General features: G+C 38.4%; 2 protein-coding genes across 5 annotated transcripts; one reads left to right on the top strand and one right to left on the bottom strand.

The window, feature by feature from the left end:
* Positions 1–24,946: 24,946 nt before the first annotated feature.
* Positions 24,947–189,512, bottom strand: LOC136881196 (eukaryotic translation initiation factor 3 subunit L). Its single transcript, XM_068229311.1, has 11 exons — positions 189,395–189,512; positions 179,139–179,320; positions 150,131–150,215; positions 149,120–149,246; positions 100,973–101,202; positions 68,543–68,713; positions 58,366–58,536; positions 58,074–58,217; positions 57,735–57,898; positions 42,457–42,673; positions 24,947–25,256 (listed from the first exon to the last, which is right to left on the bottom strand). The coding sequence occupies exons 1-11, from the start codon at positions 189,422–189,424 to the stop codon at positions 25,122–25,124; spliced, it is 1,656 nt and encodes a 551-aa protein (XP_068085412.1). The 5' UTR covers positions 189,425–189,512; the 3' UTR covers positions 24,947–25,121.
* Positions 189,513–294,741: 105,229 nt separating this feature from the next.
* On the top strand, positions 294,742–559,820 carry LOC136858597 (tether containing UBX domain for GLUT4). Of its 4 annotated transcripts, none has more exons than XM_067138272.2 (9): positions 294,742–294,909; positions 294,991–295,046; positions 332,046–332,215; positions 388,897–389,056; positions 421,402–421,756; positions 495,644–495,777; positions 502,943–503,166; positions 529,191–529,368; positions 558,900–559,820. In XM_067138272.2, the coding sequence occupies exons 1-9, from the start codon at positions 294,823–294,825 to the stop codon at positions 559,096–559,098; spliced, it is 1,563 nt and encodes a 520-aa protein (XP_066994373.2). In that variant the 5' UTR covers positions 294,742–294,822; the 3' UTR covers positions 559,099–559,820. The 4 variants fall into 4 exon arrangements, with proteins under 4 accessions (XP_066994373.2, XP_066994374.2, XP_066994375.2 ...); XM_067138273.2 differs by lacking the exon at positions 558,900–559,820 and adding an exon at positions 545,646–545,762; XM_067138275.2 differs by having other exon boundaries at positions 294,774–294,905.
* Positions 559,821–576,716: the final 16,896 nt, after the last annotated feature.

The following is a 576,716-nucleotide window of genomic DNA, read 5'->3' as shown; positions in this document are numbered from 1 at the left end:
ACGTGAGCATAAGGGGGCCCATGACTCAAAACATGTCCGAGATGTCCACTGCTATTCTATAGAAACTAGTATCCTGACTCTCAGAACCACTTACTAGGCCACTCAGCCATTGCCCGTAGTTCAAGAACTAGGACGTGACTACTGTAACCTACACCACAAACAATTCCAGATGATTTTATAATGCAAAATTAATGAGCTTGCAGATATGTGATAGTTATTTAAACTCTTTCTTTTTCAGATTTTGAAGAGTGGCTGAGACAGAAGCAATGAGAAAACAACTCACAGTATTATTGCAGGACCAGAAGAAGAAGAAGAAGAAGAAGAAGAAGAAGAAGAAGAAGAAGAAGAAGAAGAAGAAGAAGAAGAAGAAGAAGAACTGCTGGTTCCGAAATTATTTACTATGACTGCAATTGCTCAGGAAAGTCTTATGTATGTAGAGCACCAAGACAGAGAGCTTCTAAAGCACAGGGATCTCCAAAGATCAGTGCACGTTGCACCAGCCATTGAAAAGTGACAGTGAGGGAAAAAACAAATGTAGTGTTTTGAGCTACTCATTATGGTCATGGACAGTAAATAAAACATCTCCAACTTACAAAGGCAAAGAGAGAGTGTTTAGCAGATCAGATGATTTTAGGTCTGCCTGCCAAAATGGTGCTAAATTCTGTTTGGGAAAATGCTGGCTCTGAAGTGAAGAGATCTGACCTTGTAACAAGAATCGATCTGCACAATATAAGAAAAGAGTTCAATTAAAATATTCTTTCAGGGCAGCATCATGTAAACGATTCCAGCAGTGTTGACATTTTTGTGCAGGAATCACTGAAGCTTGGGGGAAAAATCCTGTGATTTTTACGAAAAACAGGGAGATGAATCACATACGCTGTCAAGGAATGATTTTTGCATTGTGCTTATGAATGAATCACAGAAGCATATGCTAAGAAAATTTTCAAGGAATGCCATCTGTATAGATGGAACACATGGTCTAAATGGTTATGACTTTGAACCAACAACTGTATTAGCATTAGATAACTACAACAATGATTTCCCTGTATTTTTTCTGTTTTCTAATCAAAGAGACTGTTATATTTATAAATCACTCTTCATGAAAATTAAGGAAGGAACTGGTTCTCTATATACAAAATTCTTTATGAGTGACATCACTGAAACACATTACATGGCATGGAAGAATATCATGGGAGAGGCAGGTCAGAGATTGTTATGTCTATGGCATGTGTTTAAAGCATGGATTGAGAATTCCTCCAAAATTAAAAATGCACAAAAATGTGACAAGGTCATGACTTTCTTGAAGATTCTTCAGTCTCTTCCTCATCAAAAGGATTTTTCATAGGCACTTGGAAGATTTTTGTGAAGAACGTGCACAAGATCCAGAGACCCAAAACTTTGGTTTCTATTTTGGAAGATGTTATAGAAGTATTCCACAGATGTGGGCAAAATGCTTGAGAATAGGTTGTGATATAAGCACAAACATGCATCTAGAAAGAGTTCACAGAACCATAAAGTATTAATATTTGGGAGGTGTGCACGTTAAAAGACTTGATACATGCTCTCTTACAGTTAGTGCGAGATAAGGAATTTGACAGAATGCAGAAATTAACAGAAGGCAAGCACCATAAATATTTTAAAGAGTTTGAAAAGAGGCATGAAACTGCATTGGCAATGCAGGAATAAATAATTCATGAAAATGAATATGAATGGAAAGTGGACATGTACCATGTTGACAGAAAATTGCTGGAGAGCTATTGTCAGTTGCTCTGTGATAAGTGCAAAATCTGTGTGCATGCATTCTCCTGCAGTTGCCTGGATTATCTTACCAGAGTCATGATATGCAAACATGTCCGCTACTGTATCATGCATTTAACACAAAACCTTGTTTGTACCTCTCAACAAGCACTTCCCTCTTCCCTAGAATATGATGGTTGCTTAGAACTGCAATGTCACATGAAGCAATTGCATAAACCTGCAGAAACTAAAGCAGAAAGTATTATGGAAGAAAAAAACAATTCAGATAACTATAGGGAAATTAGAACTACTTCAAAATAAGCTAAAAGAAGTTCTGAAGCAGCTTAAAGCTGTGGAAGGTTTTACAGCATCACTTTGTTCCAATGACAGTCAGGATGAAACCTGCTTTACACCGGCACAAACAGTAGAGTGTGAACCTCCAAAACAAGAAGGTTCAAAAACAGTCATTCTTCTCAACAAAGAAGTCATCTACAAAAAGCTTAAAAAGAATGAAGTGCAGGATAAAACCATTCCTTCCACCATAGTGTATCAACAGCTCTATCATTTGCAAGAAGGTGATAATGAGCATAACTATGCTGGTTAAAGTTCTTGGCCAGTTCCGTTTAGTGTGATTTCTTTTCTTTATGTTCCTCAAGTGTTATAATTCACATTTTAATTTTATTTACAAGACAGAATAAAGATAAACCCACACTGATACATCATACACCTCTCATTACTGGTATTGTGGAACAACTGATGGACTGTGGTTCTGGTACTATTTGTTTATTATATACATAGGGAACAAGTGATGTGTGCTTCTGGAGCCACTGCTTATTTTATAGATACAGAGCAACTGATGGACTGTGCTTCTGGTGCTGTTAGAAGAGATTCAAAGCATAACCACTGCATGGAGTGGTTACAGCCCCTCGCTCAGATTTGATGGTGGCAGACTGCTACAACAGAGTTCTTGCGACACGTCCACACGAATTAAAAAATATTAAAGAATATTCAATATTTATATTTTCAAACTGTTAGTAACAGTGGATACTAGCATGCTTCGCTACTGAAAACTATCGTTTATTTTTGTTTTTAATTTATTGATGGTTCATGGTGCGGGTTACTGTAGTCACGTCCTAGTTCGTTAAGCATGGGCAACGGCTGAGTGGCCTTTTAAGTGGTCCTGAGAGTCGGAATACCAGTTGCTACGGAATGGGAGTGGGCATCTCAGACATAATCTGAGTCATGGTCCTCGTGCTCAGGAGGCTAGGACTATATGATCCACCGTGGTCCATAACCCGTTGGAGGAGAGATCCTCACTTGGACTATGTGTCAGTAGGGTAGCATCCTGCTTCATGAATTTACTGATCTCACAATATTTTAAGCAATCCTCGGACCTACGGGTGTAACGGAGTCCCACTCCCATTTGACAGGCGAGGGACTCCTTAGAAATAATTTGCTGAACAAAATGGAATTCGATAGGGAGCTGTCAATATTAGTGGGGTTTATGGAAGAAAGAAAGTAGAACTGGCTAAGTCAACAAAGAGGATGCATCTGGATGTGCTAGGAGTTAGTGATATTTGGGTATGGGGAGATAACGAGGAAGAGATAGGAGATAATAAAGTGTACTTGAGGAGTGTTAAAAAGGGGAGGGCATAGTGTAGGGTAGGGCTGTTTATCAGGAATAGTATTGTACGCATCATAGTTTCTCTTAGGCAAATAAATGAGCATATGATGTGGGTAGATTTGGCAGTTGGAGAAATTAGAACGAGAATTGTCTCAGTGTGTTCACCATGTGAGGGTGCAGATGATGATGTTAACAAGTTTTATGAAGCATTGGGTGACATCATAGTCAGGGTCAACAACAAGGATAAGATTAATGCTAGTGGGCGATTTCAATGTGAGAGTTGGAAATAGAACTGAAGGATACAAAAGTGTGACTGGTAAATGTGGGGAAGATAAGGAAGTTAATAGCAATGGGAAGCATTTGCTGGACTTCTGTGCTAGTATGGGATTAGCAGTTACGAATACATTCTTCAAGCATAAGGGAGGGTAAGGGTATCATGTCCATAATAGACTATATCAGGATCACTACCAGGTCCATAATAAGACTATCAGGACCGCTTCAGGAAATCTGTTAGAAATGTATGGGTTTTTCAGGGATTTTTTGATGATACAGACCATTATCTGATCTGTAGTGATCCAAGTATCTCTAGGCCTAGGACTGAGAAAGTGAAATCTGTCTACAAATGATTAAGAGTAGAAAATTTCCAGGACGAGAAAATTAGACAGAAGTAAATGGGTATGATTAGTGAGAAGTTTCAAATAGTGGACAGTGAGCAGGTTCAGGATATAGAAAGAGAATGGGTGGCATACAGGGATGCTCTAGTACAAACAGCAAGGAAACAACTGTGTGTAAAAATGGGTAAAAACAAACATCTTGGTGGAATGATGAAGTGAGAGCAGCTTGTAAAAAAGGCTTATCAGAAATGGCACAAAACAAGGGCTGATGCTGGCAGGGAATTGTTGGTCATGGGAAAAATAATGTGATAGATAGGATGTGTGAGAAATGACAGAGTTAACATAGGTATGTTTTTGGGTTGGAGATCTATCTGGAATTAGCATCATCAATTTCCTGACACTACTGTAACTGTCTCAAGAAATTTCATCATGTAAGTATAGTAGGCCAGCAGGATCATCTACACATTCCTATAAGAATGCAAGCTTTGTGAGAACGATTATAATTTACTACCCATCGTGCTGGGTAGCGATTTGAACATCAATGTGAAGTAAGCACTTGGTCAAGAGTTTCTCTCCTTCAAGTGTGATAGTCTGGCCCATAAATTCAACGACGACCCAGCCATTTCCACTATGATAAGTAGTAGTTGTCGCCATGTAAACCAGATAACAACTCAACAGCATGTTTTGTACCTTTCCTATCATTCTGCATTACACCGAGTACAACTAATGTACCCCAACCTACAACTGTACAACTCACGGAACTGGAGTGTGTTACATGTAATCATTGTGAACAAATCTTTATTTCATTCCATCAGTATTGTATTTTTTCTTCATGAAAAATACTTAATTAAACCTCTACACTTGTGTGCTCTATTACAGACACACACACTTTTCACTCATACATTTTCTCTGTTACACAGAAGATCACAAAATTGTGGATATTAACTTGCTCTCATCTTCTAAGTCTAAAAACATACCTATGATCCTATGCTTCTCTGTGAAGTGGAGAAAATGTACAAGTGCAAAGTTTTTTTTTTTTTTTTGCAAGGAACTTTTTGATCTTTTGTACTTTGCACGTTTGTGCAAGGGTCTATTCCACAAAAGTATGGTCTTGTACATTACAAGTTACTAGTATGGGTTCTTGTAATGTATGGAGTTCCACAAAAGATTGAAAGTCTCTTGTATATTACCAGTGAATTGTTACAAGTTTTACAAGTGACGACATATCAATAAACATACTACGTCATAGCATGGATCAGCTGCTTATTTTCGTATTCCATTTGTTGAATTAGGTTATGCTTGCCTCATTTATCGTAATATCGTATTTGAAGGTAAGTTATGCAGCAAAGATTCAAAGAACTCTAATATTTCTGTGAATTTCTTACGGCTACAATGTTATTTTTTCAATTTATTTCTTTGATGATAGGAAATTACTCCGTTATTATCACCCATTCTGTTCTTCCGCGATCCTCGCATATGTTCCACGATACTCTGACATACCTTGGTCTGTCATTAGGAATCAGATGCCGCTAATAACTATATTCAGCCACCAAACTTTATTGTTACAAAATTGCAAACTCTGCATGAATTGTTAAAATGGTGTCAAGAGAAACAAAGTTATTCATTTTGAAGGAAATAGAAAGAAGGAAAGATATTCTTTTTGATGCATTCAGTGAGAGTCTGAAAAAACAAGATGAAATAAATGGTTGCATGGAAATATTTGGCTTGGGAAAAGCTCATGGAGCTTTGGAGGGGAAAAGTTGGACGTATGTAAGAGAGATACTGCTCATTAATGATTCCAGGAATGTTCTACTTGGAACATGTTTGTTCAGTATTTTCAGGCCAACAAACAATTTGAGGAAATTTTATATCATTTATTACAGCTACCACAGAATGTACTGACCTACAGACCAAAGATTTTGCCATCCCATGCATATCTGCGTACCATGGTACTGACCACCATTTCCTAGACAATGTAGTGTTTGTTGTTAGTAACAGTTGTTTAGCTGAGAGAGATTTATTTCTGTTCATAAGATATTTTAACCTATACTCAATGTCTATCAAAAGTTCTTCCACTTGTATTTTGCTTAACCTAAAACGCTCACTGAATTCAAATACAGTATTAAACTGGAAATTTATTCTTTCCCTATACAGACGGTAGTTTTTATTTTCATCACCATCACTATCACTACTGCTAGACCACATATTTATAAAAATGTATTTAAGTATATTTAAATAGTACTAGTACATTTATATGTTATTGTCCTTTCACTGGTAGAGAATACTTCCCAGTTCACTAGTAAGTTACAAGTACTAGTACTTTCATGGAATACCCCCATAAAAATTCACTGGTAATTTGTAAGTATGGAGTAGTAAAGTACAACTGTAGAAAATTCTTTCGTGGAACAGAAACTCTGGTATTTGTACTAGTTACTGGGGAATTTACTTGCAATGTACAACACCATACTTTTGTGGAATAGGCCCCAGTATACCTATTATTATTATAAAAGAGTTTTAGCTTGTACAATTAAACTTACAACTACAGTGTGGGTTGTACAGTACCAACTCACAAAACTTCTTTATTTAGAAATAACACAAGTACTTATTTCCTTTATCTTCTCCTGCTTGCTTGCCCAAGAACATACTTTAAATTATGTTCCATGATCATTATTTGCATCACAATTTCATTGCAGCCTCCTCGAGCTTTCTTCCATTTTCAATATTATGTATGACTAACATTTTCATGCCAAGTTTAACACTTATTTCAATGGCGATTCTAAACCTAAAGGCGGTAGTGTTTCACGTTGGTATTAACAACGTAAAACAAGCACGTATAAGTACCAACAGAGCTGGGGATGTGAGGGATCTGGTAAATGCAGCACGGGTGCAGTTTAAGGAAGCATTATCAGTGGAATACTGTGTAGGAGGCATACTGACTGGAAGGTGATTGGGGATTTAAATGAGACTATTGAGTGGGTATGTGGGAAACTGGGAGTGAGATTTCTAGATCCTAATGGGTGGGTAGGAGATAGGGATCTGCACTCAGATGGCCTTCACTTAAACGGCAGTGGTATATGTATGTTAGGAAATTTATTTAGAAGAGTTATAGGGAGGTACATTCAGGGAAACGGTGTGGCCTAGGGAGTGGTGATAAGGGAATAGGGAACTGGAAGTCAAGTAGGGATGACATAAAAATGTTAGAGCTGAACTGTAGAAGTATTGTTAAGAAGGCAATTGAATTTAATAATTTAATAGATATACTCTTACCAGATATTGTAACAGGAGTTGAATCATGGCTGAAAAATGAAGTAGTGGATGCAGAAATTTTCTCACGGAACTGGAGTGTGTTACATGTAATCATTCTCTTTGTTGGTCCATACTGAATTTTACGTTAAGTCCAAATAGCATGTGTATTTATTAAAAACCATCTATTCAATAGAATATAAATTTCTTATAATTAAGATTTATATCTCATCATAATAACATTATTGGGACATGTTTCACCCTCTAGCTCGGCATCATCAGCTTTATATCGTACCTCTTAATCATTAATCAGGATACTGATTTTGTACAAAATGTTACATGGTACTATATTATACACAGTTAAATAAGTCCATGTTACATGTTCTTAATTAATAGCCTGAGAATTTGTGTAATAAAAACTTCTAAGAAATCAGCTTGGCTGAGATAATTACTTGTTGTTCAAGAGATCTTATGAGTAAAAATTAAAATTTATTGATTGTCTTGTTCATTTTTCAAGCTCAGTATGAATGTCTATGGCTAAAATTCTGTTCCTATGTTGAATTTTAAAAAAATACTAGAGAAAATTTGCTTTTGTTTAGGACACTGAATAAAATCTGGTTAAAAGCTTTTCAAACTGGTTGTGGTCATGATAAACTGTTGCCTTTTCGGAACTTTTTCCAATCCTGCATGCAAATCATTGATGTTTAACTATCTCTTGTGGCCACCCTGTGAATGAGTATTTGTTTTGAAATATAAGGTTGTTTAACAATCTAGAAGACGATATTTTGACAATTATTATTATGAAAGCAAATGCAGTATTATTCAAATCCGGCATTCTTCTTAATTTCCATTGTAAAATTAAAATTTATTGACTGTCTTGTTCATTTTTCAAGCTCAGTATGAATATTCAACAGAGCAAAAGTGGTTATATCCTATCATTGAAATTATGGTTGCTGTCTATTCTTATGCTACTGGTCGAAAGGGGACACTCATTCTTGATATTAGTTGATGCATGAGTGTCGATTCTAATTTGTAGGAAAGCGTGTCGATAATGTTCCCTCGGCTACCGTGAAGAAGACTAATTGTTCTGATAGAGCCAGTTCGACTGAATTTTATCATAGAGATAGGATAGGAATGGTAGGAGGGGAGTATTTATTCTGGTGAAAAAAGAATTTGTAAGCTACGAAAAAATTAAAGATGACAAGCATGAAATTCTACGTGTAAGGCTCATCTCTAAAGATAATAGGCAACTTGATGTCTTTGGAGTGTACAGACCGGGAAAGGGTAGTGCTGATGCAGATTTTGAATTATTTGATAGGATAATCAACTATGTGGGAAACGATATGGAAAGGAATGTGATTGTAGCAGGTGATCTCAATTTACCACTTGTTAATTGGGAAGGTAATACAAACGACAGAAAGCATGGCCAACAAATGGCAAATAAGTTAATATGAGAAGGGCATCTGATTCACAAAGTGATGGAACCAACTAGAGGGAAGAATATTCTGGATGTGGTGCTGGTAAAACCAGATGAGCTCTATAGAGAAACTGAAGTAACAGATGGCATTAGTGATCACGAAGCTGTTTTTGTGGTAGTTAAAAATAAATGTGAAAGAAAGGAAGGTATTAAAATTAGGAATATTAGCAGTACCACATGTCTGATAAAACAGGCATGAGAGAGTTTGTAAAAAGTAACTATGAACGGTGGAAAACTGTAAATCAAAATGTACACAGACTCTGGGATGGGTTTAAAGCAATTGTTGAGGAGTGTGAAAATAGGTTTGTACTTTTAAAGGTGGGAAGGAATGGTGTAGATACACTATATTATAACAGGGAAGTAAAGAGACTAAGAAGGAGGTGCAGACTGGGAAGAAATAGAGTTAGAAATGGCTGCGGAAGTGAGGAGAAATTGAAGGAACTTCCTAGGATATTGAAGGAACTTACTAGGATATTGAATCTAGCAAAGAAGTCAGCTAAGGATAACATGATGGCAAGCATGACTGGCAGTCATGCATATTTTAGTGAAAAATGGAAGAGTATGTATAGGTACAGGTACTTTAAGGCAGAAACAGGTTCCAAGAAGGACATTCCAGGATTCATTAATTAACAAGGAGAGTGTGTATGTGTTGATCTTCAGAAGGCAGAAGTATTCAGTCAGCAATGTGTAAAGATTGTTGGTTATAAGGATAATGTCCAGATAGAAGAGTTTACTAATACTAAAGAAGTATTCAAATTTACCTAGGACAACAACGACTTTTACAGTAAGATACAAAAGTTGAAAACTAGAAAAGCAGGTGGAATTGATAAGCTCTCGGGGAATATACTAAAGACAATGAGTTGGGATATAGTACCATATCTGAAGTACTTATTTGATTGTTGTTTGCATGAAGGAGCTATACCAAATGAATGAAGAGCTGCTAGAGTAGCCCCTGTGTATAAAGGAAAGGGTGAACGACATAAAGCTGAAAATTACAGGCCAGTCAGTTTAACATGCATTGCATGTAAGCTTTGGGAAAGCATTCTGATTATATTAGACTTATCTAGACTCACAGAGTGCGTTGATGCTATGCGCAATATTGAACAATTTTGGGCATCACCATGTTGTGGGCATTTCAGCTTCGAATGCATGGCTAGCACATGATAATGTTTACAGTCCCTTGGATGTTTTTGATTTGAATCATGTCTGTTAGTGGATCTGTTCTAGTATTATGTGACTGAGTGATAATATATTGTCAAATATTTTCAAGGTATGTGGAAGCTTATAAATTACGGTAGTTTGATCAGCAATATTAAGAACATGGAATGGAAAGATATTTACGAAGGTGAATTCGTGTTCAGCAGTTATTTGTACAGATCGCTGTCAGAAGAGATCTGGTGCGTCTTTTCTCATGTGAACAGAAATTGAACTGTTATAAAAGGACTTTCAATTACTATAATAGAGAACTAAACAGGTTATAGGGAGGTTGATTCAGAGAATGTATGAACATGAAATTTAGAATATTTAGGCTGCTTCTTTTTCTTCTCTGCCTTTTTCCAATTCATTGCAGATAATTGTTTAGAACTAAACAGCTGTTCTGAAAAAGAATACATATTTTTCATACAGACTGTGTACCAGTATTACAAAGTTGATAAACTTGGGCCTAGAATCCATATGATATGATTGATAAAGCTTGATAAACTCTTTTAATACTAGGGTAAGGTATTGCTTGAAATTATTATCAATTTTCTGAAAAATAATTTATTGGTATGTCTTATGATCTCCATTTTCTCATACTTGCTTTATAATAAAGAATACAATTGTTAATACACTATTGCAGAAAAATCTGACAATATAAAGTCTAAATAAAGCTCATTACAATGTTGTCAATCTTAGTCTGTATTAAAAAACGCTAATCAAAATAACTGTTTAACCATGATATTAATCTTTTTGCAAGTGCATTACTTTCGACTTCCTTTATTTTCTTTCCGGTGTAAATCATGGTACTCATACTACAGAACAATTAGAACTCTCTCTCAATTTTTATTCGCGCTCAGATAATGTTAATTCACTTTGAGTTTGTAAAAGCAGTAATATTTAAGAAGCTAATAGTCTATTACGAGGAGGGTTTTACATCTTATATTATAAGCCTAAAGAACTCAGAGATCTCAAACTAACCCTAGACATTAATTTCACTTTAAGAAATACACAATAGTGATTAGCACCAGTGTAACGAATGTCAGGCAGCATTGACCTAAATCCAAATCACACAGAAATGATAATTTAACTTCTACTCATCCAATTACATTATTTTATATCAAAACCAAACCAAACCCCATGGCACAACAGGCCAGAAAGGCCATGGCGTAACAAGCGACAGTTGCTCACCCTGAAGGCCTTCATAACGAGGTGCCATGCAATCAGCATGACGAATCCTCTCGGCTGTTATTCTTGGCTTTCTAGACCGGGGCCATTATCTCACCGTCAGATAGCTCCTCAATTGTAATCACGTAGGGTGAGTGGACCTCGAACCAGCCCTCAGATCCAGGTAAAAATCCATGACCTGGCCTGGATTGAACCTGGGGCCTCCAGGAAAGAGTTAGGCACATTACCCCTACAGAAAATAATTTTAAAATGTTTTTTTTTTTTTTTTTTTTTTTTTTTTTACAAAGATTTCTGCAGTCATGTACTTTTTAAACAATCTGTTCATGGCTAAATGGTTAGTGTGCTGGCCTTTGGTCTCAGGGGTCCGGGTTTGATTCCCGGAAGGGTCGGGAATTTTAAAAATTCCTTGTTAAATCCACTGGCACGGAGGCTGAGTGTATGTCGTCTTCATTATTATTTCATTCTCATCACAACACAGGTCACCTACAAGCATTAAATCAAAAGACCTCCACCTGGCGAGCCGAAATATGTCCTTGAACACTCCCGGCATTAAAAGCCGTACACCATCTGTTCAGACAATTGAGAAAAATTTGCTTTAATGACTTATTAGAGAGGAATGATAAGCTTTGTACCTTTCATAGAAAGATTTTACAGTATTTCATAGGTTTCCTTTTTGTTGATATTGAAGATTATTGCTATCAGTACTGTAGTTTGTATTTTTTTAATTAATGTGTTCTCCAGTCTGCTGAGAGATGGCAGTTTTTATCTCACGATATGTAATCACACTCAAGTTGTAGACTGCTGTCATTTGAATATGTATTCCTATTTTCAATACCAAGCTAAAGTGTAGAGCCTAGATTTCAATTACTTGCAGCTCTTCCGAATTTTCAAACATATCACTTACAAACATGACCCTTATATTAAAGTGAGCAACATGATCATTTTTGAGGTACTGCTAGGCCTATATACTTTTTTTGTTCTGTTTTCGGGGACTGAATTTCAAATGTGTGTTTATTTACATATATTTATTTTTGTTGGTAGTGCATTCTTCTCTCTCCTTATTCACTCTGCTAAAGATTCTCTTTATTTCATTTTTTATGTGTGCCACCTATAGGCTATCTAAAGGATTTGTTTAGATTGTTCAGTACCGGTACAGTGCAAAATGTGTTCAGTTTTTATCCGTAAGAATCTTGTGATATTACTACAGTCTTGTATTATGCAAATTCATTGCGTGTGTACACAGTAGTCAGTGTAGGCTGTCATTTATTTACTACAGCGGGTGTTTTCATATGTACGAAATGTAAGTAAATGCTTGAATTCCACATGATGATCTTGTCAAGCTGAGGAGCGCCCACAACATGTCAGTACGCGCATGGACATGTCTTCCCCAGTCACACGCTTCTGCGCAGCCAGCAGTGTGGGGCCTTGTATTAGATATGTTTTCAAAATTAATAATTGTTAGAAGGTAGTTTGGGTTTAGGAAAGGTTATTCCATTGAAGCTTAACTTGTAGGATTCCAGCAAGATATAGCAGATATCCTGGATTCAGGTCAAATGGACTGTATTGCGATTTACCTAAGGCATTTGATAGGGTAGATCAAGGGAGACTACGGGCAGAAATGAGTGCAATTGGACTAGAAAAACAAGCGACTGAATGGGTGGGATATTTCTAGAAAATAAAACTCGCCTGTCCCTGCAATAATTAAGAGGCAGGGTTCCTCGAGGCAGTAGTATTGGACCTTTATGTTTTATTATATATATCAACGTTGTGTACTGTAAAGAAGTGGAATCAGAGACAAGGCTTTTTGCAGATGATGTTATTCTGTACAGAGTACTAAAAATAAGTTAGAAGATTGTGAGCAACTGCAAAATGACCTCGATAATGTTGTGAGATGGACAGTAGGCAATGGTATGATGATAAACGTGGTTAAAAGTCAGCTTGTGAATTTTACAAATAGGAAAAGTCCTCTGTTTTAATTACTTCGTTAACGGGGTGAAAGTTCCTTTTCGGGATCATTGTAAGTACCTAGGTGTTAATATAAGGAAAGAACTTCATTGGGGTAATCAATGATTGTAAATAAAGGGTACAGATATCTGCACATGGTTATGAGGGTATTTAGGGGTTGTAGTAAGGATGTAAAGGAGAGGGCATGCAAGTCTCTGGTAAGACCTCAACTAGAGTATGGTTCCAGTGAAGGGGACCCTCACCAGGATTACTTGATTCAAAAAAAGCAGCTCAATTTGCTCTGGGTGATTACTGACAAAAGAGTAGCATTACAAAAATGTTGCAAAGTTTGGGCTGGGAATACTTGGGAGAAAGGAGACGAGCTGCTCGACTGAGTGGTATGTCATACCAATATTTGGTAATGAGACAAAGTCTCTCATAGTGCATTGCACTGCCGGTAGCTCAAGTAGCCTATGCAGTGGCCTCCACAGTGATGGGCAGCCTGAGATGAGTTCTCGAGACTAGCCCAGGTGCTATTTCTCGCGAGAAATTTTGAGATATCTTGAGAGCGTTGTCCCTGCATTGTGTGGTGAGCAGCATGTCGTAGGCCTACAGGTAGCCGGAACTGAATGTTGTTTTCGCCAAGAATGCGAATAGCAAACCACACATCATCTCCATTTCGTTAATACGTGTCAACAAGCAACTAGAGCATTCATTTCTACCAAGATCTATTTTGATGCAGTATAACATAATTATACAGGATACGCATTCTGGCTTTGAATGCAGTGGTAAGTACACGAATGAATAGGGTAAGTACAGAAACTGACTGCTACAGTAGGTACCCTTACCTGGATATTAGAGGCGTGCATTGTTTGAACTCGAGATGAGGCAAGATGTACCCTGCTGCATATGCAACCACCATTGTGCATGAACAGAATGTGCAATCTAAAATGCTTCAGTTTGCTACAATTCTTTTGATAGGTAGGTGTACATCTTTATCAGACCCCAAATTCAATAACATACGACCACTGCTTGTGTTCACCGATATTTTGATGACGAAGGAAATAATTCCATACAATGTTATAGAGTATTTGCGTCATAATTATGTACTTTGATATATGACAGTGCAATGTGAAATTGTGTCTAGTTTTTAGCGACAACTTTAAGACGATGTCCGAAACGCAACGTAAGTCGTGGATGTCTGTTATTTTGAAGAGATATTACATAGCACAGCCCGCTGTGTTGCTTATTCAAAAGAATTAAAATATGTCAGCAGAAATATGTCTGGGATGATCTACCACTTAAAAACACATATTATAAATGAAGAGGTATAGTCACAGAACACCTCCAGCCCGGTCTGAATCACAAGAAGCTACCCTGCCGACAACGATTGTGAGGCATCCGGGTAGGTTTACATCCTAATGACAGTTATTAATCAATTATACAGGTTATTCAGCTAGGAAGTCCACCTGACATAACTCGTGAACAGTTTAAGATACTGGCATTCTCTTAACTTTCGTTAATAGTATTAAGGAGCTCATAGTTCAACATGCAGTGCTTTCCTAGGCTTTTGACAAAATTTATCGTCATACACGTTTCCATATGAGAACTGATGATGATAACTATTAAGGTCACACTAGAAGTTACTAGGATGTCGCACAGCTCGCAGCCCACGAGAATTGGTCTCGAGACCGTTGTCCATCACCCCTGCTGAAAGAATTGGAGTGAAGTCGGGTATTTTAGATTACACGTTCCACTCGTGTGTAATGGGAGTTGCATATGTAGCAAAGCACATCTTCCCCGTCTCAGGTTCGAATAATTCACGCCTTTGGTATCCAAGTAGGTGTAGATCCTATCTACAGTTATTCACAAATTATGCAGGGTTATTCAGCTAAGATGTCCACCACAAATAAGTCGTGAACAGTTTAAGATACTGACATTCTGTTTTCACTTTCGTTAATGGTATTAAGGGGTTCATAGTTGAACATGCAGTACTTTTCCAGGCTTTTGACAAAATGTATTGGTTCACACGTTTTCATATGAGAACGTTATTTCACGCAGTAACTGCTAATGATATACTATCAAATTTACAGTCGTAGTTATTGGTACATCGCACAGCTTGCAATACAGGAGGATCAGTCTCAAGATTCTTGTGACAGTCTCGAGACCTTTGAGCGAGAGTGTTGTCCATCACTACTGCAAGTACCTCGGTGTTAAAGTAAGAAAAGATCTTCATTGGGGTAATCACATTAATGAGGTTGTAAGTAACTGTTTCAGATCTCAAGTCTATTGTAAGACCCCAGTTAGAGTATGGTTCCAGGATTACTTGATATAACAACTGAAAAAGATTCAAAGTACTGTTATTGTTATTTGCTTTAAGTCCCACTAGCTAATTTTACGTTTTTTTGGAGACGGCAAGCTGCCGGAATTCAGTTTCGCAGGAGTTCTTTTACACGACAGTAAATCTACCAATGCAAGGTTGATGTATTTGAGCACCTTCAAATATCACCAAACTGAGCGAGGATCTAACCTGCTAAATTGGGACACAAGGCCAGCGCCTCAACCGTCTGAGCCACTCAGCCTGGTAGATTCAAAGGAAAGCACAACGATTTATTCTGGGTGATTTCTGACAAAAGAGTACTGTTATGCAGATCAATGATGAATGATTGAACTTCTTGTTTTTGATGAATATTGAAATACACCACTGTGCAAAACTTAAGGACGAAAGTAACTTTCGCATGTTGTGTCACTGCCAAGTAACATAGCTCGATGAAACTTGAACCTTACATATAGGAACAACTGCTACAGTATGGTATGGTAGGCAACTGAAAGGAATATGTGATGAGACAAACAGAAATGACATTTTTATACAAATATGCAATGAGACAAACAGAAATGACACTTTTATACAGAGACAAATTACATGTAAGTCACTGTGACTCATAATGGTCCCCTGGACATCACAAAAGAAGGGACATTGTTCTTAAAAGGGAGTGTGATCATTACGGATAGTGATGCATGCTCTGCAACATGTTCCCATGCTGGCCACAAGATTGGTAAGGAGTTCTTGTGGTAGGGTGTTCCATTTTTCCACCCGCGCAGTTGACAACTGCTGGATGGTTGTTGGTGCATGTCGACGTGCTGCAATACATCCACCCAGCACGTTCGATGCGGTCGTGCATTGTCCATAAAAATTAAGTCAGGGCCGAATGCACCCCTGAAAAGAGATACATAGGGAAGGAGTACACTGTCACAATAATGTTGATCGGTGAGTGGAGCATGGTACACTAATGCAACATTAAGCCTCCCAACACTATACCATTTGGACCAGCAAAATGATCATGTTCGACAATGTTCCTGGGTGAATTACGTGATCCCACCTCTCGCCAGATGAGGGTACGTCTAGAATCACTACTCAGACAATCTGAGCACGCGACCTCACTCCTCGTCGGTCCAGACCGGATGCTCTTGGCACCATCACAAACGGTGCAACCGATGTGCGGGTGTCAACAGAACACAACATAATGGTCGTTGGGCAAACAGACCACCTCCATTCAGTCTCCATGCTACTGTGGAGCGTGAGATTGGGTGCCTTGCAGTCCTGTTAAACGATACCCACTGTTTGACATGAGTCTCTTCTTTCCTGTTGCACAATGCAGCGGTCCTCTGCTGCTGTAGTTGACTGTGGTCTACCCCGCTGCTCTCCTTCGGGCAGCAGTGCGTGTGGTTCGGAATGCTCTCCTTGCATGTGAAACAATGCTGTGAGCAATACCAAACTCCTGGGCTACACTCGTCACACTTCGTCCTTCTTCCAGTTCTTATCCGTGTGAAGTCATCTAAATGTTGTCTCCAGGCCATGTTGTAATAAATACCACCAACACAGTGCACCATAACAGCTCGCTGATTAATTCACACTGTTTTGTCCTGTTCCTTCAACTGCCTCGTTTTGTGGGACCAGACCCATTTGGCGCTATAGTCTCACTGACCTCATGCCAAGTTTCTATGCACATGTGGGAGACCTCTGGCAAAATATTACTGCACTTTCATTCATTTCCACCATGTAGTTGATATGTTGTTTTATCTAACTCATTCTTACGTTTTGCACAGCACTGTACTTTGTTGTTTCCTTCCTAGAACATGTATATGATTGGTATGAAAGTTACACGTAATTTACTGTTGTTTTATGGGATCTAACATACAGCATAGGTCACAGCTACCAATGTTTATTAAATAACCACTTTTAAAAATTTCGTAGTCTGTCTGGAAGCCAAGGCATCAAGTCTGACACCATGGTTAGCTGGTTTGATGTCCATTGGTCAAAAAAATCTCACCATCAGAATGTTGGCCAGCAGGGTAGGAAAATGAAGTGGTGTATGGCTTTTAGTGCTGGGAGTGTCCAAGGACATGTTCGGCTCGCCAAATGCAGATCTTTCTATTTGACTCCTGTAGGCGACCTGCGCACCGCGCTGAGGATGAAATGATAAAGACAACACATACACCCAGGCCCCGTGCCAGAGAAATTAACCAATGATGTTAAAATTCCCGACCCTGCTGGGAATCGAACCCGGGACCCCTGTGACCAAAGGCCAGCATGCTAACCATTTAGCCATGGAGCCAGACAGCAGGATAGGAGAGATGGTGGTATACAATATCTTATCACTAGATTGCATTCCAAAAGCAAGGATTAAATTCCAAATATCTCCGAAATGTACACATGGAGTGAGGGCATATGATGCTGTTGATAGTGATTTATTTATCGGATGGGGCTTTTAAGACTTGAGACCACCCCTTGGTGCTATTCAACAGGATTGGGCTATGTGTCGGCTCTGGATTTCACCCTCTCCCTTTTTTTTTTTGCTTTACGTTGCACCGACACAGATAGGTCTTATGGCGACGATGGGATGGGAAAGGCCTAGGAGTTGGAAGGAAGCGGCCGTGGCCTTAATTAAGGTACAGCCCCAGCATTTGCCTGGTGTGAAAATGGGAAACCACGGAAAACCATCTTCAGGGCTGCCGACAGTGGGGCTCGAACCCACGATCTCCCGGATGCAAGCTCACAGCCGCGCGCCTCTACACGCACGGCCAACTCGCCCGGTCCTCTCCCTTCTTACCATCATATATCATGTCATTCATTTCATCTCATCTCATTAACTTCTGTGATGAGGTTGACATTAGGAAGGGCATCAGGTACTAAAAACTCACTACAAAGATTCATCTCGCTTCATACTTGACCCCATAGAGAAACAGGTCAAGGGTTAGACAACACAATGTTTTTTTGAGGAAAATTTCTAAGGAATTATTTGAGAGATTAATTTTATAGTAATCTTTCAGTGGATTCCTATTTGTAGTTGTCTATAGTAGTTCCAAATGAAAGCTAGAACAAATATGTTCGTCCCTCTTCCAACACTGACTTGCCACTGTGTTCGTCCTATTGTGCGTTCCTTTTCTTGTTCCCTCTCTCTATTTATGACCTTGCTTACCTTAACTCTTAACCAAAAAACATGTCTCGTACACCCAGTGGTAAATGAAGTCTTAGTATCACAACACTGCAAACAACTGAGGCCTCCCCTCATTAGTACCTTTCCTTGAACCATCCCACATGCAAAACTATAATCAGCGGTCAGTTTGAATTCAGAATTCAATAGCCCTGTGTTCGTTATTTCTGCTTTCTTATTTGGGGCTCCAGCTGATAGGTTGTTAAGTACCACTGAGGCGAGTGCTACAGACTGTGTGTTTCTAAGTGTTTCGAATCATATATCATTATTTCTTTTCTGAGTATTTTTATGGGGCCTTAATACCTGAAGGTACATCTTTATTGTCTATAGCTGCCTTACTGGATCACAGTTAGAATGCCAGACTCATAATCACAAGTTCACAGACTCTGACCCTGAAGATTTGAAGGATGATTAAAAATCTTTGCACTCGATTTCTTTTGTTGGCATGTTAATGATATCTTTTTTTTTTTGCTAATTGCTTTACATTGCACTGACACAGGTTGGTCTTACGGCAACGATGGGACAGGAAAGGGCTAGGAGTAGGAAGGAAGCGGCCGTGGCCTTAATTAAGGTACAGCCCCAGCATTTGCCTGGTGTGAAAATGGGAAACCACAGAAAACCATCTTCAGAGCTGCCGACAGTGGGGTTCGAACCTACTATCTCCCGAATACTGGATACTGGCTGTACTTAAGTGACTGAAGCTATCGAGCTCAGTTTAATGATATCTAGTGGCGCAGTCAGTGTTGTTCAATTAAACAAAAATAACTCAACCATAATATCCATAGGATTCAGCTTTCATTGCTACATAGCAATACATTCAGAATGTAGAACTTCGTAGGCAGGTCAACTAAACGGCACTTCAGAATGCCTACACCACAGTAGCTGAGGCCATACGATAATTATTTTATTTATTTACCTATAATATAGCTTTTAGTGCTGGGAGTGTCTATGGACATGTTCAGCTCGCCTGGTGCAGGTCTTTCTATTTAATGTTCATGGGCAACCTGCACATTTAGGTGTGGGATGATGATGATGATGATGATGATGATGATGATGATGATTAAGGTTCAGATATTAAGGAAAAGTCATATTTCTCTCCTGACCTAATTTTACCAGAAATCTGAAAAATAAGTGGGAATGATGGGTCCCTAACCCTGTATAAAGCAATTTTATGTTGCATATAAATGCTTATTTCGGCCATTTTTATGGTTTTAGTCATGTTTTGCACATTTTAATTATACAGGGTCATCTTTGGTTATATTTTGAGCATTTTTGCTTAAATTGAGGCGTCGTTTTTAGCAAAGCACATGTTGCAGGTTTAGGAGACTTGATTCCGGGAAAGAGTTGTAGCCTACGGACGTCACATTGAGGAGGATGCCATTTCAGTAGATATACTATTCAGCTAAGAAGCAATTAGCAAATAAGGAAATCCTATGTTTTCTCTTGCCCAGTTCTTCTTTACGGGTCCAGTTACATCCTTCTTCCCCTTTCACTACCAACGAATTTCAACAGATTGGTCGCACTTCTAGTACTACAGTGAACCCTATCGTACCTAAAGTGAAGTGCAGTGAAGATGTAAAATTAAGAAATTATGTGAAGAGAGCTCGATGAAGAGATCTTCAGTATTGATGCAACAATTCTCTTTTGTGAAGGGTCTGGAGGGAAGGTAATGGCAGTGTGATAAACTGATATAACTTGAAAAAGAATATTCTCTCACCCATGGGTAAATAATGTAAGTATCGAGTTCAAATTATTATTATTATTATTATTATGTGCGTATGGACCCAATGGATCACGCAAAGCTCTAACGATTCTGTTTTCTGAGTTGCCAAACAGCCATCCTTTCTCCGTGGATCCTTTTTCGTTCTTCTGTCCACTTTGCTCCAGTCTTCTTTTTCACTTCGTTCTCTGGTTGCACTTTTTTCCTGTAGAGGTTTCTGTCTGCATTATTATTATTATTATTATTATTATTATTATTATTATTATTATTATTATTACTTGTAATGTATGGCTATGAAGTGTTTACATCCATTTATTATTATTATTATTATTATTATTATTATTATTATTATTATTATTATTATTATTATTATTTACGTTGTCGAATGATCACAGTTATTTGTCAGGTTATGTCATGAAAATTTGCTGTACATAGATATTTATATGAGTTTAGTTAATGTAAGAACCTCTATATAATTTATTATTACCTGTATTAATGATTTGTAATCCACTACAGAACTGTGAAACACACTGTAACATCCAGAATGGTACTGGGTAGACGAGAATGCTGGAGAATATTCTGTACATTATATCTGGGCCTTAAGCACTCTAGAATTTACGAGCAAATGTATCTTTCTAGAAGCCTGGCCAGGCACATATATAAAGAGGTGGTCTCGATGGTAGAGACGAGTTATTGTTTAGTAAGAGTCATGGTTTAACAGGAGTTGTTCTGACCAGAGGTGTGTCGTGCTAACGAGTGTTTGAAGTATGTGAATTGGTTTAGTCAAGTTGGTAGTTGACATGCAGTGGTTGCAGTCTCCATGTTGATGTGACAGGCAATTGTTAAAATGGTGGCTTGTTGAAGTTTACGGAGTGAAGTGTTTTGTTGTGACGGCAGTGATTTAGATTATGTGCATTTAATTTGTAAATAACTGTAAATAAATCCGTGTACACAAGTTGACAGCATTTTGTGTACGTCATTGTGGATACAAATGAAGCGATTTAATGTGAATGCATATTGAAAGATTTAACATACAGTATTGTAGCTCTGTCAGTTCGCATGATTTAATATGTCTGCTGTGTTATTACTAATCACATTTCAATACTTAAGACGTTTAATGTTAGTAGTACTCTCATATTTGCTACCTATCACTAAATTTCTTAAGTCATATTTTACCTTTTTTTGGTCATATTTAGCTAGTTTTTAGAGCATATTTACTTGCATATTTTGTTCAAAAACTTCCGAACCCTAATGATAATGTAGGGCGAGGGTGAAACCCAGTGTTGGTACATAGCCTACTCGTGTTCAATAACACCAAGGGGTCCACTCAAGGCTTAACAGCTCCATCTGACAGACTAGTCACCGTCAACGACACCATACGCCCTCACTCCATATGAACTGTGGAGAGATTTCGGAATTGAATCCAGACTTTTGGCACTCAATCTAGTGATTATAAATGTACACCACCACCTCTCCTACCCTGCCAGCCAACATTCTGGTGGTGAAATTGTTTTGCAGCAATGGAACTTGAACCAGCTAACCACTATTTTCAGTTTCAAAATGCACCATCATTTTACAAGTAAGCAGCTTTGTTGTGATAATCCAAATACTGTATTTGGTTCAAGACCTGTTACAGGATTCTCAAAGAGGAAGCTAATGATGAAATCAATACTGTTTTGTTGATTCAGGTGCAGATCCAGATTTTATTATTACGAATTGGGTATAGCATAGAGAATGACACCGACAGTGAAAATGAACTGTTAGAAGGTACAGAATTCTTATAACAAATATAGTTCTTTAATGGTAAAAATAACTGCAAATGGGAATGTAAAGAACCTGCCAGAGAAAGAATGTTTCAGTACAACATTTTAAGAGGGAGCATGCTGGACTTACAGCCTGAAGTCAAAATCTGAGACAAGATCCTTCTAAAGTACAGATTTGGTAAAATTTACTTGGTTGGGAAATGAGAGAAGAAATAGTTCTACAAATGAATGTGAAACTGAATGCACCAAGGGCATGATTACAACAAACAACAAGTCTGTCCAACTGCAGAGACAATGACAGAACAGAAATAAAAGCTCATAGGTTATCTTAAAATGACAGTAGTATTCGAGTCATTCCATGAAGACATATTTATCTGCAAAAGACCTAACTGGCAGTCGAATATATGTGCAGCAACAATGATGGTAAAAAGTTCTGAAATTCAATTAGCCTGTCTCAGATTTGATGTTGCTAGTTCTAAGAAGGTGTATATAAATCAAGCAGCTACAAGATATCCCGGATTTTTGATGAAGTTACTTGAATTCGGCACGAAACATTATGTTACTGTGGTTGAGATGCCTATTCCATTCCAAGGACAATATAGTTTTTGTGTTTTCATGCGTAGCAAACTGGCAAAATACGGTAATGAGGCGATGTGTTTAGCAGATTTTGACAGATCCTACCTCTAATGACTATATACGAGTATACTGTCCCTAAGGAGTTTATTTATTTAGCTTATGGCTAGTACATAACTCTACATACAAATATTCAAAAATATAACAAACAATATAACACCTTAAACAATCAACCAATCTCTAAAACAGTTCATAAACTTAAATCAAAGCTGTCCAACCATTGTACAACCCCATCAGAAGCACACACAAACTCCTTTAGCTGACCGGAGTATGACCTCCTAGGACATTCAGTAACAATATGACGGATGGTCTGTTTCTTCTCACTGCAGTCGCACTCAGGGGAGGAGCGCATAACCCACATATGCAACAATGACCCACATCGTCCATGATTGGTACGGACTCTGTTGAGAAGAACCCAAGTTCTTCTGGGGAGATTAAAACCAGGTGGTGGGTGTTGGAGACTAAAGAGCGTCTGCCATTCATCTGGAGCTGAGTTGGTCAACTCCAATTGCCATTCATCAGAACCGTTGAAGTTCCTATTGATGAGTTCCCTTGCAGTCTGAATGGGTGGAGATCTTGACTTCAGACGTCCATACCTAACAACCATGTCTTCATGATGGGAAGACTTGGGTTCATTGTTATCTTCCTGAACTCGCAAATTAGGTTATTTTGTCTGCGAATCCTTGGAGGTGTTATGTGACTCAAGATTGGCAACCAGATAAGAGGACTGCGCCGCTGACAATGCGCATCGTCTGATTCAGAACAACATCAATATTCTTAACATAAGGGCTATTCAACCAAACAGAAGAACAATACTCGGCTGTAGAGTATACCAGTCCCAGTGCTGACGACCTAAGAGTGGATGCTGATGCTCCCCATGTAGAACCTGCAAGTTTCTGAATGATATTGTTCCTAGTCTTCAGTTTAGCAGCGGTATTCATTAAATGTTTCCTGAAGGATAGCGTCCGATCAAGAGTTACTCCAAGGTACTTGGGGTTAGAATTGTGTGGTAGGGTAGAGTTGTCGAGGGAAACATTCAAAGTAACGTTCGCCTGCCTGTTATTAAGGTGAAAGAGACAGGTTTCCGTTTTGCTGGTGCTAGGTATCAAACACCACTTATCAAAGTACTCGCTCAAAATGACAAGGTCTCTGTTCAGAATTGCTTCTATTTCATTCACATTGGATTGCTGAGTAACTATTGCTAGGTCATCCGCGTAAGCAAATTGGCGTGATGTAGTACGGGGTATATCGGCAATGTACATATTAAACAGCAATGGAGAGAGCACAGATCCTTGAGGGAGACTACTGTTGAGCTTTTTAACTTTACTATGTTTGTTATCCATAACTACCTGGATCAATCTATCTGATAGCATGTTATTTATGAGTTGTGACTACTCTGCATCCAACAAGTTTAAAAAACTTATACACAACTCCCTCTCTCCAAACCGTATCATAAGCGGCTGTAAGGTCTATGAACACTGCACCACTCTTCAGTTGTTTTTCAAAACCTGCTTCAATGTGGGTTGTTAAAGCAAGAACTTGGTCTTCACAACTACGGTTAGGTCTAAAACTGGCTTGTTCTGCTGGGAGCGATTGTAAAATTAGAGGGCTTATTCTATTGTAGATGAGCCGTTCCAGGAGTGATGAAACTGTTTTGTGCGAAAAAAGAAAGGAAACTTGCCCAACCAATACAACCCGTTCTATGTTTGTGCAGATCTACTGAAGGAAGTAACAGAAAAATTACTGCTGACTATTGGTTCACATCAATACAACAAGCTGTTGAACTGAAGGAGAGAGGACTAACATATATAGCAACAACCAGAAAACACAAACATGTTTCTGACAACATTTATAGGTGTACATGTTAGGGGATCAGGTTTTCATATGAGGACGTTATGTCACACAATAATTGTTGATCATACACCAACTACCAAGCTTTGGGCATCATCTAGGTTCTTAATTAGTGGGATGTTGCATCGATCGCAGCAGGGGGAATCGGCTGAGATCAGTGACGTCAGTCTCGAGAAAGATTATTGACCATCACCGGATTCTTGCTATCTTCTTTTCAATATTTTTTTATCCCTGATAACATTTAAAGTTGTTGGAGACATGCTTTACATAGTCACTCAGAAGTTATTAACATATATATACACCATGATCTGCAAGGCTATCTTTCTTAATGATGCAAGCAATCTAAAATGTGTGTGAGGAGGAAAATAAAGGTGCACTTCAGAAGGAATAGGAAGTCTTGTTTTACCATACAGGACAACCTGGAATTTAATGACTAAATAAATGCAAAATACTTTCATGGAAAATGCATAGCAAATATTAATCTCAATATAATATCACAGATAACATCCAATATAACAGATGCTCAGCAAAACAAAAACATAATATATTGTTACAATATATTTCAGCTCATTTATATCTCAATTATCAATTAAGGTCACAAAGTCACTATACCTGTATATATTGATAATCTCAACTCAGATCTTTATAAGTTGCAATTTATGATTAAGTTCTTCAAACTTGTGAATCTTGCGAATGAAGAAATCCCCATAACGATGAGCTACTTTGGTATCAGCAATGTGAATCATGTTATGATCAATGTAGAAGTCTAACTGTAATGAGAAAGGTGAAACATGAAATTATAACTTCAACACAGAATAAGCAAGAAGAAGCCCTAGACACCTTGTAGATAACAATTAGATTCATTTTCAACATACATTCAGTCCCTGGTGAGAGCTTTCACCAGTTCAAATTGCAAGCGACAACTTTCACTCAATTCCGAGAAAACATGATTTGAAATATTCGAGTGTGGTTCAGAAGACCAACATGTGACGCGTTCTCAAAATGAATTCACAACACAAGGAGGAAGCTCCTGCCTTCATAAGCTCATAATCCACGTTCAATATGATTTATACCTTTTATTAGAACTTATGGGGTACGTGAGATCAAATCTCATCTCCACTGCGATTTGATGAGTTTGTTTTGATGTTCAGTTTGTACCTTATTTGTGATTCAAGCACATTAAGGATATGTGCAGTGATATGTATTTAACAATATTGGTTGACCAATATGCATACTGTAATTCCTTTCTCTGTGGGAAATGGCATGTATTGAAAATGAGTACCTTATTGTTAAATGCTGCCTGCTGTCATTTCTTGATGGATACAGTACTTTTGCATCCATCTCTTGGCACAGACCAGAGTAAAGTGTAGCTTCCACTGAAGTCCCAGTCAACATCCATGGCTGCTGGGGTATGGGTAGTGCTGAGTAATGACATTCAGAGCACAACTAGTGCACCCGAGTGTTATGAAAGGGGCTGCTCACAGGGTCAGTCGTGCTGCAATAGTACTTTCTGACCCAGTGAGGAAAGCACTGGCAAACTACCTCACTCCTCATCTTGCCTAGTACGCCTCATTTTGGTGCTGCCATTGGTTTTTGGGGTTTCCTTATAACCGCATAGCCTTTGGTGGTGCTATTTGAGGATCCAACCAGCCTATGGGGTGTTGACCTGACAGACACAGACATTGTTAAATGTTGATTGTTCCAAAAACTACACTGGTACCCTTATAACTGGAGATTATGAGTTTGGTATCACAATGGAATACCCAACGCTACATTTGGGTAAAAGATTGTAGCCAAAGAATTAACAAAATCCTTTCCACATGTCTTCATCAATATATTTGCAGTCTGTCCTTTATAATGTGGTATATTTGGTAAGAGCTGTGTTGCAAAAACGTTGCATGTCTGTGTAATAGCAACAAACAAAAATATTACGGAGGCAAGATTCAATGTTGAGGATCATGAGCTTGTGAAGCAGAAAGCTTATTCACTGTGCTGGTATTCATTCTGGAAATGTGTCACATATTGGTCTTGTGAAGCACTCTCAAAATACATTCAAATTCCCTTGTCTGAGAAACTGATAGGAGTTACGCTTTGCAATTTGAACCGGTCAAAGTTCTTGCCACGGTTTGTACACACATTGAAAAGGGAACAAATCGATGAGGACATGCTGGCAAGGTCTCCTTGTAAAATATGTAAGAAAATGTAACATTCTTTCTTCAGAACACCAACTTACTCACAAAATGAAATACTTTAAAAAGTTACACAATATGTATTTATATTCTTACTATTCTGTTCTCTGCAGATAATTTCTTTAAAAAAAAAAGAGAAAAAAAAAGAATAGATAGGTCAAGCCATCTGAGTGCAAGAATATTCATACCTAACAATTCCACTCTCATTATGAAGTAACCAATACTTAACAAACATATTAGAGAGTAAAGAGAGAAATATTTTATTACAGAAAACCATAGCAGGGAAATAGACACTGATTCTTCAGTACATTAGCCTGCTCTTTCCGTAGTGTGTAGCAGGCAGTATGCAAGAATGAACACAGTGTTATTTGCTAATGATTTGGAGAAAGTATGAAAGAGAAATGCTAGATCAGCATGATATACTTAAAAAGGGATACAAGAATGAAAACTACTGAGAAGATAAACAGAGATTTCGAAGCTGTGGGTAAATTCACATACTTACAAAGTGAATTTTTATTTTTACAATTGACTTTATTTCCACCGACACAGGTAGGTCTTACGGTGATGATGGGATCGGAAAGGGCTAGGGGTGGAAAGGAAGCAGCCATGTCCTTAATTAAGGTACAGTCCCATTGCCTGGTGTAAAAATGGGAAACCACAGAAAACCATCTTCAGGACTGCCAACAGTGGGGTTCAAACCTACTATCTCCCAAATACTGGATACTGGCTGCACTTAAGAGATTGCAGCCATCAAGCTCGGTAAGTGAATAAATGTAAAATTCAAAGTTGGATTTTGAAATCAGCAGAAGGATACAACATGGGAGTGGTTACAGTTTCTGGAATCTCTTATGGAACAGAGTCTAAATGTTGGCTAAATAACTAATGTACAAGCCATATTTCAAACCAACGACACATGCAGCAGAAGCCTGGTCAGTGACAAAGAAAAGTGACAACCAAATACAGGCAGCAACAACTAAATTTCTCAAATATATTACATGAGAGACTGTGAGAAATAAAAGCATATGTGTCTCTTATTCTTACCCTCTGTGAAGGTGTAGTGTAGTAAGCCTCTCGATTACCTGTCTCCACGAGTTTCTATCCTGGGACGGTGAATTGCCTGTTACAGGTTCTCTCCAGTTAGGCTCTTTAGTTGATCCACTCATCTCGATGAAGCATGTCCTCTGGGCCTTTGGCCATTAACTTTCACTTCAATGATAGTCTTCTCCAGTCCACTGAGTCTTCTGATAATGAGACCGAAGTACCTGAACTGTTGCTGTTTGATAAATGTTGATAGCCAAGATATGGACATTTCAAAGGTTGCAACAAACAATATTTTAATCCCAATTACAACCTTAATGAAATTTCTGAAAAGCCTGACATTTTATTTGACGTAATCATTCCACTCTCTCACCACTCCTACACCCCCTTAGTGCTTCCCATCTTCCACCCCTCCCTCAGCCTGAACTCCTACCACCAGCCTCTGCTTTCATATAGCAATCACTGTGGCACACTCTGCTGTAACTGAAAGACACCCATTAAGCTGTGTGAGAGGGGGAGGGTAAGTCTGGTACGGTACAAGTCTTTTAATTTTTTCCTTTTCTGTAAGCAAACACTGGTTTGAATCTCTCTTTTCTTTTCCAGATATCTATTCTGGACAACATACAACTAATCCATATTGACAACCTACAAACATCTATTGGGGCAGTTTTCCACAGTTCTATTTCACAGTTGTTCCCCTCAGCCAATTTTCAAGCTCATTAAATACAATAATAATGTTAATGTTTTTACGTCTCACTATTTCTTTTGGTTTTTGGAGTGTTAAATACATCCACTCATCATAAGTCACAGTGCTATCAAGATTATGACTGGTTTCTACAGCTACAACTTGAACAATACAGTGCCACTTAACTTACACATTTTCTTCTGAATAACATTATACAACAATTGAAGGACATTTGTGTCACTCCTCAAAAAAAAAAATTTTTTTACCAGACTCATGGATTTTTTAGTGTCTTGTTTCATTTTTTAGATATTCTGAGTTTTTCAGTACTTTTTAATGATAACAATTTTAGTCTACGGCTGAGGATGACCTTAAATTAGGCTGAAACTAGTCCCATTAATATTTTAATGAGAATATAGCCCATTTTATAATGAAAATATAGTTATGTCATTGATAATTACATATTGAATAGATGACCCACCTTACCCCATTTAACTTCAAATACTTTTTAATATGGATCATTGAGAAGTTCATATCATATAAGAGAAAAAAGTTTGTATGAATTTTCTTTGTAACTCTAATAATTTCAAAGAAAAGTGTTTCTGTTTTGGCGCATACTTTTGAGTGTTGGAGTGCAATGCCCTTACTTTGAACGAATAAATGAATGAAAACCTACAACCTGTTTACCAGTCATTGACCGGGTCAGGGATGTAATGAATGAACTAGTTATAGGCTATTATTACAAAGGGGTCGCCACTCCCAAGGTGATTAATAATGACTGATAAATGGTATGAGATGAGAATGAAGAGTGTTACTGGAATGAAAGATGACGGAAAACCGGAGTAACCGGAGAAAAACCTTTCCCGCCTCCACTTTGTCCAGCACAAATCTCACATGGAGTGACCGGGATTTGAACCACGGTATCCAGCGGTGAGAGGCCGACGCGCTGCCGTCTAAGCCATGGAGGCTTTTTGAACGAATAAAATATGCCACAAAACAGCGGAAGCTGTACCATTTAATTCAAGAACTGCTATACACATTTGTGTGCGATTCAAGGCATCCACTCACCCTCTCGCTTTTTTTTTTTTTTTTTTTTCAGTCGTCGTAGCCGGCTGATACTTATATCCAAGTATTTACATCTTTCCTGCAATTCTTCTAATATTGAAATTCAGGGATGCAGATGCCTTTGATGGCTAGGAGATCAACCCTGGCAGGAGACATATACCACCACACTGGTTGCAATCTATAGAGGGTGGGAGGTCGTGGTTGAGCTTGGGGTTGTTTACGCCTCTGACGTTTTTCTGCTTCCTGTCTACAATGTTCACATTCAAATCATGGAACAGCAGCTGCAGTCAGTACTCCTGAAGGTCGCCTTAATCTGATCTTTGTAGGGCTTCAGAGGGGCACCATGGGGTCTCCTGCCTGTACCAATTTTGTTGTACAGAATTTTTCGAGGAATCTTTCATGTGCAGGACGTGCCCAATCCATGTGAGCTGGTGACCAACGATGATGTTCGCTTTGCCCTCTCTAGAAATTATGTGTTTTTGCAGGAGCTAGGTACATACAAACCATACACAAATGACTCAATTTCAATTTGAGGACAGTCGCGTGTATATCTAATTTTGAATGCCCCTGGTTGACAAACGACAAAACAGCAATCACGGCATGGAGGTTCACTGAAAGATACTGCACCAATATAACAGATCATTTTAACCCTCACTCAGTCGCAGACTTAAAATTCTCCAAGTTATGAAAAATTTTAGCGATATGTCTTGGAAACTACTAGTGTCTTCTTTAGGGAACCATTTTACACGATATCTATAAGCAGAACAAATATCCCATATACATTCCAATAATAAAACATTAATATTAATAATTTTTCCTTTGAATTTGTACTTAAGCAAGACACATATTACAAAACACTTTATTGTGTTAATATCGTTGTCAAGTTGGTTTTCTGTCCATTGGCAGATCCTTTAAGACTTTCGGAAAAACACAGAGAGTCTTTCCGAGTATGTAGAACGGCAGGTGGAGAGTGAATGTTGGCCATTATAATGTAAACTGCCCAACTCGATTGTGATTGGCAAAGATAAGGGGGCCTACCATCAAAACGAAGACTCCCAACTCAATTGTGACCGGCAGTAGGCAAGGGGGCCTGCCGTTACAATGAAAATTCCCTAAGCTGATCTTCACATGAGAAATGACATGTGGCAACTTCATTGTGTTTCTGGGGTAAACTAAGAGCTATGCAATTTAATAAAGTTTTACATGTATACTACTTCATTTAGAATTCTGTATACAATATATAGAATTTCATAGCGAAGCACAGGTACATCAGTTAGTCACTGTAAATGCTGAATAGCAGAGGGGAAAGAATGCAGCCCTGTCTCACATCAATAGTAACTGAGAAGACATCTAAGAGGGTGTTACTGATTCGTACCGCTGCCATGTTCAAAGAAGCTGCTGGAGATTAAGAATTTGCTCACGAGTTTCTCTGTGTGTAATGAACCTAGTCTACACCTCCAGTATTTGTGGAAAGAGGAAGGTGAAGACCTTTCTATTATTTAGTATCATGAGCATTACTTTGGTGGCATGGGAAATGAGAGCCATTAATGTTATTTCAGCTTATCCCAGCTATTTCTGGGGTCGCTAGAGCCGCACAGGCTCATTTTGGTGTTTGCCAGGGGATTAAGGCTGGATGCCCTCACTGACTCCATGTGATTTTTGAGATGAAAATATCAATCCAGGATCGACTGGGATTCGAACCTCAGCCTTCTTGGTGGAGAGCCAGCAGCTAAGCAACCGAACTAATCACACTTCCTCGCTGTTCTGTAATTTTCAGTCAAGAGGGGAGCCTTTAATTGAACAGTGTTATAAAGACAAAGTAACAACATTCTGCCCAGGTTCCAGATGTGCCGATCTTCTGGCATAGTCTGTAAAGAACATCAACACAGAGTTCACCCATGTTCTTCAGCATTTCAGCCGTGATTCTATCAAAGCTGGGGATTTTCTGATTGTGTAGCTTCTTCACTGCACGTTCTACTTCTCTAAGAATTAATGGTTCAAGGCCTCATTTCCTTCTGGTGTGTGTTTTGATTAATCATAAAGCAGTTGGATGCAATACTTCCACCAAACTTCGGCTAAGCCTTTCGAGTCGGTAGGCCCTAATGATATATTCTCAACTGTCCTTGATAATATGCATCCAGGCTTGAATTATTCTTGAGTCAATTATTTCACTTTATTATATAGTTTGGCACAGTGATTCTCCATTGCATGGTTCTCTAGCTCAGAGCACAGTTTTTTAATATGCTCATTTTTGTATTTTCTGCAAGCAAATTTGATGTCATCATTCACCTTTTTCAGCAGTTGTCCCTGGAATTCTAGAGTATTTTCTAACCAGTGCCAGAGTTTGTTTGGACATCCAGTTTTGGCATTTTTAACTGGGATCTTGTTTGTTGCTTCTGTGACCCATTCCTGAATTCTCTTACATGCTATGCTAAAGCTTTATTCAAGGTCAGGTGCAGCAATGTTTCAAGGCTCTTGTTGGAAGGCTAGCAGCTCAGGAGCTATCACCCAAGTTGGTTTTGTTTTGATCCCTGGTTTACTCAGTTTAGTTTTACAATAAGCCCAGACTAACAAATTAATTTATTCCTAGAAATGGAATAATGAATTTTTTCCATTTATTCCATTTCTAAGAATAAATACATTTCTCATTCAAAAGTCAATACGGAACCCAGAACGAAATTCATCACCTGTAATTTCAATGCTCACAAATGTCCAGAGTAGACTATTATCAGACCCAAATTCAGCACTTAGTTTCATTCTGATGTCATGAAAGGAGCTTCTCCACCTTTTGTCTACAAGAATGTAATCAACCTGATTCTAGTACTGTCCATTCAGAGAGGTCCATGTGAAATTATGATAGTTTTCATGGAAAAAATCAACTGATGGGTGTTATATGTATCTTTGTTTCAAAAGCAAAATAATTTATGGTTTAAATGGGAGTTATTCTTTTAATGACAACACTATGAATAAACAACACAAATATTTACTAGGTTGTTTATGAGTGCATTTTCCAAAATTACACTCGTGTGTAGCACATCTTAATGTCACCCAATCATGTTTAGAGAGCAGTGTGAGAGTCTTCTAAGATGGAAACCCTTGGAAAATATAGGGTAGCACATGAAATGAGTCGCCATTTGTTTCTTGCATAATTTATTGGTTACACAAGATATTCCACTGAGAATCTCAACAGCAGTAGCAGTAGAGCATGGAGAAACAAATGAGTTACAAAATGATGCATAATTCACAATACGGTCAATAGGAGACTAGTGTTTACAAAACTGGCCGACAAGGGAAGAACGACGATGCAGCAGTGATCAGCAGTTGTGTTACTCTTTCATGAAATGAAAAGCCTTGTTGCAACTCAGAAGTGGTTTTCAACTACAGTTTAACACACAACAGGCCCCTTGCAAGAGAAATATGTGTATGTATGTATGTTTAGTCCTCAGCCCGAAGGCTGGTTGGATCCTCAACAGTTCCACCATCAGCTGTCACAGATGGCCTAGGCATCACTGAAGAGGCGTAGGAGAAGGAATAATACTGGAACCGAAGTAACCTTGACCGAAGCCTGTTTGTTTGGCAGATAATACTGAAGCAGTATGAGTTGCTACACAGAAAAACCCTGGGAAATCATGTAGAAAGGCAGCAGTACAACTGGGAATATCCAGATGCCCTATTCAACGGATTCTTAGAAGTGACCTCCATATACCGTATAATCCTGAATACCACCTGCTACCGAATAAGACTCGCACCCTAAATTTGAGATGGCAAAATACAGAAAAAAATAAAAAAATCAAGTAACTTACATAACTATTTAATTTATATTTGAGGTATATTTGAACAATTCAAACAGCTTACAATTAAAAAAATCATCATAGAAATTGTAAATAAAATCGATTCAATACTCAGATTATTAGATTATTCACAATTCACTGTCGTCATCTGAAGTTTCACCATAGGAACTGTCGCTGGCATCTTTCCACAAATAGTCGTCCTCACTACCGTCCACTGAATATGAAATTCCACATTTCTTAAAGCTTTTGGACACTAGATTGTTGGGAATGCATGCCCATGCGGTTCTGATCCAGCTGCATATTAGTCCCACTTCAGGCCTCTTCACTCGTCCGGTTGGTGTTAACGCATGATCACCATCAGACATCCCTTTGGTGTACAACTGTTTCATTGCAGTTTTGAAAGGCCAGTTCACGCACACATCCAACGGCTGTAGAATAGAAGCGAGTTCTCTGGGAATTATCGCAAGATTGGTTTTTCCTCTCCTCATCATATCTTTTATGGCGTCAGTTGTATGTCCTCGGTACTTGTTTCGTTTTTGTAATAAAGCTCCCAGCGACGTTGCCAAACGCACTTCACCCAGTCCTCAACTAACACACTGTCCATCCAGCCGGACACGTGTTCTAACAATAACACCAGACAGCAAGTTTCCTTTCAGAAGTGTTTTTCTTTTCAAAACCACATATGGAGGGAGTTTAGTTCCATCCGCTAATACGCACAACATTACCGTGTATCGTTGCTTGTCGTTACCACCTGTTCTGATGGTTACACTTTTAGAACCCTTCGTATCCACTGTATTTTCCAACAGCATTTCAAAATAGACAGGTGTCTGGTCAGCATTCCCAATTTGCGACAGCGAATAAGAATTTTGCTTCCTCAAATGAATAATGTGACGCTGAAAGGCGTCAGGGAGACGACGTGAAATAGACGTATGTCTCCAAATGCACAATCCCTTTCTCGATAAAAGTTTTGTATCCATCCGTGGCTTGCAGTAAAACCCTGTGTTTTGAGTTCTTTTAAAATCTCTAGTGCTTTCAATTGACACATTTCACTAAAAACACCATATCATAACTCATGTTTTTCTATCACAAATTTGTGGAGTCGTTCTTCAATTTCCGGAAACACTGCACTCCGCCCGCGGAACGCTCTGCAATCGCCGTTACTTTTTAGAAGTTTTTCCTTCTTCTTCTGCCAATCACAAATACACGATTCATCAATATTGTACTTTCTGCCAATGGCATGGTTTCTGTATATTTCAGCTTCGCTTACAACTTAAAGTTTCTCACGCAAAGTAAATGACCGCAGATGCCGTTTTGAATCCATCGCTTACTATCGAGACAGCACTTTCACGGGACAGATACAGAACTCGAATGTGAGCGAGGTAGACTTCTGTAACCAACAGTCTCGACTCTCGCAAAATACGATATCCCGAGAGATCAGCTACTCGCGCACCCAGCATGCCAGCAACACTTGTGAAACAAATGACGATCGAGCATCCGCAGCAGCGGCTTTCATATTTCCCATATATTTACCCATATTCTTTGATTTACCATATTTCATTACCTTACATTTCACGTTTACATACCACTGTAACCGTATTGAGAAAAAAATCAATCTTGTTTTCTAGAACACAACTAAAAGACAATAAGACCTGAATGCCCGTTTACATGTGGTATATTTGAGTACGGTAACTGTATTCAAATCTATTTCAGTACTCCATGTAAACGTAGTAAATATTTATGAGAATGAATGGCTTGAATATGACCTGCGCCCAAGATTTAGAACCAATATTTTGGGAAAAAAAGTGCGGGTGGTATTCGGGATTATACAGTATATGTCTCAAATACTATTACAATATTTTTAAGTCCACCTGTTCAATACAATACAATATAATCCACTATTTCATATGGTTAAAATTTTATACATAATACATAAAAGTCAATGGTACATGTTTCACCCTCCTTTACGGGCATCATCAGCCTATATCAATCTTAAAAATAATACATATGGAGTCTTTCTAATCTTATAAATTACAGGGTAAAATGTTGAACAATGATTTCGTAAAATATTATACAATAACATCTAAAACAATGATAATGCACCAAAGTGTGTTAAAAAAAAAAAAAGTAAATTAACAGTTTTTGAAGATTAAAACATGGTTAAACATGAATATTTGAGAGTTTAAAACTAAAATGGATCCTTTTGTTATATATCATTAAGACTGTGATGGCCTTCAGTGTAAACACAATAATCAAAGGGGGATGTTTCTTCAATTCCCATAGTATGAATCCAAGATGGTAAAATCACTGTTATTTAAAACAGAAGTGTGAACGTAATAAACATGTTATAATGTATATGGTTGATATATCTGAAAGTAGAAAAGAAAATGGAACTTCTTGTGGAGGCGTTGCTAATGATAAAATGTATGTCAAAGCTAGCGGATGTCAGTAATTATGTTGGTGTGGTAGTCAATTGGATCCAAAAGATGGTCAAGTTAGTGTTATAACCCCGTTGAAACATTTGTTGGAAGAAATGATAGAGTTTTTTCTGAAACAAAATGTTAAAGAAAGTTGGTTAAATAATACTGTACGGTATACCCGTACAAAATGACCTCTGCACTGAAGCTTGCTGATGAACACAAGCAGTAGAGACTACTTTTTACTCGCTGGGTGGAGGATAGGTAACAAACTCTCATCAACGTTTGGTTTTCTGACGAGGGACATTTTCATCTGGATGGTGAGGTTAAAAAACAAATGTACACTTTTGGGCTCCTGAAAATTCACAAGTGCTTCATGAACGACAACATCATGCTCCGAGGATTACAGTGTGGGCCACGATTTCCAGTCATAGACTTAATGCACTCTTTTTCTTTGAAGAAACTGGTTTGAAGGAAGTTATAAATCGAAATGGTGGCCATTGTGAGCATATGAATTAGAATAATTCTCCACAATGTGTTTTTCTTTGTGGTATATGTTTCTTTGAGTTTGTATTGTTTTTATTCAACAACAGACTCATTTGTACACCACCCTGTAGTTTATTTCAACAGTAGTACTACCATATAGTGACATATAACCCTAACTACACACACTAATGGCATGCATTTCACGTCTTGTCAAAGACTACTGTAGATTATGCTCACAGAAGGCCTGAAACAATTTCCCCTGCTGTAGCCTATGTTTTCACTTGGACCAAAACATGTTAAATTAATAAATGAAGAAAGAATGCTAAAACATGCCAAAAAATTGCAAATGAAAGGAAGGAGAAACCAAGGAAGAGCCAGATTATGATGGATAATTAGGGGAAAGACAGAGCAGATGGGGAGGAAATTCACTTGCCCTAACCTTACTGCACCTGGATAAAGCATTTATGATAGCTATCAAAAGTTTATTAAATTCATAAATTATTTTTTTAATTTATTGTCCGTAACAGAACACAGCTCCAATTATAACATACTTTCAAATTACAATAAAGTTTATTTAAAGATAAAAATTTCATTGTTCCGTATTGAAAAGTATCACAGTTAAATTGAAATAATAAATATGGTAGTTCAACCTATTCAATACAAGTAAATAAGAGATGTAGAGATTACATTCTTATTTAATTAAAAGTGGAAATGGTACCAGTTTCGACCCCAGCCTGTGTCATCGATCAGCCAATTATAACGTTAAAAATTGAATAATTGAAAAAGAGGTTCAACCTATTCAATACATAAGAGAAAGAAATGTAGTGATTACATTCTTATTTAATAGTAATTAGAAATGGGACCGGTTTCGACCCTAATCCAGGTATTCGTCAGCCGTTCAAAACATAAAAAACATGAAAAACAATGCATATGAAAAAGAAAAAGATTAAGTGAACTCTGGATCGGTATAAGATGAAATATAAATTGATGATGGGGGTAGAAATTGTGAGTCACTTAAAAGAAAACAGTACGTAATATTATGAATGGTAGTATGGCACACGCAATGATAGGTAAAGTCTCACAATGTTTATGAATAGTGGAGAACGGTCAAATGGGTAGGTTACAAGTGGTTCTACCACTATGAATACTCCCCTTTCTACCATTCCCATCTTGCCTCTACGATAAACACTCCAGTTCAGTGAGAAAACTTCCGCATCCATAATATAACTTCTCAGCCATGATTCAACTCCTATTACAATAACTGCTAAATATATATCAAATTACTTAATACATTTCCTTTCTTGACAATACTTCTACAATACCAATATAATGGTCCGTTATTGGACATCATAAATTTTCCAGCTAACTCATTCTTGGTTGCCTGCGTTTAGCAACATATTTATTTCACTTGTAGCTCTCTATACCCCCATTACTGCTCCCCAGTCTACTCCATTTCCCTGTATGTACCTTCCTACAATTCTTCTAAACAAATTCCCAACTTATACATATCATTACGGCTCAGGTGAAGGCCATCAGAGCGTAGATCCCTACCTCTTACTCATACAGTATGATCTACGTGAATCTCTCCCAATTATCTACATATACACTTTGTACCAGTTCACATAGTGTGCAAGATTATTACTGTAATAAAGAAAACAGTTTTTGTACTACTCAGTAAAATAAAGAAGACAACTGTTGGAACAGCCTACACCAGGCTTGTCACTCTCATGTCTTGCTGGAAACCAGAAAGAACCCTTGTTTATTGTGTTCTAGTGATGCCAGAATGAAACCTTGTTTCGTGTGTTCTGGCAAAGGTCAGAGTGTGGGAAATATTCCATCCTCATGTAAGAAGATGCGAAGACTGCACATTAAAATTCTACATGTGATTGGTCAATTGGTTCCCTTGTTTTGGAAGAGTGCCGCGTCCAAACTGGGGGGTTGACTTCATATTCTAAGATGCAAAGCTAGCATCAGGATTCTGATCTTTGTTCTCAGAGCGGATGTGGTTTGTTTGAACTGTTGCTCTGAGATGGGGAGTTCCAGCCTGATGGGGATAAAGTAAATTTGAACTAGTTTCTTTAGCAGGAATTGTCAGGGGCAGTCTCGCATCTTTGATTATGTAATGTAGTCGGAAAAGCGTTTTATAGCCCTGTGACATTTTTATTTGGGAGCAGGTGACTTTACCATGTTAATCATACTATAAAAGTAATGACATTGTATTTTTCTTTGTTGCCTGTCTTGGTAGAATGGGGCTAGCCCACTGAACTAAAGGAATCTTCAATTCCGATGTAGGTTTTTAGTTTCGGGGTCATGTACTTACACGTTTATTCTACAAGGAGGTGTTTCACACACCTAAGGCTATATTCATTATGCAATTGACCACCTATTTGAAGATCTTCCCTCCTAGCCTTACTATCAAGCATACAACAACTAGCTGATAAACCAGATTTCAACACCAAGTTCGCGCAGCCAAAATAATATATATATATACACTAGTGGAACTAATTTCATGAAGCCCCATAATATTGAGATTTTAATGTAGCACAAGAACAAATTAAATAATTGGCTACCAGATTTTAGGATAGTAAATTTAAAACCCGAGAAGAGTGTTCTGAAGCAACACAATTACGACAGACTTATAGTTCCCATTCAAGAGATAGAGATGTCAGTGAAATGAAATAGATGTTTTGTTAGATTTTAAGACTGTATTACATAGCAACAACTCAAAGAAAATTATTTTTAACAATTGAGGAGTTGGATGCAATAACAGCGTAAGTAGACTTACGTTATTTTGACAAACAGAAGCTTGAAGTTTATAAATGTTCTGAGTTAAAAGTAATATTAAGAATCAACATGAATTTCATTTAGGGACATTTAAAAGAGCCAGGAAATGTATTTCCCAAAGAATTTTATTGATCTGTTAGCTAATAAGAAAGACAGAGTTATTTAAAGTTTCATTTTATACGCTGTTATTGCATGAAGAGCAGGAATATTATATTTTGCCATACACCGGTATTGATCAGGGAGTTAGGAAAGCATGATCGACCACTATAGAGGAACAGAACTGGCAGTTTATCCCACCTCAGTTCTCCAAAATGTCTAAACTTACCAAAATTAAGAACAGATTCCTAAAAAAAAAATTAACTAACAAATGTAAAACCATTAAGTTTATTCTTTATTTAATATTCACCTTTTTCGTTCTTTTGCGTGAAGGGTCGAGAGGATTTTGTTACAGCACTCTCTCCAACTATGGTATTAGGCTACGGTAATTGCCCCCCCCCCAACAAATAGTTGAAATGTTATAAAATTAGTAACATTCCTTTCTGAACAACTTTTATTCCTATATTCAGTTACAAAATGATTCTCTAAACCTAAAAGAAAAGAAAAGGAATAAAAACAGATCACAAAGTATATAATTGGTATTTAGACATTGTGAGTCTTACTTGTTTGAAATACTCAAATGCATCATTGATCAAAATCAGGATGATTCATCTTCACATGCTGCATTAGCAGACTCTAGGGAATCATTACACACAGACATGACTTTCACATACCCCTCAATATTCAGTTTTTAAGTATTTCATCAGTGAAATAACATCAACCCTTTTGTCTGCTTTTACACTACACTTTCTTACATCATGTAGCCTCAAATCATTAAAACTGAGAAAGCTATCATTCCTCTTTAAGAAGATAAATGGCACACAGGAGTGTAGGCCTATGACTCTGATACAACACCATTTTGGTAATAAAGTCACACAAACTTCTGTATCATGAAATTGTTGCTTTAAGCAGAGGGCATTCTTAGAAACATAGGTCAAAGTGCTGATACCCAGTCTTTTATTAAATGTGACGCCACAAAACCATCTCTTCCACTCGGTGACATCTTCTCCAGCCAGAGAACTGGCGGCAACTGAACGTGTCACTCGTGAAGCATGCATCATGCAATAACAGTGTAGCGCATGGTACCAGTTTTAGTGAGCTCCTGACCTCTAGCGGCATCCTAGCGAACTAAGACCTGGACTGGGTTGTAGTCAAGGGACCAGGAAATCTGAAAACAGTATTCATGCAATAACAGCGTAAGTAGACTTACGCTGTTATTGCATCTAGCTCCTCAATTGTGATTGTACTCTTTTAATTATCAGTGTAACAAATTAAAAACAAATTGGCCACTAGATTTTAAGACAGCAGATTTATAAAAGTTAGAAAAGAGTGTTTTAATTCAACAGATAGTGTTAAACTAGTGAAATGAAACATGGACGTTTATCAGATTTTAAGACATAATTTATGATAAACTGAAAGAAGTAGTTTTTAATGATTATGTGTGCTATTTTAATTGTTAATGTAAACAACTGCGATGATCCATGGGTCGAAACCAGTATTGTAATTTAGACTTTAATAAATTAATTTTACAACAAAATAGTATTGATTAGGTGGGGACATCAGAAAAACTCTAACTGTGAGACCTTTAAAACTGTCGGTGTTTACTTGGCGCACAGAACATCACCCGGGTTCTGAGGGCAGGACCACGAACGTAAGTGCCTGTCTGCACTTCCACAGAGAAATTACTCTGATTAAGAATTTTGTATGTCATGAATGTGTGTATTTTAACAGTAGATCTAATTTCCAGAGTGAATAGTGCTTGTTGTCTGTGGGCTATCTCCTTTTAAAATCTATTTCCAAGGTTAAGTTGTTAATGTTTAATAAATGCTATTTTAAGGAACACGATTGCTCGAGTTCAAGAATTTAAGGGTCACCAGTTTACGATCCCAGCAGGGTTGTCCAGCATTCTTTCACATAATGTTTTCCTCGTGTTTGTATTGCCTTTAGTTGTCCTTGTTAAGCACATTTTGTGTTTATCTTTCCCTTGTGTGTTTATTAATTATATTTTAGGGGTACAGACTTCATAGTTTTATTTAAATCCTTGATCACCTTCCAGCCAATATCCCTCCTACACAGTATCCTACTGATAATCTCTGCTCCCTTAAATTTCTACTACACTGTCATAACCAGATTCCACACATCCTCAACTATGTTAGTATCTATTCCTGACCGAGATCGATAGTTGCAGTCGCTTAAGTGCGGCCAGTATCCAGTGATCAGGAGATAGTGAGTTCGAACCTCACCAGGCAAATGCTGGGGCTCTATCTAAATTAAGGCCACGGCCATTTCCTTTCCACAACCAAACCCTTTCCTATCCCATCATCGCCATAAGACCTATCTGTGTAGGTACTAAGTAAAGCAACTTGTAAAAAAAAAAAAAAAAAACCTATTCCTGTTTGCTTTACATTGTTGATATCAATGAGGAAACCTAGCACCTTCTCCTTTCCCTTCTACCTTACTCAACATGTTCATTAAACTAATTCCTGGATAACACACTATTCTGGTTCTCCTTCCACCACACACTTTCCCCACGTGCCTAACAATGGAGTTGCCCATGACGGCCATGACCAGAGCATAAACTCCACCCACCTCATTGAATACCCTTTTCTCCAGGTCTCCCTCAACTTCCCTGATTCCTGCAGAGCCTACTTCCTCCTTCCTTCCCTCCCTCTAACAATCCTGTTCCACCTCTCTATCTTCCTATCCTCTACTCTACTCCATGTTTTCATTTCCAACTGTTCCCTTTCCGCTTGCCTTGCCCCTCCTATGCGACACTTCCCTGCTCTCCACTTTTCTCCGTTTTTCTACCTGCAGAGACTCACACTGATACCTCTCCTGAATTCACTCCCTGATGAGAACCCTTAGCCCTCATTTTGCTTCCCCTTAAAATATTAGCCCACCTGTCTTCCACAATTTCTCCCCCTCCAGCCCCTCCCTCTTGCCTACCCATCGTTTCCTGTAAATTGACCGAGGGAAACCTAACTTCATTCCTGTCCTCCATTAAAAGCCTAATTATCTCCCTGAAACTTGCCATTTCTTCCCTCATACTCCTCAATGCCCACTCACAATCACAGTCCCCACCTGCCTCCCTCAGCCAACTTCGCGGAAATATGTAATATCAACAGAAATAAGTTAGTGTATTCTATGACTAAAAATATATATCAGAGGAAAGAAATACTGTACACTACACAAGGATTTCACAGCAATAAAGAAGCAAAATACTAAGCGATCAAATAAGTACACTAAAATTCTACTTATGTATGTCCTAACTATAAAATAATAGGATTAAACTTTTGTCCTGGTATAAGAGTAATATGAAGTAATATGAAATAATTTGTGATACCTGGTATCTTTTCAGTTTTGACTCATTCAAAGGGTTTAGGAAATGTTTTAGATCTTACTGTAGAAAGATGAATTAAACTTACTTCTGATCCTGACTGAAATGTGCCACCCAGTCCCGAGGTTCCTTTAGTCCATACTACATTTTTCATCTTGTGCTTGAAGCAGAGCAAGTCAATTACAAGTTCCTTTAAGGCTTTGATTGGATTCCATTTCTTAATTCCATCTCCTGCTTGTAACTGACTATGATACATGAATGTGGCTAACTTTGGTAATGGCAGTGTGGTGTAAAGTTTCAGAAAACTGCAAAGAAGGAAATATATTAAAGTTTTACCAACTGAAATTTTCCAGTTAAAGTAATTCATTTGTTACAGTGGAAACAATTTCTTTTCAGTTTCGACTCAGTTAATTTATAACTGTTCGGTTCTTCAGTCTGTCAAAACTAGTTTGTGAATAAATGATTTAGAACATACCTGAAAAAGAAAACATATACTATAATAATAGATTATACTTGAAAAAGAAACAACTTAATTTAAACAGAATGATATGTTTCATTTTGAAAGATCCTTATCAGATCTATCAAATCACACACTTTATTTTACATTTTATATTATTTTAAAATTCATACAACTTAATCATAAATGGTTTTAGACTTCTCAATAATATTAATGAATTCATTAGTTAACTAAATTAAAAAATAATATAAACATTTAAAAATAAAATAAAAAGTGAAATCTAGTAATGTAATTGGAAAATTTTGTTCTTATGATATCTTAACCAGATCTAACTTAATTTTAAGGACGCAAGATTTATTGACATTCCTTCTATTCTAATGTGTTAACCAATTTTATTCTTTGCTAAGTACCTTTTTACATCAAGTGGTACGTCCTTTTTGGGACTGTACGATCCAACACATTTGGATCCCTAGCTAATAATGGCATCTGATGTTCAATAAGTGCATGTCATCTATTCTTTTTAGCTAGCTATTTATTTCTTATCTAACTTTTTGGACTTATTGTACTGTCTTCTTACAGCCCTCAGAGACAAAACGTGTACTGTTAATAAATACATAGATGTATTCTGTTTAAGAGTAGTGACCAGTATTGACAATGTAGACTCCTACTCTATTGTTTTTAACACAAGGAACTAGTCAGAGATTAGAAATTTATTCACTGTTGAGTTCTGCAGTGCCGAGTAGTAAATACTGCCTGCCTATGGACAAGGAACATAATCGTGAGAAGTTCAGCAACATGGTCAATTTTTTGTGACGTGACACCCTAGTTATGGATAAAGTTATGAAATCAATGAATATGAAAACCTTCAGCAACTGGACAGCAGGGTTAGGAGTGGTAAACCTACCCCTCCCCCCATAAAAAGCAGAAAAAGAGACTAAAATTTCACAAAAGACTAAGATGTCAGAAAAAGAGACTAAAAAGAGACTAAGTTGCCAAAATTAATAATACAGTTAAAAGTTTGATGTTCACATCTCTTTGCATCACACATTGTGATAAATTATATATATATTTAGTAATACCCAAAAAAACAAGAGGCCAGAGGAGACCAGAAAAAAATGAATATGTAAATACAAAGTAAACACATGTAAATTACCAAATAATGAAAGTGTAATAGTAAATTCTTGATGTTCTAGGCTAAGTTTCATTTATTTCTGGACCTGGATGGAATATGGCCTGTTCATTTATTAAATAAATATGATTATATTACAGTTTTTTTATTTATTGAAATACTTATGCCCGAGGAACAGAAGTATAACTATTTTTTTCAACTTTCACATAAAAAGTTATGTCAAGAAATAAATTTGGTCACATTAAATGAAAGAAGACAGTAAAACAGGGAAATACAATTATTATTCCCATGTGATAGAGACAATGCAGCCTCAAGGCTACCAATTCCTTATATTGTTTTTGACCTGCTACATTAGTTTTCCCTTTAGATTTATCCAAATAACAATCAATTCTTCCTTTGAAAGCTGGTCCCATCTCCATCTGCAACATATGTCATTCATCAATGAGCACATCCTTTTTTTTTTCATGGACAGGCAGTTCTCTGGAGACAAACTATATCTCGACAGCTTTGTCAGTTTTTCACAAGAGAGGGGTTTAAACATCTCAGACATTTAATCAAATCACAATCTTTCATTGCTTTTTCAACCAAATATTTGCATCCAAAAACATAATGCTCTTTGCCACTGTTCAAGAAAACAAGAACAACTTTTTCAGGCGAGAAAGTTCATTTTTAATTTTCTGTGAAGCAACAATATGTTTCAGGAGAAACATATTTTTTGAATCAAGTAATAGATTTAAAACAAAGTTACCAACAGATCTTGTACTTGAGGGTGCAGGATATCATTGGAATATTTCAGTGAAGCATGTAGAAAGTTCTGCAGGAGATATAATAATGATATTGTTTTTACGTCCCACTAACTACTTTTGATGGTTTTCAGAGACAGCGAGGTGCCGGAATTTGGCCTGCAGGAGTTCTTTTACATGCCAGTAAATCTACCAACAGGAGGCTGATATATTTTGAGCACATTCAAATATCACTGGACTGAGCCAGGATCGAACCTGCCAAGTTGAGGTCAAAAGGCCAGCACCTCAACCATCTGAGCCACCCAGCCCGGCTGCAGAAGATATAGTGAAGTACAATAATACTGTGCTTTGATTGCTGAAGAACGTAAAAGTTTGGCCATCGTTTTTATATGAAGCAGACTGTGACACAGTCTGATTCTTCACTGATGGCAAGAATTTAAGAAGCTAATATTATCCTTCCCACAATTCAAACAATCTCTCAGCAGTGGGACGAAATGTAAACCATCTACATGGAGAATGTTTCAAGAATTTCTTTTTGAGGTAACTTGAGAACTTATTGAATACTTTCACATTCCTCCAGCACAGCTATTCACCCATCAAAATAGTGGTAAACAGCAATAATAGCTAATTCAGATGCATCTTCACCAAAAGTCTCTTTTGTTATACATCGTAAATGATGTGAACGGGACTAGTCTCGATATCAACTAACCTGCAAGATCTCATTAATTGAATCATCTCTGAAAAGTCTGAACTTTCTTATTCACATTTGGTCCATCTGAGATAATCATCAAAAGTTTGTAGCTCCCTCTGTGGATCAGTGATAGTGTGTTGCGCCTCTGGATCCCAAGATAGCGGGTTCAAACCTGGCAGAGGTAGTTGGATTTTTGAAGGGCAGAAAAAGTCCATTCAACACTATGTCATACAGTATTGGCATGTAAAAGATCTGATGACACATTTGGTGTTTACCTGATAAAATTCATAAAAAAACTGCGCAATAGTGCCACCCAAGAGAGATTTGGTTTACTGTAATGATATATGGAGCAGCATCACTGAGAAATAATATATTGTCATACCATACCCCTTTTGGTCACAAGTTCAAGAGTCACTGAAAAACTTCACTATAGTGGAATGATTTATTTGGTCAAGTATTTGTACATTAAGAAGAAATGATCTATCTGCTTTCATAGCACTAATTATAGCACTACAGATGCACTCTTCTGATGTATCTGTAGTTTCATCAACAGAAATCCATCATACATTTTCGTGCTTTAATTAATCCCAAATATTACATCTTGAAAACACTGTGAATGATAGTTTTTGCACAATGCAGATTCATCCGGCACCCTTCTGTTTTTTTTTTTTAATTTCCAAAGCTGCCCATTATTTCTTTCGCACAATGGAATGTCCGAACTCATCAATGTTTTATATAATGCCATCATTCCCCTAATTAAAAACTTTTATTCTGATAAAATTGCTAATCAACACCGAAAACATGTGCTCTGCCACACCCCCTCCCTCTCCTTCTACCCCTATTCTCCCTTCCCACACTCCAAGTAATAGCTTGCCACAAGCAAGAGATAGCATGCAGTAAACCACCAACAAGGCTGGAGGAAGCAAGCCCATGAGGACTCGAGGGAGTACGTCTCAAAGCTAGTATTCCTTTCATTCGTGTTCACATTTGACAGGGCATTTATCCAATACTATTTTTCTTTTTCTTTTTTCAGACATCATACATCTACCATATTTCATGCAATAGACACAACTTCTTATTATTCTCCAGTTCACATCTACACAAGCTATAGAGAACGAATCAGAAAAATCTGAGATGTTCCCTTCAAGTTAAAACTACTCAAAAAGCAACAACTAGCAAGCGGGCCATTACACATCACTGAACAACTAGACCTAAGATAGAATAATTGTGCTTCTCATGTGTTTGACTGGTGCAGACAGTTTTAGTGATCTATTTTACTACTGATTCAGAACAACAGAAGAATTAGATTGTGAATTTACTATAGTATTTTAAGACAAGAAGAGTGACATTTTAACAGCAGTGAATAGCTATTTTAGTTTTTAGTAATATGATGTGTCAGCTGAACATGATCGATATAGACCATAAATACATATATTTATTTTTATACACAGTACTGATTAGGTGGAAACATCTAATCTTTGTATTTGTGAACTGTGGAGTCATCAGTACAGGAAAATGAAACTAATATCATATGAGAACACAGCAGTAACTGGAAAGACATGCAGTAAATTGGAGATGACATTGAAGTAACATACAGTGAATCTGATCCCAATTATAACCCACAGTTAGATAATTCGTTGGATTCAGATGAATCAGGAGGAAAGAGAAGATCTAATCCTGAATCAACATACTCTGATGAGGTCAGTAACAATTCAAACCAATCTGTTTCAAGTGCTAGGCATCCAAATGTTCCTAAGAAAAACAACCTATGAGGAAAAAATAAAACACAAATGGTCAACACTTCCATCCAGAAACCATAATACTCAGACATCTGCCAGGAACATAATTCATACAAAGCAGACCCCATTAGGAGAAGCCAGAAATGTTTCAACACCCATTAAATCGTTTTCCTTAGTCGTTAACAGTTTCATATAAGATAAACTGGTACAAAACACGAATGAAGAAATACAAGTTCAGAGCAGCAACTATGCAACAGCTAGTGCAACAATTTCTCAAACAAGCAGGGAAGAAATCAATACTCTTTATGGTACACTTGTGTTATCAGCAGCTATGAAAACCAATCATCTTCCTGCAACAGAGCTATTTGTTCCAACATTTTGTGGTTACAGAAATGAGGCAACAATTTCAAATGAGTGCTTTGATTTTCTGTTGAATTGCTTTTGGTTCCATGATAAATGTACTAGGATACAGAGACAAACGAGTGACAAGTTTGCAGCCATTCGAGAAGTGTGGGAAGAGTTTACACAAGCCATGGAGTTACAAAACCATTGACAAACAACTAGTTGGATTTCGTGGACGTCCTTTTCAGATATACATCCTCAATAAACCCACAAAATGTGGAATTAAGATTATCTCGAATGACGTTGGGAACAAATATATGATTGACACTATGTAATATTTGGGGAAATATATGATGTCACGTCAACCTCTCGCTAATCATTTCATAAAAGAACCAACTGGGATCATCCATGGTTCAAATAGGAATGTAACCATGGATAATTGGATTTCATCCATCCTACTGGCTGAAGACCTCTTGAATCAACCCTACTCTCTAAAAGTTATAGGAACAATAAGAAAGAATAAACATGAGATGCCTTCAGAGCTTCTTGAAAAGAAAAAGCAAAATATCGTAAGTTCACTATGTTGTTTTGATGAATCAAAAACTTTTGTATCATACAAACCAAAGTACGGAAAAGTCGTTTTGTTATCCACTACTAGGAGGAGAAGGAAATAAGGGATAACAGTGGCAAACCTGCAGCAGTTGAATTTTATAATGAAATAAAAGGTGCAACAGACTTTCACCCAAATGTGCTGCAGCATGAGCTGCAGTAGAAAGATCTGGTGCTGCCCTCTGCATGTGTTTTTCAGCATGATCAACATATTCCTAGTGAATGGATATATTTTGTTCTGCGACAACATCCTCTGAAAGGGAGAAAAACTTGTCACAAGAAGGGGCTTTGCGCAGCAGTTTAGCAATGACCTGGTCTGACCTCATTTCCTGCTCTGCCTTAGGCAACCAAATTCGTATTGGTCATTACGAGGTATGATCTGCAAGATTCTGAATGAAAAATCCTGTACTACACTGTCCAGACCAAGCACAACTTGACAAAAAGAAAATAAGTGTGTTTTGTCCCTCAAAGCTGCAAAGAATGGCACAGTTTCATTGCACTGTTTGCAATCGAGCCATGTGCGGTGACTACCGATCCACTTATGCCGAGTGTTGAAATGACATGAGTTTGTTAACACTTTGAACACTGGTATATTTGTAACATGTTAACTGCTGCCATATTTTGAGGCTTAAATTTAAACACTTTTTGAAATGAAAAATGAAATGGCATATGGCTTTTAGTGCCAGGAGTGTCCGCGGACAAGTTTGGCTCGCCAGATACAAGTCTTTTGATTTGACGCCCATAGGCAACCTGAGGATGAAATGATGATGAAGACTACATGTACACCCAGCCCCCGCGCCAGCAAAATTAACCAATTATGGTTAAAATTCCCGACCCTGCCAGGAATCGAACCCGGGATCCCTGTGACCATAATTTTGGATTAGGAAGAAGGCAAGGGAACTTTGCCGTGGATGAACCTGAAAGAAATCAGGGAGAAGAGGAAGAAGATTTTGAGGAAGAGAATGAAGCTGGAGATGAAGGGTATGATCTAGAAGAAGCTGTGAGATCAAGAGACGATTTAGTTTGAAGACATTTTATGTGAATCTCCTTCATAAATATGAACCAGTTTCTTCAAATCCTACAGGCAGTGTTTATTTTATAACGATGAACACAAGGAATGAAAACATACTTAGCTAACTGTATGGGTAGAACAATCAATCAATCAATCAATCAATCAATCAATCAATCAATCAATCAATCAATCAATCAATCAATCAATCAATCAATCAATCAATCAATCAATCAATCAATAACAATAATAACAATATGTTAGGATGTAAAATAAAATAATCACTTCCACTACAGACTGTTTTCAACTATTTTACAATCGGAAGACTGCTTCCTCCTTTCTTTCCAACATGTCAACTCCTCGGCAAGTACCAGCATCTTCAAATCGTGCTCCTCTTTCAGTACTTCATCTTCACCTCATGGTACTCCTGAGCATGGTTTACAATTTTACTTGTTACTGCATGTGCCAATTTGTTTGCAGAAGTGCCAGTACCAGGAACCTGTCTGCATTATGAGGTGTCTCAGTAATTGACTCAATGGAGGTCTCAATAGTTTCCCCCATAACAGGTAAAACAAAGAATAATGACTCTGCATAATTATCTGTAAAGTGAAAATATTTTGTTTCACACATACTGGAGGATGTGCTTTGAAAGAAATGCAATGTGTGTATTATTATACCACAGACATTTTTTGGCGAGGGACCACTACAGTAAACAAGTGCATTTGTTAGTTTAAAGCCTACATTACCCGTGTCATCATCATCCAGGATATTTTCCAATGGCTGCTGGTCAGCTATCATCTCAACAACCATTCTATCAAAATTACTATTATCTTTTGGGAAATGCAGGGTGTCCACCACCAATTACGAATTTTCTTTTTTTGATACCAGTACAGTTAAGTACTCTGATTCGACCTGTGAAAATTGGTTCTTCGGTTGTGTTTACTGTCTTGAGGCAGGTTTTCATGCCAAATAAACGCACAGATATGAGCAACACAAATATGGCAAAAATAATGAATTCACATGCACTACACAATATTCCAATCACGTGTTTCTCCTCAGAATAAGGATAACCAACATCAAACAGGAAAATTTAATCACTCCTTTTCTGTTCTTAGTCCTCCACTAAACTAGTTGGAGGTTAAAATTAGTTAGTCCATCATGACTTAACCTGGAACTAAAAACTGACCTAGCAATGCATTTTGCAACCCCAGTTTAAATTTAGCCTACACTACCTTAGTTCTAGACTTATAAAACCCAGACTCAGAAACTGGCCCTTACAATGGTAAACTTCCTCTTTGGACAACAGAAAGGTTTCACAAAATATTCTTACTACCTGTGCATGTGGAATAGCCGTGCTCGGGAGAAACAATGGATACAGAAGGAATGGCCCAAACGTGAAACTCTCGAAGCAGGGATACCAAATATTGTGGATGAACATATTGTCAGCCGAGACAGAATCATCTTTTCCCCGCTTCATATCAAGCTTGGCTTGATGAAGCGATTCGTAAAGGCTCTGAATACTGAAAACGAATGTTTTCAACACATTGTTTCCGTTTCTCCTGGCCTGTCATTCGAGAAAATAAAAGCAGGTGTGTTTGATGCTCCTCACATTCGATCCCTTATACATGATGAGGAATTTGTCAGGAAGATGGATTAAAAGGAGACAGCAACATGGATGTCTTTTGTAGCAGTTATGAAGAACTTCTTTGGTAAGAAGAAGGCAGAAAAACTATGTACTTCTGATCCAAAGGATGCTAAAGGCCTTTTGTGATCTTGGACGGAACATGAGTATTAAGATGCACTTCTTGAATAGCCATCTTGATCAATGTGCCGAAAACCTTGGGGATGTTAGCAATGAGCACAAGTAATGCTTCCATCAGCAAATAAAGACAATGGAAGAGCGTTATCAATGGCGATGGGACAGGCATATGATGGCAGACTACTGCTAGAGCATCAAACGACACTGTCCTGACCAAGTCCACAAATGCAGGAAATGCAAGAGCTACAAGTACAAATTCTTGTCCGATTGAGTTCTGCATGCCCTCTATGTTACACATACATACATACATACATACATACATACATACATACATACATACATACATACATACATACATACATTATCATTATAGACTGTTATGCCTTTCAGCGTTCAGTCTGCAAGCCTCTGAGAATTTACTAAACGTCGCCACAATCCTCGATTTGCAACTAGTGTTGTGGCCTCATTTAGTTCTATACCTCTCATCTTTAAATCGTTAGAAACTGAGTCTAACCATCGTCGTCTTGGTCTCCCTCTACTTCTCTTACCCTCCATAGCAGAGTCCATTATTCTCCTAGGTAACCTATCCTCCTCCATTCACCTCACATGACCCCACCACCGAAGCCGGTTTATGCGTATAGCTTCACCCATCGAATTCATACCTAAATTAGCCTTTATCTCCTCATTCCGAGTACAATCCTGCCATTGTTCCCACCTGTTTGTACCAGCAATCATTCTTGCTACTTTCATGTCTGTTACTTCTAATTTATGAATAAGATATCCTGAGTCCACCCAGCTTTCGCTCCCGTAAAGCAAAGTTGGTCTGAAAACAGACCGATGTAGAGATAGTTTCATCTGGGAGCTGACTTCCTTCTTACAGAATACTGCTGATCGCAACTGCGAGCTCACTGCATTACCTTTACTACACCTGGATTCAATCTCACTATATTACCATCCTGGGAAAACATACAACCTAAATACTTGAAATTATCGACCTGTTCTAGCTTTGTATCACCAATCTGACATTCAATTCTGTTGAATTTCTTACCTACTGACATCAATTTAGTCTTCGAGAGGCTAATTTTCATACCATACTCATTGCACCTATTTTCAAGTTCCAAGATATTAGACTGCAGGCTTTCGGCACAGTCTGCCATTAAGACCAAGTCGTCAGCATAGGCCAAACTGCTTACTACATTTCCACCTAACTGAATCCCTCCCTGCCATTTTATACCTTTCAGCAGATGATCCATGTAAACTACGAACAGCAAAGGTGAGAGATTACAGCCTTGTCTAACCCCTGTAAGTACCCTGAACCAAGAACTCATTCTACCATCAATTCTCACTGAAGCCCAATTGTCAACATAAATACCCGTAATTCCATAGTCCCCCAGTATAGTGAACATCTTTTCCCTCGGTACCCTGTCATATGCTTTCTCTAGATCTACGAAACAAACAAACTGCCTATTCCTCTCGTAGCATTTCTCAATTACCTGGCGCATACTGAAAATCTGATCCTGACAGCCTCTCTGTGGTCTGAAACCACACTGGTTTTCATCCAACTTCCTCTCAACGACTGATCGCACCCTCCCTTCCAAGATGCCAGTGAATACTTTGCCTGGTATACTAATCAATGAGATACCTTGATAGTTGTTGCAATCCTTCCTGTTCCCTTGCTTATAGATAGGTGCAATTACTGCTTTTGTCCAATCTGAAGGTACCTTACCAACACTCCACGCTAATTTCACTACTCTATGAAGTCATTTCATCCCTACCTTCCCACTATACTTCACCATTTCAGGTCGAATTTCATCTATTCCTGCTGCCTTATGACAATGGAGTTTATTTACCATCTTTTCCACTTCCTCAAGCAATTTCACCAACCTCATTTTCCTCCTCCCCATGAGCTTGGCTGTTTGCAACACCACCAGGATGGTTTCCTTTTACATTGAGAAGATGTTCAAAATATTCCCTCCACCTCTCCAGTGATTCCCTGGGATCTATTATGAGTTCACCTGATTTACTCAAAACACTGTTCATTTCCTTTTTCCCTCCCTTCCTAAGATTCTTTATTACTGTCCAGAAAGGTTTCCCTGCTGCTTGACCTAGCTTTTCCAGGTTATTACCAAAATCTTCCCATTACTTCTTTTTGGATTCAATAACTATTTGTTTCGCTCTGTTTCTTTCATCTACGTACAAATCCCTGTCTGCCTCGGCCCTTGTTTGGAGCCACTTCTGATAAGCCTTTTTTGTACATTTACAGGCTGCTCTCACTTCATCATTCCACCAAGATGTTCGCCTTTTCCCATCTTTACACAGAGTTGTTCCTAGACATTCCCTTGCTGTTTCTACTACAGCATCCCTGTATGCCACCTATTCACTTTCTATATCCTGAACCTGCTTACTGTCTACTGTTCGAAACTTCTCACTAATCATATCCATGTACTTCTGTCTAATTTCCTCATCCTGGAGATTTTCTACTCTTATTCGTTTGCAGACAGATTTCACTTTCTCTACCCTAGGCCTAGAGATACTTAGTTCACTACAGATCAAACAGTGGTCTATATCATCGAAAAATCCACGAAAAACTCATACATTCCTAACAGATTTTCTGAATTCAAAGTCTGTTAAGATATAGTCTATTATGGATCTGGTACCCCTAGCCTCCCATGTGTAGCGATGAATAGCCTTATGCTTGAAGAATGTATTCGTAACAGCTAAACCCATACTAGCACAGAAGTCCAGCAAACGCTTCCCATTCCCATTAGCTTCCATATCTTCCCCACATTTACCAACCACCCTTTCATATCCTTCAGTTCTATTCCCATCTCTCGCATTGAAATCGCCCATTAGCACTATTCTATCCTTGCTGTTGACCCTGACCACGATGTCACTCAATGCTTCATAAAACGTGTCAACTTCATCCTCATCTGCACCCTCACATGGTGAATACACGGACACAATTCTTGTCCTAATTCCTCCCACTGACAAATCTACCCACATCATTCGCTCACTTACGTGCCCAACAGAAACTATGTTGCGTGCAATGGTATTCCTGATAAAGAGCCCTACCCCAGACTCTGCCCTTCCCCTTCTAACACCCGTCAGGCACACTTTATAATCTCCTATCTCTTCCTCATTACCTCCCCTTACCCGAATATCACTTACTCCTAGCACATCCAGATGCATCCTCTTTGCTGACTCAGCAAGCTCTACCTTCTTTCTTCCATAAGCCCCATTAATATTGATAGCTCCCCCATCGAATTCCATTTCGTTCGCCAAGTTGTTTCCAAGGAGTCCCTCGCCTGTCAAATGGGAGTGGGACTCCATTACTCCCATAGGTCCGAGGCTTGCTTAAAATGTTCTGAGCTCGGTAAATTCATGAAGCAGGATGCTACCCTACTTGCACATGGTCCAAGTGATGATCTCTCCTCTAACGGGTTATGGACCACCGGTGAATTGTATAGTCCTTGCTGCCTGAGCACAAGGAGGGCCAGGATTCAGAATATGTCCGAGATGCCCACTCCCATTCCATAGCAACTGGTATCCCAACTCTCAGGACCACTTACTCGGCCACTCAGCCGTTGCCCATGGTTCACAAACTATGTTACTATGTTACACGAACTATGTTACACTGCTGTATTAATATCTTCCATTTGTATCTACATATGAATGCTATAGTTAAGAAAATTATATGCTTGTATTTAACAGTATTTTATGTCATATTTATGCTCAAAATAAGTTATGTTATTCCTTTGCATTTCATATTGGATGAATATTTGTATGCCACTGCATGTTTTCGTGTTTAAATGACTTATATTATCACCACAGAGGTGATTAAGATAATATCCCACATTTATAAGTTGAAACAAATGCTGAAAATTTTTAAAATTTTACACCAATTGTTAAAAAAAAAAAAAAAAAAAAAAAAAAAAAAAAAAAAAAAAAAAAAAAAAAAAAAACTGTAGCTTACACAGAAAAGCTAACTTCAGATATGAAATCAGCATACCCAAATTAGTTCAGAGCAAGTGCTTTTATCAATGCAACAAAAATTTTGTTCCTGTGTTATTTATGAAAACCAAGCCCGAGTGCTGCTCGGGCACAGTACATGGCAGTGTATGAGGGAGCCCGAGCAACACTCAGGCACCTTGTTCAATGTGTTAAAAGTGGAAGTGTGTCTCTGTACACAGAATGCATTAAGTGCTGGCTTAGTTATAAAATAATTGCATAAAAGTATCAAAGTTATTTTTTCGTAGTCTCATAGATGAATGCTTAGTGATAACGTACTGTATTTCACCACATAATTGTCGTCTCCATGTAATCGTTGTATACTGCACTTTCAATACAAAAAAAATTGTATTTTAAAATTTCATTGTATAATTGTTGCATGTTTAAATTTTGTCCCTCAAGCAGCTTAAAAGGTAAATAGAACTGCAATGTAAATTGAATATGAAAGCGCAATTTAAATACGTATATGGTTTATGGGGTGTTTAGCAACACAGTCATGTTTGCGGACCAGGATCTTGCTATCTTGATCAGCTGTGATCACGTGACATCAGACGAAGATGTTGCTGCAGCTGACAAACGCACGTCTAGAATAGTTTGTGTTTTTTAGCTTGTCATTAATTTCCACCAGCCACGCACCAACTTTCCACTCACTGAAAATGTTCTTTCCTCAGCTCTGTTTCCGCAGTGTTCAGTGGAGACAATTACGTTTAGCTTGAAGCCCTCAGAACAGTTTCTGATGTTACCCATGAACACAAATACAAGCTTCACACGTTAATGTGTTGCTATGTAAATTACTTTAAAGATAAAAATTCATAATATTACGTACTGTTTTCTTTTAAGTGACTCACAATTTCTACCCCCATCATCAATTTATATTTCATCTTATACCAATCCAGAGTTCACTTAATCTTTTTCTTTTTCATATGCATTGTTTTTCATGTTTTTTATGTTTTGAACGGCTGACGATGACCTGGACTAGAGTCGAAACCGGTCCCATTTCTAATTATTATTAAATAAGAATGTAATCACTACATTTCTTTCTCTTATGTATTGAATAGGTTGAACCCCTTTTTCAATTATTCAATTTTTAATGTAAATTACTGTCGATAACTGTTCAGTATTATTGTATTAAAAAATAACATATTTCTACAAACACACCAAAAACAAAATAAAACTTAGGTCAGCAACTCATTTTGTTGCCATTTGCCTGCGTGTTCTGATACCGGTGCATCCCTGCCTGTAAGGCTTCAAAAGCCGTACTAGAAAACAAGTGTGTGCGGTACTAGTATTTACCAGTGACGTTGCTGTCAAGCGATAACTTGCAGCCTTACGTATTTCAAATGAGAACTCACAATATCACTGGCGAATAAATTTTACGTTGTCTTGCGACCACGTTGCCAAACTACAAATTGTGCTACTTTTCCTTGGACATTTTTTCCAGTTTTTTTTTTTTTTGCTAGTTGCTTTACGTCGCACCGACACAGATAGGTCTTATGGCAACGATGGGACAGGAAAGGGCTAGGAGTGGGAAGGAAGCGGCCGTGGCCTTAATTAAGGTACAGCCCCAGCATTTGCCCGGTGTGAAAATGGGAAACCACGGAAAACCATTTTCAGGGCTGCCGACAGTGGGGTTCGAACCTACTATCTCCCGAATACTGGATACTGGCCGCACTTAAGCAACTGCAGCTATCGAGCTCGGTTTTCCAGTTCTTGAATCATACTCTAATCGCCATGTGTTGTGCGTATACCAGTATTATTTATTTATACATTGGATCTGGACAATTTTAATTATTTTGATGTATATACACGAGTATTACGTGTATCTTAAACTTGTATCAAATACAATTTATTCATAAATTAATTTTTTGAATAATACAAATATTGGTATTAAAAAATTCTTTGTGTAATGGTATAAAAAGTGCTACTGTTATGCGGTGAAATATGGTACTTTTAGAAGAGCTTATAATCTGGGGGTTAATTATTTTAAAAGCCTTGGTGTTTACATTGTGTAGTAATTGGTTTTGGTTTGCATGTGACTTAAAATACTGTAGTAATAATTAAATTACTGTATGTTGTAATAAAAAGTATGGTGTAATATCAAAATCAAAATTATTCATAATCATCATTATCTTCATCATCATCATTTCCCCTTGTCCAGCTCCTGCCAAGTCGGGGTGTTGATGGTACTCCTCCACCACTGTCTCTCTTTCCACTACCCCTCTTCAGTAATTTTATTCCATTCCAGTCTTCTTTTTCTTATACTGTTCTTGACAGAGTCTAATCCATCTTGCTTTGGGCTGCCTCCTCGCTCTCTTTCACTCTATCTTAGCCTCCAACACTTGTTTGGGTATCCTCCCCTCCTCCATTCTTATAACATGTCCAAACCATCTCAATTTATTCTTCTCAATACTATCACTCAGCTTTTTTGCCACATTTCTTTTCGGACCCCAACATTTCTGTACACTGTACATTAAAAAATTAAACTGAAGCACTTCAGTAAAATAAAACTTTATTTATATGCTAAAATGAGAAAAGTGGGGCTGTATATATTTCTTGAAGGAAAAGAGATAAAAGGTATGTCTGAAAATGATACAAATTTTGATGTACACTATAGTGCACACTGGGTCTGAAGAGGTTAAATATTATAATAAGGAAGCAAAACTGCTTTCCTGCAGAATAAGCATTTATAAGCACAACTAAACAGGGTTAAAACTGCTTATCAAGGTTAGAAGCGTGACAAAGAACATGCATTTTTCTTAGAAATGCAGGCTGTAGAATTAATTCACATCCTATCACGCTTTATGGCATTGATTTCCTCCAAATACTGAATGCTGTTATCCTCCTTAAAACTAATCATTAATAAAACCTCACACTTCTTACCTTCTAATAGTAGGCAACATCCTCTGCTGACGTACTTCATCCATAAACACCTCGGTCTGGTACAAAATAGGTTCCTTCACATAATCATCCAACAAGTCATCACAAGAAGGAGGTGAAGAAGCCAAGAATTTGGGACAGGCATATAGAAAACATGCCTCAAATTCCTACAATCAAACTTGAAACGTGAGACACACTGAAAATAACTAATAATTCACATCTAAATTCACCATGGAAGACAACTATTTTTATCTTTATTCAATTTTTAAATTTAAGAGTATTGTCCTCTACCAGAAACTAAACCAAATACAATCAAACTTGGAAGACAGATTTGTTACTTACAGCAAGATCTCCACACTGCATTTTATACATCTTATCATGATAACTTTCTCGCAGAACCTGCTGCAGAGCATCATCAATGCACTGTGGATGGAGAACCAGGCAAAGAGCAAGTAGGTGATACATCTGATCCATCTGCTTATTAATCTACAACAAAACCATGTAACAGGGGAATAAAAAGAGTAACGTAATAAAGGAAGCCGAAAACATTATTATAGTAACTTTATATATCTACAACAAAAATGCAATCAATTTCTTTTAATATACTACATTTTCCGAACTATTTCTAGTTTACCTGTTCATTCTGGTAGCTGCGGGAACTGAACAGCTGCTTAGTGCGTTGGATGTACAACAGAACTGAACTCAGTGTCCGTATAGCATCTGAATATCGACGCATCATCATATATGCAAATGCCACATAGTATGAAATCGTAATCTGACATGATGGCACATAAGAAAGCTGCGCCTATAAATAAGACAAATTAATTAGATGGGAAATAATTTCTAATTTTAGGGGGTTTCTATATACAGAATGTAACTTTATAGGGAGAAAGATATATTTGTTTACAATAGTGTGATAGGAAGAGGAATTTGGAAATTAATGAATGTCAGTGGGGTTTCTTTTTTTTTTTCTTTTTTTACAATTTGCTTTACCTCGCACCAACACAGATAGGTCTTATGGCGACAATGGGATAGGAAGGAGTGGGGAAGGATACGGCCGTGGCCTTGATTAAGGTGCGAAAATAGGTAACCACAGAAAACGATCTTCAGGACTGCTGAAAGTGGGGTTCAAACCCACTATCTCCTGAATGCAAGCTCACAGCCGCACACCCCTAACTGCATGGCCAACTCGCTTGGTGAATGACAGTGTTAAGTAAGAGACCAATGTGGAGTGAATATAGAATACCATACTGTCTAGCCAACTGCTAGTCCGGCCCCGCGGTGTAGGGGGCAATGCATCCGCCTGTTACCTGGCAGCCCCAGGTTCGATTCCCGGCCGGGTCAGGGTTTTTTAATTGTAATTATTAATATCTCTGGCCTGGGGATTGGGTGTTTGTGACGTTAATCTTCCTTTCCTCACACACAACATTCCGCACTACCACCATTCCAATTACACGCAAGTTCACACAATATGGTGCCAGTAGGCGCAAAAGATCCACATGGGTCGATGCCCCGAACAAATAGCATTTTAAATTAAAAAAATAAAAATAAAAAAGCCAACTTCTATGTTATTGATTTTCAATGACAACACTTTTAGGCTTTACTCCAATACTAGTTTAGCATTTCATCTCACCATTAGTCAATGTACATCGAGCATCATACTACAGTCAGCCGTAATGAATTCAAGTTCCCGTCCACTCCCCTGGCCAGGGAGAGGGCGACACTCTCTAGGTGGCTTGCTCCACCCCTTCAGGGTGGGGAATGAAAACTGGGGGGAAACAAAAATCCAAGAAGGGTGTGACATAGCAAGTTGGTGGTACAGTACTGAGTCATGTAGTAGGTTAGGTTGCATCCAGGAGTTAGTAAGTTCGAATCCAATCACTGGCACACTGAAACCCTCATAAGGGTTTTCCATTATTTCCTTCTTTGACACCAGGCACATGCATCCAATACAGAGCTACCAAAATCACCTGGTTTTTAAGGTTTTTTAAGTCCCTGCTAAAACATTACAAAAAGAGGGAACTACCCTGGTTTCTATATTTATATTTCATCTAGTATGGAAGCACTTGAAACTAGGCATTCAAGGCTCCAGTCCCAGCCCTTTCTAAACTGATCATCACTGAAATCCAATATGAATTTTCTCTGTTTTTATGTTTCTCGAATTTTCATTTTCAATCCTGAGAAACGTTGTTTACATCATTGCTATGATGAGAGTAATGTTATGTTATATTTAACCTGGTCAATTTTTCATAATATGCTTCTCCAATTTTTATAATTGCTTTTAGTGCTTCTGGAATTTAATTTAACATTTATTTGCTGTTCGAATACTTTTTTATAGAAGATTTCTGAATCTCATTTTTGATTAAGTAATGCATTCAAGAGGTTAGAAACAAGGGAGAAATGAAACCACAGACTTCAATGTGGCCAGCTGTTCAAGTCAGTTGAAGAGGAACAAGGAACAAGGAACATTCCCTTCATTGCAGTACCTAACCCTTTCAGACCGTGTACGCACAATTGTGCGGGTTCGTATTTTATTTATCCCTGACTGTATTTGATGTTTTTTCGATGCTAGACTGGACTGCAGTGATTGTGCGGGTCACGTGGCATGTATTTCAAATGTTTTTAGTATGCGCTTGACCGCCAGGGCGAAGGAAAAAGAGAAAAAGCACAGTTGATCGGCGAGATGGCAGGAAGCAGTAGTGCCAAAAGTAAGTATTTATTGCATTTATATTAATCTAGAAGCTTTACTGAATACCGGAATATATTCAATGAAGTGTGTACATTGGTTAGTGAACGTAAATTTTGAAGATATATCATCGTATGTGATACGAGGTTTTGAATTTTGATACGCACAATTGTGTGGGTCCTTTTTTTCGGATGTTAGTTTTTATTTTGTAAAATGAACTATCAATATGTGTATTGAGGAGCATTTTAGTCAGTTTTTGACAAACAAAAATTCACACCTCCAGTTTTCTTTGAGGTCTGAAAGGGCTAATATTAGACTGCATTCGATTAATGCTGTTTTTATATACATATACCGTCATCAACTGGCACAGATTTCAGCAGCTCAGTTCTGTCTGATGTCACTAAATTAACCGGCTAACAATGTCCAAACTGTGCTGAAGCTTTTATTAGTAAGTGCGGAGTATTTATACATATTAGTTCGTCTTATCCAGATATTCATAGAAACGTCCTAATAGAGCAACAGTCACAGCCATACAAACAATATAATGCTAGCTGCATATCTATTGAAAATTAATACTTTTAGTGCATTTGGAGTGCCAGAGGTACCTAATCCTACAAGCTCGAAATGCAATGACTTACCTACACATGAAGATCAGCTTGTCAAACTGAAAACTATTCAGAAGCAACTCTAATAAAGAGCAATTTGACCACAATGTTAATGATTTCATGCCATTTCTAGCTCATGCTATACATGTTCTTCCAGGTCCTGAACAGTATTACAAAGCACAGAAAAATCTTGAACACTCACAAGGGACCGTCATGAGAGCAAAGTTGCAGGTGTAATGTCTAGTAAGGGGTATTTGAACGTGCTGTAGTAACAACTGAGACAGAAAACAAAACAATATTAACTGCTAATGACACACCATATGCATAGGAGAGTGACAGCAAATGAGTGTCCAGGTAGTGCAGAGATCAACCTTCTATAGAATATATGTGCTACACTTCACCAAATGGGACTCTGTCAATGTTCAAAAAATGTCCAAAACAAACCTTTAACTTGCACCGTGAGCACCGAATGAAAAATGATGCACCACAGTAATCACAAATGTTAGCGCCAGGAAGATCAAAGGTGAATACCTTGGAAGTTATAAACTGTTCAGGACGATCAGCTAGGTATCCACTGTTACAGAATGCATAATCATACTGATATAACATGGTGAAAAGAATGGATGGAAATTGGTGGCATGCAACTGAATGAGAACCAGTCTGTTGAACAGTTTATTGTGAAACTAGCTATTCTTTATGGCATAGCTGTAGATGGTGTGATAGTATCTTTTGTAGACATGGAAAAAAAAAAAGACAGACATCGAGAGGTTCAATTTGTCCCATGGTTCCAGATGGTACAAATTACAATGTCACACACTTTCCAGGAGGAATGGTTTTCTCTAACACAGTATGATATTTATAGGTAGACCAAGAATCAAGCAACAGCAAGTTATTTTCACAAGCTATGGGCCAAAAGCAGTATCATACCATAGCTGTAGTTCTGGCAAGCCCATTTTCCCCATTTTTGCTTGCTGAGACGTAAACATTCCCTACTGCCCTTGCTAGGTCCATGGAAGATGAGAGAATTTTTGGAGGCAGACAACGTCCAACTTCTTGCAGCACAATAAATAACTTCCCAGCCAATTTGCCATCCACACTAACAGTAGGCATAATTGTATATGAATGTGATAGGACATTGATGATCGCTGCTCGTGCTGTAACTCTCTTGGCACCTCTAATTTCCAGGGTGCCTTTCGTATGCATTTCCTCGTCAAATCCTGATTGATTGCTAGAAATCAGCTTCATTTCCTGTATCAAATCCTATTTATAAAGAATCAATAACACGAAATTTCCACCTTTTTGATACTTATATGTGCATAAGCAAATCAATCATATACAGTACATGTTTCATTCCATTTGGAACATCTTCAGCTGTATTACAACGCTTAGGTGAAATGACAAAGTATTTAATCTTCTTAAGAACATTTTAATAAGTACCTTGTTTTACTGAAAATCTACGTGAATTTAAAAATTGAAATAAATTAAAATCAATGTGGATGGTTGAATGGGGGAGGGTGAAATGGGAGGGAAAATTGATTTACTTATATTTAGCTTATTTTAAAACTATATTCATTTGAACAGATGTTATAAAAAATGTTTTTGTTTCCAGCACTCTAGACATATGATATTCTGCTTTTCTACTAATAAAAAGTTTTTGAAAAATAATTTTCCTTTGTCACTGTTCTATATTTTACAAGGATGTTCTCTTCACTTGATCCTTCCAAGAAGAATGTTGTTTGTTTTAATTTTATAAAAGTGTGTCTTGAATTTAATTCAGGATCCCCGAAGCTGATTGCTGTCATGCTATTATTAAAAGAGCTTCCCCGAAATCTGAAATGAAATAAAATAAAATGAGGGATTGCTTTTAAAAATGGGTTTCTATTCTGCACAAGGAAACCTAGTATATAAAAGAGTGGTTTCATACCTTGTTGTTGACAAAATTTACTGTGTCCTTGGAGGAGCGATGGCTAATGCAGCCTCCCGCCTTGTGAAGTAATGATGTGTATGTTCCAAAGCTTGTTCCACCTTCGGGGGAGGCAAGGCTGTGGAGTGAGGAGGAGGCGTGTCGCTTACGATCACGGTTTCGGCTTTAGAAGAAGGGAAAGGGGGAATAGATATACGGGAGGACGGAAGTTTGTTCAATTTCTTTCTTTTATTGCCTGTATTGTTTTTAATGCCTAATGTTTCCAGATGTGATAATATCGCTTCATGTAAAGGGTTCCTATTATCAATTATATCATTCAGGTTATTATCTTGATTACTTTGTTGATCTAAATAAATATATATTTTCTAGGGTATTTAGAAGACCACCTATATTTGTTTTACGTAATATTGTCAAATCTTGCTCTATAGCGGTGAACTGACGACCGGTTCCACTCATACTGTATGTTGGCCCATCGAGGAAATTTTTTATGCCTCTTGGCGTTGACGTGCTCTAAGTATCTTACCATAAAACTGCGTTCAGTTTGCCCAACAAGATTTTTCGCATTGATGACATTTTAATTTGTAAACCCCTGAATCTAAATGTTTGTCTTTCCCTAGGGAATTAATGCGCTGTTGTAGTTAAAACATTTTTTCTTAGTATTATTACTGGTTGAGTATGCAATCTTATAGTTATGTTTTCTGAACAAATTCGTAACTGCATATATATTAGGATTGTTGAAAGTGAACCTAGCATATTTATCTTTTTTTAAATTTCGGGTGTTAGATTAGTATGAAACTTCTGTTTGAATTTTCTAATTATTTTATTTACCATATTAAGTCCAAAACCGTTATATTGGATTTGTTTACGGATAAAGAGCAGTTCTTTTTCTTGTTCTACGTGGGGGAGAGGTATATCAAATGCTTTGTATATGTGACTGTAGTAAGTCTATCTTTGTGATTCCGGATGTAATGAATGGTTCTTTATTGTAATAAGAGTAAAAGTGGGCTTTCTATGTAGATATAATTTTTTTTTTTTGCTAGTTGCTTTACGTCGTGCTGACACAGATAGGTCTTCTGGCGACGATGGCACAGGAAAGGGCTAGAAATGGGAAGGAAGCGGCCGTGGCCTTAATTAAGGTACAGCCCCAGCATTTGCCTGGTGTGAAAATGGGAAACCACGGAAAACCATCTTCAGGGCTGCCGACAGTGGGGTTCGAACCTACTGTCTCCTGAATACTGGCCGCACTTAAGCGACTGCAGCTATCGAGCTCGGTTCTATGTATCTTAAAAATAAACTCTTCCTTATCGCATCATATTTATGTCTAAAAAATTTATGGAACCTTTTTTTTCTACAGTAAACTTTACTCTAGAATCTAATGAATTTAAAATAATGAGGATATTATCACTATTGTTCACTATTGTTGATCTATTACTATAAAGGTATCATCTACAAAGCTTATCCATAGATTAAGACCCTCTATTTGTCCTATTATTTTGGTATGGTCAAGATGATCCAGATAAATGTTGGCTGCAATGCCAGAAGTGGGAGCTCCCATAGGGAGGCCTTCCTGTCTGTATTTCTTCTTGATTAATGTGAAATAATTGTGTTCCGAAACAAATTGAAGTATGTTAATGTAGTCTTCTATTTCTGGTAGGCTAAGTTGTTTGTGTTCTATTAAATTCTTCCTAATGATTTTTATTAATTTATCTACTGGAATATTTTTATACATGTCTTTGATATCAAAAGAACGTGTTATATGATGTGGTGTTAACTTAAAATTCTGAAGTACTTTACAGAAATCTATTGAATTTTTATTGGTGTCTTATTGTGAAAAACGTAATGGTTAGTTAAAAATGTATGTGTGTATTGGGATGTTTTGTAAGTAGGACTGCTACGGAAGTTTATAACTGGTCTTATGGGTATAAGTTGGAAGACCGGGATTCATATTAATCAGTTTCTGGACATCTTGCTCATTCAAAATGAAGGTTGCGCTTTTTAGTATTGCTTTTAACTTTTTCTGAGTACGTATTGTAGGGTCTCGATCTATTTCTAAAAAAAGCTATTGTTGAAAAAAATTCAGTTTCCTGATATATTCCTCCTTATCTATAGAGTGTTCCAACCTTAAATTGCAGTACAGCAGTAACAGGATAATTCCGTCTCTTTCCATCTCGCATGTTTTGCCGGTAGCGCTGTCCTACTCTAATGCAGCGGGTTTGCCAAATATCCGTAAATCATAATGTTATCGGTTAAAATGGGTGAATATCGTGTTATGTACAGAATTTCAAGGCGCATCTGATGCCGTTAACAAAAAAATGTTAAAAAATAATTTAGTGTGAAAATGGTAATATAATGGAAAGTTTCGCCAAATGTAAAATCTTCATTGCATAGAACTTATCATGTAATAACTCCTATTTTATATTCTTAATTTCCTAATTTTTTTCACTGCTGGTAAAGAAACATTTCAGCTCGATGTAGATCAGTTTATTTTTAAATTTAAATGATAACAAAATGCAATGTATGCGTTTATTTTCAGTCATATTCAGGGAATTTTATGTGCAGGCACGAAAAAGTCAGTCGCTGGCCAGCGTCTTTCCTATTGAATTTGCACGGGGGGTCAAAGCGAGGCAAATGGTCTTCAGATATGGAAGTTATTTTTAAAAGAATCCTGAAGTTCTTATCTTGCTTAGTTCTTAATTTGTGACAGGAAGAATATCTCCTTGAATTTGGGTTTCGCGCGTGACTCGGCTGGCTGTCTGTCTGTCTAGCTGGCTGAAGTACCGGCAATGATCTCCCAAACATGCGCTTTTAACATTTCCAGACAGTCGCATGCAGTGCAGTGCTCATTTCGTCAGTAGTATGTATAATAGTGATTGAATACATATCAGTGACATATGTACAATTCTTGAGGGAAAGTGTATTTCGTTTGTGTGGTTCGTGAGTTCATGTTCGTGCGTGGGGATCTAATTTCGAAGAAAAAGTGCAGAGGGAACATGGCGTGGTTAAAGCAAAGCAAACGGTCTTCGGATATGGAAGTTAATTTTAAAACATACCTCAAGTCCTTACCTCGTTATCTCTTAATTTATGACAGGGAGAACGTCTCGTTTGTTTACGTTTCACGAATGACTCGGCTGGCTGAGCTTTTAAATATACTGACAGCCGTGTGCAGTGGTGTTCATTTAATCAGTATTATAAGATTGATTAGATAAATATCAGTGATATATATCATATTTAATGGCGTGTGGCCTCCGAAGAGGCCGAGTGCAGGTCTTTCGAGTTGATGCCACATAGGCGACCTGCGCGTCTATAAGAATGTGGCCCTACCTTTGATGAATTCTAATACTGAAGATGACACACACAACCAGCCCCCGAGCCATTGGAATTAACCAAAAAAAGGTTAAAATCCCCGACCCGACCGGGAATCGAACCCTGGGCCCTCTGGACCAAAGGCCAGCACGATAACCATTTAGCGATGGAGCCGGACACGATCAGTGATAAATGTATAGTTCTGGAGGACAAGTGGATTGTGTCTGTTGTGTTTGTGTAATCTGTGTAGTTGTCAGTTCGTGCTCGTGCTCGTGCGGGGGGTTCTCAGTTCGAAGAAAAAGTGCAGAAGGATGTACAATGGATCGTCAAATTAAAAATAAACGTTTCGTAGGTAAAATCAGGGAAAAGAACGCAATATTATAATGAGTGTCCTGGATTAATTTTTAAAGACTATGAATATGAGCAGCGCAGTCAGTGAAACAGCTAAAGCTACAGGTTGTTCCGAAGGAACAATCTACGCTATAAGAAAGGAACACACACATTGTCCTTTACGAACTCCCGCAAAAAAAAAAAAAAAAAGCAAAAAAGAGAAGGACGGCAGAAAAATGCAAGGAAAATTAAATATGAAATTGTGCGAAGTGGAGTGTGCTAACATACCACCGACATTGAACGTGATTTTGAGTCGGGTAAATGGAGAAGATTCTTTGCCACGATTTTCCAAAACTACGTTGTATCGCTGATATAGGCTTCCGTTATTTAAGACAGGGTAATAAAGCAGCTTTAACTGAAACCGATGAAATTATTAATTGGAGGCACAGATATCTCAAGGCGATAAAACGTTTGAGGGCATAAAATAAAGCTATAATGTACACAGATGAATCGTGGGTAAATATTAGGCAGACAATGACAAAAGAATGGAAGGATACGACAGTGAAAAGTGCACGGCAGGCCGCCATTGAAGGGGGGTGAGTTCGGGACTTAGGCCACCGAAATGCCGAGGACCGTGATTTGCCTTAGTCCACGCGGGTAATGAACATGGTTTTGTTCCAAATGCTGAAGTAACATTTTCATGCCATAAAAAATAACACAATTGGGCAAATTACGTGAACGAAGTAAAGAAAAATTAAAGACATTTGTGGAAAGCAGACGAATTTCAGGACGATGTCGACGATGAAGAGTTTTTAATACGACTTTCTTTATCGTCCGGATCATGCTCAAGTTCATCTCCCGAACCCGGTTCATCCAAAGCGGGAACATCAGGCCTTGCAGAAAAGATAGAAGGTGTACGTCCAACGTCTGAGAGCAACGCCAGTGATTAAGGTATGTTGTATTTATTTTACCATCCTACAAATATTAATTTATGAATGAACAACAGCGCGCTCCATCTACGCTATACTGCAATTTAAGGTTGGAACGCTCTATAGACTACTGTTCCCCCCTTAACAGCTTTAGTAATTACTATTTCTTCTTGTTTTATTTTGCGTGATAAACTCATAGTGGGTTTAATACTACTTTGGGAGACTTTAACCTTTTACAAGGTACAGAATTTTCTTTTTTTAACTGAACTCCCTAAAGAGGTCCAAAATGACGTCAGGCATGAAGTTTAAGAAAAGTACTGTAGTTAAAGTGTTGTGTCATGTTTCATAAATTTGTGACCTCTGTGTGTTGTATGCAATGAGACATGGCATCTTCCACATTACGCCTAATTGTTAGGTGTTGACAATAGAAAAAGAAAGTAGCAATTATTTCATAAAATAAAGCTAAACTGACTGTGCAATTAATAACAAATAATTCTATTTGCATTGTAAAATTAAATTTGGAGCACTGTATGATGTTCGATTATCCAATCAATTGATTATCCAAACTGTATCTGGTCCCAACTGGTTCGGATAATTGGAATCTTGCTACTTGGGATGTAAAAAAAACTACTGATAGTGGAAGAAATGAGAACATCAAATGTAGTCTGGGCCATGCAAAGAAAGCCTTCCCCAACTAAAGAAATTTCCTCATTTCAAACAGATAAACATACTGAGAAATATATTTCTATAAATGTTTCTGTGGAGCGTGGATTATATGGCAGTGAAACATGAACAGTAACTTGTACAGAAAGAAACAGAGAAATATTAGATGGGTAGATAGGCTTTAAAAAAATAAGAGCTGGAAAACTTCATCAAACCAATCTGTGGACTGATGACCCATACAACAACAACAACAACAACTACTACTACTACTACTACTACTACAATATATGTTAAAAAGAAATTTCTCGCCTAAAATTCTCAAAACATAAAAAATAAGATAATGACAATTTTTCTCAAACATTTTACATTACCTTGCTTTGTAGCTCTATATTTTCCAACACTTTGATGGCTTGATAATAGTCTCCTAATAAAGAGTGGACCTGTAACAGCCCTACTAGGCTGAAATATCCTAGTTTCTTGTACAGAGGATGACGGCCAAAATCACCAGCTACAGAGTCAGAATCGCCACCACTTGCATGTACCTGTAATTATAGAAACTATAGATATTTAATCAAACTGAACTGATGGACTTATGTTATTCTCTAACACTTTGATTGTCTAAGAATTATGTAACAGGCAGGCTGAGTAGCTCAGAAGGTAGAGCGATGGCCTTCCAAGCCCAACCTGGCAGGTTCGATCCTGGCTCAGTCTGGTGGTATTTCAAGGTGAACAAATATGTCAGCAGATTTACTGGCACGTAAAAGAACTCCTGCAGGACAAAATTCCGGCACCTTGGAATCTCCAGAAACCAAAAAAGTAATGAATGGGATGTAAAACCAATAATATTATTAATAACAACATCCTTTCTGGAAAGAGTGAGGAAAATTTATGTTACAATAGGTATGTTTTTAACTAGAGCCCAGATTTCCATGCAAATGCATGTTTTTAAATAATCTGGATATACTTCACAAACTTTGTAGATATTTTTTTATGACTTAACGATTCCAAATAACCATTCTTTTTTCCTGCATGTTTGCATGTTTTAGATTTTTGGAGAAAATTCATTCATAATGTATATTTTGAAGATTTTTGGTTTAATAGCGAATATTTGGACGTTTATATTACATAATATGACTTTTCTTCTGACTTTGGCACATATATAGCACTACCAGTAATGTTAACTTGCATGACAGTGCCTTTTATGAATGTTGGTTTGCAGAATTTGGGACCGCTTTTCCACGTTATACAGTACGTCTATTATTGGGAGATGGAGAGAATGTATTCCTGGCATCCTATCTGACAACCAAAGTTAATACATATAGTAAAGGTCCTACAAACTAATTTACTAAGCACTTTCTTGTCTGTTGCTTGAGTAAACATTGACGTAAGCCCAGGGTCCCATGTCGATCACTGTAATTCTTAGGAATAAGGTGTCCCAGTTATAAATCCAACTGTTAATAGTGATGCCGCATTACTGAGATAGCACCTAATAAAGCTTGGTTTTCATTGAACCCTCTTCCAGTGTTATCCTGGAGTTTCCTATCCGAAACTCTCACTCGTCACACGTTTCTGTTATCGCAGTAGCAGTCGTTAGCAGATATTGAAGATATCATCATCTGCATTCATCGCACGGAGAAGTAGCTGCAGCAGCTAGAGATAAGCTGAACAAAGTGATCCGTTCAAATCATGATTTTTAATTTGTCAAGCTTATAAAAGACGTATTGTAGTAAAAATGCAAAGACGTATGATTTTGTTTAAAATGTCTTCAATTAAGTATGCACCTGTCACTCTTGTGAAATAGAAAGGTAATTTTCTGTGCTTAAGAATGTGCTGACAAATAAACGGACGAGTACACAGCCCTGTGTGGATATACAAAATAATATCCGCATCCCCACTTCCTTCATCCGTATATATTGCAACTATTTGACTATTATACCCGAGGTATTGAAACGGATAGATCTGTTAACATAATACAATAGGCTTGATACCTGGTAACAGCCTCCTTCAGGGATTTCCTTCTGCGACAACTACCAACATAGTGAGCGGTTCTCTTTCGGAACATTTGTTCCTTCCTTCCAGTAACTGCGGGCAGGAGTCATGGACTCAAGGCTCTTTATATATCACTATTTTCCCATCCCAATGTCAAGGGTAGCCTCACCACAAGCAAAAATAAATGCATGAAATGTATGTATGAAAGATTCATTTGTCAAGATTTCTAGAGTATACCTGAGTGAAAAATCAATAAACATAATTATTTAAAAATTATCAGCAAAATTGTCCACACTGCCATAGAGTTTTCATCTGCGAAGACAGTAACTTGCAATGCACTGTAATAAGTCCAGAGCAATGCTATGTGCGACTAGAATTATACAGAAACTTCCTTACATTGTAAATAGGCCATTGGAGACTCTCGAATTTACGAGAAAATATGTTGTGTCATATTCTTCTAGAAGCCTGGCCAGGCAATGTATATAAAGAGGCAGTCTAGGGAGTAGAGTTGTTATGATGAGAATTGTGTGGAAGTCATGTTAGCTGAGTGTTTGAAGTCAAGTATGTGAATTGGTTATGTTGGTAGTTGGTTGTGACATGCTACTGTAGCAGTCAGATGTTTGTTCAAGATGGCATTTCACACAACTGACAGCATTTTGTGTGCATACATCAGCTCTCCTGTGGATTTGCTGCTTCCACTCATTTCTGTTATGCGGGAAAGGGGACTTTCCCTAAAGAACGGAACAAAGAGCTGCTTATCAAACTTCCGAAGAGAGGGGACCTCTTGCTTGACAACTGGTATGGTATTGCACTGCTCTCTGTGCCCAACAAGGTTTTCTCATGAGTCATTCTCGAGAAAAGATGAGAAAGAGAAGGCTGGTTTTTCGAGAAGGTTGCTCCTGTGCCAATCAGGTCAATATCTTATGGATAATTGCAGAGCAATTAGCAGAATTCCAGTCATCTTTATATATACTCTTTGAATTTGAGAAGGCCTTCGATAGCATTTTTAAGGCTACAAAATGGAAAGCAATGAAGATCTTCAGCATTCCCAAGAAGATCAGTCTGATTAGATAGATAGATATATAGGTAGGTAGATAGATAGATTTATTTATCATCAACAGGTTATTTTCCCAATTAAAGATGATCCAATAAAATGTAATATACAGCAAATACACTTTAAATAAATAACACTAATTTCCTAAAATAATAACCAAGTTCAAACTAAATCTAAGAGACCTTTATATATGCATATTTACAACACCTTAAATAAATAAATAAATAAATAAATAAATAAATAAATAAATAAATAAGTGGCGTGAGTGCAATGTTCTCATGCTCATAGTCTCACAAAGAGACACGTAATCGGACGAAGAGAGAGAAATACCCAAACCCTTGTAGCTGATCCATTTCACGAACCTTATTTGGACTCTTTCCAAGTTTTGTATTAAATTCTGCTGAGAGGGTAGCCACACCTTGCAACAGTATTCTAACGATGGCCTGATTAGTGTGCAAAACAAAGTTATTAAGAGTCCTAGGAGAAACAAATTCGGCACAGTTTCTTTTCAGAAAGCCAAGTAATTTAAACCCTTTCCTAGAAATCTTGTCTAAATGTTTCTAGAAGGAAAGACCATAACAGTTTGGAAGTGTCACACCAAGATAATTTATTTCATTCACATGAACTATTTGGAAACTGCATAAATGGTAAGGGAAATTTACTGGTTCCAACTTACGTGAAAATGTAATTGCATTGCATTTTGAAGTATTTAAACCAAGCAGCCACTTTTTACACCAGTTACTTATGAGGTTTAAGTCAGACTGTAGCAACATACAGTCCAACTCACTATTGATCACCTTAACCCTCAAATGGTCTATGTAAATGACTGTTACGGTCACACGATTTCCAGGATTTTTGTATACTTTCACTAAAAATTCTTAAAAATAGGTTTTAAAAGGAAATCATGCAGTGTAATACATTTTATTAAATCATAATATCATAGGCTATTGAAATAAATATATTTTTGTTTGTACCTTTCATTATATCTTTACAGCCATCCTGAGTTTCCAAAAAAGTGTTCCAAAATGATATTATCAAAATGTTTGCACACATACCAGACACTAAAACACTCTACTTACCCGAGAAAGTCAAATCACAATGTTGTACACAATTTTATGCACTTCAAAAAAATATAAACACTTTAGATGTTATATACACAAATAAAGATATATATATATATACACACACATATTACACAAGCACTAGAACGCCCCCGCAAAGTCACTCAGTGGAGCTACCAGAACTAGACTGCTCTCTCCTTTTTCTTCCTCTCTTTTCAGGCCTCTAAAAGTGCTGTAAATTGTGGTAACACCCCCTGTGAACTGCACAGTTACAACCAGGGCACAAATGCCGGGTCCTTCCCCTTTTTTGTTGGTCCACAGATTACGCATAAACGTTCCAGCTTTCCAGGAAGTCTGTCAATGTCACTGTCATTATCATTCATATCACTCGCGTCACTCATTATTTCATCCAACATCTTCCGAATGGGACTTGAACCCAAATTTCTTGGGACTTGAAACTAAATTACTCGCCATTTCCGCAAAACACTGATAAAAACAGCGCATACAACAGAACGACACCGTGACGCGACAAGGCGCCATATTGTACTGCGCAGTTAAGGTAGCGAGCCTAACAACTGAATTTTAAGGCTGTGCAGTACATTTAAATGGCAGTCTACAACCTAGCAACTAGAGTAAAAAGACTGTAATCTGCTGTTTAAAATGATACTACATAGAGCACATTTGTGTGTTACTACGCATAACGAGAGCGTGTCTAATGAACGGCTGCAAAACAGTCGATGTATCGTCGTTGACCACAACAACGTACACAAAAAGGTCGATGCATCGTCGTTTAACCATTTGAGGGTTAAAGATCTTTAGACCGTCAGCATACAGAAGGCAATTACTGTGTTTTATAAATGATGTTATATCATTTATGAATATGACAAAGAAAAGAGGGCCCAGTAAAGAGCCCTGGGGGACACCTGAAGTAGGGTGGTACGGCTTTGACATGATACCATCAGCTTTTACTACGCAAAACCTATTAGTGAGATAGCTTCTAATCCACTCCAAAGCAATTCCTCCTATCCCACATGCTGACAATTTGATGAGCATAGCATCACGTTGAACTGAATCAAAGGCTTTGGAGAAGCCCGTGTAAACAACACCCACTTGTTGCCTCCTATCCAGAGATTCTGAAATGAAATTGATGTACACCGCCATATTGGACACGGTAGAGCGTTTCTGTACAAAACCGTGCTGCGCTATATTAATATACTGTGAAACTGAACTGTACAATCTCTTATACACAATCTTCTCTGCCACCTTTGAAATCCGGGACAATAACACAACAGGCCTATAGTTATCTAACACCGTTTTGTCTCTTTTATTGAACACAGGTATGACTTAACCTTTCTTCCACTCACACAGAAAATACCCTGATGAGAATGACATATTTACTATGATGCTAAGTGGCCTACCGAGCTCAGATGCACATTCTTTCAAAAATATTGCAGGTACGTCATCTGGACCACATGATCTGGAGGTGTCCAAAGATGCAAGAATTGAAGATACCTCTGCTGGAGAGGTCACTACTGAAGTTAGGCCTATATCACACACGGACAAAGTGGATAGATTACACTTTGCGGCAGGTGAGTGATACTTTTCAACGTTATCAGCAAAACTATCCAAGATGCTCCTCTTGTCCAGTAATTCTTTCCCATCCTGAAGCATAACAAGGATGTCTAATTTCACCCATACTATTCTCTATGACTTGATAATGTGTCATGAGAAGCGCAATGAATCGACGATTGCACATCCAGTGGAATCTTACTCAATGACTGGAATATTTGGACTTTGACGATGATATAGTTGGAGACAAAGCATAACGGACTCAGTTCTTGGAAGCTAGCTGGAAGCCAGCTGTCAATCCCACCCTGCTGAGTTAACGAGTTCTAACTGATCCTCGCTTGGTATGGGGAGGTCGCCAAACCACTCTCTTCAGTCTTGATTCTTTCCTTGTGCCGAGTGCAGAGCAGTGACCTACTGTCGGATTTCTTATTATGGACACTCGAGTTTAGGCTTTAATTACAAACGAACTAATAAGCCCATTGCAATGCGAGTTATACCAAGATCTTCCTTATTTAATTTACATTAGCGTATATAAGACACATTGTTTTCGAATTTCACTATATATTTCTTATTTGTGGTTGTAACAAATATTGCCCGGGTTTTTGGCTTCTTCTCTAGGAAGCGCTCACTTAGGAGTATATACAAGGAAAACTACTTGTCTGATGGTAATGAAATTTTTATGTGTTATAACCACATGTATTTGCAGTGTAATACCCAAGTTACAATTTTTTTCAACCACCCCGAAAAAAATTCTTATTTTTCTAAAGCAACTCTTTCTCAGACCAGGATAAACATACAGCAGCAAACTTGGGCTTGTTTTGAAGCACTCAGTCATGGTTATCAGAAACTACAACAACTGTAATCGTACAGTGTGGTACCGAATTTATGAAGAGTAATATTGAAAGGAGGTTTCGTGTATGCCGGACGGTGCGATTAACAGCAGGCCGGGTGGTGAAATCGGGCGCAGTGTTGCCGCGTTCACTAGTAATCATGCGCGCAACAAACACAGCTTTCCGTTTACTTTCTAACTTTAATTTTATTTCCTCTAATAAATTCCACAGTTGCTGCATCCTGACATACCTACCTTATAATACCAATATAAATGGTCCGTTATTGGACATTATAAATTTTCCAGCTAACTTATTCCTGGTTGCCAGCGTTTCGCCCTCGTGTGCTAGATTGGGCACGTCAGTTGGTACCTAGCACACCTACCAAGACGCAAGGCTAGTGCATATCGTGGAGGCCACTGCGTAGGCTACTTGAAGCCACCGGCAGTGCCAATGCACTATAAGACCTTGTCTCACTACCAAATTTGATGCCTGGCTTGACCATCAGATGATATAGATGTTGATTCCCATAGGGAATGTCCAATAACAGACTATTTATATTGGTATTATAAATTTACTCATTCAGGACAAATATTTCAGATTCCCTATGGGAATCAACATCTATATCATACCTACCTTAGATGAATCAGAGACTTAAGAGTACAGGGCTACAAGATCTTCTTTACAGACGAAACCTGGTGCAGACAGAACCATACTATGAAATATGGGTGGCGAGAAAACATGGTTGAAGCTTTAGAAAACAAATTTGACAACTATAATCTGTACAGAGGGTACATTCATCAAATTTATGGATGGCGTGGAGGGTTCAAAACACCGTTTGGAGCTGGGAAACGCATCATAATTTTATACATCGAAAGTGAAGAAGGATTTCTTGACGGTGCAGAACCTGTTTTATTGGCAAGAAAGGAAGTGGTGATTACCATAATGAGATGAACGCGACTCATTATGAAGAATGGTTCACGAAATTCCTGAATTTATTGCCTCAAAGGTCGGCTGTCATTATAGATCAAGCTCAATATCATACGAGGGTCGATCCTTCATCTAAAAACCCGAACATGTCATTTCTGAAACCTGAAATTATATCTTGGATAACATAAAAGAATATTTCACTACCACCTGGAGTTGACGATTATAACAAATTAACTAAATCAGAGCTGATTGTCCTTGCCAGGCCCTATTTTGAAACGAATTCGACCAGATGTACAGCTTGTTTGGTTACCAGTGGCCCATTGCGAGCTTAATCCACTCGAGCTCATTTGGGCTTACTTAAAAGGGAAAATAGCAAAAACAAATATGGCTAACACATTAGAAAATGGTAGAGGTATGGAAGCAATTAACACTTTATTCCGAGAAGCCTTACGTACCATGACCCCTGAACTCTGTAAACAATGTATTAAACACGCTAAGAAAATTGAAGACCACTACTGGGAAAGAGATGGGCTGTCTGAAAATGTCCCTTATTTCGAGCCAGTCATAATCAACAAGAATGACAGCAGCACCGATTCATCGGAAGACAAAGATTTTTCAGACAAAGAAAATTGATAGAATTAAATATTGTAAATATATGTAAATAATAATGCAAATAACTCTTGTAAAAATTGTACAGTGTGATATTTCTAAACTAGGAAGTCAACCATTTTAAACCTGCCATTGAAGGTCCAAAGCCCCTATGAGAAAAGGTGATGGGAAGTGGAATTTATAAGAGGAAATAAAATTAAAGGTTGAAAGTAAACAAAAAGCTGTATTCGTTGTGCGCGATTACTACTGAACGCGGCAACACTGCGCCCGATTTCACCACCCAGCCTGCTGTTAATCGCACGGTTCGGCATACACAAAACCTCTTTTCAATATTACTCTTCATAAATTCGGTACCACACTGTACTGTTACAGTTGTTGTAGTTTCTGATAACCATGACTGAGTGCTTCAAAACAAGCCCAAGTTTGCTGCTGTATGTTTATCCTGGGCTGAGAAAGAGTTTAGAAAAATGATAAGAACTTTTTTCGGGGTGGTTAAAAAAAATTGTAACTTGAGTATTACACTACAAACACATGTGGTTACAGCACACAAAAATTTCATTACCATCAGACAAGTAGTTTTCCTTGTATATAATCCTAAGTGAGCGCTTCCTAGAGAAGAAGCCAAAAACCCAGGCAATATTTATTACAACCACAAATAAATATTTAATGAACTTCAAAAACAATTTGTCTTATATACGCTAATGTAGAATTAAACAAGAAAAATATTGGTATAACTCGCATTGCAATAGGCCTATTAGTTCGTTTGTAATTAAAGCCTAAACTCGAGTGTCCATAATAAAAAATCTGACAGTAGTGAGCATCATTAATAGTAACATATGAAATAACTGATATTTGTAATACATAACTTATCAATTTAGCACAAGAGCAGTAACATGTCAGCCTTCTTCCGGAGGTGGGTAAATCAAGAATCACAGTGTAACGAAGCGGAATTAAATCATCTGCCTGGATCGTTTTCTTCCCCTTCTTCACCAAGAACTCCAACTAAAAGTGACAAAAAATGTGATTGGCAGAGAAAATTATGAAAACATATCGTGATGATGGTGAGGAACATTAAAAATTTCTTACGAGGTGTTTTATGAAATGGCGGTGTTGTAACTGGTAAAAATTAAAATTATTTAGCATCGGAAGCGACAGGAATCTGTGTTACTACTAATGGGAAAAAAAAAAAAAAAAAAGTTAAAATCAGTGATGTCAATACCTACGTAACCCCCATTAACAAGAAAGTTCGGAAGCAGAAATTAAAATTTGATACAATAGACGATTTCACTCGGAACCTGCTTTGTTGAACAGTTTTTGAGTCTTATAGGGACGGTAAAACTCAAGGTGACCTAACAGGATCAATGAAACAGAACACAGCTGGGACAGTTTCCGTATGGGGCAAAGACACTTTGTCGTCTTCTGAAAACTATGGGGTTTAAATACCTGTCTGTACCTGAAGAGTGTTTAAAAGCTGAAACACCTTAAATAATTGCTTGGCAGTACAAATATCTTCAAGATAGTCAGGATCTTCGGGCCCAAAGCTATGCTGATGTATACCTAGATGAAACGTTGTTCGACAGTAACTGTTGCAGAATGAAGAACTGGACAGATGATTCTGGCAATTGTGCTGTAACAACACCATTCAACAAAGGCGATAGAATCATCATTGTTCATTGCGGTGGACGGTTTAGTTTTATTACTGATGCTCTTCTAATTACACACACTAAAATGGTGGATGCTCCCGTGGATTACCATGACAGCATGAAATCTGAAATCTTTGAAAACTGGCGTGAAGGGAAGATCCTACGACACTTAGAAGGACCATTTGTCATAGTTATGGACAATGCCTCCTATCACAGCCATGTATTAAACCCTAAATCCAATCAATCCTGGAAAAACGATCGAATCGAATCCTTCAATATGAGATCTATAAAAATATTCCTGTCACTCATCCTGCTCCCTATAATACAAATGTTCCTCAAAATTATTGCGGAGAACACGCCTATTGTAGAAAGAAGGAAAAAGTATGTTGTAGACCAATTGGCAGCCAGTTATGGACACACAGTCTTGCGCAAACTGCCATTCCACTGCATTTTTAATCCCATTAAGATGGTGCGGGCAGAGTTAAAAAGGAGGACCTCGTCACAAAATCTAAGAAACCATTGGAAGAAAGTATTTAATCATTGAAGGGAGCCTGTTTGCTCGTGACACCTGACAAGTGGAGAAATTACATCAGCCACGTGAAAAAAAATAGAAAATAGCTACAAGAACATCCAGTCCATTTTTGACAATGAGAGGATTTGTACACAGCTAACAAATTCTTCTGATTCTGAGGAGGAAGATGACGAAGATGAAGGTAAAATTTTAATAAGAAGAAATTTAATGGATTAATGGTTAATAGTTATGTATATGATGATACTGGATTTAGAATGTTATACTAGTAGTATTGCTTGTAATATTTTATTTCCATGGAATTGCTTGTTGAACTTGTGTAATAGTAGTAGTTGTTGTAGTTGGTAATTATGTTTTAACTTTACCTTATCACACTACTGTAAGTGACCATTGCCACCTGCTCCCAATTGCGATGTATTTGATGATGATGATGATGATGATGATGATGATAATAATAATAATAATAATAATAATGATAATAATAATAATAATAATAATAATAATAATAATAATAATAATAATAATAATAATAATAATAATAATAAATAGTTTTTCTGGAGACCCACACGTCAAATTAAAATCTTTTTTTTTTTTCCTTTTACAAATATTCATGAATAATGAAGTAAAATGAAGTAAAAAAATAAACAATAATCCAACCTATCCCTAAAGTGGGAGTTAACGCCTTAAAGCATATTTCTTCCCCTTAATTGTCAGAGGCTACTGTCTGGGCCACGGAGGAGCCAATAATTATACTAATTATGAATAATTATTTATAATTCAGTAGTCTCTTCATTCAGTACGAATATTTTTTTTTTGATAGTTGCTTTACGTCGCACCGACACAGATAGGTCTTATGGCGACGATTGGACAGGAAAGGGCTAGGAGTGGAAAGGAAGCGGCCGTGGCCTTAATTAAGGTACAGCCCCAGCATTTGCCTGGTGTGAAAAAGGGAAACCACAGAAAACCATTTTCAGGGCTGCCGACAGTGGGGTTCGAACCTACTATCTCCCGAATACTGGATACTGGACGAATAAATTATTATTATTTTCAAGTTTCAAAATGGTTTACATTACAGAGTGTGCAGCCTATTGGTGGGATAAAATTGTGTAATATGAACAGTCATTCTGTTAATTATATGAGAATAGCAACAACAACGACAGCAGCAAATTGTATTATTATTAATATTATTCATGTGGCTATTTCAGCCATATAATGTTCCGGCATTTACGTGAAATGGAAAACTACAGAAATCATTTCAAGAATAGCCGAAGGTGGGATCTGAACCCACAGCACCTTCCGACTTCCGACTCGCCCGTCGCCGTGTCACTGAACTAGTCCAGTCTTATGTGTCGTTTATGTTTTAGTATTCAGCGGTTTCCCTTTGTTACCATGTAACCTACTTTAGATCGCCACAATAAAATATTAACATTATTTTTTAATGTCTAAATTCCTGAGCTACAATAATAGTAATAATAATTCAGTTTACATCGAAATGACAAATTCCATAAAAATATTTTATTCCTGGTCTGGCTTGTACGGTGCTAATGAGGTAGACGATTTGGCAACTCTGACTACGGCAGACATAATAAATCCTATAAGGCGCTAATGGATACTGGGCTGCCGGTGAGGGTAGTGGTGTGAGGCGAGGTCGTCATGTTTTGTCCCCAACTATATAATATATGCTTACCTGCTTATAGTTACAGGGATATGGAAATTAAGCTTAAAACCCTGGAAACTGAAGCACGGGAAGCCGGACTTCGGATAAACATTAAGAAAAAAAAATGAGATTGAGAAAGCAAAATACACCGATGCAACTGGATGGGCACGTTATAGAGAGTGAACAGCTTTTGCTACCTAGGAAGCGTTGTAAAGGTGAACGGAGGGGCCGACGGAGATGTTACCAGCAGTTTCAACAAAGGTAAGGATGCATTCGCAACACTCTGTCCCACATATAGGTCTAAGAGAACTCAATATGAGAACAAAACTGCGGATCCTTAATAGCAATGTTAAGTCAGTGCTACTTTACGCATGTGAAACCTGGAAAATGACCAAGTCTTTGACGGAAGATTCAGACACTTGTGCTCAAATGTCTTAGGAACATCTTACGGATATACATGCAGAAGTGGTGTCAAATGAGGAATTGTGGAAGAGAATGCACCAATTAATGACTGAAAATCAGATCAAGAAAACAAAGTGGAGTGGACTGGCCATACACAGCGTAGACCTGATTACAGCTTAGCAAAACACGCTCTTGAGTAGAATCCACAGGGCCAGAGGAGAGAAAAACCTAAGACAACATGGAGGAGATCAGTGGAGAGAGCGTACAGCTTGAGTGTACTTCGGGAAAGCTGAAACACATGGCACATCACAGAATCAGACGAAAAAAACCTTGTCTCGGCACTATTCTCCTCAACAGGAGTGAGTGAGTGAGTGAGTGAGTGAGTGAGTGAAAGCATTCCATTTATCCTATCTGCGTCTCACGAGAACTTGTGGCAGCTTGTAGGTACGGCACAAGTAACATACATACATACATACATTATCATTATAGACCATTATGCTTTTCAGCGTTCAATCTGCAAGCCTCTGTGAATTTACTAAATGTCACCATAATCCTCTATTTGCAACTAATGATGTGGCCTCATTTAGTTCTATACCTCTTATCTTTAAATCATTAGAAACTGAGTCTAACCATCATCGTCTTGGTCTCCCTCTACTTTTCTTACCCTTCATAACAGAGTCAATTATTCAGCTAGGTAACCTAGCCTCCTCCATTCGCCTCACATAACCCCACTACCGAAGCTCGTTTATGCGTACGGCTTCATTCATCGAGTTCAATCCTAAATTAGCCTTTATCTCCTCAGTCTGAGTACCATCCTGTGATTGTTCCCACCTGTCTGTACCAGAAATCATTCTCGCTACTTTCATGTCTGTTACTTCTAATTTATGAATAAGATATCCTTAGTCCACCCAGCTTACGCTCCTGTAAAGCAAAGTTGGTCTGAAAACAGACTGATTTAAAGATAGTTTTGTCTGGGACCTGACTTACTTCTTAGAGAATACTGCTGATCGCAACTGCAAGCTCACTGCATTAGCTTTACTACACCTTGATTCAATCTCACTTACTATATTACCATCCTGGGAGAAAACACAACTTAAATACTTGAAATTATCTACCTGTTCCAGCTTCGTGTCACCAATCTGACATTCAATTCTGTTGAATTTCTTACCTACCGACATCAATTTAGTCTTCGAAAGGCTAATTTTCATACCATACTCATTGCACCTATTTTCAAGTTGCAAGATATTAGATTGCAGGCTTTCAGCACAATATGCCATTAAGACCAAGTCTGCTTACTACATTTCCATCTAACTGAATCCCTCCCTGCCATTTTATATCTTTTGGCAGATGATCCATGTAAACTACAAACAGCAAAGATGAAAGATTACAGCCTTGTCTAACCCCTGTAAGTACCCTGAACCAAGAACTCATTCTGCCATCAATTTGCACTGAAGCCCAATTGTCAACATAAATGCCATTGATTGATTTTAATAATCTACCTTTAATTTCATAGTCCCCCAGTACGGCGAATATCTCTTCCCTCGGTACCCTGTCATATGCTTTCTCTAGATCTACAAAACATAAACATAACTGTCTATTCCTCTCATAGCATTTTTCAATTACCTGGCGCATACTGAAAATCTGAGCTCCTCTGTGGTCTGAAACCACATTGGTTTTCATCCAACTTCCTCTCAACGACTGATCGCACTCTCCCTTCCATGTTTCCAGTGAATACTTCGTCCGGTACGGTACACTAATCAATGAGATACCTTGATAGTTCTTGCAATCCTTCCTGTTCCCATGCTTATAGATAGGTGCAATTACTGCTTTTGTCCATTCTAAAGGTACCTTACCAACACTCCATTAACTTATTATGCTATGAAGCCATTTCACCCCTGCCTTCCCACTATACTTCATTTCAGGTCTAATTTCATCTATTGCTGCTGCTTTATGACAATGGAGTTTATTTACCATCCTTTCCACTTCCTCAAGCGTAATTTCACCAACATCATTTTACTCCTCCTCATGAGTTTGGCTGTTCGCAACACCACCAGGAAGATTTCCTCTTACGTTGAGAAGATTTTCAAAATATTCCCTCCACCTCTCCAGTGATTCCCTGGAATCTATTATGAGTTCACCTGAATTACTCAAAGCACTGTTCATTTCCTTTTTCCCTCCCTTCCTAAGATTCTTCATTACTGTCCAGAAAGTTTTCCTGCTGCTTGACCTAGCCTTTCCAGGTTATTACCAAACTCTTCCCAAGACTTCTTGTTGGATTCAACAACTATTTGTTTTGCTCTGTTTCTTTCACCTACGTACAATTCCCTGTCTGCCTCGGCCCTTGTTTGGAGCCATTTCTGATAAGCCTTCTTTTTACGTTTACAAGTTCCTCTCACTTCATCATTCCACAAAGATGTTTGCCTTTTCCCATCTGTACACACAGTTGTTATTAACATTCCCTTGACGTTTCTACTACAGCCTCCCTGTATGCCACCCATTCTCTTTTCATATCCTGAACCTGCTTACTGTCTACTGTTCGAAACATCTCACTAATCATATCCCTGTACTTCTGTCTAATTTCCTCTTCCTTGGAGATTTCTACCCTTATCCGTTTGCAGAGAGATTTCTCTTTCTCTGTCCTAGGCCTAGAGATACTTAGTTCACTACAGATCAGAACGTGGTCTGTATCATCGAAAAATCCCCGGAAAACTCGTATATTCCTAACAGATTTACTGAATTCGAAGTCGGTTAAGATACAGTCTATTATGGATCTGGTACCCCTAGCCTCCCATGTGTAGCGGTGAATAGCTTTATGCTTGAAGAATGTATTCATAACTGCTAAAGCCATACTAGCACAGAAGTCCAGCGAACGCTTCCCATTCCTATTAGTTTCCATATCTTTCCCACATTTACCAATCACCCTTTCGTAACCTTCAGTTCTATTTCCAACTCTCGCATTGAAATCGCCCATTAGCACTATTCTATCCTTGTTGTTGATCCTGACCACAATGTCACTCAATGCTTCATAAAACTTGTCAACTTCTTCCTCATCTGCACCCTCACAGGGTGAATACACTGAGACAATTCTCGTCCTAATTCCTCGAACTGGGAGGTACAAGCATTAAATCTATTAAAGAAACTTGTTAAAATATCTAGTTTATGTTGGGTCCACCTAGTCAATACACTTCCTGACTGAAAATGATTTATTCTATCATACATGTTTCAGGAACAATATGCATTCCCTTCATCAATGAAGTCAAATCAAAGAATAAAAAACAATATAGAAATATATTTTGTTTAGCCCACAATTTAAAGAAGTACTGTATCCTAATTCACCATATCAATGAATAAAGAAACTAGTGAAATCTTATGAAAATTATCTATACTAATATTATAAAGAGGAAAAATTTGTATGTTTGTTTGTAACGGATAGACTCAAAAACTACTGAACCGATTTTAAAAATTTCCTCACCTATAGAAAGCTGCATTGCCAGTGAGTAACATGGGCTGTATTTTATTTTCAAAACAATTTGAGGTGGGGGGCACGGAGGGGAGATACAATAGGCTAATATAGGCAAAATAAAGAATTTGTCGTATTAGGACGATACAAAGCTCAATTTAATCCTCTTGACGCAAAGAACAAAACTCGGTAAGCCCTAAGGGCCCGAAAACCATGTTTTAAGGCCCTAAAACCAACTGTTACGGAGATATTGGCACCACACTACCCCTGGTCTAGGAATCGGATAAAAGAAATGAACTGTCGTAACCATAGCAATGTTAGCTTCAGGATTCTAGAGCAGCGAGATTATGCATGTACGTCTGGGCATAGCTGCCAACCAAAATTGGTACACGTAAGAAATGGAAATGGAAAAAATATACTGTTGTGTAAGGCACTCATAGGACTCCTTTGGGCGGGGATGGGAATGGGGTGAAGTATAAAAATCTTACTACTGTATATATAAAAATTGTGTGTGTGTGTGTGCGCGCGCGTGCGTGCAAATGACACTTCTCCTAAACCACTGGAGCAATTTCAACCAAACTTGGTACACGCATTACTTACTATCGGGAGACGAGCACTGTGGGGGTAAGCCATCCATAGCGCCCGTAGGGAGGGAGTCAGCAGGGGTTAGTAATACAAATAATCGAGAATAGTGTCTAATTCATAGTTTTTGAGGTCGCTGAGTTGAAAAGTAATACTCCAGAATTTTTTAAAGTCAAAGTTCAGCCCCCTTTTATGTGGGGAGCGAAGGGGTGGGGGTGAGATATAGAAAAAATTAAAAACAGTTTCGAATCCATAGATTTCAGGGTCTCTGAGATGAATAGTAATACTCCAGATTTTTTACAAGTCCAAGTGGGGGGCGAAGGGGGCGAGATATAAAAATAATCGAAAAATTGTATATAAAAATCTTATTTTCATCTTCTTACTATATATAAAAAATGGAAGAGAGAGAGAGAGAGAGAGAGAGAGAGAGAGAGAGAGAGAGAGAGAGAGAGTGTGTGTGTAAATGGCATATCTCTTCCTAAACCACTGGAGCAATTTCACCAAACTTGGTACACTCATCAATTAGTATCAGGAGAGAAACCGCGTGGGGATAAGACACCACAAGCACCCTTATGGGCAGGGGGCGAAGGGGTGGTATAAAAATAATCTAGAATAGTATCGAAACCATTGTTTTCGTGGTCGCTGAAATGAATAGTGACACTCCGAATTTTTTAAAGTTCATACTCAGCCCCCTTTGGGGTAAGGGTGAGGGGAGAGTGAGCTATAAAAATAATCGAAAACAGTGTCGAATCTACAATTTTCGGAGTCACTGAGATGAATGGTGACAATCCAGATTTTTTATCTCTTAGGGGTGGGGAGCGAGAGGGGGACAGTCTCACTGACAGTTGAAATCCTGTACATCGTATCTATAGTGCGACGACTAAATACATATAATTATCACTTATTAATTTTTGACAGGATCAAATACTTCCCAGTCGATTCGAGCTTCCATAAGGGCGAAGTTTTACTTCAAAATTAAATAATCTACAACATGAAATCAAACACATCTAAATAATTCTAAAACTACATAATAGATCGTAAGATATCAATCTGCAAGTCAAAAAGGAATTCTGTGAAAATTCACTTCACACATAACTAACTGGTAATGCAAATCTTAAAAGGGAAATATTCAGAAAATATCTGGGCAACGCCGAGTACTACAGCTAGTCATTACATAAAATTTTAATATTTTGATGAATTAAATGAGAATAAATAAATTTAAGATCTTCAAGTTTTTCTTCTTTTTTTCTTCCTTAAATGAGCAAATGCTAGTTTATAGAATGGGTTCTCTTTTGTACTTCTTTCATTTAAACTTTATTCAAAGTTATTTTTTTGAGCAAGATAAAATTCTAAACTTTCTAACGTTCATGAATTTTCCCTCTGGTGGCCGAATGTATTAACTCCATGTCGTTAGAAATGTCTGTGAATTTATGATTCATTTCAACCATATTCTCCCATTGTCGAATATCTTTATGTTTGACTGCATTAACATGTTCATTGTACCTTACAGTCAAACTTCTTTCAGACTGTCCAATGTATCGCCTACATGTTTGGCATGTCAATTTGTAAATTCCTGACTTATTAAATATACAAAATTATCTTAGTAATATTATCAGTTTTGTATGAAACACTGATGTTACTTTTTCTGAAAATCTTAGATGATAAGAACGCTTATTTTGAAAAGTTAGAACTGCAAATTTCTTTTTCTCATTTTGCTCTTTAACTAAAATTGTTTTTGTTCATTTTTCATTTTATCTATCATTCTATTAATAAATTTTCTGAACTATCCATTGTTACGAGCAATTTGGTGGATTATATTTATCTCTGTATTATAATTCTTCTTAGACATAGGTATGTTCGTAGCTCCATTAATTAAGATGTAAAATGTTGCCTTTTTATGTTGATCTGGATGAATGAAGTGGTTTCTGATAATAGTATCCATTTGAGTAGCTTTTATGAAAATTTGAAAATTGAAATGACCCGAATTTCTAGCAATGCTTAAATCTAAATAATTCAAAGTTCCACCATTCTCAAATTCTATCGTAAAATGTACTTGTTTATCCAAAGTATTTAAATAATCTACCAGACCATCAGGTTTAACCTTCTGTTCATCGATAATAAATATTGGTATTATAAATTTATTCATTCGGAACAAATATTTCGGATTCCTTGTGAGAATCAACATCTATATCATAATAAATATATCATCGACATATCTTAACCACGTAATCAATCCATCTATTTTATCTACTATTTTAACTATAATTATTTAAATTATAATTTATATAATATGTATAAATATACTGTATATATTTTGTTACCATATGTTTTCTTTTCAGATAGTTTATAAATGTATTTATTCAAAATTACTTCAGCAGACTGAAGTACCTAACAGTTATAAATTAACTGAGTCGAAACGGAAAGGATATGTCTTTAGATATACAAGGTGTCTGGGTTAAACGTATAATACTATCAAATTTAATAACTTGAGAAGTACTGGGGATATTTACTTGCGGTTTGCTTCTACAAGTAGGGTAACTCAAAATGTTTGTATACATATCTAATAAACCTCGATATGTGCACCATTAGTGGCACGACAGACATCTAATTGGTATTCCACTTCTCTCCAAGTGTTCTGCAATATTGTAGGCGTAACATTTGCGATAGCTGCACGAATGCGATGACACAAATCTGGTAGATCATGAACTGGTGTCTGGTAACACTTGATTCTTGACAAACCCCCACAGGAAAAAATCCAAGTGGTGTAATGTCGGGGCTTCTAGGAGGCCAAGCAATTGATGGACTACCTCTCCCAATCCAGCGATCTGGGAACTCACGATTCAAGAAATCGCTCACAACTTCTGCATAATGGCATGGAGCACCATCTTGCTGAAAGATCACGTCACGAGGAAGTTGTAGCACAACATACTGCTCCAATATGTCAAGGTAACTTGTTCCATTAACTGTAGGCTCCGCGAAGAAGAATGGGCCAATAACCCTGTCTTTCAATAATGCACATCACACATTCACTTTCGGAGAGTCCCATTCCAACTCTATCATTACGTGGCGGGGGTTTCAGATCCCCATGTGCAGCAACTGTGCTTGTTTACCATGCCGGAAATATGGAATGTAACCTCGTCCGAGAAACAGACCGAATCAAGGAATGCCTCGTTTCCATGAATTTTTGCCAGAATTGTCTCCGGGAATGCCTTCCGTAGCGGCCTGTCCTGAGGTTTGATTTTCTGACGAGGCTGCAGTTCGTACGCCCATAGGCGCAACCTTTTGTGGACGACATCGTGTACTGTCGAATGAGGTAACTGTAACTGCCTACTTGCTTGTCAAATTGACTTACGAGGGCTCCACTTGAAGGACTCACGGATTAAATCAACAGTAGCCTCTGAAACTGCGTGCTTGGCGTGGCAGCCTGACATCGACAGCAAGGTCCCAGATTCTCGAAGGCGCCTGTCCCATTTCATGATTGTTACGTAAGTGGGAACATCATCAGTTGGTAACAGTCCATACTCACGCCAAATCTATGTTGTACTAGTAAAACGGATTTTATCCCCGCGAGCGAAAGCACACAGAACACCTTCTGCTGTAGAGCCCACATGGTTACTGGCGCGCTTCTCATGAACAATGCAGTTACGCGCATGCGCATGTAGTACCACTGTCACCGCAAGTAAACACAGAAAACATTTTGAGTTACCCTAGTTGTAGAAACAAACCGCCAATAAATACCTCCATTATTTCTCAAGTTATTAAATTTTATATTATTATACCTTTAACCCAGACGCCTTGTATTAACGAATGTAAATGTAAAAAAAAAAAATCAATGTTAATGGATGTGAGGCCCTTCATTAACTTACTACTTACTCACTCCATGGCTCTACAGCCTGCAAAGGGCCTTGGTCTGACTAATGACTTCAGCCCATTCTGCTCTGTCGTGTGTTTTCCTCCGGCAACCTTCAACTTCCATCTGATGTAGATCTTTCTCCACATTATCCAGCCATCTCTTCCTTGGTCTACCTCTGTTTCTCTGTCCTTCAGGTTTATCAATGTATATCTTCTTCATAGGATTGCCATCCAACATACGTTCCACATGACCCAGTCATTCGAGTCTACTTCTCTTAATTTCTGTAGGTTCCTCACAACTCTTGCTCAGAACATTTCATGTCACAACCCTTGGATCATTTGTCCTTTTCCACTGCCTGGGTCTGTCCGATAAATCTGTCCAGCTTCTGTCATTAGGTTTCATAAAGAATTGGATATTTTTTGTGTGTGTGAGTTGTTAGCCCTATGCCTAACCCCCATCTTGGAGGACCATGATATCCCATTTAGTCTGGATCATATCCTTCAATCTGTTTGGCATGGGAAGCCCTAGCAGTAGCTAAGCTACCGGCGGCATAAGTCTTAGGATCATTTGACCACAAACCCAACCATCACAACAAGGTAAGAATATTGTTGGTGGTGCAGATGTTGACTCTGATCACTTCCTTGCTACAATTAGAATTCATGCAAGGATATCAAACTTCCAGAAAATGCTCAGTTTCATTTCATGAGTGCATAAAAAGCTGGAAGTCAAGTAAGGATGACAAAGTTTTAGTGTTATATTGTAGAAGTATTGTAAAGAAAGGAATACAATTAAGTAATTTAAGATATACAGTATGTATTTACCAGATATTGTACCAGAGATTGAATCATGGCAGAGAAGTGATGGTATGTATTTACCAGATATTGTACCAGAGACTGAATCATGGCAGAGAAGTGATGGTATGGATGCGAAGATTTTCTCATAGAACTTTAATATTTATCGCAGAGACAAAAATAGAAACCGTAGAGGTAAGCATTCATACTAGCAAAAGAATAATTTGTAAGCTACGAAAACTTAAAGATGATAAACATGAAATTTTAAGTGTAAGACTCATTTCTAGAGATACAAGGCAACTTGATATTATTGGGGTGTATAGACCTGGAAAAGGTGATGCTGACACTGATGCAAGATTATTTACAATTTGCTTTACATCGCAACAACACAGATAGGTCTTATGGCGATGATGGGATAGGAAAGGGCTATGAATGGGAAGGAAGCGGCTGTGACCTTAAGGTTCAGCTCCAGCATTTGACTGGGGTGAAAATGGGAGATCACAGAAAACCATCCTCAGGGCTGCTGAAAGTGGAGTTTGAGCCCACTATCTCCCGAATGCAACCTCAGAGCTACACGCTCCTAACTGCACGGCCAACTTGCTCGGTGCAAGATTATTTGATAAGATAATCACACATGTGAGAAATGACACAGAAAGGAACGTTATTATAGTGGGCGATCACAATGTTCACTGGGAAGGTAATGCAACTGGCAAAAAGCATGACCAACAAATGGTAAATAACTGTTAATCTGGGAAGGACAGCTTAATCAGAAAGTGACTAGAAGCAAAAATAATCAAGATGTGGTGCTGATAAAATCAAATGGGTTCTATACAGAAACTTAAGTGATAGAAAGTGTAAGTGATAACGAAGCTGTTTTCATCATGGTTAAAAATTAAATGCAATAGAAAGGAAGATTGTACTACACTGACTGAGCAAATGTCATGGGATTGCGGAGCACTGATGCGCAGGTGTGTTGTCGGCGCACCATACGCCCCCTGTGCCAGCGGCAGTTGTATAGGAGACCTTGTGAGCAGTGGCTGTGCATGTGACAGGTGTAACATGGAACGTCGTCGTGAGATGACACCGTTCGAACGGGGTATGGTGGTCGGTGCCCGACGGATGGGAAGTACGATTTCGGAAGTGGTGCGGGAATTCGGCTTCACACGATCAACCGTGTCCAGGGTGTAACGTGAATGGTTGAATGCGGGTGTCACCGTCCACAACAGACGAACAACTGGCCATCCAGCCACCCTCGATGATCGTGACCGGCGACATCTGAGATGGATTGTCACTAGTGACAGAACCGTGCAACAAATCACGGCTCAATTCAACACAGGCCGTGCTAGACAAGTCTCCCAGTGGACAATCCGTAGGAACAAGGGTTCTATGGAGTATGGGAGCCGGCACCGCACACGGGTGCCACTGTTAACCGAACGTCATCGGGCACAACAACGCGCATTTGTCGCCAGTCACCATGGATGGACACTGGAACAATGGCGTAACGTGATATGGTCGGACAATCACAATTTCAACTGCACCATGCCGATGGGAGGCACCGTGTATGACACAGACCACATGAAGCGATGGATCCTGCCTGCCTCGAAGGTGTGGTCCAGGGCGCTGGTGTCTCTGTTATGATCTGGGGTGCATTTTCCTGGTATGGAATGGGCCCCCTAATTGTTCTGGAAGAGACTTTGAATGGTACGCGGTATATTGAGCTGCTCGGAGACCATCTCCACCCATTTTTGGCCTTCCAGCACCCAGACGATTCTGCGGAGTTTCAAAATGATAACGCGCCACCGGGAATGGTTCCAGGAACATGCAGCGGAGCTCCAACAACTGCCATGGCCACCCAGGAGCCCCGATATGAACCCTATCGAGCATATCTGGGATGTCCTGGAACGCAGGCTCTGTGCCATTGATCCTGCACCCATGAACAGACCAGCATTGGCAGCCGCTCTGCAAATGATTTGGTGTCAGCTGCGTCCAGAGGACTACCAGGGACTTGTCGACTCACTTCCACGGCGTCTCACTGCAGTTCGCAGGGCCAGAGGAGGCCCCACACGCTATTAGGTGACTATCCCATGACATTTGCTAAGTCAGTGTATATATTTATTTATTTATTTATTTATTTATTTATTTATTTATTTATTTATTTATTTATTTATTTATTTATTTATTTATTTATTGACTTTAGCAGTGGCGAAGTTAGGGCTCGTGGCCCTCTTACACTTAACCACATAATTAATCTACAGATAATACATATATAAAAGAAATGTACTATTCTATCATAAAATCAAAGATAAGCTAAAAATTACAGATTTGGACAACATATAATGAAGAAAGAAAGCAGAGTTCAACAAACAAAATAGAATAAAATTCGGAGCGTATAGATAATGAAAGACAAAGTCATAATGAAAAAGTAAGATACAAACTGAAAAAAAAAATAAGCAATGCAAAAAGAGAACACAATAAGTAATAAAGTAAATGGAAATATAAGTATGGCCATAAAAGTGATCTATGTACATGAGTAAGAAGCTAAAATTATGTACATTACACTATAATCTATATATATAAAATAGCTTGTCCTGACTGACTGACTGACTGACTGATTCATCATCGCCGAGCCAAAACTACTGGACATAATGAAATGAAATTTTGGGGATACATTCATATTAAGATGTAGGTGCTCGCTAAGAGAGGATTTTTGGATATTCCGTTGCTAAGGGGATGACGGGGGGGGGGGGGGGGGGGGGGGGGGTGTGAAGTTTTAAAATTAGTGCACTAATATCTCAAAACTTTAAAAGTTTACAAATGTAAAAATTGGAATTTAGAATCTTCCTTGAAAATAAGGAAGCACGTATTTTTTTGTTTTCAGAAAATCCCAATAGGACGGGTGGAAAAGGGTGAAAAAGTGGTTGAATGCCTTTAATCAGGATGCCGGTACTTATATTTCACAAACTGAAGATATTACAGACCTGAAAATTGGTACTTTTGATCTCTTTTAAAAATAAAGAAACATGTATTTTTTTTGTTTTTGGAAAATCCAATTAATGGGAGGGGGAAAAGGGGGGTGAATTTTTAAAATGAGTGTATCTATATCTCAAAACTTTGAAAGTTTACAAATGTAAAAATTGGTATTTAGAATCTTTATTAGAAATAAGGAAACTCGTATTTTTTTTGTTTTCGGAAAATCCCAATAGGAGGGGTGGAAAGGGGTGAAAAACGGTTGAACGCATTTAATGAGGATACTTATATCTCAGAAACTGAAGATATTACAGACCTGAAAATTGGTGTTTGGGATCTCCTTTTAAAATAAAGAAACACGAATTTTTTTGTTTTTGGAAAATCCAATTAATCGGGGGGTGAAAAGGGGGTGAATTTTTAAAATGAGTGTACCCTATATCTCCAAACTTTGAAAGCTTACAGATGTAAAATTTGGTGTTTAGAATCATCATTAAAAATAAAGAAACATGTAATTTTATTTTGTTTTCAGAAAATCCCAATAGGACGGGTAAAAAAGGGGTTGAATGCCCTTAATCAGGATACCGGTACTTATATCTCAGAAACTGTAGAAATTACAGACCTGAAAATTGGTACTTTTGATCTCTTTTAAAAATAAAGAAACAGGTATTTTTTTGTTTTTGGAAAATCCAATTAATGGAAGGGGGAAAAGGGGGTGAATTTTTAAAATGAGTGTATCTATATATCAAAACTTTAAAAGTTTTCACGTGTAAAAATTAATATTTAGAATCTCCTTTAAAAATAAAGGAACACAGATTTTTTGTTTTCTGTAAATCCGAATGGGAGGGGTGTAAAAGGGTGAATAATGGGTTGAATGCCTTTAATGAGGATACATATATCTCAGAAACTGAAGATATTACAGAACTGAAAATTTGTATATGGGATCTCCTTTAAAAATAAAGAAACGCGTATTTTTTTGTTTTTGGAAATTCCAATTAATGGCGGTTAAACAGAAGTGACATATTGGGGTGAATTTTTTGAAAGACTATATCTACAGAATATCAGAGAAACATAGAATGTTACAGACGTAAAAAATGGTAATTGGAATCTCCTGTAAATGTAAAGAAACTTAGGTGATTTGTTTTTGGAAACTCCTCCTAAGGGGAACTAAAAAGTGGGTGAAATTTTAAAATGAGAATTTATACAGTATATCTCAAAAAACTGAACATGTTACAGAAGTGAAATATGGTATTTTTTATCTCTATTAAAAATAAAGAAACGTGTATTTTTAGTTTTCGGCAATACCACTTGGGTGGAAGTGGGGTGGGGTAAAAGTGACTGAGAATGGTGTTGAATTCTTTTAAATAGGCTACAGTTATCTCAAAAATGATGTTACAGACGTGAAATATGATATTTGGAATCTGCTTTAAAAGTAGAGAAACACGTACTCTCGGAAAATCCAATGAAGGAGGGGTGGGGGAGGTGAAAAAATTGAAAAATTAATTGACTTAATTGTATGAGAATGCTTACATCTATTAAAAATTAAAGTTGTTAGGGCCTACAGACGTGAAAATTGGTATTTGGAACTCCTTTAAAAACAAAGAAAAACGTGTTTGGGGGGGGGGGGGGGGGCAAATCATCTTGGGGGCCGGGAATGAAAAGGAGTTGAATTCCTTTCACGAGGACACATAAATCAAAAACTGAAGAAGTAACAGAGTTACAATCGTGATGATTGGTATTTAGAAGATCCTTTACTATTAAAGGAACACGTATTTTTTGCCGGAATATTCACTTGAGGGGGGGGGGGGAGTGTGAAAGTGAAAAAAAGTGAATTATTTTAATCTCAAAACTGAAGGTAATAGACGAAAACAATGGTGTTTGGAATCTCCTTTAAACATAAAGAAACACACCTTCTTTTAGTTTTTTGGGGTGGGGAGGTAAATGAACTTTACGGCGGTGGAGTGTAAAAGGAGGTTAGACCATTTGATTTTCATTTTCATTTTCAATGTATTTATATGGAGCCTCCGTTGCTCAGGCGGCAGCGCGCCGGCCTCTCACAGCTGGGTTCCGTGGTTCAAATCCCGGTCTCTCCATGTGACATTCGTGCTGGACAAACCGGAGGTGAGACAGGTTTTTCTCCGGATACTCCGGTGTTCCCTGTCACCATTCATTCCAGCAACACTGTCCAATATCATTTAATTTCATTTGTCATCGACTAATCATTGCCGCAGAGGAGTGCAACAGGTTTCGGCTGGCGGCACAATTCCTATTGTCACCGCTGGATGGGGGCTTTATTCATTCCATTCCTGATCCTGTCGAATGACTGGAAACAGGCTGTAGATTTTCGATGTACTTATTCTGATCATAAACCGATCATTTTTAATCTTTCCTGGGTTTGTTTTCAAGAGCCATCTTTTCCTTCGGAGAACGTTCTTAGATTACAGTAGATTCTCCTGACATATAAAATAAAAATTTAAACACATTTGAAATAAACGATAGGAATGAGATCGACCGTCCAAATTTTCGCCTCCATAATAAGGTCAATAATGCACGGAAGTATGTCATTCGTATGGCCAGAAATCCCGCACACTTGCCTACGCGCGACAATGGTGCTGGTCACATTCTCAACAATGACAATGGCAGGAGATGTAATTTACCGGTAAGTAGCGGTCTTGCATCTTGCTGTGGGGTCCAGATCATCTATAATAATAATAATAATAATAATAATAATAATAATAATAATAATGTTCCGGACCGTCGCCAAATGTGCGGACCGCGCTGGAAACGGGTCCTGGACGGGTAATGACTACGATTGCAGTCCGGCCGCGGGTTCAGTACCGCCAAGGCACCCAAGACGACACCACGCTGGATCTCCTGAAGGATTTGATCCATATTAAAAATGCTTATAGGAATAGATGGCAAAGATTTAGGGACCTAACTGATCGGGTGGAATACCTCTACTTAGCTCGGGAAGTACAAAATCGATTGCTGGAAAGAAAGATTGAAAAATGGGAGGAAACCTGCCATAATCTATTAGAAAACGAGTCAGATCACGAATTTTGGCGGATTCTCTCAGAAAACGAGTCAGATCGCGAATTTCGGCGGATTATATATAAAACAATAAGCATTCAATTCTACATTTCAGTATAATACCGTAGCGAAGCACGGGTATCTTGCTAGTAATAATAAAAAAAAATCACAATCACACAACCTATCATACATCATCATACACACGAAACAATCAGCGGTATTCAACAGGTAATCTCTACATGCAGTCTTAAATTTCGATATTGAGTTTGAGTTCCTGACAGCAGCTGGGAGTGAATTCCAAAGTCGTGACCCAGCCACAACGAAGGATCTGTTATATATTGATGAGTGGTTGACAGGAATAGCGAGGGAAGTGCCAGATCTAGTGTTACAATTATGGAATGAGGATAATAAATGGAATTTTGAAGAGATGTATTTGGCTAGATTTTCCTTCTGAGTTCGATATATCAACGTAAGTACATGGAATTTCCGTCGCCTCTCGGGTTTCAGCCAGGAAAGAAATGTGTAGCTAGGGGTTATGTGAGCATCGTAACTCAAGTTAAAAACAAATCGAAGACCAGAGTTCAATGCTCGTTGAAGTTTCATAGTTTGTTCACGGGTTGCATCAATGAGGACAATGTCGCAGTAGTCAAGTATTGGTAGTATCAAAGTTTGGAGTAGTTTTATCTTTACGTCTTGTGGCAAAATGTCCTTACGCCGTTTTAGAGGGTGTAACGTCGCGTACATCTTTCTACATGTATTTCTTACACGTGCAGACCAGTCATGAGTTTCAGTCAGGGTCATACCTAGGTTCTTCACTTCCTTACTGAATGGGATTACGATGGCATTTAATGTCACCGGAGGAATAGGATAATTTTTATACATGATGTTTAATAATTATGAGAACCGATAATTGTTTGAGTTGTTTTGGGGTTGAGGAGGAGAGAGTTTTCACTGGCGTACACAGTGAGTTGTTGAAGGTCGAGTTAATCTCTCTTATTGCATTTGATATATCATTTATATTAACGTGGCAGTAAATCTGGAGGTCGTCGGCAAAGAGGTGATATCTATTATACTTTATTTTAGAGGAGATATCATTTATATAGAGCACAAACAAAAGGGGGCCAAGAACAGACCCTTCGGGGGTTCCTGCCTTCCGGAGTCGCCACTGAGAAGCAGTATCCTGTACTGTAACACGTTGCATACGATCTGTGAGATATGTGGTGAAAAATTTTAAAGCAACATTACCGAAGAACAATTTGAGCTTCATCAGCAATGTCTGGATGTTTATCGTGTCAAAAGCACTGCTGAAGTCAAGGAGTGTGAGTATTGTCACTTATCTTTCGTCCATTGATTGTCTGATGTCCTCAGTCACTTTGAGTAAGGCAGTGGCTGTGCTATGACCCTTCTTGAAGCCAGATTGCAGGGGGTCAAGAAGAGAGTGAGCCTGAAGGTATTCCAATATTTGCGCATGTACCAACCGTTCTCACGCTTTGGAGAGAGCAGGGAGAATCGAAATAGGACGGTAATCGGATAGGAGTTTCGAACCTCGGTTTTTAGGAAGTGGAATTACATTGGCGTACTTCCAAATTGTCGGTAATGTGCCGTTTTTGAGACAGTAATTAAAAATATGAGTGAGAATGGGTAGAATAGCGCCAATAATATTATGTATGAAAGTAATAGGAATTTCGTCGACACCGCTTGCTTTGGATTTAATAGAATACAAGACTTTCTTAACTTCATTAGTACTGACGATACGAAAGGCAAAGCAGGGGCGATTTTGTGGGACAGGTGTTGGGACGTTATTTACGTGTGGTCTGTTAAGTGGATTAGACTGAGCTCTCTCTTCCGCGAAATACTCATTTAAATCGTCGAGTGGAATGTAAGGTACCTGAAGCTGTTCATGTGTTTTTCCTATGCCCGTGGCTCGGAGATGCCTCCAGGCACCAGCCGTATTTAGGTTACTTACTGATTCGCGAACATATTTAAATTTAAGATAACGGATGATTTGTTTACTTTTATTCCTAATTATTCTATACTGTTCATAGTCATTTGGGTCCTGAGTACGTTTGAAATGTCGGTAAAGAGCATCACGTTGAGACATCATATTTTTAACTGCAGGGGTTTGCCATGGACTAGGTTTGTGGGATGTTCTGGTCTGTCTTTTCGGTGCATGTTTGTTGTATAGATTGTGTATTAACGAATTAAATGTATTTATTTTTTCATCAATGTCTGTCAGATTTAAAATGCTATTCCATGGAAGATTGTAGGCATCGTGTCTTAATTCACAGATGTAGATATCTTTCATATTCCTGCACGTTATATACCTAAGTTTATATTTTGGAACGCGAAGTGAGTACGCAAGAAATATAAGATCGTGGGTGGACACTCCTGGTACTGAAATTTGTCCGTGGGATACCACTTTCTGAGGGTTGTTTGTTACTTTGAGATCTATTAAGGTGTGGGAAATGTTGTTGGCAGTACGTACATGGTTTGTAGGGTCAGAGGGAAGGATAGTCAAGTCACATGAGGAAAACAAGTCTTCTAGTTTCTTAGTATCGTATTTCTTCGTAAGTAGATTTGTATTGAAGTAGCCTAATATAATGATATGTTGATAGGCTGGTAGCAAGTTAAGTAGGTGCGTTTCAAACTCGGTCATTAAGATACTTTAGGTGGTCGGTAAACCACTCCCATAAGCATTTTCTGTCCACTAGCAACTACTCCAACGAACATAAACTCCATTCTCGGCAATTCGCCGGTCGATGAGGTACAAATGACACGGCTCTTCAGGTCATTTCTACAGTAGAGAACAATACCTCCACCCCTCTTATTTGTACGAACATGGCGGTAGAGGTTATAGCCATCAAGACGAACCATGTTGTTTGGAATTGATGGCGATAACCAGCTTTCACTAATACCTATCAAATGGATGCTATTTTTGTTAAATATAGCCTGAATTTCGTCAATGTGTGCGGGGAAGCTTAGGCTGTTCAAGTGGCAACACTGGAGAGTATGAGGATATAGTGAAAGTTCTTGTTTCAAAAGGTTACCGGCATCTATGTTCTGTGAAGGAGTGAGGGGTGTGCTACTCTTAGAGAGGTCATTGTCACGAGGAAATACCGAAGCTACCTGACTAATGGGCATACTTTAACTGAGAAAAAAAAATCTTACCTGGATTTCCTGAAGAAATGGACTGCTGACTGGTTAAGGCACCACACACACACACACACACACACACACACACACACACACACACACACACACACACACACACACACACACACACACACACACACACACACACACACACACACACACACACACACACACACACACACACACACACACACACACACACACACACACACACACACACACACACACACACACACACGCACGCACGCGCATATCTAATAATAATAATAATAATAATAATAATAATAATAACATCAACATTTACTGGGCACATCACAATTGTCATATCACTCCGATAATCCACCTAACCACCTCATATGCAAGTTCAGTTCATTAGGTGTGCTAATGTGGAGCTTTTTCCCCGTCTTCCAAATGAATGATAATGCGGCCATCCTGCATCGAAACTCGCCGCATACCCCAGAAGTCCCGAGCTTTACGCAGTACTTCTTTCCTTGTGGATGTCAGAGATTCGGTAATTAATAATTTGGTACCTTTAAGAGCTCGCTTGGCGCGCCAGATGCGGTCTCTTTCATGGTACCTGAGGAATTTAATGATGATCGGCCTATTACCTGCGGACACCACCTCAGCTGCTGACCTCTTCATACGGCCGAGTCTATGACATCGATCTATGCTGTCTATGGACAATTCGATGTTCAGTATGTTTTTTAACGTACCCAGCGCCACAGCGTACGTGTCCTCGTTGGGGGTCTCACAGACACCATGAAGGAGTAGGCAGTTCCTTCTGCTATATTGCTCTGCCTCGTCAATCAGGATGTCCTGCTGGTCGAGACATTCCTGTAGATGGCTTACGTCCTCCTTCATTTCACTTAATTCCTCTGAAATTATTTCCCGAAAATCCTGGAACTCTGAAGTGAGGCCGGTTAGTGTGTCGCCTGGGTTGGCATCACTGGTCGCGCTAGCAGCCATGGCTTCCTCCAAGCGTGCTTGGAATTCTGCCATCCGCTTCTCGAACTTCGAAAGACGTTCATTTACGGCCTTAAGTGTCATAGTACTTCACGGCTACTGAAGTTCACACTTAAATAAAGCACTAGCACACCCACGAATATTAAAATAATTATTATCTGGCTGATATGGCAGGTGAATTGCGGAGCACGTTTACTCGCGTTGTACAGCGCGCGCCATGGGAGGGGGGAGTTTTTAAAAGGTAATTATGATCAATCAAAAAGGGTTTAAAAGAGAGAAGTGTAAACAGCCTATACCAGAAAAATACAGTTTCAGGTGGAGTGATGTGTCAATAAGCTCCGCATGCTTCACTGGGTAAATACTGTCAAACATCTTGGAAAAAAAATCCTTAACTTGCGAAAAACTCTATGAGGAAAGTAGCTTGTGAACGCTTGCCAAAAATGAAATATCAAAACCTGATATAAGCAGTGTCACTGCTCATTTCAAGTTTCAACATTTTCAAATACAATGAACGTTTTACTGCATTTATACAATACATACTACGGACTTTTTAACTTTCAAGGGACTACGGATCCAATTTAAACATTCTATTGTCTACAGGTTAATATACTTAGACTCACCTGTCGTGAAATATAAAAAAAAAAAAAAAAAAAAAAAAAAAAAAAAAAAAAAGAATATTTTAATATACAGTAATGAAATGGCATATGGCTTTTAGTGCCGGGAGTGTCCGAGGACATGTTCGGCTCGCCAGGTGCAGGTCTTTTGATCTGACTCCCGTAGGTGACCTGCGCGTCGTGATGAGGATGAAATGATGATGAAGACAACACATACACCCAGCTCCCGAGCCAGCAAAATTAACCAATTATGGTTAAAATTCCCGACCCTGCCCGGAATTGAACCCAGGACCCCTGTGACCAAAGGCCAGCACACTAATCATTTAGCCATGGAGCCGGACTTATATACAGTACTATGTATGAACTTTTTAACACACAAGAACATGGTCTTCTGATGTAACATTATAATTATTTTAGTAAAACGTGCAATTTTTATTATTATAACATTTCATGTAGCTAAAGATGGCCCAAAGAGGCAAAACATGTCCAAACTGTGTAACGATTTTTGCAGTTTGACAGGTGGACAATTATATTACCATTTTCTATACCAACCTGAACCCAGGAGGCCTTGTGCTGCGAACCTCACCAGAAGTGAAGTTCATGCTCGCACTCCAGAGGTGAGTGACCTTTGGTTTTGTTTTGTATTGTGTGTAAGCGTCTGCTTACTGTTGTTTGTGACTTCCCTGTGTACGGTTTACCGTATGGTTTGGCGCAGATGATTTTAAAAAAACGTTAACATCCAAAGCCACTTTTATTTTAAATGAAAGCTCAAGGTCAAGAAATATACTTCACAACAACAAAATAAACAAATTTCACAATGGTTTATAATGGTCTAAGATTAAAATAAAAAATAAACATAAATGTACAATTTCTTTTGTAATTTTTTTTTTTGCTATTTGCTTTACGTCACATCAACACAGATAGGTCTTATGGTGATGGAGGGACAGGAAAGGCCTAGGAATGGGAAGGAAGCAGCCGCGGCCTTAAGGTACAGCCTCAGCATTTGCCTGATGTGAAAATGGGAAACCACGGAAAACCACCTTCAGGGCTGCTGACACTGGGATTCAAACCCACTATCTCCCGGATATGAGCTCACAACACATATTATCACTCTAACTTACCTCCAGTTGACGCTTAATGTTGGATTTGTCTATGAGACAATACAACACATTCAGAACACACAATACATTCCAAACGTCGTTATTAGCAGCTATGATATCTAATTCTTCAGCTGTTCTCTTCATAAGTCTAGCACGGTATTGTGCATATGACTGGAACTGATACACAAATTCATCTATCAGTTCCCACAGCCACAGATCAGGTAAGTCCAAAGAAACTGGCTCACTAGTACCTGTTTAAATAAACATCTATTAAAATTAAGACCCTGAATATACACAAGAATCATATAGTAAATAAACTAGAATCTGGAATGTGAGATAAGGAATTAGAGAATATCAGTAAGGTATATTGTACTGGTATATTGGGGAACTAGGGGATGCATTAAATAGCAAGAATCCCCTTTATGAAGATGATTTTCAGAATTATTATCACTCTTACCCACAAAACACACATGTAGCCACCGCTAGAATAAATTATGACTTATGATGACTCAGTGACTACGACAAAAATAACAGTGTTAATAAATCCTAACAAAACTTGGACAATATTTTGTACTGGAAAAAAACCATATCTTGTTAAAAAGTAGACATGTACCTCCAATTTTGTTAAATGATACTATCATACCCTATTTTATGTCAGTTATATTATAATGGCAGACACATAATTGGACTGAACAAATGACCAACACAAACCATTTAATTCTGAAATATATTTTTCCTTTCAAAAGCTACTATATTATTTTTCCAAAACATCTTAAAATACATTGGCTTCAATCTCTAATCTTACGTGTCCTAGAATAGCTGTGATATATTCTATATTTCACCTTATTATAGGAAGTTGTCATGGTTTCATGTCCATGTATGTCATAATATACACATATTGTCCCTTCAGCACGGAGTTCTAAATTCAGGGGTATCGAAAAGCCTTTCTTCAAACTTTAATTACCTCTCCTATCACACCCACAATCATGATACGACTCCTCTCTAGCTACAGTATAAGTCCGTTATAGCGAGAATTCATAACGGCAAAAAATTTACTCGCTATAGCGGACTGTCATTATATCCGATATTTTGTAAAAGTCAGAGAAAACCCCATACAGATTAAAATCGGTATGAAACAGCAATAATTTTCTTCAAAACTTGTGTTTTCACGGATGATATTCATACTATGGCTTAATTGTTTGTCATTTTTCTAAATGTGATACTACAGGAAAGTATGTTTAATGTCATTCTGAAACAAATATAGTATCCCTCCAAAGGTTTCTGTAGCAAACGATTCAGTTTTATTCTTCAAAGGTAGACTGCCAAAATCACGCCCCAAGTGCTTCCAGCTGACTTGTACGAGTGAAATGTGAATGAGTGTGTGCATGAGCATATTATTAAATAGACAAATTTATTTTGCTAGTAACAGGTTTATACTACTACTTCTTATTTTAGTTATTACTATTGTTATCTTCCCTTTTATTGTGTTGTTGTTGTAGTAGTAGTAGTAGTAGTAGTAGTACAGCAGCAGTAGTAGTATTGATTTTATGTACAATTAACTACTTTTATGGTTTTTGGACATGCCAAAGTGCCAGAATGTTATCCCTCAGAAGTTCTTTAAAGTGCCGGTAATCAATCAATAGGAGGCTGACGTATTTGAGTACCTTCCAATAACACCGGACTGAGCCAGGTTAGAACTTGCCAACTTGGGCTCAGAAGGCCAGCGCTCTACCGCCAGAGCTACCCAGCCCAGCGTGTCTTGTAGTACATTCTATAAATAGCAGGTTATAACTATTGCTATTACGCCAGGCTGAGTGGTTCACTGTTAAAGCACTTGCTTTGAGTCTAAATCAGCAGGTTTGTTCCTGGCTTGGTAAGGTAGTAATTGATGGGCCTCAAATAGATCAGAATTCTGTCGGTAGATTTATCAACACATAAAAGAACTCATGCAGGACAAAATTCCCGCACTTTGGCATCTCTGAAAACCATATGTGCGACATAAACAAATAAAATTTTTTACGATTTCTATTATTACTATAAACTATGTATATATGTACGTCTCCAACCCTCGCCCCATTTCTCTACGGGGTCGGGTATGAAGCAAGATGAATCTTCATAACAAATTTTTACGACTGGATACCCTCACTGACGTCAACCTCATCAGAGGAGTTAGATGAAATGAATGACCTGATATTCGATAGTAGGAAGGGAGAGGGTGAAACCCAGTGCCGGTACATAGTCTACTCCAGCCAAATAGCACCAAGGGGTCTGTTCAAGGCTTAATATCAGCATACAACGGATGAATCAATATCAACAATGTCACATGATTATGGGAAGGATAGTGCAGAAATGGAGAGGTTTGGAATTTAATCCAAGCTCTTGGCATACAATCTAACAAATAGAAATTTGATACCACAACCTTTCCTACCCTGCCAGCCAACATTCTGATCGTGAAATTTTTTCAACCAACGGAACTCAAACCTGCAAAGCACAGTGTCAGACCATATAGGCTTGACACATTACTGATTAAGGCCATCAGGCGGACTTATTGCTATATTTTTACTCTTTCTGTTACATAACTGCGTAATTTTAATGTCCATCCTAAATGAAGTGGTACAGTGTACGAGAGGGCCTTGAGCCCTATCTACGTCACAAATAAATATATTATCCATCTATGTTAACGGTACCTATTGAGCACTTATTGAAGTGCTCATTTAATTAATCAGTCATTTATTCAAATGTACAGAGAATATTTCATTTTTATTAAGTACTAGTAACTGGCAGGAAACATCTACATTCGGCAGCACATGTCGCAATTTCTGCAGGGAGCGTGGAGCTCGGGTTTGTTTGCTCGCCAGCTAAGTTTGGAAGGTGGAATTTTGACATGACGCACACAAAGCCGAACAAGGGAACAATAGAATTCCAATGGACAACATTTCGGATGCCCGGGCGAGAGGCTAGGGTCGCTTATAAGAAATGTTTGAAGTAAGCGTCAGGTACGCAATGCGTCGAGCCAATGAAACAATAGAGCCACCGTCGATATGACGAGGCATTGGTCTAGGGGAGATGTGGCCCATATCGAGGATTTGACGGCATCTTCGAGGACGAGTTAATAAAAACGATGACCGCGTCAGTTAGTTACCCTATTATTTGGCAAGATTCTGTGCAAGTAACATCGTAAGAAGAATTTTTAAAAAAATTTACGCGACTGATCGTGTGGGGATTCGTAAGGTTTTGGTGGAAGACGCTAAGTCTGCATTTAATCTATTTAGGTTTTCTAATACTGGGAGAATGGCATTTAACTTATGATTACCAAAGGGAGATTTCAAAATGCATAGTAGCCTGCCTGTGTAAATAGTTTTCCGAGGGCATAAACTTTACTATTTCCAGTCCAGCCTTTTATAAACGGGAAATATTTGACCTAGTTATAAATGTAGATAAGAGAAGCGGTTCTGCGACTGAATGGGAACTGTTTTCACGGTCAGTGGAATTTACCCGGCTGTCGTATTCTAGTAACCGGCCTGTTGATCTTGACCTAGTTTCTACATCGTGAACGAGGGGATGTTTTAGACAACATCCAGAAGGAGAAGCAGCAACAGAAAATACAACATCACCTTTCTACCCCTCGATGGAGACAAAAGGACTGATCGAAGTCTTTTCTGAAGGCAGCATCATCATCATCATCATCATCGATATGGCTGGCTAAAAACAAGATGGGGTCGGCTGTCTCCTGAAGACGAGCGGCCGTAAGTCAACAAACAGATGAGTACAAAGTTTTAATGTAATTATGTGAATGTGAACGTGTTTAATGTTGCAAAAGGGGATAGGTTAGTTTGATATTTAATTTCTGTAGATGTAGCTTCGCTTGGAAGGACTACGTCCCATTTAAAGTAACTTGTTAATGTAAACATAAATTGTAACATAAATGTGGACCATTTGCATGAGGTCGCAGCTTGCTTTCTTACATTTTGATTTAATTAGGTGAGTGGTTAGCATCATTTCTTTACGAGTCAGTTTCTTATTTTAGCCTGATACAATATTCAGATTTGTTTGCTTTGATGTTTGAGACGCAGTGTACGTCTCGGGGCCTAGTTGTAAATGTAAATAAGGATTCAAATTAAAGTCAGGAAGGACTAGATTAAAGTATTATTAATGGGAGCTCAAAGTGTACGGAAACATGCCATCACGTTTTCTGGGATTTATTGCATGATGTGTGAATGAGTGTGTGTAAGATGGAGTGTGGATCCACGAAGTTGTTAGCGTCATCTTCACGACTATTTTGTATATCTAGGTGGTAAATTAGTAATTGGTTTACGAGTTCCATGAATGCTGTTTCGTATTTCAAGTTCCAAATATTAGAATAAAATTTCTGTAAAAATTTATTATCATTATTAATTTATTATTATTATTATCAATACCAGTTTCTCGCGATGTAGGATTGAGATATTTCAGTAACTTTCCGATGTTCAGACATGACTGAATGTCAATGTGGCAATTTCTTAGTTTCAGTTTACCATATTTATCACAGAGTTGGCCACTTTATTATTCATGTTTACTTTGTGCGCGAGTGCTTGGATTTGCGACCAGCGCGGTCTTGCTTTTTTTTTTTTTCATGCGAGTGAATGTTAGATGATGTCCTCCATATTTCTTCAGTTTTACGCAACTTTAGGACATGAGATTTTTTTTTTTTTTTTTTTTTTTTTTGCTGGTTGCTTTACGTCGCACCGACACAGATAGGTCTTATGGCCAAAATGGGACAGGAATGGGCTAGGACTGGGAAGGAAGCGGCCGTGGCCTTGATTAAGGTACAGCCCCAGCATTTGCCTGGTGTGAAAATGGGGAAACCACGGAAAACCATCTTCAGGGCTGCCAACAGTGGGGTTCGAACCCACTATCTCCCAAATACTGGATACTGGCCGCACTTAAGCGACTGCAGCTATCAAGCTTGGTGAGATGTTATTTTGTGTGATTTTGAGTAAGAGGATGCGTTCCTCATCTGTAAGGCCTGCTTTTTCTTGATTGTGTGACTTGCCTCGGGTAGACTGTTGAGCAGCGCGTGTAAAGGGTTGGACCCTGTGGTTTTGGTATTGCTGCTTTATTTTGGGAGACGTGGATCCCCACTTTGAGTCATTCCGCTGCGTGTTGGCAAGGATGATATGTTTGTCTACCGAGGCCAGTTTTATTTGAGCGGCCTATGCTTCGTGATTTTATTGTTTCTGTCCATGTCTCTACGGTTGTTGTAGTTGACGAGAGTTTTATATCCCGACGTTTGTTTCGGATTTTCTTTTATGACATAACCGCGCTGAGGAATATTTTGTGTCATGGCATTTCTTCCAGGTTACAACATTGAAATAGGTGTTGAAAGGTAAAGCCTACTTTATCATTTCTTTTATGAATTTGAGTCACGTAATTTCATATCAGGAATCCACGTTGATTTATGCATGATATTGTAAAGTCCTTATACCTTTTCCGAGGCACCATATCTGCTTTGTCCATATAGGCTATTGTTACGATGGGCTCGCCACACCCAAAGGCATTTTATACCTACTGCCAGGTTCAAAATTAGGCCGCCCCTAACATGGAGACAGACGCCTTTTGTAGCCGCTCCTCTGGAGTACAGACGCTACGGGTATGCCCCTTCCACCATCTCCACCGTACCGAAGTCCACCTTCTCCGCCGTAGATGCCGTTGAGGTCTTCACTCGTAACCCTGAGCTGGGACCCATACCAGATGTTACACACCGGGTCAGTGTGCTCTGGGACTCACATAGGCAGGGGCGCCACTCCCTGGGTAGGGCTGCCTCCGAAGAGGGAAGGAATGTTGTAGTTGCGTGCAAACACAAGTTGGCAGGACAAGTTGATTCAAAATAACTACTGGGCTGAGACAGGCAAATGTTCTATCACCAATCCTGTTTACAACAGTAATAGATGACATCATGAGAACAGCAAAAGCAGCATATGGAGGAAGAGAAATGAACATGATGTTATTTGCAGATGATATTGTGATTTGGGGAGAAGACGACAGGAAGGTTCAAGAACAGTTGAATGTGGTGAATGGGAAGATCGAAGAATGTGGATTGAAAATAAGTGTAGAAAAGAGTAAAACTCTTGTTATGACTAGAGGGGAGAAAGAAGGGAAAGGTCAGATTAGACTTGCAGACAAGCCCCTGGAAGTAGTGAAAACGTTTAAATACCTGTGGAGTGAATTAATGGAGAATGCTCCACTGGATGCTGAGATTAGTAAAAGGATTCAAGCTGGAAGTTGTTTCTATCATAGTGTAAGAAACATGTTATGGGACAAAGATGTGCCAATGGAAGCAAAGGATACTATGTACAAGATGTATTACGTACCCATAACAACTTACGGAGCAGAAACTTGGACAATGACAAAGAAGGATGAGAGTCGAATACAGGCAGCCAAAATGAAATTCTTGAGGAGTATGATACAGAAGAGTAGAGGAGACAAAATAAGGAATGAGAAAATCCGGGAAGAAATTGGAGTGGCAAAAATGAATGATAGAATAGAGAAGAGCCAACTAAGATGGTTTGGGCACATAAAGCGAATGAACGACGAAAGAATGCCAAAAAAGATGATGGAAATGCAAATCCAAGGAAGGAGAGGCCCTGGACGACCACAATTGAGATGGAAGGATACCATCCAACGTAGCATTATAGAAAGAAACCTGGACTGGGACACAGTGTTGGAGGAGTGGTGGAAAGACCGAAGAATGTGGAGAGGAACCATATTTGCCCCTACCCGGCTACAGATGGATTAAGGGAAATGATGATGATGATGATGATGATGATGATTGTAAAGTCCACCAGTTTATTGATTTTGTGTCATGTAATTATTTTTCAGGAACCTGCCTTGAATAGGAAGTCTTGCTTAAAGTGTAATTGTGTTTCCTTTTATTTCCATTGAGGCTTTAAGTGGATGCGAGTTGTGTGAATGCCGCATGCTTGTCTTAGTGAGCCCTGGAAAATATTACATGTTTTGTTTCTTTGAATGTATATATTGCCATTTATGTGATTCTGATTTTGTATGGTTCCAATCCACATTGTTTGCTGTGCTCATGAGATTGCTCATGACTCGAGATGTATACATTTTGTGCGTAGGATGTTTTACCACTCAGCGTGTTATATATTTATTGTACAGTTAGGTTAGTTTTGTCCCCCCTCCCTTTTGCGCATTAGATCACGTCTTTCTTTAGGTTAGGGAGCCCACTGCAATGTCAAGTGTGCAGAAATGGAGAACATACTCATCTACAGATAAAAGTGTTAACAAAATGTAAAGCCAGGAGTGTGGTGCAAGCACGCAAGCCTGTGTGTTAAAATTAATGGAAAAAAACTTTAAAAATTTTATTTGATATGTTAAGTGTGTGTGTTGGCATACACTGTGAATTTGTAAAATATTCTGATTCTCAAGATGGACTTTTTCCAGCTGAAAAGGAAAACAACAATCTGAGTCATGTAAATATGGATTATTTGATATTTTTGCTATTTCTTAAATATTTATCGTGTTTATTTTAATAAACAGATTTTCCTCCAAAACTGACATCATGCTTCGCCTTGCTTTATTGGTGGTTTTAATTGACCTCACCGTGTCCGTATTAAGTTATATGTTCCCCATCAAGATCCAGGGTGTATATATATTTTAGGGCATTATTCTTATCATAGTTGGACTGAGCATGCCTGGGATCAGCTGACTAGTCTGGGGGAAATTACCTTGATGGTAAAAACGGGGACACTATATTCATATCAAGAAATTATTTAAGGAAGCTTTGAAAAAGTTCTATGTCACATGGATAAGGCACAATCTGGAAAATTGACTTCTGGTGGTGGTAGTGCACCCACAAGGTGGTGGATTGTATATTAAAATATTAGGATTCACTGGCCAGCCAGTCTTAAAATAAAACTCTCCAACATATTCATACCACGTAACATATTAAAAAGGGTTTCCCACTCACAATCCGGAAGGAGGCCGAAACAATAGTGTTCTGGCTTCGTGAACAAGTTGTTTTGGGTTCGATTCCTGATCCATGCATTTTTTCCTTTACCTGATTAATTATTTCATGAATTTTATTCAGCATCAGTTTTAAAAAATTAACTCTGTTTTCTGGAGTTTCTTCAAAAATAAAAATTAACTTATGTAATATCTAACATTATTTTCCAAACTGAAGTATTTACTTGGAATTTTATATCGGATACCGTATTTGCTCGCATATAACTTGCCACCGCATATATCTCGCACAACTTTTTTAAAATTTGAAATTGCAGGGGAAAAATCCCCGCACATAAATCACATTAATTTCTGACATTGTCATAAAGACGAATGATACATACACAAAATAAAGTTTGGGTATTCCGTAGACATGCCTACATTAAATATCGGGACTGTATCAATTGCTGTTAAGGTACTTTGTACGTGACATTACAAGAAGAAACTGCATTTCTTTCTACCTGCAGAATGATTGAGGCTAGTTGTAACAAAAATATCTAACTTGCAAACCCCCGCCCCAAGGCTGCATTCCTAGCCAGTCGGTCACACTCTGCCATCCTTCTCACTCTTCTGTCTTTGTCAATATGCTAATCACTAACTGTCCGGCAGAGCTGATCACGTGAACTAGCAGCGTTTCCCTGTCCAGGCAGTCAAGTGATCAATGTATTAGGTATCGTCCATCTGTTATATTGTTGACAAGTACCGGTATTCTGTCTTCAGTTTTCATTCTTGTTTCTCAGTTAAGTTTTCTTGTGTAGGTCGATCTTTAAGTAATGGAGAAACGTGGGAGTTATATGGCTGGGCTTAAACTCAAAGTAATAAAATATGCTGAAGAACATAGTAACAGAGCTGCCGGCCAAGAATTCACTGTGACTGAATTTAAAGTTCGCTACTGGCGTAAACAGAAAGATGCGCTAGAAACCACCAACCGAACAAGTAAGGCATTCAGAGGGCTGAAAACTGGTAAATTTCCTGAGCTGGAAGATGAATTGCTTCATTACGTTACAGAGTTGCTAAATGATGGCTTTAGTATATTGCATGAGATGCTACATTTCTGACATTGTCATAAAGACGTATGGTACATACACAAAATAAAGTTTTGGTATTCCGTGGACATTAAAGGAGGAATCAGCTGGTCGGATCTGAAAGTGAGCCGGGGTTGGATCCATAGATTCGTGACACAAAAGGGATTGTGTCTGTGAAGGCAAACATCTCTCAGCCAGAGAATGCCAAGCGATTTCAGCAACAAGATCATAGATTTTCATCACCATGTGATAGCAATGCAGAAGAAAAACAATTACCTCTTACCTCAAATTGGCAAAATGCAGATCAAACCCCGATAAACTTCGACATGCCACGCAACACCACCATTGACAAAGGAGACTCTAGCGTGCTTGTACGTACAACCGGGTGTGAAAAACAGCGTTGCACTGTCATGCTAGCAATAACTGCAGACGGAAGAAAATTGCCACTGTACGTTATTTTCAAAATAAAAACAGTGCCTAAATCGAAGTTTCCCCAAGGCATTCATGTATGGGTTCAAGAGAAAGGATGGATGGATACAGCTCTTGTCCAGGACTGGGTCTGTACGGTGTGGGGAGCACGGCCAGGGACACTGCTTCGACGCCCAGCAATGCTAGTGTGGGACAGTTTCCACGGACACTTCGAAGACACAAAGAAACGTCTTCAGGAAAGGAAAACTAATCTTATTATAATTCCTGGTGGACTCTCACATTGTCTACAGCCCTTAGATGTTTCTATCAACAAGCCCTTCGAGGACAACATACATAAATTGAATGTCGAATGGATGGCAGAAGGAGACCACGAGCTGACACCAGGAGACAAAATAAAGAGGCCGTCAGTTGAACTCGTGTGTGACTGGGTTATGCAGGCATGGGCTATGGCGACTACAGATGTTACTGTCAAGAGTTTCTTGAAGACTGGCATCGCATATGCATTGGACGGAAGTCAAGATAATGCAGTATGGGATGGTGACCACAATGATGCACGTGAGAATAGCTCCAAGACTGAAGACAGTGACAATGAATAGGGTAAGTATCCTAGTTGTCTTGCTTCAATACCCTAATGTGAATTTTACACTTTCTTTCTGGAATACGATCTTTTGCACACAAATCCCCGCATATATCATGCAATGAAAATGTTCACACTTTTTTTTTTGTCAAAAAAATGCGAGTTGTATGTGAGCAAATACGGTATTAGATGCGACAGCCTTACCAGAAGTAGCCTTTGATGGAGACCGTAGAGTAGAGGTAGCAAAAATGAAAGTAGGAAAAGTAGTGAAAATGAAGGCAGTAAGACAATAAGTGTATGTATGTCCAACCCATGTCTTGTTTCTCTATGGGCTCGGGTAAGAAGCGATGTTCTTACGACCTTGTCTTTACGTCCTTCCTGATGTCAATCCCAACAGACGAGTTAATTAGATGAAATGAATGATATATGACAGCAGAAAGGGAGAGGGTGAAAAATGGTGCCAACACATAACCTACTTCTGTCGAATAGCATCAAGGAACAAATCATCATCAACAGCATCATATACCCGCAATCCGTATCTACAGTGCAGATAGGTATGGAACTGAATTCAGGCTTTAGGCACACAATCTAATGATTATAAATTGCATACCACAACCTCTCTTCTCTGCCAGTAAACAATTTGATGGTGAAAATTTCTTCAACCAATAGGACTCAAACTGGCTAACCATAGTGTCAAACTATATAAACCTGGTGCCTTAAAGATCATAACCACCAGCCGGACAGAGAAGAAAATAGAAGTATAGAAATTAAAAGATATAAAAGTAAGAGAAAAATTCTAATACAAATCGAAATAACACATACCCAGAACTGAGGTGGAGAGTATGAAAGTGGAATGGGACATGTTCAAGAAGGCATATGTAAGCAGTGCAAAGAGTGCTTTTAGCAGAATACTGATATAGTGAAAGATAAAAAGACCCCATTTTGTAACAAGAGGGTGAAGGAAACAGTGAAAAATCAGAAGCACAGCAAATATAGATTAAGTATAAAACAAAAGAAAGTAGAAGAAACTATCAGGAAATGAAAACAAGGGGCAAGAAAGTAACAAGTAAAGAGGAAAAGTTGGGAAGGATTTATACAAGAGTCAGAAAAGATTTGAACAGATGTAGGAAGAGTTTACATGGACTTGTAAGAAGGAAGAGTCTACACAAAGCACGTGAATGGGGGAAAAGAATAGAGAATCACATAACCAGAGGAAATAAGGAAAAGATGAAAGGATTATATTGATGAACTCCTGAATGTATAAAAATGACTATGTCACACTGACACAGGTAGGTCTTATTATGGTGACGATGGGATACGAAATAATTCAAATTATGGAAAATTCCTTAAATTGTGGAGAGCTTCAAGTACCTGGGAAGCGAACTGATGCATGATGCACGGCTGGACTTGGAGATCAGTAAAATTATTCAATAATGGAATTTACCAGCGTGAAAAACTTGGTGTGAAGGAAGGGAGTACCAATGAAGTGTAAAGTGGTAATGTGTAAGTTATACTTCTGCCTGATACTGACATATGCATTAGAGATCTGGACACTGACAAAAAAAGAACACAGGAGAGTAAAATCCAGACCAGTGGAATTTCAACAAGTATGATAAGAAAGACAAGGATGGACAGAGTAAGAAAAGAGGATGTCAGGAAGGAGATTAGACTGCAAAGGCTTTACGACAGAATGGAGAGAGATGAACTTAGATGGTTTGGACATGTTAAGAGGATGGAAAAGGGAAGGATACCGATGTGGATGATGGAAACCCAAACAGTTGGAGGGAGGGTGGGAAGGAGACCCAGATGAAGGTGGTTGAAAATGATCAAGAATAGAAATAAGAAACCTGGATTGAAACACAGTTAAGGAAGAACGATAGTGATTGGATAAAAAAAGATGGAAAGGTGCCATAAACATCCCAACCCGATGATGGATATGGATGATGACTATGAAGATGATGATTATGAAGATGATGATTATGATTGTGAATGGAATCAGAATTTTGAAAGTAAGCTCAGTGAGTCATGCAAGTAATTTTGTTATGAGCAGACATTGGATCTTTAGGTTTTTACCTACTGTTTTCCACTAGGTGTCAATTCTCTGTGCTATGTATCCATCGTAAAAATAACTTAAATTTTACAGTGCCTATACGTGCCTATTTCAATGTTACGGCCTATTATCGCCTTTCTGAGCCTTGAAGTATCCACAAAGACGCACACAAAATGCTGTCAGTTGATACACTTGTTTATTTAGAACTTATTTTCACATTAATCCTAACCTAATTAACTGCTGTCACAAACAAAACACCACTACGGATCATCAACAAACTACCATTTTAACAACTGCCTATCACGGAGCACATGGAGATTACAACCTTGAGACAGATGACTGCTGACTGTCTACAAACATGTCTGCCTAAACACAAGGCCACAAGTATAACTCCTGTTAAACCATAACTCCAACTAAACAGTAACTCGTCTCCACCAGGAAGACCACCTCCTTATATATGTGCCTGGCCAGGCTTCTAGAAAGATATGTTACAAAATACCTTCTTGTAAATTCTAGACTGCTTAATACATAGATATTACATATGAATAATAACACAGTAGAGGTTTCCACCTATTCAATACTGCGCCGTTCCTGCGTCCAGGTAAGGACGCACAAGATCCAGGCTAGCTCAAATTATGATAATTGTCATTTCGTCTTTTACGGGCTACAAGTTCCGACTGAGAGGAAAGAACACCGATTTATACTCGTAGAAATATCTAACTCACGCAGAAGGACGTCTCCTACTAGTTTTCTTAGCTAGAATTCCCTATACCTTATCAGATCGCCAAAAATATAAGTGCCTACAGCTAAAGAACTACTTTAAAAGTCATTAAAAAAAGGGTTGATTTTTGACATATTTCATTTATTATAAACTAAGTTCAATCAGTAGTAAGATCATCATAGTCTCTTTTTGGAATAAAAGGTAACGAGTGTCGAACTATGCATTTCACTTAGAGTTAATTTCTGGCAACATTAAGTTAAAGTCTTTAGAAAAAAATGAAATATCCAATTAGGATGCTCGAAAAACAAATAATCATGACCTTGAAAGGTCTTAATTGAAGAATTATTTGTCTGGAAAATATCTAGTTGACAAGAAAAGGAATAAGTTAAATAAAGGTATCAGATAATAAAAGTATTGGATATTAACAATATCAGATAATTAAAATATTAGATAATTAGAATATTAGATGCATCTAATGAAAGAAAATGAAAATTTACATCACAACATACTATGTACAGTATTGTAGAATGAGGATTGTCCTAAAAAATGTAGGACGCAGTTTCATATTTGGTCATAAATCTATTTTTTTTAAATTTGGAATCACATCTTTCCTAACTGAAATCTAAAAAAAAATTTTAATTCAAATGTCCTGTTTCTCTCGTCTCATTTATGTTAATTTATGGACATGCGTTAACTTCTCTTGATCCACATTCTTTGTGTCCAGATACACAACCAAATTAACCTGGGAAAATATCCTCATAACATTCATAACATTTGACAGATGTCGTATTTTCAAGTTATGCTCATGTTTCTTGACGCTTCATCTTGCATCAGCATTGATAACCCCCCTTTAAGCCAATGTATACTCTTAAAAAGATCATGATCAAACATTACATCTAGAGAATTAGGCAAATTATTCTCTTAACTTGAGATCGTTCATAAATTCAAGTGCGTATCCGTGCTATGACACTGTATTATCAAGTGTATGTAATCATAATTCCATCAAAATATACGATAATTATGTGGTCTACCTTGTGAAAAGACTCTATTTCAAATTAATGACTCTTATTTGTGCAGTTAAGTCACCAGTGATATTGGGTACTGCCTTAGAATAAACTTCAAAGTCTGCCTAACATGTGAGAAAAAATCTTATAATTAGAAGATATACACAGATGTCAGCTAATTTAATTTCATCCTCCTCATTATGAATCATTTGGTGATCTTTAATATAAACGTCAACATACGGACGGCATTTATATCGCATTCTATCCTACTCATGGCTTACACGTGGATAAATAGTCGACTGAAGACAGAATAAATTCACTAATTACTTCAAAAATACATAACTTGGAACATTATTTCCATAACAACACAACCATATTCACGAAGAACATACCTATCACCAACATTAATTACCATATCTCATATCATTACTCACATTAAATAACCCTCATTTCACATTTCAAATAAATATCACATTTCACTTCACAGTATATGCATTATCACATTCTAACTCGACGTATCTCTTACCGTCATCATGGTTCGTGAACTTATCTACTCTGTCATAGTTTTAATCCATTCAGTTCCAAAAGATATTACCACATCCCTATATATAGTAAGCACTTCCTACATACGATCTCCTTTCTACGATCATTCGGTAACATAAGTTCTCACGTATGCCTAACTTCTTTCTCAACGTCGTATGAAATTCACCAATAAATTAAAAATTAACCACCTCTTACATTACACTGACAGAGTTACGAACGAAGGTATTATTATCAATGGATGACTGTACCTTACATGTGGATCTGACGTCTAGGCTTGATGAATACCCAACATCCTTTAACCTAACTTTGGTAACCATCCACTCGTATATAATTATTGCACTGACACTAACTAGAATAGCACTTTAATAAAAAGAGAATGAATAAATTCCTACTTGTACATTGGACTTGAAGTGAACTTATCTTTGCTCTGCAACTCCCATAGTCGTCTCATGTCTGGGTAGCTGGACATGCGGGCATAGCTCCTCGCATTTCCCTTAGGTGTTTGAGAACATTCGGGACCGTCTCATCTGGTTACTGGTCATCATGGGCCGGCAATGTCATCTTACGCTGCTTTCATCTGGTTACTGGTCATCATGGGCCGGCAACGTCATCCTGCACTGCTTTCATCTGGTTACTGGTCTTCATGGGCCGGCAACGTCATCCTACACTGCTTTCATCTGGTTACTGGTCATCATGGGCCGGCAATGTCATCCTACGCTGCTTTCATCTGGTTACTGGTCATCATGGGCCGGCAACGTCATCCTGCGCTGCTTTCATCTGGTTACTGGTCATCATGGGGCGGCAACGCCATCCTGCGCTGCTTTCATCTGGGCAGTCTCGCCTTCATCTTCTTACTGCATCATGGTAGTAGCTTGAGCAATTGGAACAGAATAATACACCGTTTCAGTCAATGTCGTCATCTTATGGCTATTTTCTGTTACTATTTGCCTATGATAAATAAAAGTCGTTCTTGGCAGAGTTGATATCAAAAACATTTTAACAGTCTAGGATAGGCAAAGGTAATTATTCCACTCAAAATGTGAGGATTGCTTCTTTATATATATTTCCTTTTCTCAATGTTCTTGCCGATTATACAATCCTTTAGCCATTCTAAATTGGTGATATCGGCTAATACGTCGTCTAAGGAGTGTAGTGTGACGTATTACGGTGGAATCTTTTATATTTTCCAGAGAAATTTAATTTCGTGGAGTGAAATAATTTATACCGCTAATACTGTAGAGAACTGCCGCGAACAAATATTTCTTTTGGTTTTGGGAATAGAATTCCTATGTGATGATATTTTCTCCTTCTGGTAGTCGACTGTGACGTTCTTCTTATAAGCAAGTTGAGTGAATGTTAAAATTTTTCTATAATAATAACTCGTAACAATCTTCAAACGTCATTTTTTTTATCACCGCCTTCCATGTTCCGTTCTTTCGCCGAGCGCTTGACGAAAATATTACTACCTCAGTTTGTAATATTGTCAAACGTTTAAAAAAAAATAGTCGTTTTGATAATTTAGACTCCATTTTTGTTCCGGTTGTATCTTTTGGAGAACAGTGAAATGGCACAATACTAAGATGTATTTACAATATTTTAAATTACATGGAACTAGTTTCGACCCACCTAGGGGTCATCATCAGCCATATTAAAGCATAAACAACTCTTGGCAAAATCCTAAAACATGTTATTTTAACGGTAAGAATCTTATGGATTTATAATTTACAAAGTGAAGTGTGGTAGATGAAATGAGAGATGTTAGTGTGGTACAGGTGAGTAATGGTTAATAATTATACAAGGAATATACGTACTAAGAAGTTTGGAACAAAGTACAAATGGGGTGCTTAGTGTTGTAAAAATTATACGCTCATGGAAATCAGTAGGTCCTCATAATAAAGAATACAATGTACACCATCAGCTAAACTACACACACCGCAGCGTGAGGTCAATTTAGTTTCCGCTAAGAACTGAGAATTAATATCTCCACGCGCAATGTCCACTTTCTTCTTAACCAGGAATTCAAAAATAACTTCACATCCAACAATCAGCAATGCTGCCCGTCAACACGGCTTTAATACACCAACTGCCTAATTTCTCTGCTTAAGCTGATCAGTGTCAAGCCGACTCGGCATATAAAGAGTATCACTTTTTACTCTCCAGACTCTGTACATACTTGTATATATTTTTATGTGTGTCATTTTACATTGTATTCTTTATTACGAGGACTTACTGATTTTCCATGAGTGTATAATTTTTACAACACTAAGCACTCCATTTGTACTTTGTTCCAAATTTCTTAGTATGTATATTCCTTGTATAATTATTTTTTTTGCTAGGGGCTTTACGTCGCACCGACACAGATAGGTCTTATGGCGACGATGGGAGAGGAAAGGCCTAGGAGTTGGAAGGAAGCGGCCATGGCCTTAATTAAGGTACAGCCCCAGCATTTGCCTGGTGTGAATATATAATTATTAACCATTACTCACCTGTACCACACTAACATCTCTCATTTCATCTACCACACTTCACTTTGTAAATTATAAATCCATAAGATTCTTACCGTTAAAATAACATGTTTTAGGATTTCGCTAAGAGTTGTTTATGCTTTAATATGGCTGATGATGACCCCTAGGTGGGTTGAAATTAGTTCCATGTAATTTAAAATATTGTAAATACATCTTAGTATTGAATAGGTGGAAACCTCTACTGTGTTATTATTCATATGTTACTCTCAGTCATAATCCTTGACATAGATATAATGTACAGAATATTCTACCATCATCTAGTGTCAAAGATACGTCATTCTGGATGTTACAGTGTGTTTCACAATACTGTAGTGGATTACACCTCATACATACAAGTAATAATATACAGGTTCTCACATTAACTGAACTCATATAAATGTCTGTATAAAGTACATGTTTCATGACATAACCTCACAAACAATGCGATAATTTGACTACCTAAACATATTAAATGGATGAAAACACTTCACAGCCATACATTACAAGTCATAATAATAATAATCGTAAAATAATAATAATTATAATAATAATAATTCAAGCTCGATACTTGCATTACTTACCCACGGGTAAGAGAATATTTTTTTCAAGTTATATCAGTTCATCACACTTGCATCAGCCTACAAGAACCTTTTTTCGCTTTTAATCTTATAAATTTCATAAAATAAACACTAATATCATTCATTTATTATAAAATTAAGTTTTCACAGAAGGCATCTAAAATAAAGATGCAAACCAAATAGGCAAGAGGGCAGGTGTGGGGGTTGTGAGACAAGCTTAGAACCATGAATTTATGGGTTTGACCTTATCCAGATTACTTGTCTCACACATGCACTACACCGAGGAGCAGAGGAAATGAGAAATCAGTTCCCAATACTAAATGACTGGATTTCTTCAGTAAAGGTAGTATTTCCTAAATCAAGTATGCCCCACTAGAGTTGCTGTTTTAACAAAAAGTGCCCAAATCTGCCCCTACCTCCAGCACCTATTTTAACAAGATGGGGTCCATGGTTACAGGCTGTTCTATATTACAGTGAGAACATCCATTATAAAGAAAGTGTTACCAGTTCCTCAGAAGATCATTTACAGTGTATTAAGATGACCTCACAGTGTACTACAACAGAAGAAGCTAAGGGATTTAATATATATTTCACACTAATTTTACAATTTTAACATACATACATACATACATACATACATACATACATTACCATTATAGACTGTTATGCCTTTCAGCGTTCAGTCTGCAAGCCTCTGAGAATTTACTAAACGTCGCCACAATCCTCGATTTGCAACTAGTGTTGTGGCCTCATTTAGTTCTATACCTCTTATCTTTAAATCGTTAGAAACAGAGTCTAGCCATCGTCGTCTTGGTCTCCCTCTACTTCTCTTACCCTCCATAACAGAGTCCATTATTCTCCTAGGTAACCTATCCTCCTCCATTCGTCTCACATGACCCCACCACCGAAGCCGGTTTATGCGTACAGCTTCATCCATCGAGTTCATTCCTAAATTAGCCTTTATCTCCTCATTCCGTGTTCCCTCCTGCCATTGTAACCACCTGTTTGTACCAGCAATCATTCTTGCTACTTTCATGTCTGTTACTTCTAACTTATGAATAAGATATCCTGAGTCCACCCAGCTTTCGCTCCCATAAAGCAAAGTTGGTCCGAAAACTGACCGATGTAAAGATAGTTTCGTCTGGGAGCTGACTTCCTTCTTACAGAATATTGCTGATCGCAACTGCGAGCTCACTGCATTAGCTTTACTACACCTTGATTCAATCTCACTTACTATATTACCATCCTGGGAAAACACACAACCTAAATACTTGAAATTATCGGCCTGTTCTAGGTTTGAATCACCAATCTGACATTCAATTCTGTTGGATTTCTTACCTACTGACATCAATTTAGTCTGCGAGAGGCTAATTTTCATACCATACTCATTGCACCTATAGTCCTCTCCGTGTAAGGACGTACACTAAGGGTGCAACCTTACCCTTTCTCCCCTGTAATATTAAGGTATTGATTTATAGTGACTTTTCTTGCTGTTGGGTCTTTTTCAGTGTCGGTAACCATACAGTTTAGGGACCCTACTTGCCGATACGACGTCTTACTGTTACCGTTAATCTGGCACGTTGGCAACGTTCAGTCACTGTTCTAGCGTGAATTGTGTGTTGCCACCGCATTGCCTCTAAAGTCACTAGCGATACATTTGCGAGAATATTTAAAGCATATTTTCTTTTTCTGTGGGATTGTAGATCTATTTGGCTAATACCAGGTAAGTAGAATTGTGGCATGTTCGGATAATGCATTTAATAACATAGTTTGTGTGAAATGATGAGCACATCATTTTATTAATTACGTTCCTATTTCGTCCCATACTTATACGAACAGAATTCGATTGGGATGTCTAAGAAGGAAGAAAAATCTGCAAAAACTCCTCCGAAAAGGAAACCAAGGTTACGTCCTTTACAAGCTTCAGGTCAAGAAATGCTTGTACATTGCTACGAGCAATTGAAACAGGAAGACGACGAAGAAGGTATCAGTCGTAGTGATACGAAGCTAATGGCAAGAGTTTCATTATTAACTGGGGTAAGTGTTCGTTTTTATCTTGTTTCTATGATAAGTTTCTGGCATAATGACAATCAGTTGAAAAGGAGCAGTATTTCATTCTGAACCTAACCTAACCTAACCTGATCATGTAGGCCTAGGCCTATACCGGTACCATGTCTTGTGTCGACTTCGATACGGTTCGTAGACTTAACCTTTGTGTATTCATGTTGACTTATGGTATATGTGTATGTAATATATTTCTGTGTGTGTATTCTTACAGTGTAGTTTCGGTTTAGTCCGAAAAGTAATAGGAAATTTCAAGAAGGGAGTTGAATTTTCTACACCAGGTAAACGCCGAAAGCGTGAACATCCAGTGACCGGCATAGACAGTTTTTCTAAGGAAGCGATAGCAAAGTTTATTTATGATAAATTACATAAAGGTAAGGTGACTTCATAAGGAATCTATTGCAACATTATTTATAGAAATTGGCACGCAGGTGAGATAAGCTCCCAGAAATGTTTTGTGCATGTATTGTCATACAGCTCTTTTCAGTCCCTTGTAACTCTCTTTTTTCTTCCCACAGGAGAAGTCGTAACTGTAAGAAAGGTTTTCGACCACATGAAAGCAAATTATGACACTTATTTGTACAAGGGCTCCGAAACATCATTAAGAAGAATTTTGAAGGCTATGGGGTTTGTGTGGAGTAAAGGTGATCCCTATGCGTATGTTAGAGAAAATGAAGACATTTGTTTTAAGAGATCCTGTTTTCTGAGGGAATACATGCGTAATAAGGACAGTGAGAAACCAAAACCTGTTGTTTTCTTGGATGAGACTTGGATTTTTATGAATGGTGAATATATATGTTATATATTACATTTTATATTTTAAAAATCTTGGAATAATTTATCTTCATCAGGTGTCTTTGGTTTCAATTGTGCATTTGTCTTTCAGGGTCACCCACATACTCCTGGAATAAACCACACAAATCTGGACATGATGTTCAAGGAGTAATTCGTCGACCTGTGTCTGAGGGAGAAAGACTGGTTATTGTTCATGCTGGAACGAAGGATGGCTTTGTACCTGGTATGTTCTTAATTTATTTTACTTCATTTTATTGTAGTGAGGTGATCTCTCTTTACATAGTTATGAGGGTATTTAGGGTTTGTAGTACGGATGCAGGGGGGGGGGGGGGCACATAAGTCTCTGATAAGAGCCCAACTTAAGTACAGTTCCTGTGTATGAGACCCTCACTGGGATTACTTGGTTTGAGAATTGGAAAAGTTCAAAAGACAGAAGCACGATTTGTTGTGGGTGATTTCTGACAAAAGAGTAGCGTTACAAAAATTTTGTCGGGTTTGGGCTGGGAAGACTTGGGTGAAAGGAGACAAGTTGCTGGACTAAGTGGTATATTCCGAGCTGTCGGTGGATAGGTGGTGTGGAATGACATTGGTAGACGAATACGTTTCAGTGGTATTTTAAAAGTAGGTAAGATCACAGTACAGTGATAAAGTTGTTGAAAAGTGGGGCAAATATTTGTTTTTTTTAAGAAGGGAGTTAGGGATTGGAATAATTTACCAAGGGAGATGTTCAATAAATTTCCAAATTCTTTGCAATTATTGAAGAAAATACTAGGCCTATCCCTGAAACTACATCTTCTGTCCTAAGTGCAGATCAGTGGTGACTGATTGATTGAAATTGACTGGCACTAGGTCGGAAGTGGCATTATAACTTACCGCTCATTGAGCTCTGTACGTGGTTTTTGATTTTGACTTCTCCACTGTTATTAAAAAGACTTGCAGGTATTCACTTTAGGCCAATGATTAACCTTAGAGAGGTATTTCAATCAAAACTTACTCAGTGTATTTTCATATAATATTACTGGATATTTGTATCAGTAAATTACTTGTATTGTAGGCCTATTTATTATGTTTATTCTGCATTCGACAATCTCCACCTGAATCAGTGCTTGATACCTGACTGTTGAACACCTTCCAAGCTTCTTATTTCTTACTGCCTGATATAGGTTCAGTGTTCGCAGCAATTACATTTGTTCTAAGGTATTGAAATGGGTGTTTATACTTATATCTTTTATGCAAGTGATCGTGGACTTCTAATCCAGATATAGGCCTACTAATGGAGATACATTCATGAGAGATGTTACGATAAAGTAGTGTAAGTAGTAATTAATTGACTTCATCATCAGGTGACTTTGCTACACAGTAGTTGGTTTTACTTAAAATCAGACAGCTTTTTGTATCATTCAACAGAAATCACATTTTTTATTAATAGGCCTATACTTTTTTTAGAACAAATAACTTCATACTAAAACTTAAAATTCTTACAGGTGCTGATTTGATATTTGCTACAAACTTGAAGAGAAATCAGGATTACCATGGTGCTATGAACAGCGAGAAATTTCAGATGTGGGTGAAGACGCAATTAATCGTAGGATTAAGAAATATAGGACCCTGTGTTATTGTAATGGATAATGCACCATATCACTGTAAGCTTGTTGAGCATCAACCAACAACGAAATGGAGGAAGGATCAATTAGTGGTAATTATACTTAATTGAATATTTCCTTCTACTGAATGATGTTTAATGATGTTACAGAAATTAATTTTTATTTTTCCTTTAATTTACAGTCATGGTTAAGGCAGAATGGAGTTTCTCCACCAGAAAATGCCACAAAAGATGAGCTGCAAAGGTTGTGTAATATGAATCGAAGTCACTTAAAGAGGTACAGAAGCACGTAAACATAAGTTTAGATAATGTTGTTTACACTCGTGTATTTGACTTTCATGTATGCAAAACAATATTTCTCTGTTTCTTTAAAACCAGGTACATTGTTGACGAGATGCTGCACAGTGAAGGCCATACTGTGTTACGACTTCCTCCATACCACTCATTTTTCAATGCCATCGAATTTGTATGGTCTGTGGCAAAACAGTATTATAACAAAACAGTGGCTTCAAGACCTGGTCACGGATTGGACAGAGCTACAGCTGTGTGGAAAGAATCTCTTGATCAGGTAGGCCAAGTGGAAATGTTATTTATTGGATATATGCAAGTGGAGTTTATAATATACTTGTCAGGTTGTGATACTTCAATATATCTTATAGGTGACAGCAGAGATGTGGAGAAATGAAGTAAAACACACTGAGAAGAAGATTGTCGAGTTATACAATAATGAGGTGAGAGGTCTTCCTGAAGTGGAGGAACTAGTCATTCATCATGGAAGCAGTGAATCAGAGGAGGAAGATGAAGAAGATGAAGAAGAAGAAAGAAGAGAAGCCGAGGAGTTAGCTGTACCATTGTAAGAGCCATTCCATGAGATTAAGAATGTTATAACTTTGCTGGGAAATAATACATTTCTGATTGCCCCGTCCTTTCTGATATAACGAAGTTACATTTCAAAATTGTGGGAATTGTGTATCTACAAGTTACAGGGCGGTATAGATGTGCAGGTGGGGATCAGTGTCCAATCGGAGTGGAATTATCTAGAACTGCTGTGGCGCAATGTGATGAGGAGCGGGCAAGGGGGGGAGAGAGAGAGGGAGACAGCACTCTGTCACCAATACACGATGTAAACATTGTACGCCTGTTAAAATACTGACATAACTTAAATTTTATACACTATCTAATGGTTTTCCACAGTTCTCTGAAAGTCACAACTCACGTATACTGTATATATATAGAGAGAATTACATATAAAAATACCTGTGTACACAATAAGTAGCCCACATATTAAATATAAATCAATTTGCTTTACGTCGCACCAACACAGATAGGTCTTATGGCGACAAAGAGGATAGAAGAGATAGGAAAGGGCTAGAAGTGGGAAGGAAGCGGCCGTGGTCTTAATTAAGGTACAGCACAAGCATGTGTCTGGTGTGAAAATGGGAAACCACCGAAAACCATTTTAACGGCTGCCGACGGTAGGATTTGAACCCACCATTCCCCGAATGCAAGCTCATAGCTACGCGACCCTAAACGCACGGCCAGCTAACTCGGTCATCTTTGAAAATGTCTTTTTCTATCAGCAGAGGCTTTTTTAAAATCGTCATATTTTGTATAGGCTACAGGAGATGTACAGTAGCCCACTGGTTTTCTGATTAAACATCATTTATTTAATCTATTGCATCAGTCTACTTACATACTCACTGTCCACGTACATCGGTAACCTCGTGATTCGATTATTGAAGTATTGTGCAATAATGCGACATACAAACTAAGAGAATACCGAGTGGTTCTTCCAAATATAAAACAGACAATTTCGAGTGGTCATGAGCATGACTCATAGTCATAGGGTAGGCTAAATAATAATGTTATTGGCTTTATGTCCCACTATCAACTTTTAGGTTTTTTTTGAGACGTCGAGGTGCTGGAATTTAGTCCTGCAGGAGCTCTTTTATGTGTCAGTAAATCTACTGACATGAGGCTGAGCACCTTCAAATACCACCGCACTGAGCTCGGCCCTGCCAAGTTGGGTTCAGAAGGCCAGCGCCTCGACCGTTTGAGCCACTCAGCCAGGTGTGGAGGCTAGAGAGCTGAGTTTAAGTAATTGTCGAACGTCAACTAGTTATAAAGATACTGATTGATTAAACTAATACAGTAATTAGAATAACCTAATTGACTACCTACTTACAACCTAGGTACTTTGGAATTGTGTTCTATCTTTTTAACACTGCAAATAAATCCATGTATTGTTTAAAACTCCCTGTAAGAAGAGGACAGTGGATGCGAATAGGTATTATTTTCAAATGAGCTGAGCTCGAGAGTCCATTATAGCATACGATTTTTTCAGTGTACCATGACTCTGTATGTATTGCTTCAGAGGAAGTTCGGCTCCCCGCCAATGTCCAGTGTACCGATAATGAACCATGTGTGTGTTGTGTCTCACTGATCCATGACTGCGTACGATTCTTTCAGTGTGCCATGATTCACTGTGGCTCGCTGCAGCGAAAGCTCGAATCCCCGCCAGTGTCCAGTGTGCCTATAAGGAGCCGTGTGTGTCGTGTGGCTCACTGAGCCGTGATTGTGCATGATTTGTGTGCCGTGAGCTTGCCGTTCCTGTGAATCGATTCACTCGGACACTGAATGAATCGATACACTGCTTCGAATCAAGCACTCAGTAGCCTACACTAGTAGAGGTACATAGTACATTACCATTAAGATAGATAGCATTGCAAAGTAATTTGTCTTTACCATAATAACAATAATAATAATAATAATAATAATCGTATGGCCTCAGCTACCATGTGCAGACATTTCAAGTTGACGCCATCTGGCTGTCTGCTCGTCAATTTTGACGTTCCGTTATACTCTAGGCCCACTAGATGGCAGACCGAGTAAACCGAAACTCTCTTGGGCGTCTGTGGCTGAGATTTAATGAATTTTGTCGGGTAAACACCAAATGTGTCACCAGAGATCTTTTACATGCCGACATCGTACGACATGAAGTGTCGAATGGACTTTTTTCTGCCCTTCAAAAATCCGACTACCTCTGCCGGGTTTGAACCCGCTATATTGGGATTCGGAGGCCGTCACTCTACCACTGATCCACAGAGGCAGCTGTCTTTACCATGAAATACATCGTCGTCGTACATGACTGAATTACTATCAATATATCTTAGAGAAACTGTAATGTACATGAAACCGAAATTGAGTTAATTTCCACGATACATTCTTCCTATATAAAGGAGACCATGTAGCTTATCCACCTTCATTTCAGCCACATAAATATTCAGCAAAAATTGCAAAATCACATTAAAGGACAAATACAATTTTTTAAGTAGAAATAGTCTGGAACATAGATTAGTGAGGTTGGACATCCTGCCCGTCATCATTCAGGAGTCGCTGTTGAACATACTGTACTTGTCAAAACTAGTAAGTTTCTATTTTACACAATAATAGTGAAATGTTGATGAAGACGACATACACCCAGCCCCCGTGCCAGAGAAATTAACCAACGGTGGTTCAAATTCCCCACCCTGTCGAGAATCAAACCCACACCCTGTGACCAAAGGCCAGCACGCTAACCATTTAGCCATGGGGCCAGACAATAATAGTGAAAAAGCATGTTCACTGCAGCTATTGTTGACAGGATATTTCTTCTCTTTAAAGAACAATGAGTACCACGAATTAATATCCTGTTTTGTTGATTCCTGTAAACTTTGTATGTACGGTTTTGGTTCGCCAGTTCCTAGCGTATCTACTGAATGAAAACTTTGTAGACCAATGGATTCAGTTTTATGTTTATTGCCTTCAGTCGTCACGACAGTTTTTTCAATGACAACAGTCGCTCAATTACAAATCCTGTCAAACCTAACCTAACCCTGCGACAATCAGTGGTTTTCGATGGATCACTACCTAACCGGTCATTATAATTTGTTTTCGGTGGATCACAACCAAACCTGTCCCTATCAGTGGTTTTCGGAAGAATACAGTGGTTTTGTCACAAGTCAATACAGACTCTTGAATCAATGTGTGAAAATGGGAAAGTGTAGAAAACCCTCTTCAGGAATGCCAATCTCTAAGTCCATAGTCTTTTCAGCGTTGTCACACAGCTGAAATTCACTTTAGAAGTAATTGTAAAAAGTCGTATATAGGCTCTACAGATACATAGTACATTACCAATTCCATCTCGATTGCTATGATACGCACACTGCATAGCGGTTTTGCTCTATAGATAAATCATATTATAGTGAAAAAAAATTTGTTTAAAAAAAAAAAAATCTGTCTGGCATGAAGGTCCAGAAGGAAAATACTTTCATTGAATTCTTATTTATGTGCTCACCACCCTAGTAGGTTTAAATAAACCTTATAAATACGTTGTAAGACCCATTCTCGAATATGGATCTGCATGTTGGTTTAATAAATTCCCTAGAGAAAGTTCAAAGAAGAGCGATGCGTTTCGTAACTGGGAATAGAAGGAATACCATTAATTGGGAAAGTCTTGAATCTAGAAGAACTAGAGCTCGCCTGTGTGGTCTTTATAAGAGCTATACGGGAAGGGCTGCTTGGAGTTGTATTAGGAATAGGTTATAACCTCCCTCATTGTATCACTATTTGCAGCGATAGCCAGGAAGCGTTAAAAGCACTATGTGCAGTTAAAACAACATCAAAAATGGTATGGGAATGCCAAAGGATGTTAGATCAGCTGTGTGAATTTAGCTCAGTTACCCTATTACGGGTCCCTGGGCACACAGGTATCAGTGGAAATGAAGAAGCTGACAAACTAGCAAAACAAGGCTCAAAAGGTCCTTTTATAGGACCAGAGCCCTTCCTGGGAGTGTCACTCCGAAGCGTGAAACTGGTAATATCCCAGTGGACAAACCAGTCTCACTTAAGACATTTGGAAGAGGTTAACTATAGCAAGGCAGGCACGTGAACTTATCAAAGGGCCTAGCCAAAGTTATAAAAAGGTCCTGATAAATTTGAATAGGACCAGAATGCGAATGGTAGTTGGACTGTTGACAGGCCACAATACCTTACAGAGACACCTACACATCATGAAAATCAGTCAGGATCCGATGTGTAGAAGATGCGGTAGGGAGGAGGAGACCTCCGCGCATGTGTTATGTCAGTGTGAGGCTCTTGCAAGCACTAGACATCGATACCTTGGCTCACATTTCGTGAGCCTGGAAGACATCAGGAATGCCAACATCCGGGCACTGGTATCCTTTATAGGAGCACTAGGTCTGGACTAGGCAAACCCGTTTAAGGGACACAAAGGGTCTTCACAGACCTACGTGTGGAGCCCTGCGAAGGCAGGGTTCACCCATTCTTTATCTCTCTATCTATCTATCTAACCTCCCTCATACTTATCGAGAAATTATCATAAGCATAAAATTAGGGCCAGAAACCAGCATACGGATGTGGGCAAGTTTTCCTTCGTCAACAGGACCATAAGGGATTGGAATAAATTACCTGCGGCAGTCTTTGATAGATTCCCTTCTGGTATCAAGTCATTTAAGAAGACCATTTGTGTAAAATGAAAAGTAAAAGTTGTAAATTACGGGCACTGAATTTGTGATTTTCTGCTTGGTTTCGATTGTGAAACTGGGAGGCTTTTTCTTGTGGTTTTCTCTTTCCAGGGAAGTGCTTGCTGTACTCATGTTTTTGTAATTGTTGTTGTTCTTGGTTAGTTAACAATGTTTTTAACTTTATTTTATCATCACTTGTAACGTTAAGCTAGTAGTAAGCTCAATCTATAGTTTTGTAAGCCATAGTAGCAAGTATTGGAAATAATTAAATTGTGTATGAAACTGTACATGATGCTGGATTTAGAATGACTAGTAGTATTTCTTGTAATATTTTTTTCCATGGAATTCCTTTTTGTACTTGAGTTGTTGTAGTTGTTGGGTAGTATGATTTAACTTTATTATCACTTGTAGTGTTAAGCTAGTAGTAAGTTCAATCTATAGTATTGTAATTTGTAGTGTTAAGTACTGGAAATACTTAAGTTGTGTGTGAATATGTATATAATGACACTGGATTTAGAAAGTTTAATTAGTAGTATTTTTTGCTTGTTGTAATGTTGTTGTTGTTGTAGGGTAATTACGGTTTAACTTCACTTTATTATCACTTATAATGTTAAGCTAGTAGTAAGGTCAACCTATAATATTGTAAGCCAAATTGTTAAGCACTGTAAATACTTAAGTTGTGTGTGAATTTGTATATGATGTTGCTCGATTTAGAATATTAAACTAGCAGTAATTCTTGTTATATTTTCCTTCCATATATCTGCTTCTTGTACTCTTGTTGTTTGTTTGTTTGTTTGTTTGTTTGTTGTAGTTGGGTAATTATGTTAACTTTATTATCACATTACTGTAAGTGACCGTTGCCACCGGGGTATTTCCCATTTGCAATTTATTAATAATAATAATAATAATGAGTGACAGAGGTTTAACGTAATTTGGAAGGAATGTTTTGCGTATGATAAATGAGTACCAGTTAACTATTGGGGGCAAAGGCGGTCATGCGTTGAGCTAACCACTCCACCCCACCCCACCAAGTGCCAACGTCATGGATAGTGGAAGCCTTCACCTTCCCCCTTTCCAATGGCTTTCATGGTTTGTACGGAGATGACTTTGCTTTTTGCTTTTTAAATATTAGTATTCATGTTTATTATGTTTGTTTATTCATACCCCTGCTTTGTAATTCAGTGACCATGGAATGGCTCTAAATGTTGTAAATTATATTTTTATTTACTTGTATTTATTTCCTTTTTCCTTATTGCACACGTTTGTTGTTGTTATTGTTATTACTACTACATATCGCTTAACATGTAAATAAACTAATATTTAATGCAGTAAATAATGCTTATCTCTTCGGATTCATTTCTTCGTTGCGTATTCGTTTTGCTATGACAACATGACTTCTTTATGATATAAATAAATATAAAATAAAAGTATTTCTTCCCAAACATATTTGTTATACGTGCACCAATCAGAGAACCAACTAGGGAAGTAGGGAAGGCCTATTACGCGTCATAGGAAACTGAGTGAACTGGCTGTGCAGTTTGATCACATTGCTGTTAGCTTGGTTTCAGGAGATGGTGATGTATTCGAACCCCACAGTTGGCAGGTCTGAAGTTTTTTTTTGCCCGTCATTTTCATTTCAGGCTAGTGCTGTGTCTGTACGCTTATTTACATCTTAAATCCTAGCCGTCTTTCCTATCCAATTCTTGCATCACAACCTGTCTTCATGTGATTTAAGCCAATATATATGTAAAAATCTGGTAATGTTGTTTGACTCATAGTGCTCCTGTACATTGGTTTCCGTAATGTTGAAAGCTTGAGATACACCAACTTGTAAGCTGAAAATATGTTTAAAATGCCAAATGACTTGTAAGCTGAAAATATGTTTAAAATGCCAAATGCCGAAAACCGTAAAAGTTCTTAGTGGGATGTAAAGCTGTTAGCATTATTATTAAAAGGAAGGACATATGTCTTATGTGGTAAGTCCTTGAACTTGCAGAAATCGCAATGAATTATTCAATCTATATTCCCTCCCCCCTTTCTTTAAGAATGCAGTTATAGTAATGCATACATCAGAATCAGAATAAAGGCAGGAAATGTTTAACATTATTTTAAGCGAGTGAAGGAGAGAATGTATGACTAGCTCAGGTTGGCGGATTCGAGTTCGGCGGTATTTGAAAGTGCTCAAATACTCCAGCCTCATGTCTAGATCTACTGGTACATAAAGAACTCTTGCGGGACGAAATACTGGCACCTCGGTGTATGTGAAAACGATAGAAGTAGATAGTAGAACTAATATTCAATTCTGCAGTGAGCTTGAAGCTGACCTAATTTCCGTTCACGTAGCTTGGCACATTAGTATTCCTATATGTTTCCTGATAACCGTGAAGATATAACCAGCCTGCAGGCTGAAAATATGCCCAATCTCTCTCCTTAGGCTACGGGTTACCGGTATTGAAGAGAGAAGGAAATGTTCGCGCAAAAGAAAGGGAAGTCATTGGACTTTCGAAAATCACACTGCAAAGACTTATTAAACAAATTGCATCGTTTAACACGCCCCTATTTTCAAGAATATGGTTATAGTATGCCTACTGCATATCAAAATAAAGACAGATATATGTAACATTAATTTGAGTGAGAAAGGGTGTTTATTTCCTAAATTTCTCATTGAGCGTGGAAACCGACTTAATTATGAATATCTTGATTTATTTCATCTTAACTTTTATCATTTACTAGGGTAGGGAAACATTTATTATCGGTGTTTACATTGAGGTTAGTTTGTTTGGTTATGTCTGGTGATTTTAATATGTAACCAGGCAGGTTGGCAGCAGTGATCAACCATTACAAAAAAAGAGAAAAGAAGAGCATCGGGCGGCGATATTTACTTTCTGGGGTATTTCGTTACGTGGCGATTACTATATTTTCAAGTTCCAAGATGTTAGACTGCAGGCTTTCGGCACAGTCTGCCACTAAGACCAAGTCGCCAGCATAGGCCAAACTGCTTACTACATTTCCACCTAACTGAATCCCTCCCTGCCATTTTATACCTTTCAGCATATGATCCATGTAAACTACAAACAGCAAAGGCGAAAGATTACAGCCTTGTCTAACTCCTGTAAGTACCATGAACCAAGAACTCATTCTACCATCAATTCTCACTGAAGCCCAATTGTCAACATAAATGCCTTTGATTGATTTTAATAATCTACCTTTAATTCCATAGTCTCCCAGTATAGCGAACATCTTTTCCCTCGGTACCCTGTCATATGCTTTCTCTAGATCTACGAAACATAAACACAACTGCCTATTCCTCTCGTAGCATTTTTCAATTACCTGGCGCATACTGAAAATCTGATCCTGACAGCCTCTCTGTGGTCTGAAACCACACTGGTTTTCATCCAACTTCCTCTCAACGACTGATCGCACCCTTCCTTCCAAGATGCCTGTGAATACTTTGCCTGGTATACTAATCAATGAGATACCTCGATAGTTGTTGCAATCCTTCCTGTTCCCTTGCTTATAGATAGGTGCAATTACTGCTTTTGTCCAATCTGAAGGTACCTTACCAACACTCCACGTTAATTTGACTACTCTATGAAGCCATTTCATCCCTGCCTATCCACTATACTTCACCATTTCAGGTCTAATTTCATCTATTCCTGCTGCCTTATGACAATGGAGTTTATTTACTATCCTTTCCACTTCCTCAAGCATAATTTCATCAACATCATTTTCCTCCTCCCCATGAGCTTGACTGTTTGCAACACCACCATGATGATTTCCTTTTACATTGAGATGATGTTCAAAATATTCCCTCAACCTCTCCAGTGATTCCCTGGGATCTGTTATGAGTTTACCTGAATTACTCAAAACACTGTTCATTTCCTTTTTCCCTCCCTTCCTAAGATTCTTTATTACTGTCCAGAAAGGTTTCCCTGCTGCTTGACCTAGCCTTTCCAGGTTATTACCAAAATCTTCCCATGACTTCTTTTTGGATTCAACAACTATTTGTTTCGCTCTGTTTCTTTCATCTACGTACAAATCCCTGTCTGCTTCGGCCCTTGTTTGCAGCCATTTCTGATAAGCCTTCTTTTTACGTTTACAAGCTGCTCTCACTTCATCATTCCACCAAGATGTTCGCCTTTTCCCATCTTTACACACAGTTGTTCCTAGGCATTCCCTTGCTGTTTCTACTACAGCATCCCCGTATGCCACCCATTCACTTTCTATATCCTGAACCTGCTTACTGTCTACTGTTCGGAACTTCTCACTAATCATATCCATGTACTTCTGTCTAATTTCCTCATCCTGGAGATTTTCTACCCTTATTCGTTTGCAGACAGATTTCACTTTCTCTACCCTAGGCCTAGAGATACTTAGTTCGCTACAGATCAGATAATGGTCTGTATCATCGAAAAATCCCCGGAAAACTTGTACATTCCTAAAAGATTTCCTGAATTCAAAGTCTGTTAAGATATAGTCTATTATGGATCTGGTACCCCTAGCCTCCCATGTGTAGCGGTGAATAGCCTTATGCTTGAAGAATGTATTCGTAACAGCTAAACCCATACTAGCACAGAAGTCCAGCAAACGCTTCCCATTCTCATTAGCTTCCATATCTTCCCCACATTTACCAATCACCCTTTCGTATCCTTCCGTTCTATTCCCAACTCTCGCATTGAAATCGCCCATTAGCACTATTCTATCCTTGCTGTTGACCCTGACCACGATGTCACTCAATGCTTCATAAAATGTGTCAACTTCATCCTCATCTGCACCCTCACATGGTGAATACACGGACACAATTCTTGTCCTAATTCCTCCCACTGACAAATCTACCCACATCATTCGCTCACTTACGTGCCTAACAGAAACTATGTTGCGTGCAATGGTATTCCTGATAAAGAGCCCTACCCCAGACTCTGCCCTTCCCTTTCTAACACCCGTCAAGTACACTTTATAATCTCCTATCTCTTCCTCCTTATCTCCCCTTACCCGAATATCACTTACTCCTAGCACATCCAGATGCATCCTCTTTGCTGACTCAGCAAGCTCTACCTTCTTTCTTCCATAAGCCCCATTAATATTGATAGCTCCCCATCGAATTCCATTTCGTTCGCCAAGTTGTTTCCAAGGAGTCCCTCGCCTGTCAAATGGGAGTGGGACTCCATTACACCCATAGGTCCGAGGCTTGCTTAAAGTGTTCTGAGCTCGGTAAATTCATGAAGCAGGATGCTGCCCTACTTGCACATAGTCCAAGCGAGGATCTCTCCTCTAACGGGTTATGGACCACCGGTGAATTGTGTAGTCCTAGCCGCCTGAGCACAAGGAGGGCCATGACTCAGAATATGTCCGAGATGCCCATTCCCATTCCATAACAACTGGTATCCCGACTCTCAGGACCACTTACTAGGCCACTCAGCCATTGCCCATGGTTCACGAACTAGGACGTGACTACAGTAACCCACAAACATGAATCATGCAATTTTAACAGACACTATAAAACAATTAGTCATCAAAATTCAGTCTCTCTGAATCATTGTCTGTGTTTACCAAAGCAAAGTGTTGGATGAAAACATTCAAACTAATCCTGTTCAGACAAACTTACACCACAACGTTTGGAAATGTTGTTGATTTACTGTCCACAAAATTATGGCAGAAACGCAGCAAGAATGACAATGATGCGTAAGTAAATTTGTTGTTGTGTTCTAAGCTATTTGGCACTTTTAGTGATTTAATCTCAACCAGATTTAAACTACTGTGCACAAATGCAAACATTACAATGACTGGCATGCTATATTTTAAATATATTTATTATTATTATTATTATTATTATTATTATTATTATTATTATTATTATTATTATTATTATTATTATTATTAACTTTATTGGCCACAATGGACCACTTGAGTTTTCCATGGACACTTTTTCTTTGAAGGTTGTACTGTATGATTTTTCTTATCTGCCCAATACTTGATTTGTTTTGATCGCAGTGTTGTTAATTTATTATTCTAAATATATATTTTTATTTATTATTATTATTATTATTATTAATATTTCTACTTGCACAGTACTCTTTCAGACGTACTTTTGTAAATTTCATTGCACCTATTTTAAAAGAGCCGGCCCCGTGGTGTAGGGGTAGTGTGCCTGCCTCTTACCCAGAGGCCCCGGGTTCGATTCCTGGCCAGGTCAGGGATTTTTACCTGGACCTGAGGGCTGGTTCGAGGTCCACTCAGCCTACGTGATTAGAATTGAGGAGCTATCCGACGATGAGATAGTGGCCCCGGTCTAGAAAGCCAAGAATAACGGCCGAGATGATTGGTCGTGCTGACCACGACACCTCGCAATCTGCAGGCCTCCAGGGTGAGCAGCGGTTGCTTGGTAGGCCAAGGCTCTTCAAGGGCTGCAATGCGATGTGGTTTGGTTTTCTATTTTAAAAGAATAAGAAACTATTTTACACATTTTTTCTCAATTCCGGAATTGCTAGGCGGGCAATAATTCCACTGTGGAGATTTATCTCCCGTATGCAGTTATCAGACTGTGCCTCTTATAAGGGCTTCTGATAAGTTCACCTGCATACATCCCAGCGTCAGTGGGTAGGGTCTGACACATCCCACTCTGATGAGTATTGTCAGACCTAAGACGAAACGCTGGTTAATAGAGCAAACGCCTGAAAAAGCCTTACATCTGATATGTTTTTGACATTTTTGACATGCTCTATTGGTGAAAAATATCTAATTCCCTCCATGGGAATATAGAATTTTCCATTGACATACATGTGTTGCGAACATACTCGTCCCCTTTGCTACGTTTGTGCTGGACACCAAGGTAGAGAGCCAGAAGAAAATGATGACTAATGTTCGAAAGTGTAGATGTGTGTATTATTTCCAATAGTGGACTTTTTTTCTTTTAAATACTTTTGTTCATTTTATTGTTTTTAGTCTTAGTATTGTAACGAGTGATTTGAAAGCATATTTTATAACATGCAAATTAGATATATTTTTAAAACAATGACAATAATTCTTCAGTGTGTTCAGATAAAGAAAATAGTGCAAAATTAAACTTGAAAATGAACTCAAACAGTGGCAGTTCGTGCAACACGTAACATAATTTCACTCTGTAGCTGATTATATAAAGAGATCGACAAATGCAGCAAAGTCTAACTTATGGTGGTGTGTTATTCAGTTATACAATGTTATCTTTATTGTTTTGGCTGTAAACATTATACTTTTCTATTTTCAAAGACATGGCAAAAGCTGTCTGACCGTGGCATCCGTTCAGCAAGCATGATGTTTTCTCTTTAGTCATTAGGCAGTCGGGTGCTGGCAGGAGAGCCCTCAGTAAGTTCCTAGAGTTTAACAAGGGTGAGGGGTGCGGGACGAGCCTTGGAAGACGATGTGGGCTTGTCAGGGGAAGGAAGAGTGCAGGCGGTGTGTATGCTTAGAGCATTTCATACTTGAAGGGTATATGGTCTGTCCGGCAGGGCCCGTAGCAACGTCGCCAACCAATTTACAATGTACGTAGGCCTTTTCTCCCCACGTCTTACATTAACTGTTGTTAGAGGTTAATTCCAAAACTGTTTACAAAACAATGGATTCCATTAGACTGACTATTTAAACAATTCAGTTCTAAAAATAAGCTAAAATAAAGATTTAAAATCTAATCATGAGGTGACGGCACTATTGGTACGTTGGTCACATTGCTTTGAGATTTGAGGAAGACGAAAGGAACTTGGGCATACACTGTTTATTTGTCCTCATGAATGTCATCGTTTGTGATCAGTGAAGCAGTTGAGTGCAGTGGCTGTTAGAGAGAGAGAGAGAGAGAGAGAGAGAGAGAGTGTGTGTGTGTGCACGCGCGCGCGTGTGTGTGTATAAATGCCATTGCAGTGTAGTGTTGTTGTGCAAGTGTTCAGTAGATAAAACTACGGTACCATGATAGTTTAAATAACATTGTAAATTGTACCTTCAGTTTTAAGTATCGTGTTAATATCTTCATTCGTGTGTTTAGTACTTATCTGCCCATTTGAAAACTAAATGTTACAGTCTTAATTTAGGAAGACAAGGAAGATGAATTCTGTAAATAGTATTTTAAGTAGGGGCAGGAATTTAAGTTTTGAACATAGGACAGAATTAAAGAAATTAGGGCCTCCTCGACCGAATTTAAATATTGCACAAGAACAGAAGAGTTACAAGAACAAAAATGCATATGCTAGGAAATTCAGTCCTTCACTTTATAAGCAGGCTGACTGGCTGTGCGGATGTGAGATAAGGAATGCGTTCTGTTACTCTTACTTAGCAATGAACGTTGACGCTCCATGGACATCAGTCGGGGTATCAGACATAAAACACCTAGGTGAAAAAGTGAAAAAGCATAAAATGAGCGAGAAACATATAAACGCTGGTATTGAATTTGCTATGCTTGGTAGAGTAGATATTCGATGTCAATTAGACAGTGCATACAGACTTGAAATTAAACAATCAAATGAACAGGTTTTGAAGAATTGATACATTCTTAGTAAATTAATTGATGCTATTAAGTTCTGTGGGAGTTTGAACTAGCGCTCAGGGCCACGATGAGACATACATGTCTGATAACCCAGGTATTTTTCAAGGTTTAGTAAATTTAATGTCGGAGCTAGACAGCACACTGAAAGAACATATCGAAAGAGCAAATAACAGAGTATTTGTGGGGTTATCTAATACCATACAAAACAAGCTTCTGAATTCAATCTATGCCGTGTGCCATCAAATGATTTTGGAAGAAATCTCTCGAACAAATTTTGTGGCAATTCAAGTTGATGAAACCGATTGTTCCTCCTTATCTCAACTTGTTTTTGTTGTACGGTACAAACTGGGTAGCAAAATAAATGAAAGATTCATAAGTTTTGTGTTGCCAGATTATCACTCAGCAGCAGGCATTACCTCTGCAGTATTCCAGGAGTTGGAAAAACTGAAGTTGGACCGAACTCCGGACAAAGTCATTGCACAGACGTACGACGGCCATTCAGTAATGAGTGGAAGGCAAACTGGCGTTCAAGCAAGGGTCAAGGTCGTTTACAAAAACGCTCATTTTGTGCACTGCTACGTGCTTCAATTAAATTTAATTGTTGAGCGATGTGCTACCCAGAATAAGCAGGTCAGGATCTTTTTTTAGTAATTTAGAAGGGTTTTCATCATTTTTTTCAAAATCTGCAAAACGAACTGCTGTTTTGGACGAAGTGGTAAAAAAGCGCATCCCAAGAAATGCTGCCACATGGTGGAACTTCAAGGCACGATGTGTAAGTACGGTTTTTCTGTACAGAAATGAAATATCGGAGTATCTCAGGAAGATCGCCGATGACAATAATGACTATTCAACAGTGAGAAAAGCCGTAGGCCTAGGGGATCTATTGAAGGATCCCGGTTTTCAATTCTGGCTAGAGCTATTCTCTAAAGTAATGCCCCCCTGTGACTTTCTATTCAACGAGCTTCAGCACCGTGAAATTGATAGTATAAAAGCTCAAAAAAGTATATCTGACTTCAAATTATCGGTGCAACGAGTCAGAAACTCTCTCGATTACGACCATCACTGGCTTAATGGCACAGACGCCACCGAAGGAAATCGAGCAGGCTCAAGTCAGAAACGCGCACGGTTTGAAGATAATAGAAAGACTGCAGTGAGAGAGGTATGCGATGTTATTTTATCCGGGTTAGAGGACCGTTTTTTGTTCAGTGACCATCTGTCTGTTGCCAAACTCTTCCAGCCTAGTTTTATTTCCAGGGTATAGGATACTGTTCCCACAAACTGAATTTGAAATTGCTGCTAGATTATTTCCTATTAACCAAATTGAACTAAGGCATGAACTCTCAGTTTTACACAGCAGAAGTGATTTTGCTGATGCTTTAGGTGCCCTAACTCTTCTGACATGTATTTGTGATAACCTGGAAGTACTTCCTGAGTCAATTAAGTTATTACGAATTATTTGTACAATTCCGATGACAACGTCAGAAAATGAAAGGTGCTTCTCTACGCTGAAAAGGATTAAGTTGTTCATTAGGAATACCATGGAGGAAGATCGACTTAACGCGCTTGCTATGTGCTCCATCGAGAAACAGCTGTTGGCAGTCCCTAACTTCAACGAACGTGTCATCAACCACTTCGCGGAGCAGAAGGAGAGGAGAATGGATTTTGTATACAAGCAAGTCAGCTAAGGTATCCTTACCTACATTTTTGTATTATTTTCATGTGTATCTTCATCCCGTCATTATTTTCGTCATCATCATCATCATCATCATCATCAAAGTATGAACTTTATACTTATAACAACAATTGACTGACATTTCGTAATCTCCTAGAATTGCTTTTCGGATTCAGTTGTTGAGTTTTCTTGTTAGTGGTGTTCGCTCTGCTGTCTTCACACTTCACTTCACTTCATTTCCCTACATGTGTTGTGATGTATTAGCCGATGTTTCTTTGAACCTCTACCTGAAAAGTACATTGAGTCATGAATTTAGTGGTTTTGTGAACATAAGTATATGGTTTTTTGTCTATGTTTTAAGGGTATGTAGATTGTAATGCTTCCGGATTTGCGATGCTTTCACAAGTTTCCACTTTTTTTCCGCTTCGTGATATCTGATTTTCGCAACGTGATCATTCTGCCTCGGAAGAAGATACCTATTTAGCCAGTGTCATTGGATTATATTATTATATTATTACTATTATTATTTCGTCTACAATTATCGTGGTGCTGGACAGTGAAAACTGGGCCATTGGACAGGAGGGAGGGGGGGAGATGACGGCACAGCCCTGCCAGAGTAAAATGTCACGAACCGCCACTGAACTCAAATATACATAAAATAATGTATAATTCTCCCACATACATGTTTTTCACAAAGGTGGTCATTATGCTGTAAAATTATAAGTTTTTATCATTTGAAATACAAATATTTCTGAAAAAATGGTGTTTTAATTTATGATTACTCATGCCATAAATATTACAGTGACAATGGATGAAGGGGAGGATAAATATATATATCTAGCTCAAATAGCTTCCATTTTACGAACCATAAAAAATAAATAGAACGGAAAGTTATTTTTCAAAGCTTTCAAAATGTATTTGTAAATCAACTCAATTATCAACAAGTTTTTATTTTTCTAATGCGGTCATTGAGTACGTAAAAATGTTTTAAATATTGTCTAAATAAAAGTAAACTTACTTGCAACAGTATTAAATTTCAACATTTTTATTAGATTCCAAGGCCGTACAATAAATTATGAAAATAATCGCTGCGGTCTAAAAGACCATGCGCGCCCAAGAGTGTTCATCGGAAGGGCGGGCTCGATTGAGGGTTAATTGCAGTATGTAGCATAATATAAAGTGATAGTTTACTTCAACCTTCATTTTTCACGAGTTAACAACTGCTATCGGACATGTTTACACATCTATTACGAAAACTTGTTCTCTTTCATTTCCATTTTTCTTCACGGAACAGCAGTCGACAGGTATTACTAATTGACTCTGACATCGCCTTCAAATATCTTTGAGAGCTTGCTAGTAGACATAGCGAGGAAACGATACCGAAGGTGATCGATCACATGCAACGTAACCACTGTGGACCGTAAATATCGGAAACAGAAAAAAAAGTGCACGCTTAATCACTCGTAATAACAGAGACATCAGTGACAGGTGTCTCGCTGTAACCAAGGAATAATACACAGTTTCATATAGGAATTTTGAAGGAACAGACAAAATCTGACCTTATAATGGGGTTCTTGTTATAATGTAGGATGCTAAAAGGTTTGTTTTGTCACCTATATGTTCAACCATCACTATTGTACAACTGTTTCTCATACTTAATTTTTGTAATGTGTATTAATTGTGCATGTCAACTACTAACCAGGTACCTGATTTTTGCCTTGAGGAGATAATTTGACTGATGATGCCCTCAATGAAGGGCAAAACATGTCAAGTGGAATCAATAATAAATTCCTAAATTGTAAAATTTATATGTATTGAATAGGTGACAAAACAAACCTTTTAGCAACCTACATTCAGTATCTTCAATACGGACAACAATGATTTTTATCACTTGCAACGTTCTTGTTATAAGCCGTACTTGCTATAGCGGGCTTCTGCTGTATGTTAAATTTAGTGATCAAGGTCGTGTACGTCTAACCCTTGTCCCATTTCTTTACAGTGAACTGAGATGAATCTTCATAGTGAGTTTTTACAACGGTATGCCCTTCCTGACGTCAACCTAATCAGAGGAGTTAATGAGATGAAATGAAATGAATGCCGTGATATATGATAGCAGGAAGGGAGAGGCTAAAACCCGGTGCCAGCACAATGCCCGATTCAGTTGAATAGCACCAAGGCGCCTGCTCATGGCTTAGTATCTCCATCTGACGGACAAATCAACAGCATCATATGCCCTCACTCCATATGATCACTCTGGAGAGGTTTAGAATTAAATCCAGGCTTTTGGCACACAATCTAATGATTAGAAATTGTACACAACCATCTCTCCTAACAGTGAAACTTTTTCGACCACCGGTACTCAAACCGGCTAACCATGGTGTAAGACCATATAGATTCGACACCTTACCACCAGGCAGACTCATAGTTTGAAAATTATTTTTAAATTACAAATGTATTTGGTGGGCAAAAGCAAAAACACAGAGAGTCTTAAGTAAAATTTTTAAAATTAAATAAAGAAGAAATAGAAATGGTACTTAAAAATTAAAGCAGGTCTGCTTAATTTACTACTGTACTGTACTTTTTAGCACGTATTTGACTTTTTCATAACCAAAGCTAGACAATCTTTACTGTTATCAATTTACTCAGTCATTCACTCCTTTTCATCCATTCATTCATATTCATTCAAGTGACATATACCCCAATTATTCTGCTGGCTTGTCCTCCATGTTTTTTCCCCATCACTGGTTTAGAGTATGCTTTTGATTTGATTTTCCTTTCTGTGTCTCACTGATGTTCAGTGTTTCTGTAAATAAATAAATAAATAAATAAATAATAAAGAAACAAACTAAATAAAATAAAAAGTAAATAAATAAATAAGATAAATAAATAAATACATAAATAAATAAATAAATAAATAAATAAATAAATAAATAAATAAAATAAAAAATCAACAAATAAGAAAATTAACCCATCAACCAATAAGAATAAAATAAAATCTAATACTGGATCAGAAATTATTTCATAAGGCAGCAAGTGTGCAATTTTACTGTCAAATATAATGCAGAACTGAAACACTAATATAAATTTTAACTTATACACCATGACATACGCAACAAGTTTTGATGTAGAAAAAGACCTGCTACATAGGAGAGCTCCTATGCCATCTGTTGGCTTAAATGTGTAATTATTCTGTCATACAGCTTCTGGATAACGTGCTGAGGGACATTCAATCACAATAAATCATGTCGTAACGGACACCAGAAGATTTTCTAGGTTCATGATAAAATCCCATGGTGTATACGAGCAATTTTACCTCTCTTATATGGACACCCTCTGTAACAGACACACCATAGCCACTAGAAACACCAATGATATCTCTCCTAAATGGATAGTTGTTTTCAAAATAAATGTGTGTGCATGTTGATTTTATATGCAAATACTGCATCAGTACAGTATACTCTTACTTTCTGCACAGATGGTACTTCCAAGAATTGCACTTACCATTACTTGCAGTGCAGGTTGTACACATTCTTGGAAAGCAACACTAAGCTATGCTCTTAACCCCAGCAATTCAGTTATCCGAAATGCTTGACAATGTTGGAATTCATACTTTCACTGTCAGGTTACTTCTAAATTGACTCATAGGCTTTTGCTGCATTCAATTTTACATTAGGAAGTTGATGTGTTTTAACATGGCTCTGAGGAAGTGGTAGGCTTAATAGACTATCATAAACATGAGAAGTGTGGTGTGCTTAAACTGTCTGAAATGTTTAGGATTGTAAAGACAGAGGCAACAGAAATTGTGAAAAAGTAAAAGAAGCTAATGAAAGAATGACATTTAAATGCCAGCAAATGAAACTGTTTCAGAAGTGGAGCCTTTATTGACAAGCCAACGCTAGAGTTGTTTGGTAAAATAAGAAGTCGGAACAAGAATGTACCTATGTCAGGACAGATGAAATAAGCAAAAGCATTAGAATTCGGTGCAGAATATCTAAATGATAATTTCATAATTCCAATATAATTTCCAATTACAGACCAATTATATTGGCAGAATTAGGTATTGGAGATTTCAAAGCCTTGAATGATTGACCAGAGAGAATCAGAAAATATTGTTACAGAGAGGTTTTACTGTATTCTTTCTCCAACTGCATACGTATGTCATCCAGTGTTTTGTACAGGTGGTTGACAGTGGTGCGTAAATTTCCCCATTGCAACCCAAATGTATTCAGTTGGTGACAAATCTGATGACCTTACAGGCAAAGGAATGGTGTCCGCACCTACTAGAGCATATTGGTATATGAACTGTATGGGCACAAGCATTGCCTTACAGCATAATGGCATTTAGTATGCTGGACTGGAAATGGTGCTGGTTAAGAGACAAAATATTGTAAATACATATTAGTATTGAATAGGTGGAAACCTTTACTGTGTTATTAACCACATTCATATATCACAGTGCCATCTCTTTGCCTTGAATTGTAACATCAGGTATCTGGGATGTAAGAGAATGATCAATATGAACTTAATTGTTGCACTATCCTCCATGTATTTTGGCAGGTGTGCTATGTACCAACTGAAAAGAGGAGGAGGACAGAGTTACAGACATAACAAAACGCTGGCAACCAGGAATGAGTTAGCTGGAAAATTTATAATGTCCAGTAACGGACCATTTACATTGGTATTATAAATTTACTCATTCGGGACAAATATTTCAAGTTCCCTATGGAAATCAACATCTATATCAAGAATAACAGCTAAGAGGATTTGTCACACTGACTACACGTCATCTCGTAATCTGCACGCCTTCGGGTTGAGTATAGGTTGCTCAGTAGGCCAAAGCCCATCAGAGCTGTAGCACCATGGGGTCTGTTAGATTTTTTTTTTAATTCCTCAATCACTGCAATATGTGATGGAGTTCAATTTGTTCAGTGATCATAGGCATTGCTTACTGCCTATCTTCTAAGAGTAAGGATAGTTAATTTTACTGAAAAAAGGAGGACAGAGTTACAGATGTAACAGAGATAAAATGTCAAGAAAGGAAGTAACAAATGATAAAGGGAGGAAACAAAAAGCAGCTGTTTTCATTATTACTCAATGAGTGCTGAAGATCTGCAGATGTTACTAAAGTGTGTGGTTGAACACAGTGCTGCAGTAGGTCTGCATTTAAATATGAAAAAGACCAAAATAATGGTCATAAGTAAACATGACCTTCAACCTGTTAACTTGTCAGTAGCTGGCACATCACTGGAGCAAGTCCAATGCTTTAAGTATCTCGGCAGCGTACTTGATCACAGCTGGAACAATGCTGTAGAAATTAGGTCCCGGATGAACGCGCATGGATTGCATTCGAGAGAATGAGCAAACTACTCCTTAACAGGGACTTCAAGAACACTTTCCATCTTTGTTTACTTCGGTGTTATGTATTTTCTGTCCTATTTTATGGCGCCGAGACTTGGACCCTAACAGAGAACACTACCAAAAACTTGTATATTTTGAGATGGGGTGCTACCAATGCCTGCTCAGAATATCATGGGTTGACAGAATACGTAACACTGAAGTATTCTAATGCCTGAACTAAAAGCTAGAGGTCATGGCACAACATCAAAAAGAACAAACTTTAGTACTTTGGCTATATCATTCAAAATGATAACTATAGACTAGTTCAGCTTATCTTACAAGGTAAAATTGAAGGAAGGAGAAGTAGGAGAAGAAGGAAACTATCTTGGCTACGAAATCTATGAGAATGGTATGGGCTCAGTACCCCCAATCTTTTCCGAGCTGCTGAGAACAAGAACCAGGTCGCCCTGATGACAGCCGACATCCATTGAGGATATGGTACGAGAAGAAGAAAAGAATTTGCATGATATCTCGATTGGACGAAAACCACTGCACTATCGGACCACACAGTGGTTGTCAGGACCAGATTTTCAGTATGTACGACGTAACCGAAAAATATCAGAAGACGAACAGACAATTATGTTTCCGATTTACAGGTCTGGAAAAGGCAGGTAACAGATTATATCCTGAACCGTTCAGCTTTCACTCTCATTTTGGTCATATTACGAGAATGCAAAGGATCAAGGATAGTTTATTATAGGAAATCAAAAATATTTACGCTGTCAATTGAAAGCAGTGCAATTTGATGGTAGAATGAGTTCTTAATTCACAGTGGTTATAGAATTTATGTGAGATTTAAATTCTTCGCCATTATTATTCACACGATTGATCATTAAACGGTATAAAATGGCATGGTGGAATTCAGGCATGTGGGAATCCAACATGCCACTAGGTTTAAGTCAATGAATGACTTGGCAGACTGCATGCTATCTGATATCTTGGAGTTTGAACAGAAATACAGCAAGTAGTAGTTGTACGAGTCATCAGTCCATGCACTGGTTTGAGGCAGCTCTCCATATCGCCCTATCCGGTGCTAACCTTTCCATTTCTATGTAACCACTACATCCTACTTCTGCTCTAATGTGCTTGTCATATTCATACCTTGGTCTATCCCCACCGATCTAACTGTCTAAACTTCCTTCAAAAGCCAACTTATACAGTAAATACAGTACGGTAAGTAAGTTGGTAGGCCTACATTATTTCCAAGACTAAAGTGATGTAAGTTGGGAAGAAATTCGGGAGATGTCTGGTTTTGTGATTACCTGGTCAGTGTCTTTCAGGCCTTTATGTCCCAGGTTTGATTCCCAGCCAGATGGTGGGATTTTAATTGTGAAAAGTGAATTCCCTTGGCTTTGGACTGGGCGTTTGCCCTGTCCCCAAAATTCTTGCAGCACACATACCATTACCTTCTGAAGTTTACTATGCATGGCAGACACAGCCCATGCTCATCACACGCTCTGCCTTACAAGGGTTGCACCAGACTACAAATAGTCACAAAAATATTATTGTACCCAATTATTTATTTATTTATCCATCATATGATGAATCAAAATTAATTACATATATACAAAGTTTGTGGACAAATGTGCAGTCATAAGCTTGTACAATCTTATAATTTTAGGTCTAGTTTTCTGACCCATTCTATTGCTTCAACTGATGTATGATAGATGTCCGTTATCGTTCCTCTGAAAGCACAAAGAGGACAGTCAGTGACAATGTGGTAGACAGTCTGCAAGGAGGCACCACAGTCACAATTTGCAGAGGTAGCCATCTCCATTTGTGTAGCTGATATCCACATCTGCCTTGTCCAGTTCAGATCCGATTGATGATCCTCAACCGACGTCTGGGAAGGTCAATCCTTGTATTCTCTTAGAAGGGTATTCAATTAGATGTGTATTGATTACTGAAGACTGCTTCCACTGGATTTTCCATGAACTGGTAACTTTGAAGGAAGATCTTTCAAGGTTAAATGCTGTGTAACATGGTGGTTTCCTTGATTTCAAGTTACGATGTTCTGTTTGTGCAATATCTTGGTGAATGAGTAGCTCTGGATTCCGTTAAATGTTTTTCCATACCTTTAGAAGTGCTTCTGATCTTCTCAGGGATGGAGGTGGATTATTGCTGAGGACAGGTAGCCATAGTGTGTTCATACTCCGAATACATCCCGTGATTTTTCTCATAGCTTGGTTGAGTTGTACATCAATTTTCTTGATGTGATCACTATAGATCCACGCTGGACGTCAGTATTCAGCAACAGAATATGATAAGACTAAGGCTGTGGATCATAAGATGTATTAGGTCCCCATGATGTACCAAAACGTTTTTGTAGAATATTATTTCTAGTTTTGATTTTAGCAGCCATACTGCTTGAAGGTCAGATTTCTATCTAGTGTTATTTTTTTTTTTTTTGCTATTTGCTTTACGTCGCACCGACACAGATATGTCTTATGGCGACGATGGAACGGGAAAGGCCTGGGAAGTGGAAGGAAGCGGCCGTGGCCTTAATTAAGGTACAGCCCCGGCATTTGCCTGATGTGAAAATGGGAAACCACGGAAAACCATCTTCAGGGCTGCCGACAGTGGGGCTCGAACCCACGATCTCCCGATTACTGGATACTGGCCGCACTTAAGCGACTGCAGCTATCGAGCTCGGTATCTAGTGTTATTCCCAAGTATTTTGGTGTACTACAATACAGGAGTACTTGGATTCTGAAGCTAACATCTGGTTTGTAATTTGATATTCTGTTGTGTAGGTGGAATGGAGATACCATTTTTTTTCTTTTTTTTAAGGGGATTTAGGTGGAGGCACCATTTCTTAAAATATACACCCATGGCTTCAAGATGTGTGAATAAAATAGTTTCAGTATCAGAAAAGTCAGAACACTGAATCATCAAACAAATATCATCAGCATAAATGAGTTTTCTTTAAGTTGTACCCAATGTCAGTTAGGTGATACAAAACTGGGTGGAAATACAGTAAGTTGAATTGAATGAAGATGTAACAAAGCTAAAGCAGTGAGCCTGCTGTTGCAATGAACAATATCTTGTAAGAAGTGCTCAGAAAATGTGATATACTTACATCAGTCTGTACTCGGACTAATTTTGATGTATGGAAGTGATTGCTGGACGAATTCAAAATATCAAAATGAAAGTAACAATGATGATTGCTGGTACACACAGGTGGGAACAACAGGAAAAGGGATTCACAATGAAGAGGTGAACGTTGAGTACTATCATTGACAAGGATAAAATCATGCGCCAAGGAGTTGTCATTTTGCTGCATAACTTGGCATTCAGTTACATCTCAAGTAGATAGTCAAATGATTGATGTAGTGATTAGTTGACTGATCTTGACAGCAGAGGCTGTGAAAGTGCTGTCACCCGTGACCCATGTAAGGGCTCGCAGGCACTATTCATATGTCATCGAATACTGCTTCCAGTTGTAGAAAGCTCACTGATCACTCTACATGTCTTTGTGATGTAACCGAAGATATAAACAGCACAGGAACTTGTTAGGAGGGATTTCAATCCAAAAGCAGATTGGCAACAGGAGTGGAACAGCGTAGCTCCGACTCAATGGCGGGCATTGTTCAATTATAAGAATCTTCCAGCTGGCTTTGATTTGCCCCGCAAGACATGGGTAGCCCTCAACAGAGTCCGTACTAACCACGGGAGATGTGGTTCAATGATGTTTAAATGGGGTATGAGATCTTCCCCAGCCTGTGACTGTGGTGCAGTTAAGCAGACTATCGACCATATCGTCACCGAATGCATTGGAAGGGCATTCGCTGGATCTAGCCAGGACTTTGTGGTGGCTTCTGCTGAGGCCATACAATGGCTAGAGAATTTAGATCTAAATCTTTGAACCCTTTTGCTTGCATGATTGTTTTCAATGTTATGTGTATATCTTATAATTATGTATATAATGGTTTGTGCTTACTGTTCATTTATATTTAATCTTTGTATTGTTTTGTGTACATTACCATACGCTAATAATAATAATAATAATAATAATAATAATAATAATAATAATAATAATAATAACCGAAGATATTTTGCCCAGTTATTGAAGTTTGAAAGAGGGCATATTATTGGAATGCAAAAGTTAGGATGGTCATATCGATTAATCAGGCTGTTCTGACCAGTGGATTAAATTATGGTGTGTACACAAGGGAATTGGGCTCAGAACACACACAACTGACCATAAGAACGGAAGATCTAATCCACCCAGGATTAGCAGATCAATTTCGGTGTCCGCCTTCCAGTCACAAACATGAATCACCATTGTTACAGGCTCCTGTCTCTGCCCGAACTATTTCCAGGCGCTTGGCTGAAGGAAATTTAGTCAGAAGGCGCTCATTACATGTCCTGTTATTAACACCCAAATGCCGTCTTCTCCGTTTAGAGTGGTGTCATGAACAACAAACCTGGACCGCTATGGTATATTTGACAGTAAATAAATAAATAATTGATGTATTATTAGCGATTATAAAACTTTGTCCAGTTACTCGCCTATACGGTCAAGTGTACTGGTCTTTGGTTCAGAGGACGCCTGGTTTGATTCCCAGTCAAGTTAGAGATTGTAACTGTGTTCGATTAATTAATCTGGCTTGGGGACTGGGTATTTGTGTTCATCTTGATACACTTCTCTTCATTTACACGCCACACTATCAACCACCACAGCAAAATGCAATAGTAAATACATCCCTCCACATATGGTTGGCATCAAAAAGGGCAAAGGGCCACGTAACTGATGCTTATCACCTGCCAATCCTCCAATAAATAGGCAAGAAGGAAAAACTATGAAACTTCAAGAATATAGACATAAATTCAAAATAATGTCTTGTCTAAGATTAACTGCTCAGAAGAAAAATCTAACAATAACAAAATATGAGCTGTAAATGAAAAGGAAACAGATTGAGAGAAAGAGAAAAGAAAAACACACAGAGTTCAAACATTTTGGTAGCAACCTCCAGCAGGAGGACAAGACAGTTCGTCATCATTCTCCATCTGTTTCTTTGGATACTTACCAAAGACCTAAGATTAAGTTGTACTGAATTGAAAGATAAGAAAAATGATATGCTATAAATAGTATTTGAATTTAGATGATAGTCAAGCATTATTACATAGTAGTGTAGAAAATATATTAAAGTAATACTCTTCAATTTCCTTACTTAAAATGTAGTTGAAGAATTTACAGTAGTTGTCAAATGAACCAAATCTCTGCTGCAGGGTGGGTCCACCAGAAATGTGACCATAAATGTGGCGATAATACAATTCCTTGTAAAGAATGAGAAATACCTGCAATTGAAAGAAATATTTTTTCAGTCAGCAAACAGTATATGACAACAGTTCCAAATACATTTTTATAAACATTACAAGAATTGTCTGGTATTACATTAAAACCCTGTGTTTCTGAAGAACTGGGAAGAAAGACTGTTTCAAACTTGTAAAACCTTCATTCCCATATAAACAAGCAAGCAAGCAAGCCACCTTGCCAACCTGTAGTGTTGCACAACTACTAATATGAAGAACACAGCTACAGGATCCCCAGTTTTACATAGAATCTAAACCACGTTGACATAAATTTGCATTTCAAAAAATTCAGGAACACCAACCAGGTTTCAAAGTGAACCAATCAAGGCCCGCATTTCTTTTACCTTTTGGTGTCCAGTTGTAATATGTTCACTAGCTTAGCAGAAAGAGCATACTATTTTCTTTGAATTTCAGTCTCTCCTCACCAGAACTCATCCACACAATATGCTATTTTGGAATCATATTTTAAAATGTATATTTCATCAAGCATTAGAATGTTAGAATAGGCTTATTACTTGTGAGAGATTTTAGGCAATAACTGCAGCATTACCACCAACTAAATACTTGAACTAATAAGATACGGATATCAGATGCAACTATCCTGTCCACCTCTAAAATGTAGCCCAAAAAGGCAAACAGTCACTAACAACAATATAAAAGATCCACATTTGGAAGTCTGAGAAAATCAATGGGCTGAAAAACATTAAGTTTCATCTTGGACAACATAACTGTACTAATAAAAAAAAAACTCAGTAAACCAAATCACAGATTGCATTCCCAACTACAGTAAATGACATCTGAGCTAAATCCACTACACAAATGGACCTATTCCAGGGTAATGAAATACACTGCCATAGCAATATACTCACATAATCATAGTCAACTATGTGAGCTATGTCATCATCTTCAGGCCAGGGCCTCTTTTCAAAGAACTGTTCAGTTAATTTGGGGAATCTGCAAGGATACAGTATATCAGTGATTCTATAATATAACTGTATACAATGGAACAATAAGTAGGTTAATAATAGGCTAAAGTAACTTCCAATAATTATATTGAATGGAAACCAGGCTTTTCAGTATCAAGCAGCAAATAGTGACCATGTGAAAACATTCCACCTAGTCAAGCACAGTTGAAAATACAAAAATTATTATGTAAAGGCTGAAAAATATTTGTATTATTGTTATTGCAATAAATCCAATCAAGTCCACTTCCAAGCTATACCTATATTTCTGAACTGTTAACTGCACAGAAACCAAGTAAGTTCATTTAGGTATTTCCATACAGGTTCTGTATTTTGTGTAAAGTTGTCTCAGTTATGTACTGTACTCTCTAAAGTAAATAAGAAACATCTTTAACACTAATGGAATACCAAAATGACAGCCTGAATTAAAGAAACATGCCATTCTGCTGTTATTAACGCTTTACATTTCAGTTTTTATACATTTTCATCGACACAATGTGTTTGAGCAACTGAAAAGTTTTCACATTAACACACTGAGTGCAACAGGCCACCTATGGCGCCACACTGGTCTTCAAATCTGAGACGGCATGACACCATATGGTGGCACAAAGTTCTTGAAGTCTGACTTGGCATGATACTATATGGCAGCACAGCAGTTTCGATGTGCTGTTGAAGGTCAGCTGTGCCATCTATGCGCATTACATTCCAGCTAAGTATTTCTACTGTATGTCACCATATGGGGCTACAGTATTTTTCCAAAATTACTGGTCCATGGTCATTATCAAAAGTGTAAGCACACCAAACATTGCTTGTTCCTTATTTATGTGCAAATTATAATTCTATTTGTGTGCAAAACTACAAAGAAATGGAATATATAAAGTAATATATTAGGTGAAAATAGTAAGCAACTTGCCGAGAAGAAAATTAGTGATGTGGATATTCACAAATTACTAATGGATTCTGATGGAGCAGAAGATGTGTTGATGAGAGTGACTATTCACTATCAATCACTACTGATCTGCATTTAGGACAGTCGCCCAGCTGGCAGATTCCCTATCTGTTGTTTTCCTAGCCTTTTCCTAAATGATTGCAAAGAAATTGGAAATTTATTGAACATCTCCCTTGGTAAATTATTCCAATCCCTAACTCCTCTTCCTAAAAATGAATATTTATCCCAATTTGTCCTCTCCAATTCCAGCTTTATCTTCATATTTTGATCTTTCCTACTTTTAAAGACACTAATACCAATATGAATGGTCCGTTATTGAACATTATAAATTTTCCAGCTAACTCATTCCTGGTTGCCAGCGTTTCGCCCTCGTGTGCTAGGCTGGGCTCATCAGTTGGTACCTAGCACAACTACCAAGCCTCCCCGGTATGCACTAGCCAGAGTCTTGGTAGGTGTGCTAGGTACCAACTGATGAGCCCAGCCTAGCACACGAGGGCGAAACGCTGGCAACCAGGAATGAGTTAGCTGGAAAATTTATAATGTCCAATAACGGACCATTTATATTGGTATTATAAATTTACTCATTCGGAACAAATATTTCAGATTCCCTATGGGAATCAACATCTAATCATCTGATGGCCAAGCAGGCATCAATTTTTGACAATGAGACAGTGTCTCATAGTGCATTGGCACTGCCGGTGGCTACAATTAGCCTACGCAGTGGCCTCCCCGGTATGCACTAGCCAGCGTCTTGGTAGGTGTGCTAGGTACCAACTGATGAGCCCAGCCTAGCACACGAGGGTGAAACGCTGGCAACCAGGAATGAGTTAGCTGGAAAATTTATAATGTCCAATAACGGACCATTTATATTGGTATTATAAATTTACTCATTCGGAACAAATATTTCAGATTCCCTATGGGAATCAACATCTAATCATCTGATGGCCAAGCAGGCATCAATTTTTGACAATGAGACAGTGTCTCATAGTGCATTGGCACTGCCGGTGGCTACAATTAGCCTACGCAGTGGCCTCCCCGGTATGCACTAGCCAGCGTCTTGGTAGGTGTGCTAGGTACCAACTGATGAGCCCAGCCTAGCACACGAGGGCGAAACGCTGGCAACCAGGAATGAGTTAGCTGGAAAATTTATAATGTCCAATAACGGACCATTTATATTGGTATTATAAATTTACTCATTCGGAACAAATATTTCAGATTCCCTATGGGAATCAACATCTAATCATCTGATGGCCAAGCAGGCATCAATTTTTGAGAATGAGACAGTGTCTCATAGTGCATTGGCACTGCCGGTGGCTACAATTAGCCTACGCAGTGGCCTCCCCGGTATGCACTAGCCAGCGTCTTGGTAGGTGTGCTAGGTACCAACTGATGAGCCCAGCCTAGGACACGAGGGTGAAACGCTGGCAACCAGGAATGAGTTAGCTGGAAAATGTATAATGTCCAATAACGGACCATTTATATTGGTATTATAAATTTACTCATTCGGAACAAATATTTCAGATTCCCTATGGGAATCAACATCTAATCATCTGATGGCCAAGCAGGCATCAATTTTGACAATGAGACAGTGTCTCATAGTGCATTGGCACTGCCGGTGGCTACAATTAGCCTACGCAGTGGCCTCCCCGGTATGCACTAGCCAGCGTCTTGGTAGGTGTGCTAGGTACCAACTGATGAGCCCAGCCTAGCACACGAGGGTGAAACGCTGGCAACCAGGAATGAGTTAGCTGGAAAATTTATAATGTCCAATAACGGACCATTTATATTGGTATTATAAATTTACTCATTTGGAACAAATATTTCAGATTCCCTATGGGAATCAACATCTAATCATTTAAAGACACTACTCAAACCTATTCGTCCACTGATGTCATTCCACGCCATCTCTCCACCGACAGCTCGGAACATACCACTAATTCTTAAAATACAAATGTTTATTTCAACAAACCACCTATTCAATACATGTAATTATAGTTAGGACTTAATCCTTGTTACAATTGTCTAATTGGGACATGTTTCGCCTGTTTGTCAGGCATCATCAGCCATCAATTGCACCTCAAAATCAAATCGGGATATAGACTAAAATGTAATGAATGTAGCAGCTCTTACGTAGGTCAAACAGGATGCAACTTTATGATTAGATATTCAGAACATGTCAACGCGAAGAGGCACAATAAGTTCTCTGCCATGGGTATACATATGCACAACACTAATCACAAATTTACCGACATTGAACAAGATATGCAAGTTCTTCAAACAGCAAACAAGGGACCCATAATGAATATTATTGAAAGTTGTTACATCAACTGTGATCAATACTTCAACCCCAATTATAATTAAACAAAATTTACGAGAAACCCAATATCCTTTTCGATCTTTTAATCGATTGGCTTAAAAATACCAAACTATCGAAAAACAGTTCAATTTTCCAAGTAATTCGGAATACACACTCCCGTCAATTACCCCCCTCTACCCCATCCTTCCGCCCCGCCTTAGTTCCATTCCCCCACAGGTGCTCCGCCTCCCTCCATCCCCTCGCCTCCTTTACTGCTGCCCACACACTTCGTCCGGCTCCGTCTGTGTAACAACACGTTTAACATGCTGCTCAAGATGAGTCAATCATCATTCAATGATTGTAATGATTCCAGTAACTTCCATACATTGCTTCCAACGTCTAACTTGGCTATTTTCTCCTTCAGGTTTAAATTGAAGTGGGAATTCATCTTTATTTATATCACGATCTTACGTGATCAAAGTAAACTTCCCCGGAACCACCTAATATCAAGGGAATAGATGTCACTCACATAGACAGCATACAACAGCATAAATTCACTTATCCCGGATGTACACAGACTGAACTATGTAACGAACAGCCAGAATTTTAAGAATTTTATATCACAGCAATCAACTGTAATATAATTTTAACTTATCTCATGTATCACTGCCAATGGCCGTAGCCGTGTTGAAACACCGGATCCCGTGAGATCTCCGAAGTTAAGCAACAATGGGCGTGGTCAGGAGTTGGATGGGTTGCCACGCGCTGTTGGTGGGGAGTAAGGGAATGGAGGAGCGGAAAGGAACTGGCCACCCTACCGCACGTATACTCCGGCTCAGGAACACCTCTGCGGAGGTTCGGACCTGCCTTCGGGCAGAATAACCCTTACCTTACCTATGTATCACTACAGTAATTGTATTTTATAATGTGTTAAAATGTGTTTTAGATGTTTTAGGAATATATATATTGTTTAATTTGTACTTAAGGCTGATGATGGCACACAGATGCCGAAACTGGTATAGGTCCCGCAACAAGAGCTTGCCAAAACTCAAACGTGCGCAGAGACCAATATCTATTGGCGAAGTTTAAGCTCGTTGCGGGGCTCCTGTGTGTCGCCCGAATGCTGATTACCGGGCTCATTGTTACTCAACCGCTCACTGAGAGGCACAGTGTACAGCTCTTTATCAAGCGTGTATTGAAAAGAAGCAAGAAGCGTGTGCTTGTATTATTAATATTTTATTTATATTTCGTAGCTGAAAGTGAATTTGTTGTAGTATGATATTCAGTGTACGTAGTGATGCTCCTGTTTCATTCTAAATTAGGGAGTGCTAAAACTTTACACAGTCAAACTAGAGAAGTTATTTATAATGTGTATAAATTCATGAAAAACGAAACCCACCCCACTGGACACTTATGTGCTATTCAAAAGAAAGTGGCCGAAGCTACGGGTGTGTCGGAAAGGTCCGTGCGGAATGTAATACGAGACGCAAAGAAGATCGAAAGGGGTGAAGTGGATTCATTTTCAACGCCTGGAAAGAGAAGACCGAAGTCTGTCAAGAAGTGTGAATTAGACGATTTTGAGAAATGCGCGGTCAGGCGCACGATTCACAATTTCACAATACCGAAGGCGAGAGACCAACGCTTGAAAAGATCCGTAAGAAACTGGTTGAGGATATACAGTTTAAAGGTTGCGTAAGAACACTAAGCAAGATAGTTCGAGGTCTAGGTTTTCGATGGAGAAAGACAGAGGACATGCGTAGAATACTTATGGAGAAGCCTGACATAAGGCCCCTACGTGTGCAGTACATACAAAGCATAAAGCGGTACCGACAAGAGGGTAGGCCTATTGTTTACACTGATGAGACATATTTGTACAGTTCGCACACCAAGTCAAGTGCTTGGAGTGACGGTACTCTTCATGGACTGAAGTCACCTATCTCGAACGGGCAACGATGAATAGTGGTACATGCCGGTTCAGATGCAGGTTTCGTTCCAAATTCTTTGTTGGTTTTCAAATCCAACCAAACAACAGGGGATTATCACGATGAGATGAACTATAGAAACTACAAGAAATATCTGACAGAGGAATTAATTCCTAATTTGCCACCCAACTCTGTAGTCGTGATTGATAATGCCTCGTACCATAATGTCCAATGTGAGCGTGCACCCACATCATCATCCAGAAAAAGAGTAATGCAGGATTGGTTGACTGATAAGAGTATTCCGTTTTGTACAGAGATGATAAAACCCCAACTGTACGCTTTGATTAAATCCCATACATCACGCTATAGGTCATATCAAATCGACAGACTACTTGCTACATATAGGCATACGATTTTGCGTCTACCGCCATACCATCCAGATTTGAACTCAATCGAAATGATTTGGGCTCAAGTTAAAGATTATGTAGCACAAAAGAATGTTACTTTCAGACTCGATAATGCAAGAACATTGCTGATGGAAGGAATTGCGTTAATTGGGACAGAAGAATGGTCGAGTCGATGTAGGCACGTAATCGACACTGAGAATAAGTACATTGCGAGCGATCACATAATGGACGAAGTATCACACAGCATAATCATTAATCTGGAGGACGATAGTGACAGTGACGGAGAGAGCGTAAGTGATAGCGCGGATGACAGAGAAGGCGATATGAGCAGCTTTCAACCTCTTTCAGAAGATGCGGACTAGAACAAGCCATTGGGCAAGTTAACTGCTATTTTACGACCATATAATTCTTACTCTCTTTGTTTGTTATTGTTGTTATTGTTATTTCATTCAATGTTTCTGATTCTGCATGTACAACAATATCATTATGCTATAGGGTAATGTGTCCTGGCTCTGGTTATAACTACAATAAGGCATTACACACACGCGCTGAGATTTCACTCAGTTCAGCTGGCCAAACCGCCAGCGCAGACGGTTCATTAACAACTGCTGGGAGTAAGGCGATTTAGCGAAGTGAGGGGGGGCGTGCAGTGCTACTACCGAGCCCACCCGAACACTGCCGATGTTCTGCGCAGCTTTCTTTGGCAAGCTCTTGTTGCGGGACCTATACCATTTGACATGTGATGAATCACAATAAAACAACATTGTATTGAATAGGTAGACCTTGAAAGAATTTAATTTAATTACTGTAATCCCACTTCAATATGGAACCAATGAAATTCATAACTATGAACTTTCCGAGTACAACAACAAGCTCACCTCATCAGACTGGGATATATATATGACTCATGCAAAGTTTCCAAGTTCAATATAGCAATGTTTTCCCAGCCGTTGTACAAAACAAATTACTCATACCTACATATATGGAGACCTCCTAGCTTACAAATATAAATGACAAAATATACAAGTGAAATAATAATAATAATAATAATAATAATAATAATAATAATAATAATAATAATAATCATAATAATAATAATACCCTTCCCACCATTCCATCATACTCATGGGAGACTTCAATGCACAAGTCGGTAAGGAGTGGAAGTACCGGAAGATAGTAGGCCATTATCCAGCCCATGAGAGAACAAACAGAAATGGAGAACGTCTCATTGAACTCTGTGACAAGTACAACTTAGTTCTGAAATCAACAGCCTTCAAATGTCTACCTAGAAAGGCCAAAACCTGGAAGAGTCCAAATCCTATGCTTGGTGAATTCCACTTAGACCACGTTGCTATAGCACGGCAACATCATACGGACAAACAGAACGTCAAGGTATTACGAGGAGCCGACATAGATTCTGATCACTACCTTTCACTTGTCAAGATTAATATGCAACCCTTTAGAAAAACAACTCTCCAAAGTAGTCATAAGATACCCAGGTTCAACACTCTGCGACTGCGCGATGAGGATTGTGATTTTCAGGATACCCTCAGGAAGAATACAGAGAAAGAAGGATGGCCTGCCTTACAAAAGGCCTTGCTGGATGCCACTCAAGAAACTATCCCTGCCTCATCAACCAAAGGCAAACACCCATGGTGGAGGTCAAAGTATGATGAGGTTATAGAAGAAAAGCGTAAAGCCTGCACTAGGTGGAACCAACATAAAATTTAAGCCAATTATGAAGCCTTCCTCATGCAAAGAAAAACTACAGCTAACACCATCCGCAGTGCCAAGAGAAATTACCTCAGGAGCCTAATGCAACAGGCTGAAAATAATTTTCAGGTAAACAACTCACGAGACCTGTACAAAGGACTTAAGAAGCAAACGACCCAGTACGCAGCTCCTACCCTCATCCTCCACAGGCCAGATGGAAAACTCCAACTGAACAATAAAGACTGCACCAAAACTCTTGCAGATTATTTCCAGAAGCTACTAAATGCAGAGGAACCTAAAGAAAAGCTTATTTTCCATGAGCTTTCACACAGGAACCCTAATTCTCAACCACCTACGAGAGAAGAAATAAAGGACATCATCGCTGGTCTCAAGAACAACAAGGCTTCAGGGGAAGACTGCATAGTTGCTGAGATGTGGAAACATGCAGATGACCAGTCTTTGCAGAGCATCCATCAAATCATAAAGGACATATGGACAACAGAGTCCCTACCCAAAGAAAGGACGTCTGCCGTGATTCATCCCCTCCACAAGACGGGAAGTAAGACTGACCTCAACAATTATAGAGGTATTTCCTTGTTACAAATTACCTACAAGATCCTCTTCGTAGCCCTGCTCAACAGAGTCACCACACAGCTAGACTCACAGTTAGGTGAATACCAAGCTGGTTTCCGTAAGACTAGATCTTGTCCAGAACAGATACACAATCTTAAGACTTCTCAATTACAAAAGCCGAGGTGGACATCCCTGGGTGGTGGTCCTAGTAGATTTTTAGAAAGCTTATGACTATGTGGACAGAGACACCCTTTTCTCCATACTATGGGAACTTGGTCTGGATGGGAAGACTCTACGATTGGTTCAAGCCACTCCGAAGAACACGACGTCCAAGGTAAGGTTCAGAGGTGAACTATCCGAAAGCTTTCAAATCAGAACATGAGTTAGACAGGGTGATGGTCTCTCCTGCATTCTCTTCAACTTTGTCCTGGAAAAGATCATTAGCGAATGGAGAATGATGCTACCACCAGGAGCAGGATTGAAGCTTGGGTACAAGAGAGACAACCTCATTGTCCCGTGCTTAGCCTTTGCCGATGACCTCATTCTACTGGCAAACAATATAGAGGAGGCTACCTACAACTTACAGAGTCTTTATAGTGTAGCGGTTAAGACTGGTCTGAAGATCAGCATCCATAAGACTGAATATATGACCAATATCCAGGAGGCCCCTTCTACAATTCCTCTCACAGACGCTGCCATACGAACAGTACCTGCAGTTAAGTACTGGGGAGAATGGATCTCTGCGAATCAGAGCGAGAACCTAGCCCTAGATACCAGATGTACCAAGTTTGAAAGGGCTTATCACTCGTGTCATAGTATCTAATCATCTAAGTGCCCCTCCAAGAACCTCAAAACTCAGACGCTACAACTCGGTCGTCAAACCATCTGTTCTGTATGCTTCCGATTGCCTTGTAATGGCTAGGAAGGGCCCACTCAGGAAGCTGGAGTTAAAAGAGAGGAAGATCCTGAGGAGGATATTAGGACCAATCAGAGAGAAAGGAGGCACTTACAGAATCAGCCATAATGATGAACTGTATGAACACCAGGAGGACATCGTCACATCTATAAGGCAAAGGCAACTGACCTTTTATGGACACTTGGCCCGCCTGGATTCCAAAAGACTCACCAACAGGATATTCACAGTAACAGGAAGAGGCAAGGCTTCTAAGAACAAATGGATCACGTCAGTTAAGTCGGATATGGAACAACTAGATATTCCACTGGGACAAACTCATGACCGACTACTGTTCCATCAAGCCATCCGGCACGGATTTTTCCCAACAAGTAAGAAGACTACAGGAACTAAGTGAACAGAAGAGAGAGCTGGCTCATAGTCGGCAAATGAAGGAGTATTGGAAGAAGAAGAAAGCAACAACCTTACCGAAGAGTAGATATGAGCCCCATGGTCCTCAGTAGGCCTAAACGACAAACAAGAAGAAGAATAAAAATCGAATACTGACAATAATATCTCTCACTTCTACATATAGTGCGAGGATGTGATATATGTACTATCACAGCGCATCAGTTTAGACGTTATGTGGACAAACAGAATAATATTTACGCGTAAACTCAGCCATTTTGAGAGTGTATTAAGATTTCATTTCTATACGGTACAACACGTGACAGAGTTTATGCCATATTTTAACAAAATGATTTTATTTTCAAACAACTAAAATAATTTTAAGACATTCAGCAGTTCAATAGATTGTAAATGTAGTTATACAGAAACCAACTAATAGGCATTGTATTTTGAGTAAGATTTAATTTCAAATTCAACAAATTGGAATAATGGAACAATGCTAGTTGTTTTACGTCGCACCGACACAGATAGGTCTTACGGCGACGATGGCACAGGAAAGGGCTAGGAGTGGGAAGGAAGCGGCCGTGGCCTTAATTAAGGTACAGCCCCAGCATTTGCCTGGTGTGAAAATGGGAAACCACGGAAAACCATTTTCAGGGCTGCCGACAGTGGGATTCGAACCTACTATCTCCCGAATACTGGATACTGGCCGCACTTAAGCGACTGCAGCTATCGAGCTCGGTCAACAAATTGTTCATATCATTCTTAATTAGATGACGTAATATACAAACGATTTATATTTAATATGGTTTCTTAAAGTTTATGGCTGAAGACGTTCAGAAAATGAACGAAACAGGTCCTATGTTTTAACAGTCAAGCAATAAAATAAGGATGAGATCCTAATTTTGTATTTGCTATTTAATGCCTTTGCTGGCGAGATGTAGTGTTTACAGTGCACTATGTCCTCTGGTATGAGCTATATCAAATTTGTTACTTTCATTAATCTGTCTCAGTCACATCCTTGGCTTTGACAATATGAAAGTGACTGAGGTATGAGTGATGCTAGTAATACCATTGCTTATGCAGCCAGTCCCTGTTATGAATGGTGTGAAAATATAGCTCATAGGGTCGGTTGGTGCACGCATTTGAGTGGGCTTGGCAGGCTGATATGAAATAGCAACGGCTGGCTTGGTGAGGAAAGCAATGGGAAACTACCTTACTCCTCATTTCCCTAGTACGCCTCTTCAGTGACGCCTAGGCTATTTATGACAGCTGTTGGCGGAGCTGCAGAGGATCAAACCAGCCTAGGGGCTGCATACCCAACATACATACAACAACATACATATTTAATTATTGAATAGGTGGAAATCTTTATTATTCTCCTTTTAATACCCCGGCTTGACGAAAAAAATAATACTTCTGGGCTACAAATTACAATAATTCATGCTCTGATGATGATGATGATGCTTGTTGTTTAAAGGGGCATAACATGGAGGTCATCAGCCCCTAATGGTATGAAATGAAATGACAACAAAAAATTCAAAACCATCCACAGACCAAAATAAATAAGAAATGCAATGAAGAAGGAATGGATGGACATGAACAAAAAAACAACAACAAAAACTAGCAAACAAAAAAAAAAAAAAAACAGTGGATCCAACCCAAAAAAAATCAGAAATAATTTATTACTGACCAAGGGACCACTCATAAAGCACAATCCTGAATCGAGGATGCTTGATTTCTAACGGGGTCCAAAATCCAGGTCTAAGGCCCCTCAGAATGGTACATGTCGCGAGTAAAGTAGAACCATGGTATTTATCATGTTGGGGTACTAATCAAAAGTAGCAAAGACTCACAGTGTTCCACACAAGATGGTACTACTCACAAGTATTGTACTTCGTATAGGTAACGCAAACCTATGGTGTTTCTCACACAATGGCGCCACTCATAGCCAACACAAACCGAAAGGTTCATCACCTAGGTGTACTAACCACAGGGACTCTCACTATCCCGTGGTGTCCCTCACATAGTGGGTACTAATCACAGGCAACGCAGACCCACAGTGTCGCTCATATAGTGGTACAACTCACAGGCAACGCCCAGACCCGTGGTGTTGCTCACATGGGTACGACGCACGGGTACTGGAAACCCACAGGAGAACCCCCTTTTGCTGCTACTAATCACAAACCTATTTCGTACTAACATAGTGGTACTACTCGCAAGTACAGGCAACCCATGGTGTTCCCCGCGTGATGGTAAGAATCAAAAGTAGTTTCACGGTTCTAATTCAATCATCCCTTGGTCGCCCCTTACGACAGGCAGGGGATACCGTGGGTGTATTCTGCATGTGCGTCCCCCACCCGCAGGGGGTTGTGTGTTTGGTCCGTGAGAGGTATTTTATTTCCCTCAAGTCCACCGGCAAGCCAGTTAGGACCCCCTATCTGCCAGCGTAGTAGGGTCATGGAATTCATGCTTTAAACATAATACTTCAATGAAATAATATCTACTTACATTATAGGCCAAAGATTTGTAGATGAACATAACAATCAAGAAGAAATCCATGTTAAACAGCAGCAGGCATGGTGAATAGTATTTTGGAGCATACATGACATGACTTCCTTGATATATTAAGCAGATATGCGATAATTGAAAAAGGCTTCACTATAAAACTTGTTTAATGTAACACAGGCAAGAAATATTATAATACACACTGCAAATCACACACTAGTTCAACTTTAAAATCACAGTTGTGACCTTTTTAGCTTCCTGTAAAAAGTCTTGAAAAAAATGTATTGTCATAACAGGAACCAGAACTCCTGGTCTTCAAAATAGAAACAGACTCCAGAGATTCATTGGACATGCATGATCTGGTGTTCTATTTTTCTTCACAAGGCTGAAAACACGTTCACATTCTGCACTGCTATGGGGTATGGTGAAAATAGAGAGCATTACTCTAGAAATTCAGTTATACTTAAGAAGTCCATCGGCTCCACAAATTCTTGATATTTGTGCCCGAATGGAATCACTTGCAGCATCTTGATTTACAGCTGAAGTGTCATCTACCTGAAGAGCTGTGGACTGCCTCTGAAGCTCCTTCATCCCCTTATCTGTAGTTTCATTCTCTTCCTTGCATAACATGACAGGAAACTTTTCCAAAAAAACGAATGGAAGAAAACTGTGCATCTTCAATGTTGTCTAACCTAGCAAATTGAGCATGCTTTAACATAATCATCCTTGAGTGGAAACTTTATGATGTAGTCACAGGCAGTACAAACTGATGAAAACAAAAGGGATTTATCGGTATCCTGGAGATCACTCACTATGTTCGAAGTCTCAATGCCAATAACTAACTTATCACTTAAATCCTTTCTTCCACCATGTGCAATGTTAAAATCACACCCACATACTGTGCAAAAGACAATTTTTTCTCCCTTTCCTGATTTTAGTATGCACAGAAAATCAACAGAATATGATTCTTTAAATGTCTGGAAATACTGTTTTTCATTGGATTTATTCATGATAATCTACCTCCCCTGTGAACCATGTGACCTTGCTGTGGTCGGGAGGCTTGCATGTCCCAATGAATTATATAGCCGAGCCGCAAGTGACACCATATCCGATGGGTATCTGTTGAGAGACCAGACTAAGGAATGGTTCATCGAAAGGGGCGCAGCAGCCTTTCGGAAGCTGCAAGGGTGGCAGTCTGGATGACTGACTGATATGGCCTTGTAATAATACTCAACATGGCTTTGCTGTGTTCATACTGCTACACGGCTGAAAGCAACGGGAAACTACAGTCGAAACTAACTCCCGAGGACATGCAGCTCTCTCTGTATGAATGATGTACTGATGTTGGCTTCCTCCCGGGTAAAATATTCCGGAGATAAACTAGACCCCCATTCGGATCTCCGGGTGGGGACTACACGAGAGGAGGCAATCATCAGGAAGATGGATACTGACATTCTGCGAGTCGGAGCGTGGAATGTTAGAAGTTTGAATCGTTGTGGTAGATTAGAGAATTTGAAAAGGGAGATGGATAGACCAAAGTTAGATGTAGTTGGTATAAGTGAAGTACGTTGGCAGGAAGAACAGGATTTTTGGTCAGGCGACTACCGAATTATCAACACAAAATCAAACAGAGGAAATGCAGAAGTTGGTTTAATAATGAATAAGAAAATAGGGCAGTGGGTAAGCTACTACGACCAGCATAGTGAAAGAATTATTGTCGTCAAGATAGACACCAAACCAATGCCCACCACAATAGTGCAGGTCTATATACCTACTAGCTCAGCAGACGATGAGGAAATCGAAAGAACATATGAAGAGATAGAAGATTTAATACAATATGTAAAAGGTGACGAGAATCTAATTGTGATGGGAGACTGGAATGCAGTGGTAGGCCAAGGAAGAGAAGGTAATACAGTAGGAGAATTCGTATTGGGACAAAGGAACAAAAGAGGAAGTGGCTGGTTGAATTCTGCACTGATCATAATTTAGTCCTTGCCAATACTTGGTTCAAACACCACAAACGACGGCTTTATACATGGACGAGACCTGGAGACACAGGAAGGTATCAAATAGACTTCATTATGATTAGGCAGAGATTCAGAAACCAGGTGTTGGATTGCAAAACTTTCCCAGGAGCAGACGTGGACTCTGACCACAATTTGTTGGTCATGAAATGCCATCTGAAGTTGAAGAAATTGAAGAAAGGAAAGAATGCAAAAAGATGGGATCTAGACAAGTTGAAAGAGAAGAGTGTGAGGGATTGTTTCAAGGAACATGTTGCAAAAGGACTAAATGAAAAGGCTGAAGGAAACACAATAAGGAAGAGTGGATAGTCATGAAAAATGAAGTTAGCAGGGCTGTTGAAGAAATGTTAGGAAGAAGAGATCAACTAAGAATCAGTGGATAACTCAGGTGATACTAGACCTGATTGATGAACGACGAAAATAGAAAAATGCTAGAAGTGAAGAGGGCAGAAAAGAGTACAGGTGATTAAAGAATGAAGTAGATAGAAAGTGCAAGGTAGCTAACGAAGAATGGCTGAAGGAGAAGTGCAAGGATGTCGAAGGTTGTATGGTCCTAGGAAAGGTAGATGCTGCATACAGGAAAATCAAGGAAACCTTTGGAGAAAGGAAATCTACGTGTATGAATATTAAGAGCTCAGATGGAAAGCAACCTCTAGGGAAAGAAGACAAAGCAGATAGATGGCAGGAACATATCCAGCAGTTGTATCAAGGTGAAGATGTAGATAATTTGGTTCTGAAACAAGAAGAGGCTGATGAAATGGGAGACCCAATTTTGAGGTCAGAGTTTGACAGGGCTGTAGGTGACCTAAATAGGAACAAGGCACCTGGAATTGATGACATTCCCTCTGAATTACTGACTGCCTTGGGAGAAACCAGCATGGCAAGGTTATTCCATTTTAGTGTGTAAGATGTACAAGACAGGAGAAGTTCCATCCGATTTTCGGCAGAATGTTGTTATTGTTGTTTATAAGTTTCATTTCCGTATTGATAGATATTTTTTACAAAAACAATATAAATATAAATCACCACCTTATCAATACAAAATTTATTCACATTCAGCTAGTAAATATGGTCAAGACCGGTTTCGACCCCTAGGGGGTCATCTTCAGTTGACATGCATAAAAGATATATTTTACAAAAACATCACATATAATGATTAAAACTTAAATTAAGTCCAACTGATCATAAATGTTGGTATGTATGTCTTGGTACATTTGAGTTATTGTATTTGTCAATCCTAAGTTTCCCAGCATACAGTGTCAAGGTAAGTAGTTAACTAATATACATCATCCATGAAATTACATGCTATTTTTCATGTTATCACTATCTAATTTGGGTTGTACAATGTGGAATGAGATATACATACATTTGTGTAAATTAATAGTAGTAAGTTCAGTAATATACATTAAAAATTGGTTCTTAAATTACATTAATTGATTATTGATCAGTCATATGAAAATGTAGAATTATTGGTTTGGACACTTGTGATTAAAATATTAGTATGCAATACCTTGTTGGCATATATCTTAAATACTAAAGTATCAGTTTATAAAGCCTATTATTGTTATTTTATGTCTTGGAATAGGGTTGAACTTTTAGAAAACTATTTGTTTTGTTGAGCATAGGCATTGGATAATCTTGTTAAATTGGACACATAACTAAAACAGTGGTATATATACCTTGTTAAAAATACATTGCATACATTATTAACCCGGCATTACTCGCTAGGTCTCTACGAGCGCCGTTACTCGCTAGTGAGCGCAGCGCTCACCTTCATTTTAAAAGGCCAAAATTTGCCCATATAAAGATGGAGGTATTTTTAATACATCAAATTGAGCCCAACCTCACTTCTCAAAACCATTTCTCCTCTGTCTAATAATAATAATAATAATAATAATAATAATAATAATAATAATAAGGATCGAACCTGCCAAGTTGGGGTCGGAGCGCCAGTTCCTGAACCGTCTGAGCACAGCACTAGGAACACGAATAATTAAATCTGAACTAACAGTTATTTATTTAGAAACCCTAATAATTAAATTAAACAAATTTGACGTAGGGGGATTATGCTAGTACAAAATAAATTATTCAAACATATAAATCAACATAACAGGAAACAAATATTTTACACACTTAGTCATCATTTCACATTTTACATTCGAACTACACTCACTCATCACTTTCGTTGATCTGAGCACCATTTTTGGAACACTGTTTGCACATTATTACAGTATGTTCTTTGCAAATAGCCGCAGCACACTGCACACATCGAGCGGTCGTTTTTCTGTTCTTCTTGCGTGGACAATACATGCACTTTTGACGTTCTACCCCATGAGGACCCTGCTGTTGCTGCTGTTCCACTTCAGGCAAACCAGCTTCTCTTCTTATCTGCATTTTCAAAATTGTATCCAGATTTACAACTGATGATCGTGTAACCAAGTGTGATTTTACCAGCTCTCTGTTCAAACATTTCAGATACTCGCGCCGCGACTCGGTATGACCTGTGTTGCTGCGATAAATGATTTGGCTATTTATAGCAGCAATATTCAACAGTGAAAAGAAAATAGTGAGGGGCCACCTACAACTTACTCGAGCTACTGAATATAGACTCTTCATTTCATCGACAACATCAACTGCGCCTTTAGTAAGGTTGTAAAAAGTTATCACCTCTGATTTCTCCATATCTTCAGTATCTGGATCAATTTTGTCACTATCGTGCATTGTAGAAAGCATGAGAATATTTTTGTTTCTTTTTGAAACATACGACACCAAGAGACACTTTTTTCCATACCCAAACATGCTGCTATAAACTGGTCTCCCTCTGACATCAAGAAACAAAGGGGGAATCTCACGTTTATTCTTCCTGAGTGTGCCGACAATCGTCGTACGGTGATTTTCCAAAAGATCGATGGGTAATGGCACAGAGGTAAACCAATTGTCTGTTGTAATATTACGCCCTGTGCTGGCAATTGGCTCAATTAGTCGTTTCACCACGCTCCTTGCGCTATTATCCATTTTATATGGGCCATCAGGTTGCTGTCCTGCATAAATTTCCAGTTTCAGGGTATAGAATACTCTGGAATCCACCAAAGCAAACATCTTAATTCCATATTTATTAGGTTTTCTAGGCATAAATTGCCGGAAGCTACATCGCCCTCGAAAGCCCTCCAACATTTCATCTACAGTGCAATATTCACCAGCTTGGTACACATCTGAACAGTGGAAGACAAAATCATCAAACAACTTCCGGATGGGAGCAAGTTTGTCAGTTCTTTTTCTTTCTTCTCTATCACAGATACTGTCGAATCGCAGAGCACGAAGCAGTGTGCAAAACCGGTTCTTGGACATCACAGTGCGAAAGAATAATGGAGCAGTTGAATCATTTACCCAGAGATCGTTCAGGTTGACATGTGACGATTTCAACACGCCAGCCATATACAGTAAGCCTATCAAAGCCCTAATTTCGTCAATATTTGTATCCGGAACATCCCTAGGTCTAGCATAATTTACCCTCATTTTAGCTAAATATGCATTCGTATATGTGACAATATTCTGCAGAGTTTCCGTAGGAAAAAACAATTGCCACGATTCAATACGTGTTTTGACACATTGGGCTTTCCTTTTCACTCCAGGTAAATGTGACACCAAATTATGTCTCCGTGTTCGAATATTTGTAGGGGGTGCATGGAGGCCCCACTTGGTAATTCCATCCCTTCCGAGAACGAATGGAATGTGGCCTTCAATCAACGAAACTGCTTCATCTTCCTCAGAACATGCAGACACTTCTGTTTCAGAGTTATGATCACTTTCGTAAACATCATCTGTTTCATTACCATCACTTTCATTGTTCAAGTCCACTTCCTCCTCCGTTTCACTCAACCACGAAAGTATCTGATCAGTGGACGCCATTATAGCTTGTATAAATTCACCAACAACAGTTACAGTATAAATATTTCACACTAACACAAGCTTAAGATAAAACTCGACTTACTACAATGCGAAAAATTTGAGTAACACTGTTACTCGCTACTGAGCGCTCCGCTCACCAGACATGCACTGTCGCATCTAATAATGGGCTGAGGGTCTTTGTTTACATATATAACTGAAATAACTGGCACCTTCACTTCCTAACAGACTGTTTGAAAGGTATAGGGAGTTTCAAAAGAAAAGGTCGTGTATCACTCCAACAACAAGCAATATACTACAGAGGTGAGCGCCGCGCTCACCTAGCGAGTAACCGCGGGTTAATATGTGGTGCCATATATACATTGTTTAGGGTAAAATGGGGTTAACGAAGTTTTCACAACAGTATTTGATTAGTTATGATGTTCCGATATAATGGGTCCGTAAAAATATATAACCATATACATAATTGCGGTTAGATAAGTATTTGTATAATCTGCTTGCAATTTAGGTAATATTTGGTTGTAATGTCTGGCAATATTTTGGGCAGCTACTGTTGTTAGAGCTATTAAGAGTCTTGAATATTATTGATGGAGCATGTTCTTCTTTTCGTGTGCCGTAATATGCTGAGTTGGTGACATTTGTAAGAACACGTTGAATGTTATGTGTCCTGGTAGGGTGCACGTTGATTTTATCGTAGAAGCATATAAGTTGTGAAAACAAAGTATCTGGAAGTAGAAATAATGAGTGTGAAAATGGTGCGGTATGAAAGTGTAATAGTAAATCGTATGTCGTTTCACTTACGTTAGGTGTTGGAACCGTGCACTCTGTGTAGCTGCCTGTTGAGATCTAATGCGTGTTGCTCTGAGATTGTAGTTGGCGACGGTAGAGGGGAGGTTTGGGGGGATAGGTGGAGTGTTAGTAACGGGAGTGGGGTTGGAGGGGAGGAGGTCTTGGAGCGGTTGATTTGAACGTATGGATTTTTGTTTATTAATTCTTTTAAGGTAGTAATCTTTTAGTAAAGGAATTACTGCTTACCTTGACACTGTATGCTGGGAAACTTAGGATTGACAAATACAATAACTCAAATGTACCAAGACATACATACCAACATTTATGATCAGTTGGACTTAATTTAAGTTTTAATCATTATATGTGATGTTTTTGTAAAATATATCTTTTATGCATGTCAACTGAAGATGACCCCCTAGGGGTCGAAACCGGTCTTGACCATATTTACTAGCTGAATGTGAATAAATTTTGTATTGATAAGGTGGTGATTTATATTTATATTGTTTTTTTAAAGAATGTTGTTATACCTATTCCCAAGAAAGCCGGTGCTGACAGGTGTGAAAACTATCGCACCATTAGTTTAGTATCTCATGCCTGCAAAATTTTAACACGTATTGTTTACAGAAGAGTGGAAAAACAAGTTGAAGCTGAGTTTGGAGAAGATCTATTTCGCTTCAGAAGAAATGTAGGAACACGTGAAGCAATCCTGACTTTACGTCTGATCTTAGAGGATCGAATCAAGAAGGACAAGCCCACGTACATGGCATTCGTAGATCTAGAAAAGGCATTCGATAATGTTGATTGGACCAAGCTATTTAAGATTCTGAAGATGATAGGGATCAGATACCGAGAACGAAGAATTATCTACAATCTGTATAATCTGTACAATCTGCAGTGATAAGAATCAGATGCTTTGAAAAAGAAGCAGCAATCTAGAAAGTAGTGAGGCAAGGCTGCAGTTTGTCCCCCCCTCCTTTTCAGTGTTTACATAGAACAGGCAGTAAAGGAAATCAAAGAGAAATTTGGAAAGGGAATCACAATCGAAGGAGAGGAAATCAAAACCTTGAGATTTGCCGATGATATTGTTATTTTATCCGAGACTGCAAAAGATCTCGAGAAGCTGCTGATTGGTATGGATGAAGTCTTGGGTAAGGAGTACAAGATGAAAATAAATAAGTCCAAAGCAAAAGTAATGGAGTGCAGTTGAACAAAGGCAGGTGTTGCAGGAAATATTAAATTAAGAAATGAAATCTTAAAGGGAGTAGATGAATATTGTTACTTGGGTAGTAAAATAACTAATGATGACAGAAGTAAGGAGGACATAAAATGCAGATTAGCACAAGCAAGAAAGAGCTTTCGTAACAAAAGAAATTTGTTCACTTCAAACATTGATATAGGAATTAGAAAGATGTTTTTGAAGACTTTCGTGTGGAACGTGGCATTATATGGAAGTCAAACATAGACGATAACTAGAAAAAAAGAGAATAGAAGCTTTTGAAATGTAGTATTACAGAAAAATGCTGAAGGTGAGATGGATAGATCGAATCACAAATGAAGAGATACTCAATTGAATTGACAAGAGGAGATCGATTTGGCTAAATTTGACGAGAAGAAGAGATAGAATGATAGGACACATCTTAAGACTCCCAGCACTTGTTCAGTTGGTTTTTGAAGGAAAAGTAGGTGGTAAGAACGGTAGGGGTAGACCAAGGTATGAATATGACAAGCAGACTAGAGCAGATGTAGGATGCCGTAGTTACGTAGAAATGAAAAGTTTAGCAGAGGATAGGGTAGCATGGAGAGCTGCATTCAAACAACAACAATCTACAATAGGAATATAGCGTATGAAAATGTCCGAGAAAAAATGTCTTGATATGCACCCGTACTGAAAATCGAAATGAACCTGGATCACTGAACGTCACATAAATTAAAACAGACTCAAGGCAGTCAAGCACTTCATTAAAACCTGTCAAAGCACACAAAGTCTTAAACCATTTAATGAACACAACGCCAACCTCGTGAACAAAGAATATGCACATGGTAAAAAGCATATACACACGGGAAACGAATGTAATTCTTCTTCCTCTTTATAATTTAATGGGCTTCACTAATAGCGGTATACTGAGTCACTGGAACGAATGTAATTAGTACAACGAATACGGGAAAATGCGAAGCATGAAGTTATAACACAAAAACTCTATCACTTCATTAAAATATGTCATAACCTTAAAAGGCCAAAACTTTCAAGAAATGCCAACTTCGTGAAAAGAAAAAAAAAGGAACAACACTCACATGGTCAAAGGATATAGGTTAAATCACAACAAGCGAAAGGAGAGGAACAAATAACTTTTTGAGCAGAGTCTGTCGACACCTAAGATTCACATTCACACGGACGAACTGTTGTCCCGGCTTTAAATTCAATTCCAAAAACAACACGAACATCACACGGTTAAAAATACCAATCATATCAAAGAATGAGTTATCGACTATCGTGGACTTGCCTTCGACCAAGATAGAGTGTGCTTCAACCCACGCAAACAATCGATTGTACGGAAGTGGAGCGATTTCAAATTTTTCTCCACAAAGTCGTAAAATGACACTGTCCATCCGTAACATGCTGTAATTTCCATAAATTTTACGGATAAACCATAAAAGTTGGCAGGTATGATAGTGTATGCCTTCTCTAGATCGAGGAATACCATCAGATCTTTTCCATATTACAATGTTTTTCCATCAGTAATCTCATGGTAAATATAGGGTCTATTGTTGACCTGCTCTGTCGAAATCCATACTGCTCTTCTAAATTTCTTTCCACCCTTCCTCCTTTCTATTATTCTGTCCAAAATTTTGGCTGCTTGGGACAACAGTGTAATTCCTTGGTAACTGTCACATACCTCCTTGTCACCTTTCTTAAATACAGGTATTATTACACCTTTACACCAATCGTCAAGTACTTGTTTTTGCCTCCATATACACCTTAGCAGCCTATATAACCAATGTAGAACAATAGGTTCTGCTGCCTGTATATTTTGCACACACATTTCATCCATCCTTGCTGCTTTTCCTGTTTTCGCTTGTTTAACAGCTATTTCCACCTCTGCCATTGCAATATCACTCTGCATTTCTGAATCATCCTCATTTACCACTACACTCTCTTCTGCATCATTTTTCAAATTCAGGAGTTTATCGAAAGTGTCATACCACCTATTCTTTATCTCCTCTGGGTCTGTTATTACATTTTCACTTTCTTCCTTCACTTGTTTTGAGTAGACTTTTTCTTTTCTCATATTTTTTATTTCCAAATATACCTAAATAACCTATACAGCCATTGCAAACCAACTGGTCCTGCTGATTTTATCAATTCAACAGACAATCCATCCAGTCCTGCTGCTTTTCTACATTTCATTCACTTGACAGCAGTTTCCACGTCTTCCATTGTGATTTCACTCTCAGATTCCGTCTCCTCACACTACCTCTATCATCTTGTCTACACACCATCTCACATTCAGTTCATCACAGTAATCCATCTTTTCCATATATCCTCTGGTTCTGTTATTATTACTCCTTTTTTCCTCTTTCACTTCCTCATCTTCCTTCTTACAAGTCCATAATATAGCAGCCTTTTACCTCTATACATATCCTCTTCCAATTCTCTTCTTTTCTTCTTGCACCTTGTTTTTATTTTCCTGATACTTTCTTCCATTTTATCCCTATTCCATACTTAACATGCTTTCGTCTTATTTTTCATTGCTTCCGTTAACCTCTCATTCTACAATGGGGTCTATCTTTCACTCTTTCAGTTATTCTGCCACAAGCATTCTCAGCACAGCTTACAAATCCTTTCCTGAACACATCCCATTCCACTTATATACTCTCCACGTAAGTTCTGGGTACGTGAATGTTTCAATTTATATTGGAATATTTCTTTTAGTTCCATATCTCTTAATTTCCATACTTTTACTTTCTTTCTTTCATTTTTCCATTACCAGTTCTCTATGGTCTCCATCAAAGGCTACTTCTGTCAGGGCTGTTAAATCTAACAACTCTACAATTCACTCTTTCCACCAAAAAGACTTTTTCTCTTTTTACAACATGTTGACTGCCAAGACACATAGCAAGAAATTTTCTGGTGGCCAAAGCTTTCTTTCTACAGCACATATAGTAAATCAGAATTAAAACAATATTCCAAGTCATATTTCACTTACGTGTTCAAACATAGGTTCTAAAAACAATAAAAATTCCTAGCAACCCAAAGTACTACCATGGCCCAACAGAAAAGTTTCACTGTACGGTTTTGGCTAGATGGCCAGAGTGGTACAACTTAGCAGTACTAGAAGATTGCATTGCTTGATAGAATCATTGTAGCCAACAGACTGTACCACAATTTGTTTATTAGCGTTTAACACTACAATCCCAAGGCACTCATTGTTCTACAGTACAGTGCGTGTGAAATACTTAAAAGATACCTCTGTGTTATTATATCAATTATCAGGGAGTTTAGTTACAAAAAATGAAGCCGTTTTCTTCACGAACTCTGAGGATAACGATGCTAATCATTCAGTCTGAGAATTCTGGGAAGTAGTGTTTATATGAAAAAGATCTATTATGTTTTGCAGACAAAGAATGCTTTACCAAACTGTATTTGAAATATATAAAGAATAAAAACTACAATTTGGAAACCAATCACACCAGGATTTGTTGCGAGGCCGAAGTATTTATTTTGTGTCAGTGTTGAAAAAACTTAAAATATAAATAAGGTATTATATACAAATAAAACAAAGTACATTTTATGTCACAAAACATGTTTCACACAATGTCTGCCCAAAAATGGGCAACAGAAATTCCCTCTTCGGTGGCTTGAATCAAGTCTTGAAGTGTACAACGAACAGGGCAGGACTGACAGTCATACAGGTGTTGGGTAGTTTGTTGCTCCCCACAATCACAGAAGTCAGACTGATCTTTCAGATAACCCCATTTTTTTAGGTTATCCTAGGATTTACCTACTCCACTCCTCAAACGATTCAGTGCCTTCCACGTCGTCCATTCCAAATGATGACCAGGGGGTGGAGATTCAGAAGGCACCATTCAATCAGAAAGATGCTACATTTTTGCTCACCACATATCACAACGGGCTGTTCTTGTTGGTTTATCCAGAGCCTTGGAGACATTGAGAAAACTTTTCCTGGACTTCAGTCTTCTGGGTGGAGGTAGATGTCCAAATAACGGGTAGTTGCTTGCAAGATCCACCTTCGACCTCTCTTGCCTTGCAAACAATTCTTGCCGAATATCTGGAGGAGAAATACCAGCCAAGCAGTAGAGTTTGTTAGTGGGAGTAGGTTTCAGACACCCAGTTACTATTCTACATGTTTCATTAAGGGCTGCATCCACCCACTTCGTATGGGCTGACCTGAACCATACAGGACATGCCATACTCAGCTGCAGAGAAACTCAGAGCAAGAGCTGAGGTTCTTAACAAAGTTCGATGGGCTCCCCATTTGCTTGAGCGAAGTTTACGGAGGATGTTTTTTCGGGTCGAAGTAGTATGCTAGCATAACAAAGTCAACAGCCCAGCAGTCCGCCAGCGAAAGTCGCGTACTAACACCTGTCAGCGGTACTTTGTACCCCTGTACCCCCGTAGCCTCACGAGAAACTTGCTCGGCAATACAATGTACTGCTCCTACAGCCAATATATAAACAATATGCTTTACGTCACACTGCCAACAGATAGGTCTTATGGCGATGTTAGGATAGGAGCAGGAAAGAAGCGTCCGTGGTCTTAATTAAGGTATAGCCCCAGCATTTGCCTTGTGTGAAAATGGGAAACCATGGAAAACCATTTTTGGGGCTGCTGACAGTGGGGTTCGAACCCACTACCTCCCAAATGCAAGCTAACAACTACGTAATCCGAACAACACAGCCACTTGCTCAGTACCAAGAAGTAATGAATTACAGTCTTTGTCATATTGTTTCCCCATCCATATCTTGTAATATTATTTTGTATTGTTCTTCTTTCTGAGTCACATATTGCCCACATTTAACCCATTTCCCACACAAAATCCACCAACTTCCCTCCTCTTCATTCCTCTTTTCCATACCAAACAGGCCAAATTAATTCTTCCATTCCTTTTCTGTTGCATCCCACCACTGAAATCTCCCATGACAGTCATTTCCATATCCTTTATTTCCTTCTCCAGTGTCTCCAGGAATTTGTTCATATCATCATCTTTGCATCCTATCTAGGGTGCAAACACTTGAATGAAATCCTTTCCTCCTTCCTCTGTCCTTAACTGTATCTTCATTAATATCACTTATGTAGTCCACTTTATCTATTTCATCTATATACTCACGTGTCACTGTTACATTTAGGAAATACAAATTTACTATTTTATAATTCATTTTATTTTGATTTTTTTTAAACAGTGTCTTTTATTTTTTTTCAACATTTGGTTTGTGGAAAGAGTTAACTAACAACTAACTAGAACTACATGCCAGAATATATTTTAAATTACAAATATACAGATATTGAAGTGTGACACAAAAATGTCTATTTCATAAATAACATTGTATTTAGAAATTTGTAGTTTAATATTTTATTTAAAGAATGAAAGTATCAGAGTATAGAGACAAAACACAATATGCTGGAACAAGGTAGCAAACAAAAAACTGGTACTGACTCATCTCTACTTAATATAGGTGTTTGTAACGCTTGATTACAATATTAGAGTACAAGAATAATATATTGTGGAAAACTGAATTTTTAAAGAGTTCCTCATAGAATATATGTTAATGACGTGTGTAGAATGTTCAAGTCTGCCTTGATAGTATCTAACATCTTGTGAGGATACAGTAAGTTAAATTACATTAGTATATGCGTCACATAATACTGATGTTATATTTTGATAGCTGTATTTATAAATAAGCAAAAAAATGAGAACTGTAGATTGATGGCCGAGATTTCTTGAAAAACAATATGTTAAGAAGGATTTTTGGTGGATCTAGAAAGATCTCGAACCAAGACGGACCTAAAAGGAGAAAATAAATTGCGTATTAGCGTGGCGGAAGCAGAGACAAGAAGAAATTTGTTTTGTAAATAGAAACTCACCTCGAACACCAAGCTGACGAAAGTAAAGTTGGAGAGGAACTGCCTTGCGAAATGACAGACAACAGACCACAAGCCCTAGCAGAGAGGCAGAAAGAGTTATGTAGGGGAAGGGGTGGTGGCAGTAGCTGGAGAGCACTTTTAATCAAAAATTAGTGCTGTAATCTGATTTTCCCCTTACGTATAACGACTTTTAATATTCTAATCAGCCAATTTTACTGTATGTTAAATATAATTTTTAAATGTTTATAATTCGATAAGGCCAACTGAATGCCTTTAATGTCCAATTAAGACATATTTTATGAAGAATTTTTTACAAAAACTCAATACTGTAATCAACCTTTGTAACATTTACAAGCAACTGATATCATTTACTATTTTTATATTCAAAAGATTGCATAATATTTATGACTTGTATTGTATCTCATAAGAATTATTCTAGTCTTTGTATTTTAAATATACAAGTTTTATGGTGTACACCCAATACAAAATCTTAGTTTAAGAACAAGCTGTACATAAATAAATTTTAAAATTATGTCAGTGCAGTTTTCAGAATGCCTTGTAACAATTTTCTTAGGCTGATGATGGCAAGTATAATTGCCAAAGCCGATCCCAATAATGAGATCAAATAAATATGTGACATATTAATAACTTTACAACTTTGTAGTATTGAATAGGTGGAACCACTTACCCATATTTCTAAATGTAAAGGCAAGGGATATCATGGATGTTATTCTACTGCCCCCACCCACAGGGGGAAATTAGGGGTGACCAGTTGTCGCTGTCGTATGTGACAGCCCCCAAGACAAACACCGAGCAGTGTGTTGTGCCCAAGGAGGTGAGAAGAGTAATGGAGTGAACCTCAGCCAGGTCAAACGGGACCACTCCTTGCAAGCGGCAGCCATATTGTTCGGCACAACGGCCAGCTGGGGAGCAATGTGAGCTACTTGCTTGTCATAATTTAAGTTTGTATTCATCCAGTGAGTTACCCATAACAAGTTGCCTAATGTATCTGTTGTTTATCATGGATCTTTGTTGTGTGTATGGGTGTAACAATAGAAGTAACAGGAACAGAAAACCCGGCATTGCTTTTCATTGGTAAGTTTTTCTTCTCGTAGACTAGTAGGCCTAAATATAAAAATGTAGACATGCAAGTTTATTTTTTCATGGAGAGAATGTCATTGTTTCAAAATATGGATTGGTGTAGGTTCCCTAAGAACCCAGACCGTCGGGCCCTGTGGATGAATGCAGTTAAGAGGAAAAACTGGACACCTGGTATTCATAGTGTTATTTGTACTTTGTACAGAGCCGAGACAGAGAGAATGCCTTTACGAATGTATTCCCTTCCTATCCCAGCTACTTACAGCCATCAGCGCCTAAGATAATTATCACTTCAGAACTTAAGACAGTGGTTGATATGCTTTATACTCATAGTTTGATAGTCCCCATTTTAACTAATAATATTCTCGTTTTTTTATTGAGGGTGTTTAATTCCTGCACGAAGAATTCTTTTTTTGCTAGTGGCTTTACGTCACACTGACACAGATAGGTCTTATGGCGACGATGGGATAGGAAAGGGCTAGGAGTTGGAAGGAAGCGGCCATGGCCTTAATGAAGGTACAGCCCCAGCATTTGCCTGGTGTGAAAATGGGAAACCATGGAAAACTATTTTCAGGGGCACGAAGAAAATGGAGAAAACTTTGAACATCCACAGTGTCAAAAGAAAGAAGAGAAACAAACTGATAATTAGGAAAATGAGGGCTTCATTGAAACGTACGAGAATGATCATTAAAAATTTACGAAGAAGGAATGCTAGGATGAAAACAAAAAGCGACAACTGTGAAAACTTTATTTCACTACTTGAAATCAAATGTTTAATTACAAATGAGTGCACTATTCACCTTACTGATATTTCAGGCGTTTGACTAAGACACTTATTTAGAGTGCAAAATTAAAATAACCAGGGAACAAAAATTAGACAACATTTCACCAAAGTTACGCAGTTCAAAGGACAGTAATGCCCACAGTTTGACTGTTATTGCAATGCTTGTTCTTGTCAATTTGTGGTCTGTGAGCGGTTTTAGCTTGATCAAAAGTACAGTTTTGCATGTTACAATTTTGTGTTCACTGTGGTATATTATTAGGTGTCTTGTGCTTGAATAGGAAGAAAACACAGTTTGAACCACATTCTCCCTCATTCGGTAGTGCACGTTCGTGCCGAATGGGCAGGGCCTCAAGGGCTTCCCCATCCTGCAAAGTGGGCCCACTTTTTCCACAGGCTAGCTGCAGTGAGGGGCCACTCCATTACTCTTCTCACCTCCCTGGTTGTGTCACAGGAATGGCAAAATTGAAAAGTTCACTACATGATCTCGGTCTTCAGACACAAACACAGCTGTTGTCATAGAAGAAAGAGAACGTGGATATGTCACTAAAGACATATCTCCAGCTCTCAGCAGTTGAAGTTTGTTGTTCATATCACCACTGTAAATGGATATGACGGTGGGTTGGTGTCAATGGCAGGACATGTAATGGGCGCCATGAGACAATTTCCTTTAACCAAGCACCTGATAATGGTTAGGCAGACATAGGAACCGGTACCGATGGTGCTACACGTGCCTGGACGGCAGACACCATAACAGTTGATCCGCCTGTGCTTGTTAAGTGGTCAGTCGAGGACGTCTTGGGCCCAGATGTTGCAAGTGTGTCTCCTCAAGCATCAACGGGTTTCAACATGCCCAAACAATTCAGTAAGAACGACCTAGGTAACGGGCGATTTGCTGAATATAGTATCCAGCCTCGCGCATTCTAATAATGCGCTTGCTCTAAATGATAACTGGGTAAAATCTCTGATCTAATTGTAGGGGCACATCCAAGTGGTCAACGAAATTTCCACAACTGGAAGCTACATATAAGTAGCCTCTGCGAGCCTTTATATAGGCCACAGCTTGTTCATGAGCTCTGGTGGCAAAAATGTTCCAACTAATCATGACACTAAGTTAATCATTGGACTATCTGCTTGAGATGTAACTGATTGCATGCCCACATGCCAAGTTTTGCAACAAAATGACCAATTTTTTTTTTTTCCAAGTGAGTGTATTTTGTGTGTGGTCTCCTCACAATCTATGATCATTATGTTAGTTTAAGATTACCTAAATGCATTCCATTCAGGTTAGCAGATTTCCCTGTGATGATTTTAACTTGCCATCTGCCTATAAAATGTCTAATTTCTTCCAATTATTTCAAAGACAACAGAGCTGGAGGAGGATACTAAATAATAACATATCAGCTAGTCTACAAAGAAATGTGGTTATACTGTATATCCAGGATGAAAGAAATATGTGTAGAAATTTCCATGCTACAAATTTTAGCTATGCATTTCTTTACCAGATACAACACAGCACTACATGACGAAAGAAGACAAGGACTCACGTATTTTCATACAGGTTCTGTATTTCATATAAGGCCCCTTCATCTATGCTATCTCTGAAGTACAGAAGGAATTTCTTTACAACTTCTGGAATATCACAAAGTTGGCGATCATACTCAAACTCCGAATGTGTCTCTCCAGCTTCTGTATCATATTCTCCATAACCATACGATTCATACCCACTCTGTAAAGAACAAAATATATTATTTACATTTACTTCAATTATTAAAAATATTACTTAAAACTAGGCTTCTAAAGGGTACCTACAGTAGAATTATGCCATAAAACAGAAAGAGAGCATACTACTACAGGAAAATATAAAAAGCAAACAAAACAAACTCCATGGCACTACAGTCCTGATGAGCCTTGGCCTACCTAGCCTGCAGATTACAAGGTGATGCATAGTCAGTGCAATGAATCCTCTCAGCTGCTATTTTTGGTTTTCTACTTAAACTGAAATACTTCTCAATTTATGGATTCACAGGTGACAAAGCACAAGAAAATAGTAATTTAACTAAATGATTAAGATTACAAAAGCAATACATACAATCTAACTATCAGTGAACTCAATATTGAATAATGTTGGGTGAGTGGACCTCGAACCAATCCTCAGATTACATACTATAAACTTCATAATGTTTCCATATTGTCACTGTAAATCTTATAAGAGAACTAAGTCCCACCTGACAATACAAATAACAGTTTCATTAAAATCAACTAGTACATGTTTCGCCTTGTATCGTGGACATCATCAGCCTTGGCTTAAATACAAGGCGTGTTTTTTAAGTAAGGTCCGTTTGAAAATAAGTACACAACGAAAGGTTATTTCAAAAAAGTAAATTTATTTTCAGAAAGTACATACTTCACTCTACTCTTTGACATAGTTGCCAAGTTTGTTCAAACACTTATCATACCTCGTAACCAATTTTAAAATACCCTATTCATAGAAACTTGCCGCCTGCTCCGATAACCAAGAGTTCACTGCCGTTTTCACGTCGTCGTCACCACTGTAATGGCTGCCACTGAGGTGATGTTTGAGGTGGGGGAACAGATGGTAATCGCTCATAATCGTCTGTAATCAAAGAAGGGCGACCGGAGAAGTCCTCATCATGGACGTTGTCACGCCCATCTTTGAATTGTCGTACCCACTTACGCACTTTGCTTTCACTCATGACAGTATCACCGTACACTTTGCAAATCTGTCTATGAATTTCTGCAGCAGACAGGTTCCTTGCTCACAAAAACCGTATCACTGACTGAACCTCACACGCGGCGGACGAGTTGATAGTCTTAAACATTTTGAAAGCACAGAACAGAACCGTACAGGTTAGCTATAGAGCTGAAACTGAGCACAGTTGTTCCCGAGGCATGCCGGTACACGGCGCACACGCTCATTGCGATATGCGCGTGAACCACTAGTGTCTACAACAAAACGGACCTTACTTAAAAAACACGCTTCGTACCATTTAAAACTAAAAGATAAAGGTATCTCATAACAAGAAATGGGTAAAATTATATAAAGGCTAAAACATCAAGTCCTTGTTGTTAAAAAGTCTTTTGGTGACTGTAAAATAAGGCATAAACTTGGGCTCTTCTTGAAATAGATCATGTTAGACTTTTAATACATTTTTTTTTTTAGCTCGGAGAAAATCTTAACTTGTTCTGTGTGGGACATTGTGTGACATCATGATCAAGCAAGATTATTACAAGTTTAAGGTACTGAAAGAACATATCTGTAACAAAAAGGAAAAAGCCTAAGTGTTGAGAACAAAAAAAAAAAAAAAAAAAAAAAAAAAAAAAGGGGTGAGGGATAAGAAAAAATGGGATGAAAAGCAACAGAAAAGCAACTTACATCCTAGCTGGCTTAAGTTGGTTTATCCACATCTTGCTGTAAAGGGTCTGCTGTGACAAACTGAGTGTGTTGCAGGCGTGATGGAGGGGCTGATAGCGAAGCGGAGAGTGTGTTGGGTGGGAGAGTGGGAGTGGCCTGAAGTGCGGACATAGGGGAGGATGTGGAACAAGAATGAAAAGTAGAATGTGACTTCTTGTTCAAAGAAAGATTAAAAACTAACTAATTACGAAGTCTACAAGGATGGAAGATAGGAAACTTAAAACGGTCCACCTTTTCAATACAAAAATGTTATAGTTTATCTACAACATATATTTATACTTGGAACTAGTTTCGACGCTGTTTGGCGTCATCTTCAGCCAAAATGTGGGAAATAGGCCAGCATGTAGACATTTATATTACACAAGGCGTTACATTAAACAATACACATCTTACGAGGAGATAAAAAAGGACGAATATAGAAACAAATGAATCGTTGAGAAAGCAAAAGTTATACATATTAAAAATAACCTTAACCACACATCTTGCAGTGCGAAAATATTTGCATTGAATGATTCCTGAATACAAAACGCACGCGCACACATTTCTGAAGAGCCAGCAGGCAGGAAAAAGTAAAGTGAAACCTTAAGAGTTCTTCTGAGAAGAGTTAATCATTTTTTCTATGTTCCGACTAAGTAATGAAGTCTCCCTTGAGTTCCTGATAAACACAACAGGAAATTCTCCTTCACTCTCAACAATAGCTATAAAGACCAACGGTAAATTTTATTTTAAATACTGTGCAGAGACGTGAAAGCATGATCTTGAACATGATATAACTTCTTCATTTAACCACCTTTGAAAGTCTCTCTATATTACATAGCTTCATTAACACCACCATTCTGTAGATGCACAAAATAATCTTGCAATCTTCACAGGTCCGGTATTCAGCTCGACAAGAATATAAAATTGGTATTAAGGAATACGTTTTCTGAGAGTTTGGAGGTTGACTGTGCCAGTATTGTTGCAGCGTTACGTGTAGGGTGCGGGCAGGTTTCTATGATGTTTATTGCGGGACATAAGGCGGTAAAGCTATGGCGTGAGATGAAGAGGAACAGAGCGTGTTGGATAGTTTAGGTCTGGGGAGCGGCCATTGTTGGATTAAGAGGGGAGAGGGAAGGAGCGGTAGGGGAGGAGTGGAAGGAGGGGAAATATAGAGGGTGATGTGGTGAAAGTGTGTGGCGTGACAAAGTATTATGCATAATGTGAAAGACAGATCTGTTTTTCAGGATATTCATGTTTTTGAAAGTCGAATAGGATCTTTGGTTTCTCTGAGATATCATTTAAGTTTAGGTTGGGATTGAAATATTGGTCTAAATGAATATAGAGGTTTTCAGTGACGTCTAGGAAAGAACCTTTGTTTAGAATATCTAATACCTCAAGATCTTGATTTATTTCAGTAAAGTTGTGCTTAAATTCTTTTATATGTAGGCCGACCGCGGAAAAACGGTTGTGTTTTATGGCATTGACATGTTCTGCATATCTGATTTTAAAGCTGCGTCCTGTTTGCCCTAGGTAAGAACTTTTGCAGTCTTGGCAAGAAAACCTATATACACCTGATTTAGAAAAAGGACTACTTTTATTTATTGATGAAGAGTTGTGTAGGATCTCTGTGCTTCTATTGTTCGTACGAAAGGCTATTTTAACGTTTTGTTTTTTAAGAACGTTAGTGACGTTGTAAATTTCTTTATTGAAGGTAAATGTGGAAAACGTGGCAGTGTTAGTATTGTCTTTTATTAGGGTGGTTTTTGGGCGGTGTCTGAATTTATTGATTATTCTTTCAATAAAGGATTCATTATATCCATGAAATTTTGCTATAGAGCGAATGGTGTTCAATTCTTTATTTAAGTTTTTTCTTGACATCGGAATTTTGAATGCTCGGTCTACTAAGCTATTATATGTAGCCGCTTTGTGTGTTTGGGGGTGTAGTGAGTCATTTCTTATAGTAGTGGCTGTTTGAGTGGGCTTTCTATAGATACTATATGTGAACGAAGAGGGGTGCCTATTGATTGTTAGGTCTAGGAAGTTGATGGAGTTGTTTATCTCTGATTCTAAGGTAAATTTAATGTCATGATCAATGTTATTAAGGTTTTTGAGGGTGGATGGCACGTCTATGGAGCGTTCATCTAGGATTATAAATGTGTCATCTACGTACCTAGCCCAGAATTGGATATTAGCAAATTTGATGTTATTGTCGATGGCGGTGTGCTCTAGGAAATCAAGGTAGATCTCTGCTAAAATTCCTGAGGCTGGTGAACCCATAGCCAAACCATCTTGTTTGTAAATGATCTTATCGAATGTGAAATAGTTATTGTTAATTAGTAATCTTAATATGGTCATAAAGTCTTGAACTTCTAGTTTACTTAGTTGATTGTTAGCAAGTAAGTTCTTTTCGATGATCGGGAATAATGAGTTGGTTTTTATACTGGGATACATGTTGACTATATCAAAGGAGTGCATTGAATGATATGGTTGAAGCTTGAAACTGTTTAGTTTGTTCAATAATTCTACAGTGTTCCTGATGGATTTATTTGATGAGAATTTATAATGTTTATTAAGAAATTGTTGGATAAATTGAGATAATTTATATAAGGGGCTTGGTCTGTAGTTTATTATGGGTCGAATAGGAACACCGGTTTTGTGGATTTTGGGTAGTGCTTTAGCTGTTGGTAGGCCTGGGTTCATAGTAATTAACTTTTGTTTTTCTTGCTCAGTGAGGAGAAAAGATGTGCTCTTTAGAATTTGTTTCAATTGCCTTTGAATTGATTGTGTTGGGTCCTTCTTAACTATCGAAAAGGAGTCATTATCTAAGAAATTTTTGGTTTTTTGAATGTAATCCGTTTTATCCATAATGACTGTTGTGTTGCCTTTGTCGGCCTTTGTAATGATGAGTTGGTTGTTTTCTTTCAGTAAGGGAATCTTTGTTGATTTTGGTGATAGGGGTCGCAGTGCGATTTTTTGAGAAAAACCTTTTATTTAATTGTTTTTTTACGTCCATTCTGAGTTCGTCTTGTAGTTGTAGTTCGTTGTACTGTTTTGCTTTAACATGTTCCTGGTCTATCCATCTCTCGAATAAGACTGAGCATGAGGTTTCCAATCACTTCTTTCAAATTCAATACACACATACGTACACCATTATAGACAGTTATGCCCTTCAGCATTCAGTCTGCAGGCCTCTGTGAATTTGCTAAATGTCGCCACAATCCTCTATTTGCAACTAGTGCTGAGGCCTCATTTAGTTCTATACCTCTTATCTTTAAATCATTAGCAACCAAGTCTAACCATTGTCGTCTCTTACCCTCCATACCAGGGTCCATTATTCTCCTAGGTAACCTATCCTCCATTCGCCTCACGTGACTCCACCACCGAAGCCGGTTTATGCGTACAGCTTCATCCATCGAGTTAATTCCTAACTTAGCCTTTATCTCTTCATTCTGAGTACCATCCTAACATTGTTCTCACCTGTTTGTACCAGCAACCATTCTCGCTACTTTCATGTCTGTTACTTCTAACTTATGAATAAGATGTCCTGAGTCCACCCAGCTTTTGCTCCCGTAAAGCAAAGTTGGTCTGAAAACAGACCGATTTAAAGATAGTTTCGTCCAGGAACTGACTTCCTTCTTACAGAATATTGCTGATCGTCACTGCAAGCTCACTGCATTAGCTTTACCACACCTTGATTCAATCTCACTTACTATATTACCATCCTGGGAGAACACATCCTCAATACTTGAAATTATCTTCCTGTTCCAGCTTTGTATCACCAATCAAACATTCAATTCTCTTGGATTTCTTAACTACTGACATCAATTTAGTTTTGGAAAGGCTAATTTTCGTACCATACTCATTGCACCTATTTTCAAGTTACAAGATATTAGACTGCAGGCTTTCGGCACAATCTGCCATTAAGACCAAGACGTCAACATAGGCCAGACTGCTTACTACATTTCCACCTAACTGAATCCCTCCTTGTCACTTTATACCTTTCAGCAGATGATCCATGTAAACTACGAACAACAAAGGTGAAAGATTACAGCCATGTCTAACCCCTGTAAGTACCCTGAACCAAGAACTCATTCTACCATCAATTCTCACTGCAGCCCAATTGTCAATGCCTTTAATTGATTTTAATAATCTACCCTTGATCCCACAGTCCCCCCCAGTATGGTGAACATCTTTTCCCTTAGTACCCTGCCATATGCTTTCTCTAGATCTACGAAACAAAAACACAACTGCCTATTCCTCTCGTAGCATTTCTCAATTACCTGACGCATACTGAAAATCAAATCCTGACAGCCCCTCTGTGGTCTGAAACCACACTGGTTTTCATCCAACTTCTTCTCAACCACTGATCGCACCCTCCCTTCCAAGATGCCACCAAATACTTCACCTGGTATACTAATGAATGAGATACCTTGATAGTTGTTGCAATCCTTCCTATTCCCTTGCTTATATATAGGTGCAATTACTGCTTTTGTCCAATCTGAAGGTACCTTACCAACACTCCATGCTAATCTTACTACTCTATGAAGCTATTTCATCCTTGCCTTCCTACTATACTTCAGGCAATTTCATCTATTCCTGCTGCTTTATGACAATGGAGTTTATTTACCATTGCTTCCTCTTCCTCAAGCGTAACTTCACCAACATTTTCCTCCTCCCCATGTGCTCGGTTGTTCAAGACACCACTAGGAATATTTCCTTTTGCGTTGAGCAGATTTTCAAAATATTCCCTCCATCCATCAAGTGATTCCCGAGGATCTATTACGAGTTCACCTGGAATACTCAAAACACTGTTCATTTCCTTTTCCCCTCCCTCCCTAAGATTCTTATTACTGTCCAGAATGGTTTCCCTGCTGCTTGACCTAGACTTTCCAGGTTATTACAAAAATCGTCCCATGACTTCTTTTTAATTTCAGAAATCAGGAGTTTACAAAATTAATGTGCCAGCAATGTCCCGCAAATTACACTGGACAGACAGGCCTCAATTTTTCCATCAGATATAAGGAACACGGTAATGTGTCAAAATACAGCAGATTCTCGGCAATGGGTTCTCATGTGGTGGATACCAATCATTCATTCACAAACATAAATCAAGACCTTCAAATTCTCCAAATAAATAAGAAAGGGAATCTATTGAATATTTTTGAATACGTTTTTATAAACATTGATAAAAAATACAACCCAGCTTATAATCTGAATGAAATATCGGAGGAAATCGATATACTTTCCGAGGAGATAATCATTAAATTCTTTACACGAAGGCATGTAAGAAATGCATTATCCCACACCCCCCCCTCTCATCAAACTCCCCACAACCTCCCCTCCAAGTCAGTTCTCAATGACCTTCGAGGACTGCGCTCAGTTAGCTTCAACACTTTACGTGAATTGGGCGGCATGGGACAGGCAAGGAGGTGGGCACACAATTTACATTTCACATTTAATTTTTTTATTAGATTAGTTCATTCATATTTCTTCCCCTTTTAGGCCCATATTGTCAACAATACAGCCAAGTTCAACTTGCAACATCTATATATATATAAAATAAGAGTTTTGTCTGTACTTCGCTCAGAATTTTAAAAGAATGGTATTTCTGTATCGGTCATGTCCACAGTAACAAGGAAATGCACTTTTTAATTTTCCGTAATTTCTGTCTGTATGTACGTACACGCCTCACGAGAAAACGGCTGAAGAGAATTTAATGAAAATCGGTATGTAAAGTCAGCAGATGAGCTGCTACAATCTATGCTATAAGTCATTTTATTCACACTGAGTGAAATGGCAGTTTAGGGGAAGGCCTAAAATGTAATTCTCAAATATTTATGTTATTAGTGGTCCTATTGATGACTACTATATAATTAAAGTTATATGGAGATAAATTTCCGATCATTTTACGTCTTATACACTTTTACCATACCAGCTATGATAACGCAGATATTCGTAAGTCCAAATTAATGCCGAGCCACGAGAAAATGGGTATACAGAATTTAATGAAAATCTGTATAATAGATTCGGGAAATAAGACACTGCAGTTTAAGCTGGATAAAATGGTAGTTTCAGGGAAGGCGCCTAAAATTTGATTTTTAAATACCTATATTATTGGTAATAACGATAAGTACAACATAACAAAAGTTAGAGAGAACACAATATTTCTGATAATTTATGTCTTATTCACTTTTACCGTACCGAGTACAATAAGAGTGGTATTTCAGAGTCGGACGAAAACTGAACATGAAGGCCTACAATATCGAAAGTGCATAACATTGGTTAACAATAACATTACATCGATCCTTGTTTGTTGTGATGTTCTTTGTCTCTTATGCTGGCACACAACTCCGATAGATGGGATTACTACTGCGTAGTAAGTATAACAGCCTGCCTGATTATTGGTGGGAAATAGCTGGGCAGTTAGAAAACTTTCTTCTTTAGCATGCCAATCCTCTGGTTCATACATTTTCTGATACTGCTGGTACGTAACTCACTGGCTCATCATGGCATTCCAGCTATTCATCCCTACTCTGACACGCTGTTTTGAATGAGCAGTGTGCACATTTAAGGCAAAGGCTCACTTAGTAGTAGTAGTAGTAGTAGTAGTAGTAGTAGTAGTAGGAGTAGGAGGAGGAGGAGGACGAGGACGACCTGGTCTAGAATTACAATTTAGCACATTCCAGATTATAGCACCACGTTTCACTAAATAACTCAAAATTCAACCCTGAAAAGAGTCGTTTCTTAAAGAAGAGCTTCTTCCTCTTCACTTTTATTAAATTCTACATTAATTTTATTTTTCCGCAGCCAGTGTAGTGAACCGAGATTTTCCGACTCGTCGGGTACTCCTAGGAAACATATTAGTAAAAGGGCATAGCTTTTGCCCTGGGACTCTCCACTATTCGACAACCAACCCCCCCACCCAAAAAAAGACAGTCCTACTTTTAAGACCTTCCTTTCTGTCACATTTATTTTTAACTACGACAAAAACAGCTTCATGATCACTAATACCATCTATTCCTTCAGTTTCCCTATAGAGCTCATCTGCTTTTATCAGCACGACATCCAGGATATTTTTCCCTCTAGTTGGTTCCATCACTTTCTGAATCAGCTGTCCTTCCCATATTAACTTATTTGCCATTTGTTGGTCATGCTTCCTGTCGTTTGCATTTCCTTCCCAATTGACATCTGGCAAATTCAGATCTCCCGCTACAATCACATTTCTTTCCATGTCGTTTCCCACATAGCTGACTATCCTATCAAATAATTCCGAATCCGCGTCAGTGCTACCCTTTCCCGATCTGTACACTCCAAATATATCAAGTTGCCTATTATCTTTAGAAATGAGCCTTACACCTAGAATTTCATGTTGCAAAGTTTAGGCTGGGAAGACTTGGGAGAAAGGAGACGAGCTGCTCGACTAAGTGGCACGTTCCGAGCTGTCAGTGGAGAGATGGCATGGGAGGACATCAATAGACGAATAGGTTTGGATGGTGTCTTTAAAAGTAGGAAAGATCACAATATGAAGATAAAGTTGGAATTCAAGAGGACTAACTGGGGCAAATAGTCGTTTATAGGAAGGGGAGTTAGGGATTGGAATAACTTACCAAGGGAAATGTTCAATAAATTTCCAATTTCTTTGAAATCATTTAAGAAAAGGCTAGGAAAACAACAGTAGAAAATCTGCCACCTGGGCGACTGCCCTAAATGCAGATCAGTAGTGTGTGTGTGTGCGTGTGAAAGGTCTTACACACTATACTCTCATACACATACCAATATAATGCAAATGTACAGTGATTAAATCACTAGAAACATTATTAGGTCACGTCTCACGAATCTGAAATGATATTTTAAGTGTTTGATATTAGGAAGAACAACGTAAGGGTATACCGACAAAAAAACAGAAATGATAGGAAAGGTCATGTAGCAGTATAACAGAGTTCAATGAAATTCTGAAGGTATAGAATCGAACTAGACACCAGTAAGGTATCTGTATGCCTACAGTTTTCAAAAACCCATAATTCGGCTTTCCAGCATAAAATGCACATTCTGCTTCCAATGAACCTTGCCAATGTAACATATGTCAATTGGGCACGGACATTAGCACAGAAAACATCATCATATGTACGGTAGGGTACATGATCACATTCCCAGGTGTACTCCATAGAATTCAAGCGTTTACCGATGGATATCAGAAAGGAGACATGAAATCACCATAAAAATATCACGAAACAAGGATAACCTTTCTTTCACAAAATCATTACGTCATTCTATAGAAAAAATTCTGTAAGACATAACATGCAGTGCAAGTTGAGGTACAAGGCTGACTATAAATGCAGAGGCCACGATCAATAAGAAGTAATGCCTGTGAGCTAAACAGATATACACCTGTTCAGTGAAATCGTCGTTTCCGTTCATCCTATATAGATTAATCCTAAAACCAGCATACGTCAATAACACGCCGCATAACCAACACCCAACTACTTTATTCCTGAAGTACAAGGAATCAAATGTTGCACTCAACTCTTGTATCGATATTGCCTTCACAGTCTCTCGATCTCAAGTAAAGTCATCGAATATCTCGAGAATCGACTTGGATGGGCTCAAGACCAAATACAATATCTCTCCCAGACCAAGACCGACTCCAATCCTCAGGCCTTAATGCTACTCTCAATCGTTCAAAGATGCGAATCGAGTAGCCGGAATTGTTGGAAACCTGGCTTTGTTTTGGTTTGTGTTATCGTATGTAGTCTGTGTAATTTTATGAAACATGACGATAAATGTTAGTTTCTTTGTAGAATATAAGTGTGCGAGTGTATTTATATGAGTCAGTGGACACATACCGGTACGATCTGTAATTATAATCAGTAATGTGAGAATATGTTGTTTTGATCGTGTTCTTGCGCATTAAGAACATGAGTGCACTAGGTGGACCAGGTTTTAGTCTAATTATCGCAATGCCACTCATACAACTATTCTAAAGGTTCCTACGGAATATAACATTAAGATAGAAATGAATTAGGAATACACAGCGTGATTATTTTCAAATCAAATCAAATCAAAATCTCTTTATTTGCAAATCAGGTGTCTACCTCGGTGGCAAATGGTACACTAAAATACATTATTGTCAAGCACTAAATTTTAAATTAACAGGAGACGAAGAAAATTTTCCTAGAATACAATATTATACAATTTACGCTAATAATTTCTTCTATTAAACACACACAACATCCTTAATAAATTTATATTGTTTACAAAATTCTACTTATAATATCTTACAAACATAGTCAACTCATATACAGTACGGTATGTGAAATTACTTCTAATAATACTAAACAACTGGTATAAGATTAAAATTAACACTGAATTTATTCACATATTTATATTTTACCCATTTTGGAACAACGACCTGCGTCTTAACCAGAGCCCCTTTTGCCACCACTTTTCAGAGTTCCTGAAGGGCCTTCACAGCTACCGTAGCGGTCCCAGGGCCCTCGAAGTCCCCACTGTACTTCACCCCTACAGGCAGTCCCCTACTTGGGCTGTCCAAACTCCTTAGACCAGGGGATGGAATTAATTTAATCACACATTTATTATTTACAATATCCTGCACAGGTCGAATGCCCTCTCACATTTAATTTATTATCTCTGTTGTTGTTTATTCTCTTCTTTAATATCTGTACAGATTTTGGAAAAGGATCAAACACTACCCCTGGTAAACTGTTCCACTCCTTCACGCCCTTCCCAATGAAAGAAAATTTACCCCAATCGCTTCTGATAAAATTCCTTCTAATTTTGTACTTGTGGTCAGTTCTACCAATATAATTATTTTCCAACCGAAGCCTCTCACGGATATCTCCCCATGCTTCTTCTCCTGTATAGGCTCTATATAATCCTATAAGTCTAGTTTTCTCCCTTCTCTTACTTAAAGTTTCCCACCCAAGTTCTTTTAACATTTCTGATACACTACTGTTTCTCCTGAAATCCCCTGTTACAAACCTTGCTGCTTTTCTCTGCACACCATCTAGTACTTTTATTAGGTATTCTTGGTGAGGATCCCAAACACTGTTTGCATATTCCAATAATGGACGAACCATACTTAAGTAACTTTTTTCTTTTAATTCTTTGTTGCATCCTTTAAGTAGTCTCATTATGACATGTAACGATCTGTATGCTTTCCCAACAATGTCATCTACATGACCCTTCCAGTGCAAATTACTTTCAAATCTCACACCTAAGTATTTGCACTTGCCATCTTTGGGGATAACTACCTCATCCAAAGTATATTCAAATTCAGTTTTAAAGCTCCTGTTTGTAAATGTTGTAACAGTTGATTTGCCTCCATTAATCTTCATATTATTTTCTTCAACCCATTCTTGGATACTGTCAAGGTCCCTTTGTAATTCTGAACAATCCTCAATGTTATTTATTTCCCTATAAACAATTATGTCATCTGCATACAATCTTATTTTCGATGTTATATTGTTCCCTAAGTCATTTGCGTATATTAAGAAATGTAACGGACCGATTATACTACCCTGTGCAATTCCCTTCCAGACTTTCTCTTCCTGTGATATATTATTTCCTACTTTGACTTCTGAACCCTTGAATTTAGAAATGTTCTTATCCAACGTAAAACCCTTACATACAATCCTATTCCTTCCAATTTCTTTAATAATATTCCATGTTCCATTCTATCAAAGGCTTTGGAAAGATCTATGGCTATGCAATCTAACTGGCCTCCTGAATCTAACTGATCTGATATGTCCTGCTGAAATCCCACCAGTTGTGCCTCGCAAGAAAATTTCTTTCTAAATCCATACTGGCTCCTCATGAACCAATTTTTATCATCACATATCCCTCTGATGTACTTTGCTATTAAACTCTCCAGTATTTTACAAACTATACTGGTCAGGCTGATTGGTCTGTAGTTCTCTGGTTTCCTTTTATCACCCTTTCCTTTATAAATTGGTATTATTATAGATTCCTTCCATTCCTTTGGTATCACACTATTATTTATGACATAGTCAAAGAGAAATTTTAAATAAGGCACTATATACCACCCCATTGTCTTTAATACCTCCCCAGTAATTTGATCACTTCCTGCTGCTTTTCCTTGCTGAAGCAGTTGGATTTCTCTGAAAATATCTTCATTTGTGAATGAGAAGCTTCTTGTTACCCTCTGTGTCTCTCCCTCTCTATCTTCTGTTACGGTTTACAAGTCCTGACAATCTTCTACTGAATCTCGGAATTCCCTACTAAAGAGGTTTGCTTTCTCAGTATCTGTTAAATAGTGTTCACCCCCTTCTCCCACCATTGTAGGAATTTAGATTGCTTTTCCTTTTTGATTCCTAATATATGAATACAGCTTTTTCCATTTCCCTTTGTGGTCATTACCCTCTTGAAGAATGCCATTCATATAATTCTCTTTTGCTTCCTTTTTCACTCTATTCAGTTCCCTCATTAGCTGTTTTCTACTTTCTCTACTCTCCCTACCTTCTTTGATTTTCCTGTTTACTATTCTACATTTTCTTTTTAATTTTCTTATTTCCCTTGTGTAATAAACAGGGTCTGAGGTCATTTTACCCTTCTTAACAGGTACAAATCTCTTCTCTCCTTCCCAAATAATTCCTTTAAATTTAGCCCAAAGTGTATCCACATTATTCCCTTCACTTATCCAACAACTGAATTGTGATTTAAGGTAAGTCCCAAATTCATCAACTTTAGTTTTTCTGTATAATTTCTTGTCTTTTGTGACCCTCTTATTAAGCATTTTTGGTACAAGTCCTAATCCATTATTACAGCCTTATGGTCACCTATTCCTTCAATTACCTCAGTTTTATCAACAATTTCCCATGGTTTAACCAAGAATACATCTAGCAAGTTATTGAGACGAGTTGGTTCTTGTACTACTTGTGTAAATCCTCCCTCCCAAATTAACTTATTTGCCAGTTTCTGTTCATGGGCTTCACTTGCAGTTCCATTCCATTCAACTTCAGGCAAGTTTAGATCTCCCCCAATTATTACCGTATCATTATTGTTTTTATGAGTATAATCTATTATTTTCTCAAATATTTCCATGTCTCTTTCCTCTCTTCCAGGCCTATATGTTCCTATAATTACCACCTCCTTCATATTATCACAAACTAATTTTATCCCTAATATTTCATCCCTTTCATCAGTAAACCATTCATACGAACAATAAGTTTCCTTCACCAGAATAAATACCCCTCCTCCCTTTTTATCTCCTCGGTCTCTACGATAGACTGTATACCCTTCTGGAAATACTTCTGTATTACCCACCCCTTCTCTCAACCACGTTTCCACTCCTATCACCACATCCGTCTCATAAGATTCCATCAATGTACCGAATTTTAATTGTTTATTTACTACACTCTGACAGTTTACCAGACCTCCTTCCTCCCTAAAACTTGACTGTTGCAATTGGGTAACGTTTGACTCATGAGTTGAGAACTTCCCTGGAACCCAGATCCTTGTACATAGATCTTGATTTAAGGGTCTGGGTTTTCTGGCAAGTTTCCCTGTATGTGCCATTTTAGTGGTATGGGTTTTCTTAAGTACAGATTAGTTTGCAATCTCTGTTGATAATTGTAGCAATTTGTCTACAGAGAGTTGCTTTTCCATTACCATTTAGATGTAACCCATGTCTAGTGAACATTTGCCTGCCAAGACCTAAAGTATCTACTACATAGACATTTCTAAAACCCTTACATAATCTCTTGATTTTTATATTTACATCATGTACAGCTTTGTTCACACATGAGTCCTCTAAAAGGTCAAACCTGGGTGGCACATTTACTACAATTACTTTTGAGTCAGGTAGTTTAGAAATCTTACCTCTGAGAGTCGTAATTAATTCCTCACCTTCATTTGCAGCAATGTCATTTGTACCACTCACAATCACCACATAATTGTCCTTCTCTAACACAGGATCACAACTTGAAAGGACGTCTTCAGTTTTGGCACCTGGTTTTATTAGTCCTAAAACCTTAGTCTCTGGATTCTGCAGCTCATCCTTGATGCCTTCTGCCATACCTCGCCCTTGACGGTCCGCGTAGAGATGAATCTTTGGCGATCTTGACTTTCGGTTGGTTTTCTTCTGTAGCTTACCTCCACTGGATTTAAAATTATTTCAAGTCCATAACAAAACTGTAGCTTGCATACATTATTTTGAGAATAAGTCTGAGGTTGGGGGGAGGGGCTGTGCTTTGCCTCTGGAAATGTTTTGCTGGATCTTGAAGTATTACAAAACTTATAAGTGTAACAGTTGGAGCAGTTTGTAACGTAGGGTTTTACACTACCAACACCTTCCGATACAAGCTGTGGTTATGTGTTATCAAGCAGAGTGCGCCGAACTGAAGCGCGTCCATTTGTTTAAATATCAATGCTTATTCAATGTCCTTTAATGGGTAAAAACCTATTACATCTTTAATGTCTGAACGTTTCATTACTAAGGTTACTATCATTGTGTCAATTGCTGCTATGCCATATGTCAACATTATGTTAGCATTACCAGGGCGATTCATTGGTTTACATAAACGTTTCGGGTGTACTTGGGCTGAGGCGTCAGACGGTTAAGGCGATGACCTTCTGACCCTTAGTTGGCAGATTCGATCCTGGCTCAGTCCGGTGGTATTTGAAGGTGCCCGAATACGTCAGCATCGTGTCGGTAGGTCCAGGGGGGTGCACTCAGCCGTGCGCAGAAGGTGTTGCATTTTCCTCGCTTAGCGCATGACGTCACTGTGGAACAGCTAGACACGCGGGACCAGAGTAGATCGAGGCAAATTCTTCAGTTATCACATGTATCGGATGTATTTGTTTACCTTTAAAGTGTGTGGGTGTTTAAAAGAGTGTCAGAGGACCTAGTTTCTTTTTTCGTTTGTGCTGTTCAAATACATGGAATCCTTCGCCGTTAAATACATTCTCCCCCAACTTGGCAGGTTCGATCCTGGCTCAGTCCGGTGGTATTTGAAGGTGCTCAAATACGTCAGCCTCGTGTCGGTAGATTTACTGGCACGTAAAAGAATTCGTGCGGGACTAAATTCCGACACCTCGACGTCTCCGAAAACCGTAAAAGAGTAGGCCTAGTTAGTGGGACGTAAAACAAATAACATTAATTATTATTAAATCCATTCTCACAGCAAGTTTGAATCAAGATTGCCTGGAAAATTTCTTTTCGCGCCTTAGAAGTCTTGGGCATTTTTACGATCATCCAGCTCCACCTGATGTGAAAAATAGCATCAGACTGTTGTTGTTAGGAGCCAATTCCAGCGATATTCCTCATTATAATGAGTCACCTGTAGCTCCTGCCGAAGGAGGAGAATTTGTTACATCGGCTATGTTTGGCAACATCCTCCCGGATATGACAAGCTCTGGCGATGACTGTGGGTGACAAGGATATTAATGACATTGAATTGCCAGCTGTTGATGGTGATGATCTATCCGTACAGGTAAATACTTACTAGTGTGGAGGGATTCAAATACGTTGCAGGGTTCATCCCATATCGCTGCCGAAAATTTGACAGGTCCCTGGGCACGCCTACAGGAGAGTTGTTGATACCACCTGATGACCCGAGTCTGGGGTGGGTACACGTGCTGTTTCGGGGAGGTTTGCTCGTCCCTTCCGATAGTTTTATGGAAATTATCACTAAATTCGAACTGATATTTGCTGACGTTCGCGGACGAACAGATTTGAACAGGGAACCAGAAGTTGTGAAAAATATGTTTGTGAAGTTGAAAAGCCGTTTTCCCGACGTCCATCCACAAGTCTTGAAATCATGTGCTAAGATCCGAACCTTACTTCGTTTGCGTTGGTTGGTTGCAAAACATAAATAAAAACATAGAGGCTTCCCGTTATAATAATTAAATTAATTATTGTTATTTGCTTTACGTCCCACTAACTACTTTTATGGTTTTCGGAGACGCCGATGTGCCGGAATTTTGTCCCGCAGGAGATCTTTTACGTGCCAGTAAATCTGCCGATACGAGGCTGACGTATTTGAACACCTTCAAATACCACCGAACTGAGCCAGGATCGAACCTGCCAAGTTGAGGTCAGAAGGCCAGCGCCTCAACCGTCTGAGCCACTCAGCCGGCAAAGAGGCTGCCCGTAAGCGAAAAACGAGAATGTGGCATTTATCAACAAAGTAAATTTCAAGAAATTTTCGTTACCGTTGTATTTGTTGTTTTAAACTTCGTGTGCAAAGCCACGGGACCTTTGCCTTATGCGCAGAACTCGGAAAAGAACTTATTTCATACCCTGTGTCGCTTTCATTGCCTACGATTCGAACTGTAGCCCTTTTGATGGAAATCGGATAGATAGTGAATATACTAGACTGTGATACTCTTCTAGACTTATGTTAACGGAAAGAAAGACAACCCGTTTATTTGGTGCTAGTGTTCCAAGACTTGAAGTTATTACATATCGCAATGTATCCTGCAAGTTTTCACCGTGAAGTGTTGAACAAATTAACAGTGTTTGTGATATAAAACAAAACCCATCTGTCAGTCAGAGTGAGGTTCAGATTCCATGCATTTCGTCAACATCATCTTCACTGAGGTAAGAGTGAATAACAGTAAATAAAAATAGTCTTATTTGTCCCGAATCTGTTGATTTAAACCTAACATATCGCGCACTTCTAAGTACCTCTTATTTTGTAGCGCTACGATGTTATACGTACTTTCTCTTGTACAGAATGTATGTTTCTATAGAATATATTGTATGACGTTCAAAAATTCTAAAATATTACTTCGGTATATTATTAAAATGTGAAACATTACCCGCGCGCTAATACAGTCTGCCGTCAGCGGCTACCAGCGATGTTCCATGGTGACGTCACAGCGACTGCCAATGGCAGCCCGTAACGCGGAATGACTAACCTTACTGTTCTCTATTAACCTTGGGTAGGTCTACTGGCATGTAAAAGAACTACTGCAGGACTAATTTTCGGCACTTCGACGTCTCCGAAAACCGTAACAAATGTAGATAGTGGAACGTAAAGCCAATAAAATTATTGTTTCAGGTGTACTTTCTATTCGTTGGGTGCTGAATTTAAGAAATTTTTCACCACTTCATTAATAAGGCAACAAATTGTGTTTCACAGAGCGAATAAATCGAGGAATTTTGCACCTTAATTTATTTTGAAGCATTCAAAATTATGTTAGAAGTATAATTTTAACAGTTTTATCATGTACTTTATTCTATCCAGCGAAGTGAAATCTAAGAAAAAGCTTTATGTGACGAATTCAAATTTCTAAATAATCAGCTTGTTGAACTCTTTTCTAGTAGAATATATGGGATTCTTGTTTTCGAAGCGTTTTTATACGTGTAAAACTGATTTTCCCTATGATGTTACATATATCATATTAATTTACCACCGTTTATATAATATGTACGTGATATTTTCGTGTTAGCCAAAGCAACTTGATGTCTTTGGAGTGTACAGACCAGGAAAGGGTAGCGCAGATTCTGATTCAGAATTATTTGATAAGATAATCAGCTATGCGGGAAACGATCAGGAAAGGAACGTGATCGTAGCGGGTGATCTCAATTTACCAAATGTCAATTGGGTAGGTAAAGCGAACGACAGGAAGCATGACCAACAAATGGCAACTAATTTAATATGGGAAGGGCACCTGATTCAGAAAGTGATGGAACCAACTAGAGGGAAGAATATTCTGGACGTGATGCTGGTAAAACCAGATGAGCTCTATAGAGAATCTGAAGTAATAGATGGTATTAGTGATCACGAAGCTGTTTTTGTGGTAGTTAAAAATAAATGTGAAAAAAAAGGAAGATTTTAAATTTAGGACTCTTAGGCAGTACCACATGGCTGATAAAACAGGCATGAGAGAGTTTTTAATCAGTAACTATGATCGGTGGAAAACGGGAAATAAAAATTTAAACAGAATCTGGGATGGGATTAAAGCAATTGTTGAGAAATGTGAAAATAGGTTTGTATCTTGAAAGATGGTAAGGAATGGTAAAGATCCACTATATTATAACAGGGAAGTAAAGAGACTAATAAGGAGGTGCAGGTTGGAAAGAAATAGAGTTAGAAATGGCTGTGGAAGTAAGGAGAAATTGAAGGAACTTACTGGGAAATTGAATCTAGCAAAGAAGTCAGTTAAGGATAACATGATGGCAAGCATAATTGGTGGCCACACTAATTTTAGTAAAAAATGGAAGATTATGTATAGGTACTTTAAGGTAGAAACAGGTTCCAAGAAGGACATTCCAGGAATAATTAATGAACAAGGGGAGTGTGTATGCGAGGATCATCAAAAGGCAGAAGTATTCAGTAAGCAATATGTAAAGACTGTTGGTAACAAGGATAATGTCCAGTTAGAGGAGGTGACTAATACTAAAGAAGTATTAAAATTTACCTATGACAGCAATGATATTTACAGTAAGATACAAAAGTTGGTAACTAGAAAAGCAGCTGGAATTGATAGGGTTTCGGGGGATATACTAAAGACAATGGGTTGGGATATAGTACCATACCTGAAGTACTAGCTTGATTATTGTTTGCATGAAGGAACTTTACCAAATTAGTGGAGAGTTGCTATAGTAGCCCCTGTATATAAAGGAAAGGAAAGCTGAAAATTTCAGGCCAGTCAGTTTAACATGCATTGTATGTAAGCTTTGGGAAGGCATTCTTTCTGATTCTATAAGACATGTTTACAAATTTAATAACTGGTTTGATAGAAGGCAGTTTGGGTTTAGGAAATGTTATTCAACTGTAGCCCATCTTGTAGGATTCCAGCAAGATATAGCAGATATCCTGGATTAAGAATGTCAGTTGGCCTGTATTGCGATTGACTTATCTAAGGCATTTGATAGGGTAGATCATGGGAGACTACTGGCAAAAATGAGTGCAAATTGGACTTGACAAAAGAGTGACTGAATGGGTGGCTCTGTTTCTAGAGAACTCAGAGAATTAGAGTAGGTGAAGCTTTATCTGTCCCTGTAAAAATTAAGAGGGGAATTTCTCAAGGCAGTAATATTGGACCTTTATGTCCGACTCGTTGGCTGAACGGTCAGCGTACTGGCCTTCGGTTCAGAGGGTCCCGGGTTCGATTCCCGGCCGGGTCGTGGATTTTAACCTTAATTGGTTAATTCCAATGGCACGGGGGCTGGGTGTATGTGTTGTCTTCATCATCATTTTATCCTCATCATGACGCGCAGGTCGGCTACGGGAGTCAAATGGAAAGACTGCACCTGGCGAACCGAAAACGTTCTGGGGTATCCCGGCACTAAAAACCATACGACATTTCATTTCATTTCATGGACCTTAATGTTTTCTTATATATATCAATGTTATGTGTAAAGAAGTGGAATCAGAGATGAGGCTTTTCGCTGATGATGTTATTCTGTACAGAGTAATAAATAAGTTAAAAGGTGTGAGCAACTGCAAAATGACCTCGATAATGTTGTGATATGGACAGTAAGCAATGGTATGATGATAAACGGGGATAAAGGTCAGGTTGTGAGTTTCACAAATAGGAAATGTCCTCTCAGTTTTAATTCCTGCGTTGATGGGGTGAAAGTTCCCTTTGGGGATCATTGTAAATACCCAGGTATTAATGTAAGGAAAGACTTTCATTGGGGTAATCACATAAATATGATTGTAAATAAAGGGTACAGATCTCTGCACATGGTTATGAGAGTATTTACGGGTGTAGTAAGGATGTAAAGGAGAGAGCATATTTATCTCTTGTGAGACCCCAACTAGAGTATGGTTCCAGTGTATGGGACCCTTACCAGGATTACTTGATTCAGGAAAGGGGAAAAAATCCAAAGAAAAGCAGCTCGATTTGTTCTGGAAGATTTCCAACAAAATAGTAGCGTTACAAAAATGCTGCAAAGTTTGGGCTGGGAAAACTTGGGAGAAAGGAGACGAGCTGCTCGACTAAGTGGTGTGTTCCGAGCTGTCAGTGGAGAGATGGCGTGAGAGGACATCAGTAGACGAATAAGTTTGGATGATGTCTTTAAAAGTAGGAAAGATCACAATATGAAGATAAAGTTGGAATTCAAGAGGACAAATTGGGGCAAATTATCATTTATAGAAAGGGGCGTTAGGGTTTGGAATAACTTACCAAGGGAGATGTTCAATAAATTTCCAATTTCTTTGCAATCATTGAAGAAAAGGCTAGGAAAACAACAGATAGGGAATCTGCCACCTGGGCGACTGCCCTAAATGCAGATCAGTATTGCTTGCTTGCTTGCTTGCTTGCTTGCTTGCTTGCTTGCTTGCTTGATTGATTGATTGATTGATTGATTGATTGATTGATTGATTGATTGATTGATTGATTGATTGATTGATACCAGCAATCCGTCTACTTCGGCCGCCATGTTTTTTATATTATAGTCTGAGGATTGGAGTCGGTCTTGCTCAGACCAAGACCGACTACAATATATCAGACCTTAATACTACTATAATAATTTATTAAGGTACACTTGAAAGAGCATTAACTACAGACCAAACATACTTTAACACTCATGTAGACCTGATTCAGAGTGCAATCAACAATCATAATAAAACAAACATAATAAAGGGATTAGTTTTCACTGCTGTAATCAGACAAAGTTTTTGTCCTCATCTGACATACTGTTATGTGATACAGGGTACATCTCTGTCCGCATAATTCACACACACACCTTTCGCTCGCCGAATGTAAAAAGCTTATTCTCATAACTCTTATAATGAAATTCATGAATGTCCAGTCTCGTAACGGTATGTCCTTGCTCCTGGTCCGGCTTTGTCCAGTTGCAGTCGATCATCGCTTATGTTTCATAAAAGTCAATATCTATCTATGTTTTTTCGTCCTCCTACGTTCCAGTAGTTTGTTGGATGCCTCAGTAGGAGGCAGACGTAAAAAAATTCCTTGGCAAGTACGTAAACAAGTCTAGATGATGCATATTTTCCGAGGGCATGTTTTAGGGAACGAGCTTTCACCTTTTCTATGGGATCTAAGTCAGTGATGGTCAGATTTTCCCATATTAGTTCCAGACCGTTGGTAACTATGGGTGATATCATCGTAACAAAAAGTCTCATGGCTGTCTTCAGCGATAGTGCGGCAAAAATATCTGAACCTATTGACTGTCGTTAGTGGTTTATTGTGGAGAGTCAGTATGTGGTTTTGCGATATTCTCCCTCCATTTCTGAAAGTCATCAGATGTGTTTTCTGCATATTGATTGAAATACGGTTTTTCTCTACCCATGTCTCAAGTTCCATCAAGGTTTCCTGAAGCTCTTCTTGGTTGGTCGAGCCTAAAAACATGTCGTCCGCATATATGATTAACGTGGTTGTCTCCTTTCCTTTGAGTAACTCAACGATGTCTGCTGTCATTATGTTGAACAACAGCAGACTTATGGGGTCACCCTGTAGGACTCCATTGGTCTGTGTAATAGTCTTCGATCGGTTGACACCATCATAGTTATATTGGGGAACGTCTTCCAATACATGGATAAGTGGGTGCTCTTTGCAAATCATGTCCTTGACTTTTTGTCTCAGTAGTTTCCTGTCGAGTGAATCAAAAGCCTTGAGTAGATATAAAAGAAGAATTCTGGACCAGCGCTGCGACAGAAGAATTCTGGACCAGCGGCAGCCACTGCGCATGCCCGTGCGCTTCCTCTCCCCCTGAAGGGGCCTCTCACTTGCTAAGGCACGTGCGGAGGGCGCCTCTCGCTGTCAAGGCTACACACAAGTGTGGAATGTCGCTCCTTGCGGTAGCTTTTTACTGCTATGCGTAGGTGGGTGGGCGTGATAGGTAACATCACTTGTTATAGTGCGTAATTGAGTATCTTTTTACTGAAAGGTATTGTAAGAGCAAAACACGTTCACTATTAACCTTACTCTTCTAGTAGAGATTTAGAAAAAGAACATCTATTGAGTGTAATTAACTGCTTAGTTCAATTATCAAAAAAAAAATATTCTACCCTACTTGCCTATGTGATTACCTCTTGAATTGTTTATGTTGGTGACAGGAAAGACATTTAGACAAAAATCATCATGTTAGATATGGTACTAATTTTTTTTGCAGAGTTCTTTTACTTGTTAGGGTGCATGTAGGAAATGTTAACTACACTTATCCAGAGGTCTTTATGTAAGAGGTAAATATTTCTTGAAAGGCAAGGTCCTGTGAGTAGATTTGCTTCTAAAAGTTACTTGCTGGAGTTCCTCTCACTGCTCAAGGTGAGACAGCTACATGTTAAATAATTGCAGCAACTGGATTTGCTTTACAAGGTTACTTGCTGGCGAAAGGTGAACAGGATATGAGATTTTTTGTAAAAAAGAATCGCTCCTCTCCTCCTGCTTACTTGAAGGTTAGCTACTAACGACTCTAGCCAACTGGTGAGCAGTGAAGGTTGAGACAAAAAGTGCTTAGTTTAATTAAATAATAAAAATATTTTTCTCGACTACTTACCTTTAATTATTTTTCGACAGGATGCACATCTAGCTGTAATTCTTGACGATAGATACACGCATTGTTTACTAACCTTACATCAATAAATGTTATCTATGAAATATCATTGTACTAGTTAAAAACTAATTTTAAAAAACTCGGATAAAGTCTGAAATCAGAGGTTGATTAAGACATTCTGTTGTTACGAACGCGATAGTATGAATTTTTACATACGGAATAAAACAAAAACATCTCGCTATTTTTGTTGGATACGTCGGCAACTGTTTGTACTCATCGAGGTCAAACAGCCCATACATGAGAGTGTCATGTCTGTGATTTCTTATTATCTTTGTCCAAGATGGCTAACACAAAAAATGCATTATGATCTCTGAACGAATAAATTAGTTAGGCTAACACATGATGTGCTATCTCATCAAAAATTATATCGAATATATATGTTTAGCACGGAAGATGAAATAATAAATCGTCTAATGAATCAGTTAGGGGCGCGTGAATTCACCGCAAAGAACAACAGCAAAGAACTTCAGTGAACAAAGACATCAAACACGACAGTGTTTTAACAAAACAAAAGAACGTGCTGCCACGTAGCTGAAATATTGGTTGAAAAACTGTAAAGCATGGTTTCTTTTAAAATAAAATATTACGAATTATTTCTTAATCAACCTCGGAATTGAGACAGTATGTGAGTGAAAGCTATAATTTGTCACACCTACACAAGTTGGTGATTTGATGATAGAAAAAATAAAATCTGGTTATAGCATTTGGTTGGTGTAAAAACAAAAAAAAAACAAAATATGTGTATGCACATATAGGTTAGGAGAATTATTCAAGCAACTCGAATAATAAGTGGAACATCAGACTGTTTTATTTACCTGTTAGTTCAAAATACATGATTAAATTCTTTCTTACATGCTTCACAGTCTTTAATCATTGGATTCGGTCCGTCAAAACCATCAACTTCGTCCTGTCCTCTGTAGCAATAATGTCTGACACATGGGCTGCCGACTGCTATTTCCAGTTTTGCTTTTACATATTAGGGTAGTTTCTCCCATGCTTCATCTAAATCTTTAGCGGCATATGTTGAGAGAAACCCTGATGGTAAATAGCGAATTAGATGTTGTGGCATTCGAAGTAAACTGCCATGTGTATAGTATGATGTAATAGCCTCACTTACTAGTGAGAAATATATTGTACGTAAAGGATCAGGTTTAATATTTGGTGTACAAATTTCACATTTACACTGGATGTTACGGTTTCTCTTCTCACCAAACACATTCTCTACTTGTCGCTCCATGACTGATGACACGCACACACTGTTGCCAACAAGGACAATACCTTAATATTTATTCACACACTTTTTTAAATAGTGTGCTACAGTTTAGGTTACGTCACACTGACATGGCGTATACTCCAGTTAGCTTTAAGGTATACTTCTCTTAGCAGTTGCCTAGTGTGAAAATAGCGAACTAGAGAGAATAATTTTATGATTGCCAACGAGGAGGATCGAACTTATACTCATCTAGATGTGAGCGAATTCACTTGCTTTATATAAAAATTTTAATGCTAGGTGTAAGATAATCTCACATTATATTACCAGACGCGACTTTATTGTGTGTAAAATTATTATTTTGTAGACATATGTTTGAAGCAGAACATTCCTTTGTAGTGTATATCTATCCCGGATGTTTCCTGCAAGCAGCTTTCGCACAAACCGGTTAATGTCTTACTTCTTTCGCGGTCATTGCTGGTCATGGTCGTGCTTTGACCACGGTTTCGTCAAGGCTACAAAAAAGGACGCGTAAACTTAAGTCCGGGTCGCTACGCAGCTTACTAGCAGATGTTGTATCCAGGCATGTTTTTTTGAAACTAGTTTTTTTTTTCAAATTACATATCGCCGTTAGAACGGGTATATATACTGCGAATCGCTTGCTGTAGGTACGTTACAGTTTCAAACAGCTATCGAAATGCCGTCTGTCCAAGAAACTCTCTTTGAAAAGCTTCTAGCGCTGCGGGAAGTAGTTAGACTACAGGAAATGTGTGAGATAAATAATATAGTGGAAGTACAGGGCTCATTTGAAGAACGATTGTAAACAGAATACGACATTTGACTAACGAAGAGTTTCGGCTTCTCGTTAGGCTGCATACTCGTATTTTGTTACGACGCGAAAGCCCGAACTTCCATTTATTGTTTATTCACAAATTTAGTTTCTTTCCCTGCAACGTCATGTTAGCTGAACTAAGAGAGCTAATGGACGATCACGGAAGTGATGGTGATATTTTTGGTGAGTTTTAACTTTTTTTAAATTTCAAGACTTCGTCTATTGTCGGATTGCGAAAGATTTTAATTTTACATTAACTTTTTCTTTCTATATAGGAGAAGAATAAGAAGTGAGCCTGGAGGAGGAGGAGAATTTAATTTATTTGAACCGTTATAGGTGAGTGCAAAAATATATTTTATTTATCTTGCTTTCTTTTCTGCTCTTAGACAGATAATCTAATTAAAGTGAATTTTTTTACGTCGCACTAACACAGATACGTAAAGGAGTAGGAAAAAGGAGGGAGTTTAATTTTTTATTAAAAAATTACAAGAGGTTATCTTTAGTTAAATTTTGTTTAATATAATTTATTAAGATACATGTTACACAAATGTTTCGAATTAATTATGCAGAGTTGAGGTGGAAATATCTTCTTGCTTGAGGTAATGTCCAACGTTGCCATCAACAAAACAAACAGCACAGTTTCTTGAGCAAGGGAAGTCTGCAACAATAGAGAGAGGACACTATAAGATGGTAAATCTATCAGACATTAGAGTAAAAAATTAAAAATATATTATACTAGCGTACTTACTATTGATTCCTTCGGAATCCATGAATTATGCGTGGCGTCGAATTCTAGCCACGATACGAAAACTTTGTCGTTCTTTCTTCTTAAAATTTTATCAATGAGGTATATTTTAGGATGTTTTGTCTTCTGCAGTTCTTGTTCATAGAACGCACCAAATATTGGTTTATTTTGATAGTCGTGAAGCAAGTAAGTTCTCGGTGATGTTTCTTTTACTTTTCTTACAGTAAATAATTCTTTACTCCAATTAGGAGTATAGCCCTTTGTAAAATATCGCTTAATTTTACTTATTCGTACTGTGTCACCTACTTTAAATTTTGGTGGATAAGGTGACTTCTTTTTCTTCATTTCCCGTAATTTGTACACAGTAGCAAGTTGTTGTAGATTATTTGTGACGTCTACAGGTTTCATATCAATCGTACGATGTTTTCGATTATTATATTCATCTAATAGTTTTGGTAGCATGCGAAGCCAGTGGTATGATCCGCACGCCGAGAATTTCCTCCACATCCACTGCTTCAGTGTTCGATTGAAGCGTTCAACTACGCTTGCCTTCAAGCTGCTCCCTGTCGAATAGTGCTTATTTTTTCTTATTGTAATCCACTGTTGAAAAATCTTATTATAAAATTCTTTTCCCCTGTCAGTTTGCAGATGTTTTGGATAGCGTTTACATTTTGAATAGATGCGTTCTATATTCTCCACTACTTCGTTTCCTGTTTTTGTTTTAAGTGGAACTGCCCAGGCATACTTTGAATAAACATCAATAACAGTTAACATGTATTTATATCCACTATTAACTTTCGAAAACAGAGACATATCAACAAGATCCGCTTGATGTAAATCATCTCTTCCGAGGGTAATAACGCTCCGTCTTTCAAAATTCTTTCGCACTGGAGCGTGGAGTTCTTTCGCTATTTCTTCTCTGATATTGTTCATAAAGTATAAGTAAAAGAATTCGTTCTGTGTCGCCTATTCGTTTCTTGAATCGCAGTCGATCTATAGCCAGTTGTTGCCAGTTGCTTCTTCTGTCTTCACATCCAATTTCATAGATTACTGAAATATCCTTTGAGAATCTAACCGCTTTAAATATATTTGCGAACGGAAGTTCGTCCCACCGCGCAGTGTTCATTTATTCGATGTACCTCGACTTTCGAAGTTCTTCTTCGATTGACAAGATTTCGTTTTCGTGTGACGAATGACCAGCACTTCTAGATGCTATTAACTTTTTCAGTCTCTCCACTAGACTGTTTGGATCATTCCAATGAACTAATTTGATCTTCTTTCCTTGTTCATTTTTCCACTTGGCTACTTTTGATCCTCTTCCTGTACGTTTGTATTTGTGTACACTTACAAATTTTGGTGTGCTCCTTCCTTTTTTCACTTTTGCATCTTCTACTAATGGCTTGATAATTTTTTGAAATTTGAGCGATTTCGTGCCTCTAATTGGCTTGCCTGCGTCATACTGTTTCCTGTGCAAGTTAGTGTAATTTAATATATGACTGTAAGCTGACAGATCCTTATCATCATACAACTGTGCGTCCGGATCTTTCTGAAATATTAATTCAAGGAGACCTTCAGTTAAAGGATAGTTAAAATTGTCAATTATAAGATTGTTATCGCGAAACAGTACTTTTTTACTCCCTAAATAGTGTTCTCCATGAACTACTCGAACCCCGAATATTCTATCAAGTTTGTGTCTCAATTGTGGGTTAAGATAATTTTGCAGGAGAGTTGTAACCTTTCTGTCCAGAGTTTCTTCTTCTTCTTCTTCTTCTGATTCTTCTTCTTCTTCTTCATCACTTATATAACTATTTAATTTTCGATTTTTCTTTGCATTTAATCCATTCGAGCTAACTGTAAGCTGCTGTAGTTTATTTAATGGTGCAGTTATTGGTTTAAATGTTTCTTCTAACTTTAGCTGGTTTAAAGCCATATCTGCTTTAAGAGAGTTATTTTTTTTACATCTTTTCTTAATTTTGCTAGTTTATCCTTTACACGACTTTTTTCCACTATGTTCGCCTGCATTTTTAAAACTGAAGTGTAACGTCTATTGTTTTACTCATATATAGTATATTCAAAGAGTATATGGAGCGGAAGATCGTTAGTATTCCATTGTTCTGGATCTTTTAGGCGGAATTGAATTTCATCACCTTCCTTTACAGCAATTGGTGTACCTACTTCTAATTCGATTGGATTGTTCACGTGATTAATCATCGCATATACCAGAGAACCACGTGAAACTGTTAACGGTGTAAGTGTACCCGTGTAGGGAAGCTTATACATAAGGCGACAGTTTTGTAGCATATATATTGGTGACTGATTTGACGGTAGACTGTTAATTTGAAAAAAGAGCTTTTCTTGGTTTTTTGTGCAGTTCCTTTTTCATCGCTTCAAACTCTTCTTTTGCAGTAGCAAACGTTTCTAAATACTATTTGTTAACAACATCTTGCTCGTGGATAGGTGAATCAACATTTGTAACTCGTTTGTTCTTCATATTTAATTCTCCGTTAGATTCTACTGGTAGAGAATTTTTCTGAAGTTTAGATATGACAAGTTTTAACTCGTCAACTTCTCTCCGCGCAGCTGCATACTGTTCTACAAAGATTTCATTTGCAACATCTTTCTCATTTAACGGATTATGTACGTTAGTAATTCGCTTATTTTCCATACTCAAAGTACCACCCACATCAACGTTTAGTTTCTGTTGATTGCTTATTTCATTCTTCAGTTTTTCGAGTTCTTCACGCGCTGCTGAATGTTTTTCCAGGTATGCTTTATTAATCGCATCCGTCGAATGAATAGGTTTACCGATGTTTGTTACTCGTTTATTTTGCATATCTATCGATACATCGTCATTCAGTTGTAGTAGTCCACCTTTTGTATGCTTTTCTAAAAATAAAAGCGAAATTGCATCTTGTTCCTCTTCAGGATCTGCCATACCCGATATTCTCTTGTTGTTCATGTTGAGGTTATTGTCAGTTACAGGAAGGTGATCATCCACAATATCACGTAAAAGAGAATCAACATATTCTATGCGTGCAGAAACGTCGTTAACTCGTTGCTCTAAATTTCTCTGCACATGGTTAGTGTGCGTACGCATTGTGTCAAGCGAAACTGCTTCGTTTCCATTCATCGCTGGATCTATTCCTTTCAGCCTTTTGTTCTTAAAATCAACTGCATCCTCTTCTAGTTCACATATGTCATGTATTTCATTTTTAAGATCTAAAATGTCACGTTGTATTTCTTCTTTATTAATACTGTCCTTAACGGTTTTTAACACATAATTTTTATTACAAGCATCCTCCGTGTTTATAGGATTGCCGACGTTCTTTAAACGTTTACCATGAATACTTAAGTTTCCGTCAGATGTTGATGTTACGTAATTTGTATTAACCATCATTTTTTCATCTACATATGATTTAGTAGCAATATCATGACGTGATGATGGTCGCGTTACATACACGTTACTGGTTCTGTTGTTTGATGCCATCGTGATGTTCTTTCTCTACTCAACAATTCGAAAATGAGTTCGTTAATGTATACACTGTCGTATTTATATCACATAAAATATATCGAATCCATTTCGATATCGACCTTTGCTTATTTCGCTATCCTTATCGATAACGAGAAAGCTGAATTTCGACTGCGACCAACAACGATAACATAAATCAGTGAACTGGTTGTAACTCATATCGGTGTTCACGTGATCGTCGTAGACATGCCGAAGATTTCTTGCATCTTGTTTAAACAGAATAATGAAATTAGCGTTGTCTCTAATAAGTTGTTTGGGAATGCAGGAATAGGTCTGACATAAGTAAAAAACATCCACGATATGGTGTCGACCTCTACTAAAGTAGTCTTTCATGTGCTGCTGTTTGTCGCTTGCTACATCGTCAAAAATAAAAACGGAATTTCTTTGAGCTTTTTCTGGCGGTATTACTTGCTCACGATCAGAGTAAAACTCGCATTTTATTTCTTTGATAGATTTTAAAAGCTTCTCTAGCTCAATATATTTCTTCTGCGACAATGATTTTGAGTAAACATACACATTCTCAAAACGTAACCCGTTCGGTTGCAATAACAAATTAATCATTACATTAGTCTTCCCTGCATTCGATGGTCCGCATATGAGACCGCGTATTGTGTCCGGCAACAGTTTACTATGTTTATTTTTCTTTCCTACTGAACGTTTTGTGTCGTTCAGATTTGCAACAGGTAAAGATATCGATTGTTTTATTGTCTTTACCATCACTTTCTTTTGATGATAATAATTTTCAACGATCGAGTGCACAGTGGATTTCTTTTTTCTCAAAGTTATTGTTGATTACTAAATAAACACGAACTTTTTTTACCTTCTGTTTTACTTATCTAGTTCCAAAATGGTTCGTGCATCACACTACACGTAGTATTAAGAAGTGCTGGAAGAGCTGTCCTGTTATAGTGATCTAATAATATGTTGCCAACTTCACAACCCCTCATATACCGACAAGAAGGTGACCATTTTCTATGTTCTGTTAACGGATCATCATCTTTATCCCACGAAAATAATTCGATTCCGCAAAAAATACATTTAACTGCGTCTAGGTATCCCGTGAAGTAAAATCCAGCTTTAGCTAAACTTACGGGGTCTATCCACGGTACACGCCATCTAGCGAAAGTCCTTATCCGATCTACCTCAGATTTTAAATTTAACGGACGAGGAATGTACGCCATGTCGCTGTAAAATGAGGAGAGCTGAAAAATATCTCTCTTATTTATATATATATATCTTTCTACCTTTCAGAAAAAAAGAAAAAATAAACTTACATATATTTTTAGTACTCAACAGTTGCACATCGTGTAAAAATGTAATTCGTATATAATAACACACTTGATAGCAGGAGCTCTTATTTCAGTATGCTGCGTCGAAGACGCAACGTTGTAGCAGCTCCATGTAAACGAGTAGGGAAAGGAGGAATAATAGGCAAAGTTCTTAATAAAGCTATAGATAATTTACCAGTAGAATTGCACATACCAGGTTATGAATTCTGTAGACCTGGGACAAAGTTAGAAAAACGACTTAAGCGTGGTGATCAAGGAATAAATCTATTAGATAAGGCATGTAAAGAACACGATATCGCTTACGCTACATACAAAGACCAGAACAGAAGGAAAGAAGCAGATGAAATCTTAGCCTCTAAGGCTTGGTCTCGTGTAAACTCTCAGGACGCATTATTAGGAGAAAGAGCAGCTGCACTAGCAGTTACGGGTATTATGAAAGCGAAAACTAAAGTAGGTGGCGGTAGACGAAGAAGAAAATCAAAACATCGAAGAGAACGAGTAAAACCGAAAAAAAGACAACATGCTGTAAAAAAAGAAAGGTGGTTTTCTTCCACTCCTTCCGATATTTGCAGCCTTGTCGGGCTTGGGCGGTCTAGCAAGTGGAGCTGCGGGCATAGCATCGGCTGTAAACAAGGCGAAAGCCGCACAGGAAGAATTAAAAGAAATGAAGCGCCACAATCGAATGCTAGAAGCGATGCGTGGGAAAGGGCTTTCTACTCGAAACAAAGGAAAGGGCATTTACTTAAATCATCCAGCATACAAAAGATAATGGAAGGTCTGCCGAATAGAGCATTAACTAACATAGATCTATATCGTTACGCATATCGTTTAAAAATTCCCTATTTCAGAGGTGTGTTTATGCGAGATACGTTACCGAAAATTTCTCGTAAAAATGAGAGTTGTATTTTGAATTTAGATCCGATAAGTAAATCTGGTTCGCACTGGGTTGCGTTCAGTAAACGAGGTGCGTATGTCTACAACTTCGATAGTTTTGGTAATTTACGTCCCCTAAAGAGGTATTAGAATATTTAAGAAACTGTTACATTCGATATAATTTTCATTCTTATCAAACTTTTAATTCATCAATTTGTGGTCATCTGTGTTTACTATTTTTATACTGTATAAATAAAGCAAGACCTTAGTATTTGTGTTCAGTGTGCACGATGCCGTATGAAAGACGGATTACACTCGAGGGTAGAGGCTCGAAGATTGATGTAGTATTAGAAACTCCGATTTATTTGAATAGAGCTTTTTTCTATGAAATAGGTCTTGCCGCACTATTTACATCCAATAGTATTCGAAATGTCACTAGTAAAAATAATAAGTTTGCTATATATTTGAATGGTAAAAAAATTCTTTTGAGTGTAGCAGAAGGCATTTATGAATTCGAAGATCTTGTTGCAAAAATAGAAAGCTTGCTAACTATTAAAAATGTGAAACTATTTCTGCGGGAGTACACTCCAAAACTTAGTTTTTTTATCTCGACTATTAACAACAAACCTACTATGCATTCTCCGTTTGACATTGATTTCAATGTACCGAACAGTGTTGGTACTAGCTTAGGTTATCTGTTAAATGTATATGAGAAATATGCTAACCATGAATCACAGCTGAATGAAATAGGTAACGTAATCGTTAATAGCACAAATAACCAGATTGGTATTAAAATGAAGGGAGACAAAACAACTGTACTCACATTACCGGAAGGTAGTTACACTTTTTCGGAAATAGGAGCTCTAGTTCAAGAAGCAATAATTAACAACTTTCCTATTCTCGAAGAGGAGAATGACCCTCTAGATGGAGATAGTAAACTTATTACTATTACTTACGAAAAGACCTATCCTCGCTGTCAGATGTCCTCCAACCTAGACGTAGACTTTGATGTTTCCGATTCAATTGCTGATTTGTTAGGATTTTCACGTCGAAAATATGATGCTAATAAATTACATATTTCAGGGGAGATTATTAAAATTAATAACGTGAACTCGATTCGTGTATGTTGTAATCTCGTGTTAGGTTCCGGTTCCTACCTCAACGGTAAACAAACACATTCGTTATACAATTTTAAACCGCTTGTTCCAGCAGGCTATCCTATCGTAGTTCAACCGTCAACTATAAGCTTCTTACCGGTAAACACTAGTGTTATTCAACATATATCCGTCGTACTCGAAGATCAGTTCGAAAACCCAATCGACTTACAAAATGAGGATGTAACAGTAGAGCTAATTATTCGTCCAGTAAAAATACAGTAATCATATATAACATAAAGCGTACACTTATGTACTATCATTCGAGTAAGGAACAGTTGAACAACAACATCATGGTAGTAATTTACAACAACCAGTCAAAAAACCGAGGATTAAAAGAGGAAGCAGCTAGAGTAGTAAAATATAGAGTAAAGCTAAAAAACAATCTCATCGTGTACGCGACAAGAAAAAATTAACCACAAACAATAAAGACTTTTTACAATCGCTAGGCTACCGACTACTATAAGTTCTATTTCTCCTACAGAAACTACTTTACTCTCTTTTCGTGTGCGTAATCAAGGTAACATTACTCTCTTTTCGTGTGAAATCACTGTACAATGCTACCGACTGCCCCCCCAGGATAAAGCATATAAATTCTAATTCTCTACCAAAAACTACTTTAGTCTCTTTTTGTGTACAATCACGCTAACATCAAGGAGAAATATGTTCAACGTAACGGACAAAGTTATATTTGACAACAGAGTTGCCAGGCGGGAAGTAAGGAGCTATCATCCATATGCTGGTACGAAATATGAAAACAACGATGAAATTCGAATTCCTGTACACAACCAAGAACATATCTTTTTACCCTCTGAAGCTGATATTCACATCGAAGGTGAAATAATTAGATCAAGCGCAGATAATACACCTTCAGCTACAGCCGCTCCCGAACAAAACTTTGCAGCAAATCTCTTCGATGAAATGCGTTTTGAATTGAATGGGAAAGAGATTGAAAGAACACGACGTGTAGGCACGACTAGTGCTATAAAAACTTTCGCCTCTTATTCTAAAAATGAAATGTTAGCGCTGCAAAATGCTGGCTATTTTCCATCAATTTCTACACCACCAAACGAAGCTAATATTGCCCACGCAACTACAAAGCTGTTCCATGCAATTATCCCACTGAGTCTTCTTTGCGGATTATTTGAAGACTACAGGAAACCATTCATAAACTGTAAACTTGAATTTATCTTTATTCGTTCTAGAGATGACAAATGTGCACTGTTTTCAGCCAACGCGGAAGATACAGCTAAGGTCAAAGTACGAAAAATGTATATAAAGCTACCAACTCTAATACTGTCCGACGAGGAAGAAGTTAATCGCATAAAGTTAATCCAAAAAAATCCTTCTATTCCTGTAGCATTTCGATCGTGGAGTTATCACGAGTTACCTACTATTCCAAATTCAACGAAAATTAATTGGACTGTTATGACTACGTCACAAATAGAAAAACCGAGAGTTTTTAGGCTTGCTTTCCAAACCGATCGTAAGAAAATTAATGTTTCTTCTTCTCTGTTCGATCACTGTAATATTCGATCCGTTGGCGTATTCTTAAATTCAAACTTTTATCCCTATGAAAAGGCTGTAGCTAATTTTAACAATGGCGACTACAGTGAATTGTATGATATGTTCATCAAGTTTCGTAATGCGTACTATCAGCTTGATGATAATCGTTCCGAACCGAACATATCACGAAGTGAATTTCACTCGCATTGTCCTATTGTTGTTGTTAATTGCATGGAACAGGTTGAATCGATAAAATCTTCCTCTGTAGATGTTCGCGTTGAAATTGAAACAAACGAACCTATTCCAGCCAACACCACTCTGCATTGCATTATTATTCATGATCGCATAATAAATTATAAACCACTAACGAATGAAGTATTTTTCTTCCAATAATCTTGCGTGAGTTTTTCTTCCTTTTTTCTTTCTAATAGTGTATATAAACGAGAGAGTGAAGATTCTCTGCTTCAGTTCTTCGATATCAAGCACACCATGGGTGCAAAACCCAGAGGAGTGATAGTTGACATTCAGAGGTTACCTACTTGAGGTTACGAGATTGCCTGTTGTAATATAGATTCGTCTACAAATGTGTTATCTACTGCTCTATTAGGTATGGGTGTAGGGGAAGGAGGGGAGGGTTGAGACAAAATTTACATATTATTTTTTTTAACAATTTTTCTGAATCTATTTTAATGATCAACTGGTGCAGTCAGTTCCCTATACCTTCCTCTTGAGTGTGTTATTTTATTAAACTGTTAGATATTCAACAAAAGCCAAAACATATTCATAAATAGACACACTACATTATGTCTCAAACCACCCTTAGTAAGGGAGGTTTGAGACACATGTATGGGAGGCTTGAGACACGTGTGGAAATTTACAGAACTGCAGTAAGTAATAGTACAAAATTATAAAAATCATTAGAACTGAAACTGTGGACATAAAAAGATATTTCTTGTGCACATAATGCATATACATAATTTTCCAATGGAGACCTGAAATAGAAATCTATCGCACACAGTATGATGAAAAATCAACATCGAATATGAGTTGCTTATGAGCACGCTGTGTTCCTCCAACAGTTATTGGCTTTTCCAGTTTCATAACTATATCCTCAGCTATAACATAACTCACATCTTCAGTTTCGGGATAGAAGAATGTCTTACCACTTGTGCAACGTTTCAGAAATTTAATTTTGTATTCATTGTCACTGCGGTTCACAACTACTACTGATCCAACATAATAAACAATGTTCTTCTTGCTTGCAAATTTAACGAGCACATAGTCCCCAGTTTCAATGTTTTCAGGTGTGGGATCAAAGTCATCGGTTGCCAATACCTCTTCGCTGAAGGTAGTAAAATCTAACTAGTCTTCTAAGGCTATATTAAAATCCTCTTAACTGGATGATCCATTTTCTTTTGAAAATGCAAGTTTAGATTTCTTCACATTTTTATCTTTAAGTGGATTGAAATTCAGCCTCCTTTTCTTTGAATTACGAGCTTCAAACTCCTGGTATATTTCATTTTTTACTGGAGTGTCTGTCAAAATTCTAGATTTTTTAGGTTTCCTTCCCATAGTTTTCTTCCTAGGACCTGCCTTCGGAAAAGGCCGTATCTCTTCTGATGTCACAATTCTTCCATTGTCTACACTTCCTGAGGCTGAGGACTTGATCCACTTGCAATAAAACTCTAACAACTTCTCTTCTTCATCCGAAAACATTTGGTTAGTGACATAGTTTGGTCTGTATTTTAGATTTTGTTTGCTGTTATCATCTGTTGCTTTGTATTTCTTAACATAACGGCTCAAAGTCTGTTTATCTATGGAGAAACGTCTTGCTGATTCACGAAAGACTCCACCTTCTATTACTGCTTTAACTGCACTTTGAAGTCTATCAGGTGAAATACTGGTCCTCGTATTCCCAGACTTACTTTTCCAAAAGAATGGCATACTGTAAAGAAGCACAGCAAGTGTAAACCAAGTATAATAGGTAACTGAATAGATAAACTGGCAAATTGTCAAAGTACCATTTACAGTGGTAAACTATATATTCAGTTCTGACTGCATGTGACGGGGAGGCTTGAGACAGTGTCTCAAGGCACCCTTAGACATTCTGTCTCAAGGCTCCCAGAACCTCATGTATATGTAAATTCGCGCGAATAAACATAACCTCAAAAGCTAAAGAGTTCATTGTTTTTATAATTATAGGATACCTCTTAAGTTCACTGATGAAATTATAACAGCTGTTAAGAACGTGTTCACTTAAACAAAAACTCAAAATATATCACGTCACCAAAAAATACTTCTCATATCTCAAAATACATTTATCACTCTAACTTCCACTCTTCAACAGAAATCACCATGAAACTCCGTCAGCTCACTGTGGTGGCACATTGCTACAACTGTCATGCAGAAGTGTTGGCAACATATAACATGTCGAGGAGATATCACTGGTGACTCAAGTCTCCCTCCGTCTCAACCCTCCCCTCCTTCCCCTACCTAATTTAGATTTCACGCTTACGTCGTTTTTCAATCTTCTCAGTGAACAACAATACCAATATCTGGTTGTGTGCAACTGTGTTAATGAGTTACGTCTATTAGCACTGCGAGAGTACCCTCGTACATGCATAATTGACTTGAACACTATAGAAGGTGTACCTGATTTAAGAACAATGCGTAACGAGTGTTTCCCTGTTGACTGTCCGCGCCATTTACCACATGTTGCAAGACATTCAGGCAGCTGTGCTATGTTCAACGTTCACGCAGTTCATAGTTGGCTAAAATCGTCAGATGGTGTGATGAGAAGAGTGTGTTCACTGATAAACAAATTTAAGAAAGAAGGTGTGAGCAGATTCAATAAATTTGAGTGGGCTTTCTTCCCTGAAAACATATTATCTATTTACGAACAACATCAGTTAAGTGCGCTCTGGCAGCATCTACCAGATCATCTGAAGGCGAACTTACACCAGGCTTGTCAGGATTCAGGAGCTAACAACAACAACATCGTCCGAGCTTGATATCAGCTACTAATATATCAATTATTAAGGTGAAATAATAGATATAATACCATCCTTTTTTCCTTGCTTGTTTTTTCGGTTTTATTCTGCTTCTAACTAATTTATTTTTTTTCTCCTCTGCAGGTGTCTCCTCATAGTGGCATCAACAACAACAACAACAACGTCTGAGCTTGATATTAGTTACTATTTCATCAATTATTAAGGTAAAGAAAAAATTAGTTTCCTTTTTTTCTTGCTTGCTTTTTCTGTTTTATGCTGCTATCAAGTAATTTTTCTTTCTTTTTTTCCCCTCTGCAGGACTCTCCTCTGGTGGCGGTCGAAGATTCAGTCTCTGCAGATCTCTCCTCGTGGTTGCAGTTACAAATTCAATCAGAAGTTTATATTTTGAAAATCCTTTGTAGTTTCCTATTCAATAAACTTGATTGTAAAAAAGAAATATGTTCTCTTTTTTTCATTTTCCTACTCCTACTTTAGTTAAGAGTACAAGGAATAAAAGGAGAGGCTGCGCAGGATAGTTTGAAAGAAAATCAACTTTTTGATCATCTAGTGTAGAGTTTTTATTTTTTTTCGAAAAAGAAAAAAGATTAAATAAAGGTTTACAATGCACTTTAATATATAAATGATAGAAAATTAACTTACAGTACAATACTAGTTAGTACAATAGTATACAATGTACTTAAACAGCGAGTGAAATTCTATAAGATTCCTTTTTTTCATAATTAAATAAATATAATAATATGCAATGTACTTTAAAAGTATAAATACAGTACAATACATTGAATAAAAGAAACAGCGAGTGAAATGTTTATCTAGTTTGAAATTCTATAAGATTACATTTTTTTAATTAATTACAGAATGAAACAAAAGTTTCTAAAATAAAAATGATTAAAGTAATCACAGGAGCTTCTCCTCTTATTACTTAATATTCACCTTCAGAGAAAATTACATTATTTTACATACAGAAGGGTAAACTGATGACAAAGTTGAGGAGGTGTTCACAAAAAAAGCAAACCTACTTTGCAAGATAGCTATACATTAGTTATACTTCTTTTCTCTGCAAGACTGTAATGTCCAAATGGTAATGTATTAATTTTGTTATCTGTGATGTGCCTTTTGTCATCATTAGCTGTGAGTGCTAGTTTGTATTGACGAACCGTGAACACAGAATGAGAATTGGAAGTAATGCACACTTGTAGTTTGGACAAAGTGGAGGAGGTGTTCACAAAAAAGCAAACCTACTTTGCAAGATAGCTATACATTAGTTATACTTCTTTTCTCTGCAAGACTGTAATGTCCAAATGGTAATGTATTAATTTTGTTATCTGTGATGTGCCTTTTGTCATCATTAGCTGTGAGTGCTAGTTTGTATTGACGAACCGTGAACACAGAATGAGAATTGGAAGTAATGCACACTTGTAGTTTGGTCACTTGTTCACCTTCCTAGAGACAACGTCTATACTGATCAATTGTAAGGTGATCGACAACATTTTTGACACCCTTAGCTTGCATGTAGGTTTCTCTTTTTCACACAACTTAATAGCATACATCTTTGGTCGCAAACCTACAAATTCTTCAACAATACTTCCACCGTTTTCATCCTTCATCAAACCTATTTCACCTGAATTTTTTCCTTCAATTTGGAAAGGATTATTTTCATCATAATTTCCTGTATCAAACAAAACTGAATTTTTCTTCATAAACTCATATATATCAAATGAAAAATTGTATATCAAACTGTCGGTGTCAGTGTATAGTAGTTGTGAGTTTGATTCTGTGTTTCTCAAAATAACGTTGTAGTGAAAATCGTTCATTTTCATTTTTGACAAATCTAAAATTGTAGCACCGAGGTAAACCGGTTGATTGTGATGAATTTGAAGTTTCTTCATTTCGATAACCATACACTGTTCGTCTACTATAATACGACGTTTGAAGTTTGCTCTTGATATCAACGTACCTGCACCAGAACGACCCTTCCACTGTGTGACCCATCTGACGTCGCGCAGCTTCCTTACGTTCATTAATGAACGACCAAAAATTGCGTTATTCATTAATTTATAGAAACTTTTCTCGAACTCATTTTTTGCTAACTTTCGTTTCTCTGTGTTCAAATCAATGTAGCATTTTAACCATGCGCTCTGATTAAACTGAATCGCTCTGTAAATGTGAGCTACTTACATACCTAATTCTACACACTGTTTTAATAGCCTATAATGAAGAACATATCGTTCCTTGTTGTAAAGAGTGCTCATTAGTTTCGTAGATTTTTCAGGACACAATGGATAATCGGCATGTTTATCATGGAGTTCTGGCGGGTAGATTAAATCAACTTCTACCATAAACCCAACATCTGCTTCATCTCCTACATTCATAATGTCTAAATTCTCAACGTTTTCGACCCATTGAAAGCCGCCCGTTGGAAGAAACTGTTGCATAGCGAATCCATACAAATTGTTCACGTCAAAGTACATTATGTATGAATCCGGTTTGGACTCATCGTATGTTAACATGTACTTGTTATTTGCTACTGCATGCCGCGTAACGCATTGCACATTACCACCGCGTATGGAGCGTTCGAAAAACTGCAGCATGTCGATATCTTGAAGTAATTCTAGCTGGACAGCTGTTATTTTCTTCATAGCACTCCATGCCATAGACGGTACCGTGTAGAAATGAGCGGCATCAATACCATATGTCTCTTTTCCACTCAATCGAAAGTTTTCAAATACATCGGCCAAGAGTAAAGTATCGATTTTCAAGTAAAGATCAGAATATTCACCCAACGATTTACAGTTAAACTTATTCCAAGTAAGCTGAGCAAACGCGTAGTTTTCTTCCGAAACAGTTTCACCCTTTAAAGAGCTAAAGAATGAACTCCTTGACGGTAAACTAGTGTCGTCTAACACCTCCATAATAGTAACATATTCCTATGGAAATATCCCTTTCCGAGAAGCGAGTTTAAACTGTAAATCATCGGTGAAATACCGTCTCGTTACAAGCTTTGACTCGTCACTAAGTAATAGGGACATTTTGTCCAGCGAAAAAGGAATAAAGTTGTAAGTGTCTATAAATCTTATTTCAACACACTGTCTTTGGTTATAACGTATAAAGTTTGAAAATCCTTTGTATCGTTCCATGTTCACTGCTAATAGTTTAATGTTCGTTCTGAGATTTGTCACAACATCCCCTCCCTTCCTATGCAGTTCTCTAATTATGAAATGTCCATCATAGGCTGTCAAATTATGGAATGCTACCGGCAAGATAGATATTTTACGATACTGTAAGTTACACAATTGATGTGCTGATCCCCTGTAAACACCCGTTAAATGACAATGATCGCGAACTTTAATTTCATTATCTGCAATTTCCTTCTCAGATATGTGACATAATGTAGACGAAAGAAATTCATTTTCTTGCTCAACAGTTAATGCTAACATTGGTTTCGTATCAAAATAATAGGGCGCAAGCGTGTCCACCAAGTTATACACCTCATCTACGAACGATTTTACACAATCACTACCTCGATAGAGTTTGAAAGAGCACAAATCTCTGTCAAAACTACAGTGTAAATAATATGCTACGCTGTATGGCACATGTTCGTGAATTGGAGTTGAATGTGAGGTGTCATCACTTGGAAAACAAGTCGACACAGGTTTCAGTATGCATTCTGTGTCAGCATACACAATAAAAGGCACTGGCTCTTTAACCTTATACTCGGTAAAGTACACTAGCCGTTCGCTATCCGAAGGCATTATACTTTTGCCCACCGGAAATTGTATACAGTTATTAGTATGCAAAACTAATTTTTCCTTATTAGAAAAGTAAGACAAACACCGTCTGCAAATATAAATTCTATTATGGTTCTTCGTAAGAGATGAGCGCACAAGACGTGGAAGATTCTTAATCAAACAAAAGTGATACTTCTCACTGTCCCCAATCTGAAGAATTAGAAGATCTACGAGCTTTTCACACGTTTTATGTGAAATGTACAAAGGTATGTGCCATTTCACTGTAATGAGAAGTTACAACTGTAAGTAGAACAAAGATGGAATCCATGTATCTGGGAATAATTAACGCCGAAAGATCTGAATCATATCGCATGTGAAGACAAAAGTGCTCACATCAAGTGGGAGAGTAGAAGAAGTAAGATCCAGAAGGCAGTGAAAAGGATCGAACGGGAATATTGTCACTAACAATTAAAAAAAACCGAGATTGGAGTGCTACCAAGAAATATACGGATTTGAAGACAGAAGTAACTGTACCAAACTTAAAGACGGCACAGCAAGAAATCAGCTCCGCGGGATAAAGGAGGAATTTTTTTAAAGCTACATTGCGAAGTGAACTAGAGATTAATAATTCCATTCAAGATTTCCAAGAGACGTGAAGAGAGGAAATAACGGCAACAAGCTTACGTCACTGCAGTCCTTGCTGACGTACTTCACGATATTACCGAAGTGAAGAGTTATATAGGGAATCCTACAGTAACTGGGAATATAGTGAAGAAAAAGAATTAATCATTTCAAATTCTAAAATTACATCAAGTTAAGGAAATATTCGACTAGTAAATCAACTTTTTCAAAGAAACAATCTTCATATTAGACAGCTTCTCACAGTTATTCTCAATGGAAATGCTAATCAATCTCATATGCCATTCTATTCCGTCTAGACCACAGATGAACATGGAGCTCTAAGGAGATGATAAGCCAGACTGCCCAAATGGGTGCCGCAGGATGACGTGGCCGACCGAGATGACTGAGCCCAGAGGAGGAACATGTGAATATTTCCCATCCACCAAGGGAAATAAGTAGCGACGTTTCATTATGTCCTGTCAGCTGGACATATGACGGCGACTGGAGCTGCTGAATTCAGATTTTTACTTTTAAATCAGTGTAATAATGTTTGTATTTAACCGTAAATGTAGTATGGTTTATTATCTTGTTCGGTGCGAAGTGATTAAACAACAAGAGTGGTGATAAATTAGAATGAAGGTGGGTAGGTAATCTTCAGATGTGCATAACAAATCCTTAGATAGGAGGTCATTCAGTGATAAAAGCCTACGTTCGAAATATGATCCATGTAGTGTGAAGTTCTGAGATAGTCAAAGTGACAGGAGTTGTATGATACATAAAAGAGCGATAGATACATGTGTACATTGGTTATAGTCAATGAATGTCAAGTTAGGAACCAACTGTGTGTTATGCTTGCTAGGTAGACAAATCTGTTTATGATAAATGGTGGTTATGACTGGATGAAGGTCATAGTATTTGGAAATGTATCCGTGAACCGTAATTAATTAATTAAAAATAAGGGCCACAATGGCAGGAAGTGAACCCGTGTTAGTGAGGAGACAGATTATGGTTTTGAAAGTATAATAGTAATATTTTAGAGAAGTTAATACGTAATTGATGAATCAGAACAATGATAGTTATTAATTCTACGCGAGGATGAACACGGTGATGTGGCTATGTACTTAACGGTTTTCATGCAGAGTTTTGCTAATTAGGAAATGAACGTGTAGCAATTTAATGTTCTGTTTATCTCACGAGCAAGCATGTAGAAATACAAATAAGAACTGAGTGACATCTGTTGGTCAGAACGCTCACTTGGTAGTGTCAACAACATCACAGTTAGGAGGACGAACTGAACACATGTGCTGTCATAAAATTTTCTTAATACCAATTTATTCTCAGACGAGAGGAACGTAGTAATTTCTTAGGCGACATCCCATCACTGATGACCAAATGGAAATGTAGAAATGATTTTCAACGATCAAGTTTTCACACTAAGAACCACTCTTGATATCATACTTCAGACAAGAATAGTAGGGTAGTCGTTAACAAGTAGGATATCGCACCTATGTTTAGCTTAAAAATGACGAAAGTATTTGGATCTTTAAATGGTATATGTGTCTTACTGGTTCTGATTGAACTTTTATGAGAACTACATTGATTTGAAGGGGAAACTTGTCGGAATTCATGCAGAATGAAATAGTCAGAGACGAAGAAGCATTAATATTCAATATTGTGATTTGACTATGTAAGGAAACATTAGGGAACTATCCTCCCAGATTAGCATCCCTAGGTATTTATTTGTATGTTGAAGGATAGGATTATTCTGTGGCAGTAAGTGAATATGAGCTCCGAGAGAGAGCTAATAGTTAATTCAGACCTCATATGTAGTAGGAAAGATTCCAATTCTTGAGATATTGCTATAAGTCTCAGAAATGCGTCCTGGATACCATGAAGAAGATACCCTCAATCTATATTTTACTTATTGGAACTCATGTTGTAAATATTTCTTTTCTTTCTTTGCTAGGGTGCACCCAAACTAATAATTTTCTTTCTTGTTACCTAGACCAATAATATTTTATTTCTTGTTACTCAGATAAGTTAGTAACTATACAGATAAGTTTTTCTTTAGTCATCCAAGTAAGTTTTCAATTATTTATATGAATTTTGGTTACCTATGTTAGGAAAGCTTTCATCAATTTAAGTATTCGAACATATTTGATTTTGTTTCAGTCCGTTAATTGAATGCTTTATTCCAATAATAATAACATAAGTTGTTCACTTGGTTCTAAACTTCAACGGGCGCATAATGCCTGCATCCGATTCATTCTAAATGTTCCGCTCCATTCCCACATCAGCCCATTCCTCCATCAGCTGTCCTGGTTAAGATTATGTGATAGACGTAAATACCATGCTGTTTCTCTTCTTCACAAAATACTGCGAACAGGTAAACCACATTATCTGAGAATAGATTTCAACTACCTCTCTCCCTCAGGCAGAACACCCTCAAGGTCATCAGTACAAACCCTGCTGTCCATCCCCACTCATCACAGTAGTACGTATAACAAGTCATTTGTACCGGGGACCATACGTTCCTGGAATTCTCTCCCGGCTGAAATTAGAGACATAAGCAACCTAAAGCTATTCAGAAGAATGTGCTGGAAATTTTACCTACACTCAGATTGATTTACTCTTAGAAGTACCCTTAAATTTTAGATTATTAAGTTAAATGAATAAAATGTCAATGTAAGGTTAGAAACATTATAGTTTATATTTTTCGAGATATATCTTTAATAATAGTAAATAATATAAATTAATTTTAAAATGTTAAAATGATTTTTATGATGCTTTACATTTCATACAAATTACATTTCACATTAACTTTAAATTATAATTAACTTATTTTTAAGTAGTTATAATGTTCAGTATATTATGTTTATGCAGGTGCATAATTATATGGTTTGGCATAATAGCAGGCTTCATAGCCTGAGCCCCGCCATGTACAGAAAGACATTAATAAATAAAAAAATAAATAAATTTAATTATTGCTTTAAGGGCTTAAGAGGGAAATTTGACATTTTCTTTTGGACTTATGGGTTTAATTTGATAATTATGAGCTGGAGCATAAGAGCATTCAGCTTAATGATGGCCTATTCAGAATTTAATACCTTGCCATACATTGCACTCTGTCCCTGATTTTGTGGGCAGGCATGACCTGAGCACTTAACGTAATGAATACCAGTGGATATATTACAGATGATGACAAGGTCAAGCAACCTTTACTTTAGAGTGCGTATTAGAAGGAAAAGGAAATGAATAATTAAATATTGAATGGAGAAATAGGTAAATTCATTAAAAATTAAGTCCATGTTCCTTCGAAATAGGCCAAATAAACAGTCGACCATGCAATTTCCTTTATCAGATCTTTCTTTTTATGGAGGATAGTCCAATATTCGAATTCTGGTTTGAGATATTGTTATAATAAACAAATATAGAAATATAAAACAGTTCTTTCAATGTGTTTGTAGTATAGAGACCTAGATTTAAGTAAATGAGAGCGATAACATCTTGATAGCATAAGAATTAGAATAAGCGATATATGAGAGTCGTTTCTATAGATGATTTAAGTCTTATTTGGCTCCGCATGGTATATCTTTCTCTGATTCGGAACTCAACACCCAAATTATTGAAATATTTAGTTGGAAGATCATAATCAAGCTAGCCTGGATATTATGCGTCCTTTCAGTGAGCCGGGAACGGCGCAGGTACAAGAGTAAACTCTTTTTTGTCATCATTCTGTCCTAGGCACACCCAGTTGTTCTCGTCATACTGCGCTCCGAATACATTAACGGAGATTTCGTTTTGATCTTCAAATTTTCTCATGTATCTCATTTCCATCGGGATTGGTATGTCTTTTAAATTTAAAAATGCATTATAATGTGGATAAGAAGAAATGCGATCTACATGATGTTTAGCTGGAACTAAGCCAGCAACTACACTCCACGCAAAGCAAGCACCTCGTGTGTTCTGCTGATTAATAACTGCTTTCTTGTTTCGAATTGCTGTAGGCAACGTTAGACTAGTTGGCGACTTGCCCACGTGAAAACCTACATTTTTATTAATGTTTATCCGCAATTCGCGAATTCGTAGCAGAGACCATCCCGAATCACGAGCCTCGAACTCTGATAATTTTTTCAGAATCGGTTTCGTTACATGTTCGTTGTACCATTCTCTTAAATTAGTACCTTCAGTAATTTCAGCGTTCCTTGAATGAAAATAATTGTAATCGATTTTATCGTGAAGGACATGTTGTGTGCAGAGAACGGTATTTACTTTTAATGCTTGTGTCTTGAGTGCTTCCTTCACGTATTTATTAAACCACACGTAAGATGTATCTAGGAACTCTTCGGGGAGTAAGAAATCATTGTTAACATTTACTACCGCTATTGTGTACACTCTGCGCCGAAAAGCTTCCTCGATTTGTTTACACTGGAAAGCAGACAAATCTTCTATCTGAAAAGTTAGTCCATTAACAGCGCGAGCGTGAAAATAAATTTCTAACATCTGATTACGCATTTCCTCTAGCTCGTTAAGATTTTCAATCAGCTTGAACTGAGCTTCTTCTCGCTCGTCGCTAGGTTCGAACCGATATGAAATTAGTATTGATCCATTTACCTCCCTCATAAACTCGCGAATGCGTTCAAACGCTCTATCAAAATGAGTTTGCATTCTTCCCGCATCTTCATCTGTCTGTAAATTAATGTCTAGTTTTCTACGTTTGCTCGAAGGATACTTCATGACTACAAAAAAATACGATTTGGTGCTAAATTTTTCAGCAATCTCAAGACAAGTCCAGCAGTTGCTGTAGCAACGACTTATCAAGAATGTACAATCCGTCATTACACAGTATAACCATCGAGCTAGGTCACTACCTTCTGCATCGCGTGAACAGTGTACAGCTTCGCTTGGAACCTCGTCCTGAAGCTTCCCTAACAATGTATTACGGTAATAGGAAATTTTATAGCAATCGTGTGAAGAAAAGGAAAATTCAATTTTATAAATTTCTTCGAATGTATTATACCCAAGAAATAGTAAAAAATGTTCATTACTTGAAAGTTCCCTCAAAAGAAATCGCACTACAGCAGCTGTCACTTCCTGCTGGCTTTCGTAAGCTTTACTCAGGTTCGTCACATATACTGTATAATTAAAAAGAGGAGCCCCTCTGTTCCATAGTTCAATGCAATTAGCACTCACTTCTTGTTCTTGTTGTGCGCTCAGTTGTCCCGCTTCATCTTCAACAGGCTGTGAAGTAGCGACCACATCCTCCTCTCGATGTACTTGCAGACGACGACTCTGTATGCTTGGATATGCTTAATGTTCAGTTCCTGGTTTAATCTCAACTTTCTTCCACTTTATCATATTACCACCTCGGACCTGAAAAGAAACACCACATACTATTTTCAATTAACAAAACAATTATGCGAATACGGCAAAAAAAGTTACGTTAAGAACGAAAATACTCTCTGCATACTTACTTAGTTAAAATAGATGTCGTAACTGATGACATTCTACTGTAGGAAGCACACTTGTTGGTAGCCCCACTCCATCCCTCTGTACATCATTTTCAAGTTGTTTGTTAAAGAATTTATTTCTTCTATTTCTTCTGCTGTAAGTTTTGAGAATTGCGGCGGCAGGAAAACACTCACAGTCTCCTCATCTTCCCCTTCTATATCAACGATTATTTTCCTCCCAAATCTTGTTTCTACCGCTCTCAGTGCTTTAACCTTAAATGGATGGTTAAGTTGCAACTCACTTAACTTTCTATTATGAAATTGTGGTGCCTTTGCAATTTTGTTTAATTTCATTAACATATCCATTCTGTTGAAGCTGCTATATCTTTTAAAAATTAACAAACTAAATAAACTTACACTTACTGAAGAGGAAAGAAAAGTAGTAGTAGTAGAGAACTCTTCCAACTAGATGATAGTTTTCATGTTGCGCTTTGCTCCTTAAATACTCCTTGCCACGAACAGAATGTTTATTGTAGGTTGTAATTTTGAGTGAAGGTGAACTAGTGTCAAGTCCACCTCCTCACCAGTGACAGAGATAACCTTCAACAAGTTAGAAAGCGGATCTTGCCTAGTAACAGCTGCACTGTAGCACTCCTTAGTGTTTCCCCTCACCCACAGTAAGAGAGGAGTGAGGGATCATTTTTTTTACATAAACTAACATCCTGTTCAGCTTTCACCAGCAAGTGACCTATTAAAGCAAATCCAGTTGCCACATAGTTACTGTACCTTAGCCACAAGAGTAACCTTTCAAGAAAATTAATTACCTCTTACATAAAGACCTCTGAGTGTGTTGTCCTCATTCTACATGTGGTTGACCCCCTTAGCCAGTGAAAGCTACTCCAGCAAATCCAGTCACAGCACCTTGTCCCACACCTTTCAAGAATTAATTACCTCTGACATAAAGACCTTGCAGTATGTGTAGTTAACATTCCACACACCCCTTGGCAAGTGAGAGGCCCCTTCAGGGGGAGAGGAAGCGCACGGGCATGCGCAGTGGCTGCCGCTGGTCCACAATTCTTCTCACGCAGCGCTGGTCCACAATTCTTCTTTTATATCTACTGCCTTGCTGTAGTCTATGAATACAGTGAAATATTTCCGTTTGGATATTCTTAGGGCTTCTCGTACTTCTCCCAATAGGTATGGGACTGAATGTAGAGTTGATTTCCCTTTAGTAAAACCAAATTGACGTTCTGGAATTGTGACTTCTAATTCTAGCCTGTTTGTAATACTACTATCGATTGGCAGGAAAATGCTGCTTCGGTGGGCGAACGTTTGAGACATATGGTTGGTTCATGGCTGTGTTTACATTGTGTTAAAAGTGTTATTTTGATCGAGTAATTGAAGTATAAAGTATACATTTGGTGAAATAGTAATGTATAACGGATTATTAGTATGGTGCATAGTTAGGAGTGCATATAATGGTATTGTTAGTATATTATTGTGCATTTTTGCCGTGTTGTACTGTAACATTTCGCGAAATGGGTCGTTCCTGCTGCGTTCCCGGTTGTAGATCGAACTATACCGTTGCGGATAATTCATCTTTCAAATTCCCTAAAGATAGAGCTTTACGAGAGAAATGGATGAGGAATATTCATCGGGAAAATTTGGAAGACAAAGACCAAACTGTTGTATGTGTGAAACATTTCGGACCAAAATTTGTGTTTAGGGTAGTTCTCTTTCCAACCGAAAATGGTGAGCTTATTCCTAAATTAACTCCTGATGCAGTTGCTACAATTTTCCCAATTCAACCTTTTTCCCATACAATTAGACTCCAAATATAGGAGAAATCCAGTGGAACGATTATAACAAGTGATCGACAGGGAGAAGAAGAATTTTGCTAAGTGGTGTGAGCAAAATTTAATACCAGCTTCTGAAGACTTCAGAATAATTCTCGGCAGCAAACAGGAGGCTCCGTTCACAGTAATTATGAGTGGAAATCGTGTTCTTTTTATTAAGGTCATTGATGGTGTTAAATTTAACGATGTACTTTCAATGAATGTGTGTTTCGAAGTATCAAGTTCCTTAGATGTAAAGGTATTTTAAACAATCTGTGTGTGCCTACTGAGAAGTTTAAGAGGATACTGCAGTTTGAAAGAAACGAAGACCTGAAGTGTAATAGGTGGAGTAATGTGGACAATTTGGTGAGTCATCTTTCAAATTACAGTGATGAACATGTTTCCACATTTGATAGGATTTCTGTCCCGGTGATTTTTTAAAAAGAGGCTTTGGTTCTTGACATTGATCTGGATATTGTAAAACGTAGAAAAATTAAATTTCCTCTAGAACAGTTGGAATATTCTGTAGTAAGTCATGTATGGTATTCGTCAGAGATTCTTATGCGGGCTGGCACAATTTCTTACTCATATCCAGAAACCCAAAGTCCATTCGCAAATCTAACCTTATGACTCTATCTCATCATGTATATCTTAGTCAATTATTAGGTAGAATAGGTCCAAAAGGCTGTGGTATTGTATCTTCTCAAAAATCTTTCCTAATGGAGAAGTCCAAACTTTTGAATGATTAGGATGAGGTTGTAACAGTCATGATGGATGAAATTTATGTTAATGCCAAGTTGACATATAAGGCAGGAAGGATAATAGGGATTCTGAAAATGGGTCTGACTCTGAGGCAGCCACCACTATGCAGGTTTTTATGTGTTTATCCTTACATTCGAAGTACAAGAATGTCATAGGTCTCTTCCCAGTAAAAAATACGAATGCTGAGACACTACTGAAAATAACAGTAGATGTTCTCAAAGTCATGACGGGGCCGATGACCTTCGATGTTAGGCCCCTTAAAGCAACAAGTATCATCAAAGTCATGAAGGAACTTAACTTTGATGTAGTGTGCTTAGTCTCTGATAATTATCGAACAAAAAGGAAAATGCTTCAGCTATTAAGCGGCAGGGTCCTAAAAACTTGTGTCCCTAATCCAGCTAATCCTAATCCTTCCAAGTCTGTTTCTTCTCTTTTACAACAAGGATTTATTGAAGTGTTGTTTGCAGTAATATTGAAACTTATTCATACTTCAATCAGCTAAACAGAAATAGATTGAGCATCCTTCAGCTTTCATTTTATCCCTTACATTTGATGTTTATTGCCTTTTCCAAACCCTTATCAGTGTTGAATATGAACCACCATTTTTTTAATTAGACAAACAAAGAGATGCTGTAGTGAAACTAGGTCTTCAAGTGGCTGTAAATACTGTACCATTTCATTGCCCTGGTCATTTAGAATCGCGATATTAAAATCGTCGTTTTGCCGTGAATAGCGATAAAGTGTCGGAAATCATGCGGCAGAAAATACGACTTTTAATATACAGACGTGCAGAATTAAATAGGCCATGAATATCTTGGAAGAAAGTGCAGACATGTGAATCCAAATGGCCGTGAAGAAACAATAGGAACGGGTGAACATCGCATGAAGTCACCAGGAAGAGATTTACGAATGAATTGATATGCGACTAGAACAGAAGATTTAAAAGGGATACTTCCTAAATTTTTGTAAAACCAGATTGCATTATAAAGTTATGACAATATATTTTTCGTAGTCGTAACGGAAATTCAAAGCGGAGTATCAAAAAAAGGAATAAACGAATTAAATAGTGGGGCGCAGGTTCCGAGTAATCTAGAGCATCAAAGCGAAAATCGATCAATTAATGTATCTAGTGAAGACACGGCAACATTGAAGATACCTCTTAAGATAATTCAAATTAAAATATTGACGTTTGTCACATCATAACCTACTCTGCTCAACATAAGTATAGTTTAAGGAAGATATACGAGAAGCATGGTTGTCAAGCTAATGATGTCTTCAAATATGTGTTTTATGCATGTCTTCGAGAGCTACGAGATGACCGGCTAGACTGAAGATGGGACGAGAGTCTGACGGTAACCCGCCAACCATTCCTACGGACCCGAGGATCATGGCCGCAGCCCGGTCATGATGCAGCGATAACCCGGAGATGAACGTCCTAGGAGAACCAGGAAGCAGCCATCCCAGTCCAGAAACGCAGATGGATTAAGTTAAGTTTCACAAATTTCTTTTCTTAAATTGTAGTTATATGAATATCATTTGATATCAACTTGTCGATGGTGATTGTACAAGAGCTAGGTCGATATATCTTCGAGAGGTGATCTCAATATCCAGTTTCAGCGCGAATGTACCAATGTTGATGTTTAACTGATGGATTTAGGTAATCTTTCAAAACTAATAAACACTCCCATGTGTAGGAAAGATAGCACTCGCAAATGATGTGCTTTGCTTGCAATGTGTAGTTTTCTTTCAAAGAATATTGCCGTACATAATGTGAAATGAGATATTTCAAACGAGAATATGTAGTATTTTGAATTGTAGGTTAACGTGCGGTTACGACGTCAACTTTTACCTAATGTAAATAAATACAGGCTTAATATCTTCATGCTTTGATAAGAGAAGTATGCGTCGATATAAATAATAGTTGTTGATCCATATAATATGAATTCTGATGAGATATTGAATATAGTGAATTGAGCGGTACTTTGAAAATAATTAATGATGTTTATATTCACGGTGAGCTCATATACGTCGGGAATATTGAGGTAAGACTTGTGAATGTTATAAATAATATATGCATTGAGATATTAGGCGTGGATTTATGATTAATACGACGACGAATAAGGAATTGATGTCCGTTTATTTCAAGCAGTTATGGATCAGGATATATTTGACGCATATAGCGATATGTAATATGGCTTGTCTTATTATTTGAGTTATTGACATTTGGTTAGTGAACTTGCAGATTGGTAATAATGTACGATCCTCAAAAATAACCCTAGATAACCTATAGTAGAGCATAATGACGGCATTTTCTAATAAAATTTTACATGTTATTCAATATTTAATATGACTCAAGTGGGAACAGTAAATCATTGACGGTAGTGTCTTCACACTGTTATGTTATTGCTATTTGCGAGTGTGGAAGTTACATCAACGGTAGCCCTTGACCATTAGCACTCAGTGATTGGATTTATAAAGCATTTCGACCTTAATTTGACCTAGACATAAACTTGTTGAGATTTTATTGAACAATTATTACATATTTCTTAGGGAATATTTTGAATATGTCCAAGTATGATCAAACATATATACGTATATATATATTTTTTATGTTCATTGGTATATCAGCCTAGGTAGCAATTGAAAGCTACACATGTGAAACATTGCTTACTCCATCTACGTTATTAATGATACAGTCACAAAAATGAAATAATGTTAGGACGAGACACCAAAAAGAAGCATTCTTTAAATACATGGCCGAACAAACCTTTCAATAATTACGTACATGTGTAGAACATAATATTATGTAATCATTTAAGGTCTTGATAAAAGTTAATAACAAGTTAGAATTTGATATTTAAGGAGAATTTGAGAGTTCTACTCCCAGATAATTTCATGTTAGTTCATTCTTAATATAACAGTTCGTTAATTTTGAATTAGCCAGAAGGAATCATAGAATTATATTATGGTAGTTTAGTGGACTGAACATTTTAATTTTTATATATGAGACTGAGGATATGTAGGAGATAATCCATGTCAGGTCAGGAGAGCTTCCTGAAATAATACGATTCCACTTCACAATTGTTTATCAGAGTAGACGAGACCGTGGATATTGAAAAAAATATTAATACTGTGAAATGTAAACCTATAATTAGAGTGATACCTTCAAGTCAATATTTTTTTTAAAATTTTTGATGAGATACCTACATGTACATAAGAATCATTTAAATGACAACTTATCATTAGTACAATAATTTTTGAATAAAATTTGTATTTAAGAATTTAACTTAATATTATTTATAGGTTATAAGAATAATTTAAGGTAATTTCATAGGGAAATGATGGAATTTAAGATTGGTCGTATTTTGAATTATTGACCTGTTAGTCAGGCAATCATGATGGATATATTTGAGGTGCGTATCTCAGTCGGATTCACGTTAAAAAATACAACATTTTAGTTTGAAATAGGATAATCCCTGAGTTGTATGGCATAGCTAGCTGGAGATTTTCTTGAACGCCGGCGTGTAGTTGATTGGAAGAGAGACTGACACCCCAGTGAAGAGTAAGTCGGTTCAATACCTTAGGGCTTAAGTAATGCAGATGATGTCTGCAAGTGTCGCATGCCATTAATAAAATTTTTGAAGAAGTGTATTCAAGTTCCGGCCAACATTTGTGTCAAAAACTTCTCATAACTTCTGCTTGACAAAAATGTCTCCGTGGGTATTGCTAAAATATTCACAGCCAACAGATTAAGAGGAATAATGCCGAGGACTTAGGAGTAAGCGCAAAGGTCTTAAGCTCAATACTATGTAAACTTCCAAGGTAAACTGCTATTTACATAACATTACTTTCTATTTTCTACATGTTCTCTCTCAATAGTCTTCTTACTATTTGTTTAGAAAAAGTTGTTCATCAGAAAGAAGCCTATTGTACGTGGTATTTATTTACTTGCATATTTCTGTATATCAGTGTTGTGTTAGCAATGATGTACCTGAAGCTAAAGGAACTGATTTGACATAACTACATGTATGTGTGTATTTATCTTCAGCAGCCTCTTAGGTATTTGTTCTTTAACGTAAATCATTTAAATTATTTCTTTCTTAACGTTAATCTTGAAATGAAGGGGTCCAAATACATCAATCCCGTATAGGTATTTTTCGCACGTAAAAGAACTCCTGCGGGACAAAATACTGGCATCTTCGAAGACGTGAAGAATAGTTAGTGGGACGTAAAATTATTATTATTATTATTATTAGTAGTAGTAGTAGTAGAGGGTAGGTGCGTCCTAGAGCGGGCTAATCAGAGGCCGCGGAGCGGGTCACGTGTTGCTGACGTCATAGCGCGTGTAATCTTATTTTGGGCGGGAAATTTTAATTTTGGAGATAAATTTGAATTTTGGCGCGAAATTTTAATTTCTAAACAAAGCCACGTGCTTTTCGACAGATCCACAAACCTTAAAAATAATCATCGCTTACCTCAGTGCTCCCATCTTGACGGCACTAAAGTAGGGCCCACGAGAGTTGAAGTCTGACAGGTGAGCGGCGAAAGCTATAACTACGAAGTACGCTGCGTTGTCATAGTTACATCCATTTGCGGCCTACCACCCTTTCAGACAGGCTGAGTGTTTAATAAAACATGTAGGCCTAGGCCTATTGCAATTCATTTAGCCTTGACCGGTTCCTAAGCTCGTGTTAATAATTCTAGCATTTAAGACAGAACCCGACATTATCGATATTTATAAAATATTTCATAATCACTAACAAAATCATCAGTTTCTGATAATAACCTCAACAAATTCACATGGTGATCACAGAATAGAACAACACTACCTACATTAACAGTTTTTTAATTATTTAACTCCGATTGTTAACGGTACCTGTACAATTCAGGAACAAACTACGGTATAATAAACACAATAGGAAGACGATACTTCATCGAGAAAAGAAATCAGTCAGAATATGAATGACAAAAGCGACTGAGAGTAAGCCAATCCACGTGGTGATAGCGTCTTAAAATGTTGCAACTCTGTTGTCGTTGCCATAGCAACAGGCCATTTTCGAGCGGCATTAGTCAACTTTTTCTCGCCGGTGGCGCTAAACGTCAGACTTCAACTCTCGTGGGCCCTACTGTAAACCTCATCCTTTGGCCGGTGATGGCAGGCATTTTGAAATTCCACGTGTTTTCTGACAGGTGTCATCCGCCATCTTTAAACGAGAACGCATCGCTAACCTCAATGCTGCAATCTTAGCACCACTAAACCTCATGGTTACCAACTTAGGAATGCAGTAGCGGGTAATTTGCAATTCCACATGCTTTTCTGACAGCAGCCATAATTAACCAAGACACTTGCATTTTTTGTAACCAAGCCACATGCTTTTTTGACAGCGGCCATCTTTAACAACAGATGATCGCTAAATTTATTGCTGCCATCTTGGCAATAAACCTCATAGTTGCCACCTTAATTACGTGGTGCGTGAAATTTGAAATTCCGTGTGCTTTTTGGCAGCTGTATGCCTTTTGACAACTGTCATCGGCCGTCCTTAAACAAGAACGCATCGCTAACTCCAGTGCTGCCACCCTTACGGCACTAAAATTTAGGGCTAGAGCCTTCGGCACAGGGTGGCGGGCGATTTGAAATTCCATGTTCTCTTGTTTGTAAACAAAGGCAAGCGTTTTTTGACAGCTGACACGCTGATAGCTGTCATCTTTAATAAACAGAGCACCATGCGGCCATCTTTACTGTACAAAACCTCATCCATAGGCATGTGGTGGCGGGCAATTTCAAATTCCACGTAGAGAGCATCATGCTGCCATCATCACGGGGCTAAATCCTGATGGCTGCCAGCTTAGGCATGTAGTGGCTGGATATTTGAAAAATTCCACGTGCTTTTTGACAGCTGTCAGCCACTATCTTTAACTACATGCACAGGGCTTTCTACTATCTTGACGGAGGTAACCTTTATAGCATGGGACTTAGCCACGCCGCAAGCAAGCAAGCTGCCCTGCTCAACTTACTACGTTCAGAGTTATATAGCAAGCTGCCCTTCTCAACGTACTTACCGAGCTGCCGTTCTCAACATACTATTATCTTAGTTTTTAAACCAAGATCCTGTTAGAAGTTCCGGCTGTTGGCAATTGCACAAGATGGCGGCTATACATGAGCACGTATAAGATGGCCTAGGAGCCATTGCGCAATATGGCGGCTATACACAGCCTCTTATGTAAAAACAAGCTAGCTTAGAGTCTACTGCACTAGATGGTGGCTATACATAGGCTGTTAAGGCCTCCTCCTCCTCTTCCTCCTCTGTTAAGGCATAACGTTATATCTCAATCGAACAAGTTTAAACAAGCATTACTATAACGACGCGAAGGCTAGAGTGAGCACGTGCTATTATTCTGTTTTAAACCTGCAACTATGACGTCATCATCGTTGTGCATGTACACTTGATCGTATTCTCAAGCCCTTATAGATAGAATGAGGAGGCGTAAGGAGGCAAAGGAATGCAATAAATGCAACATTTTGAATGCAATGAAACATTTATGTGCAGTGTACTACAATAGTGTTCGTTTAGTTGCTGACAAGGTTGCTGTGCATATTAACAACGTTTGCGAAGAGGTAGCATGATTCTAAAGTTGTAATGACTCCTGCAGCACTAAAATTAAACAAAATATTTAGACATATATTATACTAGTATGTTGTGCTTTACAAAGCACATAATGCAGTTCTTACCTTGTTGTTATTCATGTGGTTTATTCCTTTTCTGAATCATCGCCATCAGGTACTGGAAAAGTTCATCCATACACTGTGTACAGTGTTTAATCCACGGACTTGGTCCATCCGAATCATCATCACAATTTTCCACTCGATGCTTGTAATGAATGTTAACAGGTTCTGCTTAAAGCTATATCGATTGACACCTTACTGTGTAGAGGAAGAATGCCCCAAAAATCATGTACGTAAGGGGCAGCGTATGTAGATAAATATCCTGGCGGTAAATATTGAATGAGATGTTTTGGCATCTGGTAATATGTTCTATGTTTAGAGTCTATAACTACAATCGGTGCTTTATTTTAAATTCCTGAGGCGAAAATAGCGGACGATCTTCTGTCTGATAATACGATGATTGGAATTTACAAAACATGTCATAGAGCATCGGAATTTATTTTTCTCAAAGTTAATGTCTATGTTTTCGTAAGGATACGTAATTCCGTTGAGATACAGTCTAACATGTCTTAATTTACAGTGATCAAACAGTGAGCTATCTTCTTCGTGATTGATTTACGATTGGTTTGAAATCCAAAAATAATATACAAGGGCTACTCAGTAAAACGTGATATTTTAACAGCCCATCTATGCTTGCTTGTAGGTGGTACCACAGGATATTCATGCAGTTCCCAACTTCGAAAACGTATAGGTAGGCCTAATGGTGTATCATTTTCTACAATCTTAAGCAATCGAAGTTTTTCACGGTCAGGTAAGTTTACAAGTGGAATCCTCCACAATATACGATGAAGTGTAATTTTCGAGTTTACTGGTGTTTCTGCTGCTTTAATAGAATTGTAATCACTTCGATCACGGATCAGAATAAGCTCTTGTTTTGCGTTGATTATAATACGTGTAAAGTCTTCCGCGAAGCTAAATATATGTTTCAATAATATCATACCTGTAAAAGTTGCATCCTTATTAATCATCCAGTTGTTAGTAGCTTTTGGACACCATCTTGCCATCCGCAAAATATTACTTTCTTCATAAAAAAAGAAGGGTAGAATTTCATTGCACTTGTAATACCAACATTCTTTGTTCTATCTATTTCAACATTATTTACTTCACTTTCATCTGACTTATCTAGTCGACCTTCAATAAGGAGGTATCTTTCATGTGGTAAGGTGCTTGCACCTTGCTGATTAATAATAAAGTGAATTTCATCATTGTTATTTAATCCAAACGTAAAAAGCTGATAAGAATGAAGCTCACTTCGTACTACACCCTCACGAGTTTATACTGTATTCATAATGTCTAGCATTTCCTCCATTTTGTTGTTGCAGCGTATAACCTAAATCTTGGAGTATCTGTTTATGGTTATATGTTAATTCAATGAGTCTTCGCAAACTTGTGGTATGTCTTTCGAATGTACACCGGGTTTTATATATGTTTTTCATACTGGTTTTAGATGAAGTTTGTAAGATACGTACGCCCACCAATCTAAATTAATAAGCTGATTTAGTTTATTAAAAGCCTAAGAGTGATGTTACTAATGTGTTTTACAGACACAGGATGACAAAAGAACTACTGTTGGTTTCTCACGAATAGTATATCCACGTTCCCCGGTTATAATAAAGTAGTGGAGGACGGGCGAATGTTGTAGATTACTAGTCAAGTCTGTAATAATATTACAAGTAATGTTCACATGATAATCTTCGAATAGTGTTATAGGTTGATCTGACTCGTAACGCACGTTCGGTAGGAGCTGCCTTGATGAAAATCCAAGCAATGGTCCGATCGAATCAGGTTGTGATTTAAAGTCAATCTTAAATGATGATTCAATAACACATTTCTGTGTAATGTTCCTTACAGTAATTGAGAATTTGTAATTACGATTACTAAAACTCTCTTCTCCAAACTGATCATTTAAAGTACTTTCAATATAGTCATGAATATCGTCTACTGAATAACTGTCTGAGGGTAGCGTTAGCACATACTCATGGTAATAGAACTTGTTTACATCATCACCAACGTTAGAGATTTTGTTGTAGCTTTCAAACGATACTAGTCAAAGACTATGTAGCTGATAGCCAAGTTCGATCGGCGGATTAAAATGGACGGTTCTTTCAGGTCCTTCTCCACGTACAGCAAACGTTCATTCACTGTTATTCATCATGTGCACACTAATGACATTTCTCTAGTGACTGGGTTTGATATAAAAACATAAGACATGCGTGTATTAAATTTTTGTACACAGTTTTTATTGTAAACAATGTCTGCGCTGCTTCCGAAATAACGTATGAGCTCAAAGGGAGGAGGTAAGTCTCCATAGCTATCGAAATATCATACTTTAGATTTACGTTTTACGCAAGCAACGTAATGAGTTACAGGTCCGCGACTGTTGTCTAAGTTAATTACGGCACTTTAACGTTCACGTGGGCAAGCTGCTGGTTGATCGCACATACACGCACCTCGAAAACAACGAATTCCTAATTGTTTAGAAAACGTAAAAACTACTTCATGCGACAGAGCTCGATGTGGCAGTGCATTCAGTAGAGATTTGTTGGAGAAATGTAGATGCCGGGACTTTTTTCATGTGTACACCTTTGCTTCGCATTGCAATTGTCTCCATCGACTTGTTATGACGTTCACCCACTTTCAATGTTGTTTCGCTTTTTCTACAGCCTTAACAGTTCTTGCTACAGCACTAGCACCACCCAGCAATGACCATAAAGCTGCTAGGCCAGCAAACAGCGCAGAAGAATTCCTCCTCGTTTTGGTACAGGAATAATTCGTGCACATTTACTAAATATTGCTCTTCACTTTGGAGAATTTCTCGCTCTTACTGCGCGTAGTGCCTTAGTAATAGCTACACGCGGTCTGTATTCTCTTCGAATAGCTTTTTGTACAGCCTTTATAACATATTTCCATCCGACAGTCTTTGCTTCCTTTTCTTCATGTCGTTTGGATATCGTTGTTTCACCATTCTGTACGCGACTTTACTCGTCAAGAGCAAATAACAAACTAACCATTACCATTTGTTTCGTTTAATATATATATTACTATTGCCTACTTTATGATTCGGTTATCATGAATATTATAACGCATCAGGACACACTACCTGTTATTGACATTGTGCCACATCTCTTAGCTAGTTCTAGTGCAATTACAAAAAAGTCATGGAACGTTGTTTCCTTTTACTCTTCGATGTATTATATCAGGCCCATTGGGATGCGGGAAAACAAATCTTTTACTACACTCATTACTTCTGTAAATAGTCAACGCTTCAAGAATATTTCGTTTTCGCAAAGTCAATCTATCAACCGCTATATACTTTTATACAATCTGAAATGCACGATCTGGTTAAAGATGAAATAAAATATTTTGATGTTCATTCACATGTGCATGTACCATCAACGGACGATATACTTCTTTATTATATTATGATCTTTGACGATATCGCAACAGAACAGCAAAAAGTTATTCGTGCATTCATTAGTATGGGACGAAATAAATATGTTGTTTGCATCTATTTATGCCAAACCTATTCTCGTGTGCCTAAGCAGTTGATGCGCTACAACGCAAATATTATTGTGCTTTTCCGGCAAGATGAGCGCACCTTGCGACATGTGTATGAAGATCATGTTTACACTGATATGACATTCAATGACTTTAAACGTATGTGTGCTACACGTTGGTCATCACATCGTTAAAGAGTTTTAGTTATTGATAAAGAAAGTGATGTTCAGCATGGAAGATATCGCATGGGTTTCTATCAATTTATATGCATTAAAACAGAATGACAGTGACTACTTGATCGAAAACCATAATCATATTAACATCTAGCAAGGACATTACAAAACATATCATCCATGCACGAAACAATATTCGACGGAAATTTAAAGAGCTTAAAGGTATTCAAGCAGACACGGATTTATTTTTAAAAACACAACTAAGTACACCACACAAAGAAATTTTTAATTCTAATTTATTGCCGTAGTCTACTTCAAGTTTTGCAAGAGAAGCAAGATGAGAAGAGGAGAAGCAAGACATAGATCAAGAAGAGGATAAGGAAGAAGAACTTAACGATGCATCACCATCTAAGCGTGTTGAGATTTTAACTACAGATGTTATTGCGGAAATACCTACTCCATCGACAAATGATCTACCATCTTTGTCTGAGGTTATGATTACTCCAGAATATCATAATCAGTTTAGAACTTTTATTCAAGATACCTATGGATCTCTCTTTGCACCTTATATAGAAAATCTCTTTACAGGAAAATCTTACACTACCTACGGTATTCGCTACGAAGACGACTGTTTCCGGATAGGAATTTCAAATGTTAAAATTAATAGCAACAAACTTATTGTAGAAGGTGTTACATATAAACCTACGAAAGGACTCTTAGACGTTCTTTTCTCACAGATACCTGACACGGATATAATTTTACAATATGTTCTTGAAAAATATAAAACAATACATTTTGCTACTAAGGCAGCACGACGTAATTACAAGAGAACATAAGCTGTAAATGCAAATATGAGTTACAAGTATCGTGGGATTATTTCTAAGCTGTTTCCGTCTGCACGTGGTTTTAATGTTATCTACAACCATGTTTTCCTTATATGGACGTACGATACTGGAATGAACCAAAATTACTCCTTGAACGATTACAACTTCTAAGAGCATCGCAAGATGCTGGTCACACAGGACATGAATCATAAATTTTAGAAACAGAGAGAGAGAATTACAACATGCCGGTATTATTTTGTAATGGCTCGTCAAGGGAAGATCTCACCTGTAAAGGTAAACATCACGCACGCGTTACATAAACCAGCACATCGCACCTACTGTCGCAGACGCGTTTTTATACGAGGAAAAGATTATCTCTGGCAAGCAGGCTTAGTAGAAGTGATTCCATATGCCTCTAGCAATAAGGGGTATAATAATCTACTTACTGTTATTGATGTGTACTCGAAGTTTGCTTTTGCACAACCTATGGATTCTAAGACAGCAGCTCAAAACAAAGACGCATTTAAACATATTGTTGAAAAATCGAAACGCTGCCCACGGCTTCTTCAAGCCGATCAAGGTGAAAAGTTTTACACCAAGAATTTTTCTTCTTACCTCAATTTACTTGGTATTCAACATTACTCTACGTTCAGCAATCTCATGGCAAGTATTGTAGAACGCTTTAATCGTACACTGAAAGCAATTATGTGGCGAGAATTTACAGCACAAGGTACGTATCGATGGATTGATATGCTACTTAGACTTGTATCTACTTACAACACTACACCTCATCGCACTATCGGAACAAAAGCCACGACTTGTTACAAGGAATACAACTCGCCTAGATGCTATTCATCTTGTAAATAACACAGCTGATCAACGCCGCTATCGCTTTAAAGAAGGTGATTTTGTTCGCATCAGTAAACACAACTCTATCTTTGAAAAAGTATACACTCCCAACTGGAGCACTGACATTTTTCAAATCAGGAGTGTTAAGCTTACTAATCCAGTTACACATTGCCCCCTTTATTTCCTGTATGCTCAGCTGGAGTGCAAAAGTCCCAGGCGTGGACAGTCCGCTGTCTGTCTTTGCTTGCTTTTTAAAATTCAGGAGAGTTACAAGGACTAGCGATAATCACAAAAAGACATTTAAAATAACAGGTTTGACTTTTATATAAAAACTAGCACTGAAAACACACTCTTTAAAAAATTAACAAACAAATTTCTCTGCCAATTGCCTGAGATATAAAGCTATCGTTCTCCAAACCTTTCGAAGCTGAATTTTAACTGAAAGGTATAACAAATCGTTATTAGCCCACATCTGGCTTGAATAAAGGAATTACATTTTCGTTGGAAGGATCTCTTCTTAATAATGATGAAATTATTTACAAAGTATATGAAAATTAGGTACCAATGAGCTATCATGGCTCGTAAACGGTCCTATGCCATCCTAGTCTATCCTAGATTATAAAGTGCTATTGTGATAATATCCACACTCACATAAGAAAACGTCATATTCTCTAAGGAATTAATTATAGCCTTATTGATTTCACAAAAATCTGTCAGAAATATTTTAACAAAGTTGTCCTACTCGTGGATAAGCTTACTTTACATCTTTATCTCTATATAGTATGAGTTCCACTCAACTATGCTTCGAAAATATTTATTTTAAAAATTAATTAAAGTATGTCTATTCCAGACTTAACATTATTAAATTACATTCTCATAATTAATATTTCCACGAACTCTATCAATATTTCACTGAATAACACGCGATAATATCAAATTCTCCGTATCTGACGCCTTAAAAGAATGAAATTTACAATCTTTACAAATATGGGAATCTTTGCCCTCACTTGGGAATTAGTAAATACTTATTCATTTGTGTCTGGTTCCCCGGTGTTTCCTCAATTTAAATTTAAAATAAAATTCACTAAAGGTTTAAATCCACATAGTTTAAATCATCCTAAACAACGTTGACAATAACCTGGGACCAACATGGTGAACATATCGTCAGGTCAGAGCCGCATTTCAATAAATCACAGAACAATGTATATCACTACAACACTAACTCCACATTCACACAAGTTACACACGAATATCGTTTACATATATTACAAGCGGATTCTAGAATTTAAATATTAAATTTTGATTATTATCATCTGCTCATGGAATCCTAAGATGAGGGTATCGGTGAAATATCAAGTCACCACCCTCACAGCAATGTGAAAAAATATGGGTGATCACCTATTGAGAGATAATAAAGTACTCACAATTTTGGCCGCCAAGAAATCAGCGGTTTAATATTTGGAAGAATTGTCGACAACAATCACGCACAAGATGCAGGTCAAAAATTTTAACCTCGAACCTGTGGTTCATGAGTCACGATAAACTTATTAATACTTGAAATCTTACACAGATCGTTTAACACGTGCTCTAACATTTGCAGACGCCATCGTTCACCAAAAACATACTTCCCAAATAAATTCAATTACTGATCTCTCAGGATTCCGCCGTATTCCAGGCTCATATTCCACTTAATTGAGCACATGTCAACATTTCACAGTAAGAACAAGTAATGTTTAAACTCATGACCATTAATCTTCAGTTTAACCCAAGTTATAATTTATATTATTAATATTATTATTACTATTATTATTTTTTAAAATTATTATTATTAGTAGTAGTGCTGGATAGTATTTCCACATAAATATGAGTTCGACAATAGATCAGACGATATTAACTCGCACAAAATCCAACGAAATATGTGGGCTGGAGTTTTACACTGAAATTCAACATATTAAATATGCCGTAAATCTGTCCCACGCTAGTTCAACATTTGAAAATCGTCTCAAATACGATTATCATTTATCGGTGAAGATAATGATTTTTAAATAGTACACTAAGCTGTTGGTTGGGACATTTAGAGTCATGTTAGAAGACAGACACAGTCTAACTACACTAATAGAATCCGATAACTCAAACACTATCAACGTAACATCACTACCATTACCCATATGAAAAAAGAATGGAAATATCATCAAAATTTAGAAATATAATAGAAATACTACCACTAATGTATAAGTAAGTATTATTTCTACAAAGATGAACAGGAAAAATATTATAAATTGGTATTCAAATGTCTGATGGAAGTTGATCTCCGTCGATGTTCTGGAACTGCTCGTTCACATGTTGCTGGTTATCTGCTCCAGTCGTTATCTCCCCATGGTAGATGTCGCCTGCATTTTAATTCATCATGTTGACAGCCAAGTCCAGATCAGTAGAATTCTAGGTTTCTCCTTCTGATGACAGTTGAAACATTCTGGCGAAATTCACGAATACGTTGCGGTCCTCTTCTCTCTTGGTAAGGTGAAAGCAGAAACTAACACAAAATTTTAGTCTGTGTTCCACACACAACCACGTTGAATTTATTGAAGAACAGTACGTACTTAGCCTTCGAAAATCTGCTTTTCTCGTCGAATACTATAATGTCGGAGAATATCAGAGTTAGAATTTCTTAGTATCAGCGTCTCAAAGTGTCCAGATATCAGAGTGTAATAGTAGGACTGACAAGGTACCAGCGTCTCAAATTATCAAAGTATACGAGTGTAAAAAAGCGTTTCTTCGTAAAACACGACTATTTAAGCCTTCCGCCTGGTGGGTTTGTCACAATATCGTCTCGTAATTGGACACCGTTCTTACACCTGATACGTTACTGCAATTCTAGGAATTACATTCTCCAGAATAATCCACGCGCGCTGCACATAGCTTGGCTTGAAGGTTTCCAAGTAGGTCACATGTTACAGCTGACTGGTCGATTGAAAAATCAATACTTCTACCGTGGCTGGTTAAAACCGGTTCTATGCATTTGAACACGACCGCATAAAACTGTATTTAAAATATATCACCCATAATAAAGGAATGATAGCCTCTCATTTCCCTAACTAATAAAACAATCATTGTAGGCCAAATTTGAAGGGGACACTATTTACTTCGCGATCTCAGAAGAGGATTCTACATCGAAGAACAGCAGAAAACAAAATATCCTGATCACTATTTAATTGAACGTGATATTCGAAGTCGTGGGAATGAACTGTATGTTAAATGGCTGGAATTAATCACAGAATTAATTCCTCGATTAAGAAAGAGGATGTACTTTAAATCTTGTGTGTTCTTAAATTCTCGATCCTCTAGCTCTCCTTTCTTCTAAGTTAACATAATACTAGGACATGCTGTAGGATTAATATTAAATAACACTTGTAATATGGTTTGGAAATTCATAGTATTTTATTTTAGAACATACACATTTTCTTCAAGTAAATCGGTTTTATCCTTCCTTTATTTTTACCACTATCTAGTATTGCACCGGCAACGACAACTGCTGCTATCTACTCAGCGACTGACACACTAGGTGACGACACACGCAGCATAGTTCTACGAAGCAGATTTTCATCAGCTACACATCTTAGTTTAAGATTGTTTTGTCGATAAGCAAGGTCATGCTCTTTGCAGGCATCATCTAACATATTAATACCAGGAACCTCACGTGTCAAGCGAACGTCAAGTCGTGTTCTAGGGCCGCAGTACTCGTAACTAGGAAGATGAAGCTCGAAGGGAAGAACATCAATCACTTTATTGATTAGCCCATGCCCAGCATGCTTCCTCACCTTTCTCCCAGCACGTTTCTTCACCTTTTTCTTGTTTACTCTTTTCGCAGCCATGATAAGTGTTTATAAGCGAAGACAACTCGTTAGTTCTAGGTCCGTGATAAAGTTTAAACAGTTGACATTTAGGATACTGTCTCGCATAAGGTCTCCTACCTAAACTGACTTGTTCATGATGTAAAATACATATTTGAAGCTCTGACAAAACAGGATCTTAAGTCCACTCACGAGGCACCTTATCCCACATCTTCTTTACAACTTTTGCAGCTACATTAACCAAAATGGCTTTGGTAATGCATTTAACTCTTCTTCGGTAAAAGTGTTTAGTTTCTTTTTGCATGCATAAAACTTTACGATTGCCTTTTCAACTGCGTTACACATAGTGTCAGTTAGAAATGACATGATGTCTTTACTCTACAAATGTTCTTTTCACACTAACGTTATTTCAACACTGCAGTTTACATATGTTGTTCACCTCTTGGAATGCACTACAACACAACCAATCAAGGAGCATGCTGCAAAGGCCGTTTACTTGTTTCTCCACTCCACTCCTTCTGAAAAATTTACATAATGGACACCCTAAAATATGCATGTCAATAATTTCACATGATGATGGTAGATACTCGCTCAACCATTCCTTCTTTTCACAACACTTTAAAACACAAAATTTGCTCTTTGCAAATGTGCGTTCATCATTAAATATAGATAACTAAAATGTATTCCATTTTCTCCCCATTGCAGACCTATTTTTTTCAATCATCGAGTCTGCTTTTCACCTTCATCTGTTTGCAAACAGTAAGGGGAAGGTGGGCAAAATACTAAACTAATATGTTTTGTTGCCTACAACACACAGCAACCCAACACAGGCACCTGTTTGAACGAAAATTTGTTGCCGTTTAATTTGAAGACTTGCACTTCAATTCTTAATGTTCTCGTCATGTTTAAATAAAGCGCTATACTCTCTATCGCTGTATCTCGAAGACTAAAGCTTTCAGTCAATAAGTAACCTTCATAACGATCAACTATAAACATGCACAACTATGATGATGTCATCGCTGCAGGTTAAAAACAGAATAATGTCACGTGCTCGCACTAGCCTTAAGCATATGACCGCGTCGTTATTTGATTGCATGTTTAAAATTGTTCGATAGATACATAACGCTATGAATTGACAGAGGAGGAGGAGGAGGAGGAGGAGGAGGAGGAGGAGGAGGAGGAGGAGGAGGATGAGGAGGAAGCCTCAAAAGCCAATGTATAGCCACCATATTGTGCAGTAGCCTTTAAGCTAGTATTCTTCAAAACAGCCTATTGTATATCCGCCATCTTGTGCAGTAGTTATAAGCTAACTTTCGCCATAAGAGCCTGTGTAAAGCCCCCATATTTTGCAGTAGACTCTAAGCTAGCATTCCCCATACGAACATGTGTATAGCCGCCATCTTGCGCAATTGCCCCTCGGCTGTCTCATAAGAGGTCATGTATGGCTGCCATTTTGTGCAATCGCCCATGGCCGGCATATCTAACAGCGTTTTGGTTTAAAAAAATTCTCTAAATAATATTGTGTTGAGAAGGGCAGCTCGGTAAGTATTTTGAGAAGGGCAGCTTTCTTTATAACTATGATCGTAGTAATTTGGAAAGGGCAGCTTGCCTGCTTGCGGCGTGGCTAGGTCCCGTTAAGATCAATTTAAATTCTGCGCTATAAAGTTTAATTCCGTCAAGTTAGCAGCACTAAGGTAAGCGATGTGCATGTAGTTAAATATGGCGGCTGACAGCTGTCAAGAAGCAAGTGGAGTTATTCAAATTGCCCGCCACTACGTGCCTAAGGTAGTAGCTGTGAGTTTTAGTGCCGTAAAGATGGCAGCACGGCGCTCTGTTGATTAAAGATGGCAGCTGTCAGTTTGTCTGCTGTCAAAAAGCACGTTGCTTTGTTTAAAAACAAGAGCACGTGGAATTTCAAATTGCCCGCCACCAAATGCCAGAGGAGGTAGTCGTGAGGTTTACTACCGTAAGGATGGTAGCACGATGCTCTGTTGATTAAGGATGGCAGCTTGACAACTGTCAAAAAAGCACGTGGAATTTCAAATTGCCCTCCACTACATGCCTAAGGTGGCAACCATGAGGCTTAGGACAGGAAAGGAAGTAGGCCTCCCTCAAACAATGTACAGGATACAGTAGGTGTAATAGAGGGATGGGAACAAAAGGGGGACTTGTAGCAGACAGCTGGTCTAATGTTTTAAGGAGAAGGAGATTGCAGGCTAAGGGCTCCATTCAGGATTCGAATTCAGGACAAGTCTGGGTGAGAAATCGGTATGAGTCACTGCAGGTAGAGACCGACTCGTTGGCTGAATGGTCAGCGTACTGGCCTTCGGTTCAGAGGGTCTCGAGTTCGATTCCCGGCCGGGTCGGGGATTCTAACTTTCATTGGTTAATTCCAATGGCCCTGAGGATGGGTGTTTGTGCTGTCCCAACATCCCTGCAACTCGCACACCAAGCATAACTCTATCCTCCACCACAATAACATGCAGTTACCTATACATGGCAGATGCCGCCCACCCTCATCGGAGGGTCTGCCTTACAAGGGCTGCACCCGGCTAGAAATAGCTACACGAAGTTATTTATTATACAGCAGGTCGAACACCTGGGGACTGTTGCCGAGAATTGTGGAAGTAGGAGAAAGAGAAGAGGTAGGAAAGGGAAATGAGGAGTAGGAAAAGATAGGTGGACCAGGGTCATATTTTGGAGAAAAGTGAGGAGGAAGTAGCTTCTGCAGCTGTCAGGATAGATAGGACTGATCAGGAGGGGAGGGGATCAAATGAGGTGGGTAGGTTTGACACTCTTGCCATGGAGGATTCTATCGTTAGACATGTCGGGAGAATGTGTGGAGGAAACGGTCCCAGGGTAGAGTGTTATCCAGAAATTAGGTTAGGGCAGATGTTGAGGAATGTAGAAGAAGAGGAGGGAAAGGAGAAGGTGGTAGGGTTTCACGTTGGTACTAACAACGTAAGACAAGCAGGTATAAGTACCAACATAATTGGGGATGTGTGGGATCCGGTAAATGCAGCGCGGTTAAAGCTAAAGGAAGCGGAGATTGTTATCAGTGGAATACTGTGTAGGAGAGATCCTGACTGGAATGTGATTGGGGATTTAAACGAGACTATTGAGTGGTATGTGGGAAAATGGGAGTAATATTTCTATATCCTAATGGGTGGGTAGGAGATAGGGATCTGCGCTCAGATGGCCTTCACTTAAACCACAGTGGTACATATAAGTTAGGAAATTTGTTTAGAAGGGTTATAGGGAGGTACATTCAGAGAAATAGGGTGGCCTAGGGAGCGGTGTTAATGGAACAGGGTACTGGAAATCAAGTAGGGTTGACGTAAAACTGTTAGTGCTCAACTGTAGACGTATTGTAAAGAAAGGAATAGAATTAAGTAATTTAATAGATATATACTTACCAGATATTGTAATAGGAGTTGAATCATGGCTGAGAAATGATATAATGGATGCAGAAATTTTCTCACGGAACTAGAGGGTGTGTCGTAGAGATAGGGTAGGAATGGTAGGAGGGGGAGTATTCAATCTGGTGAAAGAATAATCTGTAAGCTACAAAAAAGTTGAAGGTGACAAACACGAAATTCTGGGAGTAAGGCACATCTCTAAATATAATAGGCAACATGATGTCTTTGGAGTGTACAGACTAGGAAAGGGTAGCGCAGATGCTGATTCAGAATTATTTGATAAGATAATCAGCTACGTGGGAAATGGTAAGGAAAGGAACGTGATTGTAATGGGTGATCTCAATTTACCAAATGTCAATTGGGAAGTTAATGCGAACGACAGGAAGCATAACCAACAAATGGCAAATAAGTTAATATGGTAAAGACACCTGATTCAGAAAGTGATGGAAACAACTGGAGGGAGGAATATTCTGGATGTGGTGCTGGTAAAACCAGATGAGTTCTATAGAGAAACCGAAGAAATAGATGGTATTAGTGATCACGAGCTGTTTTGTGGTAATTATAAATAAATGTGACAGAAAGGAAGATATTAAAATTAGGACTAATAGGCAAGACCCTATGGCTGATAAAACAGGCATAAGGGAATTTTTAATAAGCAACTATGATCGGTGGTAAACGGTAAATAAGAAAGTAAAGAGACTCTAGGATGGGTATAAAGCAATTGTTGAGGAATGTAAAAATAGGTTTGTACCCTTAAAAGTGGTAAGGAATGGTAAAGATCCACTATATTATAACAGAGAAGTAAAGAGTCTGAGGAGGAGGTGCAGGTTGGAAAGAAATAGAGTTAGAAATGGCTGTGGAAGTAAGGAGAAATTGAAGGAACTTACTAGGAAATTCAATCTAACAAAGAAGTCAGTTAAGGATAACGGCAAGCATAATTGGCGGCCATACAAATTTTAGTGAAAAATGGAAGGGTATATATAGGTACTTTAAGGCAGAAAAAGGTTCCAAGAAGGGCATTCCAGGAATGATTAATGAACAGGGGGAGTGTGTATGCGAGGATCTTCAAAAGGTAGAAGGATTGTGTCAGCAGTTTGTAAAGATTGTTGGTTACAAGGATAATGTCCAGTTAGAGGAGGTGACTTATACTAAAGAAGTATAAAAATTTACCTATGACAGCAATGACATTTACAGTAAGATACAAAAGGTAAAAACTAGAAAAGCAGCTGGAATTGATAAGTTTTTTTGCTAGTTGCTTTACGTCGCACCGACACAGATAGGTCTTATGGCGACGATGGGAGAGGAAATGCCTAGGAGTTGGAAGGAATCGGCCGTGGCCTTAAGGTACAGCCCCAGCATTTGCCTGGTGTGAAAATGGGAAACCACGGAAAACCATTTTCAGGGCTGCCGATAGTGGGATTCGAACCTACTATCTCCCGGATGCAAGCTCACAGCCGCGCGCCTCTACGCGCACGGTCAACTTGCCCAGTGTCTGAAGTACTTGTTTGATTATTTTTTGCATGAAGGAGCTATACCAAATTAATGAAGAGTTGCTATAATATCTCCTGTATATAAAGGAAAGGGTGATAGGCATAATGCTGAAAATTACAGGCCAGTCAGTTTGACATGCATTGTATGTAAGCTTTGGGAAAGCATTCTTTCTGTTTATATAAGACATGTTTGCGAAATTAATAACTGATTTAATAGAAGGCAGTTTGGGTTTAGAAAAGGTTATTCCACTGAGGCCCAACCTGTAGGCCTCCAGCAAGGTATAGCAGATATCTTTGATTCAGCAGGACAATTGGCCTGTATCATGATGGACCTGTCTAAGGCATATGATAGCCTAGGTCATGGGAGACTACTGGCAAAAATGAGTGCAATTTGACTTGACAAAATAGTGACTGAATGGGTGGCTTTGTTTCTAGAAAATAGAAATCAGAGAGTTAGAGTAGGTGAAGCTTTCTGTCCCTGTAATAATTATGAGGGGATTCCTCAAGGTAGTATTATTGGACCTTTATGTTTTCTTATATATATCAATGATATGTGTGAAGTCAAGTTTAATACCTGTGATGTGCAACTTTTTCCTCCTCGGAATCCAGCTTGCTGTGGTATAAGAGATGACTCAACCTTTCCTATCAGTCTCTGAAGGATGAGCCCCTCCAGGACATTGTACAGGTGACAGAGTAAGGAAATAGGCCTATAGCTTTTGTGATCCATACGATCTCTGCCTGGTTTATGGATAGCAATGACTCTAGTCTTCCGCCAGATTTTGAGAATCTTGCTTTCTTGGACACGGATATTCCTTAATTTCAGTAGCTATCGCATCGTAACAGGACAAAAATTCTTGATCTGCTCTACTCGAATGTCGTCTAGTCTACCTGCTTTGCCCAATTTGCCCTTCCCCAGTGCTGATTCAAGTTCAGCTTCAATAAATGGTGGAGATAGGATTTTGCTCTCTTGGTTTTGCTTCTGTGTTATTGGTTTCATAACTAGCTTTCTAGATCGGGTTGATATTCCATTTACTAGCAACTCGTGGGCAATTTGATCTGCCTTTATATTAGCATATGCATTGGCTTGGGTATTGTCATTATTGAGACAACGTAATTGTCTCCAGGCCTTCTGACTGCTCTTGCTCATGTCACAATCTGTCATTAATTTTATCCACTCATCCTTTTTAGCCATTTATAATGCGCCGTTCACGCGTCCAGGTCGAGTCGCATGAGATCCAGTTTAGCTCGAATATAATCACATTTATCGCTATTCATAGTTTATGGGCTATGGGTTCCGCATTAGAGTAAGGATCACCTATTTATGCTAGTGGAAATACCTAATTTACGCAGTGGACGTCTCCTACCCGTATTCCTAGTTAGTTTCCACATCCGGCTTACGAAATTACCAAGTGGTTATCACTTACATCTAAGTATATATTCTAGAAGTCATTAAAAGAATGGCTAAGTTTTACCATGCATCATTTATTGTAAATCAAGAAAGGTCTGACGCAAAAGGTTGTCATGAATTCCTCTTTGGGACGGTAAGTAATAAGCATTGAGATATCTTGAAATTATCTTGAAATGTTAAGTTGGAAATATTAAATTGAAAATAAAATCTCAAATTGGAATAATTAAGATGAAAACATTACATTAAAAGACATTAATTGAATAACATTAAATGGAAAATCTGTCTGATTGAAAAAACATTAGGTTGAAAAAGACACTAGATGCATCTAATTAAATGAATGAAAATTACATCGAATCACAATATATTGCACCCGTCCACCTCCCGAGTCCCAGACTAGCATTTATCTCAGGGGTGTCGGTTCATTATTTAAATCATCAAATATAAATATAACGGCATAATAGAACACGGGGATGAACGGAGCAACTTAAAATTAAAGGGGGGAAGGCTCGATTGTAACTTGACTTTAAGGACTCCATGATAGGACTAGGACGTGACTGTTACTTTAAAAAGGGCATCATCTAACTACAATAAAAAGATTATGAGAGTGGTTTCCTTTGAAATAATTTGCCAGAAGGAGCGGTTTATTACGCCATTTGACGTATAAAACTTTGATACACGTGGCAACAATATTTGAATTTACACACATGTTACATATATAAATCACTTGCCATACCGCAAGTGGTATCAATATCTTGCTGCGTTGCTTCTGAAATAAAATGACATTTTGGAGGTATAATTTACGGATCGATTCCATTTGAATCGAACCGTTACTCAAGGATATAGCTTCCTTCTATCGGGAGCCCGAGCATAACCCATGTTACGGTCGGCTTCCCGATTTAACTAAGATGATGTACTCCGGCTATATACATTTTTCCGAGACCGGTACTCGGACTGGGTAATGTTTCTCGTGAAGTGCGAAAACTGGATTCCACGGACAGTTCCTATCTTACGATATCCAGCTGATGCCATACCAATGAATTAGCATTTACATTTTATTTACATGTGATCTGAATTGTCACCAGTTAGCCTCAGTAGACTACTGACACAGATGAGATAACGAGAAGCGGTGGGAAATACCGTGCCAGTGACCCCCCTCGCATCGCGAGCGAAGTAAACAAACACGCAAGTATGTAACATCGTCCCATACGGAGACCGTACAATAAAGAGGTACCAAATGACTCTAATATTATCCTTCTCATTATTCAAACATACGAATAGAGGGATGTTGTCACCAAACAATTTAATTCACGATATTATCACCTCGAAATTATTATTATTATTATTATTATTACTATTATTATTATTATTATTATTATTATTATTATTATTATTATTATCCAACGGTTCCTGGCACTGTCACGTTGATTAATATCGTCATTATTATGCGGGATGCAAACACAAATGGTTATTACTGTTATTATTATTATTATATCCCTCTCGTGGTTATTATTATTATTAATGACTAGGTGACTCAAGATATTATTATTATTATTCACGTCACTTAAAAAGGTTATTATCATTAATGAACCGGTCACTTCCGCCAAAATATATATTAAGATATCGGTCGCAATTATAATATTCACTGATCAACCAACGACATCATTACAGTTATTATTATGACAATTATTATTAATCCGACCGCGGTGATTTAACATCGTCCTTACATTGTTATTATTATTATCGGTTGCACATTATCATTTAGATTCCCGTTTAACATCTTTATCAACGCTCAATTAATTAAGGCGGTCCAATCCTTTATCTGCAATATTTATTATTATTATTATCACGACATCATGATTGTCCTCACTCGTTATTACAATGAATACAATATACGACCATTTCTGTGGAATCTGAACTCTTATTATCCTTAAATCCGTTGTATCTCAACGAATAGCTGTGCAGTCTATTTATTTCGTACATGCTGTCACGGGTTCGAATTCTACCCGCTGCGTAACTCAGTATTTCTCTGTGACACTGCCCGTACATTTTACACTCATATCAATATCCTAAGTGTCTCTCGTACGGAATTTATTTTCCTCTCTATCTCAATATTCCTCGATTCATTTATTTATTCCTCACAGAATTATCAACTGACTTATTTATTCATTTCGGACATCGTACGACCTTTTATTATCTGACTGCAAATTCTTTCACATTTTCTATCTCATTTGGATCTATGCCTTAGTTCATTCTCCACAAATAATCGTAACATCTTGAAATTATATTTACCAAAATTTGACAATCATGGTCTCGTAATATTAGCACTACATGTTCCGGCTAATGAATCGCAACTTCAAAACGCGACATTTATACGTAAAGAAAAATTGGACCGTAATTTAAACCACACGTTCATTAACATGTACGGATTATTAACACCGATCTACATTTGAATATTATTAATCGATCAAATTAAGTTATCACGCACTTTAATTCCAAATTAAAACGACCTCCCGTCATTAAATGATTCCCAATAAACTCAACACTTGATCACATAAATTACATGAATTATTATTATCTCCAAATCGTATTAAAAAAAATATCTTCACAAAAAAAGTAGTTATATTATTTATTTATTATTATTATTAATATTTTTAAAAAAAAATAATTTCGCCTGTAATACGGTAGTCCACTCTTATTATGTTTAACGCATAACCCCTTTTACAAATTCGATTTATTCTGGCACTAATCACTCCAGATATGATTTACTTGGACATATTATATTAATCGCCTCTCACAAATTTAACAACTTCACTTTGAAAATATGACCATATTAATTACAACAAAACACACTTGGTATGGCGAAGCTGGATTTTCCTTCCATGTCATTAAATGGCTCGTTAAAATGACAAAACATAAAAGCACATATCGGGTCTTATTTAACTAGCATAATCAAAATCAAATGTAAAGAAAATTATCGACTACAAAGAAACTATGAATGCATGCATGACTTAACGTACTACACTATATATACAAATTTACATCTCCAACAAACTGAATACATAAAAGACCCGATTATTTACATTATTATGATTTACTACTGTCCGTGCTACAAATTTAGGATGGGGTCGTTAAGCGACCCATCTTGTTACAGAAGGTAACCAAGTATAATCAAATTTTTCCCATTTTTCCCATCACGATAACATTTCCCAAATATATTTTACAGTTTAGTACTCATCTTAGTTATCGGTATTCCATTGCAGCTTTGCAGACGAGAGGCTTCATCCAGCCCCTCTCTGCGTTTTACTCCTCCATCCTTGATGGCGTAGTTTCACAAAAGATTTCCTGGCACATTATTATTTTATACTCATATCTTGATTACCACAACCCTTCACCATTTACTACGTTAACACTGTATGCTTTAATTTGGATACAACAAATTTCTATCCTAGACCCAAGAATTTAATATATTTACACTATTTAATCTTCGTCCACCTACCGCACAATGGACCTGGACACGTACGACGAGGTGTCAACTATTTCGCCCGTCGCGATACGCCCGATTTATACGGCATTCTTGACGTGTTCATTACATCGGTTCGGTATAGCTAAGTACAGGCTACTACTTCCTTAAAGTACTGTTCGTCACACAGTCTATTATGTACGTACTTATGGTGATATATTTTATACTACTCTCTTGCAGGATAATTACTTTACGTCACTGATTATTCATAAATAACAAACACTATCCTACGTTAACTATTTCCAGATTTAACATGTTGCTTGAGCGCGATCACACTTTACAAACACTGGCGGATGCTCGCGCCATTAAATGACTGTACGTCCGTAGAATTCTAAGTTACCGGCGACCAACAGTTCAACTCCCGATATTCAATTCACGTGTGCTGGCGACCGTCAATTCAGCTCCAACGATTCAAGACAAGTGGCTGGCGACCGTCAATTCAGCTCCGTATATATGGATGAAGCCTTTTTCCCGCGGATTTGTTGACGTCATGCCCCTTAGGGAGGGGGTGGATTTTTAATATCGGTACTTGCACTCCGAATTGGAAGTTAAAATTTACATCAAATTAATCCACTCCGCTAGCATATCTGCTGGATAAAATATGAACTCCAGGTGATCACAGATTTAGGAGATATGGATGGATTTCGCTCCTCACATTTCGCGCCTTCGTAAGCGTCCCTGACAACGTGGTCTCCTTTCAGCCAATGAGATACAAGCTGTCCGGTTTCCAAGAAATCCAGCCTTCAATTTAATTAATTTGCCAATAAGTATTGATTATTTTTCCATGCGTGACATCTAATAAATTCATTACATCCATCCGCGTACTCATATTAATTTATTACTGAATACTTTTGTAATTACGAAAATATCTCATCCATCATTCCTTAAGATGGTATCACTGAGTCTCCCATCAAATTTTTACTATTGGCCGGCAAGCGGTCACGTGATTTAAATCTCCACCTGCTCGAACTTAGGCTAGCGAACGTACACTCAGCCGCTGTAATTTTCCATGAGGTCATGGAATTTCCGTCCTACCAAAAATATCCCAAGGTCTTACTCATGTGGTGGGTTTTCTTTGTATGACTCTCCCCCTTCCTCTTTCTGACCAAGACTTATTTGTGGACTCTGTATTTACTTGTACGCCAACTAATGATATTCCCTGCTGTGAAGTAGCTAAAAGTTGTCGGGTTGAGCTAATCCGTCAGGCTCCAGTCTGTCGTCCTTCCTTCGCTCTGATTTCAACATTACATAAACGAAATATTTTCAAATACACTCCTCTGTATTTCAATAAATGTCTCATATTATTTTACCGATCAAATCATGATTGATTATGGGCCTAAGTCACTCGGGTTCATCTTCCTCTTGCCCAGGTAAAAAAAATCTAGTGAGCATCATGAGATTTTTTTTTTTTGATGTGTCCTTATCATCACTATCATGATTTGACATTGGATCCTCTGTTCTGCGACGGCTATTGATTTCGTCTCTCAACATCTGGTTCCTGACCCTTAACTCCTCGTTCTGTCTTTCGATTTCATGGATCGCATTGACAAATTCCTGCACGTCGCTGTCTATCTCTCCACACTCTGGACATGGCCTTGCTTCAATTGGTGTATGGATTACTTGGACTTCTTCTTCCCTTCCGTCATCTTCTTCATCCTCTTCTTCGACCTCATCTTCTTCCGGCTCGTCATCTGCTTCCTCTCGTTCATCCTCTGCTTCTAATCACATCTCTTTGTTTCCTTGTCCCGAATCGAACGTCGGTGCATTTGGGTTCAAGTTGCTGCCACCCTTCCTTGCTCTTTGGAACTGCAAGCTCTCCGCTCCTGTCGCTTCCTCATCACGGCCCCGATCATGGATCGCCTCCTTCCATTTTCTCTTGTTCAGCTCTTCTATATACCGCCTAGACTCTTGGTATCTGTCATCCTTCTCCTGACGAGATCCTCCCTGGTAATATCTCGGGTTCCCTTGATTCCTAGCTGGATACGGCCTGTAATTACTTCTCTGGAATCCACGGTATCCCCTGTCAGCTCGAAAGTTCCCTTGGTTGGTTTGCCGGTTGCCTTCCGCAAAATTCCTTGGTCTCATCCATTGTCGCGGCTTCCACTCCGTATTATATGCTCGACGAGGTTCCGGATCCGTACTAGTTCCCTGGTTCTTCGTACTAGTGGTCTTCGGTTCGATTGTCCGTTCGATATTATTCACCTGTTGGTCCCTGCTCCTAATTTGTCTTGGGTTCGAATGATGCGTTGTGAGGTCTAATTGACGTAATAAAGCCTCCGCATCGACAGCTGTCTGGACATTTGACGCTATCATCATTCGTTGGACCTCGAATGGCAATTGCTTTCCAATGGCGCTAATCAATTCTGTTTCGCTCATTGGATTATCAAGCTCCCGTAGCTTGTGAAATTGTGCCACAAAGTAATCAGAGAATTTCGTTGGTGAAGATGTTGCATATCGTCTGGAGTATACTTCCAGCCTTAACTCCTGCTGTTCCTGAATACTCCAGAACTTTTGGAGAAAAGCCCGCCGAAATCCTTCAAAATCTTCAAAAGTATACAAGAAAGCCCTGAACCATACAGCTGGTGCTCCGTCTAGGAATTTCTCGACCGTTCGCAGTTGTCGCTCTACTGGTATTTTATTCTCATTTATATAACCGGCGATTTCCCGGATGAAACCTTTCGGGGTGATATGCCCACGGGCATCGAACTTTGGTGGCTTGTCATCAGACATCTTAATGACGTGTACCACCGATGTCGGGATAGCACTTGATGACGTAGACGACCCATCTCTGTTTTCAAACTTGAAACCGTGTGTATCAGCATGGGATAGGCCTCCTTTCTTATGAATCCCCTGGTTATCATGGGGTTCGTATTCGCGATATTGGAGGTTAAAATCTTGGCTAGACGCTGATGGTTCCAACCTAGCCTTCAACATCTCCAAGTCTTTTCGCATGTCATCCATTCCGTCGGGATTACAACTGGCTATTTCTTTTGTGCCGGAATTTTGCCCATTATACGCCTTGCATTGTTCTAATAGGCGAACTTCCGTGTCGGCAAATGATTGGCCCTGTTCGATTAGATCTTCCGTCCGCTGGAATAACGCTAAGTTTGCGTCTTCGCACTTAGTTATTCTCTGGCTACGGTCTTCTAAATTTATAGTTAGTTCTTCGACTTTGTTTTTCAGTCCTGCTACGATGACAAGTGTACGTGCGGCTTCCCCACGTAACTCGTTCATGCCCTTGTCATGCTTGTCCAAGGTGCCAGCTATCTGCGCGCATTTTTCTTCTACTTGTCCCCGGACGATGTCATTCTCCTTCCTACACTCATCCCGAATTTCCTCTATGTGTGATTCTATGTCTTTTTTATCAGTTAATCGCAGAGCGGCGAGTTCCTTGACACTAGCGTTCAATTTTTCCTTAATTTCTGCGCGTTCCATTTGAGCCTCATCTCTAACGCGGTCAACCTTTTCATTAACGATGGTAATGTACGCATCCATGTGCACTTTTAATTCGTCTTTCGCGAAGTGACATGCTTCCTGGACTTGAGTTAATTGGTCCCTAAGTTCCTGTCCCATCGCTACGCTCGCGGCCTGAACTGCATCTATTTGTGCCTTGAGTTCTGATTTATTTATTTCACACGCAGCCTGTACTCGGTCGATCTTATTCTCTAGTGAAACACTCGCAGCCTGTACTTGGTCTATTTTGTTTTCTAATGAAACACTATTAGCCTGTACTTGATCTATTTTGTTTTCTAATGAAACACTATTAGCCTGTACTTGATCGAACCTACGTTCCATGTTCAGAGTTAAGTTCCGCATTAAATCCTCTAACGTGAGAGCTTTCATCTCTCCTTGTCCTTCTACCACTTTGTCCTGGGATCGCTCCCCACCGTCGTCAGACATATAACTTTTCTTGAGAAAGCAAAAGGGCCGATCGGCCTCTCGCCTTGCTGCACACGAAGGAATACGCTATTGGGTCTAGGCCCTATCCTATGACATTATACCCCTACACTAACTTTCATTTAACAAAAAGAAATTTTGACTCTAAAACTTGTTTACATCTGCAGGTCATTCAACTTGAATGCTGGATTGCGCCTAAGATTTCACAATAAACCGCTCCAATATAACAACAACAACAACATTAAAAACAACGACGAAGTTGGAAATCTCCTGCCCTGAAATACGTTAATTTTAATTTATACCATCTCAACCTCTTTTTAAATAACAACTTGAACTGGTGCTCAGTAATATTTTTACCATTTCAAGCCTTCCTAAACAACTGTTTATAATATTCATCTCATGTCCAATGACATTTAAATGGAGTCCTGAATAACAAAAAAAAAATTAAATTCCATATGGAAAAAGGAGAAACATCAAATCTTCGAGCTTATTGAATTTTGAATCATTGCCAAACTTGAAGAGATTAGCAATGGATTATATTAATAACTAGCCAAATCTAGCTCCGTTCGAAACTAACCTTACTCTAGCATGATACTACGTTACAAGTGAACACACACTTGACCGTGATGCGGTCATCAATTAATAAAAATCAAAAATTTAAAAATATAAAATTTTGAAAAAAAAGTATAAAAATATAAAAATTGATTAGCAATAAAATTGGCCTCTCTGCCGTTCTTAAAGCAACACTTTGCCGTTCTTAAAGCCCCACTTTGGGCCAGCCATTTTGCACCCGTCCACCTCCCGAGTCCCAGACTAGCATTTATCTCACGGGTGTCGGTTCATTATTTAAATCATCAAATATAAATATAACGGCATAATAGAACACGGGGATGAACGGAGCAACTTAAAATTAAAAGGGGGGAAGGCTCGATTGTAACTTGACTTTAAGGACTCCATGATAGGACTAGGACGTGACTGTTACTTTAAAAAGGGCATCATCTAACTACAATAAAAAGATTATGAGAGTGGTTTCCTTTGAAATAATTTGCCAGAAGGAGCGGTTTATTACGCCATTTGACGTATAAAACTTTGATACACGTGGCAACAATATTTGAATTTACACACATGTTACATATATAAATCACTTGCCATACCGCAAGTGGTATCAATATCTTGCTGCGTTGCTTCTGAAATAAAATGACATTTTGGAGGTATAATTTACGGATCGATTCCATTTGAATCGAACCGTTACTCAAGGATATAGCTTCCTTCTATCGGGAGCCCGAGCATAACCCATGTTACGGTCGGCTTCCCGATTTAACTAAGATGATGTACTCCGGCTATATACATTTTTCCGAGACCGGTACTCGGACTGGGTAATGTTTCTCGTGAAGTGCGAAAACTGGATTCCACGGACAGTTCCTATCTTACGATATCCAGCTGATGCCATACCAATGAATTAGCATTTACATTTTATTTACATGTGATCTGAATTGTCACCAGTTAGCCTCAGTAGACTACTGACACAGATGAGATAACGAGAAGCGGTGGGAAATACCGTGCCAGTGACCCCCCTCGCATCGCGAGCGAAGTAAACAAACACGCAAGTATGTAACATCGTCCCATACGGAGACCGTACAATAAAGAGGTACCAAATGACTCTAATATTATCCTTCTCATTATTCAAACATACGAATAGAGGGATGTTGTCACCAAACAATTTAATTCACGATATTATCACCTCGAAATTATTATTATTATTATTATTATTACTATTATTATTATTATTATTATTATTATTATTATTATTATCCAACGGTTCCTGGCACTGTCACGTTGATTAATATCGTCATTATTATGCGGGATGCAAACACAAATGGTTATTACTGTTATTATTATTATTATATCCCTCTCGTGGTTATTATTATTATTAATGACTAGGTGACTCAAGATATTATTATTATTATTCACGTCACTTAAAAAGGTTATTATCATTAATGAACCGGTCACTTCCGCCAAAATATATATTAAGATATCGGTCGCAATTATAATATTCACTGATCAACCAACGACATCATTACAGTTATTATTATGACAATTATTATTAATCCGACCGCGGTGATTTAACATCGTCCTTACATTGTTATTATTATTATCGGTTGCACATTATCATTTAGATTCCCGTTTAACATCTTTATCAACGCTCAATTAATTAAGGCGGTCCAATCCTTTATCTGCAATATTTATTATTATTATTATCACGACATCATGATTGTCCTCACTCGTTATTACAATGAATACAATATACGACCATTTCTGTGGAATCTGAACTCTTATTATCCTTAAATCCGTTGTATCTCAACGAATAGCTGTGCAGTCTATTTATTTCGTACATGCTGTCACGGGTTCGAATTCTACCCGCTGCGTAACTCAGTATTTCTCTGTGACACTGCCCGTACATTTTACACTCATATCAATATCCTAAGTGTCTCTCGTACGGAATTTATTTTCCTCTCTATCTCAATATTCCTCGATTCATTTATTTATTCCTCACAGAATTATCAACTGACTTATTTATTCATTTCGGACATCGTACGACCTTTTATTATCTGACTGCAAATTCTTTCACATTTTCTATCTCATTTGGATCTATGCCTTAGTTCATTCTCCACAAATAATCGTAACATCTTGAAATTATATTTACCAAAATTTGACAATCATGGTCTCGTAATATTAGCACTACATGTTCCGGCTAATGAATCGCAACTTCAAAACGCGACATTTATACGTAAAGAAAAATTGGACCGTAATTTAAACCACACGTTCATTAACATGTACGGATTATTAACACCGATCTACATTTGAATATTATTAATCGATCAAATTAAGTTATCACGCACTTTAATTCCAAATTAAAACGACCTCCCGTCATTAAATGATTCCCAATAAACTCAACACTTGATCACATAAATTACATGAATTATTATTATCTCCAAATCGTATTAAAAAAAATATCTTCACAAAAAAAGTAGTTATATTATTTATTTATTATTATTATTAATATTTTTAAAAAAAAATAATTTCGCCTGTAATACGGTAGTCCACTCTTATTATGTTTAACGCATAACCCCTTTTACAAATTCGATTTATTCTGGCACTAATCACTCCAGATATGATTTACTTGGACATATTATATTAATCGCCTCTCACAAATTTAACAACTTCACTTTGAAAATATGACCATATTAATTACAACAAAACACACTTGGTATGGCGAAGCTGGATTTTCCTTCCATGTCATTAAATGGCTCGTTAAAATGACAAAACATAAAAGCACATATCGGGTCTTATTTAACTAGCATAATCAAAATCAAATGTAAAGAAAATTATCGACTACAAAGAAACTATGAATGCATGCATGACTTAACGTACTACACTATATATACAAATTTACATCTCCAACAAACTGAATACATAAAAGACCCGATTATTTACATTATTATGATTTACTACTGTCCGTGCTACAAATTTAGGATGGGGTCGTTAAGCGACCCATCTTGTTACAGAAGGTAACCAAGTATAATCAAATTTTTCCCATTTTTCCCATCACGATAACATTTCCCAAATATATTTTACAGTTTAGTACTCATCTTAGTTATCGGTATTCCATTGCAGCTTTGCAGACGAGAGGCTTCATCCAGCCCCTCTCTGCGTTTTACTCCTCCATCCTTGATGGCGTAGTTTCACAAAAGATTTCCTGGCACATTATTATTTTATACTCATATCTTGATTACCACAACCCTTCACCATTTACTACGTTAACACTGTATGCTTTAATTTGGATACAACAAATTTCTATCCTAGACCCAAGAATTTAATATATTTACACTATTTAATCTTCGTCCACCTACCGCACAATGGACCTGGACACGTACGACGAGGTGTCAACTATTTCGCCCGTCGCGATACGCCCGATTTATACGGCATTCTTGACGTGTTCATTACATCGGTTCGGTATAGCTAAGTACAGGCTACTACTTCCTTAAAGTACTGTTCGTCACACAGTCTATTATGTACGTACTTATGGTGATATATTTTATACTACTCTCTTGCAGGATAATTACTTTACGTCACTGATTATTCATAAATAACAAACACTATCCTACGTTAACTATTTCCAGATTTAACATGTTGCTTGAGCGCGATCACACTTTACAAACACTGGCGGATGCTCGCGCCATTAAATGACTGTACGTCCGTAGAATTCTAAGTTACCGGCGACCAACAGTTCAACTCCCGATATTCAATTCACGTGTGCTGGCGACCGTCAATTCAGCTCCAACGATTCAAGACAAGTGGCTGGCGACCGTCAATTCAGCTCCGTATATATGGATGAAGCCTTTTTCCCGCGGATTTGTTGACGTCATGCCCCTTAGGGAGGGGGTGGATTTTTAATATCGGTACTTGCACTCCGAATTGGAAGTTAAAATTTACATCAAATTAATCCACTCCGCTAGCATATCTGCTGGATAAAATATGAACTCCAGGTGATCACAGATTTAGGAGATATGGATGGATTTCGCTCCTCACATTTCGCGCCTTCGTAAGCGTCCCTGACAACGTGGTCTCCTTTCAGCCAATGAGATACAAGCTGTCCGGTTTCCAAGAAATCCAGCCTTCAATTTAATTAATTTGCCAATAAGTATTGATTATTTTTCCATGCGTGACATCTAATAAATTCATTACATCCATCCGCGTACTCATATTAATTTATTACTGAATACTTTTGTAATTACGAAAATATCTCATCCATCATTCCTTAAGATGGTATCACTGAGTCTCCCATCAAATTTTTACTATTGGCCGGCAAGCGGTCACGTGATTTAAATCTCCACCTGCTCGAACTTAGGCTAGCGAACGTACACTCAGCCGCTGTAATTTTCCATGAGGTCATGGAATTTCCGTCCTACCAAAAATATCCCAAGGTCTTACTCATGTGGTGGGTTTTCTTTGTATGACTCTCCCCCTTCCTCTTTCTGACCAAGACTTATTTGTGGACTCTGTATTTACTTGTACGCCAACTAATGATATTCCCTGCTGTGAAGTAGCTAAAAGTTGTCGGGTTGAGCTAATCCGTCAGGCTCCAGTCTGTCGTCCTTCCTTCGCTCTGATTTCAACATTACATAAACGAAATATTTTCAAATACACTCCTCTGTATTTCAATAAATGTCTCATATTATTTTACCGATCAAATCATGATTGATTATGGGCCTAAGTCACTCGGGTTCAATATACATTGTCGTAGATTGAGAATCTTTAAATGTTGAATGCAACTTTCATATTTGGTTACGAATAAATTAAATTAGAATCACAACTTTCATTTTATAAATTCTTGTGAAATTATTCCGAATATCATACCTGCTTTCATCTAATATTCGTTAATTCCTTGCAATAGAGTAACTTTGCTTGACTCAAACTATCTGTGTTCAAATACACAACCAGATTGACATGAGAAAATGTCTTCAGAAATAATTAAACATTTAATATGTATCACACTTTTCAAACATGTTCTCAACTTTCTTGGTAACTGTTCTTACAGAGACAAAGATAACCCCTTTAAGTCGTTATATTCTTTAAAATATTATGATCAAACATGATATCTAGAAATTACGCAAATTGTTCTCTTATTTGAGAGCATTAATTAATTCAAGTGCATATCAATGTCATAAAATTGTGCTATCAAATATATCTGACCATCACTCAATCAAATCATACCGTAATTGGGTGGTCTATCTTGTGAGAAGACTCTACATACTACCAATAACCCTTAGTTGTGAAGCTAAGTCACCAGTGATATCGGTTAATGCATTGGAATAAATTTCAAATCTTCCCTAACACGTGAGTAAATTCTTACGATCAGAAGAAATACATGGATGTAGGTTAATTTCATATCATCTTCCTCATCAAGAATCATTTGATGATCTACAATTAAAATATCAACGTACGGACGTCACCGAGATCGTATCTTACAGTACCTATTGCATATTCAAGGATCAACGGTCGATTGAAGACAAATTATATTCATTCATCATCTCAAAAATACGTAACTTGAAATACTACCTTCATTAAAATAAACTATGACCTTACTTACGATGAACAATTATCATCACCAACATTAATCATCAAAACCTCATATCATTATTTACATATAAAACCATCACTTCACGTTATTTATCTCACGTAACACTTCACATCATTGTAAAAGCATTAATTCATTCCAACTCGACGTATATCTAACTATCATCATTCACCGTTTACATTACTACTCCGTCATAATCTCAATATTTTAATAATTCCGTAAAATATCACCACATCCTTCTATTTAGCAAACATATCCTACATACGATCACATTTCCACTAATATTTAATGTCATAAGTTCTCACATAAGCCTAGTGCTTATCGCAACGTCGTATAAAATTCACCAAGAGATAAAAAATTAACATCCTTTCATATTACATTGACAGCATTACGAACGGGATACCTTATTATCACTGGTTGACTACAACATATACATGGATTTGACGTTTAGGTCCGATGAATACCTATCGACCTTCAACCTAACTATGGAATTCGTCTTCCCATATATAATCATTTCACTGACATTAATTAGAATAGCACTTTGAAAAATAAATACATTTCCATTTATAGCATTGACTTAAAGAAACTTATCTTTGCTCTGATTCCCCCGTTGTCATCTCATGTCCGGGTGGATGGACATGCGGGCACAGCTCACGGCATTTCCCGCATCTGTTTGGGAACATCTGGGACTGTCTCGGATGGTTATTGGTCCTTAAGGGCTGGAAACATCATCCCGTGACACTATAACCTAGGTAGCTTCGAATCCATTTTCTTAGTGCATACTGCTGCTGGTCTCTCGAGCAATCGGAACAAAACAAGACAGCAGTTTGGTTAATGTCGTCATCTTATGGATATGCTTTTCTACAATCTGAATGTGATATAGGAATATTGCTTTTTAGAAAATTGATCTTGGAAGTATTCTAAAATTTGCAATGCGTAAAAATGAATATTCCAATTGAATTATGGAAAGATATGTATATATATATATATTCTTCACCTCTCTCTCCCTGCCGATATTACAACTATGTAGCCTCTCGGAATTGATGCTATCGGCTAATACGTCGTCTTGAGTAGATATCGTGACGTAGCAAAGTGGAAGTCTTTATATCCCAAAAGTACAATTTAATTTCACGGGGTGAAATACTCTTGAGCGCTAATATTTTCGTAAAACAGTTTATGGACGAAGGATTCTCTCTGTTTTATGACCAGTATTCTGATAAAAAGATATTTTCCTTCCTCTTCAGTACGTCCGTGATGTTCTCCTGTGCGAATCGAATGTTAATTTTTTAATAATAACTCTTAACAATCTTCTCACGTCTTTCTTTACCACCGCCTTCTATGCTCCTTTCTCATCGAGCGCTTGACGATAACATTAACCTTTCGGCTCATAGTAGTACTCTGACTCTTTATTATCGACGTTCTGATGACTTGAACTCCATTTACGTTCCAATGAGATCTTGTTGGGAACAGTGAAATGGCACATTACTTCCCCTACATCGTTTTAAATATAATGCTTTCTATATATTTACATTATTTGTTCTTATTTTTACAACGTGACATTTCGCTGTTCGTTTACATACTCTGGCGCATGTTCTTTCTAATTCCTTTAAATGTAATGTCTTATTCATTTCATAAGCAGTACCTGTTCGTATTTTCTTTGCTTAACTGTTGTCTGATTTCTCATGAATTAATTTTGTGCTTCCATTAACAACGAATTTTGTGGTTTGCTGCGTCCTCAATATTCTCTATCTCTCTCTCTCTCTATGCATAAATTAGCGTTCTCTTTCTCTTCGATAATTTTGACGTCGATTTCCGTTCGTCTTCTTCTCTTCTTCGGAATTGGTTCATTCTCTCCACAATGATGTACTTGATATTCTTCTGGAATGACCTTTAGTTCTCTTACGAATCGCTTGGTAAGTACCTTGTCAGTTTCAAATAAGTGGACATTTGTTCATCATGCACGTCTGCTTGGTACATACTTATGTAGTCCTGCCTATGTAAAATCTCTGCTTGAATTGCTTAAATTTCCATTTTTCTTCTTTTTCTCTGTCTCTCCTCCAATCTTCTTATTTGTTTTAATTGTTTCCGCTGCCATTCTTCTCGTATATCTGGATCTTCAGGTTTTCCTCTTCTCCTTACTCCTTACACCTTCGGCTCATAGTAGTATTCTGATGCTCTATTATCAACATTCGGATGAACTGAACTCCATTTTCTTTCCAATTAGATCTTGTTGGGAACAGTGAAATGGCACAATACTGAAAAAAGAACGCGTTGTGCAAGGATTGATGTTTCTTCGCTAAAGGATCAAGTTCATATTTCTTGTAATATTCTTCTAGTAAAGTGGCCGTTTGAGGTTTAATGCCTTTGATAAAATTGGTTCTGCAACCTCTTGGAATTGATGCCCTTGAAGAAAATTGGACGATTTCAACAAACTTGTCGTACTCTTCAGGAACAGGAGCGATGCTCAGAATCTTCTCATCCACTATGCTGGAAAATCTTGCCCAGTCAGCATTTTTAAAGTTGCATCTTCGCCTAAAACCGACTTCTTGAGGTCTTATTGGTGGCAAAATTTGCACATGATGGGCCTATGTTGTATGTTTGGAATTGGTAGACATACTGCTTTGGTGCATGTATGCATAATGCATCACTAACAAAAAGGAGGTCTGGATAATAGCCTCGTCCCCATCTTCCACTGTTAAAAGAAGAAGAGAGTTTGCTATCATGGATGAGGGCGAGTTGAAAATGTTCAGACATGTGAGAAATGTCCCACAATTCTCGTCCTCGTGTGCGTAACCCCATACATGACTGTGACGGTTGAAATCACCTATAAAAATGGAGGCTTTACTTTTATCAAAATTGTGGGGTGGAATGAAGGAAAATTCTGCAGCAGGTGGTTTATAAACGGACGTGATTACACAGTTACTAAGCTCAACGGTGATCATTTCAATATTGTTTCCATCTGACTGGCAAGCACTTCTGACTTCTAAATTCGGCTTCACAAAAATGGCACTTCCATATAGAGCGTGTGGTCTTTCAGCAATCACTTTCATGCCCGGAACAAATGGGCGTTTCTGCTTCATATCTCTGTGTGTTTCCTGAACACATACAACATCGCACTGCCGTTTGCGACAAAAGTTGTCCTTTACAAGATGTTATCCATCAATGTTAACAGAAATGGCTGTTAAGTTTCTTCTGAAAAGAACCGTTTGGTGGATATCATATTAAGTAACTCTGTTACTTCTGGTGTGAGAGAATCAGACGTCTAGGAAGTGTCCTTGTCCGTTGCCCAGGAGACACCCAGATGTATAACAATATTACATGCAAATAAACCCTACTGGGAGCATTGAGGATGGCTTCGAGAATCGGCTCCTTACAGGCGCTGTTTTCATTGATCTTTCTGCAGCTTATGACACAGTCAACTATCGGCTCCTTCTAACAAATTTGTATGATATCACCAAAGACTTCCATCTAATGTGCAACGTTAAAAATATTCTCCAAACCCGAAGATACTTTGTGGAATTTCACGGAGAAAAAACCAGATGGAGAACACAGAAAGAAGCGTTACCGCAAGGCAATGTGCTCGCACCACTGTTATTCAACATCTATACTAACGATCAGCCTCTACCTGAAGGTACCCAGAGTTTTGTCTATGCTGATGATTGTGCAGTTACTGCTCAGGCCAACTGATTTGAAAAGGTAGAACTGACTTTATCCAAAACTCTGAAAGAATTTAAAAACTTCTACAGTGAAACTGACTTGAAGCCAAATACTGCCAAAGCTCATAGCTGTGTATTTCATCTCAATAAAAAAGGCAGCAAAAATGCTACAAATCACCTGGGATGGAATCCCTCTCCAACACCGTTCGACTCCAAAATATCTGGGAGTGTCTCTGGACCGTACGCTTACGTTTAAGGAACATTGCCTAAACGTGAAACAAAAAGTGTCTGCCAGAAACAACAAAGTGAGGAAACTTCGAGGCACCACCTGGGGAGCTCACCCTTGCACTGTGACAACAATCGCGCTATCACTGTTCTACTCTACTGCTGAGTATGCATGCTCCGTGTGGGATAAGTGCAGCCATGCCAAAAACATAGATGTAGCACTAAATGACACTTGCCGTATTACCACAAGTTGTTTAAGACCTACTCCCATAGATAAACTCCACTGTCCCGCTGGTATAGCACCACCTGAAATCCGATGTGAGATTGCTGCTAGGTATGAGAAAATAAAGGCTATGACTATGGAAGCCCATTCTTTGTATGCCTGTCAAGTAGCACATCCTATGCTGAAATCAAGAAAGAGTTTCTTGACAACCACTGAAGCTCTTAAAGGAACACCACAACAAGCAGGAATCTCAGTGTGGCGGGAAAAATATCAACATTTGAGAGAAAGGATAGTTCCAAAGGAAGAACTTCCTCCTGGACATTCTGAAAAGTGGACAACATGGAAGGCTGTCAATCGATTACGCTCCAGTACCACGAGATGCAAGACCAACCTACAGAAATGGGGCTTTCCTGTGGAGACAGTTTACTGCAAGTGTGGTACTAAGCAGACTAACGAGCATAATCTACTGTGTCCTTCTTCTGCAGCCGCTTGAACCATAAAATATCTAATTAGGGCAACTCCAAATGCGCTTGTCGTGGCCAATTATTGGTCAACCAATATTTAAAATTTCCTCTGTTTAATTTTTGTTTCGTTTACTTTGTACTTCTGACTCGATAAATAATAATAACACTATGTGTAAAGAAGTGAAATCAGAGATAAGGCTTTTCGCAGATGATGTTTATCTGTACAGAGTAATAAATAAGTTACAAGATTGTAAGCAACTGCAAAATGACCTCGATAATGTTGTGAGATGGACAGTAGGCAATGGTATGATCATGAACGGGGATAAAAGTCAGGTTGTGAGATTCTCAAATAGGAAAAGTCCCCTCAGTATTAATTACTGCATTGATGAGGTGACAGTTCCTTTTGGGGATTATTGTAAATACCCAGGTATTAATGTAAGGAAAGATCTTCATTGGGGTAATCACATAAATATGATTGTAAGTAAAGGGTACAGGTCTCTGCACATGGTTATGAGGGCATTTTGGTGTTGTAGTAAGGTTGTAAAGGAGAGAGCGTATTTGTCACTGGTGAGACCCCAACTAGAATATGGTTCTACTGTATGGGACCCTCACCAGGATTACTTGATTCATGAACTGGAAAAAAATCCAGAGAAAGGCAGCTCGATTTGTTCTGGGCGATTTCCGTCAAAATAGTAGCGTTACAAAAATGTTGCAAAGTTTGGGCTGGGAAGACTTGGGGAAAGGGAGACGAGCTGCTCGACTAAGTGGTATGTTCCGAGCTGTCAGTGGAGATATGGCGTGGGAGGACATCGGTAAATGAATACGTTTGAGTGGTGTTTTAAAAGTAGGAAAGATCAAAATATGAAGATAAAGTTGGAATTCAAAAGGACAAATTGGGTCAAATATTCGTTTATAGGAAGGGGAGTTAGGGATTGAAATAACTTACAAAGGGAGATGTTCGATAAATTTCCAATTTCTTTGCAATCATTTAAGAAAAGGCTAGGAAAACAACAGATATGGAATTTTCCACCTGGGGAACAGCCCTAAACGCAGATAAGTAGTGATTGATGATTGATTGATAGTGCCGTAATGATGGCAACACTGAGGTTGGCAATGCTCTTTTGTTTCAGGATGGCATCTGTCAGCTGTCAAAAAAGCACGTGGTATTTCAAACTACCCGCTACTACGTGCCTAAGGTGGTAGCCGTGAACTTTAGTGCCGTAAAGATGGCAGTACGATGCTCTGTGGATTGAAGATGCCGCTGACAGCTGTCAAAATGGCACGTGGCTGTCAGCACGACAGCTGTCAAAAAGGCACGTGGCTTTGTTTACCGGTCATGACTTTGCCAGGGGTCAATGAGGGGGGCTCTCCCGAGAGCCGGAGGTGGATGTGGCGGCCGAACCCGTAAAATATATCTATTTAGGTCAAATAATTCACATTTAAATGCCGGACGGGAAATTACTGAATTTGATCTCCTCGTAAAATTTGTTTGCACCGGCAAGCTACTAAACATTGAATGACTCTCTGGAAACTGTTATTCCCTCCGGATTACAATAAATAAAGCCACTCTCAAAGGTTTAAAAATCTAGAATAATTGAAATGCATACTGAGCATCCTAAACCAAAGTTCAAGTACCCACACGATCAAGAAACAAAAGTTCTGACCCACTCGTGGAATACTAAGTAGTACCTGCATAATCCGATAGATTTCTTTTAATTTCTACTTTTAGTAAAAGATGGCATAATTATCTTTATTATTATTTCCCTGAAATGTCAGCAGCTACTTGGTTGTCGGCAGCTATTACGTTTCTGTGGTTGAAACTGCTTATCTGTTATCGGCGAGTTATTTCCTGATTCAATATAAATCATCCCTTCTAGGCTCCTTCTTAATTGCGAGTTATTTCCTGTTTCAAGATAGTACCTCCTACTGGGCTTAGAGAAATTTATGGATAAATACAAGCTTTCAATGATTTTTTTATTGAATTTAGATGCTTTTCGTCAATAAAATATACATAATTACAACAAAATAATTTTTATAATGTTATTTTATTTTTGCAAATTTTTATTGTATAGAAATATTAACTTTGTGATTTTTTACTAAAATAGGTAAATTTTTATTTTTACTAAGATGTTATTGATTTTTATTGAAATAATAATTTTGATATTTTGCACTAAAACGTGTGTTTCTTGGGGAAAATATGGAATTCTGGGAAAAATACGCAAAAATATGTGTGAATGGTTTAAAGTTGATGTTGGTCCAGAGCCAGCTTTAAATAAAATTTAAATTATTTTTTCAAAAATTTTGGTGATTTTCTATTTGTTTATTTTACAGATATAGTAAATTGTTATATTCTCCCATAAAATGGGTGATTTTTGGAAAAGGATATGAAATTCCGAGAAAAAATACCCTAAATTATGTGTGAATAGTTAAAAGTCGATGTCAGTCCAGGATCCGCGTTTTGTACTTACTCGTATGCATACACCTTGTAATAATGAACATGCATATCTTTCAGAGAGCTCGCACTGTTTATCACGACTAATGTTTGTAGCTTAGTATAGTGAATTTTCTCTCCCTGTTTCAGGTGGTGACAGGAACACGGTTATTCATCCACCTACCGTACACTGTTTTGCTAGCCTGCACTGCGCCACAGAAAACCTTCAAGCGGCAGGAGGACCTTATAAAGCACGCTAAGAATTTCCACGTAGAGCATAGAGCAGTTGTGTTAAAATGCGGTCTGCAGGTTTAAACATCTCGATGCAGATATGCCAAGAACCAGGCCAAAATGCACTGGGGTGAAAAGCTTTCTGAGGAGCCTATTGAACCTCAAGCTAGCAAAATGCCGCCTTGTCGTCTACGGCGACAACTACGAACTTCACGTCACGCCTGGTGCCTCTCCCCTCAGTCCCTTCAAATTCATCGACTTCCCGTTTGCCTCGACGTCGTCTCCAGACAGTCCCATTCTCTGCATTACCACCAACCCAGGCGACCAACAAGCCGAGAAGGAGCGGAAAGGTCCCCCCCGAACACCATTCCGCGAATGATCTGCCTACTGAAGATCCTGTTATCGGCTCCATCCAGGAACATGTTCGATGCCCAAATGGTCCTTCCCAGCATGAGACTCAAGATCCACGGTACCAGACTAACAACTCCGCTGGAACGTCACCTACCACCAGCAATGCTGCGCCGAGCGAGTCCCAACCAAGCACTGCATCAATCTCGACAACGATGACAGGAACAATGGTGACGCCTACCAATGGTCGCGAACCCGTCGCCATCTACGGAAGCGAACGTGGCTCCCTCAACGCCTTGGACCTACCGACCACCTTGAGCTCACCAGACATTGAAACCAGCCAACTTGACACTTCTTCATCGCAAGGAACTAGTAACCATCACCTAAGCATTCCCGATTGAGTGGCTGGAAAAGCTCAAATCGGCGATGGAATGGCAAGATTTTGAGAGGGGCTGTGGCGAACTGACTGAGGCTCTCCGTACCTCACGCGAGAAACCCAGATCTGCTACGGATTATCTTCGATTTAATACATACCGCTATTCCACCCTTAGGCGTCGGTCTGTCGAGTCTGTATACTGTCATGTTACGTAGTTTAAAATTTACATGCGGTTTAAGATAGGTGTCCGATAAAAGTAAAACGACGATGTTATTGTCCGAGACGAAGGCCTCGATCATAAGTCTTTGGTCAGTCACACCTTCACAATTAAAAGCACATATAGTGAGTCCATGGTCAGACAGTCGCCTACTCTGAGTCATAATAACTCATGAAGGCGTTAAATAGTACCTCTATTTTACTAATATATATCTGTGTCTGAGCTTAATAGCCGTTTCATGTAATATGAGAACTAACCTGGGGAGGTTAAGTCCCCTTAATAAAGACAAGATTTCTCGCATACCGGAGAGGTCACTTTTCATCACTCCTGGAACAGAGGAGGTAGGAGGGGCGTCTCCTCCTGCAGCATTTGCAAAAGAGAAGTCACTAGTGACCTGTCTAGCTTGCTGAATAATCGTGCGTTTTTGCGCAGGTGATTTCTGTTTCCTAGCCTCCATCTGCTTAACAAATAATGGCATCCTTTCCAGGAGGCAGGATGATCGCCACCACAGTTTACACAGTGCGCCTTTTCCTCGGGTTAAGCGGACACTGATTTGGAGCATGTGCGGAACCACACTTTAGACACCTCAGAGGCATGTAACAATACTTAGCTGAGTGGCATTACCGCTGGCACGTATGACATTATACCACTTCTGAACGCCTCAATTTTCACTTTACAGCCGCAGATATACCGCACGCTGTAAATCGTCGCCGAGAATTCCCCCCGGGAAAGTGTCAGGGAGAATACTGAGAGTTTATAACTCGCTTACTATCGTCTCGTTTTGAAAACTGGTGCACGTCTATAGGTGCATATCCTAACATGTTAGTTCCATTTTTACATCGTCAATATGGACGGTCTCGGTTAGATTTCTTATAATAACTTTTAATTGTCTGAGGTGGGGTTACTGATGGGTGTAGTGGGGAGCAGTTGAATTTTCGAAGTATGTTTTCAACTTATTGTAGTCCTCGATGTTATCAGCGTGATATTTGAAGCAATCGCGTTGATTGATTACGCTTAACTCCCAACTGAGAATACCTTTAAAGTATTTAGTATCACGGGAAAAATTAACTTTGTCGAAAACAATTCTTGGGTGGACCCTAACCTTTCTGACCCCTGAAATGGGTTCTTCATCCATAGGTGAGACCTCACTGGGGTCCGATTCGGGGTCTTGGGACTGTGAAGTTGAGGCCACAGCCTCCGGTTCATTTCTAGGTGGAGTCGCTCCTGTCTCACCAGGTACTCTCCTGGTAGAAGAGAATTGCTGATTACAGCACGGTTGGTTGCTCCCAGCGAGAATTGAAAACATTACTTATTTCAATGGGCGCATTTTTTTCTGATTGGTTGCGTTGTCCTTCTAACACTTGCGGCGAATATAGCCTTTCTGGTGGATTTGGATTTGACTACTTTCCACTCGGAGGTAGAGGGTTTAGTTTTTGCAAATTTGTTAGTCATAGTAAGTTCACAATTTGTCACTATAGATTGGGTAGTGATTTGAGAAGTGATGGCTGTAGAATTTGTGATTAATTTAAAAAGCTGGAGGATGTCTGGAATGAATCCAAAAGTTCCAGGGTTCATTGTATTAATCTGACTATCTACGGGAGCAGGTTTCACTACAGAGTTTGGGGGAGGAGAAAACTCGACAAGTGGTGGAAGTAGCGTGGTGTCATCTCCCCCTCATTAAGGGGAGCCCCAGAAATCATCGTAGACCCTTCCAAAAGAGCTATTTACACAGGTATAAATATGCCACCACACAGTCACTAGAGCAGCACAATACACCAGTTCGATATGTTTTAGGTCTCACACAGTCACTGGGAATGTGCACTTAGTTTACTGCCACGGGCGATAGCTATGATTTAGTGTTCAATATCGCAGTCAATTCTAGAATGTATGGGTCCTCAAACGAATTGCATTGGGACAGCACTTACTATGGGGGCAATGGTGTATTAAATAAGCATAGCACAATGTCATTTGATCGCTCAGTCACTTCAGTTGGGAAAAGGAACTGGGAACCGTCTTAAAATCAAATCAAATGAATCAAATCAAATCAAAACAACATCTCATTATTTCAAATGAGGTGTCCACCTCGGTGGCAAATGGTACACTAAAATACATTACTGTCAAGCACTAAATTTTAAATTTACAAGAGAAGAAGAATTTTTTTCTACAATATAATAATATACAATTTATGCTAACAATTTTTTCTATTAAACACAGTGGTTGCTCGTGGATATCTGCAGTGGGAGGCGCACCTTAGTTTCATAATTCCACAAATATCTCAAGTTCTACAAACCATTTTATCAAGATACACATTTCGAACAATATACGGTGCAATGCATATGCAATTATTTTTATTATTATTATTATTATTATTATTATTATTATTATTATTATTATTATTATTATTATTACAATTTAGTACGAGATAGTACATACCTTCATCCTCTGATCACGTTCTGGCCTAGCGGTTACCGTTTTCGGTTGCTCTACAGGAGGTCCCGAGTTTGATGTCTAACTCAGCCAGAGTAATGTGAAGCATTGATAGCATTTGGTTCATGCTACCCCATCCTCGACATAAGAAGTAGAAAATCACCTAATGCTGTGGGTGGAGGAGCGTAGAAGAACTGACCTCCCTGCCGCAAGTAAATTTCTGCACAGGATTCCTGTTCTCTGCATTTCTCTTGTTCCGATTCCTGGCGCTCAGAAAGAAGATACTTGCTGAGAAATTTACAACGTCTCGCGAAGAGGTTATTTCTATTTCACAATTTCACAATAAAATCACTACACTTTTCGCTAAGATAATTAACGTGAACAGATGGTTTGTTACTTAATTCAGTTATTTACCCAGACCTAATTCACCAACCCTAATTTCTATAGGCAAATTCCATTCCCCGCTCTTTCAATTTCACAAATTTGTCCAACACTTCCTTGTCAAAGGCTGGAGTTGATTGTATCATATCTTTGCTTTTAGACATCATTTCCAAAGCGTTCGAACTCTCGTTTTTCATTGTGTTCCTAAGAAACGATTTTATACGTTTCAAAGTGGAGAAACATCTTTCTGATTCAGCCGTTGTTATCGATCTGGTAATGATATTTTGATAAGTTTATGAACTTCACTAAAAACAATTGAAAATCTATTTTTCCTCAGAAATTAAAACAAATTACTTGCTCTTCTATTACTCCAGAAATCTTCTCTTCGGTACGTAACTTAAAGTTCTGTTTTGACCTTTTCTCTTTCAAGCATGGGATAAAATGAATAGACATGGTTAAAAGATTCCTGTGGGAACTTTGTAGAATGTGCCTCAAAGTGAACATCACTCAATAAAACAGAAACTTCCAAATGCCCAGTAAATGGAAATCTCTCTCTTACTTTAATTGAAACCACGTCGCATATTTATTTGGCTGATATTATTCGTCTACTATGTGGAGAAATATCATCCTTTTTCCTCCTTCGATCCGGTTCTGTAAAGATTTGTTCAATTTCCCTGTGAATACTGTACATCAATTTGTACATCAACAGTAGTTATAGTTTCGTTTCGTTAGTTAATAATCCTAAAAATTACAAGACTATTTTAAATATATACCGGCACATTCAGTAGTATAATGCAGGGATTCGGCGGCCTCCTCGAAATATTGGTGATTTGATTTCTATATAACAGAGGTCAGTTTGTGCCATTTCTCTTCTAAAGTAGAAACCATTTTACTGAGGCACTTAACTGAGTTGAATGTAGTAGTATAATGCAGGGATTCGGCGGCCTCCTCCTCCTCCCGTGGGAAATTTGAATTCTGGCGGGAAAATTGAATTCTGGCGGGAAATTAGAATTTTTGGCGGGAAATTTGAATTTTGGCGCGAGATTTGAATTTGTAAACAAAGCCACGTGCTTTTTGACAGCTGTCATCGACAACAACGCATCGCTAACCTCACTGCTGCCATCTTGACGGGCCTAAACCTCAGTAGTGCCAACTTAACCTAACTAGCGCGAGGTAAACTAAGCCACGTGTTTTTTGACAGCCACGTGCTTTTTGACAGACAACAACGCATCGCTAACATCAGTACTGCCATCTTGACGGGCCTAAACCTTAGTGGTACCAACTTAACCTAACTAGCGTGTGGTAAACAAAGCTACGTGCTTTTTGACAGCCACGTGCTTTTTTGACAGCTGTCATCCGCCATCTTTAAACCACAGAGCACTGTGCTGCCCTCTTTATCGTAGTAGATGTAAAATTCGTAACCTGTCATCGGCAGTGCTGCCATCTTGGCGGGCCTAAACCTTAGTGCTACCAACTTAACCTCACTAGCGTGAGATAAACAAATCCACGTGCAGCTGTCATCCGCCATCTTTAATCCATAGAGCACAGTACTACCCTCTTTAGCTACTTACCTTTGAAATGTGGTACGTCACAGCTGTCATCCGCCATCCTGCATCCGAAACCTCAGTGCTGCACTCTTTAGCTAGATACCTTTGAAATGTAGTGGTGGCAAATTCTTTATGCTCTTGTTTGGAAACAAAGCCACGTGCTTTTTTGACAGCTGTCATCCGCCATCTTTAATCCAGAGAGCACCGTGCTGCCCTCTTTAGCTACTTACCTTTGAAATGTGGTACGTCGCAGCTGTCATCCGCCATCTTGCATCGCAAACCTCAGTGCTGCACTCTTTAGCTAGATACCTTTGAAATGTAGTGGCGGCAATGTGAAAAATTCTTTATGCTCCTGTTTGGAAACAAACCTATGTGCTTTTTTTGTCAGCTATCATCCGCCATCTTTAATCTAGAGAGCACCGTGCTGCCCTCTATGTGGTGGTGGTAAATTCTACGTGCTCTAGTTTGGAAACAAACCCATGTGCTTTTCTGACAGCTGTCAACCGCCAGAGAGCACCGTGCTGCCCTCTTTATGCCGGTGGCAAATTCCACGTGCTTTTTGACAGCTGTCATCCGCAAGAGAGCACCGTGCTGCCATCTTTAGCTAGATACCTTTGAAATGTGGTGGCGGCAAATTCCACGTGCTCTTGTTTAGTAAACAAAGCCACGTGCAGCTATCATCCGCCATCTTTAATCAATAGAGCACTGTGCTGCTATCATGCGGGTAATTTTGTCAGCTGTCATCCACCATCTTTAATCTACAGAGCGCCGTGCTGCTCTCTGTAGTAGCGGGCAATTTGAAAAGTTCTGTTACTTGTCATCCGTCATCTATAATTAACAAAGCTTCGTACTGCTATCTTTAGCTACATACATTTAACATGTGGTGGCGGATAATTTGAAAATTAAAAAAACTTCCGTTAGCTATCGTCCGCCATCTTTATTCAACAGAGCATCGTGCTGCTATCTCTATTTACATACATTTAACATGTGGTGACGGCAATTTGAAATTCTATCTAGATGCCATCTTTAATCAACAGAGCACCGTGCTGCTATCCCTTTGAATTGTGGTGACGGATAATTTGAAATTCCGTTAGCTATCATCATTAAACATTAGTGCATTCGCTAACCTAACCTCTCATCTACTATCTTGAAGGAGATTATACGACACCTCCCCTACCACCTCCGCCTCCTCCTCCTCCTCCTCCTCCTCCTCCTCGGTCAAGGCATAACTTTATCGAACACGCATCGCGAAGGCGAGAGTGTGCAGCGATATGCATGTTTAGACTTGCGGATTACGAAAGAAACATAACAAGACTTGAATCGAACCCTGCACTCGATGTCGTTAACTTCAACATGTGATTAAAACATTGTCTGGTGTGTTCAGAACACTACATAAGTAGAATCGAACGCTGTACAACATGTTAGGGGATACCTTTGTTCTAAGAAGATCAGATTGAAACATAACAAGACTAGAATTGAACACTGCACTCGATGTCGTTAACCTTAACATGTGATCAGAACATTGATTGATGTGTTCAGATCACTAAACAAGTAGAACCGAACACTGTACAACATGTTAGGGGATACCTTTGTTCTAAGAAAATTAGATTGCAAAATAACGAGACTAGAATCGAACACTACACTCGATGTCGTTAACCTTAACATGTGATCAGAACATTGATTGATGTGTTCAGATCACTAAACAAGTAGAACCGAACACTGTACAACATGTCAGGGGATACCTTTGTTCTAAGAAAATTAGATTGAAACATAACAAGACTAGAACCGAACACTGCACAACATGTTAGGGGATACCTTTGTTCTAAGAAGATCAGATTGAAACATAACACGACTAGAATCGAACACTGCACTCGATGTCGTTAACCTGAACATGTGATCCGATACAACATGTTAGGGGATACCTAGTTCTAAGAAAATTAGATTGAAACATAGCAAGCCTAGAATCGAACACTGTAAGAACATTGTTTGATGTGTTCAGAGCAAAAGTACAACTTCAATGATTTTCCTAGTGTAAAAATCAAAAACACACACTGTGCACATATCGCATAGCTATCTCGCCTATCACTTGCCTAGTATGAAAATCAAAAACACACTGTGCACATATCGCATAGCTAACTCGGCAACACTTCAAATGATTTGCTTAGTACGAAAATAAAAAAATCTATACCGCGTAGCTAACTCGTTCATCACACTGCTAAGACGCTTAGTAATTGCAAATACACTGATATATGTCATACGAAAATCAAGGAAGCATACTGCGTAGCCAACTCGCTCGAGTCACTCGCTTAGTAATTGCAACACAACTAGAACACTGATACACGTTACTCTTTTTTTCTCGAAACACACACACACACGGATAAGAATGTTCCGAGATACTACATACTTACATGTTTTTTTTAAAAAAAAATAGGGGATGAAAGATCATAAATTATACGTACACATGTTGTCTCCTACAAGTTGTTAGACGAAATAGACGCAGTACTGCGAGTTTCCGCTCTAGCTAGCGAACGGAAGTAGCATGATATCTCAGCAAAAAAAAACATACGCGTGAGCTTGCATACATGCAAGTCAGACACAATGATGGATACCGCGATTCAAATCCTGGCAACTTATGCCGTCAGGAAGGGCATCCGGCGAGCATCTGGCTGTAAATCCCCGATTCTCATGTTAGAAAGGGCAACTTGTTGTAAAACATTCTTAATCCCAGTTCTTTGACGTCAGGAAGGGCAACCGGTCGAAAACAATAGTGTATGATGTAAGAGGCTAGATACTGCCAGTTTTGCGTCAGGAACGGCAACTAGCCTTAAAACAAATTCTTGCGATTTAAAATCTTAGTTTTGCGTCAGGAAGGGCATCCGGCTGTAAAACAATAGTTCGTGATACAGCGATTTAAAATCTAAGAAGAGCATCTAGCTGTAAATCCCCGATTCTCGTGTTAGAAGTTGTAAAACAGTTTCTTAATCCGAGTTCTTTGACGTCAGGAAGGGCAACCGGACGAAAACAATAGTGTATGATGTAAGAGGCTAGATACTGCCAGTTTTGCGTCAGGAAGGGCAACTAGTCTTAAAACAAATTCTTGCGATTTAAAATCTTAGTTTTTCGTCAGGAAGGGCACCCGGCTGTAAAACAATAGTTCGTGATACAGCGATTTAAAATCTAAGAAGAGCATCTAGCTGTAAATCACCGATTCTCGTGTTAGAAGTTGTAAAACAGTTTCTTAATCCGAGTTCTTTGACGTCAGGATGGGCAACCTGTCGTAAAACTATGGTGTATGATCTAAGAGGCGGGGTGTGCAAAAAAGCTAGCATTAAGTAAGGGCTGTTGATGGGGGCGTTAAACCTTATGCAGACTCATTCGAAAATGATTGTGAGTACAAGAATGTTGAGGGTGATTCATTTGTCGGATGGAGGCGTTAAGCTGTGTGCAGGCTTCTTCGGTAGGAGTAGGCTATGTACCAGCACTGGGTTTTACCCTCTCCCTACGGTAGTATATTACATTCTTAGGCAGTTTCGAGGGTGTGCAAAAAAAAGCTAGTATTAAGTAAGGGCTGTTGATGGCGGGTGTAAAACCTTGTACAGGCTCCTTCAACAGTAGTAGCCTACATCTGTCGGATGGAGGCGTTAAGCTGTGTGCAGGCTTCTTCGGTAGGAGTAGGCTATGTGCCGGTACCGGGATATCTAGTTATAAAACCCGCTATAAGAAATTTATCGCGTATACTGCGATTTAAAATCCTAGTCAGGAAGGGCAACCGGTCGTAAAACTGTGGTGTATGATCTAAGAGGCTTGGTGTGCAAAAAGCTAGCATTAAGTAAGGGCTGTTGATGGGGACGTTACACCTTATGCAGACTCCTTCGAGAATGATTGTGAGTACAAGAGTGTTGAAGGTGATTCATTTGTCGGATGGAGGCGTTAAGCTGTGTGCAGGCTTCTTCGGTAGGAGTAGGCGATGTACCAGCACTGGGTTTCACCCTCTCCCTACGGTAGTATATTACATTCTTAGGCAGTTTCGAGGGTGTGCAAAGAAAAAGCCAGTATTAAGTAAGGGCTGTTGATAGAGGGGTGTTAAACCTTGTACAGGCTCCTTCAACAGGAGTAGCCTACATGCCGGCGCCGTGCAAGCTCTTTCGAAGGAAGGGGTGGCTATATGCTAGCACTGTGTGTTTTAACCTCTCCGTACAATCATGAAAATTTATGTTTTGAGCTTACACGGGCTACGTGAGTTACAAGTCGCTCATCAGCATGCAGTGTCTTCGTTCAAGGTTAGTGCAGCCGGAAGCCGAGTGTACAATTTCAGCAAACACATACATTCCATACCTCGCTCTGAATGACTGCGCCGATACAACTTCAAAGATAGTGTTCTATGCAGTAGAACAAAAAAATGTAACCCATAACCCGTTCCTATAGCTTAAAACTGTAAATGTTTGAAGCTCCTGTTTTTACAGCTAGATATGGTTCCTAACGTAGCAGGGACGGGATTCAAAATATGTTTTAAAGCCGAGTGCCACCTCCTGACGCAGGAGTTTAAAACGCAAGAATTTGTTTTACGACCGGTTGCCCTTCCTGACGCGAGATTTTAAATCACAAGAATCCGTTTTACAACTGGATACCCTCCTAGGATTTTAAATAGCAGTATCTAGCCTCTTACATCATACACTATTGTTTTCGACCGGTTGCCCTTCCTGACGTCAAAGAACTGGGATTAAGAATCTGTTTTACAACTTCTAACACGAGAATCGGGGTTTTACAGCTAGATGCACTTCTTAGATTTTAAATCGCTGTATCACGAACTATTGTTTTACAGCCGGATGTCCTTCCTGACGCAAAACTAAGATTTTAAATCGCAAGAATTTGTTTTAAGACTAGTTGCCCTTCCTGACGCAAAACTGACAGTATACAGCCTCTTACATCATACACTATTGTTTTCGACCGGTTGCCCTTCCTGACGTCAAAGAACTCGGATTAAGAAACTGTTTTACAACTTCTAACACGAGAATCGGTGATTTACAGCTAGATGCTCTTCTTAGATTTTAAATCGCTGTATCATGAACTATTGTTTTACAGCCGGATGCCCTTCCTGACGAAAAACTAAGATTTTAAATCGCAAGAATTTGTTTTAAGACTAGTTGCCGTTCCTGACGCAAAACTGGCAGTATCTAGCCTCTTACATCATACACTATTGTTTTAGACCGGTTGCCCTTCCTGACGTCAAAGAACTCGGATTAAGAATCTGTTTTACAACTTCTAACACGAGAATCGGGGATTCACAGCTAGATGCTCTTCTTAGATTTTAAATCGCTGTATCACGCACTATTGTTTTACAGCCGGATGCCCTTCCTGACGCAAAACTAAGATTTTAAATCGCAAGAATTTGTTTTAAGACTAGTTGCCCTTCCTGACACAAAACTAGCAGTATCTAGCCTCTTACATCATATACTATTGTTTTCGACCGGTTGCCCTTCCTGACGTCAAAAAACTGGGATTAAGAATCTGTTTTACAACTTCTAACACGAGAATCGGGGATTCACAGCTAGATGCTCTTCTTAGATTTAAAATCGCTGTATCACGCACTATTGTTTTACAGCCGGATGCCCTTCCTGACGCAAAACTAAGATTTTAAATAGCAAGAATTTGTTTTAAGACTAGTTGCCCTTCCTGACACAAAACTAGCAGTATCTAGCCTCTTACATCATATACTATTGTTTTCGACCGGTTGCCCCTCCTGACGTTAAAGAACTCGGATTATGAATCTGTTTTACAACTTCTAACACGAGAATCGGGGTTTTACAGCTAGATGCTCTTCTGAGATTTTAAATCGCTGTATCACGAACTATTGTTTTACAGCCGGATGCCCTTCCTGACGCAAAACTAAGATTTTAAATAGCAAGAATTTGTTTTAAGACTAGTTGCCCTTCCTGACGCAAAACTGGCAGTATCTAGCCTCTTACATCATACACGATTGTTTTCGACCGGTTGCCCTTCCTGACGTGAAAGAACTCGGATTAAGAATCTGTTTTACAACTTCTAACACGAGAATCGCGGTTTTACGGCTAGATGCACTTCTTAGATTTTAAATCGCTGTATCACGAGCTATTGTTTTACAGCCGGATACCCTTCCTGACGCAAAACTAAGATTTTAAGTCGCAAGAATTTGTTTTAAGACTAGTTGCCCTTCCTGACGCAAAACTGGCTGTATCTAGCCTCTTACATCATACACTATTGTTTTTGACCACTTGCCCTTCCTGACGTCAAAGAACTCGGATTAAGAAACTGTTTTACAACTTCTAACACGAGAATCGGGGATTTACAGCTAGATGCTCTTCTTAGATTTTAAATCGCTGTATCACGAACTATTGTTTTACAGCCGGATGCCCTTCCTGACGAAAACTAAGATTATAAATCGCAAGAATTTGTTTTTAAGACTAGTTGCCGTTTCTGACACAAAACTAGCAGTATCTAGCCTCTTACATCATATACTATTGTTTTCGACCGGTTGCCCTTCCTGACGTCAAAGAACTCGGATTAAGAATCTGTTTTACAACTTCTAACACGAGAATCGGGGTTTTACAGCTAGATGCACTTCTTAGATTTTAAATCGCTGTATCACGAACTATTGTTTTACAGCCGGATGTCTTTCCTGACGCAAAACTAAGATTTTAAATCGCAAGAATTTGTTTTAAGACTAGTTGCCCTCTCTGACGCCAAACTGGCAGTATCTATCCTCTTACATCATACACTATTGTTTTCGACCGGTTGCCCTTCCTGACGTCAAAGAACTCGGATTAAGAAACTGTTTTACAACTTCTAACACGAGAATCGGGGATTTACAGCTAGATGCTCTTCTTAGATTTTAAATAGCTGTATCACGAACTATTGTTTTACAGCCGGATGCCCCTCCAGACGAAAAACTAAGATTTTTAATCGCAAGAATTTGTTTTTAAGACTAGTTGCCCTTCCTGACACAAAACTAGCAGTATCTAGCCTCTTATATCATATACTATTGTTTTCGACCGGTTGCCTTTCTTGACGTCAAAGAAATAGGATTAAGAATCTGTTTTACAACTTCTAACACGAGAATCGGGGATTTACAGCTAGATGCTCTTCTTAGATTTTAAATCGCTGTATCACGAACTATTGTTTTACAGCCGGATGCCCTTCCTGACGCAAAACTAAGATTTTAAATCGCAAGAATTTGTTTTAAGACTAGTTGCCCTTCCTGACGCAAAACTGGCAGTATCTAGCCTCTTACATCATACACTATTTTTTCGACCGGTTGCCCTTCCTGACGTCAAAGAACTGGGATTAAGAATGTTTTACAACAAGTTGCCCTTTTTAACATGAGAATCGGGGATTTACAGCTAGATGCTCCCCGGATGCCCTTCCTGACGGCATAAGTTGCCAGGATTTGAATCGCGGTATCCATCATTGTGTCTGACTTGCATGTATGCAAGCTCACGCGTATGTTTTTTTTTGCTGAGATATCATGCTACTTCCGTTCGCTAGCTAGAGCGGAAACTCGCAGTACTGCGTCTATTTCGTCTTACAACTTGGAGGAGACAACATGTGTACGTATAATTTATGATCTTTCATCCCCTATTTTTTTTTAAGGAAACATGTAAGTATGTAGTATCTCGGAACATTCTTATCCGTGTGTGTGTGTTTCGAGAAAAAAAGAGTAACGTATATCAGTGTTCTAGTTGTGTTGCAATTACTAAGCGAGTGACTCGAGCGAGTTGGCTACGCAGTATGCTTTCTTGATTTTCGTATGACATATATCAGTGTATTTGCAATTACTAAGCGTCTTTGCAGTGTGATGAACGAGTTAGCTACGCGGTATAGATTTTTTTATTTTCGTACTAAGCAAATCATTTGAAGTGTTGCCGAGTTAGCTATGCGATATGTGCACAGTGTGTTTTTGATTTTCATACTAGGCAAGTGATAGGCGAGATAGCTATGCGATATGTGCACAGTGTGTGTTTTTGATTTTTACACTAGGAAAATCATTGAAGTTGTACTTTTGCTCTGAACACATCAAACAATGTTCTTACAGTGTTCGATTCTAGGCTTGCTATGTTTCAATCTAATTTTCTTAGAACTAGGTATCCCCTAACATGTTGTATCGGATCACATGTTCAGGTTAACGACATCGAGTGCAGTGTTCGATTCTAGTCGTGTTATGTTTCAATCTGATCTTCTTAGAACAAAGGTATCCCCTAACATGTTGTGCAGTGTTCGGTTCTAGTCTTGTTATGTTTCAATCTAATTTTCTTAGAACAAAGGTATCCCCTGACATGTTGTACAGTGTTCGGTTCTACTTGTTTAGTGATCTGAACACATCAATCAATGTTCTGATCACATGTTAAGGTTAACGACATCGAGTGTAGTGTTCGATTCTAGTCTCGTTATTTTGCAATCTAATTTTCTTAGAACAAAGGTATCCCCTAACATGTTGTACAGTGTTCGGTTCTACTTGTTTAGTGATCTGAACACATCAATCAATGTTCTGATCACATGTTAAGGTTAACGACATCGAGTGCAGTGTTCAATTCTAGTCTTGTTATGTTTCAATCTGATCTTCTTAGAACAAAGGTATCCCCTAACATGTTGTACAGCGTTCGATTCTACTTATGTAGTGTTCTGAACACACCAGACAATGTTTTAATCACATGTTGAAGTTAACGACATCGAGTGCAGGGTTCGATTCAAGTCTTGTTATGTTTCTTTCGTAATCCGCAAGTCTAAACATGCATATCGCTGCACACTCTCGCCTTCGCGATGCGTGTTCGATAAAGTTATGCCTTGACCGAGGAGGAGGAGGAGGAGGAGGAGGAGGAGGCGGAGGTGGTAGGGGAGGTGTCGTATAATCTCCTTCAAGATAGTAGATGAGAGGTTAGGTTAGCGAATGCACTAATGTTTAATGATGATAGCTAACGGAATTTCAAATTATCCGTCACCACAATTCAAAGGGATAGCAGCACGGTGCTCTGTTGATTAAAGATGGCATCTAGATAGAATTTCAAATTGCCGTCACCACATGTTAAATGTATGTAAATAGAGATAGCAGCACGATGCTCTGTTGAATAAAGATGGCGGACGATAGCTAACGGAAGTTTTTTTAATTTTCAAATTATCCGCCACCACATGTTAAATGTATGTAGCTAAAGATAGCAGTACGAAGCTTTGTTAATTATAGATGACGGATGACAAGTAACAGAACTTTTCAAATTGCCCGCTACTACAGAGAGCAGCACGGCGCTCTGTAGATTAAAGATGGTGGATGACAGCTGACAAAATTACCCGCATGATAGCAACACAGTGCTCTATTGATTAAAGATGGCGGATGATAGCTGCACGTGGCTTTGTTTACTAAACAAGAGCACGTGGAATTTGCCGCCACCACATTTCAAAGGTATCTAGCTAAAGATGGCAGCACGGTGCTCTCTTGCGGATGACAGCTGTCAAAAAGCACGTGGAATTTGCCACCGGCATAAAGAGGGCAGCACGGTGCTCTCCGGCGGTTGACAGCTGTCAGAAAAGCACATGGGTTTGTTTCCAAACAAGAGCACGTAGAATTTACCACCACCACATAGAGGGCAGCACGGTGCTCTCTAGATTAAAGATGGCGGATGATAGCTGACAAAAAAGCGCATAGGTTTGTTTCCAAACAGGAGCATAAAGAATTTTTCACATTGCCTCACTACATTTCAAAGGTATCTAGCTAAAGAGTGCAGCACTGAGGTTTGCGATGCAAGATGGCGGATGACAGCTGTGACGTACCACATTTCAAAGGTAAGTAGCTAAAACGGGCAGCACGGTGCTCTCTGGATTAAAGATGGTGGTTGACAGCTGCACGTGGCTTTGTTTCCAAACAAGAGCACGTGGAATTTGCCGCCACTACATTTCAAAGGTATCTAGCTAAAGAGTGCAGCACTGAGGTTTGCGATGCAAGATGGCGGATGACAGCTGTGACGTAACACATTTCAAAGGTAAGTAGCTAAAGAGTGCAGCACGGTGCTCTCTGGATTAAAGATGGCGGATGACAGTTGCACGTGGCTTTGTTTCCAAACAAGAGCACGTGGAATTTGCCGCCACCACATTTCAAACTAAAGAGTGCAGCACTGAGGTTTGCGATGCAAGATGGCGGATGACAGCTGCGACGTACCACATTTCAAAGGTAAGTAGCTAAAGAGGGCAGCACGGTGCTCTCTGGATTAAAGATGGCGGATGACAGCTGTCAAAAAAGCACGTGGCTTTGTTTCCAAACAAGAGCATAAAGAATTTGCCACCACTACATTTCAAAGTTATCTAGCTAAAGAGTGCAGCACTGAGGTTTCGGATGCAGGATGGCGGATGACAGCTGTGACGTACCACATTTCAAAGGTAAGTAGCTAAAGAGGGCAGTACTGTGCTCTATGGATTAAAGATGGCGGATGACAGCTGCACGGGGATTTGTTTATCTCACGCTAGTGAGGTTAAGTTGGTAGCACTAAGGTTTAGGCCCGCCAAGATGGCAGCACTGCCGATGACAGGTGACGAATTTTACATCTACTACGATAAAGAGGGCAGCACAGTGCTCTGTGGTTTAAAGATGGCGGATGACAGCTGTCAAAAAAGCACGTGGCTGTCAAAAAGCACGTAGGTTTGTTTACCACACGCTAGTTAGGTTAAGTTGGTACCACTAAGGTTTAGGCCCGTCAAGATGGCAGTACTGAGGTTAGCGATGCGTTGTTGTCTGTCAAAAAGCACGTGGCTGTCAAAAAACACGTGGCTTTGTTTACCTCGCGCTAGTTAGGTTAAGTTGGCACTACTGAGGTTTAGGCCCGTCAAGATGGCAGCAGTGAGGTTAGCGATGCGTTGTTGTCGATGACAGCTGTCAAAAAGCACGTGGCTTTGTTTACAAATTCAAATCTCGCGCCAAAATTTCAAATTTCCCGCCAAAAATTCTAATTTCCCGCCAGAATTCAATTTTCCCGCCAGAATTCAAATTTCCCACGGGAGGAGGAGGAGGCCGCCGAATCCCTGCATTATACTACTACATTCAACTCAGTTAAGTGCCTCAGTAAAATGGTTTCTACTTTATTAGAGAAATGGCACAATCTGACCCCTGTTAAATAGAAATCAAATCACCAATATTTCGGGTAGGTGTGCTCTAATGATAGACCGCGGCAGAAACGCGCTCGGATCTCCGTTAGAACAGCATATCTCTACTGTGCCTCTGATTGGCTCCCTCAAGGCCCGTCAAGCGAGACTCGGAGTGTTTGGTCCGCTATGAGAGAGCGCCCTCCTGCGCAGGGCCAGCAGCGCATCTGGCCGCAGTACAGTACAACTCGCGCCCTTGATAATTATCTTATATTAAAATATTTCCGTTGTTAACATTTAAGATTAAAATTCCCGAATTTAATGGAACCACGTGGGGGGCGCGCGCCTTAGCGCCTCCCAAACGAGCCGCCACAGATTAAACACAGACCTCATCCTTAATAAATTTATATTATTTACAAAACTCTACATTTAGTATTATCTCCTGTATTTACAAACATATTCAACTCATATACAGTATGTGGAATTACTTCAAATAATACTATACAACTGGTATAAGATTAAAGTTTACATTATCTTATATTAAAATATTTCCAGTGTATAGGACCCTCCCCAGGATTACCTGATTCAAGAACTGGAAAAAATCCAAAGAAAAGCAGCTCGATTTGTTCTGGGTGATTTCCAACAAAAGAGTAGCGTTACAAAAATGTTGCAATGTTTGGGTTGGGAAGAATTGAGAGAAAGAAGAAGAGCTGCTCGACTAAGTGGTATGTTCCGAGCTGTCAGCGGAGAGATGGCTTGGAATGACATTAGTAGACGAATAGGTTTGAATGGCGTTTACAAAAGTAGGAAAGATCACGATATGAAGATAAAGTTGGAATTCAAGAGGACAAACTGGGGCAAATATTCATTTATAGGAAGGGGAGTTAGGGATTGGAATAACTTACCAAGGGAGATGTTCAATAAATTTCCAATTTCTTTGAAATCATTTCGGAAAAGGCTAGGAAAGCAACAGATAGGGAATCTGCCACCTGGGCGACTGCCCTAAATGCAGATCAGTATTGATTGATTGATTGATTACATTTATTTACTTATTTATTTCTTTTACCCATTTTGGAAACTAAGTAGCATAACGACCTGCTGCGTCTTAAGGCCGGTCTCCACTGTTTAACATTTAACACCAACATGTTAAATTTAACATGTTACAGCTGACATGTATATTGTGATTGTGTCTTCCAATTGACTTTGCATGATAACTCAGAATGTTGAGTTAACACTTTTAACATGTTGGCGTGTTTTCCGCTCCAAGTGGAAAACATGTCAAGTCAATTCGTTGTTCGTGCGATGTTGGCACAGCTTCGGCAACTTCCATGCTGATTCCATGCCAACACATAGCCTAAACGACGCAAACGACGTGCTCCTCATGAAATAGGTATATAATTACAACAATCTGCAACACTGATTCTCTTTGTTATAAGCTACAAATACAGTACGCACACGTGTGTCGTTCTCTCTGCATTATACTAAAATGTACCGGTATAGTCAGAAATGGAGTAGAGCGAGGAGATTACTCTGGAATTAATTAATGATATGCCTTTTAGAAAGGCCTTATTTGTGGGATGTCTCATCAGAGGAATACAGATATAAAGCGAAGAAAGCCGACAGTTTCCAGGAACTCGAAAATATCTATAATTGTTCCCGCGAGTAAATCGAAAAAAAAAAACTAGCGTCCCTCCGCTCCCAGTACAGTCGAGAATTGCAGAAAGTTCAGAAAATTGGGTAATCGGGAGCGGACGAATTTTATACTTCAAAGTGGTTTGCTTTTGAAGCAATGAGCAGAGTGAGGGGAAGAAATGTGCCTAATAAGACTGCATTTCTAAATCATAACAAGAAGCAACAGTGGCAAGAACAAAGGCCAATTCCTCTTCATCTGAGTCCATTGTCCTTATTTAAAAATACTAGACACCACCTAAATGTATTACCATAAATTGATATGATGAACTACCTGTATATAAACAAAGGATGTCAAGTTTAACATGTTTATTAAGTGTGGACACAATGTTAAATGAAACAGTATTTGACATTTAACATGCTGATGGTGTCACCAGTTAACATTTAACACTTTTAACATTTAACATGTTGTTGTTAAATCTTAATCAGTGGAGACCGGCCTTTAACCAGAGCCCCTTTTGCCAACACTTTTCAGAGTTCCTGAAGGGCCTGCACAGCTACCGTAGCGGTCCCAGGGCCCTCGATGTCCCCACTGTACTTCACACCTGCAGGCAATCTCCTACTTCTGCTGTCCAAACTCCATGGACCAGGGGATGGAATTAATTTTTTCACACACATTTTTTTATTTACAATAGCCTGCACTGGTCGAATGACCTCTAACATTTCATTTATTTTCTCTGTTGCTGTTTATTCTCTTCTTGAATATCTGTACAGATTTTGGAAAAGGATCAAATACTACCCCTGGGAAACTGTCCCACTCCTTCACGCCCTTCCCAATGAATGAAAATTTACCCGAATCGCTTTTGCTAAAATTCCTACTCATTTTATACTTGTGGTCAGTTCTGCCGATATTTATTTTCCAACTGAAGCCTCTCACGGATTTCTCACCATGCTTCTTCTCCTGTATAGGCTCTATATAATCCTACAAGTCTAATTTTCTCCCTTGTCTTACTGAAAGTTTCCCACCTAACATTTCTGATACAATACTTTTCTCCTGAAATCCCCTGTTACAAATCTTACAGCTTTCCTCTGCACACCATCTAGTTCTTTTATTAGATATTCTTGGTGAGGATCCCAAACACTGTTTGCATATTCCAATAATGGACGAACCATACTTAAGTAACTTTTTTCTTTTATTTATTTGTTGCATCCTTTAAGTAGCCTCATTATGACAAGTAAAGATCTGTATGCTTTCCCAACAATGTCATCAACATGACCCTTCCAGTGCAAATTACTTTCAAATCGCACACCTAAATATTTGCACTTGCCATCTTTTGGGATAACTACCTCATCCTAAGTATATTCAAATTCAGTTTTTAAACTCCTGTTTGTAAACGTTGTAACAATTGATTTGCCTCTATTAACCTTCATATTATTTTCTTCAACCCATTGTTGGATACTCTCAAGGTCCCTTTGTAATTCTGAACAATCCTCAATGTTATTTATTCCACTATAAACAATTATGCCATCTGCATACAATCTTTTGATGTTATATTGTTACCTAAATCATTTGTGTATATTCAGGACAGTAACGGACCGATTATATTACCCTGTGCAATTCCCTTCCAAACTTTCTCTTCCTGTGATATATTATACGCTACTTTGACTTTCTGAACCCTTGAGTTAAGAAATGTTCTTATCCAACGTATAACCCTTACGTCCAATCCTATTCCCTCCAATTTCTTTAATAATATTCCATGTTCCACTCTATCAAATGCTTTGGAAAGATCTATGGCTATGCAATCTAACTGGCCTCCTGAATCCAACTGATCTGATATGTACTGCTGAAATCCCATCAGTTGTGCCTCGCAAGAAAATTTCTTTCTAAATCCATACTGGCTCCTCATGAACCAATTTTTATCATCACATATCCCTCTAATGTACTTTGGTATTATACTCTCCAGTATTTTACAAGCTATACTGGTCAGGCTGATTGGTCTGTAGTTCTCTGGTTTCCTTTTATCACCCTTTCCTTTATAAATTGGTATTATTATAGATTCCTTCCATTCCTTTGGTATTACACTATTATTTATGACATAGACAAGGAGAAATTTTAAATAAGGCACTATATACCACCCCATTGTCTTTAATACCTCCCCAGTAATTTGATCACTTCCTGCTGCTTTTCCTTGCTGAAGCAGTTGGATTTCTCTGAAAATATCTTCCTTTGTGAATGAGAAGCTTCTTGTTTCCCTATGTGTTTCTCCCTCTCTATCCTCTGTTACAGTTTCCAAATCCTTCTTTTTTTGCTAGTGGCTTTACGTCGCACCGACACAGATAGGTGTTATGGCTACGATGGGATAGGAAATGCCTAGGAGTTGGAAGGAAGCGGCCGTGGCCTTAATTAAGGTACAGCCCTAGCATTTGCCTGTGTGAAAATGGGAAACCACGGAAAACCATCTTCAGGGTTGCCGACAGTGGGATTCGAACCCACCATCTCCGGGATGCAAGCTCATAGCCGCGTGCCTCTAAGCGCACGGCCAACTCGCTTGGTGTTTCTAACTCCTGATAATCTTCTACTGAATCTCTGAATTCCCTACTAAATAGATTTGCTTTCTCAGCATCTGTTAAATAGTGTTCACCCCCTTCTCCCACCATTGTAGGAATTTGGATTCCTTTTCCTTTTTGATTCTATTAATACAGCTTTTTCTATTTCCCTTTGTGGTTATTACCCTATTGAATTATGTTATTCATATATTTCTCTTTTGCTTCCTTTTTCACTCTATTTAGTTCCCACGTTGGCTGTTTTCTAGTTTCTCTATTCTGCCTACCCTCTTTGATTTTCCTGTTTACTATTCTACATTTTCTTTTTAATTTTCTTATTTCACTTGTATAATAAACATGGTCTGAAGTCATTTTACCCTTCTGAACAGGTAGAAATCTCTTCTCTCCTTCCCAAATGTTTCCTTTATATTTAGCCCAAAGTGTATCCACATTACTCCCTTCACTTATCCAACAACTGAATTGTGATTTAAGGTAAGTCCCAAATTCATCAACTTTAGTTTTTCTGTATAATTTCTTGTCTTGTGTGAACCTCTTATTAAGCATGCATGGTACGAGTCCTACATCCATTATTACAGCCTTGTGGTCACCTATTCCTTCAATTACCTCAGTTTTATCAACAATTTCCGAAGGTTTAACCAAGAATACTTCTAGCAAGTTATTGAGAGAGTCGGTTCTTGTACTACTTGTGTAAATCCACCCTCCCAAATTAACTTATTTGCCAGTTTCTGTTCATGGGCTTCACTTGCAGCTCCATTCCATTCAACTTCAGTCAAGTTTAGATCTCTCCCAATTTTATTACCATATCATTAATATTGCTTTTATGAGTATAATCTATTATTTTCTCAAATATTTCCATGTCTCTTTCCTCTTTTCCAGGCCTATATGTTCCTATAATTCCCACCCCCTTCATATTATCACATCCTCATTTTTTCCCTAATATCTCATCCCCTTCATCGGTAAACCATTCATGTGAACAATAAGTTTCCTTCACCAGAATAAACACCCCCCTCCCATTTTATCTTCTCGGTCTCTACGATAAACTGTATACCCTTCTGGAAATACATCTCTATTTCCCACGCCTTCTCTCAACCACGATTCCACTCCTATCACCACATCAGTCTCATAAGATTCCATCAATGTACCAAATTTTAATTGGTTATTTACTACACTCTGACAGTTTACCAGGAGCAATCTCAGACCCCCATCCTCCCTAAAACTTAACTGTTGCAATTGGGTAACATTTGACTCATGAGTTGATAACTTCTCTGGAACCCAGATCCTTGTAGGTACATAGATCTTGATTTAAGGTTCTGGGTTTTCTGGCAAGTTTCCCTGTAAGTGCCAGTTTAGTGGTACGGATTTTCTTAAGTGGAGGTTAGTTTGCAAATCTCTGTTGATAATTGTAGCAATTTGTCTGCAGAGATTTGCTTTTCCATTACCATTCAGGTGTAACCCCTGCCTAGTGAACATTTGCCTGCCAAGATCTAAAGTATCTACTACATAGACATTTCTAAAACTCTTACATAATCTCTTGATTTTTATATTTACATCATGTACAGTTTTGTTCACACACGAGTCCTCTGAAGGGTCATACCTGGGTGGCACATTAACTACAATTACTTTTGAATCAGGTAGTTTGGAAATCCTACCTCTGAGGGTCGTAATTAGTTCCTCACCTTCATTTTCAGCAATGTCATTTGTACCACTCACAATCACCACATAATTGTCCTTCTCTAACACAGGATTACAACTTGAAAGGTCGTCTTTAGTTTTGATTTACAGTCACTTCACTATGTAATGTTTCTTCTTTTACCACTTTTAATTGTATATTTTGGGACATTTTTTTTACAGTGTAATTTGATCAATATAGCATACCTTTCATCAATTTTTTTTTTTTTTTTTTTTGCAGACATTGTCTCGATGCCCGATATGCTATTTTACTGAAGGGTTTTATTCCAAAGCTGATGTATAAGGAACACGGCCAACTTCATGCGTTGCTCCCGTTATGTTCCCGAGGGTCCCAGCGAAGGATCTAGTCGGCCGTGTAAGGAGGAATATAATTATTCACTGTATAATGATGCGGAAAATTTGACTGGTGTTATGTAGGGGTTTGTGTGTGTTATTTTATGACTTTTGTGAAGTGCTGTTGGTTGTAGTATGTCTGGAAGTATGGCTGTAGTTGTGTTGACTCCAAATGGTAGACGCCAGACTGTCAAGGTTACACCCAATACAACTATTTTGCAGGTTGTCATATTCCAGTAAAAAATATCCTCTTATTTTATTTTTTATCTGAAATATAACCTAACTTTTTTTAAATCCTTGCAGGTGCTAGAAGAAGTTTGTAAGAAACAAGGCTTCCTGCCAGAAGAATACGACATAAAGTAAGCTCCTGTTTGTGTTTTTTGTAATGGATCGCTTGGATTTGTAGTGCTTTTGATTCGTACGTTTAAGGTTATGTGAGATTAGCGCGACATTTTCTGTGTACTGTATGTCAAGATTGCTTTTTATGGAGTATGCGAAGAATACTGTGGATGTCGGTCATAATGTATAATCTGCTGTGGGACGAATGCATTATAACTGATTACACTATACCACACTTTAGCGTAAAGGGAATAATCATGTCAGGATATCTTATATTACATTCGGTTTTCTCACTCACATCATTCATTGTTATGGTAGATTTCGGTTCATTTCTCATTGGGGCCATTTTCGTACAAAGGACATCTCATTGTAAACCCTTACAGATGGTGGTGACTGTTTTGCATATGTAGCAAATCAGTTGTTTCAAATCCTTTAGACGGTAATAATTCAAGGCAGAATGGAGAATCAGATGTGGGCTGTGGAACTGTTGTGCTAACACGAGCCACAGTAGTAGAGTCATGATAGGTAGTTCATGTTCCAGGTTTTAGTTAGGGTTAACCAGGTTTCCTTGGGTTAAACCGTTTTTGTTTAAGCCATGTTTGATTTCAGATATTTAGTTTAAATTAATATAAGCCAGTTGCATTTGCTCATTCTCAACTTAAAAAGATGTAAATAATAAGTTATACTCTTGCTCAAAATTGGATCATGAATAATGGTGCTATATTTTGAGAACTTCGGTCAGCAGCATTCTGATTTTGTACAGAAATTTTGCTTCATTGGGCTATTTAAAAGTAATTTAATATGAATTTTTTATTTATCATCAACAGAGTCAATAAATCTCCAGTTACAGAGGATATAGGCCTAGGCTAATAAAAATAAATGCCTGAGGGACTTGGCCGTGTGTCTGGGATTGTGTGGCTATGAGCTTGCATTCAGGATATGGTGGGTTCAAATCCCACTGTTGGCAGCTGTGAAGGTTGTTTTCCGTGTTTTCCCATTTTGACACCAGGCAAATGCTTTACCTTCATTAAGGCCACGACTGCTACCTTCCCAATCCTAGGCCTTTTCCATCCTTACATTGCTGAAAACCTTCAAAATATCTAAATCTCTTTATTTGCAAATGAGGTGTCTACCTCGGTGGCAAATGGTAGGGCCTACACTAAAATACATTATTGTCAAGCACTAAATTTTAAATTAACATGAGACGAAGAAAATTTTCCTAGAATACAATATTATACAATTTACGCTAATAATTTGTTCTAAAAACACACACCATCCTTAATAAATTTATATTGTTTACAAAATTCTACTTATAATATCTTACAAACATAGTCAACTCATATACAGTATGTGAAATTACTTCTAATAATTATATACAACTGGTATAAGATTAAAATTAACATTGAATTTATTTACATATTTATATTTTACCCATTTCAGAACATAAGTAGCATAACGACCTGCTGCATCTTAACCAGAGCCCCTTTTGCCACCACTTTTCGGAGTTCCTGAAGGGCCTTCACAGCTACCGTAGCGGTCCCAGGGCCCTCGAAGTCTCCACTGTACTTCACCCCTACAGGCAGTCCCCTACTTGGGCTGTTCAAACTCCATAGACCAGGGGATGGAATAAATTTAATCACACACATTTTTTATTTACAATATTCTGCACTGGTCGAATGCCCTCTAACATTTCATTTATTTTCTCTGTTGTTGTTTATTCTCTTCTTTAGTATCTGTACAGATTTTGGAAAAGGATCAAACTGTTCCATTCCTTCACGCCCTTCCCAATGAATGAAAATTTACCCCAATCGCTTCTGCTAAAATTCCTTCTAATTTTGTACTTGTGGTCAGTTCTACCAATATAATTATTTTCCAACTGAAGCCTCTCACGGATATCTCTCCATGCTGCTTCTCCTGTATAGGCTCTATATAATCCTATAAGTCTAGTTTTCTCCCTTCTCTTACTTAAAGTTTCCCAACCAAGTTCTTTTAACATTTCTGATACACTACTCTTTCTCCTGAAATCCCCTGTTACAAACCTTGTTGCTTTCCTCTGCACACCATCTAGTTCTTTTATTAGGTATTCTTGGTGAGGATCCCATACACTGTTTGCATATTCCAATAATGGACGAACCATACTTAAGTAACTTTTTTCTTTTAATTCTTTGTTGCATCCTTTAAGTAGCCTCATTATGACATGTAACGATCTGTATGCTTTCCCAACAATGTCATCTACATGACCCTTCCAGTGCAAATTACTTTCAAATCTCACACCTAAGTATTTGCACTTGCCATCTTTTAGGGTAACTACCTCATCCAAAGTATATTCAAATTCAGTTTTAAAGCTCCTGTTTGTAAATGTTGTAACAGTTGATTTGCCTCCATTTATCTTCATATTATTTTCTTCAACCCATTCTTGGATACTCTCAAGGTCCCTTTGTAATTCTGAGCAATCCTCAATGTTATTTATTTCCCTATAAACAATGATGTCATCTGCATACAATCTTATTTTTGATGTTATATTGTTCCCTAAATCATTTGCGTATATTAAGAAAAGTAACGGACCGATTATACTACCCTGTGCAATTCCCTTCCAAACTTTCTCTTCCTGTGATATATTATTTCCTACTTTGACTTTCTGAACCCTTGAATTTAGAAATGTTCTTATCCAGCGTATAACCCTTACGTCCAATCCTATTCCCTCCAATTTCTTTAATAATATTCCATGTTCCACTCTATCAAAGGCTTTGGAAAGATCTATGGCTACGCAATCTAACTGGCCTCCTGAATCCAGCTGATCTGATATGTCCTGCTGAAATCCCACCAGTTGTGCCTAGCAAGAGAATTTCTTTCTAAATCCATACTGGCTCCTCATGAACCAATTTTTATTATCACATATCCCCCTGATGTACTTTGCTATTAAACTCTCCAATATTTTACAAACTATACTGCTCAGGCTGATTGGTCTGTAGTTTTCCGGTTTCCTTTTATCACCCTTTCCTTTATAAATTGGTATTATTATAGATTCCTTCCATTCCTTTGGTATTACACTATTATTTATGACATAGTCAAGGAGAAATTTTAAATAAGGCACTATATACCACCCCATTGTCTTTAATACCTCCCCAGTAATTTGATCACTTCCTGCTGCTTTTCCTTGCTGAAGCAGTTGGATTTCTCTGAAAATATCTTCCTTTGTGAATGAGAAGCTTCTTGTTTCCCTATGTGTCTCTCCCTCTCTATCTTCTGTTATGGTTTCCAAGTCCTGACAATCTTCTACTGAATCTCTGAATTCCCTACTAAAGAGGTTTGCTTTGTCAGTATCTGTTAAATAGTGTTCACCCCTTTCTCCCACCATTGTAGGGATTTGGATTCCTTTTCCTTTTTGATTCCTAATATATGAATACAGCTTTTTCCATTTCCCTTTGTGGTCATTACCCTCTTGAAGAATGCCATTCATATAATTCTCTTTTGCTTCCTTTTTCACTCTATTCAGTTCCCTCATTAGCTGTTTTCTAGTTTCTCTATTCTCCCTACCTTCTTCGATTTTCCTGTTTACTATTCTATATTTTCTTTTTAATTTTCTTATTTCCCTTGTATAATAAACATGGTCTGAGGTCATTTTACCCTTCTTAACAGGTACAAATCTCTTCTCTCCTTCCCAAATGATTCCTTTAAATTTAGCCCAAAGTGTATCCACATTACTCCCTTCCCATATCCAACAACTGAATTGTGATTTAAGGTAAGTCCCAAATTCATCAACTTTAGTTTTTCTGTACAATTTCTTGTCTTTTGTGAACCTCTTATTAAGCATGCATGGTACGAGTCCTACATCCATTATTACAGCCTTGTGGTCACCTATTCCTTCAATTACCTCGGTTTTATCAACAATTTCCCATGGTTATCCAAGAATACATCTAGTAAGTTATTGAGATGAGTCGGTTCTTGTACTACTTGTGTAAATCCTCCCTCCCAAATTAACTTATTTGCCAGTTTCTGTTCATGGGCTTCACTTGCAGTTCCATTCCATTCAACTTCAGGCAAGTTTAGATCTCCCCCAATTATTACCATATCATTATTATTGTTTTTATGAGTATAATCTATTATTTTCTCAAATATTTCCATGTCTCTTTCCTCTCTTCCAGGCTTGTATGTTCCTATAATTCCCACCTCCTTTACATTATAACAAACTAATTTTATCCCTAACATTTCATCCCTTTCATCGGTAAACCATTCATGTGAACAATAAGTTTCCTTCACCAGAATAAATACCCCTCCTCCCTTTTTATCTCCTCGGTCTCTACGATAGACTGTGTACCCTTCTGGAAATACTTCTCTATTACCCACCCCTTCTCTCAACCACGATTCCACTCCTATCACCACATCAGTCTCATAAGATTCCATCAATGTACCGAATTTTAATTGTTTATTTACTACACTCTGACAGTTTACCAAGAGCAATCTCAGACCTCCTTCCTCCCTAAAACTTGACTGTTGCAATTGGGTAACGTTTGACCATGAGTTGAGAACGTCCCTGGAACCCAGATCGTTGTACATAGATTTAAGGGTCTTTGATTTGTTAGTTCGACATTAAACCACTAGAAATAAAGATTAAAATGTGATACTACTATCACTATCGTAATAACATAACAAAGCAATGTACAATATATTTCATATTTACAAAACATAATGAAAGAAGAGAACTTGAAAACAGGAAAATAGGCCTATATGTATGTTTGAAATGACTGATAGTTGAAAGAATGAAATATAACTTTCATTTATCGGATATGGAGAACAGGACACCAGGAACTTTCAATCTGTGAGACATGCATAAGATATCTGTAAATGTCACTAGCTTACTTGCGGAATACATCCTCCATTCCACTAGGCCTAATTTCATTTAGTAATCTTAGGGCCTGCATTGAGGTATGGCCGATGCTGGTAATGCCATTCCTTATGCAGTCAGTCCAAGGGGGTGAATATCCAATATAGGGTCAGTCAGGGTAAATATGAGACATTTTTTACAACTTTGTTCATAAATTACAAACTACAACAGTGACAATTATGCTAATAATCATAATAAGTTGTGACTGGTGTTACAAAAAACACTGGAAACAACAGATTACTATATATTCATTAACTTTTGAAAAATAAATAAAAATGTGCATCTCATTTTTAATCCATAAAAGGGGGAATTCTGAGACAACCCAGGGAAAAAGTGAGACAGTATTGTAGCAGACTGTAAAATCATGTTGGGGAGTTGATAGGGTAATTGTGAGACAGTTTAGGGTCAAAGGGAAACAGAAAAAAAATTGGGTATAATAGTTTGCAAATCATTAGTCCAGCCCGGGGGCCACTCTCGCGTAGCGACTGTCGTTTGTTTCCTTGCTTGCGGCCTACTCGGAAAGGATGTTCTCTAGCAGTGCTTGTGCTGCCAACCTCTGTACTTAGGAACTGTGCTTGCTTCGCTAGCTAGGGGTGGTGATTATTAGATTCTTGCCTCTGAATGGAAGACGATTGGTCTGGACGGTTAGAATTCTTGCCGTGGACAAGACCATTGGTCTGGATAGTTAAGAATGAACACCCCTCCTCTCAGACGCTCTCCAAGTAAGATTGCATTATTTTCCACTCACTTATAACATTACAAATGTAGTGGCCCCCGGGCTGGATTAATGCTAATATTAAAACTAAACCTTGAAATAGAGTTCAAAAAGCAGTACAAGTTTACAGATTATGATTCATGAATGATTTATACATCAAAAGATTAAACTAAACACCTTCATTTATAAACACTGTGTCAGTTTTGTATTTCGGTTTACATTTTCATATCCAAACCAAACTCCTTGGTGCTAGAGCCATGATGATATTTGGCCTACCAGTTGACCACTGCTCAACCTGAAGGTCTGCAGTTAGCAAGATGTTGCATGGTTGGTGTGAGAATCCTCTCAGCTGTTATTTTTGGCTTTCTAGAACGGGGCTGCTATTCTGTTGTCAGATAGCTCCTCAATATAATCACGGATGCTGAGTGGACCTTAACCAGCTCTCAAGATGCCGGTAAAAATCCCTGTCCTGGCCTCCAGATTAGAGGCAGGCATGCTTCACCTAATACCAATATAAAATACCAATATAAATGGTCCGTTATTGGACATTATAAATTTTCCAGCTAACTCATTCCTGGTTGCCAACGTTTCGCCCCCGTGTGCTAGGCTGGGCTCATCAGTTGGTACCTAGCACACCTACCAAGACGCTGGATAGTGCATACCGTGGAGGCCACTGCGTAGGCTAATTGTAGCCACCGGCAGTGCCAATGCACTATGACAGACATTGTCTCATTATCAAAAATTGATGCCTGCTTGGCCATCAGATGATGTAGATGTTGATTCCCATAGGGAATCAGAAATAATTGTTCCGAATGAGTAAATTTATAATACCAATATAAATGGTCCGTTATTGGACATTATAAATTTTCCAGCTAACTCATTCCTGGTTGCCAGCGTTTCGCCTCCGTGTGCTAGGCTGGGCTCACGGGGGCGAAACGCTGGCAACCAGGAATGAGTTAGCTGGAAAATTTATAATGTCCAATAACGGACCATTTATATTGTATTATAAATTTACTCATTCGGAACAATTATTTCTGATTCCCTATGGGAATCAACATCTACATCATGCTTCACCTAGTCTGCAGGGCTGGCGACATTTTCACATCACCATTAAATACTTTAAAACCAAAACACGGACTTAGGGGCTTTCTCTGTGCCTAATCTATATATGTAAAATAAGAGTTATATCTGTACATTGCTCAGAATTTAAAGAGAGTGGTATTTCTGTATCGGTCGTGTCCACGGTAACAAGGAAATGCACTTCTTAATTTTCCGTTCTGTCTGTATGTAGCCTATGTGTGAGCATCACGAGAAAATGGCTCAAGAGAATTTAACGAAAATCGCTATGCAAAGTCAGGAAATGAGGCACTATTTTTTACGCTGAGTGAGATGGTAGTGTAGGTGAAGGCCTAAAATGTAATTATCAAATATTTGTCATTAATGTTCCTATCGATAAGTACTTCATAACTAAAGTTATATTTACATGTCTGATCATTCATGTCCTATACCTTTTTACCGTACCGGTTATGTTAACTGAGATATTCATGAATTTCAATTTTTGTTTGCAAGTCCATATCAACGCCGAACCACAAGAAAGCGGGTGAGAGAATTTAATGAAAATCGGTCTGTAAAGCCTGGAAGCAAGGTAGGCCTACTACAATCTAGGATATAAGTACTTTTTATTCACACTGGATGAAATGATAGTTAAGGGGAAGGCGCTTAAAATTTAATTTTTTAATACTTGCGTTATTATTCATTTTAATAAAATCTTACTTGTAACGTATACAAGAGTTCGTTTAGAATTCTGTGTACAATGTAGAATTCCTTTGCAAAGCATGTGTACAACAGCTAGTCGATTGTCATTTTGAATGAATTTACCCAAAGGATGAAAATATTCTTTCAACACTTGCAGAAGCACCTTGTGCTGTAAGTAACTGTCCATTAATGGGAAAAGCTTTTTGTCATTAAATTTATGTATCATTCTTGTTACTTTTCCATCACTTGTAGGTTGTAACCTGTGATGTGGATTCTTTCTTTTGAAAAAATTGGGTTTTTGACAAACTTGACAAACAGTCAATGATGTGATTGAGTACACTGACTTTACAAATCTAAATGCTGCTTTCTTAAATTATCAGTTAAATCCAGTGCCGAATTCTTTTCATTTGGATCCAGCATGGAAGCTAAGAAATGAGCTGATGTTGGAGTCATATTATGTATGGTTTTGAATTTTTTTAATGATGCATTTGTTATTTATTCCTTCAAATTCTGTTTGAGAATTCTTCCACACATGTACTGATTTGGAAATAACTTAGTACAGTTTTTTTCTGAACAACATCAAGGGCAATGGCAATAAGCTTCAAACCATTAAGTGTATCCTGTACCTTTTGTTGTAATACAGAAAGTAGAAACTTGTGCTTGTTCTTGTAATGGTAACTTATCTGCCATTCGTCTGAAGCTGGTCCCGGTTTACACCTATCGGGATCCTTGGTCGACATCTATATGGGATCACTGATGATTTCATCACAGAGAAATATTATCCAGTAACAATCAAACAACACTGAAAAAACAGCAGGTAATATGATCTGTCTTGTAATACTATACAAAAAACTGTTTAATACATATTACACATACACATTACAACATATTTGTACATGTTTTGAAAAAAACATTGGCTAATTCTCTTCTTCAGGAAAAGAGTATTTACCAAAATCCAATGATTTGATTATGACAAAATAATTAGATGTTCAAATATAGTTAAATAGATTGCCGACGTTTCAAATACATTACAGCCTTGGAGACTGATTACCTCTGAGTAGGGGCTATTTCAGTCGCTTTGACAAAGAATACTGCAATGTATTCGAAACGTCAGCAAAGTGTACATAATGTACAGAAAACAACACGGTTCAACCCAGAAAATAAACTAAATAATTCTACACACCATGGAAGCTTCACCTCTAAGATAGTTGAATAGAATTGTCTCAAAACTTCTACAAATTGCATATTATATGTCTCATTCTGTATTGACGGCTATCACTTTACAAAAGACAAAGTATAAAAAGATTTTTCTTTTGAAAAGTGACTTATACCAATAATAATATGTATTAAACAGTATTGACAAGGCAGATCTCCTGTTCAGTTTTGTGAAATTGTCACTAAGTATTGTACACGCACTATTTAGTGATAGATTTATTTACTAGGTTGAGGAGTAAGAAGGGAGCACTGCCGGTTCTGGTAATACTGCCAACTGAATGGAAATGAAATCTGAATTGAATCGATAATATGGTCGATCGATATGAATTTTCTAAACCTTTATTAGCTTACGCAAACAACTGTGTCACACACACAATATATAATAATATAACATTTCCCGATGCAAAACGTGTTCCTAGCATGAATTCTATAGTTTCTTTGCTGTGTAAACAACAACAGTACGAGTACTTAGAAAGTGTATGCCAGATGTCTCACAGCAATGATAAGCGATTCTTAGTTTGTGTTTCAAAGGTTGCCAATACGAATCTCGAAGATAACCGAAGTCGACCGATTCAGCACTGGGGTGTAAATCTATCGCTAAAAAGTGTGCAGATAATAGTCAGTACGGACCACTATAGGCCATTAATATGGTCAAGTTGCTTAGTGTTCACTATTTCGCTTAGTGCCATTTTAGGAAGGAGGTTTCGACCTTAGCTGGTCTGTGGCCCTTGTTAAGCAGCACAAGACTGCTATGTTGTAGGAATTTAATTGTTTCAGAAATTGGAACTTTGGTTCTTTTACAAAATGTTTATGGGGTAAAAGAAAACAGACTTTGGAGTCTTCCTGGAACTGGAGAGTGTAGTGCTGCATTGCGTATGAATCTGGCTAGAGCAATACCTGTAAGGCCTGTGCCCTAGACTTGGAACATTTCCACTTAGGCCTTGTCGCTTAAGTGCGGCCAGTATCCGGTATTCGGGAGATAGTGGGTTCGAATCCCACTGTTGGCAGCCCTGAAGATGGTTTTCGGTGGTTTCCCATTTTCACACCAGGCAAATGCTGGGGCTGTACCTTAATTAAGGCCACGGCCGCAACCTTCACACTCCTAGCCCTTTCCTATCCCATCGTCGCCAAAAGACCTATCTATGTCAGTGTGACATAAAGCAAATAGCAAAAGGAAAAAAAACTTAAGCCTTGATTTCTTTTTTTGAGTCCTTTACCTTATAGCTTTAAAACCTGTGATGAGAGAGATGTTACGGGTTTGAGTCTCTTCTGTTATGATCATCAATGGTGCTATTAAGATATGTGGGCCTATATGCTTACTTAAATTTAGGCTAGAATTTAATTATCCTTTTTTTTCCCTTTGTTTAGTAAGAACTTTGCGAGTTCAGTTTTTCCTGAAATTAAGTATTTGTGATCATGAGAATTGTGAAGACTCAGAAATCATGAAAATTCTGCCCCCCACCCCGTTTTCTGAATTTTAAAACTTGTGAAATGTACATGCTATTTTTTTCTTTCTTTTGGAATATAGAAAAAATTGTACTTATTTTCCTGTTCTTGGGAGAATCTCATACTAGCAATTCTCTTTCTTTGGGAAATGTTTCAATCACATTCATGAGCATCATCAGTTCAGTTACTTCATTACAAAGAGTCCAGGTGTAATGAAAAACCTACAACCTGTTTTCCAGTCAGTGATTGGTCAGGGATGGAATGAATGAAGCCCCCATCTTGCGGCGAGGATAGGAATTGTGCCGGCTTCCGAAGCCTGTCGCACTAAATGATATTGGAGTGTGTTGCTGGAATGAAAGATAACAGGAAAAACCGGAGTAACCAGAGAAAATCCTGCCCCGCCTCCGCTTTGTCCAGCATAAATCTCACATGGAGTGACCGGGATTTGAACCACGGAACCCAGCGGTGAGAGGCAGACACGTACTTATTGACTTGCCCTCGTACATATTTGAGAATTGATATTGAATTAAATTTACTACTTCTCCTAACCTCCTCTGCGAACCATGTGACCTTGCCGCGGTGGGGAGGCTTGCGTGTCCCAATGATGCAGATAGCCGAGCCGCAGGTGCAACCATATCAGATGGGTATCTGTTGAGAGACCAGACTAACGAATGGTTCATCGAAAGGGGGGTAGCAGCCTTTCGGTAGTTGCAAGGGCGACAGTCTAGATGATTGACTGATACGGCCTTGTAATAATACTCAATATGGCTTAGCTGTGTTGATACTGCTACACGGCTGAAAGCAACGGGAAACTACAGCCGTAACTACCTCCCGAGGACATGCAGCTCTCTCTATATGAAGGATGTACTGATGATGGCTTCCTCCCGGGTAAAATATTCCGGAGGTAAACGAGTCCCCCATTCGGAGGGGGCGATCATCAGGAAGATGGATACTGACATTCTGCGAGTCGGAGCGTGGAATGTTAGAAGTTTGAATCGTTGTGGTAGGTTAGAGAATCTGAAAAGGGAGATGGATAGGCTAAAGTTAGATGTAGTTGGTAAAAGTGAAGTACGTTGGCAGGAAGAACAGGATTTTTGGTCAGGCGACTACCGAATTATCAACACGAAATCAAACAGGGGAAATGCAGGAGTTGGTTCAATAATGAATAAGAAAATACGGCAGCGGATAAGCTACTATGACCAGCATAGTGAAAGAATTATTGTCGCCAAGATAGACACCAAACCAATGCCCACCACAATAGTGCAGGTCTATATGCCTACTAGTTCAGCGGATGACGAAGAAATTGAAAGAATATATGAGGAGATAGAAGATTTAATGCAATATGTCAAAGGTGACGAGAATCTAATTGTGATGGGAGACTGGAATGCAGTGGCAGGCCAAGGAAGAGAAGGTAGCACAGTAGGAGAATTTGGATTGGGACAAAGGAACGAAAGAGGAAGTCGGCTGGTTGAATTCTGCACTGATCATAATTTAGTCCCGCCAATACTTGGTTCAAACACCACAAATGACGGCTGTATACGTGGACGAGACCTGGAGACAGACACTGGAAGGTATCAAATAGACTTCATTATGATTAGGCAGAGATTCAGAAACCAGGTGTTGGATTGCAAAACTTTCCCAGGAGCAGTCGTGGACTCTGACCACAACTTGTTGGTCATGAAATGCCATCTGAAGTTGAAGAAATTGAAGAAAGGAAAGAATGCAAAAAGATGGGATCTAGACAAGTTGAAAGAAAAGAGTGTGAGGGATTGTTTCAAGGAACATGTTGCACAAGGGCTAAATGAAAAGACCGAAGAAACACAGTAGAGGAAGAGTGGAGAGTCATGAAAAATGAAGTCAGTAGGGCTGCTGAAGAAATGTTAGGAAGGAAGAAAAGATCAACTAAGAATCAGTGGATAACTCAGGAGATACTAGACCTGATTGATGAACAACGAAAATACAAGAATGCTAGATATGAAGAGGGCAGAAAAGAATACAGGCGATTAAAGAATCAAGTGGATAGAAAGTGCAAGGTAGCTAAGGAAGAATGGCTGAAGGAGAAGTGCAAGGATGTCGAAGGCTGTATGGTCCTGGGAAAGGTAGATGCTGCGTACAGGAAAATCAAGGAAACCTTTGGAGAAAGGAAATCTAGGTGCATGAATATTAAGAGCTCAGATGGAAAGCCACTTCTAGGGAAAGAAGACAAAGCAGAAAGGTGGCAGGAGCGTATCCAACAGTTGTACCAAGGTAACGATGTAGATAATTTGGTTCTGGAACATGAAGAGGCTGTTGATGCTGATGAAATGGGAGACCCAATTTTGAGGTCAGAGTTTGACAGAGCTGTGTGTGACCTAAATAGGAACAAGGCACCTGGAATTGATGATATTCCCTCTGAATTACTGACTGCCTTAGGAGAAACCAGCATGGTAAGGTTATTTCATTTAGTGTGCAAGATCTATGAGATAGGAGAAGTCCCATCCGATTTTCGACAGAATGTTGTTATACCTATTCCCAAGAAAGCCGGTGCTGACAGGTGTGAAAACTACCGCACCATTAGTTTAGTATCTCATGCCTGCAAAATTTTAACACGTATTATTTACAGAAGAATGGAGAAACAAGTTGAAGCTGAGTTGGGGGAAGATCAATTTGGCTTCAGAAGAAATGTAGGAACACGTGAAGCAATCCTGACTTTACGTCTGATCTTAGAGGATCGAATCAAGAAGGACAAGCCCACGTACATGGCATTCGTAGATCTAGAAAAGGCATTCGATAATGTTGATTGGACCAGGCTATTTATGATTCTGAAGATGATAGGGATCAGATACCGAGAACGGAGAATTATCTACAACCTGTATAAAAATCAGTCTGCAGTGATAAGAATCGAGGGCTTTGAAAAAGAAGCAGCAATCCAAAAAGGAGTGAGGCAAAGCTGCAGTTTGTCCCCTCTCCTTTTCAATGTTTACATAGAACAGGCAGTAAAGGAAATCAAAGTGAAATTTGGAAAGGGAATCACAGTCCAAGGAGAGGAAATCAAAACCTTGAGTTTTGCCAATGATATTGTTATTTTATCTGAGACTGCAGAAGATCTCGTAGTTGCTGAATGGTACGGATGAAGTCTTAGGTAAGGGGTACAAGATGAAAATAAATAAGTCCAAAACAAAGGTAATGGAGTGCAGTCGAACAAAGGCAGGTGATGTAGGAAATATTAGATTAGGAAACAAAGTCTTAAAGGAAGTAGATGAATATTGTTACTTGGGTAGTAAAATAACTAACGATGGCAGAAGTAAGGAGGACATAAAATGCAGACTAGCACAAGCAAGGAGGAGCTTTCTTAGAAAAGAAATTTGTTCACTTCAAACATTGATATAGGAATTAGAAAGATGTTTTTGAAGACTTTTGTCTGGAGCGTGGCATTGTATTATAGTGAAACATGGCCGATAACTAGCTCAGAAAGAAAGAGAATAGAAGCTTTTGAAATGTGGTGTTACAGAAGAATGCTGAAGGTGAGATGGATAGATAGAATCACGAATGAAGAGATACTGAATCGAATTGGTGAGAGGAGATCGATTTGCCTAATTTGACGAGAAGAAGAGATAGAATGATAGGACACATCTTAAAACACCCAGGACTTGTTCAGTTGGTTTTTGAAGGAAGTGTAGGTGGCAAGAATGGTAGGGGTAGACCAAGGTATGAATATGACAAACAGATTAGAGCAGATGTAGGATGCAATAGTTACGTAGAAATGAAAAGGTTAGTACAGGATAGGGTGGCATGGAGAGCTGCATCAAACCAGTCTATGGACTGATGACTCACACACTTCTCCTAAACTACCATTTCATACAGTGTGAATAAAAGTTATAGCCTGACTTTATATTACCAATTTTCATTATCTTTTGTTCAGCTATTATCTTGTGATGCACAGACAGAGATGACGGAAAATTTAAAAATTGCACGTTTTCTTCTTACTGTGGACACGGCCGATACAGAAATAACGTTTTTAATTGTGAGCAATGTACAAACAAAACACTTATTTATATAGATTCATTTGAATGTATATTGATTATGTTGGCCTTTGAGTAGCTGTTCTTAACCCAAACATCTCCTCTCCTTGTTTCATAGCTGAGCTGAATAGCTCAGACGGTTGAGGCGCTGGTCTATTGATGCCAGCTTGGCAGGTTTGATCCTGGTTCAGTCCGGTGTTATTTGAAGGTGCTCAAATATGTCAGCCTCATGTCAGTAGATATACTGGCATGGAAAAGAACTGTGGGATAAAATTCCAGTTCCTTGGCATCCCCGAAAACCGTAAAAAAGGTAGTTACTGGGGCATAAACATCATTCTTGTTCCGTAATTGAGAATATCTGCAGGAGTTCCAGTTATCCAAATGTTCACCATTTCTTTAAACAGGAGGATTGTTTCTTATACCTCCATAGGTGGACCATAGAATTTGTGCCTTCGCTGTGCTGTTTCCGGCTTTGTTGATTTTATCCCTTAACGGGTGGCTTTCACCACGATGTTATCGGAACAACATTCAAGATCCCAGCTGGCTGCTCGTTATTCTGGCTGATCTTGTTTACTGCTACCATAGAACAATCTCATCTCCAGCCCTTTCTGAATGCATGTGCTTCGTTATTTATTTGGGCATGTGTAACAGTGTTATTATACCCATGTAAAGTCTCCGCTCTAGTGTAGTTTACGCTTTGCTTTATCAATATTTTTGTGATTTTCTTTCCAAATTTGAACGAAGTTGGGTAGCCTTTAAAACATTTCTCTAGGCATTCTACCATGATATTCCAGTGCACTTCACTTGGAAAATGAGTCTTGGCCACGAACCTACTATGCTGGCTTAGCAGGGGGAGAGGTGATACTCCCACGTGGTGCGTCCCATGTGCCGGATCGGGGGTTCTTAACTGCCTTGCCGGTGGACTTGACGGAAATAAAATACCTCTCGCGGACCAAACACACAACCCCCTGTGGGTGGGGGACGCAGACGAAGAATACACCTATGGTATCCCCTGCCTGTCGTAAGAGGGGACTAAAAGGGGCTACCAAGGGATGATTGTATTAGAACCATGAAACTACTTGTGATTAGTACCACCACACGGGGCACGGGTTGCTTTTACTTGCGCGTAGTGCCACTATGTTAGGTACCAAATAGGTTTGTGATTAGTAGCAGCAGAGTGCGTTGCCGGCTTTTACAGTACCTGTGATTAGTAGCATTATATGAGCGACACCATGGTTCTGGCTTGCCTATGATTAGTACCTACTATATAAGGAACACCACGGGATAGTGGGAGTCCCAGTGATTAGTACACTTATCTGATGAACACCATAGGTTTGCGTTGCCTGTAAAATGGCGTTGCAGTGTGCGAAACACCGTAGGTCTGTATTACATGTGCGAATTTCGTTACCTGTGAGTAGTACCTTAATGTGTGGAATACCGCGAGTATACGCTACTTTTGATTAGTACCGCAACATGACATATACCATGGTTCTACTTTCCCAGCGATAAGTACCATTTTGAGGGGCCGATGACTTGGAGTTGGACCCCTTTCGACTACAAGCATCGTCGATTCAGTATTGTGCTATATAAGCAGTCTCTTGGTCAGTAATACTATTGTTTTACGCCAGCTTCTGTGAATGTGAGGCTCTGTGGGTCGGTTCCATTGATTGTTTTGAATTCATATCCATCCATTCCTTCTTCGTCGTCATGTTTTGAATTTTGGTCGGTGGGGAATTTTGGACTTTTAATTTGTAATTTGTCTCATTTCGTTCCATTAGGGGCTGATGACTTAGATGTTTGGCCCCTTTAAACAACAAGCATCATCATCAATGAGTTTTGGGACACCAGATTTTTTAATAAAAGAATTAGCAAAGTGGTTGTTTCTGAAGTAGTTTGTTTTATTACATTTATCAAATTCTCTCTCTCATTTGGAAACTGAATGTCATTTGCTAGCAGATTTATTACATTTACTGAACATCCATTAGTGATAACATACTGAAAAAAAGAAAAATGGAAATCCACAGCCTATTTCCAGTCATTCGTCCGGGTCAGGAATGGAATGAATGAAGCCCCCATCTAGCGGTGAGGATAGGAAGTGTGCTGGCTGCCGAAGCCTGTCGTACTCCTGGGGCAATGATTAGGGCCTAATGACTGACAAATGAAATATTAGCGAGGGTTGCTGGAATGAAAGATAACAGGGAAAACTGGAGTACCCTGAGAAAAACCTGTCCCGCCTCCACTTTGTCCAGCACAAATCTCACATGGAGTGACTGGGATTTGAGCCACTGAACCCAGCGGTAAGAGGCTGATACGCTGCCACCTGAGTCGGAGTCACTTGATAACATACTAATCTTCATAATTTTCAAGCTGATGACTCATATTTGAAACATTGGCAGCATTATCCTTAACAACAGAATCAACTTTGCACTTTAAGTTATCCTCACACTTGTGCCAATTATTTGACTGAGCATATTCTAGGTTCATGGTGGATATTCGAGCAACCACCCATCAAACCCTAGGTACATAATTGATTTTTCAGAATAAGGGGACAAATTTTATTTTCCTGTTCTTAAATAGTTTCTAATAAAGATCCCACTAATATAATTTCTGTTTGGACGGGTGTAACCAGGGCGAAGATGTTGTGTAAGTCGCACAAACTGTGGATGTTCAACACTGTGAAAAACAATTTTCAATGCGTATGTAAAATGAGCTACTTCATCAAAAGACTTCTTTTGCATTGATGTCTATCTAACCACATATCAATTCAATGATATTGCAAATTTTTCATCTTACCCTGAAGGTATTCTGATTTATTTTAATTTCTTTATTTAGAAGAAAATGCTGCGATACTGATATTGGGAGTGACGAAAATAGGAAAAGTGGATAGGGATAAATGGATGAATTAGGTCTAGGTGTGCCTGTTGTAGTTGTGGTTGAAATGATATCTTAAAAAACAATCAAGTTCATGTTTAGACTGTATTTCCTGGTAGGATTGGTGGTGGCTTATTTATTATTTATGCTGATTGTGTGTGCTTCCTATTATTCCTCTTACTCCTAAAACTCGCACACTCCTGAGCCTCACCCAAAACTGCCTGATTCCCGTAACTCTCTATAAATGAGTCCATCAGCAAAAGTTACCAGCGGAGCAAATTGGGCATGCAGTTTGGGTCCCGTATCTATGAGCTTACATTTGGGAGATCGTGAGTTTGAACCCCACTGTTGGCAGCCCTGAAGACAGATTTCTTTTGTTTCATATTTTCACAGCATGCAAATGCTGAGGCTCTACCTTAATTAAGGATATGGTAGCTTCCTTCCCAATCCTAGCTTTTTCGTATCTCATTGTCGCTATATCACACAATCATTCATCATTGATCTGCATTTAGTACTGTCGTCCAGGTGGAAGATTCACTGTCGATTGTTTACCTAGTGTTTTGTTGAATGATTTCGAAGAACTTAGAACATTATTTCCCTAATTTCTCTTCTTATAAATGAATATTTGCCTCAATCTCTTCTTGTGCTTTTCCCACATCGTTGGGGTTGCGGGTACAAACTCACACGTGAATTTGGCTCTGTTATACGGCCGGATGCCCTTCCTGACACCATCCTTGTATGAAGGGATGTAATCACTATTGTGTGTTTCTGTGGTGGTTGTGTAGTGTGTTTTCTGAATGTGTAGAGGAAAGTGTTAGAACAAACAAACACCCAGTCTCAAGCTGGAAGAATTAATCAAACTCTATCGAAATCTCCGACCTGGTTGGGAATCAAATCCAGGACCCTCTGAACTGAAGGCCTCAGCGCTGACCATTCAGCCAAGGAATTGGACAAAACATTCCTCAGCTTTTCCTACAGTAGTTGTTTTCCGGGGTCGCTGGAGCCACTCAGACTCATTTTGGTTTTGGCTGGGATGCCCTTCCTGATGCCACGTGATTTTTGAGATGTAAATCTGAACTCAGGATTGACAGGGATTCGAACCTCAGTCTTCTAAGTGGAAAGCCAGTAGCTAAGCTACTGAGCCAGTCATGCCCTCCGAATATTTGTCCCAGTTTGTCGTCTTGAATTCCAACTTTATCTTCATATTATGATTTTTCGTACCTTTAAAAGGACTACTCAAGCCTATTCGTCCACTGGTGTCATTCTACGCCAACTCTTCACTGATGGCTTGGAACATACAGCTTAGTTTAGCAGCTAGTCTCCTTACTCGCAAGTCTTCCCAGCTCAAAGTTAGCAACATTTCTGTGATACTATTTTGTCGGAAATCATCTGTAACAAATTGTGCGGGCCGATGACCTAGATGTTAGGCCTCTTTAAAGAACAAACTCTGCGGCTTTCCTGTGGATCTTATCCAGTTCTTGTATCAAGTAATCGTTGTGTGGATTCCATACACTAGAACCGTACTCCAACGGGGATCGTACGTGAAACTTGCATGCCATCTGCTTTACATCCTTATACAACCCCTAAATAACCATATGAAGAGATCAGCAGCTTTTTTTACAACCTTGTTTATGCGATTATTCCAATGAAGGTCCTACCGTATAATATCTAGTTACTCGCAGTCGAACCTCTCCGGGGACACCAGAACCTTGATGTCGGTGTGTGGTCTTGTGAGCTGGTTGATCACAGCGGCTGTGCCAGCTCAGGGTTATCCACGTTTGATTGGCCTCGGAGTAGGGTCATACTAACAAGATGTCCCTGGAGTTGCCTAAGAACTGTCTGTGCTCTTATACCTACATTTCTATCTCTCTTTTTTTCTGTTCAAATGGCCATAATTTTATTTTCTCTGACTCTGGCCAGCCTCTCTGCCTCAGGTAGAATATTTTTTTTTCTGAATGAGTGTATAGAGGTTTTATCCTCCCCCAGTCTCAAGTTTTGGGTCATGGCGAGCTGATGCATGGCTACTGGGAGAGTAGTCACTAACGGAAGCCTTCAGATACTGGGCGACCTCTGGAATATGCACCGTTACCTTGATATGTGGGGCTCTGCCGAAGTTTATTTATTTCCATAGCTAATCATGGTACAAGAAGTGGAACCCTCTTCTGTTCTTTCTTCAAAGGGTGGTACCCTCAAAATGTAGTCTAAAATTGCCAAGAAGCGAAAGCAGTATACACCAGTACCTGTAGATTATGAATGTAATGAACGCCTTCCTCGATTCCTGGTGGCTTTCAGGGCCGATGGGACGAGTTTCTTATACAAGAGTCCTTTCCTAATCAGTAATGTAGTCAAGGGCATTGTTTATTTTGAAGTTGACAAGATGTGGAAGCTTTGCGATGGATCCATTCTTATAAAGTTATCGATAGGTGAGCAGTCTAGACAGCTACTTTGGGCTAACATGTTCGGGAGTGTGGCAGTTAACAATGAGGCTCATTGGTGATAAGCTGCTTGATATGGACCCTTTCATCCTGATATTTTAAGTATAGACCCTGCCCGAACATATCAAACTTTCAGTGTACTGCCTGACTGTAGTCTGTACATACCAGTTCTAATGACAGGTTACAACTGCCAGAAATTTGGCCACACCTCATTGTGATGTCAAGGTCCGACGACTTGTGGGAAAGGTGAGCATGCTGGTGTCGAGTGTATGCCATTACCTGTATGCGTCAGCTGCATGGGTGTGCATGCTGCAATCTCCAAGGAGTGTTCCACATTCACGGAGAAGGAGATCTAGGTGATCAAAACTTTCGATAAGCTATCTTGTCCAGACATCCGGAGAAAGTTCAAACCCATGGCTTTTCCCGAGTTCTCCATCTCCTTCGTTGAAAAGGTCACAAAAGTGTGGATCTCACAGAGAGTCTTGTATTGACTACCAGTACACAGCAAGCCTCAAAATGCTTCAGTCACAAACTGCAATTAGTAAGGAAACTGGGGATCCCAAAAAAGTGATGGTATCTTTCGGTAAATCTGTAAGTGCATCAGTGTCAAAAGTCGTTCGGGAAGGTCTAGTCTTCCAGCCCTCCCATACATTCTGGGAAACCTGTGTGTCAATGCCAACGTTGTCTGGGAAGAGGACTTCCCAGGAATGTTCTGCTGGGAAAGCCTCCCCTGCCAGGGAAGGGGGAAAGACTTCCCCAACTAGGTTGAAACTCTTCCAGCCCTCCTACCAAAGCCCAGAACAAGCAGGAGGAGAAGGGGAAGCCCCAGCACTCCCCTAAGTTAGAAGAGAAGCCATCTTTAACCGCTTGGCGGAGGGTTATCACATTCCTGAAGATTACTGTCAAACCGTCTGCTCGCTGTCTTCTGAACATTACAGAAACGGCGGGCAAGAGCAAGAGGCCCCAACATCCTCTTGCTCGATCCCAAGCTGGGGAACGTAGTTATCCAAGGAAGAAGGCTTGGCGTTTCCGTTCAGATGGTTTGCAATCCGTGGAGTGCTAGGTCACCGGGTCACCCTCTACTGAGGAGACAATGGTGATCGAACCACTCATAATTGTTGATGGTGATGACAGTGATGGCATAAACTGGCAGATATTTAGATGAAAGAAGGACAAGCAGTTGTCCTAATTTTGTTGCACTACTCATCCACATAGTGGCATTATTGCATTGGAACTGCAATAGTTACACGTCACCTAGTTGAGTTACGTCCATTGATATACGAGAATGGGGCCACCATAGTCTGTCTCCAGGAATCACACTTAGACCTGACACAACATGACTATGAGTGGGTTTCAGCTCTATTCCAAGGACTGAATAGCTGTTGATCACTTAGCAACTGGGGGCGTTTGTACCCTAGTCTGTTCCGACATCTTCAATGAAGATGTGCCCACTATTCAGTTTGATGAAGCTGCAGTTGCTGGCTTCATTGCCTGTAATTAAAACAGTGTGCAATGTGTAGTTTCTATTGGACTGTGATCTTCACGTGCACGAACTCAAGATTTAATTGCTCAGTTACCTCCTTGTTTCCTCTTGCTGGAAAACGTGAATGCCTGTAACGCTCACAGGATTTTTCCATCGTACTGCGCTAGGGAGAGGCTTACTGAGTGATTGATCAACCAGTTCGATCTCTGTGTGTTCAGTACAGGGGAATCTACTCACTTCAGTAGCACCTACGGCACATTCTTCCACCACCTGGATGTCACCTTGTACAGCAGTGCGCTAGTTCACTCGCTTACAATGGCAAGTACTTGATGATCTCTGTGACAGTGACCATTTCCTGATATTTCTCCTGCTTTTGAATCAAAGACAGCCTGAATTACTGAAGCGCTGGTTACTTCGATGGGTAAATTGACCTGTTTTCAGAACTCACAATGATGGCCGATGAGGTGCTGGGGTCAGTTGAAGACTGCATTTGTTCCATTACAATAGGCATTCTGGCTGCCGCAGAAGAAACAATACCTACCTCACCCGGTATTCGTTGCCGGAAACAGGTCCCTTGGTGGACTGACGAAGTTGCAGTGGCCATACAGGATCACCACAGGGCTTTTAAGCATTATCGTTGGAATCCTACGATGGACAATCATCTTGCCTTTAAGTGACTCTGCGCTAAGGTCCATTTCTTGATTCGAGAGAGTTTGAACGCTGCTTGGAAAAAGAATGTTCCATGACTGCACATATTCTGTCATCACAAGTGTGGACCAAACTCTACTGTATTGTTGGAGTCCGGAACACTCCTTGGAATCTCAGAGATATGGTTAAGATTCCTTCAATTATTGCTCATCACATCACATTATGCCACTACATCCAGCTCTGGGTGATACAACCCTGCATTTCTGCCTATCAGGTGTAAGGCAGAGGCTCATTACCTGTCATTTGCGTCTGATGCTCCTTATTCCTGTAACATGTCTTTCACAGATGCGGCTCGTGGGCCGGACAAAATCTGCAATAAAATGCTTAAACATTTGAGTGACTGATGTCTCAGAGATATCCTCACCCTATTCAACAGAATATGGAGTGAGGGGGGGAGTTTCCATCTCAGTGGCAGGAGGGAGTTGTGATACCAATTCTCAAGCCAGGTAAAGATATATATATAAAGAGGTGTTTTTACGTCGCACCGACACAGATACTCGTAGGTCTTATGGTGATTGTTGGACAGGAACGGGCTAGGAGTGTGAAAGAAGTGTTCCTGGCCTTAATTTAGGTAGAGCCCCAGCATTTACCTGGTTTGAAAATGGGAAACCACAGAAAACAATCTTCAGGGCTGCCGACAGTGGGGTTTGAACCCTTTATCTCCTGATAACTGGATACTGGCTGCACTTAAGCGACTGCAACTAATCAAGCTCGCTAGGGAAACATCTAAAGCTTCTGGATAGTTATAGGCCAGTATGCCGTACAAATGGCCTCTGTAAGTTTTTCAGAAGGATGGTGACCAGCGACTTGTGTAGGCTTTGGAGAGGAAGGGTCTCCTGACAATCAGTCAGACTGCATTTAGGTGAGTCACACAGGTGGCAGATTCCCTGTCTCTTGTTTTCCTAGCCTTTTCTTGAATGATTTCAAAGAAATTGGAAACTTATTGAACATCTCCCTTGGTAAGTTATTCCAATCCGTAACTCCCCTTCTTATGAACGAATATTTGCCCCAATTTGTCCTCTTAACTTTATCTTCATATTATGATCTTTCCTACTTTTAAAGACGCCACTCAAACTTATTCAACTACTAACGTAATTTATAAGCTATAAATTTCATTTTTGTTCCATATTGAAGTGCAATTATAAGAATAAATTGACAAGAGCGTTCACCTTTTCAATACGGTATATCAAGTAAATTATATTACATAAGTTTTGGGAATAGTTTAAGCCACTTCAGCCAAATAAAAATTAAATAATTTATGTGATAATTAAAACATATGTATACCGTAAATCAACTTTAAGACATCATAATGTGACAAGATCATCATAACCTTAAATTTTATTATTACCGGTAGGCCTATATATGGTTTAATGTTATAATTATAACTAAAACATTGTCTTTGTATGGTATACATAATATGTTTGTTATCACATGATTTAATTTTTATTTGGCTGAAGATGGCCACTAAGTGGCTGAAACTAGTCCCAAGACTTACGTAATATCATTTACTTGATATATTGTATTGAAAAGGTCTTGTCAATTTATTCTTATAATTTCATCATGCTGTTAAAAACAACCTATTAACTAACATTTCATTTTGTGTGTTTCCTATGTTTTTAATTCATTATACATGTCTTACTGAGGATGACCCAATGCTGAGTCAAAACATGTCTATTTATGTGTGAAGTTTCTTCTTAATTTGGCCTAAAATATATAGTATTGACTAGGAGGATTAAAATAGTTTTGTACTATTTTGTAAGAAGTTCAGCCGTCAATACAGATTTAACATGAGATTCATAGTCTTCCTGCCGATGTCATTTTTGAGTGTCTCAAAGTTTCATGGACTGAGGCTATCGTAGCTTGAGCCAATGAAAGATTGCCTTTAGATTATTTAATTCCTTAGATATTTTGTTTGAAGCTGGTAAAATAGCTTGTAGATCGTCTTTGATTGTATTCACCACCTGCAATCTAATGTCTTCTTTGACTGCCTCGAAGTTACTGATGAATTGAGTATTCATTTCTGTGAACCACCTTTCCAATTCGGCATTAGAGTCACTGAATCTTTTCTTTATGTGTGCGCTAGCCTGCGTCAGCTGCTGCTCAGGGATAATGTTTGAACGGAAAGTCTCTTATCTGCCTCAGCAAATTTGGATTCAATTTTGGTATTCACCTCAGCGATGCTATTAATTAATTCAGAAGTGACGTTGGCATTCTCCTCAGCAACATCAGAAGTTACTCCGGCAATTTTGGTGTTCACCTCGGAGATTTGTTGTTGATCCATATTAAGCCTAAGGGCTTCGATACCAGCAAGTATATTTTCCATATTGCTTACTATAGAGATTGTAAATTTGAGTGACTGCAAAAAAATTTAAAAATCAATGTTGCCTGGTAGGAGTGGTACAGTACTTGGTTACTTGGGAATTAATAACTTTATTCAAGCCTGTCACTATCTGAGTGCTGCGTCTCTCTCCATACCTTTTGCTATCCTTATATTGAACTTTAATACTGAGGTTACTACTCAATTTGTAGTGGCTATCTTGCTCCCATTAATCAAGCCTCCCACTTTATAGTGCCACTTTATAGTGTTGCTTACTTATCCTGTTAATGTAGCTTCCGAGCTCTCCTTTTGTGGCTTAACATGTTGGGATCACCACTTATTACTTTGATGTGGCTTATGAGCTCTCCTATCATGCCCCACGTTGGGCACCACTTATACCTTCCTCCTTCTGTACCAGTAACAGATACGCTCTTAATAACGCGTGTGATCGAGCATGAGAAGTACACAGGGCATGTGCTGTCTTTGATCAGGAGAGTGTACAGAGAGGGAATTGCAGCTGAATGAATATTGCATAGTAGGCCACACTTACTTGTATTAATATTAACAAATGTAAATAAATTCCTTGTGATATCAATGAGACCTTGTCAGATTGAACTAGCATACCATCAAAATTCTATATTTAAAAGCAAATAAAGTTTATTCTTGAAGTTTGCATTCTGTTATTGATAGACAATTATAGTAAAATGGTCAATGTTCATTCTTGAAGTTTCAAGCAAACTTTCAATTCAGAACAAAATAAATAATGAAATAAAGTTCCTTCTTGAAATAATCAGTTTGATTTAGGAAAATAAATAAAGTTCACTCTTGAAATTCTTAATTGATTGCCTAATTCAAAATTATCGCAAATTAATCAGAGTTCACACTTGAAATAATTAATCACTGTGGCGTATTGTGAAAATAAATAGTTCTAATTCACTGGAAAAATATGTAAGGAAATGGCTAAGTCTCAGTTGCAATCTTAAATGTTCTTCAAAGTTTTTTCCAACTCGTTAGCAAGTTTGCTTGAGCTTGGTAGTAGCTCTGGTAAGAATTAATACTACACTGGCTTTATGTATAAAATTGTAAGTTACTTGTGAAATTGAAAGTCACTTGAGAAAATGAAAGTTACTTATGAACGTGAAAGTCAAATTGCAAGTCACGTGAGAAATTTAAAGTTACTTGGAAAATTGAAAGTGATTTGTGGACTTGAAAGTTAAATTAGAAGTCGCAGTTCATAAAGTTCGAACTGGCTGTTCTTTAAACAACACAGATGCATATCACCTTCAAGTAGTTCTGGATCTTGAAGTTGCTGGCATTCTCATAGGCTCATAGTACCACATATCCGCTGGTGACCAGGAATGCCATTACGATATTTCTTCGACGATCCGGACCACCATCACCACGTATCCCCTGAAGCTACCACGTCTCCATCGGCGGAAGTTTACACGAGGTACGGGCGGTTAAGTCTATGCATGTGGCGTCAAATTGCGCATGCCACTTGGAGGGTTATAGCACTGTCGGTTCACAATTAACAAGTGAAACATTCGTAGTGAAATTTCACTTATGATATTTTCAACCAAGGTTCCACTTAATAATGCGATCGAACCGTCACTGTCCAATACACAAGTTTGATATACTGAATGCACTGTGTTCCTGACTGTAAGTTTGGATACAGTTCATGAAGTCTAAGCAGAGTCTGCACATTCTATCTCACACACGATAATGTCATAATATTCAATTACATAGTCTATGTTGCCGTACGTGAAATAATGGACACGTAATGCTCGAGAAACAGTCTGCTGTCTATCTAGCACACCATAAAGTATTAATGTTCTGTTTCACAGTCTATGTTCTGTCATGTGAAATAACGGGCACGTAATTTTAATAAATAGAGTTCTAAATAGCAGGTCACTGTCTCATTAAATTGCAAGTTATGTTGTTTACTGACAGTTTTGTAACACACGGCACAAAAATATGATGTCCAAAGTATGATACTTGTGTTTTCAAGCAAGCAACAAGTACCGGCGAGTATACTTTTACTTTATGCGTGAAGTACCAAGTTCCGAACGTCTGTAACTTTGAACTCGGTATCTGCGGGGCACGGCGTAGGTGAGAACTTTTGACTCTGTAACTTTATACTCTAAAATTTTTCATCCACTTCTAAAGGACTTATTGAAAAGCATTCAAACACTCTTTTAATAATAGTATGACAGCAATCACTCCAGGGATCCTGAATTAATTGAATTCAAGAGACACTTTTATAAAATTAAAACAAACAACATTCGCCTTGGAAAGAGCAAATGAAGAGAATATCCTTGTAAAATGTAGAACAGGGACAAAGGAAAATTATTTTTCAAAAACTTATTAGTTTATAAAAGTAGGAAAGATGACAATATGAAGATAAAGTTGGAATTCAAGAGGACAAACTGGGGCAAATATTCATTTATAGGAAGGGGAGTTAGGGATTGGAATAACTTACCAAGAGAGATGTTCAATAAATTTCCAATTTCTTTGAAATCATTTAGGAAAAGGCTAGGAAAACAACAAATAGGGAATCTGCCACCTGGGCGACTGCCCTAAATGCAGATCAGTATTGATTGATTGATTGATTGAGAATATCATACGTCACAGTTAAAAAGTGCCGGAAACAAAAACTTTTTTTTAACATCTGTTTGAATGAATAGATATAGTTTTCTTCTTGTGTTCGGGCCTTCTAAGGACCATGTTACAATTTCAATTCTTCCTCCTTAGTTGTTCTTTCCTTTTCTTTCAGTATTCTTTCATTGTTTCACTGTGCTTCTTTTTCCTGTCTTCAGTCCACTTTGTGCCTGTTTTCTTTTCCTTCCTCCCTTGGAATCCTTCCATTTGTAAGACCTTCTTCATAAAAGTCTTTCTTTCCAATAATTCTTCTTCTCGTATGTTGTTCCTTTCCAGGTCTTTCTTGACTTCTTGAATCCAGGTGGTGGTTTATTTCTTTTCCCAAAGGTACTTGAAGATTCGTTTAGTTAGTCTACTGTCATCCATTCTATAATAGTTCTATAAATATTTGGAATTGCGCACAAATGTGCAAGTACAATTTATGAATTCAGTCTTTACTGTAATCGACTATCGATCTGACTCTCTTGTTGAAAACAGTTATTATACTTGTCACAGTGTTTTCCACATAATACACATGCAATCAATATTTTGCTCATGAAATTTCTTATTGGTACACAATTTGATAAAATCCATGAATTGCAAGTCTTGTTAAAACAGATCTTAATGGTTGGTTTTCGTTCATCCATCTCCTGTCAATCATTGCGTTAGTAGCGTAGAAGTCTTGAGATATTTCTGCACTTTTTTTTGTTTTGTTTTCTTCTCTCAATAACTTCAGTTGCAAGATTAGTAGCAGGTAGTGGTAGATTCAGCCGTAGATCTTCTAAATAGAATTGTTCTCTGGCCAGTTCATGAACTAGACAAGAAGATGCTGTTCTTGAGACTCCCAACACTCTTTTCAAGTAAGCTGCTTTTATTTTTTCCAGTGTAGGTAAATCAGTTAAAGAGAATTTTTCCCAAATCAATTCTATGCCATATGTTAGTATTGGGGAGATGCGTGGAATAGCGTTAATGCTGTTTGCAAAGACAGTGGTAATATTCTTAATAGTGTTATATCCCTCTGATAGCAGCTGTAACTCTCTCCTTTATGTGGAGCCGAAATGCATTACATGAAGCCTGTAGGGTATTGCCAAGATATTTATATGAATTTAATGTATCAATCACTTTTTTTTCCCTAGGGTCACTTTGTCCTCTGGTGAGGTTTTTCCCCCTTTTCAGAAATTCATGTGTAATGTTTTGATGAAATTGATGAAGTCATTTTCATCAGCCCAGAGATATGAAGCGTTTAATGTTTTTGTAGTTCATGTCTGAGCCCAGAATCATATCATCTGCATACATGTATAAGGATACTGATTTTGTTGCCTCTAAATTCTGTGTAATATCTGCAGTTGGGATATTGAACAATAAAGGACTCGTTGGGTCTCCTTGTAAAACCCCATTTGTCCGGGTACTCTCTCGCAGTCTAGTTACTCCATCCCTTATTTCCAAATTGTTGAAAGTCAAAATGTTTTTAACAGCTGATGTGATTTCATTTCCTCCTTTTGTCATCGCATCCAGTTTTTCTAAAAGTTTTGTTCTGTTTGTTAGATCGAATGCTTTGGTGGGGTCGATGAAAATTGTGTGAAACTTTCCTTTTCGATATCTTAGAGCTTGAACAATGTCATTTAGAAGATGGCCTATGGCTTGTAATATTGATCTCCCTTCTCTGAAACTAAACTGTTCGTCAGGAATTAGTGACTCTATTCTTCATGAGTTTCCCAGTGAGTAATTTTGAGTAGATTTTAAAAATATTGTTTTCCAAAGCTATTCCACAATACAAATTTGGATCCTTAGCATCACCTTTTCCCTTATCATCATCATCATCATCATCATCATCATAAGTCATTGTGCTCATTACTCTATCATTGCAAGAAAGACGAAGCTCCCTTTATAATTAACGAATGGCAATTGGCTTCAAGGTTCCGCATTATACTCAATTTAAGAAATATTAAGTAAGCTCAAAACAAACACAGCCAACTTGGAAGGAGAGAAAGAAGTGAACATTCATAATATTTAGAACAGTGACAAAGAGACATACATTTTAACAAAAACTTTTTAACTGGAAGACAAGCGGAATAATTTTAGTGTACCAGAGTTTGAAATTCAAATGAATAGTTTCACCCATTTAACCACCACATAGTTTTGATTTCATTTCAATTCAATTTATATTCAAATAGTTTTTAAGAGGAACAAGGTACCTGAAAATAATGTACTTAAAAATTCAGTAATTCACCTAAGCTAAGCAACAGCTGAAGATGTTCTCAAATAGGAACAAAACATGTACTGTTTATAATTAATTAATTTGCTAAAAAGCAAATAAAAAGTATCTCTGTCACTCTATTATTTCCGTGTTGCAACCTTGACAAGATGTCTCCATCCCGAGTGGTTTTTCACATTTCTTTAATATGATCTGAAGTGGTAGACCAGTGATCTTCTTTGCCTGATCTATCCATCTACTTGCTTTTCTTCCTCGTGGTCTACTGCCTTTGATTTTGCCTTGCAAAATGCCCTTTGCCAAGTTCTCTCTGTCTCATCTTAAAATGTGGCCAAGGAACTGGAGGTAACTCACTCACACGGGAAGATAGGTGTTTCTTGACGCAGAGTTCGTCCAGAATAGAAACATTAGTTCTTCTTTCTGTCCAGGGTGCACATAGCATTCTCTGCCAACACATCTGAAAGGCATCAATGTGCTTTTTGTCTTTAGCATTCACGGTCCAGGTCTCACAGCCATACAAAAAGACGGAGAACACTAATGATCCTACCAAGCTCATCTTCGTGGCTTTTGATATTGTCCGGTTCTGCCAGATCTTAGTAAGTTTAACCAAGTATACAACTTCCTTAACTATATCTAGGTCCTTTAGACATCCTGTAAGTTGGATTTGACCTTGCCGATCAACTACCATTAGTTTGGTCTTTTTTATGTTTATCTCTAGACCATACTGAAGACTAGTGTTCTTCACCCTTGTAAGCAGGTCATAAAGTTCCTCTTCACTAGCAGTGATGAGGGAAGTGTCATCTGCAAAGCGCAGGTTATTAATTTTTCTGCCACCAATCGAGATTCCACCATTCCAGCCATTCAGAGCTCTTTTGATGACACACTCTGCATAGGTGTTGTAGAGTTGAGGTGATAATATACATCCTTGCCTTACTCCATTTGTCACATTGAAAATGCCTGAGAGATCACCATTCACCTTTATGGTTGCTGCACAGTTTTTATACAGGCCTTTCAATAATGATATTAAATGCAGTAGAACCCCAAATTCCTTTAGCACCTGCCACAACTTGTCACACATAACAAAATCAAAGGCCTTTTTGTAGTCCAGGAAGCAAATAAAGGCAGGGACACAAAACTTGCAAGGCGTTGATTTATTATGTAGAGCAGAACTTTGCTTGCATGGGATATTAATGCGATAGTATGATATTGGAACAATCCCTTATACATAGGTGGTTTGAAAAGTTCTCGGAATGTACTAGAATTAAGTATCGAACCTCGGTGGAACTGCTTTTATTTTTCAACATAGTCTCCCTGTAGACTAATGCATTTGGTCCAGCAATGTTCCAATGCCTTGATCCCATCTCGAAAATGAGATTCCTCCAGGCCTGCAAAATACCTCTCCAATTCGGCTGTCAGTTCTTCCCTTGTAGAAAATCTCTGTCCACCGAGGAAAATTTTCAGCTTGGGGAATAGATGAAAGTCTGATGGTGCCATATCAGGTGACTAAGGTGGATGTGGCAACAATTCGTACCCCAGTTCATGAAGTTTTGCCATGGCAATAACACTTGTGTGTGGCGGAGCGTTGTCCTGATGAAAGATGACATTTTTCCTTGCCAAACCAGGCCTTGTTTCACGTATCTTTTCCTGTAGTTGGTCTAGGAGATTTGCATAGTACTGCCCTGTAATTGTTTGGCCAGTAGGAAGATAATCTATCAGCAGAATGCCTTTTGCATCCCAGAAAACTGAGGCCATGACCTTTCCGGCCGAACGCACTGCCTTTGCTTTCTTTGGTGGTGGTGAATCAGCATGTTTCCACTGCTTTGACTGCTGTTTTGTCTCTGGTATATAGTAGTGGACCCAAGTTTCATCTGTAGTCACAAACCGGCCCAAAAAATCTTGTTGGTTGTACTGAAAACGAGCCAGACTTTGTTCGGACATTTCTAATCTGGTGCGTTTATTGTCCAATGTCAAGAGCTGTGGCACCCATCTTGTGGATAATTTTTTCATACCCAATTCTTCGGTTAAAATATAATATACCCATTCAGAAGACATCCCTACAGCTTCAGCAATCTCCCGCACTTTGTCGACGATCCTCCATGACCATTTTATGCACTTTTGCGATAAATTCTGGGGTCGTAACACTTTTTGGCCGTCCACTATGCGGATCATCATCCAAGCTCTCCCGACCAAATTTAAACTCGCTGGTCCACCTGGCAACAGTTGAAAATGAAGGAGCAGAGTCCCCCAGTGTGTTCTGGAAGTCGGCATGAATTTCCTTTGCTTTCATACCTTTCTTTACAAAGTATTTAATCACTGCTCAAATCTCAGTTTTTTCCTTTGTCACAAATCACTACGCGGGAACAACAACAGAGTCGTCACTACCACACTACTGCAGCTAGAGCACTGACGCGCCACGTGTTCACTCACAAAGGATGTGTGATTATTGCATGGGTACCTCGTTGCTCTAGCACTGACATCTAGCGGTGATTCCGAAAACTTTTCAAACCGTCCTCATAGACCCCTTTTTGTGAAGAGGGATTAGTATTGATGTTCTGTCCTTGGGCCATTCACCAGTTTTCCACACCATATTACATACCGAATGTAGAACATGCATGCCCTTCTCCCTCATCACTTTCAGCATTTTTCCCGAAATACCATCCATACCTGCAGCTTTGTTGTTCTTCAAATGATTGACAGCATTCACAATTTCAGTGAATAAAATGTCAGGTTCTTTGTCATACCTCAGAAATTTCCTGTTGGGCAGAATTATTTCCTTTGCAATACAGCATTTCACAGTATTGTTTCCACCTCTCTATTGCTTTGTTCTTATCAGTAATAAGGTTGCCATCTTCAATCAGCCATATGCGTGGTTTGAATTCACGGGTAATGCTGTTGACTTTTTTAAAAAGATCACGTGTTAGATTCAGCCTGTGATGTTGGTCGGTTTCATCACAAATACTGGTGAGATACCATGTCTTTTCAGCTCTGCAATTGCGCTGTATTTCACGGCAAAGTTCACTGTATGCTTCTTCGTCTTGCTAGTTTTGAATGCCACGTTTCTTCAGTATGCTCCGCTCTTCTATCAGCAGTAGAGTGGTGTTCGATATCCAAGGGTGCTTAGCTTGGGGAGAAGTAGTAAATGGTTCAGGCAGAGAAGAATTAATGATTGTCTTGAGGTTATCCCATGTTTGGGAAGCTGATCCTTCCTCCTGTACTTGCTGAGGTTTTGGCCTTATTCTTTCCCCAAAATCTTGGAGAACATTTTTGTCAGTAATGCGAACCTGCGTTACTCTCTTCTTCTTGGTCAATTTCAGTTTGATCCGCATTTTTATGGATAGCATAATGTGGTCACTACCACATTCTGCTCCAGGATAGGTTTTGCAGTCCAATACAGAAGTCTGCCATCGTTCCCTCACCAAAATGAAATCAATCTGATTTCAATCCCTGTCTCCAGGAGAAATCCATGTGTATTGACGCTGTGGGTGATGTTGGAAGAGAGTATTGCAGATAGAAAGGTTAGTGCCAACACAGAACTCCAGTAGACGCCCACCATGCTCATTTCTCGCACCTAGACCAGTGCCTTCCAACCACATGTCTCAAATGATTTTCGTCAGTAGTCTCACCTATCTTTGCATTAAAATCGCCCTGAATGACTAATATTTCCTTCTGAGGAATCTTTCTGATGGTGTGTTCCAGCAACTCATAGAATTAATGGATTTCTTCATCTAGTGCAACTGCAGTAGGAGCATAAACCTGAATGAAGTTGATCATACACGGAGAAGCATTCATCTTAACGGAGATGATTCTGTCGGAGACAGGCTCATATCCGACGACAGCACTGGCTAGTATTTTAGGAATCACTGCAGCGACACCATTCCGACTCAGATCCTCACTTCCAGAAGAATATACGGTGTTATCCGAGTGAGTGACAAAGTGGCCACAACCTTTCCAGTGTGTCTCGCTGAGTCGAAGTATTTCCAGATCATGTAGGCTGATTGCTCTTTCAACTATAGGCGGTTTTCCTGTCTGTAAGAGACCACGTACATACCAGGTTGCAATCTTTCTAACTACACGCAAGGTTGGTTTGGATTGATTTGCACGTTCAGATGCTCCGCTCAACCATGTCTCCCCCGGAGATCCGACTGGGAGACTTACTCCGGACACTGATTTATGATTGAGTAAAGCCATGAGGTTGTCTTGGGAAAATGAACAGTGGTGGTTTACCGTTACCTTCCACTGACCCCCAATTCCACTCTGCTCACCGACCCAGCTTCCCGCTGGGGTTGTTACCCGACCTTCCACTGGGTTGCTCGACTTAACAGGTGCACCACGTGTAGGTAGGAAATGAAGAATTGAGGTGAGAGAGGCTAAAAGAACTCTCTCGTTGAGTTCTTATATTCACATCACATCTCCATTTAGCCAGAGTCTCAGGGTAGTCAGAGACTCTCCCTAGGTCAGTTCCCAGGGCCCTTTTCCCTTAGGGGCTGATGACCTTCGATGTTAGGCCCCTTAAAACAACAAGCATCATCAGCAACCTTTTTCCTTATAGAGTACTTTTATTACAGATTTTCTCCATTCTTCTGGAATCTTGCTTGTGGTTAAACATTTGTTCAATAGTTCTGTCCAAATTTCGATTGGTACGTCTGCCGAAACTTTTAGCACTTCGTTATAAATCATATCTGGGCCTGCAGCTTTATTGACTTTTGTTTTCTTTATTGCCGATTCTATTTCATTTGCTGTGAATAAGGAGATCTTCTCTATCTTGAGTGATTGTCTTGTATTGGGTAGAGTACTGTAACTTATTGGTGAAACAGAAGATACTACATGAATGAATAGTCATTAGGATTAGGTATAAGTAACAAAACTAGGCACCACCTGCAAACAATTTACAAGAATAATTGACTCAAAGAGCATGACAGAACTCCCTCTCCTAAGATGACAGTCATCAGGCTGACAGTGCTCCAAACTTGCTATATAACCATACCTGTCTACCCCTGGAATTAAATTTAGGTAACATGCCAGGTTTTCACTCCGTGAGTAAAAGTTATCATACGCTTAACTATTACATTTACTGAGAATAAAAGTTTACAAAAAGTCTAATATTGCTCACAATAAACAATTACATCTCCATCTTGTCCACTTCACAAACAACTTAATATTTGCACTGTACATACATACCTCATGTGGTATATCTTATAATAGATTCAGCACATATAATTTTCACTCAACATATTGATTAGTAAGGACAAGATGCCCCAACTTGCGTTATGATTTATAACCAGTTATTTGCTAAGTGGATCCCTAACCTAACACAACACTCGCTTTTTAAATCTTGACTTCTGAGCCTTTCAATTTGCCACCATCTATAGGTTGGTTGTGATTAATCCAAAACATCACCACACAAGAAATACTGCACCAATTTAGAATTAAGCTACAAGATCTTCGTCCCATTTTGACCTCATATATAAGCTGAACAAGAAGCACCATCACTATCTGAGAATACCAAGTAATGTCACTGTATGAGGTATAACCATAAGACACCTCAACATGCTAGGTGATATCAAATCAAATCTTAGCTACGTACAATGTCAAGTCAAGTGTCAGCGAAGAAAATATCAAATTACATGAAGTGAAGAGAACTGCAGCCAAACAAGTATGAATGAAAACTGTTCACACTGAGTCCATACTGGTTACTGAATCTGAATGCACATCGAACAATGTAAAAGAATAATGAACCCAGTTCCATTCTTGCGTAAGTTTTTAAAAGTTCTCTCCACTTTAAATAGTTAACAAGCATGTAGTATTCTTCCAAGAATATGCAGGTAATGAACAATTGGGCTGTAACTTTTTTCATCAAGTTGTAATTAGTTCTGTGAACCACATACATATTACCTCCACACTACGTATTTAAAGGCTGCCCATAATAAGCTTTTCCTCGGTGAGGGAAAATCGATAGTCTTATAAAACATCACCGTACACCATATCTCACCAACTGCTCACTAGGAATGTCCATTAACAAGCAATGCACTCTTGACTCAGTAATTTTACAGTAATAAAGCTCCCGTAAAAATGCTCGTGCAGCACCTACTTCGCGGTATCAATTGTCGTCAACAGTAACTTCAATAGCAATAATCAGCAACTGTAACAGTCATGCACAATAATACACAATAATAGCAACAAACTCGTAGCACACACATATACAGACTCGCTCCATGCAGCACAGCGTCCGCCAAAATCCACATGTTGCAACACTTTAAACCAACATCAACTGTCTTTATCGATATAGTAGCTGTTTTCCTGGTTGCATAAACTTTACTGCTATGCCATGTGCAGATTCATACACAAATTTAGGTTACACCAATATAAAGAAACATAGATACATAATTCCCTACAACCAAATATTCTTCTTACAATATAATGTTCTTATATCTCAATTCAAAACTCACAAGGTATCTATTACTTCATATTAAAAATTATTTTATGAAAACTTCCTAACCTAAAAAGCGCGAGTCATACGCTCGTACAGTTACAGTACTTGTTTGTTCGGAATTCAAGATTTGCTTGAAATGATCCTCCCACGTGTCCATTGGGACCTTCAGCAGTTGTAATTGGTCTTCTTTTAAGAGCAATGAAGGGGTCCTGCGGGCTTCCTCTGCCTCTAACAACGCTTCCTTTTTGACCTACTGTGACTTCTTACGCTTGAGAAGTTTCTTGTATTCTTCTAAGAGAACTTATGTTGATATTAGCTAAATGGAAGGCACCTAATGTTTCTCTCCGGGATTGGTAGCATTCTGTATCGAACCAGGGTTTACTCTTCCTCCTTCTGAATGGCATCATTGCAGCATTGAGCATCTCGAATGGTACTCATAGCAAGGTTGATGTTATTTTCTGTCAAGTATCTTTTTGCGATATCTAAAGCCTGTTTGTTGTTGATTAAGTCTGATATATTTAACCTTCTTGAGAGTTTGTGCGAGTCTGAAGCTGGTCGTTTATTAACATTACTTGCCATAAGGAAAAAGCTAGTACGTATTGGTACATGTTTTGCCAGTGGGGTGTTTGCTGACTTCTGTACACCAAGTTGTTTTACGGCACATATACTGTATTACCTCTGTAGAAGACAGTCTATAGTACTTGTACCATTGTAAGCAATATAGGTTATTTCTTCTGCCTTGTTGATCAGAGTGTACCCTTCCTCTAGCATGATATCCAACATCATTGTTGTTTTGAAGTTTGACTTGGCTAGTCTACAATTAGTCTCCGGCCATGGTGATATTATTTTCAGTTTTGATTAGTGAAAGGGCACTTATCTGTTCTGCTGTGTCTTCGACGGAGGTTCGATATTTGATTATATCCCAATTATTGTTAAATCGGTAACCTTCAAGATTATCATGTTTTCTTCTTTTAGAATATCTTGAATTTTCCCTGCTGCATCATTGAATATAGTGGAGACTCCTCCTTCTGGTCTTCCTAAGCCTTTATGCTTGGCGTATGAATGTATTATGTAATAGCCTGGTAACCCAAGCGGCTCCAATAAAAATGTATCTGATGCTATGATTACCATTATTTAAGTATAAATCCTCAGGTGCATTACTGAGAATGCGTCTTAGTCCTTCTATGTTCCACAAAAGAAAATCTATTTTCTTTTCAGTCGTGTGAAGTGATCCTTTATGTACGATTCTGCTGTTGTTTATTTTATCATCGTAAGCTCTGTCACTGAAGCATGACTCCTGAGAAGTTATTTCTCTGAAAATTGAATCTTCGTACCTGGATTCCTTTTGGCCAAAAGTGCGGTTCGTTAACTAGGTTTAACATCTCAAATGGAATTACTATTCTAAAATATTTTAAGTGACTTTTTTGATTCTAGTTGCTCACATTCTTGGGTGTCAATACAGTTGTTTTTTAAAATGTTACGGATGTCATCAGCTGTTGTTTCTCTGTGCAATTTTCTTATATAAAGCCAAGCTTTGCGAGGACCAGATTTCAGTATACGTCGTGGTCGTGTCTTAGCAAGCTGCAACCGATCTCGCTAGCAGCATGCGTTGCATTACAGACTACAACGCGCACAAATTTAAACTTATGAAACAGGCCGTGCAGTCTCCAGTTCGATTACGGGCAATTGTAGGCGTAACCGGATGGTTCCTGTTTCAATATATTGGTTTCAACTTGTAAGAAGTAGTGCAGAGAGTAGAATTACTATTTAAAGGAGATCTTCGTTCACTGGTTGAGGTAGATTACTAAGTATTGTAAGACATGGTGATTTAGTGAAATATTTGTGTATGAGGCTGTATTTGGATGGATTTAGTTCTTTGTCTCATTGAAATACATTTCAATAATTTCAGACATCATAACCATGTTCTGGATTCAACATCTCTCATACGATTTTCTGGTCTGCCTAACAATGCCCTGTTGGAGATGGCGAAGACAAGAAAGACACGAGAAGAGTCTGATGTTCTCCTTCTTCTTCAGTTGGAATCTGGAGAGAGGCTTACTGGGACATTTACTCCAGCAGGTCAGTAGATTTACTCTAAAATTCAGGCTCCTTTAAGGAGTTGAAAGCAGAATTTTTAATTCAGTGTATTTTCCTTTTCTATTCACACTACTCATGGATGGTGACGTAAATTACACTCGCAGTATCCCCTGCATTTTGTAACAAGTGATTAAATGGCAGACAGTGGCAAGACGCTGATTTGAGACGTAGTACAGGGTGCAGCTGAAATAACTCTCAAATGTTAAAAGTGGGTAAAAAAGCCATGCTAGAGGTTATTCAAAAACTTGTTTCACAGTTTGAAAAAGTATTGTGTGATTTACTTCACGTACATCATCACTAGGTTTTGAAAATGACATCCTCCTTTTCTATGCATATCTGAAGTCAGTCCCTAAAGTTTTGTAGCACTCTCCTAGTCATGTTTGGTGATACTGCCTTGATTTCTTAACAGATGGCAACTTCCAGTTTATGTAGTGTTTGCGGCTTATGTTGCTAGACTTAAGCCTTCAGGTATCCTCAGAGAAAGAAATCGCAAGGTGTGAGATCGGGGGAAGAGGTTGGCCACAGAATGTCATCTTGTAAGGAATCGAGCCCCTTGGAAACATTTCCCTTTTGGAGGTTCATTGATGCCCTTGGTGTGTGTACAGTGGCATCATCCTTTTGGAACCATACTGCGGGATTCCCTACTTTGTTGTTGTTTGGCATTTGTGTGTAACGCTCAGAAGTTACTGTTGCAGCTTTGTCCTCTTCAAGGAAACTATTCTCAGCGACAGTGCATCAGACAGTGATGCATTTGCTGTGGAGAGGTCACTGATAGAGCTGTGGAGGATTGGTTTTGGTCCGTTACTGAAAATCTTGTTTGTTAACATTGCCCAACAGATGAAAGTGAGCTTTGTAACTTGACAGTAGACTGATGACATCAGCTCGAACAGCTTCCAGATTAGTCTCTCAAAATCCTTCGCGGTTGATGCGATCACGTCCACAGGGATCCTGCACAGCCATTTCTTGAGGATGCCATCAGTTAGTCCCGTAGCAACTACATGCCTCGGACAAAACGTTGAGGAGATTGGATAATCACTTGTCTCGCTGCATGGATGTTTTCTGGTGTTTGAACGCTGTGAGGCCTACCAGGTGGCTTTGGTTTTAAAGCAAAACCTGTTATTCTGAAATTGGCAACCCATAGTAAAATGGTTTTCCTCTCGGGAACTTCAGCATGTTGATCTAGCCTATAGTGTCTCCGAAATGAGCGCTGTGTTGTGGTAACTCAGTCGTCGTTTGAAGCAATTTTCAATCCTGAATGCACTCCACCGCCATGGATGGTATCTTTACCTTGCCGTGGTTGTGGGGCTTGTGTGGTCAAAAGATCCTGATTGCTGTGCTGGCGGTAGCTTAGCTACTGGTAGGGCCTCCTTTGCCGGACATATCGAAGGTGATGATCCAGACTAAAAGGGATACCCTGGTCCTCCAGGTTGGGGGTTGGGCATAGGGTTGACAACTCTATCCCGTTTAAAAAAAAAAAAAAAAAAACGGTTGAGAAGCTGCAAAGAGTAAGAACAAACCGGACGGATAGAGTTTATAAAAGACCTAGGCTAGGAAATGGTTATGGATTGGTATTAGCGACTTGGAATGTGAGAAGCCTACTCCAGCCAGAGAAAAGCAGAAAACTAGAAGAGAAACTAAGAAAGTATAATGTGGAAATCGCTGCTCTACAAGAAATTAGATGGCGGGAAATTGAGATGTTCGATTTACAAGATTATACTTTAATCAATAGTGAGAATAGCAATAACATCTGTGAAACAGGCTTTATGATATCTAAACAACTGAAGCATACCTTAATGTCTTACAAGGCAGTAAATGAAAGAATCTGTATCATGAGAATCGGGGGCCGTTTCTTCAATTATACACTTATAAGCGTACATGCACCTACGGAAGAAAAGGAGGATGAACTAAAGGATAAGTTTTATGAAGAACTAGAGAAACAGTACGATGAGGCACCTAGACATGACATTAAAATAGTAATTGAGGACTTCAATGCAAAAGTGGGACAAGAGGAAGAATTTAGACCCACAATAGGAGCACAGAGTTTACATTTGGAAAGTAACAACAATGGGTTACGGCTTATTGACTTCGCTACAGCAAAGGATATGGTAATCAGTAGCACTACATTTGAGCACAAGAGAATTCATAAAGAAACTTGGGAGGTACCAGATGGGAACACCAAGAATCAAATCGACCACATACTGATTGATGAAAGACATGCATCAGATGTACAGGATGTGCGTACTTATAGAGGTGCGGATATAGATTCAGACCACTATTTGGTGAAGGCTAAATTGAAACAAAAGCTTGCGGTAAGAGTCAGAGGTAAAGCAGAAAGGAGGAAAGGATTTAACCAAGAACAATTTAATGATGATGCAAGGAGGAAGGAGTATGAAAGACAGGTTGAAGAAGCTTTGAAAAACCATAAAAATTCAGTAACAGTGGATGAATCATGGCGGGTGATTAAAGAAGCCATCACGAATGCAGCCCAGGAGGTACTAGGAGAAAGAAAGAAACAGCCAAAATAGGATTGGTATGATGAGGAAGTAAAGCTAGCCTTGGAGAAAAGAAATAAAGTAAGGGTGATATATATGCAACGGGCAACAAGAGTTACTCACCAAATATGTGGAATGCAGAAGGGAAGCCAAGAATCTTTGTGGAAAAAAAAGAGAAATGGAAAAAGATCTGATAGGAGATGCAACAAGATTATGAGCATAAGAAAAGTAGAAAGTTTTATAGAAACGTAAAGCAGGGAAAAAATGGATTTCAACCAAGAGTAAGCTGCATTCAAAATAAGGATGGGCAACTACTTGGAAATACCCAGGAAATATTAGATAGATGGGCAGAATATTTTGAGGAGGTTTTGAATCCAGTTAAAATACAAAATGAAGAATATGAATTAGGATTGCCAAATAGTGAATCTAATGAAGATTAATCAGAGGAATGCAATAGTGAGCCACCCACTTTGGAAGAAGTAAAAGGTGTCCTCTTATCGATGAAGAATAATAAGTCGCCAGGAGAAGATGGAATAACAGCTGAGTTGTTAAAATATGGTGGAGCGGTATTGATACAAACATTGTGTAAGTTGATACTGGAAATCTGGCGAACAGAGAAATTACCAGAAGAATGGGAAAAAGCTTTGGTGTACCCAATTCTTAAGAAGGGAAATAAATTGAAATGTGAAAATTAAAGAGGGATATCTCTGCTTTGCATAGGCTACAAGATTTTTACCATAATAATAGCTAAGCGTCTAACACTCAAAGCAGAGCAGGATCTTAGAGAATATCAGTGTGGATTTCGTGCCAACCGTTCAACAGTAGATCATATCTTTACAATGAGGATCATCCTGGAGAGGTGCTATCAATACAACATACCACTGTATCAACTGTACGTTGATTTTAAACAAGCATATGATTCAGTGCAAAGAGGAAAACTACTCATCGAAATGAAAGCCCTTAGTTATCCTGGGAAGCTGATTAGGTTGGTAAAAACAGCTTTGAGTGGAAGTAAATTTAAGGTATGCGTACAAGGGCAAGTATCGCGAACCTTCGATGTAAAAGTGGGTTTCAAGTGTCCTCTTCAATATAGCTTTAGAAACAGCTGTGCGTACCATCACTGCAAATCGTGAAAGGAACATATATCATAGAATAATTCAAATATTGGCATATGCAGATGATGTGGCCATAATTTCTCGTACAAAGAATGTAGGCCTAGTGCTTGAAACCTATGAAGAATTGGAGAGGGGAGCACAGCAAATTGGACTGGTAGTGAATAACAACAAAACTAAGTTCCTAGTGAGTTCCAGATCTAATCAACCTCCAAATGCACTTAGGTGTGGAGAAAAGTGTTTTGAAGGGGTACAGGAAGTTACATATCTAGGTTCTCTGATTACTTCACAAAATGAAACAAAAAAAGGAAATAAGCTGCAGGAAATTGATGCTATACTGCCTTAATTCCAATATTAAGAAACAAACAAATATCCAGGAAAGCTAAGTTGACCATTCATAAGACTGTCATTAGACCAGTGGTTACATATGGAGCTGAGACCTGGGTATTAAATAAAACAGAAGAATATAGGTTAATGACATGGGAAAGAAAGATATTGAGGAAGATTTTTGGGCCAGTTAAAACTGAACTGGGATGGTGTATTAGGTCTAATCAAGAGCTTAGAGACCTGTACCAAGAGCAGGATATAGTATCTTTGATGAAGACTGCTAGAGTGCGTTGGCTAGGACATGTCCATCGAATGGAGACTACAAGAGAACCTAAGAAAGTGCTGGAGGGGCATCCAGGTGGAAGACGATGTCGAGGTAGACCAAGAAAGCGATGAATAGAAGAGGTGGAGGCTGATCTACGTACCATGGGAGTCTGGAGATGGAGGACCAAGCCAATCGACAGAGAGCTTTGGAAGAAGATTGTTGCAGAGACCAAGGTTCTACAAGGACCGTAGCGTCAAGGAGTAAGGAAGTAAGAAAGAATGCACTCCACAACATGATTGCGAATAACATGATAGAGCACATGGTATTGAAGGCCACCATCCTACCACATGGATCACCAGTAACACCTGTGAAACAGTGGTGGTAAATGTAGGAGTTATTTCTGCCACTCAACTCTACCAAAATAAACTGCAAATTATGTTGAGTAAATGGCAAACACTGCTTTTTCAGCCTCTGAAATAAATTGAATAGCTTCTAGTATTGCTTTGTCGTTTACGTTTAACATTGGGGAGTTATTTCTGCTGCCCCCGGTATGTGTGAAATGGACTTCTTATGGGTAGTAATAATAATAATAATAATAATAATAGCAGTAGCAGCACTGAGGCCTTTGGTTCAGAGGACCCTGGATTTGGGGACTCTGTGTTTTTTTCCAGTACATTAATCGTTATATTCAGACAACACAACCACACTACCAACCACAACAGAAACACTCAATAATAGTTGGTGTCAGGAGGGGCATCGTGCCATGAATAGGCCAAATCCTCAAGTGGCTCAATCACTCCTATGACCCCATCAGGGTATGAGAAGAAATAATAATAATAATAATAATAATAATAATAATAATAATAATAATAGTAATAATAATAATAATAATAATGATAGGATCACTGAGCCCAATAGCTGCAGTCGCTTAAGTGTGTCCAGTATCCGGTATTCAGGAGATAGTGGGTACGAACCCCGCTGTTGGCAGCCTTGAAGATTGTTTATCGTGGATTCCCATTTTCACACCAGGCAAATGCTAGGGCTGTATCTTAATTAAAGGCATGGCCTCTTCCTTCCCACTCCTAGCCCTTTCCTGTCCATTTGTCGCCATAAGACCTACCTTTGTCAGTGCGACATAAAGCCACTTGTAAAAAATAACAGGATCTTAAAGCCATGAACCTACTTCGCTGTTGTAGCAGGGGGAGAGGTGATACTCCCACGTGGTGCATCCCAGGTGGCGGTTAGGGGGGTCCTAACTGGCTTGCTGACGGACTTGAGAGAAATAAAATAGCTCTCGCAGACCACACACATATTAGAGGCGGCTGGCAAGCAGAAGCAGCAGGACATCCAGAAACTATCTTAATGCAACCTATAAGACTCATTTCCTTAGTTGTAACATTGAGATCGACCATTGACAGTCTCCCCATTACCTTCAATCTTTTAGCATGATGGAAATGTCAGCTGACATAGAAACTATGCCCGGCCCTAGTGATTGAACTAAGTTTTCTCGGTCATTGGATTCTGGGGGACCGAGAACATCATGCGGGAATGTATCTGAGCTTCCCAAATCTCTTCATCCCAAAGGCAAGCATTTTCTTGCCAACATCAGCATTAATACAGTTCTCAAAACTGGCAAATTGAAGCAATTAATGGTCATGTTGGGCAGACTAAATATCCAAATTTTAATAATAATAATAATAATAATGTTATTTGTTTTACGTCCCACTAACTACTTTTTTGGTCTTCGGAGACGCCGAGGTGCAGGAATTTAGTCCCGCGGGAGTTCTTTTACGTGCCAGTAAATCTACCGTCACGAGGCTGACGTATATGAGCACCCTCAAATACCACCGGACTGAGCCTGGATCGAACCTGGCACGTTGGGGTCAGAAGGCCAGCGCCTTAACCATCTGAGCCACTCAGCCCGGCTATCCAATTTTTTTTAGCTCTTTAAGAAACCAGATATATGGGTGAAAATCACTGCGAGTCAGGCAACTACAGAATATACAAAGGTAAACCAGCAATTCCAGTCTTTAACACACCAATACAGTTCGGCAGATTACGTGAAAACAAAATTAATTTAGTGTTTGGCCTTCGCTGATGACTTGAAATGCAGTTTGCAGTAAGGAAGAATATCATAAATTCAGTTATGAGTTTTGCATCTTCATCTGAAAAAAATTTCAGTGCTCATGCATCTACAAATAATTACAACCAAAAAGACCCAGAAAAGGTGGAAGAATTCTGGGAACTTCTAGAAGAAACAGTAGCCCAAATTCCTAAACATCATATCATAATTTTGATGGGAGATTTCAGTGCACAAATAGGCAAAGAAAATTAAGTACAAAGCCACCGTAGGACTCCACCCTGCCCATAAAAGAACAAATAAAAATGGAGAAACATTAATCAACTTCTGTGAGACTTTTGATCTGAAACTCTCAACTCATTTTTTAGCACACCTGCAGAAGGAAGCAACCTGGAGGTCCCTGAACATCCATTTTAGAGAATTTCAGATAAACCATGTGGCTACTACAAAGAGAAACCAAAAGGAGATCATGAATGTGAAAGTCAAGAAGGGTATCATGGACTCTGATCACCACCTATCTCTAATCAAAGTGAAGTTCCAACCCTACACACCCAAATGTAGATCATGGTGAAACCTGCAGATCGACCCAGAGATTCTGAAGCAAATCTCAAGCTCTTTCGTGGCCATTATCTCCAAGCAAAATGCTACTTGTTTGTCAGAACTTAGACGAACTTGTAAAAGCAGCCAAGTGCACTAACATGCCACCGAGGAAACGTAAACATAAGTGGTGGAATGATACCTGTCATAAGGCGTTAGAACTCCGCATTAAAGTATGGCAAGATTGGAATTCGCAGCAAACCACAGAGAAGTGACATGCCTTCATTAAAATCCAGAAGGAGACATCAAAGATTATAAGATTCCACTAAGTCATTATGGTCAGATGAGATTGGCAGAAATCGAGCAAGAGTTCAAGAAAAACAATTCTTGGAACTTTTACAGAACTTTTTCAGGAAGAAACGACAGTTACAGGGCACCCACTCTGTTTTAAACAGCCGAATGGGACTTTAGAAAAAAATAATGAAGAAAACTGTAAACCTTAGCAGATCATTTCAAAGACCTTCTAAATTGCAAAGCTCGTACTGACCAACTCACTTTTGAAACATCAGAACCAAATCCAGATTCAGAGCCTCCAACAATAGAAGTTTAATAAATAATACACCAGTTAAAAAACAACAATGCTCTAGGGGAAAATGGTATAATTGCCAAAATGCGGAAAGGAGGTGGGTGAAATCTTTCTCAGAAAATCCATAAAATTCTTACAGTGAAACAATTCCTGAAGACTGGAAGTGTGCAATAATTCACCTGTTGCAGAAGAAAGGGAATAAAACTGACATAAATAACTACGGAGGTACTGTATTTCCATACTAGCAGTCACCTACAAAAATCTTTCAAAACTCCTACTCAAGAGACTTGTAATGCAAACAGATCATTTCATTGGAGAATATCAGACAGGGTTCAGTAAAGGCATGTTGTGCACAGAACAGATTCTTAACCTTGAAACCATCCTACAAATTCCTAAAACCAGGCAATCGGTGATTACTTTTAGGGACTTCAAAAGGGCATATGACTCTATAGACACACTTGTCAGTGTACTGCAAGAATTCAAAGTCAGGAAAACAAGAGAGTTAATCCTGCAAACACTAACAGGCACAACTTCCGAGGTTAAATTGTGTTTAATCTTGTTTTGGAAAAAGTGATTCGGACTCAGGAAAAGAAGTTTCTCATATCAGAAAACTCACTATGTGGAAGGATCCCTTTGGTACCTAGATGGACAACCAATGAAAACTCAATATGGCAAAATATCCCAAGTGTCTAAATTCAAATACCTGAGAGAAGTCATCCAACCTTCAGGGCTCAATCATGAAGCAAACAAAGAAAGAGGCTCTGAACTACAAAGAGCATACAGACTCACGTGGAGCAGCTATAATAAAAGCTCTATATCCTGAAATGCAAAGTCATGGCATAACACTGTAATCAAGCCTGAAGCACTGATCATTGGGGGCAGATCATTGATTAAAGATGTAGAAGAAAGAAAAATCTTAAGGAAAATTTTTTGACCAGTCTATCCAGGAGGAGTTTGGATGGTAAGGAAATCTCATGACCTGTACCAACAATCAGAGAAAATCTTACTCATTTAGGAAAATATGTTTGAAATTTTAAGGACATATTCTCAGAATGAGTAATCAGGGATTGATCGAAATAATTTAGTTTTGCCCTGTCAATGAAAGTAAAAAAACAGCTGGCTGCTTGAAGTTGGAAAAGATCTTCAGGATATAGGTGTCACAGATGACATTATGTTAGACAGATCTAAGTTCAGAAAATTTGAGCTTGAATCCATCAAGCAAGAACTTTCGGCACTTCAGCTGAGAGCTAACAAGCAAGACGATATACTGGATGCTCAGGAACGATACTCAAGGAGGAATTTTCTTTTTCACGGTGTTAATGAGTGTCCTAATGAGGATGCTGCTGTAAAGGTACTGAACACTGTGATGGAGTAACTGAACATTGAACTGACAATGGCCAGCATCGACAGGTGCCACAGACTTGAGGTAGTAAGGGGACAATGGCAGATGCAGTGGCTAATGGTAAGAGACCCATAATAGTAAAATTTGTTAGTTACCATGAGCGAGAAGCAGTGTGGCATGCTGAATGGGCTTTAAAGGGTAATCAGTTGTTAATAACAGAGTCTCTTACTCAGACGAGGAAGGAGATGCTTCACAAAGCCAGTGAATGTGTGGGCAGGCGAGCTTGGTCACAAGATGGATGTATCATTTTAATGGACAGTGGCGGCAAAAAGTATTTTGTAAATACACCTGCTGAGCTAGATTCTGTTCTACAAAGGCTTGGTGCAGAGATGAACTGATTAGTCCACAATGGCTGTATTATACCGTAGTAATCTTACGATAGGTTTATATTATAGTGCGTGTGCCTCAGTTCAGTTAATTTTTGTGTGTGTGTTTGAATGCAAGTATAAGTTGACAGTACATCTATAGAGATATGAAGGTAAGATGCATGTTTTCTCTCCTGGGTAATTCCTTTATTACAGAGTACTGTTATGCCTCCCCCTAAGTATGGCAATGACCTTCAGATAGACAGCGACCTGCTCCTTCCCTTTCCCCACCCACCCAGCACTTGCGCCCTTCCCTCCCATTGCTTTGTAACATGCTAGAGAAAATATTTGTGACTAAACCCCATTCCTTGAACTGCATTCACACAAATGCACAGTCTGTCCCAGCCCATATTGACGAGCTTCAAGAGAGCAACGTGCATATTGCTGGAGTGAGTGAAACCTGGTTCAGAAAATCCATTCCTAGTAGCATGGTAGATATAAACGGATATCGTCTATACAGGCATGACAGAGGTGACAGGAGAGGAGGAGGAGTAGCTTTATACCGTAGAGACGATATCCGTTGTAAAATAGTTTACACTTCTGGCCACTCTGCTGAGCCGAGACCAGAGTTCATGTTCGCGGAGGCAATTATTTCTCCAGTAAAGGTATTAATTTGTGTTGTCTACAGGCCCCCCAGAGTAGGGCATATGACTGACTTTGAAGACATTCTACATAGACTATTACCGACTTATGAACACGTATTAATATTTAGAGACTTCAATACTGACATATTACAGTAGACAAGTGAAACAAAGCAATTGCTGAACATATTCCAATCGTGTAACATGACAGTATTACCACTACAACCGACTAACCACACTATCGGAACCACCTCCTTGTCTCATACCATTCTTGATTTAATGGTTACGAATAACACTCGTAAAATTTTGCTTCATACATTCTATACTGATTCTATAGCATATTTTTTATTTTTTGAATGTTCCTTGCTATTAAACTTTCAATGGCTGATGATGGCATAGTGGATTGCCGAAACCGGTCCCAAAGATGTATTTTACAATAAGTTAAATAAATATGTGATGTTCTAAACAGACCATATGATAATGCATTGAATAGGTGGAACCTTTAGCTTTACCAAGCATTGTAAAATCTTGAGTCAATACGGACAAAAAAATGAAAAAAAATGTTTTAAATACTAAATAAATCGTGGACAGATTCCTGTTCCATGCAGTTCTAAGCATGACTTGATATACCAGTCATATTCTCTTAAAGTGCCAAAATATAAAACTAAATATATCACTTATAGGATGTTAAACATATAAATATGCATGACTTTAGACTGGATACTTCTAATTCTCTTTGGGGGGACATTTTTTTTTTTTTTTTTTCTGTTTGCTTTACGTCGCACCGACAGATATGTCTTACGGCGACGATGGGATGGGAGAGGCCTAGGAACTGGAAGGAAGCGGCCGTGGCCTTAATTAAGGTACAGCCCCGGCATTTGCCTGGTATGAAAATGGGAAACCACGGAAAACCATCTTCAGGGCTGCCGACAGTGGGGCTCGAACCCACTATCTCCGGATTACTGGATACTGGCCGCACTTAAGTGACTGCAGCTATCGAGCTCGGTATAAATGATATTGATATGAAACTACAAAAGTTCAATTCCCTCTTACTTTGTCTCCTCAATAAGCATGATCCGAAATGTAGAGTTGAAGTATTTAGACCTCCCTTACCATGGCTAACTGATGACGTCAAACGCATGATGTCCCATCGAGATTCATTACATCGGCTATATAGGCAAACCAACTCTCCTGATGTACTTGAACAGTATCGGTCTCTGCGCAACAAAAAGTATTGATCCGAAATAAATTCTCTCACTACCAACAGCTAGCTAATAATATGAATGCACGAAGCACATGGCGAGAGCTTGGCTCCATGGGAATAGGGAAACTTGAACGTAACCATTGTAACCCAGATATATCACTTGACGACTTAAATAAACACTTCTCTGACGTTAAAATTAAGCACCAACCACAGATTATAACTCATTCAATTAACACATTACTGACTAAACCGCCACCAAATAGACCAATGTTCAAATTCCTTACTGTTAATGAAACCAAGGTGAAGCGTGACCTGCTTTTGGTCAAGTCAAATGCCATTGGAGTTGATCTCCCCTTCATCATCATTAAACGCATTCTAGATATTATTTGCCCAGTAATTACTCACATATATAATTTCTGCCTCAGTTCTGGAACATATCCAAGGATATGGAAAGATGCAATAATAAATCGGGTACCATAAGTCTCCAGCTATTTCCCCTATCAGACTATCGACTTGTGTGTATACTTTCATCTCTCTCCAAACCCTTCGAATGCATAATCCATCAGCAACTAACGGGGTATCTTAACAAATATTCCTTGTTTGACCCATTACAGACAGGCTTTAAAAAGGGACACAGCACGACCACTGCCCTATTGAAGGTTACAGAAGACATTAGATACGCAATGAGTGAACAGGTCACATTACTTACTCTTCTTGATTTTAGCAGTGCATTCGACACTGTTACTTAGACATATTGCTAGCCAAATTAAAATCCCTTTATCTAAATCAGACTGCTTTACAACTCTTTAGCTCTTACCTCAGAAATCGCAGATGAGTCGTTATAAAGAATAAGACTTCTCAGTGGGCAGTGAAACACGCAGGAGTACCCCAAGGCTCTGTACTTGGACCATTGCTTTTTATTTATACATAAACGACATAGCATATCGATTGAAATATTGTAATTATCATATATATGCGGATGACCTCCAAATATGTTATCACACAAATTTGGGAGATATTCGTCTAGCAACTGGTAGAATGCATGCTGACTTACAAAATATATCATCATATGCTTGTGAAAACTCTATATTAACAAATCCCTCCAAGACAGAAGCTATTATAGTTGGACAATCGAAATGAATAAACATGACAGTCTTTAGACATCCCTTCACTCTCACTGTCTGGTACCAAAATTCCGTATGAAAGCTCGGTAAATAATCTAGGTGTTGTTATAAATGAAAACCTAAATTGGAATGAACACGTCACATGTATTTGTAACAGGGTATATGCCTCACTCCGTCCTCTGAAATACCACAACATTTTACCGTTAAATATGAAAGTCAGGCTTATAAAAACATTAGTTCTCCATTTATTCTACTATTGTGATGCTGTATTCATGGATGCAACGAAAGAACAAATTAGAAAAATACAAAGCGCTATGAATTCCTGCATCAGCTTTATATTTTTGTTACGCTACGACACTCATGTCACACCTTATTACCAGCAACTTTCCCTCCTGAAATTTGAAGAACTCTGAAATCTTCATGTAGCCCTGTTGGTGTACAGATCACTAACTGAGAGAACTCCCCTGTACCTGTCATCAAACTTTACATACCTTTCCTCTTTTCACCAGCACAATACACGCTCTGTTACTACACTTGCCATTCCCTTTAGCAGGTCAGCTGCCTATAATCGCTCATTTATTGTGTCAGGAAGTAGATTATGAAACTCTGTTCCATATAACATCCGAGTTAGTAACTCACTATAGTCTTTCAAGTCTTCCTACAGAAGGTATCTCTTGGATGTATAAGCCCACGGTGTGAATCTTGATGAGTGAATGGTGTTGTATGGATGTGTGTATAATTTAGTGAATTTTTCTTTAAATTAATTTAAACTTATTTATCATTAAATTTCATTTAGTAGTTTGACAAATTATATGTTCTTATTGGTATAATTAAGATGATGTATTTATTTAGAATTTATGATACAAATTAGTTTCTTTTAAAATATTTAATATTCTCTAGGTTTTTCTGTACAATGACGTGGTTAAGTATAAGAGAGGACCATGAGTCCTAACTTCGCCACTATTAAAGATAAATAAATAAATAAAAAATAAAATAAGACAATCACCACTTTAAACATCATCCAAGCACTACCACCAGCAAGACCTGGTCAAAAGATGGCAAGAAAAGGCACAGAGGGAGATTTTGGGTAAAGGAAAAGACATCAGCTAAATAAGTTCAGTCGTGGTCCTTCGTTGGGCATAAGAAAGAAAGAATAGGATCTGAATGAAGAAGTATTGGGCTGACAAGTAAACTGAAAAACTCTTTTTCTAAAATGGACTGAAGTGGTTCAGTGAAGGCCATAAAATGCAAATAATAATAAAATATTAATAATAATGCTTTGGATTTTACCAAGTGATTGAAGAAAGTGTTCTTGTGTGTGTGTGTGTGTTTTTTTTTTTTAAATTACATTTAATTTTAACTACTTGTGATTGTGGAGTACAGCCTTTGTCCTAGAGGACTAGAAGTGTGTCTAGTTAATTTCCTTTCCATGTGATGTAGGCTCTTCGTGTTTGGTGAAGTTAACTTTTATGTGTATCTCTTTAACCCCGCAACCGGTGACTATATTACCTCCAATCGCTAATCATTTCTGGCAGTTTTGCATGTAACTTTTCATAAAATCACACAAAAGAAAAGTTAACTTATAAGTATTATGTTATTTTATTCAGAAAAATATAGTAAGAAATCAAACCAATTTAGTGTTTTAAGGGCATATTGATGAAATATTCCACAGAAAAGGAAAAAAGTCTAAATGGTAGATGAAGTTCTAGGAAACAGAGGTAAGTGAACAGCTTTATCACTGTTATATACAAAATGTGCACCATTTCATGCTGATAAAGAATGTATACACTTTTCACTATTCTGAACAGTTCTAAAGGTAAGAGAAATAAAAAAGAACTGAATAATATAATACATGCACATCACTCCAAAACAGAGACCGCTTAGTTGGCCTCATCTTCGGGGTGGTTTCTCTTTTTTCATAATAGCAGTGTTGATGCACACCACAGTTACATCCTGGGCAGAAGTGGCTGCGTGATCAGGTGAACAGACAGGGCACAAGCGCATTCCTTTCATGGGTGGTGTACCAGCTCATGTCAGAAACATTGTTTCCTTCTCCCAGAAGGACATCACTATCTTCTTTGCCTTCTAAATCTAATACAGTCAGGAATTTCGCTGCTTCTTGAAAATTCACTCATTTACTGTAGATACAAGTACCCTGGAAACGCGCTAGGTAACCACAACAAAGATGATGGCTGTCTGCAATATGTTCTTTTTCCACGCGTATGCTAGTCTTCTCCATGACTATATGTTGGGTATTCAGCCCAAAGGCTGGTTTTATCCTCTACAGCTCCACCAACAGCTGTCATAGATAGTCTAGGTGTTACTGAAGAGGCATACTAGGGAAATGACGAGTGAGGTTGTTTCCCGTTGCTTTCCTCACTGAGCCAGAAGTTGCTATTACATATCAGTCTGCCAAGCCCACTGAAATGCATGCACCAACTGACCCTATGAGCGATATTTTCACACCCTTCATAACAGGGACTGGCTGCATAAGGAACGGTATTACCAGAATCGCTCATACCACAGTCACTTTCATATTGTCAAAGCCAAGGAAGAGACTGAGAGGTCAATGAAAGTAACAAATTTATTCTAGCCTATACCAGAAGACATAGCGCACTGTAAACACTACATCCTGCCAGCAAAGGCATTCCATGACTATAAATTACTTTATTCGTATCAGAAGCAATAAATCATATAAATTATTAGTTAAGAATTAAAAATAATGAAATAGGCCTAACAGGTAAAAATCATACTAGAGGTACATTCAAAGTAACAATTATATCATATCGGAACAGAATTTGGCAAGATCTCGACCATTTGGTGTGGCCTTCACTAAATCTTGCATGGTGCAAACGAGAGGGCAGGAGGTGCACCATAGTTTGTTCTTCTCCGCAGACACAGAGGGTTAACTCTTCAGATAGACCCCACTTCTTCATATTGTTCTTAGATCGACCGACTCCAGACCATAGCCTGTTCAGACTCTTCCATGTAGACCACGACTCTTCATAACCAGCTGGAAGAGTTTCAGATGGATCCATCCATCCATTGAGATGGTTTCTGGATCTCCAGGAAGTTAGTCTTGATGATTGAGGTAACTCCGAAAGACACTCAGTAGAATGAAGAAAACTTCTCGATTTCAGTCGTTGTTGAGCCGGTTGATAATCATGTAATGGATGTGTTTGTGAAATGTCTACTTTAGATTTTTTATGTTTCGCAGCTACTTCACATCTAATATCTGGGGGAGCAATGCCAGCCAAGCAATATACCTTATCACAAGGTGTAGATCTTAGGCAACCAGTTATAAATCGGCAAGTTTCATTTAAAGCAATATCCACCTGTTAGGCATGACATGATCTATACCAAACAGGGCATGCATATTCTGCTGCAGAGTAGCTCAGTGCTAAAGCAGTAGTTCTCATTGTTTGACCTTTCATTCCCCAGCTGGTACCGCATAACTTGCGAAGAATGGAATTTTGCGTAGATACTTTTTGTTTCGTGTTAAGACAATGTTGTTCATACGTGAGTGCACGATCCAGTTACCCCTAGATATTTACTGATGTGTAATAATTGTAAACAGACTTTCCTCTTTAAATTGGTGTGTAATATCTGATCAATACATTGACAATAAAGGAGCTATCGCAAGATTAGTAAGTGCTGACATAATGCATCGCCATGGTGACTTTAGCGGTAGAGCTACACAGAAATACGTCGCGGTTGTAGGGTTAAGTGACTGTCGCTTGTCAAATGTTTTAGTATTCGATTACCTCATAGTGAAAGATTCAGTTGACAAATGCTCAGAGATGGTCCAATTCTATAAATTTGAAGGTCCTGAAAAGGAACACACGTCTCCTTATTCATTCTTTGACTGAGAGGTCTTTTTCGACAATTCGGTCTCATCTTTGTTGCTTTCATAGTTCCAGTTGGGGGACACGTGTAAGGCAGTGACCTCCAAGCAATATCTGTTGAATGTGGCTGCTAAAATCAAAACTAGAAATAATATTCTACAAAAACTTTCTAGTATATCATGAGGAGCTAATACGCACATCCTACGATCCAAAGCCTTAGTCCTATCATATTCTGTTGCTGAATACTGCTGTCCAACCTGGATCAATAGTGCTCACACTAAGAAAATAGATGTACAACTCAACCAAGCTATGCAAATGATCACGCAATGTATTCGAAGGTCGAACATGCTATGGCTACATGTTCTCAGCAATATTCCACCTCCAGCCCTATGAAGATCAGAAGCACTTCTAAAGGTATGAAGAAACATTCAATAGAATCCAGAGCTACTCCTTAACCAAGATATTGCACAAACAGAACATCAGTGCTTGAAATCAAGGAAACCACCATGGTACACAGCAGTTAACCTTGAAAAATCCTCCTTCAGAGTTACCATTTCATGGAAAATCAAGTGGAAGCAGTCTTTAGTAATCAATATGCGTCTAGGTGAAGACCCAAGCAAATACAAGGATTCAACTTTGCTGGCGTCGGTGGAGGATCATCGACCGGATCCGAACCAGACCAAGCTCGATAGCTGCAGTCGCATAAGTGTGGCCAGTATGCAGTATTCGGGAGATAGTGGGTTAGAACCCCACTGTCGGCAGCCCTGAAGATGGTTTTCCGTGGTTTCCCATTTTTCACACCAGGCAAATGCTGGGGCTGTACCTTAATTAAGGCCACGCCCGCTTCCTTCCCAGTCCAAGCCCTTTCCTGTCCCATCGTCGCCATAAGACATATCTGTATAGGTGCAACGTAAAACCAATAGATCCGAACCGGACAAGGCCGATGTAGATAACTGCTTACATAAATGGGGATGGGACACCTCTGCAAATTGGCTTTGGTGCCTACTTGCAGACACTCCGCTACATTGTCGCCGACTGCCCTCTTTGTGCTTTCCGAGGAATGATAACGGACATCCATCATATATCAGTTGAAGCAATGGAATGAGTCGGAGAACTAGACCTAGAATTCTAAGATTGTATGAGCTTGTGACTGGTACACATTTGTCCACAACTTTATATCAGAATGTATATGTATATAACTTTGATTCATCCTGTGATAACTACATATATAAATAAATAAAAAAATAAAGCGTGGACAGAGAAGTAACATTAGAAGATAATGCCTAGAAGATCGCTTAGTTAATTTTATATTCTTTCCTGTACAAAAACATATCTATAAGAATATTTCAGCTTGGTAAAGTCTTTGGTCACATTAATGTACAAATATAATATTGATTAGGTGACAGGTTATGGACAGACTAATATCTTCAGGGAAGTGTTATACCCTTATATTTATAATGTATTTGTCACATAATGCTTCGTGGCCAACAACTTGGCTACTAGTTTTCTTGTTAAACAAGATTTCACTAATTCAATCCTTTGACATTACTTCACCTCCAACAATATGGCTCTTGATTTATTATAATTGTTAAATTAATAAGTGCATAATAAGGACAAATCTAAAAATATTGCAATGACTCCCCTATACCGCTCGCAAGAAATGAGGAGGGAGGAGCGCAAGTAGTATAACCCTGTAAAAAGTCAGCTGGCCTTGCTGATAGACCCTGTTGGGGCTCCTGCCTAGGGTACAGGTGAAAACTGGCCAGCAGTTTCCAAGGTGGAGGAGGATGTGCTGTATCATCTCAACAGCAAAGAAGGCTTACGAATCACGGCGGCAAAGATTGGTCTCCATAGCCTGGAAATGCAACCAGTCTAAGGCAGCGAACACTGAAATCAAACTTACTGGAGCTTACTACCTCTGTAGTTCCATCGTTAGGATGTAACACACCTAACCCCCTCTATACAATTTTCAACAAGAGCTTGGAGGATAAACGTACAGTAATTATTACCCCAGGTGGTATTCAATCCACCCCATTTTCACACCAGGCAAATGCTGGGGCTATACGTTAATGCCATGGCGGTTTCCTTCCTACTCCTAGTTCTTTCCTATCCCGTCATCGCCATAAGACCTATCTGTATTGGTTAGTGGGCTTATGGATTCTGGGGAGCCCATATCAACATGCTACCAGGATGAGTCAGAGCACTCTGAAACCCCTAACAAGACAAGACGCGACACAAACAACGCAGCTACTTCGCCACACTGAATGTGAACATCCTACTCAAGATTGGTAAACTGAAGCATCTCTCAGACACTCTGATGCAAAATCAGGTCTCACAGCAGTACAGGAGACTAGATATATAGATGAAACATGCCTTTGAGTCCCAGGGCTACCGAATCCTCTAGGAAAAGATGGGCTATGTGAAAACTCAGAATACTCAAGCTTGACTTGGAAAAACTCAAAACATGCAGCCAGCTTGCAGAGAAGATGGAAGGGTTGGAATGCAACAACTGGAACTAGCTAAAGGACAATTTAGTCACAGTTGTCACAGAAGTTGCCCAATTAATGAAACAGAAGGAGCATGCCTAGTGGACAATGTGCTGCGAAGAAGCAGTTACTCGGAGACGGATAGCATGACCCACTGTGGGTGGGGGACGAAGACGAAGAATACACCCACGGTATCCCCTGCCTGTTGTAAGAGGTGAGTAAAAGGGATGACCAAGGGATGATTATATTAGAACCATGAAACTTCTTGTGATTAGTACCACCATGCGGGGAACACCATGGGTTGCTTTTCCTCGCGCGTAGTACCACTATGTTAGGTACCAAATAGGTTTGTGATTAGTAGCAAACGAGAGCGCGACGGATTTTACAGTAGATGTGATTAGCAGCACTATATGAGCAACACCATGGGATGACGGACCCCTTGGTTCGGGCTTGCCTATGATTAGTACCCACTATATGAGGAACACAGGGATAGTAAGATTCCCTGTGGTTAGTACACTTAGGTGATGAACACCATAGGTTTGCGTTGCCTGTCAATGGCACTGCAAAATGCGAAACACAGTAGGTCTGTAATACATGTGCGAATTTCATTACCTGTGAGTAGTACCATAATGTGTGGAATACCGCGAGTCTACGCTACTCTTCATTAGTACTGCAACATATCTACCATGGTTCTACTTTTCTAGTGATAAGTACCATTATAAGGGGCCGATGACTTGGATTTTGGACTCCTTTCGCCTACAAGCATCATCGGTTCAGTATCGTGCTATAGAAGCAGTCCCTTGGTCAGTAATACTATTGTTTTAAGCCAGCTTTTGTGCATGTGAGGCACTGTGGGTCGGTTCCACTGATCATATCAATCCATCTATCCTCACGTTTTGAATTATGGTCAATGGAGGATTTTGGGGTTTTAATTTGCAATTTCATTTCGTCTCATTTTGAACCATTAGGGGCCGATGACCTAGATGTTAGGCCTCTTTAAACAAGCATCATCATCACAAATAGCCTGACTATAACGTAGCTCACAGAAGACCCAGGTGAATAGAGACAAGTTCCTAGAGCAGCACCAACTAACTGACAAGACCATCAGACAGGTTAAGTGTCAGTATATCCAGGACCGGTTAACACATTTGGCTGAAGACTTTAAGGGGAATAACTACAGAAACTTCGAGCAAAATTTGTCACTTCACCCCACCCAGCTGTCCCAGGCAACCAAACTCCCACCCTCCTACAAAAGAGGATGTAACACACATCATCTAGTCATTAAAAAATGGCAGAGCACCAGGAGAACACTTAATAGTGGCTAAGCTTTGGAAACAGTTTGTGGACAAAGCAATTGAAGGGTCAGGGGAAAAAAGCAGGAGAGTCAATATTTGTACAACTTGAGAAAAAGCAACTTTTGTGCTTGACTTCCCTAGTTCTTTCCCCTAACAGCGAAACTTTGAGTGCTAATTTCTCCTGACTTGCCTGCTTTTATTCCATTTTTAACCTCTGAATAGATGCGCATGATCACTCTGATGCGGACTGTAACAATATCTCAATTTCGATGAAAAAGTGACTTACCTGGTTTTTCCCCCTGACCCTTCAATTGGTAAGTTGACAGAGATCCTGCAGAACATTTGGGAGACTGAGAACCTACCAAGTTAATGGACATTTGCTCTGATCTGCCTTCAGCCACAAAATTAAAATACAACAAATAAAAGGGTGAAATGATGGCCGAAATATGCATAATTTTTTTCATCCTAATGTTTTAAAGTTTAATAGATACAATTTGTATTGAATAAGTTGAACTTTTTAAATTTTTTCCTATTTTTAAAGGATTTTTTATAGGACATATATAGAACAATGAGAATTAGATTCATGAACGGTAACAGTTATTGAGTCCTTGATATCAGTCACTGACAAGATATTGTTTAAGGCCTTCTTGAACAGAGCTGAATGCCAACTGGACTTGAATACCAGCGGGGATTTGGGAAAGGTCACTCTTGTGCTGAACAAATTCTCAATCTGAAGTCAGTATTAAGGCAGTTAAGATAGCGGGCAAAATGTACGTAGTCACCTTCGTCAATATTAAGAAGGCAGGCATATGATTCAAGTTGACATACCTACCCTTCTGAGATTTCTACAGGAAATGGAATTGGAGCTGAAAATTCACTGATATCCTGGGAGAAACAGAACCCGACCTTGTGTAACACCAGATCACAATAAAGTTCAGAGGTACACAGATAAAGACAGGAGTTAGGGATGGGCTCTCCTCTTCAACTATACTTTAGAGAAAGTCATCAGAGTATGGTGGAAGAAGCTGGATAAACAAAATCTAAAGTTAGATTTACTTAGGACGCAAACGAGAATGTCTAACGGTGGATTGTCTGGCATTTGCAGATGATGTGGTGCTTCTGGTGAGCTCAATGGAAATAGCAGTGATGCAGCTCAAGACATTCAGACACCAGGCTGCCAAGGTGGGATTATAAATGTCACTAGATAAAACAAAATAAGTCACCAACATCAGTGACGCCAACTGTTTCAAGTACCTTGGAGAATGTTTGGAACGCATTCTCTCAGAAGCAGCAGCACTGACAACCCAAACGAACAAAGTAGAAGTGGCATACTTACTAATGAATAAACTTACAATAAGAAGTGTGTCCCGCAATACCAAACTCTCACTACCATACAGTCATCTGTCCAGAAGCCCTGTGTGCCACTGCGTTTCTTCTAATCCAAACCAAACCCCTCGCTGCAACAGCCCCGAAACGCCATGGCCTACCAAACGACCACTGCTGAGCCCGAAGACTTGCAGATTGTGAATTGTCATCTGGTTGGTATGGCGATTCCTCTTGGCCATTATTCTTGGCTATCTAGATTGGGGCCTGTATCTCACCATCAGATAGCTCCTCAATTTTAATCACATAGGCTGAGTGGATCTTGAATTAGCCCTCAGATTCAGGTAAAAATCTCTGACCTGGCAGGTAATTGAACCCGGGGCCTCCAGGTAAGAGGCAGGCACGCTTCCCCTACACCGTGGGGCTGACTGACAGACAAACAGGAGGTCCAGGAGACAAAGCTATTACAGAAGATATTGGGACCAGTCAAAGAAAAGGGTGAATACTGAAGGCGGCCCAGCTAGAAGTTGTACAGGTACACTGAAAATATCAGACATGGCCAGGAAGAGACATCCAACCTTCTATGGTTTTATCTCAAGGATGAATCCATCCAGACTGAGTTAGCAGCCTCTTACTTACTGGAACCATGGAAAGATCAAGACACCTTGGCTAACAGAAGTGACCAAAGACGTACATGAATTAGGAGTAACAGGTGACACCAAAGACAGATTACCTGTCAGAGGGGATATTAAGACAGAAGTAGTTCCAGAACAAACCACCATGAAAAAAGACAGGTGCCCTCTAAACAAAGGAACAACAAAAGATAATGCAAGATTACTGTGCAAATATCAAGGCCCGCTCCTAACATAGATGTTGAATGACCGAGCTCGATAGCTGCAGTCGCTTAAGTGCGGCCAGTATCCAGTATTCAGGAGATAATGGGTTCTAACCACACTGTCGGCAGCCCTGGAGATTGTTTTCCGTGGTTTCCCTTTTTCACACTAGGCAAATGCTGAGGCTGTACCTTAAGTAAGTCCATGGCCGCTTCCTTCCCACTCCTAGCCCTTTCCTATCCCATCGTCGCCATAAGACCTATCTATGTCGGTGCGACGTAAAGCAACTTATAATACCAATATAAATGGTCCATTATTGGACATCATACATTTTCCAGCTAACTCTTTTGTGGTTGCCAGCGTTTCGCCCCTGTGTGTTAGACTGGGCTCATCAGTTGGTGCCTAGCACACCTGCCAAGACACATGGCTAGTGCATACCGTGGAGGCCACTGCGTAGGCTAATTGTAGCCACCGGCAGTGCCAATGCACTATGAGAGACTTTGTCTCATTACCAAAAATTGATGCCTGCTTGGCCATCAGATGGTATAGATGTTGACTCCCATAGGGAATCTGAAATATTTGTTCCGAATGATTAAATTTATAATACCAATATAAATGGCCCATTATTGGACGGTAGAGCAACTTGCAAAGAAAAGAAAAAAAAAAAAAGTTGAAGGTCATAGTCTTTAGTGGCCAATTCAGAATAATACTAATAATAATAATCATCATCATTTGGCCTCAGCTTCAATGTGCTGGCAGTTTGATTTGACACCATTTAAGCTCACAATTACAAAGAATGGGTACCGTCCACCTAATCATTACTTTATTATGTCTTTTTAATTATGCAGTACCGGTTTCGATCTTCACAGAGGTCGTCTTCAGCTGGTCATGAGATCCAAAGTTAACTTAACATATAATTTTAAAACATTACAAAATCTAATGAAGAAAGTCACATGATGTGAGTGATAATATTAAAATATACAATGATATGTGTCCTCTGGTTTAAAAAACAAGCGTCAGTATTTTTTGACATGCATACGTTACTTAAAATTCTGGTGTACTGTTCGTGAGTAACAGATAATTTGTTAAAATACAATTTTTACACTTAAAAATTTTATAGCGTTCTTGAGGTACACTTTAGAGTTTAATTCATGTTGGTAAATCGTTGCATATGTTCATGGATATGTTTGTACCAAGCATTCTAGAATATTCCAAGATATGGATTTGATTTAATAAAAACTAGTAACACACAGTACATTAAAATACAATGTTCTATATAATAAAATGTTCACAGTATTCTTGCGGTACACTTAGGAGTTATTTTAACGTTGCTAAAGCATTGTGTACATTCACAGATATATTTGTACCAAGAGATCTGTACACATCGACCAGTCAACAGTACTATGTAAGTAAGCACTTATTCAACACGTTCAATAGACATTCTATTGACAAAACTCTTATACTTCATTTCCTCCTCTGTTCTCGCAGATTACTAGCATGTCCAACAACACAACTACAAGAAGGGAGCATCTGCACCTATTCTATATCTTATTATGATATTACTACCAAGGAAACTAATGACACATCACAATATTTTGATGTAAATTATCCAACATTCTCAACTGTATGAACGCACAAGATAAACAATTCCCAGCATTGAACATTCTAGAATGCTTGGTGAATACAATTGTGAATACAAGTATCAATACGGACATGAAACTGATAGATTACAATACCATTTAAGCTGTCTTGAAGTAAATTTCAATGTTCCTTTTTTTTTTTTTTTTTTTTCTGTACTTGTAGGCCATGGCTAATTGCGTGCGAGTTCATCGTGGCTACAAAAATTGACGAAGAAAGTGAGTTACAGAGTGAATCGACGTGATAATACAGGTTTAATCAAGTAGACTAAGTTTCAGAGATATATTAAAGTCTCTACTTACTACTAGAATAGAGAATATTCAGAGAAAATTGATATTTTAGTGTCAAAATATTCTTGTTTGTTGTAAGAAGCCATCTTGTCATAGATTTTAAACACAGTAAGGTCGCACTCCAGTTCTGTGATCTAAGCGCTAACGTGTAGCGGAGAATAAAGAAAAATCAATCCGCCATATTGAGTCTAAAAAGATGGCGGAGAAGTCTAAGGCGCGTCTCGACAAGGCCCTGACACAACTTGTGAATATAGCGGAAGGAGGCAGTTACCTGAAAAAGGAAGCCAAGGAAACTCTGCACAGAATCGTAAGTAACATACGAAACTTATTTGCAGAACTACAATCAGCCTTAGAGGCAAGTGAAAAGGCAGCAAAGAATACTCGAAATGAGGTTAGAACAGGTATAAGTACAGATATAGAAGTAGACGACAGCTACTCAATAGGACAACCTGCCACATCTAGCGACCCGAAGCAAGAAACAGCATGTCGAAACAAGACGCTAGCAACTCCTGTTGGACAATGGAACATTCACAGAAGTCAGGAGGCGACACCAAGTAGCCATTCCACCGACTACTCTGGCAGGAACATAACACAGCCGATACCTAGCGGCCTCCGGGCCGACTCTTTCAGCATAGACAGTAAGAAGTTACGACACGATACTCAACAACCCGCGATAACAAGTGAGTTGGAAATAGAAGTTGAAAATAAACTGGAAGAAAAAATTTCCCAAAAACTAACACAAAAAATGGAGGCCATGATAGAACATCTCACCAACAATCTAAGAAATTTAATAGATGAGAAAATCAGAACCCAAATTACACACTTAGCTGGGTCCGTGACCACAGCAAAAACAACTGAGAATGTACCAAGCGGAACTAAACCGAAAGAAATAACGCGAAAATCTCCCAACCCGCTAACTACACAAAGAGCCTTAATTAACGACAAGAGAGACGAAGAGATTTCAGTTAACAACGACAAAAAGGAAGTAGACTTTGACGAATCAATCGGCGACGAAAACAACCAAACATGGACAGCAAGAAGGAAGCGCCGAGGGAATCAACAGAAAATGACCCCAATAGTAGTGGGCACGCAGCAACAACCCCAACAAGAAACGGACGCAACAGACGGCCCACTTCAGGCAGCCGTACGCAAAGCGTGGCTCTATATAGGACGCCTCCACTATAACTCCACTCCGGAGAAACTTATCCGACACCTCCGGAAACTAAAGGTGACGGAAATAATAGAATGTGAGGAAATAAAATCCAAAGGAACTCTAAAAGCCTACAAAGTAGGCATACCATTAAACGAGCTTCACAAAATCACAGTTCCAGAAGAATGGCCTGAAGGGGCCATAATTAGAAGGTACAGGTTTTTTCGTCCCCAAAGCAGAGGTGCAGAACTCGAAGCTTAACCTCCTACTATGGAACGTTGAAGGACTTAAAAGCGCCTTAGAATTAACTGAAGGCGAGCTCCTAAGTAGCCATGACATACTCATCCTGACAGAGACTTTCGCGACGGACAATATAGAAATCCCCGGTTTCTACTCAAAACATATTCCTGCAATAAAAGGACCGAGGGGAAGACCTACAAAAGGAATATCCTGCTTCTACAAACCAACGATAGGAAGAACATCTTGCGTCTGTGAACAAGAAGACACCATAATAATGGAGTCCGAGAGAGTGACTTTCGTAGGCCTATACATCGAACCACTGACCCCGATTGAAGACATCATAGCAATCGTGATGACTGCTCTAGGAAAGACGGCCACGGGAAAAAGTATTATTATAGCGGGCGACCTAAACTGTAGGCTAGATAAGTATGATTGCAGAAGTAGGGAACTACTACAGATGATGGCTGAAGAGGGATTTACACTGGTTAGTAAGAGAGAAGACAACACATACTTCGCACATAATGGTAGCAGTACCATAGACATAATCCTGTACAAAGGCAACGATCTAGAAGTAACGGACCATAAGGTGTTATATTCCGACGCGGTGACACCAATAAAGAAACATTGTCCAGTGACAACTACTTTCAAATTGAAAGAGTCTACAGGCACACGACAGGAAACAAACCATACGAAAAGAACCTCCAGAAAGATAGACGTGAATAAAATACGCGAAAATGGAGACAAGCTTACCATCTTTGAAAACAAGATTCAGGAAAAGGACCTAGATGCTGCTGCAACAGCGCTAGAAGACATAATCAAAGCCGCAACCTCCACAATAAACGAGAGAAAGGCAAAGAAATGGTTCGATCAACAATGCTATACAGAGAGAAAGAGAGTCATATCAGCCCTTCACGTGGCCAAACGCACTCAAAATCAGGACGACCTGATCACATATAGCAGACTCAGAAAAGAATATAAAAACCTTCTAAAGAAGAAACGAGACGATTTCATAGAACTCGAGGCTAGAAGAATGGTGGAAGAAGCAAAAGAAAACCCCTACATTGCTCTAAAGCCACGACAGTCACAGACAATGGGGAAAATAGAGATGCCAATCTGGGAGGCTCACTTCACAAACATCCTAAACCAACAAAGTGTCAACGAAGCTCATGAAATAACAAGACAATACGATGACATCAGAAGATTTACAACAGAGGAAATTAGAAACACTATATCAACATTGAAAAACAAGAAGGCAGCAGGCCCGGATGGGATATTTAACGAGCACATCAAAGCAGCCTCGGAAGTTTTAATCCCAGCAATCACGAACATGATGAACTTATGTCTGTATAAAGGACAAATCCCGGTGAGCTGGAAAACCTCGAAAATTAGAATGATATACAAGGGAAAAGGAGAACCACTTGACCCAAACTCGTACCGGGGTATCGCGCTAGAGAACAACTTTCTCAAAATTCTGACGAATCTTGTGAAGATAAGACTAACAGAGGAAATCGACAACAAGATCCCAGAGGAACAATTTGGATTCAGGAAAAACCGAAGCACCCTACATGCAGTCAAAAACCTCATAGACGACATCGAGGAGGATATAAGATTCCCAAAAGGAAAATTCCACGCAGTATTTGTCGATTTTACAAAAGCGTTCGACAATCTCAACAGGACCTTAACATGCGCCAAACTAGAACAGATGGTGGAACAAAACAAGGAACTAAGCGTCTTGATACACAACATCCTGAGTAAAAACACCATCATAATTTCAGACAACGTAACAACCTCGCAAGAAATTATACAGACAAACGGAGTGTTACAAGGAGACCCCCTTAGTCCCCTTCTGTTCAACGTAGCCACACATGACGTGGTCCAAGCAATAAGAACTTCCGCTCCGTCCCTAAAAATTTATATATACGCAGACGACATGGTGATGGGTTCTCACGATACTAACGAACTCCAGAAAGGAATAAATGCTCTAGGAACATGGGCTGAATACAACGGACTGCAAATAAACGCAGAAAAGACAGTACACATGGTCTTCAGGAAAGGAGGACGCCTATCTGCAAGGGACAAAATTTACCTCAAACATGAACCTCTACAAACTACGAACAGCGTCAAATATCTGGGCGTAACGGTCCAGACAACAGCACACTCATTCAGAATTCACACAACACAACGAGCAGCTGCCGCAACCAAAGCCATCTACGACATCATGCCATTAAGAAAACTTTCCCTGGAAACAGCTATAGCCCTCTTTGAAGCCAAAATCGTTCCTATTCTAACATACGGAATAGAGATAACATGGGAAAAGTTAAGCTATAAAGACCTAATACGAATGGAAAAAGTGAAAGCCAGATTCTTGAAAGCAGCCCTCGGAATTTCAAAGTACACCAAGTCAAGACTAGCGTACGAACTCGCGAGAGAAGCATTTCTAATAGAGGACCTGAGATGGAAATTCAATCTGCCCTGTACAGAGAACTGGAAGAAACTGCGGTTAGAGAGGGAGAAGAAAAAGGAGATATGGCCAGAGTTCTACTCTTCAGAGGCCATGATGAACAGAGCATGGACCGGCACAAACCAGGAGCTGAGACATTTTGTAAATTCCATGGCAGTCCATGGCTACCATCACAAAATCTGTAGGTCGAAGACATACCACGAGCCGGACTCGATGTGCATATGTGAACTCTGTGATGAACATTGTGACCGATATCACGTACTGTCGTGTAAAAATCGTGTGAAATCAATCATAGACCTCTGTATTGATTAATTATCCTAATACTGCACAACTTGTGCGCAATGTAGTTTATATAATGTTCCTTTTTATCTCACAAAATGGCAGAAAATAGATCTCTGGTGAAGGATCTATGGCTGAGTTTGCATTAAAACTCCTATGGGCGGGAGGGTGGAAAATACATCCAAAGGTAATCCCTGCTTATCATAAAAGGTGCCTTAAAGAGTGTTTTGGGCTTTAGTATCTTCTTGAAGACGTGGGTGAGAGCATGTTTTATCTGACACTACTATCTGACATCACAGGTCCCTGCACAGCCAGTACCTGAGTAGGAACCCCTCTGTATGTACTATGTGGTTCGAACCTATACAGCATTGTTTAACTACAGGTCCTGGGCAGTTTCTTTCTAGCCAGACTGATGTTAACTTGGTTGTGCAGTAGCCCATTACCGGAGTTGATACGTGAAAGAGATATAACACTGTACAACAAAAAAAATGTTTAATGTTTCCTTCACTTCATGAATCGATTCTTACTTATTTAGGGTTTAGAAAGATGAATATCACAAAGAAAAATGTTACTAGCTCTAGTTTCTGTGATATTCAATATGTGGAAGTATTTTATTTTAACAGATCAAGAGAAAATGATACATTTTAATTGCATATTCTTACAACATTGAAAGTCTGTTCGAAACTTTTAAAATTACAGTAACATTTTAAGATGACTTTGCTGGCAAGATGTAGTGTTTACAGTGCACTGTGTCCTCTGGTATGGGCTAGAGCAATTTTGTTACTTTCATTGATCTGTCTCTGTCTTATCCTTGGCTTTGACAATATGAAAGTGACTGAGGTATGAACGATGCTAGTAATGCCATTCCTTGTACAGTCAGTCCCTGCTATGAATGGTATGAAAATGTTGCTCATAGGGTTGGTCGGTGCATGCATTTCAGTGGGCTTGGCAGACTGGTATGTAATAGCAACATGTGGCTCAGTGAGGAAAGCAACGGGAAACTCACTTCTCATTTCCCTAGTATGCCTCTTCAGTGATGCCTAGGCCATCTATGACAGCTGATGGCAGAGCTATTGAGGATCCAACCAGCCTTAAGTTTAAAGACTGAACATACATAACATTCTAAGAGTCTGAAACTTTTATAATGACAGTACCATTCTAGGGTACGGTTTGATCAACGTGGTTTAAACCTTAACCGTGAGTTATACAGTTTTAACTCTGGGTTAAACCTTAACCCTGAGTTATACAGTTTTAACTCTGAATTTGACTGTTCACTCTGTTTCATCAAGGAGGGTTATTTTTAACTCTAGGCTTAGACCGGAGTTAAGTTAACCCCTCCTTTCACCTGGGATAAACTGTTCATTCGAGGTTAAAAGCGAAATGGCCACCGTAAATCATGTGTTTGGTGCAGAGTTGCTTTATTTGGATCTGTTAAACGGTGTTCCTAACAGAAATAGGCCTATAATGAGAAGGAAAGACTTTGAAAATCTGAGGAACAATTTCAAAAACAGTCGTCAGTAAATTTGTCGATGAAGTTCGCGAGAGGTTAGAATACACAGCCTGTCGAAACAAACTTGGTCTTGCGAACTAAACTAGAAAATACATTGACTGTAATCACGGCCAACTTGATGCGTCGCTCTAGCTAGCACCTTACTGGCCTTGACAATTAGGTCTACGCACTGTAATCGGAGTAGTTACACATCTTGACACGTGGCGCTGGCAGCACTATTTGCGGTAGACATACATACTTCTTTATGGAAAAGATATTGACTTTGATTGCTGATTTATTGTATTTTAGAGATATGGAGAATGTTGCTTAGGTTAATTGTGTTAAAGTGATTAACCATAACAATTATTTGTCAAAATAATGTTGTGAAATGAAACTGCGTAGAGATGAAGTAGTCCAGCCGACGTTCTGATATTGACTATGATTGATGATTTATCTTAATTCAGGAAAATGAGTATGTTAATTGACTAATACTGTTCAAAATTATTAATTCTAAAGGCTAATTTTTTGATATTTGTCAAAATAACGTCGTGAAATAAAACTGCCAAGAGATGGAATAGTCCAAGTGACGTTCCTTAACAGTGAGGAATAATCGTAATCACTTTCATTGTCCATAGCATTTAGATACATAGCAGAACTTACCAAAGCACTTTTGTCTTCTGATGTTAATCTTGAGCTTAAGAGTTGTTCAATTAGAGTTTTAAAATTCTTAAAATGCTGCTGTCAGGAAGGGGGTTGGATAAAACATAAGTCTTACTCTTTTCTATGTTTAGTGTATGGATAACATAAATATTTTGACTCAAACATGCTTAAAGTTTATTTTCAATATATATAGTTTCAGATTACATTTCATTCATACCTTGCACTAGAATTTTAAATGCTGGATGAGTTGGCCATGCAGTTACGGGCGTGCAGCTGTGAGCTTGTATCCGGAAGATAGAGGGTTCGGATCCAGCTGTTGGCAGCCCTGAAAATGGTTTTCTGTGGTTTCCCATTTACACACCAGGCTGTACCTTCATTAAGGCCATGGCCGATTCCTTCCCACTCCTGTCCCACCGTTGCCATAAGACCTAACTGTGTCAGTGCGACGTAAAACAAATTTTAAAAAACAAAAAAATAATTTTTAATACAAATTCAGTGAGAGAAGTATTTTGAGTAAATACATTGTAAACTGTTTATTGCACAGGTAACACTTCATACGTTGGCCTTACTGTGATAACAGTAATGGTTTCTACTTGTCAGTGTTCAAATGTTTAATTTCAAATTATCTTGGATAAAAAAGTGTCTTATTGCTGTCATGTGGCAAAAATGACTCCGCCTAAAGGATTATTCAATGAAAGAAAATTAAGGTGCAATAAATACCCAATTAGCATGATTAGCTGCCATCCCTGGAGGCCCGGGTTCGATTCCCGGCTCTGCCACGAAATTTGAAAAGTGGTACGAGTGCTGGAACGGGGTTCACTCAGCCTTGGGAGGTAAGCTGAGTGGAGAGGGGATAGATTTGCACCTCAGCTGTCCTTGAAGTGGTTTTCTATAGTTTCCCACTTCTCCAGGCAGATGCAGGGATGGTACCTGACTTAAGGCCACTGCTGCTTCCTTCCCTCTTCCCTGTCTACCCCTTTCAATCTTCCCATCCCCAACATAAGGCCCCTGTTCAGCATAGCAGTTGCCGCGGCCTGACATGAAGTCTCACTCACCAGGACACCACCCTAGTAGAGTTGGGATGCCTCGCTGAGTTCGAGGGAGGACCCAGCCCTGGAGGGGTAAACAAATTAAGAAAGAAAGAAGATGGATACCCGAAATAGAAACGGAAAACTATGATGAAAGTGCTAACTCCTTTGAGCCACTCTGTAGTTTTGTCCTGGTCTACTAAGAATTCGTGGAATGATAGTGTCTCTTTGCTCTTTTTTTCCAATTCAAAGTGCAAAAAAAGGCACACAGCAATACATATTCGAATATTTCCTAACACAGTTAAAGAAAAGTAAATCACTACACAATTAAAAAAGAAAGAATTAGCGCATGAATTAAAATTCTTGTTTAGGACGAAGTTATGGCGAGAAATCACTTTGAGCCACTCATTACATGTGTTCTTGTTTGCAGAAAATTTCTGTTCAAAATAGAAAAAGGCGCACAATAATATCGCATATTCCAAGATTGGTAAACACAGTTTAAAAAATCAAATCACCACACTATCCAATAAAAAAATAAACTGATTAGCGCCAACATACATATTGTGAACACATTGCCAATATTTACGACAGCAAAACACTAGAAATAAAACTGGAAATCTAGTCTGGCTTCCTGTCAGTGACTAGGAGGCCAGTGCTCCAGCAGCATTATGGTGAAACTTTCCAATTACAGCTTTATGCTGGGCTTCACAAGCGATTGTCAAGGCCGGTATAAGGAGCGCAGTGAGGGATCCAGTTGGCCTTGACCGTAATAGTAGCAACAGCGGTATTACACAATATTGCTGTGGAGACCCTAGATGAACTTTCCCCACAGGACTTGACTCTGAATCAGTATCTCACAGGAAGGAGAAGGAACAGGGATATTGGAATTGAGAATGACATCATTCTTCACATTGATAACGATAGCACTGCAGTGGCATATAGGAATGCAGTTGCACAACACCACTTCAATAGTACAACACTTATGATCATTGTACTGTGTATTACATAGTGGTTATACAGAAATGCACTTTGAAACTAAACTGTGCATTTACTTTCGTGTGTGTTATTGCTGTGAAGGTGTGCCTAATTTCAAAAAAACAACTCTTGGCACAGAGCAGCTAACATTTTTATAGAACTGTTCTTGTTGTTTCGTAGATCACACTGTAACATGGGCAATACTATTAAATTCCCTTGTTATTCTTTCCCATTTGTCCTTTTCTTTTAATTTACACCAAAAGTCTTCTTGCATTCTATAATGCTTTGGTACTTGGTGACTGATTCAATAAGTAGGGCCTAATGACTTTTTCTAAAGCAGAAAAAAAATTCATGCCACTATTTCTCTTCTGCACTTCTTCCATTTTTCGATCACAATCACGAAAGAATAATATCTACCACGGACCTGAGGAAGAAAATGAAATACTGTGCAAGAAATGAACAAAAGAACCACACAAGAAGTGTGTTAATGATCTCTGATTTTTAGTCACTGCCTCGTTGATTAGTACGGCGTAGAGGTGTGACAAACGGTTATTTTGGTGTAACTGCTACATCTGTCACAGCTACAATTAACTGAAAAGTAACAGTTAAAAATAACGTACAGTGTTACTCACCTTTTATTGGTCACAGCCTGGTCACGGCTTCAAGCTTGTCCCCTTAACAGCTGTGTTTCGAAGTCTTGTTCATCCACTCGCACATGCCGTATGCATCACTACACTGTTGAAAGTCGGTACAGCAAAACACTCATTCCTATTTGGTATAAAGTTAACAAGGGGCAGACAACGGTTGAAATGAGAAGGCATCATAGCGTCTTTTCTGAAATCTGGAGGAGTGAGTTTGACAATGCTCCGATCAAGGATAGAAGACAAGAAAACATGATGATCTCTCTGCCAAACCTTGACACAAACCTATATAAGAGGATCGATTAAGCAAAATGAAGTAATGTTATAATATCAATATGGAAATTTAGCTTACTAATTTATGGTTCAAGAAAAATGGTAGGGGTGAAACTTATAATAGTTTAATGTAGGTAGCCCTGCACGAAGTCTAACGAATACCCCGGAGCAGTTGAATATGTCATAACAGTTGACAGCAGCAACTTAAATAAATACACTACAGGGTATATTATACACTATAGTGTTTTGACGTAAAGCAATTTCCTTCGATAGTGCTCTCACTCGGAAGACATGCGTACTATCTGAACTCTGAAGTCAGATTCTGTGTCTGTAAGCTGCTACTAGTGACAGTTCCCAAGTTAACAAACTCAGGGTTAGAGTATATTTAACCCACATTGATGAAACCGGGCCTAGGAGGGAAAAAGTCTAGGTGTGTGGCGTATATGCCTAATCAAGATAAATTTTATGTTTCCTCCATGATAAATTTTCCATCACTGCTGTTAGAAGAAACCAGACGATTTTCGAAGTAATGGCAATACAGCACCAAGAACTTGATCGCATGAAACATAGATAAAACAAGCAGAGTAACAGGAAGCAGTACTGGCGGTATAGTGGAAGAGATTTTTCCGTGGTAGGTGCCAAACAACATAAAATAAGATATCACCTTTCGATAGTTTTAGATAAACATCTATATTGGAACAGTAACTTTGGCAGAATACACACAAACTAACATACGAGCAGAAATAGGTCCGAAACAAACAATTTTACATGTTAAAAGAACTCCAAAACCAGAAATTAGTCTCCATAAGACCTAGCTGTGTCAGTGCAACGTGAAGCCACTAGAAAAAGGAAAAAACCAGAAATTCTGCACTAAAACACTCAGTCACAGCAACAGTACTTATGTTCATAACCTACAAACAGCTTTAGAATGGTGTGTTTTGTCAGTTGACAGGTGCGCCAACTTCCAAAACATTTTCTCTGAAACTGAAAATGTGGACTTAAAAAAAGTATGTCACTGTATCTCCGAAGCAAGAGCTAATCTGTCATTTTCATGGTAATCTTTAAATTCACCAGGTGGAAATACGTAAGAATAGGCTATTTTTCGGCCCGAGACATTTTCATTGTTGTACAGTGTAATCGGACAGGGTCACGTGCAATGAACCTGTCCATGGTGGCCCGACAGGCAAGTCTTTCAGTTTGGATACCTCAAGAAGCACAATCCCTTTGAAATGAGCTCAGCATATGAAGAATGGTACCAGCTTCCCCAATTTCCTTGTTGCTACTAGAACTGCAGGGGAGTTAAAGCTGTTCAAATCTATCATAATCAGCAAGTACAGTACGTTAGTACATAGAATGCATGTATGACAAATTTGACTAAGTGGCAACCTGTACAATGGTAGCTTACTCTTGCAGATTTAAACTGTTGCTCAAGAAGTAGAGTTACTTAAGTCTGACCTCTTTGGGGAATTTTGTGTCAAAATAGAGAGTCCTGAAATCAGAATCAGATCCTTGGACTTCCATTCCATTGTGACCTAATTGTTAATACTGATAAACATCTGCTTGAAGACATGAAGCACCATGGTGTCAAAATCATCTCACATATTACATATAAAATCTGTGGCAAAGATGATGCTGCAGATGCTTTTATTATTTCTTTCAAGCTATCAGTTCTCGTTCAAAAGGTCAAAACGACAATCTCATGTTAGATCATACATTCCACCTATACCGTGCTACAGTTGTCAGAGGTTAGGATGTTTTTAGACATTATTGCCTGAACAAATCTGTTTATGGTAACTGTTAAAAGGAACCTGAGAGTGGGAGCAGTGCATACTTCCTAACCAATGCACCAACTGCTCTGGACTTCATTCTCCTTGAGACGGGAATTGTCCTATGTAACTGAGAAGAACATCCAGGAATTAAGACCTTGGAAAAAATCTCTTCCCAAAAGCACGCAAGAGGTTAAACTCAGTTGTCTGTGCTTAAGAGGCATACTTTTCTGTGGTAGCTCAGAGCATTATTCTGTTAAGTTTGTCTTTAGTCTCGTCATTGAAGTGAGGTAATTTGCATATGGATTCAAGTTTGTCTAAAGATATGAATCAAATCGGGGCGTGACAGTGGTACAATTTTTCGAGAAGTAAGATCTAAAATTTAGTTTCTGTACTATTCCCGTCAATATGAAGAGGGCTAAGATAATATACTTCCCATTTTCATTGACTGGAATCAACTCCCTTACTCTAGATCGAAATGGAAATAATATTCCTCGGGACTTCACATACGGCTGAGTGTAGTGAATTGTTTCCATTACACTCAGCTGGATAAATTCCAGTGGAAAAAAAAAAAAGTTTGGAAGACTTTATTGGTTGTACAACATTTAAAGCTAAACCTTGGTGTGAAAAAACCGTACAAAATGTTTATTTCTTATGTAATTATCCATGATATCCCAGTAAAAATTACACGCAGCGCTACCACATCTAGTGCGAATGTCGGAAACAATCTCTTCTGTATTATTTCATCCTCATCTCGGTCTAATTCTGCAATATCAACATTACTGTCATCAGAATCATTGCTAAATTTTTAACTTCTATCCTCGTAATCACTAAGACTCTTTTAACATGCCTTGTACAGCACCGCTAGAAACATTTTCCTTGTTTTCCAACACCATTGCGAAAAAGGTACACGAGCGAATAGTCGATGAAGTTTACACATCGATAACTGGGTGAAAAATCGTTAATATGGATCGATAGATACATGAAATGTAAAATGTTTTAGCTAGATGGCTGTGGAGAGACCTCGGACATAGTTCGAAGTAAACTCATAAGATGGAATGATAATGCACATGGAGTGCAATGCGTGTTACACGTCACTCCGCAGCGGCAGACGGCTACTGCATGACGGGTGCTACACGTCACTTCACGCTGTAGGGTTAACAAATATGTGAATTTCTGAAAAGAGCAAGGGCTTAACCTTTGTCCATTCAAAGAGTTTATGAATGATTGTGATGTGCAGTGCCACCGTTTCTTTTTATTGTGGAACCAGGAGGTTAAGTTGTGCTAAAGTACTGTGCTACAATTATTCAGTCAGCAGTATGTAAAGATTGTTGGTTACAAGGATAATGTCCACATAGAGGAGGTGTCTGGTATTAAAGAAATATTAAAATTTAGCTATGGTAATGACATTTACTATAAGATACAGAAGATGAAAACTAGAAAAGCAGCTGAAATTGATAAGATTGCTGGGGATATACTAAAAACAATGGGTTGGGATATAGAACCATATATGAAGTACTTATTTGATTATTGTTTGCCTGAAGGAGCTGTACCAAATGAATGGAGAGTTGCTATAGTAGCCCGTGTGTGTAAAGGAAATGGTGATAGACATAAAGCTGAAAATTACGAGCCAGTCAGTTTGACATGCATTGCATGTAAGCTTTGGGAAAGCACTCTTTCTGATTATGTTAGACATGTTTGCAAAATGAATAACTGGTTCGATAGAAGGCAGTTCGGGTTTAGGAAAGGTTATTCCACTGAAGGATTCCAGCAACATATAGCAGATCTCTTGGATCCAGGAGGTCACATGGGCTGTATCATGATTGACCTATCTGAGGCATTTGATAGGGTAGATCATGGGCAAAAATGGCTATTGGACTAGATGAAAGAGTGGCTGAATGGGTGGCTATATTTCTAGAAAATAGATTTCAGAGAATAAGAGTAGGCAAAGCTTTATCTGACCCTGTAATAATTAAGAGGCAAATTCCTCTAGGCAGTATTATTGGACCTTTATGTTTTCTTATATACTGTGTGTGTGTGTGTGTATATATATATATATATAAATGAGTAAAGAAGTGGAATCAGAGATAAGGCTTTTTGGTGATGATGTTATTCTTAATAGAGTAATAAATAAGTTACAAGAAATTGAGCAACTGCAAAATGTTGTGAGATGGACATTAGGCAATGTTATGATAAGCAGGGTTAAAAGTCAGGTAGTGAGTTTCACAAACAGCTGAAGTCCTCTCAGTTTTAATTACTGCGTTGATGGGGCAAAAGTTCCGTTTGGGGATCATTGCAAGTACCTAGATGTTAATATAAGGAAAGCTATTCATTGGGGTAATCACATAAATGGTATTGTAAATAAAGGGTACAGATCTCTGCCCATGGTTATGAGAGTATTTAGGGGTTATAGTAAGGATGTAAAGGAGAGGGCATATAAGTCTCTGGTAAGACCCCAACTAAAGTATGGTTCCAGTGTATGGGACCCTCACCAGGGTTACTTGATTCAAGAACTGGATAAAATCCAAAGAAAAGCAGCTCGATGTGTTCTGGGTGATTTCCGAAAAAAGAATAGCATCACAATCATGTTACAGAGTTTGGGCTGGGAAGACTTGGGAGGAAGAAGATGAGCTGCTCGACTAAGTGGTATGTTCCAAGCTGTCAATGGAGAGATGGTGTGGGATGTCGTTGGTAGAAGACTAAGTTTGAGTGTTGTCTTTAAAATGAGGAAAGATTACAATACGAACATTAAGCTGGAATCCAAGAGGACAAATTGGGGCAAATATTTGTTTATAGGAAGGGGAGTCAGGGGTTGGAATAAGTTACCAAGGGAGATGTTCAATAAATTTTCAATTTCTTTGAAATCATTTAAGAAAAGGCTAGGAAGACAACAGATACAGAATTTGCCCCCTGGGCAACTGCCCTAAATGCAGATCAGTAGCGATTGATTGATTGATTGATTGATTGATTGATTGATTGATTGATTGATTGATTGATTGATTGATTAATAGATAAAGCATTGGACACTACTTTTAAAATTTTGAAAGACATCTCTTTGTGGAGATGAAATCCTCATCCGATCCACTTTAATCAGATGATGATTGGGTTGCAGATCATGCTTTTCTTAACAGACGTTACTCACCATTTGAGTGAACTGAAAGTTTCTGTGCAGGGAAGAAAGTTCAATGTGGGATCATATCAAAGAGTTTAAACTAGAGCTATTGTTATTTAAAGAACAGGTCCATAATAAAAACCTTGAAGAGTTCAGTGTGCTCAAGTCACTTGATGAATGTTCTGAACATAATTATGTTGTATATAATGAGGCTTTGTACTGTTTACATATGCAGAGTTCAAAAGTTGATTAAAAGAAATCAAGGAAATGCAAAGTGAATCAATGGTTTGTGTAACACTATTTTCCATCCTGCCTGAATATGCTGCAGCCAGTTACCACAGGGAGTTAATCAGGCTGTGGTGCCATACAATCCTTAAATATCGGTACTATTCTGCAAGAGGTATTCTAAGATTTTATGAACATTTGTCATATGAAGAGTTCCCATGGCTACACACACAGGCATGCTGATTTCCTACTATGTTTGGCTCGACGTATGTTTGTGAGCAAATATTTTCAACAATGAATCTTAATCAGTCTAAAAGGTCATCATGCACGTCAGATGCAGTTTTAGGAGCTGTATTACGCATCCAATCAGTGCAAAACATTTATCCAAACATAACTAAACTGGTATCATCCAGGAAGTGCTAAGTTTAAAATAGATGAAATAGATGAAGAAAATTGTGTTAGTTTCAGAAAGACTCAAATTTTGGTTGGATTATGTGAGGTAAAAAAATAACATTTTCAAACTAGTACTTGCCTTTAGATGTGAAGCTTCCATGGTATGTAGAGTTATTTAGTTCTTCTGGGTTGAGCCGTGTTGTTTTCTGTACATTTCGTGCAGTTTTCTGACGTTTCGAATACGGAACTAAATAATACATACACTTGTTTATGTTAAATTTATATCAAATTTCTTCTTGAATTTGTGAGATAAAATCATTTCCGTTTATATATTTCTTTAAATACAGTAATTTCTTTTCTTTAAAATTCTAAAAAAGAAGATTTTAGTAATTTGTGAGGTAAAAATAATTAACTTTTGTACTTTAACTCATTTATGCTCAGAACTTTAAGAAAAAAATTAAAAAAAAAGAATTTTATTAAGTTAAAATCACATATATTTACAGTGAGTTTTGCAAATACCGTTTATCGTACAAAACGGTGGTGGGTACGAAAGTGCCCATTGGCCACGAGTTCTACAAGTATAACATGGAAGGATATTTTGATTATAAATGTAGTTGATAATGATAAATTACACTTCTTTGCAGTTAAATAGGTATTTTATTTCAATACAAACACTATTTTATAAATATTTTTTAAATTCTTTACTCGATAGTATGTTTTAAAGTGCACCTACACACATAGACACTTCACCTATTGCAACTAATGTCTGAATATAGTCTCAAGGCAAACAAATCTAAGATTTTCACCAAGTTTGTACAGAGAAAATAACACAAAAATCTTAGTTCTTGTGATATTCAACAAAGCAATGCCTGTGAAGTGGAACTTGGCACCTCTCACAAGCCGTGACTGTCTTCACCTTGCGACAAAGGGCACACCTTCTCTTTGCTTGCCCTGTTATGATGACGTGACCTCCATAAGTCTCTCGAGCAGGTTTGTTGACCCTGTCAGAATACTGCATTGGTCCTGGTGTCTTCGGAGGGGCGCCATATTTCTGGAGAAGTGTTTGAACACATTTTTTCCTAAAAGAAAGACTGTGTTTGGATATTCCATGAGATATTGCAAGCAACAATGCGTTGTTCATGCACACATCAAAGAACCAAAATATTAGTGGTATGTACCACTTCTTCCCACGGATGGAAACCCTATAGTTGGCTATGTTATTTCCCATTAGATCTCCCCCACTCATATACGAGTTATATTTTTTTAACACCTTGTTTCTACTTTTCTCTGCTACTGGGTATCCTGTGACTTGTTGAAGAGGACATATGCCCAATTCATTGGATAGAATAAAAACTGCATTGTTGTCCATCCATATTACAGCGACGATGTTCTATTTCGAGGCAACATAGGCCACATAATCTCCTCTCTTCCACTTCTTCACAATGTTTTTGTCAGATTGATAGTACAGTACCTGTTCCTTTCATTCCTTTTTTCCCAAGTTCAGATATCAATTTGGCACTGGTGAAAAAATTATCAAAGTAAAATGAAAACACAATATTTGTATAAGAAGCTATTAAAGAATCACAAAAGGTAAGAACAACAGATTCTCCAAGTCCCAATTTTGGATTACTGACCACACTCAGCCCTTTACCCTGACAGAGATCAACTTTCAAGCAACATCCATTCTTTCGTGCCATCACCGAAGCTTTCAACCCAAACCCAACTGGCTTCAAGCTTAAGAACTGCTTGCAGCCATGTAGCCCAAAATAGGGAATCATGGATTTATCTATGGAAATGTTCTTTTCGTTTGTTGCATTTAACATGAACTGTTCATAGCGTTTTTCCAACAAAGGACAAACTTTAGGGAACTTGTCATTTGGAATAACTTACCGTAATATTTTCATTGTCGTATGCGTGTAAATACCTCATATTTTTAAACTTAGATCTTCTCATTGACTTATGAACAAGAACATTTTCAACATCTTCTGCGTTCTCTCAAAACATTTGCCTGCATGGGAGAGGAACATATCTGCTAAGATAGAGAATGCCTATAAAGGTGTGTATATCTTCCATTGATAGTTGAAGAACTGGATTATTTTGTTGTGTTGCATACTGCACTGTGTCTTTCAATAATGGCAGGATTATTTCAGGTGTCAGAAATGTTTCCAAGAACGCTAACGGGTGAGAAGGTTCAGTCAAGTGGGGCGTAGTAGAAAGTTTGATTTGCAGATCTTGTGGTGGTGTTGATGGTGAAAACGGAAGGTCACCCTTTTTCCACTGGAAGGAAATAGACTCGATGCCGTTTCTTCTGTTGTTGCCGGTAACAGTTGAACTTTACCAGTGGTGGTGTTATGTGAACTATTGTCTGGATTTTATTCATCGCTAAGCTCTCCCACTTACCGAGCTCGATAGCTGCAGTCGCTTAAGTGCGGCCAGTATCCAGTACTTGGGAGATAGTGGGTTCGAACCCCACTGTCGGCAGCCCTGAAGATGGTTTTCCATGGTTTCCCATTTTCACACCAGGCAAATGCTGGGGCTGTACCTTAATTAAGGCCACGGCCGCTTCCTTCCTACTCCTAGTCCTTTCCTGTCCCATCGTCGCCATAAGACCTATCTGAGTCGGTGCGACGTAAAGCAACTAACAAGAAGCTCTCCCACGTGTATAATCTCTATTTCAGAAGGGACCCTATGTTGATTGCTTGATAGTCTGTCTGGGTCAATACAAATTTCATCACCAGTCATAATCTGAGCCACCACCTTCAGGAAGTTTGATAAAAACATTTGCACCAAGAACATCCGGCGAATCTAGAATCTCAAGCTCCTCGATTATCTCTGCTAGAGTCAAGATAATGCACCAAGATAATTAGATATAATGGCAGTTTTCTGTCCACAAACCTTAGACCTATGGTGCTTCATAAACAGAAGTAATAAACAACACACTGACATCAAAATACATATTCTTCACAATTGATATTTTGTATTAGGCGCTAAATAATTGACTAAAAACCGTATTTTCAAGCATGCTTTGTCAGAAATGTTGAAATTACATTGGTAAATAATGCCTAATGGAGTTCAAACCCAGTTGTGGGACTCGTGTCCAATGGGCAGTTTCATTCCCACCTTAAGTTATTTGTATCATAGAATCAGGCTAAGTGAATATGAAAACAATCTAGTGACACTGGCATCATTGCACATCCTAGTGTGATCTTTCTCAGGTATTAGTTCAGTTACACAGATAATAAAGTGTGTGAAACTTACCTCCACTTTGGAGCTTGTGATGGCATTCCAAACATCCTTCTTTTCTTTTAACTGTCAAGAAGTGATCAAACACAATTGTTGCTCGGCACACACACATTACAGCTCGTCGTGTCCATTTCTCACTGACAATGGCCAGATATATTTAAAGCATAGTAGACTCGTCTAATAATTAAATTTCCAAGAAGGCGCAAAAGTGCCCATTGGGTATAAATGGGTTAAAATAATAATCCTCTATTTAAAATTATGTAAAATTTGAAAATGTCAAAAATTTTATTTTTAATTTAGTGGGATAAAATATAATTTAAGTTTATAGTTTGATAATCTTTGTTCGAAGAGGAACAGTATGGCTTTAGAAGTGGAAGATCTACAGTGGACCCAATCTGGAGCATGAGGCAATTAATTGAAAACAATTGGGAATATGGAAAGGATCTGCATTAACACGCCGGTTGGAAAAATGGAATGATTTAGAAATGAAACTGTACTAAGGCAGTGGAGTGTCCTATCACCTGTTTTGTTTCTAATGTTTATGGATGAAATTGTAAAGGAGACAAAGGAAGCATATGGCAATAGGGAGATGAAGTTATTACTATTTGCAGATGATATTGTGGCCTCTGGAACAAACACCAAAGTGGTTCAAGAAATCTTGGAATTTTTTTTTTTTTTTTTTTTTTTTTGCTAGGGGCTTTACGTCGCACCGACACAGATAGGTCTTATGGCGACGATCTTGGAAATTTATCGAACACTTTACTTGATAAATTATTCCAGTCCCTTATTCCTCATCCTGTAAATTTACGTTTGCACCAATTTGTTCTCTTAAATTCAAACTCTGTCTTCACGTTATGATTTTTCAACTTTTATAAGCTTCATTCAGACTTACTTGTCTACTAATGTCATCTCTCCACTGCCAGCTCAGAATATACTGCTTAGGTGAGCAGCCCATTTCTTTAATCCCAAGTCTTCCCAGCCCAAAGTTTGCATCAAAAACACTACTCTTTTAATTACTTTATAAGAAATGTATTATGCAGAACGTGTTTCATCCCTCTTTTGGGATATCTTCAGCTACATATAACTTCAGTGATAAAAATATAAACTTATGAATTAAAAAAATGAACTGTGATTCATTGAAATTGAATATTTGTCAAAAAAAATCCATGCATTGTCTTTAGGTGCACTAAATAAAAATGTGTGAACGAAGTTGCCACTGTAAGATACAACACTTTCGCAAGACATTTATAAAATAATGAGAAATGCATTAAAGGCTTAAATGTTCAACTGATATCTTGAGAGCAAATACAGGTGTTGAACAATGTCACCTTGAGCAGCCATGATCGTTATACAAACTTATAAGATATAGGTGGTAAACCAGTGAAGTTGATGGGGTCCGATGTACCGAGGAACAACTCTCGTACAGTGATAATGAACTACTGTGTTCTAGAAGAATCTTAATGTAGCTGTGGATTGAAGGACAAAGTCCTGAAGATAAATTGACATTAGCAAATTGTAAAAGTGATGTTTCACCAGACATGGAAGAGGAGTTTAAAAAGAGGGACGAAATATGTCGTACATTTTAACATGACTTGTTATCCTTGGTGATTTAATGTATTATCACACTTTATGTTGAAAAGATGAAACCAATGCATCTCTTATAAAGTGATTAGTTGATGTCAGGTCAGAATGAAGTTCATTACATGCAACACTACTCTTTTGTTGGAAATCACCAAGAACAAATTGTGCTGCTTTCCTTTGGCTCTTTTCCAATTCTATCAAGTAATCCTGGTATTGGTCACATACCTTAGCACAATACTGTAATTCAGGTCTTAGAGACATATGCCCTCTCGTTTAAGTCTTTATTACAACTTCGAAATACCCTCATATCGATGTTAAGAGACCTCGAACCTTTCTTTACAACCTCATTAATGTGATTACCCCAATGAAGATTATTGCTTATATCAACACCTACTCTAGATACTTGGAGTAATCCTTGTGAGGTACTATTACCCCATCAACACAGTAATTAAAAGTGAAAAGTGAGAGTGCTTTTCCTTGTAGTAAAACTTGCAACCGGATTTTTCATCCTGTTTACCATCATACCATTGTCTGCTGTCCATCTCACAACATTGTCAAGTCTTTTTGTAGTCGCCCACAATCCTGTAACTTATTTTACTACTTTATACAGTATAACATAATATGAAAAAAAAAAAAAACCTTATCTGTGATTCCAGTTCTTTACTCATATATACAAGGACTGAGGCAAAAGTCATGGCAACTATTTTTTTTCTTGTAGATATGTGAACGGATCACAAATGTATAAGTTATGTGTCGTGTCGAAGTTCTGCAGGCATAGTGTGTATGCAGAACAACAGATTGCTCTGTGATAGCTTGTAGTAGCATAGCGAGGGCTGTGAAATCAGTCAGTTGGTGAGTGTCATGCGAGATGGAAGTAACCCGTGTTGAGCAGCGTGCTTACATCAAAATAGCCTTAGAAATGCGATGGAATGTCGCAGTGAATTAGTGAAACCCCTTGGGAATAATGCCCTACCATACCGTACAGTAGCACGGCTTGTAGGAAAGTTTCAGCAAGGATGTGTGTCAACCAGTGATGAGCAACGTTTGGGACGACCTGTCAGTGTGCGGACCGACGTGGCACGTGCCGTCATTGAGCAGCTCCTGGATGAAGACAGACGATTGGCGCTACTGGAGTTAGAGAGGGCAAGTGGCATCGATAAACGCACCGTCCACAGGATATTGCGTAATGAGCTGCAACTGCGCAAAATCGCATTGCGGTGGGTACCGCATGCACTGACGGAAGTTAAAAGGTGGGTGCGCTATGCAATATGCTCCGACCACCTTGCACACTGGCAACAGGAAGGCGATCAATTCTTGTCACGAATAATCTCCATCGATGAATTTTGGGCCAGGGTATACGAACCAGAACTGAAACGTCAGTCCGCGGAGTGGCGACATGCTGGATCACCAAGGAGGCAGAAGGTCCGTCAGAATCCTTGCCCAGTCAAATTGATGGTGATTGTCGCATATGACATCAGGGGTGTCATTGTTTGCCACTTTGTTCCACATGGCAGAACAGTGACCGCACAGTACTACAGGGACTTCCTGGTGTGACAGATATGACGTGGTGTTTGGGAGAAACATCTGGATCTTGTGGACAGTTCAATAATCCTGCACGACAATGCAAAACCACATAAAGCAGAGTGTGTAGGGCAGCTACTGCGACGTTGGGGATGGGAATAATTGGAGCCACCACCGTACTCTCCCGACATTTTGCCCTGTGACTTCGATCTCATTTGAAAGGTTAAGGAACCACTACATGGTAGGCGGTTTGCAACATGAGAGGACATTGCTAATGCTGTGTGGCAACAGGTGACCCGATTCACATACAGTGTGACAAATGCTGAGGTAGATGGTATTCAGCGCCTCCCACATCGTTGGCAGCGTGTGGTATCAGTAGCATGGAACTACTTTGAGGGTCTTTAGGCCCATTTTTGTCATATCAACTTTATGTTTGTTGTCTTTCTTTTGCACCGGGAAGGCCATATTGCCCTGTATACTACCATAATACATTATTGTGTTAAGATATTTCAGTGCTATTCCTTGTCCACACATGTAGTTAACACCTTGTCCTTTCATCTGTATATGTCACAATTTCCAACCGGACTGGTATCTTCAAGAAAAAAAAAATAGTTGCTATGACTTTTGCCCCAACCCTCGTAGAAGAAAACATAAAGGTCCAGTAATACTGTGGGGTGCCCCTCTTAATCATTACAATGTCAGATAATACTTCACCTACTCTGAGTGCTATTTTCTAGAAATTTAGCCACTCATTCATCCAGCCTTTTGTTTAGACCAATAGCCCTTATTTTCATCAGTATTCTCTCATTTTATTTATTTACTCATGTCAGAAGCATACTTAATCATACATTTAAAATAAAGTAATAATTACACTATTAACAAAAATTAACGAAGGAAAATTGACCAAATTTACTGTACATCTAGATGGTGCTTTTCCAAAACTGAGCCACACCTATGGCATTGTCATTAGCATGCATTAAATCTTGCTCTACCCAGTCAAAAGCCTTGGATAGGCCAGTAGCGATACAGTCCATTTGACTTTCTGAAACTAAAATATTTGTTATATCTTGCTGGAATCCCACAAGATGAGTTTCAGTTGAATAACATTTGCTAAACCCGGTCTGCCTTCTATCAAATCTATTAGTAATTTTGCAAACATACCTAATAGATAGTTTATACAAACTCCAACATTATCTACTGACACGTTAATTGAATATGTTTGTTGAACTATCCATTGACAAAACTAATATTGGAGTTGTTTATAAACCACCAGAAGCAGGAAACTTTACCGAATTCTGATTGGTTCCAAACCACTAAAGGAGTGCAACAAGGCAGTACCCTTTCACCCTTACTTTTTATCACTGTCATGGATGAAGTCATGAAAGAAATTAAACAGAAGAACAATATGGATATCAATGCATTTGCAGATGATGTAGTAATTTGGGGAAATACAGAGAAGAAAGTCCAAGAGAGGCTGAACATCTTAGAATGAATATTTGAAAGCACACGGATTAACAATAAATAAATCGAAAACTGTTACTATGTCTGTCAACAGGCAGAAGAAGAAAGGAAAAATAATGCTGGAAGGTACATAGCTGGAAACAGTAGACCAATATAAATATCTAGGGTGCATCATTTCAAGTGATAACAGAATACAGCATGAGATTAACAACCACATTCAAAAATCAACTCAGTTTTACCATCAAGTTCGGAACCTCCTCTGGAACGAACAAGTTCCCTTAAGATCAAATCATATTCTATTCCAATCATACTCCACCCCCATAATAACATATGGCCTAGAAACCTGCACAACAACCCAACAAGTGGATAGCCGCAGAAATGAAGTTCCTACAAACTATGGTACAGGGGCCCGTTTGAAATGGTTTGGCCATGTCAAACGAATGGACGATGGAAGGACAGCAAAACAATGGCTACACACAGCCATGGCTGGAAAACGACTGGTAAGAAGACCTAGGAAGAAATGGCTGGACCAAGTGAAAGAAGACATAGGAACAAGAGGAGTCACCTGGGATGTCGTCTTGAGAAGAGTGGTACATGGACAGACAGAAGTGGAGAGAGCTCGTAAACCACACCCAGGTAACTGGAGTGGAAAACATGATGATGATGATGACTAAGACTCATACCTACTTACAAACATGTACTCGTATGGTGATTTTAACACAGACCTGACTCCACTGATGAAAATCGTTTACAGAACATATTTACCTCTTGTAATATGTCATTATTGCTACTTAAAAGCCTACTCACCACGTGCATATGGCTAACGGATCCTCACGCACACTAATAGATTTACTAATCACACTCTCTCTTCAGAAAATACTAAAACACGGACAAACTTCGGTACCTGGTATAACCTACCATGATCTCGTATATTTAGCTTATTCCTTGAAAGTTGCCAAAACAAAGCTGAAGTGGATAACCTATAGACATCATCATCATCATCATCATCATCATCATCATCATCATCATCATCATCATCTGCAGTTTCCAGGTTTTGGCCGGGTCTGCTTCTATAGAGACATGAAAAGTTAAATTCTCAACACTTAATACATGTCACTATTCTCTGCTGTGGGATGAAATACTGCACTTGACTGACAATGACTAAAAAGTAAAGAGGTTTAACACATTGTTCGGATTTTATAACAAGCATGTACCTAAACATACTGCTAGGGTGACTCGCAAGGCTGCTCCATGGTTGTCAAATGACGGTAAGTCTGCAGTGGCTGAACGAGATGTACTTCACAGATGTTGTGTAAAAGCAGACTTTATCAACCGACGATTTTGAAAAATACCGTGTGCTTAGAAATAGAGTTAAACAAATTATCAGAAATAAAAAATATGCGTACTTCCAACAGTTAGCCAGTAACTTCAAAAAGTACATAGCAACAACTCAGATCTGAAGCAAACTACAAACTCCAATATGCATGATATAAATCCAGATGAATTAAATGCCCACTTTAATAGAGAAATGGTTAGTACCCACCCTCAAATTATACAAACAATAAGTTCTTTTCAGTTTACTGCATTACCACAACACAAGTTTTGTGAAGTACATGAAACTGACGTAAGGAGAAAACTAACGTCAATAAAATCGCAAACAATCGGAGTGGATGACATCCCGATATCCTTCGTCACCTTGATAGATGTAATATTGCCGGTTCTAATCCACATATGTAACTCGTCTTTCAGAAGGCTACTTCCCAACTATCTGGAAGGATGCTTTAATTTTCCCAATACCAAAAAAATCTCTAGCAAATTCTTCATTTGACTATCGGCCTGTCTGTATACATTCTTGACTTTCGAAAGTCTTAGAAAAACTCTTGCATGAACAACTGCTCCAGTATTTGACACAGCATTCGTTACTTGATCACTTGCAATCTGGATTTAGAAAAGGACATAGTATATCTACTGCTCTTCTAAACATTACGGATGACGTAAGGAGAGCAATGGATGAACGTAAAGTGACCGTGCTCATTCTCCTAGACTTCAGCAGTGCTTTTGACACTATCAGAACAGACATATTAAAAGCAAAATTGAATTCCTTCCATCTCAGCCATGCTGCTCTCAATTTGTTCACTTCCTGCCTCCATAACCGACGACTGTTGTCGTGAATGAAAAGAGAACAGAGTGGAAGTACAAAGTAAATGGTGTTCCACAAGGTTCCATACTTGGCCCCCTGTTATTTATTTTATATTTGAATGGCCTCTCTTCTAACTTGGAAAACAGGAACTACCATTTCTATGTCGACGGCCTTCATATTTACTGCGACACAAAAGTGAATGACATAAATGCAGCTATTGAAAATATGAACCGAAACTTAGAGCAGATCAGCTGTTATGCAGATGAGAATTCTCTCTCCATCAACCCAACGAAAACGCAAGCTATCATAATAGGGCAGAAAAAACTGGTTGCCCATTTACATCTCTACAACTTCCAGTCATTCAACTTAATATTGTTGCTATCCCATTCTGTAAATCAGCAAAAAGTCTTTGAGTCACTATAAAGGAAACTTTAAACTGGGATGAGTATGTCACTAATGTATGCAGGAAAGTTCATTCATCACTTCATCCCCTTAAGATTCATCAGACCGTATTACCTCTCAACTTAAAAATAAGACTGGTTCAAAGATTGATGCATCCAATTTTTAACTATGATGTTGTGTTGCTGGATGCTACCAGTGAACAAAATAATACCCCCTCAAATCAGAACTTAAGTTTGAACATATATATATACTGTATACAAAATAATATAGACTAAAACTAAAATATCTACATCGTAAGTCTAAAATTAGCAAAATAAATTCAATATTAACTACTCCACATGAAATTCATATAACAGTAATATATGAAAACATTTGGGAACTATTTACTCAAGACATTCACTCTCACATTCACACATAATATAGGCTACATAATATAGCCTACATATTCAAGAGGACATCTTTACACTGTCTTTTGAAGGTAATTAATGAGAAACAATTTCTGATTTGAGGGGGTAGTGTGTTTGGTCCGCGAGAAGTGTTTTATTTCCCTCAAGTCCGCCGGCAAGCCGGTTAGGACCCCCCTAACCGCCACCTGGGAAGCGCCACATGGGAGTATCACCTCTCTCCCTGCTACGCCAGCATAGTAGGTTCATGGAGTCAATGTGATAATGCTCCGCTGAAATTTGTATACACAGTATAAGAACATCATGTCATCTGAAGAGAAATGAAATACATATTTCTTTGTTACATGAAGTACAGAGAGAAATTGCGTACACAGTGTTCAGCGGCAGTGCGCACAACTTCACACACACTATAACTCTATAAACCAAGTTGTACAGCCCACGCTCTTCCTTGCGCTATACATGTCAACCTCCCTTTCCTGCCACTCCTTGCTTTAGCAGTACCATGTGGTCCAAGACACTGCTCCATACGCTGAATAGCTCTGACCCTTCCTCTGGGAAATGCAAAGCTGCTTTGTAATACGGAAAATGCTTGGAGCTTAATTGATAGAATCCATCCTAACCTAAAATACTTCCCCGAGACAATATTCGAGATTCATGGGTAGAATCTCAATAATAAACAGTATAAAACATTATAAGACCAAACATTCCATGAAATGGAACACTGCTGATAAGTTTATTCGCAGAACAAATCCATGATAGTTTGATGCAAGGTTTGCGAATAGTTTGAAATGTGCTGAACTAATTTCCACTACGAAAGGAAGTGGTTTGAGCGATACTAAATAAATGGATACAATAGTAGCCCCATTGTACAAGGCAAAGGGCGATAAACATGAAGTGGATAATTACAGACCAGGCAGCTTGACAAGTGTTTTTTGTAAGCTCTGGGCAAGCATTCTTTCTGATTATATTTATTTATTGATGTCTTTATATGTGGTGAAGTTAGGGTCTTAGCCCTCTCTTACACTTAACCACATTATGCACCTTGATACTCCTTCTTTTTTCTCTCTTTATCCCCAGTGGGTGGGGGACGCAGACGAATAATACACCCACGGGATTCCCTGCCTGTCGTGGGAGGTGGCTAAAAGGGGCGACCAAGGGATGATTGAATTAGAACCATGAAACTACTTTGATTCATACCATCACGCGGGGAACACCATGGGTTGCCTGTACTTGCGAGTATTACCACTGTATTAGGTACGAAATAGGTTTGTGATTAGTAGCAGCAAAGAGGCTGGTCTGTGGGTTTGCAGTACCCATGCGTCGTACCCACGTGAGCAACACTGCGGGTCTGGGCGTTGCCTGTGAGTTGTACCACTATATGAGCGACACCATGGGTCTGCGTTGCCTGTGATTAGTACCCACTATGTGAGGAACACCACAGGAATACCGGCACCCGTGACTAGTACACCTAGGTGAGGAACCTCATCGGTTTGCGTTGGCTATGAGTGGCGCCATCGTGTGAGAAACACCGTAGGTCTGCGTTACCTATACGAAGTACAATACTTGCGAGTAGTACCATCTTGTGTGGAACGCTGTGAGTCTTTGCTACTTTTGATTAGTACCCCAACATGACAAATACCATGGTTCTACTTTACTCGCGACATGTACCATTCTGTGGGGCCTTAGACATGGAATTTGGACCCCTTTAGACATCAAGCATCCTCGATTCAGGATTATGCCTTATAAGTGGTCCCTTGGTCAGTAATAGTATTATTTTTGATCTTTTTTTTTCATCGGATCCACTGTTTTTTGGTTTTTTATTGTTTTTTTTTTTTTTTGGGTTCATGTCCATCCATTCATTCTTCTTGACATTTTCTTTTTTTGGTCAGTGGATGATTTTGAATTTTTTGTTGCCATTTCATTTCGTACCATTAGGGGTTGATGACCTCGATGTTAGGCCCCTTGAAACAACAAGCATCATATTGACTGGTCCAGCGCTTGGGGTGTAGGGGGCAACACGTCCGTCACCCGGCGGCCCCGGGTTCGATTCCCAGCCTGGTCAGGGGTTTTTAATTGTAATTATTAATATCCCTGGCCTGGGGCTTGGTGTTGGTGACGTCCTTTATCTTCCTTTCCTCACACACATTCCACACTACCGCCATTCCAATTACATGCAGGTTCATACAATATGGTGCCAGTGGGTACTAAAGATCCACATGGGTCGATGCCCCGAACAAATAGCATTTAAAAAAAATCACATTGACTGGTATATACCAGCACATTAACTGGTTTTCATTCTCGTTGTTTGTGCTCTGTTTCAAACATACACCTTTCCATTCAGAATAACATCATTTTGGGGGGTTGCAGGACTCCAGACTATCCTTGGAAGTGATTTATAATGCCAATCATTGTAATATCACTCTCCTTTTGTACTCACACTACTGCACCCTAACACTTTTCAACATTGGTAATACATACTCAAACTTATACAACTCAAATGTTTATAACTAAATTTCCAGTATCTCAAAGGGATTTAAGTTTCCTGACAGAATCTTTCATGCATTACTTGTTATATATTTTTAATAACTCAAGGTTCTGATTATTCAAGCTATGCGTAGGCCTTTTACATGTTGTCTTTTTCTTCTTCTACAGATTTTTCCATACCTGTGGGGTCACGGGTGCAATCTGTATTGCACAAGTTGGTTTAGTCCTGCTTTGTAGCCGGATGCCTTTTCTGACGCCAACCCTATGTGGAGGGATGTAATCATGATTGCATGTTTCTTTGGTGGTTGATTGTGTGGTGTGTTGTGTGCATATTAAAAGGAGTGTTTGAACAAACACCCAGTCCCTGAGCCAGAGGAATTAATCAAATGTGATTAAAATCCCTGTCCCAGCCAGGATTCGAACTGAGGACCTTCTGAACCGAAGGCTTCAACACTGACCATTCATCCAAGGAGTCGGACTTATGCGTACACATCATCCCTACAAAAAACCAGTTCGTAGTGATCTTATAAGTATAAGCAAGTCTACATTTTAGTCAGTGTAGTACTAGAGAAATTTGAAAAGAGTACCGTTGTTTAAAAAAAAAGACATACATACATACATACATACATTATCATTATAGACTGTTATGCCTTTCAGCGTTCAGTCTGCAAGCCTCTGAGAATTTACTAAACGTCGCCACAATCCTCGATTTGCAACTAGTGTTGTGGCCTCATTTAGTTCTATACCTCTTATCTTTAAATCGTTAGAAACCGAGTCTAACCATCGTCGTCTTGGTCTCCCTCTACTTCTCTTACCCTCCATAACAGAGTCCATTATTCTCCTAGGTAACCTATCCTCCTCCATTCGCCTCACATGACCCCACCACTGAAGCCGGTTTATGCGTACAGCTTCATCCATCAAGTTCATTCCTAAATTAGCTTTCATCTCCTCATTCAGAGTACCCTCTTGCCATTGTTCCCACCTGTTTGTACCAGCAATCATTCTTGCTACTTTCATGTCTGTTACTTCTAACTTATGAATAAGATATCCTGAGTCCACCCAGCTTTCGCTCCCATAAAGCAAAGTTGGTCTGAAAACAGGCCGATGTAAAGATAGTTTCGTCTGGGAGCTGACTTCCTTCTTACAGAATACTGCTGATCGCAACTGCGAGCTCACTGCATTAGCTTTACTACACCTTGATTCAATCTCACTTACTATATTACCATCCTGGGAAAACACACAACCTAAATACTTGAAATTATCGACCTGTTCTAGTTTTGTATCACCAATGTGACATTCAATTCTGTTGGATTTCTTACCTACTGACATCAATTTAGTCTTCGAGAGGCTAATTTTCATACCATACTCATTGCACCTATTTTCAAGTTCCAAGATGTTAGACTGCAGGCTTTCGGCACAGTCTGCCATTAAGACCAAGTCGTCAGCATAGGCCAGGCTGCTTACTACATTTCCACCTAACTGAATCCCTCCCTGCCATTTTATACCTTTCAGCATATGATCCATGTAAACTACAAACAGCAAAGGTGAAAGATTACAGCCTTGTCTAACTCCTGTAAGTACCCTGAACCAAGAACTCATTCTACCATCAATTCTCACTGAAGCCCAATTGTCAACATAAATGCCTTTGATTGATTTTAATAATCTACCTTTAATTCCATAGTCCCCCAGTATAGCGAACATCTTTTCCCTCGGTACCCTGCCATATGCGTTCTCTAGATCTACGAAACATAAACACAACTGCCTATTCCTCTCGTAGCATTTTTCAATTACCTGGCGCATACTGAAAATCTGATCCTGACAGCCTCTCTATGGTCTGAAACCACACTGGTTTTCATCCAACTTCCTCTCAACGACTGATCGCACCCTCCCTTCGAAGATGCCTGTGAATACTTTGCCTGGTATACTAATCAATGAGATACCTCGATAGTTGTTGCAATCCTTCCTGTTCCCTTGCTTATAGATAGGTGCAATTACTGCTTTTGTCCAATCTGAAGGTACCTTACCAACACTCCACGCTGATTTGACTACTCTATGAAGCCATTTCATCCCTGCCTTCCCACTTCACCATTTCAGGTCTAATTTCATCTATTCCTGCTGCCTTATGACAATGGAGTTTATTTACTATCCTTTCCACTTCCTCAAGCATAATTTCACCAACATCATTTTCCTCCTCCCCATGAGCTTGACTTTTTGCAACACCACCATGATGATTTCCTTTTACATTGAGATGATGTTCAAAATATTCCCTCCACCTCTCCAGTGATTCCCTGGATCTGTTATGAGTTCACCCGAATTACTCAAAACACTGTTCATTTCCTTTTTCCCTCCCTTCCTAAGATTCTTTATTACTGTCCAGAAAGGTTTCCCTGCTGCTTGACCTAGCCTTTCCAGGTTATTACCAAAATCTTCCCATGACTTCTTTTTGGATTCAACAACTATTTGTTTCGCTCTGTTTCTTTCATCTACGTACAAATCCCTGTCTGCCTCGGCCCTTGTTTGGAGCCATTTCTGATAAGCCTTCTTTTTATGTTTACAGGCTGCTCTCACTTCATCATTCCACCAAGATGTTCGCCTTTTCCCATCTTTACACATAGTTGTTCCTAGGCATTCCCTTGCTGTTTGTACTACAGCATCCCTGTATGCCACCCATTCACTTTCTATATCCTGAACCTGCTTACTGTCTACTGTTCGAAACTTCTCACTAATCATATCCATGTACTTCTAATTTCCTCGTCCTGGAGATTTTCTACCCTTATTCGTTTGCAGACAGATTTCACTTTCTCTACCCTAGGCCTAGAGATACTTAGTTCCCTACAGATCAGATAATGGTCTGTATCATCGAAAAATCCCCGAAAAACTCGTACATTCCTAAAAGATTTCCTGAATTCAAAGTCTGTTAAGATATAGTCTATTATGGATCTGGTACCCCTAGCCTCCCATATGTAGCGGTGAATAGCCTTATGCTTGAAGAATGTATTCGTAACAGCTAAACCCATACTAGCACAGAAGTCCAGCAAACGCTTCCCATTCCCGTTAGCTTCCATATCTTCCCCACATTTACCAATCACCCTTTCGTATCCTTCAGTTCTATTCCCAACTCTCGCATTGAAATCGCCCATTAGCACTATTCTATCCTTGCTGTTGACCCTGACCACGATGTCACTCAATGCTTCATAAAACTTGTCAACTTCATCCTCATCTGCACCCTCACATGGTGAATACACGGACACAATTCTTGTCCTAATTCCTCCCACTGACAAATCTACCCACATCATTCGCTCACTTACGTGCCCAACAGAAACTATGTTGCGTGCAATGGTATTCCTGATAAAGAGCCCTACCCCAGACTCTGCCCTTCCCTTTCTAACACCCGTCAAGTACACTTTATAATCTCCTATCTCTTCCTCCTTATCTCCCCTTACCCGAATATCACTTACTCCTAGCACATCCAGATGCATCCTCTTTGCTGACTCAGCAAGTTCTACCTTCTTTCTTCCATAAGCCCCATTAATATTGATAGCTCCCCATTGAATTCCATTTTGTTCGCCAAGTTGTTTCCAAGGAGTCCCTCGCCTGTCAAATGGGAGTGGGACTCCATTACTCCCATAGGTCCGAGGCTTGCTTAAAGTGTTCTGAGCTCGGTAAATTCATGAAGCAGGATGCTGCCCTACTTGCACATAGTCCAAGCGAGGATCTCTCCTCTAACGGGTTATGGACCACCAGTGAATTGTGTAGTCCTAGCCGCCTGAGCACAAGGAGGGCCACGACTCAGAATATGTCCGAGATGCCCACTCCCATTCCATAGCAACTGGTATCCCGACTCTCAGGACCACTTACTAGGCCACTCAGCCGTTGCCCATGGTTCACGAACTAGGACGTGACCCACGAACATGAACCACAAAAAAAAAGGGGGCAAAGAAAAATTATAGACGGACTTCTCTTCAATACGTATCCAAAATGAGAATTTTCCTGCATTAAGGCATAACAAAGCTGGTTTTAAAACACCATCTTGTACTGTAGGTGCAGAGAAAATATAATGGCAATGTTGAAACTGAAGTAGTATGCACGTTATTCTATATTTCAAATATTCAATAACTCATTGTATTCAGCCTCCACAAACACTTCGAGATATCAGAGTTTGACTGTACTTCAACCCTCCTCATCCATGTTCTAATGCAAATTGATTTGTGTTATCACCTTCCCACATTGCTGACTTTTGTTAAGCATTCTTCAAAATGTCCATAAAATTAATTGAGCATGCCTGTTGTTGGACTAGTTTTACACAGGACATAATGTGGCATATCCTGTACAAGCTCAGAAATCTATTACCTCATTAAATCAAAAACCATAATAATAAGTTCATTAGTGTAATTAGTTTATTACTTGGTGGAGTAATTTCTTTGTTCAAGCAATTTGATATCCTAATTTATAATGTACGCTTTAGCTTCCTCTGTGAATCATTGATAGATTGTCGACTTATGGATTCCAAGATCATGGGTTTGTTGAATTTCCGAAGGGTGGAAAAAATTCCATTGGATACTCCATGTAGTATGATGTTGACATGTGAAAGACGTGTGGTGATACACTTTTAGTGTTTCCCTGACAAAATTAATTAAAAATCAGCCATAGATCGCCCAAGAGATATCTGGTTTACTCTGCCATCTGATAGAGTAAAACGTCAAAATACGACCGGCAGCCTGAATGGCATCAAATCAAAATGCCTACTCATGGTAGCTGAGATATTATTATTATTATTATTATTATTATTATTATTATTATTATTATTATTATTATTATTATTATTATTATTATTATTATTATTATTTACACTCTTTTTCTTTTTCCCATTTTGTTATGAAAATAAATTTGGAAGAAATGCTGTGCAGAATATGCAATTACATATCATAATTCTGTTTCATCTCTGTTCAGATACCTTATGGGACGTAGTAAAGAAACTTTGTCCTCAAGAAGCAGATCCTGATTCGAATCCAGTTGTAGTATTCACTCAAAGAGAGATATATGGTGTAGACAGTCTGATGGAAACAACACTTCGAAGTCTTGGACTTCTTGGTGGAAGGGCACTGCTCAGGTAATATTCACTTTTTTTAAGAGCTAGCTACGTCATCATCATTGTTGTCATAGTCGTCATCATCATCATCATCATCATCATCATCAATTCCCCTTTCTCAGCTGACGTCGGATGGGGCAAATATGGTTCCTCTCTACTTCATCCTCTCTCTCCACCATTCCTCATCCAGCACTGTGTTCCATTCCAGGTTCCATTGTCCTATGCTGTTCTTCAGAGTCCATCCATTGTAATCTTGGTCTTCCTTGTCATCTCTTCCCTGTAATCTGTCCTTCCAGTGTTTGCCTTGGCAGTCTTTTTTCTTTCATCCGCTTGAAATATCCAAAACACCTCAATCTGTTCTGTTGCACATTTAGCTCTTTTCCTATTTCTACATTTCACACTCTGTCCCTCCTTGGCTCCTGTACCATACTCCTCAGGAATTTCACTTCAGCTGTCTGTAGTGTACTTTAATCTCTCTTAGCCATTGTCCAGGTTCCTGCTGCATATGTCAATAGGTAAGTAATATTCCTTGTACATTACTTACCCTTCGTTGGTATTTTTTTACTCCGCATTAGTCTCCGTACCTGGTAATAAAAGGCACTTCCCATTTGTATCCTCCTACTAATTTCCATATCCATTCTTCCATTTTCAGTCAGTTCACTTATCAAGTATTTTACAGTGTTTTTCTATTTCCAGTTCCTTGTCTCCAGTTTGATAGCTCCTTTCACTTCACTTCCTCTACTCATCAGCATTGTCTAACTCTTCTCTAACTCTTCTCCACATTGATCCTCAATCCTCATTGTTCAATCAGTCTGTTCATTACATACATCTGTTTTTGTACCTCCTCCCCACCTTCTCCCCAGATCCGCAAACATAATTAGTTTCATTCTTTCCTCTCTATAATCTTCCCTCGCTGCCTTTAAGATGTCATCCATAACCATTATGAACAGCAAGGTGACAACACAGTCCCTTGTTTTAGCCCATTGTTAATCCCAAACCATTCTGTTTTGCTCACTATTGTCTTCACACAACCGTAACAGTTACCAAATATTGCTTTTATCATTGTTATTTGTTCAGTCAATCGATTACTAATGCAGAGGTGGCACCTATTATGGATTGTCCGTAATTATTATAGATTTCACCTCACGATTACGGAATTACGGTCAAAGGGGAAATTATGGAAAATCTGACATTTTACTTACAAGGTCTACCCAAAGAAGGAACATATCAGGTTCAAAATCTCTTCACACCCAAAACAGAGTAAACAAAATATGGCTAAAAAATGAAATAAAGTTACTGTATAGAAAGAAATCGCTACTAAACTTACAACTTTACAAAATGCACTTAAGTACATCCCATTTTACATCCCCTTTAGACTGGAGTTCCATTAAACAATATACCATTGAAAAACTTTCCAACATCTTAGATAGAAAGCAAAAAACCCTGGAAAACAAATTTAAACATCTAATAGAAGATTTTTAAAAAAAAGTCAACAGCATATGTAAATAAAGAAAAAAACCTGAATCCTTTAACGAAAAACACCCCTGTGACAATTAATTTATCAGACACCAATTTTTCTGAAAATGAAATGAACATACTTAATAAAGGAACTAAATTAAATTGGCCTAACCCGCAAAAAATGGAAGAATTAACCACCACAATAGCGGAATCAGAAGTAAATATAGGGAAATTGCCGGCAGAAATACAAAATGACATTAAATATAAGATAATAAAAAAGAAACTCCCAAGTTTAGTAAAAGAAATGAAAACCAATCACGACCAAGCCCTCCTAAAACAAATAAAAAAATTAAAGACAAAAATAAGGGATAACGTTATCGTAACTAAGGTGGATAAAGGCGAAACAATAGTCCTAGTAAATAAGTGACTACATTAATAAAACTGAAGAATTCTTTTCTAATGAATCTTATACAATAGTAAATAAAGACCCGGTCTCTAAAATTCAACGGAACCTAAAAACAATCCTTAAAAATTCAACTTGTTTATTTGATGAGCAAGAACAACAAAAAATGGTCAACACGAATCCAACATTGCCTAAGGCAAAGGCACTACCTAAGGTACACAAAAACACACCCATTCGACCAATCATAAATAGCAGAAATAGCCCAACATATAAAATGTCAAAATTTATAAATCAGTTCCTCAAAAAGCATAAGTTTCAGAGTAACTCCTCAATTAAAAATTCTATTGAATTTTGCAAAAGATTAAAAAACTTCAGCTTACAACCCCACCACAGGATGAGCTTGTTTGATATTACCAATATGTATTCAAACATCCCCATTAAAGAGATAGTTGAAATTATTAACTTAAACCTTTCCAAACATAGTAACTTAAGTAAGCTAGAAATAGATAAATTTATTAAACTACTTAAATTTGTACTAAATAATAACTATTTCACTTTTAACAATAAAATCTACCACCAGTTGCGGTTAGCAATGGGTGACCACAGCTCAGGAATATTAGCAGATATTTATATGGACAACATAGAACATAAATTAATTAAACCGAATATAGAAGGAATCTGTCTTTGGCTGAGATTTGATTATGATACGTTTATAATAACAGGCAACCGAAAAAATAACAGTGAAAAAATCCTAGAATTTTTAAATAGCATTGATAGATACATAAAATTTACCAAAGAAGACGAGAACAAAAACTCATTGGATTATCTGGACGTTACTGTAAAACGCTTAAATTATAAATTCGATTATCAAATATACAGAAAACCGACACACACATCAATAACAATAAGAAATGATTCACTCCACCTGAAATCCCATAAACAAGCAACCTTTTTCAGTATGATTTACAGAGCTCATAAAATACCCTTATCACCCACAAATTTCACGAAAGAAATAAATTTCTTATAAAAGAACTAGCACTTGTCAACAGATATAAAGCAGAGATGGTGAATTGAATCATCAAGAAAGTAAAGCTCAAATTAGCCACAAATCTCGCACCGGAAAAGACCAAAAAATCAAAATACGCAACCTTTACTTACACCAGTTGAACGATTCACCAAATAGCAAACCCACTCGAAAAGCGGGATATGCAAGTAGCCTTTAAAACACATAAAACTAATAAAAACTTATTTTTTAATCATAACACAGTAAATTCCTACAATCACAAATTTCAAAGTTCCGGAATATATAGACTAACATGCACACAGTATAAATCTTCACATGTTGGCCAAACTGGCCGCAGCTTCCTAACCAGGTACTGGAACACTTTAACGCCTTAAGGCATAATAAATACTCTGCAATGAGTAATTATAAGAAAGAAACCGGCCATCATTATACCTCAGTTGACAAAGACCTTACAATAATCAAAAGGATCGAAAAGGGGAAGCTAATGACAGAGTTTGAAAACATATACAGGGTGAAGCGTAATTCGCGCACTCGGGCGTCGGAGCGCGACTCCTCACACGCCAGCAATAAAAAAATGTCTCTTACAAATTTTCGTCTTGCGAGTATATCCGGCAACACTGTAACCACATCTGTCAGCTGTAGGTAGTCGTACTGTACAGTTGGTGCAGTGGATAGAGTTTTGGGTTAGCATGCAGGAGGTCGAGTGGTCGATCCTGGGTTGAGGTGTATGTTTTTTATTTCGTAAATGTAGTCCAGGTGGTATGGTATCTGGCATCTTAATCGTCAACAGAGATTGCAGTGGGTCCTCTAGAAACCATTTGCACTTGCATACTACGATCCTAGAAATGGACGAACAATAGTTTTCTTTGGTCAGCTTTGAAAGGCGCCCTTTCCACGTCGTGGGCGTGAATTTAATATGGACAGTATTAGTGCTAATGTGCTACATCTGCGTGATCATATTACATGTAGTATGGTGGCGACTCCGAAAACCTTAAAAGGTAGTTCGTGGGACGTGAAACAAATAACATTATTATTATACATGTTGTATGTAAATGACAAGTAGATGTTGTGTTATTGTACTGTGCTATCATCTTTAGCATATCGAAAGTGATATTGTTTGTGTAGTTATTCTGTCCTATGACTGGTCATTTGTTTCAGCTGTCTATTTCTTATTAGTCTGACCAGGTATTTGTTGTTTCAGCGTTACAAAATGTTGTAAATGTAGGATACACGTGAGCTCAGAAACGGTGTCTTACTGTATTATAGTAGGTAAATGTCAGATGCAAATTAGCAAATAAAAAATGTGCCTCAACCCAGGATCGAACCATCGACCTCCTGCATGCCAACCAAAAACTCTACCCACTGCACCAACTGTACAGCACGCCGAGAACGTGCTGACAGCGGTAGTTACTCTACATATGGTTACAGTGTTGCCAGATTGCTACTCTTCAGTGTCCGTTTTCTACCGGATATACTCGCAAGACGAAAATTTGTAAGAGACATTTTTTTATTGCTGGCATGTGAGGAGTCGCGCTGCGACGCCCGAGTGCGCGAATTACGCTTCACCCTGTATATTTATTTGGATCAATATTTTAATAAAGAAAAAAATTTGAGCGACGAGGCCGAAATAAAAAGCCCGTTAATAGAACAGTTGCCAACATTGTTACACACTTTCAAATCAGATAAAAGCAAATTGTTTAGGATATTTAATATAAAAACACTCACAACAGAAACTATTTCGAGAACGAATCCCCCTCTACATAACACACCAAAGCTTAACGTCCCGCCCGCAGGATCGTCCCCTACCCCCACCTCGATAACAGATAAGAACTCTCCACCACATGGTACGCCAATAGCAAACGCCCCGCCTAACATTTATCCCCCTCAACCCCCTACTTGCCCCTCACAGCCCCTCCACACGTACAACACAAGGAGTAGAACCACAACAGACATTAGTCACAGTAACGTAAGAAAGACCACAAGACTTTGTAGCAGCAGTCAAAGGGGTAAGAGAAAAAGAAAAAAAAAAAAAAATATATATATATATATATATATATAACATCAAACTCACATTACAAGCACAACATATAACAGTATTCAAGTTAATTTCCGTTTGTTCCAGATGCTTCACTCATTCTATTACCTCGAAAGAAACATAAACAAGTACTCAAGATTTGGATAGAAGCCCCCCCCTTTTAACTACAACTACATTAAGACAATCTGCTACCAATGGATATTGAAGTCGTAATAGACTAGAACTAATTATTCTAATACTTTCACTGATCAAATCACCAAACTGCAGCAAGCCTCGAAAATTCTAGAAGCTGGTCTCCAACGGTTTCAAGATTTTAATTTTTAGAATATCATTTCGACTCAAATTACACATGGAGTCAAATCATAGTTGTTTTTAAATAATTGCATTGGAAATCACAATTATTAACCAAATTCTCAATATCAGAAGTTACTGTGTTCCAGAAATCAGTGGATTTTAGAAAAAATGGCTCCTATATTTTAACCTTCAGTTTATATTTATGACTCAAATTTAAAGCCATATTACAGTTGATTCAATCAACCACAGCACTGTGAAAACAATTTAGCCAAATTTTCAAATTGTAGTTACTATGTTTTGGACGTCAATGTATTTTAGAATTAAGGGTTACTTCAATTCAACATCGTAATTCATATTGTCATACTTTTAATGTGTACATGATTCCTATGTTTTTACATATCATTACTAAACATGGATTTATACTCAAGCAAAAAATTTGTAAAAACAATCCAAATATAACAAGGCTTAACCTTGAGACAATTATGTAGGCTGAAGATGCTTGTAAATAAAGCGAAACATGTCCCTGTAAATTTGTTGTTGTAATATTAAGAACTAGCAACACAAAACCAATTTGTATTGAATAGGTGGATTAAAATAATCACTATATTGTAAGCATTTATTTAAAATCTGACATTATCACACACAAAATAATTTTCTACGGAAAATGAAATGGGAAAATATTCAATCCTTTTGAGCCTTTCTCTTAAATTGTCCTCGTTTCAATGCTTGTGAGTTGGCAACGATACTTATATGTTCATTTGCTACCCGTGAGCATTGCAAAATTCATTGTGAATGAAGGAGCTCAGGCGCTGCTCTTCTCCATTACAAATCCTTCAGTAATATTGTATTTGCTATCTTAAGTGTACCTGACAGTTGACAGAAAGATTGAGAAAGAAGTGAGGCCTACATTAAGCACATCTGCACTAGAATACTTTATGGTTCAGAAGACGAAAATGTCATCACAGTGGGAAGGATGCTTCAAGAATAACTACATTGAAAAGCAGCTGCTGCGTGAGAAACAAGCTACAAGGAATGTTTTTTCACAGAACTAACAGGTTTTGTGCAAATTTTTTAATATGATATACATTCGAATAAATTGCTAGATGGAAGGGCAAAAGGGGTGTCATTATCGAGAAGTAAGGAGCATGCTTTGGACTTAACTAGAAATTTTTCTCGGGGGCGGAGGGCGATTACTGATAATCCTCTTCAAAGGTTGTCACCTCTGCTAATGATGTGCATTTAGGGCAGTCACCTGGGTGGCAGATTCTGTATCTGTTGTTTTCCTAGCCTTCTCTTAAATGATTGCAAAGAAATTGGAAATTTATTGAACATCTCCCTTGGTAAGTTATTCCAGTCCCTAACTCCCCTTCGTATAAAAGAATACCGTATTTACTCGCGTATTAGACCCCTTTTTTCCCCACTTTTATAGCCAAAAATAGTAAATGGGGGTCCAATATGCGATAACCTCAAAATTTTGTGCAGTGAACACATGACTTCTAGGATATAAAGAGCTATAAATTGTACGTGTAAACATTCTATACTTAACAAACTTGGAATGTATTTAAGTTATACTGGCTATTTTCGTCAGAAGGCAGTATTTCTAAACGTAAAAAGACAATAAAGGGTGAACACGACTTTTAGGCCTACGGTACATATAAAAGTCTGTTTTAGTTACTCATATCACGTCATTCGTTACATCTCATTGATTCCTCTGGTGAGGCTGACATCAGGAAGGGTGTATGGCCGTAATAACTCGCTACGAAGATTCGTCTCACTTCATACTCGACCCCGTAGAAAAAAGGGATAAGGGTATCGTGTTATTATATAATTAAATATTGGTACAAAAGAACTTAATGGCCAGTCGTTTCTCTGTCATTTCAGCAATAGGCCTACTGCACAGTAAACCTGATCACTGCTTTCATTTGCGCCGCCAACTTCCCTGCCCTGACACCTGCGTGTCGGTATTTCAAGTGACGTCATCTTCACTGCCATCTTGTCAGTCGCGTCAGCGATGCTTCATTAAGTTAATTGTTTTTGAGCCATGCACTGCAATCGAGTGCATACGAGGCCCCGTCTTTTTGAACTTTTTAATAATAATTTTGTTCCCGACTATAGAGTCTAAACAGTGTGAATCTATTCCCAAATGGTTTCTGGAGACTGTCTCTGATATTCTCAGTTGGTGTATATGTAGCAGAAGCCACTCCTTCCGAATAAAGTCATGCTGTAGAAGGTATGCCAAACCATCAGCTGATAACTAGCATATGTTACGAGTTGTACTTCCGAATGTAATACATAGTAACTGGAAACATTCTTTTGGTAACAGACCCTTATTTTTAAGTACATTTCATGCTTGTTCTCTACATTTATCACATCAGGATTTACGTAAACAGCTGTCCATGAGATAAGACAGACCACATTGATTAGGTTAGGTATATTATCGCCCTGATAGATCCAAAATTTCCTCGACGGAAAGAATAAAAATAAATAACGGGAAAATATACCACATTTATGGATATCTACAGGTGTGGCGGTAATGCGTTTTATTATCATAATGTTTAATTTTGTACGTTTGTTGTCTCTTTTTAATCAATGTATACCGGTACCCTAGTATGTTTTGTTTGGCGTCTCCGAAAATCTTTTAAAGTAGGCCTACATGGGGACATGAAATTATTATTATTATTATTATTATTATTATTATTATTATTATTATTTGTTGAGTACGTTGGCGAGTAAATAGTTTTAATTGGATAGCTTTTATCACATTTTAAACCTGCTTCTCTCCAAATATAGGTATACCTACCCGAGTTACGAGATATTAAACGACCACTTTGTTAATGGTCTCGCCTGGTGTATAAGTAGCAACAACCGCGAATATTTCTCAACTATAGTAAACTCGTTTCCTCATCCCGAGGTGGTACACCTGTTTTTAGACACATCCCCAGTAGAGGGGAGTTACATATACCGCTTTTACCGTATATCAACCTTCCTGCCGTTCGTAAATGTCTGGCCGTACAGTACCGGCAATCGAAGTCAGACTCCCGAGAACAGCAACTAATTGTGTTAACCATTACGCTGGCGGATTATTATTAATTACGAAACACAAACATATTGTACGCATCCTGGGCATATCAGGGCAACTATTACCTAATTCGGTTTCACAAACAGATGTATAAATGGAATTGTTCGATGAGAACCTTCGGAAGTCATTTTCCGGACTCGAAGTCTCGTCCTCCCTACTTGCATTGCGTCCACGGCTGGAGCTCAAAAGCATATGGGCAATGGAATGTTCGTAAGAGAAAATAGGCGTTACATAAAATATAACGAAAGTAGGGTTCTTTATAATGTGAGAGGAATACACTAATATTATTAAATGAGAAGAATCTTTGTTGAAAATATTTGCTAAACATTTTATTATACTGATAAAATATCTCGGTAAGTACACGAGATGATGCCTTATTACAACACACAAACAAAGAAATAATAAAGACTGAAGCAATAATTATATATAGTATGCCTTAACGTCCTTTTAGTTTATTCACAGTTGTAGTTGTCGCTTGGCATACCTTAAATCATTTGATTAATACGCACTGATACGTGGATTTATTTATCTATAACAGTGATACTAAATGGCATCTATTATTTTAATAGGCTGATCAAAAATGGCACCTTCTTGTTGAATCGTATCGTTAATTAACTATCATGGTTGTGGAATTTATGCATCTTATTAGTACATTTTCTTTTACACACAAGATAGCATTGCCGTATATCAAACATATTACATAAAATCAGCTTCATGGTCCGTATCGCACTTCAATAGACTCACAATTAAGTATTTATTTATTTTCCACCTAGTCGATACAATGATTGCTTAAGGCAATTTTTAATGGTCAAAAGTGGTACATGTTTCGTATATTATCAACATCTTCAGCCACATAACACTGTTTAGATGAAGAATATATAAAATTGACAAAGTAATGCTTTAGAGGAAGTGTCCTTAAAATTAACATAAGATTGACAAGATTAAAACAAACAAATAACTCAAGAGAAAATATATAAATTATTTCTACAATAGAAAGCAGTCGTCAAGGAAACACTTGTACAATATTCCATAGAGAAATTGTCCTAATAAATATTCTTTTCTTAATAATTCATGAAAAAAGATCAATTTATAAATTAAAAATTATACAATTTATAAGTAATTATCGAAATGAAGAAATCCTGATATCACAGTGCGGCTCTTATTATTAATGTAGATGAAAATATAACTAATTCCTAGTTGTCAAATCTTAAGCCTGCTTTCCTTTGGAACAGTAACTCCTGTCATTCTTTCACAGTTTTGCGCCGGGTGTAATATTGATGATGCGTTCTTCCTTGCTCTTGCACCTGAGTAGGTGGGGGAGCGGGGGATATAGGTGTGTCAAGAACTTCTTTGCTGTCACCTATAGCTTCAACTGAGGAGGAATAAGTTGTAGGGCTATCTGTAGGTGGAGAAATTCCAATTCTTTTTTCTTGATCCTTCTCAAGCATTTTCAAATATACTAGAATTTGATAATATAATGGATTCTTATATTCTACAGCCTCATTAAGGTTATCATTTTTCTTTACAAGTTGGTCTAGATGAATGTACAGGTCTTCATATGTGTTCATTAAGCTGCCCTTTTTTAACTTTTTTATGATGGTCAGGCCTTGTTCTATGTTGGTAAATTTATGACCTGTGGCAGTCATGTGTGATCCCATTGCTGAGAATCTTCTATATTTTTCAGCATTCACATGTTCCAAATATCTAACTTTAAAATTGTGGCCAGATTGTCCTATGTATGTATTCTTACATTCAAAGCATGTGAGTTTATATATACCGGAATCAAAATTTTTTTTTGATCTTTTTCCGAGAGACTTATTGTATCATGGTTGAAAATACTATGTTTCATGTTGTTATTGGTGGAAAATGCAATTTTGAAATTTTTTCTCTTAAATAAATTTGTTATTACATGAATGTTTGGATTATTATATGTGAACTTGATATATTTTTCAGTTTTACTAGGTTCGACTGCTAATTTAGATTGTTGCTTCTCCGAAAATTTATTAATTATTTTATCAATCATGTTATTGTTGAAACCATTCAAGAGGGCTTGTTGTCGGATAAACAACAGTTCTTTATTCCTTTCAGATTTGGATAAAGGAATACTAAACGCTCTGTTAACGTAACTATAATATGCTGATCTTTTCTGTGCCTCAGGGTGTAACGAGTTGTTCTTGATAGTGGTCAGTGTGAAAGTGGATTTTCTGTGTATTTTGAAAGAAAATCCTTTTTCTTCTCTTGTTGTGACTATGTCCAGAAAATTCAGTGATTTTTCAACTTCTTCTTCTAAAGTGAATTTTATATTGGAATCCAAATTATTCAATATATTTAAAACTTTATTGCTATCGGTGAGTCTGTTATCTATTATAGCGTAAACATCAGGAATATATATATATATTGGCTAATATATACTTAGACTATTTGGAACACACGAAAATTATTAATCAAATAGAGGGTTTGGATATTTGGACACGTTATGTGGACGATGTTTACGCTATAATAGATAACAGATTCACCGATAGCAATAAAGTTTTAAATATATTGAATAATTTGGATTCCAATATAAAATTCACTTTAGAAGAAGAAGTTGAAAAATCACTGAATTTTCTGGACATAGTCACAACAAGAGAAGTAAAAGGATTTTCTTTCAAAATACACAGAAAATCCACTTTCACACTGACCACTATCAAGAACAACTCGTTACACCCTGAGGCACAGAAAAGATCAGCATATTATAGTTACGTTAACAGAGCGTTTAGTATTCCTTTATCCAAATCTGAAAGGAATAATAAACTGTTGTTTATCCGACAACAAGCCCTCCTGAATGGTTTCAACAATAACATGATTGATAAAATAATTAATAAATTTTCGGAGAAGCAACAATCTAAATTAGCAGTCGAACCTAGTAAAACTGAAAAATATATCAAGTTCACATATAATAATCCAAACATTCATGTAATAACAAATTTATTTAAGAGAAAAAATTTCAAAATTGCATTTTCCACCAATAACAACATGAAACATAGTATTTTCAACCATGATACAATAAATCTCTCGGAAAAAGATCAAAAAAAAATTTTTGATTCCGGTATATATAAACTCACATGCTTTGAATGTAAGAATACATACATAGGACAATCTGGCCACAATTTTAAAGTTAGATATTTGGAACATGTGAATGCTGAAAAATATAGAAGATTCTCAGCAATGGGATCACACATGACTGCCACAGGTCATAAATTTACCAACATAGAACAAGACCTGACCATCATAAAAAAGTTAAAAAAGGGCAGCTTAATGAACACATATGAAGACCTGTACATTCATCTAGACCAACTTGTAAAGAAAAATGATAACCTTAATGAGGCTGTAGAATATAAGAATCCATTATATTATCAAATTCTAGTATATTTGAAAATGCTTGAGAAGGATCAAGAAAAAAGAATTGGAATTTCTCCACCTACAGATAGCCCTACAACTTATTCCTCCTCAGTTGAAGCTATAGGTGACAGCAAAGAAGTTCTTGACACACCTATATCCCCCGCTCCTCCACCTCCTCAGGTGCAAGAGCAAGGAAGAACGAATCATCAATATTACACCCGGCGCAAAACTGTGAAAGAATGACAGGAGTTACTGTTCCAAAGGAAAGCAGGCTTAATAAGATTTGACAACTAGGAATTAGTTATATTTTCATCTACATTAATAATAAGAGCCGCACTGTGATATCAGGATTTCTTCATTTCGATAATTACTTATAAATTGTATAATTTTTAATTTATAAATTGATCTTTTTTCATGAATTATTAAGAAAAGAATATTTATTAGGACAATTTCTCTATGGAATATTGTACAAGTGTTTCCTTGACGACTGCTTTCTATTGTAGAAATAATTTATATATTTTCTCTTGAGTTATTTGTTTGTTTTAATCTTGTCAATCTTATGTTAATTTTAAGGACACTTCCTCTAAAGCATTACTTTGTCAATTTTATATATTCTTCATCTAAACAGTGTTATGTGGCTGAAGATGTTGATAATATACGAAACATGTACCACTTTTGACCATTAAAAATTGCCTTAAGCAATCATTGTATCGACTAGGTGGAAAATAAATAAATACTTAATTGTGAGTCTATCAAACATATGGTATAGTTGACCACAACAATTACATATTACACTGAACACATACGCGTATCCTGGGTTTACCTAACAAATTATATTCAAAGTAAAATCAACCAACGCTGGTATTGAACCCATCACCATAAAACACTCCGAATAATAAAACACGTAAACACATTACATAGAAAAATATCAAACGTATAGCACACAATACATCTTGAGGATATGGCTTAATCAAGCCATATTATTAGGTTAAATCCATGATTCCAACGTGAGCCGAACCCACATACTTCAGCTTCCAAGATAAAAAATCTGAAACTCCTATCACGAGCTAATTTAATGCATAAAAATGGGGAGGAATCCATCCTTCGCAAAATCATAAAATTATCCACGTTACTCATAACGTATCATTAGCATGGAATCAATACTGACTGACAAATGAATGAAGGCTTGCAGGTAGACATTAAGACTCTTGGAAACAACACAATCTCCCTTCAGACCGTGCATATCCTTACATCGTAAATCCGTCATTCTATGACAATGACTGTGTGCCTTGCTCTGCGGCTACAAAGACATCTTGTATTCTTTCTTTCTTTTTTCTTCCTGTCATCTTGGCTCGATCTCAAGTATGCATTCATTTGAGAGCCACTACTTCTTATTATTTATTATCTGGCTATATTGTGCCCTATAATGACTTAGTTCCCATCAGGCGAACGCTGAAATCGAACCATGTGCATCATAGCGACCAATACGTCCACAGAGTGAGTATTCGTGGCACATAGCTTACCTTGCGATGTGTATCCCCTCTCAGCAGCTCTGGAAAAACATGAATCAGGGGTAGTGGGTAAAGAACAGGGCACCATTATTACTTAAATAAAGAGGATACCAAAAGTGCAAGATAAGAGCAATACTAACAAAATAACAAAAATTTTATCTGCCTTCAAATTTTTACAATAATATTTATTACAATCAGATCGATGATTGAAGGTATACAAATATATAAGTAAAATCTGACGTATAATACATGGGACTTCAAAACATGGAGCCGTCTATAACCATCCTACATTTGGTTGCGAAAACACCTTCACATGACTTCCGTGCTGTAACAAGCATATCAACAATAATATGAGTAACGGAATATGTAAACGTGCATCTGCACAAAATGAAAGGCTAGTAACTTCTTCCTATTCCTCTCTAAACACCTCTATGCCACAGTACTCCGAACATCCTAACTGGCAAACAAAAACATTCAAATTATCTTGCTTCGATGAGGCATCGCACTCGAGACCTACCAAGAGCAAGAAAAAACATATAAGATAAAACATCAGGAATTCTAATATACCGTCCAATAATCATGTAATTGGGGGCTGGTCGCATAGAAATAATATTTACAAATGGGAATACAACCACAACTTGTTCCGTAACAGAAGGTCGTTGGTCTCCCTAAACATTTAACAGACCTACACTAGCATATCCCTTCTGTGATCCTGTGTCGTGACGTCATACTACTCCCTTTCTTCCCTTACTACTGGCACGTGACAAGGGTTGGCCATTCTTCTGTCTCTAAAAATAGCTTCCAGCTGGTGAACAGTAAACAAACTGCGGAAGTCTTTCGCTCTCACCGCAGTTTCAGGAATCTGGCCTTCTCGTTCTCATTACTATGCGTGGGCTACTTGCCATCGTATTTACTGTATATCATTACCAATTCAACAATACATCGCTGCTGCCTATAACGGGCTTGTCTATTGCTATTCTCTGGTGCAATCTCCATCGCAATTAGTCCTTGGCCAACACGGGGCATTTACATCTCATATGACACGTTGTGAATAGGCGATAGGGCCTCCTTTACCTCGATATGCACAGTCAGCTGATTACACAATACTCATATATCTCAAATGTTATGACCCGCACCTCTTGACACGTCAACCCGAGTAAGCTAAGGGATAAGTAACGTACTCAAATGAACTACATTGAACCATAAAGTTATGTACATGACACATCACAATCAACAATAGCTATCGATCTAACTGTCTGTGCTGGTCCGACATGAAAATATATACAACAAGTACACAATCATAATAATACCGAGTGCCATGGTTATCACGCTAAATAAAGAACAAACAACATGCAACCTACTATCAACCTAACTGAGTGCGAGTCCTGGGCATAGACATTAAATACACGACAACTTCCTACGATATTTACATGTTGGCTGATGGCCAACCTTTCTCCTGTCAAATGGAATTTATGACAGCATGCTTATTACAATTGGAAAGCTCTGACCTGTGATGGTGATCATTACGGAACGGCTCCTCAGTGGACAGCCTGATTTACTGCATCACGACGGGCTTAGATGGTGACGGCACACAAGTTGGTAGCGGGAGACATCCTGGCTGGTGGTTGCATTTCCTGCAGCTTCTCTGGTGGTTGGATGGTAGCCACTTCGGTGTCGCGTTGAGTAGACGTGCTGGATGTTTCTGGGTCAACTCCTGATGCCATGAAGATGCCTTGTCTGCTTCAGCTCCGGTTACCGCTCCACCAACATAAATGAGCAGTATCTCGTTCCGGGTTGATGTAGGGAAAACTGTACAGAAATGTCCATTACACACTGTCCGTAGTTTGATGCCCGTTTCCTCTACCACCATACCTTATGTGGTCTGTTAATCAAGTCACTTTCAGTGTGTAGGCCTGCTACTCAAATTGTTCATCTCTCAAGACATAATAGCAGTTTCATATCATGATTTTCACACTGACCGAACTTTCTGACCCAATCGATAACCTGAGCCTACACTAATATGTATCATTCGTTTGATACAATTTGAACCTCAAGTAATGTGAAGTTACTAGTCAAACAGCATTATAATTAGCAGCATATTTTCTCTTGGCAACAGATCAACGCTTGTAATTTCAATTGTCCAGCTTAATTATCCATATCGATTACTTACTTTTCCCAAGGCTTGGTTGAACTTGGCGTATGCAGCTCGAAGATAAAGACGCTCTTCTGTATGCCGACTTGTAGCGTGATGACCTTGTTCTGGCAGCAGTACAGTCGATGAATGAAACTGACACACATGGCGGCCATGTATATATAATCAAGCTCGCGACCGCGTTGCCAAGCTCCAATGTGGGAGGTCTCTATTTACGCGCTCCCACGAATGGAAATTTGTACCGCACAAAGAGTAAAAAGTATCTCACTAAACGTATGCATTTATAATTATAATTATAATTATATCAAAATTTACGCGAAATTATGTAGGTTGCAATTCTCCTATCAGATCCAGTGCATCGCGTATGTAGCTGGAGATATTACATCAACTTCCTCTTCCCTCCAAGTTACAATCAACTTGCGAGATTCATGAAGTGGTTAGCGTCCAACGCTACTTATTAAGAGGCTTCGCTTGGGTAATAAATTCCTTTTATGAGTCTCTGGAGTTTTCTTCACGCTTCTGATTCTATGTTCCCACGAGAAACACTCAATCTCATATCCTCTTACCTAATAAAATGCTATACATAGGGCTTTCATGGTGGTCTCATACAATTCCAGTATAGTAGGCCAAAATCCATATTACTTGACCATGAACTGAATGGTTCAATATATTCAGCCTAATTCAATATATCACGACAGCCATAATTATTATAATTCTTTATCATTCCAACACCTCAAACATTTCACAAGCTTCACCTTCCCACATCATACCACTGCATCTCAAATCCGTTCTATTAATTTACAGAGAAGACTCCATTCTCACAGGTTATTTAACTAATTCATTTTCACTCGCGTATCTATATAATTTACATATTACCTCGGTTTGAACATCTTCAATGATCATTTATTATTATATAGGATTTATAAATACCTGAATCACCTTTAACCTAACATATAGTCTATATTCAAATTACTATGAAAATATTTACCAGATAATAACATTACAAAGAAATTATAAATTTAGCTAAAGCGCTATTGTTCTCAAAATATGTGCTTCATATGCACTAAGAATTTATGGGATCTATATACTAATTCTTGAAAATAAGCCCACTAAATATCAATGATTATTCTTGAATCATCAAGAGATCCTAATTAAAATAATAAATAAACTTTTCCCAGTCACACGCGTATAGTGTTCCCTACATTTAATATAATTAATTATAACATTTTAATATTTACAAAATAAAATTGCTACTGGCATGCAAATCTCGTGGTTCAATATATTCAAATTAAATGTACTCATCGAATGCTGGGTATGGTTTGTTGTTATCTCGAGGTACACTTGAGATTTTACACCAACATGACTACTCCTCTCTTTGATACTCCTTGTTTCCTCTTCATCCTAACACAATCCATGTCTCGAACTGTGGCCTTCTTAGTGGAGTCTCTAGACGTTCCACTGAAGAAATGACTGTAGGCACTTAGGCACGATTCTCGTAGGCTCCAGTTCTCGGGGTTCGATGATCACTCACGAACATACAGGCAAAAATGGGAAAATCAGTTACTAAACACTGTTTATGTGTTTTCAAAGAATCTACTGGTGATTAGATCCACTAATAACTTTATGTAGATTAATCCAAATAATGGCAAGTTTGTATAAGTCACTATTCATTTTGCCGGGCTGAGTGGCTCAGACGGTTAAGGCGCTGGCCTTTTAACCCCAACTTGGCAGGTTCGATCCTGGCTCAGTCCGGTGGTATTTGAAGGTGCTCAAATACGACAGCCGCGTGTCGTTAGATTTACTGGCACCTAAAAGAACTCCTGCGGGACTAAATTCCGGCACCTTGGCGTCTCCGAAGACCTTAAAAAGTAGTTAGTGGGACGTAAAACAAATAACATTATTATTTACTATTCATTTTCCCGTTAATCATACAGTCTAATTATCACGAGTGTCCATGGAGTAATTAAAATTGAAATAATTGATACGGAGATTCCACCTATTCAATTATTTCAATTTTAATTGTGATATTCTTCAATACGGAACAATAAAATTTTTAACTTTAAATGTCCATGGAGTATGCAAACGCTAATTTTATCAGGAATAGTTCTTTAATTTTACTGGAAGTCACTCTTAAAATTCTTTAGATAGGTCACTATTAATTACTGAACGTAATTAGCTTGTCTCACTACTTCTAAACAACCTGATGCGTTTGCCCTTTCACTAATGATTGCATCATGAGCCGCAACTGAGTCTCGTTGATATTTAAACGATTAAATGTTGAGATAAGACTTCTGTTCATCACTACTGTACATTATCTTGTACCACACGGCTTATTTCGCAATATTTTGCACCGCACGGATGTGTTTTTCTTCCTCGACACAACACCTCATACACTGTTATTCATAGTTCACTACTAACGTGTGAGTACTGCGGCTACACAAATTACAATGGTATATTGCATCTAGGTCCGGGTTTTATTTATAGTATCTGGACTGAGTGGTCGGGGAGGAGGTAGACCACGCCCCTGATCAAAATAAAGCTCCGGTAAACGGAATCTTTCAGCGACGTGAAAGCAATCAAATTATAGCTCGTGACCCCTATTTTCTACTGATCTCATTTAAAATCAAAATGATCAGCGGGTCATTCACAATCTCAAAAGCGTCCTTTTAGAAATTCACGCATCATGGTTCATCTCGCAAGACCACCCGCTTTTTTCCCTCATGTTGCCAGATTTCGGCAGTCATCTTTAGTCTGCGTACCACTATATGACAGGCGTTATTAGTGATCCACTATTAAAGTATTGCATTTATATGCATCAACAGTTAGCATTAAATACGTCGTTTCGAATGAGACCTGACTCATAAATTTCCAGGGATTATCTTAGATGAAGGTGTTCTTCTTTTTCCTCTCTTTAGTTAATTATGGTGAAGTGGCACCAATGAATACAGTGTTGAATTGTTAAAGGATATTTACTTCTCGGGGGTTAACACACCTTAATTCAGCCCACTCTCTGACAACGTACATTTCGAATGGAAAATTCTAAGTTCCCATGGAGGGAATTAGATATTTTTCACCAATAGAGCTTGTCAAAAACAGATCAGATGTAAGGCTTTTCAGGCGTTTGCTCTATTAACCAGCGTTTTGTCTTAGGTCTGACACTAGACTCATCAGAGTGGGATGTGTCAGACCCTACCCCCATTGTGGAGATTTATCTCTCGTATGCAGTTATCAGACTGTGTCTCCTATAATGGGCTTCTGATAAGTTCACCTGCATAGACGCCTGCGTCAGTGGGTAGGGTCTGACACATCCAACTCTGAGTCTAGTGTCAGACCTAAGACGAAACGCTGGTTAATAGAGCAAACGCCTGAAAAGCCTAACATCTGACCAGTTTTTAACCTACATTTCCACATGTAGCATCATCTCTCCTCCTCGCTCGCACAAGTGAGAGCGCTATTTCAAGGTTCCGGGGTAATTCGTTATCCTTTTCTCGATACAGCGCAGGAAACTGCTCCCTCCGGGCTGGCGTATCGCAACTCGCATCCCAGTTCGGCATGTAGACTGCTAATTATGACATATGTCCCAGAATGTTGCGGAAAACAGCATATATGATCGACTAAACCTCCTAACATGCCTATGGCATGGTGATGAACGGTTACAATATAGCATGACTGATGCATGCTTGCAATGCGCGGGTCAGACACGAAGCTAGGCCTATTCACCTACAGTATTTGTGCGACGTCATCAGAGCTGCAGTAGACCTACGCTACGGACATTTTTTAACTACGAAACACAGATGTAGGTACCGCATGGATTCGACGCGTTTTCATAGCGTAGGTCATACGGACAAAAATTTGTGCGATGTCATCAGAGCTGCAATAAGACTTGTAGCCGCTTCGAAGCGGAATCATTGTTCTTCTCTGACGAATTACGTTGGGGGTGTTATAGGCCAGATTAATTTTTTTCATTTTCTTCGTCTCTAAAAGCCAGGGGGGTCTAATACGCGAGGAGGACTAATACATGAGTAAATACAGTATTTTCCCCAATTAATTTTCTTGAATTCCACCTTTATCTTCATATTGTGATCTTTCCTAATATTAAAGACACCCCTCAAACTTACTCATCTGCAAGTGTCATTCCATGCCATCTCTCCACTGACAGCTTGGAACATACCGCTTATGATATACATGTTGATTCCAATAGGGAAACTGAAATATTTGTCCCAAAGGAGTAAATACCGCTTAGTCCAGTAGCTCGACTAATTCCTCCCGAGTCTTCCCATCCCAAACTTTGAAACATTTTTGTAACGCTACTCTTTTTGCCGGTAACCACCCAGAACAAATCAAGCTGCTTTCCTTTGGATTTTTTCCAGCCCTCGAATCAAGTAATCCTGGTGAGGGTCCCATACACTGGAACCATACTCTAGATTGGGTCTTACCAGAGACATGCATGCCCTCTCCCTTACATCCTTCCTACAGTCCCTAAACACCCTCATAACCATGTGCAGAGATCTGTAACCATTATTTACAATACCATTTATGTGATTACCCGAATGAAGATCTTTCCTTATATAGCTAGGTATTTACAATGATCCCCAAAGTGAACTTTCACTCCATCAACACAGTAATTAAAACTGAGAGGACTTTTCCTATTTGTGAAACTCTTAACCTGACTTTTAACCCCATTTATCATCATGCAATTGCATACTATCCATCTTGCAACACCCTAGAGGTCATTTTGCAGTTGCTCACAATCTTGTAACTTATTTATTACTCTATACAGAATAACATTATACGCAAAAAGCCTTATCTCTGATTCCACTTCTTTACTCATATCATTTATATATATAAGAAAACCTAAAGGTCCAATAATACTGCCTTGAGGAATTCCCCTCTTAATTATTACAGGGTCAGATAAAGCTTCACCTACTCTAATTCTCTGAGATCTATTTTCTTGAAATATTCAGTCACTCTTTTGTCAAGTCCTATTGCACTCATTTTTGCCAGTAGTCTCCCATGATCCACCCTATCAAATGCCTTAGACAGGTCAGTTGCTGTATAGTCCATATGACCTTAATCCAAGATGCCTGCTATATCTTGCTGGAATCCTACAAGTTGAGCTTCAGGGGAATAACATTTCCTAAACCTGAACTGCCTTCTATCAAACCAGTTATTCATTTTGCCAACATGTCTAATATAATCAGAAACAATGCTTTCCCAAAGCTTACATGCAATATATGTCAAATTGACCGGCCTGTAATTTTCAGCTTTGTCTATCACCCTTCCCTTTATACACAGGGGGTACTATAGCAACTCTCCATTTATTTGGTATAACTCCTTCATGCAAACAAAAATCAAATAAGTCTTCAGATATGGTACTATATCCCAAACCATTGTTTTTAAAATATCCCTCGAAATCTTATGAATTCCAGCCACTTCTAGTTTTCAGCTTTTGTATCTTATTGTAAATGTTGTTATCATAGGTAAATTTTAATACTGTACTTCTTTAATATTAGTGACCTCCTCTAACTGGACATTATCCCTGTAACCAACAATCTTTACATACTGCTGACTGAATACTTCTGCCTGTTGAAGATCCTCACATACACACTCCCCTTGTTCATTAATGATGCCTGGAATGTCCTCCTAGAAACGTGTTTCTGTGTTAAAGTACCTATACATACCCATCCATTTTTCACTAAAATTTGTATGAATGCCACTTATGCTTGCCGTCATGTTATCCTTAGCTGACTTCTTTGCTAGATTCAATTTCCTAGTAAGTTCCTTCAATTTCTCCATACTTCCACAGCAACTTCTAACTCTTTCTTTCCCGTCTGCACCTCCTTCTTAGTCTTTATATTATAATAATGTGTGTCTTTACCATTCCTTACCACTTTGAAAGGTACACACCTGTTTTCACATTCCTCAACAGTTCCTTTAAACCCATCCCAGGGTCTGTTTTCATTTTTATTTACCATTTTCCACTGATCATAGTTACTTTTAAAAAACTTCCTCATGCCTGATTTATCAGCCATACGGTACTGCCCAATAGTCCTACTTTCAGGACCTTCCTTTCTATTACATCTTTAATTATGACAAAAACAGCTTCATGATCACTAATGTCATCTATTTCTCTATAGAGCTGCTCTGGTTTTACGAGCACCACGTCAAGTATATTCTTCCCTGCAGTTGGTTCCATCACTTCGAGTCAGCTGTCCTTCCCATATTAACTTATTTGCCATTTGTTGGTCATGCTTCCTGTTGTTCGCATTACCTTCCCAATTGACATTTGGTAAATTGTATTGAATAGGTGGTTATAAAATAAAAGTTTTTAACTTTAATAAATTGAGATCTCGCGCAACAATCACATTCTTTTCTATATTGTTTCCCACATAGCTGAATATCCTATCAAATAATTCTGAATTAGCATCAGCGCTACCCTTTCCTGATTTGTATACTCCAAAGACATCAAGTTGCCTATTATCTTTAGAAATGAGTATTACACCTAGAATTTCATATTTCTCATCTTCAGCTTTTTCGTAGCTTACAAGTTCTTTTTTCACCAGAATGAATACTCCCCCTCTTACCATTCCTATCCTATCTCCCCTTGCCAGGCCCCTGTGTGTCAGGCTTTCCCAAACTTTTGATCTGGGGATGCTCTTGTATGCCTTCTCCAAGATCATAAAAATAATTACTATATCCTTACCATATTTTCAGCCATTTTCCATGATCTGTCTCAGAATGAAAATGGGTTCTGTTGTTGACCTTCCACTTCTGAATCCAAATTGTTTCTCTTGAAACAGACTTTCTACCTTTTCTTTAATTCTTCTTTCCAATTAATAAAGTATTTCCTCATGTATTAGAACCCCCTAGCTTTTTGAGATGAAGAAAAATGAAATTAAAAAAAGCTTGCATATATACTCCTCCTAAGACAATTCTTCAGAGGACAATTATTCTATTTCGTAGCAGGTGCAGGTCGTACTGCAGCTCTGATGTCACACAAATTACGAATAATTTTGTTTGTCGGACCTGCACAATGAAAACGCACATCAAAATCATGCGATATGCCTTGTGTTTTGTAGTTAAGAAATGTCTGCCTTCGTAGCATACCGCAGCTTCGATGACATCGCAGAAATAGGTGAACAGTTTCGTATGTCCAACTCATGCATTGCAAGCACGGATCAGTCATGGCATATGCCTGCATTTTGTAGTTAAGAATGTCAGCCAGCATAATGGTTAGGACAATTAGCTGCCATTCTCGGGGGCCTGATTTTGATTCCTGGTATTGCCATAGATTTAATAATGACATGAAGGATGGTGTGTGGTAAAATGCAGCTCACCTCCATTGGGGACATGCCAAAAAATAAAAGAATAAAAGGTAACACCACCTCAGGATCAGGAGATGAGGACACAGTTTACTTTAGTAAAATATTGATGGTTGTTGTTATTAATATGTCAAAGTGATCGTTGAATATCTCATAACTCAGGTCAGTGTAGGTACTTTTTAGAGAAGTTGGTTTAAAACGTGTTATAAACAATCCAACCATAACGATTGTTTTGCTCGTCGATGTGCCTAACAAATTATTATAATAAAAACCATAATATTAGTTTTACGTCCCACTAACTGCTTTTAAAGTTTTTGGAGACTTTAAATGAATTATACTACGTGTTAATATAAACATGGAGACAGTGAACTTCAAAGCATGATAATAAAATGGATTTAGATATCTCATAAATATGACAAGCTTTCCTGTCTTTTTTTTTTTCCTGTGTCTTAGAACCTCTGGAACTATTGGGGCTCTTAGAGATAGCATACCTAACCTAAACAATTTGGTTTGTCTATCTTAATTACGGCTGTTTAACCTTTTCACTGCAGAGTTTTTATGACCAGGCGAACCTTCTGGGTCATTTTTTTAAAAGGAAGTAGCACTTTTGCAGATTTTTTCTTTTACTGATACTATTAAAAGAATGCATATTGCCCCCTTTGCCCTGCAGCCCAATACGGGGTCAGGGATGAAGTGAGACTATATTTTCCAGCATGTTTTTACAGCTGGATTCCCCCTTTCTGAAGCCAACCACACTTAAGAAGATAATGAATATGAAATGAATGATGGTGCATGAAACTGGGTAAGGAAGTGGAAGGAATCAGCTGTGGTTTATGAATAGGAACTGTCCTGGCATTTGCTTGGGAGTGCAAAAGGGAACTGATGGTGGGGTTCGAACCCACTCGCCTGCCAAATGCAGAGCTTGGCTCCATTGTCAGAGCATGTTAATACGCACGTTTACTACTTTGTCTCACATTTTCTTTTAGTTCAGTATTGCCCCCTTTATATTCCGTCTTCATGATAAATAGCTCTCCAGAATCACTATTTATGAGGAAACATTGGATTTCTTCGTCAACAAGAGTTTAATGTATACTTCAAGACGCCATGGTGGCTACACGTTACCAGGAAATATGTTCCACTCCAAAGAAGCTGGAATAACATCAGATCGCCTTCAAAACGAGCGAAATGGAGTGATATATCTGCCGTACAGAACTTCTTTGAGCATTTCCACAGAATTTCAAAGCATGACACTATATCCCATTCATGTGAGATTGGTGAAGTACACACTGTACTAAAACGTATATATACAGGTTTGGCAGACGAGGCACGGCGTTCAGTAATATGTATATATACGGGTGTGGCGTTAAATGGATTAAGTAAATCCTGACTTGATAAATATAGTGAACAAGCATGAAATACACTTAAAAATTAAAATCTGTCCAAAGAACACTTCCAGTCATTATATATTATATTCTGAAGTACAACTCATAACATTTGCTAGCGATCAGCTGGTGGGTTGGCTCGTTTTCTGCAGCACGGCTTTATTCAGAAGTGGTGGTTGCTGCTACTCGTACACCAACTGGGAAAATACAGAGACCAGCTCTAGAAACCATTTGCGAATAGATTCTCATAGTTTGGATTCTGTAAATGGGAACAAAATTATTTCTAAAAGTTTCATGGTGTGGGTTACTATAGTCACGTCCTAGTTCGTGAACCACGGGCAACAGCTGAGTGGCCTAGTAAGTAGTCCTGAGAGTCGGGATACCAGTTGCTATGGAATGGGAGTGGGCATCTCGGACATATTCTGAGTCATGGCCTTCTTTGTGCTCAGACGGCTAGGTCTATACAATCCACCAGTGGTCCCTAACCCGTTAAAGGAGAGATCCTCACTTCTATGTGCAAGTAGGGTAGCATCCTGCTCCACGAATTTACCGAGCTCAAAACATTTTAAGCAAGCCTCGGACCTATGGGAGTAACATTTGACAGGCGAGAGACTCCTTGGAAAAAACTTGGCGAACGAAATGGAATTCAGTGGGGAGCTATCAATATTAATGGGGCTTATGGCAGAAAGCAGAATTGGCTAAGTCAGCAAAGATGATGCATCTATATGTGTTAAGAGGAAGAGATAGATTATAAAGTGTACTTGACGGGTGTTAGAAAGGGAAGGGCAGAGTATGGGGTATGGCTGTTTATCAGGAATACCATTGCACACAACATAGTTTCTGTTAGGCATGTAAATGAGCGATTGATGTGGGTAGATTTGGCAGTTGGAGAAATTAGGACGAGAATTGTCTCAGTGTATTCACCATGTGAGGTTGCAGATGAGAACGAAGTTGACAAGTTTCATGAAGCATTGAGTGACATCGTAGTCAGGGTCAACAGCAAAGATAGGATAGTGCTAATGGACGATTTCAATGTGAGAGTTGGAAATAGAACTGAAGGGTACGAAAGGGTGATTGATAAATGTGGAGAAGATATGGAAGGCGTTTGCTGGACTTATGCGCTAGTATGGGTTTAGCAGTTACACGAATACATTTTTCAAGCATAAAGCTACTCACCGCTACACATGGGAGGCTAGGGGTACCAGATCCATTATAGACTATATCTTAACCGACTTCAAATGCAGGAATTCTGTTAGGAATGTAGGAGTTTTCCGGGCATTTTTCGATGATACAGACCACTATCTGATCTGTAGTGAACTAAGTATCGCCAGGCCTAAGATAGAGAGAGCGAAATCTGCCTGCAAACGAATGTTGTTCAGTCTTCAGCCCTAAGGCTGGTTGGATCCTCAACAGCTCTGCCATCAGCTGTCATAAATGGCCTAGGCATCACTGAAGAGGCGTACTAGGGAAATGAGGAGTGAGGTAGTTTCCCATTGCTTTCCTCGCCAAGCCAGAAGTTGATAAGAGTAGAAAATCTCGAGGAATAGGAAATTAGACAGACATACATGGATATGATAGTGAGAAGTTTCGAACAGTAGACAGTAAGCAGGTTCAGGATATGGAAAGAGAATGGGTGACATATGTGGATGCTGTAGTAGAAACAGCAAGGGAATGCCTAAGAACAACTGTGTGTAAAGATAGGAAAAAGCGAAAATCTTGGTGGAATGATGAAGTGAGAGCAGCTTGTAAACGTAAAAAGAAGGCTTATCAGAAATGGCTCCAAACAAGGGCTGATGCAGACAGGGAATTGTATGTAAATGAAAGAAACAGAGCGAAACAAATAGTTGTTGAATCCAAAAAGAAGTCGTGGGATGATTTAGGTAATAACCTAGAAAGACTAGGTCAAGCAACAGGAAAAACCTTTCTGGACAGTAATAAAGAATCTTAGGAAGGGAGGGGGGAAAAGGAAATGGACAGTGCTTTGGGTAACGCAGGTGAACTCATAATAGATCCCAGGGAATCACTGGAGAGGTGGAGGGAATATTTTGAACATCTTCTCAACGTAAAAGGAAATCTTCTTGGTGTGTTACGAACAGCAAAGCTCATGGGGAGGAGGAAAATAATGTTGGTGAGATTATGCTTGAGGAAGTGGACAGGATGGTAAATAAACTCCATTGTCATAAAGCAGCAGGAGTAGATGAAATTAGACCTGAAATAGTGAAGTATAGTGGGAAGGTGGGGATGAATTGGCTTCATAGAGTAGTAAGATTAGCATGGATTTTTGGTAAGGTACCTTCAGATTGGACAAAAGCAGTAATTGCACCTATCTGTAAGCAAGGGAACAGGAAGGATTGCAAACGACTATCGTGGTATCACATCGATTAGTATACCAGGCAAAGTATTCACTGGTATCTTGGAAGGGAGGTTAAGATCAGTGGTTGAGACAAAGTTGGATGAAAACCATTGTGGTTTCAGACCACAGAGGGGCTGTCAGGATCAGATTTTCAGTATGCGCCAGGTAATTGAAAAATGCTATGAGAGGAATAGACAGCTGTGTTTGTTTCATAGACGTAGAGAAAGCATATGACAGGGTACCGAGGGAAAAGATGTTCATCATACTGGGGGACTACGGAATTAATGGTGGATTATTAAAATCAATCAAAGGCATTTATGTTGACAATTGGGCTTCAGTGAGAATTGATGGTAGAATGAGTTCTTGGTTCAGGGTACTTACAGGGTTTAGACAAGGCTGTAATCTTTCACCTTTGTTGTTCGTAGTTTACATGGATCATCTGCTGAAAAGTATAGAGTGGCAAGGAGGGATTCAGTTAGGTGGAAATGTGGTCAGCAGTGTGGCCTATGCTGACGACTTGGCCTTAATGGCAGATTGTGCTGAAAGCTTGCAGTCTATCCTAGAACTTGAAAATAAGTGCAATGGGTATGGTATTAAAATTAGCCTTTCAAAGACTAAATTGATGCCAGTAGGTAAGAAATTCAATAGAATTGAAAGTCAGATTGGTGATACTGAGCAGGAACAGGTAGATAATTTCAAGTATTTACGATGTGTGTTCTCCCAGGATGGTAATATAGTAACCGAGATTGAATCAAGGTGTAGTAAAGCTAATGCAGTGAGGTCGCAGTTGCGATCAACAATATTCTGTAAAGGTACATTTTCCAAGGTGCGACTGTAGCCGCCACGGCGGCCAGAGCCGCAATGACTGGGGTCGCCATATACGTTGGCGACAACAGCCGCAAGCGACGGGCACATGAGGTGTTTTTTTAGACAGGACTCCTGTCGCGCAGTCCAGTCCATCAGAAATGGACGAGAGCATGGGAGATTTCGTTAGTGGCAGGGCTTTTCTTGACATTTTAAGGGAAGTAGAAGAGGAAGAAATATTGTTAATTTGGTATCTCGGCTCAAAAAGAAGGAAAGTCAACAGTATATTTGCATCGCACTAAGAGGAAGGATGCTATAACATTTTAATTAGCAGGCATCTTTTAAGTGATGAGACAAAGTTGAGGAAGTATTTCAGACTGAGTGTTAGTTTAGTTATATTCTTGAACTTATAAAAAGTTAAATTTTGAAAACCCCGTGCAATCGGTACAAGGAGCCCATCAGCCCAGCTGAGAAACTTGCACTCACTCTCAGGTACGGACATTTTAATCTCATTTTAACAGCGTTTAGCTCAGCTGAATACATGTTTTCGCAGTAAGACATAACGATCAGTAAATGTATGGTCGTAATAGACTTCATTTTTTATTTTTTTTGCTAATGGCATTATGTCGCACAGACAGATAGGTCTTATGGCGACGATGGGCATAGGAATGGCGTAGGAGTTAGAAGGAAGGTGGCCTCATTAAGGTACAGCCTCAGCATTTTCCTGGTGTAAAAATGGAAAACCACGGAAAACCATCTTTAGGACTGCTGATAGTGGGATTCGATTCCACTATCTGCCGGATGCAAGCTCACAGCTGCGCCCCTCTAACAGCACGGTCAACTCGCCGGATAAATTTCAAGTTTAACAAACCCGCAATTTAATTGGCACAACATTAATTGCACCAATGTATTAATTATTTACATACCTAGACATGCCATTCCATCAGTGTAATTTCATGGAAGCATTAATAATTTAATTTATGTAGTTTCAAAACTGTCTTGAGTACTACTACTCAGTCAAGGTAATGAAGGAATCAATAAAAACGCATAAAAAATAACGCAGAGTGGGATTTAGTTTTTTTTTTTAGTACATAAATTACACTGTATATTCATGCCTATAAATTATGACCCAGTAATCTTGACAAGATTTCATGACTGTTCACATCTGTGCACGGCTCGGCTTTTATCAGCCCTTGATTAACAGAGGAGAGTGCTTGCGGAGGAGATGAACAATGGTCACTTCCTTCTGTCGCAGCGACTGCGGCCGCCAGCACTGTTCACTGCACCAGTGTGGCGGCTCAAGCCGCAATCGCTGCGATTCGCAGACCAAATTCAAACTGCGCATGCGCTGAGATGGAGACTGCTGTCGCCGTGCGGCTACAATCGCCGTTGCGGTTACAATCGCACCTTGGAAAACGCACCTTAAGAAAGAAGTCAGCTCCTAGACAAAATTATCTTTACATCGGTCTGTTTTCAGACCAACTTTGCTTTACGGGAGTGAAAGCTGGATGCACTCAGGATATCTTATTCATAAGTTAGAAGGAACAGACATGAAAGTAGTGAGAATGATTGCTGGTACAAACTGGTGGGAACAATGGGAGGAGGGTACTTGGAATGAGAAGATAAAGGGTAAGTTAGGAATGAACTTGATAGATGAAGCTGTATGTATAAACTGGCTCAGTGCTGGGCCATGTGAGGCGAATGGAGGAGGGTAGGTTACCTAGGAGAATAACGGACTCCGTTATGGAGGGTAAGAGAAGTAGAGGGAGACCAAGGCGACGATGGTTACACTCGGTTTCTAACGATTTAAAGATGAGAGGTATCGAACTAAATGAGGCCACAGCACTAGTTGCTAATGGAGGATTGTGGCGACATTTAGTAAATTCACTGAGGCTTGCAGAATGAACGCTGAAAGGCATAATGGTCTATAATGATTATGTATGTATGTATATTCAGAATGTTTGGGAAATTGAATGTTCTCGATGACAGTGGAGTTGACGTCATTTAGATTGACGACAACACCGGTAGCAGGTAAGTTGGTGGCACAAGCCGATGATAGTTCAAATGAAAACAGTGATTAGGTTTGTTGTGTGATTGGCCTACTGCGCGATGTGTTCACGTATGTTCTACTCAAGAATTGGCCTTTGCAGTCACTGGAAGTTTAAAGACAAACTTTTGTGAATTGAAGTGAGCTATTAGCCAGGAAATCTGTAACTTCGGAAATGAGTAACCACCATCGCCAACGACCTACTGTTCAACTGACAGAGATAAATGACTGGCCATGAAGTTCTTTTTCTTTATTTTGTGTTAATATTGCACATTACTATAATTAAAACTGTAAGTCAAAACCTTATCCCTTTTCTTTCTGTGGGGTTGTATATGAAGTGAGATAAATTTTCATAGTGAGTTTTTATGACCGGATACTTGACATAAACCTCATCAGAAGAGTTAACGAGATGAAACGAATGACGTAATATAAGAGTAAATAGAGGTGGGCACTATCGACTGATAACTATCGAAAAAGTCTATAGTTTAAACTATCGTAACAGTCTACTACTTATTTAAAAAAATAGTCGACTGAATTCAGTCGCAGTCCCTGTTACGGATCTCTCCACGTTTTGCTCTCCAGTCAGCGCAAAACAAGTCAGTGGAATTCAATCGCATTCCCATCACAGCGTCACGGAAGCGAATGAAACTGTCGGTTTATGGTCACATCGGATATGACGGTAATACACATGTTAAATTTATAGGTACCTACTTGATATGGCGATTTTCTCTTGTCATTCATGCGCTCTTTGTTTCGTTGTATATTGGTTTATATTAATTACGTTATTTATAAATAAGGCATAACTGTAATAATATTCTAGAAAGTACAGTAGTAGCGTAGTAGTGTGTTTGGCTAGTCTCATGTATATCCTGATTGTGTAGTCCAGCAGCAAGTTTTACATATTATTGTTAGCATTGTTCGGGAATAGAGCCTCATTGTCGTCTTTCTACCTTTCACTGTCCAATTAGCACCAAGAAAGGCCGTTCGTATGATGTTGGTTCATATTAAGGGCATCTCTGTATTTATTAGGCCCATATACGGACGAGTGCATAAATCTGATTTTAAGCTGCGCAACTGTGAGTTCCTCGATAGTGTGATTATATAAGTCCAGGATTGGGGTATGCGCCCAAGGTACAGTACTATTGTGGCATTTGCAAGGAATGAATGTAGGAAACCCCATGGAAAATTACATTAAGGATACGGTATCTGCTGTCGGTGAATGGAATACAAATCTGGGATATCCGGTTGGTGCAGCTTCTTATTCCTAATGTGGAGTGGACTTCCCAGCTGCAAACATGGGTCCCTTTGAATAAATTTGTAAGTCACTCGGTATAACATTAATTTTGTTCTAATGTGTGTCTATAAAAGTGAATTCTAATTATTGGTAAATTGCGTTTAAATAAGTCTAATTCGTAAAAGCACGACTCTCCATTTTTCATACGGAGAGTTTTGACTGGAAACATTAAAATATTTTCCATGGAACGACTGACTACTTGCGTTATATGAATACTTTAATTCGACTGAAATCATTCAATGTCAAAAATTTCATTTTTGTTCCGTATTGAATCAAGATTTATATTAAGAAATATGGGTGGTTCCTCTTATTCAATACTACAAAGTTGTGAAGTTATTAATACATCACATATTTATTTGATCTCATTATTGGGACCGGTTTCAGCAACTATACTTGTATCATCAGCCTGAGAAAATTGTTACAAAGCATTCTGAAAACTACACTAACATAATTTTAAAATTTATGTTTGTACAACTTGTTCTCAAACTAAGATTTTGTACTGGGTGTACACCATAAAACTTATATTTAAAATACAAAGATTAAAATAATGCTTATGAGATACAATACAAGTCATAAATATTATACAATATTTTGAATATAAAAATAAATGACTTTGTCAAATTGCTTGTAGATGTAATAAAGTTTGATTACAGTATTGAGTTTTGAAAAAAAATTCTTCATAAAATATATCTTAATTGGACATTAAAGGCATTCAGTTGGCTTTATCGAATTATATACATTTTTTAATTATATTTAACATACAGTAAAATTGTCTGTATAGAATATTAAGTCATTATACGTGAGGGAAAATCAGATTACAGCACCAATTTTTTATAAAAACAGTTCCTCGTAGAATATATGTTAATGACCTGTGTAGAATGTTCGAGTTTGCTTTGATTGTATCTAGAGTATAGTGACTAATATCTTGTGTGGATACAGTAAAGTAAATTACATTAGTATATATGTCACGTAATATTGATCTTATATTTTGATAGCTGTCTCTATAAATATGCATAAATTTGAGAGTTGTAGATTGATTGCAGAGATTTCTTGAAAAAACAATATGTGCAGAAGGATTTTATGTGGATCTGCAAAGATCTCGAACCACGATGGACCTAAAAGAAGAAAATATATTGCGTATTAGCGTGACTGAAGCGGAGACAAGGAGAAATTTACTGTTCCAGTTTTCAGAAATTTTCTTAGGCTGATGATGGCAAGTATATTTGCCGAAACCGGTCCCAATAATGAGATCAAATAAATATGTGACGTATTAATAACTTCACAACTTTGTAGTATTGAATGGGTGGAACCACTTACTCATAGTTCTTACTGAAATCATTCGACTATTCAGTCTTCTTGACAGGAAGTAATGAATACTTTCGTTCTACTGAAAATAGTCTAATGAATAGTCTATTCAGTCGATAGTTCGAAGGGACTATCACCCGATTAGTCAATATGGTTTTCAGTCGATAGTGCCCATCTCAAAGAGTAAGTAAAACTGATCATAGTTATAGTACATGCAGGCCTAAGTCATGTGTCCACTGTTTATTGTTTTCTTTATTTAAGAAAATTAAAAATAGTGCCTTCCAACTAAGGTAGCCAGTAAGACTCAGAATATAATCCTAAATTTATTAAAAAATAGTGTAGAATACATACCTGTGCCTGGAAGTCGCTGCATGAAATGGGAGGCTGTTGCTTATTGGACACCCCCACCCTCTCCTCCACCTTACTTTGTGTGGCTATAAAAGCAGGAGTAAAGGGCTCTAATATGAGAGGAAATACTGTATTTCTCATGAGTATGAACTAATGTACTTTATACTTTTCTAGATTACTGCATCGAACAGTTGAGGAGCTTCATCATCAAGCCAATATCTCTGGGCCTTTACCCAAGCATACAGCTGTTGAGGAAGCATCACATAAAGAAACAAAAAGTATTTGTGGTACTCCCACTGAATCTCATGAGTCACATGTTTTTTCAGTAACTGATAAAATTTCTCATGAGTCTGCACCTGGGAATAGAACTGAAGAACCAGAATCACGTGAAATGACACCTGTTACTGAGCATAACTCTAATTCTGTTGAAAGTATGGATGTCGAGAACAGTGACACTTCATTGTCATCCGTTGCATCTGCTTTACCTGAGAGGACAACAGAACATATACCTGATGGACCAATAAGACTGGTAAGTTTGTTTTGTTTTCTTTTGGATTTACAGTTATAATAAGGAAGTGTCTTCAGTGATCAGCTAGAAAAGTAAGAATGCATGAAAAGACTTGTTCTTGTGTTTCTTAGTGATCTGAAAAAATAAGATGTATAAAAATAGCTTCAAGAAATGAGGAAATGATACATACGCAGGTCGAGTCATAAGTCATCGCAACTATTTTTTTTCTCGCGAACAGGAAACAAGATGGAAAATCTAAGAGATGCATTTGGAAATATAGGGCATGTACTTATGCATAGTGCCTGAAGACAAATTCTGACTTCAGCAGATTCTCGTAGGAAAGCGACAGAACACAGGCCATTGGTAAACATTGTTTTGTTAGACAGGAAATACACAAGACAACATACAAAGGACAGGTCTCTACTGGTTACAGACCTCCAAAATTGTAACCGTAGTCAGGACAATTACCCCTACACATACTAATATTAAATAGAATAATAATAATAATGATAAAAATAATGACATAAAATGTGAATAAAGAAATATGACACCGAAGTGTTGAATTCGTACCAGAGCATGGAAACGTGACGGCTAACTTTCGATACGCAAAATTAAATCATATACAAGGGAACGCTTACAGGCCTAAAAATGAAAAGTAAGAAGGATTGTGGAAGCTGCAGGAACCCTATGAGGTCCATGGGAAGGTATGATGTTATTGGGGAGAAAAGATTTACAATCAGTACATCGAAACTCATCGTATTAACATAATCAAAACCAATATTACAAGAAACAAGATCATGACATAGCAACAGATATTTAATTCACAAGTAAAGGGTGTTTAAAAGACTTTAACAACTAACGTTCCACGACACAAAATCAAGACATACTTAAGTAACTTAGAGAAAAATAGTTTAAAATGAAAGTAAGTGAAAGAACTGAAATTACGGCAACGGAAATCTAGGGCATACTTGGACATGTTAATTTAAAAACTTTAAAAACGACATTAAGCAAGGAAATACCAAAAAGCAAAAGGAATAAAATTAAATCAAAAGAAATTAGAAAACAGAGAATGACATAAAATTTACACTGAAATATCACTTACCAATAAAAACTGAAGTTCCCGAGGGAAACCCTTGAGCGCACGCGCTTGCTAGGGCGGTCGGATGTAAATGACGCCGAGCACACGCATCATTTTTCCAAAGCCGGCAAGAATACTGGAAATAGCCCAATCACAGTTAACCAATAAGATCAAACGTACACTAGATTCCCGTTTGCCAATACAATTGCATGACCATATATGGTCATTTCGTGGCCTACTGATGCGAGAGAAATTACATCACCCGTTTCAACATCGGTGACCGCGCATGCGGTACAGGATGCTTCAAAATAAATCTCCTTACAAAATTTTACATCAGATTACAATTTTGACATACAGAATTACATAAAATTTACATACAAAAAAAAAATCACTCAAAACACTTTTGCATCTTGCAGTGTTCATACTGTTCAATATATCTTGCTTTTTCCTTATTAAAAAAAAAAGATTATTACAAAATGTTCCAGTTACATAAAAACTATTCCAGCAGAGTCCAGAGTTACAACCAAAAATGAAATCCTTCATACACATTAAATAAACTCCAAAATTATATTTCCCACAGTTCCAGTTCTCCGTCCCACCACATATTACATTCTCCTCCTTCCAAAGTCGCAATGCCACAATTGCACTGCACCACAAATTTTTATCTTCGTTCTCTTCAGGAACGTCTGTACAGGCAAAAACAAGTAAAGTGTTAGAATCGCTGTCAAACGAAGGTGCTGTCCGCGGCCGATGGGCAATGTCTCCATCCATATTACAGTGCCTCCATAGCTCTCTTACAGCCTCAGCACAGCCCATCAGCTTAGTGAACTGGCCCAAAACAGGCGAAGGTTATTGGCGCAATACTACAGATTGCCGCCAACAGAACCACCTTCCCATTCCACCATCAGAAATTAGTGGCCAATAGGTGCGTTGCAGGCTCCAAACAGATACCCCAGATTGAACAGAGTCCGTGGTATTGCAGTCACTGGAACATAAACAGACACAGCGGAAACTTGGAACTGAAGAAATAAGGGCACTGGCCTGAACTATTGACGACTTAACGTTGAGTATCAAGGGTGGTGTGTTTTTTTTTTTTTTTTAACAATAACAAGCCTCCTTAGGGAGGTTCCCTCTCATAGTTCTGGGGTACCCCAGACCCCTCAGCAAGTGCTATTTCAGAATTTAGGCCAATTTAAAAAAAACTAAAAGGAAATCTGCCAGAGTTTACCCCAGTACCAAAAACATTACAACACCCCTAATTAAGCATATGAATAAAATTCTAATTTTACCCCAAATTACATTACATTACAATATCCCTAATACAGTCACAACGACCATCGTTATTACAAGAAAGGCAACTCTTAATTAAATTATTAACTATAAGGTCCAAAATGTGTGTGCGCAGTTTATTAACTATAATTTTGTCTACAACGAAATAAATTCCTATTAACTACTAAATTAAGTTACCGTGTGCATTCTTAATCACAGAACACTAAGAAAGAACCAAAAGAAATAAGAGGAAGAATTTAGAATGTTGCAGGGAAACTCAAAACAGGGAAATAAATACTTAATCACATTAGCTTGCAACCATTTCCAAGGAATTGAGGTTAGTAAGACACTATTCATTTACCATATCATGTACTCATAAAATGTTTGCATAGATAAACTCACATTACGTATTACGTGTCACACCAATCAAATTAAGGCTCAATTAAGCCAGGAAAACCAAATCAAAATCGCATTACTTTACCAACAGTAACTCAAAAATAAAAAAACGAAAGTGATGCAAGAGTGCGCATACAGAAATCCAACTCACTTATATAAGAAATAAAAAGGCATAAGTAAAACCTTCATACCAGAGATTACCAGATAACCGCAAGACACACAAGACTACCAAGCTCATCTGTCTTCCAACATACACACAGACATCACCAAACCACCAAAACAAGTGCGACGATCCCTGAATCAGCATAACCAACCAATGGTAAAAGGCACAAACGACCTCAACACTGACTCTCCATCACACATCACAAAACACAGTACACACACACACACACACACACACACACACACACACACACACACAAAAAACACCTGTGCGATGACACATCAAGTAGTACCCACAAAAGAAAAAGGACAGTACATGACCTCAAGTACACTTGAACATATCACATGACAGCGAGACTCTTAGGGTCATATTCATGAACGAGACTTTGACTTAGAATTAGACTTAGAAGGCGGTAAGTCGCCATTTCCATTTCATAATCACTGCTTGGGGGTAAGTAAACTTAAATGGCACAACGCACAGTGGAAGCCTTGGGTGATTATTTCTGTAATATGTGGTCTGACGGAGAACTGGAACTATGGAAAATATATTTTTAAAGTTTTCTTTATTTAATGGGTCTGAAGGATTTCATTTTTGGTTGTAACTCTGGACTCTGCTGTAATATTTTTTTATGTAATTGGAACATGTTGTAATAATCATTTTTTTAAATAAGGAAATTCAAATTTCGTCTACAAAATTAACTACACCAGCAATATCTGTCATTACAAGAAACATGATCATGACATAGCATTAGATACTTACTTCACAAGTGAAGGATGTTTAAAAAACTTTAACCAACACCATTCCACGACACAGAATCAAGACATACTTAAGTAACTTAGAGAAAAATAGTTTAAAACGAAAATAAGTGAAAGAACCAAAATTACGGCAACAGAAATCTAGGGTAAACTCGGACACGTTAAATTAAAAACTTTAATAATTACATTAAGCAAGGAAATACCAAAACGCAAAAGGAATAAAATTAATAACATTAAATCAAACGAAATTAGAAAACAGAGAATGACATAAAATTTACACTGAAATAACACTTACCATTAAAAACTGAAGTTCTCGAGGGAAACCCTTGAGTGCACGCGCTTGCTAGGGCGGTCGGATGTAAATGACGCCGAGCACACGCATCATTTTTCCAAAACCGGCAAGAAGACCGGAAATAGCCTGATCACAATTAACCAATAAGATCGAACTTGCACTAGATTCCCGTTCGCCAATACAATTGCATGACCATATATGGTCATTTCCTGGCCTACTGATGCGAGAGAAATTACATCACCTGTTTCAACAGTATGAACACTGCAAGATGCAAAAGTGTTTTGAGTGATTTTTTTTTTGTATGTAAATTTTATGTAATTCTGTATGTCAAAATTGTAATCTGATGTAAAATTTTGTAAGGAGATTTATTTTGAAGCATCCTGTACCGCATGCGCGGTCACCGATGTTGAAACGGGTGATGTAATTTCTCTCGCATCAGTAGGCCAGGAAATGACCATATATGGTCATGCAATTGTATTGGCAAACGGGAATCTAGTGTACGTTTGATCTTACTGGTTAACTGTGCGTTGCCAGCAGTGGGGCAGGCGCTGAATACCATTCGCTGCATGTGTATCGCTAACGTGTGACACCTCTCTCCGAAATGCTGTTACAATGTCCTCTTTGTTAGCAAACCATTGTCCACGTAATGGCTTCTTGACTTTGGGGATTAGATCATAGTCACATAGGCTCAGATCAGGCGAATAAGGCAGGTGTGAAAGAACCTCCTTACGGTCGTTGCTCCTGCTTGCTGACTTCCATTTTGTGACTTTCTCACTCACGCACGGAACTTGGGGCCATGCTTAGACCCATACTGTTGTTTACATACACCATCTAGTGGCATACGTACATACCGTACATTTCCAAATGCATATCTTAGATTTTCCGTGTTGTCTCCTGTTCCCAAAAAAAAAAAAAAAAGCCATGACTTATGACTCGACGAACATACAGGGAAGTGCAGAAATTGAACCAGATTTTAAGCGAGTGCCAAATAATGCTGAGTAGTGATTTAAGAAAGGCACTGGCACTGTGCTTTGACATCGGTGCCAGAGATGGAACGGTAGGCACGGTGTCATGATTTAAAATGAACCGGTGCCAGTGGCACTGGCATAAAAATAAATCTGTGAAACGTTTACAAGAATAAAAAGATTTGTGACGTGAATATTGTCCTTATTTATACCGTTAGTACGGACAAGAACAATCAATCAAGTCTGCTTTTCCATGAGTACATCAAACAGTATGGCGGGCACTGGCGGCTGGCACTGTTGCTATACGAAGCACTATTGTTTGTGGCCACGTGACTGCCTCGTGCCAGCGGCACGACACGTACAGGCCAGTGCTTCTCAGATCCGTGCCGGTGTCAGTGGCAGTGCCAGGACAGATCGCTTCTACAGCAGGTACCTACTGGTCACCCTGTCCTTTCAAGTGCTGCCGGACCGTGCCACGCTATGCTTTATTCTCTTTCGTTATATTATCGATTGTCTTGAATTCCGTGTCAATGGCAGATAAGACAAAAATCTAGCCCTTTGTGGAGCTATATCACTCCAGGTGATACAAACCAGTACATAACAGTGTGAGTCATTTTTAAATCTTGGATATCGTTCAAATCGACTATAACATGTTTAAAACGGCATATGCATCATCGTACCTGGAAGACCCCTCAATAGCTAGGCAGGCAGATCCGTTAAAATGGTGGCTGGGAAGAAAGCTTCAGTATCCCAACATTTACTATTTAGCTGTCCGGAAGTTGTGTTTTGCACCAACATCCGTGCCTGCCGAAGGTGTGTTTTCGAAAGCTGGTCAAATTTTCACTAACAGACTGTCAGCGAATGAAGTGAAAAAAATACTGTTCTTGAATGTGAATGCAAAACTTAATTGAGGGTTATTTTGTAGTATTTTGCAAGTAAATATTAAGTATATCCATGTGTAGTTCCTTTTTTTTGTTAATAAATGAAACACAACCGTTTTTATACGAGTCCAATGAATAAGTAGTCATCATGGCAATGACAGTGCCGCGGCACCAGTGTTTTGGCGCAGTGATGCGTTTGGCACTTGCACTGTGCACACCAGTCCCAGAGGCACTGGAATTTGCATCACTAATGCTGAGAAATACCATGAGAAGAATAGAGAGTTATGTAGAGCTATATAACGCATATGTTGCAGTACTAACACAAAAGGTGGTGCCCATCCGATACTATGAGATCGTGAAGTCAGGTGTAAGTTATGACTGGCAGTCAAGGACATTTGGCTAGTTAAAAATGAGAATTGATTGTAGGATGACTTCTTGGTTCAGAATACTTACTGGAAGGTTAGAATTGTTCACCTCTAATTTTCACTGTTAACGATAATTTTTCAAAGGGTATATGAAATTGCATGTTAGTAAGCAGTCTGACTTATGGTCATGACTAGGTCTTAATGGCAGACGGTGTTTAAAACTTGCAACTGATATTTGAGAACATGGGAAAAAATGCAATGAGTATGATATAAATATTCTTATTTCAAAGTTGAAATCAGTCAGTACTGATTTTAGGGCAGTCGCCCACTTGGTAGATTTCCTGTGTGTTGTTTTCCTGGTCTTTTCTTAAATGATTTCAAAGAAATTGGAAATTTATTGATCATCTCCCTTGGTAATTTATTCCAATCCCTAACTCCCCTTCCTATAAATGAATATTTGTCCCAATTTGTCCTCTTGAAATCCAACTGTACCTTCATATTGTGATCTTTCCTACTCTTAAAGGCACCATTCAAACTTATTCTTACCCCCTGTGAGTGGGGGATGCAGATGAAGAATACACCCACGTTATCCCCTACCTGTTGTAAGAGGCGACTAAAAGGGGCGACCAAGGGATGATCAAATTAAAACCATGAGACTACTTGTAATTAGTACCATCATGCAGGGAAGATCATGGGTCTCTTTTACTTGCACGTAGTACCACTATTAAGAGATAGGAATTTCATATTGTTCCGTATTGAAGTGAGTTTACTAATAAGTTAAAAAAAAGTTTATAATGGTTCAACCTTTCAATACTATTAAAGTAAGAAACATAAGTTCACATTCCTATTTAATTAAAAAATTTACCAGTTTCGACCAGTATTTTTGGTCGTCAGTCGATCACAAATAGGTGTAAAACAATGCACAGATAAATAAATTGTGAAGTATAAAAAATTCTGAAGGTTACTGATAATGAAGCACTAAAATCTTTAGGGAGTACTGTGCATTGAAAGATGCACAGGTAAAAATATTAAGTTTAGATGATACTGTCAGATGCTGTATACGAAGCCCTATAACACATATATTTATAAGGTGCAGCTTATAAGGCACTGTGCAATTTTAAGGATACTGCGTGTCAATCATGAACATTAGTAAGACTTAAGCGTTAGAGAGCAGTGTACGGGAAGAAGTCTATAATCAAATAGTATCAAAATATAGTACTGAGCAAATTCTTGAAGAGGTCAATTGCAGTTTGAGACACTATATAATTTTAGGGAATAGCACTGCCCGTAGATAGATCCAAAAATGATGAAGTCGCCGATCAAATATGCAAATATACTACGGAGCAAGTTCCCAAAGAGTAGATCAGCACTGTGCTTCTAAAAGTTAGATGTGTTACAGGGCACTGTGTGTGAAGAAGTCCACAATCAAGTATGTATCTAAATGTAGCCCTGAGTAAATTCTTGAAGAGTTCAGCTACAGTCCATGAGGCACTGTATAATTTTAGGAATTAGCACTGCTGGTCAATAGATCCAAAAATTATGAAGAAAGTCGCAGATCAAATAACTAAATGTATTACAGAACAAGTTCTTGAAGAGAAGATCGGCACTGTGCTTCCAAAAGATTCGTAAGTTAGATCATTGAAATTATTAAAATCGGTACCAATTTTAATTAAATAGGAATGTAAACTTACATTTCTTATTTTAATAGTATTGAAAGGTTGAACCATTTTATACTTTCTTTTAACTTATTAGTACCATTATGTTAGGTACAAAATAGGTTTATGATTAGTAGCGACAGTGTATGCCTCGGGATGCATTTTACAGTACCTATGATTCATACCCGTATATGAGCAACACCATGGGATGAGCGACACCATGGTTCTGCCTTGCCTATTCTTAGTACCTACTATGTGAGGAACACCACGTGATAGTGCGGGTCCCTGTGGTTAGTCCACTTATTTGAGGAACACAATAGGTTCGCGTTGCCTGTAAATTTTGAAGGTTGAGTAAAATGTTCCGCCTTTACAATACCAAGATTCTTTATTATCTAGTTATTTACATATCATTTTTAAAAATGACGGGACATGTTTCGTCTAACTTGTAGACATCATCAGCCGCAAAAGTCTTTAAGAAAAAGCAACAACGCCCAGTTTTACTGAATCATCCCATGTGGACAATTTTAATTTTAATGTCAACAATATTTTTAAGTGTTGTGCTCTGAACAACCCTGAACACTCTTCACCATTTTAGTTGACGTATTCAGCTACCCAAATTATTTTGATGTGGTGTTTTGTCCTTGTCCTTGTTGCCTTTTCTTAAAGACTTTTGCGGCTGATGATGTCTACAAGTTAGAAGAAACATGTCCCGTCATTTTTTAAAATGATATGTAAATAATTAGATAATAAAGAATCTTGGTTCTTCTTTGTCGTTTAGGCCTACGAAGCCTTGCCTCTTCCCGTTACTGTGAATATCCTGTTGGTGAGTCTTTTGTAATCCAGACGGGCCAAGTGTCCATAAGAGGTCAGGCGCCTTTTCCTTATAGACGTGACGATGTCCTCCTGGTGTTCATACAGTTCATCATTATGGCGGATTCTGTAAGTGCCTCCTTCCTCTCCGATTGGTCCTAATATCCTCCTCAGGATCTTCCTCTCTTTTAACTCCAGCTTTCTGAGTGGGCCCTTCCTAGCCATTACAAGGCACTCAGAAGCATACAGAACAGATGGTTTGACTACCGAGTTGTAGTGTCTGAGTTTGAGGTTCTTGGAGAGGCACTTAGATGAATAGATACGACACGAGTTATAAGCCTTTTCAAACTTGATACATCTGGCATCTATGGCTGGGTTCTTGCTCTGATTCGCAGAGATCCATTCTCCCAACTGCAGGTACTTTTCGTATGGTAGCGTCTGTGAGAGGAATTGTAGAAGGGTCCTCCTTGATATTGGTCATAAATTCAGTCTTCTGGATGCTGATTTTCAGACCAGTCGTAACCGCTCCACAATAAAGACTCTGTAAGTTGTAGGTAGCCGCCTCTATATTGTTTGCCAGTAGAATGAGGTCATCGGCAAAGGCTAGGCACGGGACAATGAGGTTGTCTCTCTTGTACCCAAGCTTCAGTCCAGCTCCCGGTGGTAACATCGTTCTCCATTCTCTAATGATCTTTCCCAGGACACAGTTGAAGAGAATGCAGGAGAGACCATCACCCAGTCTAACTCCTGTTCTGATTGGAAAGCTTTCAGATAGTTCACCTCTGAACCTGACCTTGGACGTCGTGTTCCTCAGAGTGGCTTGAACCAATCGTAGGGTCTTCCCATCCAGACCAAGTTCCCATAGTATGGAGAAAAGGGTGTGTCTGTCCACAGTCATAAGCTTTCTGAAAATCTACTAGGACCACCACCCAGGGATGTCCACCTCGGCTTTTGTAATTGAGAACTGTCTTAAGATTGTGTATCTGTTCTGGACAAGATCTAGTCTTACGGAAACCAGCTTGGTATTCACCTAACTGTAAGTCTAGCTGTGTGGTGACTCTCTTGAGCAGGGATACAGAGAGGATCTTGTAGGTAATTTGTAACAAGGAAATACCTCTATAATTGTTGAGGTCTGTCTTACTTCCCTTCTTGTGGAGGGGATGAATCACGGCAGACGTCCATCCTTCGGGTAGGGACTCTGTTGTCCATATGTCCTTTATGATTTGATGGATGCTCTGCAAAGACTGGTCATCTGCATGTTTCCACATCTCGGCAACTATGCCGTCTTCACCTGAAGCCTTGTTGTTGTTGTTGAGACCAGCGATGATGTCCTTTATTTCTTGTCTCGTAGGTGGTTGAGAATCAGGGTTCCTGTGTGAAGGCTCATGGAAAATAAGCTTTTCTTTAGGTTCCTCTGCGTTTAGTAGCTTCTGGAAATAATCTGCAAGAGTTTTGGTGCAGTCTTTATTGTTCAGTTGAAGTTTTCCATCTGGCCTGTGGAGGATGAGGGTAGGAGCTGTGTACTGGGTCGTTTGCTTCTTAAGTCCTTTGTACAGGTCTCTTAAGTTGTTTACCTGAAAATTATTTTCAGCCTGTTGCATTAGGCTCCTGAGGTAATTTCTCTTGGCACTGCGGATGGTGTTAGCTGTAGCTTTTCTTTGCTTGAGGAAGGCTTCATAATTGGCTTAAATTTTATGTTGGTTCCACCTAGTCCAGGCTTTATGCCTTTCTTCTATAACCTCATCACACTTTGAACTCCACCATGGGTGTTTGCCTTTGGTTGATGAGGCAGGGATAGTTTCTTGAGTGGCATCCAGCAAGGCCTTTTGTAAGGCAGGCCATCCTTCTTTCTCTGTATTCTTCCTGAGGCTATCCTGAAAATCACAATCCTCATCGTGCAGTCGCAGAGTGTTGAACCTGGGTATCTTACGACTACTTTGGAGAGTTGGTGTTTTTCTAAAGAGTTGCATATTAATCTTGACAATTGAAAGGTAGTGATCAGAATCTATGTTGGCTCCTCGTAATACCTTGACGTTCTGTATGTCCATATGATGTTCCCGTGCTATAGCAACATGGTCTAACTGGAATTCACCAAGCATAGGATTTGGACTCCACCAGGTTTTGGCCTTTCGAGGTAGAAGTTTGAAGGCTGTTGATTTCAGGACTAAGTTGTACTTGTCACAGAGTTCAATGAGACGTTCTCCATTTCTGTTTCTCTTATGGGCTGGATAATGGCCTACTATCTTCCGGTACTTCCACTCCTTACCGACTTGTGCATTGAAGTCTCCCATGAGTATGGTGGAATGATGGGAAGGGATCTTATCTAGAGTTTCTCCTAAGGTGGCCCAGCATTGTTATACATTTTTCAGGTTTCAACGGTTTGTGTCATTCGTGGGTGAGTGGAAGTTTACGATTGTGTATGCTCTATTACGAGACCTGAAGGATAACGAGGAGGTCCTTCCGTTAGGTGAAGTGAAATCTAAAATATGGTCAACCATCTTGTGGTGTACTGCGAATTCAGTACCAAATTGTGAAAGTGTCTTGATAACTCTTTCACCAGGTTTCCACTTGTAGATTCTGTATTGGTATTGTAAAAGTGGAACATTTGACTCAACCTTCAAAGTATACTTATGACAATACGGGTTATATAATGAAGTTCATTTTATGTAATTGCCTGTAAATAGCGCCGCAGTATGCAAGGTCTGTTACGTGTACGAATATCATTACCTGCGAGTCTTACCATAATGTGTGGAATTCCGCGAGCATACCTGCCAACTTTCCAGATTTAGGCGGGAGACTCCCGATTTTCAACAGTTTTTTCCGCCTCCCACTTATTTGATTATTTCTCCCGATTTTGGCTTATTTTTTTGGTGAACTTCAGACATTCAAATCCCACCATTTCAGCTTTGTACGGCAATGGCCGGAAGTCCTTCACTCTTTGGCCGCTTTCACATGAAATATTGACGTTTATTATATGAGAAACTTGCACGAATGCGCTATGTTTATTAAAATTGATTGAAAACTGTATATCGCGATGCATACATCAATTGTTAATCTCTCGTTCTCGCATTCATTCGCATCAGTCTAGTCGGGTAGATTTGAAGTCTTTTTTTAGTAATTTAGTAACAGACTTTCAAAGATAGCTACTAGTGACTTTTCTAGAGATTTTAGGAGCCATTTGGAGGCATATGTAGCAAATTTTAATTTATTACTTGACTAGTTGTTACCAGTGGCTTCGCTCGCGTGGATTTTGTAATTTGATAAAGGTAATCGTTCCTTGGTACTGCATTAAGACATTATTTGAAAATCCCTAAAGCAGGAGTTTTCTTGATATATGCAACAGAATTCAATTCCTCCTTAACTTCTTTTCTCCCGCTTATAAGTGGATTATCCGAAAACAAAAATAGCATTTCTTTATTTAGGAGATTCCAAATACGAATTTTCGGTACATGTTAAGTTTTTGAGATATAATACTGTAAAATATACTCATTTTAAACATGTACCCTGTTTTTCAATTCAAATATGCGTTTATTTTAAAGGAGTTTCAAAATACCATTGTTTACGTCTGTAACATGTTAAGTTTTTGAACTATACTCGTTAGAAAAATTCACCCCATTTTCACTTCTTTTAATCCCTCTTAAGTGGATTTTCCGAACACAAAAAATGTGTTTCTTTATTTTTAAAGGAGATTCCAAGTACCAATTTTCACGTTTGTAACATTTTCAGTTTTTGAGGTAGGGATATGTATCCTCATAAAAAGGATACAATCCATTTTCAGTCCTCTTTACCCCCTTAAATGGATTTTCCAAAACCAATAAAAAAGACGTTACTTTATTTTAAAGGGAGGTACCAAATACCAATTTTCACGTCTGTCACTTATTCTGTTCTTGAGAAATAAGTATCCCCATTTAAAGATTCAACCACTTCTTCAGTCCTTTTCACCCCCCACTCCTTAAGTGGATTTTGTAGAAAAAAATACGTGTTACATTATAAAGATTATTTCAAATAGCAGTTTTTATGTCTACAACATGTTAAGTTTTTGAGATATACTAATTCCAAAAATTCACCCAATTATCACTTCTTTTAACCCCCTTAAAGTGGATTCTTTGAAAACAAAAGAAAAAATAGTTTTTTTAAAGGGGATTCCAAATACCAATTTTTACATGTTGAGTTTTGTGATATACTTATTTTTAAAAATTCACTCCCCATTTCCATTTCTTTTCACCCCCTCCCCCATCTTTGTGTAGATTTACAGAAAACATGCGTGTTTCTTTATTTTTAAAGAAGACTCCATTTATCAAATTTCACGTTGGTAACATCTTCAGTTTTCGAGATATAAGTATCCTCATTATTATTATTATTATTATTATTATTATTATTATTATTATTATTATTATTATTGTTATTGTTATTACCCCCCTTAAGTGGATTTTCCGAAAACAAGTTTCTTTGTTTTTAATTGAGATTCCAAATACCAATTTAGACGTCTTTAAACTCTTTTAAGTTTTTGAGATATAGATATACTGATTGTTCCACCTTCTCAATACTTAAAATCATTTAACGTTTATCAAAACCTTACAATAACAGGTACTAGTTTTGGTCTGTTTTTTTGGACCATCATCAGCCTAGCCAAAATTACAAGCAAAAGACATAATCTAAAAATGAAATGATGCAGATGAACAAGGGGATGGGATGGTGATGGAATGACATACAAAATAAAAACCTTATACATATGTTACAATAAATATGACCAGAATATGTTAAAATTAACAGATGAATAAAGCATTGTGATGTCGTATAAAATCACTTGATGACAAAAATCTTAGGTTGACGGTTGAACTTGTGTTACACACTTAAATTCGAGTGAAATCTTATGTAAATTCTTATGTTTCTGGAAGGTTCTAAAAGAGAGTTCCACAATGGCGCAGAGGGAATTGTCCAATATGACCAGTATAGACTTGACGAATTGAGAATGCTGGACTCATTCTATGTAGCATGAACGGTTGCTGTTTTTAAAGGTAGTCTCAATTCAGTCGGAACCCAATGAACCTGAAGAACAAAATTGGAATTAACTTGAGGGATCTAATAGAGAAAATACAAGGGGAGCGGGGGGGGGGGGGGGGTAAAATAACGAGTACTCACCTTGGGCTTTTGTAGAACAAGCTGCTGGAATTAGTGCAATGGACAGAGTGAGCGTCGCGCGGAATAGATCAGCAAAAGAGGAGAGGGGATGCGGAGGGGAAGGGTGACGTAAGTGTGGTAGGAGATGGGAGGGAGGGAAGGGAAGGGAATGGTTCAAGGTGGGTTAGGAGAGAGGGAATTTAATGGTATTTGTGGTGGTGGGGGACCCTTAATTGATTTAAAGAAAGGGTTATGAACAGCTGATTTGTTTTTCCTATAATAGGAAATGAAAAGATCAATAATAAAATATTGGGTTCATCGGTAATTTCATTAAGATTGTAATTGGCATTAAAATATTGATCCAAATGTATGTAAAAACTCTCGATTATGTTGAGTAGAGGTCCTTTTTAGCTATTTCGAGTATGTCCATGTCTGTTTCAATGTTCGTAAAACTGTGGTTTTAATCGACCATATGTTGGCCGATGGCTGAAAATGTGTTATATTTGACTGCGTTGAAATGCTCAGAATATCTAATATTAAAGCTCCTACCAGTCTGCCCTATGTAGGAAATATTTGAACATGTGTTACATCTAATTCTGTAGACACCTGATTTTGAGTACCTGTTTATTTTATTAATATGTGAGGTGTTATGTAAGATGTGCATGTTGTTGTTGCTGGTTTTGAAGGCTGTTTTCATGCCTTTCTTCTTTAAAACATTAGTAATCATGTGAATTCCATTGACATAGGTAAAAGTGGAGAAAGAATCGTGTTTGGATGGTTCTTTTTTTAAGCGTGATCTTAGGTCGGAATTTGTGTTTACTAATAATATTTTCTATGAATTGATTATTAAAGCCATTGAATCTAGCGATGTGATGGATAGTATTCAATTCTGTGTGGAAATCTCTTTTATTCATGGGTACATTGAATGCTCTATGTATAAGACTATTGTAAGTTGCTTTTTTGTGGGGGAAGGGATGAAATGAATCTTGTCGGATTGCGACGGCCAAATGGGTGGGTTTTCTGTATATCTTGTAGGTTAAGGATTCCTGTTGTGTAGTAATGGTAAGATCCAAAAAATTGATTTTTTTAATCTACTTCTGACTCCAAAGTGAACTTAATGTGAGGATCGATGTTATTTAATGTTAGAAGTGTGGTATTAGCATCTTCCAGGTTCTCGTTAATAACTACAAGGACATCGTCGACATATCTAGCCCAAAAGAGGATGTTATCAAATTTATTGTTGATTTTTGTGTTCTCGAGAAAGTCTAAATAGATTTCTGCGAGAATCCCGGAAGCCAGTGAACCCATTGCTAGACCGTTTTGTTGGTAAATAGTACCATTAAACATAAAAAATTGTTGTTAACTACCAATTTGAGCAATGTAATAAAATCTTGGATTTCCAGTTTACTCAGGTGACCGCTTTTTTGTAGATTATTTTTGATGATGGGAATTAGTTTAGAAATTGGTATACTGGGGTACATATTAATAATGTCAAAGGAATGAAGTGAATAGTCAGGTCGCATGTTAAAGTTATTAAGTTTGTCTATGAATTCGAAGGAGTTTCTAACCGAATTCTTAGATGAAAAAAGGTAATTTTTACTTAGAAAATTTTGGATGAATTGCGTAGTTTTATGCAGGGGACTTGGTCTAAAATTGATGATTAGGCAAATTTTAGGAAGAGCTCTAGCCGTAGGAAGTCCGGGGTTCATAATAATAAGCTGGCTTTTTTCTTGTTCAGTGAGCAGAAAAAAAAAAGATTTTTATAAGGTTTGTTTTAGGAGTCTGGATTTTTTGTGTGGGGTCTTTTTTAACTATGGAGAAAGAACTATCTTTAAAGAAATCGGATGTTTTTCTGATATATTCTTTTTTATCTATGATGACCGTCATGTTACCTTTGTCAGCCTTGGTTACAATTAGGTCGTTGTCTTTAATTTTCTTTTTTAGGGCATGTAGGAGTTTCAGATCAGTTTGTTGTTAGAATTGAAAAAATTAGGTGAGTTCTTACAAGAGAGGATGTTATTAAGCTTCTTTTTGATTTCGTATCTTAGTTCATCTTGTGTGTCTGAAGGTGTTTTGGAAATGGCCAGTTCCGATTCAGTTATCGTTGTGATGATTGAGTTGGTTGTGATCGAATCGGGCCAGTTATGTTTGGGTCCCTTGGCTAAAATTATTTCTTCATTTGCATTTAGGGGAGTATTGGATAGATTGATTACGGGTGAATGGAATTGGTTACAGTCATTTGCTGGTCTATTATTGCATTTGATTCGATGGTCCTGCGATTTAGATTTCTTTAATTTCTCCAATTTATTATCCAAGGTATGTTGTTTTCTAGATAGGTCTAAAAATAATTTATCTGCAACTGATTGGAAAAAGATTGTCCAATGTGCTTTAGATAACATTTTGGTTACCGCGAGGTGAGACTTGTGTAATTTATGGTTGAGGAATGATTTTTTCTTATACAAAAACTTAATTTCATCTTGCAACCAGATTTTGTTAGTCTTGGTTTGAGTTTTAGAGGTTTTTCAGCCATCGGCCAACATATGGTCGATTATAACCTTGGGTTTACGAACATTGAAACAGACATGGACATACTCGAAATAAATAAAAAGGGACCACTACTCAACATAATTGAGTTTTTACATACATTTGGATCAATATTTTAATGCCAACTACAATCTTAATGAAATTACCGATGAACCCAATATTTTATTTGATCTTTTTATTTCCTATTATAGGAAAAACAAATCAGCTGTTCATAACCCTTTCTTTAAATCAATTAAGGGTCCCCCACCACCACAAATACCATTAACTTCCCTCTCTCCTAACCCACCCTGAACCATTCCCTTCCCTCTCTCCTATCTCCTTCCACACTTAAATCACCCTTCCCCTCCGCATCCCCTCTCCTCTTTTGCTGATCTATTCCGCGTGACGCTCACTCTGTCCATTGCACTAATTCCAGCAGCTTGTTCTACAAAAGCGCAAGGTGAGTACTCGTTATTTCGCCCCGCCCCCCCTCCCCTTGTATTTTCTCTATTAGATCTCTCAAGTTAATTCCAATTTTGTTCTTCAGGTTCATTGGGTTCCGACTGAATTGAGACTACCTTTAAAAACAGCAACCGTTCATGCTACATAGAACGAGTCCAGCTTTCTCAATTCGTCAAGTCTATACTGGTCATATTGGACAATTCCCTCTGCGCCATTGTGGAACTCGCTTTTAGAACCTTCCAGAAACATAAGATTTCACTCGAATTTAAGTGTGCAACACAAGTTCAACCGTCAACCTAAGATTTTTGTCATCAAGTGATTTTATACGACATCACAATGCTTTATTCATCTGTTAATTTTAACATATTCTGGTCATATTTACTGTAACATATGTATGTTTTTATTTGTCATTCCATCACCATCCCATCCCCTAGTTCATCCGCATCATTTCATTTTTAGATTATGTCTTTTGCTTGTAATTTTGGCTAGGCTGATGATGGTCCAAAAAACGGACTGAAACTAGTACCTGTTATTATTATATTGTAATGTTTTGATAAACGTTAAATGATTTTAAGTATTGAGAAGGTGGAACAATAAAATTTTGTACTAATTTTTAAGTTAAGTCTTAACTCAATACGGAACCCAACCATGAAGTTTATTACTTTAAATGATGATGAATCAGTCAGTCGGGGCATATTATTTTATATGCATAGATAAATAGCATTGCGCTTCGCATAATCGCGTGGGCACGTGATGCAATATATTAATCTATGCATTTACTAAGTAATGGTGTCTAAGTGCATTAGGCCCGGTTTCACAGTATACGCTTAAGCCTTGGATCGGGCTTAAGCGAGAGCTTAAACTCTGGACGAGTTTCACAGTGGGGAGTGCAAGTGGTAAGCCGAGCTTATATGTGACTGGCTTAAGCTGTATGAAACTGAGGTTTAAGCTAAGGATTCAGTTCAGATGGTAGAGCGCTGGCCTTCTTATAGCCCAACTTGGCAGGGTCGATCCTGTCTCAGTCCTGTGGTGAAGGTGCTCAAATTCATAGTTAGTGGGACGTAAAACCAATAACATTAACATTAGACAACTTATATTTCTGAATATATATATATATATATTATTTCACAAAATATATATATATATATATATTTCGTGAAATAATACAGTTTCCATGTTCCGATATACAGTAAAAGAGACAAAAATGTCGGTCGGTCACTTGCTTTCTTGGCTTACGCTGCGTGAACCATCTACGATAGACCCCAAGTATAAGTGTACGAATTGTAGAGCATAGAAACCTCTACAAAAAAGTCTGTGATGGTATATACCTATTTCCAACCGTTTGCCCTCTAGAAGCGATTTTATGCTATACTCAGTGGTAAAAAAATGTAACTCCTTAACATTAAATAAATATTTCGATATTATCCTCGAATTCCTCATCGAATAAATTGTTTGACCTCCTCCAGTATTTTGTAAGGATTACAATAACCTTGTCAGGACATTATTTGCATGAATGGTTCAGAAGTTATGGCCATTTTAGACTGTAGGGGTAATACGTGTCAGAAGGACGGGTGAATGACCTTTTTTAAACTTAATTTTGTTACTATTATTGGAATCACATTTTCCGTTCATTTTTCTAAATTATCTTGGCTGATAAACGATGTATAACCTACAAGTCAATCAATCATAGGCTACGGATGTAAACAAAGATGAGAATTGAATCATTGCGCATGCGCAAGCATTACCAACTTCGGAGATGTTCAGCTTAGTAAAGCTGCACATGGTCCCCCTACTGTGAAACTCGTTGTGTTTAAGCCAAAGAGTAAGTCTTGCTTAAGCGGCGTGCGTGGCTTACTAAAGCTTCGGCTTAAACTCAAACTGTGAAACTGGGCTTTAGTGATTCACATGTGTGGAGCATGAGTTTATACTATTTTCAGAAGGCTTATTAGAGACTGATCGTCTCATTCACATACTTCCTGCGAGGGAATAGAGATGTGTAATTTTTAGTCGGGTGTTGAGACAGTAAGTTTATAATATATACCATAGTACTCCTGTATTGTTTGAAATTGTAGGGCAATGTTCTTAATTGTTATTAGAAGTGTTTTTGAATTTAATGTGTGGTTATGGGGAAGCGGTCATATGTACAAAGCTAAGAAATCGGACTGTGTGAGTTGGTGCCGTGCTGTTAGGGGCGCGCTGCTGTTAGGTTGCATTCCGGAGATAGTGGTTCGAACCCCACAGGCCCGAGCCCTGAAGATGGTTTTCCGTGGTTTCCCAGGTTTGCAACAGACAAATGTTACGGCTCTACATTAATTAAGGCTATGGCTACTTCCTTCCCACTCGCAGCCCTTTCGTATCCCATTGTCGCCATAAGACCTATTTCTGTCGGTGCGAGGTAAAGCGAATTGTACAATGTCGAGACAAGGAAAATTTTAAAACATGTTTGCACCCGGTGGCTTTCTGTGGGCATATGTTTATGCAGGTTGTTGGAACAGTGGCAGCCTTTGTCCAGTCTGCTCAATTATGAAGTGAAGTCTGGTAAGACAGGTCAGCTTAGAAATCTCGAAACTTATCATTATCCAAAGATGAAACAAACATCAGTAGAGGGCGCTGCTCCTTAAGGAATAGAACCAATGAATCACCAGTCCCATGTACTTCTTCACCCAAAACTGCTGAACAGGATTCCTTCATTAAGTGCACTCTGTCTCGTGAAGAAATAATTTTTATGTTTCTGTCATCAAATTTAAATAAGCCTTTGTCTGTTTTTATCAAATGTTATACCTACATTTGATAAACCGAATTAAATTTTGCAGTCAAGTGTGCCTCACATCCATTTCCTGCTAGATCTGCTGCTGGACACATTAAGGAATTTGATATAAAAACGTGTACAACCTTCAGTGGTTAAATCCTCCTCTCTTTTGGAAGTTGATTGCTACAGCAGGGGAAACCAGAAGAATGATTGTGACTTGGTCACTCATAGTTGCACTTCCCAATTCATAGAGCATCTGAAGCATGGTGAGGAGGAATTTTTCTCATCAGTAACGTACTTCAGTGATAGATTAGTTGGTGTTATTCTTGGTATTTTAACAATCCCTAGTAACGCTGAAGGTGAGAGGATATTTAGTCTGGTGACTAAAACACGAACACAGTTCAAGTCACCTATTGGTGATGAAAACTTGGAGAGGTTGTTGACAGTAAAATCAATGCTACAGGGCAACTGCTTTCAACAAACCTATGCAGAGGTTTTCTCAGACAGGCAAAATCTGCCACTGCTGCTTCTTTTAATCAAGGGAAATTTTCTACTGATGGAGAAACTTTTGTAAATCAGTAAGAAGGAAGGTAGGCCTGCCGAACCATATATGTTCGTATATGTTCCGTTCTTCTATACAAGTATTTAGGTATCACTGAATATGAATACATATGAGAGTAAAATATTTGTGGACTTTGATTCCACTCAGTTTCCCTGGAAATATGTGTTAATTTAAATGTGGACTTGGGGACATGATACATTGAGCTTGCTAGGATAATATATGTATTGCGCAAGACATGAAGAATAAGCAGTTTTGACCAATTGTATCTCCTGATTTTTCCTGATTTACATACCAAAATCTCCTCATTTTTGGTTTTGTAAAGTTGGCAGGTATGCACGAGTCTACACTACTTTTGATTAGTACCGCAACATGACAAATAGCATGGTTCTATTTTCCTAGCGATGAGTACCATTATGAGGAGCCGATGACCTGGATTTTGGACCCGTTTCGACTACAAGCATCATCGATTCAGTATTGTGATATAGAAACCGTCCCTTGGTCAGTATTACTATTGTTTAACGCTAATTTTGGGAATGTGGGGCATTGCGGGTCGGATCCACTGATAGTTTTAACTTCATATGCATCCATTCATTCTTCGTCCTCACATTTTCAAATTCTGGTCAGTGGAGGATTGTGGATTTTTAAATTGTCATACCATTTCATCTCATTTCGTACCATTAGGGACCAATGACCTAGATGTTAGGCCCCTTTACACAACAAGCATCATCATCATAATCATCATCAAACTTATTCGTTAACTAATGTCACTCCACACCATCTCTCCACTGATAGCTCGGAACATACCACTTACAAGTAATGAAAATCACTGCGAATCCATATTGAAAGTAATGATAAATATAAGAAATTTCTCTTCCACCTATTTTAGATCAGTTTTAACCAGGTACCTTATATGGTTTGAAGTAATAACGGCTGATGATGTCCCATAGGACAGGGCGAAACGTACCAATTCTTATTTTAATGAGGATTTAACTCAAACTTTAACATGTTGAGTTGTATTGAATAGGTGGAAGAGAAATAAATTTTTTACATTTATCATAACATCATAACTTCGTCGAACAGCTCATCTTCTTTCTCCTAAGTCTTCCCAGCCCATCCTAATTCAATACGGTATTGGCGGAGACAAAAATATAAACTCATGACTGCAAAGGCAAGCTCCAAATCTTTCCGTGGGCCTAAAACAGGGAAATATCTCAAAATTGATAATGGTGTAATTGCTTATGTCAATGAACTTCAGAATGATGGTTGTGCTGTCTCTTACAAAATGATTCAGTACAAAACTCGCGAATAGCTGGCACGCTCAACATTGACAGAAAGGATTTTGAAGCAAGCATTGGTTGGGCGATTCGTTTTATGAGACGGCAAAATCTCAGTTTACGGAGGAGAACATCTTTGTGCCAGCGTTTACTTCGAGACTACACAGATAAGGTAATAAGAGTTCCACCGTTACATAATACAAGTGCGAGAGCAATATGACTATATACTCTCTCAGGTTGGTAACGCTGACCAGACGCCAGTGTTTTTTGATATGCCGCATAACACTACCATTTCTCCTACTGGCTCAAAAAGTGTCCTTGTGAAGACGACTGGAGTGGAGAGTCTAAGATGCACAGTGATGTTGTTTAAAAGGAAGACATTACCAAAGGAGACTACCCCACATGGAATTCACTTAAGAGTTCAAGAAAAGGGCTGGATGACAGCAGATTTGATGGTGGATTGGTTGGAGAAAGTCTGGGGAAGACGACCAGGGGCATTATTACAAAAGAAGTCCCTTCTTGTCCTAGACAGTTTCCGGGGTCACCTTGTGGAAGCTGTAAAAGAGAAAATGAAACTGATGAAGCCCCATCCTGTCATCATCCCTGGAGGTTTAACGTCCATTCTTCAACCTTTAGATCTCAGTGTCAACAAACCTTTCAGACAACATCTTCGACGCCTGTATTCAGAATGGATGGCGGCGGGATCAATCAATCATCAATCGCTACTGATCTGTATTTAGGACAGTGGCAGATTCCCTATCTGTTGTTTTCGTAGTCTTTTCTCAAATGATTGCAAAGAAATTGGAAATTTATTGAACATCTCCCTTGGTAACTTATTCCAATCTCTAACTCCCCTTCCTATAAACGAATATTTGCCCCATTTTGTCCTCTTGAATTCCAACTTTATCTTCATATAGTGATCTTTCCCACTTTTAAAGACACCATCCAAACTTATTCATCTACTGATGTCCTCCCACACCATCTCTCCACAGACAGCTTGGAACATACCACTTATTACAAGTGATGAAAATAATTTTTTGTCCGTATTGAAAGTTTCGTAAAATGTATAGGAAAATATTTAAAATTTATTTCCACCTATTCAATACAATATAAGATGTTGACATTTAAGTTAAAACAGTTTTCAAATGTGAGACATGTTTCGCCTCTTACTGTGAGGCATCTTCAGTCATTAATCAAAACCTTATTACTTTTGTCAGACAACATTTCAAACATTCTACGGCTATTATAAAATTTTAATAAAACAACTAAGAATCTAATATAGTGATAAACAATGTATAGTACACTTGATGAATAGGACGACATTAGATGGTACAGTAGTACGGATGATGGCTTGAAGCCTTAGTCAATATTAGGTTTTAAATACATAGTGGAAAGCATATAAAATCATTTCAATTAAGACATACAGTACATTTAAATGATATTAAAATAGTAGGTTCTTAAATGGTCCACTTAAAAATGGAGGTATTATAAGTGACAGTTGGTATAATGGGTATAATTAGGGCAATATTACTTAATTTGGTTTCACAAACAGATGTTCAGATGGAACATTTGGATGAGAACCGCCAGAAGTAACTTACCAGGCTTGAAGTCTCATCCTCCCTACTTTCATGGCATCACCGGCTGAATTCGGAGAGCAATACAGGTAATGGAATGTTCGATAAAGAAATAAAATAGGCACTATCTAAAATAATGAAAGTAGGATTCTATAATATGAGAGGAATATGCTAATATTGTTAAATGAGAAGAATCTCCGTTCAAGTATATATTCTAAACATTTTTATTATACTGATGTGAACCACACAAATAATGTTCTATTTCAACATTTAAGCAAAGAAAACAATTAAACTGACACAATTATGTACATTGTGTGCCTTCCTTTCTTGAAATTGTCCTGGCATAATTAGTTCATAGCGTACATCAATTCACTTGATTAACACACACTGATGTATGAGTTTATTTATTTATAAAAAATGGATATTGAATGGTGTCCTTTATTTATTAAACTCTCGTCACAAATGGATATTAAATATGGTTCCGGTACCGGGGATCGAACCCGAGCCTCCTGGGTGAGAGCCAGGTATCCTTCGTTATACTGGTCATAAATGGATATTAAATAGTATCCTTTGTTTTACTGGTCATAAATGGATATTAAATAGTATCCTTTGTTTACTGGTCATCAATGGATATTAAATAGTATCCTTTGTTTTACTGGTCATAAATGGATATTAAATAGTATCCTTTGTTTACTGGTCATAATTTGGAAAGGAAAAAAATAAATTATAACACAATATAAGCACATCTGTTATACACACGAGATTGCATCGCTGAGTATCAAACATGTGATCCATTTGACCACAACAAATGTATATGTACATTGAACACTTACGATGAACATACACGCTGAACATATATGTGCGTATACTGGGTTTACCTAACAAATTATATATTCAAAGAAAATCAGCCAAAGCTGGAATCGAACCCATCACCATAGAACACTTTCGGAAATAATAAAACACACAAACATACATATAAAAATATCAAATATATTTACACAACACATCTTGAAGATAGGGCTTAACCAAGCCATAATATCTGGTTAATTCTTCGCCCCAGCATCATTCGAACCAACAGGCTTCGGCTTCCAAGGTAAAAAATTTGAACTCCAGTCAGAGGCTAATTTAATGCCTAAGCATGAGAACGATCTATCCTTCACAAAATCAGAAAATTATCCCTGTTACTCGCAACGTATACTTAGAATGGGATTGAGACTACTTTGGTGAATGAAAAGAGCTTGACCCGTTAACATCGCTTTGCTAGAAACTGCAAAGGTTCGCTGGGCCTACAGTCGACCGGTCGTATACCTGTCAATCACGATAACAGCTGAGTAGCCAGCCCTGGGCTGCGGACACCATAAATTGTCCTTCACTCTTTCTTTCATTTTCCTTACATATCATCTCGGCTTATTGTCAAGTATGCATTCACTTGAAAGCCATTATTTCTTATTATTCATTATTTGGCTATATATTCAGCCCAATTCAATATCTCACAACAGCTATAATTATTTATTATTCCTTACCACTCCAACAACATAAAATGTTACTGCTTCGCCCTCTCATATCATGCCATCGTATCTCAATCCTTTCATTTAATTCACAGAGAAGACTCCATTTTTTCAGGCTATTTAATTCTTCTCACATTTTCATATATAATTATAAATTAATTATACCTCGGTTTGGATCAACTCCAATGATTATCTAATATTATTCGGGATTACAAATACCTGAATCACAAACGTATAATTTATATCCAAACTACTCTGAAGATCTTTACCAGACGAAGAAATATACATACATTACATACATACATTATCATTATAGACTGTTATGCCTTTCAGCGTTCAGTCTGCAAGCCTCTGTGAATTTACTAAACGTCGCCACAATCCTCGATTTGCAACTAGTGTTGTGGCCTCATTTAGTTCTATACCTCTTATCTTTAAATCGTTAGAAACTGAGTCTAACCATCGTCGTCTTGGTCTACCTCTACTTCTCTTACCCTCCATAGCAGAGTCCATTATTCTCCTAGGTAACCTATCCTCCTCCATTCGCCTCACATGACCCCACCACCGAAGCCGGTTTATGCGTACAGCTTCATCCATCGAGTTCATTCCTAAATTAGCCTTTATTTCTTCATTCCGAGTGCCCTCCTGCCATTGTTCCCACCTGTTTGTACCAGCAATCATTCTTGTTACTTTCATGTCTGTTACTTCTAACTTATGAATAAGATATCCTGAGTCCACCCAGCTTTCGCTCCCGTAAAGCAAAGTTGGTCTGAAAACAGACCGATGTAAAGATAGTTTCGTCTGGGAGCTGACTTCCTTCTTACAGAATACAGTCGATCGCAGCTGCGAGCTCACTGCATTAGCTTTACGGCACCTTGATTCAATCTCGCTTACTATATTACCATCCTGGGAGAACACACAACCTAAATACTTGAAATTATCGACCTGTTCTAGCTTTGTATCACCAATCTGACATTCAATTCTGTTGAATTTCTTACCTACTGACATCAATTTAGTCTTCGAGAGGCTATATTCAAGTTCCACGATATTAGACTGTAGGCTTTCGGCACAATCTGCCATTAAGACCAAGTCGTCAGCATAGGCCAGACTGCTTACTACATTTCCACCTAATTGAATCCCTCCCTGCCATTTTATACATTTCAGCAGATGATCCATGTAAACTACAAACAGCAAAGGTGAAAGATTACAGTCTTGTCTAACCCCTGTAAGTACCCTGAACCAAGAACTCATTCTGCCATCAATTCTCACTGAAGCCCAATTGTCAACATAAATGCCTTTGATTGCTTTTAATAATCTGCCTTTTATTCCATAGTCCCCCAGTATGGCGAACATCTTTTCCCTCGGTACCCTGTCATGTGCTTTCTCTAGATCTACGAAACATAAACACAACTGCCTATTCCTCTCGTAGCATTTTTCAATTACCTGGCGCATACTGAAAATCTGATCCTGAAAGCCTCTCTATGGTCTGAAACCACACTGGTTTTCATCCAACTTCCTTTCAACGACTGATCGCACCCTCCCTTCGAAGATGCCAGTGAATACTTTGCCTGGTATACTAATCAGTGAGATACCTCGATAGTTGTTGCAATCCTTCCTGTTCCCTTGCTTATAGATAGGTGCAATTACTGCTTTTGCCCAATCTGAAGGTACCTTACCAACACTCCACGCTAATTTTACTACTCTATGAAGCCATTTCATCCCTGCCTTCCCACTATACTTCACCATTTCAGGTCTAATTTCATCTATTCCTGCTGCTTTATGACAATGGAGTTTATTTACTATCCTTTCCACTTCCTCAAGCATAATTTCACCAACATCATTTTCCTCCTCCCCTTGAGCTTCGCTGTTTACAACACCACCAGGATGATTTCCTTTTACATTGAGAAGATGTTCAAAATATTCCCTCCACCTCTCCAGTGATTCCCTGGGATCTATTATGAGTTCACCTGAATTACTCAAAACACTGTTCATTTCCTTTTTCCCTCCCTTCCTAAGATTCTTTATTACTGTCCAGAAAGGTTTTCCTGCTGCTTGACCTAGCCTTTCCAGGTTGTTACCAAAATCTTCCCATGACTTCTTTTTGGATTCAACAATTATTTGTTTCGCTCTGTTTCTTTCATCTACATACAACTCTCTATCTGCCTCGGCCCTTGTTTGGAGCCATTTCTTATAAGCCTTCTTTTTACGTTTACAAGCTGCTCTCACTTCATCATTCCACCAAGATGTTCGCCTTTTCCCGTCTTTACACACAGTTGTTCCAAGGCATTCCCTGGCTGTTTCTACTACAGCATCCCTGTATGCCACCCATTCACTTTCTATATCCTGAACCTGCTTAATGTCTACTGTTCGAAACTTCTCACTAATCATATCCATGTACTTCCGTCTAATTTCCTCGTCCTGGAGATTTTCTACCCTTATTCGTTTGCAGACAGATTTCACTTTCTCTACCTTAGGCCTAGAGATACTTAGTTCACTACAGATCAGATAGTGGTCTGTATCATCGAAAAATCCCCGGAAAACTCGTACATTCCTAACAGATTTCCTGAATTCGAAGTCTGTTAAGATATAGTCTATTATGGATCTGGTACCCCTAGCCTCCCACGTGTAGCAGTGAATAGCCTTATGCTTGAAGAATGTATTTGTAACAGCTAAACCCATACTAGCACAGAAGTCCAGCAAACGCTTCCCATTCCCATTAGCTTCCATATCTTCCCCACATTTACCAATCACCCTTTCGTATCCTTCAGTTCTATTCCCAACTCTCGCATTGAAATCGCCCATTAGCACTATTCTATCCTTGCTGTTTACCCTGACTACGATGTCACTCAATGCTTCATAAAACTTGTCAACTTCATCCTCATATGCACCCTCACATGGTGAATACACGGACACAATTCTAGTCCTAATTCCTCCAACAGACAAATCTACCCACATCATTCGCTCATTTACGTGCCTAACAGAAACTATGTTCCGTGCAATGGTATTCCTGATAAAGAGCCCTACCCCAGACTCTGCCCTTCCCTTTCTAACACCCGTCAAGTACACTTTATAATCTCCTATCTCTTCCTCGTTATCTCCCCTTACCCGAATACCACTTACTCCTAGCACATCCAGATGCATCCTCTTTGCTGACTCAGCCAGTTCTACTTTCTTTCTTCCATAAGCCCCATTAATATTGATAGCTCCCCATCGAATTCCATTTCGTTTGCCAAGTTGTTTCCAAGGAGTCCCTCGCCTGTCAAATGGGAGTGGGACTCTGTTACTCCCATAGGTCCGAGGCTTGCTTAAAATGTTCTGAGCTCGGTCGATTCATGAAGCAGGATGCTGCCCTACTTGCACATAGTCCAAGGGAGGATCTCTCCTCTAACGGGTCTAGCTAAATTACCGTTCTTCCCAAAGATGGTTCATATAAGCTAAGAACTATGGAGTTTATATAATAATTCATGCAAGCGAATTTGTTAAATATCAATGATTATCTTGAAAATCACTTGATTTTCCTAACTAATAATAATAAATCTTTCCCGGTCATACGCGCATAATGTTCCCTACACTTTTAATGTTTAATTATGACATAATATTTACAAAATAAAGTTATTACTGGCATGCCTCTCTCGTGTTTAAGGTATATAAAAGCATGTACTTAACACATGGTGAGTAAGGCTTGCTGTCATAGGGGGTACATCTTAGATCTTTACACGACCATGATGAATATTCTTGTTCTTGGTAGTCCTCGGTTCCTCTTCATACGACGATCCATGACTCGAACTGTTGTCTTCTCAGTTGAATTTCTGGACGTTCCCTGTAAAGGTGATCGCAGGCACTCAGGCGCGACTCTTGTAGGCTCCGAATCTTGGGTTCGACGACCACTCACGAACATACAGAAAAATGGAGAATGAGTTATTAAATACTGTTTATGCACTTTCAAAAGGGGGCCTACTTGTAACAAGATCCACTCTTAAGTTGAAATAGATTAACGCAAGTAGTGATAAGTTTGTAAAAATCACTGTTCATTTCCCTGACCGTCACACAGACTATCACAATGAATGTCCCTGGAGGATGCGAACATTAATTTTGTCAAGAACAGTTATTTAATTTTTTCCAAATGTCACTCGTTCTTAAATGCTCAGGAGCGGTGATAATTAACACTTGTATATATTAATTAACTGTCTCACCACGCCAAATAACCTGAAGCGTTTGCCCTCTGTTGGTTATTGCACCATAAGTCATAACTGTCTTCAATGATTGTGATGTTAAAATGCCAAATTAAGGCTTCTATTCGGCAATTATGTACATTAACTTGTACCACACGGCTTATTCCGTAAAAATATTTACATCACATTGATGTGTTTCTTCAGTGGCACAACACTTTGTACACTGATATCCAAGTCACTGATATCCAGGTCCACTTCTGATGTGTTGGGTTACAACTACACAGACGACAATGAGGTAACGTGTTACCACTGCAGCTACACGGATGAGAATGAGATGCAGTATCTGGGTCCTAGCTATACTTATAGCCTTCGGACAAAATGGTCAGGGGGGAGATGAATCATGTCCCTGCTGAAAATAACAGTCCGGTAATCGGAGTCTTTGAACGACGTGATAACAGTCAAATTAAAGCTTATGACCTCTACTTTCTACTGAACATATGTGAAACCAAAGCGATCAGTAGGTCATTCATAATTTCCAAAGCGTCCTTTTGGAAAATCGCGCGTCATGTTTCATCATGCATTATCTCCCACTTTTTTTCACATGTTGTCAGATTTCAGTAGTCACCTTTGATCTGCGTACTACTGTATGATAGGCGTCATTACTGATCCATTATTAAAGTATTGTATTTATATGCATTGACAGTCAGCATAAAATACATTGGTTCGAATGAGACCTGATTTATAAATTTAGAAAAATTATTTCATATAGAAGTATTCTTCTTCTTCCTCTTTTTCGTAAATTATGGTGAAGTGGTACTAATGAATGCGGTGTTGAATTTATAGTGGGCATTTATTTTTCAAAGGTTAACACACCTTAATTCGGCCCAGTCTCCGATAACCTCCATCTCCGTGCGCAGCGTCATCATCTCTTCCCACTCGCACCGAGTGAGAGCGCGATTCCAAGGTTTAGCAATACTGCGCTGTCCTCTTCTCGTTACAGCGTAGGAAACTGCTCCCTCCGGACTGGCGTGTCGCGGATCATACCCCGGTTTGACATACAGAATGCTAACTACTGCGTTATATGTCACAGGATGTTGCGGAAAACGGCATATATAATTAGCCAGACCTCCTAACATGTCCATGGCATGATGGTGAACGGTTACAGTATATTTGCCCTTAATGTTTAATGGTCAGCAGTTCATAAGTTATTTATAAATGGGTTCAACGAGATTGTGCTGTCAAGTAGTTTATAGTTGGCTTACATTTATTTTGATTCATCTGAGTAAGTTTGTAGAGATGATGAGCTGTTATTCTCTATGTTGGTAAGATTTTAACACGAAGGTTGAATGGCTGTTGTTTTCTTAACAGATTGACAATATATTTTCAAAATGTTGATATTGGAAATTTTTATATTATTGACGAATGTTGTGGGAGTTTACTGGGGCTTGTTGTTGATTGGTTGGTTCTGAAATGAAGAGAAAAACTGAATTAATATGAATTTGAATTAATATGATGAGAATGAAAGAAAAAACTTTGGGAAGGTTTTGTTAAAGTGTTGATGAAGAGAGGATGTTGGTGCTTACCTATGGCGTTGCTGGCCCGTTTGACTTGTTGCGTGAATCGTTGTCAAGATACTAGTGGTCACTAACGTTTTTACGCCTTGTTATGTTGTACGCGTGTCGTCTGTGCGGAGGGGGATGGGTTGGAGGGGGCAGGGCTGTAGGCTTGTGATTGGCACACGGAAGAGAGTTGTGAATAGTGGGGGAAGCAGAGGGGCGTGAAAAATGTATTGGCTTAAGATTGGCCTGTGGAGGTGAGTTACATAAGTTGGGAGGGGAAGGGGGGTGTGATATATATCATAAAAGTTTTTTTTTTTTTTTTCAAGTCCTCAACGGCAGCAAAAGCGGAGAATATGATTCGGTACGGTGGAGCTGGCGGAGGAGGCAATCCATTCCTCTTGGGGTAGTACAGATGAAACTCACTGCCTTGTGGGATGAGGAGGGGTCCTCAAAGGCTAAGGGAGTAAACCCCGAAAGAAAATCCTAAATTACGTTAGGCCTAGCAAGCTAGTAAAGGAGCTTATTTGTAGTTGCTTTCAAAACACACAAGAGCCTCAGAACACATTTATCAAGTAAATTAAGATGCCAGCAAGAGCAGGGATGATGGTTTATGGCCTGATTATAGGGTCTTGCAAAATTGCAAAAATCCCAGTGGAGACTAACACTGATTGGGATCATCAACTTACTCAGTCTCACAGGCAAATGTGAAGAACTAGTGGACCTCATGGAAAGGAGGAAATTGATACTTGGGTTGAGTGAAACCAAATGGAGAGGGTAAGAATGAACAAATTAAGAAAACTGTATACACTGTATTTGCATGGAAATGACAAAGAGATGAGGAATGGTGTTGGTTTCATCATGAGTAAAGACCTAGGAGGATTTGCTAACATTCAGTATGTTAGTGAGAGAATAATAAAGGTGACTGTGTATTTAGGGAAATAAAAACTAACTTTCGTACAAGTGTATGCACCTCAAACTGGATGTTGTCAGAAAAGAGGATAAGAAACACTTTCTTGATGATTTGGAAAAGGAGGGAGAGTAATCATTATAGGACATCTGAATTCACAGATTGGGACAGATAGAACAATACATGTGAACATAATGGGACCTCATGGATATGGTGGAAGAAATATAGGTGGTGAACATCTCCTTGACTTCTGTATGAGGAATGGGTTTTTGGTGAAAAACAGTTGGTTCAAGGAGACAGAGCCGTAAGATAACACGATACAGTTGGGGTAGACTACAAAAGACTTTAATTGATTGTGTCATCTCAGATGAAGAAAGGAGCAGAATGGTAACAAAGTCAGAGTAATACGCAGGAAGAGCCTTGACAGTGACCACTGTCGCTGGACCTGAGAAACTTTTATATGCCAAAAGTACAGAACAGGAAAATGCCAAAAATCAAAGTATGGGATCTCCAGAAAACAGATAAGAGAGCTGAGTATCAGAACCAGATAAAAATCCTGTTACCAAGAGATGAAAGGAAAAATGTAGAGGCAGAATGGACCAGGCTAAGGGACACACTGGAGGAGGACAGCAGAGGCAATAAGAAACTACTGTATAGTGTTATCAGAGGTAAAAGGAAACCAATTAATGTCATAAAGGCACTTGAAAATGAAAATGAAAATCTGGTTAGGACAGAAAGTGACACGAGAGAAGTCCTGAAGAACCATTTTGACAACGTACTGAATAGACCAGTTCAAGAACAAAATACAGAACCAGAAATCCAAGCCTACAATGAGGAACCTCCCATCACCTGGACAGGAACTGAGGCAGCCTTAAAATGCATCACTAAAGGAAAATCTTCAGGTGCAGGTGAAGTGAATGCGGACACGATAAATGAAGCAGGCATCTAGCGCATACAGTGGCTGCACAGAGTACTAAATGCCGTATGGACATACAACAAAATACCTGCAGATTGGAGCAAGGGTATTATAATTCCCCTGTTTAAGAAAGGCAGCAGACGGAAACCCACCAACTGTGTCATGGACTAAAAATTCTAAAGATCATAGAAAGGAGATTGAGAACTATCATTGAACCACAGTTAGACGAGGAACAATATGGATTCAGATGTTACAGATCAACAACGGGTCTAATTTTTAGCACCCGCATGCTGATGGAAAAGTATTGGGAGAAAGGCAAGAACCTGATCATTGTATTCCTGGATTTAGAAAAGTCCTATGATAGTGTTATAGAAGATAAGATCTGGGAGTGCTTAAGGAACATAAATATGCCTGACGGACTGTTAAAGAAAATTCAGATGTTGTACAAAGACTGTACTAATTGTGTTCAAATTGGAGACGGTTGATCATCATGGTTGGAGACCAAGAGTGGAGTTCAGCAAGGAAGTGCACTGTCCCCACTACTGTTCATCACTGGTATGGACAATATAATGAACGTCAAGGAAAGGTGAACTGAATACAGTGGCCTTCGCTGATGATATCATGATTTGGGGTGAACCATAAGAGGAAGTACAGATCAGACTCAACGTATGGAAATCCCATTTCTAGGAATATCACCTCAACATCAGTGAGACCAAGACAATGGTGATGGCAGTCAACAGAGATGGGTATCCAGTAACTGTAAAACTAGGAGACCACCAGCTAGAGTGTGTGGATAGTTTTCCATACCTTGGAAGTGATAATTTGGTCAGAAAGGAAATTACAGAGTGCAAAAGGGATCAGAATTCTGCCAACAAGTAAGAACACTTTTATGGGATGACATGATTCCAGAACCAGCCAAACTGACGATGTTTAACAGCTATTTCATACCAATATTGACCTATGGTATTGAAGTGTGCACCCTCACAAAAATAGATTATTCAAGACTGCAAGCACCAGAGATGAAATTTCTTAGATCCACCTTCCAGAAAACCAAGATGGACAAGGTAAGAAATGAGGAGGTGAGGAAAGAAGCCGTAATAAACATACCCCTATTAGACCAAATCGGCTCATCTACGGTGGTACAGCTATGGGATGAGAATGGAGCCTACAAGGACAGCCAGAATAAATTTGAAAAGACAGGCGGAGGGGAAAAGACCTGCAGGAAAAGCTAAAACCCGATGGATCGACGTGATCAAGGTTGATCTAGTTACCAGAGGATGGACAGTGGATGATCTCCATGACAAGTTGTATATGGACAGGAAGAAGTGGAAGAGGCTCATTAACAGTACCCGGGAACCTGGCACCGTACAGTGATGATGATGATGATGATGTCCAAAAAGGATGAAACATGTCCTGACACTTGTTAATTGCTAATTAAACATAATTTTTTAGTATTGTAAAGGTGAAACCTTTGACTGTACCTTTAAAAAAGTATACTATCGACAGTATGGGCTTTGCAATGAAATTCATTTTATGCAATAAGCTCTTTCTGGTTATCCTCCTCTATATCTGCATCTCCATCGCTTCTACCTGTGCTCTCTCCTTTTTTGCCAACTGTCCAGTTCAAGTGAAGGACTTAGCAAAAAGCCTAGTTGCAAAAAAAAAAAAAAAAAAAAAAAAAAAAGCATCGTTTGGAAAGCTTGTTAAGCCAAAGCACATCTGTAGTTTACAGTGATAATGCTTCCTAAATAACAGAATTGTTTTACTTGTTCTATTCGAGAGGTTCCTAGCTTTAGAAATGCTGAAAGACTTACTAGTACCAAGTAAGGAATACAGTATATACAAAATTTGGTGATAGCTAGAAGAAGGGTCCTTACTCCAAAACAACTACTACTACTACTATTTGGGATAATCTTCCACTCATGTCCATGTTTCCCTCCTATCTTTCCCCCTACGATAGTTGTATCAGGCTGTATTTATCATTTATGGAAGATGTGACAGAAACAGACTGCTTTCCTGTGTTTTATGAGGGCTAAGACTTCACATAATTTCCTGGCACAGTGGAATACATGTTCTACCCATGTGATCTTTAACCATCTGCAATACACGAACATTTCAAAGGTCTGCAGTCAGTTCATTGCCGAGGTCTTTAATCTACCCCTTTTGATACTGAAAGGCAGCACTGAATTCACATAACACTTCATGAAATTTATTAGCAGCAGCAGGAACAGCGAATTCCTCCAATATTGGAAGACGGTAAGCAAATAACTGTCAGTTCTTCTGTGGGGGGTTCTTGTTGTTCCTATAGACTTTATATTCTTTCCGAGAAGGCTTGTTTATGTTCTTTCGACCACTTAGGTCTGTACTGTTTTTGTTGTGGTTGCTCTGATGTAGCTTCCCAATAGTTTACTTTGGGTCTATAGATGTCTCTTTCTACAACGTCTGTTGAACTTATTGTGTTTTTGAGGTCCTTTCGAAGTTCATTAAGCCAGGGTGTTTTCGTAATTGATGTTACATAATCTGTTACCCTTTTTGTCAATCAAATTTCTGGTAATCTAGTGAGATGACCAAAGGATTTCATTCATCTTTCCCTAATAATATACAACGGGCGATTGTTTGGTCCTCCCTGTCAATATATTATCAATGTCTGATTTTATACATTCACGCGTACATGTTTCGGGAGCCCCAACTCCTTTCATCGGCGAATTCTGCATCAATATCAACATTCCCCATATCTCAAGATCTAACATTCTGTTTAACATAACATGTTGTCATATATAACACTATCTTTAACCCATACTCTCTCTCTCTCTCTCTCTCTCTCTGTACATTTCTTGATAATGTCTGTTGTAATGGAACACATTAAAACATAATAGAATACTTTAAAACACTTATAAAAAGTTTAACTGGTTTTTCTTATGTTTTACAACACTTTAAAATACGTATTAAAATTTCAGATGGATTTCTTAGAAGAGTCGGCAAAAGATGAAATCACCCGTTGTATATTATATGAAACTAGTCAATATGGACCAACTAAGGGACCGAAAATGGTCAGATTTGTTGAATCTTTTCCTAATGTCATTGTCTATTTATGAGAACTTTTCTGTTGTTTTGATTGATTGTAGCTTGTAACCATCTTGGGTGTATCTTGCTCCAAAGGTTTTCCTAATGTTCTTCCTCTCTTTTTTGACTTCTTCAACTTTTAATTTTCTGTTGAGTGCCAGTGTTTCACGTGCGTAAAGGACTCTTGGTTTGGTGACTGTTGTAATGCCGAATTTTTTAATGTATTGACATGGATTTTTTGTTGTAGTTGTTTTGGACTAACTGCAATGCTTTTTTAATTTTTTGGAGATGAGTTTATTGTGAGATCTTTCCTAGGTCCATCAATTCGATAATTTCTCTGAGGTATTTAAGTAAAGGACTCCGTCACTTGTCTCATATTTTGTTCTCAGGCTCTTGAACATAAGAATTTGGTTTTCTCGAATGATATCTGTAGTCCCACCTTTTCTGATCTTTCTTTATCTTGAAATGTTTAACGGCAGTATCCTCATCCTTTGTCAGCATCGCCAGATCAGCTACAGAAGCGAGGTATAGTATTGCAACCTTTCCACCCCACGCCATTTGCCCCATAGAACCAAATGACGGCATGATAATCCCTAAAATATCGGGATACTGCCATATAGCACCATACGCCAAGGCGTTCGATGGAAAGGGACCTTTTTAGTCTAGAGTCAAATGCCACCTCATCTGGAAAGAACGAAAAAGAAAATTTTCAGAATGATGGGTGAGCAAAAGCTCTTCCGACCGTGCAAGGATCAACTGTACCCCTCCGTTCCATAGAATCAAACCACTGACCTCCCAGGGCCATGGTGCGTTCACGGCAAAAGATCAAAGAAAATATAGTCTAGAGTCAAATGCCACCTCATCTGGAAAGAACGAAAAAGAAAATTTTCAGAATGATGGGTGAGCAAAAGCTCTTCCGACCGTGCAAGGATCAACTGTACCCCTCCGTTCCATAGAATCAAACCACTGACCTCCCAGGGCCATGGTGCGTTCACGGCAAAAGATCAAAGAAAATAACACATAACTAGCTTAAAGGCATAAATGAACGGAAGGAAACTTAGGATGCAATGTTTTTCGGCAAAATGACAGGCAAACAAAAGTTTAATTACCTATTTATGAATCCTTGACAAATCAAATTAATTAAAATTGACCCTGAATACTTACAATATAATCATAATAGAATATGCATTGTCCAATGGACTAAATACAAAATCGTGAAAAGTCAACGTTGATTTCTCCTTTCCCTCTTTCCTCTTCCCGACATAATGATAAATATTACATTAAAATTTGTATAACATTTTTTTTAAAATCAGAAATATCCTTATAAATGCGACGGTTATCATTAAGAACTTTCTTCACTATCAGAAGAAACAATTATCTATACAACAACAAAAATTGAAGATAACTTGGAGTAGTCACTTAGCTAAATTAATTATATTACAAATAAGTAAACAAAAGAATAAGTGAATACTAGTCGATGAGATCATAATCATAAAATAAATAACAATGACCGATGTCGGGTCCAGAAATCGAACCCACATCCCAATGAATCCAATGACAAAATAACGAAATAGAGCAAGTTTTGTCATCCAAATAAAAATGTAAAACACAACTAAAAGAACGTATAAAAAAGGAAAATATGTACACATAATTTAAAAGGAACAATAAACAATATGCGCATGCAATTTGCTGTATTATAAAAAATTAAAAAATCGTGTGACAACAAAAATCCATGTTTGCCTGAGTTCGAACCGATGACATCCAGGATGGCATCGACAAACGGGTCTATAAAAACTCCCTTTCTCAATTAATCATAGGGTCAACAAATCAATAATAATACTGACGTTCCAATTATTTAATTTCATTATAAAATTAAACATGAAAAAGTTAAAAGAATCCTTTAAACTATAATCGGTTTTCTGCAGACTTCCCTGCCTTCATTCTAAGTGGAATAGCTCGAACAGTACAGTAAACAGTGATCCTTTTACAAGGGACAAGCTCTCTCGCTCCCCTTCAAGTTGTAAATCTTTAGATGTTATGCCATAACAAGTAATGGCCTGGTGTGGCAGAAAATATTTTGTTAACAGCTCAAGGCGAGACCAAATCGTCTCCCTTAGAATCCATCATTGTTACATAATCTCATTTCAGTACATATTCTCAAATCATATTCCAAAGCTCCACTGGCTTATTAAGTCACTGCCTTATCACAATTCTTTAATTCAATATCAAGCCACCATTTATCTTCTCATATTCACATCCTTAGACTTAGAATGACCGGGTTCGCATCCATCCGATTACAGAGGTACACAGCCTAGGTTTTCCTACATTTTAAACTCAGACAAATAAAATCAAATATGGATTATAAACATATCCATAATGTTATTCTCATATACAGAAAGGGAAAATATTTGACATTAAAGAAAAACACTAACCTCAATGGGAGGGCGTTTGTTCGTTGTCCAGGCTTGTCACAAGTTACGCAAATAATTAATACAGCCATCTACAAATATTATCATGCAAATTACGTGAAAATAAGAGTGCCTTCCTATCTTGATATTATAAACCGATAGTCCATTTTTGAAGAGATAATCACCATGCATTATCACAATAAGCTAGGATATCTTGTAAATACAGAGGTGTGCAAATTATTATGGTAAAGACAAGAAAATATTTTATTTCAGTTTTTAAGTGACATCAAAGTTACAAAGTGAATCACAATTTCACTTCAATACTTGGCATGCATGCCTTTGACCTTTATTAGTGTTTTCACTCTATCTGGCATGCTTTCTATCAATGTATTGCACTGTTCTTTGATAGTTTCATCTTGAAGCCATATTTTTGTGAGTGTCTAGACCAAATGTGCTTTAGCGGTAATGGTTTCCTTTTTAATTTTCCTTTTTACTATAGCCCACAGATTTTCCAATGGGTTCATGTCAGGACTGTTGGCAGGCCAGTCAAGCATTTTAACACCATTTTCTTGTAGAAAGGATATCAATTTCTTTGCCTTATGGCATGGTGCACTGTCTTGCATGAAAATGCACTCATTTGAGCCATACCAGTTCTTCATTTGAGGTAGTAGTCTTTGATCCAAGACTTTTAGATACTGTTCATGCCTCATTGCGCCCTTCACAATGTACAACCTTCCAGTTCCATACCAAGAAAATACACTCCACACCATTACGGATGTTGGGTGTTTCACCGTTTGTTGGACACACTCCTGGTGGAATTCTTCGTTTTTCCTCCTGCGGAAATACTGGGCGGATTCTTCAGTGACACAGAAGGCAGATTAATCACTGAAGTAAAAATGAAGTATTTAGGCCATACATTTACACATGACTATGTGGTAATAAATTGTGTGTTGGAAATGTTAATCTGGATAACTTTTTCCACTTCATTGTAAAAAGGTGGCACTACCGCACTGCAATGTTTGAAAACCCTACAATTACAGAAATTGCTCAAGAATTGTACAAAATAATATTCCTGCCTTTTTCCAGTCTTCAACACTCCAATCTTTTAAGGAATTTGCCCACTGAAGTCTCTTAGCTGCTATTGTTGGGGTGATCTTGGCTTTTCTTCTTGGTCTCCTTGCCTTTAAACCTGAAGGGCAAAGTTGTCTTCTGACTGTTGAAGGAGATATCTGTACCCCAGACTCTTCCATCTTCACAGAGAGATCCCTGGTAGTTGCTTTCTGGTTAGATATTGCAAGATTCTTGAGTTTCCTTTTGGATCTTGGTGTTAGTTTTGGCTTTCTGCCATATTTCCCAACACGACTTTGCTGGTATACACAACCACCGTCATCACTTTTCTTGATATTACTCACGGCCTGTTGAGAAATACAGAGTCTTTCAGCTATCTGCTGCTGTGTATAACACCCCTCTTGCAGTAAGGTCCTTGCAATACCTATTTTTCTTGGTGAGAAGTCTTTCTTACGCCCCATAACCTAAAAATTTAGTACACTTCGAAGAATCCAAGTTCAAAATAAGATTGCTGCAAAAGAAATACCATAAACTAGAACAAAACAGTCTAACATAACCAAATAACATCATATTATGCATACCACAACTCAAACTCAACAATAAAAGATCAGATACCTTCACAAACTTTATGTAAGCAACACACTGTAACATGGAAGCTCAACAGATGAAGGTCAATAATTCCAGTTCAAGTCAGTGTTGCCACCATTTGCACCCAATATTGTTACAAAAAGTAATATATTTGCTGGATAGTATCCCTGCATACATATTATGTGTCATGACTAATGTGTCAACCAAGAAATTGTGCTTAAGAGTTACTAGTGAGAAGAAACAGTAGACCAAAGTGTTTTACCATAATAATTTGCACACCTCTGTAAATTATACGTATCACGGTTTTGGATCAGTACAAATACAAATCTGCATTTTTTTTTACCTAATCTCAGCACTCTCAGACTAACTAATATTTTTCATCAAATCACGGACATGCATTACATTAGATATATATTGAAGCCTATTTAGTAGACTATTAATTCCGTCTAAATGAATATAAACGATATGAAGACCACTCACAAGTTTTCTCTCTAATTCAAGAATACATGCAATTTACGTTTCTAATCTAATTTGTGATCTACATATTAAATAACCGCGCATTTATTTAGAAAAATTATTACATTTTAGTACTTATGTCGTGAAATCCAAGGCTAGAGCCTAGGAAAAGGCCTTCATCGACTTTTAAGCTTCCACGGCGCTGACGTCGGTCACAGGTTCGTTTCCACTGCTACTCCTGCTGAGCGCGTTCACAATCCAGGGTCCTCTTCTACACTATAACAACTTGATAATGTTGACATATGTTGCGTCACTTTAACAAAAAAAAATACACTGTAACACTTTAATGAGGTTGATGTATGTTGCGTCACTTTAAAAAAACTACTGTAACACCGTTCTTGCGGTCACATTACTTCAACCCTTTTAATACTATCATTTGTAGATAATTACAATAGTCTCGAAGATGTAAAATGTATATTTCCACTCTGAAATACTAGTAAAATCAGAAAACCAGCAAACCTTGGTTCTGCCTTGAATCCTTCGCGTCAAGTGGCAGTGGTGTCATCACCGCCATCCCTTTTAAAAGCTTTCCCCTACTCATGCAACATACAGTGGCTAGTCCCCACTATTTTTTTAAATTAATAGTTCAACGTGTCTTATGACATCGGTAATGCACTCAAATGCGTGACTCAGTCTTCTGTATAAGACAATAGGGCAGTTCTCTGGAAAGTGATACCAAGGGATCAGATTTTAAATTTTCAACAACTGTGTTTCTTTTATGTTCAATATAAAAATTATATTTTATTGTAAAAATAAAGAGGTACTCACATTTTTACCATTTTATGAAAGAAACATGTTTATGAAATTTCATTGCACTAGAATTTTTAAACATATATCAATCATTCAATACTGATCTGCATTTAGGGCAGTCACCCAGGTGGCAGATTCCCTATCTGTTGTTTTCCTAGCCTTTTCCTAAATAATTTCAAAGATATTGGAAATTTATTGAACGTCTCCCTTGGTAAGTTATTCCAATCCCTAACTCCCCTTCCTATAATTGAATATTTGCCCCAATTTGTCCTCCTGAATTCCAACTTTATCTTCATATTGTGATCTTTCATACTTTTATAAACGCCACTCAAATGTATTTGTCTACTAATGTCATTCCACGCCATCTCTCCGCTGACAGCTCGGAACATACCACTTATTACATGTTATAAATCTCAGAGCCAACAGAAGGGCAGCAACAAACACAACAGTAGATAACAAATAACAACTTTCAACTAACATTTAAGTCCTCATCTGTTTCAATTTATGTAATCCGTATTCTCTCCTTACGTCCAACTTCTTATTTCATCTTTTCCTTCTCTTACAGAAAACATTATTTCAGTATCTACTGGCATTTTCTGGCAAGGTTTCAGCCAATAGTATTACCTACGGTGCCAAGGGCCACTTGCAATTTTGCAACTGATGCTTCTGTCTCACTTCATGCTGACGAATTTCATCAGCGGCCTTGGACATATTATATTTATGACAATCATGTCTATGCTTATGTTCACGCCCTCATGTCGTTGGCTTTATATTATTACCACTTCGGTTTTCCACTAACATTTATTGAACTGTTTTTATTGGAATTTTAATGGAAGAAGTTTTAGTCTCCGACAAGATTTTAGTTTAATCATTGACAGTGTTTACATTAGCATCTTTATATATTGTATCATTTTTCACATTTTTATGTCCCGAATTTTAATAACTGGCTAAACTTTTAGCTTCCACTTTTAATATGAATTGTACTCTTGATTGTTTTTAGGCTGAAGATGCCCTTAATTGAGGGCAAAACATGTCCCATTTAACTGTGCGTCTATTTATATAACCATTATAAGTGGAAATAAAAGTATTGAATAGGTGGATTAAATTAAAACACCTTTATTGTTGTTGAACATACCACTTAGTCGAGCAGCTCTTCTTCTTTTTCGCAATTCCTCCCAACCCAAACATTTTTGTAACGCTACTCCTTTGTCGGAAATCACCCATAACAAATCGGGCTGCTTTTCTTTGGATTTTTTCCAGTTCATGAATCATGTAATCCTGGTGAGGGTCCCATACACTGGAACCATACTCTAGTTGGGGTCTTACCAGAGACTTATATGCCCTCTCCTTTACATCCTTACTACAACCCCTAAACACCCTCATAACCATGTGCAGAGATCTGTACCCTTTATTTACAATCCCATTTATGTGATTACCCCAATGAAGATCTTTCCTTATATTAACACCTAGATACTTACAATGATCCCCAAAAGGAACTTTCACCCCATCAACGCAGTAATTAAAACTGAGAGGACTTTTCCTATTTGTGAAACTCACAACCTGACTTTTAACCCTGTTTATCAACATACCATTGACTGCTGTCCATCTCACAACATTTTCGAGGTCACGTTGCAGTTGCTCACAATCTTATAACTTATTTATCACTCTATAGAGAATAACATCATCCGCAAAAAGCCTTACCTCCGATTCCACTCCTTTACTCATATCATTTATATATAGAAGAAAACATAAAGGTCCGATAATACTGCCTTGAGGAATTCCCCTCTTAATTATTACAGGGTCAGATAACGCTTCACCTGATCTAATTCTCTGAGATCTATTTTCTAGAAATATAGCAACCCATTCAGTCACTCTTTTGTCTAGTCCAATTGCACTCATTTTTGCCAGTAGTCTCCCATGATCCACCCTATCAAATGCTTTAGACAGGTCAATCGCGATACAGTCCATTTGACCTCCAGAATCCAAGATATCTGCTATATCTTGCTGGAATCCTACAAGTTGAGCTTCAGTGGAATAACCTTTCCTAAAACCGAAACTGCCTTCTATCAAACCAGTTATTAATTTCACAAACATGTCTAATATAATCAGAAAGAATGCCTTCCCAAAGCTTACATACAATGCAAGTTAAACTGACTGGCCTGTAATTTTCAGCTTTATGTCTATCACCCTTACCTTTATACACAGGGCTTACTATAGCAACTCTCCATTCATCTGGTATAGCTCCTTGGACCAAACAATAATCAAATTAGTACTTCAGATATGGTACTATATCCCAACCCATTGTCTTTAGTATATCCCCAGAAATCTGATCAATTCGAGCCGCTTTTCTAGTTTTCAACTTTTGTATCTTATTGTAAATGTCATTGTTATCATATGTAAATTTTAATACTTCTTTGGCCTTAGTCTCCTCCTCTACCTTGTCGTACGTACGACGCTGTAATTGGTGTAAAACCTTCAATTATTACGTTTAATATATTTTAATTATAGTTTATTTAATGCTAAATTATCTTTTATTAGTGTTTAACATGACTAGTATATGGTTCCTCTGTAAATATGTAGTATAAAATTGTATAACCTCAAATACATATTGTTTAATCTAAAAATCTATATCGTCGAAAGCGGTAGAAAATTCCATAATGTTCGTATGTTAGACATATTGTACTATAATTTGGTGTATATGAAGGGTCCTGGAAACTTACTGTAAGGTTTTATTATCCAGATACATGTAGAGGCATTACGAATGTTGTAGATATATCCATGTGCATTTTTAAATAGCGGAGAAAGTTTGAGTACCCATTCGACTAGCTGGGCGATCAATGTTTCAAGTGTGTTCCATGAGTGTTGTAAGAACTCTTCCAGAAGTCGATCATTCTAGATGGTTGATCGAATGGTATAAATATCGAGCTGTCAGTCAGTGAAGGCAGTTCTCAGTTCTAAGTTCGCAGATCTTGGTTTGGGACTCAGGCAAGTGATGGAACTGGAAGTGACTGTTGGGCTCCGAGGTGGAGTGTGAGGATTGGTCTCGAGTGAGGCGGTGAATTCAAGAGATAATGTTATAGTGCGTGCGTCAGTGTTGTTGATATCTGTATCTACAGAATCGACTTCAGGGTACTCCGCTATTGAGTGTTGTATATAGTGTCATTTGCTACTGTGTATAGTTGTGTGGTATGACGTACAGTATAAATAAAGTAATTCATATAAGGAAGTGAACGTGTTCTCGTGTGATATTTATTTACGTCAAATAAAATCGCATCGTAGAACAATAACCTGGACATTATCCTTGTAACCAACAATCTTTACATACTGCTGACTGAATACTTCTGCTTTTTGAAGATCCTCACATACACACTCTCCTTGTTCATTAATTGTTCCTGGAATGTCCTTCTTGGAACCTGTTTCTGCCTTAAAATACCTATACATACCCTTCCATTTTACACTAAAATTTGTATGACTGCCAATTATGCTTGCCATCATGTTATCCTTAGCTGGCTTCTTTGCTAGAGTCAATTTTCTAGTAAGTTCCTTCAATTTTTCCTTACTTCCACAGTCATTTCTATTTCGTTCCAGTCTGCACCTCCTTCTTAGTCTCTCTATTTCTCTATTATAATAAGGTGGGTCTTTACCATTCCTTACCACCCTTAAGGGTACAAACCTGTTTTCACATTCCTCAACAATTTCTTTAAACCCATCTCGGAGTCTGTTTACATTTTTATTTACAGTTTTCCACCGATCATAGTTACTTTTTAGAAACTGCCTCATGACTACTTTATCAGCCATATGGTACTACCTAATAGTCCTACTTTTAAGACCTTCCTTTCTATCACATTTATTTTTAACTACGACAAAAACAGCTTCATGATCACTAATACCATCTATTACTTCAGTTTCCCTATAGAGCTCATCTGGTTTTATCAGCACCACATCCAGGATATTCTTCCCTCTCGTTGGTTCGATCACTTTCTGAATCAGCTGTCCTTCCCATATTAACTTATTTGCCATTTGTTGGTCATGCTTCCTGTCGTTTGCATTTCCTTCCCAGTTGACATCTGGCAAATTCAGATCTCCTGCTACAATCACATTTCTTTCCATGTCGTTTCCCACATAGCTGACTATCCTATCAAATAATTCCGAATCCGCGTCAGTGCTACCCTTTCCCGGTCTGTACACTCCAAATATATCAAGTTGCCTATTATCTTTAGAAATGAGCCTTACACCTAGAATTTCATGTGTCTCATCTTATACTTTTTCGTAGCTTACAAATACTTCTTTCACCAGAATGAATACTCACCTTCCCACCATTCCTATCCTATCTCTACGATACACACTCCAGTCACAAAGTTTATACAAGGAGTAATTTTAATACCACCTATTCAATACAAATTTATTCCACTATAGTGTGGTTAAATACACATGGAAATTATCAGAAATTTGAATTCATGTTTTGCCCACTATTTATTGGGCATCATCAGCTTCAATCAATCTTAAAACACATAAGGTCTAAGGAGTCATAATAACTTACGTAAAAAATGATGAATAATTACAAGTGTTAATACTGAGGATGCAAAATGTTTACAGTAAAAAAAAAAAAAATTGGTATTAAAACAGTACTTATACTAAAATCACTTTGAAAAAATGATGTGTTCATCTGAAAGTAATAGTCATATATTGTTTTTTTTTTTAAATAGTCCATGTCTGACACTGAAATGGATCTTCTTGATGAAAAGCTTAAGCAATATATATTACATTAGGAAAACAGAATATCAAAAATAAGGCGTCAACAGGATAAGAACAAGACGGTTAAAAGATGCAGTAAAAGTTCATATTTGAGGCCAATATTTAAAATAAGGATGGAAAGAAGTAGTTGAATTGAAGGCAGTTTAGTTTATGAGGGTTTGGAAAGTTGGATTAAAATAGTGGTATGTCGTGAGGTGCTGAAAAACATCGAAGAATTTGCCGTAAAACGCTGCTAAGATATCGAATAAGAGAAGGTAGACTGGACGACAAATTCGTGACAGAAAATGCCCCTTGTAGACGTGGATATCCGTAGTAAACAATGTTGTCAGTCTGGAATGAAACGGAAGGCTAACTTGACGACGGGAAATTAGGCCGAGAATATATCACTGAAAACGATATGTTGAATAATGTGTACTTACTTATTCTCAAGATGTAATGTACGTCCGAATGTATCTGCAGCGTTAGTCTGTTTGAAGTTCCTACTTCTAGTGTAGTATAGACGCTGTGGAGGAGTAGGGGAATGCTGAGAGGAAGAGGGGGTATCGGTAGGCGGAGCATCACGTGTTATAGCCAGTATAGGCGGGGCGTTACTTGAAGGAGCAAGTATGGCGTCGGTATTTAACGAATTAGAGGGAGTCTTTAATTCTAAGGATTTAAATATCTGAGGGACTTTATTATGGTTTGGGTTGACCGTATTCAATAACTTAGGCATTAAAATATGTAGCGGACTTCTGACTTCCGTGTCGTCATTAAGATTATGATCTTTATTATATGCCCTGTCCAAGAAAATGTAAATACTCTCTGATTCATTCAAAAGTTTACCTTTGCCTGTATTCCTAATTATTGTGAGATCTTTTTCTACTGTAGTGAACTGGTGTCCAGTTTCCTTCATGTGGGTGCTCATTGCCGAGTATTTATTGTGTTTTTCAGCATTGAAATGTTCCATGTACCTTATATAAAAGCTGCGCCCAGTCTGTCCAACATAGGATTTTCCGCACTGAGAACATGTTAATCTAGAAACTCCTGAACCTGAATATCTATTTCTGTCGTAGTTAATCTTATTATGATTGAAAAAGATGTTTTGAGTTGTGTTGATTGTTCGAAAGGCTATGTTGAAATTATGCTTACTGAAAGTATTCGCAATTTGGTGGACTACTGGGCTACTATAAGTGAAAGTGGCGTACTTATTTCTTTTTGATTTGTCGGGTATGAGATTCGTGGATAACTTATTTTTGATTTTGTGAATTAAGCGGTTTATCATCTCATCCTTAAACCCATTAAGTCTGGCTAGGTTTCTTATGTAGTTCAATTCATTCCTGAAGTTAGTAGGGGAAAGAGGGATTCTTAGTGCTCTATAAATTAAACTACGAAAAGATGCCTGTTTATGGGAGCCAGGATGTAATGAGGAATTATTTATAGTTACCGGAGAATGTGTAGGCTTTCTATATATTTGAAATTCAAAAGTGTTATTGGTTCGTGTCACTGTTATGTCCAGAAAATTCAAGGAACTCTTGTCTTCATCTTCCTTAGTGAAACTCAGGTTAGGGTCGATACTGTTTAATTTTTCCAAAATTTCGCTGCTGTTGGTAACATCTTTATCAATTATTACAAATGTATCATCCACATATCTCAACCATAAGCAAATCCCTTTAATATTAGCTTTTATTTTAGTGTGTTCAATTGAGTCCATATAAATGTCAGCTAGGATGCCCAATATTGGGTCACCCATTGCTAAACCGTTCTGTTTGTAAATTTTTTTGTTAAATGTAAAATAACTGTTGTCCAGAACAAAGTTCAATAGTTTCATGAATTCATCGATCTCCTTTCTACTGAGGCCACTCGGTTTACAGATGTTATCATAGATGATGTTAACTGTGTCACCAGTCGGAATGTTTGGGTACATATTAATCACATCGAAAGAGCATATTGCTTGATTTGATTGAAGATTAAATTTGCTCAAAATCTCACAAAAATGTATTGAATTCCGTAAGGGCTGCTTGTTATTAAACACGTAATGTCTCTTAAGGAAGCCATGGATGTACCTGGAGGCTTTATACGTTGGACAGTTGCGGCAGTTAATAATAGGACGCATTGGAATATCATTTTTATGTACCTTAGAGAGAGCTCTTGCCCCAGGAATATTCGGATTCATATTTACAAGTTTCTGTTGATCTCGTTCATTAAACAGAAATGTCGAATTCTTTATTATTGTCTTTAAATTACATTGTATCTTAACCAGTGGATCTTTATTAACAACCATGTAACCATTACTGTTAAAGAAATCCTCTGTTCTTTTAATATATGCTTCTTTGTCTTAGAGAACTATTGATCCCCCCTTGTCAGCCTTAGTTACCACAATGTTGCTGTTTTCTATCTTAGTCTTTAAATTTTGTATTAGTGTATGTTGTCCGATATCAAATTTAGCATTCAAATCTTCAGCTAGCCTAGGAAGCTTATTCTTTATTTCTGTTTTTATGTCGTTTTTATGTTTAGAAACGTTGGTCTCTATTTCGGCCACTGTCTTAATGATGTCTACCTCTTTTTTCTTATTAGGCCAATTGTATTTAGGGCCTTTATTCAAGAGATCCATCTCTTTACTTGAAAATTGTGTATTAGTCAAATTTACGACCGTAGGAGTGTCAGTGTCTTGAGGGTTTATTCTGTCTGTCTGTACTTTGTTATAGAATATTGTGTTTGTGATGCTCTCAATTGCATTAGTTTCTTATCCAGTGTCGCCTGTTTCTTATTCAACAAGTGCGTTAATTTGATATCTATGTGTTGTTGGAACTATTTCCATTCTAATGGGACCAGAGGTAGACATCATTAACACAGTGGCCGAAATAGAGACCAACGTTTCTAAACATAAAAAGAACATAAAAACAGAAATAAAGAATAAGCTTCCTAGGCTAGCTGAAGATTTGAATGCTAAATCTGATATCAGACAACATACACTAATACAAAATTTAAAGACTAAGATAGAAAACAACAACATTGTGGTAACTAAGGCTGACAAGGGGGGATCAATAGTTCTCTAAGACAAAGAAGCATATATTAAAAGAACAGAGGATTTCTTTAACAGTAATGGTTACATGGTTGTTAATAAAGATCCACTGGTTAAGATACAATGTAATTTAAAGACAATAATAAAGAATTCGACATTTCTGTTTAATGAACGAGATCAACAGAAACTTGTAAATATGAATCCGAATATTCCTGGGGCAAGAGCTCTCTCTAAGGTACATAAAAATGATATTCCAATGCGTCCTATTATTAACAGCCGCAACTGTTCAACGTATAAAGCCTCCAAGTACATCCATGGCTTCCTTAAGAGACATTACGTGTTTAATAACAAGCAGCCCTTAAGGAATTCAGTAGATTTTTGTGAGATTTTAACCAAATTTAATCTTCAATCAAATCAAGCAAGATGCTCTTTCGATGTGATTAATATGTACCCTAACATTCCGACTGGTGACACAGTTAACATCATCTATGATAACATCTGTAAATATAGTGGCCTCAGTAGAAAGGGGATCGATGAATTCATGAAACTATTGAACTTTGTTCTGGACAACAGTTATTTTACATTTAACAAAAAAATTTACAAACAGAACGGTTTAGCAATGGGTGACCCAATATTGGGCATCCTAGCTGACATTTACATGGACTTAATTGAACACACTAAAATAAAAGCTAATTAAAGGGATTTGCTTATGGTTGAGATATGTGGATGATACATTTGTAATAATTGATAAAGATGTTACCAACAGCAGCGAAATTTTGGAAAAATTAAACAGTATCGACCCTAACCTGAGTTTCACTAAGGAAGATGAAGACAAGAGTTCCTTGAATTTTCTGGACTTAACAGTGACACGAACCAATAACACTTTTGAATTTCAAATATATAGAAAGCCTACACATTCTCCGATAACTATAAATAATTCCTCATTACATCCTGGCTCCCATAAACAGGCATCTTTTCATAGTTTAATTTATAGAGCACTAAGAATCCCTCTTTCCCCTACTAACTTCAGGAATGAATTGAACTACATAAGAAACCTAGCCAGACTTAATGGGTTTAAGGACGAGATGATAAACCGCTTAATTCACAAAATCAAAAATAAGTTATCCACGAATCTCATACCCGACAAATCAAAAAGAAATAAGTACGCCACTTTCACTTATAGTAGCCCAGTAGTCCACCAAATTGTGAATACTTTCAGTAAGCATAATATCAACATAGCCTTTCGAACAATCAACACAACTCAAAACATCTTTTTTATTCATAATAAGATTAACTACGACAGAAATAGATATTCAGGTTCAGGAGTTTATAGATTAACATGTTCTCAGTGCGGAAAATCCTATGTTGGACAGACTGGGCGCAGCTTTTATATAAGGTACATGGAACATTTCAATGCTGAAAAACACAATAAATACTCGGCAATGAGCACCCACATGAAGGAAACTGGACACCAGTTCACTACAGTAGAAAAAGATCTCACAATAATTAGGAATACAGGCAAAGGTAAACTTTTGAATGAATCAGAGAGTATTTACATTTTCTTGGACAGGGCATATAATAAAGATCGTAATCTTAATGACGACACGGAAGTCAGAAGTCCGCTACATATTTTAATGCCTAAGTTATTGAACACGGTCAACCCAAACCATAATAAAGTCCCTCAGATATTTAAATCCTTAGAATTAAAGACTCCCTCTAATTCGTTAAATACCGACGCCATACTTGCTCCTTCAAGTAACGCCCCTCCTATACTGGCTATAACACGTGATGCTCCGCCTGCCGATACCCCCTCTTCCTCTCAGCATTCCCCTACTCCTCCACAGCGTCGATACTACACTAGAAGTAGGAACTTCAAACAGAATAACGCTGCAGATACATTCGGACATACATTACATCTTGAGAATAAGTAAGTACAAATTATTCAACATATCGTTTTCAGTGATACATTCTCGGCCTAATTTCCCGTCGTCAAGTTAGCCTTCCATTTCATTTCAGATTGACAACATTGTTTACAACGGACATCCACGTCTACAAGAGGCATTTTCTGTCACAGGAATTTGTCGTCCAGCCTATCTTCTTTTATTCGATATCTTAGCAGCTTTTTACGGCAAATTCTTCGATGTTTTTCAGCACCTCACGACATACCACTATTTTAATCCAACTTTCCAAACCCTCATAAACTACACTGCCTTCAATTCAACTACTTCTTTCCAACCTTATTTTAAATATTGGCCTCAAATATGAACTTTTACTGCATCTTTTAACCGTCTTGTTCTTATCCTGTTGACGCCTTATTTTTGATATTCTGTTTTCCTAATGGAATATATATTGCTTAAGCTTCTCATCAAGAAGATCCATTTCAGTGTCAGATATGGACTATTAAAAAAAAAAAAAAAAAAAACAATATATAACTATTACTTTCAGATGAACACATCATTTTTTCAAAGTGATTTTAGTATAAGTACTGTTTTATTACCAATTTTTTTTTACTGTAAACATTTTGCATCCTCAGTATTAACACTTGTAATTATTCATCATTATTTTTTACGTAAGTTATTATGACTCCTTAGACCTTATGTGTTTTAAGATTGATTGAAGCTGATGATGCCCAATAAATAGTGGGCGAAACATGTACTTCAAATTTCTGATAATTTCCATGTGTATTTAACCACACTATAGTGGAATAAATTTGTATTGAATAGGTGGTATTAAAATTACTCCTTGTTTAAACTTTGTGATCAGCTATTTTTCAGTACGGAATAATGATGAGTATAATGGTTTGTAACACACTCCAGTGCCGTGAGAAAATTTCTGCATCCATTATATCATTTCTCAGTCATGATTTAACTCCTATTACAATATCTGGTAAATATGTATCTATTAAATTAGTTTTATTCCTCTCTTTAAAATACTTCTACAGTTCAACACTAACATTTTTGACATCCCTACTTGATTTCCAGTTCCCTGTTCCCTTATCACCGCTCCCTAGGCCACCCCATTTCCCTGAATGTACCTCCCTATTACCCTTCCAAACAAATTTCCTAACTTATACGTACCACTGCGGTTTAAGTGAAGGCCATCTGAGCGCAGATCCCTATCTCCTACCCACCCATTAAGATCTAGAAATTTCACTCCCAGTTTCCCACATACCCACTCCATAGTCTGATTTAAATCCCCAATCACCCTCCAGTCAGTATCCCTCCTACACAGTATTCCACTAATAACAATCTCCGCTTTCGTAAACTTCATCCGTGCTGCATTGACCAGATCCCACACATCTCCAACTATGTTGGTACTTATATCAGCTTGCCTTACGTTGTTGGTACCAACGTGAAACACTACCACCTTCTCCTTCCCCTCCTCCCTCTCTTCTACTTTCCTCAACATCTGCCTCAACCTAATTCCTGGATAACATTCTAGCCTGGTTCCCTTTCCTCCACACACTTTCCCCACGTGTCTAACGATGGAATCCCCCATGACCAGAGCTTCAACCCTACCCACCTCATTTGATCCCCTCCCCTCCTGGTCAGCCCTATCTTTCCTGATAGCTGCAGAAGCTACTTCCTCTTCCCTTTTCTCCTTCCCATGAGCCTGTTCCACCTGTCTTTTCCTATCCTCTACTCTACATTTCCCTTTCCTACCTTTTCCCTTCCTCCTACTTCCACACATCTCGGCAACTGGTCCCTGTCCCTCATCTTCCCGCTGTTGTTCTACCTGGAGTGACTCATACCGATTTCGCACAGATACCTGTCCTGAATTCTGATCCTGAATAGAGCCCTTGGCCTGCAATCTCCTTCCCCTTAGAACATTAGACCACCTGTCTTCTACAACTCCCCCCTTTCCTTCTCGTCCCTCTTGTACACCTACTGTAACCTGTACATTGTTTGAGGGAGTCCTATCTTCCTTCCTGTCTTCTGTGAGAATCCTAATTATCTCCCTCAAACTCTCCAGCTCCACCTTCATACCCCTCAATGCCTCGCCACACCCACATTTCGTACACTCGCGCTTCTTAGCCATTCTTTACGGAAAAAATGAAAATTAAAATAACTTATTTGCAAAAAATAAATGAATGGGGGGATATATTGTCTGGGATAGTACTCAAAGATTACACTACAATAAGGTAATTAATATACGACTACACTACAATACTACTTAGTCATACTCTATTTTTTGTCCTACAACCCCTAACAGGATAAAAACTGCTGTTAATTACTGAATTTCGCAAGTAATACACAAGAACTGCACAATTCCAAACTGCAATTAAGCCTATCCTAATTACAACAACAGAATTTTAGTAAGAGTTTCTACGGATACCTCTACTACACCAGTACTACACAAATATTTTACAATAATAAAATAAGCATACTCAATTCTAATAGGATATTACTCGTATACTACTGTACAGTACTCTACAGTAATTTTTAAACTACTTTCAGACGTATCCTAATTACGATACCGGTACCTTATGTCGCTGCTAAGCACAGACAGAAATGAAATTTGGAAGAACTACTGTACTCAAAGATTACCAACTAAGCTAAATGCTTAGGCAAATTATTATTAATACTACGTTTTAATAGATACACACGTAAGATAATACACAAATATAGCAGGCAAGATACGGCACTATCTAAATGTACTGTATCTATACTACAATGTATCAACACTACAATTTTCAGCTGAAGTGTGGTTATATGAACTTTTACCGCTGGTGGATTAGTATTATTTTCCCTACTATGCGGGACGGAGAATAAGTGTCCTTAAATGCTGAGAATAAGAGGTTGTCTACTATAATTTCTATCAAAACCACGTGGGGGGTTTGAAGTTCAATATTATTGGGATATAGGAATTTGATTATTAACTTTTATTTGTTGAATAAACGAAGGTGGAAAGTACAAAGTATGCAGGGAACTAAGACTACAAATTATCAGAATAATGAATCAGCTGACTTTGTATTTATTTACACTATTATCATGTGCAATCCCAAAAAAAAATGTTAAGTACCGTAATTATCCAGTGACATTACCGTGAATTCTCTTTAACTTCTCTTTAAATGGATTTTTACAGGCTTATGTTATTTAATGTAATAAATTATTACCTTCGTGATAGTTTGAACGGATATCTGTACGAAATATCGGAAAAGTAGCGGCGGAAATTACGATGAGTTACAACTCCTTATGATAATCTGCCTTTGTAAGTATTTATAAAACCAACGAACCTACAGATATTTAAAAATATTGTTTTAAAAGTTAATATTATTACGTAAAGTATTTCCTAAACCTACATTTGAAACAAAGTTCACCTAGCTAGCCTACTTAACCTAGAAAACGTAATCTACTGAACAACAAATGAATTACTTGTTATAAAATTCAAATAAATAACACTACTCCCAATTTCTACATACAAGCACTAAACACCAATATACAAATAGCACTAAATGGAACGCACACACACAAAATTTAAATTATTTCAATAGGTTTTAACTACTTTTTCACTACAATAATGCAAGAGCTCTTTCAACATCCAACTGTTCACAAGCGCATCCAAAAATTCATAGTAATATTTTTATATTTACATGTTACAAAAACACAAGAATAGTATGCCATTTTTTGCCTATGAACATGCCAATTACCATACACTAAGCATCACACAATTCTGAAAAATTGACAGTAACAGGCTTCAAAACTGTCGCACTTTCATAATTATGTCATTAAATGTAAGTTAATGAAACACAGAATTATTTCCTTTACATATCACCAGGGTACTTCACCCCACCTCATGCTTCACTTGTCAAAATATGTCGTCCTGAAACTTGTACTGTCCTCTTGAATTGACTAGGATTTAATTTTTCTGTGAATTTATTACACAAATGTAGTAACGTATCAGTCTTTATAGACCGGCCGGGACAAGGATTTTAACTACGCGTGGTAATTCCTGTGGTTCAGGGACTGGGTGTGTGTGCGCGCACGTCTTATTACACTTCCCTTCATACATACATACATACATACATACATACAGAACGCAGTACAATAATAATGGGTTGGCGCCACGAAGGGCGTCCAGCCGTAAAACAGGACCAAATACATATCAAGTGCCTACCCCAAGAAATTAGGATTAAGGCCAGGAATAATAATAATAGTAATATAGATTCGCGTAATGACTACCTGATAAAAACTGGCAAGAAGCGAATGACAGATCGTTCGATTACATCTATATCTCATCTAAAAAAGAAAAAAATCAACATATGCTGCCTGGTACCTTTAAATCCTTCTATTCTCTTTTGTATTTCTCGCTCCTTAACCAAGTTCATGCTGGTGACCAGAAAAATGTCTGGGATTCCTTATAGTAGAATGATTTGAACAAAACTTGCTACATCAAAAGAGGAAACCTTTAGCACTTCAGTAACACATTCACTGCCATGTACAGTGGTAGATATTGGATCTCCCTGAACTTGTCATTTACGTCCTTTTTCCCAATGTTAAGAAGTGCAATACAATCTCCTTTTCATTGCTAAAGCAAGGAATTAACACTGCATATACCATCCAGGGAAATACATTGTAATTGGCTTCTCATGTAAGAGACCTAGGTGCTATAATAGACTGTAAACTTACTTTCTCTGCTCATATTCAGTCCATAAAATCCTATGCTATGAGTATCCTAGGCATTCTTTACAGGTTCACTGAAATTAATGATATTAACGCCTTAAAATTATACTTTCTCGTATGTTCTCCCCATTATTGACTTTTGTTCACCTATTTGGTCCTCATCTGCTATCACAAACATATCTCAACTAAATAATATTTTAACTTTTTCACTTTCATTGTTAAGACTAGCAATCTTGTTTTTAAGACAGAACTAAATCTGACATTATGAACTACCTGGGTATACTTGACCTGAGAAGCAGTTTACAGTTCTCCGATCTATGTTGCCTTCACAAAATAATCAATGACTACACCAAATGTAATACTCTTCCGGCATACTTCCCTATACATGATCCTCCCTGCCCTACATGCAACCGGCGCACTCATCATGTGTCCCGTCTGCGCCTAACCTTACAACAATGCTCTATCTTCCAGTCTCTCTACTCTTGGTAACTCACTATCCGATATCAGCATATTCACACCTTTCGCATCCTTCAAACAAAACATTAAAAGATTCCTTTGAAGTCCTCTCCAGGTTTCCATTTTCTACCATCCCTCCAACCCTTGACCTTTCTTCTTCCTAATTTCTGTAACCGACACTAGCCAGTTTTTGTTGTCATTGTTGTTACATTGTTACTGTTAAAATTGTTAATTTATTGTTCTTACTTAATATTGTTGTTTATACCTTTGTTATCTTTAATATTATTTTTCCGGGGTATGTGTGGAACGCAGAGACGATGAAAGAAGGTGCCAGGTTTGAATGGGTCTAACTACAATTTCAAGAATTGAATTAAAATTGTAAAAGGTTATATTTCTTTTGGAAATTCAAACTTGACAATTTTTCACTGAATGAACATAACAATGAAACATCAGGTATAAGGACAATTTCAAAAATTGGAAAATTCAAGATTCAGACCTTAACAATTCTGGGCTACAAGCCCGTAAGTTACAAATTTACAATTGAAAGTGGTATAATTTAGTTAAGGGCAGAAATCCCCTAATCCAAGAGCACTTGCTCCCTAAATTACAATATCTAGCCTTCCAGAGGCACTCTTTTACTGTTACAAAACTTTGAAAAGAGCTTACAAGCTCTGTTTCTTCCACCCTACTCAAGGCAACATCAAAAACTTACAATCTCTGGCACAACTTACAAAATGAAAATAATTTTATACAGGGGTATCTATTACCCAACCTACAGGGCCTTTGCGAAAAAGAACAGGTTAAATAAACGGCCCGAACACGAACTGAATGGAGGCGTACACTGCGCTCCGAGATAATGAAAAAAATTAAAATCCTACGGGGCTCTCGGCCGATGAAACGGGGGCTATTCGTAAACTAGTGAGGTGGCTCGCATGGAAATGACTTTAACACATTACAGGAGAACACAGTTACGAAAACGTAGTCACATCAAACCAAGATGAAGGGGAGCTCGAGAGGGTAACTCACTCTCTATCCCCAATTTACAGTTAAAGACTTTATGAATTTTTACATTAGCTGAAAGAAAATTTACATTTTAGAAAAGTATTGTTACGTAATTAAAGATTCGGATCTTCCGCTCAAATAAAGCTGCGGGGGTAGCAAGAAAGATAGAATTTACGTGGCCATTACCTTATAGATGTTCTGCTGACCTTCTAGGAATATGAAACTTCTTTGAGTTATCAGTTCTTCCACCTTGCACCAGAGTGCATGACCAGAGTTTTTTGGTAGTGACATCTGTGGAAAAATGTCCCAACATCTTGATGTGTAGCAAACAAAACAAGGAGAAAGTCAATCAGTTTAGGAAACTTCACTATAACACAATTCCTCAATATTTTAGTGGCGACATCTTCTGATTAAAGTTCCAACTTCTTGTGGTATCACTTTCACTTTTTAACCGATAGAGGAGTTCATTGAGGCGCTTATTTTGAATGTGCGGCTTTGAGGTGTACCTCCCAGTAGTGTAAAATGGCCCTCCATAGGCTGTATCTAATAATTAAATAAATAAATAAACAGTTTTTTTACTAGATTATGTTTGAACTTTAATATATTGCATTTGGGAGATGGTGGGTTTGAATCTCACTGTCGGCAGCCCTGAAGATTGTTTTCCGTGGTTTCCCATTTTCACACGAGGCAAATGCTGGGGCTGTACCTTAAGGCCGCGGCCACTTCCTTCCCATTCCTAGGCCTTTCCTATCTGATCGTCACCATAAGACCTAACTGTGTCGGTGCGACGTAAAGCAAATAGCTGGTGGTACCTTCCCAATCCTAGTCCTTTCCCATACTTCCGTCATCGAAATCCTTTGATGTGTTAGTGCTGTTAAACAACTAGCATTAAAACATTGAGAAAAATTTTCAGGAATTTTAGGATTAAGTTAAATCTGTTTCTGGCCGGGCTGAGTGGCTCAGACGGTTAAGGCGCTGGCCTTCTAACCCCAACTTGGCAGGTTCGATCCTGGCTCAGTCCGGTGGTATTTGAAGGTGCTCAGATACGACAGCCTCGTGTCGGTAGATTTACTGGCACGTAAAAGAACTCCTGCGGGACTAAATTCCGGCACCTCGGCGTCTCCGAAGACCTTAAAAAGTAGTTAGTGGGACGTAAAATAAATAACATTATTATTAAAATCTGTTTCTGGACATAGTTTTATTGAAGGTAGGTGGGCCAAAATTATCCGAGGTAGACCAGTACATTTCCAAGATAAGTTTGTTTATTATACCTGTAAGCAGCCATAAACTTAAAAATATTCTAATTATCTCCACTGTTACAGGTTTCTAGGAATCATATGTGCTATATTGTTTGAATGGTTTAGCAAAAGATAATGGAAATGAATTGTATACCTATTAGTTTCAGTACAAGGAAGGAGAGAAAACAAGGAGCAAAAATTTGCCCAAAATATTGGAAACGGTTTGTGAGATTTTCTGGAAGAATAGTCATGCATGCCTGTCTAGTATATTGGAGTACACTTCCATTTGTCTGTATCACTGTACTTACCAGACTCGATCCCTTTGACACACACACACACACACACACACACACACACACACACACACACACACACACACACACACACACACACACACACACACGCAAACCTTGATTATTTTGAGTGTTACCATTGTTTTCTTCATCAAAACCAAAAAGTGGTGAATCTTTACTGCAAATACTGGCATCATCTTCTAAATTAAGTTCACCATCTTCTGCATCAATTGGCACCATGTTTTCATCATCTGATATGTTATCTACTGTATTTCTTCCAAAGCATTCTCAGTTTTCTCGGAATTATTAATCCTGGTATACCATCAGTAATATGCATAGGAAGCCGTGTTCACAACTTGTAAACAAAATCTGCAAGTTTGACCTTGTTTAATTTTAGAATATATTGAATATGATATAATTATTTCAAATTATTGAAACTAAGCATCACGGAAATTGATCAGTCAAAACTTCATTTATTGATACGAGTTTCTCTGCATTTGGATGCCATCTATAGGAAATACAGTAGCTATTTGAACCAGTGTTCTGAAACATCTGTAGACATGCTAAGTGTGGGCAGCAATTAAATATGTAAACGTCAATCAACATATTTGCAGGGAATGTAGTAAGCAACATTTATTTGTTGGCTAGAAAGTTTTACCTGATGTAGTTTTTCCTGTCAGTTTAGAAGCATACTCTTGTCCAATCTGCCTGCATGATTTAGCTACAATCTCCTTCCAATTATCCTTTCTGACTTCTTCTTTGCAGGCTTCTTACTAAAGTAGTGTCATACTGGTGTTGTCCTCAAAATCCTTCAAACATCTCATCTACAGTGATGTTTTCAGCAGATGAATATTTGTTCTTCCAGCAGTCAACGAAACCTTGAAAAATTTCTTGAATCGGGGTGAGTCTGTAATTTTTCTTCCTTTCTATTGTTGATGTCAAGTCGAATAGCTTGCAGTATGACTAGATTTCTTACGGCATGTTGGTTTGGCATTGTTCTAAATCACTTCCAGCCTCAGTCCTTTAATCATTCAGATTAGCGTGGGAAGATTTTAGATGATGTCTGCTTTAATTTCCACTCTGTACCAGTGGCATCTCTTTCTTTCTTTTTTTTTTTTTCTCTTACCTGAAAGACATACTCTGGCCCATTGTATCATGTACGAAAAGGAACCTCAAAGATCCTAAAGGAGATTTGGCATTCTGAGCTTGTTTTGTTGGTGTGGATTGATGGGTTTCTTTGCAATGCTGCATTTTATGTCCATGAAAAGTAGTAATTTGATGTACATCCCATTCTGTATAATCTTTGTTTCAGTGTGTAGAAAGTACTGATTTGACACCCAACAATTTGATATCTTCAGAGTCAGCATATTCATTATTATTGTGTTCACTTTTCTCAAAAGTATCCTACATGAACAGTTTCTTCAGTTACTAATCTTGCTAATTTTAATTTTCCTCTGTCACCAAAAAGGTTTCAGCTGGTGGACCTCTTTTTCTTTTAAGTTGCACATTTCATAACTCCTCCTTTTTAACCCTTTAAGGAAGTCTGAGAATAATTTTCTCATTTCCAACTGTCTTCACAATTTTTAAAAGCTGAGTACTTGTATGTGATCCAAAACTCTCTCAGAATTTTAATACAAGAACATGTGAAATGGTCAGAAACACCACACTCATACATGACAACTGAACAGTGAAATCCAATGAAAGTATATATTAATACACCTATTCATTACTTTTGTCCACTTATATGTGGTTACATATACAATCATTTATCACTTTCGGGACATGTTTCACCCCATTTAAGGGCATCCTCAGCCTTGAATACAACCTTAAAATATTACACTTAAACACCAAAAAAGAAGCTAGAAAATTAGCCTTGTAAACTCATTATCTAAAATATTGGTACATATATTGTGAATTAGATTACATTTTATAGACTCAAGATAAAATGTCAATGGAGCACTATCTATGGTCATTCTAAATTAATGTAGTCTGAGATTAAAACTAGATCTTATTGGATAAAATTTAACATACATACATACATACATACATACATACATACATTATCATTATAGACTGTTATGCCTTTAAGTGTTCAGTCTGCAAGCCTCTGAGAATTTACTGAACGTCGCCACAATCCTCGATTTGCACCTAGTGTTGTGGCCTCATTTAGTTCTATACCTCTTATCTTTAAATCGTTAGAAACCGAGTCTAACCATCGTCGTCTTGGTCTTCCTCTACTTCTCTTACTCTCCATAGCAGAGTCCATTATTCTCCTAGGTAACCTATCCTCCTCCATTCGCCTCACATGACCCCACCACCGAAGCCGGTTTATGCGTACAGCTTCATCCATCGAGTTCATTCCTAAATTAGCTTTCATCTCCTCATTCAGAGTACCCTCCTGCCATTGTTCCCACCTGTTTGTACCAACAATTATTCTTGCTACGTTCATGTCTGTTACTTCTAACTTATGAATAAGATATCCTGAGTCCACCCAGCTTTCGCTCCCGTAAAGCAAAGTTGGTCTGAAAACAGACCAATGTAAAGATAGTTTCGTCTGGGAGCTGACTTCCTTCTTACAGAATACTGCTGATCGCAACTGCGAGCTCACTACATTAGCTTTACTACAGCTTGATTCAATCTCACTTACTATATTACCATCCTGGGAGAACACACAACCTAAATACTTGTAATTATCGACCTGTTCTAGCTTTGTATCACCAATCTGGCATTCAGTTCTGTTCAATTTCTTACCTATTGACATCAATTTAGTCTTCGAGAGGCTAATTTTCATACCATACTCATTGCACCTATTTTCAAGTTCCAAGATATTAGACTGCAGGCTTTCGGCACAGTCTGCCATTAAGACCAAGTCGTCAGCATAGGCGAAACTGCTTACTACATTTCCACCTAACTGAATCCCTCCCTACCATTTTATACCTTTCAGCAGATGATCCATGTAAACTACGAACAGCAAAGGTGAAATATTACAGCTTTGTCTAACTCCTGTTAAGTACCCTGAACCAAGAACTCATTCTGCCATTAATTCTCACTGAAGCCCAATTGTTAACATAAATGCCTTTGATTGATTTTAATAATCTACCTTTAATTCCATAGTCCCCCAGTATGGCGAACATCTTTTCCCTCGGTACCCTGTCATATGCTTTCTCTAGATCTTTGAAACATAAACACAACTGCCTATTCCTCTCGTAGCATTTTTCAATTACCTGGCGCATACTAAAAATCTGATCCTGACAGCTCTCTGTGGTCTGAAACCACACTGGTTTTCATCCAACTTCCTCTCAACGACTGATCGCACCCTCCCTTCCAAGATGCCAGTGAATACCTTGTCTGGTATACTAATCAATGAGATACCTCGATAGTTGTTGCAATCCTTCCAGTTTCCTTGTTTATAGATAGGTGCAATTACTGCTTTTGTCCAATCTGAAGGTACCTTACCACCACTCCACGCTAATTTTACTACTCTCTGAAGCCATTTCATCCCTATACTTCACCATTTTAGGTCTAATTTCATCTATTCCTGCTGCCTTATGATAATGGAGTTTATTTACTATCCTTTCCACTTCCTCAAGCATAATTTCACCAACATCATTTTCCTCCTCCCCATGAGCTTGGCTGTTTGCAACACCACCATGATGATTTCCTTTTACATTGAGAAGATGTTCAAAATATTCCCTCCACCTCTCCAGTGATTCCCTGGGATCTATTATGAGTTCACCTGAATTACTCAAAACACTGTTCATTTCCTTTTTCCCTCCCTTCCTAAGATTCTTTATTACTGTCCAGAAAGGTTTCCCTGCTGCTTGACCTAGCCTTTCCAGGTTATTACCAAAATCTTCCCATGACTTCTTTTTGGATTCAACAACTATTTGTTTCGCTCTGTTTCTTTCATCTACGTACCAATCCCTGTCTGCCTCGGCCCTTGTTTGGAGCCATTTCTGATGAGCCTTCTTTTTACGTTTACAGGCTGCTCTCACTTCATCATTCCACCAAGATGTTCACCTTTTCCCATCTTTACACACAGTTGTTCCTAGGCATTCCCTTGCTGTTTCTACTACAGCATCCCTGTATGCCACCCATTCACTTTCTATATCCTGAACCTGCTTACTGTCTACTGTTCGAAACTTCTCGCTAATCATATCCATGTACTTCTGTCTAATATCCTCGTCCTGGAGATTTTCTACCCTTATTGGTTTGCAGACAAATTTCACTTTCTCTACCCTAGCCCTAGAGATACTTAGTGCACTACAAATCAGATAGTGGTCTGTATCATCGAAAAATCCCCGGAAAACTTGTACATTCCGAACAGATTTCTTGAATTCAAATTCTGTTAAGATATAGTCTATTATGTATCTGGTACCCCTAGCCTCCCATGTGTAGAGGTGAATAGCCTTATGCTTGAAGAATGTATTCGTAACTGCTAAACCCATACTAGCACAGAAGTCCAGCAAACGCTTCCCATTCCCATTAGCTTCCATATCTTTCCCACTTTTACCAATCACCCTTTCATATCCTTCAGTTCTATTCCCAACTCTCGCATTGAAATCGCCCATTAGCACTATTCTATCCTTGCTGTTGACCCTGACCACGATGTCACTCAATGCTTCATAAAACTTGTCAACTTCATCCTCATCTGCACCCTCACATGGTGAATACACGGACACAATTCTTGTCCTAATTCCTCCAACTGACAAATCTACCCACATCATTCGCTCATTTATGTGCCTAACAGAAACTATGTTGCCTGCAATGGTTTTCCTGATAAAGAGCCCTACCCCAGACTCTGCCCTTCCCTTTCTAACACCCGTCAAGTACACTTTATAATCTCCTATCTCTTCCTCATTATCTCCCCTTACCCGAATATCACTTACTCCTAGCACATCCAGATGCATCCTCTTTGCTGACTCAGCCAGTTCTACCTTCTTTCTTCCATAAGCCCCATTAATATTGATAGCTCCCCATCGAATTCCATTTCGTTCGCCAAGTTGTTTCCAAGGAGTCCCTCGCCTGACCTTCCGTTGCATCAGCAATCACACTTCTGTTGATCCTGTGTCTCGTGTTGTATCTGTGCGGTAGAGGCGGTAGTGAACGTGGGAGGCAAGGGGTTGAGGAGCGTGAAGAGGAGGAGGGGATGGGTGGAGCTAACTGCGTTGAAGCTGGCAAAGGGACGGAGTTATCAAGTTTGATGGAAGCGGGCCTACTATTCGGAAGGATGGAAGGAGCCTTAGAGCGTAACGAATGAAATATATTACGGATCCTGGCTTTATCTAAACTAACTGTTTCTAACAATCTAGGTGTTAGCTCATGTTGTTGTTGTTGTTGTTTGAGTCATCAGTCCATAGACTGGTTTGATGCAGCCGTCCATGCCACCCTATCCTGTGCTAACCTTTTCATTTCTACGTAACTATTGCATCCTACATCTGCTCTAATCTGTTTGTCATATTCATACCTTGGTCTACCCCTACTGTTCTTGCCACCTACACTTCCTTCAAAAACCAACTGAACAAGTCCTGGGTGTCTTAAGTTGTGTCCTATCATTCTATCTCTTCTTCTCTTCAAATTTAGCCAAATCGATCTCCTCTCACCAATTCGATTCAGTATCTCTTCATTCGTGATTCGATCTATCCATCTCACCTTCAGCATTCTTCTGTAACACCACATTTCAAAAGCTTCTATTCTCTTTCTTTCTGAGCTAGTTATCGTCCATGTTTCACTTCCATACAATGCCACGCTCCACACAAAAGTCTTCAAAAACATCTTTCTAATTCCGATATCAATGTTTGAAGTGAGCAAATTTCTTTTCATAAGAAAGCTCTTCCTTGCTTGTGCTAGTCTGCATTTTATGTCCTCCTTACTTCTGCCATCGTTGGTTATTTTACTACCCAAGTAACAATATTCATCTACTTCCTTTAAGACTTCGTTTCCTAATCTAATATTTCCTACATCACCTGCCTTCGTTCGACTGCACTCCATTACTTTTGTTTTGGACTTATTTATTTTCATCTTGTACTCCTTACCTAAGACTTCATCCATACCATTCAGCAACTTCTCGAGATCTTCTGCAGTCTCAGATAAAATAACAATATCATCCGCAAATCTCAAGGTTTTGATTTCCTCTCCTTGGACTGTGATTCCCTTTCCAAATTTCTCTTTGATTTCCTTTACTGCCTGTTCTATGTAAACATTGAAAAGGAGAGGGGACAAACTGCAGCCTTGCCTCACTCCTTTCTGGATTGCTGCTTCTTTTTCAAAGCCCTCGATTCTTATCACTGCAGACTGATTTTTATACAGGTTGTAGATAATTCTTCGTTCTCGGTATCTGATCCCTATCATCTTCAGAATCATAAATAGCCTGGTCCAATCAACATTATATAGAAATAATATGAATCACCACCTTATCAATACACTATTTTATTTACTACCAAACTGGTAAATAGGGTCAATACCGGTTTCGACCCCTATGGGGTCATCCTCAGTTGACACATATAAATATCTATAAAAACATCACATATAATAGTTAAAGTTTAAAATTGATGGGTCATTAGTATACTGGTAAGTACATATGCATGTATTATGGAATTTATAAAATTGTTCTATTAGAGCTATTATGTAGATTTTCTGTTTCTTTGTAAACAGTATCAAAAGTATTGTATTGGATGTGGTTCATCCATTTGACAAAATGCTAGTGGATTGAATATGTACATTTGCTGAGAGGTACATGCTATTCTATTTTACAATTTTTGTTTTACATAATATGGGGTAAAATTATTACATTTGCACATATATGGTGATATTAGGTACAATGTAGGGTGTTAAAGAGGTACTATTTGAATTTTCAGTATCCTGATTAAGTTTGTTCTATTAGAGCTATTATGTAGATTTTCTGTTTCTTTGTAAATCTACATAATAGCTCTAATAGAACAAACTTAATCAGGATACTGAAAATTCAAATAGTACCTCTTTAACACCCTACATTGTACCTAATATCACCATATATGTGCAAATGTAATAATTTTACCCCATATTATGTAAAACAAAAATTGTAAAATAGAATAGCATGTACCTCTCAGCAAATGTACATATTCAATCCACTAGCATTTTGTCAAATGGATGAACCACATCCAATACAATACTTTTGATACTGTTTACAAAGAAACAGAAAATCTACATAATAGCTCTAATAGAACAATTTTATAAATTCCATAATACATGCATATGTACTTACCAGTATACTAATGACCCATCAATTTTAAACTTTAACTATTATATGTAATGTTTTTATAGATATTTATATGTGTCAACTGAGGATGACCCCATAGGGGTCGAAACCGGTATTGACCCTATTTACCAGTTTGGTAGTAAATAAAATAGTGTATTGATAAGGTGGTGATTCATATTATTTCTATATAGTGATACCAATCAATACGGACATGAAGCTTATAAATAACTAGCAATTGTACCCGTGCTTCGCTACGGTATTCCGGATTGTATACGGATATCGAAGTAAATTACTGTAGACTACATGAAGTGAATAATAATTTTTAAATTGCATGTAAATTGGTGTTATCCGAGAAAAAGCATAAGGAGGTCAGCAGACGATGTTTCCAATGTAAAGTGCGAGTTGTGGAGTTGTGATAATAACGACAGGTGCACTTGTCTACCACAATTCATTATGTTTTAGAAACGTTGAATAGGGTGAAATTTGTGTAAGATTTTCACACAGTGCATTACTTTTCAGATACTTATGCGACAGCTTCAAACATAGAATTTGGCTCACATATGGCTACTGGGTGGGCCAATATTCGTGTAGAATTTGATGATCCCATGTTTCCTATAAGTGAATCAAGCCATCAATTGTACGTGCACAAAGTGCAAAATTTAGGTAAATCCAGAAATAGAGAAAAAATTAATGTATAAGGGATAGAGATACGACAAAATGTCCTAGGACCGAAGTTGTAGTTCACCCTAAATTGAACGGAGATTGTGCCATCCGTTTTGTGATACGACTTACCGTTTAGCCACGAAATACATCGAAAGGAAGGACTGCAGCGTCATTAAAATTGCCTCATTATTTCGATATTTTTTCGGGTGTAAAAAATAAAATTTTTAAACATCTCGTAAATTTTCCGTCGGTTACATGCTAAAAGCTATAATTTTGCCAAATTTCAATTTTCTAACTTGTCTGGGAGATTGTGCTGCTATCTTGATATAGGGGAATGGGTTAAAAATCAGGACTTTAAGGAAGCTTTTAAGCCTATAAAACCTGTAGGTTCTGGATAAATATCACTGACTGTGTTCTTATGCAGGTTTGAAACTCCCAGCATGTACCCCTCAGAGAATTATGAGAATTTGAGATTTTTATAGGGATCCTGAAGTCATCAGGTTGTCTGGTACCAAGTTTTAAATTTCTAGGATGCCTAAAATGGTCTCACTAATTTACGTCTGGTTTCATATTTATGCCTTAATTTATGTATATAGATATATAGTACAGTATATATAGATCGCGCGAAACAGACTTCCATTTATTAGTGTGGATAATATTTTACCCGCTTCCCTAGTGGTTCTAGGGGCGTCTTACTCCCACAGTACGTTTTCCAGGTAGTAAGTCATACTTGAAAGTCATACTGGAACATACACACGTCCATTATCTCGGTCATTTCTAACAATTTATTTTTTCACCCTTTCTCACCCCCTATGCCAAAGGGAGCTGAAGTTAGACTTTAAACATCCGGAATGTTACTATTCATCTCAACGACCCGGAAAACTATGGATTCGGCAGCATATTCGATTACTATTATATCTCACTCCCCCTTCCCCTACCCTAAATGGAGTTAATCTTTGAGTTTAAAAAAATCGGAATGTTACTATTCATCTCAGCGACTATGTATTCGACACTATTATTTCTATATATCATTATTATTTCTATATATAACACTCCCAACGCCCCCCAAAACGAAGGGGGCTGAACTTGGACCTTAAAAAATTCCGGAGTGTCACTGTTCATCTCAGCGACCCCGAAAGGTATGGATTCGACATTATTTTCGATGATTTTTATAACTCAGCCCCTCGCCCCCCTGCCCCTAAGGGTTCCTGAGCTTTCTTACCCCCACGTCGTTTGTCTCCTGATACTAAAATTCCAGAGAATACAATTCACTTCGGCGACCCCCGAAAACTATGTATTCGGCATTATTTTGGTTTGATTTTATATATCAGTCCCCCTCGCCCCCATGCGAAAGGGAGCTGAACATGGACTTTAAAAAATTTCGGATTGTCACTGTTCATCTCAGCAACCCCGAAAAGTTTGGATTCGACAGTATTTTCGTTAATTTGTTTATCTGACCCTCCTCGCCCCCACTCCCCTAAGGGTTCCTGGGCTTTCTTACCCCCACGTCGTTTGTCTCCGGATCCTAAAAATCCAGAGTATACAATTCACTTCGGCGACCCCCGAAAACTATGTATTCGACATTATTTTCGTTTAATTTTATATATCACTCCCCCCGCCCCCAAGCGAATGGGAGCTGAACTTGTACTTTAAAAATTTCCGGAGTGTCACTGTTCATCTCAGGGACCCCGAAAAGTATGGATTCGACACTATTTTCGATGATTTTTATATCTCAGCATCTCGCCCCCCCTGCCCCTAAGGGTTCCTGGGCTGTCTTACCCTCACGTTGTTTGTCTCTTGATACTAAAAATCCGGAGTGTACAATTCACCTCGGCGACCCCGAAAACTATGTATTCGACACTATTTTCGTTTAATTTTATATATCACTCCCCCTCGCTCCCACCCCAAAGGGGGTTGAACTTGAACTTTAAAGAAAATTCCAGAGTGTCAATATTCATCTCAGCGACCCCAAAACGTATGGATTCGACAGTATTTTCGTTAATTTGATTATCTGAACCCCTCGCCCCCCCCTAGGGGTTCCTGGGCTTTCATACCCCCACGTTGTTTGTCTCCTGATACTAAAAATCCAGAGTATACAATTTACTTCGGCGACCCCTTAAAACTATGTATTCGACACTATTTTCCTTTAATTTTATATATCACTCCCCCGCTCCCATGCGAAAGGTAGCTGAACTTTGTCATTTGAAAAATGGGGAGTGTCACTGTTCATCACAGCCAGCCCGAAAACTATGGATTCGGCACTTTTTCCGATTATTTTTATACCTTGCCCCCCTGACCCCCCTCCCCTAAGGGAGCTACGGATTGCTTACCCCCACAGTGCTCGTCTCCAGACAGTATGTCATAAGTGTACCAAGTTTGGATGAAATTGCTCCAGTTTTTTAGGAGGAGATGTTTCATTTACACACGCACATACATGCATACATCCATTTGTATATATATAGTAAAAAGAAGAAGAAGAAGAAGCAGATTATGCTTGCTTTATTATTACATAGATAAAATTTATTTTGAACACTGCAGAGATCTAAAATTAAACTGTATATCCGAAGAAATCATTCGAATCCAAGGAATGAATATTAATTCGCTCGCGGCATGCCCAATCATGAGAATGGCTTGGTCATCAGTTTCAGAGTCGTGTTCATTGCAGAGGGCAGGATTCTTATTCTTAAGAAGAATAATTGGTGCCACAATCGTCCTTCTAAGATGTTCGAGCGTACTCCAGGTGACTCCAAGTCTTTCGAAGCTCTGCCGTGTAGTCGATAGACTTGTAACTGTGTACAACATCGGGTAATTCTTGTAAAAGTTGCTTGTTGAAAGAAATGAATGACATGATATATGAATGTAAGAATGAAGATGATGAAGCCCAGTGCCGGCACATATGCCGCTCCTCTCAAATAGCTCAAGACTTAACGTCCCGATCCGACGGACGAATCATCATCAACACCGTCATATGCCCTCACACCATATAAGCTTCCTACGTCCTGGACGTAAAATGGCTCCTTGAATATTGTGTTCTCTACCTATCTTATGTACGTTGCCTAGCGACAGCGACTCTACGCATTTAATCTTCGTGACAGCACGTTGGATTGTCATATCCCAATGCACGTTTACCGATGGTTTTTCGTTCATAACTCACCAACGAAAGCGAAAATGAAAATTCCGGCTTCGAGGTGCATTCGGACCCCTCTCCATCTACCTATGTTCAAAATTTCACATCTCTACGTGCTGTAGATTTTGCTGGGCATCGCGAACAGACAGACAGACAGACAAACACTTCCTTTTATAATATTATAGATAACCAATCAACATTATCGAATGCCTTTTCTAGCTCATGTAATATACTTTTAATGTCTGTGACATCATTAAGATTCTGATCTTTATTATACGTCTAATCTATATATATACTTTCTAGCTTGTTTATTCTACCTTTTTCCATATTCCTAATTATTGTTATATCTTTCTCTATAGATTCAAATCGGTGGCCAGTCTCCCTCATATGTAAACTCATCGCTGAGTATTATGTTTTTCTGCGTTAACATGTTCCATATATCTTGTCATAAAGAGAACAGCTAGTCCAGTAGACCATAGAATGCTCTTGGCAGGGTGCCCTACACAAATTATGCCTGCATGATATTTCATATTTCTCATGATCGTGTTTCGAGGCTTCAGTTGCCATGTAATGCCTAATTACTCTTCGAGTGTTTAACTACCTTCAAAATGACAAGCTGCAATCTTGACCACATCTTTTGACAGACATATTTCTCTGTGTTTGTGACATCGCTTGTTTATAATGCATGTACATACTATTGCCTTGAGAAATAGTACACAATTTAATGAACCATTTTATTAGAACTTTACATTTTATCCAAGAAGATCTAGTTTTAATCTCAGACTACATTATTTCAGAATCACCATAGATAGTGCTCCATTGACATTTTATCAGGAGTTCATCATATGTAATCCAATTCACAATGTGTGTAACAATATTTTAGATAATATAGTTACAAGGCTAATTTTCTAGCTTAAGTGTAATATTTTAAGATTGTATTCAAGGCAGAAGATGCCCTTAAATGGGGCAAAACATGTCCCAAAAATGATAAATGATTGTATTCGTAACCACATATAAGTGGACAAAAAGTATTGCATAGGTGTATTAATAAATACTGTCACTGGATTTCAAGTTATAACAACTTTCAATATGGAAAAAACATGAGGTTTATGACATGTAACTGAACCCTGACCGTTATGGCAACTTGTTTGCTAATGCCCCAGTTATAGACATGATGAAGTAGGGATTGACTCTGTCAAAACAGTCAAGTGGGAAGGTTCAGCGCAACGTGCACTTTTGGAATGGGTACAGTAGCGTGCAGCTGGTGTAAATACTCAACAGAAAAATATATTCTACTTGATTTATTTAAATTATTAGTGACATAGAAGAAATTCAATAGCATTATATTAGTACCATTTTTCTTGTAAACCCGTAAATATATGTATATACATATATACACAGTGTATTCATACAAAAGTGAATATAAAAAGTATTCCTTTCATTATTACGATGGCTTTTTTCAAGTTTTCAGATATGCATCAATAGGTTATACATACTTTCTGGTTCATAGGTCATTCAGAAATTGCTCACAGTGTGGTAAATATGGAAGAACGGGCATGCACAAAGTGCCACGTCGCATTCCTCACAGCAGTAGACAGTTTCCCGTTGCCTCTGGTTTAACAGGCACACAACTTGTTTTCATGAGCGATTGCTACTTCCAATCGGTGGGTTCTCAAATATGAAGTGACGTGCGGTTAGTCGTTGAACTGGATCTCCAGAAGTTCTCCCTAGACATTTTGGTTTCACTGTTGAATCACAATACTTCTCTTGTCAGTTTTGATACCAGATTGAGACGAAAACTCAGTTGAGAATCAGTCCCACCTTTCTTTTGGAAGAGAACAAATGATTTGAAAACAGCGGATCACATTCCAATACTATGTGTGTACCTGCATCTCCAATGAAAGGAAATCTAGACCGAGGCTTACTTGCAATGTCAGCCCATACAGTGTCAGTTTCCACCACTTCTTCTCCTTCAGGATCATAGTTTTCTGTGTCACTTTGCCCATCAGTGGACGCGTCAGTGTCAGTGCCGGAACATTTTCATGTAGTATTTCTTTAGTCTCCTCCATGCCACAGAGTAACTGGCGACGCACTGGTCAGACAAATCGACTCCTCCCATTCCTTTACTGTACTCTATACTCAGTAGGCTTGAACTTATTATTTCCTCTCTTATCCCGTAAAAGTTGAACACTGTTGTCATTAATGTACTGCCCACTTTATTATCATTATCAGTTTATTCCTGTACCAGACTGTAAACTCTCCCTTTTATAATTTTTGAGTCTTCAGATCTTTGGGTACATCCTTCCTGTTTATACGTAAACTGCCTGCGGCGTCAGTTTTCTTTTCAGCCAACAATTCAAACAATCGTGCAGAAAAATAGTAATATTGTCCATGTATAACAAATACTGTCTGCCTTGTAGATGACCCATTAGTGACAGCACGACTTGGGAAGGCTTGTCAAGAGTCTTTAGCTCAATACTGTCAACTTCAGCTTGAACCTGTGTATATTTTCCAGTGTACACTAGAATGCTCCAATCGAACCCAGAATCAGATTTGCACAATGTCACGTTCAAGGGTGCAGGCTGCTTGAAATTGCTCAACAATATATTTCAATACAGACCAAATTTTGTAAAGCTTTGGATTAGGGGCACTTTCCGGATCAAAACTTGCATTGTTGCTGAAGTGCAGGAATTTCACTAACAAATGAAATCATGATTCAGTCATGATATCGGTAAAGAATGGAGTATAAACCAGTTTGTTTTTACTGAAAAGCATCCCCATTGTTGGCTTCTGAACTATGCATTGTAGTAAAAATAGGCCTAACAACAGTTTTATTTCTGAGCTATTAGTAGTTCCCACTTTTTGTCATGACCACTATTCTTCATTTTCCCAGCTTCAGTTGTTATTTTTTCAATTTATTGTGTAGCATATAAATTTGTTTGATCAGCAATTAGAGTGCATATTTCATCAGTAAAAAAGAATTCAAAAATGTTTAGCGGATCACATTCCAGTACTGTGTGTGTACCTGCATCTCCAATGAAAGGAAATCTAGACGTAGGCGTACTTGGAATGTAACACTTGGAACACTTATGACAGCAACACGACGCACACGCAACAAGATGCAGCACACTCCCGGCTACACTTGAAGACATATCCAGCCCACACATTTTGAATTTACCTGAGCACAAATGCAAGTGTGAAGAGGGGACTCTATCAACCTTTCTTTAATTTCAAAACTTCATCCATAGCATGACATGCCTCAACAAGGAACCTGGAAATTAGTATTTATCAGCAACATCATACAAGAATGAACAAGCTGCAGAACCTCAGTCGATTACGCTCCCCGCAAAATTGCGGCCCAACAAAGCACCTTGATTGAGTATTCACAACGGTTGGTCTCAGTGCCGACATGCTGCAAAGACGTTTCAACTTAACACCGAAACCTCAGTGATCCTCTATTCTGTAGGAACTGTATTTTCAACCTCTGTTATACAATTTTTGGAGTGTGTGGCATTCAAGGGACTCCAGCAAGCCAAGCCCTTCATTGCACCATATGTATATATGTATATTGTTTGACATAATGTTGGCAGCAGCACAGATTTTTGAATGGAACTCGAATGAGTCTAAGCCCCATATTGTACCATATGTATATATCTTAAGCAATATTATATTAGAATAAGGCATTCTTGTTAAATTAGTTTTAGTAATGTTTTACGTACTATCGCTATTAAGCAGGTTCACCAACAGCTGATGACCTTTTTACAGGTCGAAACCGGTACTGTTTCAATGTAGATAACTTCAAACATTTTGTAATAAAGTATTGATTAGGTGGAAATCTCATTCTTCATACTTGCAACCCATACAGTGTCACTTTCCACCGCTTCTTCTTCTTCAGGTTCGTAGTTTTCTGTGTCACTTTGCCCATCAGTGGACGCGTCGGTGTCAGTATCTTGTAATAAATGTTCCACTATTTCATCGTCACCAATATAATTCAACGTCTTTCTTGACCAAGCCATGTTCTCGTCACATGGAACAGTTTACCACCATACACAGATCAATTTACAAAATTTATCAGAATATGGACAATGGAGTTCGCCGAACAAATGTACCGTAACGACAACTCTCAAATTTAGTAATTTCAATGTACCTGTCTGTCTGTTAGGTCATCAGCCCAGAGGCTGGTTGGATCCTCAAATAGCACCACCAAAGGTTATGCGGTTATAAGGAAACCCCAAAAACCAATGGCAGCACCAAAATTAAGCGTACTAGGCAAGATGAGGAGTGAGGTAGTTAGCCATTGCTTTCCTCACTGGGTCAGAAAGTACTATTGCAGCACGACTGACCCTATGAGCAGCACCTTTCACAACACTCAGATGCACTAGTCATGCTCTGAATGTCACTACTCAGCACTACCCATACCCCAGCAACTTCCATATTGTCACAGCCATGGATGTTGACTGGGACTTCGGCGGAAGCTACACTTTACTCTGGCCTGTGCTAAGAGATGGATGCAAAAGTACTGTATCCACCAAGAAATGACAGCAGGCTTTCAATGTACATATACACAAATAAATTATTTATGAAGAATTTGGCGCGGACCACATGAGGCAACTCGAGACAGCTGTCAGACTGCCGCCTAGGAGCGAACTACCAGACTGGCGTGAGACCGGATAAAAATGAATAGGACAACAATAATTACATCTAATATGAATGGAATTAGTTTTAAATTATGATAGTAGATGGCAGAAGTGATTAAGAATAGCCAGACGCCTATAGGCAGCTAAACCAACGTAAGAACACATTTAGAATTACAAGAATGCCTAAAGGCGTTCAACCCAATACTCGTGCGACAGCTTGTGACACCTTTAGGCCTCAAACCCAGTTAACATGAAACCAAATTTAACATTGAATGCTGAGATGTTTGCTATCCTTCACACTTATGATCAGGAGTTGGACACTCTACATCTGATCTACCGAGGCAGATCCTCATTGATGCTGTTCCATTGTATTTTCCTAGTTAAAAATTATTGTAAGGAAAGTTGTACTCCTTGTGCATGTTAATTTGAACATTGAAGATAAATTTATTTGGTTAAAAACCCTGCTTGTTATGATAGGAAATAAGTTAGCATCCCACATTATGTACAATGTCATGCTTGTGCTGTTTCAGCTTGGAGAGAGGAACGCTATTGTATTTAGTCCTAGTATGGCCCAAGCGGTTTCGTATGAAGATCTCCCTGATGACTTCTTTGATCATACAGTGGAGGATGTGCGCTCTCTTTATAGAGATCTGAGACGACAAAGGTATCTTTCATTTTCTTACTTTCTGGAATGCTTTATGAAAGTTTCACTCGATCTTCTCTTCTCAGCTTGTAATAATCTGAAGTGTAGTATGCTGCCATCTTGAAATTGCTTGCTGTTTATGAAGTGAGTGAACGGTAGCCATACTGATTAACTTTGCACTGGGCAAGTTGGCCATGTGGTTAGAGACAGCGCAGCTGTGAGCTTGCATCCGGGAGATTGTGGGATGAGCCTTAATGTTGGCAGCCCTGTAGATTGTTTTTCTTGGTTTCCCATTTTCACACCAGGCAAATACTGGAGGTGTAGCTTAATTAAGGCCATGACTGCTTCCTTCCCCTCTTAGGCCTTTCCTATCCCATCATCATATGACCTATCTGTGTTGGTGCAACGTAAAACACATTGTAAAAAAAATTAACTTTGCTGATTATGACCAATTATATATTATTTTTGTACTAATCCTTCAATTGTTTTAAGACTTAAGAGGTTGATATAAATAGGGAGGAGAATTTACTCCCTTTAAGTAACAGTTTTATTGTTGAAAAAATAACAAACATTTTCATGACTTTCATTGATAGCTCTAGTGCTTGAATCATTTTGTATGATACATGTTTCTGTAGATTAACAGCTCCCACAAGCAAAAAATTTGCTTGTAGATGAATGAGACCATACATACGATCAGTGAAAAAATAAGATATACTCCCCTCTCTTATTTTGAGCCATCTACTGATTCCTGGTGCAAGATGGAAGAGTATTCTTCTCAGAGAGTATCAGAAGATTATGGACAATCGTCAGCTTCTGATCACCTCAAAAGCTTTCTTAGAAGATTAATTCAAGATCCTCACCTCATAGAATGAAGACTGGAAATAAAATTGCCCTTCACAATGCCAAAGCTTGCCCAGCATCCTGGAGAAAGCTCCTCATTACGCAGCACTAAGCAACATCGATGACCTTCAACCGAATCTGGTCTGCCATGTGAGGTGCGTAGATGCTTTCCATGACTGAGGAAAAACATCTTACCACCATATGACTGTTGTGCTAAGAAGCATTCCATTCAGCATGTACAGCGGAGACTACAGTGATTTCCTGACTGCGACAGCTTCTGATGTAGGTTACATAATCAATCTAGATGTTTTAGTTCATTTAGAATAGGTTCTCGAGTTTGAATTCTCGAGCATTACCTACAGTGATTTTGTGACTTGGATGTGATCTGAATTGTTGTTAATGGTTCATGTTGTGGGTTACTGTAGTCACGTCATCGTTCGTGAACCATGAGCATTGGCTGAGTGGCCTCGTAAGTGGCCCTGAGAGACAGTATACCAGTTGTTATGGAATGGGAGTGGGTATCTCAGACATAGTCTGATTCATGGCCTTCCTTGGGCTCAGGCAGCTAGGACTGTGCAATCTACTGGCGGCCTCTAACCCATTAGAGGAGATATCCTCACTGGGACTATGTGTAAGTAACAATAGCATCGTGTTTCACAGAATTTTCACAGAGTACACTCAGAATGGTTTAAGTAAGCCTCAGACCTATGGGAGTAACACAGTTCCACTCCCAATTGACAGGCAAGGGACTCCTTGGAAACAACTTGGCAAACAGTCAATATTAATAGGGCTTATGGAAGAAATAAAGTAAAACTGGCTGAGTCAACAAAGAGAATGCATCTGAATGTGTTAGGATTTAATGACATTCGGATAAGGGGAGTTAACGAGGAAGATATTGGGGATTATAATATGTCCTTGATGAGTGTTAAAAAGTGTGGGGTAGGACTGTTCATATGGAATACTATTACAGGCAACATAGTTTGTTAGGCATGTAAATGGTGGAATGAATGAATGATCTGGGTAGATATGGCAATTGGAGGAAATACAAGAAGAATTGTCTCAGTGTAATCGCCATGTGAGGGTGCAGATGAGGATGAAGTTGACAAGTTTTATGAAGCATTGAGTGGACGACGTAATCAGGGCCAACAGTAAGGATAGGATAGTAAACGGACGATTTCTACGTGAGAGTTGGAAATAGAACTGAAGGTTAAAAGAAAAGTGATTGTTATGGAAGCTAATAGGAATGGAAAGCATTTGCTTTATTTCTGTGCGAGTATGGGATTAGTAGTTATGAATACATTGTTGAAGCACAAGGCTATTCACCGCTATCCACCCGTATGGAAAACCTGGGAAACAGGGAAATGTCAGGGAATTCGATAATTAACGGGAAAACCTGGAAATGTCAGGGAATTCAGGAAAAAATCTGGAAATTCATTCTTCTGCCAGATAAAATTGACATACCGTATTTATCCGTGTAATACAAACACATTTTTCAGTTTTTATAACATTAATCTAGGGCATGTCTTTTATGCCAGGAATAAATTTTAATGAAAAGGTAAAATGTGATCTCAAATATGAAGTAATCAATAATATCAATAGCTATATTATTGATCGATGGAATTTTCAATGTTTTGATCTGCTTACTATTGAATATTCTGTGTTGTTGGGGAATGGTGAGCTCGTTGAATTAGACCTATATTGCGTTCTCAGTTTTTTCCAGTAATGTTTCCAGACTCCGAAACAGCTTTGAAAGTTCAACTGCACAGAACAAAAGTTGCATATATAATCACTCATGGTTTGGCTCTCTATTTCCATAAACAAGTTCTTGAGATGGGTAGTAAGTGCACACATTTCACCGTTGGGTTTGACGAGTCACTGAATGAAGTTTCTCAGATAGGCCAAATGGATCCTGTAGTTCATTGTTTCAATCCTGATACTAATGAAGTATGCACTTCTTATATTGATTCCATGTTTCTTGGTCACTCTACCTACTCAGATTTGTTTAATGGTTTTTTGCAAGCATAACAAGGACTCTATCTAAAAAAAATTACAAATTTCAGTGGATGGTCCAAATGTTAATAAAAAGTTCCTTCAGGATTTTGGTAATTTATTAGATGATCTAGATGCTCCTATTTTGTTGAACATTGGATCTTGTGGCTTGCATACTTTGTACAATTCATATAAAATGGCAGTAAAAGAAACCCAGTGGAATATTGCAGAGTTTCTTCATGCTCTTCACTTCTTGTTTTGCTACGCTCCTGCAAGTCGTGCTGATTATTTACATTATTCAGGTTCAAATGTATTTCCTTCGAAATATTGTGCTATAAGATGGCTTGAAAATTTTCAAGTCATTGAACATGCTATAGATATCCTACCTAATGTTGAAAAATATGTGGAAGGAACAGAGACAAGAAAATCCCAAGCTGTAACAGCTTCAAAATAGTATCAACTTCACTTAAAGATAAGGTTCTTAAGGCCAAGTTGTCATTTTTATTATCACTTCTTGGAGATTTGGAACCATTCCTAAAAGTTTGACAGATCTCCCATTTGCATCACTCCTTTATGAATCTTTCATTGATGATAAATAACATGACAAGGTTTATTAAGTCTGAGTCACTGCAGTCTTCAGGAAATCTCCTAAAACGTATTTAGACAGTAAAGAAAATCTTCTGCCTGCATCTAAAATTGACATAGGTTTTGCTGCTAAAGCAGCACTTCGTGGCAATCCTGGATTAAATGATAGAGATGTATTAGTGTTTTGCACACATTATGTGAGAGGAATAGTAGCTTTGTGCAAATAGTTACTGGAAAGGTCACCGCTGGCATATCGTCGTCATCATCTGCAGTTTCCAGCTGTTGGCCACATCTGCTCACCGCTAGCATATAAACTGACTAAATTAATTTCTTGTTTCGATCCAAGTGTAGCCAAGTAGCCTCTAAGCATCAGACTGCTAAGGATAGCTTTAAATGCCTTTGTTGAAAACAAATGGATCTCGGGTAATGGAGCCATTCATGTACAAAGGGAGTTCACTTCTGTTTGTGAGAATGATACTTTGAAAGAAGTGAATTCTTTGTATTCTAAAGACGAGAGGTTAGATCACTTTTGGCTTCGCAGTGTTCTTCCAATAGTAAATTTGAGAACAGAAAAGTTGGCTTCATTTCTCAAAATGATACTAATATTGTTTCTTGGAAATGCTTCACTTGAATGTGGTTTTCCTGTTAATAAAGAAATTATAGTAGAGAACATGCTACAAGTATCCCTTGTAGCACAAAGAATAATACATGATTCTATCCCAAACCCTGGTGGAATTGAAAAGGTCTCCATTAATAAGAACATGCTCCATGCTGCAAGGGGTGCTCATGCTTTGTACGTTCAAAATCTAAAGGAGAAACGTGAAATATTGGAAGTAGAAGATTATTTGCAAAAAATAAGAGAAAGGCCGCTTTGTTGCTGAAAGAATTAGAAGAAAAGAAGTGGAGGGTGATGGCAGAAGCTCGAGTCGTTGGTGGCTACAAAGAAGTTTCTTCGCTGAAGCAGTAATAGTAATACATTTTTAAAAAACTTAAAGTGAATTTAATTAGACTAAATTAAACTTCCAAGTTTTAATACGCACATTAATTGCTTATTTATTTTTTTGGAAGTTTTAAAAATGTGTTTTAATATTACTGACACTTCCTTTATAATTATGTTTTTTGTCATCATGTGTCAGGGAAAAAACTGGTTCTTGTGTCTGGAAAACAGGGAAATGTCAGGGAATTTTAAAATCTGGATTTGGTGGACACCCTGTAAGAGGGTAGAGGCACCAGATCCCTAAGAGATAATATTGTAACCAACTTTGAATTCAGGAAATCTCTTATAAAATGCGTGGGTTTACCAGGGATTTTTTTTTATGATACAGACCACCGTCTGATTTGTAGTGAACTAAGTATCTCTAGGCCCTGGATAAAGAAAGTGAAAACTGTCTGCAGAGGAATAATGGTAGAAAATCTCCAGGACAAGGAAATTAAAAGCAAATGGATATGATTAGTGAAAAGTTCAAAACAATATTTTTTTTACAAGTTGCTGTACGTCGCACAGACACAGATAGGTATTAAGAAACAATGTTAGGTTTATGGTCCACATCAATACACATCACATTACAAGAGAAAACTATTTAATATAAAAACATATTAAACATATTTTGGGACATGTTTCTTCTCTGTTTGAGACTTCTTCAGCCATAAAATCACGTGGTAGATTACAAAACTCATAGTTCAGAAATTGAAAAAAATGGAAGAACCCAATGCCTTTTTAAGAACTATTTGAGATATTCTAAAGATAGAAGAAATTTGGAACAAGGAGACCCTACCCGAAGATTGGAAAATAGCTTTGATCCATCCATTACACAAAAAAGGCAGCATGAAGAACATCAACAACTACAGAGGAATATCTTTGCTACCCGTGACTTACAAAATTCTATCACTTGCCATCCTGGAGCGTTTGGAAGCACAAATCGAACATCAAATAGGTGAATACCAAGGAGGGTTCAGAAAAGGTCGCTCAACAGCTGAACAGATCCAAAATCTCAAAACGATCATCAGATATTGTACACTAAGGTCCAAGCAGTATGTGTCTGTCTTTGTGGACTTTAAGAAAGCGAACGACTCCATTGACCGGGAAGTCCTGCTAAACATCTTAAATGAATTTGGAGTCGATTTGAAACTGCTGGCATTAATTAGAGCCACCCTGACCGATACAAAATCCAAGGTGAAGTTCCACGGATGTCTCTCGCATTCCTTTGACATCAAAACAGGAGTCCGACAAGGTGATGGGCTATCCCCGATACTTTTCAACTGTGTTCTTGAAAAGATCATCAGAACCTGGCGGGTGAGATTACAGGAAACCAACTACAGTCCATTGAGAATAGGAACCAAATGCAAGGGGATCGCAACAGACTGCTTAGCATTTGCCAAAGATATTGCTGTTCTCTCAAACAACATAGAAACCGCTAGAGCTCAAGTTGAAATTTTAAAGGAAATTGCCGAACAAACTGGTTTGCAGATATCGTTTGAGAAAACAGAAGTAATGACTAACATCAAAGAGGCTCCACCAAAACTCCATACAAAATACGGGGACATCACCCGAGTAGACAAATTCAAATACCTGGGTGAGATCATCATGAAAAATGGACTGGACAAAGAAGCACTTCAGGAGCGAGTATGCAAACTGGAAATAGCCTACCAAACATCCCGCACAATCTACAACAAAAAATGCCTTTCCCAAAACACCAAGATACATCACTATGAAACAGTTCTGAAACCAGTAGTTCTATATGCAGCCGAAACCCTGTCTCTAAATGCCAACAAAGGACTCCTTGAAGAACTGGAGATAAGAGAACGCAAAATTGTGAGAGGAATCTTGGGATCAAAGTACAGACATGGAATACATCAAAAGAGATCCAACAAGGAAGTCTACAGCAAAGTAGAGAAAATTACCGTCACAATCAGAAAAAGATGGGCACTATTTTACGGTCATCTGAAAAGAATGGACGGAAGAAAGTTAACTAAAGAAATCTTTCACTTTTTTGATTCAAACCCCAAAACGACAATTCCCTGGTTTAGAAATACCAAAGAAGACCTGCAAATGCTACATATCTCAGCTGAAGACGCCCTTAACAGAGATCTCTTCCGCAAGAAAATATTGACGAACGGGCTAAACCGAGACGAGCAACCGAAGAGAAGACACGGTGCCCCTTGGACAGAGGAGCATAAGCAGGCCCACTCACAAAGAATGAGGGAAATTTGGGCTCTAAAGAAGGCCAAGTTCAGTGTCAAATGCAACAAGACTTAACGTGGTCCTTGATGGCCCCAGCGAATTATATATATATAATGTATGATATTTGAAAGGTCAATTCATGCAGGATCTGTAGGTGCATAGAACATCACTTTGTTCTAACAGATGACTGCTGCATGATGTCTCACACATGTTACTTCCTGCTCTTGGGTTCTTAGTTAGAATTGACATGTGATTTGTTGGATTTTAACACTTTGTATAGAATCTTTTAACTATACTCCATCTGTAATATAGAGTACAGTAGGCCTGTGTTATGACATTGATGAGGAAACTGGAATCCTAATAGCTGGCAGCTCCCTGTACTCGAAGGTATTAGTTAAAACAGCTTTTACTGTACATTGGAAATATTCTGTAGTTGGGAATAGTATACATATTTTTACTGTTGTGTGTATTATTTACTTTGACTAACTTTTAGAAAACAAATTGTGTGCCGCCTTGATCCTTGACATTTGTTTTCATGGAAGCATATTTCAAGAAACCTGAATATACAACATTCTGTCTATTTATTTCCAGGGCTGAACTAGAAGATAATCCTTTTACCACAAAAGCAATGAGGGATTTAAATGAAGCAAAGAGGATTTTGAACCATCTCCATCAGTACCGTAGAGTTGTGTTGCGGATCCAGTTTCCCGATCAAATTGTACTCCAAGGAACATTCACTCCCTTGGAAACAATTTCTACTGTTGCAGAGTTTGTGCGAGGATATTTGGAAGAGCCATCGATGCCATTCCATCTTTGTAAGGATAATTGAATTTTTTTTTTTCTTTTCTTTTTCATCTGGCTCGAAACACAATCATATCTCATAGCCCAGTTTCTTTCAAGTAAGTTCAGACTCTTGCAGCATTCCTTAGAAATAATGTTTGAATTATTTTTGTGAGTGAATATTATTTTAACTCAGAACTGATGCTTTTTATAAGAATGTGCATCTCTTCCATTCTTCTTTGTTGTCTGAATAAAATTATTTAATTTTCTTACCTAATTGTATTTAGTGAAAATTTTTAAACTTAAGCCAAGTATTAAACATGTTTAATCACAACTTGTCTGCTCCTGCGAGAGCAACAGATTTATCTGCAGTTTTAAATGATCTGCCTTACCGATCATATCTTTCAGTTTATGGTTGTAATATTAGCCGATGGATGTTAGGAGCATATAGGGTGTGCCTTTGGTTAAACTTAACATAGGAAGTTAGAGTTTAAAAATAAAGGCTTTTACTTGAAAGCACTGTCTCCACACTGCTGTTCTTTCGAGAGGTTTGTTAGCTTTGTGGATGTTTGTATTCTAGCTCGTGTGGATATTATGTCCTAAGAATATTTTCAAAACGAGTGTAAAATAGTCAGAATTACTAAACAGTGATGATGAATACTTGGAAATGAGCAATAAAAGGTTGCATTTGACTAATTTGACCATTTTCGGTCCTCAGTTGGTCCGTATTAACTAAGTTCATATATATATACTACGGGTGATGGTTTGGTCTGCCCTATCAAAAAAAAGAAGGGGGGTGGTTTTGGACAGCGAGCAAAGTGAAACTGATGCAAAGAAGTGCAAATATAATATAAGTGATATGACTAGGGACCTCAGAAAATGGTGAATGAAAATAAAATGAGTGGAGAAAATACTTTAAAAGGTGGTTAAAAAGCAATAACAAGGCAAAGCAATAACGTGGTAAATAAAGTTGTTAAATAAGCTGTGATAATTTTAATTTTTAATGCAACATAAAGCAAACATTCTGTATATGTAAGGAACAGAATTCAACAACAGGGAATCTTACTGGTCAAGAATCAAGAACATGAAGAGTTTCCAAGAAAAAGTTAGATCCTGGTCCCCTTTGACAGTCAAGGTTTACCCAAGGTTTATTAAAATCAATTTCACTGCAATAGCTAAAAGTGGTACACTTTTCTCTTCCACTTAGGGATATCTTTACATAACTCAAAGCACACAATTGCTTGGATTCACAGTACGCGGTCGACATTTACAGATCCATGGGTAAAAGCTAAAAATAAAATGAAGTGTGGTGAAATGTTTTCGTATCAGAAGGGCAACAAATTCTTGCATGGAAGAAAAAAAGAACTGTATGATGCTCAGTACTTTTCATTAAGGCACAATGGAAGATATGACTGCAGTGTCCTCGCAAGTTCCCAAACAAACTGCCCATAAATAAACCAAATGTCACTTTGGATTGCACCAAACATCTGGGGAGATTGGTCCGAAGTGACTATCATGTTGCTTCATATCCCTTCATGCAGCAAAGAAGTGGTTTGAAGGTAGGATAGTAAATGCTTACATATATTTCACATAACAATTTTTAGGAAGTAACTTATTCTCCGTTTAGTCAAAGAAAGGATTGTTGCTAAGGGGAGAAATGCAGAGGAGAGAACAGGCAGGAGGATTAAAAAAAAAAAAAAAAAAAAAAGAGCTGCCGGATCCCCTTGAGAGGCTTCAAGGACGTTGTTTCATGGATTGCAGATAGAAAAAATGTTTTTGTGGCTTGTGTTGTCTGCAAGACCCAGAGAATTAAGGTTAAGAAAAAAGATTATTTACTGCTGTAAACTTGCACAGCAAAGCCATTCCCACATCCTAAAACATTATTTGAAATGTATCACACCATTCAAAATTATTAAGTTGTAGTACAGAAGACTCGTGAACCATATACTGTATATAATAATTATATCACAAACACTAGTAATACGAGGGGCGTACTTTGTTTTACACTTTATTTCTTGTACATCCGGTTATGGTTCACATTTCACTTTTGAAGGTGGTAATGTGTAACTAGTGTCTTATGCCATCGTTTGGTAGCAGCACACACACAGGGGCCAACGAATGCACTCGTCATAGCCATTTCATAACACTGTCAGTGTACGAGCAGACAACATGGAAAGCAACAGTCAGGGACAGCGCTGTACGATTTTGTTCCTATGGAAAGAAGGTGTGACCACTGCAGAAATTCATCAGCGCTTGGTGCCAGTCAGTGAAGAACATGCACGTCACAGAAAACAGTTTACAACTGGGTGAAAGGTTGGAAAACAGGGTGCACATTGGTGGACAAGGGAACCAGTTCTTGAAGGAATGTGACAGTGTCAACACCAGCCAACATTGCCAGAGTTGAACGGGCCATCCAAGGAAACAAATGCATCACATTTACGGAAATGGAGGCAGCCACAGGAATTAGCTGAAACACCCTGCAGCGGATTGAGCACGGCCACTTACAGTTGGGGAAGGTGTCATCCACGTGGGTGCCTAGACACTTGTCTACAGAAAAAAAGCAGAGGCGTGTGAATGTGTGCAGAGAACTTTTGCAAGGCCATGATCATGATCCAGCCGACTTATTGGCTAGGCTTGTAACTGGTGATGAGACATGGCTCCATTACCATGAGTCACAAATGAAACAACAGTCGATGCAATGGAAGCATGGGGGCAGTCCACAGCCAAAGAAATGTCGAACAGTGCCATCAGTAACATGAAGAAACCTTAGCGTGGTCACTGTTTAGTGGATTTTGCAGAACTGAACACAGCTGTCAAGGCATGGATACTAGTGTTGGCTACTGAATGCTTGATTTGAAGCAGTGTATCAATTCATTCAAGTATCCTAGTTAATCGATTCACAGGAACGGCCAGCTCATGGCTCACTAGCAGGACACTTGAATTTGGCAGGGAGCCGAGCTTCCGCTGCAGCGAGACAATGAATCATGGCACACCGAAAGAATCGTGGGGGCAAGCACGGCTCAGTGAGACACAAGATACACACGACTCCTTATCGGTACACTGGACACTGGCAGGGAGCCGAACTTCCTCTGAAGCAGTACATACAGAGCCATGGTACACTGAAAGAATCGTATGCTATAATGGACTCTCGAGCTCAGCTCATTTGAAAATAATACCCATTTGCATACACTGTCCTCTTCTTTCAGGGACGTTTAAATGATAGATGGATTTACTGTATTTGCAGTGTTAAAACGGTAGTCAAAACATAATTCTAAAGTAGCTAGTAAGTACGTAGGCTGTTAGGTTATACTATTTATTAGTTTAATGAATCTTTATATTATATCTTAGTTGACATTTTATAATTAATTAACTCGACTCTTGCCTGCCCTATGACTATGAGTCATACTCATGACCACTCCAAAGTACCTGTTTTATATTGGGAAGAATGGCTCAGTATTCTCTCAGTTCGTATGTCACATCGTTGCACAAGACTTCAATCATACGTGGACAGTAAGTGAGCCGACTGACGCAATAATTTAACCAACAGTATGTTGAATTAGAAAACCAGTGGGCTACTGTACATCTCGTTTAGCCTATACAAAATATGATGATTTAAAAAATCCTCTGCTGATAGAAAAATACATTTAAAAAATGACTGAGCGAGTTGGACGTGCGGTTAGTATCGCGTAGCTAAGCGCTTGCATTCGGGGGATGGTGGGTTCGAATCCCACCATCGGCAGCCGTTAAGATGGTTTTCCGTAGTTTCTCCATTTTCACACCAGGAAATGCTGGGACTGTACCTTAAGGCCATGGCTGCTATCTTCCTAATGTCAGACCTTTCCCATCCTGCGTCGCCGGAAACCTTCGATGTATTAGAGTGACTAACACTTTTTTCTTAGAAAGGAGTTCATAGTATGAAGACCAGATGGCAGCAGCGAGCACTGAATGCTGTTGCTGTTGTCTTACCAGTACATACTGCACAGATGCAGTAGGAGCAGTGACTCTAATGTGCCGTGAATCGGATCACTGTATCAGTTCAGTAGCGTGAACGGAATCAAATGAATCGATTCAGTAAAATGAATCGAATGTCCCATCACTAATGGGTACGCAGCACTCTGAAAGAATGGTTTCAGGAAGGTCTGGATCGACTGACACATCGATTGCAAAAGTGCATACAGTTACAAGGAGATTATGTTGAGAAGGTGGATGTCACAACTGATGTGTAATGTAGGTACTTAATTTGGGTAGGAAAAAAGTGTAAAACAGTATAGTACGCCCTTCATATAAAAATTGGTGGGCAGTTTTCTAAGCATATAAATATATACTATATTGTGCATATCTGTTAGTGATTTGTCATTTTAGACAATTACAGCAATACCCCCTGTGGTTGAGGGATGCAGGCGAAGAACATACCCACGGTATCCCCTGTCTGTCATAGGGGGTGACCAAGGGATGCTGAATTTTGAACCATAGATTATCTGTGATTAGTACCATCACGCGAGGAACACCACAAGTCGACTTTTCTTGTACCACTATGTGAATAATACCATGGGTCTGTGGGTGGATCACTATGGGTTTACGATACCTGTGCACAGTATCCGCCACTATGACGGAGGTTCCCCTCTGTCCAGGTTCGGTTGGAACACCCCAAGGAGAAAAAAGAGGCTATCTCACTGGGGTGTTTCAGCATCTGGTTGTGGACATCATGGGTCTGCGATTTGAGGAACACCACAGGTCTGGGTGATGTCTGTGATTTAGTACCACTGTATGAGCGATGCCATGGGTCTGTGTTGCCCATGATTAGTACCCATTATGTGAGGAACACCACGGGATAGTACGGGTCTCTGTGATTAGTACCACTGTGAGGAACACCATGGGTTTGCGGTGCCTATGACTGGTGACATTATGTATGAAACACCATAAATCTGCATTACCTGTGCGTAATACATTACCTGTCAGTGTAGTACCACAATGTGAGGAACACTGTGAATCTACATTACTTGTGATTGGTACCACTACATGAGAAATACCGTAGTTCTACTTTAATAGCGATAATTTTCATTACGAGGGGCCGTTAACCTGGATTTTGGACCCCTTTAGAAAACAAGCATCATTGATTCAGGCTTGTGCTTGATCAGTATACACCATATTTTTAAGTTAGTTTCGGGGAAGATGGGGCATTGCTGGTCAGATCCACTGATTGTTTTAAATTCATAATCATTGTTCGTAGTCTCTTTTCAAATTCTACTCAGTGGATTGATTTTGTAATTTTTTTTTTTTTTTACTTTTAATATTGTGGGTTGGATCCGCTGATTATTTTACATTCATAATCATCATTCTTCAACATCAAGTTTTGAATAATGGTCAGTGGATGAATTTTGGAATTTTAAATTGCCATTACATTTAATGTCTTTTCGTACCATATGCTAGGCCCTTTTAAACAAGCATCAGTTATAGCATTGAGATTGTTACTAAAGATTGAAATCGAGGAAGAGCTTCCTACAAACAACAACGTCAATCCCATCATCAGCCGAATCTCAGCGAAAGGAACTCTGGAGAAGGAAGTTGCCTGTAGGATTATGGGACGTGAAAGAGAAGCCAGCTGCAGGACATCATCTTCAGTATGGACATTGGAAGACACTTAACAGATTAAGATCTGGAGTGACACGTTGTAAAACCAACGTGAAAAGGTGGGAGTATGGTGATCAAGATTTGTGTGAGTGTGGTGAAAAGAAAGATCATGGACACCTTCTCATTTGTAGAAATCTATCTGAACCATGTAGTATGAAGGATTTGGTGGAAGCCAATGAATGTGCCATCTCGACAGTTGAATACTGGAAAAACAAAGTGTAAATAGAGTAGTTGTAAATATATTGTAGTGATTTCGGACACGGATAGATAAAATAAAATTATAGCATTAACTAGCTGGTGTACCCGTGCTTCGCTATGGAATTCTACAATGTATACAGAATTCTAGGTTAGGTAGTGTGCACGTTGTGGGTAAGATTGCATTAAATTGCTTAGCTCTTACCTGTTACCCCAGAAACACGATGGGTAAGTCGCCAAACATCTTTTCTCATGTAAAGACTGGGTTAGGAAATTTTCATTGAAATTAACATTTTCATTGTACGCCCTCTTGCCTACCATCAGTCACAATCAAGTTGGGGAATTTTAATTATAATGGCAGACACTCACTATCCACCTGCCTTTTTACATCCTCAGAAAGACTGTCATAGTGGTTTTCCCAACTGAAATCAACATAGGTCATTACAATAACGTCAGTAGGAATGTCTCCCTTAAAAGCAATGCTATTTTATGAAGCATCAAACGAAAAAGTACACACTTCCTCACTGTTTACGAACAATACTATGATGCGAATATAACAGTCCAAAGTTCCAGAGCTGGAATGACCGGGCCGCAGACTGCTGTGAACACTCCTCTGCCGTGTTCCGGTAAGTTTGCATACTGCTCATTCAAATCAGCGCGTCAGAGTAGGGATCGAATAGCTGGATTACTATGATGAACCAGTGCGTTACGTACCAGTAATATCAGAAAATTTATAAACTAGAGGAATGGCATGCTAATGGAGAAAGTTATCTAACTTCCCAGCTATTTCCCGCCAATATTCAGGCAGGCTGTTATATTCGATACGCAGAAGTAATCCCATCTATCGGAGATGAGTGGCAGCATAAGAGACAAGGAACATCACAAAGAACAATGGTCAATGTAATGTTATTGTTGATCAAATTGTACCATTCCATTGTTCTCAAAACATTTTGGCAGGATCGATTTACGCGCGATTACCCATAATGGAGTTAGATACAACACAAAAATTCTTGAATATCAAAGAAAACAGTATTGCGGAAATAAGGAAACAGTTGCGAGCATGATGCCAGTGCATATGACAAGAAAAGTGTTCAAAATTGTTGCGCCTAACACTGAAGAAAAAAACGCAAATGAATGCATACTGCTAGTTAACGGATGCAAATCTTATAAGAAGAAATATACGCGATATAATATTAAGACATATAAAGGAGAGAAGGAAAGAAGTTACTACAAGCCTTTATACGTTTAAACAACATAAATAATATAGTTGCGTCAAATACGCAAGGAATAAGGATTAAGTAAGCCATACATAGAGAAGACGGCATTGAACAAGCCTTGGCTTAGAAAACCAGAAAACTAATTTAACGCAACAGCTACAAATATTAATCCAACTAGCAATTAATAGCCATTAGAAGAAGATAAGACTATAGTAGACATCTTGGGATCTGTCTCATATCTAAAGAAAAGCCCATATTAAACCTGACTACAGACAATATATTAATGTTAGCAGGCTTAGTATTTGTCATAATGTCCTAGATGATGTCATATATGTACTTGATTCTGTTAAATGCGCAAGACAAGCTCAAGATGATTTTCTAAGAAGCAGAAGGATGACTGTTCGGGGCCATGCCAACCAAGATGACCGAAGGACAGAGCGATGTTCCCGTTAATGGCTCTTTGGAGCCCATTGAAGGATGGAGCCTGACCACAGCCGACAGGGGATCAAAACTAACATGTTCCCGACCGCTTAAAGGAAAGAAGTTAAGTTTCATATCACATTAAACATAACAGCTAGGTAACATGTAATGTAGTAGAGTTGGATTTTGTTGAATAGGGAATAGATCGATTGAATATTCAAAATAAACCAATGTAGTTATCGCGAGTGACTTGATAATATACAAATGTCGTGATGGAGTTGAGTACTCTTCAGAAGAAGAAACTAGACAATCCAAAGATAGGGAAAGTGACTTCAGTAGATATCAGTGTTATTTCGATAATGTTATATGATCATATCAGAATTTGCCGTTATATGAAGGCAATGATTAGGAATAGAATAGAGTAATATTTTAAAAGAAATGTAGGATATGTTTGTAATATGTTAAGGTTATGTCGTCACGCATAATTGAGAGGAGGTTAGATAGGGATATCAAAGCAGTATGAAGACATGTTAATGTTGTAAATGAAGTTCCTGATCCGAAGATGCATTTAAATGAGAAAGGAGTTAGTTATACGTTGATGTGAGATATTTGAGATGAATATGTGATATACTTCGAAGAGAGATGATATGAAATGGAAAGAGAAAGTTATGAAACGACGATACAAGAGAATATTGAAGAAATGGAATGAATATGTTGCTACAGTGACTTCATGAAAGAATATGAAATATTTTGAGGAGGTTATGAAGAATATTGGCGTAAACTCGGATCAAATATATTTTTGGAAGCAATAGTTGCATATTATTGATGGAGATTCCATATCAGATATTAAAGATAGCTTGACGTGACACTTATATGTAGAGTTTGTGATTTTTAGCATTTGCGATAAATGCAAAATACATCGAAACTTTGTCAGTGTATGTGCCCTCATCTTATATGACCTGTACGAGTGGTTTTTAGCGATTTTGAATTAGCGATAAAATGCGAAATTTGTTCAAAATGTGAAATTATGCAGTTTATGCAAAATAGATGCAAAACTGTCAGTTTTATACAAAATAAACATATATCTTTTTAACGATGCATTTTTCTTAAAAATAAGATGTATGTTGTTATTTATTTCAGGAGAAAGAATTATTACGGCGCCCATGGCGATCTTGAGGCGGTAACATACTTTGACAGACACTTCCGTCCTGGTGCACGGAACATTTATAAGTTCAATATCATGGTTAGTTGGTCAGAGAGATTTATTTTTTTGTTTTGTAGCCTACCCGATTTATGTCAGATGATACCTGAAGCTATTTTCTCTGTGTGGAATTCTCAGAAGTCAAAAGACCAAAAGTCAAAGAATATACACAGCGATGATTCCAAAGAAGATGAAAATTCAGACGAAAAGAGAATTGTGGTTCCTGCAAACAGGAATATGATGGAAATTCTGCAGCCATAACATGTGATGGAGCTTGCTCGCTCTGGTACCATAAAGACTGTGCAGAATTGAAACAAGGAAAATCTAATGTGGTTGTGTGGAGACTACAAAGCCATATTAGAAGAAATGAAATACAAGAGAAACATGACAAGAGATCATGGAGAAAATAGAAGGGATAGCGATAAACAACCCCAAAATAGAGGAATTATCAAGGAAAATAGAGAAAATGACTAATTTCATCCAACAAAAATTGAACATGACATTAGATAAAACACAAGAAGAAGAAGCAATAAATGTTCCATCTGAAAGAAACAATACAAAACAGACATTAGATAAAACACAAAAAGAAGCAGCAATAAATGTTCCATCTGAAAGAAACAATATAAAACTGACCCAGACAGTGAAAAAGGGAAAATATAACCACATCCCCAACTCAAATAGCACTATTTCTGAACACAGAGAAGAAGCAATTGCTGAAAAGGAAACACTGACTCCACCTCAAATACAGAACAGCACGAAAATTAACCTGGATAACAAGCAACACTCAAACGGAAACATAGAAGAGGAAAGAAACAAAGAGGGCTGAAGAGAAGTAAGGAATGGAAGAACACTACCCAGAAGTAACCAACAAGAAACACTGATTGGTACGAATCAACATGAAGACGAACTACGCGCAGCCGAAAAGACTGCCTGGCTCTTCCTGGGAAGGATAAATTAAAATTCCACACAGGAGACAGTCAAGAAATTTCTAATCAGAAATGGGATTGAAGGAAGTATAACCTGAGAAGAAATATCCAGAAGTGGACTCAATAAAGCATTTAAAGTTAGCATCCCCTTTAAATACATGAACTCAATATCAGACCCAGGGTTCTGGCCAGCAAATGTAATAGTCAGGCGCTATAGGTTCTTTCGGAGTCAACGGAGAACTGAGGGAGCCATCCTTGATTAACTCAACGAAGATACCCCAAGGGAGCAATAAAGTAACAGCAAGTGCCACAACATACATACCACAGAACAAAATGACAACCGAAAAGATAATTTCCAAGATAGCATGTAAAACTGCCTCAACCAACAAAACAGAAAAAGACAGCAAACATAATGAATACACAGGACTGCTATGGAACGTCGAAGGAATTAAGGGAGCAATGGCCTTAACACCAGATAACACCATAAGCAAGTACAACATAGTAATATTCACAGAAACTTTCCTGTTGGAAAACTGGCAACATCCACACTTCTATGGTACACATCTCATGGCAAGGAAAAAAAAGAGGAACTGGGAAGACCTTCAGGAGGAATATCCATTCTGGTGAAACCATCCTTGACACCGATCACCTTCACTACTCAATCCAACAATGCATTACTTGTGGAAACAAAAAACCTCACCATCATACCTGCTTACTTCCAACCATATTACAATGCTTTGGGCATAATAGATAAGCTTAGTGATCTAATACAAACCAGCAAAGGAAGCAAGCCAACCGTACTAGCAGGAGATTTGAATAGCAGAATAGACACTGATAACTACAAGGCAAAACTTATCATTGAAAAGCTCGGAGAACAGGGTTTCCTACTTACAAATAACAAGACTCCAACATATATATCCATCAACGGCAAGAGTACAATAGATCTATTATTTGTAAAGGGACAAAAAAGAGGGAAGATAAGACCAATCTGGACGAACTTATTGACACCCATACGGAAACACCACCCAGTGGAATTCACCATTTCCCATCCAAGAGACAAAAATCAAGATAATACACAGAAGATATCTAGGAAACTAAACATACATACACTGAAAGAAAGCCCTTGCAAACTAAAAAGCATAGAAACTAATAGAGAACGAAGAACTGTCAGAAGCCACAAGCCGGATAGATGATCTGATATTAACCTCTACAGAACCAATCAACATGAACGCTAAAGTGAGTAAAAAGTGGTTTGACAAAGAATGTTTCATCAAAAGAAAGAAAGTGCTAGGCAAGTTACACCAAGTGATACCGGGCGAGTTGGCCGTGCGCGTAGAGGCACGCGGCTGTGAGCTTGCATCCGGGAGATAGTAGGTTCGAATCCCACTATCGGCAGCCGTGAAGATGGTTTTCCGTGGTTTCCCATTTTCACACCAGGCAAATGCTGGAGCTGTACCATAATTAAGGCCATGGCCGCTTCCTTCCCTCTCCTAGCCCTTTCCTGTCCCATCGTCGCCGTAAGACCTATCTGTGTCAGTGTGACGTAAAACAACTAGCAAAAAAAAAAAAAAAAAAAAAAAAAACACCAAGTGAAGCTTAACATCCAAGACCCTACCCTACTAGAAATGTATGCGACTGAAAGAAAACAATACAAAGCATTGATAAAGGAAAATAAAAAAGCATACAGTGAGGAAAAAGCTCATCAACTGGCTGAAGAGGCAAAAAAAGGATCCATACATTGCACTTTGCCCACGACAAGCTCCACCAATACAGTACATAAATATGGCAGTCTGGGAAGACCACTTCATCAGCATTTTGAACAAAAAGGAAGAAACAGATTTACCTAACCACAGAACGGAAGATGGCAATAAAACAAACCCAATTGATTGGATACCATTTACAGCAGAAGTCCGAAAAACAATAAATAGAACAAAGAACAAGAAAACTGCAGGCCCAGACAAGATCTATAATGAGCATATAAAATCATCCATAGAATCACCGCTCCCTATATGGACGAAGCTATTCAATAAATGCATAGAGACCGGAACAATACCAGAACAATGGAGGAACTCCATACTTAAATTTATATTCAAAGGCAAAGGAGACCCAGAAGATCCCAACAACTATAGAGGCATTACACTAGAAAACGCTCCCTTTAAAATTCTCACAATATTAATAACGGAACGAGTAAAGAAACCTATTGATGAGATCCTCCCTGAAACTTGATTCGGATTCAGAAACAATAGATCGACACTAATGGCAGTGGAACTATTATTAGGCAACATAAAAGAAGCACTTGAAAAGAAAGAAAAGTTCTATTCCGTCTTTATGGACCTCACAAAGGCTTTCGACCAACTGGACGGAGGCCTAATCATATCCAAACTTGAAAACCTGTTAGGAAGAGAAAACGTATGGACAAGAGTAATCAAAGAAATATTACAATACAACACTATAAGGGTATCGGACGGCCTTTCCATTTCACATGCAATTAGGCAAATAAATGGTGTGCTTCAAGGGGACCCCATGAGTCCACTACTATTCATCCTAGCAACCGAAGAAATATTGAGGATAACGCAAGACAGAGAAGCCATTCACATTTTTGCGTATGCAGGCGACATAGTAGTAAGCTCCACAAATCTGCACAAACTACAGAGTGCCATAGATACAATTGTAAAATGGTGCCAGAACAACAACTTCTACATTAACAGCACAAAAACGGAAATGATGGTCTTTAGAAATGGAGGTAAGATACCTCACGGAACAGAAATTACTATCTCCAACAGCAAACTCAAAATAGTCAACGATTTCAAATATTTAGGGGTCACGCTACAACCTAGGGGCAAATGCTTTACAAAACACATAACAGAAAGAGCTGCACAAGCTATCCTAGCAATAAATAACATCAAGCATATATAAGCACTTAGCATGGAAACAGCAATGAAATTATTCGAGGCAAAGATTATTCCTATCCTATCATATGGCATTGAAATTATATGGCCTGACCTCACCAGGAAAAACCTAACTACCTTGGAATGAGTTAAAGCATACTTCCTGAAAAGAGCTTTGGGTGTATCCAAATCAACAAGATCCCGCCTAACATATGTACTAGATAGAGAATCATTTCTTCTAGAGGATTTGAAAACAACCTTCGTGCTCCCATCTACCATAGCAGCAGAACAAGAATTACAAAGTTTAAGGGACCGCCGCCTAGAAATTTGGCCAGAATTCTACAGCAGGGGTGCGATGATCGATAGGACCTGGACGTCAGCAAACTTTGAGATGAGACATGTACTAACGAGACTGTCTGTGCACGGCTTCCATCATCACCTCTGCAAAAACAAGGTGTACCACAATCCGATGAAGACTTGCATATGCCAACTATGTGAAAAAAACGTGTGATCGTTACCACATCGAACTGTGTACAAAGCAAACAAAAACCATAAGTGAATACGCAAAACTAAGTATTAATAGAAATAATATTTAAATTATTTCTTTTGTTGTACTATGCACATTTGTGCACACTTCCAGTATAAATATTTTCTCTGTGTACATAGTAACTGTGAGCTGAAGTACGGAAAATAAAAAGCACCTCAGTTTGCCGCTCATTGTAAACAATCACGGCGGCATCCAAGCGCGGCATGGATGAGGTTATTCATAACTGGCTTGAAAATAGTGATGTTGAAAGTAGAAATGATTCTCTGGAGAGTGAAAATACTTCTTCAACTGACAGTAATGAAAGCGATTCCGATTGTAGTTCCGAGATGATAGTGTCAATGGAAACTACGTGACAAAACCAGAATACAACAAGAGCGGGTGAAAAGTCTAGTAAAATGATGCTTGGAATTATGATCTTGTTGACAATAAGCCTGTTTCTGTAACATGCAAACCAGTTTCTTAAATTCACTGTATAGTGAGGAGGGGGTTGGGAAATAATCCGAAAGAAATGGACGTAGGGAATGAATTTCTAACCCCACAGCTCTGGGATCACGTTACTAAGGAAGCCAATGCCTATGCTTCCATATTTCTTGCTCTGCTTCCCTTGAAACCAGTAATACTTACGAACAAAATTATTAGTTTCATGTTACCATTGACGAGCTAAAAGCTCACTTTGCTCTGTGTATTGTTATGTATGTGATTAGTCAAATTTATGTTAAAGTGACGAAAAATACATAAATGGTATGCAAGGGAATATTTCCTTTCACAAGTAATGATGGACCAAAGGGTTAAATCATTATATGTGTGGAATATCTTTCACTGGCTAAAGAGCACTGCAAAGAACAATCAATCAAACAGCAAATAGACTTTCAAGAACACACGTTCATTCTCTCTGTGTTGACCCTTGATCATAGTCGGTTATTCTTGACTGGGGTGTTGAGCAGTAGTTCCTGTTTTAAAGTACGGTAGCGATTTATTTTATTGTCTGGTAGCCCTGGGTAGAAGCGAAGTGACGATCAAACAGCGTGCCGAGAGTCACAGATCGGGACATTTTTATGTAAGTGACACAGATAGGCCTATATTGATGTGCCGACTTTGCAATCAAAGACTTGAAGAAAAAAGTTTTGCAGTCCTTCCTTTGCCTCGTCAGCACTGCTGTGCATTTGGGCCTCCACAAACAGTGTTGATGTAGAATTATTTTGAGCAAGTACAAGATATTTGTAACTGATAGGCGGTCTCGAATGAAGGAGGACACCGTTTAAACAATTGGCATGTTGTACTTCAATCATCATTGAAATTCCTGTTCCCTGTAGGTGTGTTGTGATAAATACATTAAGAATAGTATTTTTCACTTTGAAATAGTGTTTGTAAATTTACAAATAGGCATATTCGTGTGTGTGCGTTAATACTTCTTGCAGTCTTATGTTGATGTTTATCTTATTTTCTATAGTGAATTCAAAGGTTATGGGCTCGGATCCCACTGGTGTCCGGTTGGCCATTTTTGTTCTGTACTTAACATCTCTTCAACACGTACTAAATGTACGTAACACGACCTAACAGGTTGAAAGTCGGTTTTGATTAGCCAAATTATGACTATTTTTAACCAATTTGTTACAGAACGGTAAATTTGAGAAATTTAGATGCTACCAAATGCTAAATTTTAAAAATCAGAACGCTAAATCTATGATTTTTAAATGCTATAAACCATGAACTCTACTTATATGGTGATATCGCAAGAATGAATTATCGAAATGAATCCTGTTAGGGTAAATTAGTCACTTGATTCCATATTTTCAACCTGATAATCCTACAGTGGAGTATTGTATTCTAAAATACGTGTTATGATGTTGATAGTTACGATTAAACATTCGTATGTCTTTCCAGTTATTTATATTGGATAATAGTTAGTTGCAATTCTTGACAACGGTATTCCCTAATATCTAGTTAAATTGTAGAAGATTGTAGATTGAATTTCCATTGCAGTTACGAATTTTTGTGGTTTTGATACATATTTGTCTTAATTTGAAGATTAAGTTGATGTTGAATGCAACAGTAGTTAATTTAGTAACTTACATGAACAGTAGCCATTGTTTGCTACAAAGATATATGAAACCTAACTTGCCTCTGTTAAGCACAATTTTATGAAACGACGAAAATGAATATGAGGAAAAACTAACTACCTCGAATAACTCATGAACTTAAGAAATTATGAGAGGATATCGATCAAATACTTAAGAACGTGTAGCTTAAAGAAGAATTGTTTGATTTTTACTGAATTTCCCATGATTATCTGCAAGTAATTCACATTTTACTTTTATTGATGAGATGTAATAAATTAGTTAATTTTTGTGTAAAATATTGTACATAACGAATGATGAATATGACATTGGTATATGAATATTTAATACCTCAAACTCAAAATACCAAAGCAATTTCATGATTTAACTAATTTTTCTCGTTTTTTAATTTTATTAATTCATATTTTTTTTATCAATAAATGATAGTATTTAAGACACGTTGATGTGTTATTTGGAACTGCAAGCAATGATAGAATTTAGAATTAAGGAATAGCTTAATCTTTTACATCGAATTTTGAAGCGATGCATTACCTGTAGACATTCATATGCGATTATGAGAAGTTCAAGGAATATTTGGATTGCGTCACTGCATCTTCTGGAACTCGCGTTAAAAATACAACCTACAACTTTACCCTTGGAGAAGAGTTAACCGGAGTTTTCTTATGCATGTCGCAAAACGTATAAGCTTTCAACATTGTAGGCCTTCAAATTTAGGTTTTTCTGACTCTGAAATACCACTGTTACCATAGTCGCCACAGTTAAACTGAATTAAACATAAATTGTCATAAATTGTATTCTCTATAACTTTTGTTTATAGGTTACTGCTTTTTGATAGGACCAATAACATGGGTGTTTAAAAATTAAATTTTAGGCGCCTTCCCCTAAACTACTATTTCTTGTTCCTTCTTCTTTTATGTCAACATAGGATCACTTTAGTCAGTCCGTCGTTCAGGTCTCTTTGAAGGGATTGTTCGGGCTTTGCGGTCCTCCCAGTACTTCTTCAGACGCTCTGATCTTCGTGCCCTTTCCTCAGTTGAAAATGTGCGTGTTGTTGGTTTGTTTTGTGTAAGGGTAAAGCGGAGGTTTGTATTCTTGAGTTTTGTATTCAATTTTATCTTATTTGTGGTGTCTTCTGTTGTAAGGCCTATTTCCTTCAGATCCTCTCTTACTTCTCTGATCCATTTACATCCTGTTGCGGTATTTTTTGAGACGAGATTGTGTTGTACTAGTTGTTTCAGAAGTCTCAAATCCTGCATCCTCATGATATGTCCAAAGAATCCCAGTCTCCTCTTACGCATAGTATCTGTAATGGGTTCTAGCTCTTTGTACACGACTTTGTTAGGTATTAACCGCCAATGTCCATCTTTCTGGTATTTTTTGTTGATGCAGGTTCTTCTAATCCTCCTTTAAATTTTCTGAAGTCTGTCAGTCTTTGATTGTTTATTCAGGTAAAAGAGTGTTTCTGCTGCATATGTAGCTTCCGGTTTTATAACTGTGTTGTAGTGTTTTATTTTTGTATTTATTGATAGACATTTCTTTTTGTAGATATCCCATGTTAATTTTTGTGCTTTAGCTAATCTATTTGTTCTTACTTGGATTGAGATTTTTTCATTTAAGTTATGTGTTATTACTTCTCCAAGATATTTAAACTGAGTTACTATTTTGATTTTATTACCGTTTATGGTGACTTCTTTTAGCTGTGTTGGTTTTTGGGGCATAATTTCTGTTTTTTCAAATGATATTTTGAGGCCAATTTTATTTGCAATGTTTTGAAGTTCTGATATCTGGGTTTTTGCTTCTTTTATGTCCACTGCTAGTAATGCTAAATCGTCAGCAAAACCCAGGCAATTTGTTTTGATTTTTCGGCCAATCTTTATTTTGGGGGGACATTTTCTAAACCATTCCCTCATTACCATTTCTAGAGCACAGTTAAATAATAGTGGTGAGAGCTCATCTCCCTGCCGTAGTCCAGTTTTAATTTCAAATGTCTCTGATGTTTCACCCCTCAACTTCACTTTTGATTTGTTATTGGTGAGAGTCAAATTTATCATGTTTATTAATTTGGGGTGTAGTCCAAGGTGTGTTAAAATTTTAAACAGAGATTCTCTATGGATGCAATCATAAGCTTTCTTCAAATCTACAAATGTAATCACCATATCTCTGTTTCTTCTCCTGTTATAGTCCATTATCAACTTAAGACTCTCGATCTGATCAGGACAGCTCCTCCAGGGTCTGAAACCTCCTTGATATTCTCCTAATTCTTTCTCAAGTTGTAATCTTATCCTATTAAGGATGATTATTGAAAATATTTTGTATGTTATGTCTAGGAGCGAGATTCCCCTGTAGTTATTAGGGTCGGTTTTGTCCCCTTTTTTGTGCAGTGGTTGAATGAGGGCTGTTGTCCAGTGTTCTGGTAGTTCTTCTTTAATCCAGATAGAGACAAGTTGTTGATGGAGGGGAACTTTTGCTGATGTTCCTGCATATTTCCAGATTTCCGCAAAGGTCTGATCTTCTCCTGGTGCTTTGTTGTTTTTTAATTTATTCCGAGCTTGGTAGACTTCCTTTATTGTGGGGGGATTGATGTTCTCTGGTGATGTTTTTATCGGGGTGTTGGTGTCAAATGAAGGAGTTCTGTAGGTTCCTCACAATTTAAAAGCTTGTTGAAATATTTAGCCAGAATTTCTGCACTGTCTTTATTGTTATGGGCCAGCTTACCATTTTCGTCCTTCATCAGTAGGGTCGGGGGTTCATATTTTTGGAGCTGCTTTCTGAAGGTTTTGTAGTAGTCCTTTGATTGAGTTTTACTGAACTGTTCTTCAATTAACTGCAGGGTGTCCGTATGTTGTCTTTTTATTCTTCTTAAGACTTGGGTAGTTTCTTTTCTCTGTTTTACTAGCTTTTGATAGGATATTTCTGTCTTTTGGGACTGATGTAATAGCCATGCCTGATGTCTATTTCATCCAGGTGAATAAATTTTTTTATAGCTTTGACTATAGTTTTTTATTCCCCGACTCTACGTACTGATTTTCATTAAATTCTGTTTATCCATTTGTTCGTGGCTCAGCGTTGATATGGACTTAACAACAAAAATACAAATTCATTAATATCTCTTATCATAGTCGGTACGGTAAAAATCTGTAAGACATAAATCATCAGAAATTTAATTTTATATAACTTTGGTTATGTAGTATTTATCGATAGGACCACTAACAACATAAGATATTTGACAATTAAATTTTAGGCCTTCCCCATAACTACCATTTCACTCCGCGTGAATGAAATGATTTACAGCCTAGATTGTAATGTCTCCTTTCCTGACTTTACATACCAATTTTCATCAAATTCTCTTAAGCTGTTTTCTTGTGATGCGCATACATGCAGACAGACAGACAGACAGACAGACAGACAGACAGAAATGACGGAAAATTAAAAAGTGGATTTCCTTGTTACTGTGGTTCATGGTTGTGGGTTACTGTAGTCACGTCCTAATTCGTGAACCATGGGCAACGGCTGAGTGGCCTAGTAAGTGGTCCTGAGAGTCGGGATACCAGTTGCTATGGAGTGGGAGTGGGCATCTCGGACATATTTTGACTCGTGGCCCTCCTTGTGCTCAGGCGGCTAGGACTATACAATTCACCGGGGGTCCATAACCCGTTAGAGGAGAGATCCTCACTTGGACTATGTGCAAGTAGGGTAGCATCCTGCTTCATGAATTTACAGAGCTCAGAACGTCTTAAGCAGGCCTCGGACCTATGGGAGTAACGGAGTCCCACTCCCATTTGACAGGCGAGGGACTCCTTGGAAAAGACTTGGCGAACGAAATGGAATTCGATGGGGAGCTATCAATATTAATGGGGCTTATGGAAGAAAGAAGGTAGAACTGGCTGAGTCAGCAAAGAGGATGCATCTGGATGTGCTAGGAGTAAGTGATATTCGGGTCAGGGGAAATAACGACGAAGAAATAGGAGATTATAAAGTGTACTTGACGGGTGTTAGAAAGGGAAGGGCAGAGTCTGGGTTAGGGCTCTTTATCAGGAATACCATTGCACGCAACATAGTTTCTGTTAGGCACGTAAATGAGCAAATGATGTGGGTAGGTTTGTCAGTTGGAGGAATTAGGACTAGAATTGTGTCCGTTCACCATATGAGGGTGCAGATGAGGATGAAGTGAACAAGTTTTATGAAGCATTGAGCGACATCATGGTCAGGGTCAACAGCAAGGACAGAACAGTGCTAATGGGCAATTTCAATGCGAGAGTTGGGAATAGAACTGAAGGATACGAAAGGGTGATTGGTAAATGTGGGGAAGATATGGAAGCTAATGGCAATGGGAAGCGTTTGCTGGACTTCTGTTCTAGTATGGGTTTAGCAGTTACGAATACATTCTTCAAGCATAAGGCTATTCACCGCTACACATGGGAGGCTAGGGGTACCAGATCCATAATAGACTATATCTTAACCGACTTCGAATTCAGGAAATCTGTTAGGAATGTACGAGTTTTCCATGGATTTCTCGATGATACAGACCACTATTTGATCTGTAGTGAACTAAGTATCTCTAGGCCTAGGATAGAGAAAGTGAAATCTGTCTGCAAACGAATAAGGGTAGAAAATCTCCAGGACGAGGAAATTAGACGGAAGTACATGGATATGATTAGTGAGAAGTTTCGAACAGTAGACAGTAAGCAGGTTCAGGATATAGACAGTGAATGGGTAGCATACAGAAATGCTGTAGTAGAAACAGCAAGGGAATGCCTAGGAACAACATGTGTAAAGATGGGAAAAGGCTAACATCTTGATGGAATGATGAAGTGAGAGCAGCTTGTAAACATAAAAAGAAGGCTTATCAGAAATGGCTCCAGACAAGAACCGAGGCAGACAGGGATTTGTACATAGATGAAAGAAACAGAGCAAACCAAATAGTTGTTGAATCCAAAAAGAAGTCGTGGGAAGATTTTGGTAATAACCTAGAAAGGCTAGGTCAAGCAGCAGGGAAACCTTTCTGGACAGTAACAAAGAATCTTAGGAAGGGAGGGAAAAAGGAAATGAACAGTGTTTTGAGTAATTCAGGTGAACTCATAATAGATCCCAGGGAATCACTGGAGAGGTGGAGGGAATATTTTGAACATCTTCTCAGTGTAAAAGGAAATCATCCTGGTGGTGTTGCAAACAGCCAAGCTCATGGGGAGGAGGAAAATGATGTTGGTGAAATTACGCTTGAGGAAGTGGAAAGGATGGTAAATAAACTCCATTGTCATAAAGCAGCAGGAATAGATGAAATTAGACCTGAAATGGTGGAAGTGTAATGGGAAGGCAGGGATGAAATGGCTTCATAAAGTAGTAAAATTAGCATGGAGTGTTGGTAAGGTACCTTCAGATTGGACAAAAGCAGTAATTGCACCTATCTATAATAAGCAAGGGAACAGGAAGGATTGCAACAACTATCGAGGTATCTCATTGATTAGTATACCAGACGAAGTATTCACTGGCATCTTGGAAGGGAGGGTGCGATCAGTCGTTGAGAGGAAGTTGGATGAAAATCAGTGTGGTTTCAGACCACAGTAGGCTGTCAGGATCAGATTTTCAGTATGCGCCAGGTGATTGAAAAATGCTACGAGAGGAATATGCAGTTGTGTTTGTTCTGTAGATCTAGAGAAAGCATGTGACAAGGTACCAAGGGAAAAGATGTTCGCTGTACTGGAGGACTATGGAATTAGAGGTAGATTATTAAAATCGATCAAAGGCATTTATGTTGACAGTTGGGCTTCAGTGAGAATTGATGGTGGAAGGAGTTCTTGGTTCAGGGTACTTACAGGGGTTAGACAAGGCTGTAATCTTTCAGCTTTGTTGTTCGTAGTTTACATGGATCATCTGCTGAAGGGTATAAAATGGCAGGGAGAGATTCATTTAGGTGGAAATGTTGTAAGCAGGCTGGCCTATGCTGATGACTTGGTCTTTGTGGCAGATTGTGCCGAAAGCCTGCAGTCTAATATCTTGTAACTTGAAAATAGGTGCAATGAGTATGGTATGAAAATTAGCCTCTCGAAGACTAAATTGATGTTAGTAGGTAAGAAATTCAACAGAATTGTATGTCATATTGGTGATACAAAGCTAGAACAGATTGATAATTTCAAGTATTTAGGTTGTGTGTTCTCCCAGGATGGTAATACAGTAAGTGAGATGATTCAAGGTGTAGTAAAGCTAATGCAGTGAGCTCGCAGTTGCGATCAACAGTATTCTGTAAGAAGGAAGTCAGCTCCCTGACGAAACTATCTTTACATCAGTCTGTTTTCAGACCAACTTTGCGTAACGGGAGCGAAAGCTGGGTGGATTGAGGATATCTTATTCATAAGTTAGAAGTAACAGACATGAAAGTAGCAAGAATGATTGCTGGTACAAACAGGTGGGAACAATGGCAGGAGGGTACTCGGAATGAGGAGATAAAGGCTAATTTAGGAATGAACTCTTTGGATGAAGCTGTATGCATAAACCAGCTTTGGTGTTCTGGTCATGTGAGACGAACGGAGGAGGATAGGTTACCTAGGAGAATAATGGACTCTGTTATGGAGGGTAAGAGAAGTAGAGGTAGACCAAGATGACTGTGGTTAAACTCGGTTTCTAACGATTTAAAGTTAAGAGGTATAGAACTAAACGAGGCCACAACACTAGTTGCAAATAGAGGATTGTGGCGACGTTTAGTAAATTCACAGAGGCTTGCAGACTGAATGCTGAAAGGCATAAGTCTATAATGATAATGTATTTAATGTGTGTATGTTCCTTGTTACTGTGGATTCGTCCGATACAGAAATACCAATATTTTTAAATTCTGAGCAATGTATAGACAAGACTCTTTATTTTATATACAGTAAAACCTGCCTTAACGGATACCTCTCACCAGCGGACGAATTGTTAGGTCCGTAATTAAATAACATGTTGTGTATGAGTATTTTACCCCTCTTATACAGACACCCTTTATTACGGACGCAGACACACCATAGCTACGAGAAACTCCAATTAAATCTCTCCTAACGGACACTTTCAAAAAATACTGTATTTGTGTCCTGTAGAGTATGTATTCGCTTACTTTCTGCACATGTGGTACTTCCAAGAATCGCAGACACCGTAACTTTTGGTCCAGGCTGTACACATTCTTGGAAGGCAACACTAAGCTGCGTTATCACTTCCGAAAGTTGTGTGATCTGACATGCTCGACAGCGCTGGAATTCGTACCTTCACTGTCAGGTTACTTTTCATTGACTCGTGGGCTTTTGATGTGTTCAATTTTATGTTAGTAAGTTGGTGTAAACTTGGCTCCGAGGAAGTTTTTAACTCTAAAAGAAAAGGTAGGCGTAATAGGCTATCATAAATGTGAGAAGTGTGGTGTGCGTAAACTCTCCGAAGTGTTCAAGACACAGGCAGCTGAAATTGTGAAAAAGCAAGAGGAACTAGTGAAAGAATGGCATTTAAATGGCAACGAACAGCACATTAAACTGTTTCAAAGTGGTGGTGGAGCTCTCATTGACAAGGCAACGCTAGAATGGTTCGCTAAAATAAGAAGTCAGTATTTCCCTGTGTCAGGATACAGGATGATACAAGCAAAAGCATTAGAATTCGCAGCAGAATTTGGTATTGGAAAATTCAAAGCATCGAATGGCTGGCTAGAGAGATTCAGAAAGCGACATGGTATCTACTTCAGAGTGATTTGCGGAGAATCACCAAGTGTTAATATGGAGTTTGTTGAAAAGTGGCAAAAAAATATATCTTCAATCATAGACTGGTATGCTCCGGAAAATGTTTTGAATGCCGATGAAACTGGATTATTTTTCCGTGTTTTACCTGACAAAACTGATAAAAACTGACGAAAATTATATTTATCACATGTAAAACTTTGTGTTTCAAAGGAAATCGTTGTACTGATGGAAAAGTTGCGATAGAACGTTTTACGGTCGTGTTATATTCAAGTATGGGTGGAGAACGGGAGGAGCCCCTTGTGATAGGAAAAGCTGCAAAACCAAGGTGTTTTAAGAATATGGACGTTACAAAGTTTGGCATTGAATGGAAAGCGAATAGGAAAGCATGGATGACCAGAGAAATAATGGCCGGGCTGAGTGGCTCAGACGGTTAAGGCGCTGGCCTTCTGACCCCAAGGTGGCAGGTTCGATCCTGGCTCAGTGCGGAGGTATTTGAAGGTGCTCAAATACGTCAGCCTCGTGTCGGTAGATTTACTGGCACGTAAAAGAACTCCTGCGGGACTAAATTCCGGCACCTCGGCGTCTCTTAAAACCGTAAAAGAGTAGTTAGTGAGACGTAAAACAAATAGCATTATTATTAGAGAAATGACGGAGTGGCTAGGACAATTGGAGCGCTAGGAGCAAAAAGTGTTATTATTCCTCAATAATGCAGCATTGCATCTGGATACAATTAAGTTGAAAATGTGAAGATAGTCTTTTTCCCATCAAATGTAACATCAGTTTCTCAGCTGCTTGACCGAGGAGTGATCCAGGAATGATACAGTGTGCTCAATAAAGGTTTCCATAGAAGTGTTTTTGTCTCTTTAATACATTACATCGAAGCTGCAGTAGCCCATCTACAACTTTCTCATGTGAGTACAGTGCAGTATATTGTACAATACTGTGTACACTATACAATTAAAGGTACATTTGCGAGAATTGTTAACACATACAATATATGGGTTATTGTGTTCCAACTTATGTTTAATGGTACCGGTTTCATAACCTCTCTCGGGTGGTCACCCCTTCATAATGGACATTTATTTTGGTCACAGATGTGTCCGTTATAGAAAGGTTTTACTGTATATAGATTATTTATTGTATGGCTTTTAGTGCTGGGAGTGTTCAAGGACATGTTCAGCTCACCTAGTGCAGGTCTTTCTGTTTGACACCTATGGGTGAGGTGCACATCTGTGTTTAGGAGGAAGATGATGATAGTGGGGTAGGGAGAGGGTGAAACCCAGTGTTAGCATGTACCCTAATCCCGTCGAATAGCAGTAAGTGCAAACACCTCCCAACGAATGATACAAATACTGGCATCACTTCCAGATGCCAATTGAAAGTCTGTTGGTCACAAATTCCAACGAAGTTTGCCGGTGTGATTTCACAGCACATTAAAGGCATCAACAATCCCTACCTGTTAGTTGTTTTAGCTTCCCAGGTTGAGGTGAGGAGTTTTATAACTCCCGTGCATTTCCATTTCCCCACTATATCTCTTACAATTGAATGTGGTATTTAAAACTTGTCAGAAAATTCACCGATGGAATGACTGAACCGGTGGATACTGATAATCGATAATCATGCCCCTTTCAGTCTCTTGAAAATCTCTTCATATCCCATTCAATTACAGTTCATGAATTTCATATTCATATTGACAGTATTTAACATACAAAACTTCCCTTGAAAAAAAATGGAAAAGATTTAAAATGTCCACATTAATCAATGCAATTCTCATATTCGAACATTTGAAGAGATTTTGTCCACCTTAGTCAATGCAATTGCCGGGCTGAGTGGCTCAGACGTTTGAGGCGCTGGCCTTCTGACCCCAACTTGGCAGGTTCGATCCTGGCTCAGTCCGGTGGTATTTGAAGGTGCTCAGATACGTCAGCCTCGTGTCGGTAGATTTACTGGCACGTGAAAGAACTCCTGCGGGACTAAATTCCGGCACCGCGGTGCCTCCGATACCGTAAAAGAGTAGTTAGTGGGACGTAAAGCAAATAACATTATTAGTATTATTATTATTAGTGAATGCAATTCTTATATTCAAACACTGAAAAAAAAAAAATGAAATGGCGTATGGCGTATGGCTTCTAGTGCCGGGAGTGTCCAAGGACAAGTTCAGCTCGCCAGATGCAGGTCTTTTGATTTGACTCCTGTAGGCAACCTGCATGTCGTGATGAGGATAAAATTATGATGAAGACGACACATACACCCCCCCTTGTGCCAGAGATTAACCAATTAAGGTTAAAATTCCCGACCCTGCCGGGAATCGACCCCGGGACCCTGTGACCAAAGGCCAGTACGCTAACCATTTAGCCATGGAGCCGGACTATTCACACACTTCAAGAGATTATTGTTAAAAAAACCTTAGATGTTGTGACCTTCATTAGGCCTTCTTCAACCACATATTAAAATACAGTGAATGAACAAAATGGTGAGAGAAACAAATGATACAAATGAAACTGTTTAAAAAATAATCAAGGAAAGGTTGTTAGAAATGTTCACCTTTATGTGAAAAATCAATTAAAAATGGTTTCATTAAAAAAACATAGCAGTATGTCGGGGCACTTATTTCTTGTAAAGCTATCACTTGGAATAACTTCGTAAAATGTTGGAGAAAAGTACATTCTTTTTTTGAGAAATTCTGCTACGTTTTAATCAGAGGAAACTTTGTGAATAATTAAAAATATGCAGTAACACACTTGGTGGAAAATAGTTATGTAAAATAAGCTTGCGCTTGAAGTCAACACGGAAGAATAATTTTGTAGGGGAAGTTAATGACTGGTATGACGTACCAATTAAAATTTAATTTCATCAATTTTGTGAATGTTTATGTACGTATTGTTTCAGCTCATTCTTCTTCAGTAATTTGTATCGCTCTAGAAAGTTGGAATTCCAAGGATGTCAGTTTTTCCATTCATTCTGAAATATACTTTCCAGTAATGTTAACTTTCATTTGTTTCATATATTTTTGAGGCAATGAACTATATGATGAATATGATAAGTCACCAAGTCATATGTATTTTATGTGGTTTCATGTCCAAGGATGTAATAGCCAATCTAATTAATAGCAAATCTGTTTGTGTAGCTTATTATATAAGTAAAGGTATAAGTGTGAAATTAACAAATTATAGGAGGGTTCATTAAATTAAATATATCATTATCAAAAATATGTGATACTATTAAAAATGAAAGGTTTTTAAAGTTTCCTTTCTCTTCTGTGCAGATACAACACCGCCAAAAACTGTTCTTCCTCCTCAAGCCAGATTGGTGGATGTAAATTGTGTTCCTTGTGCTTTGATTCACTTTGGATGTGAAAAACCAAGATATACATACCTGCGAAAGGACCTACTGTTGCAGTTCACCTCCCCCACTGCAGCTGCCATAGCTGCTTCTCAGTCAAGGTGAGTAAGATATTAGTATATATTTTCTCCATATTTTCATCTGATCAGAAATGTGACACATGGAGACAAATAATAAAACATTTCGTTAATACACATGTTATATATTCTTCTACGAGATATATTTATATAAGTTGAAAGTTACAAGCCCACTCATTAAAATTCTATATCAAATCACAAAATGGCTTCTCACATAATTTCATTTACCCCTACCCATGTATTGTCCTTAATACATGTTCACTGTTATTATAACCCATGTTCAGGTTTGTTTACACACTACAGAGCAAGTGGCTGTTAGGTTTGGGTCGTGTAGCTATCAGCTTGCATTCAGGAGACACAGTAGAACCCCCATAATTCAAAATCGTTTAATTCAAAATCCTGCCTAATTCGAAGCAGCTCTCGTTTCGGAAACATTAGGTATGGTTGTGCATCTTATTTAAATTGTTTAATTCGAAATACGGATAATTCGTAGTTAAACTAACAATGTGGGTTTCATTACCAAAATTCAGACTTTTAATTCAAAATTGCCTTTACATTTTAAAAAAAGTTTATAGAGTAATTTAAATTCAAAATTTATCTGAGTCATGATAGAACGCGTCTTCTGGAACGTGCAGGGTTTGCTTTCTGCAGTTTCACTCACTTTGGTGTGTCTACAGTGTGCTTCATATTTGCTAAGATCGAGTGAAATCATAATTCTTTGTATTCAGCGTTTTAAGGACCGCCTCAATATCACTTAACAGGCAGTGTGCAGAGAAGCAGAATCCGCGAACAAGGAAATGTCGACAGTTGGCGAAAAAGCGTTGCTCATATAATCAGTTCGTACACAGTGAGCAGTGTTGCCAATGCCGATGAAACTGCATTGTTTATTTTTAATGCCAAGCCCAAACAGACTTACAGTTTCAAAGAAGAGTAGTGCCAGCCGGGAAATCGTTTAACGGGGGGAGGTCATTGTACAGTGTTGCAATGCTCATGGAAGCGAAAGACTTCCTCCCCTCATCATGAAGTTTGATAGACCACATTGTTTTAACGGTGTCAGGCACTTTCCATTCAAGTACAAGGCATCTAAAAAATGCAGACAGTACAATAATACTAAAAAAATAAAGCATTAGCACGGGGAGCCAGCATGATTTGTCCTCTTACTTGAATCATGTGCTGTTTTCCTTCATTGAGTGAGGTTATGTTTGTCAGTGAGTTATCCAAGTGCATTATTTGAATACGGTAAATGCACCTTGTTGGATACATATTGGAAATATGTTGGTTTTTTCTTTGTTTTTTTTTTTCCCAGGTCATAGAATATTTTGTGATGCGTCAAGGGTTGGCATTTCTGAATTACGAGTTGGCGGTTAATTCGAAATCACGTAATTCGAAGTCTGATTTTTGCGTCCCAGCGACTTTGAATTAACGAGGTTTTACTGTAGTGGGTTTGAAACCCACTGTCAGCAGACCTGGAGATGGTTTTCGTGGTTTCCCATTTTCAAACGTGGCAAATGCTAGGGCTGTACCTTAATAAAGGCCATGGCCGCTTCCTTCCAACTCCTAGCCCTCTCCTCTCCCATCGTCGCCATAAGACCTATCTGTGTCGGCGCGATGTAAAGCCACAGAAAAAAATTAAAAAATCAGAATATGAAGTGTAATCGTAATAACAAAAGGCCGTAAATTATCTTCTTGTACTATCTCAAATAAGCATCTGCTTAGCTTAATTGGATGTAATTCTCAGTCTTTTAGATTTTGTCATAACCTAAATACTTTCCAGACAGTTACGAATAACATGCTCTGTGATACGAGGGTTGGGGCAAAAGTCATGGCAACTATTTTTTTTTCTTGAAGATATCAGCCGGTTGGAAAATGACATATACAGACGAAAGGTGTTAACTACATGTGTGGACAATGAATAGCACTGAAATATTGTAACACCAATTTATAACGGTAGTATACAGGGCAGTATGGACTTGCCGGTGCAAAAGAATGACAACACAGTACACATAAAGTTGACAAATCTGAGCATAAAGACCCTCAAAGTAGTCCCCTGCTACTGACACCACACGCTGCCAATGATGAGGGAGGCGCTGAATACGAGGTACCATCTGCCTCAGCATTTGCCGCACCATGTGTGAATCGGGTCACCTGTTGGCGCACAGCATTAGCAATATCCTCTCGTGTTGCAAACCGCCTACCACATCGTGGTTCCTTAATCTTTCGAATGAGATCAAAGTCACAGGGCAAAATGTCGGGAGAGTAACGGTGGGTGCTCCAATTCTTCCCATCCCCCAACATCGCAGTAGCTGCCCTACACACTGCTTTATGTGGTTTTGAATTGTCGTGCAGGATTATTGCACTTTCCACAAGATCCGGACGTTTCTCCCGAACGCCATGTCATACCTGTCGCACCAGGAAGTCCCTGTAGTACTGTGCGGTCACTGTTCTGCCATGTGGAACAAAGTGACAAACAATGACACCCCTGATGTCATATGCGACAATCACCATCAATTTGACTGGGCAAGGATTCTGACGGACCTTCTGCCTCCTTGGTGATCCAGCATGTCGCCACTCCGCGGACTGACGTTTCAGTTCTGGTTCGTATGCCCTGGCCCAAAATTCATCGATGGCGATTATTCGTGACAAGAATTTATCGCCTTCCTGTTGCCAGCGTGCAAGGTGGTCGGAGCATATTGCATAGCACACCCACCTTTTAACTTCCGTCAGCGCATGCGGTACCCACCACGATGCGATTGTGCACAATATCCTGTGGACGGTGTGTTTCTCGATGCCACTTGCCCTCTCTAACTCCAGTAGCGTCCATCATCTGTCTTCATCCAGGAGCTGCTCGATGACGGCACGTGCCACGCCGGTCCGCACACTGACAGGTCGTCCCGAACGCTGCTCATTGCTGGTTGACACACTTCTTGCTGAAACTTTCCTACCCACCGTGCTACTGTACGGTATGGTAGGGCATTAATCCCAAGGGCTACACACTATGCCTGCAGAACTTCCACACGACACATATACGTTTGTGATCCATTCTCATATCTACAAGGAAAAAAAATAGTTGCCATGACTTTTGCCCCAATCCTCATATAATTTCTCATCTCTGGATTTTAACACTGTTGAATCATCCTTACAGATGTGCTTAGATCCAATTTGTGAAAGGAAATCAGGATTACAAAAAAAGCTTTCTCTAAATGATGAGAGAAATCGTGAAACTTAATTACCATAGCTTTCTTTAATACATGTACAAATAGCATATAATTTGTTCAGTTTTTTATCTCTCTCATTCTGTTCATAAAGCAGTCCATCTCTTAACAGATATTCTTTCCTTTTGGTGTCTTCTGTAGTATCTTAATTTTTTCTATTAGGATTGGCTCAATTCTCTGTAATAATATAATCTCATCTTCTCTGGTCTCAGTTGTCATGACTGAAAACAATTTGCGATATCTAAGAAGTATCCTCTTAACAAATGCTAACTGCTCACAAGATGTGGATAGGAGAATCTGTGTTGTCTACCCGGCATTTGGATGTTTATCCTGTCGTATCTTCATGAAAAGGAGCTTTCAGTGCATACTAAGAGTATGGTTTACCAAGCTATTGTCAACTATTGTCATCAACAAATTAGTCTAAAACGCCACCTAATCGATACTTTATTTCTTTTGCCTTTGGCAAACGTAAAAATACATTAACAAACACAGTACATGTTTCGACCACTTAGTGGTCATCTTCAGCTGTATATAAAAAAATCTTAGATGATAACATTTAAAAGCAAGCACATTGGATCTTATAACAATATCCCATGGGAATCCAAAAACTATTGTTCTGGATGCTTTAAATGAATTGGAAGATGAGGGGGGGGGGGGGGGGGTTGGGGGTAAGGAGATTTATGTGAATGATACTTAAATTACAGTATCGTTTACAATTGTGTTTAAAAGACTTCAATGATGAAAAACATATTTAAAATATTTAAAAGCGTCTATGGTAAGATTCTTTTTGATAAAATTAGGTGGCGTGATTAAAAGTTCGTGTTTGTAACAATCTTCAGGCATTTGTGAGAAAATAATAACTTAATTAAAATTCGCGTCTATGGTGCTGTTAAACACTCTGTTTTTAATAAACACACTTAAAATATTCTAAAGTGTCTATGGTAAGGCACTTGTTAAAAAACACTTGTGCTTGAATGAAAGTTTATGTCAGATGCACCAGTCTTCAGGTATTTATTGTTTATATTTGATAACTTCCTTGAGTGATATTCTTGTGGTTAAAAGGCCGTGTTGACTGTTTAACTTCCGAGAATTGCTCTTCGGAATGTGATAAAAGAATTTGTTAGCCGTTTAACTTGTTTAAAAACCCTGTGGTGGCTTTTGTTATACAAAATGGCGATCTGATTCGGGCAGCTTGCCTCGCGATCTGTAACCAGCAGGAGATCGTAATATATTAATATATAACATGTGATAAAAGTAAAAAGCTCCAAATTCCAAATAGATAGCGGGAAGATATTTGTATTTGAGATTGTGTGGCCTTGACTTACCTTATCTGGCAAATGTTTAATCCACGTTGCCTTGGAGAACTGCCTTCGTGCACGACCTAGTGTGATAGCGGTGTGACATGGTCTAATTGTTCGTGGAATATTCCGGAGAAAGGGGAAGTAGAGTTGTGTCATCATCTAGTACGTCTTTGTATAACAGAAGCCACCACAGGGTTTTTAAACAATTTAAACGGCTAACACAAATTCTTTTATCACATTCCGAAGAGCAATTCTCGGAAGTTAAACAGTCAACGTGGCCTTTTAACCACAAGAATATCACTCAAGGAAGTTATCAAATATAAACAATAAATACCTGAAGACTGGTGCATCTGACATAAACTTTCATTCAAGCACAAGTGTTTTTTAATAAGTGCCTTACCATAGACACTTTAGAATATTTTAAGTGTGTTTATTAAAAACAGAGTGTTTAACAGCACCATAGACGCGAATTTTAATTAAGTTATTATTTTCTCACAAATGCCTGAAGATTGTTACAAACATGAATTTTTAATCCGGCCACCTAATTTTATCAAAAAGAATCTTACCATAGACGCTTTTAAATATTTTAAATATGTTTTTCATCATTTAAGTTTTTTAAACACAATTGTAAACGATACTGTAATTTAAGTATCGTTCACATAAATCTCCTTACCCCCCCCCCGTCATCTTCCAATTCATTTAAAGCATCCAGAACAATAGTTTTTGGATTCCCATGGGATATTGTTATAAGATCCAATGTGCTTGCTTTTAAATGTTATCATCTAAGATTTTTTTATATACAGCTGAAAATGACCACTAAGTGGTCGAAACATGTACTGTGTTTGTTAATGTATTTTTAAGTTTGCCAAAGGCAAAAGAAATAAAGTATCGATTAGGTGGCTTTTTAGACTAATTTGTTGATTAAACTCATCGATACGGCCATGAAGTGGACAGCTTGCAACTATTGTCATATCAACACTTTGCTTTACGTTTGTGAACTTGTAACCTCTACCGTCAGGATATCGGAAAGCTAGAGAGCTTCCATCTGCAAAACCTTAGATCCATCTTGAACATCAACTGAGGAGACCATGTCACCAGGCTTGCAGTTGTTGTTGTTTTTACGTCCCACTAACTACTTCTGAAGGTTTTTGGAGTAGCCTTGCAGTTCTTGAAAAAGCTCATGCTATAAGCATTGAGGCTACCATCATTGGCCATCATCTCAGATGGATAAGGCAAGTCCGTTGCATGAGTGATACCAGGCTTCCTCGCCAACTCCTGGATGGTGAACTTTGCTCTGGCACAAGACTTTGAGCCCATTTGAGGCATTTCAAGGATCAGCTAGGATCAGCTAAAGCATACTATGAAGAGTGCTGGAATTAACACTCAAACGTGGGATTCACATACTGAGAATCGTACAATTTAGCGTACACTGTTTCTGCATCGGATACTGTGAATAGGAACAACATAGTCATGAAGAGGCTAAATGACAAGCACGGAAGATCTGTCAAGCTCAGCCCTGCCCTCCACCAGCCATTCCATGTGATTTTTTTTTTGGACATATGTTTCATTCCAAGATTGGGCTACTAAGTCTTATGAAACACATTCACAAAGCATTGCGAGTATGAAAATGTAAACTGGTGAAGAATATGTTTACTTGGGTATGAGTTGCAACAGACGATTTTTAACTACACTGCCGGCCAAAAGTTCCCGGACAAGCATTGAACTGTTACAGAATGGACTGATTAAAAGAAAACATACCTATGCAAGGAATTGAGAAATATATATTCTAGAACTAATATTTTTACAAGAAAACTAAGTTTTTACATTACATCTGAGCAAAAAATATACAATATATACACATTTACTCCCACAGATCACCAGAACACATCAAACTCTGTTCTCATCGAACATATACTCGTCGCCATTGCCCGAAAACTTCCAACTTGGACTCATCTTCCACAGCATTCTTTTCCATTCCTCAACTATCCAATTTTGGTGCACTTTAGCCCACTTCAGTTTCTTCTCTTTATTCACACATTGTAGAAGTGGCTTTTTAGTAGCAATTCGCCCACAAAGATTAGCAGTTCTGAGGCGACGCTTAACTGTGGTCACAGATACTTGACTTCCAAGCTCCGCGTTTAATTGATTTTGGATTTCAGTGCCGTCATTCTCCTATTTAGTTCGCTGACTACTACGATATACTTGTCATCGGCTTTTGAAGTCACTGGAGGCCTTCCAGATCAATGTCTGTCTTTGTTAGACCCCTATTTCATCCATACGTGAAATGGTACCACTAACTGCTGAACGGGTATTTTTAGCTTTTTAGCGATTTCCCGTATTGTATACTTTTCTCCTTGAAGAGTATTAATTGCTGAACGTAACTCTATGCTGCGTGTTTTTCCACAGCCCATTATCTACAAAGAAAATATAAAAATCGTTCTATATTTGATACCGATAATGTCACAATATTAATGCAACTTCTGATTGCAATAATATAACTACATTATAATATAACATATTACAGTTCCTTTGACGGTCAGAACTGAACCAACTTCCCTTCCAATAATAAAAAAATAAAAAAAATAAAAAGCACACAGAGCGCACCAACTTAGCAATAACGTGTTGACACGGCAGACAACAAGCTGAGAGTGGCGGGACATGTACTAAACATGCATGACCTTGAGCAACTTTCCGCGCGATTGCCAGCGACAACTTACTTCGAGACATGTTACACTTACAAGTAACAACTCTCATTATTGTTCCGTATTGAAGATGACGTTAGGCATAGATATCAAGGATAATTAAATAAAAAACCACCTATTCAATACTTTCCACGTTTAATGTGGTTATTATCTACATGATTTTATGTAGACTCATTTGGTCAGGTACATGTTTCACCCATTATTTTGGGCATCTTCAGCCTGTAAACAACCTTTAGGTCAAGGTTTGGGACCTTTTTAACTAATATAAACATACTAATATATACACTATATACAACATATACATTATATACAATATATACAAACATAAGTCAATACAGTAAAGTTTTTTGGTCCTAATCTATTTAATATGGAAAATGTCCAAAACTAAAATGGATCTTCTTTTCGGTGAAGAGGATTGCAAATCGGGGTTTATGTGACCCCTATATCATATTAAGTACTTGACGTATCGTGTCTGGTGACAGGATGTGTCGTCATCAATAAGTGGAGATTTGAACTGATTGTAGGTTGGTCAAGATTGAAAATATAAATTTAAATTGAATGTGTTTTAACTTGGCAGTTCTGGTTAACTTAAAATGTTCAAAACTAAAAATAAAATGAAACGGATCTTCTTTTTTCTTCTTGAGAAGGGGTGATATTAAAACTGGAGCTTGTTTGACCCACGATTTTCATTTTCATGTTCTTGACGTAACTAATATTTAAATGTGTTGTCGTGTACAAGTGGAGATTCAAAAGCCGATTGTTGTAGGTAGACTGGTCAAAAACGTTGTGAATGAAACTGTTAGCGTCTTGACTTTGGGTCTCATGTAACGTCAAGGAATTGACAAGAGTACAATATTTAGCTGTTTCATAGTTTTAGGCTGCTGCTTAATTGGGAAGAGACATCCTAGACACTTGATACAGTCTTGTGTGAAAATTGTTCCCGTTGATGTGTTGCTTGGTCTTTGGGAGGGATCTTAAGAATATCTGTAATGAAGTAGAAAAATAATTTTGAATTAAAATTTTTTTGAGCACGCGTTGTGATAAAATGTATTAAATTAACACCTCTTAACTGTAAAATGACTTACTTGTTCAGTTAATACTAGATGGATCTGTCTGTTCCGGCAGCGCCTGTCTTGTCACCATTTCTACTCCTGGTGTTGTAATGGTGCGGTAATGGAGGGGCGGGGCATGGAGGGAGAGTGGGGGTAGGCTGGTCTATGGGCGTGTGTGCTGTTGCTGGAGGGGAGTTTCTAGAAGCAATATGGGCGGGTTTAACTTTTGGCATGATGGATGAAGCATTTGAGTGTGGAGATTTAAATAAATGAGGGATTTTGTTTTGATCTGAATTCACGATATTAATTAATCTAGGTGTTAATTCGTACAAAGGATTTTTAATTTCATTGACGTTGAGATTTTTATTTTTATTGTAGGTTTGGTCTAAAAAGATGTGTAGGTTTTCCAGTTCATTCATTAATTTCCCTTTACCTATGCTTCTAATGATGGTAAGATCTTTCTCTATGGATGTAAAGTGATGGCCCGTTTCTCTCATATGTTGGCTCATCGCTGAGTACTTATTGTGTTTTTGAGCGTTATAATGTTCCAGATATCTCGTGTTAAAGCTGCGGCCAGTCTGTCCGATATAAGAAAAACCACATTGTGTACATGTTAGTTTATATATGCCGGACCTTGAATAATGGTTGCTATTGTGATTGACCTTGTTGTGGTTAAAAAACATGTTTCGATTAGTGTTAACTGTCCTGAAGGCTATATTGATATTGTGCTTCTTTAAAGTATTTGCGATCTGATGGACGGCTGGGTTGTTATATGTAAATGTGGCGAAACTGATTTTTTTAGGTTTTTCTGGGATGAGGTTAGTGGACAATTTAATTTTGATTTTATTAATCAAACGGTTGACCATATCTATTTTAAACCCGTTCAGTTGAGCAAGATTCCTTATGTACTTCAGTTCAATTTTTAAATTGTTGGGAGAAAGAGGAATTTTTAAAGCTCTATAAATTAAATTATAGAAAGAGGCTTGTTTTTGGGACTTGGGGTGTATGGATGAATTCATAATAGTTAAGGGAGAGTGTGTAGGTTTCCTGTATATTCGAAAATCGAAGGTATTATGTCCGCGTGTAATAGTTAAGTCCAAAAAGTTTAATGAGTTCCTAACCTCATCCTCTTTAGTAAACTTAACATTGGGGTCAATTTTGTTTAGGGACTCCAAGATCTCGTCACTATTAGTGACATTTTTGTCGAAAATTATGAAGGTATCGTCTACAAATCTCAGCCATAAACATACGCCTTTTATTTGTGTTATAATTTTTGTGTGTTCTATTGTGTCCATATAAATGTCTGCTAAGATGCCAGAAAGAGGGTCGCCCATCGCTAAGCCTTTTTGTTGGTAAAACTTTCCATTGAAAGAGAAAAAGTTGTTGCTTAAGACAAAATTTAATATCTTCATGAATTCTTCAATTTCCATCTTACTAAGGCCGCTGTGTTTATTGATATTATCACTGATAATTCTTACAGTTTCTTTGGTAGGGATGTTTGGGTACATATTTACGACGTCATAGGAGCACATTGAGTGATTGGGGCGCAGCTTAAACTTGTTTAAAATTTCGCAAAAAGTGAATGAATTTTTTAAAGGGTGTTTATTATTGAATACGTAATGTTTTTTTAGAAAGCCGTGAATGAATTTTGATACTTTATAGGTGGGGCTGTTTCTACAGTTTATGATAGGGCGTATTGGAATGTCCTTCTTATGAATCTTTGGTAAGGCTCTGGCTGTCGGAATACTAGGGTTCATGTTAAAAAGTTTTTGTTGTTCTTGTTCATTGAAAAGAAAGTTAGAACTTCTTATTAGAGTTTTTAGATTTCGCTGAATTCTCGTGGTTGGATCTTTGTTGACTATTGTGTATATTTTGTCCTTAAAAAAGTCTTCTGTTTTTTGAATGTATGTGTTTTGATCTAGGAGAACTGTGGATCCTCCTTTGTCCGCTTCTGTGACAATGTTGTTGTCGTCTATTTTCTTTTTTACGTTCTGGATCAATTTTTTGTGGTCGAAATTTGAATATGCGTTTATTTCTTCCGCTAGTTTTGGTAGTTTCTTTTTTACCTCAAATCTGGTATCATTTTGTGTTTCTAAAGGGAGTTTAGAAATGTTAGCCTCGATCTCAGCTACTGTGTTGATAATATCCGTTTCTTTTTTCTTGCTAGGCCAGTTATGTTTTAAGCCTTTATTCAAGATCCCCATTTCTTCTTCAGAGAACTGTACGTCTGTCAAATTAACTACTGTGGGTGTATTGTTCTGTGAGGGAGCCGCTTTTTGCGTGTCTGAACTGCGTTTTGGTAATCGTGATTGGGATGCTTTTAATTGAGATAGTTTCTTGTCGAGAGTAACTTGCTTCCTATCCAATAAAGCAATCAGTTTATTGTCCACATGTAGCTGGAAAGAGTTCCATTCTAACGGATGTAAAGCCTGAGCTAACGCTAAATGAACTCTATATAACTGCAGATTTAAAAGCGACTTCTTTTTATATGACGCTTTAATTTCATTTCTTAACCAAATGTCGTTGACCTTGTTTTGAACTCTAATCAAACCAAGCAACACATCAACGGGAACAATTTTCACACAAGACTGTATCAAGTGTCTAGGATGTCTCTTCCCAATTAAGCAGCAGCCTAAAACTATGAAACAGCTAAATATTGTACTCTTGTCAATTCCTTGACGTTACATGAGACCCAAAGTCAAGACGCTAACAGTTTCATTCACAACGTTTTTGACCAGTCTACCTACAACAATCGGCTTTTGAATCTCCACTTGTACACGACAACACATTTAAATATTAGTTACGTCAAGAACATGAAAATGAAAATCGTGGGTCAAACAAGCTCCAGTTTTAATATCACCCCTTCTCAAGAAGAAAAAAGAAGATCCGTTTCATTTTATTTTTAGTTTTGAACATTTTAAGTTAACCAGAACTGCCAAGTTAAAACACATTCAATTTAAATTTATATTTTCAATCTTGACCAACCTACAATCAGTTCAAATCTCCACTTATTGATGACGACACATCCTGTCACCAGACACGATACGTCAAGTACTTAATATGATATAGGGGTCACATAAACCCCGATTTGCAATCCTCTTCACCGAAAAGAAGATCCATTTTAGTTTTGGACATTTTCCATATTAAATAGATTAGGACCAAAAAACTTTACTGTATTGACTTATGTTTGTATATATTGTATATAATGTATATGTTGTATATAGTGTATATATTAGTATGTTTATATTAGTTAAAAAGGTCCCAAACCTTGACCTAAAGGTTGTTTACAGGCTGAAGATGCCCAAAATAATGGGTGAAACATGTACCTGACCAAATGAGTCTACATAAAATCATGTAGATAATAACCACATTAAACGTGGAAAGTATTGAATAGGTGGTTTTTTATTTAATTATCCTTGATATCTATGCCTAACATGTTACACTTCCGCCAACCTTCAAAACTTGGTTACAGTAATGTAATGTGTCATTAAACAATCATTAAACATATTCATGCGGGTACATGTTTTGCCTGGAAACGTGTGGCTGGCAGTGTACATCAAAAACAGCTTTGTGATCACTTATGTCATATATCACTTCAGTTCCTCAGTACAGCTCCTCTGCTTTTATCAGCACTATCTGTAGGATACTTTTATCTCTAGTTGGTTCCATCACTTTCTGACTCAACTGTGCTTCCCAGATCAATTTCCCATTTCTTGGTCATGCTTTGTCATTTGCGTTACCTTCCCAGTTAACATTTGGTACATTGAAATCACTCTCTGCAGTATTATTAATTTCTGTGTCGTTCCCCACATAGCTGATTATCTTATCAAATAATTCTGCATCAGCATCTCCCTTTCCAGGTCTGTGCACCCCTAACAGAGATGAGCCTTACACTTAGAATTTCACTTTTCTATCCATAACTTTTTTGTAGCTTACAAATCTTTCACCAACATGAATACTCCTCTCCTACCATGCTTTTCCTGACTGTACAATAAACACTAGTTGTGTGAAAAAATGTCTACATCCATAATACTGTATCACTTCTCAGCCATGATTCAACTCCTGTTAACACTTTGAAGACTGTCACCCCTCATGGGGTGATGGACGCTCATACAAAATATCGTATGACACCCCTCATGGGGTGACACAGTAGTGTGTCCAGGACTCTCAACTTTAGGCTGTCACGCGAAACTAGCGCTACCATTTGCTGCTGTATTGCATTGCTTGTTTACATAAGGAGTTCATAGACTGCAGCGCGGTGCCCATTCCTTTATCAGCACGCTGTGCATTGAGCAACAGACAGTGGAATTTCTCTGGCATTTGGGACATACGCAACCATCAGAATTCGGTTATTAATGGCAAGGAAAATGATGTGGATTGGAGCCTGTTATTGCTTTATTCTTACATACTATTGTTACATAACTTAAACGGTTATTATTAGATCAATGGAGCTTCATTGTTGTAAGGAAAGTTAAAATTACAAAAGAAAACAACACAGATGATGATATATCATGCTGTCATTGAATTTATGGCATAGTATAAATGATATGAAAGGATAACAGTTTTTACACGATACACATCACTTGTGAAACAACTCATAGTGAGGTTTGCATAAGAATGCTTTGTCTGGGCAATGTTTACAATATGTTGTGACTTTCTTCGCTTTCCTTGCAGTCTGTCGACCTCCAATTTCATTAGTCTCTTTGTAGCATATGCTGCAGTATTTCCTTCTCTTTCATGTGGAATCCAGCCTTTTCAGTTTCTTCCGTCCCACAAGGAGATGGATACCACGATTGTGACGAGGTGTTTCTACTTTATCCGACAAGCTCATTAGTTCAAGAGCACATTTCTCCTTGAAGGTAGTTATGCACATTTTCTGCAGCTTTGGCACTGTTTGATAGTTTCTGTATGCAATCCATGAATTCACCAAGCTCGTTCCCATTGGTAGTTCCATCGCTACCTTGTGATACCATCTGACAGTTTTCCGAAGAGATATATTATGGGAAGATAGCTGATCAGATACATCAATGGCAGGCTTTGCTTTGTTATAGTCAATAACTACGGATGGTTTGAAACTTTCCGTGTTACTCTTATCACGTTTTCCTGAAGATACAAATTCTAACTGGTGCTTAGTTGAGAGCATATAAACCTCTCGCTTGTCCATCCATTTCAATGCTAGGATGCCATTATGTGATTCCTTAGCAACCATTTCTCCTTTCTTGACTCTTTCCTTTAGACCTGGCGGAAGCCCAACTCTATTCTTCCGCAAGGTACCAACCAGATGAGTGCGTCTAGCTAGTTTATTTGCCAAATCAATTGACATGTAGAAATTGTCTGTGAACAAAGTTGATCCACTGTCTAAATAAGGATCCATAAGTTCCATCACAACAGCTGTAGCATGTGGTAGTCCAGGGTTAGCAGTTGTCCCTTTGCCACAGTACACTTTTGTGGTGTAGGTATAGCCGTCTGTATCACATAGTTTGAATACCTTCACCCCGTATTTATGAGCCTTATTTGGAATAAACTGGCGAAATATTAGTCTCCCCCTGAAGGAGATCATAGATTCGTCAATGACTAATGTTTCCTGTGGCTCATTTAGTTCTTTGAAATTCTTATTGAGCTTTAGAACAAGAGGTGCGATTTTATACAACCTGTCATGTCCTCGGTTTGCTTAACTGTTGAAATGCCAGAAACGCAAAATCAGTAAGAACTTGTCCCGCTTCATTACATGACCCCCAACATAGTTTTTATGCAGTCTGTTCTTTCTTGACCAATAATTATGAAGTTTGGGAAGCTGTCCTAAGCCCATCCACATCAATAAGCCTAAGAACTTTTTCATGTCAGCACAATTGATATCAGTCCACTGAGTGAATCTACTCTGCCTACTCACACGTTTCCCTTGCAACACATTCCTTGCATTTTCATTGGTTTCATGCACTATCATATTGATGATATCGTCATTAACTATAGCACGATAGAAATCAACTGGTCGAGATTTAGCACTCGGAGGAAATTTTAAACCGGGGCTACGTGTGAATAAAAAATGTTTCTGCAAACCTGAGAATGTTACCCAGTAATTGTTACTGGCTGGGGATATGGTTGAATCATCGCACGATGCAGTACCGGAATCTTCGCTAGTGTCCTTACGACAAAAACTACTGTCCAATTCCGACTCAGAAAAGGTGGCATCACACTGCAAATCCGAAATGTCAACATCACTTGATGCAGCACTCAAACCCTTTTCAAGTTCTTCTTTTATCTCTCTATCGGTAATCACGGTTTACTCGACACAGAAACAGATATAACATTAATTAAATTCTTGTCACACAACTGTAAATTACAAGGGACTCGTTGAAAGGCGCGTAAACCAACAGTTCACAACACAGAGCACAGTGTTCCACAACAACAAAGGTAAAAATGGCGTGACGCACGCTTTCTCTGTTGCATTGCCAACCTAATAACCATATGTCACCCCAATAGGAGGACACAAAAATAGTAACTTTAAACATAAATTATGCCTTTGATTATCATCTACGAATGAAATTACGCTCATCTGTACCCCACAACAACCTGAAATGTGTATATTGGATTTCCGCAGTTTACCGCGAAAAAAGCAAATGTACGCATCGACGTTGACGTGTTAAAATGTGTGGTAAATACACTGATGTTCATAAAAAACAGAACACCTTGAAAGACTGGAGATAGGAAGTTCATATTCACAGGACATGTGCGTTAGTGTGTTCTGAAGAAATGATTGGCATCTGAACCATGTCGGCCCTTAGGTTCAAGGTCCACATTGATATCTCGGCGCACTACCACCGACTGGTAAAATGTGCTTGCGGCTGTGGTTGTTGCTATAAACCAAAGGTAATGAATCAGTCTTGAGCAGACATGCAGGATGCCTCGCAGACGTATGCGAGAACCGTACCGTCAAATGAGCGAGTCTGAGAGCGGGCGCATTATTGGCATGAGGGAACGTGATGCATCCATCGAGGAAATTGCTGCTCGTGTGGGACCAAGTATGTCGGCAGTGCAACGGGTGATTACAGAATGGTTCACAGAAGGCCGTAGAACACAAGATGGGTCCGGTCGCACCACCCAGGCCCCGCCCAAGAAGATCGACACCTCATCCAAATGGCTTTGCAGGACAGATCTGAGTCCTCCTCAGCTCTGGCACAACAGTGAAACTGTAACACATCGTACACTATCAGGAGTGACAGTCCATCGCCGTTTATTACAGTCTGGGTTACCGGCGCGTCGTCCACTTCTCCGCCTATCTTTGACTAATGTGCATAAACATGCTAGACTGCAATGGTGTATGTAACAATGTCACTGGGGACAGGAATGGCAGCAGATAGTATTTTCAGACGAATCCAAGTTCTGTTTGTTTAAAAAATGATGGCCGCATTTTGGTTTGCCACAGACAGGTGCAGAGGAATCATATGATTGCATTCATACAAGACATACAGTGCCAGCTCAAGGCCTTATGGTGTGGGGTGCTATTGGGTACAACCACAAATTACAGTTGGTACGTGTCCATATTTCAGCAGGACAATGTGTCGCCCTATTTTGCTGCACGAACACATGCCTTCTTGTTGTCACAGCATGTCAGACTGTTGCCCTGGTCCGCCCGATCACCGTACTTGTCGCCAATCGAAAATGTGTGGGATATGGTGAAACGACGGGTGTGGCGCTGTGACCCAATGCCAACCATCAAAGAGCTGTGGAAGCAGGTGAATGCAGCAAGGATGGCTATACCCCAGGACGCCATTCGCGCCTTATTTGTGTCGATGCCATCATGCAAGGAACAAGTTATCAGTGCCGATGGAGGACCCAGTGCATACTAGGCAACAGCACACATGCTGAACCGAGGTGACTGAAATGCTAATTGTTTCTGAAGAACATACTAATGAACATGTCCTGTGAATATGAACTTCCTATCTCCAGTCTTTCAAGGTGTTCTGTTTTTTTTTGAACATGAGTGTATATATTAAGTAACTTTAATTCTATTTCTTTCTTTATAATACTTACTAGGTGATGTACCCGTGCTTCGCTACGGCATTCTCAGGAAGACTGTCTTTGTGGTTTTCTTAACTGAAGTCAGCATAGGTCATTAAAAAAACATTGGTAAGCGATTAAAAGCAATGTTATAAGCTATGAATTTCATTTTTGTTCTGTATTGAAGTGGAATTATAAGAATAAATTGATATTACATGATATTACCTAAGTCTCGGGACTAGTTTTAGCCACTTAGTGGCCATCTTCAGCCAAAAAAAATTAAACAGATTGTGATAACTAAAACATATGTATACCAGACAAAGACAGTGTTTTAGGAATAATTATAACATTAATATATATATAAAAACAAAAATAATGTTATGATCTTCTTGTCACAATATGATATCTTTAAGTTGACTTACGACCTCAGGCAAGGAAGTAAATCTCTAATGTCTGATGTAGAAAAAGCACCGACTTGCTGGAGCAATCAGGCAGGCCATGTGAACAAAGGAGTGGATAGGGAACAAGCACTGACTTGTTGTAGGAAGGAGGCAGCTTGTAGCTTTTAGGGGTAGGTGCTCCTTCAAGCAATTTATGCCTAAGAAGCTGGCCAAATATGGCATTAAAGTGTTTATTGTAACATCAGTTAGCAACTATTATACAACTAATCTTGAAGTGGTTTTTTTTTTAATTTTTTAATACAACTTGATGGTCCATACAAACTCAGCAACTCCTGCAAAGACGTAGTAACTCATCTTGTGGAACCAGTATCAAGCACAAACTGAAACGGCCGATAATTGGTTTTCATCAATTTCTCTCAAAGAAACTCTTTGCTGATTAGTCTCAGACCTTCATTGGAACATTGTTCCTTACTGTTTTTTGCCCGACAAAAGCAGAAGAAGAAAATAGCACACTGTTCTGCTTTCCAAAGAAAATCTTATGATTTTATTTACATCCATTGGTAGAATATCAGTTCTGCAAACATTAGATATTTACTACCATATCTGTATTAATATGAACATACTTTACATTCTGATTAAGTAAAAAAAATTCTCCTGCTAATACACAGGTAATCAAGATTATTGCCCCACTCTCAATCAATCACTACTGATCTGCATTTAGGGCAGTCGCCCAGGTGGCCTAGCCTTTTCTTAAATTATTGCAAAGAAATTGCAAATTTATTGAACATCTCCCATGGTAAGTTATTCCAATCCCTAACTCCCCTTCCTATAAACAAATATTTGCCCCAATTTGTCCTCTTGAATTCCAACTTTATCTTTATATTGTGATCTTTCCTATGACCTCCCATGCCATCTCTCCACTGACAGCTCGGAACGTACCACTTATTGCAGGTTATAAATTTCATTTTTTGTCCGTATTGAAGATCTACTTGTGATACAAATTCTTATAATTTTGTTAATTACCACCTATTAGTCGAGCAGCTCGTCTCCTTTCTCCCAAGTCTTCCCAGCCCAAACTTTGCAACATTTTTGTAATGCTACTCTTTTGTCTGAAATCGCCCAGAACACATCGAGCTGCTTTTCTATGGATTTTTTCCAGTTCCTGAATCAAGTAATCCTGATATGGGTCCCATACACTGGAACCATACTCTAGTTGTGGTCTCACCAGAGACAAATATGCTCTCTCCTTTTCATCCTTACTACAACCCCTAAATGCTCTCATAACCATGTGCAGAGATTTGTACCCTTTATTTACAATCATATTTATGTGATTACCCCAATGAAGATCTTTCCTTATATTAATACCTAGGTATTTACAATGATCCCCAAAGGGAACTTTCACCCCATCAACGCAGTAATTAAAACTGGGAGGACTTTTCCTATTTGTGAAACTCACAACCTGACTTTTATCCCCGTTTATCATCATACCATCGCCTACTGTCCATCCCACAACGTTATCGAGGTCATTTTGCAGTTGCTCTCAATCTTGTAACTTATTTATTTCTCTGTACAGAATATCATCTGCGAAAAGCCTTATGTCTGATTCCACTTCTTTACACATATCATTGATATACATGAGAAAACATAAAGGTCCAATAATACTGCCTTGAGGAATTCCCCTCTTAATTTTTACAGGGACAGATAAAGCTTCACCTACTCTAATTCTCCGAGTTCTATTTTCTAGAAATGGAGCCACCCATTCAGTCACTCTTTTGTCAAGTCCAATTGCACTCGTTTTTGCCATTAGTCTCCCATGATCTACGCTATCAAATGCCTTAGATAAGTCAATCGCAATACAGTCCAATTAACCTCCTGAATCCAGGATATCTGCTATATCTTGCTGGAATCCTACAAGTTGAGCTTCAGTGGAATAACCTTTCCTAAACCCAAACTGCCTTCTATCAAACCAGTTATTAATTTTGCAAACATGTCTTATATAATCAGAAAGAATGCTTTCCCAAAGCTTACATACAATGCATGTCAAACTGACTGGCCTGTAATTTTCAGCTTTATGCTTATCACCTTTTCCTTTATATACAGGGGCTAGTATAGCAACTCTCTATTCATTTGGTAAAGTTCCTTCATGCAAACAATAATCTGGCTTTAGTTTCTTATGTGCTGAAAAAAATAAAATAAGCAGTACTGATGTTCTACTAGCAGAGGTGCCAACTGTAACGGATTGTCCGTAATTATTACGGAAAAGCTGACATTATCACGAAAAAAAATTTCTACGAAAGAAAAGAGAAAAGAAAATATGTCCAATCCTTTCGAGCCTTTCTCCTTAAATCATTCCCGTTTTAATTCTTGTGAGTTGGCAACGATACTTATTCGATCGTGACTTCCTTTTGCTAACCATAAGTATTGTAAAATTCATTCTAGTGAAGGAGCTCAGGAGCTCTTCTCCTTCAATAATGTTGTATTTGCTGTGTTAAGTGTACCTGACAGTTGACAGAAAGATTGAGAAAGAAGTGAGGCCTACATTAAGCACATCTGCATTGGAATCGCTTTTGGTTCAGAAAACGAAATGTCATCAGAGTGGGAAGGATGCTTCAAGAAAAAGCAGCTGCTGCGTGAGAAACAAGTTACAAGGAATGTTTTATCACAGAACCAACAGGTTGCGTGCAAATGTTGTTGTGTAATATGATATACTTTAGGATAGATCCGTAGAGGGAAGGGCAAAAGGGGTGTCATTATCGAAAAGGAAGGAGCATGCTTTGGACTTGACTCGAAATTTTTCTCGGGGGGGAGGAGGGCGATTACTGATAATCCACTTCAAAGTTTGGCACCTCTGTACTAGTGAACAACTCCAAAGCCATAGATGAAACAACAGATGCAGCTTACAAACCTTTTATGATTACGACTTACAATGGTGCAAAATTTGGGGTTGACATGGTAGACAAAATGTGTGGCTAGTACAATGTTGCTAGGAACTCTAGATGATGGCCACCAACACTGTTCTTTCATATCATGAATGTTGCAGGGGTGAATGCCCTTATTGTGTATAAAGCTAACAACATTCAAATGCTAAACCATGGAAAATTCCTACAAACCCTAGTGCTGGACCTCATCAAACCTGAAGTACAGAGGCTCATCAGTATGCAGATGATATCGAAAGAAATCAGACATCTTGGAAAGGTAATGCTGAAAATCGAAAAAATCCTGCTGAAGCACCGCCAGTTCATGGAAATATTGGACGATGTTATGTGTGGCAGAGTAAGCAATAAAAGCACCAGAAAATGCTGCTTCCAGTGCACCAAACATGTCTGCCCTGAACATCAGGACTGTGTTTGCAATGCGTGTGCCGACTAAAACCAGCCAGGATCTAAGGTTAATTTGAGGTTGCTAATAAGGAGAAACACATATATATTCAGTCATATTACACTGACTGACAGAGCAAATGCAACACCAAGAAGGAGTGGTCAGAACTTTATGCCAATTGCAGGGTAGACTGACGTCACTGAGGTATGCTCATGACGTGAAATGCGCCGCTGTGCTGCGCACGTAGCAAACGATAAATGGGACACGGCGTTGGCGAATGGCCCACTTCGTACCGTGATTTCTCAGCCGACAGTCATTGTAGAACGTGTTGTCATGTGCCACAGGACACGTGTATAGCTAAGAATGCCAGGCCGCCGTCAACGGAGGCATTTCCAGCAGACAGAAGACTTTACGAGGGGTATGGTGATCGGGCTGAGAAGGGCAGGTTGGTCGCTTCGTCAAATCGCAGCCGATACCCATAGGGATGTGTCCACGGTGCAGCGCCTGTGGCGAAGATGGTTGGCGCAGGGACATGTGGCACGTGCGAGGGGTCCAGGCGCAGCCCGAGTGACGTCAGCACGCGAGGATCGGCGCATCCGCCGCCAAGCGGTGGCAGCCCCGCACGCCACGTCAGCCGCCATTCTTCAGCATGTGTAAGACACCCTGGCTGTTCCAATATCGACCAGAACAATTTCCCGTCGATTGGTTGAAGGAGGCCTGCACTCCCGGCGTCCGCTCAGAAGACTACCATTGACTCCACAGCATAGACGTGCACGCCTGGCATGGTGCCGGGCTAGAGCGACTTGGATGAGGGAATGGCGGAACGTCGTGTTCTCCGATGAGTCACGCTTCTGTTCTGTCAGTGATAGTCACTGCAGAGGAGTGTGGCGTCGGCGTGGAGAAAGGTCAAATCCGGCAGTAACTGTGGAGCGCCCTACCGCTAGACAACGCGGCATCATGGTTTGGGGCGCTATTGCGTATGATTCCACGTCACCTCTAGTGCGTATTCAAGGCACGTCAAATGCCCACCGCTACGTGCAGCATGTGCTGCGGCCGGTGGCACTCCCGTACCTTCAGGGGCTGCCCAATGCTCTGTTTCAGCAGGATAATGCCCGCCCACACACTGCTCGCTTCTCCCAACAGGCTCTACGAGGTGTACAGATGCTTCCGTGGCCAGCGTACTCTCCGGATCTCTCACCAATCGAACACGTGTGGGATCTCATTGGACGCCGTTTGCAAACTCTGCCCCAGCCTCGTACGGATGACCAACTGTGGCAAATGGTTGACAGAGAATGGAGAACCATCCCTCAGGACACCATCCACACTCTTATTGACTCTGTACCTTGACGTGTTTCTGCGTGCATCGCCGCTCGCGGTGGTCCTACATCCTACTGAGTCGATGCCGTGCGCATTGTGTAACCTGCATATCGGTTTGAAATAAACATCAATTATTCGTCCGTGCCGTCTCTGTTTTTTCCCCAACTTTCATCCCTTTCGAACCACTCCTTCTTGGTGTTGCATTTGCTCTGTCAGTCAGTGTATGTTTGTTACTCTTATCCTAAACATTTATTGTATGAAAAAAAAATTGAATATGTATAATACTTTTTTTTTTTTTTTTTTTTTTCAAATTTTCAACTGCATAGCAAACATGTTCAGTAAAGACTGTTTTGACGATCACCATCTCACAGTTTTAATTTTAATCATGCTTTTTAAGAAAAAAATATTTAACTAACATTTCATTTTGTGTGTCTGATGTTTTAAAATTCATTATATATAAGGCACTCGGGGCTAGGTAATGGTAAGCCACACATTGAGCAATATTGAGATTTGTACACATTTGTACAGTGTGAGCTGTTGTTCCACTGAAAAAAATGCTTTTTGGAACCAATACGGAAGCCGATTGTCTTGAGAGCGAATCCTCGTGCGATGACAGTGTTGTAGATGATACTTATCAGCCAAGTCCATGTGATATCTCATCATCAGAGGTAAGCATCAACAAAATGTTATTATGTGGCATGCCATATTATAGCATGTGACAACGAGGCTTATGACGATGCAGTGCATGTAGTACTGTTAGATAATGCTAATATTTAATGGAACTATGAACTATGGGACTGTTTCTAAGATATTTATATGGAGCCAAGTAACCATAAACGACTGTTAAACTAAGATGGGCATCACTAGTTAATGAGTAATTCACGGTCAATTTTTGGCACTTTACTGCCACAGGTATGTGTTTTTCGTCCGGGTATGAAATTCATCTTACTCTGTGATAAGTAATGGTCTGATATTACATTTACCGCTTTTCTAACTTTAACGTTATGAATTTCCCTGTAATTGTTCTTGGATATCGCTACATGGTCCAGTTGAAATTCGCCTAGCAAGGGGTTTGGTGATACCCATGTTTTCTTTTTGTTGGGGCGTTTTTTGAAATGGGTTGACATGAGTTTTAAGTTGTTCATATTGCATAAATTGATCAGTCTTTCTCCATTTTTATTCGTCCTGTTGTGTGCCGGATATTGTCTAACTATTTCAATGTACTTCTTTTCCCGCCCCACTTGTGCATTGAAGTCCCTCAGGAGAAATTTGATGTTATTTTTTGGGATCTTGAGTATTTCATCCCCCATTTTGTCCCAAAACTCAACTATGTCGAGGTTATTTTTATTATCCTCATTTATTGGTGCATGAGCATTTATCAGCATGTATTTCTTATTCACTGATTTGACCGTCATGAGCGATAGTCTTGAGTTTATACTCTTGAAGTCGACTATAGTGTTCAGAAACTTTTTGTTTACTACAAAGGCTGTTCCCAGTTGCGGGACTTTTTCATGATCTTTTTTTTTTTTTTCTGGCCTTTCCTTTGAAGATTCTGAACCCATCCGATTCAAAAGGTTCTTCATCCATGTACCATGTTTCCTGGAGGGCCAGTATCGAGATGTCGAGTCTGTGTAGCTCTGCTCTTAACTGTTTCACTTTTCCCACCTGAATAAGGGAGTTGATGTTAAATGTTCCAAAATAGTATTTTCTCTTATTCTTGAATTTAGCAATGTTCTTGTGGTGTTCCGATTCACTCACAAGCTTCAAAATGTCAGGCACCCTGGAATCCGAAAGCCTGATTTTGTCTTCAGGGTAATTTAATTCGTAAGAAGCTTGTTCCATGATATTAATCTTCATTTTAGGGGTTGGATGTAGACCAACATTGTACAACTAAGGTTGTTAGCCTTAGATGGCCTCATGATGTTTTCTGGTGAAAGGCAGGCATTTCCTCCTACCTTAAATAGGTATGGTTTATTTATTTATTTATTTATTTATTTATTTATTTATTTATTTATTTATTTATTTATTTATTTATTTATTTATTTATTTATGTTTGTATGTATTTATTTATTTATTTATTTTCGTTAGGGCCATCTATGGACCACGGTGCTTGTGTTTTAGCTGTTTCTTAATGTCATCGTCGTTGTTTGCCACAATTGGTGTTCTTAGCGGTTGGTTTGGCAGCTGTTTTCTTGTTGGTACCTCGAGCTTTCCTGATGGCCCAGTAGTCCTTCATTTTCCGGCTAAATTCAATCTTACGTTCCTCAGACCATTTATTTGTTTATTTATTTTATTTTTTTATTTATTTATGTATTTATTTATTTAATTATTTAATTAATTATTTATTTATTTATTTAATTATTTAGAGAGACTCTAGAGTGTTGCAGGCTAAGGATAGGTCTTGGAAGATCTGTGCATTCTTACCTTTTAAAGAGGTATGCTCATGTGCTAGTCTCACTGTAGTCTACTTTCTAACCAGGTGCATCAATCTGTCTGGCCCAAGATTGAAACTCAGCCTGTTGGCAACTCTCGAATTTATATTAGTTAAGGGTTATGAATTTCATGTTGTTGGTCCGTATTGAACTGAGAATAACATGTGTGGGTGGAGCTACTCTTTCCTCGACGCCCTGTGCTTGTGGGATGTTACTATAGACCACCAAACAGCCCATTCAGTGACCTTGAACAGTGCCTGGACTCAGTCATTGCAGATCTCGCTCATGGTGAAGTAATTTTAATGGGCGACTTTAACTTGTCTATAAAGTGGTCTTCTCCAACTACCAGACTGTCAGCTAACAACTGTGACACATACTTTATAGACAGTTTTATTAATGGCCTCGGACTGAAACAGTTTAATATGTACCCAACCCGTGGACCCAACACCCTGGACTTCATACTCTCCTCATTAGAACTTAAAACAATAACCCCAGGCAGAAACCTTTTCCTGTGCGACCACCAGTCCCTCGATGCTACATTCCTCCTTCCCTACCCCTCCTCAAAGCCTCACAGCAGGACATCCTACCGCCCTACCTACATCTGGCGCCGTGCCGACTGGCCTGCAATGTGTCGTGCCCTGGAATGCCTTCCCTGGAGTCTGCTCGAAATAGCTGATATCGAATCGGCTCTTGACCTGCTGTACGACTGGCTGCAAGCTGCAATTAAAGACTTCGTACCTGCACAACGGGATACTACTAGCAAACATCAACACTGGATATCACAAGAGACCAGACTGATACTATTTAATAAGAAGAGAGTTTGGCGCCTGTGGAAAGACTTCCCTAACCCACACACTCACAATACCTTCGTTAAAATCCGCCGCCACGCGAGGTTTATGGTCAGAAGAGACTACAAAACACACGTAGACACTGTCACTGAAAACGTACGCAGCAATCCCAAGCGCTACTGGAGTCTCATCAACACACGGAGAAGGACAGAGCGGATTCCTGTCAGTGTGAACCACAACGATGCAACAGCAGATGGCGCCGATCGCAATGAACTGTTCAACAGGTATTTCTTCTCCAACTTCTCCCCTCCCTTACAAAACCAACCGCTCCCTCCCGTTGGTACAGCTTCAAACAGAACCCTATCAAGCATAACTACCACACCAAGTGAAGTTCATAACCTTCTTCAAACTCTTCATACCAACAAAGCTACCGATGCCGACACTATAGGTCCTCTTTTCCTAAAAAATACTGCCAGCACTCTTTGCGTCCCTCTCTCTAAATTATTTAACAGATGTTTTGCCGCAGGCTATTTTCCTATTACCTGGAAACAGGCAAATATTGTTCCACTTCTCAAATCAGGCAACAAATTTAATGTTCCATCTTACCGACCTATCTCTATTCTCTCCACATTATCCTTTATCTTTGAAAAAATTATACACCAGGGTCTCCTCGCATTCACTTTGCCGTATATCTCAACCAAGCAACATGGTTTTCTACCAGGTGACTCTTGTCTAACAAACCTGGCCACTCTGCATAGCTTTGCATCACACGCCATTGCAGCTAAATCACAGCTGGATATCTGCTACGTAGACATTTCGAAAGCTTTCGATTCTGTTGACCATACTCTGTTGCTTCATAAACTCTCCGAACGATTTAATATACATGGCAGTCTTCTGACCCTTCTTGCTGGCTTCCTACATAACCGTTGGCAGAGAGTGGTAATATCAGGCACTTCATCCTCATGGTTACCAGTCTCCTCCGGTGTCCCACAAGGCAGTACTCTTGGCCCCTTGCTGTTTTCTTTGTTTATGGACGATCTGCCATCCGAACTCAACGAAACAGCGAATACCCTACTCTTTGCTGACGACTGCAAGATATTTAGGAAGATCAGGAATCCAGCAGATGCAGCTCTGCTACAGTCCTCACTTAATGCCCTCTAGAACTGGTGCCGTACTTGGAAACTTATCCCCAATCCACAAAAATGCAGCCACATGACCATAACACTGCGTAAATCTCCTCTACCGACATCATATTACCTACTCGACAAGCCCATCATCGTGGTTACGCAACAGCGTGACCTAGGTGTAATATTCGATACAAAATTACAATTTAAGACCCATATAGAAACATATACAACCAAGGCTATGAAATTACTAGGCATTCTCTATCGCTTCACAGAAATTTCTGACCCCATTGCTCTTCGTCACTTCTTCCTCACGATCGTTCAACCTCTCTTAAACTACTGCTCTCCGATTTGGACAACAGCCGCCCCCTCCAATACTAAGCAGTTAGACAGAGCAGTGTCCTTCTTTGCTGCAATTGTAAGGAACAGAAACCCCAAGCTCAGAAATCTGTCTACGCAGCAGGTATTAATGGCAATTAATGTGTCACCGCTGCACATCAGGCGACAGGTGTAGCTGACCTGAGTTTCCTCCACGAGATCTTAAATGGACATTACCGCTCGGAACATCTTGTTTCTCTCTTCTCTCTCCGCGTTCCTTCCCGCTCCACCAGAACCAAAGACCTTCTCCACATTCCCTACACTCAGCACTCAATACTTCAACAGTCTTTCCTAATCCGCCTCCCAACACTCTTTAACAATATTAATAGGAGACAAGAGCTTGATATAGCATCAAATAAGTGTATTCGAGAGGTGTGTAAATAGTATCTTAAAGATAAGTTGATGTGAAGGGATTATACCGCCATCTTGACCCATGACGACTTGGCTATGAACATGGACATTCTCATGGTTTTCGATTTGGACAGTTATTAGTAGGATGTGTACCTGATCTTGTTATATTTTGTTATGTTTGTTATATTTTATTATGAAAGTTTATGTTTGTTAAATAGTCTGTTGACAGTGCAAGTGAAATTTGCTCAGTGTAGCTGTATCTTGTGCTTCATGAATAAATAAATAAATAAATAAATAAATAAATAAATAAAGGTTTCCACCTATTCAATACTAATAAGTATTTACAATATTATAAATTACATGGAACTAGTTTCGACCCACCTAGGGGTCATCATCAGCCATATTAAAGCATACATAAGTTTTTGTCGAATCCTAAAACATGTTATTTTTAACTGTAATAATTTATAAAGTGAAGTGTGGTAATGAGATGAGAAATGTTAGTATGGTACAGGTGAGTAGTAATTAATAATAATACGAGAAATATATATACAAAGAAGTTTGGAACAAAGTGCAAGTGCTATAAAAATATAAACTCATGGATATCAGTAGTCCTCGTACTAAAGAATACAATGTAAAATAACACGTATAAACATTATATTCAAGTATGTACAAAGTCTGGAGAGTAAGAAGTGATACTCTTTTAATGCCGAGTCGGCTTGACACTCATCAGCTTGAGCAGAGAAATTAGGCATTTGGTGTATTAAAGCTGTGTTGACCAGCTGCGTTGTTGATTGTTGGACGTGAAGTTATTTTTGAATTTCTGGTTAAGAAGAAGGTGGATACTGCGCGTGGATGTATTAATTCTCAGTTCTTAGCGGAAACCAAATTGGACCTGTTAAAATGGAGAAAGCCGGTGAAAACAAAAAACGGAGATAGGAAAAAGGTTAACATAAAGTGAAAGGACGCTTCACAATCTCAATGAAATTTCAGAGAAACCCAACATACTCTTCGATCTATTCATCACTTTCCTCAGAAACAATAATGCAGCCAAACAAAACTCAATCCTAAGTCTAATCAGAGGTACTTTTCCGAGACAATTACCCTTTCTCCCGCATCCTTCAGCCCCGCCTTAAGGCTTTCCCCCCCTCCCACCCCCGCCCCAAACCACCCCCACTCTTCCTAACCCCCTCCTAACCCGCACGCGCCTGCCCTCCTCTCTGCCCACATTTCACTTCCCGCCACCAGTCGCACACCATCAGCTATACTACACACATCGCAGCGCGAGGTAAGCGTCCTTTCACTTTATGTTAACCTTTTTCCTATCTCCGTTTTTTGTTTTTACCGGCTTTCTCCATTTTAACAGGTCCAATTTGGTTTCCGCTAAGAACTGAGAATTAATACAACCACGCGCAGTATCCACCTCCTTCTTAACCAGAAATTCGAAAATAACTTCACGTCCAACAATCAACAATGCAGCCGGTCAACACAGCTTTAATACACCAAATGCCTAATTTCTCTGCTGAAGCTGATGAGTGTCAAGCCAACTCGGCATTAAAAGAGTATCACTTTTTACTCTCCAGACTTTGTACATACTTGAATATATGTTTATATGTGTATTTTACATTGTATTCTTTAGTACGAGGACTACTGATATCCATGAGTTTATATTTTTACACCACTTGCACTTTGTTCCAAACTTCTTTGTATATATATTTCTCGTATTATTATTAATTACTACTTACCTGTACCATACTAACATTTCTCATCTCATTACCACACTTCACTTTATAAATTATTACAGTTAAAAATAACATGTTTTAGGATTCGACAAAAACTTATGTATGCTTTAATATGGTTGATGATGACCCCTAGGTGGGTCGAAACTAGTTCCATGTAATTTATAATATTGTAAATACATATTAGTATTGAATAGGTGGAAACCTTTACTGTGTTACTATTCATAGTTTATATTAGTTGTTATTGAGAACACTGCTGATCTCGTTATTCACTTTATATGTGAGAGTAGACTAATCACATTTAAATTTCAAGTGTTCTATTACTCAGGAAAGTTATGTTTCCTTTGTTGTGTTTGTACACATTTCAGCTTTTAAAAAACCATATATGTATTTTTTTTTCCTTTCATTTTTAAAATTAGTTGTTGAATATATAATTTGTTTATTTTTGTTTACGTTTAGTTTGAGAGGATAGTTGCCCACCGGGAGAGTTGGCCGTACAATTAAGGGCGTGCAGCTGTGAGCTTGCATCCAGGAGATAGTGGGTTCGAGCCCCACTGTCGGCGGCCCTGAAGATGGTTTTCCATGGTTTCCCATTTTCGCACCAGGCATATGCTGGGGCTGTACCTTAAGGCCATGGCCGCTTCCTTCCCACTCCTAGGCCTTTCCTATCCTGTCATCGCCATAAGACATATCTGTGTCGGTGCGACGTAAAACAAATTGAAAAAAAAATCTGTAGATAGTTGCCAAATTGTGCTGCCTCTTAAAACAACCATTGCAGCCACCACCGCGAACTTGGTACACTGCTTGGGTATCGGCAACTTTTGCCTGATGATGATGGTTATTGTTACTGTGAGGGATTCAACCTTCTAATTATCTGCAGTTCATGGTGAAAATGATTATGTAGCCTATCTGACACAAAACAAGATTGGTTGAAAATTTATCCAAGTTACCCAAAGGAAAGAGCGCATTATGGTGAAGATTTCGTGGCTAGTTAATATATGAAGGGTTAACTACACATTGCCAATAAATTAATGAATTTCTGTTTATTTTTTAGACCAATGTATATTGAAGATTAAGACGAGAAATATGAGTATTATGATGGGTCATAGCACACGATGAGGTATTCAAAGTTTTACACTGATTCCTTCATTCTGGATTTTGCTCAATTTTTGTGTCAGGTAATATACAATAAAAAATAACTGAGACATTGAAAAGTTTAAATAAAGAAGAAAAAACCTACCTGAGTTCTTTTCTCTTGTATTGTACCTTTTTCTTCGTGAAATATTTCCTAGAGCAAGCTGTAAGGTAGTTTTATGTTGAAGGATAACAGATAACTTATTCCAAATGATATTTAAGGGTTTTGGCTTCAGATTGCTGATTAGTGTCAGAGTACATCCAAACTGTATTATTCTTCAAATATATTTGAATTTTTTTGTTTGTAACAGAGGCGTTATGTCATCATCATGGAGGAGCAGTACCTGGACACAGCCAAGTTCTTCAGATGTAGTAAGAGACTCTTCACTATCTGAAAACAGAGAAGAAATTCTCCCAGGCCCCAGTCAGGCTGCACCCCTACATTCTAGACATAGACCTGAAGGAGAACCAAGTAATAAAGTACCAAAATGGTTTAAGTTAAATAAGTAATTATCTGTTTATATATTTTACTGTATAATAAAACTTTGCTCGTAACTATAATGTCAAAGAAATTTGTGCATATTCTTTCACCTACCTTGGCCAGTTTTATGTCTGGTGAACAAACAAGCAAAGAGGTTTTGAGTCTTTTGAAGAAAATGAGATGATAATGTTCTGTGTATATAGATTAACCTGCATGATTTTTTTTTCTTTAATACAGTATTGAGGTAGACCATTCTGTTTCATTGTGAAAATGTTTTCCCAGATAGGAAATCTGTAACTGTTGAAAAATAAGCTTTTTTCTGTCATATTTTCCTCTACATACACTAGCAACAAAAAGTTTACTCACCTTAAGAAAACTCCAGTTTATTGTTATTTATTATGCACCAAATTAGTGATATTTCAAGTGACGTATACTGTATTTTTAATCAAAATACAAAGGTATGCATTATACATAACTTGACTCCCTATAAAACAATTTATGCTGCAAATATTGAGGGGAAAAAAAGTCTTTCAGAGCTACACTGTTCAAACTCTATGCTCATCTGTGCGTCCCTAGTTTGCTCTGAATACTGCTTGACAAATACATGGCATTCTTCTAGTTTTTCCAACATCATAAGTCGTTATAGTTAACCATGTTTGCAGAAGACATTGAGAGATCTTCATAACTGTTGAGAGATTGACTTCATCCCACAACAACTCGATGAGTAATAAACCGAGTGACTGAGGGGGGGGGGGGGGGGGGGGGGCAGGTTATTACTTGTTTCTTACTTCTTGCACAGCTTTGATGTGTGTTTCAGGTCTTGCATTGCTCATCAGAATGTGATGGTACTGCTCCTTTCTCAAGATACCTTTTCACTCTCACCAAGTCTCCCACCTTATCATAACCGAAACAACCCCAAACCATAATGCTACCATTTTCTACAATTTGATCCAAACTTCTCTAACTTGAACTCTTGAGTCCATAGCATACATTTCCATGGTCAGTGGTCCAATCCTTGTTCTATCTGGCCCACTGAAGTCTCTGAGATTTATGTCTTGTGTGTTAAAAGAGACTTTTTGGCAGATATGTGTCCACACAACCCAACATCATGTAAACGATATTTCACAGTTGTCATTTATTGTATGGCTTTTAGTCTGAGATCAGCTGGTGCAGGTCTTTCCCTTTGATGCCCATGGGTGATTTACACATCTGGATGTGGGATGATGAGTTAGGTAGAGGATGAAACCCAGTGTTGGCATACAGCCCACTCCTGTCAAATAACACCAAGGAATCTGCTCAAGGCTTAACATCTCCATCTGACAGACAAATCACCGTCTACAGCGTCATATGCGCTCACCCCATATGAACACCGAGGAGAGGTTTGGAATTAAATCTAGGATTTTGGCACATAATCTAGTGATTAGAAATTGTGTACCACCATCTCTCCTACCCTGCTGGCCAACATTCGTATGGTGAAAATTTTGTCCACTAACTGAACTCAAACCGGCCAACCATGGTAACAGAAGGTATAGACTTGATGCCTTAATGATCATGGTCACCACGCAGGCTTTAGTCGACACTAACACTGGTTATTTTCTAGTTCTGTTGATTTCTGTGCAGATGTCCACAGCTGTAAGCCTTCTGTTATATTTGCTTAAGATCGCAATGTAATTATCTTCAGCAGCAGGTGTTTTTCTAGGATATCCACTACTTACTCAATCTTTGGAGTGCCTGTCTCTTGTCTTCGCTTCAAAACAGGGTAAATGCCAAATTTAAAAATCCCTAATTTTGCCGTAATCTGCCTGGACAACCAACTGTCTTGTAGGCACATGCCATAGGACACTTTTCATTTGTACTAGCTTTTCTTTCTTTCTTTCTTTTCATTTCTGCAGTGAGTCTCCATCTTGCAAAAATTGGAGCAGTGCTGAAGAGAAGTCAGTGTTGGAAAACAGTCTAAACCAACAGAAACATTAAAAAAGAGAGATACATTAGTTTGTATTATAGCTAACAATAAATGATTTCAACAAGTACAAAAGTGTCTTTAAAGCTTTGTTAATGCTTTGGTTGATGTTTCGTGCATACAAGCTGAAGGTTATATTACAAGTATCACTCTCCACATACCTAAATAATAATTAAATATCATATTTTAGAGTGTAACAGGTCAGAATGGACAAATACGTGCAGCAAGAAATAGATCAGAAATACAATAAATCTCAATTAAGTACTAGTTTCTTGAATATATAAAGAATTTCAGAGGTGAGTTTTAATTTTTTAATGCAAGTGTATCTCTTCCCTAAAGAGGCACCAAAATATTCCTGATAGGGTATACAGTGGAAGACATACCGAGTTGATTAGAATCAAGTGTATAGGATCACCATAGTTTGAAGACAGTTCAGGGACACTAGAAAGAATTTATCAGTTTATTTCTTATAACTGTTACGTATTGTATATCTCATATGTGCAAATTATTTTTCCATGTCTCCTTAATTTCAGGCACACATATTTGATTTATCTTCATAAAACTTCTATATTATTGTTTGTATTCTTGGGTAACAAAGAAATAATTTATGAATTAAAATATTTTTTTCAAAAACCTTTAGTACACATAAGTTCAGAATCAGTGCTGTTTCACTGGTAATTTTCCTTGCAATAATATTCATATGAAACTTCCCTGCATATTTTTTTGACAGTCACAGACAGAATTAACAGTATCTTTATTTTTTTTTTAAAGGTTTGTGACATATTGTGCAACATAGTTAAGATATCTTGAGAGCTTTCTCCAAAACTAATCTTTTCATCCCGGTTGAAAGAAAAAAAAAAACCTACCAAACGATGTCTGTGCATAGGCAACACTGCACCGAGGAGTCGATCACATCAAACAAGAAGGGGACAGAGTGAGCGTAAGCAGTACTGGTGGGGGGATAGTAGGAGAGGTTTACCATGGTAGGTACCAAACATCAAAAAAGAACACCACGTTACAAAAAAAGAATTCAATGAAAATAATTAGCAATGTCTTGCTAATAATTATGGTGAGAAAAGAAAAAAAGTGAGTCTACTCAAACACATAACAAAAGGAACATGCTTACTGTTTTGTAACAACGTTGAAGTTTGGAACAGCTGCTATTTCTATATATAGGGCTAGTATAGTAATAATGCTTTGTTCAGCGATTTACTAATTCGTGAAGGTTTAACGATATACATGCATATTATTTTTTTATAATGCAAGGAAAATTATAATAAATCTCAAGATAACATTAAAAAAGCCATCACATTGCAGTTGGTTTCTATTACCAATAAAAAATAAGATGTAGAAAGAGCGTTTCAAGCAACTGTGTTGCCAATTCGAATGCCTTGTACGAGGGCAGATTGGAAAGTAACATACACAATTTTTTTTGCCCAAAAAGTTTAATATAAACCAAAACCAAAGAAATCACAAATGAACTTACATCTTCGACTTACTTTTCTACATAGTCACCAAGTTTCTCAACAAATTTCTCCCAATGTAGTATCAGTTTCAATATGCCCTGTTTGTAGAAGTCTGTCTGGTTGGAGTATAGCCATCTGCCAACTGCTGATTTCACTTCTGCATGTGTCGCAAAGTGTTGGCCAGCAAGGAATTTCTGCATGGGACAAAACAGATGAAAATCCGACAGTGCCAGGTCCGGATTGTATGATGGATGCTGGAGCACTTTCTACCCAAATATGGCAAGTTTCTCAAGATCAGGAGCAGCAACATGGGGACAGGCATTGTCATGAAGTCTGACACCATCAGCATTAATGTTGCGGCATTCATCACGAAGGGCACAACAGAATTTAACCAAAGTTTTAATACAGGCTGCAGCATTCACAGTGGTCCCGTGTTCAGCAATGTCCACCAGTAACACACCAAACATGTCCCAGAACACTGTCACAAGCACTTTCCTAGCAGATTGAATCGCTTTGAATTTTTTTCATACTGGGGAACCAGCATGTTTCCACTTCATAGAGGCCTGCTTGGTTTCAGGCGTGTAGTGGTATGCCCACGACTCATCATCAGTGACGATTCCTTTCAGAAAGTCATGCCCTTCAGCGATGTAACACGTTAAGTGATCCATGCAGGTCATCATTTGCTGGCCCGTGTGGTTGTTTGTCAGGTGCTTCGGCACCCAGCGAGCACTAACTTCACGGAATTTCGACGTGTCCTGAGCAATGCTGTACATCCCACCCTAGGAATCCCTGCAATAAGGTTCGCAGGTGCACACGCCGGTCGCTCAAAATTGCTGCCTCAATAACACGTCCATTCTGTGGAGGTGAAGCTGTTACCAACCGCCTGGAGTGTGGCAAATCACTAAGGTTCACACGGCCTTCTTGGAAGTATGCACATCACTTGGAGACATTGCTATGGTTCAGACAGTCGTCCCCATACACGCCACGCATGTCCCTGTGAATTTCACTCTGTGTATGCCCTTTGGCCCACAAGTATCGAACCACACTTCGCTGCTCTTCATTCATGGACAACAGCAACATGCGCGCCATGTTTATTACGTTCATGATCTCCACTGCCTCCAAAAGCAGTAGAGTTTGTCCAAGTCTTGTATCAAAACATAATGTTGTTCTTCAAAGTATCTGCTATGGCAGTACCATTTGCAAAGCAGAACTTCTTAGATGTTGTTTCTGGCATTTCATGAATATACAGATTGGAAAACAATGGAGCTATGGACCCCTACGGGAGACCATTGTTGATTATAATTGAATATGTACAGTATGTTACTTATACAAACATGGAAATACCTGTTCCTCAATATGCCTGACAGCAATGTGGTTAGTTTTAATGTCGTCTTGCATTCAGGAGATAGTGGGTTTGAACCCTGAAGATGGTGCTCTGTGGTTTCCTGTTTTCACACCAGGCAAATACTGGGGCTGTACCTTAATTAAGGCCACAGTTGTTTCCTTCCTGATCCTAGCCTTTTCCTATCCCATCATCACCATAAGATGAATCGACGTATCTGTGTCAGTGCAACGTATAAAAAAAAATTTTAAAAAAATAAAAGTTTTGCTCTTAATAATTTCAGCATCAGTTTGTCCAGTCAAATTGTGCTGTAAGCAACAGTTAGGTCTATGAATGCTACAGATCATAGCCATCTATAGTACAAGGGCAGATCGGAAAGTGTTTGTTTGTCCAACCCTTGTCCCGTTTTCCTGCGGGGTCGGGTATGAGGTGAGATGAATCTGTCGTGGCGAGTTTTTATGACCGGATGCCCTTCCTGACGTCAACGTCATCAGAGGAGTTAATGAGATGAAATGACTGATGTGATATACAATAGTAGGGGGAGGGTGAAACCCAGAGCCGGCACATAGCCTTCTCCTGTCGAATAGCACCAAGGGGTCTGCTCAAGGCTTAACGTCCCCATCTGGTGACGAATCACCATCAAGGGCAAATCGAAAAGTAACACACAGTTTTTTTCTCCCCTGGTATTGCAGCTGGAATGTTGGAATTTCATGACGAATTTCATACTGTTTGTTGTAACTTTAAAAAAAAAAAACATATATTTGTTGAAATTAGTTTCAATCTTACCAGAGACGATCATCAGTCAAAATCAAAGTAAAGGCAAGACATGAATAAAAATATAAATAAATAACAATATATAATGAAGCAAGCATGAAATTCAAGACATGATTAAAAATAAAAAAACCCACTCATCACAATAACATGTCCTGTGCAAGCTCTCAGCTTTTCTCCGATTGGAGATGTTCATCTCAATACTTTCCCATCAACATCATTGTGTTCACACTTGTTTCAGCTGAGAGCTTGCACAGGACATGTGATTGCGATGAGTGTTTTTTAAAAATCTTTACTTGTCTTGAATTTCATGCTTGCTTCATATATATATATATATATATATATATATATATACACACACTGTATATATTTTTTTATATTTTTTAAATTCATATCTTGCCTTTATTTTGATTTGACTGATGATGGTTTCTGGTAAGACTAAAACTAGTTTTAACAAATACCGTATTTACGCAAATAATACCCGCATATATTTTTTTTAAATATGAGGCATGAAATTGGGGTGTGGGTTTTATTTGCGTCAATGCTACAGAGGGTATTCTGTTTTCACTTGCAGCTGTAGCGAGAGAAGCCTGAACAACCAATTGGTGTGTGGATAGTGCAAATTCATTCTGTATTGAATAGGTGGAGACCTTTAGCTTTTGTTTTACGCTATATTGCTCTTCAATGCGGATTAATATGAAGTTTATTACGTATGATGTGTCTTGTACATTAAAGAATAATCAATGATTACTCCCAGAACTTGGGGTGGGGATTGTTCTTGACCTTTCCACCACAGATTTTGTACCACGTCAAGAAGAATGAATTTGCACTATCCACACACCAATTGGGAATCATCTGATATTATTTTGTTAAAAAATCGGAAAGCAAGTACTGGTACTGGGAATTGCACAAATTCTTGTATCAGCAAAGTATAAAATCATGTTTTTAGCTTTATCTAACCAGACCTACATTCTTCACCATTTATGTGAAATGGGAGTCCAAATGATTAAATAATAACGAGTTTGCTCCATGAATATTGCTGCTATGGTGGTACATTCATACCTAAGCCTGGAAGCCAAAGCATATAGACCATTATGTTTAACCTCCTTCATGCTGAAAGCAATTTAGAAAATTCTGGATAAATATATCAGAAGAACGGTGCAACTGAACTCAATGTTACACGAAAATCAGTTTGCATATAGACCTGGCAGATCCATTGAAGTAGCACTTCACCAGTTGGTTTGTAAACTACAGGAAAGCCGAGAGTATAAAGAAATTGCACTGGCAGCATTTCTAGATATAGAAGGAGCCTTCAGCAATACAACCTATGACTCTATGATCAAAGTATTGGAAAAGAGCAAGATGAGTAAAACCGTCGTCAAATGGATTAAATCCATGTTAGACGGAGGAAGATAAAAGGAACCCTGTTTGAAGAAACGTTGACAGTTAGGGCCACCCGAGGCTGTGCTCGGAGAGGAGTTCTTTTGCATCTGCTGTGGAACCTCGTGGTGAACAAAATCATAGCTATGCTCAACGAACAGGGTTTCTGTTCACAAGGATACGCAGATGACCTAGTGATTGTGGTGCAAGGTAAGGTGATGAGTGTTATCTAGGACCTCGTGCAAAGATCACTCAACCTTGTGGAAAACTAGTATCGGAAAGAACAACTATCAGTCAACCCGAACAAAATAACTCTGGTCCCTTTTACAAAAAGGAGAAAATTAGAGGGAAAGAGATCACTGAAGCTCTTTGGGCAATATATATATGGATGAACAGGCACTGCACCTAGGTGTAGTATTAGATAAAAATCTAACCTGGAATCCACATATAGAGAGGAACTTAACCCGGGCCAAGAACTTTTTCTGTATGCATGTAAAAGAGCCGTTGGGAAGACGTGGGGCCTAAGACCATCAATGGTAATGTGGATATACACAATGATCTTTAGACCGTTGATGGCCCATGCTGCAATCATCTGGTGGTAAAAAGTACGTCAAGGAAAAGTCGGCAGAAAATTGCCTTATTGGTCATAGATACTATTTCAACTCCGTATAGAAAAAACATTATCACAACACATTTTATCTTTAACCCCATTAAACATCCGGACGTTCTAATCATAATAACATCTTTGTGACATACACCAATGTCTAATGGCTACAGTATTGTAATATACCAGCTGAAGATGGCCATAGGAGGTCGAAACCGGTACTGATGTGAATCTGTTTATTATAAATAAAATATCGGTAGGTGGAACATCTTTCTGTCTATATACGTGCATCCAATCAATACGGAAATGAAAGTTATAAATTGTACTGGTCGGTACACCTATACGCCGCACATTTGAATTTTCCGCCTTAAAATTACTTTCTACCGGAGAAACTCTGAACTTTAACAACTGAATTAATTAAACAGTTCCTCAGAAGATGCCACTGTGTATGTTTCGATTTGTTTTTGTTTTTTTTGTTGACCAAGAAGTGTGGACCTTCTCTGACACTTAAAAAAACTATGATCATGCACCCTGGTGCGAAGGGAAGGAACTTTTTGAAGAAATTTTGTATTCGAAAGTTTCTTTACTAAATTTTGTTCTTTCATTGTTTGGGTAGTCAATATTAATCTTTCTTTCTGCCAGTTTTGAACTCAGCCAATCCCGAATTTCTTTAATTTAATTTTGACCAATAGTGTCTTTCTTCTTCTTCTTCTTCTTCTTCTTCGATGTTGATGTATAACTTTAGCTACCCAATAAAGTTGAGTGGGTGTGTCTTAATTATTCATGAAAGGTCTCAAAGCTTCCACGAGGGTTTAAAAACTGCTGATTTTCTCGGCTCTTCGCCACTTCAACAACATAAATAATGATAAAATTGGATAGCCTACAGAGAACGGCATGCATAGCCATAACTGGGGCTATGAGAACTACGCCGACAGAAGCCTTGAATACTTTACTAGACCTCCAATTTCATAAAAGGACAGGCTAGAATGAGTTCATATAGATTTGCACAATCAGAGTGCTGAAATGCACAAAAACCTAATCTAGGACACTGTAAAATTAACAGAGTAATAACAGAGAAAGTTCTACACATGCCTTCTGATCATATGATACCAAAGTACAACTCTGAAAAACCGTTTGAGACCCAGATAATAAAAAAAGAAGACTGGGATATCAACAAATGAAATACTGAAAAAAGAAGATATAGTGTGGTGGATTGATGGTTCAAAGACTGTGGATGGCTCAGGAGGAGGGATCAACGGGGGAAGACCTGAGAGATCAATCCAGATGAGCCTAGGCAGACACTACAGTCTTTCAAGTTAAAATGATAGCTATCACAACGTCTTGACGAAAATGTGAAAATGAACTATAGGAATAAGAACATTTTCATTTTTACGGACAGTCAGCCGGCCATTAAGGCACTAGAGGCAGTCCAGATAATATCCAGAATTGTCTGGTATTGCCACTCACTTCTTCTGAAGCTCTCAAAGTACAACATTCTCAAAATAATATGGGTACCAGGACATGCAGGTATAGAAGGAAATGAAAAGACAGATAAACCGGCAAGGAAAGGGGCAGAAACCCATTTTGTAGGCCCACAACCTGTATGCGGGATTTCCTTTGGACAAGCCCGACACTACATAGGAAAATGGTTACAAAAGAAACAAATGGAAAACTGGAAAAATACTCCAGGATGCAGGCTTGCAAAGGAACTGATAAAAGGGCCAAACAGGAAGCATACTAAAGAACTGTTGAAACTCAGCAGAGAAAATATACAGTAAGATGGGTAGTAGGACTGTTGACAGGACACTGCCTTCTGAAAAAAACACCTACATAGAATTGGAGTAATACACCACAAGTACTTATTAAGGCGGGATTACTCTGACTATATTAACGGAGCCTGCATTGAAGTAAAACACAACAGTAAAAGGTTCTAGTCACTTATAAATAACAGAAGAGACAATAAACGAATACCGGAAGTAGTAACCTGGGACCAGTCTGTAGCCAGTGGAGCAGATAGATCTGAATTATTTAATGAACATTTTACCTCTAGTTTTGTTAAACCTGTGCAGTATGCTGAGTTTCCTAAAATCAAACCTGTTACTTCCCATAGCCTCAGTAATATTTCTACCACTGAATCTGAAGTGTACTCCCTACTTTCGTCTTTGTCAGAAAATAAACCCACTGGTTCTGATGGTCTCAGTCCTATCTTCCTTAGGAATACAGCAGTAAGTCTTTCATACCCTATTAGTGTGATATTCAATCGGTGCTTCTCAGTCGGCTACTTTCCGAGCTCCTGGAAACTTGCGTATATCACACCAGTTCTTAAAGGTGGACAGAGGTCGGATATTGCAAATTACCGCCCGGTCTCTATATTACCTACTTTATCAATCATTTGTGAAAGGATCATCCATCAGCATTTGCTTGCGTTTACAAATCCCTACATATCCCCTCAGCAGCATGGTTTCCTTCCTGGAAGCTCCTGCGTAACTAACTTGGCTATCCTCCTCCATCATGCCACGTCTGCCATCCACGCAGGCTCTCAACTTGATGTATGCTATATCGACATCGCGAAGGCCTTTGATACTGTGGATCACACCCTTCTTGTGCACAAACTTTCTGAACGGTTTAACGTGCATGGGAGACTCCTAGCTCTAATTAATAGCTTTCTGAGCGAAAGACTACAGCGCGTTGTTCTTGATGGATGCAGTTCTTCTCTCACCACCACCCTCTCTGGTGTCCTGCAGGGTAGTGTCCTTGATCCACTTCTTTTTGCCCTGTTTATTGATGACCTTATCGATACTGTTTCCCACCATTCATGTGAAATACTGCTCTTTGCTGATGATTGTAAAATCTTCAAGCAGATCGATTCTCCTACAGATACAATCCAATTGCAAAATGCACTTGATTCACTATCAGGTTGGTGTACTACATGGCGTCTTAAACCTCATCCCTCCAAGTGTTCCATCATTTCGTTCACACTTCGTAAATCCCCCATTCTACAAAAATATCACCTACTGAACCAACCGATTGCCCTTGTTGACAATCAAAAAGACTTAGGAGTGCATTTTGACAGTAAATTGTTGTTTGTCTCGCACATAAACAGGGTTACCTCACGTGCTATGTCACTCCTTGGTTTACTGTACAGGTTTTCTGACATCACAAATGTAAATGCCCTCAGAGAATTTTACGTCTCCTGTATCTTACCTATTGTTGAATACGCCTCTCCAGTCTGGTCCATTTCTGCTTCTTCAAACCTCAGCCACCTTGACCGTGTACGATCTTTTTTCTGTGCTATCGTCAGAGCCAGGGTCCCTGCATGTCGCAATCTAAGCACTATCCAAGTGCTTGGGAAACTGAACCTCAAGACTCTTTCTGCTCGGAGGAAAGTAGCCAACCTAAAGCTGCTATACAAAGCAGTTAATGGTCTGTTTAGGTCTCCAGATTTAGCTTCCTTATTTCCCCTCCACGTCCCATCCCGTAATACCAGAATGAAGACCCTATTCCATACTCCTTACTCCCGGCTTTCTCTCTCCCAAAGGTCCCTACGTATTCCAGCAATGTTTAATACATTATCTATCAACAACAACCTAGATCTCTTCGTAACGTTTCCTTCCTTCTGTCATGATATTTATCATATAACTTAATTTTCCTTCTTGTTCTTTCCCGTTCTGCTCCTGTATTTACTGTAAATGTATTTTTCTTTGTTAATAACGTTGTTTATGTAAATATGTATTATATATGATTGTACAGTTTTTATTGTGTATATTCGTGTCCTTTGTAAGTATTTATATATCTTTCATTTTAGATTCATATCAATTGTACATAGCTCGGATCGTAATTCGGCGTTATGCTGTTGCTGATCCTGAATAAATAAATAAATAAAAATAAATAAACATATGTAGGAAAGGCAATGAAACAGAGGAATCAGCTGGAACACATACTTTTCGAATGTGAGGCGCTGGGTAGAATCAGTCTCCACTCTAGGACTACCAGGTGAAGAGAGAGAAAACATCCAAGAAGACCCAATAAGAACAACCTGCAACTTTGTGAAGGGAGCAGGTATATCTAGGTGGGAATGAAGGAAAAACATGGTAGCAAAAGATGTTACAGGTCGACGCTATTTAGGAACTAATATTTAGGCCCCATGAAGAAAAGAAGACGTGGTACATCTTTATGAAATTTAGACGTCCTTGCATAGCCTCCTACTTCAGTTGATGAGTGGTAATTGTTTTTAGTCTGGTACTACACAAGAACTAGGTATTTCCACAAACTTAACTATATCATTTTGAAATTACAAGCTGTAAATCAGAAGAAGTGCAACAGGTTTTGCATTGAAGTGAATGGCATAAGCTACAGATAGCCACATGTTTCTATGGCATTGTAAAGTTTCTCACATCATGGTCTTGTACTACAGGCAGCTATGTACGGATGTCTTCAGACCATTTTGGAAGCCTGTTACAATGCAAGATGTTAGTCTGAGGACTTGCTCACAGCAGCTGCAGTTTTGTCTGAACTTTGCTTGGTAGGTTGGCCTTTAGTCATCATTCCATTATATTTTGTTAAAGATAAGTTTTCAAGAATGTTGTAGTTCATGCTGAGAAGAGCAATTGGTTGGTAGCCAGAATCATCTTACAGTTTTCCTGGTTTAAGTATTGCAAGATATTTTTAAATTTTAAAATCTGCTGGTACTTTGCCCCTTGATGTTGTCTATGTAAAATTCTTGCAGACATTTATTCCTGTTCTTGCCCTGATGGATAATGAGTTCAGGAAGGATTCCATCTAGACTAGCTGTGTTTAGCTGTTTCAAAGATTTGATTGTAGTTTAAATTTTGAGTCAGTAAAAGGAGAGTCTGTAATATGGTAGACTCAAGTTTTAAGCTCCTGTTAAACCTGCAACTTCTGCAACTTATTGAAATATTGAACAGATAAACGTTGACTCAACTAAGTGAAAATAACAAGGATAATGGGCGCCACCTGCAAAACAATTGCAGGAATATTTAATTGTGTAGAGCAACGAGCCACTCTCTCTCTCAAGGCGACGGTCATCAGGCTGACGAGGCTCCAGACTTGCTTTGTAACCTTACCTGTTTGCTATATAACCCCTGAAATTAAATTTGGGTAACATGCCAGGTTCAGCCTTACTCCACTGACAAAAGACTCACTTAAAGTTTGATTCTATGACTTTACTCCCAGAATAAGAACTAATATGTGACAAACACCAAAAAATAAACACTTATGCAACCCACTTAGTGCTTGCTGTTTACATAGAGCTAATATACACAATACCACCCAACAAAATCATCTCTTCACGAGATTTACTCGTTTGCCGTCTTACAAAGGCAAATTACACATCATTAAAATCTTCAATAAACATAGAACATCATTATACTTTTAACATACCTCCAGGTAAGAGCCCCTTCGCACTCCACTGTTACCGTGAATTCTAATCTGGTAGAGAAAAGTACGATGACTATTTCTCTACATATGGATGCAACCTTCTTAAGACGAGCATCCCTAACCTTATTTACACTTCTTCGTCGACGTCTTGAATTCTTTCCAATTGCTGGCTGGACAGAAAGTGTTACATCTCCAGAGGCAAGCAAATAGCAAAATTCTTCATCAACTGAAGCTGCATACTCGGGAGACAAGTTCCAAACAAACACTTTCTTTTACAGAAAGTCCACTGCAAAGCCGGTAAGTTGTTGAGATTATACCATGATCGCTCCGTAACAGATACTCACGTACAATAGCAGATCGTATAGCAAACTGCGCAAATACGTCGCTCCCGCAGACCAGTACAAATGAGAAACACACAGTATCAGCATCAGAGTCAGAAACAGAATGAGAATCAGAATCAGAATCAGAATGCCTCGCCGCACACGCGTACCCACTTATATATCCTTGCTACACGTGGTTATTGCGTCCTGAAAAGTTCACTGGTAGCAACGCTCACACCGGCACTTCTTTCCGCGTCACTTTGTCAACCCAAACCTCGCTCAAAACAAAGCCCTCGCATTGGCTATCGAGTATATGATGTGACATAGACCGTCCACTCATGTATGTCCACATAGATTCACTCCAATTCTTCAACCGATACAACCTGCCGTACCCCGTGTTTTCAAGCCACTTGTTGCAACACATCCAACTGACTTCAACCGTCCTTCCCGATATAGTCGCAGTTTTCCCGATTGCACAATCCTTACGGCTAGGCCATATTTACAGACTCTTACCCAAACGGAAATTTATACAAAATATAATGATGAACATATGCAATATTCCCTAACTATACATTCTTCTTATAATATTACGTTTATACATTATAAATAAACAAAATTACATGATTTTAACCTTACAAACTATATACGAAAATTTCCTAACCTAAAAACTCGGGGATCGTACATACGTACGGTTACAAACCATTCTCTTGTTGGAGTCATCTACAGGATCTCTGCTCTCCTATTAATGTGCTGTGTGATCACCGTTGGATCCGTGCGCGTCATAGGTGTGGTCACTCCCACCTATCCCAGTAGTGATCATTCTTTGCAACTAGAATGGGTGAAGTTAAGTGCATATATTCTTTGCCACCTTTCTTTCCTCGGGTTATTAAGGGACTGTAAAATTTGATTCCCTACTTCAGAGTCATCATTGTCTTTTAAAGTTTCCGAAGGTACAGCAAGGTACATATTCTTTCTTGAATCCACAAGGCATATTACGTTTTGCTGCTTCTACCCCAAGTCCGACAATGCATGTATAAATACTGTAGATTCTGGTGAAGTGTTTATAGTGTTCCATTTTAGCTGGAATCCATGTAGCTGTGCATCAACGTCGTTGGCAAATTCAGACGAGTTTGCTTATTTTTTTAATTTCCACCTGGGCTTCGGCATGTTGTTGATTGGGAATAACTGTATGCCAATGTTTGCTTGTACTAGTCAGTACTGGCTGCTAGGAAAGCCAAATAACATTTTTCTCATGCAGTGTAGGGACATGTGTATATGCTGTTGTCATACAAAGATCTGGGCTTGTCTCTCTGCCATAGACCTTAGTGAAATGTTTTCATATTTTTTTGAGCAAAGACCAGCTGAAGCGGTCAAGGGTCTATCCATTCCAAAAGAGTTCCTCTGTTCGCATCACTGCTATATCCCCAAGAAATGTAGTGGCTGTTAAAATCTCTGATATAGGACTCTGTGGTGAGGCGTAACAGTCGGGGATTTGGCCATGACTCGCTTTTTGGTTTGTACTCAGAGGCAGTCGTTACACAGACTAGGTGTATCGTTATAGTTTTGATGTTCTGAACTCGTCGTGTAATAATATAAATAAATAAAAATAAATTAAATAACTTTAATGAAGCCATAGATGTGCGAGGTTATTAAGCATACAAATTCGGCCAGTATTCAGGAGATAGTGGGATTCAAACCCCACTGTCAGCAGCCCTGAAGATGGTTTCCCATTTTCACATCAGGCAAATGAAGGCAACTTGTAAAAAAAAAAAAAAAAAAAAAAAAAAAAAAAAAAAAAAAAAAAAGCTTACAAATTTGTATGCCGTGTGCAGTAGTTCAAGGTTTGATTTGGAATCCATCATACAGGTGGGGACTGATGTGGCACTGTTACATCAGCATCACGTTCTTTCGCTATTTTGCTCAGATATTCACACTTGTCACGTGATCTTCTTCCATAGCTTTTCCCAGACCTGTGGGGTCGCGGGTGCGAACTGTGTCGCACGTGGATTTGGCCCTGTTTTACAGCCAGATGCCCTTCCTGATGCCAACCCTATGTAGAGAGATGTTATTACAATTGCATGTTTCTGTGGTGGTTGGTAGTATGGTGTGTTGTCTGAATTTGAGGAGAATGTTGGAACAAATACATACAGCCAGTCCTCGAGCCAGAAGAATTGTTATAAGTTAAAAACTTCATTTTCCCGTATTGAACTGAGATTCACAAACAGAATTAGGGAAGGTTCAACCTTTTCAATACAAAACCTGTTGTATAAGATGTTCACAACATATTATTTATTCTATTATTAGAACCGGTTTCGACGCTTATTGAGTCGTCATCAGCTACAAAAATCACAAATGGGCAAAGTACATATCATAAATATTGCATAAAAGAATCTTGCATGGCTAAATACAAATGATGGACTGCTTTTCTCCTTAAAGGCTAGAAGAAAATGAGTAAAATATGATGATGTGATGTGACACATAAAAGCATAGTAGTTTGATGAGTGAGTATTGTGCATAAAATTGGTCTGATGCTTTGAACATGAAAGTCTGAATGTGATAATAAAACGATGTAGTAAAAACGATGTAGTAAAATTGTCCACTCTCCTGTTGCTGTTCAATTAAGACACATAAGTCCAGGTCCGATGTTATATGAGGTTGGCAAAACCATCAAAAAGATTTAGTCAAGGCCGGGACACCTGATGTTAAGCGATTGAATAAGGTTGATCTTCAAATTAGTCTCAGCTCAACAAGGCTGGTGAATCTTAAAAGAAAGAAAAGAAAAACTAAATTAGTGAAATGGAACTCTAAATGGAGTCGCGGCCAAGGATGATAGGATATGAGACTCACCTTGTTCAGCGTGCTGTGTGTGTAGTGTGAGGAGAGTTGTGGACAAGTGAGATGGGTGTGACTGAGGAACGAAGGTAGAGTGAGGGGGGTGGACAGGGGAAGAGGGGGAAGGGGAGAGGAGAAGGGTAGGGAGGCGGAGTTTAAGGCGAGTCAGGAGGGCGGAGTGGTAGTGGTGTGGGACATAAAAGAGTGCTGTGGAGAGCGTGAAAGATCGATTTTCCTCCCGTGGTTTTTATACCTCTAAAGATTTCCATTAGGAAGTCAAAAAGGATATTAGATTTTTCTGAAATTTCGTTAAGATTTAAGTTAGGATTAAAAAATTGGTCTAGGTGAATGAAACAGTTCTCCGTAACGTCGAGTAAAGGGCCTTTATTTATGTTTTTGAGAATTTCTAGGTCTTGTTCTATGGTAGTAAAATTATGCTTTAAGTCATGTATGTGTTGGCCTATTGCAGAAAATCTATTATATCTGATGGCATTGACGTGTTCTAAGTATCTAACTTTAAAGCTACGCCGGGTCTGTCCAATGTATGAGGAAAAACAGTTATTGCATTGAAAACGGTAAACACCTGACTTTGCGTAAATGTCGGATATGTTTATTGATTTGGAATTGTGAACTATATATATTAAGTGTTATAAATTTCATGTTGTCGGTCCGTATTGAACTGAGAATAACTTATGAGTAACAACACAGTAAAGGTTTCCACCTATTCAATACAAAATATATTCACAATATTTTAAAATTACATTGGAACTAGTTTCGACCCATCTAGGGTCATCATCAGCCATATCAAAGCAAAGATCACTCTTGACGAAATCCTAAGAACATGTTAATTTTAACAGTAAGATTATTATGGAATAACAAGTGAATGTGGTAAATGAACTGAGATGTTAGTATGGGACAGGTGAGTAATAGCTAATAAATATACAAGGAATATACATAAGAGGTTTGGAACAAAGTATAAAAGGGGTTAGTGTTGTAAAAATTATATAATCATGGAAAACAGTAAGTTCTTATAATGAAGAATGCAATGTGAAATGACACATATATATGGCTTAGGAAGAGTGGAAGTGGTTTGGGAGGGGAAGAGGGCTTAAGGTGGGGCTGAAGGGTGCGGGAGAAAGGGTAATTGTCTTGGAAAAGTACCTTTGATTAAATTTAGGATTGAGTTTTGGTTGGCTGCATTATTGTTTCCGAGGAAAGTGATAAATAGATCGAAGAGTATGTTGGGTTTCTCTGAGATTTCATTGAGATTGTGACTGGCGTTAAAGTATTGGTCTAGGTGTATGTAGTAATTTTCCATTATGTCGAGTAAAGGGCCCTTGTTTGCTAATACGAGGATGTCCATGTCTTGTTCGATATTGGTGAAATTATGGTTATAATCTTGCATGTGTTGGCCGATGGCTGAAAACCTGTTGTATTTTATTGCGTTAGTGTGCTCGTGGTATCTGATATTGAAGTTTCTACTGGTTTGCCCGATGTAGGTTTTTCCACAGGTGTTACATTTGATCTTATAAACTCCTGATTTTAAAAAACTGCTGGTCCTGTTGATGTGTGAAG

This window comes from Anabrus simplex, chromosome 1 (assembly GCF_040414725.1).
Source record: "Anabrus simplex isolate iqAnaSimp1 chromosome 1, ASM4041472v1, whole genome shotgun sequence".
NCBI classification, from domain to species: Eukaryota; Metazoa; Arthropoda; class Insecta; order Orthoptera; family Tettigoniidae; genus Anabrus; species Anabrus simplex.
Note: the sequence above shows the minus strand (reverse complement) of the source record. Positions and strands in the feature narration are given on the sequence as shown.

Bases quoted from the DNA above. Each gene is read 5' to 3' on its own strand.
- LOC136881196 (XM_068229311.1), bottom strand. From the start codon at position 189,424: ATGAACGGAAACGACGATTTCACTGAACAG. The intron at 150,216-179,138 runs GTGAGTCCTTGT...GTATCCTTGCAG, and splicing joins CAGAACCTGTATGAAAATAC to ATTCCCCAAATTAACTGAAC. The intron at 42,674-57,734 runs GTAAGAAGTGTG...CCTTCTTTGCAG, and splicing joins ATGTTGCCTACTATTAGAAG to TTTTCTGAAACTTTACACCA.
- LOC136858597 (XM_067138272.2), top strand. From the start codon at position 294,823: ATGTCTGGAAGTATGGCTGTAGTTGTGTTGACTCCAAATGGTAGACGC. The intron at 294,910-294,990 runs GTTGTCATATTC...AAATCCTTGCAG, and splicing joins CCAATACAACTATTTTGCAG to GTGCTAGAAGAAGTTTGTAA. The intron at 529,369-558,899 runs GTGAGTAAGATA...TGTTTGTAACAG, and splicing joins ATAGCTGCTTCTCAGTCAAG to AGGCGTTATGTCATCATCAT.